The sequence below is a fragment of the Vulpes vulpes genome, chromosome 9, assembly GCF_048418805.1.
Source record: "Vulpes vulpes isolate BD-2025 chromosome 9, VulVul3, whole genome shotgun sequence".
NCBI lineage: Eukaryota > Metazoa > Chordata > Mammalia > Carnivora > Canidae > Vulpes > Vulpes vulpes.
The window spans coordinates 33,005,823-33,582,538 of record NC_132788.1 but is presented as its reverse complement, the minus strand read 5'-3'; the positions used below and the strand labels follow the sequence as shown (position 1 = coordinate 33,582,538).

At 38.8% G+C, this 576,716-nt stretch overlaps 2 protein-coding genes, 1 long non-coding RNA gene and 2 pseudogenes across 13 annotated transcripts; 2 read left to right on the top strand and 3 right to left on the bottom strand.

The window, feature by feature from the left end:
* Positions 1-6,908, bottom strand: part of LOC112918510 (tetratricopeptide repeat protein 38 pseudogene) — a 21,466-nt pseudogene extending 14,558 nt beyond the window's left edge.
* An 85,051-nt stretch (positions 6,909-91,959) lies between these two features.
* On the top strand, positions 91,960-492,986 carry PALLD (palladin, cytoskeletal associated protein). 6 transcript variants are annotated; one of them, XM_072719732.1, is made up of 23 exons: positions 91,960-92,135; positions 118,150-119,141; positions 265,752-265,930; positions 277,327-277,393; positions 278,672-278,777; positions 281,727-281,801; positions 285,751-285,892; positions 286,408-286,431; positions 299,677-299,796; positions 302,268-302,610; positions 448,826-449,437; positions 462,992-463,127; positions 465,990-466,088; positions 466,881-466,931; positions 468,152-468,373; positions 472,473-472,622; positions 480,479-480,573; positions 483,100-483,232; positions 486,150-486,357; positions 488,874-489,039; positions 489,571-489,704; positions 489,865-489,910; positions 490,814-492,986. In XM_072719732.1, exons 2-22 carry the CDS (start codon positions 118,231-118,233, stop codon positions 489,876-489,878), a joined length of 3,987 nt encoding a protein of 1,328 aa, XP_072575833.1. In that variant the 5' UTR covers positions 91,960-92,135; positions 118,150-118,230; the 3' UTR covers positions 489,879-489,910; positions 490,814-492,986. The 6 variants fall into 6 exon arrangements, with proteins under 6 accessions (XP_072575833.1, XP_072575831.1, XP_072575832.1 ...); XM_072719730.1 differs by lacking the exon at positions 489,865-489,910; XM_072719731.1 differs by lacking the exons at positions 466,881-466,931; positions 489,865-489,910.
* On the bottom strand, positions 204,977-232,150 carry LOC112918577 (uncharacterized). Of its 3 annotated transcripts, XR_011994202.1 has the most exons (9): positions 230,260-232,150; positions 228,726-228,773; positions 224,604-228,554; positions 220,282-220,313; positions 211,396-211,528; positions 210,812-210,880; positions 210,129-210,269; positions 205,489-206,119; positions 204,977-205,270 (listed from the first exon to the last, which is right to left on the bottom strand). It is a non-coding gene; the product is annotated as an uncharacterized lncRNA (long non-coding RNA). The 3 variants fall into 3 exon arrangements; XR_011994201.1 differs by having other exon boundaries at positions 204,977-206,119; XR_011994203.1 differs by lacking the exons at positions 204,977-205,270; positions 205,489-206,119 and adding an exon at positions 208,397-208,655.
* Positions 406,271-564,884, bottom strand: CBR4 (carbonyl reductase 4). 4 transcript variants are annotated; one of them, XR_011994199.1, is made up of 6 exons: positions 564,508-564,884; positions 562,555-562,675; positions 561,487-561,623; positions 559,334-559,468; positions 414,639-414,891; positions 406,271-406,514 (listed from the first exon to the last, which is right to left on the bottom strand). XR_011994199.1 is itself a non-coding variant. In XM_072719736.1 (5 exons), the coding sequence occupies exons 1-5, from the start codon at positions 564,647-564,649 to the stop codon at positions 414,785-414,787; spliced, it is 642 nt and encodes a 213-aa protein (XP_072575837.1). In that variant the 5' UTR covers positions 564,650-564,884; the 3' UTR covers positions 407,878-414,784. The 4 variants fall into 4 exon arrangements, 3 of the variants coding, with proteins under 3 accessions (XP_072575837.1, XP_072575838.1, XP_025852393.1); XM_072719736.1 differs by lacking the exon at positions 406,271-406,514 and having other exon boundaries at positions 407,878-414,891; XM_072719737.1 differs by lacking the exons at positions 406,271-406,514; positions 414,639-414,891 and adding an exon at positions 471,364-471,533.
* LOC112918574 (cytochrome c oxidase subunit 7C, mitochondrial pseudogene) lies at positions 547,020-547,376 on the top strand (annotated as a pseudogene).
* Positions 564,885-576,716: the final 11,832 nt, after the last annotated feature.

Below are 576,716 nucleotides of genomic sequence, written 5' to 3'. Positions count from 1 at the left end.
GGACTAATATGCTCCTCCATATACCCTCCAGGAGGCAGAGCAATTTTGCCCTAGGCCACCCAGAGATCCACATGCCACACTTATTCTGGAGTCACAAACTGCTGCAATCTTTCCAACTTTACCCCTCTTCTTGAATTTGCTCCACAAACTGGTCTTCTTCCCTTCCTGGCCTCAATGGTTCCCAATCCTCAATTTTTAGGGCTCTGAACCATGTTTCTGCCAAATTCACTCACTCCAACTGTGCAGATTGTTTTGTATTCCTCTGATCCTCTTCCTAGTTTCAAAAATAGTTAAAGGTTGATTTAGTTGTATTCAAAGGGTGAGGCAAGTTCAAGGTTGCCCTACTACTCTGCCAGCTTGGACCTCCTGAAATTGCTTCTATTGCCATGTGAAAAAAGATGGTCCTTTAAAGATGGTTTCTAGACGCGCTAGTTTCACAGATTTAAGTAGATGGCACTTTCAATATGTTTACACACATACATTTGAAGACACTTCTTTCTCTACGAAATAAATGAAATTGAAAAATGGTTTCTACACATACTTGTTTCGCTAAGTATATGGTATATTCTTTATGCTTCCATACATACATTTGAAGACACTTATCTCTCCATGAAAGATGTTATTTAAAAGATGATTTCTCCACAGAAACCTCTCACTAAATTAGGCATATGGCTGTTTCTTTATGCTTCCACACATACATGTGAAAATGCATCTTTCTACATGAAAGGAGATGTTAGTTGAAGCATGGTTTGTGAACAGACAATTCATGGAGGTAAGTATATGGCACTTTCCTTATATTTCCACACATTCTTTTCAAAACACTTTTATCTCCATGAAAGATGTTATTTGAAAGATGGTTCTACACAAACATGTTTCACTGAGTTAAGTAAATGGCACTTTCTTATGCTTCCACAAACATTTCTAAAACAGTACTATCTTCAAGAAAGATGTTAGTTGAAATACTATTTCTATACAGAGTTGTTTCATTAAGTATATGATACTTTCTTTATGCTTCCACACATACATTTGAAAACACTTCCATCTTCGTAAAGTAAGATATTAATTTAAAGATGCTATCCATGGAGCACCTGGATGGCTCAGATGGTTAAGCATCTGCCCTCAGTTCAGGTCATGATCTCAGGGTCCTGGGATCAAGCCCCAAGCTGGGCTCTCTGCTCAATGGGGAGTCTGCTTCTCCCTCTCCCTCTACCTTTCCCCCTCTGCTTATGCTTTCTTTCTCTTTCTCTCTCTCTCTCTCAAATGAATAAATAACATATTTTAAAAATAAAGATGCTTTCCATACAGTATTCTTTTTTTTTAAATTATTATTATTTTTTTAAATTTTTATTCATTTATGATAGTCACACAGAGAGAGAGAGAGAGAGAGAGAGAGAGGCAGAGGGAGAAGCAGGCTCCATGCACCGGGAGCCCGACATGGGATTCGATCCCGGGTCTCCAGGATCACGCCCTGGGCCAAAGACAGGCGCTAAACCGCTGCGCCACCCAGGGATCCCTATACAGTATTCTTTTATAGAGTTACTATATGGCAGTTTCCTCATGCTTCCACATATACTCTTTTGAAGCCTTCTGTCTTCATGAAAGAAGATATTAGTTGAAACATGCTTTCTACAGGAACTTGTTTCTCTGAGTTAAGTATTTGGCACTTTCCTTATCTTTCCACACATACATTTGAAAATGTTACAATCCTAATGAACTAAGATGTTAGTTGAAAGGTGCTTTCTATACAGTGTTCTTTCTTAGAGATATGTATATGGCACTTTCCTTATGCTTATACACATATATTTGAAAACATTTCAGTCATAAAGAAAGAAGTGAAAGGAAGAAGCAAAAAACTTACCCTCAGCCCTACAATATGCCTAGTCTCTAAAACCAAACACTGACCCAGAGCCTCACCCTAAAGCTTGCCCTCAACTCAGTTCTCAGGGCAGGTCTTACCACTGTCATCATATGCAACCCTATCATCTCCTGGACCCTCATCCTAAGCCTAGGCAAGTGTATTACCCTTCCTAGTCCTAGTATTAGTCTGTGGAAAGACGAGATTTTGGAGACAAGACTGGTGCAGGGTGGATCAGCCAAAACTACAGAAGGAAGCTGTGCCACATGGAACCACTAGGATGGAGCTGTAGTGCAAGATTCTAAGGAAAACCTGACCCTCAGTCCCACCATGTGCATGGCCCCTTGAAATCAAACCCTCACCCTGAGACTCATTCTAAGTCTTGCCCTCACCTCAGCCCTATGGGCAGGTCCCTACACTCTCATTGAATTGCCTCCTACCATCTCCTGGACCAGAACCCTAATCCTACCTGACTGGGCCTGAACCCTAGATCTAAAGTTACAATGGATTTGAGACACCTGGTCAATGCAAGACAAATCAGGCAGGAACACAGAAGGAAACCATGCCACATGAAACCCCAAAATGGAGCTGGAGAGTATGATTTTAGTGAAAGACCTAACCCTCACCAAAAACACCAGCATGTACCTGAGGCCAATCTGGAAGCCAGAGCTTCACCCTAATGCTAGCTGTCAACTCAGTCACAGGCAGATATCTGCACTGCCTTCAGATAGGTGTAACAAGTTCCGTATCAGAACCCCAACCTAGCCCTGACCAGAACCGAACCCTAGGTCTGAGTGCACAATGGATGTGAGACAGCTGGCCAGTACCAGATTATTCAGGGAGGAATTCTAAAGGAAATCATGGCATGTGCAACCTCCGGTTTAGAGCTAAAGAACTTAATTGTAACATAAACCTAACCATCCCCAACTGCATCAGCATCCCCATGAGGCCAAACCTGAAGCAGGAGCCTAACTCCCATCATTGCAGGCCCTCAAGCAAGCCCTCATGGAAGGTCTCTTCAGAGCCATCAGGTAGGCCCTTACTATCCCCCAGAACAGAACCCTTACCCTTGCCCTGGCTATGGCCCTGATTGGGCCCAAACTCGAGGTCTAAGGGCACAGTGGTTTTTGGAGACTTGGCCTATGTCAGACTATACAAATAGGAACAAAGAAAGAAACCGTGGGAAAAAAAAAAAAAAAAGGAAACCGTGCCTCGTACAACCCCTGAATGGAGCTGGAGAGCATGATTCTAACGAAAAAAAACAAAACAAACAAACAAACAAAAAAACCGCTCACCAAGATTATCAGCATCCCCCTGAGGACAGTCCAGAAGCTGGAGACTAACCCTAATGTTAAGATGGAAACCATGCCACCTGCAACCCCCTGGGATGGTACTACGAGCATGATTCTAGCAAGAAACCTATCCTTGATCAACAGCGTCAACATCTCTCTCAAGCCAAACACGAAACCAGATCGTCACTCCAATGTTAGACCTCAACTCAACCCTCAGGACAGGCCAAAAGCATGTTCTTACCATTTCCAGGACCCTCACCCTAAACCTAGGGATGGCTCTCACCCCATCTGGGCCTAAATGCTAAGTCTGAGAAAAGATGGGATTTGGGACACAAAACAAGCACAACACTAATCAGGCAGGAGCAAAAAGGAAACCATGCCAGTTGCAACTCCTGGAAGGAGTGTATCATTGTAGTGAAATTGCTGGATGGAGTGTATCATTGTAGTGAAATACCTAAAGCTCAGCAACACTAGGAACATGTCCCTGAAGCCAAACCTGAAATTTGAGCCTTAACCTAATGCAGCGCTTCAAATTTGCCCTAAGGGCAAATCTCTACACTGCCATCAGACAGGTACCTACTATCTCCCAGATCCTCATCCTAACCCTATGATGTTAAATCTGAGGAAAGATGAGATTTGGGACAAATGACGGACAGGATGAATGAGACAAGAATAGAGAAGCAAGCTCTGCCATGGACAACTGCATGAGCTGGAGAGCATGAATCTAGTGAAAAACCTAAAACTCAGTAACAGCATGAGCACCCCCTAGAGGCCTAACCATAAGCTAGAGACACCCTAATGCCAGCCCTCAACTCAGCCCTCAGGGCAGATCTCCACACTGGCATTGGATTAGCCCTTAGATGCTCTTGACATTAACCCTAATTCTAGCCTGGGCTGTGGCGATCACTGGACCCGAACCCTAGGTCTGAGGGCAAAATGGATTTGGGATACCTGGTCAATGCTAGACTAATTAGGCAGGAACACAGAAGGAAAACGTTTAACTTGTAACCCCCTGGATATTGCTGGAGATCACGCTACAAATGAAAAATCTAAAATTCAGCAATATTATAAGCATTACAATTTTAGTATATGTGCTGCTGAAGCGAACACTATTATGAGCATTTCAGAGGCCGGCCTAGAAGTCTGAGCCTCACCCAAATGCTAACCTCAATTCAGTCCTCAGGGCAGGAGTCCACATAGCCAGTAAATTGACCCCTAACATCTCCCAGACCATAACCCTACCCTTAGCACTGGATGTGGCCCCAACCAGGCCAGAATCCTATTATGAGGGCACAAAGGATTTGGGACGCCAGGCTGATGCTTGACTAATCAGGCAGGAATAGAGAAGGAAACCGTACCTCTTGCAACCCACAGGATGTTGCTAAAGATTGATTTTAGCAAAAAACCTAAACCTCAACAATAATATGAGTGATCTTTGAGGCCAAACTGGAAGCCTGAGCCACACCCTAATGCTAACCCTCAACCCAGCCCTCAGGGCAGGATTCTGCACTACAATGGGATAGGTAGTACCTATCATCTCCTGGATTCTCACCCTGACCCTAAGCATGGGGCTAGCCATATGTGGGCCTAAATGCTAAATCTAAGGAATAATGGGACTTGGGATAAATGACTGGTACAGCTCGAATCAGCCAAGAATACAGAGGCAAACCATGCCATGTGCAATCATCAGCAACGATCTAGAGATCATGATTCTAGTGAAAAATCTAAAATTTAGCAACAGAATTAGAATCTCCCTGAGGCAAAACCAGAAGCTGGAACCTGACCCTAATGTTAGCCCTGAATTCAGCCCTCAGAGCGTGTCTCCACATTGACATCAGATAGACTCCTACCATCGCCTGGACCCTAACCCTACCCCGCCTATGTATTTTACTAGGCCCAAAGCTTAGGTTGGAGGGCCCAATGGCATTGAGACACTGGCCGATGCTATACAAATCAGGCAGGAGAAAAGAAGGGAAGTGTGCCACTTGAAACCCTTAGGATGTTGTTAAAGATAACATTGTTGTTAGATTCCAGTGAAAAATTTAAAACTCAGTAACACAATGAGCATCCCTGAGACCAAACTAGAATACTGAGCCTTACCCTAATGCTAGAGTTCATCTCAGCCCTTAGGGCAGGATTCCACTCTGCCATGGAATTGGCCCATACTGTCTTATGGACCTACACCCTAAACCTAGCCTGGCTGAGGCCCTGACTGGGCTGAACACTAGGTCTGAAGGCAAAATGGATTTGAGATACCTGGCTGATTCCAGACTAACTAAGCAGGAACACAAAGGAAACTGTACCCCATTCAACCACCTGGATATCACTGGAGTCAAAGGTTGTAGCCAAAAATCTAAATTTCAGCAACACTAAGAGTATCTCTATGACCAAATCTGAATCCTGAGCCTAAGCCTAATGCTTGCTTTCAACTCAGACTTCACGGCAGATCTCCACACTGCCACCGGATAGTGGCACTTCACACTACCATCACCTGGACTGTAACCCAACCCTAACACTGCCTGTAGGGCTTACTGGGCCCAACCCCTAAGTCTGTGGGCACAATGGTATTGGGACTTCTGAACGATGCCAAACAAATCAAGCAGGAATAAAGAAGTAAACAGTACCACTTGAAACTCTCATGATGTTGCAGGAGACCATGATTCCAGAGAAAATTCTAAAACACAGCAAAGCAACACTATGAGCATCCCACTGAGTCCAAATCAGAAGCCTGAGCCTCATCCTAAGGCGAGCTGTCAACTCAGACCTCACAGCAGCTCTTAGTACTGCCATGGGATAGTTGCCTACACTCTCCTGGATACTCACCCAAACACTAACATGGCTATGGCCCTACCTGGGCCCAAATCCTACATCTGAGGAAAGACAGAATTTAGGAAACAAGGCTAGTAGAGGATAACCCAGGAAAGAATACAAAAGAAAGCTATGCCACATATCACCACCATGGTGGACCTAGAGAGAATGAATGTTATTCTAGCAAATAACATTAAAACTCAGCAACAGAATGATGTCCCCTTGCGGCCAAACGAGAAGGGGGAGACTCACCGTAATCCTAGCCTCAACTCAGTCCTCAGGTCAGGACTCTGCACTGCCACTATCAAAATTGACCACATCAGATAGGCTCCTACCATCTCCTGGAATGTAATCCATTGTGCTGGATGTGGCACTTAACTAGGTTTGAACCCTAGTTCTGAAGTCAGAGTGGATTCTATCCATCTGGCCAATGCCAGACTAATCAGGCAGGAACACAGAAGGAAACTGTGTCACTTGCTACCCAGGGATTTTGCTGGAGACCATGATTCTAGGGAAAAACCTGACACTATGAACATCCCATTGAGTTCAAATCAGAAGGCTGAGCCTCCCCCTAATACTAGCCCTCAACTTGCCTCCTAATGTAGGGCCTCAACTCACCCCTATGGGCAAATCTCTGCACTGCCATTGGACAGGTACTTACGATCTCCTAGATTCTCACCCTAACCCTAGGCACAGCTCTGGACCTAATTTGGCCCAAATGATAAGACAGGAAAGTCGGGATTTGGGACATAAGACTGATCCAAGACAAATCAGTCAGGAATACAGAAGCAGCCCAGCCATGCAAAACCATGGCGGTGGAGCTGGACAGCATGATTCTAAAAAGAAATCCTAAACTTCAGCCCCACAATGTGCTTAGTTCCAGAAACCAAATGCTAATCCTGAGCTTCACCCTAATACTCACCTCCACTCAGCCCACAGGGCAATATCCACATTGTCATCAAATAGGCCCCTACTATCTTCCAAAATGGAACCCTAATCCTAGACCTGGCACATAGACACAAGGATGGGACACCTAATTGATGCCAGACTTTTCAGACAAGAACATAGAAGGAAACCCTGCCACTTGCAACCCAAGGATATGCTGGAGACCATGATTCTAGGGAAAAACTTGACACTCAACAACATTATGAGCATCCCCATGAGGCCAAATCAGCTTAGACCCACCCGGATATTAGCCCTCAACTCAGACCTCAGGATAGGAATCCACACTGTCATCAAATTGGCCTCTAACTGCTCCTGGACCTTAACTTTAGCCCTAGCACTAGATGTGGAACTGACCAGCCTCGAACTTGACTTCTGAGGGCACAATGGTTTTGGGATACAAAAGCCATGCCAAACTAATCATGTAGGCACACAGAAGGAAACTGTGATATTGCAACCACTGGAATCCTGCTGAGGCATGATTCTATTGAAATCTCTAAACCTCAGCAACACTAAGAACATGCCCCTCTAGCCAAACCAGTCTCAGTCTCACCCTAATGATAGTCCTAAACTCAGCCCTCAGGGCAGCTCACCATAAGAGTTTCTGATAGGTTCTTACCAACTCCCAGACCATAACCCTAATTCTAGGCTGGACTGTAGAACTTACTGTGCCTGAAAGCAAATTCTGAGGGCACAATGAATTTGGGACATCTGGCCCATGCCAGAATAATCAGGCAGGGCACATCAGTCTAGGGAAAAACCCTAGCCCTGGTTGTGGAACTTATTGTGTCAGATCATAAGTTTTGAAGGCACAATGATTTTGTGCCAATACCAAAATCCTTAAACCTCAGCAACACTGTAAGCATCTCCATGAGAAAAACCAGAAGCCTTAGACACATCCTAATGCTAGCCATCAACTCAACCAAACTGCGGAATCCTACCTGAGGGCTGAATTGGAGGCTGGGATTAGGGTGTGTCTAAGGCTTCTGGTTTAGCCTCAGAGGGATGCTCATACTGTTGCTAATATCAGGATTCTCTTTAGATTCATGTTCTCTAACAACATCCCTGAATTGCAAGTGGCATAGTTTCCTCTTGTGTTCCTGCCTGATTACTCTAGCATGGGTCAGGTATCCCAAATCCACTGTGTTCACAGAACTTGTTTTGGGGCACAGTAAATTCCACAGCTAGGGCTAGGGTTAAGATTATGGTCTGGGAGTTGTTAGGAGTTTATCAGATGGCAGTGTGAAGAAGTGCCCTAAAGGCTTTAAGGGCTAGTATTAGGGTGAGGATTAGGCTTTGGGTTTAGCTTCAAGGGCATGTTCCCAGTGTTGCAGAGGTTTTGGGATTTCACTAGAATCATACCCTCAATAGCATTCATGTGGTAGCATGGTTTCCCTCTGTGTACCTGCCTGATTTGTTTGGCATGGGTCAAGTATAACAAATCCATTGTGCCCTCAGAACTTGGATTCAGGCACAATATGTTCTACTGCCAGGGTTACGGTTAGGGTTTAAGTCTGGGTGTTGGTAGCAGCCTATTGGGTGGCAGGTGTCCTAAATCCATTGTCCCCCTCGGAGCTAGGATTCATGCACAATAAATTCCACAGCCAGGGCTAGGGTATGGTACAGTCTCAAAGATGGTAGGAGCCTATCTGATTGCAATGTGGAGACCTGCCCTGAGCACTGAGTTGAGGGCTAGCATTAGGATGGAGGCTCTTGTTTCCAGTTTTTCCTCAGGGGGATTCTCATCCTGTTGGTGAGTTTTAGGATATTCACTAGAATCATGCTCTCCAGCTCAACCTCTCTGGTTCCACATGGTGCTACTTGCTTCTGTATTCTGTTCTGGTCCTTCCTGTGCCTGTCCTGTGTCCTTAATCCCATCTTTCTCAGATTTAGCATTCAGGTCCAGGTAGGGCCAGAGCCATGCCTAGGGTTAGGGTGAGAATCTGAGAGATGGTATGCACTTATCTGATGGCAGTGCAGAGATTTGCCATTAGGGATGAGTTGAGGGCCTGCATGAGGGTGAGGCTCAGGCTTCTAATTTGGACTCAAGGGGATGCTCATAGTGTTGGTGAGTTTTAGAATTTTAGCTAAAATCATAGTCTCCTGCATCATCTTGGACATTGCAAATGGTAGTTTTGTACTCTGTTCCTACTTGATTAGTCTGAGATCAGTCAGGTGTCCTAAATCCATTGAACTCTCAAAATAGGGTTCAGGCCAAGTCAGGACTTACAAAATGTCCTAGGGTTGGGGTTACATCTGGGTAGATGTAGGGGCTTATTCAATGGCAAGGGGAGATTTGCCCTAATGTCTGACTGGAGAGTGACCATTAGGGTTAAGTTCAGGGTTAGCACTTGGTTTTAGGAACTAGGCACATTGTGGGGCTGAGGGTCAGGTTTTCACTAGGCTCATGCTCTCCAGATCCACTGCATTGGTTACACATGGCTCAGGTTGCTTCTGTATTTTTCGCTGATTTGTCTTGTCCCAGGCTTTTGTCGCAACTCCGATTTTCCTCAGAGTTATTTTTGCACCAACGTAGGGCCAGAGCTATGCTTAGGGTTTGAGTCAGAATCCAGAAAATGGTATGCACCTGCTCTTTGGCAGTTTGTAGATCTGTCCTGAGGCTGAGTTGAGAACTAGCATTAGGATGAGGCTTCGGCCTCCAATTTGGCCTCAGGGGGATGCTCATGTTTTTGCTGAGTTTTAGGTTTTTTACTAAAATTGTGCTTTCCAGCTCAACTGTGGTGATTGCCCATGCAGAGATTGCTTCTATATTCTTGGCTGATTTGTCTTGCACCAGTCTTTTGTCCCAAATTCCAGCCTTCCACAGATTAGGATTTGGGATAATGTAGGCCATGCCAAGGGTTAAGGTGAGAATCTGGGAGGTGATAGGTACCAATTCCATAGTAGTGTGGAGACCTTCCCTGAGAATTGAGATGTGTGCTAGTTTTACAGTGAGCTCAGACTTCTTAATTGGCCTCAGGGCAATGTTTAGAGTGACTGACCTTTAGTTTATGTCTCTCAAACCATAGTCTCTAGCCACATCCTCGGGGTTATAACTGGCATTGTTTCCTTCTGAGTTCCTGCCTCAATTGTCTGCCATTTTCCAATTGTCCCAATCCATATGCTCTCATAAAAGTGATTTGGGCACAGGTAGTTCCACAGCCAGGATGAGGGTTAGGGTTATGGTCCAGAGAAAGTAGGAGCCTACCTGAGGCCTAGAATTAAGTTGAGGCTCCAACTTCTGGTTGAGACCAACAGAATCTCATAGTGTTGATAAGTTTTAGATTTTGGATTTTTGGATCAGAAAACTGGAGCAGGATGAATCAGTCAATAATACAAAACTAAATGGTACCATGTGTGGAGGCCAAGAAAATTAAGGCCATTGCACCTCAAGTTCGGCGTTAGCATAAGTACAGCCATCTCAGGCCCCTATGCTTAACGCCCGTGGCAGGAAGCACCATATCAGAAAGAGAACAGAGCTTAACGCCCTTGAAAGCCCCATATCAGAATGAAAACAGAGCTTAAGAAATTCCTCCACCCCTTCTGGAAATCCCCTAGACCTGCCCATGAAAACCCAGCTGAAACCCACCTCGGGGCCAAGTCCCTGCTCTGCTGTGTCTGGTATACTTGGACCCAAGATCGAGCTTGCTAATAAACCCTTGTGTGCTTGCATTGGTATCGGCTCCTTGGTGGTTTCTCGGATTTGCAATCTTGGGCACAACACCACCAGAGTGGAGCTGAAGAACATGATTCTGGTGAAAAACCTAAAAATCAGCAAAAGTATGAGCAGCCACCTGAGGCCAAAGCAGCTTCTGGAGCCTCATCCTCATGCTAGCCCACAATTTAGCTCTCAGAGTAGGTCCCCACACTGCCAACAGGTAGGCTCCTACTATCTCTCAGATCATAACCTTAACCCTAGCCCTGGATGTGGAACTTATTGTGCCTGAACACTAGTGCTGAGGGCACAGTGGATTTTGGATACCTGACTGATGCCAGATTAATCAGGCTGGAACACAGAAGGAAACTGTGCCTCTTCCAAATTCCAAGGATGTTGCTGGAGACCATGAATTTGGCGAAAAATCGAAAATTCAGCTAGAGTATGAGCATTCCCCTGAGTCCAAACAGTTAGACTGAGCTTCACCCTCATGCTTGCCCTTAACTCAGCCCTCAGGGCAGGACTCTGCACTGCCATCAATTTTGCCTGGACATTAACCCTCACTCTAACCCTGGATGTGGACACGGCTGGAACTGAACCATAGGCCAAGAGGACAATGGATTGGGACACCGGGCTGTTGCCAGACTAATCAGGCAGGAGGAAACTGAGCCACTAGCAATGCCTGGGATGTTGCTTGAGAACATGAAAAGTCTAAAACTCAGCAATACAATGACCATCTCCCTTAGTAAAACCAGAAGCCCTAATGCTTGCTCACAACTCAATACTCAGGGCAGGTTTCTGCATTGCCATCAGATAGGTGCCTATCACCTCTCTGATTCTTACCTTAACGCTAGGCTAGAATATTGCCCAACTTGGGCCCAAATGTTAAATCAGAGGAAAGACGGGCTTAAGGATACAACACAGGCACAAGATGAACCATAAGAGAATACAGAAGAAAGCTGTACCATGTGCAACCACCGAGGTGAAGCTGGAAATTACGATTCTAGTGAAAATCCTTAAATTCAACAACAGTATCAACCTGAGGCCATACCTGAAGCTGGAGCCACTCTCTATGCAAGCCCTCCACTTTTCCTCAGGGCAAGTCTCCACATACTAACCAATAGGCTCCTACCAAGTTCGAACCCCAAACGAACCCCAAACCCTATCCATGGCTGTGGAACTTACTGTGTCTGAAACCTAGTTCTGAGGCCCCAGAGGATATGGGCCACCTGACCCATGCACAGAAAGAAACCATGCCTCTTGCAACCACTGGAGCTGCTGAGGGCATTGTTCTAGGGAATAACAATCCCTAAACCTCAGCAACACTAGGATCATGCCCCTAAAGCCAAACCAGAAGCCTAAACCTCACACTAATACTAGCCTTGATTCAGCCCTAGGGCATATTTTCCACACTGCCATCTGATGGGCTCCCATCAATTCCCAGACCATAACCAAAACCCTAGCCCTGGCTATGGAACTTATTATGCCTGAACCCAAGTTCTTAGGGCATAATGGATTTAGGACACCTTGCTGATGCTAGACTCATCAGGCAGGAACACAAAAGAAAACTGTCCTATTTACAACCCAGGGAAGTTGCTGGAGACTATGATTCTAGGGAATAATGTGACACTCAACAACACTATAAGCGTCCCCATGAGGCCAAACCAGAAGCTTTAGACACACCCTGACGCTAGCTCTCAATCCATCCCCCAGGGTAGGATTCTACACTGCCATTGAAATGGCCCCTAAACTCTTCTGGACTATAACTTTAACCTTAGAACTGGATGTGCCCTGATGAGGCCCGAATCTAGGCTTGGGGCAGAATGGATTTTGGTCACCTGGTTGATGCTAGACTAATTAGGCAGGAACACCGAAGGAAACTGACACATGCAACCCAGGGATGTTGCTGAAGACCATGAATCTAGGGAAAATCCTGACATTTAGCAACACTATGAACATCCCGGTAAGACCTACCCAGAAGCCTTAGACACACACCCTAACCCTAGCCCTCACTCAGCCCTCAGGGTAGGCCTCTGAACTGCCAGCAAAATGGTCTCTCGCCACTCCCCTCCCCCCACCATAACCCTAACCCAAGCACTGGATGTGAATCTTGAGTTAGGAGCAGATTGGGCTAGGCAGGGAAAGATAAGGAAAAGACCCAGAGTCAAGTTCCCATAAATGTCTGGGCTCCAATAAATCCTAAGGACACTAAGATGCAACAAAAATAAAGATAAGGAAGTAATTCTGGCCTTCTGGCTCCAAAATATTAGGGAGTATCTTCCTTTGATGGCTACTAAGTAATCAATCACCCAGACTTAAAAACAGTCGTATGTCATTTACTCAAGACAGTACAAGAAATCTCAAGGCCAGGTTCTCTATGAAAGACCAATCCTACAGGTCCTCAGTGGCAACCCTGTCAGGACCCCTCTCACTCCTGAGAGCTCTCTCTGTATCCTTGCTTAATAAACTTCTATTGCGTTACTCACTCTCCTTTGTCCATGAGAACATTCTTCGACTCCATGAAACAAGAAGCTAGCTCTCCCACATCATTTTGATGCCGAAACCCAGGATCACTTCCATCGAAGGATGAGTAAATGCAGATTCTTTTCTTTCCTGGGAGACCCCTTTCCCTTGGAAAACCTCTTTTTATAACAAACAGCAAAATCAGGCACCTGTTGTCCAGTTAAATGCAAATAGCGTGGCCACCAGTCTTAAAATTCAGGTGACAGGCTTCTGGAGAAAGGTTTGGTTAATCATCCTTGCTCAAAAGAAGGGAATGTTGGCCTAACCCTACCCAGTTCTGCTTTCTGTTCTTTGACTTCTCTTAAAGGACTTTTTCCCACCTCAGGAACTTTAGGAGGAAGGACCTTGTCCTCATTTTTGTCACCTGGTAAGACATGTTTTTCTGTTAGGCGTAATTTAGATTTAATCACAGCCAGGAATTAAAACCGAATTATCGGCAAGCAGGATTAGAGCTGTCTTTTATATGTCATGTTGGAGGCAGTCTGATGTTTCCTGGGCATTTACTCCCTTTGGAATACTTTGGGCATTAAGGAGGGAATTTTGAACTCCCAGCCTATTCTTCAACTGGTTGTATTAAAGGCTGGGTCTTTAATGGGTTATATTGTTGAGGCTTTCTGGTTCCAACAAAAATATGGAATTATAATGATGCTAAATCTTGGGATCTGCACCCCTCAGTTGGCCATGCTTGCAAATGGGACCTCAGGTATATGAACAGAATAAGCGCCAAGGGTAAGGAGAGGAAACATAATTAAAATTGGTTTATAATTGGCCTGACTGGGAACCATGGGGCTAGGAATGTAAGTGAATTTACATGACCAAACAATGAGAGCTCAAGCAAGAAAGCCCTGAAGAATGAGGTCATTTATAGGATTTCCTGCTTTGTTTAAGGTTCATCCAGGGAGCAGATGGGAGGACTGGCAATCCCAAACTCTGAACCTGCCCTTTGGTTACCACTGTTGACCTTGGAGTCTCTGAGACATGTAAAAGGCTGGAGACAGGCCCTGTGTGTGTGGAGGGGGGGGCGGGGGGGGGGGGTCACACTCTGTGGAAGCTTCATCCATAAGCAGCACACGCCTCCCACTGAGATACCCTATGTGTTTTGCTCACATTCTTAGTCTTCTGAAAAAAATATCACAGTTGAAACAGTTAACCTCCCTAAACTCTATGATTAGGCCAGACTTTTGAGGGGGAAATCCACAGGAGACAAGGAGGATTAGGTGAAGGACAGGTAAGAGTGGCTACCCTCGCCAGCCTGATCCTTCCTCAACCCAAGATATTAGGCCACTCTTTCACCTTGGGTAGGCCAACCAGGGGATGCCTTGTTTCACAGGGGAGAGTGATATGTAGGGACACCTGCATAATCACCTCCCTATCAGGTATAGGGTAACTGACTGCTACCGGTTCATGAGATGGGAAACAAACCATCCTCTGAGGAGACTCCTCTGGATTGGGTACTGCAAAATTGGGTAATTTCCCTCTGTAAATTTTTTCTAGTGTTTTCCATGGGTTAAAAACAGTGGTTTCTTAAAGGCAAGGTAAAATAAGGGGTGACCTTCGTGGCAAGGCATGGTCTCTTCTTCAATCCCCAAGGATTCTCCCTTCAGGTGCCTTTTACCCAACTGGAAACAATTTGGATTGCAAAATTCAGGGAAGGACTGATCTCCTGTAGCACTGCATGGCCTCAGTGGGATCTATCAGTTAGATCTCTTCTGCAGAACAGGGCTCTACATCAGGACCCCCACCTAAGGAGCTCTTGCAGAATGTATTTGCCCGAACATGTTGGCTGGTAAACTTCTTCCTGACATATTGGATAATAATCTAAATAGGCCTTCAAATATACCCAGGCTGCTGGAAGAAACACAGGCCTCTCTTTCTCACTGTTCCTCCTTATAATAGATGTGGGGGCTTCTGCTTCATTAATTTCCCAGGTTAATGGTTATAAATGGAACCAACTGTGGTTAGTCTACCTCAGGACGGGGACTTTAAGGAATATTCCCAAGCAGCTGCCGAAACTCTCTTTATTTGGGAGGAAATTCTCTGTCTTCTCTGGCCTGACATGGACTGCCTCATTCCACTTGTTGTTGGTAGAACATGACATTTGTTCATTTGTCCAAGTGGATGAACTTTAAAACTGGGAATCCTTTTTCACTGCCTTCTGGCTATACTTTGCCTTTTCTGTCTTCCCCTCCTACTCCTATTTCTGCACCACTTTGGGTGCCACCTGCATACACCTCTCATTTCAGATTTCCCCACCAGTGTCGCAGGTAACAATTGGTAATGGGGAAGAAGCTAACTTTTAAAAGTGGACCCTGGTGGAACATATTCAGAATTTGAACTAATTAAAGTTTGTTGGTTTATTTAAGATAGATGTGTCTAAAGTTATTAGCACTAAATCTGAAACTTTTATTCTATAGAGGTTTGCTGACGGTCAAATAAGCTCATGTTATCTCTGTTGCAATTTGTTAGCAAAAAGGTGACTTAAAACTATGGTTAATCTTGTCTGAATGTGTTTTGTGAGTAATTGTTAAGATAGCTTTTTAAACTCTTTCATAACCTGAAACTTTAAAGTTTTGCTTGGATAGTAATTGAAATTAAATTCATTGGACATCCAGGTCTTTTCCATATAGGATAAAGACTGAATCATTGATTACTGGACATAGGCTTGTGCTTTTTATCTCTTGGTCAAAACTAAAGATATTTGGATCTGCTGGTAAACATGCTTTGTCTTTAACTGGTTCATAAATTTGCTGTCTAAAGAGTTTTGGTATAACAGTTCACAATTGGTTACTACTTAGTTTTCACTGGAGAATGAGGTTTCTAAGAGTGCAAAATTCTGCTAACTATAATTAAGACTGATGGGAATAAGGGAAGCAACTCTGTACGTAGAAAAGTTGGAGATATGTAAGAAAGGTATAAGGAATAGGAATGCATTTTTGTTGAAGGTAAAAAAAGGTAATTTTTTCCCAAATGAGACTGGTTGTTTGGGAAAAAATGGCTTGGGACAAAATCTGAAAGCAAAGGAAAGTTGTAGAAGGTTTGTGAATGGAAATCTTTAGAAAGGAATTTTAGGTGTACTCAGGATGGACTAAGATTAAATGAATAGATTTTAAAGTACATTGGTAAAAAAAAAAAAAAAAAAGTACATTGGTATAAGATTGAAAGGCTGCTTTCTCTCTGTTCAGAAAGACAAATTTTCTTAAATTGTTGGTCTACACTTGATATGAAAGTGTAAATAGTTGTTTTCTCTTTGCAGGCCTGGAAAAACCAGTTTCTATGTTTTGTCTTTATTAGGTCTTTAACATCTCTAATCCTATTTAGGTGTGTGCTTTAAAACTTTCGAAGGTTTTAACAAACTTCCCAAGATTTAAATTATAAACAAAATCTCTTTAACTCATTAGGCCTTTTTATTTGGTATGTTAAGTCACTTTGGAAGCACTGTTAAACATATGATAAGCCTTAGGTTACATTTGGGCAAATGATTTAACTATTCTGGAGATGATATGCAATTCCTAAAGTTTTAATATGTTTTAATGCAAGGTCATCACTTGATGTTTTGATCATTGAAGTATTATGTGTCACAGAAATAACTGAGTTTCCTTGTCAATTGCATCATAATGAATTCTCATATCAGATCATTTATAATGTCCATTTCTGAGTTTTTGTCATTTATAATTGTTCTTAGGTGATTCATATAAAGGATTTTCAGGACAAATACAGGTTTTAATTTCTTTAAGATCAAAACTGAAATGAGAGAGAACCTGGGTGGCTCAGTGGTTGAGTCTGCTCTTGGCTCAGGTCGTGATTCCAGGGTCCCAGGATGGAGTTCCATATCAGGCTCCCTTCTCCCACTGCCTGTGCCTCTGCCTCTCTCTCTATCTCTCATGAATAAATAAATAAAATCTTAAAAAAAAAAAACTGAAATGGGTAAGAATTTCCAGAACTAAAGTTGCATTCTAATTAAACAAAAATAGTAACATGGGACTAAATGAATCGAAAGGATGATTATAGGGTGCTTGGGTGGCTCAGCATTTGAGCATGTGTCTCTGGCTCAGGTCTTGATCCCAGAACTCTGCAAAGAGAAAACAACTATCAGGATCTCCCCGGGGAGCCTGCTTCTCCCTCTGCCTATGTCTCTGCCCCTCTCTCTGTGTCTGTCATGAATAAATAAATAAACATCTTTTTTTTTTTAAAAAAAAAGGATGATTATAATTTTGTGACTACAGTTTGAAACACTGCTCTTTCTCTAATGTTTGCTCTCCCAGGTTAAGAAAATTTTCTCTTAAGATATCTATGATTTACAGAAATGTGATGAAGTATTCATCTGTAAACAAATTAAAGCATTAACTTTTCTCTCTACCTCAACTCTCTGATATTCAAAATGTCTCAGTAAGTATTCTTTCTTCATTGGCAATCATAGGCATTTGCATAAGTTCAGGAAGAATCTGTTCTCCTTCTAACAGGATACCATTGGAAACATTGGTTATTTTACCAAGGCTTTGACTGGAATGTCATATTTGAGAGACATGCATAGACTCAGATATGACCAAACAGCTTTAAGGAACTAAGGTTGACTTTATGAAACCTGGAACCATAAAGCCATTTAGCAATGTTGGCCTGAAACCTTGCTTACAGAGTTCCCAGCAGCCTCACCAGGTGAGTAAAGAATGTTACTTTATGGCAGATGCAAGAAACTCAGGATACTTTGGGGACCTCAAGAAGAGGAGTCTGCCCAAATCTACAGGTATGACAGGCATGCCTGATGGCAAGTATTTGCTTGGCTTCTGGCTTGGAGAGTCTACTAAAAATTTAACCTAGAGATTCCTTATAAAAAGTTCCAGCAAAGCAGATCCTAAAAGTTCTATATGATCAATCATTATTCTTGTGCTGAGCTTATGTAAATAATTAGGCCAAGTATGTTAAAACTGGACTTGTTTTACAGATAGGTCAGTCCTGATTTGGCTTCTTCTAATTTAAAAATGAGGGTTATTATAGACAGAAAAATTGTGTTTCAATAACATACCTTTGTGGATGTTAAATTTTAGTTCTGATTGTCTTTGAATACTGTTTGCCTAAACTAGACAACTTGAGGTAAACTTCAGAGAAATTCCCACAATAACTCACATATAGGCAACCTTCTTGCTTGTTATTCTGTGGGGATAATAACAGGGCTCCATGGCATATGATTAAACAACTAGAAAATGGGATTAATCCCCTAGCAATTATATAACTCAACTAGCACTTTGACCAATTCTGTATGACTAGGATGACAAAATTGCTCCTTTAAGAAAAGAGTGTACCCCACTGCATGGAGTTAACTATGAATTTATAGAAAATAATGGATGACCCCACATTCTTTATAATTAGATTGAATGATGCACTTGGGGATGTCCTTATCTCCCAAGACAAGTCTTCTCCCACTTGATTCCTTATAATTAGGACATTGTTAAGGCTGGACCTCAAACAAAGAGGGCTTCTTGATAGTTTCATCCTTCATAGTCATGTTTATCCTAAAAGCCACTTCTATTGATGTACTATTACAAAGACTTTAGCCAAGCACACACTGGCCCTCCTAGTAGAAAGAACCTTAAAACTCACTATGGGATTTCCAGGACCTTATGATAGGACTGCAGCATAAAATAAGCAAAACGGTAGGCTTGCTGAGCAGGACTCTAAATGGTATTTGACAGGCAGCAGATATACTCAGATAAGAATTAAGTGAAGTCAGAGGACTTCTTAAGGACCGCACTACTATTGACTGTCTCCTATAGCTACACCATTTGGGGTGTGAGAAATTTCCTCACATGTGTTTTTTTTTTTAAATTTTTATTTATTTATGATAGTCACAGAGAGAGAGAGAGGCAGAGACACAGGTGGAGGGAGAAGCAGGCTCCATGCACCGGGAGCCTGATATGGGATTCGATCCCGGGTCTCCAGGATCGCGCCCTGGGCCAAAGGCAGGTGCCAAACCGCTGCGCCACCCAGGGATCCCACATGTGTTGTTTTAACATCATAGTTAACTCAATTAATAGGGGATAATAATCAGTGATCAATTAAATACATTCAAAATATCCACTGATCTATTTGACAAAATTGATAATTGGAGATCATAATTTGGGGCCTAATAATTGTTTTATGTTTATTCTTTTGCATGTGCTGATGCATGTACCTTTTACTCTCCATCATGACCCTCTGAGCCATACCACAGGCCCCCGGACTGGCCCCTGAATAGATTCTAACTGCAGCACAGCCCGCCACCCCATTTCAACAAGAAGTAGCCAGAATATCATCATCCCATTCCCTAGTGGCAGTTAGGGTAACTATTCCAGGGGGAGGAATGAACAAGGAATGAACAAGGGACAGGTGAGGGTAGGTGGGGAGAGATAGGTGGCTACAGGATTAGGCTCACAGAAATCCCAAAAATGTTGAGATGTAAGGAAACCAAAGATAAGAGAACAAACTAGATTACCCTGCCCTAGGTGTGGGTGAGGAGGGTGTCTTTTTTATGACAGTCATCTGTGACCAACCAAGAATAACCAGACCCTAAAAAGCAGTAAGCCATTAAAGATGTTATCACCAGTCCTTACTTAAACCAAGATACCACAAGAATGATAAGGTCAGACCTCCCTGGTCAGTTCTAAATAAAAGACTGTCAGTGGAGGCCCACATTGGCAACACTGTTGGCACCCCTCTCACTCCTGAGAGCTTTTTCTGTATCTTTGCTTAATAAACTTTTATTGCTTTACTCACTCTCCTTTGTCCTCCAGATTCATTCTTCAACTCTGAGACAAGAACCTAGCTCTCCCAACTTACCATCTGTGCCCAGGGCTCAGGAGTTCCATAAGATACAACTTCAGGGGAACAGGGAAATGTGTTTAGATGCTTAGGAGTAGGATAGGGGGCACTTGGGCATCACTATGAGTCCCACAGAAGAACCTCCTCAGGCCCTTGTCCATCCTCCTAAGTCCCCATCCCGTGACCACGTCCAAACATGATTGAATGGTGAGTCCAGGTGGTCATACATGTGCAGTTTGCTCCCCTGCTCCCCTGATCCAGGTTCTTGACCCACTAAGTTTGTTGGACAAGGTCTATCCTGCCTTCCCAGACCTTCTTTCTGGGTCAGCATTTCCCACCCTGCTCCACTGATGAGCATGTTTGAATGGTTGTTCCCTTCAGACCCCATAGGGCCCTCCTTTCCTTATGAGACTAAGGACCTCTCTGGTATATGCCAGTCATACCACGTAACTAAATCCCCCCACTGTACTCCTGATGAGGAGAGGGAAGGTCATTGTAGGCAGATTTCTTTGGCCCTTTACCAGTAGATAATCAGGGCTTCTGTGGGAATCAGATATTTTAGGTTTCTCTGATAGGGAACTTGTCAAATGTGTGTGGTATGTCCAGGCTCTGCAGGTGGAGTGACATCTGGCTGCAGGAAAACAGTTAGGTCTGCTTTGGTGATATTGGTACCACTGTGAGTACCCCAAAAGTCCCCACCAGGGCACTTCAACCTCAGAAGTGCCCATAAGGGAACCAATCCAAAGGTGCATGGGTGCTGAGTGACTGCAGCTCTCAGATGCACAGTTAACTCACATCCACCTGCCCTATGTCTCAGGCCATCTGTACTGTTTGAGAGGCCCTGAGTTTCCCAACCAAGTCATCTTCCTGGGTTTGGTAAAGGGGGGGTTGGTGTTTGTTGCCCATTTATAATTGCAGCCATTATGGAGATGTTTAATGTTCCTTATTTTCAGAATGACCAGGACCTTGCAGTTCTTATACAATTAGGAACCTGTTTGGCAATCACAATTCTTGGTTGACTCCCATCCTGTGGAGCCTTATACAGGCCCCAAAGGGCTTTCTAATTCCCACAGGATCTGCATATGAGATTTAGTGAGCTCTGTGTGCAGTGGAATTGGTGTTATATATTTTTAATTATTTTTTATTAGCTTCAGAGGTAGAAGTCAGTGATTTGTCACTTGCCTATAACACCCAGTGCTTATTACATCAAGTGCCCTCATTAATGCTCATCATTCCTTCCCCCTACCCACCTTCCCTACATTTGTTTCCTAGAGTTCAGCCTCTCTTATGATTTGCATCCCTCTCAATTTTCATCTTATTTTATTTTTCCTTCCCTCCTGCTATGTTCATCTGTTTTGTCCATTTCCTTACCCACTAAGTGAGGAGATTAGACTGGTTGGCCATTAGTCATTTTTAGTGCTGCCTCTCACTTTGCTGGAATCTAGAGGACAGAGTATCCCCCAATACTCACATGCCTCAGGGCTCCAGAGCCCTTCTACTCCCTTTCCCCTGCCCTGCACCCCATGCTCCTCCCCACCCTTACTCCCACCTTCAATTTACTTGCAGCTCTCCCAGCAAAAGAAATCAGGCTCCCTCTTCCCATAGGGCAGATGGCCCCTGGGGCAGGGGTCTTTCCTGGTCACACAATCTGCTGCCTCTTCCTCCACACATCTCTCCCTCCTCCTTGTCCTCCTTCTCTCCATCTCAGCCCAGGACTCCCAGATGCTCTTCTATGGAGATTTCTGATCAGGACTCCTGACCACAGGCCTCCTGACACCCCTGCCCCTACACTGCTCATTCTGTGTCTCTAGTGCATTAGGATGGCCAGTGGTATATCAGACCATTGACTGTCCTGCACCTTTGGGCTAGTCCACACCTGGAGGGACTGCCCCATAGTTTGCTCATGACCTTCATCAATGAGTGTCCTGAGTTCTCTGAGACAGCCTGCTCAGGGACAGCCTGGCTCCTGCCCCTGCCTGCACAGTGAGGCTCCTCCAGTAAACCAGCTCCTTAGATCCCCACCTGCACTTCCTCCCAAGTCAGAGTGTATCCTACCTCCCCATTCCACCTACTGTCTTCACTCAAACTCTGTTGACTTCTGGGAAACTTTACCTTCTAAACTTTACCTTTACTTCTAATGGTGTTCTACTTCCTGTTCCCTGGCTTCTGGTTCTCCAATCCCCTCTTTCCTATCTCTTGCAGAACTTGTTTGTTGTTGTTGTTGTTGTTGTTGTTGTTGTTGTTATGTCCCTGAGGCTCCAGTACCTTCCAGTAACCCCTGGCCAGTGTTTCAGTATCTCGCTATTGGCTTTCTTCTACCTATCAGGGCAGGAATCTATTGTAATATTCAGTCCCTTACAGAAAATGAAAAGATTTCACACACATCACCTTGTTGATATTTTAGTTTAACTCTCTGAGAGGGGGGATTCTCTTGTTTATTCAACCTCAGGTGATAAGCTTTGCACATGAGACATCTGGTAAACATTTACAGAGTAATATGTGACTGCCTTGGTCTTGATGGAACCCATGCTTAGAAGAATAATTTATGTAATTAAGAGGTTGTGCAGTGCTGGAGAGTGCAGAGAAAGAAATAAAGGAAGTGAGAGGTGTGGGGAACAGGGATGTGGGGAAACCCCTGGGGTGTACCGCTATACCTCCTGCGGCCTACCAGCTGCAGGATAGCAGAGGCATTCCTGGGATCCCAGTTCTCACATCTTTTGCTCTCAAGACACTTTCACAGATGAAAAATTATTGAGGATCACAAGAAGCCTTTATTTATGTTGTTTACATGTATTAATATGCACAATATTAGACATTTTAAGGGTTAAAATACTTATTATTTCACTTAAAGCAATATTAGTATACCCATCATATATACACACATGTTTATTTACTTATTTTAAATTTTTGTTAGTGAACATACAGTGTAATATTGGCTTCTGGAAGAATTCAGTGATTCCTCACTTATATACAACCCAGTGCTCATCACAAGTGACCTCTTTAAAACCCATCCCCTCTCTAGCCCACCCCCTACCCATCTCCCTCCAACAACCCTCAATTTGTTCTCTATTGTTAAAAGCCTCTTATGACTTGTTTCCCTCTCTCATTTCTTTTCTTTTCCCCCTTCCAGTATGTTCACATATTTCATTTCTTCAATTCCACATATCTCATATGAACATGTTTTTTTTTTAATTTTTTAAAATTTATTTATGTATTATAGTCACAGAGAGAGAGAGAGAGAGAGAGAGAGAGAGAGAGGCAGAGACACAGGCAGAGGGAGAAGCAGGCTCCATGCACCGGGAGCCCGACGTGGGATTCGATCCCGAGTCTCCAGGATCGCGCCCTGGGCCAAAGGCAGGCGCTAAACCGCTGCGCCACCCAGGGATCCCCATGAACATGTTTTAAATGAAAAAATACTTATATGTCTTTTAAAAGCTACTGGGAAGAGTCATTTCGTTTTACATTTTTGCACATCCTTTTTTTTTTTTTTTTTTTACTTTTGCTTTTTGGTCTTATTCAAATTTAAGTTAGCTAACATATAGTGTATCATTAATTTTGGAATAGAATTTAGTGATTCATCTGTTACATATAATAATCAGTGCTGGTTACATCAAGTGCCTTCTTTAATGCCCATTATCCAATTAGCTCATCCCCTTACCCACCTCCCATCTAGCAACCATCAGTTTCTCTACAGCTAAGAGTTTCTTATGGTTTATCTCCCTCTGTGTTTTTATCTTATTTAACTTTTCCTTCCCTTCCCATATGTTCATCAGTTTTTTTTTAATCTTAAATTCCACATAGAAGTGAAATCATATGGTATTTGTCTATCTCTGATTGATTTATTTACCTTAACATAATATCCTCTAGTTCCATCCACATCATTGCAAGGGGCAAGATCTCATTCTTTTTGATGCCTGAGCAATATTCCATTGTATATAAATACCACATTTCTTAATTCAACATTTGATGGACATCTGGTTTCTTTCCATAGTTTGCATATTATGGGCATTGCTACTTTAAACATTGGGTGTATGTGACCCTTTATCACTACATTTAAAACCCTCGGAAAAACACCTAGTAAACACCTAGTAAAGCCTTAGGATAGTTCTATTTTTAACTTTTTGAGAAGCCTCCATACTGATTCCAAGAGTGGCTGCACCAGTTTGCATTCCCACCGACAGTGTAAGAGGGTTCCCTTTCTCTGCATCATTGCCAACATTTGTCATTCCTTGAGTTGGTCATTTTTTCCCATCTAACCAGTGAGAGGTGGTAAACTCATTGTGGCTTGCACTTCCCTGGTGATCAATGACGTTGAGCATAATTTTCATGTGTCTGTTAGCCATTTTTATGTTCTTTGCAGACTTGTTTGTTCTATTGGCCATTTCTTCACTGGACTTTTTTTTTTTTGTCTTTTCAGGTTTTGAGTTTGATGAGTTCTTCATAGATTTTGGATACTAGACCCTTATGTGACATGTCATTTGCAAATGTCTTCTCCTATTCTGTAGGCTGTCTTTTAATTTCGTTGCTCGTTTCCTGTGCAAAAGCTTTTTATCTTGATGAAGTCCCAATAGTTCATTTTTAGTATTTTTTTCCCCTGGAAGTGTGCCTCTGGAGACATGTCTAGCAAGAAATTGCTATGGCCGAGGTCAAAGAGGATGTTGCCTGAGTTCTCTAGGATTTTGATGGATTCCTGTCTCATGTTTAGGTCTTTCATATATTTTCAGTTTATTTTTGTGTCTGGTGTTAGAAAGTGTTCCAGATTGATTCTTCAGCATGTGGGCTCCCAATTTTTCCAACACCATTTGTTAAAGAAACTGTCTTCTTTCCAATGGATATTCCTTCCTGTTTTGTTGAGGATTAGTTGAGTATTGCATTTACAGTTCATTTCTTGATTCTCTCGTTTGTTCTGTTGACCTACAGGTCTGTTTCTGTGCCAGTACCATACTGTCTTGATGATTACAGCTTTGTGGTACCATTCAATGTCCAGAATCATGATGCCTCCAGCTTTGTTTTCTTTTTCAACATTTCCTTGGTTATTCAGGGACTTTTCTGATTCCATACAAGTTTTTAAGTTGATGGTGGTTTTAAAAAGGGATCACATTCAATTTGTAGATTGCCTTGGGTAGTATAGGCATTTTAATAATATTTGTTCTTCTAATCCATGAGCATTGAATGTTTTTCCATTTCTTTGTGTCTTCCTGAATTTCTTTCCTAAGTGTTCTTTTCTTTTTACAGTGCAGATACTTTAGCTCTTTGGTTAGGTGTATTCCTAGGTATCTTAAAGTTTTTGGTGCAATTATAAATGGGATTGTTTCCTTGATTTCACTTTCACCTGCCTTATTGTTAACATATAGAAATGCAACTGATTTCTGTGCATTGATTTTACCCCTGGAACATTGATGAGTTCCTGCATCAGCCTACACGTTTTGGGGTGGCTTCTTTTGGGTTTTCTACATAGAGTATCATGTCATTTGCAAAGAGTGAGAGTTTGACTTCTTTTTTGCCAATATGGATGTATTTTATGTCTTTTTGTTGTCTGATTGCTGACGATAGGACTTCCAGTAGTATGTTGAACAGCAGTAGTGAGACTGGACATCCCTGTCATATTCCTGACCATAGGGGAAAAGCTCTAGTTGTTCCTCACTGAGGATGGTATTTGCTTTGGTTTTTTCATATATGGTTTTTATGATATTGAGGTGTGTTTGTTCTATCCCTACAATGAAGAGAGTTTTTATCAAGAAATAATGCTCTATTTTGTCAAATGTGTTTTCTGCATCTGTTGACAGGACCGGTTCTTGTCCTTTCTTTAATTAACGTGATGTACCAAATTGATTAATTGTGAATGTCAAACTACTTCTACAGTCCAGGAATACATTCCACTTGGTCATGGTGAATAATAGTACTTTTAATGTACTCTTGGATCCTATTGGCTAATATCTTGGTGAGGATTTTTGCATCCATGTTCATCAGGGATATTGATCTGTAATTCTCCTTTATCATGAGATCTTTATCTGTTGTTGAGGTCAAGGTAATTGTGGCCTCACAGAAGTTTTGGAAGTTTTCCTTTCATTTCTATTTTTTAAAATTTCAGAATTATAGGTGTTAATCCTTTAAATATTTGGTAGAATTGCACTGGGAAGCCACCTGGCCCTGTATTCTTGTTTTTTTGGGAAATTATTGTTTACTGATTCAATTTCCTTACTGGTTATGGCTCTGTTCAGGTTTTCTATTTCTGTTTCAGTTTTGGTAGTTTATAGATTTTTTAGAATGTATCCATTTCATCCAGATTTCCTAATTTTTTGGCATATAATTGCACAAAATATTATATATTTGTCTGTATTTCTTTGGTGCTGGTTGTGATCTCTCCTGTTTCATTAGTGATTGTATTTATTTGGATCTTCTCTTTTCTTTTTGATAATATAGCTAGGGGGTTATTGATCTTATTAACTGTTTCAAAAACCAGCTCCTGGGGAATCCTTGGGTGGCTCAGCAGTTTAGTGCCTGCCTTCCACCCAGGGTGTGATCCTGGGGTCCCGGGATTGGGTCCCACATCAGGCTCCCTGCATGGGGCCTGCTTCTCCCTCTGCCTGTGTCTCTGCCTCTCTCTCTCTTTCCCTCTCTCTCTCTCTCTCTCTGTGTCTCTCATGAATAGATAAATAGAAAAATTAAAAAAAAAACAGCTCCTAGTTTTGTTGATCTCTTCTACAATTTTTTATTTCTATATCATTGATTTCTGTTCTGATCTTTATTCTTTCTCTTAACCTGCTGGATTTAGGCTTTATTTACTCTTCTTTTTCCAGCTCCTTTAGGTATAAAGTTAAATTGCATATATGACACTTTTCTTCTTTCTTGAGAAAGTTCTCTTTGCTATAGCCTTCCCTCCTAGGACCACCTTTGATGCACCCCAAAAGTTCTGAAATGTCATGTTTTTATTTTCATTTGCTCCCATGTATTTTTTTAAATTCTTCTCTAATTTCCTGGTTGACCCATTCATTCTTCTGTAGGACACTCTTTAACCTCCATGTATTTCTGGTCCTTCCAAATTTTTTCTTGTGATTGAGTTCAAGTTTTAAAGCATTGTGGTTTGATGGGACACCTGGGTGGCTCAGCAGTTGAGCACCTGCCTTTGGGCATGATCCCAGAGTCCCAGGATCAAGTACCACATTGGGCTTCCTGCATGGAGCCTGCTTCTCCCTCTGCCTATGTCTCTGCCTCTCTCTCTCTTTCTGTGTCTTTCATGAATAAATCAATAAAATATAAAAAAAAAAAAGACCAAAGCATTGTGGTTTGAAAGTATGAATGGTATCATTTTAATCTTTTTGTGCCAATTGAGACTTGTGTCATACAGTATGTGATCTATTCTGGAGAATGTCCCATGTACCCTGGAAGAAATGTGTATTCTGCTGGTTTAGGAGGAAATACTCTGAATAGATCTGTGAAGTGCATCTGGTCCAGTGTGTCATTCAAAGGGCATGTGTCCTTTTTGATCTTCTGCTTACATAATGTCCCTTGCTGTGAGTGAGGTGTTAAAGTTCCCTATCATTTGTGTATTATTATCTATGTGTTTCTTTAATTTTGTTATTAATTGATTTATATATTTGGCTGTTCCCAAATATATAAGGGGCATAAATATTTACAGTTAGGGGCATAAATATTTACAATTGTGTGATCTTCTTGTTGGTTAGAGCATTTTATTATGACATAGTGCCCTTCTCATCCCTTATTAGAATCTTTGCTTTATAATCTATTTTATCCAATAGGAGGACTGCTACTCTAGCTTTCTTTTTTCTCTTACCATGATAAATGGTTCTCCACTCTCTCACTTAGAATCTAGATGTGTCTTTGGGTCTAAAATGATGCTTTTATGGACACCATATGGATGGGTCTTGCTTTTTACCTGATTTGATACCCTATGTCTTTTGATCGGAGCATTGAGTCCATTTACATCAGAGTAATTATTGAAGCATATGAATTTAGTGCCATTGTATTATCAGCAAAGTCGCTGTTCTGTAGATTGTCTCTGCCCTTTCTGGTTTTTGTTACCTTTGGGCTCTCTGTTTGCTCAAAGGATCCCCTTCAAAATTTTTTGCAGGCTAGTTTAGTGTTCACAAATTCCTTAAGCTTTTGTTTGTCCTGGAAACTCTATCTCTCCTTCTATTCTGAATGACAAGCTTGCTGGATAAGTATTCTTGGCTGCATAGCTTTCCCATGTAGCATATTGAATTTGTTAAGCTAGTCCTTTCTGGCCTTCCAAGTCCCTTGGGACAGGTTTGCTGTCAGCCTTATGTGTCTACCCTTGCAGGCCAAGGACTTCTTGTCCTAAGCAGCTTTCAAAATTTTCTCTTTATCTCTGAAATTGACAAGCTTCACTGTTGTATGTTTCAGTATTGACCTATTTGTATTCATCTTGCGGGGGGGGGGGGGGGGGGGGGTGTTTCTGTGCTTCCTGGACTTGAATGTCTGTTTACTTCCCAGATTAGGGAAGTTCTCAGTTATAATTTGTTCAAATAAACTTGCCCTGCCCTCCTTCATCTTCTGGGACTCCTATTTTCTGGATATTATTTTGCTTTGTGGAGTCACTAGGTTCTCGACGTCTCTGTTGGTTCTACAGTAGTTGGCTTTTTCTCCTCTCTTCAGCTTCCTTATTTTCCATCATTTTTTTCTTCTATATCATTGACTCTCAATTCTGCCTCATTCATTCTTGCTGTAGGACCTCTGTTTTTAGCTGCATCTCAGTAATAGCATTTTTATTTCAGCCTGGTTAGATTTTAGTTCTTTTTTTCTGCAGTAAGGGATTCCGTAGTGTCTTCTATACTTTCCTCAAGCCCAGGTAGTATATTTATAGTCATTGTTTTAAATTCTATTTTAGACATCTTACTCATATCCACATGGATTAAATCCCTGGCAGTGCGTATGAACTCCTGTTCTTTCTCTTGTGGTGAATTTCTCTGTCTCGTCATTATATATAGAAAAGAATAGAAGAAAGAAAGAGGAAAGTCTACAATACCAAGCAAGAACAACAACAAAGCAACACCAACTGTTGAGATAGGTTCTAACTCACAAAAGTGATAGGCTAGTTGAAAGCTGCAGGCAAGGAAAGCTTCTCTCTTAGTGTTAAGTAGATGGCCTTTCCACTACACCCTCCACATCAACTGTTGAGATAGCTGCTAACCTCCCTCAGGTGTGAGCCTCGTTGAAAGGTTCACTCAGGAAAGGCTTGGTTCTCAGAGTTAAGTAGACCACATTTCCATTGCACATACACAACTCCTTTTGAGAGAGGTTCTAACTCCCTTGTGCAAGAGGCTAGTTGAAAGTTGCATTCAAGAAACTGTTGTTTCCCACAGATATTACAGCACATTTTTACTGTGCCTCCAAAACTTCTGTGGAGATAGGTTCTGAGTCCCTTAATTGAGAGGCTGGCGTTCTAGGAATGCCTGAATCTCCAAATTAAGTACAGCTCATTTGCACTGCCTTCCACATGTACTGTTGAGAAAATTTCTAATTTCCATTAGTGAGAGCCTAGTTGAAAGCTATATTTAGGGAACACTTGTTACCCAGTGGTAAGTAAAGTGCATTTCTATTGTGCTTCCACATGTACTATTGAGATCAATTCTGACTCCCTTAAGTGAGAGGCTACTTGAAAGCTGCATTGAAAGAACGATTGTGTCTTAGAGGTAAGTATATCACATTTCCAATGCTCCTCCACACCTACTGTTGAAGTATGCTCTAACTCCCTTGAATGGCTAGTTGAATGCTGCACAGAGTTAAGTACAGTACTTTCTCATTGCGCCTCCACACCTACTGCTGAGGAAAGCACTAATTCCCGTATGTGAGAGCCTATTTGAAAGCTGCATACTTCTAATGTTTGTTTCCCAGAGATAAGTAAACCGCATTTCCATTGTACCTCTAGCAGTACTTTTGAGATAGGTTCTAACTCCCTTGAGAGGCTTGTTGAAAGCTGCATTCAAGGAACGATTATTTCCATGAGATATGTAAGCACACTTCCATTGCACAATACAGTCCTCCCTCAAAAAATTGGAAAAACCTCAAATACACAAGCTGACCTTGCATCTAAAGGAATTGGAGAAAGAATAGCAAATAAAGCCTAAACCAAGCAGAAGAAGAGAGATTATAAAGATTAGAGCAGAACTCTATGAAATAGAGCCCAGGAGAACTGTAGAAGAGTTCAACAAAACCGGGAGCTGATTCTTTGAAAGAATTAATGAGATAGATAAACCCCTAGGGGTTTTATCTTTTCTAAGAGAAAATACTCAAATTAATAAAATCACAGATGAAATAGGAGATATCACAACCAATACCAAGGAAATACAAATGTTTTAAAAAATGTATTATGAGCAACTATATGCCAACAAATTGGGCAATCTAGAAGAAATGGATGCATTTCCAGAAACCCACAAATTACCAAAACTGGAACTGGAAAAAATAGAACACCAGAACAGGGCAATAACCAGCAAGGAAATTGAAACATGTCATCACAAACCTCCCAAGACACAAAAGTCCAGGGTCAGATGGCTTCCCAGAGAAATTCTACCACTTAAAGAAGAACTTTTTCCTATTCTACTAAAGCTGTTTCGAAGGATAGAAAGGGAGAGAATACTTCCAAACTAATTTTATGAGGCCAGCATTACCTTGATCCCCAAACCAGACAAAGATCCCACCATAAAGGAGAATTATAGACCAATATCCCTGATGAACATGGATACAAAAATTCTCACCAAGATACTAGCCAATAGGATCCAACAGTATATTAAGAGGATTATTTAACATGCCCAAGTGGGATTTATCCCCAGGATGCAAGGGTGGTTCAACACTCCTAAAACAATTAACATGATAGACCACATCATTAAGAGAAAAAACAAGAATGATATAATCCTCTCAATAGATGCATAGAAAGCATTTGGCAAAATACAGCATCCATTCCTGACTAAAACTCTTCAAAGTGTAGGGATAGAGGGGAACATTTCTCAAATCTTAAAAGACATTTATGAAAAGCCCACAGCAAATATCATTCTCAATGGGGGAAAACCTGAGAGCCTTTCCCCTAAGATCAGGACCATGACAGGGATGTCCACTCTCACCACCGTTACTCAACAAAGTAATAGAAGTTCCAGCCTCAGCAATCAGACATCAAAAAGAAATAAAAGGCATTCAAATTAGCAGAGAAGAAGTCCAACTCTCCCTCTTCGCAGATGACATGTTACTGAATATAGGAAACCCAAAGGACTCCACCTTAAGATTGCTAGAACTCATGGAGCAATTCAACAATGTGACAGGATACAGTGCACAGAAATCAGTGGCATTTCTATACACTAACAATGAGACTGAAGAAAGAGAAATTAAGGAATCAATCCCATTTACACTTGCATCCAAAACCATAAGACCTAGGAATAAACATAACCAAAGGGGTAAAGGATCTATACCCTAAAAATTATGGAACACTTCTGAAAGAAATTGAGGGATATGTAACGAGATGGAAAAACATTCCATGCTCAAGGATCGGAAGAATAAATATTGTGAAAATGTCTATACTGCCCAGGGCAATGTACATGTTCAATGCAATCCTTATCAAAATACCATGAACTTTCTCCACATAGTTGGAACAAATAATCTTAAGATTTGTATGGAATCAGAAAAGACAGATAACCAGAGGAATATTGAAAAAGAAAACCAATGTTGGGGACATCACAATGCTTGGTTTCAAGCTGTCTTACAAAGCTGTGATCATCAAGCCAGGTCAGTACTAGCACAAAAACAGACACATAGATCAATGGAACAGAATAGAGAACCCAGAAATGGGCCCTTAACATTATGGTCAACTAATATTTGACAAAGCAGGAAAGAATATCCACTGAAAAAAGGACAGTCTATTCAATAAATCGTGCTGGGAAAATTGGACAGCCACGTGCAGAAGACTGAAACTAGACCATTCTCTTACATTATACACAAAGATACACTCAAAATGGTTGAGAGATCTAAATGTGAGACAAGAATCCATCAAAATCCTAAAGGACAACACAGGCAACAACTTTTTTGAACCTGGTCACAGCAACTTCTTGCAAGATACATCTATGAAGGTAAAGGAAACAAAAGCAAAAATGAACTATTGAGACTTAATCAGGATAAAAAGCTTCTACACAGCAAAAGAAACAGTCAACAAAACTAGAAGACAACCTACAGAATGGGAGAAGATATTTGCAAATGACATATCAGATAAAGGGCTACTAGTATCCAAGATCTATAAAGAACTTATTAAACTCAACACCCAAGAAACAAAAAATTCAATCATGAAATGGGCAGAAGACATGAACAGAAATGTCACCAAAGAAGACATAAAAATGGCCAAGAAGCACATGAGAAAATGCTCTGCATCACTTGCCATCAGGGAAATACAAATCAAAACCACAGTGAGATACCACCTCACACCAGTGAGAATGGTGAAAATTAACAAGACCGGAAACAACAAATGTTGGAGAGGATGTGGAGAAGGGGGAACCCTCTTGCACTATTGGTGGGAATGTGAACTGGTACAGCCACTCTGGAAAACTGTGTGGAAGTTCCTCAAAAAGTTAAAAGTAGAGCTACCTTATGACTCAGCAATTTCACTATTAAGTATTTACCCCCAAAGTTACAGATGTAGTGAAATGCCTGGACCCCTACACCTCAATGTTTATAGCAGCAATGTCCACAATAGCCAAACTGTGGAAGGAGCCATGATGTCCTTCGACAGAAGAATGGATGAAGAAGTGTTCTATATATACAATGGAATATTACTCATCCATCCAGGGGGACAAATACCCACCATTTGCTTCAACGTGGATTGAACTGGAGGGTTTTATGCTGAGTGAAATAATTCAATTGGAGAAAGACAATCATCATATAGTTTCACTCATATGTGGAATATAAGAAATAGTGAAAGGGATTATAAGGGAAAGGAGGGGAACTGAGTGGAAAAAATTAGGGAGACAAACTATGAGAGACTCCTAACTCTGGGAAACAAAGGGTTGCAGAAGGGGAGGTTGGTGGGGGGATGGAGTAACTGGGTGACAGGCACTGAGGAGGGCACTTGACGGGATGAGCACTGGGTGTCATACTGTATGTTGGCAAATTGAATTTAAATTAAAAATGGTAATAAAAATATTAAAAAATAATAAAGACTACTGATAAGTTCAGTATTAGAGCTGACCCTTGAACTTGTATGGGTTTGACCTGCACGTGGTCCACTTACATACAGTTTTTTTTTTTTGTAAATATAGTATAGTGCTATAAATGTATTTTCTCTTCCTTATGATTTTCTTAACTTCTTCTTCTCTCTAGCTTACCCTACTGTAAGAATACAGTATATTATACATGTAGCATAGAAAATAGATGTTAATTGACTGTTTACCAGAGGCCTTAAGAAATAACATAAACGGTAAGCTGTCAGTAGTTAAGATTTGGGGGAGTCAAAAGTTACAGGCAGGTTTTGAAATACACAAGTAGTTGGTGTCCCTTAACCCCCCACACTGTTCAAGGTTCAAATGTATACTCCAAGAGTGATTTGGTGTGGCTAGCCAATATATACAGAGTAATCTCACACCACCACCAAAAACAATGAAAATGGTACAACAGAGTGGTTGTCCATACACTTACAACCAGATATGAAGTCTTCATTCATCTTCAGCTACAGACATATTTAAAACTTGCTCTGTATTAAAATATGTGTGATGCACCAAGTCAGTGACCCTGACTTCTGTCTTCATTTTGATAGGCCACAGTGGGTTATAGATCTGTTTCTTAAAAATTCCAAAAATATCCAATGACACATGAAAGAAAATAATGTAGTATTCTTAAATAATTTCACTTAGTTGACTTATCTTAGATATCAACAGTACTAAAATCTGTCCAAAAGTATTTAGAAAAAAGAAAATCTATTCCCACAAAAGAAAAGTTCTCTCCTAGTGGGGAAGCCAGCCTTAACCCAGTAAAAATCCATAATAGAGAACCAGGAGGAAAAGGAAAAGAAAACTAAAATTTGGAGTAGTACATTTCCACTAGGTCTGTGAATAAAGATACAATTTCTAATCCATAAAACATTTAATATTTTAATACAAAAGATTAAGACTCCTAACTCTGGGAAACGAACAAGGGGTGGTGGAAAGGGAAGTGGGGAGGTGTGACTGGGTGACGGGCACTGAAGGGGGCACTTGATGGGATGAGCACTGGGTGTTATGCTATATGTTGGCAAACTGAACTCCAATTTTTAAAAAATGGGAAAAAAATACAAAAGGTTAGGCAAGTTCCACTTGAAAATATGTTCTATTCAAAATGTATACACATTTTATACATTTCTTCTTTTATTTTTTAAAAAAATCTACTTATGTTCTTCACTCTTATCAGTGGACTTGTAACATTCATATGTTTGCCTTTTAATAGTTGGTGACCAAAGACTATCAGGGGAATTAATTCCATTGTCACTAACAGGCTTCAAAGATGCTTTGTCCACATATTTTTGAATGAATCACTTTAGGAGTTTCCGTGTCTAAATGTTTATCCATAGGCAAAACTGTTTCTGAATTAGATGTCAAATGCTTATCTTGAAGAAGAGACTTGGCATCCAGCTTCAAAGGGTCCAGTAGGTTAAAATCACCTTTACTGGCATTTGTGTCATGAACATTAACAAGGTTAAGTTTTGCATTAGCAGCCTGGATAATCATTAAAGGAACTTCTTCTCTCAAGATTTCCTTTGAAAATGCATAACAGAAGAGTCATAAGTTTTGTCTTTCATAACTTATTCCAAAACTTTATGGGAAAAAATTTTGTAGTAGACATAAATGATTATATGAACCATCAGACTATACAGAACTCTTTTAAACTATATGTGAACCAGTTTTAAGCAAAATACCAAAACCAAAATTTATAATGTGCTTATTGCAAACATTATCAATAGATTCAGATATCAAAAGTGAGTCCAACATGTTCATTATATTACAGGACATATGAAATGCAGTTTGACTTTTCTAATAACCACTAAAACTCTCTGCAAAGATGGCAAGCCCATTAATGTAACCAAACTCAGAAAATTAATATGACTAACAGCCCTTGAAAACATGTATATTGATGCCTCTTAAAATTGATCCTATTTATGATTACACCCAAAACTATAAGATACCTAGTAATAAACATAAACAAAGAGGTAAAGGATTTGTACTCTGAAAACTATGGAACACTTAGGAAAGAAATTGAAGAGGACACAAAGAAATGGAATGGCATTCCATGCTCATGGGCTGGAAGAACAAACATTGTTAAAATATCTATACTACTCAATGCAATATCTATCAAAATATCCCCAGCATTTTTCACAGAGCTAGAACAATGAATCCTAAAACTTATATGGAACCACGAAAGACCCAAATAGCCAAAGCAATCCTAAAAAAGCAAAGCAAAGCTGGAAACATCACAGTATCAGACTTCAAGCTCTATTACAAAGCTGTAGTCATCAAATATAATACTGGCACCAAAAAAGACACATAGATCCATGGAACAGAACAGAAACCCCAGAAATGGACCCACAACTATCTGGTCAACTCCTCTTTGACAAAGCAGGAAAGAATATCCAATAGAAAAAAGTCTCTTCAACAAAAGATGTTGGGAAAACTGGGCAGCCACATGCAGAAGAATGAAACTGGACCACTTTCTTATACCAGACACAAAAATAAGTTCAAGATGGATGAAAGACCTAATGTGAGACAGGAATCCAACAAAATCATAGAGGAGAACACAGGCAGCAACATCTCTGACCTCAGCTGTAGCAGCTTCTCGCTAGACACATCATCAGAGGCAAGGGAACTAACAGCAAAAATGAATTATTGGGACTTCTTCCAGATAAGCAGCTTCTGCACAGGAAAGGAAACAACAGAATTCGAAAGCAGCCTACAGAATAGGGGGAGATATTTGCAAATGACATATTGGTAAAAGAGCTAGTATCCAAAATCTATAAAGAACTTATCAAGCTCAACACTCAAAAAACAAATAATCCAGTTAAGATATTGGCTGAAGACATGAATAGACATTTTTCCAAAGAGGACACCCACATGGCTAAGAGACTAGACACATCAGAGAAATACAAATCAAATCCATGATGAGATACCACCTCACACCTATCAGAATAGCTAAAATTAAGAACACGGAGACAACAGATGTTGGTAAGGATGTAGAGAAAGGGGAACCCTCTTACACCATTGTTGGGAATGCAAACCACTGCAGCCACTCTGGAGAGAGTATGGAGATGCCTCAGAAATTTAAAAATAGAGGGGCACCTGGGTGGCTGAGTCAGTTAAACTCAACTCTTGATTTTGGCTCAGGTCACGATCTCATAGTTGTAGGACTGAGCCCCATGTTGGGCTCCATAATCAGCATGGAGCCTGCTTGAGATTCTCTATTACCCTCTGCCTCTGCCCTCCCACCCTGCTTGCCCCCGCCCCAATGTAAATATAATCTTTGGGGGGAAAAAGTGTTAAAAGTAGAACTACCCTACAACCCAGCAATTGCACCACTAGGTATTTACCAAAGGACAATGAATCTGTAAGCACGCTAATGTTTATAGCAGCACTATCAGCAATAGCCAAACTATGGAAAGAGCTCAAGTGCCCATCAACTGATGAATGGATAAAGAAGATGTGCCTACACATACAATAGAATATTATTCAACCCTCAAAAAGAATGAAATCTTGCCATTTATACTGGTATAGATGGAGCCAGAATGAATTACGGTAAGTGAAATACGTCAGAGAAATACAAATATGACAAAATTTCACTCAGATGTGGAATTTGGGAAACAAAACAAACAGATGAGAAGGGGGAAAAGAGAGAGAGGGAAGCAAACCATAAAAGCCTCTAAATGACGAAGAAAAAACAGTTGACAGAGGGAGGTGGGTGGCAAATGGACTAAATGGGTGATGGGTATTAAGAAGGACACTTGTTCTGATGAGCACCAGGTGTTATATGTAAGTGATGAATCACTGTATTCTACTCCTGAAACCAAATTACACTCAATGTTAACTAATTAGAATTTAAATAAAAATTTGAAAAAGACCCCTAAATACCTTTTAATAGGAGTAAAATAGCATATACTACAGATGCCCATGAGGTATCTAATAATAACTACATCAGACACAGCAAATTAAGTCAGCATCTAAAACCATGCTCTCCAACATACTTTCCCAGTTGGCATTTCTTCTGTCCTAGAATAACAACTGCTGAAAAAGGGCCTACAAATTCTTTTTTGGACGTCCAGTTACCACCAAGTGCAATAATGCCTGTAAGAGTAGTCTTTTCTGTTATGAGATGTATGATGACAAAAACAATCCCACAGGCAAAGTTTCTTAAAATTAAAATACTATAATCAGGTAGTTCTACATAAAAGAAAAGATGCTGACTTTGAAAAAAGTCATAGATTTAAATCCTAGTGCCAGCACTTATTAACTGGGTGATCTTCCAACAATGTTATACAAAAAAAAAAAACTTATATCCTATCTTAAATAAAAATACATTGCAGATGACTTACAGATTAAGATGCAAAAGTGCTAGGAGAAAATACAGATGAATAGTTTTAGACTCTTTAATAGATAACATTTATGTATAACACTCTCGTGGGTTAACATTTTCTCAGTCTTAATCCCAGGTCCTGTAAATTGTGGCCATAATTATTTGGAAAATAATCTTGTTAACATAAGTTAAGGATCATGAAATAAAATCATCCTGGATTTAGAATGGGCCTTTAACCTAATGAGCAATGATGTCCTTATAAGAGAAAAAAGATTAAGCAGGACACAGGAACACTGAAAAAAAGACAATGTAAAGCTGAACGCAAATATTCCAGTGATACTACCACAAGCTAAGGAAAACCAGGAGCCACCAGATGTTGCAAGAGGCAAGAAAGGAGACTTTGGAGGGAGCTTAGCCCTTCCAATATCTCAATTTCCAACTTTTGGCCTCTAGAGCTTTGAGAACAAATTCCAATTGTTGCAGGCTACCAAATTTTGGTAATTTGTTCCATCAGCCCTAAGAAACAAATACAAACATTAAAACCTAAAATGTAGGGCACCTGGGTGGCCCAGTGATTGAGCATCTGCCTTTGGCTCAAGTTGTGATCCCAGGGTCCTGGGATCAAGTCCTGCTTTAGGCTCCCTACAGAAAGCCTGCTTCTCCCCCTTCCTATGTCTCTGCCTCTCTTATGTGTCTCTCCTGAATAAATAAATAAAATCTTAAAAAAAAAAAGAAAAGCCAAAAATGCATAAGGCAAGGAGAGAAGTACAAAGAGAAAACCCTGCTGAAACTTTAATCTCAGACTTTCCTAGAAGTATGAGAAAATAGGTTTCTATAGTTTGAGCCAAATAAGTAAGTAAATAAATAAAATATTTAAGAATCAAAATACCTCTTGACATGTTTTATTCTAAAAACATGTTTTATTCTAAAAACAATAGATAAAAAAATGAATATTCCAAAAGGAAAAAAAAGACAAGGAAACAAAGAAATGCCATTTAAAAACAGATATCTATTTTTGATATATAATACCAGCAAAAATTAAAAAGAACTAGAGTGAAATAGAAATTAAACAAACAATAGATAAGATAAATGAAACTAAGAGTTGGTTCTCTGAAAAAATAAAACTGACAAACCTTTAGAGAGGCTTATCAAGATAAAAAGAGAATCAAATAAAATCAGAAATGAAAGAAATTACAGTAATATTCCATTGTATACATAAGCCACATCTTCTTTATCCATTCATCTTTCAATGGACACCGAGGCTCCTTCCAATGACAAATACCCACCATTTGCTTCAACGTGGATAGAACTGGAGGGTATTATGCTGAGTGAAGTAAGTCAATTGGAGAAGGACAAACATTATATGTTCTCATTCATTTGGGGAATATAAATAATAGTGAAAGGGAATATAAGGGAAGGGAGAAGAAATGTGTGGGAAATATCAGAAAGGGAGACAGAACATAAAGACTCCTAACTCTGGGAAATGAACTAGGGGAGGTGGAAGGGGAGGAGGGCGGGGGGGGGGTGGGGGTAAATGGGTGACGGGCACTGGGGGAGGCACTTGACAGGATGAGCACTGTGTGTTATTCTGTATGTTGGTAAATTGAACACCAATAAAAAATAAATATATTAAAAAAAAAGAAATTACAACCCACATCACAGATACAAAGGATTATAAGAGAATACTATGAAAAATTATAATGCAACAAATTGGACAACCTAGAGGAAATGAATTAATTTCTAGAAACATACAATTTTCCAAGATGAACCAGGAAGAAATAGAAAATCTAAGTAGACTGATCAAGACTAACAAATTAATCATTAATCAAAAAATTACCAACAAACAAAAATACAAGATCAATTGATTTCACTGGTGATTTCTACCAAACATTTAAAGAAGAAGGTAACACTTACTCTTCCTAAACTATTTCAAAAAACTAGAAGAAGTAATACTTCCAAATTCATTCCACAAGACCAACATTAACCTGACACCAAAATTTTAGACCCATATCCTGATAAAAAAGGATACAGAAATTGCTAACAAAATATTAGCAAACAAAATTCAACAACACATTAAAACAATCATCTACTATGATCAGATGGGATTTATTCCAGGTATGGAAGTATAGTTCAATATTCATAAATTAATCAACAAGGTAATTACCAAAATGAAGGATAAAAATAATTCAATCATCTCAATAGATGCAGAAAGATATTTTACATATTTCAATATCCATTCATGATAAAAAAAAAAAAAAAAACCTCTCCAAAAGTAGGTGCTGAGGGAACATACCTCATCATAATAAAGGCCATGTATGACAAACCCCCAACCAAATCCTACGCAATGGTGAAAAGCTGGAAGCTTTTCCTCTAAGATCAGGAAAAAGACAAGGATATCCATTCTCACCACTTTTATTCAACATAGTATTGGAAGGCCTAGCCCAGCAACCAGGCAAGAAATGAAACAAAAGGCATCCAAACTAAAAGAGAAGGAAAACTTTTGCTACTTGCACATACTACTACAAATAGAAAACTGTAAGATTCCACCAAGAAACTATTAAGGCTAATGAATTGAGTAAAGTTGCAGGATACAAAATTAATATACAGGGACCTGGAGACCCAGGATCGAATCCCACGTCGGGCTCCCGGTGCATGGAGCCTGCTTCTCCCTCTGCCTATGTCTCTGCCTCTCTCTCTCTCTCTCTCTCTCTGTGACTATCATAAATAAATAAAAATTTTTAAAAAATCAAAATTAATATACAGAAATCTGTTCTGTTTCTGTACACTAATAACAAAGTAGCAAAAAGAGAGATTTTTCAAAATCCTATTTACAGTCTCATCAAAAGAGAATAAAATATCAGGATCCCTGGGTGACTCAGCATCTGCCTTCGGCACAGGGCATGATCCTGGGGTTCCAGGATGCAGTCCCGCGTTGGGCTCCCCACGGGGGGCCTGCTTCTCCCTCTGCCTATGTCTCTGCCTCTCTCTGTATGTCTCTCTTGAGTTAATAAATAAAATCTTTTGAAAAGAAAAGAATAAAATACCGAGGAATAAATTTAACCAAGGGAGTAAAAGATCTGTACTTTAAAAACTATAAGACACTAATGAAAGAACCTGAGGACAACCCAGATAAATGGAAAGATAAATCATGTTCATGGGCTGGGATAATATTGTTAAAATTTCCATACTACTCAAAGCAACCCACAGATTTAATGCAAGACCTATCAAAATGCCAATAATATTCTTCACAGAACTAGAACAAACAATCCTAAAATTTGTATGGAACCACAAAAGACTCCAAATAGCCAGAGCAATCATGAGAAAGAACAAAGCTAGAAATGGATGAAAGACCTAACTGTGAGACAGGAATCCATCAAAATCCTAGAGGAGAACACCAGCAGCAACTTCTGTGACCTCAGCCACAGCAACTTCTTCCTAGACACGTCTCCAAAGGCAGGGGAAACAAAGGCAAAAATGAACTGTTGGGACTTCATCAAGATAAAAAGCTTTTGCAAAGCAAACAGTCAACAAAACCAAAAGAGAACCGACAGAATGGGAGAAGATATTTGCAATTGTCTTATCAGATTAAGGGCTAGTATCCAAAACCTGTAAAGAACTTATGAAACTCAATACCCAAAGAACAAATAATCCAATTGAGAAATGGGCAGAAGACAGGAGCAGACATTTCTCCAAAGCAGACAGACAAATGGCCAACAGACACATGGAAAAATGTTCAACATCACTCAGTATCAGGGAAATACAAATCAAAACCACAAAGAGATACCACCTCACACCAGTCAGAATGGCTAAAATTAACAAGTCAGGAAACGACAGAAGTTGGCGAGGATGTGGAGATAGGAGAACCCTCTTACTGTTGGTGAGAATGCAGGCTGCTGCAACCACTCTGGAAAACAGGATGGAGGCTCCTCAAGAAGTTGGAAAGAGCTACCCTATGAGCCTGCCATTGCACTACTAGGTATTCACCCCAAAGATAAAAGTGTAGTGATCCAAAGGGGCAGTTTATAGCAGCAATGTCTACAATAGCTAAAACATGAAAAGAGCCCAGATGCTCATTGACAGATGAGTGGATAAGGAAGATGTGTATATATATACAGTGGAATCCTACTTAGCCATAGAAAGAAAGAAAGGAAAGAAAGAACAAAGAAAGAAAGAAAGAAAGAAAGAAAGAAAGAAAGAAAGAAAGAAAGAAAAGAAAGAAAAGAAAAGAAAAAAAAAGAAAAGAAAAAGAAAGAAAGAAGAAAGAAAGAAAGAAAGAAAGAAAGAAAGAAAGAAAGAAAGAAAGAAAGAAAAAAGAAACCTTGCCATTTGTAAAGACATGGGTGGAGCTAGAGGGTATCATGCTGAGTAAAATAAGTCAATAATTGAAAGATAATTGTCATATGATCTCACTCATATGTGGAATTTAAGAAACAGAACAGAGGATCAGAGGGGAAGAGAGGAAAAAATAAAACAAGACAAAATCAGAAATGGAGACAAACCATAAGAGACTTAATCATAGGAAACAAAACTGAGGGTTGCTGGAGGGGAGGGAGGTGGTGGGATGTGGTAACTGGGTAATGGACATTAAGGAGGGCACAGGATGTAACAAGCACTCGTATAAGACTGACAAGTCACTGAACTCTACTTCTGAAACTAATAATACATTATATATTAATTAACTGAATTTAAATTAAAACAATAAATAAAAAGAACAATGCTGGAGGTATCACCATACCAGATTTCAAACTATGCTACAAACCATAGTAATCAAAACAGTTACGGGGCACCCAGCCCAAGTAGGGCATGAGACCCTGGATCTCTGGGTTGTGAGTTGTTCAAGCCCCATGTTAGGTGTCAAGAGTACTTAAAAATGAAATCTTAAAAAAAAAAAAAAAAAAGAACAGTTATGGTACTGGCCCAGAAATAGACACAGAAATCAACGGAACAGAATACAAAGTCCAGAAAGAAACCCACACTTAAATGGTCAATTAATCTATGACAAAAGAGGCAAGAATATACAATGGGGAAAAACAATTTCTTCAGTAAACAGTGTTAGAAAAACTGGACGGCTACATGCAGAAGAATGAAATTGGACCACTTGCTTTCACCATATACAAAAATAAACCTGAAATGAATTGAAGACCTAAATAGAAGTCCTGAAAGAATAAAACTCCTAGAAGAAAACATGAGCAATAATCTCTTAGACTTCAGCCTTAGCAGTATTCTTCTGGATCTGTCTCCTCAGGCAAAGGAAACCAAAGCAAAAGTAAACAATTGGGAGTACATGAAACTAAATGGCTTTTGCACAGTGAAGGAAAACATCAACAAAATGAAAAAGGAATCTACTAAATAAGTGAATTTATAAATAAGTCGTATATCCAAAAGGTGTTAATATCCAAAATATATAAAGAACTCATAAAACTCAACAGTAAAAAAACTCAATTAAAAAATGGGAAGACGACATGAAGAGACATTTCTCCAAAGACGACATCCAGATGGCCAACACACCCATGAAAAGATGCTCAACACCAATCACTATTAGGGAAATACAAATCAAAACCACAATGAGACATCACCTCATACCCATCAGAATGGCTAAAATAAGAAACACAAGAAACAAGTTTTGGTGAGGCTGTGGAGAAAGGGAATGCTTGTGCACTGTTGGGTGGGAATGTAAATTGGTGCAGGCCCTATGGAAAATAGTATGAAAGTTCCTCAAAAAACTAAAAATAGACATACCATACAATCCAGCTATCCCAGTGTTGGACATTTGTTCAAATAAAATGAAAATACTAATTCAAAAAGACATACGCACCCTCCATGTTTACTGCACCATTATTTACAATAACCAAGCTATGGGATCCATCAATAGACGAATGGATAATGAAGGGGTGGTGTACACACTTACACACACAGGATTATTACTCAGCTGTAGAGAAGAAAGATTTTGCCATTTGTGACAATATGGATGGACTCAGATGGCATTGTGCTAAGTAAAATAAGTCAGACAGAAAAAGACAAATACCCTATGATTTCACTTCTTTGTGGAATCTTCAACACAAAACAAATGAACAAAATAGAAACAGACTCATAAATACAGAGAACAAACTGGTAATTGCCAGACGGGAAGAAGGTAAAGGGATGATGGGTAAAACAGGTGAAGGTGTTTAAGAGGTATGGACCTCTTTATAACCTCCAGTTATAAAATAAGCAAGTCACAGGGATAAAAAGAGAATAGAGAATACAGTAATATTGTACTAACTTTGTATGGCGGCAGAGGGTAATACACTTATCAGGGTGAGCATATCATGACATATGTAATTGTCAAATCACTATGTTGTACACCTGAAATCAATATAATCTTGTATGTGTGCTATACTTCAATTAAAAAAAAAAAAAAAGAAAAGAAATGTCAGACTGCTGCCAACTGGCTATCTCCTCAGTAAAGCTGCTCAAAACAGTCTTGAGTAAAGAAGGCAACCAGGTGATAGTCTCCAGAGTCACTTCGGTTACTGTGAACCCTTTATGTCACTAATTGCATGTGAACCCTTTATGTGCTTGCCTGAGGAGCCAATGGGGCCAAGCTAGCAGCTGCGGGATTATGACTGCAAACCTCTATGTCAGGATCCCACCCAGGCTGAATGACAACACGGCGACATGAGACCTCAACAGCCATCCCGTCAAACCCACACACATGCACTGTCGCTGGAAACCTGGTACTAAACCATTTTGTAGATGACCTGCTTCTGAGCTGGGGTTCCCTCCCTAGCAGAGGAGCTAACCTGCTGTGATCTAATAAATAATAATAAATAAAACAAAGACAAATACAACTGCTTTGATAGTTTTTCAACCTAAACACAAAATAGGTTTTATTTATATTCTGACAGTGTAACTCTCCCAGCAACACTTGAGTTAGGAAATGAGAGGAGAAAGGAAAAAGGAAAAGCAACCCAAAGTTCTCTTAGGAGGTGGGGTTTCAAAAGGAGATAATGAAATTATTTGAGGGCGCCTGGGTGGCTCAGTTGGTTCAGCATCTGCCTTTGGCTCAGGTCATGATCCTGGGGTCCTGGGGTCCTGGCCAGCAGAGAGTCTGCTTCTCCTTCTCCCTCTCCAGCTCCCTCCTTCTTGTGCTCTCTCTCTCATGCTCTCTCTCAAATAAATATTTAAAAATTTTAAAAGTCATTTGAAAGTCCCATCTTATTGGCATCTAAGAGAAACAGAAAGGCAACAAAGTGCCCTGTTGGGAACATGCTGATGTTATCTCAAATAATGGCTGAAAGACATGTCTGAAAATGAATTAAGGAAGAGAAAAAATGCCCTCCAAATAATGGAAAAACAGCATCCCTCATAGAATCTAAACACTGATTTTAAGATGCCATTATTCCATGTGCCACTAAGAAAGAGAACATTAAACTATGACATATAGTAACCATGTGACACATATTGATTTCAGAAGTGTTAAAATATGAAAAATGTGCATCTTATAATAAATTTTTAAAAATCAAAGAAATTCCAAATGCTTAAGGAGGGAAAATAGAAGGGAGGGTGGAGAGCAGGGATAAATAGTACAATAAAAATTTTGAAGGGGCGCCTGTGTGGCTGAGTCGGTTAGGCATCTGCTTTCGGCTCAGGTCATGATGCCAGGGTCCTCGGATGGAGGCCAGCAGCATCAGGCTCCTTCCTTGGTGGGAGCCTGCTTCAGCCTCTACTCTTCCTCTCTGCTCATGTGCTCTCTCTGGCGTGCATGCTCTCTCTCTCTCTCAAATAAAATCTTTAAAAATTTTTGTTGAACATAATAAAAAACAATGTAAATATTAAATGAAGTAAATATTTTTAAAAATCAAGAATATTAATCATTATATTAAGTGTTCAAGGATTAACTAGTTCATCCAAAGAGTACCAGATTACATTAAAATTAAACCTAGGGACCCCTGGGGGGCTCAATCCATTGAGTGTCCAGCTCTTGATTTTGGCTCAGGTCCTAATCTCAGTCATGAGATCAAGCCCCAGATCAGGTTCCATGCTCAGCATGGAGTCAGCTTGTTCTCCTCCCTCCCCCTCTGTTCCTCCCAAACCCCCTCTCCCACCACCACTTGTGTGGGCTGGCACACGCTCTCTTTCAAATAGATAAAATCTTTTTATTTTATTTTATTTTATTTTATTTTATTTTATTTTATTTTATTTTTATTTTTTTTAGATAAAATCTTTTTAAAAAAGTAAAACCTAGCTACATACCATTTATTAGAAACGCTCTAAACAAATGATAAAGAAAAATGTAAATGGGATGGAAAAGAGAATAACAAGCATACACAAAATACAAAAAAGCAACGGTATCAATACTAACATACAAAGGAGAATTTAAGGTTAAGTGCCACTGGGCAGGATAAGCTTGGTATAAGCTTCAGACAGAGCATTTTCCCCCCAAAGTATGTATTGTACCTCAATAGCTAATGCTTTAAATGGCTCCTTTGGTTTGCATCTGTAAGTTTAGGCCTTGGATGTGGTTTGTCCTTAAAAGAAATAAAACTTTTCTGCTAATTAAAAGGTGCCCCTTAAAGGAGTGCATTTTAAAGGATAAGAAAAGTTTGCTTTACAGCAGCATACCTATTTTCCTACACTTTTATTTATAGACTTTATTCTCTGAATCCTGTTCCCTGGTAATGCTGACCCCTGTGGAAGCAGCCTGGCTTAGAGACAGCACTGGTTGGCACCTAACGCCTGCCTTTGGTCTGCACTCTGGCTAGGGTTCTGTCCTCTGAGAGTTGTTTAAGTTCTTGGCTTCTGTTTGGTCTCTCTGGCACACTTTCTCACTATATTATAGAACAATAGATTTTTTTCCGCCAACACATTTCATTTTCAAAATTGATAATTCCTGGAAAGTTGGAAGAGCTATATGGTGAACCTTCACATAGTCTACCACTTAGATTCTACAATTAACATTTTGCTATATTTATTTTATCACATATCCATCCATCCATTTGTCTCTTTTTTTATGCATTTCAAAGTAAATCACAAACATCGGTATGTTTCACTCTAAACACTTCTTAAGCAAGTTTATCTGTACTAATCTTTTATTCCTTTTTCATCTAAGCTTGGGTTTTATAACAATGAAGTAATTTAGCATATTGAAAGTAAATAATTTTGCAACCCTTTGATTTTTTTCTAAAGTTCTTTATTATAATGCTGGACTGGAAGTGGGGAAACTACTAGCAAAAGTACACAAAGGATAATAATGTTAATTATTTAAATCTGTATGGTTTTTTTGCCTATAATTTAATCTGTTGCTTTCTGCTTGCATAAAAATAATTTTGGATGTATATATTTTCTGTTTTTAGGTACCTTTGTCTGGATATGGAGGGATAAGTAATCTTATTTTGGAAGATGTTAAAAAGTTATCTGACAGTTACATGGTAATGGTGAATGACTTAATATCTGGCGAAGAATATAGAATTGTTTTTTCTGTTCATAACACCGGCTCTCGGGCAGCTTTTGTTAAAGCAGTAGGTTTTAGGGATTCTCAGGAAAAATTTTTGCTGGATCTTAAAGTACTAAGGATTTTTCAGATAAATTTGTGCTCAAAGAAGAAACATGAGAAGTAAGTATAAGTCTCTGCACTAAAAATATGAACTCATTTTTAAGGTAAATTAAGAATTATGTATTTTATGGCTAAAAACTAGCATTTGGAAGTAATAAAAGAATGGAAATACTTAACTGATCTTCTTAGAAATGCTATCAAATGCACCCATGTCTACTGACTGTTTAGGCTCATATGATAATTCACAATGAAGAGACTTAAGGAAAATATTTAATATTTACTCCTGATTTTTTTCTTGGTATCAGGATGTTACTATAATATATAATCTATTAGAAAGAACAACTATACAACCACAACAGAACTGTCAACTATATACTTCTCTGGTAGCGATGAAATTTTGAGGCAGCAATATCCAAGGTAGGTTACTTATCTTAGATGGTGTGGGAAACTATTCAGTAGAAATAGTGAAGGTTTAAAAATAGTTTGGGATTTGAAAGCTATCAAACATGCACAACTACTTATTAGTGAACCGGTGGATGAAAAACTTGATAAAATTTGTATAACTGATAGTCGTCCACCATGATGCGAGGAAGAAATGTCTGTAGGAAACCCATCTGCTGTATTTTCATTGTGCCTTCTTTTCTAGACATATGTATGGTGCCTGTTTTCCTTTGTGCAAATGGGCACCTCAGACTTCATAATAGGACAATCTTCCTAATGATGGTAGGTCAATTTTAGAAAAGATTTAGGAACTACTGAAAGAATATACTGTGCATAAACACACCTGATTCGTTTGTAGTATTTCTGGGAATGTCGTGAATTATTTGAAAGGATCAAGTTGTATTTAGAAATGTGTAGAGTGTTTAACTTGGCTAGCTTAACACACACATGTGCTTCTAGAAAATTGGTACTTCTAAATATAGTTTAATATAAAAAAATCTTGTCAAATTTAGACATTTAGATTTAGATGTGATTTAAACACAGGGAACTTTCTTGTATGTTGAATTCAGAGTTCTTGTATGATAAAATTTTTGTTAAAATAAGTGAGGCTCACAACATTTCACGTGTCAGTAGGAAATCATCAGCTCCCAGTGAGGGAGGGTTATATGCTTATATCAGTATTTCCTTCTTCGACCTTTGTGCTCTGCTATGTTCTATTCTGATATATAATTTAGGAAATTGTTTTATTTTTGATCTGTTGAGTGGGAAACATTTAAAAAGAGACTTGAATGATAGATTACTACAAATATTATAATAGACCCAATGTAAAGAGCTCAACTTTGAATCTGGTTTTGTTTCTCACATAAGTATTCTAGCTATAGAAACAGACGTTTGGAGAAATTAGATGACCAGGTTTGGGTTTTTCCCCCCTATTCTCTCTACTGGGATATAGAAATCAGTGTATTGTTTTAGAACTCCTCTTTGCCACATATATATATATACAGTAATGAAGTTTCTTTTGTTTGTGGACATCTGAGTATTACAGAGAAATTTACATTTCAGTTCTCTCACCTCAAAGATTCTTTAGAAGAGACCAGGTAAATATAGTTATATGGAGATTTAAATGTCTCTCTCTGACATCTTACTTATATCATGTTCTTGGTATATTCTTTTTTTTCTTGAGACAAATTTCTAACTATAATCAAATTCTCACAAATAATAAAAATGTAAGACCTGAAGAGAATCTAATTTTACTCTTCTCTCTACTCTTATATTAGGGAGCTCTTGTTTTGATGGTAATATTTAACCGAAAGCAATGATTGTACTACCATGTATAATTTTCAAGGAAACTTCCAAAACAAATTTTCTTTTAAAAATTATCTATGTTAGGATTTAAGACATGAGATATATATACTAATGCATTATGCATGCTACTTGTGAGATTTGCCAAATACACTAATGAAATTTTAATTTATATAAAATCATTTTTGAATAAAATCTCTATTAGCAGAGCCCTTTTGCATAAACCAGGGATTATAGAACAAATACTTCCAGAATGTTGTAGAACGTTGATTTTGCTGAGATGTTTCAGGATGAGTTACTAGTAACTGAAGGTAAGAATTTCAACATGTCCTAATACTACCAATGACCCAAAATACGTATCTAGACCCAGGGATGTGTTATAAGGAAGAAGAGTATTAGTTTAGATCATGGAATCAGGCTGACTTTCAGTCACACTTCTGTGTATGACTTTGGATATCACTGAAATTACATTTCCTTTCTCGTAAATGAGAGTTTACCATATCTAGCTTCTCATCCATACGGAATTGTGAAGGTAACATGAGAGAGCTTTCCTATGTAAATGTTAGATGTTATCATGTATTATGGCACCTATTCTTTGGGTAGACTTGTAAATAGGAGGAAAATGGTCATTATTGAACTCAAAGTAATTACTATTTAGGATTTAGTGATTGCAACTCGAACTCAGTTTGAGATTTCAGTGTCTGCTGTGCAATTTATGGAGGATATGATGTTGAAAATAAAAATCCAAAATAGACAGTAATGGAATAATTCCAACCTAGATATTAGCTCTATTTGAGCTGAATTGCTTAAGCATCTAATTGGTGTTTATTACTGATATAAAAAGTATGTATGAGACATACAAATTACGTAAAAATGGGCAGATTTTCACCATAGTATTGTTTATAACAGCAAGAAGTTAAATGAAACCTAAGTGTCCAAAAATAAGGCATTATTTCTTTACAGAATATTTTGAAGCTATTAAAGCAATGATATGATTCTATATAAAATGATATGAGAAGTTATTCATTAATTAAGAAAAATTATTTTAAAGTTTACACACTGAGATCTCCTGGTAAAAATAATTTAATGTGCCTATATACAGCTACATAGGTAAAATTGCAGGAGTATACACACCAAATATGAACAGTGGTTATGTTCTGGTAGTAGACTTTCAGGTGCAGTGTGTTTTTTCTCCTCATTTTCTGTTTTCTTGTTTTTTAATGGTAAATAGCTTCTAAAATATGAAGTGATAAAAGGATATTTATGCTTATATAGAGGTGATGTAGAATACTTCATGATCTTTTTGGTAATTAGGAGGCTAGATCATCTAGGGGACATCTAGTTATTTTGTTATTCAAAATAACTGCATAAAAAGTTCAACTGCAACATTCCCATAGCTGATCTATACTAACCGATAAAATAACAAAGTGGAATTGGTTTGGGACAGTAGGGGTGGATGAGTTAAAAAATAGTGAAAAGATTTGAAATCGATCTTGTCAGCAGTGTGTTAAGGGAGCAGAGTACGGAAAGACCTTGGATTTGGAATTGAAACAATTCAAGATCCATCTTTGCCATTTCATCTCCTCTGAGCTTTATCTTCCTTATCTTCTCTTCATCAGAAAGACTCCCCCAAAACAAAAGAATTAAACTGAATTATGCTTTGTAGATGGAAGCACTTAGTAACATACCACAACAATCCTGGAACCTGTGATTAAAAGTAGGTAGCATGAATTTGTAGTGATTTAGAACTTGGTACAGTTGCATGATTCGGCAACATTTCATTTATTGATTGAATGGACATGTATTGAGAGTAGAGAGTGCCAGTCTGTAGAGATGAAAGATGCAGTCCTGGTCCTTTAGGTTCTTGCAGACTAAGGGGAAGACTAGTGATGAAAGTATGATACGCAAAGGGCCATGATGGAGCTGTGTTTTGGAATCTGGAGAATACAGAGAAAGGGTACCCCATTTAAAATGAGATGACTTTTGAGGTATCTTGAAGAATAAGGAGTTGGCAAGATGGAGAGGATTGGGGACCAAAATGAGGAAGGATATTCCAAGGAAAGGGAGCTTCATGTACAGGAATTCGAGAAATGTGTTATATTAAGGGTCGTGTTGACAAACCTAACTAAGAGCTCAAGTAACCCGTCAAGACCACCCATCTAAGATGGGGTTGAGTTGGGACTTCAGGTAGGTCTTTGGGACATGAGAATACTAGATTCCTTGAGATGGTATAGTTATTGTCCAGGGGAAGGGAGGAACCAATTCCACTTTGTTATTTTATCGGTTAGTATAGATCAGCTATGGGAATGTTGCAGTTGAACTTTTTATGCAGTTATTTTGAATAACATTCATTTGAGCACAATACTATTACAGGTATTTATAATCTTATGCTTTTGCAAATGCATGATTTGTGGCAATTATTTTCACACTTGATTTAAACTTTTAAAGTCTGCTATCTTGGTCATTATAAATTTCAATTTACACTTACTATGTTCTTTTAACAATTTTTCACTTAAAAAGTCTAATTCTGGGCAGCCCTGATGGCTCAGCAGTTTAGCGCCACCTTCAGCCAAGGGCCTGATCCTAGAGACCTAGGATCAAGTCCCACGTCGGGCTCCGTACATGGAGCCTGCTTCTCCCTCTGCCGGTGTCTGGGCCTCTCTCTCTCCCCCTGTGTCTCTCACAAATAAATAAAGAAAATATTTAAAAAATTTTTTTAATTAAAAAAAGTCTAATTCTTAATGTCTAATTTATTTTTTTTTTTTTAAGTAGGCTTTACGCCCAGCATGGAGCTTGAACTCATGACCCCAAGATCAAGACCTAAGCTGAGATCAAGAGTCAGACAGATGCTTAACTGACTGAGCCACCCAGGTACCCCTCTTAATGTCCAATTTAAATGTGGAATACAAGCATGTTCTATAAAATTTCTTGTATATATAAATTCAGGTGGACTAATACAGAGATGTTCAACTCTACCACTATTTTATTAATTGGCAGTATTTAGTTATATTATTGCCTGGTTTCTAGATTTGCTAAAGTTAAATGTCTGTGAGACCACCACCTATAAATTATGTATCCTTAACCTCTTTGTTTTGTTTTGTTTAAAGATTTTATTTATTCATGAGAGACCAAGAGAGAGAGGCAGAGACACAGGCAGAGGGAGAAGCAGGCTCCCCACAAGGAGCGTGATGTGGGACTCAATTACGGACCCTGGGATCACGCCCTGAGCCAAAGGCAGATGCTTAACTGCTGAGCCACCCAGGCGTCCCATCCTTAACCTGTTTGTGCTTCAGATTACTCATCCTTGAAGTGGAGATGTATATATATACCTACCTCAAAGAGTCGTTGTGAAAGCTAACTAGATTAATGTGCACGAAAGGACTAGAGTATCACCCGGCCCACAGTCAGTTTGTTGTATACGTAGCTTTAAACACGTTTGAACTTTAACACTCACAACAACCCCTGAGAAAGATTGGTACTTGATGTTATCCTTGATGAGACTAGAGTTTAGAGGAGTGAAGTTACCACATCCAAGGCCAGGGCCTGAGCTGCCTATAATTTAATGCTAGTCAGTAGCAGTAAACATCAAATGTCACCCACCCCCAACCTAAGAAAATAAACTTACACATTTACAGCCACAGAATATTATATGTTACTTTGTGATGTGACTATGTGAAGACTCAGGTATTTCAAACATTGTTTTCTGTTTCAGTGTATGATCTTCCCCAACGACCTAATTAATGATATTCAGCTCTTTTATGGAAATATGCATAAAATTATACTTTCGTAATTGGAGAATTCAGAGATTCCGCATCTAGTAGAGAATTCCTTCAGCCTTCTTCCAAACCTAGCTTAAAATCTAAAAGGTAAAACAGACAAAACATCTTTCACCAGATTTCAAGATAACTTAATTCATAGTAGAGCTCATCTTTTCTCTGTACTTTCTTTACTTCAACATGCTTATTTCACCTTTATATTTTAGTTTCAGTTGAAATAATTTCAAATTTACAGAAAAGTTTAAAAATAGTAGATATGCTACCTGCATTGAGATTCCTCAGTTGCTAAGTTTACCACATTTACCTTATTATTCTTTATGTATATATATCTATAATTTATTTCTGAATCATTTAAGAGTGGCATGATGCCGGCATGATGACCAGTTTGTCCTAAGTTTCCTAAAAACACAAACCCTCTCCTATTGCAGTTCAATTTACCAACATTTATTTATTTTTCTTTATTTTTATTTTTTAAATTGTTTTTATTGGAGTTCAATTTGCCAACATTTAGCATAACACCCGGTGCTCATCCCACCAAGTGCCCCTCTCCTTGCCCATCACCCAGTCACCCCAAACCCCCACCCACCTCCCTTCCCACTACCCCTTTCCCAGAGTTAGGTGTCTCTCATGTTTTGTCACCCTAATATTTTCACTCATTTTCTCTTCCCCTTTATTCCCTTTCACTAATTTTTATATTCCCCAAATGAATGAGACCATATAATGTTTGTCCTTCTCTGACTGACTTATTTCACTCAGCATAATACCCTCCAGTTCCATTCCCGTCGAAGCAAATGGTGGGTATTTGTTGTTTCTAATGGCTGAGTAATATTCCATTGTATACATAGACCACATCTTCTTTGTCCATTCATCTTTCGATGGACACCGAGGCTCCTTCCACAGTTTAGCTATTGTGGACATTGCTGCTAGAAACATCGGGTGCAGGGGTCCTGGCATTTCATTGCATCTGTATCTTTGGGGTAAATCCCCAGCAGTGCAATTATTGGGTTGTATGTAGGGCAGATCTATTTTTAACTCTTTGAAGAACCTCCACACAGTTTTCCAGAGTGGCTGCACCAGTTCACATTCCCACCAACAGTGCAAGAGGGTTCCCCTTTCTCCACATCCTCCCCAACATTTGTTGTTTCCTGTCTTGTTAATTTTCCCCATTCTCACTGGTGTGAGGTGGTATCTCATTGTGGTTTTGATTTGTATTTCCCTGATGGCAAGTGATGCGGAGCATTTTCTCATGTGCTTGTTGGCCATGACACAGACCCTCTCCTAAATAGCTGTAGTAAACCCAAAATTAGGACCTTAACATTGTTAAAGTACTGACATCTAGTCCACAGATTCCATGCAAATTCCCTAGTTCCCTAATAAAGTCCTTTAATAGTTAAATCAAAGAAATAAGCAAGAAAACTTCCTCTTTCCTTTTCCTCTTTGGTCCAGAATCTAATCTGAGATCACACATTATATTTAGTTAGCCTGTCTTCTTTTACCCTCTTTCTTTCTTTCTTTTTAAATTTTTAAATTATGTTTTATTTATTTTTAGAGATTTTATTTATTTATTCCTGAAAGACCCTGAGAGAGAAAGGCAGAGACACACAGGCAGAGGAAGAGGCAGGCTCCTCACAGGGAGCCTGATTAGGGACTGGATCCACAGACCCCGGGATCACGCCCTGAGCCAAAGGGAGATGCTCAACCGCTGAGCCACCCAGGCGTCCCTAATTATGTTTTATTTAAATTCAATTTGCCAACATATCCTATAACACCCAGTGCTCATCTCATCATGCGTCCTCCTCAGTGCCCGTTACCTGGTCACCCCATCCCCCACGCACCTCACCTTCTTTCAATATAGAGCACTTCCCCAGTCTGTTCTCTTTCATGACAGAACATGGAGGATGAGATCATCAGATCAGAGCCACAAAATCAAAGATAATATCCAGAACTAAGCTTTAGTAATAATTTTAGGTGAAACATGAGGAAATCAGGATTGCTAAGGATGCTTCCTAGGCCCTTTTTGCAACTTTAATACTCTACTCTGGTTCAAATTTAACCCGAGGTCTCTAAGTTGTGCATGTGATACATCGCTTACACAAAAGGGGGAGCTGTTTCAATTACAAAAGCTCTATTTTACACTTGTGTAATTAAATACGTTATGTGATATTTTTTCGAACTCTGCTGCATAAATTCATTAATTTCAGATTTCTTTATCATAACCTACTCCAGACAGACCAAGAACATGTTGTTATTATAAGCACTCCATAGAAAAGTAAATTAGTGGGTTTACTGGAAGATCCCAAGGGGATTTGACCAAGTCATCTTTTTTTTTCCCCCCCTGGGCATTCCCTAATAAAAAGGGTAAATGGGCTGTAGGCCAGCTGCTGACCCTTTCCTCTCAGTGACCTTGATGTTTTTGTAGAGTATAGACCAGTTACTCTATAAAATGTGGCTCACACCACAGAAGTGATGCTGTTTGTTTTCTCCGTGCCTCTTCTGAGGTGGTAAACAATGCTGATTTGTCCCGTTACTAGAAATATATTTATCAGTCAAAATGGTGTCTTGCCAGGTTTCTCCACTGTAGCTAATTAATGAAATGTCTTAAAGGGAGATCCTTGGAGAAGATGAGTTAGCTTGTTTCTTATCACACGTGTAGCACCCAGTGATAATTATCGGTGAATCATATTAGTACTGTCTTATTTACCAAATGGTGATTTTCTGATTCTATCTTTCTACATTTACTAGCTATTGGTTTGTTTTGTTCGTTTGTTCATTTGTTTATCTCAATGAATACGACACGCCAATGCTATGATGGATCCTAGAAAAATTATAAATAATGCTGCGATAAACATTCTTATGCAAAAAATTTTTAAGACAACTTTCCCGTCGTGAGACCGATGTTTAGAAGATGCACATGGTGACTCTTAGATAAGCAGCGTGGGCACAAAGTAGGAACTCAATAAACATTGTTGATTGAGTCAGTGATTTAGGTTATGTCCAAAGTAGGAGTTATTTATTATAAGAGGAGATAAGTACTACGAGTGTTTCCCTAACTTAATCAGTATGTTTCATCATAACAAATATCTATCCAATGGTATTTATACTATGCACTGGTTTTGAAAAAATTGACAAGAACACAGTGGTCAGCCCTTTCTTTCTCTTAAAGCATTCAGCAACTGTAATTTTTAGAAGGTGACTAAACCAAGGACTTAGGAAACTTTGATACGTTGTATAAGAGCAGAAAGTTAAAAAAGAAAGAAAGCACCTCTTTCTGTGAGAAGGACAAGTTACTATTTTTCATAACATATAGAAATTAAGATGAATAACTTGCTTTCTCACATGTTAACAGTGAATAAAGTGTAAAAAGTTCATGCAACTCAATCACAATTATACTATTACATTTACCAGAGGATATTTAAGTGAATAATAAAATGACCTAATTATTTATTTCACAGTATTTAAACCGAGGCACATTAACGACCACAAATCCAGAACTATCCATTAAACAGACTTCCATACAGACAGGGGCCCTCCCCAGATGGAGCTGCAGGATTTACATCATGTAGTCAGACAGCAGGATGTGAGGCTTTGTTCTGAGCTTTTTGACTTCATCATAGGCCTAAAAGCCCACACATCATTTTTTGAGAGCTGTAGCAAACCTTATTTATGCTGATCTCCATGATGTCCAAATACTTGAACATTATAACATAGGGAGTCAGTAGGCTATTCACCCAAACGTGCCTGTGGCTATGCATTAGAATCCAGTCCCTCTGTGTTACTAACCAATGGACAGGACATTCAAGCTTCTGATTAGGTCTGTGATTCTCTATAAAAAAATGTTGGTTTGAATTTCCATTTACTTTGCATCCCAGCAAACCAATCTATTTGCTGTTGTCTTCTGGGCAAAATGCCTGGGCTTTGTAAAATTGGAAACAAACTCCTACTGAAAAAGAAAAATAAACCCAAGGAAAATAAACTTCAATTGTTGGTGTTCTCTTCTGGGTTCTTACCTTTCTGTAGTTTTTTTTTTTTTTTTTAAGATTTATTTATTTATTTGAGAGAGAAAGAGAACAGGGGATTTGCAGAGAGAGAGAGAGCGAATATCAAGCAGACTCCCTGAGGAGGACTGAGCTGAGGAGGGGCTCCATCTCACCAACTCCTAGACCATGACCTGAGCTGAAACCAAGCCAAGTCGGCTGAACCGACTGAGACACCCAGGTACCTCTTACTCTTCTGTAGCTTTAAGTGAGTGCATTTTTTACCAGTGATGCCCAGCCTTTGATTAATTTCCGGAGCCTCTTCTTTTGGGGGAAATTTCTGTAGTGGCCTCTTACAGTTATAGGTTTTGGTACTGCCCTGCATATTTTTTCGTTACAGTAGTTTTTAATTACCATAGATAAAGGGTTGTTTACCTACAGGATTTCTGCAGTAGGCACCTAGAGATACCTATGGATTATTTTTGTTTTATTATATGGAATCACCCACAAGCCAGTGCAAATTCTAAACATAATTACCCTGTCCAGAAGTAGAAAATGAACATTAAATATTCATCATTTAATCCATCATAGAGGATATATCCTACACACACACAATTTAATAAAAACAATGCCCTCTGTTGCTATTAAAGTTTGGTAGCTACTGGTGTGTTCATAACTGGACCTTAAACAACTTGCAGAACAAGTTGCAAACAACTTGTTTTCTGAGGAAAACACTAGCAGCTGTGTGAAATAAACCTCTCAGGGCCTCCTAAAGAAAGACTACAGCATCCGGGAAGACAGTGGGGTCTGTGATTCTTAACGGGCCCAGGCATTTTCTGGGATAGTGGTGTTCATGGTACAATACTCATCCAAAGGCTGAGTTCTGTAAGGCACAGTAACAGTTGTGCTCCATAAATGCTCACAGCATCTGCTGAGAGGGCTGGCATATTGTGATTGCTGCTTTGAAAGCTTTTCAGCATTCACAGCTGATGTTATATACTTCTTATGAAAGTTCTTGAATTCAATGGCAGCGTACAAACAACTTCAATGATTTTATTTTAACCCCCATGAGAAGGACGAGGGAAGGGTAAAGGACAGGACCCAGACTCTACCAATACAGGCATGACAAATGGCTATTCTATTATAAAAGAAATGACAAATCATTTGACTTTTGAGGTAATAGGATTGAACACTGTTTTAAAAGCTAGAGATACAGTCTGTATGCAAAAAAAAAAAATGAAAGCTAAGCCACTGAGTATGTATGTGAACCAAGCATTACCCTCAGTGTTTTACTCACAAAGTTTCAATGGTCACCTTATGCAGTAAGTATTTTATTCCCTTTTTTTTTTTTAATTTTTTATTTATTTATGATAGTCACAGAGAGAGAGAGAGAGAGGCAGAGACATAGGCAGAGGGAGAAGCAGGCTCCATGCACCGGGAGCCTGATGTGGGATTCGATCCCGGGTCTCCAGGATCGCGCCCTGGGCCAAAGGCAAGCGCCAAACCACTGCGCCACCCAGGGATCCCTTTTATTCCCTTTGTACAGCAGGAAATGGAGGTTCATGTGAGGAAGCTGCCCAAGGTCACCTAGTGCGGAGCAGAGGTGTTGGGACCCACAACACTCCACTTCCTCCCAAATGAGTGCATCTTTAGGATGCCCTGAGACCATGTATTTCACACAACTGCTACTATTTCCTGAGATTTGCGTCTCATTGGCGAAACAGGCCAAGAAAGGCCTCTGACATGTTTTCACTCCTGCCAGGCCAGCCCCTCCAGAATCACACAGGACCGCAGTTCCAAGAGGAGGAGCCAATCCCCAGCAGCCTCAGGATTGGATAAGACCCTCTAGGGGGCACAGAGTTGCCTCCAGAACATTCCCATCCTTGCAACTGCAGCGGTCTCTCCACCTCCAGGGCTCCTCCTCCTTTCAGTAACTTCCTACTTGTGGAAAAGCTTTTTCAAGAGTTTAACTCTTAACATATATTTTGCATTTCTAATCATCTTACTAAAAAGGTAATTAAATTCCTCCATGGGATAGACACACATTCTCCAAGTCTCCATAAATAGGATACCTCCAGTTATACAACTTCAGTTGGATAGCAATTTGCTTTTATTCAGATACTCATGGAGACTTTCTAGGGGAAGCAAGTACTGCCAGGTAAACTTAGGAGTCAAGGATGCTGGAAGGTGGGTATCTCAGCTCCTTCTCAATTCTGCCTGAGGCTAGTCTAGACAACTGGGCAGCTTTCTTTCCACAGGTGAAAGGTTATCACATAAATGAACCTCGGCACAGGCACTACCAAGCAGAGAAGTGACATTTACCTGAAAGGGCCCTTCCAGACTCTTCCAGACTCTTTCACCCAGTTTGACTTTTAGTAGCTGGCTGTCTTTACTGACAATCTGGCTTTGAATGTGTTACCTTTCATTTCCTTTTATCCCCTCCTCTTTAACAATTTCAATATGTGGTTTTATTTTTTTTTAACAGTACAGAGGGGTATACTGAAAGAAAAGATGTACATATAAAACACTCAATCCACTTGGTGCTCCTTAAAAAAAAAAAAAAAACTACGAATGTGTCAAGTTTGGTTTGAAAGTTTTAAGTGATGTGATCATACTAATACACAAAATTGTATAGCTGAATCTTAAATGAGAAGCAAATCATCAGGAAAAACCAATCAGCAAATAACAACTTACCCTTTGAACACTTTTTGTAAAAAAAAAAAAAAAAAAAAGAAAAGAAAGAAAAAGATTCTATTTATTTATTTGAGAGAGAAACAGCACAAACGGGTGGCTGGGATAAGGGCAGAGCAGACTCCCCACTGAGCAGGGACCCAAGGTGGGGCTTGATCCTAGGACCCCGGGATCACAACCTGAGCCAAAAGCAGACAGATGCTCAATCACTGAGCCACCCAGGTGCCCTGTAATTCACTTTTTAAAATGCAAAATAACTAAAATCACGATGGATATACACTTAGATATAGCTAGAAGGGTACTTACTGCAGAGTTGCTTAAAATAGTAAAACTGGAAATCAACTAACTGTCCCAAAACAGGGGACCAGTTCAGTTGGGATGCAGCCATGTAATAGAAAACTATAAAAGCTGCTATGTAAGAGTATTTTGGTGATAAAGATGTCCATATTTGGATGAAAAAACAAGTTAGAAACAGTGTGTATGGAACAAACTTAGTTTTGTAGAGAATGACCTTCCAGCAGTGCAACTTCAGGAAAGTTATTTCTCCAAATCAGTGTTCTTAATACACGTTAGCTCTCTTCATGATATGTTCTTACAGGGATGAAAAAGAATTTGAGGATATAACATTAAGTGATTTTCTAGGTGATTGCTGGTTTGTTTAATCTGCACTTTTAAACTTCCATAAGTAACATACTACTTATTATATGGGGAAAATGTAATAAACTGGACTATTCTCACACAGTGGTTATCTTCTTAAAAATCTACCATAGTGTTTTGCTCACAGTAAATAAATCTTGGTTTAGCTGAATTTACCATTCAAATTTCATTTAAACATGTTTGTTCTGGAGTTCATTTAAAATTATTTTAACTGGGGCACCAGGATGGCTCAGTTGGGTTAGGTGTCTGCCTTTGAATCAGGTCATGATCCCAGGGTCCTAGGATGGAGCCCCACATCGGGCTCCCTGCTCAGTGGGGAGTCTGCTTTGCCTTCTCCCCCCTGGCTGGTGCTCTCCCACTTGCTCATGTTGGCTCGCACTTTCTGTCTCCCCACTCCCTCCAATAAATAAAATCTTTTTTTAAAAAAACAAACCTATTTTAACTTAATAGCCTAACTTGTTTCTAATATTTTTATTGGGCAAAGCAAGGCATATTTGCATTGTTCAGCCTCTTAAGAATTTATGAGCCCCAATTCAGGACTCATTGGAAAGCCACTGGATCTTGTATTACCAGTAGGAGGTTTCCTCCCAATTCCCCATTCTCTCCTCCTGTTTGGTTCCTTCTTTCCCTGCTATCATCAAGGTGAAGGGTGCTCTCTGCTGGACTGGAAGCTTCAAGGACAGGTACAGAATCTCCTTCATGTTAGCATCACTAGTATCTAGTTTAGTGACTAGAATATAGTAGCTGCTCACTAAATGTTTAAAGGCTGAAGGAAGTGAATAAATGTCTAATAGTTCAGGTTAGAGGCTTCAATTCCTCCGTAAGAGAACTAGGTAAAGATGGGTAGGCTACTCTCATCCGAAAATGTCTAGACTTCTCAGTAATTGTCACCCCCTCAAAAACAAAACAAAACAAAAAAACAAAAAAAAAAAACCTCATTTGAAAGTATCACTTCTTTAAAAAAGAAAAAGTTCCCATTTGTATTCCATTGTCTATTTTCATAGATGTCAGATTATTTCTATTTTGCCCTATGTTTTGTTTAAAGTCTCCCCTCACCAATTCCCAAAGTTTAAGTTACTTGCTCAAATATGGCAAGTAAGTTACCATGCAGATAGCCTCAAGTCTCCTGGATTCCAAAGCCCAAGACCTTTCCACATCATATGGTGTTAAAAATTCCCTATGACCTTTTACCCTAAAAGCTGTTGCAGATATGGTTAAGAACAAATCTTTCCAATAACACCTGAGCAAATACTTCCTATCCTTCCAAATAGTTCCTCAGGCTTTTGTAAGATCCTGGGAGAAGAGAAACTGAGGCCAGGAGGCAGCAACCCAAAGGTGTCCAGTGTTTCCTTCTAGGTTCCTAAGTCAACCAGCTTTACTTAAAAATGAAAAGTAAAGAAGCCAAATTAAATATTAACTCATAAAACAAGACTTCAACCAGAAGACTACTGTGAGGTAAGACAGGCGACAAACCAAGGAACAGACTATAAAAAGGAAATTCTGCACTGCTTATTTTAGAGGAAAAAAAAAAGGTTAAGGTTCGAGTTTACCATCAGTCCAATCTTCCTGCAAATTCCAGATTTGTCTTGTTAAGTGGTTGCTCTGACTCAGTTTAAACAGCGATCCCCAGTTCCAGTGAAATGGGGTGGCAACCAAAAACCCTTCAGGTATCCACAACGAAATGCTTAACATCCTGAAGATCCAAGGAACTTGCCAAAGGATTTCCCAGGCTAAACCTCAGCCCACCAGGTGTATAGGCAGGAAACCTTGTGGACAATCACCCATGCCAGCTGTGGAACACACCACTGTCTGTATGTAAACAGTTACAATTTGTTGTGGTCTGCTTTGTGCCAGATATTGAGAGTAATGAGGGTTTATGCTGAGTGAAATAAGTCAATCGGAGAAGGACAAACATTCTATGGTCTCATTCATTCGGAGAATAAAAAATAGTGAAAGGGAATAAAGGGGAAAAGAGAAAAAACGAGTGGGAAATATCAGACAGAACATGAGAGACTCCTAACTCTGGGAAACGAACAAGGGGTGGTGGAAAGGGAGGTGGGTGGGGGGTTGGGGTGACTGGGTGATGGGCACTGAGGGGGGCACTTGATGGGATAAGCACTGGGTGTTATATGTTGGCAAATTGAACTCCAAAAATAGATAGATAGATAGATGATAGATAGATAGATAGATAGATAGATAGATAGATAGATTAGATAGCCAGAAAGACCTGGCATCTCTAGTTATTGTCCCATTTTACTGAGTCAGTGTTTAATGTGACTGAGAACCCACCGCTAATAGACGAGACTACGAGGGTCACCAAGGATTTGCAAAGTTTAAATTCAAAATCCACCCCCAACCTAGAGTCACTAAATAGTTAAATGTCCTTAAAATGTAGCACAAATGTCAAAAACGGTTTGAGGTCCTATTAGAGCAAACGAGATGAAACATAAGAATGAATGGCAAAGATTAAAAATCGAAATAAAAAAATACAGAACACTTGAGTTGTTTCAAGAGGTGGCCACGGGTTACTGACGACAATCCGGGTCTGGGAGGGGTAGGCAGGTGCATTCTCACCCACCTGCGCGGAGAAGCCAAGCCTTCTCCCTTCCCTAAGCGGACTGGCTCGGGGCTGCCAAGGTTTCAGGGTGTGCAGCCCAGGGCTGGACTCTTGCTGTTCACAGGGTCAGTAAGCGGCTCTCAGAAGAGAAAAAGACAGGCCCTCTCCACCCCCCGAACCGCAGTCCTGCCCCCCGGACAACGTCTGGGTTAATCTGTGTCCTTCCAAGGCCAGGACCGAGTTACCCAAAACGGGTGCAAATGAATGAGAGGAAAGCTCGGAGCAAGAGGACTTCGCCACACATCCAACCCCTCCCAGGCAACCCCGAGGAAGGGCGCCCTGGGCGGGGGCCGGGCCCAATAAGAGCCCCTCCGCGCTCGCCATCCCCCTTTCCCTCCCCGCGCTGCGACCAACGCTCGGCTCACGCAGGCCAGTCTCCTCCCGGCCCCCCGGGCGCTCCCCACCCGCTCCCGGCCCGGAATCGGCCAGGGCCCGGGGCCCGCTGCCGCAGCCACCCCCGGCCGAAGCCGCTACCAGACTCGCGGTCTGGCTGAGCGCGCAGCGGCCCCGGGGAAGCCGTCTCCGGGGCCCTCCCGAGGCCGCTCCCAGAGGCGCAGCTGCCCGGCGGGGCTCCGTGGCCAGGACCGCCCCTGCGCGCCCAGGGCGGGCTCTCCCCGGCCACTCCGCCCGCGGCGCCGTGCGAGGCTCGGGGTTCCCGGGGCCGGGGGCCCGCCCTCCGCTCCCGACGTCACTCATTCTCTCCCCGCCCCCGCACTCCGACGTCACTCATTCGCCCCCCGCCCTCCGCCCTGCGCTCCCGACGTCACTCATTCGCTCCCCGCCCTGCGCTCCCGACGTCACTCATTCTCTCCCCGCCCCTGGCCCTGCGCTCCTGACGTCACTCATTCGCTCCCTGCCCTGCGCTCCTGACGTCACTCTTTCTCTCACAGCCTCGCCCGCCCCCTGCGTTTCCCAACGGTGACTCCCCCGCCCGGGTGGCAGCAGCGCCGGCTCCCGCCCCTGCGGCTGTCCCCGCTCCACAAACCCGTGCGACTTCCGAAGAAGAAATCCCCAGCCGACCCGCCCCCTCTCGGTGAAGGCGCGGGAAAGGAGGAGCTTGGCAGGGGCGGGCCGTTGGATCCTGGGCTGAAAGCCTCAGGGCCCGGAGCTTACCTCCTGGAGCGGTGGCACAGACCAGTCTGGGCAAAGTTCTTCGGTGCCACTCCCAGCAACTTGTAAGGAAGGGCCGGGAAGGGATCCCCCAACACACGCGCCTTGCCTTATTCAGGAACTGCTTCCTGACGTCCGTGTGAGTGGGCTTGGGGACACCAGCAATTACTCGGTTATTCGAAGGGTGTTAGCCCAGGCCTAGGTCGCAGAGGTGGGTTTCCAAACCCCACAGGGTGGTCTGGCAGGGTAGGTCCCCTGGTGGCTTGCTCTAGGTGTGAGCGGGAAGGCTGCTCCAAGTTAATGAGGCTAATAATACTTTCCCCTCGGTGACTACCTACCGTGTCATTCGTCCTGTTAATTGATTTGCTTCTCTTTAAGGACAAGCGACCATAACCAAATAAACAGGGAAAGCCTCGTTCTTTGCTCAAGTGAACATTGCACTCTTCCGCAGCTTTCGGAGCACGGGGCGCTGGGCATGTGGTTTCTTTGATGAGCTCAGCAGTTATGTTTTTAGAAGGGTGTTGCCTTCTTCAAAAATGGTCGAGGCGCTATGTTTCTTGGAGTTGCTATTCATACACCTGCTGGGCACCTTTCAAAGTAAAAAAGCTCAGTCTCAGATTCCACTAGGATGAATTAGAATGTGGCCAAAACTTGATTGAATTTAAATGATGAATATTTAACGTTCGTTTTCTACTTCTGGACAGGATAATTATGTATAGAATTTGCACTGGCTTGTGGGTGATTCCATATAATAAAACAAAAATAATCCAGAGGCATCTCTAGGTGCCTATTGCAGAAATCCTGTAGGTAACAACTCTTTATCTATGGTAATTAAAAACTACTGTAATGAAAAAATATGCAGGGCAGTACCAAAACACATAACTGTAAGAGGCCACTACAGAAGTTCCCCCAAAAGAAGAGGCTCCTGAAATTAATCAAAGGCTGGGCATCACTGGTGAAAATTGCACTCACTTAAAGGTACAGAAAAGTAAGGGGTACCTGGGTGGCTCAGTCGGTTCAGCCTTCCAACTCTTGATTTCAGCTCAGGTCTAGGGGTTGGTGAGATGGAGCCCCTCCTCAGCTCAGTCCTCCTCAGGGAGTTTGCTTGATATTCTCTCTCTCTCTCTGCCAATCCTCTGTTCTTTTTTTCTCAAATAAATAAATAAATCTAAAAAAAAAAAAAAGCTACAGAAAGGTAAGAACCTAGAAGAGAACACCAGCAATTGAAGTTTATTTTCCTTGGGTTTATTTTTCTTTTTCAGTAGGAGTTTGTTTCCAACTTTACAAAGCCCAGGCATTTTGCCCAGAAGACAACAGCAAATAGATTGGTTTGCTGGGATGCAAAGTAAATGGAAATTCAAACCAACATTTTTTTATAGAGAATCACAGACCTAATCAGAAGCTTGAATGTCCTGTCCATTGGTTAGTAACACAGAGGGACTGGATTCTAATGCATAGCCACAGGCACGTTTGGGTGAATAGCCTACTGACTCCCTATGTTATAATGTTCAAGTATTTGGACATCATGGAGATCAGCATAAATAAGGTTTGCTACAGCTCTCAAAAAATGATGTGTGGGCTTTTAGGCCTATGATGAAGTCAAAAAGCTCAGAACAAAGCCTCACATCCTGCTGTCTGACTACATGATGTAAATCCTGCAGCTCCATCTGGGGAGGGCCCCTGTCTGTATGGAAGTCTGTTTAATGGATAGTTCTGGATTTGTGGTTGTTAATGTGCCTCGGTTTAAATACTATGAAATAATTAGGTCATTTTATTATTCACTTAAATATCCTCTGGTAAATGTAATAGTATAATTGTGATTGAGTTGCATGAACTTTTTATTTATTTATTTTTTGCATGAACTTTTTACATTTTATTCACTGTTAACATGTGAGAAAGCAAGTTATTCATCTTAATTTCTATATGTTATGAAAAATAGTAACTTGTCCTCACAGAAAGAGGTGCTTTTTTTCTTTTTTAACTTTCTTTTTCCTTTTTAACTTTTTTAACTTTCTTATACAATGTATTACAGTTTCCTAAGTCCTTGATTTAGTCACCTTCTAAAAATTACAGTTGCTGAATGTTTTAAGGGAAATAAAGGGCTGACCACTGTGTTCTTGTCAATTTTTTCGAAACCAGCGCATAGTATAAATACCATTGGATAGATATTTCTTTGTTATGAAACATACTGATTAAGTTAGGGAAACACTCATAGTACTTATCTCCTCTTATAATTACTCCTACTTTAGACATAACCGAAATCACTGACTCAACAACAATGTTTATTGAGTTCCTACTTTGTGCCCACGCTGCTTATCTAAGAGTCACCATGTGCATCTTCTTTTTCTTTCTTTTTTTTCCCCCATGTGCATCTTCTAAACATCGGTCTCACAACGGGAAAGTTTTCTTTAAAAATTTTTGCATAAGAATGTTTATCGCAGCATTATTTGTAATTTTTCCAGGATCCAGCATAGCACCTGGCATGTCATATTCAATGAGATAAACAAATGAACAAACAAACAAACAAACAAAAACAATAGTGAAGTGACTCCATGTTGTGGGATACTATGTAGACAATAAAAGGTTAAAATAATCCCATAGGTAGACTTTAGAAAGCTGTCCTTGTTGGGATGCCTGGATGGCACAAAAGGTTAAGCATCTGACTCTTGGTTTTGGCTCAGGTCATGATCTCAGGGTTGTGAGAGGGAGCCCAGGGTTGGACTCTCTGCTCAGCACAGAGTCTGCTTAAGATTCTCTACCTCTGCCTCTGCCTCTTCCACTGGTGCACATGCTCTCTCTCTTTCTGAAATAAACAAATCTTAAAAAAACAAACAAACAAACAAACAAGGACACCTGGTGGGCTCAGCGTTTAGGCATCTGCCTTTGGCTCAGGGCGTGATCCCCAAATTCCAGGACCAAGTCCCACATCAGGCTCCCTGAGAAGAGCCTGCTTCTCCCTCTGCCTTTGTCTCTGCCTCTCTCTCTGTGTCTCTCATGAATAAATAAATAAAATCTTTAAAGAAATAAAAAAATAAAACTGTCCTTGTTAGTGACAAATATAAACAGTGAAGGAAGCAAAGGGAAAATACACCCCCCCACACACACAGGCACCCACCTTTTTTGACAAACACCACTCCCATGAAAAAATCCAGAACCAAGCTATGTTACCTATTAACAGCGAGATAAAGAAGGGCAGAGTGTGAAGGAAAAACTTGTATTTTTGGACTATTTTTCAATGAAAATCTGTATTTTTGAAATTAAAAATAGCAACACAAGCAACATTATAACTTAAGAAGACAGTACTATGAGTTCATGACATAGGGGGTTTATAGTCTCATTGGAGAGACAATGATAGCTGGAACAACTAGAGAATAAGGCTGTTCATCTTCTGGGTTTGGAATTTCAATGCTCATTTTTGCCAGGCCCATCCAAAGACCAAACACCTACAATTATTGAGTACTTATTATATGCTAGGGACTATGCAAATTGCTTTAGCTGTATTATCTCATTTAATCCTTTCAGCAATGATCTGAGGTAGGTACTCAAAATACCCTCCTCTTCAAAGGTGGTAACCAAAGGTAAGAGAGATGATTATCCTCCTAAGATCACATGGAAGTAAGTAGTATCACTAGGGCATAAAACCAGTACTTCTATGATATGGTCTCATTCATTTGGGGAATATAAATAATAGTGAAAGGGAATAGAGGGGAAGGGAGAAGAAATGGGTAGGAAATATCAGAAAGGGAGACAGAACATGGAAGACTCCTAACTCTGAGAAACAAACTAGGGGTGGTGGAAGGGGGAGGAGGGCGGGGGGTGAGGGTGACTGGGTGGCGGGCACTGAGGGGGGCACTTGACGGGATGAGCACTGGGTGTTATTCGGTATGTTGGCAAATTGAACACCAATAAAAAATAAATTTATTATTAAAAAAATAAAAATAAAACCAGTACTTCTGTCTTCAAAGTGCGTACGTTGTTTATTTGAGAGAGAGAGCATATGGGCACATGCATGGGGAGGGAGGCCAGAGGAGAGGGAGAAGCAAACTCCCTGATGAGCACAGAGAGCCTGATGTGGAGCTCCATCCTGGGATTCTGAGACCATGACCTGAGTGGAACTGGAGATATAAATTTTAGAATAGTCAGCATGGGAAGGATAATAAGGAAGCCACAGGGAAAAAATGAGATGGTCTGGAAATAGTATCCAGAATAAGAAGAGAAGAGGTCCAAGAGAGGGCCCAACATTAGAGGGTTGGTAAAGGAGAACACTACATATGGGCCTGAAAACACTTAACTAGGAAGAAAATAGAGTGTAGTATTAAGGAAACTGAGGAAAAGGCTATTTGAGAAACATGGAATGGCCATCTACATTAAAATTCTCCTGAGAGAGCACATAAAGACAAAGTCCATGGAGTTGATAACATGAAGGTCTCTGTTGGCCTTACTCTGGGTGGGGAGTGGAAGGGGGTGAAATCTTACTGAGTAGAAGTGAGGGAGAGCTGGAGCCGGCAGGGGGCCAGCTGGAGTTGAACTGACCTGGCTTTCTGCAGAAGAGAAGGAACAGCTCCTCTACCACAGGAGGGAAAATGGGAAAAAGTAGCATGGGAATCGTGTTTGTAGACTGCTTCTAGGAAGTTGAAATCTTTGCTCTCCATGCTTCCATTTTACTGTGAGTTCAGAGGTGTGTATTAGTTTTCAAATGCTGCTGTAACAAATCACAAACTTACTCGCTTGAAACAACACAAGGTATTAGCTCACAATTCTGCGGGTCAGTAGTCTTCCAGATTCTGCTGGTTTCTCAGCTCCAGGTTTCATGAGGACTGAAATCAAGGTGTCGAAAAGCTGGGCTCTTACCAGTAGGCTCCGACAAGCTTCCAGACTGAACAGAATCTAGTTCCCTCTCACTGCAGAATCGAAGTCTCCGTGTTGCTCTGCTGGCTGTCAGCTGGGAGCCACCCTTGACAGCCAGAGGCATGTCCCAGAGCCAGCAACAGAGTGTGGAACCCTTCTCACACTTGGAATCATTCTGACTTCTTGCTCTGCTGCATCTCTTTGCCTTAGCTGGAGAAAGTTAGCTGTTTTTAAAAGACTTGTGTGACCACATTGGGCCCACCTGGATAATGCAAGCTACTATTTCTATAGTAAAACCCATAATGTTAATCACATCTCTAAAGTCCCTTTTGCCATGTGACCTAACGTATTCACAGGTTCCAGGAACTAGGGTGTGGACATCTCTGGGGGCCCATTCTGCCGACCACAAGGCAACATTGTCAACTGAGAATAAGTGGGAGCAGTGGGTGGTTTTAGAAAGAATGAAAAGTTTAAAGTAGCCACACTGGAGAGTAAGAACATGAACTGACTAGGAGCCACACTGGAGAGTAAGAACATGAACTGACTAGGGAGCACTAGGGTGGCTCAGTCTGTTAAGCATCTGCTTTCGGCTCAGGTCATGATCCTGGAGTCCTGGGATCAAGCCCCACCTCCGGCTCCCTGCTCAGCAGAGGAATCTGCTTCTCTCTCTCCCTCTGCCCCTCCCGCTGCTCCTTCTCTCTCTCACTTTCTCTCCAATAAATAAATAAAATCTTTTAAAAAAATAACATTAACTAGAGAAAACATAAATTTGGCAGATGGTACTGAAGACTGTATAGATGGTACAGGGCCATAGTGGTGCAAGAGTGTCTTTCTCTAGCAGCACTCAAACACCAGGGCATGGGCAGAGAGAATGGAGGTGGTAGATGGGATAGACAGACAGGGAGGGAGGGAGTCTAGGACAGTGTCCATGAAGCAATGGATTAGGGAATAAAAGATGGTCAGGGAGAAAAGCAAAAGGAGGAGGGGGCTAAGGGATAAGGGAAAAGTAAAAGAATTAGTAGCCTAAAGATCCTGGAGACATTGCAGAAATGGGAACCAGGGGTAAGAGAGAGAGAAGAATTTGGAAGCACAGGAGATTTGGGTGGTGAGATTTATGAACTATTATCTGAGCAGTATGGGCAATGGCAGGGCCTGAAATGTGACTGTGAGTGAGAGGATGAGGTGGAGGGAAGGAGAAGAGAAGTTGTTCAGGGCACTAGAAGAGCAATTGTCATAGAGGCTGAAGTTACCCAGAACGAGGGCCAAACAAGGGGCAGAAAAGACGACAGTAAATCAAGTGCCAAACAATTAATAATAAGTTGGAATGAGGAAAGGAAGGAGATAGTATAGAAGATGTGAATGCCTCAAATGAGCAGGGCACTTTACAAAAGCCTGGCATAATTCAGTCCAGAAGTATCTCTAGAAATCAAAGACCCTACTTTTCAACTTCAAGTACATCGAGTGTGAGAGGATAATTGGAAATCCTTGACAGGCTGCAGGGAAAGCATGTCCCCAGATTGCAGTTAAGGCCAAATAAACAAGGAATATTTAGAGACACAATTGAGTAGATCAGAGAATTTGTGATCATAAAGTAGGAATTTCAAGTAGGAGAAGGGTTTAGGGAGCCATGGGTAGATTCAGGGAGTCAGGGAAAATCACAGAGTACTATAGAAATAAGCATATGGAAACATGTATGAAGGTGGAATAGGCAGGTAGTAGGGTAGGGGAGATTTTCTCCCTAAACTCACCCCCTACCTTTTCTGGAGCTGACAGCTTGATCTTTTCCCAAAGCCAGGGCAGTAAAAGGTAGTCTTGTGTAATGTAACTAAAGGCTGAAGAGAAGACATACTAATTTAGCATAATAGGGTTCAGGAGGTATATCAAGAGGCGATTAATCACAGTGCAAATGATCTCATTTATTATTGGCTGTCCCATTCATAGGCCAAAGTACTATGGGAATAGTACTTCCTCTCCTTTTCTCCCTTAGGATCCAAAATCCACTCACTGGCCCTTAACTACATGCACTTAGATATGCTTGACAATGAGTGACAAATCATGACAATATTTTGCAAATAGGCAGGAGAAAATGGATTTAAAATTCTGAGTAGCACCCCTTGGGGAAAAGAGAGAAATATCCAGTAGGGGTGGAGGTTGGGGGGGTGGGCATGCTTTACTGGTCAAGATAGGAAGCCATGGAGTCAATTAGGATAGTGCACAGCTGTGGATGGAGCAGGTGTGGAAAGGGAATAAACTGGGCTGCAGAAAACAGTACCGAGTCTTCTCCCAGTACTATTAGGGAGAATCTCGAAATATGGTACTTGAACCAGTAGTAAGGGCAGGTCTAACCTCTGGGGTCTGGGCTAATGTGGAGATTGCTTTGTTTTTACTGTGTGACACTCACTTCTATCATAAAAGGGTAAGTGTTTGGACTACATGAGAAATGGCAACAATAGTTCTGAGAGTCTCCTGGAGGGTAGTGGGAACAAGTGCCTTAGAAAAATACAGCAGCAGCAGCAGCATAAAAGTGATGACAGTGCTTTGATTCTCATAAGAATTACCATCATGTGAAGCCCACTCATGACTTAATTCATCTTCAGGGGAGGGATTCCAAACATCATTTTAAGTAAGCTCCTGGAACGATTCTTTTTTTATTTTATTTATTTATTTGAGAAAGAGCGAGCCCAAGCCAGGGGGAGAGGGAGAGGGAGAAGCAGGCTTCCCACGGAGCAGGGAGCCCGATGTGGGGCTGTCAATCCCAGGGCCCTGTGATCATGACCTGAGCAGAAGGCAGACACTTAACCAACTGAACCACCCAGGTACCCACCTTAGATAATTCTAATGTTGAGAAAAAAAAAATTGGACAATTCCAGCGCAAGGCAATGATTCTCTACCTTTTCTCCTATATTGTTGAGCAAACTGCACTGTTCCTAAAGAAATACTAATTTTCAGTCTGGCATCATGCCATCTTGGAAGGGGCTATCAGAATCACAAAGCAGTCTGGAGTTAGGAAAGAGGCAGATGGAAAAGGGAGGGTGGAGAGGACGTCAGCTTTAACCAGCTTTCCCAGGGACACTGAGGCTCCTTTTCAATAGGGAGATTCATCCCCCACCCCCAATTCTACTCCCAACCTCCTTCCCTGTGTGAGTCATTGTCCAGACTAGTCTGCAGGAAGAAAATTTACTAACAAGCTTAATAGTTATATTCTAATGTTTAGAGTGTTCGTGACTATAATTCTTGTGAGTCAGTCTCTAGTAGGTCAGTCACCTTGCATTCTAGCAAAGTTGAATTTTAAGCCAACCAAACTAAAGATCAGACTTCACGGGCTGGTGCCCATACCAGGAAAGTGACCCCTTCCTTGTAGGACACATCTAGACAGCCTGCTCACCTCCCAGGCCACATGCACTTTCTCCATTGGCTGCCTCTCCAGTCATTCCTCCTGGTTCTAGTCCAGTTAGAGTGTGCACACACACACGCACATCCTCCTCCACACAGTTTTTTAGGGCACTATATATGATCATATCATCTTACCCCAACTTGTCCTTCTTAAAAGGAGTGGGACTTGAATTGCAAACTAAAACATACATTTTTTTTTTCTAATTTAAAATGTGAAGTTGCTGTAGGACATGCTAACTTAATGCAGATCTGACTTTCCAGCTGTTAGTTCAGACTAAAATGTCTAATGTGAAAGGTACAAAATACACCTGTTTATCCAAGCCCTTTCTACAATGAAGGGAGGTAATAACTGTGTAGTATTGTGCTTTTTACATGACAGTATCCAGCCAACAAGCTTAGTTATGTAATAACTACTAAAACAACCATGTATATATCATATAAAACTTTCTAGTAACTATAGTCAGGGATAAAGAGACATGGAAAGTGAATAACAGGTGAAAATCTTTGACTTCTCAGTTTTCAATTCTTCTGCTCTTTGGTTTGTTTTCAGGCAGTGGCCACTAAAGACTTTATCATATGTACAATTTATAATTTTGACATGAAATGACATCTGCTTTTATACTAATATTGTCACTGAAAAGAAGCCAGACTACTTTCATATATCACTAACTCATTTATTATATCTTTATAACATTTTCTTAAATTCTGATGGCTCCTTAGTCTACAGTCAATGTTTAATCCGAATCCTGTAAGATTCAGAAGAAAGTAATTGCCTTTAATACTTTTAAAAAACATTTCCTATTTTCTTTTGTGTTTTTAAAATCCATTGTTTTCTGCTTAATTTCTTAGTATTATATCACCCACTCCTACCCCTAACTTGGCATTCTCTCCTGCACTTATCCTTTCTTACCTAGTTCTCATAAATTAACCTTGTCCCTCTTTTAATCATCTATTCCTTGGTCTGGCAGTTTCACTCATTATATCTACTTTTATTCTGATAAATTTTGAAGGAAAAATTTATCTTATTGATTGTATATATTCTAGGTTTCTCCACTTAGCCACCTGTTGCTACTCAATAAATACATTTGATTAATTGTACTTTTCATCTATTTTGAGTCCATCTATCCCATAAACCTTTATCAAGTACTTACTATATGCTGAGTTTTATAAGGGAGACCAAAGGTGTAGCATATATCCATGGTTTCAAAGTGTTCTCAACACAGGAGCACCTGGGTGACTCAGTAGCTTGAGGGTCAGACTTTTGATTTAAGCTCAGGGTGGTGAGGTCAGCACCTCATGGGGCCCCTTGTTCAGATTGTCCCCCACCCCCATGAATCTGTGCTCCCTAAATCAAGCAATCAATCTTCAAAGTGTTCTCAATATAGTTGGGAAAATAAAATGAACACACTAGAATCACATTCATCGGAATATGATCATATTTCACCCAGAAGTAACTTAACAGTTAATGTATTTATTTCACATTTGTTTTCAAGGTTTTTTGCCCCACCTCATGGACTGCATGACAACCTGCTTAGAACCCACTTTAATTGGGTGACTACCAGTGCCAACCACTTCTGGCTCCTGGTTTCCCCCATCCCTTCATCTCAAGGATAACACCTTTTGCAACATGCTAGTTAAAGTTGTATATACTAAACCAATAGAAAACATTAATAGGAAAACAGAATAATAGTAGTAATTATATTCACCAAAATGCTGCACCATAGGCATACGACTATACATATACTCAGTATAGTCATGGTCTTGGCAAGAAAAAGTTGGCATACCCAAAGTGATTAACTAGAGTCTAATGAAGGTACTATTTATAAAGGATGTAGTCAGAGAGGCCAGTACAAAGATGTAACAAGAAATGATGAAGCCCCCAGGGATACTGAAATCATTATCACCTTTGGGCCTGGAAAAGAAGGGAGAAAGATGTCTCCAGTGCCAGTAAGACCTAGCATCATAAAAAGGGGCTGCTAGATAGAAGCTGTGGCCTCAGGTGGAGGAATGTAGTGATTCAGAGTGCAGAGACCGAGATGAACAGTGATCCTGACCTTTCTCCTCCAGCCCTTTGATTTCCTGCTGGTGACTGACCTGGAGGGAGGAAGGCCAGATGGGTACAGTCAGTAAAGTTCAGAGTCCAAGGCCACAGAACAGGGCTGAGAAGGGTGAGAATGGATCTGGAAAGGCAAATGGAGAATAACCATCACTGCTCCCTACAGAGTTTTGGGAGTCCATGACAGGTTGGTTTATGGCAAGGTTTTTCTAAGAGCATTGAACTCCATCCAGATCCCCAACTGGGAAAGCCCAGTTTGGAATAGGCATAGTAGGGCAAATTTAACGAGACCAATGACCTCAGAGTTTAACTTAACCAATTAGTCTCCCAAACCCCTCCCCTACACCAACTACTATACAATATAAATGTAGCCTAAATTGTAACGTTACATCTCCTATTACTGCAGTGGGAACACACTTTTTGGTCAGGTTTAACCTAATATTTATAATAAGGGACAACTAGGAGAAAAAGAAGCCACCATGAAGGCAAGGTAAGCAGTTATGTAGGGATGCTTCAGACAATCCCAAGTTAAACCACACATACAACAAAAAAACATCCTGAGGTTTGTAACTCAAAGATTCCCTAAATGGCCTTTCCTCAGAAATCTGCAGATAACCCATACTCAGGATTTTAAGTAATTTGAATTAATTTGTGGAAACATTCTATGGGCACAGTGATACACAAAATGATTTCTTGCGTGTCACAATTTGCCAATTGTTTAGTCAACCAAGACTCTGGGGTCCTTTGCCTGTCACAAATGACCTTCTCTTGGCCACATAATCTAACCATGGATTCCCAGGCATTGTCTGTTGTTACCAGAGTTCTCTAACACAACTGGGCTTACATCAAGGAGACAGTGAAAGGAAAGCAGCTCTTCTCATTTCCACCTACTTCCTGGCCTCCGATTCCACATTATCTACATTAACTACAGAGAACAAACTGATGGTTACTATAAGGGAGGTGTGTGTGGGGGGGAATAAGTGAAATAGGTGATGGGGATTAAGGAGTGCACGTGTGATGAGCACTATGTGATGTGTGGAATGTTGAATCACTATAGCGTACATTTGGAACACTTACTGCATTACAAGTTAATTAGAATTTAAATACTTTTAAAAAAGGGTCTAATTCAACATTCCAAAAAAGAAAAAGGAAAAAAGAAGAATAAAAAGAAAAAGGAAAGAAAGAGAGAAATCCCAATAGGCAATGGAGGAACCACACACTCTTGGAGGAGTTATTATTTATCCCATCTCCCCAGAAATTGAATCTACCATTTAATTCCTATTTTGCCTGAATTTCAGTGCACACAGCACTTCACTAGAAGGAGTGGAGGCACAGTAGCCTGGTTCTCAAGCCATGTACCAGGAGCCAGCCTTGGGAGTAAGGGGAGGCTAAGCAAGTCTTCTGCAGATGGCTGCAGATGAGGGTGACTTCTGGACACTATTTTCCTTCTGGTTCTTATATTTAAAGCAAAGCCTAACCCTCTGCCCCAGAGTGCCCCACCTAGCCACCGTCAGCCGGGAAGAGGTGAGATCTGTATGCTAAGGTAGAGCCTCTATAGCCAAAAACGGCAAGAGTTCTGGAGAGACAGCTTGAAGGACCTTTGGAATAGTTCTAGGAGACAGATCTCATAGCACTGCCAAGAACATTTTAGGGTCATTGGTGATGACTTTCCATTGTTATCTGGAAAACCTTTTGCAAAAATCCCCTTTCTAAATGATACATGTTTCCTTGGAGTCCTTTTGCTCTCACTCTAATCTATTAGTTTCAGATCTGGTAAGGAAAAAAAAAGAGTCCTGGTCTCCCTTAAGAATTTCCTGAAGTTGGGGCAGCCTGGGTGGCTCAGCTGTTCAGCACCACCTTCAGCCCCAGGCCTGATCCTGGAGACCCGGGATCAAGGCTGGTGTCGGGCTCCCTGCATGGAGCCTGTCTCTCTCCCTCCCTCTGTCTCTCATGAATAAATAGATAGAATCTTAAAAAAAAAAAAAAAAAAGAATTTCCTGAAATTGGTGGGAAGGGGAAAGATTTTCATATTTGGGGGTTTTCCTCTGAAGTCTTTATTTTTCATTTCCCAAAATACTTTCATACCCATTCAAATTTAGTAAGGCATCTATGATAAATGCCCTTAGTCATCAGTTTGGTATGTGCTCCCTCAAATATTTAGCATTGCCAACCTCAGAAGGAGTTTTAATTAAACAAATTTCTTTTTTTAATTCCCAACCATGAAGCCAGGAAAGATGTACAAATCCTAACAAAATCCTATCAAAGAATGATCACAAAGTGGTATCTTCACAAGCAATGTCATAAAAATAACCATTTGTTCAGTTATAAACATAGTTACAGTACCTGATCCTTTTCTGCATTATCTTTTTCCCAAAATATTTTTTAATTACAGAGATTTTATGTATGTCCACAAATATAGCCCTGGGTAGAGAACAAAAAGAATATTCCCTTAAACAGAAAGAAAATAAGTATGGAGGAGACCCTCCCTTACAGAAAGGAGACTGTTCTTACTTTCAATCCAAACAAATCCCCAATAGATTAATGACATTAATTTATAAATGTTCAGACACTTTTCAAAATTCAAGCAAAATAACAAAGCTGATGTTAGACTAGTTTTTAACAACTATGTGTAAAAAGACTTTCATTGAAATAAACTAAAGAAATAAATGTTTCTCTTAACTTAAATTCAGCATTTCTAAGTCCACACAGGAACGTAGATTAGGAAATCATTTCATGCCTTAGATTCTTTATCAGATAAATCTATCTTCTATTATCAGAAAAAGGATAAGGTACTAAATTCCATATAATTATCTTAGAATTTCTAATGTGAAATATGTAAAATAAAAATTCATTTACAAGCAAACATAAGAAAGAAAAGCAGGAGAAAAAAGCTCCCAGGAGACAAACATACATCAAGTTAAGGAAAGCAAAACAATGTAAAAAAACTTAGGTAAAATATATAGAAACTACCTGTAACAGTCCAGGTAGCTCTACTGGAATCCTCTTTTCACTGGGTAGTTTGAGTTACAATGATTTTTGAAGAGATTGATTCTATAATTCCCCCATAAAACTGTTCACAAGTCTGATTCTTTTTCACAAAATCAAGAATGTGTGGGTCTCTAGATTTTTCTGAAATAGAAAGACTTAAAATATAAAGAGTACTTAAAACCATTACTATATATGGATATAATGTCCTCTCTACCCCACACCAAATCATCATGCATTCTTCTTCTTCTTATTGTTGTTGTTGTATTATTATTATTTTAACTCTAAAACAGTAATTTAGTCTACCTTTGCTAATGAAGTCAAATTTTAATATGCTAAAAATATAATTATCTAAGGGAGAGGTCTGCTATGCTGTCCTACTCCAAGAATATGTGGACATGCAAGTTTGCTGAGCTGAAGGAAAAGACAGATCATCGTTCTGAAAAAAAGCTGGAAGATGGTCCCAAGTTCTTGAAATCTGGTGATACTGCCATCACTGATCTGGTTCCTGGCAAGCTTATGTGTGTTGACAGCTTCTCTATCCTCCTCTGGGTCATTTTGCTGTTCCTGACATGAGACAGACGGTTGCTGTGGGTGTCATCAAAGCAGTGGACAAAAAGGCAGCTGGAACTGGCAAGGTCATCAAGTCTGCCCAGGAAGTTCAGAAGGCTACATGAATGTTATCCCCAATACCTACCACCCCAGTCTCATCCTTGGTGGAAGAACGGTCTCAGAATTGTTTGTGTCAATTGGCCATTTAAGTTTAATAGTAAAAGACTTGATTAATTATAACAATGCATTGTAAAACCTTTAGAAGGAAAAAAATGTTTTGTGGACCATTTGTGTATTTTTCTGTGTGTGGTAGTTTTGTTTTTTTAAAAAGATTTTATTTATTCATGAGAGACAGAGAGAGGCAGAGTCACAAGCAGAGGAGGAAGCAAGCTCCGTGCAGGGAGCCCAACACAGGACTCGATTCTGGGACTCCAGGATCACGCCCTGAGCCAAAGGCAGACGCTCAACCGCTGAGTCACCCAAGCATCCCATGTGTGTGGCAGTTTTATTGGTTTTTAAAATCAGCACTTTTTAATGGAAACAACTTGACCAAAAAATCCGTCACAGAATTTTGAGATCCACTAAAACAAAAGTTTAATGAAGGGGGGGAGGGAAATCTGGACATTACCTCTATCATTTGGCAGAAGAGGCAGGTAGGGACAGAATCAAATAATTTATCCATTTAGAACACAGATCAACAAAGACCCACAAGGCCAGATCTCAAAAACACTTATTTTAAGGGAGCAGAGGATTACCCCTCTTTGGCTTCCCAGCTAAGCAAGTTTTAAACATTTTTAAAAGGTGACATCTTAAATGGTTATATAAGTACCCACATCATGGTCCCAATTTTGTCTCTTGGCTTGCAAAGCCTAAAATATTAAAACTAACCTTGCCCTCAGAAAACTTTGTCAACCCTTGATCTAGAATATTCTATCAGCATTTCCGAAAGGAAAAACCACTACTCTGGACACAGCCAAAATTAGGAGCTTACAGCTAAGAGAAGGTACTGGCAATTTTCTTTCACTATGTAGCAATTCAAAAGGCACAAAAAATTCCAGCAGGCAAGATTAAATTCACTCTAGACCCAAGGAACACTTTTACAAACAAAGGATACAGATGAACTAGAGTTGTTTTTTTTTTTTCTGTACCTGTATGTATAACAACCAAAAATCAAACCGTTTTGGAAACACACCATACAAAATCTTGATAGCTAGTTACATAAGTAGGTTATTTACATATTCAATTGGCATGCTTACTCATATATTTCTAGATTTTTCTGAAAAGAAATTATATCAGCCCCGAGAAAGGTGGGAATAAACATGGGGTTGGGGAAAGACATACTAAGGATAAAGAATAAACTAATAAAAGATTCCCTAATCTATTTTCTAAGGCCACATTTTTAATGGCTTCATGGGGTTCCCTTTTCGCATGTGAGTCCCTCCTAATTATTGAGTTTCTGTGGGCACAATTATGTTGATATTTATCAGCACCCAATCAGCTGGACAATCATGTAGCATGAAAAGAGCGGATACGTCTAGGAAGACTAGGGTTGTATCAGCATACATACTCCTGGTAATAGGCAGACTCCTAAAAGCTTAAATTATCTTTCCTGGTTATAACAATATCTGATATTTTTAGTGGAAATACCATGTATGTGTACTTCCTAATGAGATGAATACCTATTTGAAATAATAGATAGATCTTCATGCATACGTACACATACACACTGGGCAATACAGTGTGATTTTTTTCAGATCATATACTTTCTAAAGTACTGCTCCTATTATATATATTTTAATCTCATTCAAAATATAGTTTTTATTTGTAATATAATACTTTTCACTGTTCAATGAAGAGCTGGAAGGCAATTCATATAAGCTCAATTTTATTATGGTCACAGAACTTACCATCAAAATGACACAGTCATAATCATTGTCACAGTCATTACTAAGGGGTCTGTGAGCAAGCCAGTTCAAAAGTTTATCACATATTCCTTTTGTATAACCACTAAAGTAAAAACTGGATCATCACAAAAGATGTATATATGTATATAATACATAGATATATTATTATTAACTCTAACCTATTTCTCCAACAGTCCCATTAATATTAAGTGTTTATGAAACCATTTATAGGTGGAGTATTTTTATTTTAAGTTTAAAACTACACGGACTTTTACCTGGTAATGTTCAAATCATATTCATATATTACATATTATATTCACTTCTCCTATTCAAGGGAGAAAGAGGTTAGGGAAACCTAAGTCAGTCATTTTCCTAACCACTGCATTTATTTTTAATATGAATATAAAAGTAAGGATCATCAGGCAGAAAATAATGTTTAGACAGAAAAATAAACAATAAAAATAAAGAGAAGCAAAATAAACAGACTGAAAAAATACCTACTTTGCAAGAGATGGTTTAGAAGTCAGAAGAGAACTATAAAAAATCCTAACTAGTGTTCTCATAGAGAATCAAAAATATGTTGAATTTATGAACAGATTGTTGCTATTGAAAAGAAAAAAAATCAAGAACAAGAAGGTACTCTTGAAAATTAAAAGTATGACTGCAGGTATAAAATAGTTTGCTAAACAACAAAATTGAGTCCCCAGTTGGTAAGCTAAAAGAGAGTCCAGAAATATCCCAAAATACAGAGGAAAACACAAAGATGTAGAAACAGGAAACATTCAGACATTTGAAAGGTAGATTGACGTCTATAATCAATTTAACAGGAAATAACTGTGATACCAAAATGAATGATAAAAATAATCAAAAATATAATATGAGAAAATGTAATTTTCAAAGACTGACCCAGTGCTAAAGAAAGATATGCATCCCTGGGTTTTAAAGATTCTTCAAAAACAAAGCAAATTTGGTATTAAAAAAAAAAAGAAACCCACACCTAGACTCATCCTGGTAGAATTTCAAAGCACCAGGGATAAAAAATCTGCCAGACATTTTAGCTACAGTGGGATGAAAATGAAAAGCAGTGTTCCATGAGGCAAATGAAAGCATGAGCTCTGAAGCCAGGATGCATGAGCTGAACTGAATTCTTAATTCTCCATCTAATAAGTTACGTGAACTGAGGCAAGTTTGCTTATTCTCTCTATTTGCTTCAGTTCCCTCATCTGCAAGTTTGGAATAATATTACTATCTTAGAGTAACTGTCCAGATAAAATGTGTTAATACATAAATTGCTCACAGAGTACCTGGCCAGAGTTTGAACTGATTTAAGTAAGCTCTTCTATCATCATCATCAACACTGAATGCTCTGACACATGACCAATGTCTTTCATGTTCTTTAATGCTTCTAAAAGTCTACCATAGGCAGTTTTAATGATAAAGGATACATTTTCTGCTATTTGGGTCTAATTACAAAACTTGACTCCATAATGAATATGGATTAGTTATAATATTATAGATGTTTTTTACTGTTTTTTAGGTTTTATTTTTTGTTTTGTTTTTTAGGTTTTAGATTAAATATATAGGTAAATAACAATGAATTTAATTTATTCAGAGAATGCAATGTAAATATTTTACACACTGACAATATAAAGAGACCAATATAACTAACCAGTTTGGTAAATGTAAAAAAAAAAAAAATGGTGGAAAAAAGAAGTAAGTATGCTATTTCAATTTTTTTTTTTTTTACAACATGAAATCCAGAGATAGTATCCAAAGATGATATTAAAGACGGAATGTTTATATTCCCCCAAATTCATATGTTGAATCCCTAACCCCCACATGATGGCATTTGGAGATGGGGCTTATGGAGATCAGATGAGGTCATGAGGGTGGGGTTCTTATGATAGAATTAGTGGCCTTATAAGAAGAGACAGGAGAGAGTTCTCCTTCACCCCACACCGCGACCCCCATTCTACCTTCTGTGAGGACACAGTGAGAAGGTAGTCATCTACAAGCCAGGAAGAGAACTTTCAACAGAAACTGAATCAGCTGAAGCCTTGATATGGACCTTTTAGACTTATCAAGAGAAATACATTTCTGTTGTTTAAGCCACATGGTCTATGGTATTTGTTATGACAGCTCTAGTAAACTAAGACAAATGACAAACAAAAAAATAAGATTTAAAGAACCAAATATCTATCCCATGTTTCCCATACAAATTGTATCTCTGATTAAGCAAATAGTATGAGGGCCAGTATGTCTTTATAGAAATAGCCCAGTTCAAAAAATCTATTAAGAAGGAATGAGGAAATTTTATTATCCTCATTTTGAAATGCTTAATGAATTAGTAGATTTAGATATTGAGCCCCAGGTACTAATACCACTAAAATAGAGAAAGCACAATAACTGTCCCTGAGTGGAATAAAACTCCATCTATAAGAATCATTGAAAAAAATAAGTGATCCTGCCTCTACAAACAAGAACAAGAAAAAGAGAGACAGAAAGGGAAAGAGAAGAGAGGAAACCTACAGATTAAAATACACTTAGGAGACCTATCCACTAATTGCAATGTGAGAACTTTATTTAGATTCTAATTGAAAGTGAAAAGATAAACTAGAAAAAAAAATCTTTTAAGTGTTGTGTTCACCAAAGTTCATGTTTCCCCTTTCACAGTTTAGAGCTGTTCTAAGAAGTTGCCATCTGGCCCAAAACTACATTTTCCAGACTCTTTTGCATCTGGAAGTGGCCATAAAATTAGTTTTTACTATAACGGAATGTAAGTGGAAATTATGGCAGGACTCCCTAAAAGCAGGTATGCCTTGTCTATTGTCATTTCCCTTCTAAAAAGCTAACTGCAGAGAATATTAAGACTTGGGAGGACAGTGGAACCACAATATGGAAAGAGTTTGAGTCACTGAATCACCATTAAAGGCTGTCCACTAAGAGGAAACTCTGCTTTGAACTCTTAGAAGAGTAAGATATAAATTTCTAGTATGTTATGCCACCAAAATGTAGAGTTTCTAATTGTTACAGAAGTTAGTATTCCCTTAACTAATACAGAAATTGATGCGGAAGGGGAGGTGGGTGGGGGATGGGGTAACTGGGTGATGGGCACTGAGGAGGGCACTAGATGGGATGAGCACTGGGTGTTATACTATATGTTGGCAAAGTGAATTTAAATTTTAAAAATGTAAATAAAAAATAAAATGAAATGAAAAAAAGAATTTCATCTTTATGAAGAACTTTAAATACTGGTTCTGTCCACTGTGAATATTTGTAACGCTGGTAATACTCCACAAAGAATTTAAATTGAGGGGAGAAATGCCCTTTATTTTTGCCATGACACCTATTCATGTTTGCATTTTGGGTTTCAACCCTAGCCTGGTTTTGCCTCTTATTGTGCCAGGCACTTAATTCCATGATGATGTACACCTGCAGAATATGTTAGGATTAAGGTGGGGGTGAGGGCCCCACTAGTAGAGTTGGGTAGTAAATGGAAAGAATTGGAAGCCAGCAGTTTTATCTTCAAAGAAAAGGTAACTTGTCCACAATGGTAAGAGCCCAAAAAAAGGTTTCTTCTCAGAAGCCTAAAGATAAAGTTATTTTGAGAAGATGAAGAATGTCTGGGTGGTTCAGTTGGTTAAGTGTCTTTCTTCCACTTAAATTATGATCCCAAGGCCTTGGGATGGAGCCCACCTGGGGGTCTCTGCTCAGCAAAGGAGCCTGCTTCTCCCTCCATCTCTGCCTGCCACCCTGCTGCTTGTGTTCTCTCTTCCACTCTCTCTGTCAAATAAATAAAATCTTAAAAAAAAATAAAAGGAGGTTGAGGCATTGATCACTTCTGTTATGTTTTGGGTTTTTTGATTGAAATAGTTGTCAGTGATGGTGATATTGAGAAAATAAAAGAATCTGAAACTTGACCAGTGATTAAGTCATGAGTTCATCTTATATCAGTTCACTAGTATATTGTGCTTACTGGACTTATATTTCATAGGAATACATTTGCTAGTAGTAGAAAATTAGGCTTTTCTAATAACTGATTGAGCTCTTTTGAATGCTAGGCAATATGGTAAGCCCTTACTATGTATTATTATCACATTTAATCATCACAAAATAACCATAAGGCACACACTATTATTGTTTCCATTTTATGGATGAGGTAAATAAAGTTTAGAGAGGTTAAGTTATAACCTCTCTATAGAGGTTAGATGTATGATCTAACCCCTAGTTAGATAGATGTATGATCCTATAGATCATGTATAGATGTATGATCCTACCCCTGGTTAATGGTGACCAAGATTCTGAAATTTGGTATGACTCTAAATATCTTTGCTTAAGCACAATATTCTTGGTGTCTATTAAATTATCTCATAAGGTGCTTTAGGTGCTACAGTGTTAGCACTCTACCCCAAAGCACATGGGATAATTTTGTTTTCTTTTCATTCTGATTCTTCACTATTCCTGAAATCAGCCCCACAAGTCCTTAATGTAAAGGATAGTGTCTTGTTTTGTCTTTTATGACACAGATTTATCAAGTGAGGATTCCATAAATGTTAACACTGCTCTTTCTACTTTCCACTCCAAAATATGTACAGAAGACACATAAACATTGAGAATTTTGGCCTTATTTAAATTTTCTTATTTTTATTGAAACTTTGAATGATTCATATACATGTGTTTCTTTTGCTCTGGATACATTTTAAAGAAAAAAACCCATGAAATTCAGTATAAAAATGGTGTAACCTATTCTATTCCTTAAATGTTTGACAACCTAGTATTGATATATACTTTTCTTTTTTTTTTCCTGCTACCAATATGACCATTATTCTCATAGCTATTCTGACAATTTGCTTGCAAGACAAAATTAAGTCAAGATAGTTTAATATTTTTTAGAATTATAATCTCTGTAACATTTCTTTGAAAAGTTCATTACTGAGGCACCTGGGTGGCTCAGTTGGTTAAGTGTCTGACTTTTGATTTCAGCTCAGGTCATGACCTCAGGGTCATGAGATCAAGCTCTGCACTGGGCATGGAGCCTACTTAAGATTCTCTCCCTCTGTCTCCTTCTGCCCCTTCCCCCCTTTCTCTCTCTAAAAAAAAAAATTCTATACCATTTATTTAGGTTTCAGTTGTATAATCATCAGTACAATATTTAATTTATAAATTATAAATACATATGGTATTAACAAATGTATATACTGTATGGAAGAGCAATTGCCTATAATGTCATAAATAATTTGTTTAGGTTTTCTCTTACAGGAAGGCTCCTTGATTATGAAATGATACACTTGAGCAAAACTACAATCATAGTTACAGAAGTCAAATGAGCACACTGGGTCTGTGATATTTCTGCCACAGGCTTTTTCAACACCTGTTGATCAGTCAATCAGAGGAAACCTCAGGGGCTGAAGATATGCCAGCTCGGTGGAAATTCCTTCCCAAAATAGCAATAGCTGAGCAAATTGCTAGGCCAACAGAAGTAGAGCATGGACAGGCCTCAGGATTTTGTATGATAGAGCAACTGTCTTGAACGGTTGGCATTTTTTCAATGTTTAAATCCTTCTTTGGTCTAACAGCTGATTTCCTCCTTTGTCATATTCTTCCTTCCTTTCTGTTTTCCCAGGGAATAACAGCCACACCCTTCCACATTAGACTTTCTTTGGTAAGCAACTTCTGAAATTGTTATACAGCTGTCCCTAGTTGTCTGGCAGTGACCACTTTTCAAGTTTAATATTCCCACTAAATATCTCCATGAAGCATTTAAAATGCGAACTTTAAGAGAAACAGAAGACTGTCAGTTTTTATTTAGATCAAATAAAAGCCAGTTTTAAATAGCCAATTATTTTAGTAGCTTTGTCTTGCCCTTCTGATAGAGAAAAAATAAACAAATGAGTTCATACAGTTTAGTGAAGTCTTCATTAAAAAAAAAAATCAAACCAACTCAATTTAAACCATTAAAATTTTCAGCCGTACAAAGGTTTTTTTTTTTTTTTCGTACAAAGGTTCTAAGTTTTTTTTTTAAGTTATAGTCAAACTATAATAAACACTATTGGTTTTCTTTCATTTTCCCTTAGCATAATATAATGAGCATTTTCTATGTTAATATAAACACTTTAGAAAAATCAACTTTCAAGGCTGCTTCAAAATTCCATGAATTTACTAAGTTGCCCCATAAACTGCATTTAAGTTACTTCAGTCTTCCGCTATTACAAATAGTGCAGAGTTGAATGTGTTTTTATGTAAGATTTTTCCTCTAGTTAGGATTATGTTCTCAAAGCAGATTTAGGACAGAATTGGTCAAAGGCTGTGACTTTTTTTAAAATTACAGTTGAAACTCAATGTTACGTTAGTTTCAGGTGTGCAATATAGTGATTCAACAAGTTTATAGGTTATGCTGTGCTCACCACAAGTGTAGCTACCATCTAAAGGCTATGACATTTAAAGTTAGCCAGATGAAGATGAATGTTCATAAATGCAGAATAGGTCCACTTATAAATGGATCTGAAGATTTGCCAATCAGCAGGCAAAAGCTGATCAAGGTTAGAAAAAACCTTACTTAAGACATTTAAAAACAATGAAGTTTATTTTGAATCCTCTGAATTAAGACATACCGAATTCAAAACTTCTTTAATTAGTTACGCTCTATTTTATATGCAAAGGACTTCAAAAAGTTTTACTATGTAGTAGATTTATCAATCAAGAAAGGATTTTATTTTTTAATTTTTTTAAATTTTTATTTATTTATGATAGTCAGAGAGAGAGAGAGGCAGAGACACAGGCAGAGGGAGAAGCAGGCTCCATGCACCGGGAGCCCGACGTGGGACTCGATCCTGGGTCTCCAGGATCGCGCCCTGGGCCAAAGGTAGGCGCCAAACCGCTGCGCCACCCAGGGATCCCAAGAAAGGATTTTAAAAGATTAAAATAACTTTAAGCTCATTATATGGTTAATTTTTTAATGGTAAATGTAATGCAAGTACATACAAATTTGAAATCCAAAAATAAAAAGATAATTGAAGGTTTCCTTTAATTTTACTTTTCAGATACAATAACTAATATACAATGTGCTTGTCTCCTTAATACTATATTTAGGATATCTTATCCATATCACTTCTTATTATACTATATTGGAAAGTACATTTTAAAAATTATTATTAATAAGGAAAAACATAAGGAGTAAAACTGTAATGGTCAAGATTATCCGGTGCCATTTTTTCCCTCTGATGCCATTTTTAAAAGTAACAATACATGGAGTAAAGTCTCCCACCGAACCCTATTCACCATCCCAGAGTGCATTTACTCTCCCAGATTAAACACTATTACCTTGCAGGAAAACTTTAAAATTGTCCATTCATATACCAAGACTGCAAAAGAAATTGTAGACACAGACATATAGATATAATTATACATAGATACATATGATGATGATGCCACAAATATGTATACTGTTTTGACCCTAATCATCTATCTCTACTATAATCTCATAACTGCACACTTATTTATTCATTCCACAATCTTTTTTTTTCCAATTTGTGTGAGCCTGAACAACTTTTATTTTGCTGAATGAAGTGAAAAAAGGAATCCAGTTCCTTTAACCATAATGAGGAGCAGATCTTTGGAATTGAACAAGGTCAAGAAATAGACATGTATTTATTTAATATGTGCTCCCATTTCAATGTAGTGTTCTTCCGATACAAGAAAAAGATATGTCATTCCTTTTAATCCATTGTCCCATTCCTTATTGTTCATCCATAGGAATTTATAAGTACTCTAGCAGTCTTGAAAGTCTCCTCCTTTAATACTATTTCTTTCCACACAATCATTCTGGATATTTCACCATGCTAGTTCCTCTAGATAAAACCTATATTTGTTTTGCCAGTTTCAGGGGGAAAAATGCTGTTTTATTGAAATTATATGACATTTGTAGATCATTTTTATGGATTTTGTTACAAAATCAATTCTTCCCAATCTTTACCCATTCCATAAAGTTGTTTTTTTTTTTTTAATGAGTGGAATGGATGTTAATTTTTATCCAAAGATCCATTAACAATCTATGGAGATAGCCATATAGCTTCTCTCTTTTGACTTATTAATATAGGAATTAAGTGTTAGGTCTTTGGATGTATTTTTTTTAAGATTTTATTTATTTATTTGTTCATGAGAGACACAGAGAGAGAGAGGCAGAGACACAGGCAGAGAGAGGGAGAAGGCTCCACGCAGGAAGCCCAGTGTGGGACTCGATCCTGGGACCGCGAGATCACACCGTGAGCCAAAGGCTCAACCGCTGAACCACCCAGGCGTCCCAGGTCTTTGGATGTTTGTGTAAAACCCAGTTGGCCATGCTATATTCTTCTTTTAATACACAATTGACTTCTATTTACTAATAAATTTTCCAGATTTTATATTGCTATTTAAAACATCAATCTGTACTTTTATTACTTTATTCATTTTTATATCCATATTATTCTGTCCTTATGAAGAAATGTTACACTTATTTTGCTTAAGTTCAACAAAAGCTGCTTTTGAAATTAATGATACTGGCTTTCAAGCCCAGAAGAATAAACATTTTATACTTAAACCCTATAAACCGAGTTGAAAATGAGATTATTTCAGATTTAGGGTCATATCTAAAAGTGCCTAAATACCCGTATATAAACACGGATTATGTAATCTATGGTTATACTTCAACTCTAGTTTTGTTACTGTTATGATAAAATTTATTTTTCTCTATTCATTTTTGTGCATATACACAAATTGGCAGCAAATATCGCAAATAGCAGAAGCATGTGATCAAAAGACCACCCACAGCCTTGGATTACACATGTGCAGCAGATTTAACCATAGTTTATAAAAGAGAAGTCATGCGAAACAAATCTGAAGTTTACTGCTAGATCGAGGTGGAAATAACTTTTAATCAAACAAGTCTTTGAGGACTTTGATTCTGTGGCATGTATCCAAGCCAGATACAAAGAAAGAGAAAGAAATAGGAAGACACCATGATTTGAAGCACACTTGTTCCTATCATCACCAGATAGGCCAACAAGTGGATAATCTGTGTTAAACTGAATATTTTCTGCCTCAATTTTTAGTTTGTTTCTTGATCAGTTTTCTCAGTTACTATTTTATTTGCTGCCTGGTGATCTCTGCTGGTAGAGAGTGCCAGGATTGAGGGGGAGTAAAATGTTCAGAAGTGGGGGTAAGTAGGCCAGCTCCTGGAGTTGGAGAATTTTCAGAGCTTCCAGGGCCACCAGAAGAGAAAAGGTTAAGGAAGGATGAGTAAGCAAGTCTGCACACTCCTTTTCACACCCTTTTATTAAAGAAGTTTTGATTATCTATTTTTTGTCTGAACAATAAGTATCTGCATCTTTTAAAAGGAAACTCATAAACCAGTGTACTAAAATACACTATGTCCTTAATTAACCTGAAACTATAAGGCAGACTAATAGATAACATGAAAGTAGAGTGATCTATAGCCTGGAAGTCTCAGTAAAGAAGAAAAAGTCAGTGTAGTCACTGAGTGGGAGATATGGAAGATGGAAGTTACGGTTTTAAAAATGGAACATGTCCAAGTATAGTTAATGGAGTAAAGGTGTGTTACCCTTCAAGGTGACCACCAATGATCTCACCAATTGGTATACCCCTGTGAAGTCCCTCCCATGTTGAATAGTACTGACTCTTGTAACCAAGAAATACTGCAGAAAAGATGGAATGTGACCTCTAAGCCTAGGTCAAAAAAGATACTGTGGCTTATTATTGCTCTTTCTTGAATCATTAACTCTAGAGGAATCCAGTTTTCATGATACAAGGAAACTCAAGCAATGATATGAAGTCCACAGGGCTCCTGCTAAGAGCAGCATTAACTTTCTAGGCACATGAGTGAGCCACCTTGGAAGTAGAGCTTCTAGCCCCACTCACACTTTCAGACAAAAGTAGACATGGGCAACATCTCAATTGCAATCTTTTGATACCCTGACCCAGAATCACCAAGTCAAGACTCTATTGGATCCTAATACACAGAAATTGTGCCAAACAACAAATGTTTATTGTTTAAAGACACAAACTTTTCAACAATTTGTTATAAAACAGTAGATAACCAATACATGATTTGAGAAATGGAGCAGATCCGTTTATGCCATCTATAAGTAGAGCTGAAGATCATGAGAGATCGGCAAGTCAAAGAATCAATTTGCCACTTTCTTTTCTCTTTTCTTTTCTTTCTCTTTTTAGGAATTTAAAGAATATTTATCTTTCTGGGGTTTTTTATTGAGATATAATTGACATATATCAGTTCTAGAGGTACAACATAATGATTTGATATATGTATACCTTGTGAAATGATTGCCATAATAAATCTAGTTAACATCACTACACACAGTTAAAAATTTTTTTCTTGTGATGAGAACTTTTAAAATCAATTGTCTTAGCAACTTTCAGATACATGATCTTTCAGTAAAAGAAAAATACTAGCATGAATATGCCTGTTCTTAGCATACAGTTTAGGTGGGATTGTAAAATTAACCTGAAATATATAAAAGTTACAATGCTAGATACATTCTGGTGTAGAGAAAACATATGTTTGGTTGCTCCTGCACCATTTACTATTTTTTTAATTAGTTATTTATTTATTCATAGAGACACACAGAGAGAGAGAGAGAGAGAGAGGCAGAGACACAGGCAGAGGGAGACTCGATCCAGTGTCTCCAGGATCACGCCCTAGGCTGCAGGCGGCACTAAACCGCTGCACCACCGGAGCTGCCCTGCACCATTTACTATTAATACAACATTGAAATCTTAAAAACATTGAGATGAAGGGTGAGTTAGTTATATGTCTAGTATCCATTTATCTTAATAATAGCATTATATTTTCATTGTACATATATTATTTTTAACAACTTGCCTAGTTAATTTCAGCAGTTCTTTCCACAACTATGGTAATATCATGAAAAGGTTACAATATTTTGATTCCTATAATCTCTTTATATTTGGTTAGCCTTAGGACACAACAGAGATTTTTGTTTAATTTTTCACTAAACACAAAAGTACAGATATTAATGTAAATGATATGCACACTAAGATGTATCAAATGTTACCATTTTTTCATATTCCCATCACTGCTATTTTTTAGAAATATGCATAGATACAGTTGAAGCCTCTGTCCCTTCTCTACTCGAACCCCTAGAAACTCCTTCCAGTGCCTCATCCTTTTCATCTGTATTTCGTGTTCCTGAGACTGGAGATTGTGTGTTTTAAATTTCCCAGAGAACATACCTCCTCTCTTCTCAAGACATGGGAAGAGGTCATCTGGCTGCTTGAAGCAGATAAGAGACAACAGGGCCTATGCTTTTGGGGGATTCTTTGAACCAATTACCTATTTTCAGCTCCTATGTCATTCCAGAAATATCCAGAATTGCCAATGAAAAGTTATTTTCAAGGAGGAGCCTGGTGCCTACAATTCCTGAGCCTTTCTGGGACTTTCTGGGGCTAATCATTGCTTCTCATAGGCATGCCTTCTGCAGGCATTTAAGTTTTCTAATGTAGTTAGAGTTAGATCACTCATTTTTATGTTAAGTATTTGCCAACAATTTTGTCTATTTCCAGCATCTTCTGTCTTCTCTACCAATTTCTGTCCTTTTGGATTTTTACTATTATCTTATGAGGTTTTAATAAAAAGACAAATTCATCAATCAGGGTTTTTCCCAATAAATATAAATTTTTAAAAACACTTATTAATAAGTGTAATGACTGAAATAGCCAACAAAAGCAACCAGTTGCAAGAACCATTTATAAAGAACCAGTTTTGCCTAGAAAGAAAAGTACAAGAGCAAAAACTTCTTTTTTGGATCACTATGATGGTATTATTTAAACAAAGGGAGACTCAGAACTTCATTTCTAAATTAACTGGGAGGTTTTGTGATTATTTTTCCCCTTAGATTTTGCTCTGCTAAAAGAAATGCTTTCTTTTCTTGTTAGCTCTATTCATTATTTAGAAGTTCAAAATAATAGAATATGTTACAATGAAATGCTATAGAATAAGCAATAAAATGGTAGTGAAACATTTTATTGTAACTGTAAGAAGATTCATACTTGTCCTGGACAATAGTCATTCAGCATTTATTTATTTCTTCAACAAGTATTTGTTGGATGCTCATAACATGCATTGAGCTTAGAACTCAGTGTTGCAAAGTTTGTAAGATTCGGCCCCTGTGTGTTTATACCTACTTAATCCTCTACGGACTATGTATTTAATACACATCATAGTCTAATAACTTTTAATTAACAACTTGAAGTAGGAGAACAGTATGACTCTCCATTCAATTTGACAGGTGCCCAAATTTTTAAATAGTTAACTGGATTTACTATTTTAGGATAATCTACCATATGACTAAAAGTTAAATGCACAGAGCAGAAGATTATAAGAAGAGCATTTCTTATTAGTGTCACTTTTTCTGCTTGGAATCACATACTGTACTTTTAATTGATTAAGAATATGTTAAAAGGGCAGATGTTGGTTTTAAGCCACAAGGTCAGAGTGTAGAGGGATATGTGTAAATCCTATGTTTATTAGATCTATAAATATAGTTCTTTCTGCACTAAGTCCGTTTAATTTCTAAGAACCCAGCCCTCAGACCTAGGACTGCTTCCCAGCCCACTGCTGGAATTCCTGATCGTGGCAGTCTGCTGAAACATGAGTTCAGTTACCAAATATAGTTGAGTGGAGTAAGAGGACAGATGCAAGTCCGAGGCCACAGTTGCCTCAAAGTGACCAAGGACCAAGCCGTCTTTAATGAATAGGCAAGACCAACCTCCGCTCTCCCAGAGAAGAAGAAATGCTCATTTGAAACCCATCACCTTTTCAGAGTCTTCAAAATAAACAAGGATTGAAAAGGTTTGTAAGATATTTCTTAATATACTATTAGGGCAACATTTTCTCAACTTGTTTTAAGCTAAAAATATAATAGTTTCCCTGAAATTATAATACTATTTAGACAATGCCTTGATTTTTCTTTAATTTGGAGAGAAATGGGAATTTTGTACTCTTTCCAAAAGAAAATAATACATAAGATTTACCTTTATTTCTACCCCCACTGTCAAATAACTGAATTTTCTCTTATAATCTTAAATATGCTAAATTGGTGCTATCAGTCCCTGAAGAATGAAGTGTAGTTATGGAAGCAACATTTGTCAAGATTGTTTGATAATATATGTGTTATGTTTCACAGAAAACATGAATGCAGTTAATTTGAACTTTGCCCATACTTAAGCTAAATACTGATGTCTTACAGTTGTGTACGGTAGGTCTTAGTAACATTTTAAGTTGTTAACTATACTTCCAACAGATTTTTAAAATCAGTTTATATAGTAATTGCAGACATAGTAAATTATATCTATGCATAAAGTTTACATGTTTATTTATAAAAAAGATAAAGCTTACTAAGGGAAAACTACAGGCAAATTTAAATATCACAGTATGATTTTATATCATGTTGTTTTAAGTTACACATGAAATTGTCTTGAATCCAATATATGAGGTTGATACAGAATGGTTTGAGGGTCATATTACTTTTTTAACATTTACTAAAAATACTAATCACCTTCTAGTATGAATACTGTGACCACATATCAAGCCCATTGCCTAACAATACTATGCAAAATCTGTTTGATCATGTATGTGCAGAAATTACATAATAAATATCCTTTCCAGTATTTTTCCTCAAAGAACTTGAATGCTCATCTCGATTATTCAGATTTTAAAAATCGAGTCTATTTGACAAATTATTAGTAACAATAGACAAGGTATAAGATTTATTTGGCCAATAAATGCTCTGTAAATATGTGATTACATATTCCTAGAATACAGATTAGTTGTTTCCCATTCTAGTGTCTAATATGGATTAGGGTCTGTATTTTAAGGGCTCTATGTCAGTTCCATCTGAGCTTCTCTCTGTTTTATTGCTAAAACTGAATATTGAGGGGTCCTGTAGCATACTTTGTAATACAGTGTGTATCTAGATTATACTGGACAATGACAATCACTTTAATTTCCTTACTTCATTGAAAAAAGTGTAGAGGGAAAACACTAGTCAAGTTTCAAAAAATATGATGTATTCCTGAAGATATACCAACTGAAATGTGTAAGGACAAAACAAGGAACTCCACTTCGTTATTAATAATATGTGTGTGGAGGATATCAAAAGGGATTGAGATAACTGAGTTACAGTCAGGAATTTTAGCTATCTGGAGTTAAGGGCTATGTCCTAGCTAAATTCTAGCAAAGAAAACAAATATTGAGTGAAGTAACTGACTATAATTTGTAACTGTTATATTGGAGAATAGAGAAACAAATTTGGTAACTAATTTTTAACCTGCATACTTTTGATATTAAAACTCATTTTTAAAAAAACACAAGTAAATCCATTTCAACCTAAGCCAGCTTGACTACACATAAAATTTCTTTTCCAAGATTCCTTTTTCACAAAACTTCTGAAATTTTTTATATTCATTCCCTTTTTTTCTTTTTTCTTTTGAAAACAATCAGTTAGTTGTTTTATTTTAGGACAAATTATTTTTTTTCCTTAACAATTTGTATACCTCATACCTTTTCTTACCAAATACTCATACTACTTTCCTTGCATAGAAATGGTTCCCTTAATATTTCTAGTGGTTTTAATGACACATGCTAATTAGAATTCTTAACCCTTAAAAAAAAAAAAAAAAAGAATTCTTAACCCTTAGAATCCTTAATTTCTAGCAAAAACTAAGAAGTACATAATTGTGGACTATCACACTAGCATTCTGTGAGTTGGCAAATTTATAAATACATTTTATTTTTAAAATTTTTTTAAAGATTATTTATTTATTTATTCATAGAGACACAGAGAGAGAGAGAGAGAGGCAGAGACACAGCCAGAGGGAGAAGCAGGCACCATGCAGAGAGCCTGACGTGGGACTCGATCCAGGGTCTCCAGGATCATGCCCTAGGTTGCAGGTGGGGCTAAACCGCTGCGCCACTGGGACTGCCCTATAAATACATTTATAATTTCTAGAAGTATATTCTTCCTCATAGTAAAATTTCAGTGTGGCACAAAACATGTTTACTAATAGACCCAAATATTTTTAGTTCCACTATAAAAGGATGCCAAAAGTGGATAAACCTATATTCAGTTATTAATGTTTCAGTACTTTATCTTATTTGGAAATGATATACTCAATGCATATTCATCATTTAATTTATCTCAGTGTAATTTTAAGGTTTTAAGTTACAAAAAATATTTTGGAAATTTTTTAAAAAAATGTTTTAGAGGCGGTGGTGGGGAAAGGGAGAGAGAGAATCTTAAGCAGGCTCCACATCCAGTGCTAGCCTGAAACAGGAGGCTCAATCTCACAATCTTGAGATCATGACCTGAGCCAAAATCAAGTCAGATGCCTAACTGACTGAGCCACCCAGGACCCCTTTCAAAACTACTTTTAAGTAGACATATCATAAAGCATAATTACTGTTTAAAATTCATTTATGAACTTTTATGTATATTCAATTTACTTGATAATTATGTTTATTCATGAAAATTTCATGAGACATTGAATAGCTAATCATCATTTTTAAAAAATATTTTATTTATTTATTGAAGACACAGAGAGAGGCAGAGACACAGGCAGAGGGAGAAGCAGGCTTCCTGAGGGGAGCCCGATGTGGGACTGGATCCCGTGACCCCAGGATCACGCCCTGAGCCTAAGGCAGACTCTCAACCACTGAGCCACCCAGGCACCCAGTTTATCATCACATTATCTTTCTTGCTTTCAAATTATGTAACACAGGTAAACATGAGATTACTTGACTTTTTGTAAATCTAAGTGAAATAAAAGTTGTGTCCCATTACATTTAATGCTGATAATCCTAAAGACATTCCTGTCCTAATTAAACCAACAAATATAAACTAGCTTTTTTTTTTCCTGAAGATTATCCTCAATCATGTGAACTTGAAAAACATTTGAGTTGGTTTCTGTATTTCTGAGAATATACTTGATTTATATCAATGATTGCCTTTAACCCAGTTAAATAGAGCTCTTTACAAATTAATTTTGGCAATACTATGTTGAGGTAAAAATTTCATCTGCAAGATACTATGTACTACACACATAAACACAGAGACATGCAAACAGAGCTCTTAATAGCTTTTATTTTAAAATTGTAGCTATGAGATAGGTACAATAATGCAAAACTCACTAGTTTATAAAAGAACAATTTTGATCCAAATCGTGTTTCTAGAAGATGGAATAAGCTAAGGTTACCTGCTGAATGGCTGAAATGTTTTACTAATTATGGAGAAAACTCTTAAGATTATTTGCCTCCTTCCCTTTCTTGTTTGTTTGTTTTTCCTTTCTGATAAGAATTACCTCCCTGAATTTTGCATTTCAAAAAGATGGCCTCAGTTCCTAGAGAAGATCAGACAAACAAGGCTTTTGAGATAAACGGGAGGTTTGGGGATTGGTAAAAAGGATAAGTGGGCTTTTTCTGTTCTTGTAAAGACTCAATTTGTAAGACCAGTTGTACAAGTTGCCCTCAGTTGGTAGTACATCTATTTTTAATTCCTCAAAGAATTGGGCTGCAATCTGAATATATCAAGGCACTGATCCACCTACATTGTCCTCAGTTTGCTTCTTTATATCAGTGAGATCTTTTTTTTTTAATCAGTGAGATCTTTAAGATAAAAATGGAAGTTTCTTGTGTTCTGGGTTTACAGCGATTTGTCTTTAGAATGTTGTTCTTCCCTAGTACCTAGTTTTACTTATCTTAGGAGAAAAAGCCTTTGAAAAACTTTATCAGGCTCTGAATATCAGCTTTTAATTTGGCCAACTTTTGACCATAGCACTACTTTAAAAAAATCCTTCCAAATATCTTCTTGGGTTTCAGCTGGGACAAACAGTAAATATTCCTGGTAGTATTGAACAACCTCATGGACCCAAGACAGTGGACCCAGTCAGTAAAGCCTCTGCTGCAAAATAGAATGCAACCCACTTTTCTGCCTGACCATATTTTTGGTGCCCCCACACTGACAGTTGCCAAGTCAAATTCTCAGAACACAGAAGAAGACAAATGGGAAGACAATAGTTGTCCCTGGGAGAGAAAGAATCAATAAGCAATGGTTCTGGATTTGGAAGGAAGAAACTGTGAAATTTTACCTTCCTCTCTCACTGGCACTAGTGATCCAGGAAAGCTGAATTCTGGGAATAATTTTCACCCTTTGCCAGCTTCTGCCAGTTTTCCCAGAATCCTTTCTGTGAGCTCCAGAGTGAGTACATCTAAAGTGTAAACCAGTATCAACCAGAATTTTTTGCAAGGTTTTCTATTAATTTTGTTTTAATTTCCCCTTGGCTATGTAAGGGATAACTGGTAGCAGTTGACTGCAGAATGTCTAAGTCCATCAACCCTGGATGGGGCCCATATGGAAGCCCTCTTTTGAGGGTAAATATGGGGGTGTTGAGTTGGTGTCAAGAATTTGATAAAACCTTCAGGGACAATCATATTTCCAGTGTCCCAGTTGATTGCAAGTGATACCAATTTCTAGACCAAAGGTGTGATTATGGTGAGAATGCAATAGGATTACGATGAGAATGTGATGGGAAAGGCCCAAGGGTTTTAGGTTTCTAGCCTTGAGGCTATTGCACTTACAAGGCAACTTGAACTTTTGCCTACAGTCTTGTGGTCTCTTCAGAGTGGAAAAGTAGTTCATATAGAGGATTAATAGATGGTGAGTACTCAGGTTAAGTAGGATAATTTTTCATTAGCCTTTTGCAATGAATCTTTCAATGAAACTGTTTAGAATCTTGAGCCATTTTGGAGACTTCTGCATGCCAATTAAAATACGTAACTTATTCCATTTGTTGATTTGGAAACCTTTGCTTTCAAGGACACTTCTTAAATGAATGATCTTGTCTAATTGGAATGTTCCCCATAATGGCCATTGTAATTCTAGGTTTTAGTAATATTTTGCTTTTTTTTTTTTTTAAGGTATCTGCAGTTACCAGCACCATAGTTCTTAGACATTAAATAAGCAGGTGTGCCAAAATGTGATATGCTCAATTCTTTGAATCTTGAGAATCTGTTTCTTTAGCTAAGTCTTGGTTCTCTCAGAGCCAAATTAAAACCTAAGAGGGATGTGCCACTGGATTGGAGGTTTTGTGGTGTTTTCAATGTGCCTCATTTCACAGAAATTTTGAGGTTGGTGGGTGAACTAGTATCAAACTAACTTGCTCTATGATCAACTTCCCAGCTTGGGAGTCTTAGAATTAAGTAATATGTGCTGATAAGAGCTTTTAATTGCTCTATCCCTGCCCGCCAATTTTGTGGCTTTGACTTCCAAGTTTCCCATTAGCATTAGATCTATTATTCATTTCACAAGGTATCTTTATAACGGCAGATACCCTAACTACTTTTACTTGTGCTTACTTAGATGTTGGTTTTGATGGTCTAAACAGTCTGAATTTCTTCTTATTTTCCCAAGAACCCCAGTAATTTATGCTATGGACTCACCTCAGGCTTTGTGAGTCCCCTAATGAGTACCTCCAAATGCAGACTCCCAATATGACTATTCCAGAGCCCTTACAAGACTCCCAGAATCTTTCTTGGATTTGTTTGTTTATATACACTTTTTCTGTGTGTGTGTGTATACATTTTTAAATAAATTTTTCTAAAATAAAGTTTGTTTGGATCAGAGAGCTGAACACAAAGAAGTAGAGAATTCAAGTGTGACAGTGACTTACCCATAGCCCTCATAACAATGAAAGGAACAGAAAATTCAAAGGGTTCAGAAGGCATCTTAACTATGCAGCATCTCTATAGGTCATTACCTGTCACATTCAGATTCCATCTTTGTCACTAACAACTGTTAAAAAATTATTAAACTAAATAATTTAGGTGATAAAAACAAATTTTATTTGAAATTTCATGAAGTGCATAGCTTTCTTTTGGAGAATTGCAAATGGGGTGGAAAGCAGGAAGCTTTTTTAGAAAAAAAATGAAGAACAAGGAAGAGAAAAATAGAAAATATCTTATTGGCAAGGGCCACTTAGTCATCCTTGTTTGGAGGAACAAAGAGCAAGAAAATACAGATAGAGCCTGGAGTTGCTTGGCATTTGGGGATTGATTGATTGTGTTTCTGGTCAAAAGAGCATTTACAAGTCACAAATTATCTAAGTTTCAATTTGCTTGGAAGGGATCCTCAGGCAGAAGTGGCTTCATCATTGGCCTAGAAGATTATTTTAATAAAAGGAAGAAATTATCAATAATAACTGTGAATGCAAATGAACTAAATGCTCTAATCAAAAGACATAGCATGACTGAATAAATAAAAAAGCAAGACCTAACTACATGCTGCCTATCAGAGAGTCATTTCAGACCTAAAGACACACACAGATTGAAAGTGAAGGCATGGAAAAATATTTATCATGCAAATGGAAGCAAAGAGAAAGCTGGAGTGACAACACTTCTATCAGACAAAATAGACTTTAAAATACAGACTTTAACAAAACACAAAAAGGACAACATAATCATAAAGGGAATATCCAGCAGAAAATATGACAATTATAAATATTTGTGCACCCAACATGGGAGCACCCAAATATGTAAAACAACCATTAACACACACAAAGGGAGAAATCGATAGTAATAGAGCAATAGTAGGGAACCCTAACACCCCACTTACATCAAAGGTAAATCATCCAGACAGAAAACCAACAAAGAAACAGTGGTTTGAATGACACATTGAACTGGATGGAGCTAACATATATACTCAGAACATTCCATTCAGAAACAGAGGAATACACATTCTTTTCAAGTACACATGAAATAGTCAACAGAATAGAACCCATATAGGCCACAAAACAAGTCTCAACAAAATCAAAAAGACTGAAATCATATCATGCATCTCTTCTGATCATAACACTATGAGACTAGGAAACAACTACAAAAAAAAATGTGGAAAAACCACAAATACATGGAGGTTATATAACATGCTACCAAACAATGAATGGGGAATAGGCTAACCAAGAAACCAAAGAGGAAATAAAAAGAATACATGGAGATAAAATGAAAACACAATGGTCTAAAATCTTTGGGATGCAGCAAAAGCTGTTCTAAGAGGGAATATATAATATATAGATGTATATAATATATAGATGTTGCATATATATGTTCATATATAGCAATATAGTTCCCTCTTAGAACCTACCTCAAGAAGCAAGAAAAATCTCAAATAGCCTAACCATAGTTTGGCTAGTAGAAAAAGAACAAACAAAACCCACAGCCAGTAAAGAAGGAAATAATAAAGATTAAATAGGAATAAATGAAATAGAGACTAAAAAAACACTAGAACTGATTAGTAAAATGAAGAGCTGTTTCTTTGAAAAGATCAACAAAATTAGTAAGCATTTAGCCATATTCATCAAAAGAGAGAGAGAGAGAAACAGAAAGAGGACTCAAATAAAATCAGAAATGAAATAGGTGAAATAAAAAACAGCACCAGAGAAATATAATCATAAGAGAATATTATGAAAAATTATATGTCAACAAATTGGACAACCTAGATGAAATGGAGAAATTCCTAGAAACATATAACCTCCCAAAGAAATAGAAAACCTCCAGGAAGAAATAGAAAATTTGAACAGACCTATTAATAGCAATTAAATGGAATCAGTAATGAAAAAATTCCCAACAAATAAAAATCCGAGACCAAATGGCTTCACAAGTGAATTCTACCAAACACAAAGAATAGTTAATACCAGAGCACCTGGGTGGCCCAGTCGATTAAGCATCTGGCTCTTGATTTGGGCTCAGATCATGATCTCAGGGTCAGGAGATGGAGCCTCATGTCCCATACTCAGCAGGGAGTCTGCTTGAGAATTCTTTCTCCATCTCTCTGCCCTTCCCCCATTCACATACTCTCTCTTTCTCTCTAAAATAAATAAATAAATATTTTTTAAAAAAGAATAGTTAATACCTATTCTTCTCAAACTATTTCAAAAAACAGAAGAGGAAGGAAAGCTTCCAAATTCATTTTATGAGGCCAGCATTACCCTGATGCCAAAAGCAGATAAAGACACTATAAAAAAAGAAAATTAGAGACCAACATTTCTAATGAACATAGACATAAAAATCTTCAATAAAATATTAGCAAATTGTATTTGACAATACATTAAAAAAAAAAACATTTATCACAATCAAGTGGGATTTATTCCAGGGGTACAAGGGTGATTCAGTATTCATAAATCAATCAACATGATACATCATGTTAACAAGAGAAAGAAAAAAGCCACATGATCATCTCAATAGATGCATAAAAGTATTTTACAAAACACAGCATCCATTCATGATAAAAACCCTCAAAAAAGTGAGCGTAGAGGGAATATATCTCAACAAATAAAGGCCATATATGAAAAATGCATAGTTAACATCCTGATATTCAATGATGGAAAACTGGGAACTTTTCCTCTAGGATCAGGAACAAGACAAGGATCCTTTCTCACCACTTTTATTTAACATAGCCCTAGAAGTCCTAGCCACAGCAATCAGATAACAGAAAGAAATAAAAGGCACCCAAATTGATAAGGAAGAAGTAAAACTTTCCCTATTTGCCAAGGACATGATACATACATAGAAAACCTAAAAGATTCAACCAAAAAACTACTAGAACTGATACGTAAATTCAGTAAGGTAACAGGATATAAAATCAATATACAGTAATCTGCTGCATTTCTCTACACTACTAATGAAATAGCAGGAAGACAAATTAAGAAAACAATTCCATTTACAATTGCACCAAAAATAATAAAATGCGTAGGAATAAACTTTTTTTTAAATTAATTTTTATTGGTGTTCAATTTACCAACATACAGAAAAACACCCAGTGCTCATCCTGTCAAGTGTCCACCTCAGTGCCCGTCACCCATTCCCCTCCAACACCCGCCCTCCTCCCCCCTTCCACCACCCCTAGTTCGTTTCCCCGAGTTAGGAGTCTTTATGTTCTGTCTCCCTTCCTGATATTTCCCAACACGTAGGAATAAACTTAACCAAGGAAGTCAAAGACCTGTACTCTGAACACTATAAAACACTGATGAAAGAAATTGAAGATGACACAAATGGTAAAATATTCCATGCTCATGGATTGGGAGTACAAATGTTGTGTGTGTGTGTGTGTGTGTGTGTGTTTAAAGATTTTACTTATTTATTCATGAGAGACACAAAGAGAGAGAGGCAGAGACACAGGCAGAGGGAGAAGCAGGCTCCATGCAGGACTCAGTCCCAGGACTCCAGGATCATGTCCTGGGCTGAAGGCAGGCACTAAACCTCTGAGCCACCCAGGGATCCCCAGGAGTACAAATGTGAAAATATCTATACTACCCAAAAGCAATCTACAGAATTAATGCAAACCCTACCAAAATACCAACAGCAGTTTTCACAGAATTAGAACCAATAATCCTGAAATTTGTATAGAGCCACAAAAGATCCCAAATAGCCAAAGCAATCTTGAAAAAGAAGAAGAAAACTGGAGGTATCCAAATCTCAGATTTCAAGTTATACTACAAAGCTGTAATTATCAAAACAGTATGATACTGGCACAAAAATAGGTAGATCAATAGAACAGAAAAGAGAGCCTGGAAATAGTCCCACAACTATATAGTCAATTAATCCACAACAAAAGAGGCAATAGGGGCAGCCCCAGTGGCTCAGCGGTTTAGCTCCACCTTCAGCTCAGGACTTGATCCTGGGGACCGGGGATCCAGTCCCATGTCAGGCTCCCTGCCTGGAGCCTGCTTCTCCCTCTGCCTGTGTCTCTGCCTCTCTCTCTGTCTCCCATGAATGAATAAATAAATAAAATCTTTTTTAAAAAAAGAACAAAAAACAAAAAACAAAAGAGGCAATAGTATATAATGAGAAAAAGTCTCTTCAACAAATAGTTTTGGGAAAACTGGATAACTTTATGCCAAATAATAAAATGTGAGACATGAAATTATAAAATTCCTAGAAGAAAACATAAGGAGTAATCTCTTTGATGCCAGCCATAGAAATACTTTTCTAGATATGTTTCCTTTGGCAAGGGAAATAAAAACAAAATTAAACTATTGGGACAATACCAAAATAAAAGGCTTTTGCAAGGAAAAGGGAAAGGAAATCATCAACAAAACAAAAAGATAACCAACCAAATGGGAGAAGATACTTGCAAATGATATATCTGATAAGGAGGTTAATATCCAAAATGTATAAAGAACTTATATAACTCAGAACCAAAAAACAAATTCAAAACAATTCCAAAATGATCAGAGTACATGAATGGATATTTTTCCAAAGAAGACTTACAGAGAGCCAACAAACATGAAAAGATGCTCAACATCACTAATCATCAGGAGAATACAAATCAGAACTACAATGAGATATCACTTCACACCTGTCAGAATAGCTAAAATCAAAAACACAGTAAACAAGAAGTATTGGTGAAGATGTAGAGAAAAGGGAACCCTCATGCATTATTGGTGGGAATGCAAACTGGTGCACTTACTGTGGAAAACAGTACAGAGGTCCCTCAAAGAATTACAAATAGAATTACCATATGATCCAGTAATTCCACTATTAGGTATTTATCCAAAGAAAACAAGAACACTTCAAAAAGATATATTCATTCACCCCGATGTTTATTGTAGCATTATTTATAATAGCCAAATTATGGAAGCAAACCAAGTGTCCATCCATACATGAATAGATAAAGAAGATGTGGTACATATATACAATGGACTATTACTCAGCTATAAAAAAGTAATGAAATCTTGCCATTCGCAACAACATGAATAGATCTAGAGGATATAATGCCAAGTGAAACTTGGTGAGAGATAGACAAATACCATATGATTGAATTCATATGTGTGATTTAAGATGTAAAACAAAGAAAAAGAGAAGTGGGTCACCTAGGTGGCTCAGTCAGTTAAGCATCTGCCTTCAGCTCAGGTCATGATCCTGGGGTCCTGGGATTGAGCCCCATGTCAGGCTCCCCATTCAGTGGGTAATCTACTTCTCTCTCTTCCTCTGACCCTCCCCTGGCTCTGCTCTTTCTCTCTCTCTCTCTCTCTTAAAAAAAAAAAAGAGAGAGAGAGAAGCAAGAACATTTTTGTTTCTTTCTCTCTTTTTTAAAATATTTTTTGATGAGTCTGACTTTTTTTTTAATTGTAGTTCACCCTACCCAGTAACATACATTCCACTAATCATGGGCCAAGCAAAAATGTTAGTGGATCATTTAACATAGTACTTGAGTGCCATACAGTAACTACATTTTTACAGCAAAAACATACATGCTCATAGAGTTCTTCAGCTAAAATTCAATATGGTATTATATTACTCAATTTGAATCTTGAAGCGGATGAATTATTGAAATCAACTGATTTTTTTCCTAAACATAATGAATTAAAATAGCATTTGAACAGAAAATGCATAGTTTCCACACAATCCAAAGCACCATAAATGTCCCCTCCACAAACATAATACCTCTTATTCAACTAACGGAAATTAGTTAAATGTGGTTGCTATAGAAACGTGGAACTGTCCTGTTCAGATTTTCCAAGCAGCATCCTTCCAGATCCATATAGACAAAACATTCTTGGTTTTATCAATTTTGTTGTCTTAAAAAAAATAGCTCCTAATTTCATCAATCTGTTCTATCGGGGTTTTTTGTTTTATGTTTGTTTTTTTAGTTTCTTTATCATTTATTTCTGCTCTAATCTTTATTTCCTTCTTTCTTCTGGTTTTGGGAGGTTTTTGTTGTTGTTCCTTTTTAAGTGCCTTCAAGTGTAAGGTTATGTTGTTTGAGGTTTTTCTTGCTTCTTGGTAGACTGGTATTGCTATAAAACTCCCTCTTAGAACCATTTTTGCTGCATCCCAAGGATTTTGAATGATTGTATTTTCATTTTCAATTGTCTCCATGTACATTTTGATTTCTTCTTTTATTTCTTGATTGACTCATTCATTGTTTAGTAGCATGTTATGTAATCTCCATGTATTTGTGGTCTTTCCAGATTGTGTGTGTGTGTGTGCGTGTGTGTGTGGAGTTGTTTTCTAGTTTCATGGTATTGTGGTCAGAAAAGATGCACAATAAGACTTTAATTTTTTATATCTGTTGTGAGTCGCTTTGTGGCCTAATATGTGATTTATTCTAGAAAAGGTTCCATGTGCACTTGAATGTGTACTCTGCTCTTTTAGGATGGAATGTGGAATGTGCTGAATACATTTGTTAAATCTATCTGTTCTAGTGTGTCATTCAAAGCTACCGTTTCCTTGCTGATTTTCTGTTTGGATTACCTGTCCATCAATGTAAAGTGAGGGGTTAAAGTCCCCTACTATCTGTATTACTATTGATTAATTCCTTTATGTTTGTTATTAGCAGTTTTATCTATTTGGGTGCTCCCATGTTGGGTGCATAAGTGTTTACAATTGTTATACCTCCTTGTGGAATAATTGTCCTCGTTACTATTATGTAGTGTCCTTCTTTGCCTCTTTTTACAGCCTGTGTTTTAAAGTCTGTTTTGCCTGATATAAGTGTTGCTACTCTGGTTTTCTTTTGACATTCATTTGCATGATAAATGTTTCTCCATCTCTTCACTTTCAATCTGCAGGTATTTTTAGGTCTGAAATGTATCTCTTATAGGCAGCATATAAATGGGTCTTGGTTTTCATCATTTTATCACTCTATGTCTTTTGACTGGAGCATTTAGTCCATTTATATTCAAATTAATATTAATAGATCTTTATTGCCATTTTGTTACTGGTTTTGTGGTTGTTTTTGTAGTTTTTCAAAAAAAAAAAAAGACTCTTAACTATAGAGAACAAACTGATGGTTCCCAGAAGAGAGGTGGGTGAGGGGATGAGTGAAATAAGTGATGGAGATTAAGAGTACACTTACTGGGCAGCCCGGGTGCCTCAGCAGTTTAGCGCTGCCTTCAGCACAGGGCGTGATCCTGGAGACTAGGGATCCAGTCCCACATCGGGCTCCCTGCATGGAGCCTGCTTCTCCCTCTGCCTGTGTCTCTGCCTCTGTGTGTGTGTGTGTGTGTGTGTGTGTGTGTCTTGAATAAATAAAATCTTAAAAAAAAAAAAGAGTACACTTATTGTGATGAGCACTGAGAAAGTACAAAATTCTTCCCTTCCCTTAGCCAAAAGGCCAAGAAGTGATAGAAAGTACAGAATTCTTGAATCACTATATTGTATACCTGAAACTAATAAAACACCATATGTTAATTATGCTGGAAATTTAAAATAAATAATTGAAAAGTTTTAAAAAATAAAAATGAAAGGAAGACATGTGGTCTAGGAATTGCCTGATTCCCAAGCAACAACAATAAAAAGTTTTAAGTTTTTTTCAACTTTGTTTTCATAGGGTAGATTTTATTTTGAAATATTTTTCATTTTGAATCTTTGTACCAAGTTGTTATTACTTTTTTAGAAATTGTTTAAATATGAAAATAAGCAAATTAAAATGCTTAATTTAAATTGTAAGATCACTTATAATTTAACTGGGTCTTTTTTTCAAAGAATGTGAAATAAACAAAGATTTTTCATACATGTCCCACCCCTCAACATTATTTCTGCCCAAGTTCTACGACAAGGTAATCAACATTGTTTGGTGCATATTCTTACAACATTTTTTCATGTATTTATTCCTAACTACATATGAATTTTAAAATGCTTATTGAAATGTTACTATACCTAGGCACCTGGGTGACTCAGTTGATTAAGCATCTGACTCTTGATTTTAGCTCAGGTCATGATATCACACTCTTGCCCTCTTTCTCTCCTTTTCAATAAATTAAGTAAGTAAGTAAGTAAGTAAATAAGTACCTGGCCCATGTGGCATGGGATACTGAGTGATCCTTAGTACCTGTCAGCCATTTTCTAGCATCAAACACTTTTTTTTTCAAAATTAGCTTGTCAATGTCTCTACAAGGTATCGCATGAACAGACTGCAAAAGTTCTCCCCTTATCTAAATTCAATACCCATAATATCTCTAATGGGAAAAGAAAATTTTGTGGTTATATGCAGGTTTGAACTCCAAATCTGCCGTTTCCGGATAGTTCAACTTTAGCCAAATAATTGAATGTTTTTATGCTGAAGTTTTGGGGACATAAATAACAAAAAGAAAAATAATGATTACCCCATCAATTATTCTGTGGATCAAATAGTTTATTATATGAAAGCAGGGAACATGCAACACTCAGAAGCTGTTATGTAGGAAATTCTCAGAGAAGGCTAGCTTTCATTGTTTGCAATTGAATTCCTTCTATTAGGCTCTGCTGTTTCTCATGCATATACCTTGACCTCCCCTTCCCTAGTCAGGTAAGTCTTTGTCAACAGCCTATAGTGCCTTGCCTCATAGGGATCATGCAGGGGATGTCCCACAAGAATTTTTTGCTGATAATATAGAAGGTTATCCCAGTTATCATAGATCTGGTTTTCACATAATTATTCCCAAAAGTCAGCAACTCAAAAAATAAATGTCATTCATAATTTCTAAATTTGTCTTTCTTTCTCTTTTCTGTTATTTATACATTCATATGTGTTGAATCATATATATTTATATTTATATTCAGGCACTCAAAAATAAATATTTTCCCAAATACAAGGATGGTAATTCCAAGACAATTAAAGATGAAAAAATAGCTTGTGTAGAATGTGCAATACACATAGCAAATTTTAAAAGTTCAATGAAAACTTACATACATGTTCTATATTTCATAGTAGATCATGAGTCCAACAGGATATTAACTTAAAGAAAAGTTGTAAACCATAAAATTATTTAGAAATAATCTATAAATTATGTGGCATAAAAGTCCTTAGAATGAATGAAATATGCCACAGGAATTAAACAAAATAGGTGACCATGGAAGTCTACAATCGAAAGCAATATTTGCTTGGGAAAGTCCAGATGTTGATGAGCTGTCTACTGAAGTTCAAGGTGGAAAGAAATCTATAATGTCTCACAGTATTTGCTGATCTTCCCAAGCCTTGATTCACCGAATATTTGCTTAAGTTTGGCATCATACATAAATGTCAAAGTTCACCTGGAAAAATTTGCCTCCAGAGCACCATGAGGATACCTGCAGCTGCCTGCATGGTACAATTTGAGAGCACATAAAGCACCACTAGCCTGAGAGTATCCTCTGGCGACTGTTACCACCCTCCCACCAACAGCATGCCTCCTAAAACAGCCATGGTTTGCAAACACCAATATTAACACATAAATATGCATTTTATTATATTTAGTGTTTTTGTTTTGTTTCATTTGTACTTTAACAACTTTCAAAGATAACTTGAGACTGTATACAACAAAAGCACAATGCAATTGCCCAAAGTCAATTAAAAGATTAAGACCAGACCAAGCATAAGAAATTTAGAACCTGACATTATATCAATTTCCTACTTTTGCCTTTTCTCCTTTAGAATGTTAACTCCTTAGGACAGAGAATTCTGTCTTACAACTGTGTCCCCAGCCTGTTAAAGGAGAGCCTAACACAGTAGGCACTCAACAAAAATATGCTGACTAAATAAGTAAACCGAGAAAGTGAGAAAAAAAAATAGGAGAGGGGAGTAAAAACATTTGTATTTCTATGATTCAAAATTTAACTCTGAGCTTGCTAGCTAGCATCCATGCCAAAGAGCATCATCAAAGGTTACAGAATTGTCTAGTGGAATGCCAAAAAACAAAAATGTTTTTCTGGTTCTGAATTTTTTCATGAGAAAGTTTCTTGGCAAGTATTGAGAAACATAAAAATCAATGTCTCTATAGATAAGGTTTTTATTAATGCTGTGTCAGACCTACTACTGTCTTGTATTAGGGAAATGAGAATGTATTTTGTATTTTTACATTGACAGCTATTAATATATAGTACTGATTCCTTATCAAGTTCTTACTAGAAAACAGAGCTCAGGGGATGAGTAACTATTGGTAAGACAGATGAAACAGCATGTAAAGAGCAGAACAATGCTTCACTAAGGACAGCAAGTCCTAGAGAAATGCTGCAGTGAGATCTGGATGGCTGAGAGCAAGGGGGGAATGAAACATTTCTACCTTGTGTCTTTGTATGGCTCTGTCTCCCATCAAATCTTTTTTAGGGTTCAATCCACATTTCAAGTACCAAGTATTTCTTAGTTTCTCTCCATCATCTGCCATGACTCAGACACTGTGCTGAGCATTAGCCATTCAAAGACGGTCAGTTACATATCCTCTTTCAAAGTGTTCACAGTCTAATGGAGTATGAGTTGTCTAACTCATATTAGTAATTCAGTAAGATGAATGTTATAATAAAATACTGTGCAGAGTGTCATGTTTGGAAGAAAGAGAATTATACTGACTGGGGAACCAGAAATCACCAAAAGGAAGTGGAATTAAGTTTTTAAGGATAAACTGGAGTTTGAAACAGAAAAACAGCAAGGAAGGGTAAAAGGAACAGTATGAAGATGGGAGAGAACATGGAATGTTCAAGGAATGGCAAATAGGCCAGTAAGGCATGGTGGTAGCATGTGTCAGAGTGAAGATGGAGTTGGTTTAGGTTGGAGTCTACTGCAGGGCAGGCTGTCCAGAAGCACATAGATAACCTGCATATCATGTTTCGGACCTTCTCTTCTCCACTGGGAAAGTACCATTGGAAAACAAATATTAAAAGAATGACATGGCCAAATTTGTAAATATATTCTCTCCCACCATCTTCGATCTCTTACTACAAGATGTTTAAACTACTTTAATAGCAATTACCACGTTTCTCCATGTATTTATTTCTCACTCTTGTCCTGTCCCTCTAATCCCATCTATTAGATTATAAAATCATTAAAGGAGGGAAACTATGCCTGGCTTATCTTTGCCCTCCTTGAAGCTTCCCTGGAGCATATTAAGTGATAAATAAATGATCATTCAATTGATTTCTTGTCAGTGTAATGATAAAACACACAGGGCCAACAAAGAGCCATGTCTCCCATGGGGAAGAAGCTAGACCTACACAAATTCCAAGAAATTAGAAAATGGCTGTGGCTTATCAGAGTTTTAAGCTGAATTATTAATAATGGATGCAGAATATATGAAAGAGAAAAATACAAAGAAAAAAATTCCAAGCAATTCAAATTCCTTAAGAGCATAGAGTCAGGGGGCAGAGAAGATTTAAAGATGTAGGAAAATGCTTTATTCCTCAAAATTTCAAAATCTTTCTATTCTACCTGCTAAATTGAAACTCCTTAATGTTTTTGGCATTTATCTCACCTCTTTACTCATTAAAGACACCTAATTAGTTCTTTTCACTCTATTTCATTTTCTGTGTCTATTACACCAGCATAGAATTACCAAAAGTGCTATTTGAAATAAAACATAAAATCTCAGGGAAATAAAGGAGATGTTTGCCGTTGTATTTCTTTTGATTACAACCTTTTAATTGTGGGGTGTTGACTGACATGAAAATCTCTGAAGCATGATTTTCCAGTGAGTTTGGGCCACCTGGAAACCTCCCTTGTTCATCCATGTTGAATGAACATTTTCCCTAGCCCATGTGCATGTTCTAGCAGCAATAACTGGATTGCAAATTAAACCCAAACCTATAGAGCTATTATTTTCTTTTTCACTGTGCAAGCAGTTTTTAAGCTATACCTAATCCTCACAACTGGATCCTGTCAGATGGCGCCTCTTTAAAACCAAAATACAAGTTAATAAGCAGGTGATTAAATTTGCCTCCAGCAAACACTCCTTATTTTAAAAAATGAACTAAAAAGTGTTTCATCATTCAGAAGTTTACTTTAAGCTTCCTCATATAATGTTTTTTATGAAGGTTTAAAATTTATCCTATTATGTTTACTTTGCACTACGTATAGTTAAATCAATAGCAGAACTCTGATATTAGCAGAAATAGCAGAAAACTGATCCACAGTTTTATTAGTATGATATATTGCTTAAGATTCTTGGTTGTGGAAACCATAATATATTGGTAGTTAAGTGTATGGTTAAGATAATGAGCTCTGAAGTCATTGTCTGGGTTTGAATCTTGGCTCTTCTAATCACATTTTCTGCCTCAGTTTCCTTCTTTGTAAACTAGTGCCTGTTATGAGAATTTTAAATGAAATAATCTAAATAATGATGCTTTAAATAAATAAATAAATAAATGCATGAATGAATAAATAAATAAATAAATGTGCTTGACATAATGCCTATCTCACAATGAGCAGTACATTGTTAGCCATTATCATTATCAGGATTATTATCAGTAGTGCTTATGCTAGATGAAGTTATTAAGTAGCTGATGTTCTATAGCAGGGGTTGGCAAACTCTTCCTGTAAAAGTCTGGATAAATATTTTAGGTTTTGGCAATCATAAAATCTCTGTGGCAACTACTAAACTCTGGCGTTGTTCTTCAAAGACAAAGACATTCACATGGTCACACTCTAAATGCAATCAGGAGTCAAAAGTCCCTGCTTCTGAAAGGATCAATTCAGACCTCTCACTGTCTGGATACATCCTTCCAGATCTCTCATTCAGTTATTCCCACTACACTTTCCCTTTGCTTTCATTGGGCCTCCAGTCCCTTAAGCTCTTTATGATCAAACTCCTACCCATGAATCCAAATCCAGGGTAGATTTTAGAATCCACCCCCCCATCTTGCTGTTATTCCCAAGGACCTCAACCATTCCCCTTCCATTTTACCTGTGTGTAAAAACCTGGAGTATCTTATCTCCACATCTTCATCTGGACTGCTGAGCTCTGGTGAAGAGAAGTGGGCAATCACACTGATTAATGATGCTATAAATACATTTAACTTCAACTAGGTCCTCACCTTTGCCCATAAATCCCTCTTTAAAAAAAAAAAAAGGTTTTATTTATTTGAGAGAGAGAGTGCATAGAAGTGGGGGAGGGAAAAGCAGACTCCCTGCTGAGCAGGGAGCCTGACATGGAGCTCAATCTCAAGACCCTGAGATCATGACCTAAACCGAAGGCAGACACTTAACCCATTGAGCCACCTAGGCGCCCCTGCCCATAAATCCTTAAGGAAATGTTCCCCTTTCTCTACATCAGCTATTTCAGATTGTCTCCTGTCCTCATAAACTTCCCAATCCTCAGAAATCTCAAGATAGGAGCTCTCCTTTCTTTCAATTACAAATTTATCTAGATTACCTCTTGCCCCTTCTCTCTCTCCCTTTCTCTCTCTCACATACACACTTCAATTATTTCTCTCCTTTAATAATGGAAGAACTGTTCTCTTCCAATCTGAAGTCATTTGTACTATAATAACCCATTTCCTCTTACATCCTGGAAGACCCGGTCTATTCATCACCCCCACTTTCTTGCATGGGTCATCTGCTTCTTCCTCTCACCTATCTAATTCCATTAGCACTGAAACATGTTCCTGAGCCACTTCTTAAACAAAGAAACCCACTAGATTTCATACTTTTGCCCACCTACTAACTCTGTCTCTCCTCATTTCTATAAAATTCTCAAAACAGTCAATAGCATATACAATCTATATTTTCTTTCCTTTCAGAGTTTCTCAACATATGTAGAACCTGGCTTAAATCTCTGTCACATACACCAAAACTGCTGTTGCCAATGTTGCTAAATGTTTCCAGTTGCTAAGTCAAAGGATACTTCTTCCTTCACAAGACATTTCCTTGCCCAGTTTCCATGACACCTTAGTCTCCTGGTTTTCTCCCAACTCTCTGGAGGATTGTTTCCTTTTCTCTCTCTCTTTCCTTGATGACCTTATCTACCCCCATGTCTTATAGTACCACCCATGGGCTAATAATTCCCAATCTAGTTTTGCTCTCTTTTATTATGTACTCTGAACCAGTATCTCAAATTGCCTTCCAGAAATCGCTAACAGAGTTCTTAATTGCAAAAGGTGCAAATCAAAATTAAATTTTTTTTTCTCAAAACTTCTTCCCCTATTTGTATCATGTGAGTTAATGGCACCATCCAACCCATTGTTTGAATAAGAAATCTATAATCCTTCCTCAGCCTCATCTCTTCATTTAATCAATCAGATTTCTGTCCTATCTTCTACCTATTGCTTCAGTTCACTGTTGTCCATCCCAGTGTTACTTATTCAGACTTCTGTCATCTTTCTTTTTAATCTATTAGTTGTGCTCCTTAATGGCAAGAAATATTCTTTGGTCAACATGAGTGCAAAACAAATTTTTTTTTTCAAAACAAATTAGTGATAGGAGTTGTGGCAATTCACAGAATGAGGCCCATAGTGTATGCTGGAAGCAAGACCACAAGGCCAGAAATAGGCTCATGTATGGTTACCACTGCTGTGGTAATGGTCCACACCATTACCACCAGCTAAATGGTCCACACCACAGCTTCCACCTCCCACTCTCTGCACAGCCACCACTCCTGCCCCTCCATACTGCAAGCTGCTGCATCTACAGCTACTACCAGAAGTCAGAATGTTTTCTCCATGGAACCTGCCTTGAAGTCCAAGATGGATGCATATAATTGCCATGTGTCAAGACTTGTGCCAGGCTCCAAGGGGCTGGGAAAGCAAATATTTGGAGAATCCATGTTCCATTATGATAAGTGAGCTTAGTTTCTCACTGAGGCTCAAAACATGAATTATCCAAAGCTAATAAGGATGTTCAGATGATGGGCAACCAAAGATAAAGCAATGATAAATATATACAGCCTGAGAATAGGATACAAACCTTCCCATTGACTTTCATCTTGCCTTCCTCTTCCCCTGACTCAATCCCTGAGTTTCTTTCTAAAATGCAACTCTGGTGATACTTCTCATGTACTTAACAGTCTTCTTTGTCCTCTAACTGCACCTAAGATAAAATTCAAGTTCTTGACATGGTTTCAGGATTTCTGACACCACTCCTGCTTTCTAACTTTTTCTCTGGTGACTTTCCCCCATCTCCAGATAGATTTCTGTTTCACCGAACCTCTCTGAGTTACCTGAGTCTGCCGTACTCTCCCTGGGATCCACAACTTTGGCCATCCTTCTGCCGGTGTTCTCTTTACCTGCCTAACTCTCCCTCATTCTTCACATACCATTTTATAGGCTTCATCTTCCATAAAACTTTTCTTGATCATATAACCCTGTTATCCCCTCTGAGTGCTAACATAACACTTTGTTCTTCTCTCATCATAGCTCTTGACACGCTAAATTATATATGGTCATTACTTATTTAAATCCCCCATACACTAAGGTCCATGAGGGCAGAAACCTGTTTTTTTTTAAATTACATTTTCCAATCTCTCTCACATTGAGTTCAATACAAAAAATTAATTTCTCTAAGGCCAAAAACAAATAAACAGACCAACAGAGAAGAGAAACTTCTCTTCCAAAGAAAAATAAATTTTGAAATTTGAAAAATAAATAAATGAAAATATGGTATGCTTTTCCTTCAGAATATCAATATACTTTTGGCCCTAGCATCTCTCTCTTCCAATTTTCATGTCTTCTGAATTATTGTTGCCTGGTAGCTTATATCTTCACATGTTTTAAGAGTTGACCCTGACCTTGACTTCTCCTAAACCATCTACCATTTTTGCTGACTGAAGGGCTAATTGTAATTCAAGGTTCTGTCCTGGGAGAAACTAATCTGCCTTCTCGGGACAAACTATGAAAGACTTTAAAATAAGCAATACAGAACTGGTATCTTTTCAATGAAATATTTGGTAGGGTCTCCTTCCAAGGTCATCTGATTTTATTGTGGTCTTTACATTTACTGTCTTTAATCAGGTAATTTTATAATTTGTAAATTGAAAAAACCTGGTAACAATGCAAATTATACTTCAGCATAGATATACAAATAATTTTTTTCCAGTAAAAATACTATTAGTTTGTTTGTACTCCATAGAAATGACTCCAAACATTATATTTTATTGCTCTCGATATATTAACCAGTTTCAAATTTATTAGTAAATTCATTTTAGCATTCTTGATTGTCTGCATATACACTTACACACTTATATATACATATATATTATACTTATATATGTATCCATATACTTTAGAGTCTGCTTTGAAATACTTATATATCGGGGCAGCCGGGGTGGCTCAGCGGTTTGGTGCCACCTTCAGCCCAGGGCCTGATCCTGGAGACCTGGGATCGAGTCCCACATCGGGCTCCCTGCATGGAGCCTGCTTCTCGCTCTGCCTGTGTCTCTGCCTCTGTGTGTGTGTGTGTCTCATGAATAAATAAATAAAATCTTTAATAAAAAAAAATACTTATATATCTTACCAGTTTCCTCATTAATTAGGTAAACAAAACCTCGCATGAATGTTTATTTTGATGCTTGTATATTTGCCATGATTTTACTTTTTTTTTTCCCTTTTTGTGGCCAGAAACAAGCTCCAAGCTTGCTTGCTTGCTTTCTTCCTTTCTTTCTAAATTTTTTTTTTAATTTTTATTTATTTATGATAGTCACAGAGAGAGAGAGAGAGAGGCAGAGATACAGGCAGAGGGAGAAGCAGGCTCCATGCACCGGGAGCCTGACGTGGGATTCGATCCCCGGTCTCCAGGATCGCGCCCTGGGCCAAAGGCAGGCGCCAAACCGCTGCGCCACCCAGGGATCCCCTCTTTCTTTCTTTCTTTCTTTCTTTCTTTCTTTCTTTCTTTCTTTCTTCTTTCTTCTTTCTTTCTTTTTTTCTTTCTTTCTTTTTAAGACTTTATTTATTTATTCATGAGACACAGAGAGAGAGAGGCAGAGACATAGAGGGAGAAGCAGGCTCTTCGCAGGAAGCCTGATGCAGGACTCGATCCCGGGACAGGATCTTGCCCTAAGCCAAAGGCAGATGCTCAACCACTAAGCCACCCAGGCATCCTTTTTTTTTTTTTTTTAAGATTTTATTTATTTATTCATGAGAGACACACAGAGAGAGGGAGAGACATAGAGGGAGAAGCACAAGCTCCAAACTTTCTATTACTGTTCCCCAGATTTGACTTCCCACTGAGAACCATGACCACTAGAACACTAGTATGTGGTCTCTCCTTCTACCCTCATAAACTTCCAAGCTCCTACCAATGTTTCTGGATTTTGAGATTCAGAAAGCTTTGACCTTAAGGGAAAGTGGCACACAAACTGAAAGAGAATTTTCTAGTTCCTGATACTTAAGTCTTGGGAGAAGGCTAGGTAGGAAAGTAAAAGCTAATAGGTACTTAGGATGAAAAGTATGAAAGTATGAAAAGTAAAATCAGGCTATATATTTTCATATTTAATTTTGTTTTTTCTATATTATATATTATATACATAATAATCTCTATGTTTGATGTGCCTTTTAAAAATCATATATTAACTGCCTACGTCTCGTGAACAAAACATATTAAAATATACAAAACTGAATACATCTTCTCTCCATATATGAACTATATTTAAAGAATCAGTGAGGAATCAAAATGATTCCATTCTGGAGCACAGACAGGACAAAGCAATTACAATAATATTATAAAGAGGCAGATAGTGACAAAACCAGTCCAATAGATTTGTAAGATTTACTAGGAGAATGGGGGTAATATGGTTTAGTAGATAGGATAGTACTAGAATATGGAGGATCTCATAATTCAAGTATAACAGAGTAATCTTTCTAAGAGGATGCCTACAACACAAGTACAACTTTTGACTAAAGAAAACATGGTAGGTTAATATTGAGCTTTAGGATCTGATTACATATTTTCTGTTAAATTGACAGATTCTATGAATCACTGTATCCTATGTGGTAGTAAGTCCTTGAGGTAGATTTCTAGAACCCCTTTACATAATGTTCTTTGAGATTGGAGACTTACAGGAGTCAAAAATGCAAGCTGGCTCATTTTTGGTCATAGGAGAGAAAATGACATGTCACTTAATAAGACAAAATCTCATCACTCTAAGAATCCCTAGATGGGAAACTACTTCTGGACAAGCAACCCAATTCTGAGGAACACTTCCCTTATGGAGAATGAATTTCTTATTAAGTTTACTCCTGACCCAGCCTATAAAGTTGAGTTTCACAACATCCAATAAGCTTCCTTTGTTGACATCTAGACTCAACCTTGAGGCAAATTTCCCTTCTGAAGTTTTCCAGATCTTCCCTCTATCATTCTATGAACAATATATAGAAAAAGAATAGCATACTTAGAGTAACAGGAGAGTCATTACCTCATAATATTTAGTTCAAAATGCAGTGGAATTTCAGCTGCTGCCCCATTATTTTGCAGATCATGAAACCAGTAGTGGCATTTCTATATAATGAACATGGAAATGCTGGTGGTATTTCCATATAAATGTCCTATACAAGGCACAAAGTTCTCTCACATGTCCTTAAAAGATTGTTAGGTTCTCATAGCAACAAAGCTCTTTTAGTTTTCCTTTAATACTCTAATTTTTATATCATGTTATTTGTTTAATGTCTTTTCTACTTCTCCCCTTTACAATCCCATATGACTTTTAATTCTTTGAATATAAGGACTGTGACCTCAGTCTAGATCAAGAGTCAGCAAACTGACCCAAACCCTGGGCCAAATCCATCTATCCATCTCACCACCTGTTTCTATGTGACCTGCAGACTAACAATTATGTGTGTGTGTGTGTGTGTGTGTGTGTATATATATATATATATATATATATATATATATATATATATAATCTTAAAATCTTTTTTTAAGAGACGACAGTGAGAGAGAGGGAGGTTGGAGGAGGGGCAGAAGGAGAGAAAGAATTCCAAGCAGACACGGGGCTTGATCTCATGACCTGAGATCATGACCTGAGCCAAAATCAAGAGTCGGATGCTGAACTGATTAAGCCACCCAGGTGTCCCTATATATTTTAACTGTTGAAAAAAAATCAAATTCAAAGGAAAAATAATATTTTTGACATGTAAAAATTATATAAAATTCAAATACCAGTGTCCATAAATAAAGATTTGCTGGCACTTAGCCATCCTTATTCATTTATATATTGTCATTGGCCAGTCATGTCGCAATGCAAAGTTGATCTCCAGTCCAGATCAAGACTCTTGTTTATCTCTTCCTGGCTGAGAAAACCAGAGAGCTCAGGGAAGAAGTCAGCCTTCTTGCTTTCTTCCTGCATGTCTGACAGGGAATCGTAGAAGGAGTCATGGGAGGAAGTCTCCGACATATTTCAATAGTCTTCATACACTCTTTGTTTGCTTTCAACAGGAAGGCCAGAGGCATTGTGTCTTTGTACAACAGAGACGTACAGCCCACAAAGTCAAAAGTATTTACATTTGGCCTTTGGTAAAACAATTTGCCAATCTCCAGTCTAGAAAATTACCATACCTCTAGCACCTGAAACTTAATAAGTTATTATTAATTATGTGTTGAAATAACTATTGAATGAGTAAATATGAATGCATATAAATGGACACAAGGAAAAACTGAAACAAGATTTCAAGTATTTCATTGAAAATTAAAGATAAATGAAAGTTGAAATCCAAATATATTTGTGGTTTAGAGTGAGATAAACAGAATCAGATTTACTTAAAGTATCAGTAAGCCACTAATCTCATAACATTAATGAAATCAGAGCTTTAATGAGGTATATAGTGGGGGGAGATAGAAAAGAAGGAGGCTCTAAGAAGAGCAGAATGCCCTACTATATTTTTAATGCCTGCTGCAGATATTTTTTTTTAGCTATTCAATGGTGGTTAGTAAGATACTTAATATTCACTCACAGGGAAAATATTAAATTAAAGTGATAAATAATAAATGCAAGTATACTTAATATTTCTCCCAACTTGAATAAGAGAAAAAAAAGTATTTTTACAAAACTTTATTTGTTCACTTTAATGTTTCTCCCAACTTGTAAATTAGTAGTATTATGATAATACACACAACACACACACACAACCATTACTACTAACGGCAAACTCTCTCTATGTCGTCTTGCAGAACACAAGAAATAAACTGGTTTCCAGTGCCTCCGGCCTTCCTGTTGAAAGCAAACAAAGAGTGTATGAAGACTATTGAAATATGTCGGAGACTTCCTCCCATGACTCCTTCTACGATTCCCTGTCAGACATGCAGGAAGAAAGCAAGAAGGCTGACTTCTTCCCTGAGCTCTCTGCTTTTCTCAGCCAGGAAGAGATAAACAAGAGTCTTGATCTGGCCCGGAGAGCGATAGCCAACTCTGAAACAGAAGATTTTGACTCAGAAAAGGAGATCTCACAGATTTTCAACACTTCTCCTGTAAGTGTCTGTGAAAATCCTTCCCATAAGGAGACCAGATTTGGAGAACCAACCTCCTCAGGAAGACCTCATGGTAACAGGCCAACACCTGTCCAACCTCTGCCAGAACAAACTGACCGTATCTCTTCATCTGCTTCAAAGAGGAAACCTGCCAAATCACCCTTGCTTGCCAGTCCCAGCTATATCCGGAGCCTCCGAAAGGCTGAAAAACGTGGTGCAAAAACTCCCAACACAAATGTAAAGCCCAAACCAGCATATCAAGTTAAGACTGGCCCCCAGAGCCAGCTATGTGACAAGGCAGCTAATTTCATTGAGGAGCTGACATCCATATTTAGAGAAGCAGCAAAGCCAAGAAATAGAAGCCCAACTGGGGAGTCCTCATCACCAGACAGTGGGTACTTGTCTCCTAAAAATCAGCCGTCAACTCTGATGAGTGCCTCAGCCAGCCAGAGCCCCACTGGAGACCAACAGGAGATAGAAGCGAAGGTCAAGTTACCCAAATCCAGGCACTGCTACCAAGCAGACCAGGACAAGGCAGTGCCAACCAATAACATCTCTCACCCACAGCCCCAGAATGCACTCCACTTCCCCTCAGCTCCACGATTCATCCAGAAGCTTCGGAGCCAAGAAGTGGCAGAAGGAAGTAGAGTTTACTTGGAGTGTAGAGTCACTGGAAACCCAACTCCTCGAGTCAGGTAAGAACTTTTTATTGTGAATATCAAATGATTTGTGTTGACTTTTGATTTTACTTTAATGTTCAACGAGAAGAAATTTCCTGTATAGTGAGCCCTCTGGAGCCTGACATGATGTTTTCAAATACCTGCAAGGAAAAAGCATCCCAGAATCGCAAATACCAGTTGTAGTAGATATCACTGGTGGGATGTGCCTGTTATCGTGAACCATGTGCTGCTAAGGAGAAGGCAAAGTATCAGACAGGCATAGAGGAGCACAAATAGGTCATTAAATAGGACTCTGGTATGAATAACATCCCAGGAAACTTAAAATGTAAACTGATTCATTTAAGGTACCATGAAAGTGTGTGCATAACTTGAATACGAGGTGCTGAAGATGGTTGAAAGTGTGGCTAAAAACTGGAAAACTGGAAGTTTTCTGCCAGTACAGAGATGTAAGGCACAGATATGCAGAGGCCAACCACAAGATTTACCCCCAAATATATAATCTGATGTAAGGCCTGGGCTAAGTGGGCACATATTCAGTTTAAAAAAGCATACCCACATACCTTCAATGTGATGCAACCAAGGAAACAAAGAAAGATAAACCATGGTGAAAGTCATACAGGTCTGTCGCTCATACACCAGCTCTGGCCACTACAGCCAGAGGTATAGCAAAAAAACAAAACAAAACAAAAAAACAATTACATGAGCATGAGGCTAGTTGGAATCCATATACACTTACACCCCCATGACTATTCTAATGTCTAGAGTTCTTCCTTCTTGCAGAGTTCATACTTTCTCTGCAAAAAGTTAAAGAAGGGTGACCTTGGAATCAAATTGCAGTGTTTCCAATCATGGCTCCACCTTTTGCCAATTGTGTCATTGAGGCAAGTTACTTTGTGACTTAGTTTTTTTATCTGTGAAATGGGAATTAAAATAATGCCTACCTCATTCTATTTCATAAGGACCAAGTAAAATAATATGTGAAAAAATAAAATAGTGCTTTGCCCCTTGTGACTGCTGTGTTAGTAGTACCTAATACTTTTATTATTTCTCATTACTTAATTTTATATGCCAAAATGAAAATAACATTACAAACTGGATTATACTACAAAAATAAGCCATTTATTCATTCAGTTATTTTGAAAGTTTTGCTTTTATTAATGAAGGATGTTTTACTTGGATTACGTAAATATTAAAAAGTAAACTCAAAATTGTGAAATTTGGCAAAATGTTAAGCAGGCATCATTGGCTAAAAATTGCAATACTGGTACATTCTTATTAATATAGCATTTCACAAGCCACAAACTTGACCTCTTACCCTACATCCACTAATAGACACTCCGCTAGAGTTGGTCTCTTAGTTTGACAGGTTATTGCTCACAAACATGAAGTAAACATTAGCATTATTGGCTAAAAAGTGGTGTAATTAAAGGCAGGGAATTTTTTTTTTTCCAACCAATTTGTTCAACTAATTCCTCTGGAGTCAGTTTTTACAGTAATTTTACTATATTTCTTTTAGAAACTGACAGCAGGGGGCAGTAAAAAACTTCTTACTGGATTCATTCCATTCAAGATGTCATCCTAAATTCTGCATTTATGTATCTTTTCGATACAGAATTTTTCTTATCATTTTTGCCTATGATGGAGATGAAATTGTGTGGTTCTTTTGGATTCTACTTAGATTGCTTTCAACCTACTAATCTTGTGAACAAATAATTCTTTGTGACTAATACTTTCATACGTCATTCAAAACAGTTTCACAGGTTTTCATACTACATATGACTCCCACTGACATTAACCTCCAAAATAAGCCCCTTTCAAAAAAATTTTTTTTAATTTTTAAAAATATAAAGAAAAACAAAAAACAAAATAAGCCCCTTTCAAACATATTACTGTGGCAAGTAAATATACTACTATGCCCTTTCAAAAATGACAAAAACACTCTGTTTAATATCAAAGGGTTCATTCAAGTGAGCAGACCATAATTATTATATTAAGGTTCACTTAAACATTTAGTAATTTGGGGAACATCAAATTCATGCTTCTGTGTCCCTTCTTTTTACTGGGATTGAGGGCGTTAACTTAGTTAGTAACTACAGAATTATTAACTAGTTTTCTCTTGTCACCTCCTGGTCTAGCAAAGTCCATGACCAATGTCCTTAAACATTACAAGTTATGCCCTTCTAGAGTTAATTAAGTCTTAGATGAAATGCACCATTGTTTAAAATTAGCTGGTCATTTTTGTATCCTTTGGAATTTTTGTTTGTTTTGTTTTGTATTTTGAGAGGGAAATGTACTGGATTTTCTTAATTTCTGTTCCAAAGATTTTGGTACTCTCTTTTATGCATTTGTAGGTATACCAAATGCCTAAGAACACTGAGTTCCTTTTCCACATGAGACATGAGAGTCTAAAAAGATCATCTTCTTTGAAGGAAACTTCATATGAAGAACACTACCTTTAATAAAATGTGCCCTCCTCTGGAGCATTTTAGAACCTGGCTCAGACTCAGTCAGTCCAGGAGACTCTAAACCCAGAGATTGCACAGACCTATTGATTGCTAGGCTACCTCCTAAGATCCCAGAAGCAGGTAACAGGACCCATAGAGAGCAAGGGGTATCAGAGGAACCTGAAGCAACCAATAAGCAGAAGACCAACAGACGATGACTGGTAAGCATAGAGACATTCAGTTATTGAGAAGTCAGTAGCTATAGGGCAGGTGAGTAAGATGTGGTGCAATTGCCAATGGTAAGGTCCAGACTTACTTCAAAGAAATGCATCACAGGAAAAGATGGCAGCAGGTATCTGCATCCAGATACAGGGTCTGAAGCACAGGGAGAAAGTTCTGCCCTTCAGGAATTTAAGGAAAAGGCAAGGCTACTGCTCCAAAGGACAATAGGAGAGGCGCAGTTCAGGAAATAGAGACTCAGGTATGGTTAAATGAGGTGAGACTTTAGTGACTAAACTTGTGCTGCGTCCAGAATAGGGAAACAAATTGTTAGACTAACATGGCTGGGCTACTAAGCTGCTGGCCTGGAGCTACTTAAATTTGGCCTGAATAGAAATTTGGTCTGGGAAACTGGACATAGTGAAACTTAATGAAGGTAGATAAAGTGGTCCCAGCAAAAGGGAGGATTGGTGGAAACAGTAGGATCGAAGCCAGGCCAGTTCAGTCCAAGGCTTTTCTACTTTATTCTCCCACAAATATATGGCATAAATATCAGATATAACCACAAAGAGAACTGAAAAAAATGTATTTTCCTTCTTTATTTTTGCATAGTTCCAACACAACCTCAACAAAAAGAGAAAGGCTGGTGGAAGAAAGCTTATGTATAGTAACTGAGGCTGTATACAATCTAGATACTACTCAAATTACACACAAATCATTTGTTAACATTTTGAATTATTACATTAAATTAAATCAAGTCAGAATTTACCCATTTTTCTGATATGTCCCAGTGTTTGGTATTTCTCATGCACTACTTTATAATAGTAGCTATAAAACATGTTCCCTTACATCACTCACTTTCCCTGTTCCCTCCACTCTCAGCTTTTGTGAGTTGGAGAAAAATTCACGAAGAATTTTAGTTCAAAAGTACTATAACAATGAGACCTCTCATTTTCACTTTATATTTTTAAAAATATTTTATTATGGCAACCATATATTTCAAACCATTTTAAAGAAACTGAGAAATAGGGAATTATTTGCCTACTAATAGAAAAATAATTAATTAATCATAGAGACTAGAATATAACTCAGGTCTTCTAATTCCTGATCAGGTACTGAGTGACTCACAAGAAGATTTGGCCACTGTCACTACTGTTTTGCTTGTTGTGGATGGCTTACTGACAAGCTCCAGAAATGGAGATGAGCAAAACTGCCACCTGGAATTCATTCCAAATACCTTTAAAGAAAATAATATCTTGATAATTTCCACAATATTTTTCTATTAAAAAAAAACACACACACAGAGCCATTCATGGTTATTCTCTTTCTTTGCAGTAAGTTAATACTGCAAAGTAAGTCAATCAACATAAACGAAAAAATGTTTGGGCATGGGGGAAAGCAGAAATTCCCCATCAAGTAACTACAAACAAAATAAATTATTCTCAATTTATAAACAGTAGTCCAAACCATCCTCATATTCAAATTGTATTTTGAGGTAAATGTGAACATACTCAGAGAAAAACACCTTTAAATGTCCACTTATTGCAGTAAAAGTGAGTCCAGCAGTAGTCCAAGCACATTTAATATTCTAAGTACAATTACACCTAATCATAAGGAGGCTATTACATCATCATTATTAGCCTAGTAAAGTTTTAATGAATATACAAAATTACATTCTTTCCTTCAAAAATAAAAAATCTAGTACCTCCAATGCTTCCAAATTAGTTTACATTAGTGAGACATTGATCATCATCAAAACCCAAAACAAGAGAATTAGCCATATCAAATCTATGCATGCTGTCTGTAGAAATTTCCATCTCCTCAAAAGAAAATAGAAACAAACCACCGATTCACTTTTTTTCCTAGGAGTATCAGTATATTCCAGTTATTGACTACTTTGGTTTGGGAAAATGTGGCAATAGCACCACTAGCTAGTAGGTTATAAACATGTGGTGATTGTTAAGATTCAGATGGTAGAGTTCCAGGAGTATTGTTTGTTTTTTGTTAAAGAGTATCTTCACAATGCGACACCAGATATTACCATTAGATTACCAGAATGAAAGATTGACCATGTTGTTACATGAACATGAAATGTAAATAGGTATAAATAATTTGGGGAATAATTTTGTGATATACAATAAAGCTGAAGGTGTACATAACCTAAACTTTCATGTAATTACCAATTGCCTACTGGACATCTCAGCTCAGATATCTAATAGGTATATCAAATTTAATATATCCAAAACTGAACTTGTGGATCTCCTCTCCTCCAAAACCCTTCTCTTTCTAAATCTTCTGCATGTCAATAAGTGACAATCTTCCTTCCAGCTATTTAAGAGAAAAATTCTGGGGTCATCCTTGGCTCTTCATTTTCTCACATCTCACATCATCCAATCCACCCAGCAAATGCAGTTGGCTCTGCCTTTAATATACCTAGAATCAGACCACTTCAGACCACTAATCGGGACGTCAACATTGGCTGGGTTAAGCCACCACCATCTTCCCCTGGGATATTTGCATAACCTTCCTAATCTGTCACCTTGTTTCCATCATTGCTCGTTATACTCTTTATTGCACCTAGCATGATCCTTTTTAATGAAATTGTGGTCACAACACAGTGCAAAGCTTTCCAGTGCCTTCTATCTCACTCAGAGTAAAATTGGTAGGCCCTATAAACATTAGTAAGGCACCATCTCTCCAATTTCATCTCCTACCATGCCCCTGTTTGGCCCACTCCTGCTACAATGGTGTTTTTGCTATATTCTCTGACATGCCAGATGTGTTCCTGTCTCAGGGTTTATGCACATACTGTTTCCTCTTTCCCCAGATATATGCAGGATTAGATCCTTCATCTCCTTCATATCTCTCCTTAAATATCACCTTCATTCAGAGTATGGCCTTCCCTAACTACTCTATGTAAAAGAAAAGGCCCTGCCCAGCTTACTCTCTATTTCACTCATTGTTTTTCTTCACAGAACTTATCCAATAAATTCTGCATTTTACTTGTTTAATTTTTTTCATTGTCTGTCTTCCTAAGTAGAATATAAAACCCTTGAATATAGGGACTGCCATCTGATTCTTGTTGTGTCCCTAGAGCTTAGAATGGTGCTTGGCATATAACAGGTGCTCAGTAAATATGAATTGAATATATAAATGAATTTCACTCCTGGCTATATTTCATGCTAATTTTATACTCATTGAAAAATAATAGCTTTCTATTTTACTCTACTATCCCAGTTATGTATTTGGTATGTTCACAGCAATGTTTCCAATAAATGAATGGCATAATTTAGTCTATACATAACATCTAGAAAATGTCTGGGTGGTAAGCAGTGCAAATTAGATACGCTGGCTCTTCGGTGTTTGCCCTCATGAGTTATAAGTTCATCAATTTTCTGAGTTGTCTTAGTTGTTTTAAAGCTTTTAAAATTTTTCTTATTTTAAATTCATGGCAATAGAATGGTATATGTACTCAGTCTTCTGCCAGAGATCTTCTATGGTTAGTCTACCCAATTTATTGACTACAGAGGATAGAAAAATTTGTATATGAGTCTCTCATTCCCAAGACAAAATTCCTGCATTTAGACACACACACACACACACACACACACACACACACGCATACACACGTGGTACCTTTTTTGAAATAGTGAAAATCTGAAGACTAACAAGAGTTGCATATTGTCATTTCACCAACCCAATTATCCCTCCCATATTATCATATGTGGTAAATGGGAGCAAGCAAAATGGGGCAGAATCCAACAGAAACAATACCAATTAATGTTGTAGGTTCCTGGGGCACCTGGGTAGCTCAGTGGCTGAGGGTCTGCCCTTGGATTAGGTCATGATCCTGGGGTGCTGGGATCAAGTCCCACAACAGGCTCCCTATAGGGAGCCTGCTTCTCCCTCTGCCTGTGTCTCTGTCTCTCTCTGTGTCTCTCATGAATAATAAATAAAATCTTCAAAAAATGTTTTAGGTTCCTATTTTTCTTATTCTTTTATCATTTCCTTTAATTTATTTCTAAATCTTTTAATTGTTTTCTTTTTCCATACATTTGGATTGGCTTGAGAAACTAAGTCTTTTGTATTTTACAGGGGACAATTAGTGTTCTCAACATCAAATTACCATTGAACTAGAAACCAAAGGAGATTAAGCAACAGAGTAGCAGCTTTATTTTCATTGAAATGAAATAAACTTATCTCTGATTCCCCCTCATAGGTGATTTTTATGAGTTAATAAATTAAGGCAATATGACCTATTATGCTATTTATCCTCTTTCCTATCCTTTTCATTCTTTCTCAACCCCTATTTCCATCCAATATCCACCCACTTGTAATTCCCATGTGAAAAATGACCTATACCTCTACAATGCTTTAACTGCTAAAAGCAGTTTAATATGAATTAAACTTATATTCAAATGAATATTGAATCTGCTTTTGTAGACCAGTGAGTAAAATGAGGTAGCTCAGTATCAATGAACCCAGGAAATATTGGCTTTGTTTTGTGGAGCTATTGTTTAACAATTTGAACATTACAGAGTGACAGCAACTGCCCTATCATCTGTTCTTGGCCAACCCATGAACCTGTGATGCTGTGATAGGCCAATTCTACTGTACACAATGCTGTTCATATGGATATCTCAATGAATCAAGAAGCAAACTTGATATTCAAGGCAAATATGGAGTATTAATATAGTAATAACAATCATTGGTATATAGTTATAAAGTAGCAGCAGCCAAATCAGATAGTAGGATCTATTCTAAAGAATTGGTTCCATCATTTCAGTTTACATCTTGATAGCCAAGTTTCTGGATTTAACAAGAAAACTGATCAATAAACAAACATCAACACAAATTTTCCTAGGAAATAAAGGTGGTCAGAAAATCCTTTTACAATTAAGAAATATATGTTTATGCATTACAAAAAAAATGCTTACAGAACAAACAGCAAAAGGGTTTTGCAGCTGATCATAAAGATACTGAAGCAAGAGTGTGAATCTGGCCTCTATCACATGTTCAGTCATGTTAGCAAATTATTTCACCTTTCTATGCCTCAGTTTCCTTGTCTGTAAAATGAGAATAATAAAACTACCTACCTCTAGTGTTGAGTGTTAAGTCAATTAACATAAGTAAAGAGTTTAGAACTCTGCCAGCACATAGCTTAATAAATATTAAGGTATTATTATAAAGTTATTTATTATTATTATAAAGTGTTCACCTTTATTGTTTATTGTCATTGATTTGTTACATGCTCCCTACACTCTACCTTCTCAAAAATCTTTGAATCTCTTCTTTTTCTTTAAAATTTTTATGCTACAACTTTCTTTTGTACTGCTCATATTTCCAATGGTGTAGGGTTTATAGAGAGGGAACACTTCAACTTTAAAGGCTAAACATAATATATAAAGAATACAATATATCTCAAAACATGTTTCTAATCCTGTTTGGACAGTGAGTCTCAGATTCCTATCTCAAGGTCAGAATCAATACCCAGGCTGCCAAGGGCTGTTGGGATATTGTCCCCTGATCTCTATTGTCATTGTCTAGTAACTTTTACCTCACTTGGCCTTCTGTTCCTTCATGGCCGCAGGGGTGGGATTAGAGCCAAAGATAAGTAATTTCTTTCCATCTCTACCCTTCCTCCTACAACTAATCATCCCCACATCCTCTCTTCCCAAACCTCAAAGCTGTGAAGGTCAGCCTTATTGTGGACTCCGGACAACTTGGAAAGCCTTCTAAAATCAAGTCTCTGACTATTGTTTTCTTGCTGCTTTTAAAATTGTTTAGCAATTTTCCTGAGTTAATTTCATGACTCTTTGTGAAATACTTACTAAAACCAATTGAAAGTGGTTCCCCAACACTTTAACCACTCCCTGTTTTTGTGTTCCAATAATTTCAGCAGGAAGAAAACTCTAAAAATAATTGGAGTAACAAATGCAGGCTTTTCCCCCAGCTAGATAAATTGGCTTTGATTTTGTATTTTCTTCCTACTAAGTATTATACCATACAGCAAAGCTCTCAAAAGGAAAAGAATGTGGTTTTGGAAGTTTAATTTACTATTATGCAAACTACTGTGAAATAGTTGTTTTGAAAAAAATTTGACTCTGAAATTTGGGATGGATACGTTCACAGTCAAAACTACTCAATGTCTTAAGTCTTTTCTGTAGAGCTGCTTAAAGTACTTCTTGACATGTTTCTTCATTTGCCTTGAGGCAGGGCCACATAATGGATCACTGAACCTGTTTAGGCATAATTACAGCAATTCAAGAACTTCACTTCCATGAAGCATTCTTTTGACGGTTAAAAGGAGTTATTTTATAAATACAACTGTAGCAAAGACAATTGCAAGTCTGAAACCTGATGCAGCTTACTGTGCTGATCCAGATGCAAACAAAGATTTTCTACCAGTTGATGTGTTCAAGTGATGTGTAGCAATAGAACTGATTCTTTCCTATTTAATTTTAATTTCTTTGAGCCAAGAAACAGGGTCATATTGAACATGTACTGGAATAGGAGTAAAGTGCTAGTCATGTGAGCACTGATAGTGAAACCCAATCAAAAGCTTTTCCTGGCAGAAGAATTACTAATTCCAAGTGGAAACATTGTTTTCTTGATCATGAGTTGTAAGAGTGAAGTCTAATTCTATATAATAGCATAGAGGAAATTAGGCCACAGAAACAAGTTTCCAATGAGTGGTTATATGGTTCACATGTGGGCTAGAACACTTAAATAAAAATACCCTAGGAAACAGGATTTTTTTTTTTTCCTAAAGTAACAGCTTTTAGTCTTGGTTGTTGGAATTGGTAAGTATTTTCTAAGGGGAAAATAGAAAACAAGTCTGGTGAAAAGGATTTCCAAGTCTTGGAGGAGAATCTTTGAAGAAGGAAGAGGAAAAGGAGGAGGAGGGTAGAGGAAGAGAAAGGTGAAAATGAGGAGAAAGAAGGAAGGGAGGATAGAAGGAAGGAAGGGAGGACATATGAAAGGAAAAAAAGAAAATTTATATTTGAAGTGAATTGGTTCTGTCTTTAAAAGCCTGAAAGATCTTCAAAATCATTTTTGCCATCATATTCTACATCTAAATTTACAAACACACATACACACACACGCACACACACATGCACATTTTTAAAAGTAGACTCCACACCCAGTGTGGAGCTCAATACAGGGCGTAGACTCACCACCCTGAGGTCAAGATCTGAGCTGAGATCAAGAGTTGGGCACTTAACCAACTGAGCCAACCAGGTGCCCCTGAAAACACTTATATCTTAATGAAAAAAGATATTACTTGAAACCTTGAAAGATGGTTGATACACAGTGTGGTTCAATGAGTTAAGCATAGGACCTTTCCCATATACTTCTACATTTAAGTTTACAAATATTTATATATTAATGAAACAAGATGTTACTTGAAAGACTTATTATATACAGTATAGTAAAAAAAATCATTTTTGCCATCACAGAAGTTATCACAGATCAATTTCATTAGCAGAGAATATTCCAATTGTGCTTATACATAGCGCAATAGATATACAGTTATGAAGGCTAAGAAGAGGAAGTAGAAAAAAAAGAAAAAAAAGAAGAGGAAGTAGAAAATATTTGTTTCAGTTTTGGATTTTGAACTGCCACAGACAAAAATTAAGAATTTTCTACATCATTGGGGAACCTAGACAGTTCAGTCAGTTAAACATCTGACTTTCGATTTCAGCTCAAGTCTTGATCTCAAGGTCGTGAGTTCAAGCTCCATATTGGGCTCCACATTGGGCATGGAGCCTATTTAAAAAAAAAGCAAGAATTTTCTATATCATTATATGAATTTGGATATAATGAAGGAAACACCATGGGCTACTGAGCTTTCTAGAATAATGATACTATAAAGGTATTATTCACAAAAAAGATGATTTGGTCAAAAATAAAGACTTAGCTTAGGCCTAGGCACTCCTAATATTTAGAGGCTTTGTCAGGCCCTCATGAGGAAACTTTTTAAGTTAACACCTGAAACTTACTGTAGTATTCAACTTCATCATACATGTCTGTGCAGTCATTGTGCAGAATTACATAGACCACTAAGTTGTAGGAAGCTTAAGCCATTCTCAAACTCTTTGTTTATCATTCTAAAGTCCCAAGTTAAAATAATTCCTCTTTATTTTCCTGAGAGTATGGGAATTAAAACCTCATAAATGTTGCTATCATTTTCCTAGTAATAATAGTAGATATTGGGGCACCTGGGTGGCTCAGTTGTGCCTCCACTATTGATTTTGCCTCAGATCATGATCTTGGAGTTATGAGACTGGGCTCTGTGCAGGCTCCATGCGGGGTGTGAAGCCTACTTCGGATTCTCTCTCTTACTCTCCCTCTGCCCCTCCCCCACAACATGCTCCCTCTCTCCCTTTCAAAAACAGTATATATAATAATATTAATAGCCAACATTTCTTGAGTACTTAGCACATGCCAGACATTCTTTTCACGGATAAACTCACTATTCCTACAAGGTAGAGACTACCATATTTCTTGAGTACTAAGATATATACTTTGTCACACTTTAACGTGTCTATAATTAGAATGCATCTTGCAGAAGACAGCATTTCACAATCATTATCAGACCATAGTTATGATACGATTGTGATTGTATATACACAAATTTGGTCAGAACTGTTTGTTTTGTCATTTTAATTGAGCTGTTTGTCTTTTTGGTACTGCATACTGTTTTTTTTTCTTTCTTAATAGTTCATGAAATAATAGTGTCTTATAATGAGTGGTATATTAGGTCCAGCGAGCTATAATATTATAAAATCTCTGTTTTAGAAACAAGAAATAAAAGCATGAATAGCTTATGAAAATTGTCCAATAGCCCAGAGTCTTTACTTTTTAGCATTACCCTATACATCCAAAAAGTCAGAGTGGAACACAAAGAATTTCTTATAGAATGGTGCCCCAGCAAAGTCTGGGTGGGCCCCAGCTTGCCATTAGAAACACCTAACACAGTAGTCATTATTTCTTGAAAAGTGAAATGTTCATGAATTGCTTCCTTCCATTGCCCAAGATGGAAAATTTGGAAAAGAAAGGAAACATGACCAGTGATTTCCTGGTCCTCATGAGAAAACTTTATGTTGTGTATACTTCTAGTCACTCTATTGTGTCATCGTTGATGGAGACTCAGCATCTTGATTAGTAGGAACAATCTCCATTCCTGTAGTTTGTGGGCCCATGGGGTTATAACTTCTACCATCAAAGCCAGTTAGCCAAGGTCTCTCTCTTTCTCTTGTAAACAGAGCAATAATCCCAAACAGAACATAAGAGATATGATTTGTAATCCAGTACGGTACTCTTTAATTCTTATGTGTAGTGGCCAGCATTTTAATTAAGAATGTGTTGGCATATGTTGGCCAGAATCCTGATTCATGGAGTCATTCTGTGCTCCAAGAACAAGGACAAATTATCACTGCCTGAAATAAAGAAGGAACGGGCCCCAACAATACCAACAACATGTTAGCTCAACTGATTTCTGATAGACCTTTTCTACAAAAGGCCATTGTAAAATATAATACAATAAGGTAATTTTTTTACAGACTAAATAGCTTTAAATTTGAACAGGCAGCTATTAAGAAGGAAGTATCAGTATTAAAGAAATCAGGTCAACATTTGGATAGTAGATAGGATGCGTGTTGTCATAGCATGTGCAAGCCAGTATGCATACCAAAATGACAGATGTTCCTCAGCTCACCACAAAATTTATCAAGGGCCACATGGTGTGGTAATTATAGGGGGTGGGTGTTATACATGTAATCAGGGGAGTTCTCTAGGAAAATACCATCTTACCTCAGGGTGGGTCAGTTTCACTTACAGGAAATATGTGTACACATTCAGTTCTACAAGTATCTTGACTAATTCCTTTCTATCCTAGACCCTTAAATTTAACCCCCCCCCAAAAAAATTTTTTTAATTGGAGGGAATTGGGGCATATGTTTTAAGTACTCATTTGTTTAACTGTTGGCTAATGGAATATACTAATGTGCTACCTCAGATTAGAGATGCCATAACTCCCAGTTAAATAACAGATAGTCCACAGAAAAACAACAAGTAAAATCACTCTAGTATGAGACTTGTGTTTGGATTGTATTTTTTTTCCAATTCCTAACAGGCCAATGCAGGTAGAACGATGAATCCATTAACAAGGTGTGTCTATCCTACTCCAAATCAAAGTAATTTTACTACCATTGTATAATAGATAATATATACCTGTAACTTACATTGCCAATTAAAAAATTTCATACTTACCTACTCCCTTTCATCTGTAAATCTTAAAATCTTAACATTATTCATCTAGGATACTATGTAAAATGGCTTTAGCTCTTTGGAATTTCAAGGTGTGTCTTCTAATAAGACCTAGAAGCAGCCTGTTGCCTTCCAGCACAAAGTTCAGCTTCCCACACATAGCTCAGGAGCTCACAAAGCCATATTTTTCTCAGAACACATTACTAGCTCTTAGCCTCCTCCAATTCAGAATGCACTTTGTGGTCTCTGCAATTTCTTGACTCCATGGGGTCTTCCTCAAGTCTTCAATTCCCCACATGTGTTTTTTCTCTTCTTTTGATGGTTTTTTGGCTTTCACATTTTGACAAATCAGAAAAAGATCAAACCCAGCCAAAACCTGTCTTTCATTACAGTTTGCTCCAGTTGAAATGTTAAATTTTCTCACTTCCATGGAATTAGACTAAATTATGATCCAAACCGAAAGATGAATTGGGTTCATCTTTTCTCTCACTCCTATCCACATTGCAAATAACTCCTTTTTATTTTGCCTCACCGAATGTATCTTTTGCCCTCTTTGCTTCACCTTTGTCTAGGTGGACTGCTCACTCCTCAGGTGGATTTATAGAAACACAACTTAGTTTGCCTTCCAGCATTCACACAAAATGCTATACCTACACAAATCACCTCCACTTAATGTTCACGGGACGATGGGTGATGACTATTAGAAGTTATCTGAGGCTGTTGGCATGTATTTCTCAAACACTCATCTGCACGGCTATATTTGGTCAGCCAATTACAGTAAACAGATCTGAGACTATCAAAGCAGTCAGCAAGCTTGAAGTCAGGGGTTAAAACATTACAGAGAGGCAAATGAAGGCTCAACAAAGAGAAATGGAGAAAGAGGAAAGGCTAACGGATTTGAAGCAGATGATTTCTGAAACTGTTCCAAGAAGAAATGAGAAAAGGCAGAGCTGAAGGTGGTTGAGTGCTAGAGACCATCAAGACAGCCATATACAAAACATTTCCAGATCAAATGTCCAGGAGAAATAAAATAATAAGCAAGAATCCCCTGCTTTGCTGACCAGTTGTGGCATTTGCTCAGCTGCTTGTGAACAAATAGCTGTTTGCTCAGCACAACACTTACCTGATAGCAATCCTGAAGTGCATGAATCATTGCTGAAAAGACTAATGCTTACAGATTGCTTCCTTATGACTTAGAGTGTTAGGTATAGAAGAAATAGAAGGAAATGAAGACAATATCTCCTTTGGGTTCCCTATGTCTTCTCAATGGATCAGAAGAGAAACTCGAAAATATTCCTTTGGTCCAAGTTGCCACAAAATTGTATTAAGATTATGAAAATATAAGTACTTAAATGCGAGGATTCATTAGTCTGTTCTTGCAGCTTTATCCCTCAGTATCCTCTGGTTATCTTTCATAGGCCCCTACAGATTCTCTTTCCACTCTCCTCCACCCCACTCTTCCCTAGAAAGCTGAACTGGGTGGACTACAATACATTCCTTCAAGGCTCCGTTTGGGTTCAGCCCTGGGGAGCTATGGCAGGTCAGAGGAATTTATGGTACTTAGTCCCCTGGCTACCTCCCTGTGGCCTTCTGTTGGCTCTCCCTATCCAAGGAAGGTCTTCACTCAAAATGATGTTCTTTTCTGTGTTCAGGAAACTGCTGCCTCTCTTCTGCCTCTAATTCGGCAGGCTCAAGACTGGAAACGGGCTTTATAGCCCCAGGGTGATACATTATCCCTTATGGTTTCCTTATACCTTGACAACACTTTTGGATCTAATCCTTTCATGAAACTTTCCTTGAGTCATTGGGATTTAGTGTATCCTCTCTTCCTCATTGGCACCAGGACTGATAACTTTTTCTGATTTGCCCATACCTCTGTTTATAAGATGACCCATAATCTTCACAATCTAGATAAGGGAGCATGATCAATTCCAAAAATGTTTTACCCTGGAATTGCTAAGGTAAATTCTAGATTATTCACTGGCAAATTATATGGCTCAGAAATTTTTTTTCCAGCTCTATCCTCCCTTTTACTCCTCATTGTTTGCTTTTAGGATTTTTAAGTAAGCCAATTCCAATTCTGTTAATTTGACAAAAGAATCACATTGATTTGAAAGTACAGAAACACATTTTATGTCATCAGTAGAATTTCCTTATTTATGCATTCTCTGTCAATGAGAAAAATAATGACTGACACTTTGTGGAGCATATACACTTGTCATTTTTCTAAGGACTTTATATCCATTCGCTCATCCAATCCTTGCAAGAGCTCTACAGGATAGGGGTCTATTATTATTGTATCACTATTTTACATATAAGAAACTGAGGCTCAAGGAGGGAAGTAAAATACCCAAAGGTATACCCCTGGTTAGTGATGTATATGGGATTACTAACTGCAAAGGTTGGCTATTTGACAGACTTCCTAATTGTTCATGCTTTATGTATTTGAAGTGGTGCTTTATGTATTTAATGGTGCATAACAAACCACTTCAAAACTTAGTGACTTAAAACAACAATCTATTATTTTCTTCCACTCACTAGACTATCTGAAGAGTAGCTACCACAGGTGTACTCTCAGGCATTTTTTTGGTGTGTTTATTACCCTGGCCTAAGTAAACTCTAATGAGTACAGAACACAGGTTACTATGGAGGAAGGGTGAGGAGGGTGGTTATTACAACAGGGTTACAGTTTGAATTAAGAATCAAGATTGGAGGTAGGAAGAGGAGTCCAGATTAATGGTAAGGAGGAAGTGCCCAGCAGAAGAATCAGGAGTACCATTAAGAGTTGGGCTCTGCACTTCGAGCCCAGACTCCCTTCTTCAGTCATGTAACTTGCAGCATCATATGAACACAAATGTGCAAGCCAGAGGAAGAAGGAGAGCAGAACATCACACAGTTAAAGAAGGCATGGCCTACTTAGACTCTCACTGAACTCATTACTTAGATACAGAGAGAAAAGCCATAGCTAGTTTTACCCTCCAAAAAATTAAACTTGTACATTGCTATGTTGAGGTTGTATCTGCTTTGTTAAAACTTGAGAATGACCATTTAATATAAAAAAAGTTTTGGGACACTTCATTTTCAAAAATTATCTAAGATCCAGTTCAATCACAGCTTCTCTAGTCTCAGGGGAGGCCTCAGGGGAGAGTAGAAGATGCAAAATCAAATAAAGGAGTTGCAATTTTAAATTAAATAATTACATACAACATTATTGAGTGTTGACATTTTTGTTTTTCAAAATAAGAACCAGATTAGGTAAGTGAAAATAATGTTTAAAGAAATATATACTTTCTTCACTAAAATATTGCCTTAAATGTTTATTTTTATTGTAATGAAAACTTCAAGCTGATTTTGTGTTTTTCAGCCAGGTTTCCCACCAGTCTAGATGGCATACATTTTAACAATTTTTTTATTTCATCAACTGGCTGTGGTCCTCAGGTTCAGTGTAAGAATAATTACATACTACAAATAATTGGAAAAAATCCTTGATGACAATTTATTCTCTGGAATAGTGAATATATATAATTTGACAGAAACAGAGTAGCAATAGCTAACTCTAATTTATTCACTGTAACTGGCAACAAAAGAATATAGTTAATTGAGATCTTAAAGACTGGAAGTCCAGTATTTTAATCAATAATCTCAATCTTCTCACTAAACAAAATATTTCATTGCAAGTAGATTCTCTGTCCTTTTATTCTCATTTTGAGTTTGTTGTTGCTGTTGTTTTGTTTTTTTAAAAGATTTTATTTATTTATCCACAAGGGACACAGAGAAAGAGGCAGAGACATAGGCAGAGGGAGGAGAAGCAGGCTCCATGCAGGGAACCTGATGTGGGACTCGATCCCAGATCCTAGGATTACACCCTGAGCCGAAAGCAAATGCTCAATTGTTAAGCCACCCAGGGGTCCCCCCCCCATTTTGTTATTGAATGTCTATTTTGTGAATTTGAAATATATTATGCATGTGATGAACATTTATGAAACACTCCCTGAGGGTAAAACTCTGTCAGGTGTCAGAGGGTACCACAGTTTAGTTCATCACTTTAGTAAACCCAGAATTTGGGGAAGAAGACAGACAGACAGATATGTGTAATTGGACATTTCTGCCTCTCAAGATATGGGTATAACTGTCTTCTACTCTTACCAAGTTTACGGCCTATGAAAGTTTAAATTGTACCCTAGATTTCTTCCATTTCCTTCCTCACTGACTGGGCTCCTGTTTCTGTGTGTGGGCTGCTTCTGTGATGACTCAGTGGACTCATGTGAAAATTCAGCATCTCTTTAAGTCCCATGTTTAAAATGTTTTCATTCACATTCATTAGCCTAATAAACTTCACAGAAAATGGTATGAAAGGAAACAGGTGAGAAATCACAAGAATGCCCATAATATATATAAGGGAGCTAAGAGGACAGATCATCTGGAGAGCTTACTATCATTCCAAGACATTCATGTTCACCAGTTACCACCAATTACCACCATGCCTTTGTGAGATTTCACCACATGTGCCTAGTCCTTGCCTATCCCCCCATCTTGCTCTTACCTCTTCTCAACCACTTCCACTTCTTCTTTCTTTCTTTCTTTCTTTCTTCTTTCTTTCTTTCTTTCTTTCTTTCTTTCTTCTTTCTTTCTTTCTTTCTTTCTCTTTCTTTCTTTCTTCTTTCTTTTTTTTTTAAGATTCTATTTATTTATTCATGAGAGACACAGAGAGAGAGAGAAAGAGAGAGAAGCAGAGACACAGGCAGAGGAAGAAGAATGCTCCATGCAGGAAGCCCAACATGGGACTCGATCCTGGATCTCCAGGAACAGGCCCTAGGTGAAGGCGATGCTAAACTGCTGAGCCACTGGGGCTGCCCACCCCTTCCACTTCTTAGCCTTCAGCCTTCCTTTCCTTCTCTTCTGATTGCAATAGAAGCTCCAAATTGTTTTTCCTTTACTAGACAGCACAATGCTCCCCTCCTCTGAAGTCTTAAATCATCTGGCACCTAGATATTTTCAACAAAGAATTCTCTCCCTAAAAGAAATTCTTGTGCAAACTATAAATCAGATTTTAAAATGTTTCTCTCTTATCACACACTCCTAATTTAATGCAACAAAAAATAATATTATATTATTAGTGATCACTTATAGAAGTGAAATTTATATATCTCTATATAGATAAATAGAAATTAATATGTATAATTGTGGGACTATATGACGGTTATTTTTCTTTTTCTACTGTTTGTCAGAATATTGGGTAATAAGACTGTTTTGGAGTAATGAAAAACATCACTTAAAAAGACTATGTATAGGGGCTCCTGTGTGGCTCAATCAGTTAAATGTCTGACTCTTGACGTCAGCTCAAGTCATGATCTTAGCGTTGTAAGATCGTTCACCATGTCAGGCTCCTAACTCAGCAGGGAGTCTGGTTGAGATTCCCAGATTCTCTCTCTCCCTTTCCCTCTACCCCTTCCCTCCCACCTAGCTCTCTCTCTCTCTCTCTTTCTCTCTCTCTCAAATAAATAAATAAATATTTTTTAAAAAAAGACTAGATAAGTTTTAAGCCAATAATGATAAATCTGAAATCTGACCACTGGGTCAGAACCTTATGACTATATTGCTTGAACTAATTACAGAGACTAAAGGCTGTTTCCACATCTCTGGAGAAAATGTGCCAGGTATGAATATAATTCATCTTAAAGCAGAGGAAGGATAAAGTGCCAACGCTCTGATTTGGAGCAGAGCTGCAAGGTTAGAAGTGAATGACTTGTGACATCCAGTGACAATGGATGATGCTATATATCACATGGCTTCTGTCTCAGTTCCAATGAACTTGGCCTAAGAAGCTCACTATATGAAGTTTATATGTGAACCAAAAATCCAGGCCACACTTAAGAAACATGTACCAAAAAAATTATAAATTCTGATAGAAATGCTAATACAGTGCAGATACAAGGCAGAAACGAACACTGCTGCTGGCCATCAGGTCAACAGAAACAGCTGCCCTACTGAAGGCATGTATAACAGAAAGCACTCTTTTACCAGAATAAATCTTTTCTTGATTTGACAATTTGATGGTAGGGGTAGGGTGTCTTATAGGGGAATCTTGCTATTCATAAGCCTTACTCTTTTACAAAAAACCTACAAGGCAATAAGATCTTTACTACTCAGAGGAAACATAGGCAAATTACTTATACCAGTCACCCAAGGTCTTTATTCGTAAATAGTATCCAACCACCAATAATCACCAGGTGTTACAGGAAAATAAATAGCAAAATGTGTTATTTTGGAAAAAGAAAAAAGAATAAAACAGTGACATTTAAAATAGAATGACAAAGAGGTACCTGGATGGCTCAGGTAGTAGAACATGGGACTCTTGATCTTGGGGTTTGTAAGTTTGAATCCCACGTTTGATACAGAGTTTACTTAAAAAGAAAATTTTAAAATAGATCGATAGGTAGATAAATAGATAAAACAGAGTGGCAAAAATAAAAAACTCCAGTGGATAGTCTGAAAAATCAAAAGATTGGACTGATTAAATGGAAGGAAAAGTTATGAAGTTTCTTAGAATGTAGATCACAAAGAAAAAGAGAGGATAAATATGAGAAAAAAGGTAGAGACTGGAGGGAGACTTACGAGGCCAACATCTACCCAGTAGAATTCCCATCAAGAGAAGGAGAAAATGGGACTCCTGGGTGGCTCAGAGGTTGAGCGCCTGCCTTTGGCTAAGGGCATGATCCCGGTCCCAGGATCAAGTTCCACAGTGGGCTTCCTATGAGGAGCCTGCTTCTCCCTCTGTCTATGTCTCTCTGCTTTTCTCTATATGTCTCTCATGAATAAATAAATAAAATCTTTTTAAAAGAGAGAAAAAAAGAGATAATGGAGGGGAAGGAAATAAGAAAGGAAAATTAGTCTTAGATGGAGAAATACAGGCATCTTTAAATTGAAAGACACATCGAGGAAGCATTGGGTAGAATATATGTTAAAAGACTTATAGAACTCTTGATGAAATGTCAGAATCAAAGAGGAAATTCTAAAAGCTTCTAAAGAATCAAAATAGATTACTCACAATGAAGAAGCTGCCCAATACCTGACATTTCACCAGAGGCACTGAACCCTTGAGAGCAATAATGCAAATTTTATTTGGTGCATATGTTTCAGAATGATGTCTGGAAGAACATACATCAAACCTTTGGAAGTTGAGGGAAGTAGAAAGGAAGATCCACTTTTTCCTTTCTCCCCTAATATTGTTTTAATTTTTAGGATCATCTTTTATTACTTTCATAATTAATTTAAAAGAAATTATTAACTCAATAGCAGTGAACAAAATTAATTAGGAGTGAAAGAGACTAGAGGCTATTAATTCTGTTAGATGGTTGTTATGATACTCGCCAGTAAGAAATTGAGGGAGAAAGAAGCTACAACAACAGAAATCAGAGGCCAGATTCAAAGAGCATTTTTTAAAAAGATTTTATTTATTTATTTGAGAGAGAGAAAGCACAAGCAGAGGGAGGGGCAGAGGGAGAGGGAGCAGCAGTCTCCCTATTGAGCAAGGAGCCTAATCCCAGGTCCCTGGGATCATGACTTGCCCAAAGGCAGACACTTAACTGACCCAGGTGCCCCCCAGATTCAAAGAGCATTTTGAAGATATTTCTGACAATTTAGTCAGCTATTGAAATTAAGAAGAAACAAGAAAGAAACGATGAAGATGATTCTTAAAATTCTTAGCTTGAATGACTAAATGAATGACCATTCAGTTAGGAAAGACAAAAGAGGAAGAGATTTACATTGGATATTAGGGAAAAGTTGATTTTATGTTTATTTTGAGTTTGAGCAATAGGTAGAGCATTCATACAGAAGGCCTTGCCTGTGGTCTGAAATGGAGGCTGGAGTTAGGGAAGAATGTCAGGTGTGGAGATAGCTGGGCCATGAGATATACAGACAAGAGAGACAAAGACTGATGACAGAGCCTTATGGGAAGCCCTGCACATAAGGTAGCTGAGAGGGGAAAAAAAAAAAAAGTGCCACCTGGGAAGAAGCATTCAGAAAGAAAGAAGAATCTGGAGAGTTGAATGTCACAGCTAAAGAAGGACATTTTCAACAAAGAGGGGAAGTCTTTGCTACATCAAAGGATTAAGGAGGAAGAGTAAAAATGAAAGTTTTGGCAACTGACAATGTCATTTGAGAAATTTCAGGTTAATAAATGTTTAAATGGTCAAATAATCTTGTATAGTATATTAAATGCTTCATCGATTGTTCTCATATGGGTAACTCTTTATTACTGAGGGGCTTTTTAATATCTTAGCAAGACAAGGGTAGAAAATCTCTTTCCAGGGTACATAATAGCTAGATTTCAAGAGGACATCTGAAGTCAAAGAGTCAACCCTTTAGGGATAGGTTTCCAGGATTCCAAGCTGAGGTCAAACCACATATCTAGGAATGCCAAGTCCAAAGAGAAGGCTGGGACTGATTCCAGGGCAGAGATCAAAGCCAACAGGAGCAAGACCAGAGCCAGAGGAAAGACTGAGAGTACAAGGACACCAAGAGCAACAAGATGGTCTGAGAGTCAGTCAGAGGACATTTTATCTACTGCTCTGTGTTAGAATCTAATATGTTTCCTGTCTTCAATCACTCCTCCTCTATTTTATTAAAGTTGACAGGCAAATGAGGTATCTGATAGTATTTCCCACAGAAGAAAGTTTTAATCATTTATATCCCCAAGATCCACAACCTACACAAATAGCCATACAGATAATATTGATGCTTTCCTAATGTATATTATGATGAAAGAGATCATAATCTCCATTGTTGTAATAGGGGAGGTGGCTCCTTCACAATATTCAGCTTTTTACATCTTCCATTGAACATGTTTTCTGTTCTAAACTTCTCTAGTACATATTGCTAAATCATATGTCTGGCTCTACCTTTGTATTATCATCTTTTTAACCATATACATTCTATCTTTCCTTCTGTAGGGTAAGAGATACACATATGACATGTGCTTTATTCTCCTTTTAATTCTCTACATCCCTAGAACAATGTCTACAATGTTACATGTTCTTTATCTAAGTTTATTATCACTTATTAATAAGTGATAACAAAGATAATGACCACTAAGGATTATTCATAGTATTTCCTTATATAGATTTTTATACTTTTAAAAGTATTTTAATGTACAAAAAGATCTTTTACTTTTATGAGAATTTCTTAAACAGAAGAATTGATTACTATTTAATAGCTAGGCAACCTGAAGTTCAAGAAATTCAATTATTTTTTTCCAAAAGATTCAGTATTAAAGCCAGAATCCAGATTTCTTGGTTCCTAATTGAGTTTTCCTCTACTAACAGAGCGGCTATTAATTGTCTCTAATAATTGATATTTGAAGAACTAAACCTATCCAATGCCAGTGGTTTTTATGGGGTGGTGGCAGGGAGATTGGGGTTGGGAGGGGGTAAAGGGCAGGTGCTGGAGTGTGTTTGCATGTACTACTCTTCAAGAAACAGTTGGAAATATATTGTGTCATCATACTGTGCATTATCACAACGGGTGGAAAATGTTTGTGGCATTTAATGAGATGGGATGTTAACCACCTTGCAATACTGGCTACAACACAATGAGAATTAACCAATCTGAACAGCAATTACTCTCCTATTGAGAAACTCAGCAAGTTTAGGCAAACAAAGTGAATTATATTCACCTCTTCAAATTATAATCTTCCCTATCAAAAATCTGCAAAACAAAAGTCAAAACTTTTAGCCATTATTGAACATACGAATGTCAAGTATCCAAAAATTAGTCTTACGGGAGGTAACTAAGCAAAAGCAAGAATTCAGCACACAATCCAGGCTCATATTCTTTCTACATAAAAATACAATTCCTACATCCTCACAAAAATAATCACATAGGCAGCATGGTGTGTAATTTACACCAAGATTTAAAGAATTCTAAGCACCAAGGTGCCAGTTACAGGCTTCACTGAAATTGTAACTTGTCAATCACCCTTTACTTGTCTTAATAGAAAAGAGAGTTAAGTAGAGCTATCCTGAATCTTTTCTTAAAATTAGAAGCTTTCTGCTTCTCTTCCTTTGAGCATGCTTTAATAATTGAGTTACCTCAGACTTATGACTCTCTCCTGCTCAGGGTTTTCACAGGAGATCCCTGATTTCTGATGCTTCACATCAGCCTCTCTTTTGGCCCAAACGGATTCCTTTTGCCCATTCAGCAAAACAAAATGAAAGGAAATGTTATAGACAGCTCTTTTTCTCACATTGCCACAAACTATGTAACAAGTTTTATCCCTTTCAGGATAAAGCTTTGTTGGCCTTCATGGCATGAAGCTACCCATCTTATTTTCCTTCCCATTATTAGCTCCCTTGTATTATATTTTAAAATATTTAGTATTGAGGGGCACCTGGGTAGCTCAGTCGGTTGGGTGTCTGACTCTTGGTTTCAACAAGGTCATGATCTCAGGGTCATGAGATCAAGCCTCACCTCTGGCTCGGCCCTCAGCAGGGAGTCTGCTTGAGATTCTGTCCCTCTGCGCCCTCAACCCATTCATGTGCATGCTCTCTCCTTCTTTCTAAAATAAATAAATCTTTTAAAAATATATTTAGGGCAGTCCGGGTGGCTCAGAGGTTTAGCACCACCTTCAGTCCAGGGCGTGGTCCTGGAGACCCAAGATTGAGTCCCGTGTCAGGTTCCCGGCATGGAGCTTGCTTCTCCCTCTGCCTGTCTCTCTCTCTCTCTCTCTTTCTCTCTCTCTGTCTCTCATGAATAAATAAATAAAATCTTTTTTAAAAATAATAAATAATAAATAATAAATAAATAAAAATATACTTAGGGTATTGAAAAAAGTTTCCTATACTTTAACATTTAGAGACACATTTCTTTTTTTCTTTTTTTTTAAGATTTTATTTATTTATTCATGAGAGACACACACAGAGAGAAAGGCAGAGACACAGGCAGAAGGAGAAGCAGGCTCCATGTAGGGAGCCCGACATGGGACTCGATTCCAGGTCTCCAGGATCATGCCCTGGGCTAAAGGCATCACCAAACTGATGAGCCACCCGGGCTGCCTGAGACACATTTCTTAAAAGGATATATATACCTTTGGGATTTTTTTATGGTGTTTAGGGGGAGAATGTAGAACTGAAGGAATATTTCAGGTACAAAAAAAGGTCTCACCTATGGCCCTTTAAAATGTAATTGTGACAGCAAACAAATGTTTTAGTTAATCAATAAATCATAAAATCTTTCCAAAGATTGGAGTGATGTGATTATTCTACATAATCGCCCTTTAGTTCTAAGAATGTGTTAATTTGTTTTCTGTTCATCTGGTATACTGGAGCAAATTGTTTCACTGTGATGCTTTATAAACTAACATGTATCACTGTGTATTCCCAATTAAATTTCAATTAAGAAACCTTATAATTATCTTATATCAACCAGCCAAGAACAGAAATACCTCATATTGGATCATACTTACACTAATAATGAGACCCTCAAGGTTTGGCATTTATGTTTACCTCAGATAGGCGTCCAAAAATTGTGATGATTATCCAAACTCTCCAAACATCTTGAGTCTGCAAAATTTGGCTGGCATTCTTGTGGGAACAAGCTTTTTCGCAAGAGCTCAGTATGTCTGCTTCAAATCCTGGCTCAAAGTCAGACTACAAAGGCAGATGAAAATGAGAGAGAAAATTTTATCTAAATATTTCAAAGCTTTAAATGGGTGAAGGTTCATGGGAAGGAACAGTTTATTTTCTTTAAAACCAGTTCAACATAATTTATACCTATTGCCACATTCATGTTTAACCTGTTACCATAGTCATAAATTGGACTTCTCTCCCTTAAAGTGAGAATAATCATTCAAGAAACTTTATATGAGATTTTTTTAAAGAGTTTATTTATTTATTCATTCATGAGAGACACAGAGAGAGAGAGGCACAGACAGGCAGAAGGAGAAGCAGGCTCCATGCAGGGAGCCCGATGTAGGACTCGATCCTGGGTCTCCAGGATCACACCCTGGGCCGAAGGCAGCGCTAAACTGCTGAGCCACCCGGGCTGCCTTATATGAGATATTTTATATTCTTGGATCCTTTCCCTGTTCTAACACACAGGAGTGACAATACCAAAATAAGCTGTGTTTTTATTCAAATTGTCCTGATATATAGACATAGTAAATAATTTAGAAGTATTTACTGAAGCAAGTAGGATATTAAGTAAGATAAAGAAAGAACTAGGAGTTGAAAAAAAATGGGAGTGAATATATTGATACTATATATAAATACTGATTATATACTTTCATAACTGAAAGAACCAATCATTCTTCTAAGTTAACAATCTACTCCCTTTTTTCTATCTGGAATATAGTAAGATGTTTTAAAGCCCTTGCCTTTCAAATGAAAAGGTAAGCATAAAAAGAGAAGCTAATAGAATGAGGATCTACTAAAATCATGACATTCCAAGCTCAGGCCAAATTTGTTTTAAATTTAAATAAAATTATGAAATGAAATGAAATTTAACCCTTGACACTTTTTCAAATTACCTTGCTTCAGTTGTACCTATATTCATTCTATTGTAGCTCATTCCTGTTCTCTAGAACAGAGGCAATTGCATAAAGTTGAACATAAAATAAAACTTCGTTTCCTATTGAATTTCAAATTTCACAGGGAATACTTCTGGAATAATTCCAGACCTCTGGAGGAAAATCTTCCCAACTCTAAAGCCTCTCCTCTAGCTTCACCACAATCACCCAAGTTTAGGATGCTATGATTTCGTGCTTACATTTTTCAGAATTTAGCCCTCCCTCAGCACCCCTCCCCACAAGACTCACCTTATGGATGTTTTAAAAAAAGATATCTCACAGAAGTAGATAAATTTATAAAGTGTAATAAAGCTAGCTTCCAGAATTATAATTTGGGGGTCTTTTGTTTTAAACATCTTTGAATATCTACAACATGGGAGATGGGTTCTAATACTTTATTTCATTGAATTCTCACAACTGTCCTATCACACTTTACAAATGAGGAAAACTGAGGCTTAGAGAAATTAGGTAACTTTTCCACAGTTTGTCAGCCGGGAAATGAGAAAATCTGAGTTCAAATCTAAGTGTTCTGATCCTGAGTCACGTTATTTCAGTTTTCAAGTTTAAATTAGGATTCACTGGGGGGGGGGGGGGGGGGGGGGGGGAGGGAGGGAGGGGGACCTGCTGCCTTGGTGACTCTTGATCTCAGTGCTATAAGTTAGAGTCCCATATTGGATTGGATGTAGAGATTACTTGTAAAAATCAATCAGTAAAAAATTAAAATTTAAAAAATCAGGATCCATTGAAAAAGCTAAAGGTTGCACAAAGGCCTCTCACAATTTCTTTTCACCAGTAATTTATGTGACATGCAGCACTCAATCTTCTCATCTAAGGGCTTGAAATTACCTTGGCCATCCTTGTTGATACCCGGTTGATTTCTCTGAACTAAATAAACCACAGCTGCATATACTCAGATTGTCAGACTTTTAGTGAAGGAAATCATGTTGCACTTTAAGAAACTTAAAGGCACCTGAAGCTTAAAAAGAACATTAATTGTGGCGCTGTAGTGTGACCAGGTCATCCAGTCTTTGTGTGGGAACATGAGCCCTTGTGATTTCCACTTTAGCAGATGGTCTCGCTGGTTTCAATGAAGCCTTTCCACAGTTACTGACCTTGATAGGCTACTATCAGGTTCCTTCTCAACTTTTCACTTTCACAGACAGAGACTCCAAAGCTAAATTACAGGCAAGCTTAAAAGATCAGGAAGGCTTTCACATTATATGAGTGGGTGATTAAGTTTGATTTGTGTCTGTTATAGTAATTTTGCCTTTCTCCAGGCTTCCTTCTCTGCTTCTGAAACACAAAATGCAGAAAGCAACCCACACTCTTCATATGCTTGAAGACGGCCTCATGATGTTTTCACCCTGAAACAGGCTCTAAGAGTGGAGGGCCATGTCAAATGATGACAATTATACTTCAGTTGGCCAAGTGCCTCAGTTCTGGCTGCAGTTAAAATGCATTTCAGTTTTTACTTAGTTGTATGCATTTTTGATGAAAATGCATACAAGGTATGTTTGTGTTTGTTTTTGTATTCTTCACTCTCTTTTTTTGTCTTGTTTTACCTTGTAATGACTCAATAGTATTGAAAGATGATAAATTCCTTCCTGGCCAAGAAACGCTGTGGGTATCACACATTCTCCTGTATCTCTGGTGCTTCTCCCTGAACGGAAAGTGTCCAACAGGTTAGAAGGGACAATCACTTGCTGTTGAAACGATAAAGGACATTTTGTACTACAATATTACTGAATGAACCACAAGGAACTGGGGTTTTTCTTTGGCACTCCTCTTGCCCCCTACCTCAGCCTTTATCTTCCAGGATGTTTTTGTGAAAAGTCAATAGATGTACTCTAAATTGTTGACTGATCTTGGAGACTGTAGCTTGTCTCAGAATTCCCCAGGGACAAAGTTGATTGCACAGTCTCCTACTAATGAGTACAGTTCATTTCAATGAAATTTATACTTGAAAGAAAACAATGGAAAATGTGGTACAAACACACTGCAGTGTTTATGCAAATATGTTGACTCACTGTTACTTAGGAGTCAATGAACTGAGCAGCTCAGTCCTTAATTCAGCAGGACTTCAGATGGAGATATTCAAGGAGGCAACTGCATTCCTTCTTCATCCATTTGTCTGTTATTTGGGTTTTTAATTTTTGCTTTTCTCTCATACGTTTTTCAAACAACAGCATTTACAGCAACAAAATCCAGACTCCTGTCATAGAAAAATGTCCTCTCTTCATTGTCTTATTAGTTTTGATACAAATTTTCTTGTAAAAGAGAAATACCTAGTAATTGGATTTTTATTTATTTTATTTTTTCCTCACATGTTCTATAGTAGATACAGTTTTTAAAAATACATAAACCGGGATCCCTGGGTGGCGCAGCGGTTCAGCGCGTGCCTTTGGCCCAGGGCGCCATCCTGGAGACCCGGGATCGAATATCGCATCGGGCTCCCGGTGCATGGAGCCTGCTTCTCCCTCTGCCTGTGTCTCTGCCTCTCTCTCTCTCTCTCTCTCTCTCTCTCTCTGTGACTATCATAAATAAATAATAATAAAAAAATACATAAACCGTTTGATGACCTAATTCATTTGCTGGAAAAAAATGTTAAAAAGTGACCCTTCCAAGTAATAGATATTTACTGGACAACTATTACGTGTGGACACTATTCAAGGGGTCTGGAATATAGCAGTGAACAAAACAGACAAAAACTTCTGCCCCTGGAACTGACTTTTTTTTTTAAAGATTATTTATTTATTTTTTATTTATTCATGAGAGACACACAGAGAGGCAGAGACATAGGCAGAGGGAGAAGCAGGCACACTGTGGGGAGACTGAAGCAGGACTCAGTCCTAGGGCCCTGGGATCATGACCTGACTCAAAGGCAGACGTTCAACCACTGAGCCATCCAGGTGCCCCCAGAACTGACATTTTAGTTACAAAGGTGACAGGGGAAATGGTGATGGATGTAACACTTAACACATCTGTAACATTATTATATGCCCAAATTCTTTTTTTTATAAATTTATTTTTTATTGGTGTTCAATTTGCCAACATATAGAATAACACCCAGTGCTCATCCCGTCAAGTGCCACCTCAGTGCCCATCACCCAGTCACCTCCACCCCCTGCCCACCTCCCTTTCCACCACCCCTAGTTCGTTTCCCAGAGTTAGGAGTCTTTCATGTTATGTCTCCCTTTCTGATATTTCCCACTCATTTTTTCTCCTTTCCCCTTTATATGCCCAAATTCTTAAGCCCATTGAATCATTATGCACACACACACACATACCTTTAAAATTACACCGTAATTAACCATATTTTACAGATGAGAATACATAAATAATGGTCCAATGTCATACAAGTAATAAGTGACAAGGCTAGGATTCCAGCCGAAAAGTTTGACTCTGTAGCCTGTCTTCTTACACTAAATAAAATTGCCCTTTCCAGTTAATCACTACCATGGCAGATTTTTAGTGGCACAGAATTCTGAAGCAGTTTGTTAAGTGCTCTTGCCTGGGAAATTAGTCTTTTTTTTTTTTTTAATTTATTTTATTTTATTTATTTATGATAGTCATACAGAGAGAAAGAGAGGCAGAGACACAGGCAGAGGGAGAAGCAGGCTCCATGCACCGGGAGCCCGACGTGGGATTCGATCCCGGGTCTCCAGGATCGCGCCCTGGGCCAAAGGCAGGCGCCAAACCGCTGCGCCACCCAGGGATCCCGGGAAATTAGTCTTTTACCTAACTCAACACCAACACAATCCAGCAGTTTCTCTAAATAAAAGAATTAAACCCCTTGACTATGTAAAGCTAATTGTTTTTACTTATATAAGAAAAACTTGGGTGCCTGGGTGCTCAGTCGGTTAAGTGTCTGCCTTCAGCTCAGGTTATGTCCTAGGGCTCTAGGATTGAGTAGGGCATGGGGCTCCCTGCTCAGTGAGGAGTTTGCTTCTCTCTCTCCCTCTGCCCCTACCCTGGCTCATGCTCTCTCTCTCAAATAAATAAAATCATAAAAACAAAACAAAATAACTTAGGCAGATGCCAGCATCAGGTGAGAATCTTTCACATTCTTAAAAAAGTGTGGACCTATATAATAGCCTCCAAACATGCATCATTGCCTCCCCCCCCCCCCCCCCCCCACACACACACACCCAGGACAAGGCCTATCCCAGACTTAGGCCACAACCTTTGTACTTCTGGAAACAGAGGGAGGCCATTTTTTTTCTTATCTGGAAAATACAGAGATAATACCTCTAGAAGTTCTTTTGCACATCAAATGAAATTTAAAATTTTTATTTTCATGAAAATTTTACTTTAATTAAATAATAAAGCAAAAGCACTTTGTACTCTGCATAAGGAGAGATAAATGCCTTCAATGCATCCTGAACACATTCACCAGATCAGATGGCTGAAATGCAGCTTCACTCTTCCTTCTTCAGGATGGAGAGAAAGGACCATTTCCCCCTTTTTTTTTTTTAAAGATTTTATTTATTTATTCATGGGACAGACAGAGACATAGGCAGAGGGAGAAGCAGGCTCCTCACAGGGAGCCCAATGTGGGACTTGATCCCAGGATGCCAGGATCATGCCCTGAGCCAAAGGCAGATGCTCAACCACAGAGCTACCCAGGTGTCCCGCAAGGACCATTTCCATTAAGCTTCTCCACCAGCCCATCTTGCTTCACCTGTTTCTCAGACCTCTTGCTTCTTTCCATATCATGTAATTATGCGCAGTCTTTTGTTATGCTAAGACTTTGTGCCACCTCTCCTGAAATAAATCTTAAATCCTTGTGAGCCAACCCTAAATCAACTCCTAAAAGAAAGAATAGCATAGCAGTTAAAAGCACAGCTTCTGAAACCTCTCAGCGAGGACTCCATTCCCAGCTCCAGCATTAACTAGCCATCTGACATTGGAAAATCACTTGTCCTGTCTGTGCCTCATTTTCCTCATTTGTGAAATGGATGTGATGTGGGGTGTCCTGCTTGGTGGAGGTCAGAGGTGCGGTGTGGATGGTGAAGGAATTCACCCGAGGCAGAACAAAGGGGATAGAAGTTCATTGAATACAGAGCAAGGGAATAGTGGGCAAGAGAGCAAAGGGGATAGAAGTTCATTGAATACAGAGCAAGGGAATAGTGGGCAAGAGAGCAAAGGAGAGATGCTAGGAGGCAACTGTGGGGGGCTCTAGTTAAACGGGGAAGGTGAGGTTGTATGGGAACAAAAGGAATTGTCCTTTTTTGGTACCTGTGTCTGGTAATAAGTAGCACATTGGTCAGCTACAGCTTATGGATATTTTGAGATGGGTCACCTGATGGGCCTGTTGGCATTCAGCCTGGTGGGCACCGTGGGCACTTCTACTTTACCGGCACTTCTGGAACTCAAGTTGGTTGCCTACAAGTGGCCTCATGTTGATAATATTGTTGAGAGGAATAAATGAGTTAGTAAATGAAAGCTGTTTAGGATGATACCTTGTTCACAGTATGTGCTATGTAAATCATCTTCCTTCTTCTTCATTTTTCTATCTTTCTTCTTCATTTAGTCTTGCCTCCACTGTCCAGGGGCTGTGGTTGGACTGGGCAAGATGTGCTACTAAATAGAACATCTAGTTTAATGTAGAAAACATGATTTGGGGGAACTTTACTTACTTTGCCTCTGCTGCTGTTATAAGAAACAAGCATTACCACCAACATAATGAGGTAGATGAGGTGAGCTAAAGCATTAACTTCATTAGTCATTGTGTATGGTACTTATAATACTGTCTCAAAAGACTGAGTCATTATTTGAAGGGTACCTTCCCACACCCAGCTGAACTGGGGAAAGTTGCCCTGCCTTACAGACACCATTGGATTCCTCTAATCTTTCGAGTAGTTCACAACAAATACTAAATCTGCAGATCATATTTCATTGCTAAAGTCTCACAAACTTTTAGTTCTCATCAGGTATGTTAGCATATTTGGGGGAAAAACCCCACCATCTTTAGAGAGAAAATAAGGTCCATGAAAGAAAGGAATTATTCTAGTTTTGTTTACTCATTTAAAAATATGGTAAATAAATGAATATTCATATTTATGTATATATAGATATATTCATGTATAGACATATATTTGGAATTTTAACGATAATTGCTTTATATACATACAACCTTTCTATTTTTACTGCTTGAATATTGAAAATATGTACTTGATTTATTTCTATAACAAGGCAAAGACCACATAATCTGCTATGTCATTGATAGATAGGTCTTAGATCTAGTCCATCTGTACTACTGAACTATTCTTTTCCCAACCTAAAGTTGATATTGTCCTAACTACCAGTATTCATTTATAATGAGAAAACAACGGAATTACATAACATGCATTTTTTATGGTCAAAAAGAAGAATAGTTTCTATTCATACATGATTATGACGGGGAGGGTGGGATGATCCCTCATGCAGCAATTTTAAATGAGTTAATTATTTTAAATTAGTTAAAATAAGTGCTAGAAAGCTACTATTTTCATACCCTTCATTTTCTTGATTCAACAGAGGAATAAAATGCTACTAAAATACACAATTCTATTCTAGAAAGAATGGCTTCTGTGAGGGAAAAAACCTCAGAGTAGCACTTTTGTTTAACTGATCATCTTAACAGTCTTTATATCTGCCCAGGTTGGCTGGCACTAAATTTAAGAGTAAGAAATGGAGAAAGGTAAATTGGTATATGTAGTAACCTGAGAAACATATGGAATTCCTGCAGGAAATCTGAGAGGAAGTTAATGAAGGACAAAAATGATAGGGAGTGAGAGCAGCCAGTAAGATCAGAGTGCTAAAAACATATCAGCAGATAGTAAGAAATTTCCAGAACCAGGATGTAGAAGGAAAGAAGGAGGGAAAGAAGGGAGGGAGGGAAGGAGGGACTTTTAACAAGGGGAATGTCTGCTTTTTAATCTAAATTTTTTATTGTTCCTCCTCCATAAGCCTTCCTTGTCTCCCCAAATTGCCAGTACATCTCTTAGCACCCAAAAGTCTTGTGTGAGGTGAGTGGGATTCTTCGGAAATGAAAAAAAAAAAAAAAAGCAACTGAGCTAGCTGGGCCCACAAAGAATGGAGAAGGAATAGTCGAGGCAAAATACTGTCATTTATATTTCAAGGATCAGGAACTTAAAACCAGAAGTTACCAAGAGAATTTAAGTCCTGTGTATTCATAGGTGTTTCAGGTCATTAAACAGCCCCAAACTCCTGGAATGGAAGGGAGTGGTCCATATGATCTACATGTTGAGGATGCCAGCTGATGTATGCGTGACAGTGGTCACCTTCCTCCAAACAAATGTGGTGGCTAAAATGAGTATAGAATTTTAAATGGTTTATGGTTATTTCCAGCACTGAAAGGAACATGGGACCTTTCTCATCTCCTGGAACATACTATATACTTCTGACAATGCTATAAAAGCAACCTAACTTTGTATCATGCGTTTCAGATCCACCGGTCCAGGATGGTAAACCAATCATCCTCCTTTTTTGCACTCAGAACAGCGTTGTGTTTGAGCTGCTTCCTTGTGGCATTACCTAGAGGGAACCGGGGGCCCAGGCATAGCTCCTCACTTTCCATCCTTCCTTCAACAAAGGGGCTCTGCTCAGTGTGTGCTGGTCCACAGGCCGAATTGTCCACATCCTTCTGTACTTTGTTAATGCCCAGTTTCCCAGCTTTAGCTAAGTGTTTGGCTGGACCCAGGAGCCCCCAGCTGGGGGTGGAGGCTCTACTCATGATTTGCCCCTCTTCACTGAGACATCCCCAACCTCTGCCCCTTGGAACCCTCTCCCAGGGCCATCGCTTGCCCTGTCCCCACTCCCCTCACTCCCACTTCTAATAATAAAAGAGTCCCTTCACTGTTTTCCAAAAAAAAAAAAAAAAAAAAAAGGCTTATCTCACACTCATAGAGTTTTTTCACATGAACAAGCCAGGGCCCTCCTCCCCTCCCAAATCTCCACTTCAGAATTTTCTTATATTTCTCCCTATTAAATTTCATCTTTTGGGTTTTCTTGGCCAGCAGTCTAACCTGCTGAAATATTTTAGAGTTCTGATTCTATCATCCCTTGGGTCATCTGCAGATTTGATCCATATGCCTTCACCCTGCAAGGGGTTGTAAGGTGTTGTGGGAAAAGAAAAGGAATAGTAATCTCAAACCCTAAATTGTCGACCTAGATTGTTGGGTCTTGTTTGCACTGGGCTATTTAGTTAACCTTTCTGAACCTCAATTTCCCCCACTTGAAAATAGAAAAACCAATCTCTGGCAAATTTGCCTCAGATTATTATGAAAATCTAATATGTGTGGGTGCACATAAAAATATACACACATACATGAAAAATCAGCTTTCCCAATTAAAATAATTGTCGTGTAAACACATATATTCTTAACATGTTTATCATACCTGTATTCTAGGAGAACAAGATAACACTGTCAAAGGCTATGAAGAATTTAAAGCTTTCTTTCAGGAGCTCCTGGCTAGCTCAGCTGTAAGAGCATGTGACTCCTGATCTTGGGGTCATGAGTTTAAGCCCCACATTGGATGTAGAGATTACTTAAAATAAATAATAACAATTTTTAAAAATATCCTTCCAAGTGAATGCTTGATACACACAATCATCCAGCATTTGCTTTTTAGGCATCTACTGTATACCAAATCAAATGCACCAGGTGCTTGACAGCAAAAAGTAGGAAGACACAAGTGTCCTAGCTAAAACCAGTGATAAGAAATTCTAAAAGATGAAAGGAGAAAGGAGAGTTCAGCCACTAAGAGCTAATGTTTACTATTATTGCTCTGACAAAAGAGGGAAAAGGTTGTTGCTCTGCTCTTATCAGATAAAAAAGGGAAAAGGGATCATTTCCTTTAGACTCAGAAAAAAAACGGGGGTGGGGGACTCTAATGCTCTCAGCAGATCTTATTACTTCTAAACTATCTTTACACTTCTTGGGGGGGGGGGGGTTGATATATACCAGAAAGAAAAAAAAAAAAAAAAGAAATCCTTTGAGATGATTTTTGAAGACAAAGTTCTTTTCATCCAGTGATTAGTTTGATCTAAAAAAATGCCCTAAGCCCAAGTCTCAGAAGAGGCAGATAAAATGCTGATGCAGGATTCTCATCCCTGATACTCTGATTGAAATGATCTGATGTGGGGCCGGGACATCAGCAGGGAAATCAGCAGGGAAATGTGAGGTCCCAGTTAAGCATCACTGCAGAAGAGATGAAGTCCTAGCAAAAGTTTAAGTTGGAAGCTCTATGGAGGTGAGTCCTATGTTGTGAGCTAATACAGATATAATAAAATTCTGGGATGCCTGGGTGGCTCAGCGGTTTAGCACCTGCCTTCCGCCCAGGGCATGATCCTGGGGTCCTGGGATCGAGGGACACACATTGGGTTCCCTTTATGGAGCCTGCTTCTCTCTCTTTGTCTCTCTCTCTGTCTCTCTCATGAATAAATAAAATTGTTAAATATATATATATATATATATATATATATATATATATATAATAAAATTCTTATAAAACACAGTCTTACACATTGGTTTCCTTTAAAGGTTCTTTAAAATTATGACCTTGAATATTTTTATTATTGGAGTTAACTATTTAAATACGATTTAGGGAGGGTGGTAAATAAAATGAAAGTTACTATTAAAGCTTGAGAAAATAGTTACCCCAGAAAAAACACCCACCTGATGATTTAAACTATATGAATATCACCTATTATCTGTTTAATTAAACTACCATGTAATATGCTTCTTGAGTCATGAATTATCCTCTTTCACAAAGATATTACTGTAATAATTAAAATTGTCAAGTGATTGCAATGTCACACCTCTTAAAAAAAAAAGGCAGTGTTACAGCATCTAAACTAAAAGCATAAGGGCAGTCAATGGAAAACAGATGTTCATCCTGGTGGGTGTTCAAAACAATTTTTTTAAGTCAGATGTCTGTATAAGCATTTGTACAGTCTCAAAACACAGACTCGTACTAACAGTTTATATATTTAAATGCTCACTTGTTTGATATCAGAATGTTAATTAGATAAGCAACATATTGTTAAAATCAACTACTTGACTAACTGATCTTTTCCACCTTTTGTTCCTATGGATTTTCAAAAATCTAGTACCACAGAATCTTGATGTTTTTAACCCAGACCAACCAATCCTTCCCTCTTATTAAGACTTCACCAAACTACTCCCCAAAAAACAGGAGTATCTTGTTTCTAAGGAAAACTATATCCCACAATTTATTTCAATATTCTGGTGAGGGATGCAAAACCAAGATATCCATCAAATGGCTATTCAATTTTAAAGATGGTAACTATTAGACATTTGTGGCCAAGGGATCCCAGAGGGATTGGGGAAAGGATTTAGATGATAGAAGGGAAAAAAAAGAGGTCCTCAGAGATAATCCTAATTTTAAAAGGATGACCTTCCTTTGTGTGAGACAGTATGAAACCACAAAGTCTTCATCAGAATAGAAAATGAAAACAAAGAAAAACATTAAGTACTTCAATCACACCATCCAATGGGAGAATTACCACATCCAAGTCATCTGAACTCCCAAAAGCCTACAAATATTTCAGTTATTGTAGTTCTACGTTCCTCTGGGATAAAATAGAATAAAACCTTGCAAGATTCACAGGGAAAACCAAATGTGGAAAAACTGGCTTCTTTGGCAAAATGACAAAATACAGTAAGTCCCTAGAACCAATCTGGACTTCAAGCTAGAGATTATTTATGAGTTTCTATAGAGCCACTAGAAGAGTCTCTCTGTGCCAGACACTCACCTGGACTTCTGAGTTTACATTCATTATTCACACATGGGTATATACTCTTTTGTAATTTTACTAATCACACTGGGCTCTCAGAATCAAATTTTGCTCTGCAAGCAAATTATTCTCATTTATAGGAAGAGGTCAGTTTTTAGTTAGCTTAGGGGCACATGTCATGAATTCTTCAATTATTAATTAAGTTTTGTTTTCCAGTTTGATATTCTGTTTCCAATTCATGTTCTTTCATTGAACTGTAATGTTGCACCTACATGCTAGCATTAGCATTATTCTGGGGAGGGAAAAGTGGTTTCTAACTACATATCTTACTACTAGTGCTAACGTGCAATTTAAATTAATGGTTAATTTGCAAATTCTGGTATGTAGCTGTTACAAAGTTCCTAAGTGCTTCAGGAAGTTTTGCATTTTGTAAGTCCAGTGACAAAGGTGTGGAATTATCTATGCACTATAATCTGTGTCTTGGTAACATACTATAAATTTTTGTACCTATTGCAAACATTGTTTTCCAAAAGGTCATTTCCACTGACCTATATAGAAGAAAGTGTTAATCATTGCTTTTTTGCCCAAATTGGATAATATTTTTTTCAATCTCTATTAATTTGACAGATAAAACACAGATCTATTTTTATTTTCATTCTTTGAATATTAATTACATTTTAAATTTGTATCAATCTTATGATTCTTCTCCTTTGTGAATTGTTTGTTCACATATTCCGCCCACCACTTCAGTAATTTAAAGAAACCCAAGGCCAAAATCAGAAAGCTGTTAACCACATTTCTTTTGCTTGCTTAAGAACTGGCAATGTGACCTCATTCCTAAGAAGGAAACTCAGGAGTCACAATGTTTTATGTGCATGTGGTAAAATTCTTGAGTACTTTGTATATTAGTTATTGAGAGAAATACAGTAAAATTTTTAAAAATATGAACTATAATTTATTACCTACTCTTTGCGGGAGGAGATATGTATGTGGATGATAGTAAAACTGAAGATTAATTTATTAAGACTTTCAAAGGAGTTTGACAACAGTTCAGAATAAAAAATCTTTTTTTTTCTTGTTTTTTATTGCCTTGTTTTCTTTTCTTTTAATTGGATAGGGAAGTTGTGAGCTACACTGTGTAACTTGCTGAGAAAGAGGCAACATGAATCATGGATTTCAAGCAGGCTTACCACAGATAGTTTGCTGAGTAAAGGTAGGAAGCCAAGGACAAATGGAGTGGAATCAACCAGTCGTGTTTTTATGACCAGTGCTAGAAATAGAGGATTTAATATAATAATAATGATTTGGAAGAGGAAGTACGCAGTGACATTTCCAATTTACAGCTAACATTAAGGTCCCATGAGCTTTCTTTTTGAGTGGGGAAGATGTGAGAAGTTGGATTTGTTTGGTTTTTTGAGCTGGCAAAACAGAGGTAGGTGGACATATATGTGGACAAATGAAAGATTTTATGTCTAAAGAAGTTTAATACTACAAAACAATGAATCCCTTAAACCTATGATCTATCTTAAATCACCCATTAAGTACATAAGCTCTGAATACTAACTGGCCAGCAAAAATCTTTGCAGTTTATTAGCTAAGCTTTCCTCTTTGGAAACCCGATGGCACACACTATCCTAGTCAGTACAAAATTATAGCACAACTATAGTAAGAAAGATGTGGAAATCTTAAGGGAGATTTTTAAAGCTAATAATCATTAGGTATTTAATATGTATTAGGAATCGTGTTAACAAGATTGCATGTTGGGGAATTATTAAAGCCATACAACATCCTTCTGAGGTAAGCCTTTATTTAGTATCATTGGTCTATTTTAAAGATGGGGAAACTGAATCTCAGAGATATTAGGTAAGCCACCAAGTTTACCCAGACAGTGAGCAAGGAGTTTGGAAGTGAAACCAAACTGAGTCTATCCTTTACTGCTCCCATATGTGATGGAAGGAAGAACCACATCCATGAAGGGACTTGGACTGTGAGGACGGTGAGTCAGTCTAGAAAGAGAAAGCCTCACCAGGGCTCTTGTAAAAAACAACAAAAGGTAGAGATGGATAAAGCTAAAGCAGATAGAGTGCACGAACTCTGGAAGAAGGTAGATGCCTATATGAGCCATTAATACCGGTGATACAACAATTAAAAATATTTAAAATGTAAAATGTTCAGATAAACTAATAAGTGACATATGTATAGTCAAGGGATTAAGGAAAACCAGATTACTTGAGAGAATATTTTATGCTTAGGCTGGCAGTAAAGAAAGAAAACCATGTCTGCCCACAACAGAAACCTTGGTGTTGCTGTCAGGAAAAGAGGACTGAGGTGAATAAAACTAGTTTCTGTACGATAAGTCTTAATCTATACTTAATAAATACAGCTTTTTCCACCTGGCTTTGTTTCATGGGTTTTTTTTTCCCCTTATATTTAACTTAGATTTTTATATGTACAAAACTGCCTCCTCAGCTAGATGCCTTGGAATATGTATTTCCTTCTGCCTAGAATGCCCTCCCCTTTTCCTCCCCAACCCCCCCACTATCATTCAATGGAGAGGTCTGAAGTGTAGGGAAGGGCATCCTGTATTTTCATTTGTGAAATCAGGTAACCCTAAATTCTAGGAAGAATCTCTGTTGAGTGTATTCCTCCTTCTGGTATTTATGACAATGGTGATTTTTAATTTTAAAAAAATTTTTAGTTTTTTTTTTTCATTTATTTGAGAGAAAGACAGAGGTAGCGAGAGAGAGCATGAGTGGGGAGGAGAGGAAGAAGCTGGAGAAGCAGGCTCCCCCCTGAGCCAGGAGCATGACCCCACGCATGGGTTTCCATCCCAGGACCCCGAGATCATGACCTGAGCAGAAGGCAGATGCTTAACCTACTGAGCCACCCAAGCACCTCAGGCAGTGGTCATTTAAAAAAAACTATTTATTTAATGTGACTCCACATGAATCCTCACAACCACACAGCCCATGGTCAGCACAGCACCTGGAACACAGTGTGCTGTCATTAAAACCTTGCTACATGGGCAGCCCAGGTGTCTCAGTGGTTTAGCACCGCCTTCAGTCCAGGGCGTGATCCTGGGGACCCAGGATAGAGTCCCATGTTGGGTTCCCTGCAGGGAGCCTGCTTCTCCCTCTGCCTGTGTCTCTGCCTCTCTCTCTGTCTCTATGAATAAATAAATAAAATCTTAAAACAAAACAAAAAAAAACCTTGCTACATACAAGAAACCCTTCAGCTTGCAGATGAAGCACATCAGCTTCATTTTACAGGGATGGGTAACATTAAATCACTATCCTTCATGAAATATCTGATATTTGAAAACCCGTTATTAAGTCATTCCTTGTTCCTTGCTCTATTTTTGTGACTTTCTTCTCTATGTTGAGAAAACGTTGCTTCTTGTAAGTCTGATGGGCAAGGAAAACTGCCTTACTTCTCACATTCTCCAGGACCTTACTGAGTGCCTCTTATTCTCCAGGTCACTAACAATTAGTGGGAAAATCCACCAAGCTGCAACAAAGACCTTATTCCCAACTTCATGTGGAGAAATCTGTATTATAAAGCCACAGTGAAAGACTTAAAGACCTGTGTGTCTCTGACTCCATTGTCAGCATAGACAGACATTCACGGCCTCATAGCAATGAGTGGTACCCATGAGATATCGTTAGAATGTTTAAAAATAAAAGTAACTATTATCATTTAACAAATCATAATACAGGGCAGCCCGGGTGGCTCAGCGGTTTAGCGCTGCCTTCAGCCCAGGATGTGATCCTGGAGACCCGGGATCGAGTCCCACATCAGACTCCCTGCATGGAGCCTGCTTCTGCCTCTGCCTGTGTCTCTGCTTCTCTCTCTGTGTCTCTTGTGAATAAATAAATAAAATCTTAAAAAAATAAAATAAAATCTTTAAGGCTAAGTAAGCCCTTAATTAAATTTTTAAAAAGATTTAATATTATGTAGAAATTTGAGAGTCCTCAATATTCTATATGTAAGGAAAATTTTTTTGTTTTGCTTCAATATATTTTTAATAATATCCTGATTCCAGAAAGTACCAGAATTTAGTCCTTTAGCTTCTCAAAATAAATCATCAGCTTTTAGTACAAAGGGCTTCAGTGCGGTTTAAAGGACAAACTTACCAATCCATCTCCTTTTCATGCAATATTATTTCTATTAAGTGAAATACATCAAAATGAAAACAATGTTTGCCCCTAGGTAGCATGATTTTCAGTATTTCTGCATGTTTTTTGTTTGTTTGTTTTTAAGCAAGCTCATACACCCAACGTGGGGCTTGAACTCACTGACCCTGAGCTCAAGAGTCATATGCCCTACCAACTGAGCCAGCCAGGCATCCTTCTACATATGTTTTTATATTTTTTAATTACATTCAATAAGATACATGTATCATGAGAAAAAAACATAAAAATATTTAGTTTATTTTACTGGGGTCTAGTCTTCTAATGAGGTACAAAAGATAAGGGGAGAAAATATAGATCTACCATTATCAAGAATTTCACCTATTATTTTCCCCAGTGAATTGAACCTGGTAAGTTCTAAATACCTGCAATAATTGCTATGTGGAGACATGTGAATGCTGGTTAGGAACGGAGCATATGGAATGGAACCACATAAACTGAGGAAGACACAGCTCCTGAAGTCTGAGGCCTGAGAAAAACCCTCACCAGTGTACAGCCTCTCCCTAACTAAGCAGGAAGAAGATGTTCCCATCTGCCTAGTGGGCAGGGGGCTAGCCTGCTGGGTTTGGAGCCACTTTATTCAGGCCAGTGCATTGCAACCAGCCTTCTGTTGACTCTGCCTATTGCAAAATTTTGCTGCTTTCTGGGCTTCTTCCAGACAGCCACAAGGCTATGTTCGAATTTTTTTAGGTGTCTGGGTATGAGCATTAAGAGGAAGGATTCTATATTAGCAGATCAATCATCTCTTTCTCTGCTTTTTGTTATACAATTAAACCAGGGGGTGAGTTAGATCACCACAAGGGTAAGTAGGGCAGCTGTTCCATTTCTGAGTACTCCTGCCAAGTATAACAGATTTGGAAACAAAATGCAGCTCATTCCAAGGCAGTTGATTTAATCCCTCATTATCCATCTATGTATTCAGCATCATGGCCTGTCTTGACACCTTATTAATAATTTATTCAAAAGCTTAGCTCTGTATAACATAGCTGTTAAGAGTTGGGAATCCAGTCAAAAAGACAGGATCAATTCCAGGCTCAGATGCAAACAAGTCCTGTGGCTGAGGACACATGGTTTAACCTTCTTAAACCTCCATTTCCTCTTTTGTAAAATGTAGCCACAACATCCTTAAAGATCAGACTGGAGTGAAAATGCTCAAAACCTCTTAGCACAGTTCCTGACACAAATTATGTGCTTATAGATGGTAGCCTGTATTATTAATAACCTCTCAAAATGAGGAATTTCTAAGAAGGTGAAGAACTTTCCCTCTCTTATGGACATATATTTTCCATTTCTTTTTCTATTTTTTAAGATTTTATTTATTTATTCAGGAGAGACACACAGAAAGAGGCAGAGATAGGCAGAGGGAGAAGCAGGCTCCATGCAAGGATCCCGATGTGGGACTCAATCCTGGGACTCCGTGATCAGGCCCTGAGCTGAAGACAGACGCTCAACCTCTGAGCCACCAAGGTGTCCCTTATATTTTCCGTTTCTTAAACGTAGGCTTTCTGAAAGTAGAATTCCTGGATGAGAATGAGCCAAGCTCATCAGGGATGCTCAATATGCATAAGTTAATCTTTTGATAGCCTGAATTCAGAAAGCCAAAAAATATCCACCTCCACCCCCCGCCAAAAGCCTGAAACCTTTACCTTGTTATTTTTTAAGTCACCTAAGTCCTATCTAAGAGGAACATCACTGTTAATGTCATTCTTCACATGGTAATTCAAAGTAGCTGGAAAAAAGACTGAGTAAACAGAAAAGTATAGAAATTTATGCTGGAGAGAAAGGTGTGAGGAGAAGTTTCAAAGCTTGAGGCACTCTTGCCCCTAAAGTAGGGTGCGCCATAGTGTTTTGTGACTGCGGTATAAAGTCTAGAGAAATGAGCCACTCCTGTTTTATTCCAAAGGCACCTACCACGCACAGAGTAGAAGGCAGCAGGGCAGGTGTTTCTGCGACCATCTTCCCCAGGAAGCATCCATATTCAATGAGCTCTCCACTCATAGTTCCATTTGCTATTTGTTTAATATAGATTGCCCTAAAGTATTCCATGCCTCTGATGGTATTCCAGTAGATCTGAGTCCATTCCAAGCAGGATCTCTATGGAACTCTCTATCTTTTATGTTTCTCTATGTGCGTGCCAACTTTGAAACCATAGCCTTTCAATTATACCCATATTCATTCTAGATACAACCAATATGTTGAAGTAGCACAACACAGGATGTAAACAATCACAATTTCTTCTTCTCTTAGACTGTCTCCATAAGTTATTCCATTGTACTAAAGTAACCTTCCCTTGTCCCTGGGTGAAAACTCCAAAGACAGTGTCCACTCTTAACTAAGAGCCCTTACATTTGCTGGAAATCGCAAACACAGCTGCCACTGGTAACATGAAGACCTAATCTGATGCAGCTATCAAACCTCTGAGTTTGACATACTGTGACCTGGTCTCTCCTTCCCCATTTAGGACCTATGCCCAGCCATAAACAGGCAGTGGGGAAGGAGACTCCCACCAGCAATTTCTTTAATCTCTCCCTGTTCACCTCTTCCTTCCTGCAGATCATACTTCCCACCAGGGTGGAAGTCAGAGAGGCAGGAGCAGTGAGGGGACAGGCTAGTCCTAACTAGGAGTTGGGGGGCTTTGCTCTTTCTGGACCTGTGGATGGCTAAAGTCATTTGGGCTGTTCAGTGGGGAGTTGTGTGAGCTCCAGAGTTTTTCTGCTGAGCTCTCTCCTCCAGTTCCAACAGCCAGACAGATGGAGTCTCATGGGACTCCTTATTCATCCTCTGCAAACCAGCTACTCATCTCCAGCGGCTTCTTGAGGAGGTTTCCTCTCACCCCTCCAGGTGGAGGCAGGACCTCCTGCAGCTCAGTTCTACGTGTCCCAAATGCACCAGCCGCGCATCTGTAGGTCCACAGGCTGGGAGTGAAGGTATCAGCAGCTCCTCCCTAGCTCCTCCAAATGCAGAAACTTGGACCTTTTCTCACCATAAAATTTTCTAGGACACAGTAGGCCGCAGTCCACAGTATACTTCAACTGCTGCAGGCACAAGTCAGGCACCAATCCTCTGTGTAGCCTGAATGTATGGAGACATTTCAGAGTTCTAGGGTTGGCCCTTTCCCCCATCACTTGGCTCATGGTTTGGAAGTAGCACCCTCCCTCACCCCTTTCACCAACAGGGACACATCCGACAACAGCTCTCTTTAAATGAATCTCCTCACCAATCTTCTTTGACCACTGTTTATATTGTTCAACACTTGAAGGGCTTAAGAGTCTTGAAACTAGTTCTTAATTATTTTAAATAACAATTTAAATGAATATATTTATTATTTTATTTATTTAAATATAATGTATGTTAGTTTAAATATAATTTATTATTATAAATTTATTTTAATAATTTTTAAATAAAAATTTATATATGTGGATTTACCTCATATAGACATGGGTATCTGATATCTACCACATTTGTGCTTCAGTTGAGGCAGAGGCCGGAAGAGCCCCATTCTAACATCCTATTATATAAGTGAATGTGGAATTTCTTTGGAATGGCATTTATTGTCACAGTGCCAGAAGGTCATCATAATCAGCATTACAAAGGAAATAGCAAAGGAAGCAATAATGATCTGCCATTTATTGTAAAACATGACCTAGGTGTGCCTTCTTTCTGTGTTTATAAAATGACAGTGTTCACATTATAATTAACTTTCCACATTGCAATTGAAATCATAGACTAAGAGGTTACTATAGGACTAGGTTAGAGTAGATGTACCGTCCACGTGATTGATCTACTCTAAAATAGCTCCTTGGATGGGCAACCCGGGTGGCTCAACGGTTTAGCACTGCCTTCAGTCCAGGGGGATCGAGTCCCATGTCAGGCTTCCTGCATGAAGCCTGCTTCTCCCTCTCTCTGCCTGTGTCTCTGCCTCTGTGTGTGTGTGTGTGTGTGTGTGTGTGTGTGTGTGTGTGTGTCTCATGAATAAATAAATAAATAAAATCTTTAAAAAAATAAAATAAAATAAAATAGCTCCTTGGAGTTCCGACATGATGCCAGAAATTCCCCCTTTAACTCACTTTCAATCTCAAATGCCTTTGACAACTAATGCAGAAATGTTTTCTCTGGGAGAATTCAGTCAAGGACAAAAAGAACCCTGGATGTTTAGCTATAACAAGTTTTTTATTTGCCCATAGAGTATCTGCCTTAAGGTTCTTTTCATACTGAGTTTTCAATCTCTAAAACTCAAATTGGTCCGACAAGTTAACCCACCAGCCAATAGTGTAGCAAGATTAAAAGAAAATGGAGACATTCATGAGAGTTTTGCTGAAAAGAAGGGTCATTAAGGAAATAGGACATGGGGTATTGACCCAACCCTTCTGCTAAATGATGCAAAAAGCATTTGCTTTCCAACTGGGTGAAGTATGGCCAGATCTTGACACTGAGTTTGATCACTAGAAAATAGCATTATATCAAATTTCACACATAGTTGAAATATTTTAAGATAGCAGGTTTAAATATGCATGTCTCTAACAAGGGAACATTACTGCAATGGTATTATAAGAGCCACTTGTAGAGAACTAATAAGTCTCTTGAAGAAAGTGATCTAAAAGCCAGTGTATTTTATCTGACATTTATTAAAATTATATTTGAGTTCACATAAAATTTAAATAGTATCTTTTACAAGCTTCAACATATATTTCATGTATCAATTGTATTGTCCTCTAAATACAGTGGCAGGTGGAATATGGAGGAGTGTGATTATCAATGCAGTAATTTCATGATAGGCATGAACTGAAATAGGTTACAGAATGCTTTTTCTGAAAACCAGTAACTAGATTTGTAGCTTGATTTGTTAGGTATCCTAAAGAAATACCTGGCCCCTAAACATTTCCCCTCTTATTCTATAAAGCCATTCACTTGCTTTCCACAATGATACCCATCACCTTACATAATCCTTTAAGAATGAAGTCCTTCTCATCTAGTAAAACTGCAGCTGGAAAGCAAGCAGACAGTGGAAAGCGCTAGAACTGTACACAGTGTTGACAGTGTAATCTGAAACTACTCAGCAGTTTCTAGTATCGGGTTCACACATAATTTGAAACAGACAGATTTCTTTTGAAACTTTCTGTAAAAGGTTTTACTTGAACTGGAAGACAAAGAGTGCAATTATCAGAAAAGAAATTATTCTTATTAATCTAAATGGATTAAATGAAACTAAAATGAACAAAGGGATGCATAGTATATTCCCAGGTAGCATCTGTCCCCCAGTACCTGTTTCTGTGATCAAGGCATCAGGGAATCAGAGAAAGAAGCTCATTAAACAATTTAGACATCCATTCAGTCACCATTTATTAAGATCCTAAGAAGTGCCAGGTACTTTGTGAAGCACCAGGCATATTAGCATTGTGGAAGGTAGGCCCATCTACCCTAATGAAGCTTAAACAAACGTTCAGTACATTTCCACAAAGAGATGATTTGCCATTTGGATATCCATCTAGAAATAGACGAAGATTTTTTTTCTATTGAAAAAAGTATACACACACACACACACACACACACACAAATATTCTAGCATAACTCCTAGATGATGATGGGTATTATGATGATTAATTCTTTATGTCAGCTTGACTGGGCTAAGGGGTACCCAAATGCCTGGTAAAACTTTGTTTCTGGCTGTGTCTCCTGAGGGTGTTACCAGAAGAAACAAGCATTTAAATCAGGAGACTGAATAAAGAAGACCTGCCCTCACCAATGTGGGCTAGAATCATCCAGTCTATTAAATTCTCCTCTTATATATCTATATATATCCTATTAGCTCTGTTTCTCTGGAGAACCCTAACTGATGCATGCAGAATGCTGTGGTCTGAACATTTGTGTCCCCCCCAAATTCATATGCTGAAAACCCAGTATGACAGTATTAGAAGGTGGCATTTTAGGAGGTGATTAGGTCATGAGGGTGGAGCCCTTGTGAATAGGATTAGTGCCCTTGTAAAAAAGACCCCAGAGAGAGATCTCTTGCCCTTCCACCATGTGAAGACACAGCAAGAAATATGCAGTCCACAACCTGGAAGAAGGCTTTCACCAGAACCTGATCATACAGGCACCCTGATCTAGGACTTCCAGCTTCTAGAACCATAAGAAATATGGGCAGCCACAGTGGCCCAGTGGTTTGGCACCACCTTCAGCCCAGTGATCTTGGGGACCTGGGATCGAGTCTCGTGTCGGGCTTCCTGCATGGAGCCTGCTTCTCCCTCTGCCTGTGTCTCTGCCTTTCTCTCTCTGTGTCTCTCATGAATAAACAAATAAAATCTTTTAAAAAAGAAATAGAAAGAAAGAAAGAAAGAAAGAAAGAAAGAAAGAAAGAAAGAAAGAAAGAAAGAAAGAAATGTGTTTATAAGATACACAGTGTATAGTAACCTTATAGCAGCTCAAACTAAGACAGTTATGATTCATTTGCTTTAGAAAGCAGAGTTACTTGCAATGAAGCACCATTGGTAGAAAAGAAAAGCAGAGTTACTTGCAATGGAAGCACCATTGGTAGAAAAGTAAGAATACATACATCGTCTAGAAGACAGTGTTTCATGTATCTGCTATTCCACCCAGGAGCTGGGGAGATGGCAGTGAGACCCACATAGGCCCTGCTGTGCAACCTGTCCTTCAGAGTCCTATGCTCCCTAGGCCTCCCTGGGTGCAGTCAAGGATGAGCTACTGAAGGCCAAATCACTTTCAGGACCCCTTTTCTCAAAGTTGCCATAGACAGTTGCCGGGTATTCATAAATAAGCATGTTGCTTGGTATAACCAATTTCAAAAATCTTTTTTAAGTTAGAAAAAGGAAGTTCAAAACACATTCATAAGCTTTTTCTCAACTTAGTCAAACCTTCTGTTCATGCTTAAAACTCACAGATCACTCAAACTTTTACTCTTTCCAGCCCTTTCAGGGGGATTACCAAAGCTTCCCTTTATTTGAATTAGACAAGATTCCATCCATTGGTTTTAGGATGAACTAGTCTATCAGAAATGGGATAAGTTTTGAGATTCAAGATAGATACACTAGGGGTGCCTGGGTGGCTCAGTGGTTGAGCATCTGCCTTTGGTTCAGGTCATGATCCCCGGGTCCTGGGATTGAGTCCTGCATCGGGCTCCCTGCAGGGAGCCTGCTTCTCCCTCTGCCTATGTTTCTGCCTCTCTCTGTGTCTCTCATGATTTATTCAAATAAATAAAATCTAAAAAAAAAAAATCTTTAAAAAAATAGGTACACTTAACTATTTCAGGAGAAATGCCATGGGAATGAATAAGGGCTACCAAAATTCCTTCCTTCCATGAATCTACAAACATTGCCCCATAATAATATTTAAATTGCCTGTCTTTACTCAACAACTTAACTCAACTCTACAATTTATAAGCCACTTTTATAGGCATTAAGCATTTGTCCTCATTACAACTAGGTTATTATTCCACAGATGAAGATAATGAGACTTGGAAAAATTAACAGATTGGCTCAAAGGTCACATAGACAATAAGATAAATAGGAATTCAAACCTAATACTTGTAACTCCAAGTATCTTTCAAAAAATTTTAAATTTAAATTCAAATTAATTAACATATAGTGTATTATTAGTTTTGGAAGTAGAATTTAGAGATTTATCAGTTGCATATAATACCCAGTGCTCATTCCATCAAGTACCCTCCTTAATGCCCATCACTCAGTTGCCCCATTCCCACAGCCCCTCCACTCCAGCAACTCTCAGTTCTTTTCCTATAGTTAGGAGTCTCTTTTGGTTTGTCTCCTTCTCTGTTTCCATCTAATTTTATTTTTTCCTTCCCTTCCCCTATGTTCACCAATTTTGTTTCTTAAATTCCACATATGTGTGAAATCATATGGTATTTGTCTTTCTCTGACTTAATTTACTTAACATAATATCCTCTAGCTCCATCTACTTCCTTGCAAATGGCAAGATTTCATTCTTTTTCATGGCTGAGTAATATTCCATTGCATATATATCATATATGATATATATGCATTATATTATTATATATGATATATATGCAAGATGTTATTATTATATATATGATATATATGCAAGATGATATATATATATCACATCTTCTTTACTCATTCATCTGTCAATGGACATATTTTAGCTATTGTGGACATTGCTGCTATAAATATTGATGCATGTGCCCCTTTGAATCACAATGTTTGTATGCTTTGGATGAATACCTCATAGTGCATTTGCTGGGTTATAGTGTACTTTCTATTTTCAACTTTTTGAGGGACCTCTATACTGTTTTTCAGAGTGGCTGCACCAGTTTGCATTCCTACCAACAGTGTAAGAGAGTCCCCCTTTCTCTGGATCCTCAGTAACATCTGTTGTTTCCTGAGTTGTTCATTTTAGCCATTCTGACTGATGTGAAGTGGTATCATTGTGGTTTTGATTTGTATTTCCCTGATGCCACCTGGACACGAGAATCTAGAGCTCAGTAGGATAAAGTCAGAAATAAAAGATTGGGAGGTAGCCTAAAAAGGCATTTAAAGTCATAGCATCCCATGAATCTGATCCACTAGAAAATGACATTGGAGTCACATAGAAAAAGTCTGAGGCATCAGGAAATGATTCAAATATCTTCCACCATCCACCTCAGGATTAAAGCCAAATCTCAATGTAACTGAGCATATTGAGAAACAGTTTTATGACAGATAAAATTGTTAATCTTTCCTCTCAGCTTTTCTTTGTGTTAGCAATTTTAATACATGTATCTTTTAAAAGAATGGAGATTTTGAGGTGTGACATTTTAGCAAGAAAAACTATTGTACCTGTGTGCTATAGTGCATGTATATATGAGGAGGTGGAGGTGTTCCATATTTATAGATACATACATTAAAAATGTTTTTGCCTAGTGTGATATCATAAACTAAGATCTTTCAGGAAATAGGCAGCTCCCCTTATGGCATCTCTTTCAGTCTGTGTTCCATGGAAGCAAAAGAATTGTGAAACAATTCTAAAAGCGCTATGAAAGAAAATTTATCTGAGCTTTACCAAAGTGCAGAGGATGAAAGCTCCATTCTAAACCTTGCTGTCCTTTACTAGGACATTATCATAGTTCACACTATTCAAATGTGACTCACAAGGAATTCATTTAACGTGTACTGAGATACCTTAATTAGCATTCCCAGGTCTCTTTCAAATGTTAATAAAGCCAGTGTTTCTTACTAAAGTGAGATTAGATAAAGCCATGTAGATTTCAATATAACCAGGGTCCCAGGTGAAGTGACCTACTCCCCCTTAGTGTCCTGGGAGTTTTAACATTTCATCTCTTTATAATTCTTTCTAGACAAATATAACTGCTTATTTTTCATTCTTTCATCTATTTAGCAAGAATCTGAGGAATTTCTATAGAATAACACCCTGTTAGGCACAGACAGAAATACATATGAAACACACTGTTCTTCAACAGCTTATTCGAAAAGACGACATTATCTAAAATTATGGGTAGACACAACGAGATCTTATCTATATAAGGCCAGGGAGGGACTATATCTTGCCTATTAAAATTCATGACTGAGATTAATGACGGAAATCTATGGAGGAATTCAAAGTCTTGGGAGCTGACCCTAGAAATGGAAATAAATGAAGACAGCAGCCTAGGTAATGATATATATACTACATATACAAAATTAATCTCCCCAAGATTCCAAGAAGACTTACGTAATTATTAACTTTTGGTCTGTATCTTCATGTTTTTAGAGAAAATCACTGCAGATTAAGATTAAGTCATAGATCTCCAGATGGATCAAAAGCAGATCCACCCTCCTCATCTTTACTCCCAATAAGAAGCAAAGTCAATATGATATTACCTTTGAGAACACTTTAGTCCTTCCCTTTTTTTCCCTGACCAGTGCTACCAAAATAAACATCCATTCCTGTTCAAACTCATGGTCATTAAATAAATATTTATTGAGTGTTTACTATATACTAGTATCCATTGTAGTAGGTTTTGAGGATATGGAAAGGAATGTTTAGAGCCATTTCCTTTGTGCACAAGTAATTACATGCGGGATCTGTGTTACAAAAAGGAAAACCTGAGTACTATGGCAATATAGAACGAGGGGAAAATACATCACCCAAGCTGAAACATTGGGGAAGCTTAGAGATAAGACAAGAAAAAAAGCAGAGAAGGAAGATGTTTCAAGTCAAGAAAATCTAGGTGTGAAAACTGGAGGTGAGGAAGAATGCCACACGTTGTTCATTCATCCAAAACCACTCCAACTTAACTGAAGCAGGGTGAGCTCCAGAGAAAAGGAGAAGATAAGATTTGGAGAGATAGAATGGCCAATTGGAATATCATCTAGAGGGTGAGGGAAAGCCATGAGCACCTCAAGAAAAAAGTTCATGGTCAGACTTAAGTTCTGAAAACACCTTTCCTAGATACAAAAGATGCGATTGTTTCACATAATTTCTTATTCATTATTGAAGAATATATATTTACCTTGTCACGGTCAGCCTGCCTCATGGGGAAAAACAAAAACTCATAGAAGAGAACCTGTTTTGAATTGAAAGGAAAAGCTATCATAATTGAAAAGCTGATTCCTCTTTATATATTTCTTATGCTCCATGAAACTTTATAGCCTTGAGAAAATTTTGTCTTCTAAATGTAGCCAAATAATGCTGGTGTCTATGGTAGTATTAGTGTGCTTTGTGTTATATAGTGTTTTCTTTTTCCTCTTCCTCAAAATACCCATAGAACTTTTGACCTGTCCTGTGACCAAATTCTGGACACAAAGGGAGTATTTTGATTATACTAGTGTGAAATAGATCAGAGATAGTGTAAGAGAAAGGATATGGTCTCTTAGCATTTAGCTAATCTCTGGCCATAATCCAACAGAAAATTTTCTCTGGGAACGCCAGAAGATCAGTTACTAAATGTTTAGTAATATATTACTAAAAAGTAATATATTTTTAGAGATACCAACATCAGTTTATACTCTTCTCTAGATTTAGACCTTGTTATAACAAGGAATATATAGGAATATAACAAGGAATATATAACAAGGAATATATATATATATAATATATATAACAAGGAATATATATGTATAATATATATAGGAATATAACAAGGAATATATAGGAATATAACAAGGAATATAACAAGGAATAAAATTCTTTGTTTTTATAGGAAAGCTCTTACCTATAATTACCAATTCTAAGTACATATATTTAGAAATTGTATTGATTTATGAGTCCATGAAAATATAAACATGTTGTTTCATAAACATATTGCTTCTTAGCATGTTTCTTCCCACAGTGACATGAGGATTATCAATTTCCATCTTTTCGTCTAGCTTTAGTCTTAGCTAGATACTGCAGTAAGGTGCTAAGCAAAAGAAATCTGTATATTGATATAAACACTGGAATCATTTATGTATGTGTTTTTCATAGACCCAAAATGAAGGGTCTCCACATACAGACCCTATGGATTGGCCAGGTTCAGCAAAGATCAGCAAATGTACTGAGGATTCACCAGATTGTTCCTTCAAAACATATTGTCTTCACTGGGGAGGCAACTCAGAAAAACAACTGGAACCATATTCTGCAACACGCTTTCTAGCTATGAGCATATCCTTTCACTTATCTTGTCAGTTGTCCCTGTAGCTCCACCTTAGAAATAGCCAAATTTTAGTAGTATCACATGATCTTCATATGTTGAGTTGAAGAAACTTTTTTTTAGATGCCAGAAACCTGTTGAGTTGTCCATTGAGGTTTTCAGTAATTAAATTTTTAATTTTAATTATGAAAAATAATCAAGATGAAAATTGAAACTCCTCAGTATTATAGTGCAGAATTTAAAGTACCATGGTCCCATCTAGTTCCATGAAAAATTTTGTTAATCTGCTATTATGAATCTATTATATTAGATTTTATTTCTATTAATAATAAGCAAATATATAGCAAGAAAATCCATTGTGCTTTACTTAACTAATGATAAAGAGCAAATTAGAGGTACATAGATAATTTCCATTATAATATTCTTGAGAAATTCTACAACAGAGCACTAGAAAACATCATTTGTTTTTGTTTTGTTTTTTAAGGATTTTATTTTTTTGAGTAATCTCTCCACCCAACATGGGGCTTGAATTCACAACCCTGAGATCAAGAGTTGCATACTCTACTGGCTGAGCCAGCCAGATGCCCTAAACATCTTTATCTGTTAAGGTTAAGGTAAATTATTTATTCCATTTTTCTTCTAGTATTTGGCACACTAAAATCATTACTAAAAATTACTTTTTAAAGGTGTATCTGATATGCTTGTTTTCATGAGCCTCCGTTCATTACATAAAGTTAAATTAAGAGTCTAAATGGTCTTTACACAATCTCACAAAAAAATACACGCACATTCAATGTAAATCGAGAAAATAATAAGAGTATTTTTTCAATGTAGAAAGAAAATCACTGCCTTTGAATTTTTGTCTAAAACCTGCTTAAATTGGCATGTGCTTTACATTAGTCCTGTATTATTCAAACTTGCATACATATGTGTGCATTATATATGGTCACAAACAATTTGATGATGGTGTGTATGTGTATATCTGTCAAATCCAAACTGCTTCACCTGAAATTTGGGAAAATTTTCCTAATGTAAACCTCCACTAAAAACGATAATAATTAGTATGTATGTATATGTAATGTATATAGTATATACATTATATATATGTATATTATACATACACACATACACACAAAGGCAACATGAATGCTTTAATTATATTTTAATGCGTTCTTAGAGTTGGAGTGGGTAATTCTCCTAAATTTCAAGAATAGTGTCCTTTTAAAGAAAACATTTAAATGTGATCTTTTTAGATATGTTCCTGAAAAGGGAAAGTCTAATTTTAAAAAAAGCACATAAATCATCTCTGCTGGTTTACTTTTTGCAACAGCTGTTAGAATTCGGAGAGTGGCAGAGAAATGTCTGTAATAGTTCTGCAGTTTTCCACAAAGAAAAATATCTCTTTTACCTTCATTGGTGAGCATCTTATCAGCAAACACATTAACTCAAACAAAAACCACTCTTATCTGCAAAGGCCAGGTTCAGGCTTATTAGTGAAGTGAATTGGCAACCACCCCTTTCTACATAGCAACTGGGCAAATATTGTTCCAGCCCGCTGAGTGACCAATGAGAACCAAGACAGTGCTGTCGAATCTTTTCAGTACAAGTAGTGTTAGTGTGAACAACCTCTATTTCACTCTTGTTCTCCTCTCATTTAATCTTTACCGTTTCAAGAGTATGATCTCATCTACAGACTGTAAATACTTGGGGACTTTTATGAAAGGAAAATATTACAGAGTGCTAAAGTTTGCTTCGAGAACAACTTAGGTAGGCACTTCAGTTTAATTACTAGCAATTTGTGTATGTTGTATTTGAAAAGGATTGTAGTGTTAGTATATTTATTATGGATATAACTAAATGTTAGTGTATGAATCAATAAGAATGATGATTTTTTCCCCTTTATTCTAGAAAGGCCTGGAATACCTAAAATTAAGCAGACTGCATGTTTTCTAATCACCTAATGAATGAAGCAGGCACAAGATGTACTCAGGAGCAGGTTAGCGGGTGAGAGTGCCATATGGTGGATCTGGATCACACTTGACCTCCACTGCTTTGTAATTGAAACTTTATGTAAATTGACCACACCCTTCATAACTCTTCTGCCGCCAAGCCTTTATATTACAGAAGAGAAAAATTAATAACAATTATGAAGGGAGAGTCACTACAGAGATAAGCTTTTAAAAAACACAGCTGGGAGCTGATTTTCCTTTGCAATCCTAAAGGAAATGTCACAGGCTTTAAATCCATACAGTGTAATATTGACCACGCTTCCTGTGTCTTTCCTTCTGCTTGTGCCTTTTGCTTTGTTTTTATGACACTGGCAAGCTTGGGAGTTTTTACCTCCTTTGTAAATGTATATTGTTGTAACTCAGCAGGGGATCTGGGCTTCAAATTACCTCCTCTGGGAACAATAACCTCGGTTATTTACAAAATGCAAAGTAAACAACTTGCTTTAATAATAAAGGTTTTAATGCAACATGTCCCAGGGTTTCCTAGTAGGAAAAATATTCAATAATTGTCTCTCTATTCAACTGATGAGTTTTATTTCCACCAAATTGATACTGTCTTTGTAAATGCTGAGATGTTTGGTTTTTGTTTTTGGTCCAGAAGAAACTTCCCATAAATGCAAACTCATTCTGGCCACCTAAGAATTTTGTCATAGAAGCAGCGTGTTTTCTTTCCCTTGTGGGTTTTGAAACTTGGCCACATGGTATTTTGGAGTTGGCAGGGTAATACCTTTTAGACAGGGCTTTAGGATTCTGCTTAATTGACTACAGCAGGTTAACGAAAATGCCAATATTCCTTAAAAACAAAAACCAAAATGCTCTGTGGACCTAAAGCTAATGCTAAATATTAGATTAAATTGCCAATTGCATTTTTCCATGTTTATCTTCTGAGATAGGAATAAAATTAAAGTGTGTTACCATAGCAGCATCTGTAACATTTTATGAGACAAAAGATCCTTTTTTCCACACAAAGATCCAAGCCAGAAGCATTATCCATTAAGGAAAGCAAATAAGGCTAGAGGGACATATTTTTTACAGTCATATTATGGAAATACTAAAGATCCGATGTCCTGAGGTCAGATTGTGGAACACAGCTGTTCACATTCATTTTTGTCCTGGATTGACACTCTCAGTTAATTCCTGAATATCGATCAGTTCTTACCCTCCAACATACCTAAAATTAGAAGCATTTTCTCTTATCCACATTTCTTCTCAAATCACACTATAGTGATAACAAAGAGACGAATATAGATGTACGCCTTGTTAGGCATTAAATAAATGCCTCAGTCAGGCTTTATGCCTGACTCAGTTTTGTAATCCCGATTTTTTATTCTCTGGAGCTTATTTCTTTGGCTTTATTCTTTGAAAATGATCGCAGGACTCTTACTTGAAGAAAGAACCATAGAGATCTTAAAACCTTTGGGCCATGGACTTTACTTTGCACTTCATCCTATCCACCCTTCCCATCTTTGCCATTTCTCTCTCATTTTTCCTTCTGTTTATTACCATGGTTGTCTTTTTTTCCCCTTCTACTTCATTTTCTGGTTTTGTGGGGCAGAATGCAAGATTCTTTGAGGCAAATTTCATGCCATGCACAACATCAATCTTCAAAAATTGCTTGCTGAGTGGATTGCCAAACCAAAAGACTTTAAAGTTTCCTCTGCAGTTTTTAAACCTGGAGATAAATTAATGGTCAGAATAATTCTATTGCCTCTTGAGAATACTGCAAATGACTGAGTTATAGCACTTTCACATATAAGCATCATCAGTGCCAGCCTCAGTAAGCATTCAGAAAATAGTTGCTGAGGGAGAAAATGAGTAAATGAATTAATAAGTAACTGAATATTTATACACCCAAGTGTGTACTGACAAATGAATGGAGAAACATAATGGAATATGTACACACAATGGAATATTATTTGGCTATAAAAAAGAAGGAAATTCTGACATGGGCTACAACATGGATGAACCTGGAAGATCTGATGCTAAGTGAAATAAGCCAGTCACAAAAGGACAAATACTTTAAGATTCCGTTAACACGAGGTACCTAGAGGAACAGAAAGTCTTTAGTGGTTGGAGGTCCTAGGGAAGGCAGGAATGGGGAGTTACTCCTAACTGGCTAGGGTTTCAGTTTGGGAAGATGAAATGAGTTCCAGAGACAGATGCTGGTGACAGCTGCACAATCATGTGAATGTACATAATGCCACTGAACTGTACACTTAAATATGGTGAAAATGGTATATTTTTTGTTATATATAGTTTAGTAAAATGTTTTAAAATCTTGTATACCAAAAGAAATATTTTATTCATGACCACAGAATACATTATACGTATAGTGTGGTAATTAGGGGGAATCAGTGTGGTCCTCTTAAGAACTGAAATAAGATGAAGTTAAAGCATGAGGGGAAAGGCTCTGCTTACTGACAAATACACTTTCTGTCCTTCCTGATGCCAATCTCAACAGGGGACATAAGTCCCTCTCCACTTGCCAATGAAATCCCCTCTGCATTTGCCCCGTTAGCCAGTTCATCATCACCATGATCATAATCACCAGTTTGGGATGTCCCCGTTGAACACTTGCCATGATCTAAGCATTCTACTAAGCATTTCCCGTAAACAATCTAATTTAATCTTCACAGCAATCCCATGAGGTATTTACCAGATATGAAAACTGAGACTCAAAAAAGGTGATTATCCAAGATGGCATATTTGATTGAATAGGAAAACTAGGGTAGAGATTCAGGTCTGTTTCCCTTCAAAAGCCAGGATCTTAACTACTTTTCTGTAGTGATAGGAAAGTAAAAGGTGACTGTGTACATTTGATTTGCCTTGGGTTCTGGAATCTTTTCGGAAGATATGGGTGTCTAATAGCCACCTCAAACTCAATTTGTCCCAAAACGAACACTTGAGTTACCACATACTTCTCAATCCCTTTCTCATACAATCTCAGTAAGTGGTACCACCATCTACCGGGATGCTTAATCCAAGCCTGGGATTCAGGCTGTCCCTCCTTCATAGTCCACTCATCAGCAAGATCTACAGGCATAACCTCCAAATCTAAGCACTCTGCTGTTCAACACAGATGCAAATTGTCATCTCTTCCCTGGACTTCAGCAGCCACCTCCTAAATAATAGCCCTCATTTTGTCTTCCATGAACAGTCAGAGTGGTCTTCTAAATATATAAATCCAATTATGACATTCACCTACTTGGAACCCAACAGACTTTTTATTGCTTTTAGCACAAAACCTACTCTCCTCAGTAAGATCTACCGGTAATGCCCAGCCAATTCCTATCCACCTTTCCAAACTCATTGAACACACTTTTCCCCATCTCACTCTTGGAGTATCACTCAAAGTATATCACTCATCACCATCTAGAATTACTTTTTTATTTCCCTTTGTATGTGTTTATTCATCTCCCTCCACTAGACCTTTAGCTCGTTAAAGACTAGTAGTTTGTCTTTTCCTATGCCATACCTCCAGTACCTAAAACAGCATCTAAAACAGAGAATGAATGAATGAATGATGGTCATGTAAGTAAATACAACCCAAATACCCTTCTGGCTTTTACCTGTGGGTAAAGGACAATAGATGTCACTACAGTTTAGTAGGATGAGTACAATGATGGAGGGGTGCAAAGAGCTCTACAAGCGTATAGCAAGTTGGGGAGGAACTGCCTCAGGCTGGAACAGTCAGACCCTGCTGTCTGGAGAAAGTAGTGCTTATAGGAGGCCCTCTTTCCTGAGGTCTATTCATCTTGTAACAAGAAAGCAGATGAGTATCCTTCTTAAAATGTATAAAGCAGCATAACATCATTGGTGTGGCATATAAACCTTGATACTATGTTTCTAAATGCTGGAGAGTACTAACATAATCATGATTACTATGCTCAATTATCCTTGGAATATAACCTCTTATTTTTGGATCTCTAGTTAAAGAGAAAACAATTTCTGGGAAACATCTCCCTTTTTGTAAAGTTTATCCTTAGCTTGCCAGGATAGCTGCGTTTTTGGATGGTCTGTGTCGCATCTTGCTTTCTGACTTTTTTATCAATAGTGTCATGGTGCTTAATTAAGCATAATACTGGCATAAACAATATAGTCACGGAGTGCTGGAGTTAATTTAAAAAGCATGTTGAGAAGCATCAGACATTTGTTGGATAGTTTAAAAGATGATTTTTATAAGACCTTCCAAAGCCAGAGATTTTTTAAAAAAAATTTGAATCACCTGAGTCACTTCCTTCCTTCCCCTCATGAGTGTTAATGGATCAATAGCTGATTGTAAGTTATTGTGTTTTAGAAGACAAACTTTTTGGTGCTTTTATGGTTATTCCTTCTACATTTTCCCACTACTTGGCCTCCTGCTTAAATTCATACAGTAACTTCTCACTGATCTCTTGCCTTATTATTCTCACCTTCCTCAAATCCATCTTCAAACTGCTCTCAGGCCAGTGCTTATAATAAATGATTATTCCAAATAATAATAATAATAATAAAATGATTATTCCATGCTTCCATTATACCAGGCATCATATTGCAACAAAACTATTTAGTTGCTGTGTCTGTCTCCCTAATAGATTGTATACTTCTTGAGGGAAGGAACTGACATTTTATCTTTGAATTCCTAGTATCCAATATCATCTGTCTTATTACTGGGGTTCAATAATCAGTTGAATCATCCCCAAAAGCCTTCATATCATCAACCGTCCTGTTATGTGACTGGGGAATTATTCAGTAACTGATCTTTCCCCCGAATTTGAGTAGAAGGCTTGTAGCACTTGAAAACAGAACTTATTAGATAATGACAGAGAGTTTAGATGGTTTTGTCAATAGATGCTCTGAAAAGTCCGGGGGACAAAATGATAAAGTAAAAGATTAAAGCTAGAAAAAATTATCAGGCTTAGAATGTGTTTATCATTCTCTGACTCATTTAAAAATAAGAGATTGACATTCACCAGTATTTTTTTACCTGGCTTTTCTCAATTATTATATCTGCTATTATTTTAACATTTGGGATTAATGGCTCACTTAGCCCTTGAAACACTAGTTAATGCCTTTTAATCACCATGACTGAAGAACAGGTATCCGCCCGGAGCCGGAGCCGGAGGGCGGAGGGCGGAGGGCGAACTCTTTGCCTTGAGTTAACCTGATGAGCACTTGCCATTAGGTGTGTTTAAGAAAATAGGTAATAGCAGAGGTTCCCTCACTTAACCTACATCAGAATCACCTGGAGGCTTATTAAAACAGATCATTTGAGTTCCACCCCATTCCCTACGTTTCTCATTGACTAAATCTGAGTTGAGATTTAAGAATTTTCATTTTAAACAAGTTCCTAGGTGATAATGCTGCGCTGATCCAGAAATCACACTTTGAGAAACCCCGCTGTACAATGCTACTCTAACTTTAGTGTAACAATAATGAATCACCTGGGCATCTAGTCAATATGCAGATTTTGCTGCAGTGGACAGAAAATTGGGGTGGGATTTGAGATTATGCATTTCTAAGAAGTATTCAAGTGATGTCATTGCTGTTGGTCCGGGGTCCACTTCTGAGAAGTTCTCTTCTCCAGCTGCATACTAAAATCATCTGAATAGCTTAAAATATATTGCAGCCCAGGTGCTGTCACAAGATTCTGTTTCAATAAACCTGACCTGGGGCCCATTTTTTTAATGAGCAACCCCAGGTGATTCTATTATAGTTAATCCATGGTCCATATATGGAGGAAAACTGGTCTAGAAATAAAATCACTTGTGGAATTTTTATACAAACACAACTGTCTGAAAAATATATAAACTACTTATAGAATATAAAAGGATATACTGGGGATCCCTGGGTGGCGCAGCGGTTTGGCGCCTGCCTTTGGCCCAGGGCGCGATCCTGGAGACCCGGGATTGAATCCCACATCAGGCTCCCGGTGCATGGAGCCTGCTTCTCCCTCCGCCTGTGTCTCTGCCTCTCTCTCTCTCTCTGTGACTATCATTAAAAAAAAAAAAAAAAAAAAAAAAAAAAGAATATAAAAGGATATACTATAATTATCTTTAAGACACATTTTTTTTCAGGGATGCCTGGGTGGCTCAGTCAGTTAAGTGTCTGACTTCATTTCAACATAGGTCATGACTTTAGGATCCTGATTGAGGCCTGCATGGAGCTCTGTGCTGAATGTGGAGCCTGCTTGAGATTTTCTCTCTTCCTCTGCCCGCCAGACATCCAACTCACACACACACACACACACACACTCTTAAAAAAAAAATGCAGTTTTTCACATTTTAATATCTTTAAAATTGGAAGACCTCTTACAATTAGTAGTGCTTACAAGTCGTGGAAGCATTTTATTTCTCTGTGGTACAGGAAATGGCTGGTAGATAAAATACAGGAGCTCTTACTTTCTACTAAATTCAGTGGTTTTAAAAGGCTTAGAGAAACACAAGCAAGTCTCACACATAATACAGCAATCTTTTTAAGTATAGTTTATTTTTTATTTTTTTTAAAAAGATTTTATTTATTAATTGATGAGAGAGAGAGAGAGAGAGAGAGGCAGAGACACAGGCTGAGGGAGAAGCAGGCTCCATTCAGGAGACAGACGTGGGACTCAATCCCCAGGCCCCAGGATCACGCCCTGGCCCAAAGGGGCGCCAAACCCCTGAGCCACCCAGGCTGCCCTTTTTAGTATAGTTTAATTCGGATTTTCCTTATTTGAGAAAGGTAAAAAATATATCAAAAGCATTTGCAATTCTCCCCTTTCTATAGAAGAGGGTATTTGTGGCATTAGGGACAGGAATGAGGGTAAAGAGGCAGTCTGGAAAAAGAAAGAGAAGGGACATTAATCTTTATTAAAGAGTGACATTCACCGACAGGAGTTCTTGAAGGAGCCTTGACAAAAAGAGAAGGGAAGTCGGCAGGAGGTGATGGACTGTAGGAAAGCAGAGTCCCAGCTGCCTGGGAAGCAGAACTTTGGGAAGAGGGAAGCTGTGAACAAGGCAGTTCAGGAATGCGTGTGAGGCACTGGGAATCCCCTCACTTCCTGCACGATCTTTCACAAAGACCCATGTTTTTCAAAGCTCTTTGAACTTAGTGTGTGCTTCCTTTAGATGCAGCACATACTGAGACAAGGTGGTCTGGAATATTCAAAAACAACTTGTTAATTGAAAATTTAAAAATAACATGTTTTTGCTTTACATGATCTCCTAGTGATCTCCTCACCTATTTGTAATATAGGTGAGGTCCGGAGCCGACAACCAAGAAAGAATTGAGACATCTTTGGTGTAAAATGGTGGTTTTATTAAAGCACAGGGACAGGACTCGTGGGCGTTCCCTGGGGCCAGCTGCTGCCAGGGGCCTGTGAGAAGTCGATGATTATATACCTGGGAGTTGGGGGAGGTAAGCAAAAGGGAAATTCCAAAAGGATTTTCATGTGCTCAGAAGGACCTACAAGATACTGGAGGCCTTGCCATTGTCAAGTTAGATTGCTTTTCCCTCTAGCAAGGCATTAACATTCAGACAACTGGAAGCTTCCTGAAGAATGCCCCACATATCCCACCCTGGGCTGGGTTGTTTATGGGATATCAGCTGTTCTTTGTCCTCAGCTAGCCTTGTTTCCTCATCACTAGGGTAAACAGTGTCCCCAGACTTACCCCTCCATTAATTTAGAGCATCAGAAAATGCAATTCTGGATCAAACAGCCTTTACAAAGGGCTGCCCAAATCAATGTTCTAGATTATAAGACCATGGACAATGTTTGTAGATATGAGGAAAAATTGCACACATAGGTGATAGATGATTGACAGGGAGATGACAGAAGGATAGGTAGATACAGATTCCTAGTGTTAAAGAAAAAAGAACACATATGGTAAAGAACACATATGGGTTTTCAAACCCAGAATTTCCCAGACATTGAAGCAGAGAATACTGAGGCACATTCATGAACATTCAATGAAGCACCATTTATAGTTCCAGTTGGTGCCCTCTGTATATCTTGATTTCCAGTTTTAACAAACTCCTAGCAGTATTCTACTTGTTAAATTAGGGAAAGGGTTTTTATTGGAAAAGAAGAGCATATGGAGACCAGAGAGAGGGATAAATGAAAAAAAAAATCTAAAAATAAACTTCAGCTCTATACTTTTGCCTGAGGCAGGCCTTGCTTTCAATCCCATGGAAATCCCATTAAGTGTCCCACAGGGGGAGGTCAAAATACTTTAACAGAATAGTTAATAACACCAGTTTGGTCATGCCATGTAAAGTCCAGCTGTTTGAGAGTTACTTAATCAGAAACCTCAGTTTTTACTTTCATATAATGTAGGTAAGAATGATGTCTTCCCCAAAAGGACATTGTGAATATTAACTGAAATGCCGTATTGCCGCACAGAGTAAGTAATCATGACTGTCAGCTTTCACTATCAAATGCAACCAATGGCTAAGTTTCAATCTATGAAAATTTGAGAAATTGAATCTGAAAAGCATTGGAATACTCAGATATTGCAACAATGCCTTTTACATGAGACTATATGTTTATGCACAAACAGATATAAATCAACATATATCAAAGTAGGTAGACGTGAATATAATATTGGATGCTTAAAAATAGTTCAGTGTTCCTAAACACTAAAACAAAACAACGACAACAAAAAACCAACAAATTTTTCAAAACACCAGAATTATGTTTATGCCCCTACTGTGAAAAAGAACCTTTCTTTGGTAGCTTAAGGAGGCATTTTTTTTGTATTACATAGAAACTTATTTCTAGGGATCCCTGGGTGGCGCAGCGGTTTGGCGCCTGCCTTTGGCCCGGGGCGCGATCCTGGAGGCCCGGGATCGAATCCCACATCAGGCTTCCGGTGCATGGAGCCTGCTTCTCCCTCTGCCTATGTCTCTGCCTCTCTCTCTCTCTCTCTCTCTCTCTCTGTGACTATCATAAATAAATAAAAATTAAAAAAAAAAAAGAAACTTATTTCTAAATACTTTCTTACTTGTTTAAAATATAATATTGTGTTATATTCATTGTTGCCTCCAACCGAAGCCAGTTGCCTGTACATGGAAGACTTTCCACTCTTTTTTTTTTTTTAAGATTTTATTTATTTATTAATGAGAGACAAAAAGAGAGGCAGAGACCCAGGCAGAGGGAGAAGCAGTCTCCCTGCAGGGAGCCCGATGTGGGACTGGATCCCCAGACCAGGATCACACCCTGAGCTGAAAGCAGAGGCTCAACCACTGGGCCACTCAGGAGCCCCCAGACTTTCCTTTTACTTGGTTCCAGTACTTAACCATTCATGAAAGCCAGAATGGACTGGAATAAACAAATGACTAGAGTTGATAATAAAAGAGTACTCATTAGTAAACTTTCTTTTTTTATCTCCCAGTTAGGATTTGTTTTTGTTTTTGTTTGGTTTTTTTTTTTAAGATTTTATTTATTCACTCATGAAAGACATACAGAGGCAGAGACATAGGCAGAGGGAGAAGCAGGCTCCCCACTGGGAACCCCATGTGGGACTCAATCTCAGGACTCCAGGATCACGCCCTGAGCCAAAGGCAGATGCTCAACCACTGAGTCACCCAGGTGTCCCACCCAGTTAGGATTTGAACTCTCTTTCTGTATATTTCAACCATAACGTACTTATCATCGAACCTAAGGAATAAGAGAAAAGACAAGTAGGGTATATCCAAAACTAAAATAAATATAGTCTTATTTCTTCACCTTATTTTAGGCAGGAGGATGAGGAACAGTTAAACGTTAGATTTTATTCCTTGGATATTTTGCTAAGTGTATGCTGTGGATAAGTCAAATGACGTTTCACTTAAAGTTATAAGTTATAAAAAAAAATGTGAAAGTGAATAGATGATGCTGAAACTAAGAAATTATCTCCTAGATCAGTGCTTCTCCAAACATAATGTGCATACAAATCACTTGAGGATCTTGTCAAAGCAGAGTCTGATTCAGTAGGTCTGGGCTGGGGACTGAGATTCTGCATTCCTGGCAAGACTCCTCATGATCCTGGTGCTGCTGGTCTGCAGACCACGCCTGAGTAGGGAGGCCCACAAATAAAATCTTGTGTGGCCCTAAACCACACAAGCCGCTGTCTTTTGCTGACCGGTTATTTTCTAGTCCAGGTTTATCTAATAAGATCTACAATCTACTGATCAGTTTGACTAAGTTGCGTAATGAAGGTGTCTAGACTGAGTTTGCTTAAAGGAAATGTCACTCTTCCATGTAAGGCTAAAGGACTAATTGGACTGAATTTTATACCTTAGTTGTTGGGATATTAATGATATTATTATTCTTTTCTCACCAACATGGTTTTACTCCTGCTGCTGCTCAGTGGCCCCTGGGACCTCACCTGCTTATCATACCTGTCTTCCTTTTCTTCCTTCCATCCAACCTTCTAAATCCACCTGAGGTATAGGGTTCCTAACTCCGGGAAAGTCACAGTTCCCATCTTTTCTCCACCAGTCCTATAATTACATTTCCATTTTCTGAGCCTTAAACTTTTCTTCACTGAAATAAGGAACATGGGAATATATGAAGTTAAGGGAAAAGCATGTAAAGTGCCTACAAGATGACTGGCACAAAGTTGGTATGAAATGAAGGTTGGATCCCATCCCTATCCCAGTGATCTTGTTCTACTCCAATGTGCTTTTGCATAATCTGAAACCATTACATGTAAACATCACATACATTGTGGCCCTAGCTTATGAAGTACCTTAAGACCATCATGTTTTTTTACCTCTTTTCTCCAATTTTAATTTACAGCAATTAGTATTATTAAGTCTGATTTCTACACCTTATAAGCATTCCTCTGCTGAACCACTATAATGTTATAGCCGACGTTGGAAGGAACTTTTGGAACACCAACACACATGGATCTAATGGCAAACAACAAAGGTGATACAATTACTGGGTCTCTCATATTAAACAAATACAATTTTAAGGAAATATGATCATGAATCATCTTTTTGGGATCTCAACCAAAAATAATTATTTTGTATTTTGTCATCTTTTCATTTAGATTTCAACTTAATCCTTCATTAGAATATGTGTTAACACTCTTAATTTGTATGATTTGCTTAATGAAAAGTGGGATATATAAAATAAAGTGACTTTTAAAGCATCTAAAGAATGGTTTCTATCTTAATCACCAAAGCATGTCAGGACATTGTTTAAATGTCTTCTATTTCAATCTGTGGTTTGTCTCTGCCATCCAAAAATGAGTAAACTTTAAGAACACCCAGCTGTGTTCTGAATATGAACATTCAAATGTGGACCATGTGTGATGGAAAATCTCTGATGGCTAAGAACATGGATCAACTTGAGGGGGATAGTTTGATGGAAAGTTATTGTGTATTTTCATTCGTTTATTTATCATTCATTCTGGCTCAGGTACTAGGAGTATGGTGGTGAGCAAAATATACCCCCAACTAAGTACCACATGCACACACACACAGTACATTTATTTGGAATGTGTATTAGAGATTTCCCGCCCCCCTTAGCTTTTTTATACTAGTTCCAATATAACTGTAAAGTTGTTTATGATGAAGATTCAAATCATCTACCATAGTATGGTAGAAATTCTAATGGACAAGAAGACAGATATTCATGTTTTTGATAACAAATGTAACAGCAACCTCAATGTGCTGAGAAGCCTCTGAAAGATCTAAGGAACACAGGATATACCATCCATGATGCATAATAAAAGTATATATACTGAGTTTAGAGCACATTGCAGTTTTCCAAGTGGTTTCATGGCCAGTGTCTTGTTCATTTCTCATAACATCCTTGTGAGTGGTCTGTGTTATCACTATAAATAAAATATCTGAGTGTGTGTGAACATGTAAGGATGTGTTCTGTCAAATGCATGTGTGCAGGGGAAGGAAGGAGGGGGGAAGCAAGACATTATTGACCCATTTCATAGATGAGGACATAAGAGATGTGACCAGCAATGTAACTTCAATAGTATTGGTAGGTCCCAGAAAAAAGATTTGAAACCGGTCTTGCACTTCCACCCTACTTCTCTCCACTAACCCAACAGCTCTAAGATTTTTTTATGAAGTAGGGATTAGAGCCATCCCACAGGTCACCTACAGTAATGACTACACATGCAAATGCCCTTTCGTAGAAGAGGAAAGGGAGAGTGACTAGGAATCCAGTCTCCACTGCAGGCACCGTGTGTGCCCATGACCTAAGCATTTTAATTCCAAGAGCTCAAGGCCAGTCTGATGACAGCCTGTTGTTTTCGGAGACACCAGCCAAGGAAGCATTGTAGACACAGTTAACTGAAGAAAAGCTCCCCGCGAGGGTGGAACCAAGCGGCCTATCCCCTACCTATGTGAGCAAAATTTTCATAACAATCTCAGAGTTGACTTGGGGAATCCTTTTAGCATTCTTTGGAGACCAGATCTGTGATTTTTGCACAATGACATACTATTTAAAAATACTGGATCTAGAGTCCTTTACTAGACAGAATGTCAGGAAAACAGCATTGGCTACATAAATTCCTTCCCTGAAACCCAATAGGGGAATGTTGCTAACTACTGTAGCTCTGTCTGTATTAAAGCTGTGTTTAGATGTTACCAATTGGCTTATATTCTCGTAATTTTGAGGTTGGGAAGAAATTACTTTGAAAGTTTTTGATTTAGCCAGAGTGTTTGAGCATTTCAAGATACCGAGAGTCCACCCCATCATCTCTCTGGGTTCTCAAGAGACCTGAAAAAAAGAGCTGGCTTTCTTTCTTTCTTTCTTTCTTTCTTTCTTTCTTTCTTTCTTTTTCTTTTTTTTTTTTAAGATTTTATTTATTCATGAGAGACAGAGAGAGAGAGAGAGAGGCAGAGACACAGGCAGAGGCAGAAGCAGGCTCCATGCAGGGAGCCTGATGTGGGACTCGATCCTGGGGCCTCAGGATCACGCCCTGGGCCAAAGGCAAGCGCTAAACTGCTGGGCCACCAGGGCTGCCCAAGAGATGGCTTTCTATCCAAGCAGTGCCAATCAGGAGTCCAGCCCCATGAAAAAGAAAGCTGAGATTCTCCACTCCTTGGTATCAGTACTGCCTATACTCATGGTACACCATTAAAAACCCCAAATTTATGTAACCATTCCCATTTTAGAATACAGAGCACATTTCTTACACACCTCATCAGACTTCTCAACTGAGCCTATACTAGAGATTTCTTCACCCAGCACAGCCCAGAATTGACTATTGTCTGGATGCCAGCCCCAATTATCTTAGCAATGATTGATCATGAATTTAGGAATTGTGAGGGGAGAGAGGGGCACCTCTCTACCTTTACAGCAGAACTGGCAAAACTGAGGTAGCCAGAAATTTATAGACTTATCAAGCTAACATGTAAGTTGAATCAATGTCCACGTATAGATTAGAATCCAGAATTGGGTTCTAATCATAAAACCAGTTTCTGATCATCAGCCAGATGATCCTCAGTGGTCCTAGCAGCAGAGTCTATTGCTTCCTGGGTTCAAAGGGGTCATACTTCTGAGGGTGATTCAGGCATCTGTGAAATGGGCCTAATGTTAACACCAGGAGTCTTTAAAATTTTAACATACCAAATCATCAGTTCGGTCTCTCAATTCTCCATTTATTTATTTATTTAGTAAATTTTAAAGATATTTTCTCCTGGATTTCCTTTTTAAAAATCACGTGTTTCCTCAGGGCAAGGAGACACGGCCAAGAACATCTTATGGCAAGAGGGTAGATGAAAAGACTGAGTCTGTGTCCTGGATGGTACCTGTATAGAGCAGTGCTTCTCAGTGGCAGGGAGATTGTGTTTCCCAGGAGATATCTGTACGTGTCCAGAGACATTGTGGTTATTGCAACTGGGAAAGGAAGCTGCTACTGGCACCTAGAGGGTAGAGGCCTGACATGCTGCTAAATATCTGACAATGCACTGGAAAATTCCCCACAACAAAGAATCCCCCCCCCCCCAAATGTCAGGAGTGCTGAACTTGAGAAATGCTGGTGTGTCGATAAAAACAACAATCTGCTCATCTTTCTAGTGGTGGCAGCAGCTGGAAAGGTCTTCAAGAGTCTAAGAATTTGGAAAACTCTAGCTTCGTGATAATGTATCACCCAAAGGAAACATTTTTTGAAGGCCGTATAGGTGGCATCTGGTCAAATGATTGCATAAAAATCGAAAGAGTTTCCACCTTTTACTTAGTCTGCTAGAACACACCCTTTGCCCTTGAAGAACAGGAACTGCTTACATCATCCAGTAGCAGCCCTGCTTGGTTGAAGCAGCAGACAGCTCACCAGATTTCCCAGGAAAGACTGCCCAGCACAGGCTCAGCCAGGACCTCCAAAGTGCAGGGAGGCTTTGGCGTGAGGGGGAGTAGAGGTGAAGGTGATCGCTAGGGGCAATTTTGCCAATGCCTCCCCACTCAGGTTGCCTTGTGTGAAGCCTCGTTGAGCCCTCACCAGCTACCTTCTTACCTATTATACTTCTCTCACACGAATTTTGCCATTTCTCTATGCAGCACCACAGAGGCATAAGAATTTCACTGTCTCCCACCTTTCCCTCCACAGGGGAATTTACTGTGTTGAGTGGGGGGAACTCTCTGGCATTCTCCATAGCCAAAGAACAGTCACCACTTGGCATAATTGTACACAGAAGACTCGTGACAAAGCAGTGGAGAACAGAGAGAGGGTGTGGTGTGTGAGGGGAGATTCAAATGGAAGGGGAAGACCAAAGTTGGGGGAGGAGATAACACTGTGAGGATTGTCACAGGAAGTGAGTTTTCTGCTGCTCATTTCGAGAGCCAAATTCATTTATTCAGAAACTTGGTTGAGTCATTCTTAAGATTAATCTGCTGCTAACTGTTGGATTTGGGTCAGTCTTGAGTAGGATCTGAAAATGCTGTGGAGTGTCCATTCCTAATAGTGGTGATCTCATACGTTTATGCAATTCTGAGTCATGATTTGCTTTTTTCTTCCCTGACCCCATTCCCAGTTTCCTACCAAGATCACTGGTCGCCCTGGGAGTTTGGGAATTTGCATTTGTGAAAAATCCCTGGAGCCAAACCCCATAAGCTATAAATTTGGCCCATCATTCTGAGAATCTTCAAAGGTTAAAGAAATATTAGACAGGGGAAGACAAGAGCTTCTTAAAGTCTATTTGCCCACCTCATCAACCCCAGATGGGTTGTCTACAGATTTTTATGGAGAAAAGGAAATAGTTTAAGATACCTTATTATTATTATTATTATTATTATTATTATTATTATTATTTTTGGCAGACTCTGGTTAATAATCCTTCTCAGGTTACTTTACTAAATTAAACCTTTTTAATGTAGGCAGAACAAAATATAATAAGGAATAGCCTGTTCAATCTCTATCAAATACCCCTTCAAATAAAATTATTTTCCTCTAGCCAATTTCTTCTTTCAAGCATTTCCTATGAAAGACTTGATTTACAATCTTACATACAATTTTTTTTCTTTTTTTTTCAAGTTATTTCTTAATTTGTGGAACTTTCATTTTTTCTTGACAGTGAGTTTTCATATTTGGATCAAAATTTGAACTTGAAACAAGAGTTTCTGTAAAACTCTAGCTAATAGGACAGCTATTAGATACCTAGAGTAAAGCTAACTATTATCAAACACAAACTTACTGGTTCTGTGACTGGCTCCCTAAACGGGGAAAGTTTGCATCATTCTTAAAGCACTTTAATGTGCCATAATTTGTCATTCATGATTGAAATACATGGTAAATTATGCTTCTAGAAAAGTTATCACTCTGATCCATGCCTGATCTAATGGGAGCAGCTGCATCGTATTGCAGGCAGGGCTCTTGTCAGCTTTTTCCCTCAGGGCCAAACAGGTGTGGCCTAAGCCCCAGTCTTAGGTAGGAGACCTCCAAGGAAAGCCCAGGTGCTTTAGGAAGCTTCACGATGAGATCAGAAATTGGCCCAAACACCTCTGAGTCAGAATTCTGAGTCATTTTTTTAAAAGCGATTCCTTATCCATTTCCTCCTGCGACTACCTGTGTCTGTGCTTCACAGTCAAGTGTTCTGCAATGAGATCTTTCCTGAAATAACCCAGTCCACTGTTCCCCCTCCCCCTCACTCCTATTACCAAAAAAAGTATTGCTAAGCCAATCCCTTCATATTTGAAAGCCCAAGACTGAGGAAAACAAGTTGAAAACTCTGTTCAGAACTGACACTCCATATTAAAGATAGGAAAGAGAGGTTGAGGAGCTATTGAGAATGAGAGGGTTAGTTGTTAAGTTATACTGAAATCCAGACATTATGTGAACCTTCTTGCCACTGAAAGAATCAAGCCTAATGGGCTCCTTTGCCCAGTGTCATGCCTGGGAAAGACTTAAACCCCTGAAATTCTCTGAGAATTCTTGACTGCTTTTTCTGTGACGATCTCCTTTGCTTCTGTTCTGCATACATGTGTGCTGCCCCTGTTTGGCCCCAGGTCAACCTAAGCATAAAAACTCAGTCCTTTGCCTGTCTTTACAAGGAAGTCACTTCGTACCGAATGTTACATGGTGATAGAAATTGCTAGAGCCCCCAGGACTGGCATACTTAGCCCCAAGGTCTTTCTCCAGGTTGACCAGAAGTCTTAAGCCTTCTGTAGCAGTCTTAATGTTAGCTAACCTCTAGCCTATGTTTCAAAATTTTTCCAGCATATAGTTCTCTTCCTCAGAGATATTTTGAGGCCAGTTAGTATTACCATTGCTACAACATCATTAGGAATTCGCAAGGATAGCACTGGGGCTTTCCATACAACGATACAATACTAATCCACGTTATCTGTTTAACAATCAAATATTTAGGGCACCCTAGGTGGCTTAGCAGTTCAGTACTGCCTTCAGCCCGGGGCATGACCCTGCAGACACGGAATCCAGTCCCAGTCAGGCTCCCCGCATGGAGCCTGCTTTTCCCTCTGCTTGTGTCTCTGCCTCTCTTTCCCTCTGTCTCTCATAAATAAATGAATAAAAATCTTTAAAAAAAAAAAAAACAATCAAATATTTAGTGCCTTCTAAGTATCAGGGCATAATGTTTTGAATTTTTTTTTTTTTTTTAAGTAGAAGTAAGGAATGCTTCCTGATGACTACCCTAGAGCACCAGGAAGAGGATGTGCAAGGGATTGGTTGAGCTTATAGGAGATGTTTATAGCACATTGTAGTCTTGGTAATAACTGATCTAATTGATTATTAAGCAAGCCTATACTTCGGTGCAGAAGGACAGAATATCATGGAGTGAAGGGTGGGATGGAATAGGTCATGAAGAGCAGGGGATCTAGAAAGCGTATACTTTCCATTCTATCATTGTCTAAGCACCTCCCAGCTTCTTGACAGCAGAATTACTGCAACATCTCCCCCTACACAGTGCATGGCATTAGAGAGATTTCAGTAATACTCTAATTCAGAAATTAGAGAATTTTCAGTATTACTGAAAATTCACAGAATTTTTAGCATCTGTGGGTTGCATCAAGATGGGGTTCTATACAAAAAGGTTGGGCTCTATAGTCAGGTGATGGGTTCAAAACTGAGTGAGCCAGATACCTGCCATTTAATTCTAAGTGAGTCCTTGTCCTCCCTAGGCTTGGATTTCTGTTTATGAGGAGATAATGATATCTCCCTACAAAATTGGTGTGGGAATTAGAGATGTAGATGTATAACATAGCGTGGGCTATAGCAGACACTCCATAAAAGATAATCACAATTTTTCCTACTACAGATTCTTTCTTATCAACAGTACAAATGACTTTTCTTGAAAATCTCACCTCCAACCCTAAGTGTAACCTGGGAAATTCACTCAATAATATCAACTCTACATTTGCATAGGATTACTTCTATTTCTATGTAATGTTAGTATATATTTTCAAACTATGTTTTGAGAAAATCCAAAATGATATGATTTTTGGTATAAAACTACTGGTCAAAAATGTTATTACATCTTCTTTCCTTAAATTTTTTTTTTAATTAAACCTTTTTATGTTAGTGACAGAAAATACTATTCTTCATTTAGCTTCAAAGAGATGTTGAATATTTTCCTTCAAGAATGAGAAGAGAGAAGACAAGAGACAAGGCTTTAAAGTCATAAATATATAATCCTAAGACAGCATTTGTTTATTTGAGAGAAAATTTCCAAATTATGGATGAATGAAATTAGCTGTGGAAATATTACTCTTAGTAATATTATTATGGATTGTTATGAACTTGAAGAGAGAAGTCCCAAAATACCACAGGAAATGTATATAAGAGAACTAAATTCACAGGGGGAAGAAACAGTACTGTCCAAAAACAAGAGAAACTTTATTCAGAACCTAAAGTACCTGGAAGTGTTTTTTTTTTTTTTTGGAAGTGTTTTTATTTTGACACCTCAACAGGCTGGGTCATGTTAAGATGTGCCTCAACAACCAATTGTTGGAAAAGGAGTACACAATTTTAATAAATCAGTCTGTTCCTAAAATTCAGGAACTCCACTGCCTGGAGATCACCAAGTTACAGCAAAAAATCAGGTTAAAATCTCTTATTTGATATTTCCCATTTGACACTTCTTCTATTGTAGTTAAGTCCTTAGCTATCAAATCACTATTGTAGAGGTAGCAATTTATTTCTTTTAAGTTCATTTAATCTACAACATGTTTTTACTAACTTAGTCTGATCTGTCTAGAAGACAAAGTATGAAGAATAGTGCTATTATGCTGCATGAGGCAACGAGCCCTACAGGATCAAACTTGAAAAGGAATCTAGGTCATTGTCCCGACAGATCTGAGCTTTAAATTTTAAGGACACCTACATGTCTAGAACCACGCCAAGTAGTCGTGTGATTTGAGGCTTTGCTTCTGAGATTTAGAGTCAAATAAAATGTAATATAATTGACTCCTTCCTTTAAAAAATAGTCAACTATGCAAAGATTACAAGAGATTTAATGAAGTATAACACACAAAGAAATTATTGATTCCCAAATAATGTTTGGTATAAGTTTTATTTTATAGATTCTTGGATTTTTAAAATCATAATGTGGAGTTTAAAAATATTTATGGTTAATTAATTTTTTTAAGATTTTATTTATTCATGAGAGACACACACACACAGGGCAGAAGCAGGCTCCATGCAAGGAGCCTGATATGGGATTTGATCTTGGGACTCCAGGATCATGTGCTGGGCCCGAAAGCAGGCACCAAACCACTGAGCCACCCAGGGATCCCCTGTTTGTGGCTAATTTGATCTAATACCTCTCCACTCTTATAAATTCTCATCTCTTTTACTAAGCTTTGTTTTCAACCAACCACAGCTAAAAGTTCTTGGATTCTTTCAAACATAATGGACCATTCACTCCAGCCTCCCTCTGCTGGGTCTGCTTTAATTAAAGGGAGTAAGAGAAATCCCTCAGCTTACTCTCCCTACTCAGTGCATGTCTATTCAGCCAAGAAAAGTACTTTGTTTAATAAAGAGATTACCAATCCCCAAGCAAAAGGAAAGGGAAGCTGGTACAGACAAAACCATGAATAATCAAAAGTTTAGATTTGAAATTCACACCACAAGCACATGTTGTCTTCCATGTGGAAGCTCAACCTTTCCCAGCTGGGTCTCTTTTGCCAAATTACCATCTACTCAGAGACTGGGAGAGGAGAAGGCCAGAAGACAGGAGGATCCTGATAGCAACTTGGTCATCCACATCTAATCAAAATGGAAATAATCTGTCTCTAATGAAAGAGAATACAAGGAGTCCTCATTTTTAAAAATAATGTATTACAGTTTACTTGTCACTCCGTTGTTTGGAATCAGAATATATTTTCCATGATAAAAAAAAATTACAAAGCAAGCATACCCCCCAAATCTCATCTAATTTGTTATGTTGAGTGCTCTGTATACATTTGAGTTTGAAATAAAAAATGAAGAAAACAGTGCTGTGGCAATGATAGCCATTAAAAATTTTTTTAAACATAAAAGTGACTTTTTTATTTTTATTTTTCAGAAGCGCTGGGCTCGTGGAAAGACATTGGGTTAGATAAGTTCATTAGAGGCTTGCAGAAAGGAGCCATCTGGGTAGTTTCAGAGCTTTGGAAATTAATGGCTCCTTGGTTTTAGGTGTATTGTTATTGCCTCTTCTGTATTTGTTGTCACAATTAGGAAAAGTCTGGAAGTAACAAGTTAGATAATACAAAGTAGAGATTACGGGAAACAGGGTTATTTGATTATCTTTAAAGAACTAGGCAAACTGAAAAAAAAGAGGGAAGGCAAGCAGTTGCTTACTCATGGTGTAAATAGAAGTGAAAGAGACTCAGGTGGAATTCATCTATCGCTTCCTAGTGAAAGGCTGAAGAAAGGCTCAGGAGAATGGGCAAGGCAAGTCATGCGAAGAGTTAGGAAAAGAGGACAATTTCTTACCGGGCTTCCCAGGTGACACCATCATTCCTGACTATTCAGTTACTAGACAGAATAAGCAGGGTGGTATTTAAGGAGTAACCTTAAAAAAGCAGGGGTGTGTAGAGGAAGCAGTGCCTGTAGTCACAGATCAGGTATTTGTAATATGGAAAGTGAATGTTTTTCTTTTCGACAAACTGGTATACAACTTAACAAAACCAGCATAATGGAAAGGACATGTATTCGCAGTCAAACCAACTTGGATTTGAATTCTGGCTCAATTATGTGATCTTGAACGAATGATCTAAACTACGTGGTCCTCAGTTGGGATATATTACAGATCAGTGCACAGTGTTAGTGTGAGGCTGTTACGTCAGCTGGTGTCAAACATTCAATAACTGACACATAAGCTTTCTGAAATTTGCCAGTAATGCCTGATGGGTTACATGTGCATTGATATACCTGTAGTGTTTGAACCTGTACCAAATTCGGTATATGTTTATCCTGTAATACATTTAAATGCATAGTGGATCAAGAACAGGATAAACATAACTAACTCTGTGTGGAATTGTCAGAGTTGCTATGGAAACTTTACTGGGCTTATGACTCTCAAAAGGAATCCCAATTAATAGAATCTTCTTGGAGAGTTATCTATTCCAAGTAAATGAATTATCTCTTTAACAGCTAAAGGACACATGCATTTGAACTAGTCATTGTGAGACTCTTTTTCCCAAGTGAATGATTAATGAGCAAAAGTCTGTGGATTAGATAAATTGACTAGACATCATTGAAGACCCAAAATGAGTCTATATCTGTCCTTGACTTCCACAAGGATGAATTCTCGTGGGGCCTGAGGTTATTTGCTCTCTTTATTGAATCAATAATTTGGGTTCATTAACAATACCTGTCAGTGTGCACGTCTAGAACCAATTAAATACCAGACTATAACTTTCCCAACCCTGCTGTACTTTGGCAAGTGTGGAAGAATAAATGAGAAACTTACACTTCCAAAGCACAATGATTTATTGAGAAGATCTGAACTACATAATAAACAGATGGGATGACGCCAGAAGCACATGGTATGGTGGACCCCAAAGACCTTCTTTCCTCTATAGATCACATCATTTACTACAAATGCTTAAAAGGCTTTGAAGCCTTTGTCTAAGACATTTATTATGTATAATTAAATAAGTGCATATTTATTAAAGTAAGTATGCTGTCGTTTTAATGCCAAAGTCATGCCTCTCTATAAATGTTAAAAGTTTTCACTTAATATAAAGTGTGGTTATATTGGAGTAAATGTGTTAACCCATTTATAGTGAAGAAAGATGGTGTCTCCAGATTCCTGTGGACATGTCCTCAGAGCTGGAGACTGAGTATAGATATGTACCCAGTTACGAGGGTGCAGGATCTGAATAACCTAAGAATAAAAATCTGCCCTGGGGGATCCCTGGGTGGCTCAGCGGTTTGGCGCCTGCCTTTGGCCCAGGGCGCGATCCTGGAGTCCGGGGCTTGAGTCCCACTAGGGCTCCCGGCATGGAGCCTGCTTCTCCATCCTCCTGTATCTCTGCCTCTCTTTCTCTCTATGTCTATCATAAATAAATAAATAAATCTTTAAAAAAAAAATCTGCCCTGCAGTACATGATTTTTGCCTACTCAACAGAGTGTTCTACTTTTGCTTCTCACCGGAACAATCCATGCTACACTCTGTTGTTTTACATATATTTATAAATATATATATATATATATATATATATATATTTTAAGATTTTATTTATTTATTCATGAGACACACAGAGAGAGAGGCAGAGGGAAAAGCAGACTCCATGCAGGGAGCCCTAAGTGGGACTCGATCCCAGGTCTCCAGGATCAGGCCCTGGGCTGAAGGCGACACTAAACTGCTGAGCCATCTGGGCTGCCCAACTTCTGTTGTTAGAAATGTATCTGCAAGGGATCCCTGGGTGGCTCAGTGGTTTGGTGCCTGCCTTTGGCCTGGAGTGTGATCTTGGAGTCCCAGGATCAAGTCCCGCGTTGGGCTCCCTGTATGGAGCCTGTTTCTCCCTCTGCTTGTGTCTCTGTCTCTCATTAATAAATAAGTAAAATCTTAAAAAAAAAAAAAAGATGTATCTGCAATAAGATTCTTTGGCAGTTTGAGTATATATTATTCCATCCTCCATTGAAATCATACTTTTAGATTTTATGCACATTCCACAAAAATGTCTTTAGTACCTATTATGTGCCAAATCCTACATGTTCTGTGGATTTAAAGATGAATGAGACACACTCCTCCTACAAAATTTCATGGTCTGATGGAGAAAAAATATGCATAATATGCATTACATTGTAATACATCTTACTTGCTACAAGGATACTGTCAACCATATACTATGAAAACATTAATGAGAGAATGATTAATTAGTCCTTAGAGATCCAGAAAAGTTGTATTGAGGTGGCATTTGAATTGGGCCTTAAAGGTGAGAAGTAGCGTGCAAGCCAGGTGAGCAATGAGCATTTGTCATCCTGGGGGAGGCTACTGGATAAACATCGAAATGTGTTTCCATGCAGGGCATTCTTGTCTTTTCTATGAGGTTGTCATTGTTCATTCATCAAAATTCATAGACTAAGATTTTAGGAAATAACCTCTAGACATTTCAATCCAGAGAGAATAAAGGCAGGGATACTTTTGGAAGACGGCAGCATGAGTAGCTTAGGTTTGTATTTTCAGGGTCACTTCTTACAAGTGAAAAATGAAAGTCTAATAGGTTGGGTCTATTCTCTGAGCCATTTCAAATATAGAGTATAATTTGATCTTGTAGAGCATGGAAAGGTGAGGTAATACCTAGAATTCTTGATTGATAAGGAAATACATTTAACCATCTCTCTGCCTGGAGAAAGTAAGCCAAAGTACCAAGGTTTTTGAGGTTTCTTAAATTATACTGACCTCATTTAACATTAAAGGTGTTTAGCTGAGTCAACCCCTATCTGAGCCTCAACATATTAAATGCAGTGCCTGTACTGTTTTCAAAATGCTGTCAATTGGTATGTTTAATAATAATAATAAAAAAGAAATGTTTTTGAATGAGAATAAAATTACACTATAGGCAAAGATAAACGACCAACAATAACTGGGGAAAGGATCTGCAATATGATTGACAGACTAGAGAACTGTGCTATACCCAGAGTTCTCACAGACAACATTAAAAAAATACATGAGAGGCAAAGACAATGAACAGGAAAATCTAGAGAAAATAATTATACAAAAAATTCTCAATTTAACTTATAATTAAATATAAATTACAACAACATACAATGGATATACACCATATATTACTTAAATTGGCAAGTACAAACACTTTAATACTACCTAATATTGGCAAGAACATGGGGAGACAGTATCTCTTATAAACTCAGGGGCAGATCCAACATTTGTGCCTGAAGCTCATGCAATTTTGGAGGCCTCTTTCAGAAAAATAATACACCCTTAAGTAAAACTTGAAATTTAACTTAGAATGAAAAGAATTCCAATGACCTATAAGCTTTCAAAAGATAACAAACACCACAAACGTTGCAAAATCTAGAAAAATAACATTTATATTAATTCACTGCCTGGCATATCTCTGTAACACCTTTTTACTTGCATTTCCTTTATTTTTTAAAAGACTTTGTTTATTTTTTTCATGAGAGACACACAGAGAGAGGCAGAGACACAGGCAGAGGGAGTAGCAGGTTTGGAGAGCCCGGTATAGGAATCATCCCAGGACTCCGGGACCACGCCCTGAGCGGAAGGCAGACGCTCAACTGCAGAGCCACCCAGGCATCCCTTTACCTGAATTTCTTATTGTCATTTCATGTGACAATTTTACAATTGACATAGAGAAAATAGAAATAGAAGTCATGGTTGATCAAAATCTTTTAAATTTTTGATAGTTCAGAAAAGTTTCTTTCAGACTCTCAACCTATTGGAAATGTCACATAAATTTTTAAGGAGACCTAAATCTGGAATGTTAGAAAACTTCTAAAAGTCCTTTCACACAGATCTGTAATATTTCAGGGAATTTCAAATGTTGTTCCAGAGTGGCTAATCACCCTTAATGACTTTTTGAATTGATGGCACTCTCTTGGTTTGATATCCTGTCACAGTGGTGTACTTTGAGCTTTTATGTTATTGTCCATGTCAGCATTTCCTGTCAAAGCAACAAGAAACTGAATCATTTTTAAAGTATTTATATGATTCACTGTTTTTCATAAATTTAATCATCAAATAAGCCAATAGTCTCTTCACTACTCCTACTTAAAATGCATTGTATCCTTTTAAAGAATTACTGCTTTTGAAGTGATTTCAGCATCTCCTTTTTTTTTTTTTTAAACAATTCATTTCTTTATTTCAAAATAACTTTTATTGGTTTCACCATTCATCTTTATTGCTTTGGTTTCATATTCCATTAATTTTTAATCTGAATTTAATTTATTTAATAAATAACTTTAAAGATGCCCATAATAGAGACTTTTCCTATCAATATCAGGAATCTATGATTTATCATTTACTATATTGAAATCTTCAAAAGGGCCTTTACAACTTACAGTTAAAATGGTGTCTTCCCAGGGGAAGCTCAGTCTGTTGAGCATCTGACTTTTGATCTCAGCTCAGGTCTTGATCTCAGGGTTATGAGTTAAAGCCCCATGTTGAGCTCCACGCTGGACATGGAGCCTACTTTTAAAAAAATCATTTAAGGGGGATCCCTGGGTGGCACAGCGGTTTCGCGCCTGCCTTTGGCCCAGGGCGCGATCCTGGAGACCCGGGTTCGAATCCCACGTCGAGCTCCCAGTGCATGAAGCCTGCTTCTCCCTCTGCCTGTGTCTCTGCCTCTCTCTCTCTCTCTCTGACTATCATAAACAAATAAAAAAAAATTTAAAAAAATCATTTAAAATGGTGTATTCCCAACTCAATCTTCCCTAAGCCTGGTCCCCAAAATACACAAGAGTCCCTCTAACTCCACCTAGCATGTGATGGGTGTGACAGCAGGGAAGTCAAAGTAAAGAACTAGTACTCATAAGCAATTGTAGTTAAAATATCTTACTTGTGCTTATTTTATACAAATATTAGAAACATCTGCACATTTCAAGGCTTGGAAGAAGCCCATGGAAGTGAGGTGATCTGAAGCTGAAGATTAATTAGTTCACACACCTTTATGGTGAAAGTAGAAATTCTAATCATGTATTTGTAGAACAATTTAGCAATATTGACAAAATTTAGAATCACATATCCTTTGATCCGACATTTCCATGTCTAATAATTCGTTCTACATAGACCCTTACAAAGGAACAAAATTTTATGTTACAAAAATATTCCATGACGGATTGCTTGTAACAGAGGGAAAAATTGGAAACACCCAAAGTATTAGAAGATTAGTAGACTTAGTTATAGATGTCTATGCTATGATATACTAGTTATTTTTTTAAGATTTTTTAATTTATTTGTTCATGAGAGACACAGATAGAGAGGCAGAGACACAGGCAGAGGGAGAAGCAGGCTCCCCACAGGGAGCCTAATACAGGACTGGATCCCCAGACCGCAGGATCACGCCCTGAGCAGAAGGCAGATGCTCAACCGCTGAGCCACACAGGCATCCCTACTTTATAGTTATTGAATAAATAAGTTAAGAATAATTAATAGATACCATATATACAGTTATCTAAATTATATTTTAAGTGAAAAAAGTAAATTATAAAATGGTATATATAGTTCAGCCACAACTGACTTCCTATGTATTATATTTATGTAGAAAATTTCTGGGCAGGGATATATTCTACTATTAATAATGACTACCTCTAGGGATTGAACTAAGGGGACAGAGAACTTCTATTCGTAAATCTTTGTATATTTTAGCACTATTCCTTCCTTTTTTTTAAGAAAATGTTTTGGTTTTATAACAAAAATATTTACAACTGCTAATCAAATTTCTTATGCATCAATAACTACTTTTTCTTTTTAAACTCATCTTTTTTAAAACATTAAATAAAAGTATCCCTTAGAGGATCCCTGCTGTGAAATGACCTAATCAATTTTTAGGTATTCTCTTTTATTTACTATATCTATAATAAAAGAGATATAGAATATATCTCTTTATATATATATAGACATATAGAGACATATATAGAATATCTCTATAGAGATATATATAGGATATATTTCTTTTATTGAAACAGGGTTTTGTTTCTGATTGCTCTGTATTAATCTTGCAACCAGAACTTTCAGAATTTGTCAAGATTTCTTGAATAATGCCTTAATAGAATAAAATATGATGACTGGATGATCAGAACTACTTCAGGTGTATTTTGTTCTAAAACAGAATAGTCATTCAATGGAGGAGAAGGCATCATGATTAAATAGAGGATATAAAGAAATTCTAGCCTTCAGGTGGTTGCTAAGGGAGTACTAGAGACCAGAAGACTTCTAGTCATCTCAGGTAAGAGTGATGATTGTATTCAAGAACATTTGCAAGAGTGTCTTCCTTAAAAAGAAAATGGCAACTCCTAAAGAAGGATATAATATCTAAACAATGTCAACTTTGCCTGAGGAGAGAGGGGAACGTGCAGGCTTGCCTGAGAGCCGTCTTTAGCATACTTTACTAAATGACACAAGGATATTAAGAAATCAGTGATTTATCACTATTTCCTTATGTCTCAATGTTTTCTCTCCTGCAAGTTTGGATTTGTCATAGACCTTTTTTTTTAAAAAATCTTAGCTAGTAAAAAAAAATCTTAGCTAGTTACAACATGGGTCTAAAAATTCTAGCTTTTTGACAAATTATTTACTTTAAAAAATCCAATACATAACAGATCTGTAGCTTGACAGAATAAAAAAGATTGAGCAGCTTGTTTCAGAGCAGAATTGTTTGGGCACGAATGGCTTTCAGGGGAACAAGACTAGTTGTTGGTCACTTTGGTCCAGGAAACCTCTGGGGCATTAGCTCAATCCATATGTCATTAGAGAGTAGTGATTCTTAAACTTCACATGTGTAAGAATGCCACGCAGAACTTGTTAGAATCATCACCACCACCACATGATTCAGGACCACACTAAGCAATGTGCTTTAGAGAGGGCCCAGATGGCTCAGTTGCTTGGGGTCTGACTCTTGATGTCAGCTCAGGTCATGATCATAGGGTCATGGGATTGAACCCCGCATTGGACTCCGCACTCAGTGGGGAGTCTGCTTGAGGATTCTCTCTCTCCTTCTCCCTTTGCTTCTCCCCCTGCTGTGTTATCTCTCTCCCTAAAATAAATAAATAAACCTTTAAAAAAAAAAGAAGAAAGAAAGAAAAGAAAGAAAGAGAGAGAGAGAAAGAAAGAAAGAAAGAAAGAAAGAAAGAAAGAAAGAAAGAAAGAAAAGGAAGTTGCCTTAGAGCTTTAGGTGTACCCCAGGGAAAAATAATATGCACAAAACCATGTCTCACTCCTGCTCTCTGATCTGTAAAAATAGGAATGAAAATGCATTGTCTTGTAACCTAAAGTGCTTAGATCAGCTTAAATGATAGAAATTTAATGCAAGGACACAAAGGGAAAGAAGAGAAAGCAAAGCCTCAGCAGTTGTACAACCCAGACTGGAGAAGGGGGAATCCATTCCTTGCTGGAAAAGAACACCTCAGGGCTATAGGGCCCAGCAATAGTTCTCTACTTAGTGTCCTAGGGCATAATTTCTGCCCTCCAGGGGCCATCTTTCAGAGCCTCTCCACTTCTGCCTCTCTGCCCACTGTACTTTCTGTGTGCCTCCAACTGATCAAAACAAGACAGGAGGGGGCAAATGAATAGGAAAGTCACAATTCAGAATAGAGCATTCTTGTGGCTACTAGCAAGACGGTAAAGGTCAATATTTGGGTCAGAGAGTTGGTCTGGCAGGTGGGGCAAGAGTGGCAGAGTCATAAGACAAAATATGGCACCTAAGCATTGAAAACCTGAATTGAATCATTGGGAATGAGATCTTGGAAAAGACAAGTATCTGTCAAAAGAGGGCAATATACTTGCCTGGTGAGCAGTCTATAAACCATTCACTCAGCCATTCAATGATGAACATTTATTAAGTGTTAAATATGAGGCTACATGTTAGAAATAAACACACATTAACACACAGCATCTGACCCCAAGGAGCTTAGAGTGTAGTGATGGCGATAAACAGGTAAATAAACAAGTATTATCCAGTGTGACAACTACTATAGAGAAATGTATTCAGGTTCGTGAGAATGCAGAGACACAAAGAACCCAGAAGACTTTCTGTAGGATGTGAGCTTTGAGCTACATTCCAATAATTAGAATAAAGTAGGAATGGAACCCATATAAAAATACTACCAGGTGTGAAGGCACAAATGGATGTACCCCTATGTTGGCTGAAATCCAGCAATTTTCTCACCGCATCCTCACCTCTATTACCCTGTGTCCAGACTCCTTCTCAGCCATTTCAGAAGCTATAAGGAAAACAAAAATACAAATTACCTTGAAAAATAAGGAAATATTATCTCCCTGGAACTGCAAAAAAAAAAAAAAAAAAAAAAAAAAAAAAGTGGCTCCTCGAAGGCAGCTTTAGGGAGAATGTAACTGGCTGAATGTATTAAAACTATACAGTAATATCCCAGGCATGGATTAACCACTCTAAATAGAAATTCTGTTCCTATCAAGTCCACATTGATTTCTAATTTATGGACTGACTATGGAGGATCTCTGAAAGACCCTGTGCAACCCAGTGCCATCTGGAAACTTCCAATGTTTATCAACATTTTAATAGGCCATTTAAACATTCTTGACCTGGCTAAGTTATAATTCAAAATGTCCTGGAATTTATTTTCTCAAGAAAAAAATAACCAGGGACAACTGGGTGGCTCAGTGGTTGAGCATCTGCCTTTGGTTTAGGGCGTGATCATAATTAACTAGACATTTTCATTTGATTAGTCTTCTGTAAAGTCTAGTCAGAAGGAAATCAATAGGGCCTCCTGGATGGCTTAGTGTTTGAGCGTCTACCTTTGGCTGGGATCGTGATCCGTGGGTCGTGGGATCAAGTCCCACATCAGGCTCCCTGCATGGAGCCTGCTTCTCCCTCTGCCTATGTCTCTGTCTCTCTGTCTCTCTCTCTCTCTCTGTCTTTTGTGAATAAATAAAATCTTAAAAAAAATAACCAGCAGTTTTTTTCCTCATCTAAGACTATTTAATAATAGACCTTATATTCTGAAGTATTTTTAAAGCTATTGATTTCTTTTTTTTTTTTTAATTTACTTATTCATGAGAGACACAAAGAGAGAGATAGAGACATAGGTAGAGGGAGAAGCAGGTTTCCCACGGGGAGCCTGATGTGGGACTCAATCCCACGACCCACGGATCACGATCCCAGCCAAAGGTAGACGCTCAAACACTAAGCCATCCAGGAGGCCCTATTGATTTCCTTCTGACTAGACTTTACAGAAGACTAATCAAATGAAAATGTCTAGTTAATTATGAATATGTTTTTACCAATAACACTTAATTACAGCTCATCAATAGCTATAGGAAAGAACTATTTTTCAAAATACAAAAAATCTTCATCTTCATTCTGTTTAAGTTTGTTCATTACATTTTGCTCAGGATGTTTCTTACTATTTTTATAGTAATCCTCAGGTTAAAAAGTGTTTTCAAAAGCTCGTAGAGAGAGGTATTATTCCTTTCTTTACAATTGAGGCAAGTAAGTTTTGGGAGATTTCTAGTTTGTTTTGTTTTCTTAAAACTAGGGGGATAATGTGGGCTGGCCTGATTTCAAATAATGCTGCAGTACATACATGGGGTCTCTCCAAAGGGGAAATCACCCTCTCAGTGGTTAGATAGGAGCCTCTCTGAGTGGTTCCTGCTCTCAGGGGGGAGTACACACCCTTGGTTGGGGTGGGGGTGAGGGTGAGGGTGAGGGTGGTGCCCTTAGCCTGGCTCCTCAGGGTGAGGCTGCAGGGCTCCCAGTACTACACAGAATCAGCCATATCAGATCAGCTAACTAGGCAAGGTTTTCCAAGATGTACAGTGAGGACTGGGGACCATGCTCAGAGGCTTAGTTGAAACTTGGCTGACTGTGGGCAGCCCAGGTGGCTAAGCGGTTTAGTGCCACCTTTGGTCCAGGGTGTGATCCTGGAGACCTGGGATGGAGTCCCGAATCAGGCTCCCTGCATGGAGCCTGCTTCTCCCTCTGCCTGTGTCTGTGTCTCTCTCTCTGTGCCTCTCATGAATAAATAAATAAAATCTTTAAAAAAGAAAAGAAACTTGGCTGACTGTGATAATGGGACTTAAAATGCACACTTGGGCTCCAGAGAGGTTTTCGTGTGTGTGTATGCATATCTCTGTGTGCATGTATGCACACATGGACACACATGTAACAGAGTCACACACACACATACACACATAGACATAGGAGGCCAGTAAGTTTTTTTTTAATTTAAATTTATTCATGAGAGACACAGAGAGAGAGAGACAGAGAGACAGAGACACAGGCAGAGGGAGAAGCAGGCTCCATGCAGGGAGCCTGACGTGGGACTTGATCCTGGGTCTCTAGGATCAGGCCCTGGGCCGAAGGCGGCACTAAACCGCCGAGCCACCCAGGCTTCCCTGGCCAGTATGTTTTAAAAAGCTTAGTGACTTCCCTAATGTGCAGCTGGTAAAAGTGGACCTGGTCTGTCCACAGGGTGCAAAAAAAAGGCGGTATGTTCTATGGCCAAAGTAGTTTGGGAAATGTTGGACTTAAACAAAGCTAAATAGTTTGGGGAATTTTTTTAAAGTTGCAAATATTTCAGAGCATGGATATATGCTAATGTGCTTTGTAAATCTCCAAGAGAGAGTCTGCAGCATTTTCAAACATGCTTGAGCATGAAATCTTTTATATCCAGAAGTATTTTGGGGGATTAATCATGGAAGATAATCTAGTAATGCTACCCTACATTAGGCTCCTTATCTTCTAGAAATTCAAGAAAATAACTGAAAACTCTGTTAAGAAATGAGTTTATGAGAGCTATAGTGAGAAACAAGGAGAGAAAAGAAGGTAAGCAAGCCTGACTAATACCATAGAAGCTGAGGCTTAGGCAGTAACTTTAGGAGTGTCACATAAACCAACCTAAAAGAACAAAAAGATACTTGATCTCAAGCCAAATTTCTCTCTCAGTCAAGCACTGTGACAGGAACTAAGTGCAAACCATCCATCCATCCCCTGAGTTCTCATTTAGTTTGAACAAGATAAGAAGCCAATCAAAGGAGAGGTCTCAATATATCCTCAGAAGCAACCAACATCCGGAGAAATCTCCTAAGATCTTATAAATGGAACATATAACGTGGCCATTTTAATGGTAAGCTCAACAACTGGAAAAAATGCTAAAATAGTGTCTGAATTTGAGTATAACTAGATATAAGAAAAAAGAGTTACATTAGCAGGCTAATAATGCTTAACTAAGCCAGAGAAATTAGAGGAAACTAAGATAATATTTCTATAAAGTGTAAATTTATTCTGTTGCAATATGAATATTAACAGCAAAAGGGTTGAATAAAGTGCATGTCTCTGAGAATTCCTGTTGTGAGAGAATGGAAAGGACTTTGCTGGGGAAATGCTTGCTACCTAACAATGCCATTGGTGGTGACTCATCCAATATTCAGACACAGGCCTAATGAGTCTCTGAGAGAATGCCTGGCAGACTCAGTCCTATTCAGTGAGGCAGATAGAGGGTAAAAAACGAAAGTTCTCAACTGATACGGTTTTCTGCGATGCTGTGTTGTTCCTGCAAATGGAAATATAGCATACACTGGTCAAATGATTATTTGACTGCCCTCTATGATTTTGCTCATCAGAAGAGAGAAAGACACCACAAAGTGAGAAAGGATTTTGTTGCTTTTTAAATTATTATTAGAATCCTTCATTTAGACACTTCTGAAAGCATGCTTTTGTTGAAAACTGCTCCTCCAGTTCAGGAGCATGATCAAGCAAGTAATTACCCACCTTAATGGGATGTTTCTGGTGGTCACTCCAAATGATTGAGTAATCTCATTTATGCTTGGACTTGGGCACTGTGTTTTTAGCTCCTGCAGTGGAGGTTCTCAAACCTGGCTGCTCATCAGATCCACTGGGGAGATTTTTTAAATTACCCATGCCTCGCCCCCCCCACCCCCCATACCAGTTAGACAGACTCTCTGGATGGAATCTGTATCTGTCAAAGTTCTTTAGGCGATTCTAAATAAAAGTCCAAAGTCTTCAAAAACTGCTGTTACATTCATGACCAGTGACTAAGTAGGTCATCTAGTCTCCAATGAATGATCCCCCAAAATTGAAAGGATTAAGCATGAAGAAAATGTGGCCAGCCAATGGTCAGTACACAGTCAGTTGCTTGAGAACTAGCACCAGGCCAGTGTTGAAGCAAAGGAACCTGAGGGCTGTGATGAATGTCAGTAGAATCCAAGAAAATGATCCACAGACTAGACAATGGAGTCTGGACCAAGGATGGGCCCCACAGAGCTTTCTGGAGACCAGGCTTCACACATCCAGGGGATTGCAATGGGCATTCCTGCACCACTGCCTCCCCTCTCTGGTCTCTGTAGCTTCTACCAACTATATTTTTGGCACCATCATTGCCCTGTAAAATAAAAGAGAATTGTTTTGTCTTATAAACAATTTCAAATAGCATAAAGTATATTAAACATGTATTCTTGCCACCAGAGGAATATACTGTTCATACTTTGGATTTCAGACTTTCTGCTGTGCAAATGCAAATGTAGATTTTTGTACATTTTTAAAAAGATTTTATTTATTTATTCATGAGAGACACAGAGGGAGAGGCAGAGACACAGGCAGAGGGAGAAGCAGGCTCCCCGCAAGGAATCCAAAGTGGGACTTGGATCATGCCCCGAGACAAAGGCAGATGCTCAATTACTGAGCCACCCAGGCAGCCCTTTTTGTAGATTTTTAAAAGTTTGCCTAATTATCTTAGAATACATTTCTAGAAATGTAATTTTTTAAAGGGTATATATGTTTTAAATTCCTATAGGAATGGCCAAAAGGCCTTCCAAAATCATTGTATTTGTGTATACTCCTGTAAGTACTGTTCTTTCTCCATGGTTTTGTCTGTAAAGTAGAAATTGTCTTAATCCTTATCAGTATGAGAGGCAGAAATAAAAACCTGTTTTAACTTGTAATTTGATTATTAGGGAACTTGAGCTTCCTTAAATGTGATTTGGGGCCATTTCTTTGTTACTTGCCAGTTGGCGAAACACGTGAATGTTTCAGTATTGGTAGCTGTTATTGCTTTCAGAGCCCAACTACCCAAGGTGACCATCTCAGCTATGCCTTCCTTGCCCTGGCTCAGTTGGAGGGGAAGAGGTTCCATAATTCCAGATGCAGCTCCCTCAGAGTCAGTTTTCTTACAAACTATTTGTTCTAAGAAAAGATGAGAGCTTGGGGTTGAACACTTGAGGTTGTACCTGGGTCAGGAATATTGACTATATATACTGGAGGGACCTGATGCCCACCCTGTAAAACCTACAATGCTGGGGAGATGATTAAAGGAACCCATCTTAGGAAAGAAGCTGAGATTTTTCCCTTGCTTATAACATTCAGTTCCAAAGATATAAATAAAGCATGGGAAGATGTTGAGATAGGAGCTGCTCCCAAGTTTGCATATTATACCAAAGAGTTGGCTACTTCTTTGTGGGTTTTATTTCTTCAATTCCTGAGAGAAGAATCTGGTTGGTCCATCTCACCAGATGCCCATCCCTCAAGTAACTAGCTGTGGCCTTAAAGCAGGATCACACTATATCATGAGCAGCACCTATCAACGTGGGGTCTGGCAGGAGCCCTTGAGCGAACAACTAGGGGTTTGTGAATGTAAGTCACAACATGGTTTGTAGCTAAAGCAGTCTGCAGCTTTTCGCAGGCACAAATCTGAAGCATGCCTGTGGCAGGCCTCACTCTTCACCTGGTGGGCCCCTATCTGCATCTCAAGGTGGTTTGATTTTCTCCTCTCAAACACTATAACGTGCATGAAATATTAGATTGTTAATCTGCATGAGACTGAGACTTCATGACCCATATCAGCATGATACTGCTTCTCAAACACAAATCCATAACCAAAATCCTTGAAATAGAATTAAGCGCTTGCTGAAGATTCTCAGAGCAGCTAAGAGGAGGAATGGCATCATATGACACACATCAAAACTTTCAAACATCTTTACTAGATTGCTCTTTCTTCCTTCCCCAATCTCTCTTTTTTCTTTCTCTTAGTCCTTCCACATCCAGAGCTATTTGTTGCTGTCCTTGTTTTGGTTTCTTGCTTGCTTTTCTCTATGGCCCAATTTATAGGAATCACTCTGGCACCTTTTTTTTGTGTGTGTGTCTTTCATTTTTCTCTACCCACTGCTCTGATCAGTATGACAGGCGTGGGATAGTAGAAGATAAGGAAGGGGAAAAGCTGGAAATACTTTTTGCCTTACTGAATTTTGTCTTGCTGAAATCATTGCACTTTTCCACAAAGGGGACATCCCCATGAGGCACCCAGGGTTTCTTCCAGTTCCTGCCTCAACACCCACCCCCTCTTCCTTCCTGTCGTCTGCTGAGCTGAGTAAAATGCTTTCCAAGGGACTCGAGAGAATTGCCTCTCCATAAAGCTGGGGGGAAGCAAGAGTTATCCTGAATTTAAACATTCAGCAGCAGAGGCTAGCTTCCTCTAGACACAGGCATTGGCTATGCCTCCCGTCAAGTGTAGATGAGCTGCAATTGTGTTTACCTGTGAATAATAGAAAACCCAATTTTCAGTGGCTTAAATCATTAGGGGTTTTGTTTTTTTTTTTTTTTTTCAAAGAACAGGAGTATGCCCTATGCTAGTGGTGTTTGCTCCATGGCAGCTTGACTCCTCAGTGATCCTAGGAAATAGGAATGGAGGATTGGGGTGAGTAAAAAAGCTGGTACGAGGAAGGGTGCTCCAGTTCATGACCCGGGCCTGTCCCCACTGGGACCCCTTAAGGATATCTGCACAATCTAGCTCAGAGCTTTCCAACCGATAGGTTAAAGAAAGGTGCTTTCGTTTATTCATTGGTCCCACCTACCCATCGGACAAAGGTTGCCCAGTGAGTGCTGAGGATGTTCCAGCATGATGTCTAGCCACGCATCAGAGACACCTGGGAGCAGAAAGCAAGAGATACTCAGGGCAGTTAGGGAAGATGCTGTCCAGGTATAATTGCAGGGAGCTACGGGCAATGGCTAGCATAAAATTTGGGCTAGGAGGATGTGACATGGGACCCAAGACCTATCTCAAGCAGTTCAGAACCTTCTGAATCTGATTTTTTACATGCTTCCTTAAATCTGGGAAATCTCTGTTACTTTTTCTTTAAATGTGTCATCCCTTCCATTTATTCTCTTCTCTTCTCTTCTTCTGGGATTGCTTCTGTATCAGTGTGGTTCTCCTGTCCTATATGCTTCGTTTTCTTTTGGCACAGAGGGAGAGGGAGAGAGAGAACCTTAAGCAAGCTCCATGCCCAGCATGGAGCCCTACCTGGGGTTCGATCTCAGGACCTGAGCCGAAATCAAGAGTCAACACTTAAGCAACTGAGCCACCCAGACTCCCCTCATTTTCTGTTATAGATTCTATTTCCTTATTCCTTTCCAGTTCCTTCGAACAATTCTGCACTCCAGTCTTTCTGTACACTAACTCATTTTCTATGTCCAATTCATCATTGGAGGGACACCTGGGTGGCTCAGTGGTGACGCGTCTGCTTTCAGCTCAGGGTGTGATCCTGGGTCCCAGGATCGGGCCCCACATCAGGCTCCCTGCATGGAGCCTGTTTCTCCCTCTGCCTGTGTCTCTGCCTCTCCCTCTCTCTGTGTCTCTCATGAATAAATAAATAAAATCTTTTAAAAAATCCATCATTGGGTTCATTGATGATATTTATTTAAACCAGTATATTTTCCTACTGAATAGGTCTAATTGGTAATGCATAACTGCTTATTTCTGCTTCATGTCCTCAATCTCTTCCTTCACCTCTGAGAATATGTGATGTGTCCTTATTTTAAACTTTTTAATTTCTCCAGCCCATCAGGTATGCTCCATCTGGGAAAGTTCTTCCTCTTGAGATTTTTCTTATTATTTTCTTTAGCAGTCTCCATGTTTTTACTGAGAGTACTTACTCTTCTGAGGGCATTAATTTCCTTGGTGGATAAAAGTATCTCTGGCAAGAGGGGTGAAAGCCAGGGTCTCAGGCTGTGCCCTTCCCAGAGAAGGGCTCATAGTTCCTAAATGTTACTCTCTGGGCACAGTCACTTTGGGTTTAGCATTCCCCTCTTCTCCAACAGGTGACTCTGCCCCTTGGGGACTCTGCCCACACTGTGGAAGCTTCTCTGGGGAGGGTGGTGGAGGAGGCAATACCTGGAGCTGGCCAGATGGTCTGCACATTTAGTTATCAGCTGCCCACCCCAGCTGGGTTTTCACATCACTGAGTATTCTTTACCTGCCTGGCAGAGGCAATTCTAGCTACGCACAAGACTAAAAGGGGGCAAAGGTAAAATTTTTCCCTGAACCTAAGACCTCCTTAGGGGGTCCAGCCCTTCCTCCATATTAAGTCAACATTTTCACACATACATTGTGATCCAACTACCTTCTGGCTCCTCAGGACTTTCTCCCAGTTTTTATGTTAATTCTAGATTCAACATCTTCCCTCCCACTTCAATGCACCTCCAGAGTCAGGTTCCAGAATGGCCATGAGCAGCAGCCTGGGTTAGCTTCTGTTCAGACAGGTCTGTAAGGAAAGGAAAATCATGTGTTATGGAGTTCTTTTATTCATGGGTGCAATATGAAAATCCCTGACTACAAGTAAGGTGACTATGTGTGTGACTCCATCTCCCCAAACCTTGTGCAGTCACAGATTTATTGTCATATCTGTCTCCCACCTGCTAATGCCTAGAGATCAGTCCCTGACCATTTTAGGACCAATTCTGGAAGCTGTGACCAGGTATAGATGACTCTGGTTGGCTCCTTGGTCATCAGTGACTAGGCTCTTGCTGGTCTGGATCTGATAACAGCAAGCTGAGTTCCATTCTAGTTCTCAAGTTTACTCCAAGAGCCTTAGCCAAACTCTACCATTTGATCTTGTTTCCTGAAGGCTATTAAGGTCACTACATTCTCTTTCTTCCCTCTCATGAGCTCCACCAACAGTGAAAATTCAGGTCATTTTGTCAATTGGTGGTGAAGTCTAAGCTTGTCCCGAAGTTCTTTGCTATAAATCACTCCCCACTGACTGAATTGGGTGTCTCTAATCCTATAAACTGTGTTCCATCATACCTTGCCAGAGGGCCATCTGCCAGAAACTCTGAAATCCAAATATCAAAGTAGGACCTTTCTCTCTCCTTCCTGTTAATGAATGACAAAATGACAACAAAACCAATAAACAACAACAACAACAACAACAAAAACCTTCAGCATAGGAATCTCATCAACTCTTCAGCTTGGAATGTATATTTTGCAGGACTATTAAATTACCTATAATCAAAATCGAGGCCTATGAAGTCTTATTCTATGTCAAAATCCTAAGAACAAATTCTACAGGCTACATTTAATCTCCAGCATTTATCTATTTTGAGGTTTTGCCTTTCCAACACCACTTTAATGCATGATCACCTGGAACTTGGTCTGATACTCTTTGCAGATTTTTCTAGTTTCTGGTAGCACATAACCTTCACTAGTGGTTTCAAAGGTGGCTTGATTCTTTGTCCTACCAAAACAACTCAGAAAATGTTGTCTTATTTAATGAAATCAGATACACCAGTCCAAACATGTCTACCACAAACTTTTCCACTTCCTGAAATGGATCAATGTTGTTAAGAAATAAAGGGTCTGCCTTAGTGCAGGCTGCTATAACAACTTACCACAGGCCGGTGGCTTAAACAGCAGAGGTTCATTTCTCACGGTTCTAGAACCTGGAAGTCCAAGATTAAGATGCCAGTGTAGTCACTTCCTGGTAAGGGCACTTTTCCTGGTTTGCAGATGACTGCCTTCTCGCTATAGCCCCAAATCGCACGGAGAGCAGAGAGAGAAAAAGAGAGAGAGGAAGCAAGCTCTCTCCCATCTCTTATAAGAGCACTAATCCTGAAAGTTTCACTGTGACTTAATTATCTCCCAATGGTCCCATCTCACAGTGGGGATTAAGGTTTTACCGTCTGAATTTTGAAAGACACAAATATTCAGCCCTTAGCAGTGTCTTTGAAGTCTGGGTTTTTTTTTTTTTTTTAACCAAATTCAGCCTATAGTTTTTACCCTTCCTAACTAAGGGAACTCATATGCCACCATCTGCATGTGGCAGTCCTTGTGATCTCTCCAGCCTCAGCACACAATTTTTCCCCGTAGTGGGAACTCTGGTCCCAGAGAAATCTCCATCATTTTCTCTGATTTCAGGATGATACTCCAAGAACCAATCACAGCTTGTGTCAAGTTGACCTTCCACTCCCTTGTTCCATATTTTCAGCAGCTGAACAATGGTGAAAGTATTCTTTGGCTGTATTCAGTTCTAATGATATTATGCAAGGTGCAGCTGTGCATTATTATTTGGGTCCCAAATACAAGGCATTTGTTCCCAAATCTGAGCTGAATTAAACCAAATTGCCTTGCACCTGCTTTAAAGTCTTTCTCAACATGGTGACCCACCCAAGAGAAAAAGAGGTGTGTCACCAAAAATATCTTAATGAAAAAATATTTTCCTATTTTACCAGAAGCTCTTTAGAGATGGAGAGGAGGGGGTTTCACAGTGTTTCATAAAGCTGAACTTTCTAGAAATCTTCTCCTAAGGCCCTTGAGCCAAACAGCATAGCATAGAATCCTCCTTAAAAAGGAGACTGTGAGAAAAATGAATCCTTATACTTTAGGATTTTGTCTCTGAAACCACAGAATTCAAAAAGCTCTTTGCACTATTCTCTCATAGTATACAGAACCAACAGGCTTAAATCATAAAGAAGTCCATCTTTCTAATGTAATGGCTGAAGGTTCAATTTTTTAAGGTTCTACTTCTTTTTTTTTTTTTAAGATTTTATTTATTTATTCATGAGAGACACACACAGAGAGAGGCAGAGACATAGGCAAAGGGAGAAGAAGCAGGCTCCCCTCAGGGAGCCGGCTGTGGGACTCGATCCCTGAACTCCAGGATCATGTCCTGAACCAAAAGCAAAGCTAAATCACTGAGCCATCCAGGCGTCCCTAAGGCTTTACTTCTTGAATACCTATTTCTTGCCAGCTTCCTTCAGTAACAAGTGGAGAACACTGAAAATATTCTGAGAGGTTGTATGACAGAAACAACTAATTTCTAATATAATTTTGAAATGCATTGTATGCATGTACATCTCTTAAACACCTATGTCTATGTTTCTTGTAGAGTGACCAATCATCCCAGTTTTGACTAGGACTATGATGTTTTCCAGGGATGCAAAAGGTTCAGTGCTCAAGCCAAAGAAGTCCAGAGCTAACTTAGATGAGCTGGTCACCCCTAGTTCCAAGCCCACTGAAATATTGCTAAGATAAATGTCTTGACTGAAGTGTCATATGTTTTTTGATGGTCATGCTGCATCAAAGAGCATGTACCATAATTCTCTTCAGAACATCCCCAGTCCTATATCTTGTCCTGGTCTTTACCTAGCCACATCATCTTTTCCTCATCTTTTGGATATGTGTCAACACTCTCTAAAGTTAATTGTGCTATATCCTGTATTCCAGATAACAATGCCAGAAATTGATGCAGGTTTTAGGTTTTGGCTGCAAGGATCTGGTTGTGAAACATACATATTTATAATTGAGAGGAAAGTGGTAGAGAAAAGAATCCTACCTCCTTTGGCTGGTTTATGGAGTGAGCTCAGTCCTACACATTCAGATATGAAGTAATTAGAAATAATGAGCCCCTAGGATTACCCTCTGAGTCTTCCAGGAGATATAGAGCATACACAAGTCAAGCTGGCCATGAAGGCTAGAACTCATTATGGATAAAAGCAGGAGAATTAGATTAAACTAATTCATGGGCATATGTCCAAAGATTATTTAAAAACATGGTAGAGGTGCCACGTAAATAATACATGGATCCCACAAATTCATGCCAACATTGTGAAAAGAAACCTGAGTCGTACAGCTCCATTCCAGCTGCCCTGAAGACCTAATAGTGTTACTCTTCTGGTTTGTAGCTGGGAATTCATTTAAAGGCTGGAGAATTGGGTTTCGGCTGTTCTTTCTCTGCTTAAGTAACGTCATAAGTAATGTCCATCAGATGTAACACTGTCTGTGTGGATGGCGCCTTTACTCTAGTGGAGAATCTCCAGTCTCATGAAGAAAATGAAAAGTCTCTTTACCTCTTGGCTTGGTTTCTGTCTCTTGTCTTTTTTTTTTTTTTTCCTATCATCTGAGTATTACACTGGTCTTAATCATTTTTTTCTTAAAAGCTCTGGACTTTACTATTATCAAAAAAGACATTGTGCACTCTGTTACTCATATTGAAAAAGTAATAATAGCAATAAATTAATGGGAGGCCCATGCTGAACTAGGGAGAGCCCGGAAGCCCCCCAAAACTGCCCTTCAGACCAAGAGAGAAAGCAGCTTCCCTGGCTGGCGGCTAGATGGTTTTTGGCAAAGATTTCTTCTCTGGAAATTGCTCATATGTGTATCATACATGTTTGAAATAGCTTTCTCCAATTTGGAAAACCATAAAGCAACAATAAACAAATGGAACTCTGGTGAAAAACCCTTTATAAGTATTGTGCATGCTTTTACAAGTGTTTATTAAATGGTCTCATTTCGCCTTTGCTTTTGAACAGTGAACTCTCATTGCTCATCTACACTTCCAGATGTGCTTGGGTCCCTATTCTGTCCACTAACTTGAGTATTTTTTTCATTATTATTATTTTGAAAAACTTCATAAGAACCTAGTGCTGAAAAATCAGCCAAAAGTACCATGAAATGAAATAAATCCTACTAACAAAGGCCTCTCTTATTTCCAAAAGCATGTGTTCCTCCATAGCTCTGCAGGGTAAACCACATCAGTGTGGGACAGTGCCACGTCAATGAGCTGTTCAAATTGTCCAAAACTGCATATATGAATAAAAACCAAGCAGTTATAGTGCCAATAGGTTGTGGGTCTTTCAAATACAATGGCATCAAGATTCCTCAAAGTGAGAGATGGCTGGAGCCAATAAGCACTAAGGCAGGGATGTTAAGAAATTGATAGATTAGAGTTCCATGATTAAAGGAATAGGCCAAGAGAGTAAACTGCTATATACAGGGTTTGGCTCATATTTCTTGCAATGTATCTTTTGGATTTTTTCCCCCTAATTCCTAAGGTAGATGCTAAGTTTAAAAAAAAAAACTGTTGTAAGACATTACTTTTAAAAATTCATATAAAAGACTTTGACAATACAAATCACATTCATGCTTCAATTTCACACACTTTCTGTCCAATCATCATGGAAATAAATGTATTTTTTAAAGCTACATTGTGATATATACCACAAAGTGCTTGTATATCACACAAGGAAAAAATGATTGATCTTCATAACCACCTCTCCACACATACTTTTGGTAATCATGAAGATTTCTTCTTACTGCTCCACAAAGAAAATAACAGAAATTGGGATTGGAGTGTCAGTATCTAGCCATAGCCCATTTAGTGGCAAAAAATAATTCTCAAGCACTGACATTAACATTTCAACAGGGCAAAAGAAGACTGGATTTACATTCCTTTTTGGTTTAGGTTTTGTTTTTTATATTCCTTCTCTTTAAATAATCAAAAGCACGTGTAGCCACACCTTGCCACCTCCACCATCGATAGATCGGACACATGGCAATGGTAGTGCTTGATCTTCAGGGTGAGTTTCTGAGATGTCTGAGGAGACATCTGAAAGACCATGTTGCTGGATCCCAAGCCAAAGGGATGCTTGTGATTCTTCTCACATTGTCTTTGAGGTGTCAGTCACCAAAGCAATGAATGTCAACCGTTCTCAATCCCATCAGTGACTTGCTCTGAAAAACATACTAGCAGGAGGCTACAGTTTCAAATAATCACTGCTTTGTGGTCAAACAGAGGAAGAATATCCCAGTCAATTTATGAGGTCTCTGCTTTCAAATTGTGGATAAAAGAGTTTGTTGCTAGCTAGGGAAAGTTATTTATGATGTGATTGTTAAGGAAGGAATGATAATGTTACCATGTTTTTCTCAGTCTTTTTTTTTTTTTAAAGAGTTCTTGGGTTTTATGACTGCCACAGTATTTTTTGCCTATTCTTTATATACTCCTTTTGTCATTGAGTGTATGTAATGTTGCATAAAGGAGTCAATCTTAACTTTGTGACCAAAGAATTTGTAACCATAGATATCCTATCCTTTTTATAACTCGCTTTATTTTAAATAATGTGGATTCTAATAGCTGCATGCATCTTTTGAGATAGTTAATTTTTTTTCCATTTTAAGCCTTAAGGATAAGTCCTTATCTACCTTAGATCATATTTAAAGAATGAATCTCAAATTTGAAAAATATCCTAAATTAATACAGAGTAGGGTAGTTAACAGAATTAAAAGAATATTTGATTTCATTCTCTTTTCTTACAAAGGAGAATTTACTTGTATTTCTTTCAGTTTGAAAACTCTACCACCACAGCTACTAGAGAAGCAGACTAGGTAATGTATATCATTTCAATACAGGAGACACAAATAGGGTTTATTTTCTTAACTGAGTTCACCAGATTACATCATACCCTCTATTCCCTATCTCTGGTTTCTTATTAAACCTCATATGATATTTCTCAAGAGGCAGGTGTGTCCCTAACCCTTTGCATCAAGATCGTCCGAGTAAAGAGGTAGGCTACTTGAGAAAAATGAGGTCCCTTTTTAAACCTACTATCAGAATCTTTAACAGTGGATCCAAGAATCTGAATTTTTATCAAGTTTCCCAGGTGATTCTGAAGACCCTAAGTTTTGGGAATGACTGCCATGGGATGCCTTACCTTAAGAGATTCTAGAATGGAGACTGTAGCAGGATCCCTGGTTGCTTACCCCAGCAATACCTCAAAAAAAAAAAAAAAATAGAACCCCTTTGTCTTAGCCAGGTGCAAGGCACTGTCACCACTAGATGTGGCAATTTGAGTTAGTCCAGACGACCACAGAGATGGTGCTGTGGGCACATTGAAAGACAGCTGACATATGTCCTTACTGCTTCTTCCTTCTTCCCAGTTGGAGCAGAGATGCAATGATGGCATTCCAGCATCTACCCTTAGAAATGAGGCCACATACTAGTAAGGGCAAAACAGCAAATAGAAGGAAAGTTGAGTCCCTGAAAATCATAAGTTTATGATCATGAACTCCCAAACGTGCTAACTTTACATCTCCTTTATGTGACATCTTGTTTAATTTGTAAATCTCTTATTTTTTAAAGACTTTATTTATATTTGTAAGAGAGAGTGTGCTCATAAGAGCAAGGAGAGAGGGAGGGGCAGAAGAGAGGGAGAGGGATAAGCAGACTCCATGCTGAGGGCAGAGCCAGAGGCAGGGCTCAACCCCAGGACCCTGAGTTTATGACTTGGGCCGAGGTCAGGCACTTAACCGATTGAGTCACCCAGGTACCCCTTAAATCATTCATTTTTATTTTTAATTGGGAGATGGGGTAGGGTTGATATTGTATGCAGTTGAACCTGATCCTAAATGATGTATTCATCAAGAAAAATAGTTTTCTCCCCCCTCCATGGTCCTAGAGCCTATTACCAAAAAGCTGATTTTTTTTTAAAGAAGGGAAAGTGGGAGGTGGCAGAGGGAGAGAGAGAATCTTAAGTAGGGTCTATGCCTGATGTGGAGCTTGATGTGGGGCTTGACCTCAGAACCCTGATATAATGAGCCGAGCCAAGATCCAGAGTCCCACTTTAAAAAAAAAAAGATTTTTATTTATTTATTCATGAGAAACACACACAGAGAGAGAGGCAGAAGCACAGGCAGAGAGAGAAGCAAGCTCCATGCAGGGAGCCCAATGTGGGACTCGATCCTGAAACTCCAGGATCATGCTCTGGGCTGAAGGCGGCGCTAAACTGCTGAGCCATCCGGGTGCCGCAGAGTCCCACTCTTAGCGGACTGAACCAATAAGGCACCCCAATAAGTTGATTTCTTATAAGCAACCACCTGTTGCAGGAGAATGAGGTTTGGAGATGGGTTCCCTCGCTTGAGACTCAGAGCTTTAGCAGCTCTTGGGTCACAGAGCAGAAGTAGGGGCTGATCAAAATTTGGAGCTCCACAACATTTTGCAAACCATCGGAGTCCAAGAAACAGTATAATGAAGTGAAAGAGCAAAGCCTACGTGTTGAGTAGGACTCTCAAACTCCAAGGGGCTGGATCCTGGCCCCTCACTAATTTTCTATAGGCTCTTCGGCAAGTCATCCAACTCCTCAGACTTTAGTGTCCTGCACTATAAAATAAGGACACAGGGACACCTGGGCGCTCAGCAGTTGAGCATTTGCCTTTGGCTGAGTGTGTGATCTTGGGTCTGGGCATCAAGTCCCATATCGCACTCCCTGTGAGGAGTCTGCCTCTCCCTCTGCCTGTGTCTCTGCCTCTCTCTCTGTGTCTCTCATGAATAAATAAGTAAAATCTTAAAATAAATAAATAAGATAAAATGACATGTATAAAACCAACTTGACAATGTTATTATGACAACTAAATTATACATATATATGTATAAAGTCTGGCACATCAATAATAATATCTCTCAATAAACAACTATTATGGTTATTTTTGAAATAATAATAATGAGAAAAATGAAACATCAGGAAGTATAGTTATGAAGTTATGAAGTTAGGTTCCCTCTACCACCCCACAGCCTGACTTTTTTCCAACTTCAGAAAAAAATATTGAAAGGGGTTGAGTTTTGGAGGGAGAAAGAGATGTTTAAATAAGATTTTAAACTCCTACTATTGCAATACAAAGAAATCATCAGTTAAGTTCTGGATTGCTCTTAGGGAAGAAGAGAAAGTAATTCTAATGAGAACAGGGGAGGGAAATAAGAGGCAGCTACAAAAAGGGCTCCAGCTGCGGGCTTTCCAAGGCTGTACTGGCCATACTCTTACAGGTAACCTACCAGAATCATATGTCACTGGATCTCAAAAATCTTTCAGTGACATACTCATCTTAGTCACTATTTTACGTCTTTCATTACACAGGGAGGGTTTTGAAAGGCCAGAGATATTCAAATATTAATAGAAGATGCAGAAATCTCTTCTAAGATATGAAAGAAGTAATAGCAGGGAGTTCATTCCATTGTGATTGGAAATTCTTAACATCAGTGTCTGAAAATGCTGTCACCTTTGCCCAGCCATGAGATTAAATCCTTTCCTCCAAGGTAAATGCTGGCTGCTATGAAATACGTATTTGCTTATTCACCAGCTTCACTCCTGCTTCATTCCTCAGTTACATTATCAGTTAGGTCTCTATAGATTCTTGTTCACATTTTTTTCCACATGGATTTGTTCTCTTGGATTCATTTCCAGGTTTTCTTTCTTCTTTCTTTCTTTCTTTCTTTCTTTCTTTCTTTCTTTCTTTCTTTCTTTCTTTCTTCCTTTTTCTTCTTTCTTTCTTTCTTTCTTTCTTTCTTTCTTTTTTTTTCTTTCTTTCTTTTTTAAGATTTTATTTATTCATGAAAGACACAGAGAGAGAGAGGCAGAGACATAGGCAGAGGGAGAAGCAGGCTCCCTGTGGGGTCCCGATGTGGGACTAGATCCCAGGACCCTGGGATCACAACTTGAGCCAAAGGCAGATGCTTAACCACTGAGCCACCCAGGTGCCCCCATTTCCAGGTTTCTAGAAGGCAACAATTTTTATCACACTCTTAATTCAACATTCAACATATCTGAGTGTTTGGTACACTATATGCAGTTTTTAAAGTGGTGGATGCCTGGCCATGACCAGGCCCTGACTGCTTCTTCCTTTCTGAGCTTCTAATATGTGCCAGGTCCCCAGTGGGTGCCATGCTACTGGTATTAATATGCTCATGGAGCTCACCCTTCTGCAGGAAAGTCACTCTACATAAACAAAGACACAAAATATATTTGAGAAGTGGTGGAAATCAAAGTCTAATGATGGAGGAAGACTTTCTGATGGATGACTTAAGAATTAAGACTTGAAGGAGGTATAGAAACTAGAGCAAAGGCCATAAGTGTGAGAGCAGTTGATATGGACCAGGAATTGAAGGAAAACTAGCAGACTATACTATAGACGGGATGTGGGGGGTTGGAGAAGTAGGCAGCAGCTACATCGCCCTCTCCCCCTGTGTCCTCTGGAGTGCTTAAATGATTTTGTTTTACTGTAATCAAAACAGGCAGCCACTTAGTTGTTCTAAACAGGAAATGACCTAACCCCATCTCCACATTAAGGTGGTCTACTGGCAGTTGTGGGGGTAACCAATTAGGATGCCCTTCAGCTGTCTGGGCTGGAAATAATTGTGGCTTAGACTGTGCTGGCAACAGTAGAGTTTGAGAAGTTTGGAGTCTGCTCTTTCTCACATTGCTGGGCGGTGGGGGGCAGCGGGGGAGATCTTCCAGTAGAACCATCTCGATTTACGGTGCTTAATAGTGAGGGATGAAAATGACTACGGAGTGTGATTTATAACAAACTTCAGAGTTATCTTACACATACAGTTTTTGAGAAGTCTGACTAAGTTTCACGAACACTTCTGAATCTCCTGTTGCTAATGGATTTCTTAAAACAACAACAACAAAGAACAGAATCCCGGAGTCCAGGGCCAACCCGGGACTTACCTTCTGCAAGTTTTCAAGAACATCAGATGTACCTATAACCAAATGTAAACAAAAATACGGTGAAGTATAGTTCTCCTACCCAACAGGCAATTGAGCGTATATTGGAAGCTTCTCCAGTAGTAGTGATGAATTTGTACAAATCCATCCACACGTTTTCCTGACTCTTAGTATGAATGTTCAAGAAAGCCAGTGGACAAAGCACACAACCTGCTGCCCTGGAAGACAGCAAAATTAACTGAATCTAAAACACAAACCACCCTAGCTCCATGCTAACAACGTAGTCAATAGACTTCATTAATGCTCCTAAATTTCTTTTTTACCCTAATGGCAATTCCAAAAAATGTCCTCCAGTGTGCCAAAATTCAGGGAAGCCAAACAAAAAGATGTTTAAACTCTACTTCTCAATGATAAAAGTAAACCACAATGTCATAAAGATAGTAAAATGTTGTACCATGGTCAGCTTTGCATTTGCTAGATGATGGGAGCTGTGTGGAGGCCAGTTTAGGAAAGGCAGGCTGAGACAAGAAACTCCACACCCAGGCTGTGTAGTCTGCCCCTGCACACCCTACCTTTCTCCCATCTGTGGAAGAGGCAATAACACACTTGCCAACAGGAGTCCAAACTTTAGATGCAGACCCCGACTAAATTCCTAACTAAATTGTCCTCACAGAATTTTTGTCAGAATTAAATGACATAGTGTTTACAAAAACTACAGGTAGTAAGAGCTCAACAAATGCTATTTTACTTCTATCTCTTTTTAAATAAGGTAATACAATATCCTAGACTAGCAATTCTCAAAGCGGATTCTGATGTTCATTGTATCAAGTCACTGGGCATTCTTTCTTTTTTTTTTTTTTCACTGAGCATTCTGGTTTAAAATCCAAATCCTTGTAAATATAAATTTTTTCACCATTAAAAAAATAAAATAAAATCCAAATCCTTGGTTCATGCCCTGCCCCTCTGAATCCAAGTGGTAGAGCCAGGAATCTACATTTTATCAAGACCCATTTGATTCTGATCCACATAACTTGAGAGCTACAGTCCAGACTAGTAAATACAGCATATCTAGTTTTACCATCCTTTCTTTATTGCACTTTTGCAGATATTGTGTTTCTTACAAATTGAAGTTTTGTGGCAACCCTGTGTTGAGCAAGGCTACCATTTTCCCGACATCATTTGTTCATTCTGTATTTCTGTGTCACATTTTGGTATCTCTCACAATATTTCAGATTATTTTCATTCTTATTTCATTTTAACTGGAATCTCATGATAAAACTTTAATAGATAAGGAGTTGTTTCTTATGGATAAGCAAAGAAAGGGGTTTTTTGAGATGGAATCTTCTCCTGGCAAAGATGCTGTGAAGATTGTTGAAATGACAACCAAGGGTTCAGAATATTATAAAAACTTGGTTATTAAAACAGAGGCAGGAATTAGGAAGATTGACTCGAATTTTCAAAGAAGTTCTGTAGGTAAAATGCTGTTAAACAGCATTGCATTCTATAGAGAAATCATTCGTGAAAGGAAGAATTAATCAGTGTGGCAAACTTCATTGCTGTCTTATTTTTTAAGAAAGTGCTACAGCCACCCCAACCTTCAGTAACTACCACCCTGATCAGTCAGCAGCCATCAACACCAAGGCAAGACCCTCCACCAGCAAAAAGATCATAACTTGCTAAAAGCTCAGATGATGATGAGTTTTCTTTTAGCATTAAGAATTTTTAAGTGAAGATTTGTATTTTGGTTTTTAAACATAACTCTATTGCACACTTATTAGACCACAGTATAATGTAAACATAAATTTTACTAGGAAATCAAGTATTTCATTAGACTTGCTTTATTGTGACATTCCCTTTATTGCAATCATCTGGAACTGAACTCGAGGTATGTCTATACATACTTAATTATTCTGCAGCTGTTCAAAAGCATATGGGTTTGTTTTGTTTTGTTTTGTTTTCTCTTCCCAGCCATTGATAAACCTCTGAAAGTTTAGCCTTGGGCCTTCCATCAGATAATCCAGCAGAGATTGGGTCCAGTAAATACTTGATTTATCTAATGGCAAGCAAATAACATTGTTATGTGAAACTTCTCTCATCACTACCAACGTTTTTTAAGACTTAGAGTTTATTCACTGTTGTAATTGTCCTATAAATCCTTATCTAAAGTTTATTTCTGGGGAAAGCGAGAAAACCCCTAGCCTCCAGGTAGGAGGGAGCTGTAGAACTCCACCTGTCGGCAATGCTACAACACAAATCAGAATGAGAAAGGCAGGATGCCTGGCTTCTATTTTCAACTCCTTAGCCTTCCAGCCCCCCCCCCCCCCCCCCCCCCCCGCCCCAGGCATGATGTTTTGGTACTAGAAGTTTTTCTCTTGTTCACTTACTTTATCCTTTGATGTTTATGGAAATGTGCCTTTTTATCTAGAACTGAGGTCTAATTTCAGCAATTATGAATATTTCCATATTCTCTGGCTTGGTGTATAAGTCCCCATCCGAATGTCTAAGAATCCCATGACAGAGTTGACAGGAATGGCTCTTTTGCCACCTTGCCAACCTCTCTCTTGGCAAGTGTGACCCAAGAGGTCCATCATTTTGTGAGATGGCAGATGAGCTGCCTAGGCTGTGAATTGCAGTGACCTATGACCCACCTTTGCTTCTCAGAAGCTTATCATCTTGAATTTATGTAGGGATAAGATGCTGTGTAAATCTACCATGAAAGCCCTGTGCAGGCAAGGGAGGGTGATTCTTCAGGTCTGTGAACACATGCTTTATCCGTTTGACTTATGTGGGCACCCTAGGGCTTTTATTTGGACCAAAACGTAGAAGCCAAGCTTTCATTGTGAACAGATGGTGCTGCTAACAAGGAAAGTAAAAAATTCTTTCAGTCATTCTCCCACACTAGAGAGCATAAGAAGATTCTTCTTTAAAAACAAACTAAATTATCAAACACTCCCTCTCCCCGTACCTCATAGGCTCTAAGTTAAAACATACACCCCTGTGAACAGACAAAACCTGGTCTCCATCCCTTACTTTTCTCCTACTTCCCCATCCTCTCCCCATGCCAAATTCTACATTCCTTTGGTGTGGATACTATAAATATAAAATGAGCAAACTCAATCCCAAATCACGAGGGGGCTTTTCCTTGCTTGACCACAACGTAAGCATTTGTCCATCATTTTGGGATTTTATGAAGCCTCGAAGAATGTTCAGAATTCCAGTCTTGCTCAAACAATGTCTCGCTAGTCAGCATGATTCACATGTTGAATCTTAGGACAACTTGGAAATTTCTGGTTAGAAGGAAAGGTAATCCTAAAATGTCTCAATGTGAAAGATTTTCATGTATTTTCCTCTTTTACTGTTTTTCTTTCAGCCCAGAAAAAGAAATGTGGAAATTCTTATGTTTCCTTGAACATAGGGCAATTTGAAGTTGATTGTAATCTCCCTGTCCCTAACCCCAAAAGAGAAGCAGCATTATTGTGCTGTATTGGATTCTTCCTTAAATTTCACCATTAGGTAGCATCTTGTTACAAAAATAATTCATGCCTTTAAATCTAAATATCATTGATAACAATCTCCTGACAGATCATACTTCTGGGGCTTAAGTTTGAAAATGAATCATCCAGACCCTGAGATGTTCTTGGTGAGTGTTCTGGAGGAAGAGGACACCAGAGGTTTATCCGGTCACCTGTGCCTTGGGGCAGGACCACACTCAAACTGTCCCAAAGAGATTATTTGAAAGTTTCCCCAGAAAGGTAGATTCCATGACCTCCCTAAGTAAACCCTCCAGTGTTTCCACAACGTTAGCAATTTCCGAAGAGAATTAAACGTACTATCACTTTACTTATTATTCACTTGAAACTTGGTCCTTTGGGCGCTGGGGAATATTCCTCCCACATCAAGGTCTTTCAGTAGCATATCTGAAAGCTGAATTGTCTACTTGTGTAAGAAATTATGAGGAAATAAAATTTTGAGAAATCTCATCTCAGTATCTCCTATCTGTTTAACAAAGATATCTGCTCTTCCAAACTCAATATTACTAGGAATATCAAGAAAACATTATGTGTCAAGCTGCCCAAGTAAGGTATTACTTGTATCACCACCAAAATAATCATCCTAAGATTGAATCTGGAAGTAGTTGTTTAAATTTACTCTATTATAGAAATAATAGGAACTCCTAAAAAATTACTGTGAATCTAAGCCTAAATTAATGGATACAAACATTCTGTCCATGAGTTAGTACGTAGGTACTCATGTAAGCAAACTAGGTGTGGGGATATCACAAAGCACCAAGAAAGAAATTATCTCTCTAAAGATGAAAGACTCACCTGAAGAACAGTGCCAGGAAGCTATATCATTGTTTGGCAATACCTGGTGCCAGCACTGGGTCAGCAAGAATAGAACCAGTGGGTTACATCACAGAATGGAATCCTGTCTGGAAGGTATACAAGTAGATCAAAGTGATTCAGAGGGTGTGAGTGTCAAAGAGTAAGGAAAGACATACCAGGCAAAGAGAACTGAAAATAAAGTAAGGTTATAACCCTACTCACAGATAAGGTGAATTTGAGCAGCAAATAAATAAGAAAAAGGACTCATTATAATGCGGAACAATAAAATTAAAAATTAAGCTGTAACAATTATGAATATAGTTACCAAATAATATAAAGGGCATCTTACAAAGCAGAAATTACAGAAATGCAAGGAAAAATATACAGAAATGTAAACTCTCTCAGTGTATGACAAAGTCAAAACACCTGAAGTTCAAAGAAGACATAAATCTCAAAAGTGATAATAAAAGATATGTTATTCAACTCTGTACTTGAAAATATAGACACCACTATTTTTTCAGGTAACTAAGGAGCATATGTGAAAAGTGACCATAAATTAGACCATAAAGAAAAAGTCAATTGATTCCAAAAATAGAAACATTATGGACAATATTCTCTGATCACAAAGCAATGAAATAAAAAATTGTTATTAAGATCTCATGAATATCAATGGAAAAATTCTAAGTTAAAACATTAGCAAATAGCATCAACCCACACATTAGAAAAATTAACCATGACGAAGTGGAGTTTAATCAGGAATGCAAAGATAATTCATTACTAAGGAATTCATTATATTCCACTAAATTAATAGATCTAAGGAGAAAAATTAGATGATCATTTCTAAAGATACTAGAAAGAAACATTTGGACAAAAGCCAATAATCATACTTGACCCCAGAAAAAGACCTCAATGAGATAAAGATGGATTAACACTTCTTTAGCATAATAAAATATATCATTCCCAGCCCAAAGCCCATCCCATGCCTACTGGGAAAACACTGGAGGCATTTCTAGTAAAATCAAATATAAGACAAAAATGTCCACAATCATCACTGTTATTTAACATTGTACTAGATTTAATAGACAATGAAATTAAAAGCATAGAGCATTAGAGCGTAAACACTGGAAAGCAGAAAGTTAATCTTTATTTTTAGATGATATATAGTTAGAAATATAAGAGAATTGAGAAATATCTATAAACAATAAGAGAATTTAGTGAATAAAGTGGTACAAAATGAATACACTATAATTAGGGGATTATATCCAGTAAGATGATATAATGAGAGAAAAGACCTGTTTGCTGAAGGTCAGGAAATAAGATTTGAACAAATGGAAACATTTACCATTTTCTTGGCTAAGAAAACCCAACAACATAAAGATGTTGATTCTCTCTGTTAAGTATCTAAATGTAATTATTGTAATAAAAATACAAATCAGGATTTCTATTACTATTACTATTTGTTTACTCTGAAGTTCATGAGGAAAAAAAAGCAAAAAAGGAAACAGAGAGAAGAGCAATGAGAGAATTAGGCTCACTAGATACGAAAATTAAAAGCCTCAATAATTAAAACAGTAGGGTAGTGGCACTGAAACTGAAAGATCAACCAAGAAAACAGAATAAAATGTCCAGAAATAGACCCAACTATATATAGGAACTTAATACATGTTAAAAATGTACATCTTAAAACAGTAGTTTGAAGATTACTATTATAAAGTAGTCGTAAGGCAAAGCACAGGCAGCAGAAATAAAGGTAGAAAGATGGGACTATAGCAAACTTAAAAACTTCTGTGCATCAAAGGGCAAAATCCACAGAACAAAAAGCCAACTTATGGAATAGGAGAAATTACTAGCAAATCATATATCTGACAATGGGTTGATACCCTATATATAAAAGAATTCTTACAATTCAACAACAACCAAAAAAACCCCACAAATAATCTGATTTTAAAAATGTACAAAAGGAAAAAAAATTTTTAAAAAATGGACAAAGGGGGATGCCTGGGTGGCTCAGCGATTTAGCTCCTGCCTTCAGCCCAGGGCATGATCCTGGAGTCCCTGGATCTCGCATAGAGCTCCCTGCATGGAGCCTGCTTCTCCCTCTGCCTGTGTCTCTGCGTCTCTCTCTCTCTGTGTCTCTCTCATGAATAAATAAATAAAATATTTTTTTTTAAAAATGGACAAAGGACTTGAATAGACATTTCTCCAAAGATGGTACTCAAATGGCCAATAAGCATATGAAAAGATGTTCAATACTATTAATAGAGAAATTCATAGAGGAATGTGGGTAGGGGGATGGGCTGGATGAGTGATGGGTATTAAGGAGGGTACTTGTGATGAGCACTGGGTTCTACGTGATGAATCACCAAATTCTACCCCTGAAACTAGTATTATACTATATGTTAACTAGAATTTAAATAAAAATTTGAAAAAATAATTAGAGAAATTCAAATCAAAACCATGAGATATCACCTCATCCCCATTAGGAGAGCCACTATGAAAGAAGGAAGGAAGGAAGGAAGGAAGGAAGGAAGGAAGGAAGGAAAGAAAAGAAAAGAAAAGAAAAGAAAAGAAAAGAAAAGAAAAGAAAAGAAAAGAATATGTTAACAAAGTGTTGGTGAAAATGTGGAAAAATTGGAATCTGCCTGCACTGTTGGTAGGAATGTAAAATGGTGTAGCTTCTGTGGAAAACAGTATGGAGATTCCTCAAAAAATTAAAAATAGACTTACCATATAATGCACTAATTCGAGTTCAGGGTATATACCCAAAAGAATTGAAAGCAGGACCTCAAACAGATACTTACTCACTGATGTTCACAGCAGCATTATTCACAATAACCAAGAGGTATACACAATTCAAATGCATCATCAAATGAAGGGATAAAGAAAATGTGCTTTATAAATGCAATGAAATATCATTTGGCTTTAAAAGTAAGGAAATCTTGTCACATGCCAAAACATGGATGAACTTTGAGGACATTATGCTAAGTGAAGTAAGCTAGCCACAAAAATGATTCCATTTATATGAGGTATCTAAAGTAGTCAAATTCATAGAAACAGAAAGTAGAACAGTGTTTGCCAGAGGCTGCAGAGAGAGGGGGAAATAGGGAGTTGTGGTTCAGTGGGTACCGAGTTTCAGTTTTGTAAAATGAAAAGTTCTAGAAATCTGCTGCACAGCCACGTGAATATATTTGGCATCTCTGAAGATTTAAAAAGAGTTGAGATGGTCAATATTATGTTATCTGCTTTTTATTATAATTACACTTTTTAAAAAAATTTATTCATTTATTCATGAGACACAGAGACAGGGGCAGAGACATAGGCAGAGGGAGAAGCAGGCTCCCTGTGGGAAGCCAGATGCAGGACTCCATCTCAGGACCCCGGGATCACAACGTGAGCCGAAGGCAGACGCTCAACTGTTGAGCCACAATTACACTTTTTAAATTATTGTTTTAAAAAGTGGTAGTGAGGGGATCCCTGGGTGGCGCAGTGGTTTGGCGCTTGCCTTTGGCCCAGGGCGCAATCCTGGAGACCCGGGATCGAATCCCACATCAGGCTCCTGGTGCATGGAGCCTGCTTCTCCCTCTGCCTATGTCTCTGCCTTTCTCTCTCTGTGACTATCATAAATAAATAAAAATTTAAAAAAATTTAAAAAAAAGTGGTAGTGGAGCAACTGAATCATTACTTGGAACAAAATTAATCAGGGTCCATACTTTAATACTTCATAAACTAAACCAGGATAAGATATAAATCTGCCAAATATCTAAATGTCAAAAAATAAAATCATTAGTAGATGATATAGGAAAGGCCTTTCTATATACTTTCTCCCTACTAATAAAAATTAGAAATTTTGCACGTCAAAGGATACCATTAGCCAAGTCAAAAGCCAAATGACAAACGGAGAAAACAGTCTGCAGCTCTTATTTCCTTCAGATGTACAGACTTTAAGTGAATCTGTAAAGAAAAAGGTTAAGAGCCTTATAAAATATGGGTAAAGTATAACAGAGAGGCCAGCCACAACAAAGGAAATGGAATTGGCTTCTAAACATATGAAAAAGTTGCTCAACCTCACTCAAAATCAGAGAAATGCAAGTCAAACTATCTTGAGACATCACTTTCACCTACCAGATTGGCAGACATCCAGAAGTTTGATTATACATTCTCTTGGCAAGGCTGTGGGAAAACAAAAACATTATTAGTGGGAGTGTCAATTGGTTTAGGCAATTTGTCTGTATCTATCAAAAAAATTAGATATACATAATTCAATAATCCTAATTGTAGAAGTTAATACCATATACTTGCGCAAGTGTAAAATGTCATATGTGGAAGTTTGTTTAACAGCAAAATATTGGAAACAACTCAAATCTCTATTAGTTGCATCCTGATTCAATACAATTGCAGTGTATTTATCCAAGAGAATACAATATATTAAACATGAGCATGTTTTCTGTGTGCTGATATGTATATAAATTGTATCATGTTTCTCCTCCTCTCAAGACCCTCCAGTGGCTGTCCATTGCTTTATGAATAAAAGCCAAAATCCTATAAGCCAGTGATCCTACATGATCTGCCCTTCCTGTTGCCTTTCTGACCCCCAATGACATTCTGCCTCACTTGCTCTGCTCCAGTCACACTGGCCTCTTTGCCTTAAACATGCTAGTTATACTCCCACCTCAGGCCCTTTGCACTAACTGATCCCTGTCTGGGTCACATATTCCCCACATAATTCCAAAGCTCACTCTCTCAGTGACATCAAGTCTTTGCTTACAAGGCATTTTCTCAATAATGCCACCTCTGACCACACCATTTAAAATTAAAATCTGCTATCTGACATTCCCAATCCTACTGCCTTGCTCTAGTTTTTCAATAGCTCTAATTATATTCTATCACAATATATAATTTACTTATTATGTTGTCCTCTTGATGTCCCCTCCCCCAAAATATGAATGCTATGGGGCAGAAATGTTCATCGCTTTTGTCCATATCTGTATCCCTAGCATATACAACAGTACTTGGTACAGAGCAGGTACATAATAAGTGCTTGTCTCTAAATGAACGAATAATTGAATGTATGATATAGAAAAAGAGCCTTAGGTATATTTAAGTGAAGGGGCAAAGTAAAGGACAGTAACTCTTCTGCATATAGCATCTTTAAGAAATAAAAATAAAAGAATTTATATTTGCAGGTATGTACATAAAGAAACCTGAAAGAAAAAACTATTGCCAGTGGTTGCCTTGGAGGAGCTATATGGACTAGACCTATGGAAACAGTGGTAGGAAAGAGACTGCAGGGTATACACCTTTATTCAAATTATGTGAACATATTATTTATTCAAAACATTCAATTACACACACACACACGGTAATGTCATAGCCCCTGGACAGAAAGATCCTAAGTCAATAGCTCTGAGTAGGGTCCAGAGAATTTACATTTTCAACAAGCTCCCCTCCCCCATTTCTGAGACAGGTGCTCTGTGGACCACACACAGTGAGAACACTGTCACTGCTCCCTCTCCTAATTCAAGTAACCCTAAGGAACATTCAACATTGGAATATTTCTCATTTGGGGCACAAGCATGCAGGCAGATCACAGAAACCAAAAGGAATTTCCAGGAACATTTGGTACCACCCTTAGGTGCAACCCAAGAGATAGCCTTACCTCTTAGTATACTATGTGGAAGGACTGCAGAAAACTCATCTTCCCTCAGTCTCATCTGCACACACAGATCCAGGAGAAAGGGATGTTGTCTTTGACTAAGATATTTATGTATGGTGGATATTTCAAGTAGATTTCAGACTTCAAAAGTGTCAGAGTTTTAGCAAAGGCAATTGAAAGGGATGCTCAGGTCTTTGTGATCATGGTGATACTGAATCCCACCACCACCCCTATTTTTCTTTCTGCTTTTGCCTTGGCATTTTATTTTTTAAGATTTTATTTATTCATGAGACACACAGAGAGAGGCAGAGATATAGGCAGAGGGAGAAGCAGGCTCCCCATAGGGAGCCTGATGCCTGATGCCAGACTCAATTCCCGGACTAGGGATCATGCCCTGAGCCTCATGCCCTGAGCTGAATGAAGGCAGATGCTCAACTGCTGAGCTACCCAGGCATCCCTTGCCTTGTCATTTTAATCAATAAAATGTTTCCCCTAAATTCACAGAGGATTGTTCTAACACCCCTTGCTGGAGAGGAGAAAGGTGGTTAGGACTTGAAAAGTATCTTAGAGAAAGCCACCCAGGAAGGCCACCCTGCTTTACAGTGATGCCTTTCAGACAAACAAAAGTATTTGACTCTTATTCAGTGGCTCTAGCAGAACTCTATAAATGAAGCGTAGTTAACAAAAGACCTAATGGCATACAAGAAGGAGCTGAACCCGCCAAACCCAGAATATTTTCAGTTTGAAAAGCAAACTCATCCTTACTACTTTACATTGATTCTCCAAGGAAGGGGGAAATTTAATACGTGAGAAAAAAATGTATTTCATGACCCATCACCTCCTCAGGATAATAAAAATAAGCTCAAGATATACACTAAACTGTCAACATCTTATTGCCATTTCAAAAAATATTTTTGTGCTATCTCTATTTTGGACCTCTCAAGATTGTTCTATTTCTGGAACACACTTTCTGATATTTTCTAATTGACTTCAAGAATCTGTCATGCCTTTGCCATGTTCCATGCTACATTAAAATGAATAGTTTCATGGGTCCCTTATGAGTTTCTTCCTTAAATTTCCAAATACAATCTTGGGTTTCTGTTTCCCAGACTGACCAATGACAAGCAGTTCTGTGACTCCAAGATGGGGAAACAACGGAAGTGGTGATATGATCTTTAAAGATGTTTAAAATTTAGGCCCTAACAATCTGCTACAGTTGGCAAGTAGGTAGGTCTCTATTGAATAGTTGGTTTTGTTTCTCCTATTGTCTCTCCATTATATCTGTCTGTGTGGTGCCTGAGTCACTATGACATAATGCTGCAAAGACAGACTGTAGAACCACCAGACATGCACATGTTCATCTCTCAATGAGTCGCAGTCTTGGGTCTGTTCCCTAGATGCTGGTGGAAAGGCTTGATTAATGGCAGGCTTGTTCGACATTAAAAAAAGAACAAAAACCAGATTTATTCTCGGCATTCCTTTTCCTAGGGGCTTCATGTGTCATGCAGTGATTAATTTGTAGATTTAGGAAGGCGGCCTCGGAGAAAGCAATTCAATTCGCCGGAATGCAGGTGGAGGGTGTGATTGAAAAGATACCTCCTGCGTGAGCGAAGGCGTGTGTGCCGAGGAGCAGGATGGAGGTCGGTTCCTCCTGTAAGGGCCACAGGCCCACTACTCGCTGCCACCTGCCCCCCCCCCCCCCCGCCCCCAGGTCCCCCAGGTGTCCTCGGTGAGCGGAGGTCTTTAGGACATGCTTCCAGCCGCAGCTGAACCGGCTCGGAAGCCGCGGGGGCAACCTGCCGAGCGAGCACCTTCCCCGCGGCGCCGGCCATCCGCGGCCCAAGCTAAAGGCTGCGAAGCTCGGGCAGGGCTCGGAGCTCCTCCGCAGGACACACCCCCGCCCTCCCCGCAGCCCCCCCGGCACACGCCCCCTCCCTCTGACACGCGCGCCGCGCTCTCGGCCCCTCGGCGCCCCGGGCTGCAGTCGGGCGCCGGCTCGCAGGGTCTGCGCCTCGCCCCGAGCGCCCCCGCACGGAGCCTCCCGCCGCCGGGCCCCCCTCCCCCGAGCCCTGCCCCCCGCCGGCTCGCCGCGAGCCCCCCAGCACCGAGCCCCGCCGCCTCCAGGCCTCCCCGGGGCCGGGCGCACACGCCGACACGTCTTCCTCGCCGCCGGCGGGGCCCGGGCTTGGAGAGCTCGGCTGCCCGCCCCTTTTCTCCGTTGTCTGCACCCAGACGGACGTCGGAGCCCCGAAGCGGCCGCCGGGGATAGCTGGGACCCGCAGGACCTCAGAGGGGAGCTCCTTTTGAGGGCAAAGCGAGTCCCCGGCACGACCGGTAAGTGAGCGTTAAGTACACGTGCAGGGCAGGAAGTCTTCCCGGAGGCGGCGGCGGCAGGTGGTCCCGGGAAACGCACGGTCCTGGGTGCTGGCTCCCTGCGGCGCGGGGACGGGGCGGGGGCGCTGGGTCCGGCTCTGCGCGAGTCCTCCGAGGTGGGAGCCGGGGTGGGGGAGGGGCGGGGCAGGGGCAGGGAGGTGGCATTTCCCTGCCCCCTCCCCCCCCCCCCGCCGCCTTTTATCCATTAAAAAGTGATCCTTGGAGGGAAGCTTCTCATGCGGGCGCGTCTGCGCTCCTTCTCCTCTTTGTGATCTGCTCCATCCCCGCTTGAAGCACAAGGGGAACTCGCACGAGCGGGCCCTCGCTGACAGCGGAATCCCTCATCAGCTGCTCAATGCATTTTAGCTGCAAACACTTTAACGGAAGGTTTTGGTGATTTCTCCCCCCCCCCCCCCCCGCCCCCGAGAGATCTGGGCGCTTTCACACCTGTTGCTTTTTCAGTTCCCTGAGAGTTTGTTTGTTTTCCTGGGTTTCACTTGATTGCAGTCCTTTGTGTAGCAAAATCAAATGCTACATTCTCATTCTCTTGTTCTCCTCGAAGCCCTTTGGATGGGCTCCCTGTCTTCGTTAGCATTCAGTTGGCCGCTTTCTCAGGGAACAAGTGGCCGGCGGAATACAATAGGGAAGAATGCATTCCTGATGACTCGTCTACCGTGGAAAGACTACAGTGAAAAACTGACATTCCCCATTCGTTTTTATGGAAAGCATTGCTGTTACAGTTTTATGAATGTTTGTTCGCTGAACTCTCGGAGTTAGCTAATCCAGAGGTCACCAGCGTGACTTTTACAAAGCAACTTCCCCCAGTCTGCAGTACAAACATAAAGACCCTGCCCTGCCACCTATGCTTTCCAGGGATGCTACAGTCACCTCTCTCACTTGACAGGTAGGCTACTGATGAAAGAGGGGTGGTGATATGGTCTGTGGCAGGGGCCAAGCAGGAGGACCACATCAGAAGGGGGCTGAAGTTTATTTTCAGCTTCTGATGATGAACAACATCATCACAATACTGGAATGCCCCTTAACATCCTGGTAGGTTGAGTTGAATTCTTGTCCACATGATGAAAAAGACTTTCAATAGCCCTTCTCACACTTCCAAGTGGAGCTCAGTGGAATGCTTGTTTATTTCTGTTGCTGATAAATCCATGGGAAATCTCTGCTGAACCCAGCAATTTTGAAAAGCAAGCCCTAGCTTATAATTGCCCACATAATGGCAAACAGGTTATTTCCAGGAACCCAAGAGCCTCGAATTTTCTCCCACCATTGTTTTAGAGGTTACTTGAAGATCTTAGGAGCATACATTTGAGCTTTCCTCTCACCCACAACTGAAACGGAAAGTTATCCTTGGGTGCCTGATGAAAAAGATTATTGCCAGATATGTTACGAGGCTATAAGAAAACATATTTCTGAAAAGATTATGGCTATTAGATATTAATGGTCACTAGCTACTCTATAATTTTTCATTGTTCCTTTAGGGAGGAGGCCTACTTTACCAAAGTGTTTCCATTTGTTGTTTATTTGTTGCTGAGTCTTTTCTTTTTGCTATTGAAAATCTCCTTTCACTTAGGTGAAATCATAGACTAGAATTAGCAGGGATGATAGCTCTTGGGCTAAAATTAGGCAAGTCCAGGGGACTTTTCAAACATATCCTTCTTGTCTCACGGATTCTGTAGTCTCCTTTCAGACTCCTACTTTTGCGATTATTGTAAGAGGATGCTTAAGTACTCTTTTTACAGCAGTTTATTTGGACAACTTTTTCTCTTGAGCTTTCATCGTACTTCACTGGCGCATGCTGAACTTTATTTCTCTGAGATGCCTAAAGGCACACCCCACTACATTTACCATCCCTTCAAAGTCTATATACTTAACTCTTTAAACAGTTTCTTTAAAAAAAAAAAAAGTTCCAGTGGCACTTGCAAAGTACAAGACTGGGTCCTCTGGCGTGATGGCAGATGGCAGCCGCTTGAGCTTTGTTTATGCCCAGGACAAGCTCACATCTATTAAATTAATCATGAATTGAATAATTGATTTCTCACACCTTGGGCTACTCTTCATCCCCAGCTGTAAATCTAAAGAAAGGTTACTCTTAAGGTCTAGTTCACTTGGAAACCCTTTCAAAGCATATCAAACGATTTTACAGCTGGGTCAAATCTAGTCGTAATACACATTATGAAATACAATGACATAAACTTCAAGCTCTCCTGGCTTTCTCATTTTGAAGCCGGGCTTCAGCGACCTTCCCATTTGTTGGTCAGCTCCAAAGATGGTGGGGTTGATGGATACAATGGGTTTCTGTGAATGTAATTAAACGTGTCTCTGCCAGCTGCCTGTGGTATTCGTGAATGTTTTCATAAGAAAAGCTGTTCTTCGGCTTTATCTGCCCACTGTGGTTTGTGGCATGTTGTGCTATTCTGCAGCCGTTGCAGTTTTTTCCTGAATGATTGAGCTATGATGTCATGTGCTATCTCAGCGCGGAACCCTTTCAGGGCTTTGCTGGGGTCTGTGTGCCTGAGCAGAGGGAGTGGAAGCTCCCTCTGAGCACTCTTGGTAGCGACTCCCCGTCTATTCCAGCACATTCCATTGCCTGGAGACCAAAGCCACCAAATGATTTGCGGTCAGAATGATTTGGGGCTGGTTAGAGATGATTTAAAAGGAAGGTTATGGGCACATGAAGTGTAGGGTAAAGAAAATATATTTTACTACTTTATTGAGACCACATGGCTCCAACTTGAACTTTTTTTTTTTTAACATGGAAATTGGCTGAACGGCCCACAGTGTTCCCCCTTTTTTCTTTTTCTTTTTTTTTATTGCCTAGAGCAAAGAACTCTACTTTCTATTTATTGTAGGCTTGATCTCACTATTATTTCTGAAGGTTTGAAACATTTTTATATGCCCAAGAAAACAGTGAAAAGTAGACTTTCTCTGTTGTGCTCGAGGACCAAAGACCATTGTCCAAGAAGAGATTCAACTGTCTTCAATTACTGAAAGAAGGATATCCCATGTCAAGCTTGGGGAGGCATCAGTTATGAAAGGCACATGCCAGGCCACACCCTTGTACCAGAGTCCCGCAAAATATCTACTGGAAGGGTATGCCCATCTCTTGATGAGTCAGAGAGATGCTTTTTATACCTGAGGACTCATTATTCCTCCTTTAATGGGGCCAAATAAAATGTAGTCGATCTTTTCCAATGCGCTGTGATGATAGAGCTCAGAGCCCAGTGGCCCTTGGCATTAGGAGTCCAAGGGAACACATAGCCCTTGGACCCACACTTCATTTGTGGGCTCCTGGCTCTTCTATGTGGTCTACATGAATTGGGACAGTAAGTCATCTCTTACCACTGAGCAAGTTCCTGAATCTCTGTCCAGTGTGAACTTCAAGTATTTATCATTACTTTGTGGTTCATTCTCATCCATTTTAGCTTCAGGATACATGCTGTAGCCTCATAGTCCATTACAAGCCATCAAATAGCCATCTCCAGTGTCCAATTTGGTGTTATGAAGCTGACTAAGAGAGCTACAGGGAAAGGTAGCTCATGAATATCCCCAGTCCCTTGGAAGCTATCAGTCCAGGGTCTGAGGGCCATAACTGTGATGTCATGGAAGGCTGTTTGAGGCATCCCCAGCAAGTCTACAGAGTTGCTGGTCTATAATCCATCTGAGCCAGTCTGGATTCCCACAGTTTGAGTCTATGCACATCCAGGGGTTTAAAGGAAAGCACGTGGAGATCAAATTAGTGTGGTGGCTTATGAGAAAATCTTCCAACTGTAGAATTGGAAAAGTGTCAAGAAGGCAGCATTGTATGAAGGATACTGCACTGCATTGGAATTGAGGATCCTGGTTTTACCACCCCATGACTTAGAACAAGCTACCCAATAGTGCACATATATCGATAAAGCAGTTAGCTACACTTATCGTGTCCTTCATAAGTGTGTTGCCATGAGATGCTCAGAATGATACCAGGAAACAGCTAGAGTAGGTAGTGTTCTTTCTTTCCATTTTACGGCTTTTGGGAACTGAGTCTCTAAAAGTTGATGACTTGCTCAGGGTCACACAGTATGTGACTGGTGAAGTTTGGCCTCCTATCCAAAACTTCTAACTTCAAATGCATGCTTTTTCCACTGTAGCAGGCAGCCTCCACAACTCTTAGCCTCTACGGACCTCGCTCTCCTTATTTGCAAAAGTGAGGCCTTTGGCCCAAAATATAATGGTCCATTCCAACTTAAAATTCTGTCTCTAATGAATCACTGGCTGGAAGGGATTTTAAGAAATCACTTAGTCATATTCCTTGCTTCCAGGGGGACACTGTCTAAACTATTTTGAGAAGAAAATGTCAGATCTTTGGTTTGTTTTTGTTTGTGTTGTTTTTTTGTTGGAGTCGGTAGTGGTATGTATGGTGTCTTAACCCAGAACAGAAACGGACCCTGGAGGGTGTCTGAGTGCATTCTGGGGTAAGAAAAGAAAGAGGAGCTATGGATGGTGTCAGTGCCTGGTGGGGAGAGCCCTTCTCTCTGGCTCAGGAGTAGTGCTGCTTGCCTCACTAGAAGTGAATGTCCAGTCCTGGGATCGATGTCGAAAGTAGGAGCTGAGAGTAGCAGACATGCTTTGCTGGTTGGAAAGGAATTCTGGAAGGAGAGATCAGAGGGATGGTTACTCTGCTAAGAGGAAAAAAGAGCTAAGTGACTCAGTAATGATCTTAAAGTTTATTAAGGGCTCCTGGAGAGAGTGACTGCAGATCAGTGGTAATGGTTCTATTTAAAGATACAAACAGAAGAATCCTTTTCATTCAGTAAATGTGACAAACAGAAAGCTGTGTTGATCTAGTTCTGACTCCACTTGTATTGGCAGGGTTGGCGGCAGAATGGGGATGGAAGGAGAAGCTTTTCTGGGAAGATGGTGCCCTTGAACCTGTGAGTCGAGTGCTATACCTCAGTTTCTTCCTTTCCTCACAGCACTGCTCTCTGCACGCTAGAGCACCAGGTTGGGTCTGGTAACCTTCGGAAGACAAAAGACTGTCAATGAACAACTACCAGCAGTCAGACCAGATGACAAGTCCAGGCTACTCAGCTAACCTGATTATAATATTAAAACACTCGTCAGTCTCTCAATGTTCTTCCTGTTTCTCTCCCATGAAATAGGTGTTAGGAAAAAGAGCAATGACTTTGGAGCCAGAAAACAGAAGTGACTACCACAACTCTACAACTTATTGAGTTTGGACAAGGCATTATTTAATCTAAGCCTCACTTTCTTATCTTTGAAATGGGGTAGTAATAATACTTTAATTATTCCTAGGGGTCGATGGAGAAATATAGGCAAATGTGCTACGAAAGTTAGTCTGGATCATTTGTAGGTGGTAGTACAGTGTCAGACCCTTTCCATAAATCGTGAGGCCACTGAAGTTTCTTTTTATTTTGCCTTAATTCCATTCCCAGGCCCAAGTCAGAATTACGGCAGTTTTTCCATACTTGCTGTGTGTCAGGCATATAATCATGTATTTAATCTTCACCAAAATATTATAAAGTAGATCTCTTATCCCTATTTTATTATCTGGAAATTATGTTCTAACAAGAATAAGCATTTTGTCCAAGATCACATGGTAATATAAATAGCAGTGGTAAGTAGAAACCAAGACTGTTTGGCTCCAGAGCCTATGTGCTTTCAGAACTGTAGAACTTGGGCCTTTCCTAGCCCAATACAGACCCAGTGTTCTTGGTTTCAGGTTGCATTGATCTGGCAGTTGCTTGACTGGCCTCCTCAGTAAATGATTCTATACCAAGTTTTTGGGCTTGGCTGGGCCCTGTAGCTAAGGCTTCATCTTCACCAGCTTATCCCACTTCACACCCTAGTCTTCTATACTTTCCGTGTTCTGATTCCTGGGTGGCTTATAGGAACCCCTCATGCTCTCCTTGAGCTGCAGGCATATTCTTCCTCAGGAGTATCGTGCATTCTTTTTAGCTTTCTTTCAGAACCAGATAATTCTCCATAGGGACCTTATAGTCTCCACAGTTTGCCCCACTTCAACCTGTGACATGAGCCCATCAAGTCCAGATCAAATGCCCAACCCCTGAGCACATTTACTGTTTTCACTTCATTGGAAGGAAAATGTTAACCTGTTAAATGCAGCTACCACATTGCTCTAGAACATCACAGAATGTGAAGTGTGAGAGTTGAGAAAGCAAGCAACAGAGGTCATTTTATAAATGTAGAAACTGAGGCCTGGAGAATTGCCTGCCCCAAATCACAGCTCTGGGCCGGAGCCAGGGCTGATGCCAAATCTAGTCAATGTTCTCTTTCCTTTCGACTTTAAAAATAGTATAAATCAGCATTATGTCGCATCCACTTACCCTAGTCTGGTGGGGTCCCTTGGTCAGTGTTTGGAATTGAGTCTTTGTCATGCTACAACATTGATCACAAGGAAGGTTTCCTTTCCTTAACATACATCCCTTCTGCTGAACTGAAGCCTATTACCCCCCAACAGGATACAAAGAACAAATTGGTCACTCTCAGCTGTAATTCATGGACGGGAAGTGCTAAGTATCCCCTTAGTTTTCTTTCTCTAGGTTAAATAATACCAGGTCTTTTTTGCTTATTCTCTTAGTTCTTGTTCTCCAACAATTTCATCATCTTTATTTCTGTCTGTTGAACTGTGTCCAAGGACTCCATGCCTCTCAAACTGTGAAGTCCAGAACTGGACAAAGATGTCTCATAAAGGTATGATAAAGTGACGATTACCTCACAGTGCCTTCAAACTGTGTTTCAGTTAGTACAGCCAACTCTCATGCTTGTGTTTTAAGTGACAGCTGGACCTCACTGGATTGTTTGCAGCTTATTATCCTCATTTGGCAAGACATTGCTTAGCCTGTGTGTGTGATAATAATCACTTCCTCCAAGTATCATTCAGAATTTTTCCTATTGAATTTTTTTTTCCTTTGTTCTTGACTATTTCTCCAATTCATCAACTCATTTGGGACTCTAATCCTATTCTACTTCTTAATTCTTAACCCAGCTACTGTCCCAAGTAGCTTAGCACATTAAATGTCCCTGGAATTCACCCATATAGAAGTAGACCCCTTGGGCTTCTGGCTCCTCAAAGTAGTTCTCCCTCATGGCTCCAGGATCTGAAAAGCAAGCAGTCTACCTCCCAACACCAGGCCCTCAAACTGATCATTAGACAATGTTGTAAGTGCTGGCCATAGTAAGAGATCATTGGAGAACCTTCCAGGAGACACATAGCTGAGGCCAAAATACTGGCCAATTCAGAAATAACCAACCAAGCCCAGATCTGACTTAGGTAAATGGCGGGGGTCTCCAAGATTTTGCTTTGGCTCAGAGATGTGATAATTACAAACAATTGCATTTATAGACCACTTTGATGTTCATTAGCTTAAGCAACTCCTCTGAAGACATACATTATCTGCATTTGACAGATGAAGAGACTGAGTTTCAATAGAGTCAAGTGACTCTCAATATCACACGGCCAAGATTGGAACTCAAGGTTTCCTGTCTTTAAATTCCTTATACTTTACCATATTTTAGTGTTTTAAGACCTTAGAATTCTTAAAAATCCCTGTGAGTGGGCAGGGTGGAGGAATGCTTATAAAAACGCAGAATCAGGGGCCCTGGCTCTAGATCGTCTTGATTCATGAAGCCTGAGTGGAGCCTTGGAATGTGCATTTTAATCAGCACTTCAGAGGGTTCTGAGGTTTCAGTAGATTATATTTGAATAAACCCTCTTTTAAGCTATGCTTTCTAGAATAGAATCTTTAAATGCATTTGATCTGCTTTTGTTCTGTGACCAAGCTGGTGCATAAAAACCAACCATAGACCTCTCCTAATCCACATGGTGCCTCAAGAAGTCTCCTTGTTTACTCTGGACCCATGATGGGGGCTCTCAGAACCTGCCATCCAGCCCGATTCAGTCCTGCTTCATCTTGCCAACCTGTTTACCTCCCCTCTTCCGAGTCACCTGCCTTGGCTCCCCACTCAGCTCCTAATAATCTCTGGCCCCTGATTTTGTAAATCTCTGCAGCTCCAGATCAGAAAGCCTATCTCCCTGAGGTCTTTCCAGATGCGACCACATAGAGGACCTGAACTCTGAATCATGAGGGGGAATCTGGTAACTCCCCAGGAGGTCTTTATCTGGGGAACTTCTAACCACATGCACCCTAGCTGGGGATCACTTTCCAACTTTTCTAGGGGAAAGATGTACAGCCAATTCTCTCAAAGACCTTCTGGTTCTTGCAGTCTTCCCACTCAGTAAGATCACAATTCTTTGTTACCTGAAAACCTGGATATTCAGTAGGTTAATAAGTGATGAGTGAATGGGTGGTGTGATGAATGTTGGTTGAACACCCCCAACACACCAGGCACCGTGTTGGCTCCTTTTTGTGAGTTGTGTCTTACTACCTTTCACTGATCACATCCAGGATGGTTACATATGGTGCTAAATCCCAGTCTTGGGATTATGTGTTGGTTGAATTACCAGTACTGAGCCCTACTATGTACAAGTAACCTGAGTCCTGAAGAAAAAAGTTTTTGGGATCAAAGCAGACTAATAATGGTTGAAAATTTATGTGAGATCTAACTAGACTCCTACTCATGGTAGATATGTTCCACCCACTACCTCTTCTGTATTTCCTTTTTCAAGTGCAGGCATCATCTACACAATAGGCTTGACTCTCCCACACTTCTTAAGAAACATATTTAGATTGTGATTATGGGACAGGAAAAAATAACATACTTTGACAGCAAGTAACACAGTGAGAAGAAATGTGTTTTTCCTCTACCTTGGTCTCTGCTATCTTGTGACACCCTGAAGAGAAATTTCCAAACATGAGCCTCCTGAGTGATTGTCAGATGTATACCTTGCCTTATCTCTAGCAGATGTGAGAGCTCTTTGAGAATATACCAAGAATATTTGGGGAAAGTGATGCTTGGAGCCTTGCGGGAGCCCAGGCTTAGAGCTTTAGAATATTATCCATACATGAAAACTGAAGTTTTGCTGAAATAAACTGTTTTATGTTATAACTTGGCAAGTTATGGAATAGCACTGATATTAAATGACTTGTTAAAGGATCTCCGTGTATTATGGCAAAATTCTACCCCATCCTTAATTAGGTCAAGTTAAACTCAAAAGGAAAAGGAGTCTGGTTTGCTAACCACAGTGGAAGTATTGCTTTCGGGTGGAATTCATATCCAAATTGTGTTGTCTGACTGAAGGATAATACACAGGAAACAATTTGAGGTTTTTATTTCTTTTGGTTTTGATATTTAAGCTTTAAGGAACTTGCAGTCCAGAAACTGGCATTTGTACTGTTAACAGCTATCACAGTTATCACTAGCCAGAATGTCCCCATTTAAGATCTTGCTGCTGTTTATTGTATTGAGTGTACAGTATGCCATATATGATTTCTAATACACCTGTGCTAGTTATGGCTTATTACCAATAGGAGTATCTACCAAACCATTGATCAAGGGGCCAACATGTCCTACCAGTGCACTCTGAAACTTCATCTGCTGAAAAAGCAAAATTTCCCTCCACTAATGAAAACTTTTAGGAAAGCAGACTGGTTACAAGTGTCTGAAGCAGCAGAGCGACAATGCAAGTGAACTCCTATTTCTAGATTGCAGGTGATCTTGCAAAAACTGGGGGGTTGGGAGGCAGAGTTTTACATTGTAGTTTCTCATGACGATCTTCACTTTAATAATAATAGATAGCCTTTACTAAGGTCTGATTGGGAGACTCTTTACATTAATTTCTTCTTTGATCTAACAATCCCATATCATAGGTACCATTATTGTCTTCATTTTCCAGATTATGAAAAAAGTTCAGAGAGATTAAGGAGATCACCTAAATTCAAGGAGGAATGACGGAACCATGGTTCTTTTTTTAAAAAATGTATTTAAATTCGATTTGCCAGCATATAACACCTAGTGCTCATCCCATCAAGTACCCTCCTTAGTGCCCATCACCCATTTACCCCATCCCCCCACACTCCTCTCCTTCCACAACCCTTTGTTTTCCAGAGTTAGGAGTTTCTCACGGTTTGTCTTCCTCTCTAATTTTTCCCTACTCAGTTTCCCCTCCTTCCCTTATGGTCCCTTTTACTATTTCTTATATTCCACATATGAATGAAACCATACGATGATTGTCCTTCTCCAATTGACTGATTTCACTCGGCATAATACCCTCCAGTTACATCAACATAAGTAAATGGTGAGTATTCATCCTTTCTGATGGTTGGGTGATATTCCATTGTTTATATATATACCACATCTTTATCGATTCATCTGTCGAAGGATATCGTGCCGAACCATGGTTCTAATGTAGGTATGACTATGACTTATGCCAGAGACTATCCTCTCTGGAGGCCATTCTTCTTCCAAAACCATTTGGTGCTTCCAGAGAGGGAAAGAGTTAAGTAGTTACTCCCATTTGCTTCAAATGACAGATAGGAGCTCTTTGGGTGTTATCTTTTAAACATCTGTTGAGCATTGACTTTGTCTCAAATGGTTTAGATAGCCTAGATCCTTGAATACCCCCAATAAACAAATATGGTGGGTTCTGGTATCCCTATTTTTCTGTTCTCTCTGGTCACCAAGCATTGCCTCTGTGGCCAGAGGGGCTGATGTTTTCAATTTGTGGCATATGAGTAGGGCTAAAAGAGGGAGCCATTTGATAGTCGCAGGAAAGAAGACACAGCAATGGAAGTCCAAAAGTGTGGTCTAATCTTGGATACCATCACTCATGGTAGCTATCTTCAGCTCTAGACCTCTGTTTCTCATTTCCTTTAATTAAATTGGGAATGCCTCCTGAAGTCCCATCCATATAACATATGAATTAGAAGCAGACATATTTCGGGGTGCCTGTGTGGCTCAGTCAGTTAAGTTTTTGTGTTTGCTTCTCCTTCTGTACCTCCTTCCCCACCTCTGCTTCTGCTCTCTCTCTCTCTCTCTCTCAAATAAATCTTACTTAAAAGAAAAAAAAAAAAGCAGACCTATTTCTTTTCTAATTCTGGCTCTTCCAACTAAATATCACTATTCAAATTAGTCTTTCTGACCCTCAGTATTCTGATTTATAAAATGGAGGCAGTGGTACCCATCTCCAAGTGTTGCTGTGAAGATGCAGTGAGACCACACCTGTGGTATGCATAGCAGAGCACCCAAGGTGTATTGTTAGAACTACCCTTTACATGTTAGCTGTGTCCCTTTCCTTAGCTCTCCACCTGGTACTCTATATTACTAAGTTGTATTTAACGTACTCATGTGATAACGAATTTGTTTACCTGAATTGTGTGTCTATGGAGACAGTATTGAGTAATGGTTAAGAGTATGATACCTGTAAGCAGACTATGAAGTTAAAATCCCTGTTCTGCCATTTATGTGTAACCCTGAGCAAGTTACTTAACTTCCCAGGCCTCCCTTTCCTCATCTTAAAAATGGGCCTAACAATGGGTACTTTTCTCAAGGAATTTTTGGGAAAGCTGAACTAGTTGATATAGGATAAGCACCCGGAAAATCACTGGCACAGAGCTAGCACTCATTCATTGTTGTTGTTATTATTACCTGCTATCTTCATGACCTCTTGTAAGCTTCTTAAAATAACTGGTTTTAGTTAGCTGTATAGAGTGAGGCCATGAAACAGATTTTCTCAGTGCAAATGGGGCTGCTCACAGGGGCCTCGTGAGAGACTGAGTGCTGACCTTGGCCCTATTAGCACCGTTGTCTAACCAGCTCAGGCACGGGGCTATGATGAGGATTATTGAACTAACATATGGAAAACTCCTAGTGTTAGCTCTTGGGAGGGGAAAAGGCACTAAATAAATACAGGAATTATTAAAAACTAGGAGACGACCTCAGAGGGTTGCTGAGCCTTGTATGTTATTTGCTATTCTAAGAAGAAATTGGGGCAGGAAGCCAACTTCATCACCAGGTGACAAAGTGGTCTCCTGGCTGCTGTTCAAGGGACGGCAGCGCATAGCTTCACCTAAGCAGATCCTAGGTCATCCACAACCTCTCCCTGAGTGTAGGCATCTCAGACTTCCCGCATGGACTGAGGGAGAAGGAAGAAGGTCAGGGTCCTCTGCCAGATGCTATGTCTGCACCAGGCCTGCCCCCACTCAACCTCCTATGTGACATCACCAAGGGGCTTCCTTGAGGAGAGCTGGGAGGTGGTGCTCTAAGGTAGAACCCAGGGAGCACAGGACTGCTGCTGAATTGCCTTTGGTATGAGTGCTGGGGACTCAAGGGCCACCAGCAATCTGCTTCCACAGCAGGACTTCAGTCCTGGGTTGGGCCAAGCCCAGGACTCTGTTGCCAAGCTTTGACAAGTGTGTGGAGAGCACACAGCTCTCTAATTTTGGAGATAGCAGTCCATCAGTCCCTATTTACAACTTTACCACCCACCCCTGACACATTATTCTCTGCAGAACCAATGCTAACACCAAAATGAAATATACTTAAAGTGGTCTCCAGGTATCACTTGTGAAATGGTGTATATGAGCCTTCCAAGAATGAATCAAGATCTGGCCCACTGCCACCACATAGGTTAAGGCCTCTGGCTTCCCCTTGATAGAAGTGGCATAAGATTAATTTCCATGGCTCCAAGCAGTGATTATAGAAACAGCCCATTTCCCTTTGCCACAAAATAAATAGTATCTCAGCCACGTTGCCTTACGTTATGAAGTCTCAGAGGATCAGGATACCTATGTAAGTCTCATCATTCAAGAATTCAGAGCACTTAACAACACATAACTTTTATTTATACTTTTCTGGTAACAATACAGTTTAAAAATATAAATAACTTTTCCACATATGATCAAATATGCTAGGATCTCAGTCCTTAAAACAACTCAATTAAGGTATTTATGTTAATAACACAAAAAACAATACTTCTGCATAAAATACTGTGAAAACGTAGCCTACCCTAAATTTGAACAGCAAGAACAGTTTGATAAAAAAACAAGATGGAAAGGTCCACCACTCAAAAGAAAAAATAATATTCGCTCTCTCGTGCATTCCTTCAGCCAGCTCCAAAGATGCCATGCTAATCATCAAATATGAAAAGAATTGAACTCAGTAGCCTTTTAAACCTATAAGTCTTGAAAAGTAAAGATCAGAATTATTTTCTCTGACATTTAAGATTTTAGAAGGCTCTGAGTAGCTTGGTTAAGTTCTCCACAAAGCTTTGGCAGACCATATTGACTACAATGCAAAATATATAAAAGGTACTCTGGCTCAGTTACTATGATGGAATATATCTTCCTCAGAGATCAGGATTAGTTATTAAAATATTTAAAGAGATGTTCCTACGGCTGCTGGGAGGCACATCATAAGAGTAGATCCCAGTAACAATAACTTCATGAGCCAAGTGACCTCTTGAACCTGGGACAGTAGAGCATAGCCTCAGAAATAGTTGAGGGAGAAAAAGCTCAGGTAAATTTTCAGAGCCCCATTCGTTCCATGTAATCCATGTATTTCAGTGTACCCCTCAGATTAAGGAACTTCCAAGCATTTAGCACTTATTTTTAAAAATTGCATGTTTTCCTTATTTATTCCAATTGTACACCTAGAACAAGGTGCATCATTCCCCCTTTGGCCCTTCTCCCTTTCTTTCCATCTCAGTCATTCTCTGCTGTTGTTGACGTGACATGAATTCTCTCGTTTTTTTGTTTTTTGTCTTTTGTTTTGTTTTTTGGTTTATCTGCTTCTTATAAAGAGCTAATCTGCTCCAGAGAGTACCAGAGGCTGTTCTTAACCAACAATCCTATAAACTACTTTTCTTTTGCTTTTCTTATGCACCAGAGCACACCACCCCCCCAACATTTCAGATGAAGGCGAATGCCTTCAACAGTATGTAAAAACGACTACAGAAATGCTTACAATGTATTAGCAGCTTAAACTTGAAATCTGTCCATATGCATTAGAAACAGCTGTTTTACAGCCTGAGAGAGAAAACTAGAACTCTATGGCATAACTGTGGGAGAAAATGGGCCATTTCACTGTAGAGGGAGACTTGAATTCTAAAGTCCTAAATGAAAAGTTTTTGGTCGTTATGGGTATAAATTAGTAGGAGAAACATGCTTTCAGGAAAGAAAGTATAAATTCTATTTGCCCAGAAGGTGAGAGAGTTGCCAGTTAGTTCTAATAAATCCAACGAGGGAAAGGAGGCCTTTTAGAGATAGGTGACGTGATGCTTATTATTAGTGAATGTCTTGGCATGAATGCTTTTGCATCGAGTGTCTGCTGTCAGGGTCTCCTCGTGAATGTTCTTTTTATGTGCTGGTATCTTTTTTCTTCCACAATCTTGGTGAAGAACACTGTACTGTTGTAGCATGGAATGACCTCACTCTCTGCCATAGCTACCCTACCTAACATAGATTGGATCTTTCTTAACTGTGTTTTGTTTTTTCATGGCACTTCTCTATCTGAACTTATTTTACTTTTGTGGCAGTTTAAGTGATTATTGTCCCTCTCTCCCACTGGAGTAAAAGCTGCATGTGTGTAGGCACATTGTCCTCTTCTATAGCCATGTCTTCTTTTTCTTAGAATTAGCTTTTCTCGTCTTCCAGAAAGATTTTCAAGATCCAACTCAGGATGCTTGGGGGATGGAACTTAGATTCAGTGGACCTCTGCAAGAATCACTCCATGGGTAAAAGGCATTTTGTTGTTGGGACACTGAGTCAGCAGAGCCAAGAACTTTCCTATAAGCTATTGCTTGGTCGTTAAGGAAACACAACAGAATACAACCCTAACATGTCACATTCTACAGATCCTCATTTACGATACACTGTGATATTTTTCACCCACTGTCTGAAGCAAGATGAGATAATCCCTGGCTGGTGTGAATTTGTTTTTTTAGCGTCTTTTTGCATTAATAGATCGAGCTTTAGGATTAAATACTTAAGTGTATAGGACAACGTACTAGCATTTGTTTTCTTTAATCAAGTCCATTTAACTCTTAGTGTGACTATGATTTTTGAAAGTACACAATGGCTCTCATAGCAGTGGGAAGCTTCATAGATAAAAGTAAGGGGAAATGTAACAAACATATTTATAACCCAGATCAAGTGGAGGCACTCTGAAATAGGAACAAAAGTAACAAAGTAGAAGACTAATATGCAGTTGCATTCATCCAGAGACTTTAAAAAAAAAAAGATTTTATTTATTTGAGAGAAAGCATGGTGGGGAGGGTGGGGACAGAGGGGGAGAGAGAGAGAGAGAGAGAGACAGACAGGGACAAGTGGATTCTGCACCAAGTGCAGGGCTGGACATGGGGCTCCATTGCAGGACCCTGGGATCACAACCTGAGCAGAAACCAAGAATCAGATGGGTGCTTAACACACTGTGCCACCCAGGTGCCGCCTCCTTTGCCCCCATAATGTAATTTTCCCTTTTCTTTTGTAAGAAATAACAGCTGGCTAACCTTTTTGAGTAAAATGAATGAAGTCCTGAGCCAAAGGTTAGACATGCATTGCTGTGTTTAGTTCTTCTAACAACTTTATCAGGGGGTACAAATAAAAAAGGGGTTAAAAGACCCCAGTAGTTAATGAATGATGAAATGATGATGTATCTTTTAATAGAGCATAATTGCCCTAAAAAGCATTTTTTCTTCAGCTTTTAAACATTATTTGAGAGCGAGAGAGAAAGAGCCTGTGAGCATAAGTGAGGAGGAGCAGAGGGAGAGGAGAAAATCTGAAGCAGACTCTGAGCTGAGCACAGAGCCCAGCATGGGGCTCGATCCCATGACTCTGAGATCATAACCTGAGCCGAAACCATGAGTCTGACGCTTAGCTGACTCAGCCACCCAAGTACCTCCCTTTTTTCTAGCTTTTAAAATGCTGCATAGATTGAGTAGTCAAATACTGTGCTTCTCTATTTCTTTTTGTACATTTTAATATGTTTAACATCTATGAAGTAATATTTGTGGTTTTAAAAAAAAATCTACAGGAAGTTCCAAGATGAAAAGCAAAACTTTATCTTCCCTCAGCTGCAGTCCCTCCTCTCAATATAACTTCAGAGTTTTAAGTTTCTCATATAAGTAACTCTCTGGAAGTTTAGTGGTCTGTCAAACTCTGTTGTGGTGTTACTGGGCAATATAATTTTTGACAATCTCGCCTAACATTATTTTTAAAGGCTGCATAGTATTTCCTTGGGTGGAATACCATAATTGAATTGCCATTTTTGTCCTTATTTATGGGCATTTAGGGCACGATGAGTGTTTTTCTATTACTAAAAAAAGTGCAGAAATGAACATCCTTACACATACATATTTCATGGGTCTTTGTGCCCTTGTGTGGACATAGCAAAGCATAACTTCTCCGCATGAAGCTGCTGGGTCAAGTGAATGTATATTCTCAACATTAGTGGTGTCAGATCCTTTTCATAAAAGGTGGGATCCCTGGGTGGCGCAGCGGTTTGGCGCCTGCCTTTGGCCCAGGGCGCGATCCTGGAGACCCGGGATCGAATCCCACATCAGGCTCCCGGTGCATGGAGCCTGCTTCTCCCTCCGCCTGTGTCTCTGCCTCTCTCTCTCTCTCTCTGTGACTATCATAAATAAATAAAAAATTAAAAAAAATTAAAAAAAATAAAAGGTTGTACCAGCAGTTCATATTCCCTTATTAATTTAAACAGTTTTCAACATATAGGAGTCTTAGCTTATGTTTGAATGTATTCATTTTCCTTTTAGATGTTCATATAGTTCCCACTTGGGAAACTCCTTCACCCACCTCCACTAAGAAGCCTGCAAACTCTGCATAATCATATGCATATAATAATTCTGTCTGAATATCCTTGTCTTTCCTTCCTTATGTGTAAAGCATGTACATTTTGTTGAGGGTGGATGGTGGGGGAATGCCTTTTCAGGATCACTATTTAACTTAGCTAATTGCAATTCAGAGATTGATGCAAGAAAGCAAAGGGTTCAAGAGTGAAGTCAATTTTTCCTGAAGTTAGAAATAAATCTATAAATTCTGGTTCTGTGAATTGCTGAAGAATTATTGTGTAGGGATCAATAAATCACTTCTAAAGCAGTGTTAGAAGACTGTTCCGTCTCCTCAATGCACTAGTTACAATTACATGATTAGACTCTAGGGTGCTGGGCAGGCTCATTCTTTCAGCTTTTAACATTGCAGTAAATGACCTGGCAATAGATTTAACATTTTCTTTGTAATGTCCAAAATTAACTCTCTAGTTACAGAGTCTCTAATTCCACCAGAATCTTATGGCTATTTAGTATTTAGGTTCTTAATCACTTAGAAATCATAATGACTAGGTGCCTGGGTAGCTCATTTGGTTAAGCATCTGCCTTCAGCTCAGGTCATGATCTTGGGGTCCTGGGATTGAGCCCCCTGGCTCCCCACTCAGCGGGGAGTCTGCTTGTCCCTCTCCCTTTGTCCCTCCCCACAGCTCCTCTTGTTCTCTCTCTGCTTTCTCTCTCTCAAATAACATCATTAAAAAAAAGAAATCATAATGATGCTTTCTTTACAAGAAGAGATGGAGAAAAGGGAGGAATTTCTACTCAGTGACAGGGTAAACTAGAAAAATGGACCGGTCATGATTATTGAATAAATGCATATTATGCATATTGACATCTTATTCAGGAGAGTTGCTTTTGAACAGAAGTAAATAGCTAAAAAACAGTGATTCTGCACAATCAGCTCAAAGGCTGGTTTAGTTTTAGCATATTGTTTTGTTCTTATTTCTCAACACTGAGAATAGACAATACTTACTGGGATAGAGGCAAATGAAACACCACACGGAAGCTGGAAGGCCAGAACCCCCTCTAGAGGCTTGGTCTGAGGGCGGAAATGTTGAGGAAGCCAATGGAGCTTGTGAAGACTCATACCCAGTATAAGCATGGCAGGGAGTTCCTTATGTAGAGAGGGCTTTTCTCTCCCAACAGATACTTTTATGTGTGTGCCAGCCCCAAGCAGAAGTCATGATTTTTCTTCATCACTCTTTGGGTGGTATGTGATTTTTCTCCAAGAAGAATGTTGAAAAATAAGACACAATATCAAAAAAATGAGGGGAAAAGGAGGGTATTCAAAGACTATCAAAACATATTTGCAGAATTTTATGAAAGTTTTTCTTGAATTAAGTGACAAAATTTTAAAGAATTTCTTTTAAAGTTCTTAAATAATTGCCCTACGGAAAACTTAAATTATACCTCATTGAGTTTGAATTTTAGCATGTGATTATGTAACAGACATTTTTAAAGTTAGAGGTTCTACGTCAATGAAATGAGGCTAAAATGTGAACTTGAGCAAAGAAATAGTAGAAACTTTAATACAAAGGAAAGTTAGTGATGAAGATGATTTAATTTAGAAAGTCTTCCTTTTAGAGGAAATACTCTAATGTCACCTATTGACCTAGGTTTTTGTACACATATGAAACAGTTTTTAAAGACACATTTTATGGGGTGCCTGGCTGACACATTCATTTAAGCATCCAACTCATTGTTTTGACTCACTCCTGATGTCAGGGTCATGGGATCAAGTTCTGCATTAGACTCCATGTTGAGCATGATCTCTGCTTGAGAGTTTCCTTCTCCCTCTACCCCTCCCTGCTGTGCACACACTCTCTAAATAAATCTTTAAAAGACACACACACATATATTGTTGTGATGGTTTGCAAACATGGAAATGTAGCATTTTGTGTGCTGAACACAAGCTCCATTTAACAGCTAATATCTCCAGTAAACTATCCTACTTTAAAAGCCCCTAGAAACCTCAAATGTTATCTTGATTAAACTAGGCTAATTTAGTAAATGCATCATAATTAAGAGGATTATGTCATTCTTTAGTGTTTAGCACACCAGGCATTAGATGTTTTGTTCCACTTTCACACATCAGCTGTCAGTTGCTTGCTAAAAGAAAGATCATGGCAGCAGTCATCGTAGAATCAATTGTCCATCCAATTCTTGAATTATCTCTACAAGATTCCTGCCTATTTTCCTCCATCTTCAACATAGTCAATAACCAGGAACTCCCTCATTCCAATCTATCCCATCTTTAGGCATAGGGAATAATTTTGGTCATAAGAAACCTTAGGGAATTTCTTTAGAGCCTTTAAAATTGACTTAACACAGTACTTGAACAAGTATTTTTAAGCCTAACTTCAAATAACCTGGAGAAACTATGGACCAATGGAATATTAAAATCTGGTGGGACACTAGGGTATTCTTGCTCAAAAGAATTGAGAAAAGGTATGAGTGTGGAACAATATTTATATGTAGCATGAACTCCCTCCACCTTTTTCTATCACAGAGTACTTGTTTTTCTCAATATCCATAAATTGCCAGAATAAGGCAGTATAGAAAGGCTTTTTCTTTTCCTGAAAGGAAAGCGTGACCTGTTGGCCACAACTCTTCTAGTCACAAACAATTCTTGAGGAGCCCCCAAAAGAGCAGTGGCTGAGGTAGAAATCATGTTCTCTAGAAGTCCTGATATCCATGTAGTGAGCTCAGAATGAAAATCCTGCTCTACAGGACAAATTTTGGATACACTGTTCTTTCCAGGCATAGCAAACACATGTAGCCATTATTATTGGTTACATTTTTAAAAAAATTATGAAAACAGGCATTTTCATTTGCTGTGCAAGCAAAGGAACTATTATAATTTCCTCTAACTAGCAAATATCATATGCTACTGCCTCCCCCACTACCCTTCCCCCCCCACCCCATACCACTTAATAGTTTTAGAGGTTTGTTTGGTTTTGTCTTTTGCCAAGTCTTTAAGTGCCTCTGAAGCCAATTTTTAAAAGTCATGTATTGTGCCATTAAGGGAGCTTTGGGGCATGGAGGATATAAGCAGTAACTGATGGAATGTAGCCAGGTGGTGGGTGCTCTAATTCTAATCAGAAAAGAGAGCTTTCTTCATCGTGAAAATCCCTATCTTTCAAAGAAATAGATCTAAGTCTGTATCCAATCCTCACATTAATTTTAACACTTTAAAAAAAATCGAGTCTGATTGAAATGAAATGCCAGCCTGAGGTAATTTGCTCTGAAAAAACCAACTGAAATGAAACAGGCCAGTTTATTTGTTATTCAAATAACCAAATAAAACAAGGTATAATTAGTCCTGACTTCCTGTTCTTGCTCATATACCTGAGGCCCCTCCCTGCTCCAGCTCCACACACTCAGAATCTGAGGGAAGCAGGGAGACAGCTTTCTTGGGAAATGGCTCACTGTTCTACAAACTCACAAGTATGTATTGGATCCAAATTGTTGGGAGGAGGACAGATGCTATTTAAAGAATTACCTGTGTGAATCAGAATCAGAAGGGTGGTTTGCAAAGCGGCGTTTGCAGGGTATTTGAGACTCTTTCAGGAAATTAATTCAGGGACCCTGTCAGATATTCAGTTCAGCTTTTTGTGTGTGTAGGTGCATGGTATGGTGGGGTGTGTGTGTGTGTATAAAATGTGACTCGATATTTTGGTGAAAACATTCACTATTTAGTTGATGGGATAGCTGGTGGTGCAGGACACATGAGCACTCACCTGCTAACAATAGAATTCCTTCTATACTTAATTTCTCATTGCCTAATTCAAAGAGTTCCTTCCTTGCCGGATACCTCATTTATTATAGTTCTTCTTGGAAAGCTGACCTCTAAGTGCAAACAGCTAGAAGGAACATGACATAAGAACAAGGGAAAAGCATTTAGAAAAGGGGGTGGCTTTGACACAAGTTAGCTGGGAAAATTTTGGAAAAAGAAAGCAAACCAGTTTCCATATGTACTTACTGACTGACAAGGCCAGTGTATGGTTGAACTTTGCTTGCACTCAGCTCTGCTTTTCGCGTTTGTTCTGTAGTTCCTAGGGGACCAAACTAGCCATGCTTGAGCATCGTTAGACTAGAGTGGGGCCAGAACAGTGTGTGAGGAGGCCAATGAGCTCCCCTACACTTCACCCAGATTGTCCACCAAATCCGATGAGAGGCTGAAGCAGCCACCCTTGCCTGCTGAGAGCTTGGCTCAGCTGAGGAGGCCTCATCAACCAGTGCAGTGTTAGCTGAAGTCTCCTTTGGAGAGGGGAGAGAGAGAGAGACATCTTTGAATTGAAAGCTGAAGTTGCAGCTTTTTCAGAAAGGGATATTTTCCCTTCATTTTCTATCCCTGCTTTGATCTATTTTCTCCTCCCTTACCCCTAATCATGATTAGCCGGCAGCACAATTAAGGCAAATAATTAAGGTACTAATAAACTAAGAAAAGTTGTAGACAAAATCTGTACTTTGATTTGGGGGAAAGATATTCCACTGTTGAGGGAAAAAATTGTACTCAGTGTAATTGTCAAATGCAAAGAAATCACTACTAGGCGTGCTAGCGGTCTATACATGAACTGTTTAACATGGGTTCCTGTATTTATGTAAGGTTGAAGACACCAAGAGGACTTGTTTCCTATTTCTGCTTTGGTTTGCGTCCTTTCAGGTTTCGTAATTCTGAGGTAATCGTTATATCTGAATGGACACATTCCAAAAGCCTAGAAGACTGACAGCATTGTCTAACAAAACATCTCCCATTTTATTTCCTTTGGAATGCACTCCAAGTTACAACAATAGCTAGTAATTACCTGCCATAACTGTAACAACAAAATAGCTGAATGTGCACCTCTAGCTGTTTTATGCATGCAATCTCTCATTCTCAGGCTCTCTTTATAATCCATTCTTTCCCTTAATGCTTTGAAGGCTTGGAAACATTCAGTACAGATTTTCACAGTATAGGAAACTTTGAAGTATGACTTGTCAGGTCATGCTGACTTGTGTGCTTGTATAAAGGATTGGTAAGGAGGAATCTTTTTTAACAGGTGTAACAAGAATTTGTGAATGGGTGACAGGAAGATTGGGGACTTTTTTTTCCCTCTAGAGACTGTGAAATTTACTTTTGTCTGCTCCTGGGAATCAATCACATTTGCAGAGAGTCAAAATATCCACTAAAGCCAAAATGACATTTTCAAGGTGCTCTTGCAGAAGAGTATAAAAGTAGGATAGCTGTATATCCTGGCTAACCTGGCACAGTCCCCATTGTTTCCTGTAATTACTGTGGTGTGGTAGTCTGTTTCTTTTTCTGAAATAACCTGACTTGAACATCATATTGTATATTGACACTGAGCATTTTCCAAAGGAGGAGAAAACCCCAGTAATTCCAAGTGTCATGGCAAAATGGCTGCTTGTCCAAAAAAGAAAGAAAAAAAAGAAAATTCTTAGTCAACAGTCAAGGATAGATGGGAGGTTAACAGCATTTCATATTGATTCCTGTCTAAGAAAATAGTTTATAACATAGATAATTAAATCAGGCATAGCAAATATGTTCAACTCAAGTGCCAGCTCTATCTAAACAGTTGGTAGTGGTTACCCAGAGCACATTTGAGAAGGACTCTGAAACTAAGGAGGCCAGTGGGAAAAGGTTTTACCTTATTAGTGATGTCTGTCATGAGCACTGGAAGAGATAGTTGTAGGCCAGGTATTAAATGTCACTATTGGAGAGTTAGATGGGATGTTGGTGACAGTTTAGCCTAAAGTGTTTCCCAAAATGTGTTCCATGTAACATTCATTAATCCTTCAACATGATTCTCAAAGCATGTGTTCCATAGTCAAGAAAGATTGAGAATGATGCCTGCCAGTTTTCCTCTTGTGGAAATTTAATGTATACTGGCATAGTCAATGTTCTAGAAAGTTCTGTAGTAAAGACAGATGTTTAACTTTGTTTAACTCCTTGTTCCATGAACCTGTTGGGCCACAGAACCTTTTTCAGTGGTATCTGTCAACTGGCTGCAAAATTACTCTCCTGGGACACAGGAAACACTGGTCTAGTTCATGCCTCACATTTCATAAATAAACTCAAGCCCCAAAAGAGAACAACTGGATTACATTAAGCTTAGCTGGTCTATTGACCAGGTAAAACCAGAATCCTGGATGCTGATTCCCAGCCCCAGGGTCCTTTCAACTATATCACCAGTGTGGAAAATACTGGAAGCAATCTAAGATTTTAATAGCTTCAGCAGCACAAACACTTAGTTGTAGATTCTACTTGCCTACTTTTATAGTTGTTTTTTAGGCTTACTGATTAAACACCTATGTGCTCCTAGTGTCCAGATATGAAGTTACCTCTTATGGTCAAAACAAGATAAACTCCTTTTAGAAGTTCTGTTTTATTCGGGCTGCTTTTTCTGCCCCTCTCTGTTTTATCATTCTTTCTTGAGAGATAAAGTGATTATGAGAGGAAAGAATTGGTAGACATGAGTCTGGTTTTGGTTCAAAAGCTATTTTATCATTTCCTGGGCTTTGAATTTCAAAAAGTCAATCTATTTTTGGTCTCTTTTCAACTAGAAGGTTAGAGTACATCTGTTCTCTGCACAAATTTAGCTATTGGCCTTCAAGCTAAGCAGTCATGAAATTATAGCCATAGTAAATTTAGACAAGGAATAATTTCACTTTGGTCTGCCTGTAAATCCACATGACAGAGTAAACATGGTGTGTCTTGTGGTTAATGTGAACACATGTAAAAAATTAAGAAACACTTGGTGACAAGACAAAGAATACTCCACAAAAATTAATTGGTGTTTAATTGAGGATGTATGAAATGCAGTATTTACAGATGGCCTGATTTCAAGCTTAGGCATAAATACAGTTCAGCTTGGGCAAAAGTTCCTAGTTTTGGTGATTCTTCATTTCGTGGCTGAGCACTGCTATTCCTGTGGGAGAACGGAACACCTGGAAAATAGAACCCTTGCTGACTTATCTGGGTTTGTTTTGTTTTTGTTTTTTTTTTCTTACCTACGTTTGATTTCCATTATAATGGCATTTAAAAAACTAGTTCCTTGAGTTTTCTTCAAGCATGTGCTTCTATGAAATCATGTGGCTGCTGGCACTTAGGAAGAAGGGGGCAGTTGCCGGCTAACTTTGCCTTCCTGTAATCATTGGTATCCCTTTGAAGATAAATATTTCCAGGAAGTACAAATCAGTGGACTTGGAAGCAAAGTAGAGATACATCTTTTCAACGTAACTTTGTTTCTCCAAGAAGGTAAGGAAAGTGAGGTGTAGGAGAAAATTAAAAATAAAAAACAACTCTGCTGTTCTTAAAAGTTTTTACTTAATAAGCACCTCATTATTCTATTAACTGATTTCCAATATTTACCATTTTCCTTAGACTTGGAAAATATTAGCCAAGATTCATTGAAGCCCTGTAAATTTTATAAATCGATTTTTGTGTTGTAAAACTTGTTTGTGTTTAAAATACAGGGCACAGAAAATCTCCATGATACATAGTTGTGGTTCAAACAGGGAAAGATGCTGAAACCATCAATCATAAAACCTGTAATTCTGTTTACATGACAGTGTTAGATAGTATTAGTTAACTGTTAAACCAAGTGATGCCATATGTGATTTTTAAAAAATATAACGTACTAGTATACCACACTGGGTAGCATGTATTCTACTTTGTCAGTGGATTTCGTAGTCCCTTTTATTTAACAACTGAATTTATTGTCACAAAAATCTACAATATTGCCCTATCTTGGAGAACCAGAGTGTGCTGGGCTTTCCCAGATGTACATCCCATTCCGCATTACAGTCCTGAGCCCCACAGCCAGTTGCCAGAGTCATAAGAGAAGGAAAAATGGAAGGTCACATCAGGGGGTCAGTTTTAAAACTATCTTACACTACCCAAGAATGGAAATGATTGTGGTTTTCAAAGGCAGCCGTTTGTTCAGAGCAGCTGCAGTCCCCCTGATTTTAGTTAGCTACCCTGTGACCCCTTTGGATTTCCAACCAAGCGTTTTGTGTGACTGTAGTCAGATAGAGCCATGTTCCTCCAACAGTGCAACTCTGACCAAATCAGAGGTTACATTTAGCTTCATCTTGAAATGTAGAAAGCGAACAATTAAATATTGAACTTTTCTATGTAAAACACCTTCTTGAGTTTCAACCTTACTATATCCTGCTGGTGCCATAACATGATCCTTGAATTTTTGGCACCATCTCACTTTTAGGCTGGAATGTTTGAAAAATCCTGAGAAAAAGACATTAAGCAACAAGAAGAAATATATATATTAAAACAATGTAGATTTCAAAATCCCATCATAGAGCAATATAAAGAAATGTGCCATCTTACAGAGCTTTAAATACTACAGTTTTTTTTTTCTGTTATCATTTATGAATAAAAAAAGTTTCAAGGCTTGTGAAATTCATCAACATTATTCCCTCTCTAACAAATTAAATTCAACCTAAGTATTCTATCCAAAGCAACTTTAATTTGTAAGGATGAAGCCATAACCAATTTTGAAAGATTTTTGAAAGCAGTGCATGCTTCCACGTGATTGAAGAGTCTCCATTCAATAGATGAAATGCATTCAGCATTTCCTAGGTCTATAGTTGGGTTTTCTTATCTCTTTAGCCCTACTACTAATCTCCTGAAATAAACCCAGTTTAGCTGACATCTGTACCTCTCAGTCAGTTTTTGAATTAAAGTCAAAGTGCAGGGCAGCCCGGGTGGCTCAGCGGTTTAGCGCTGCCGTTAGCCCAGGGCCTGATCCTGGAGACCCGGGATCAAGTCCCATGTTGGGCTCCCTGCATGGGGCCTGCTTCTCTCTCTGCCTGCCTGCCCCCCCGCCTCTCTCTCTCTCTCTCTCTCTCTCTCTCTCGTAAATAAATAAAATTAAAAAAAAAAAAGTCAAAGTGCAATAAACCCCGTTGATGAATGAATGAATAAGTAGGACTATCTCCTCACCCTTTTACACTTCATTTCCAATTAATGCAAGGTTAGTTTCATGCCCTGTTTATGACCTCATAACAACCAGTTATGAGACTGACAACCAGCCTCAACTGCCTTACTCCTCTATGAGCAACTCTTAAATTCTTTCAAATGAGGATTTACCATACGAATTTTTCAGTGTTTGTGTCTCAGCTTCCCATTGCATGGCATTCACATAGTTGCTTACCAGCTTCACCAGATTAGAGAGGAAGAATCAGTAACCTTGTTAAAATTTATATCTATAATAGAAAGTTTGATGAAAGATGAAGCTAAATGTGTTGAAGAAAATGAAGTTGTGAAAATTATCTGGATTTAATTGTCCCTGTTCTTTTTTTCATATTTACACATAAATGAAAATAGCCTATATCTAAAGATAAAATGAAAACTTCACAAGGTTTTTGGGAAACAGTGCCATATTTGCAAAGTACATGATATGTAATAGGCATTGAATATGTATATTCACTCTCTCTATTTAAATTTATGTAAATCCTTATGACTATCATAGTTCCAAATACTGTGTCCTCATCCTAAGTCTGAGATTATTATTATATATTTTAGCCATTTTTGTAGTTGAAATGAAGTATAGTCAAGGTTTGATTGAAGTTGAAATTTATTAGAAGTACACAATGAGAATGTAGATAATTGGATTTTGACTTTCTAATATACTAGCCAGTGTTTCACCCACTAGATAAATGGCTTCCAGGTATAATAAATGGAATGAAAAAAAAATTCACGGGTGTTCTCAAGAGGAATTTTACTTAAGTGGACTCTCTTCGCTATATTACATACTTCCATATATGCTCTCTCTCAACCAAATCCTCTCGCTGCTGTTAAAATAGAAACAGCTTCCAGGATCTGAAGAAAAGGGAGAATGTATCTTCCAAGAGCATGGCAAATGTGTTTCATTAGATTTCAACTGCAGTTGCTTTGCACCCTGCCCAAACAGCCATGCTGAGAATTCAGAGACATTCGGTTTCACTAGCAAAGAATACTCAGATCAATTATTGATGTCTGCCACAGGATATGCAAAGAGGATAGTGTCATTACCTGTTCTATGCATTTACTAAACCTCTGTTTTGTCCTATTTTGTAGGCCTAACATTGTAGCTTGTCATACCAGTATTGCTTTTCCTAAACTGTACTACCAACCAGAATTACTTATTTATTTATTTAATTTAAATGTTAGTTAACATACAGTGCAGTATTGGTTTCAGGAGTAGAATTCAGTAATTCATCACTTGTGCTCATCACCCATCTAGCCCATCCTCCACCAACTCCCTCCTTACTCCTCAGTTTGTTCTGTATAGGTAAGAGTCTCTCATGGTTTTTCTCCCTCTCTCCTTTTTTTCTTTTCCCCTTCCCATATGTTCATCTGTTTCTTTCTTAAATTCCACATGACTAAGATCATATGGTATTTGTCCTTCTCTGACTTATTTCACTTAGTATATACACTCTAATTCCATCCACATCATTGTAAAAGGCAAGATTTCTCTTTTTTTGATGGCTAATATTCCAGTGTGTGTGTGTGTGTGTGTGTGTGTGTGTATAGCACATCTTTATTAACCAGAATCTTTTTTTTTTTAAACCAGAATCTAATATAGGAAAAATTTCAGATCAAAATTTAATCAACAAACCTGAGGTTTACCTCTTCTTTGACGAAAACTAAATATTTTGAATCCTTTCCAGGAAGCTGATAGAAATATGACCTTAAATCTAGCAAAACAAGCATGCCATGACACAGCTCATCCATCTACTCTGTTGCATCAAAACTTTAAATCTCCAGGACTCTCTTAGGTTAGATAAGAAAGTGATTTGTATTTGATCTGCTACATAAAGAATGGACAAAGCTGATTTCCTCTTTTGAAGTAGATTATTTTGAGTTTAATTTTATGCTTTTTAAATGCACTTTAGTATGAGCTGGTGAGAGAAGATACACTTCTCTCTGTATACACCTGAAGGCAAAAACTATAATAGGTCGTCTTATTTCAACTATCTATTCAATCCTTTCTCCTTCATTTGTAAGCCAATCCTTCTTTGATTAGTTTAGTGCTTTAAAATGTAGGTTTTATTATTATTCAGGCAAGGTGAGGCCAACAGATAAGGACTCAGCTACCATCAATAGTTTATTTGCAATTTCCAAGAGTAAAGAGCATGCTACACCATGGGGGCACCACAGGGGAATCAGGAGGTGCCTCCTGCAATGGGTGTAGATGAGGGGGAGGTGGGCATGGATAGGAGCTTTACTGTAATATCTGCAGGAAGAAATGGGTGAAGCAGGGTAAACACATTTAAGATTGGCTAGTTTGAATAATTGGAGCAAACTCTGTGGCCTAGAGGCTGCTGTCCCCTAGTATTTTGCTCTCTGGTTCTGGGGTGATTAGAACAGAGGCAGTGTAGTGAGGAGAGCCCAATAGAAGAGGCGATGAAGATGTGGCTCTAGACTGATTAGCTTTCATGTGAAAGCTGTGCTCAAAGGAGTCCTTAACTGTCTTTAAGAATTGGCTAGCCTTGGGAGGGGCAGTTTTTCTGGGATCAGCATGGCCCAGGTGTCAAAGCCTCAGAATTACAGAAAATAAAAAGGCATGATTTGTATATTCCACATACCCAACATTGTGTTGGGCCACATATCACACTTATTAACTTAGTAAGTTAAAAAGACCAGGTCTCTAACCTGGAAAAAGTTAGTCTAGTAGGATAGAGAGACACATGAAGAACTGGTTTCAAAAGAAGTTGGGAAATATCATGGTAGTGATAAAGACAAGGTGCTAACCATGGACACATTTAAGGACCCAAGGTGGGTAGATAATCTTAGAAACACTATTATTCTTTAGTATATTTCAGAGAAGAGAAGCCATTAATTACTTGGATCTTTCATCAAAGAATTTTCGTATTATTTCTAGAAAAACTTTACAGTCTTTTTTTTTTTTTTTTTTAAGATTTTATTTATTTATTCATGACAGAGGTAGAGACAGAGGCACAGGGAGAAGCAGGTTCCCCGCAGGGAGCCCAAAGCAGAACTTGATCCTGGGACTCAGGGATCACGACCTCAACCACTGAGCCACCCAGGTGCCCCTAAATGCAGTCCTAAATATAAAACACTTCCACTTCATCAAGAACCAGAAAATTGTGAAAACTTACAGCTATAAAGTCTCATGTCCTTGTAAGTGAGGAATCTGAACCAGGAAGGCTAGCTGACTTTTTTAAAGTCACAATCGAGCCTCTGTGCTATGCCATTGCTAGCTTCAATGTGTAAATGGTTCCAATCATAAATTAAACACACATTTATCTCAATATTGGCCAGGAACCATGCTGCCCTTTTTGTTGCTGCAGGGAGTCTGCCATCTAAATATTTGCAATTTTTCCCCCTCTTGAGTCACACCCTGTCTTACCACATTTTAACAACCTAGAACTGGTCACTTGACAGGTACTTATGTCAGTAACAATCTGACTTTCCCTGAGTGTCAAAGCAGTATAAATGACTCATGTAAATTATTTGACAAATTTCATCTTTTCTCTGTACTATGTCTTCTATACATTATAATCTGAGATGCTTTTTAAATTTTATTCATGGAGCTGGAGACCAAATAGCATGAGTATTTAGAAAGCAAAAACCAGATCAGTGTAATGTTTTGTAAGCACCAACCATTCTACCATATGCAATTATTGAAGACTGGATGAACCACTTCAAAAGACAAAATGGGTGTTAGACTGTTGCAGAATATGCAATTGTTGCCTTAATCTTTCTGATATTTTATTTTTTTAAATTTTATTTATTAGAGAGAGAGACAGGCAGAGGGAGAAGCAGGCTCCATGCAGGGAACCCGACATGGGACTCGATCCCAGATCTCCAGGATCACACCCTGGGCTGAAGGTAGTGCTAAACTGCTGAGCCACCTGGGCTGCCCTTTTTTTTTTTTTTAATATTTTATTTATTTATTCATGAGAGACACAGAGAAGCAGGCTCCATGCAGGGAGCCCGATGCAGGACTCGATCTTTCTGACATTTTAAAAGTCTATTTCTAGTATTTTATTGTGCTCACTGATTAGTTTCTTTAGCATAATACATATCACCACTGCTCAGATTATAATTGGTCTCAATTTATCTTTAGAAAACTGCGGATTCTATGGGATAGGTTCGCTAGAACATACACATGGAAAGTCAGTAGAAAAAAAAGATGCAAAATTTGAAAGAATCTCATGGTCAACTAACTTGAGTAAATACTAGATTAGACAGTGTTAAATTTCTTCTCTGAAGGACTTTCAGGGCCTTTTATAAGAAAATGTGAATTGTAAACATCAATAAATGATACATCGTCCAAATCTATTCATCCGTAGATCCTCCACTATTTGGTTTTTCATGGAAAGCATATTCTAAAGTTACAAGTGGCAGATAGTATTTTTAAAGGCATACAATACACTATGGATCAATAAAAAAAAGTTCTTTTTTTTTTCTGCAATGAGGAAGTCTATTTTCTAGGTGGGAAACTAAGGCATAAATGCAGTAGACCTCAAGCAATGGTATGAGGAAATAATACAGAAACTGTCACAAAGTGCTGTATGATCAACTGTTGGATGAAAGATATTAAGATTTGTTTAGTATAGAGGTGAGAGAAACAATATAATTTTACATGCACTTATGTGCAAGGGACCAGAGGTATAAGACACATGAAATAGGACTGCTATATTAAAGAAGTGAATAACCTAGAGGGAGAGCCAGGACTCAGTGATGCAGGTTGGAATGGTCCAAACTTAATAGACCTAAACTGCATAATCTTTGTGCGCACATGAGTTACTTGGAGGATCTGAACTGATTGAATAGATTTGGGATGAGGATCAAAATCTGCATTTCTGATATCTCCCAAGTGACACTGATGCTGTTGGTCCAACAATCACATTTTGAGGAGCAAGAAATTAGAGCAGGAGTTGGAAATTTTTTTCTATAAAGTCCAGATAGGAAATATTTTAGGATTTGTAGGCCATATACCTTGATGCAACTACTCACCTCTGTCACTGTAATGCAAAGGCAGCCAGAGACAGTAATGTGTCAATGAGTGAGCATGGCAGTATTAAAAACAACTTGACAGACTCTGGAATTTGAACTTTATGCAATTTTCATATATTGTAAATTCTTCCTTTAACTTTTTGCAAAAATTAAACATATGAAAACCATTCTTGGCTCATGGGCCATACAAAAACAGGTGATGGGGCTGCAGGCTGTAGGTTTGCTGATCCAGGAGTCAGAGGACAAGACACCACACTCCCTTGGGTAGTTGGCAGTGGTTTCCTTATGAAGCATGTCTAATCAAGCAATTGCTCTTGCCGTCTCTTAAACCTTCATTGTATTTTTCATGCTTAATTTTCCCTCCAAATGTTGGTTTGTATCTTTTTCATGGAAGATAAAGACACTCAACTAGTTGCAGAGTTTACCAGGCTTTATTCTATTACCTGTAATGTGTTATGCAGTGCCTTCCACATAGAAGATGCCTAGCAAGCATATGGTCAGTTGAAGGAGCCTTTGGCTTGGCTATAAGGAAGAGTGGTTCCTAGGTGGTTTTAATGAAGAGGGAAGGAGATAATTCTGAGGAAGAGAAAGGATAGGCAAGGGAAAATCAGCAAGTGATACGTGAGGACCATGTAGGAAATAATAAATCCATGCAAATATTTAATGGAGGATTAATATAGGAAAATGATTAAAAAATAAAACTAGGGCCAGGTCTATGAATGGCTTCCATGACAGATCTGAAGTGTAGAGACCTACATAGGGAAGAGCTTTAATCTGATACAGAATAGAGAAAGAATGTAGTTTACTGGAGATGGCAAAATCAGTTAACTTAATCCATAGTCAGTTATCATGGGTGAAGATCTGGTCTATGACTGTGGAAAGAGAACAGTAAAGAAGGAACTAGAAGATGACTCTAGGCTTGAATGTTCTGTGAAACTTTATGAAGACAAAGGAAATGGGACACCTGGGTGGCTCAGTTAAGTGTTTGCTTTTGGGCTCAGGTCATGATCCCAGGGTCCTGGATGGAGCAGCACTGGGGGCCTGCTCAGAGGGGAGTTGGCTTCTCCTTCTTGCTCTGCCCCACCCCCACTCCTGCTTTCTCTCTCTTGCTGGCTCACTTTCTCTCAAATGAATAAAAGCTTAAGAAGACAAAGGAAACTACAAAATGCCCCAGAATCCAGAAATACTGTCCTTTTCAACTGTCTCAGAAGTAATACATGTTATGTTGCAGAGGATGCTTTGTTGGCAGGGTGGTGGTGGTAAATGTCCTACCTGTTCTTTTAGGAGTAACTTCTACTTAATTTTTAACATAGTTTCTGGTGTTAATACCCCAAGTATTAGCAAATTGGTTTTATTTTCAGATTAAATACAGATAAATACCTAAGCTGTGCTACCAAAGTAGCCTTCAATGCCATATTTTTACAAAAAGATGCAAAGTCCAAAGAATTTTATAGAATATACGACTTAGAGGAAATCTGAGTACTGATTGAGGAGTAAAATGGACAACACCGTCCCAGAGACCTCAATGCTTTTCGTTTTAAGTGGCACATTCCTACATATTTCTTAAAAATCACATTTAGTGGAGGTTTTAGGGCAGCTTCATTTTTTTTTTTTTTTTTGTAAAAACCCTGTTGAGAGTTTGAGGTGTTTGGGGAATAAGGCAAATGTGAGAGAGTGAGAATGAGAGCGTGTGTTAAAACAGTCTGGCAGCTTGCTGCCTCCTACACCGAGGTCCTGGTTGTTTGGAAAAGGAAAAGTGCTGACCAGCAAGAATGAATTACAGCACAACCTACATTTCCCTACCTCGCCGAGGCCAGGCCGTCTGCTAGAAAGTTTTGTAAATATCAGAAATGTGGAAAGCATTAAATATGTTATTGCTCAGCTGATCAGAAGCCTTAGGGTCAACAAAAAATATTGCTGCCTGTGATTTTTTTAACAGGATCATTTGTTCCCCTTGATACATTAGATATTTTGAGCATTATGTTTGTGTTTCCTTTTTCTTAAGGTAAGAATGATAAAGTTGTAAGGAGCATCTACGATGAAACATTTTATAAGATCCTTTGAATTTCTGTTCCTTATATTTTGTGACTAAAATGGTTTTTACAAGTTTGACAATATCCCTTATTTCAAGGTTGATAAAATGTACAAGATGCTTTTAGGAAGAAAACCTGTGGGAATTGTCTAGTCCTTAATTTCATGGTCTAAAATGTAGAGTTTCCCTTAGTAACATTGACACAGATTTTTTTTTTTAATCAAATGAGTATCTTATTACAGGGCATTAGCCTTTTACTTCTGCTATATTATTTTAAACATCACCGTTTCCTTTCTTTCTCTCTTGTCCTTTGACCTCCATTTGGCCTGCAGATGGTTCTGTGAGGGGAAAGAGCTACACAATACTCCAGATATTCAGATCCGCAGTGAGGGTGGGGACCTCCACACCCTGATCATAGCAGAGGCCTTCGAGGACGACACAGGTCGCTATACCTGTCTGGCTACAAACCCCAGCGGCTCCGACACAACGTCTGCAGAAGTGTTCATTGAAGGTAAGTGGAGGTACCTGATTTAAAGGGAAAGACAAGGCCTGAGAGCTTGAGTAAGGCTTCACTAGGAACATGCTTTTCCAATGCAAACGACAGAATGGCATTGTAATTCAAACCTCATTTCTCATGAAAATTTTATATGAATTGAATAGTTCTGACACTTGGGCATACATCACATATGCCTAATGTCAATATTTGTTCCTTTTAATTGAAAACATTTCAGCTACATTAACTTGAATTTATTTAAAATATGAAGTGTCTTAACTTATTTTTGGTTTCTCTAGTGCATAGAGAATGGGAATGTATTAAAATACCATGTCTATCAGCCAGATAGAGTCTAACTCTAAATGATTTAGGAAATCATTCACGGAAATGCTAAATGATAAAATATTTTTAAATGTTCTCATTTTTATTCTAGAGTTTTTCCTCTTTTGTCAAGATTCTGTTATTCCTTCTAAATGTACTATGAACTTGCAATGACTAGGTAAAAAAAACTTCAAGAATTGGTGTTGTATTAAAAAGGGATAAGCATGGGCAGCCCAGGTGGCTCAGTGGTTTAGTGCCTGCCTTAGGCCCAGGGTGTGATCCTGGAGACCCAGGATCAAGTCCCATGTCGGGCTCCCTGCTTGGAGCCTGCTTCTCCCTTTGCTTGTGTCTCTGCCTCTCTCTGTCATGAATAAATAAATAAAATCTTTAAAAAAATATAAAATGAGAAATAAAAATAAATAAAAAGGGATAAGCAGAAAGTAGAGTATTTCTTTTGTTCTTGGCGAGACTCAGCCTGTGGGGAAATTAGAAAACTTGACATAAAAGTATACAGTTTTAAGTTATTTTTGGATTTTGATCAATAACAATGATTTAAGTTGGAAATGTTTTAAGCACCACAGTGTACATATTATTTCTAAATCCATAAATTGATGAATACTCTATTAATTGGTTGCTTTTCAAAAATAATAGTTAAAATACAAAAAAAAATTAAAATCCTTGAGGTCTCTATTACCCTCACTCTTTATCTTTTTGTGTTTCTTTTTTACTATTTAATTCCACAAAATTTCATTATTATTTGAGATAGAAGAAAGCAAGATATGAATCATAATTTGTAGCTCTTTAAGGCTTGACCAAAAAAGTAGTTTTAGAGAAATTATTACTGCTGAGTAGACATATGTACCTTTACTTTTAATAAAAGGATCCTCTGCATTGTCTTTGAATGCAAACATCTGTGAGCTCCTCAAGGGACGTTGTCCTGTTAATGAAAGCAAACATTTTGTATAGAACAATATTACTCAGCAATTAGAAACGACAAATACCCACCATTTGCTTCAACGTGGATGGAACTGGAGGGTATTATGCTGAGTGAAATAAGTCAATCGGAGAAGGACAAACAGTGTATGTTCTCATTCATTTGGGGAATATGAATAATAATGAAAGGGAATACAAAGGAAGGGAAAAGAAATGTTGGGAAATATCAGGAAGGGAGACAGAACATAAAGACTCCTAACTCGGGGAAACGAACTAGGGGTGGTGGAAGGGGAGGAGGGCGGGTGTTGGAGGGGAATGGGTGACGGGCACTGAGGTGGACACTTGACGGGATGAGCACTGGGTGTTTTTCTGTATGTTGGTAAATTGAACACCAATAAAAGTTAATAAAATAAATAAAAAATAAAAAAAAGAACAATACGTAATACTTCAGAGCACTTACGAGTGTGCATGTACTCATGCGTAATGATTTAAACTTCCCCGTAAGCCTATGAGGTATTAATATTGTCTCCTGTATGTGGGTAAACTGAGACCCAGAGAGGTTAAAGCAACTCTTTCAAAGTCACCACGTGACTGCAGATGGTTCTGTGAGGGGAAAGAGCGAATTAAATTCACCACGTGAATTAAACCCAGTCAGTCTTGCTCCAAGGCCCATATTCTGAACCACTGTGTCATACATTTCAAAGTGCTAAATGAATTACAAAAAGACTTTTAAAATGTAATAAGTTAGCAGTATTAGCCATGGAAAAGGGCTGTGTGGCAAACTTCTTAAAGCATTTTAGAATACAATGAAAGGAACTTAAACTTGCATAAGAAAACTGTTTGCTAATGATAATTGTATATGTCTCCAAAATCCAAGTTCAGATAGATCCTCTTAAAATTCAGTGCTTTAATTGCTTTCAACATTGTTGGAAATGTGGTGAATTTTAGTGTGCATTGCTTTTGTACTACAGATGTTCTGTGAAATCACCTTCAATTTAGTAGCCTACCAACTGATTTCAGCGTGTGTTTATCAAGGCTCTACTATGTGGCAGATAATGCAGGCACAAATATAATTAAGACCTATTCCCTGGTATCCAGGAGTTCCAAGTCTAACAGCAGAGATGGACACACAGAGAAAAAAAAAAAACACAACAGAATATAAGTGATGTTATAGTAAGTGATATAGAGAAACATATAAAATGTTAAAAGGATACAAATTAACTTAAAGGTTAACAGGAATATATATATAAGATATACCACTGTTCATATAATAAAATAAAATATTTCTTTACCTCCTTAAAGCCAGTGTCAGGATCTAACTCTGGTACACCCAAAACATTCAAATCCATGGTCTTTAATTTTATTTCAGTAAATTTGTTTTTTCTGTGTAGAAGCTCCTAAACTGCCAGTCCTCTTGTGCCTTTGAAATCATCTAGATGAGTTATCAGCATACAAAAAGTAATCACCAGTTCTTGGAGTGCCTGGGTGGCTCAGTCACTTAAGTGCCTGACTTGATTTCGACTAGGTCATGATCTTAGGGTCCTAGGATTGAAGCTCCCTTGTCAGGCTCTACACTGAGTGGGGAGTCTGCTTGGGGATTCTCTCTCCATCTTCCCCTCCCCCTCCTCCTGGTTGTGCTCTCACATATGCTCTCTAAAATTAATATTTTTTTTTTAAAAAAACACTTGATCTATATACTATGCACATTTCATGCCAGATCTTCAACAAAGATAATGGTTTTTTTTTTCCAGTGCAGTTTTCCACATGATAACACTGGACTTACTTTGTCAACTAGCCATTGAGTATCTGTGAGTTTAGGTAAATTGTGTGTGAAAGGAGGATGAGGTAGCTGGGTGGAGCAAAAATAAAGAACCATTAAGAGTCTGGCACTAAGGAGGAGGGCACATGCCAAGATGAGCACTGAGTGTTATGCTGTATGCTGGCAAATTGAATTAAAAAAAAAAAAAGTCTCCTAAGCCTAATATAAGGTGCTTTAGAAAACTGGCTCATTAGCCTTGTGAAGTATGGATCATAATTTCAAAAGAAAAAAACCCATATTTTAGTGTATTTTTATCCCAAAGAGCAATTCATGTAATGGGAGAGAATTTCACATAAATTCTTAGGCTCGTGTTATAACCAAAAAGTAAGAAATTTCTATTTTTATTTTATTTATTATTATTTTTTTAGAGGGTGTCTGCATGCAGGTGGCCAGAGAAGGGAGGGGCAGAGACGGGGGGAGACAGAGAATTTACACCCGGTGCAAAGCCTGGCATAGGGCTTGATCTCGAGACCCTGAGATCATGACCTGAGCCAAAATCAAAGGTCAGAAACTTAACTGACTGAGCCACCCTGGCACCCCAAGAAATGTTTATATTTACTCATTCTAGCACGGAATCAGACTCAGACATATCCCTATTGAATTAATTGTATCCTAAACCATGTTGCTCTTATTGTCAGCATGTAGTCATTTGTGGGGTCTGTCAAGAGTAGGAAGTTTTGTTTTTTTTTAAAGATTTTATTTATTCATGAGAGACACACTGAGAGAGAGAGAGGCAGAGAGACATAGGCAGAGGGAGAAGCAGGCTCCCTGTGGGGAGCCTGAGGCTGGACTCAATGATCCTAGGATCCTGGGATCACACCCTGAAGCTAAGGCAGATGCTCAATCCCTGAGCCACCCAGGTGCCCTGAGAGTAGGAAGTTTATTTTATAGAACTTGAAAAATCTCAATAAAACCTTACCTAAAAATTTAACCTACTGGTTGAAAACTCTAAATTTTACTGTCTTATGTATCAACTTTAGTATGATACAAAATAAATTATGGCTTAAGAACAGTAGCCAATTATTTATTTAGCATTAGCTAGGAGCCAAGCATTGTTCTTCATTTTTACATAGATTATCTCATTTAATCCTTACAAAAATCACCTCCATTTTCTGGTTGAGGAAGCTGAAACTCAGGCCGAGTAATGTCCATGATCTCTCTTACATATACCTGGGATTCAAGGATTGAAAGCCAAGTAGTCTGACTCCTGAGTCTGGCCCCTTAGCCACAGAGTAAAATGAATATGAACTCATTACTGGGGCTGCTAGAAACCTGTGTGTTCAGGGATCTGAAGGAAGCCCAGGGAGGTGGCTGCGTAGAGGGTTGGGCATTGGCCAGCAGACGTGCAACAAAGAGACTTTTGGTCACTGTTAGCAGCTTGGCCTTAATTCTAAATCACGCATTATGGAGAGTTTAAACTGAAAGGTCACGTTATCTGATCTGTATTTTTAAACTGTTACTTTGGCTTGTAATTGGGAGACCAGCTAAAAGCCTTTTGCAGCAGTGCAGAGGAGAAGCAAGGGGATAATAATAAATGGAGGGTTAGAGTCCGATTCGAGGTAGGAGTTCAGAGGTAGACTCCAGAAGCCAGGCTGCAGACTAGATATGGGGGTGAAAGGGATCTGGTGCAACTCTGTGGACTTCAGCTTTACCATTTGTGTGGACAGAGTTGCCAGCCTCTGAAATGAGGAAAACTGACGAGGAACAGGATTAAGGGCAGAGGGACGGAAGGGCTTTGTTTTGGAGATGCTAAGTTTGAAATCCCTATTTTGATAAGTCAGTAAGTAGACATAAGAATACAGTCCAGCATGCAAAATGAGAAAAAGATTTTTGGGAGCATCAGGATGTAGGTGGTAACTAAAGCTATAGGATTGGGCGTATATATATTCCTGTTAACCTGTTAACCTTTTTGCATGCTGCACCCCACATTTCAGGATCACTACCCTGATCTGCCCTCTTTGGAGCTCCTAAATACTAGGAGTATTACTGATCAGAGCAATGAGGGAGAAAGAGGTGATGAGGAAGAGTAAAGGGCCTAAGTCTGAGCCAAGGATAATCCTTCCTACATGTTGAACTTACCCGAGAGGAGGAGATGCCAGAAGAGAGTAGGAAGGAGGGAGCTCCTGAGATGGGAGAGAAACCAGTCAGAGTGGTGTAAGAGAGGGTAGGAGACAGTGGTTCAGGAAGGAGGATGATACCAACTCTGTCTACTGCCACTTCAGAGTCCAGTCAGATGAGGACAATATGAAACTACTGGGTCCAGCAGCTGTGGATGTTGTCAGTGATTTTTAACAAGAAGGGCTTGGTGAATCTGGAGAGCACCAGCAATCCAATTGAATGAGTTGAAAAAAGTTTGCAAAGTATGAGGGGAGAATCAACAAATAACAGATCGTGTCAGGGAAGTTTTGTTTGACCACCAGCAGAGACATGGGCCAATATTTGGGAAGGAGTGTGGGATCAAGAAAGATGGTGTTTTAGTTCTTTGTTAGTTTATTTGTTTTCATACTGTAATTACTAGAGTATGTTTCTGTGCTAAGGCAAATAATCCAAGAGAGAAAACCTATCTCATGCCGAAGGGAGGGAGAGTAAGAATGAGATCAAAGTCTTGGAAAAGGAGAAAGGAATGTGTCCCACATGAGTGCTAGATGGAGAAAGGTCTACCCTCCAGGATTAGATGGCAAAGAGATCATCTTAAATTCATAATATAAATAAGAAAGGTAAATGTAAGCAAGTGAAATAAATACAGACATCTTCAAGTGTCCATCACTGCCACCCTCTCCTCATTGTAAAGTGCATCACACAGATTATTATAGCTTTAGGAGCTCCAAAGAGGGCAGATCAGGGTAGTGATCCTGAAATGTGGGGTGAAGGAAGTGGGATTCAATCTGACCTTGTAGGAATCAGATGGAGAGGAGGGCAGGGCAGCATGAACATGTGGGGAAGGGTCAGGAATACTTGAGCATAATTTGCGTTTGCACACCCTATGTGACATTTGTAAGTTCCCAGTGCTTTGAATAATCAGATAAAATATGTGCCCTTTTTGAGGGACATTTTGAAGCATGCAGAGATGTTTGAGTTATAGCTCCTTTACCCACTATGTATGAGTAACTTTACCCAGCAGGGTAAAGCCCCTCTGAGTATATGGTTTCCTCTATCCTCTACTGGATTTTAAAAATATACTATGAGGAGCTAAAGGAGTCTAAACACAGCTTTGGGAATTCCTCACTTTATTTATTTTTAAATACCTTTTATAATATTTTCTGGCTAGTTTAGTTCTTAGCTCCATGACCTTGAATGTTTTTCAGTGGCTTGAAGCTTCATTTTCTCTATCTCTGCATGGAGAAAATTAGATTTTTTAAAAAAGTTTTTAAAAAATTTTATTTAGTTATTCATGAGACACAGAGAGAGAGAGAGAGAGAGAGAGAGGCAGAGACACAGGCAGAGGGAGAAGCAGGCTCCACGCGGGGAGCCCAATGTTGGACTCAATCCCGGGACTCCAGGATCACGCCCTGAGCCAAAGTCAGACGCTCAACCCCTGAGCCACCTAGGCATTCCAAAAATTAGATTATTGTAAGAATTGAGAGCAGTGCCTGACATATAGTGTGAGCTATGATTATTATTATAAAGATAGCAAATTTTTTTTTATTTTTAGAAACAAAACATACAGATAAAAGGAAGATCTAAAAATCAGGTGTAATGCCACTACTCAGTGACAGTTACTCTACATATTTTGATCATTCAGTCTTTATCCTGTGTGTGAACATTTTACTCTACATACTCATTTGTACCTTGTTTTAAGTTTAACCTGTCACAACTACCTATGTCATCAGGCATTCTTTTTTTTTTTTTTTTTTTTTTAAAGAGAAAGAGAAAGGCAGGGGGGGTAGGGCATGGGGAAAAGGAGGCAGAGAGAGAGAGACAGACAGACAGACAGACAGAATCTCAAGCAGGCTCCACACCCAAAGCCGAGCCCGATGTGGGGCTCAATCCCACAGCTAAGATCATGACCCAAGCTGAAACCAGAAGTCACTTAACCAACTGAGCCATCCAGGTGCCCCACATTAAACATTCTTTAAAACTCATTGTCTTTATAGTCATTCATAATTTCTAAATTTATTTATTTAATCTATTTATTCATGAGAGACACTGAGAGGCAGAGACACAGGCCAAGGGAGAAAAGCAGGCTCCCTGTGGGGATCCCCACATGGAACTCAATCCTAGGCCCCAGGATCATGACCTGTGCCATTGGGTGTCCCCATTTATAAAATTTTAGAACCATTGGCATTGCTGCAATTAATCTTATCTGAGTCTTAAATGGTTATTGCTGTACTGGTGGTTATAGCATTTAGAAGGGAGAGAGAGGGTGAGTAACTTGAATGGGGGCAGATTATACTTGCTCCTTACACTTTGAAAGGCAAAATATGCACAAATGATGAATGCCATGACAAGTTTCACTAAAATCCCTCAAGGTCTGAAATATATATTTAATATATAAATTTTTTTTTAAATGGTTGATATTTGCTTTCATGAAGACTTTCTATTTCTCAAAGTTGGAGCATATGATTTACTTCCAGCTTGCTTCCACTCAGAAATAAAGCTTTTTTTCTTTTATTAAAGAAGATACCAGATTGGCAAAAATTATTAAAACATAGTGTTTTTATAAGTTTGAAGAAAATGGGCATTTTGATGTATTGCTATTTTATACACCTTTCTGGGGAAATATTTAAAAATGGAAATACTGTATTCATTCCTAGTAGAATGATAAGATTAGGGTAAAGCTGTACATGTGTACTTTAAGCAGCCATTAGAAAATTATAAAGTCTGATGTCATGGAAAGCGTTTCATAATGTACTGAGTAGAGGAAGAAAGGCACAATATGCACAGCATTGCCTTTTTGAAATAAGTTATATGTGTACACAAGGAAAACTTTAGAAGGATATGCTGTAAAATAGCTGAGTTGTATTCCAAATGATTTTTTCCTTTAATTTTTTCTGTTGAGCATTTTCTGGGTCTTCTACAAGGAAGTATGAAATTTTATACATTTTTTAAATGAAAAGGGAACATCTTTTAAAGACAAGACAGGTCTATTTTTGTGACATTTCTACTGGCACTGCACTTCCAGAATAGAGCAGAGATCATGGGCATTTGATTCCTTCTCTCTGTGTAGGGGAGCAATATGGACATTTAGGCCAGTGAACATTAGATGAAGAGATAGATGGATAGTAATTGCAAGTTCTGGAACATGTCCCTCTTTCAGACTAGAGCCTCTGTCAAAAACTGAAAGTGATGTTTTGATGAATACAAAAATGTTAAGCTAAGACAGGAATGTCCTTTCCTGACCAGCAGGTGCAAAGCAGATGACCAAAGGGAGGAGACGGAAGGGGGGGGGACTTGCTGGCACAGACAGGGAGATTTGATCCATCACTGTCTGCAAGAACAGCTCTGATGTCTGAGATGAAGGTGACATTGAGATTTCATAAGGGTTGGACAGGTGTGCAAAAAACCAGCAAATGGGTTTTGTCCAAGGGTTGCAAACCTTTTTGGCCCTTTACCTTTCTCTGAAAATTAACTGGAAAAAATTGCAAAAAAAAAAAATTTTTTTTTAAAAGGCTTTCTAACTAGATAACAAGAGAGGGTTTTATTTTTAAGATTTAAAATGTTGGGAATCAGATGAAAAACAACTATTTGTCTCCCTGGTTCCTGGCCACTTTGAGAGCATCCGTGATAACTTCTGTAGGATTTTTGCAACTCCTCCCTTTCTCTTCAACACTCCCATGATTCCAGTAAAATTGATCTATTTCTGGTTACCCATGATTTTCTGGTAACCAAGGCTACTGATTATTTTTTTCCCCTGCACACTTCCCATATCTGCTCATCACAGTTAAAGCTTTCTCCATCACCTATTTTTGATGATTTGCTGGCTGTGCTGCTCTTTTATTTTCCTACTCCCCCGGTTCGCCCTGCATAGTTAATTTTCCCCATCACTACATTCATGGCCTAGACATAAAGTCCAAACACACTGGTCCTCGTATTCCACATCTCACCTAACATTTCTAGGCTGGCCTTCCCCTGCTGCCCTTCTGGCATGCTGCTCTTCTGTGTGGCTCCATTCACTTCCCCAAATGAACGTTTGGAGTTCACAAGGTTCCATTCATCCATCCTGCCAGAGGTTGAAGGCCTGTCTTTAACAAGAGATGGAGTTAAGCCCTCAGAGGAATAGGTGTCCAAAGCACGTAAAGGCCATACAGCGTGGGGAAAGTCATAGATCACAAGTTCAGGAATCCTCTCACTACTGCTTTCTAGTTCTGTGACCTAAAACAAATTACTTGATCTCTTGGCCCTTCAATTTTCTAGTGTGTAATTGGACATAATTCACCTCTTAGTGAGGTGAGTTATTATAACAAAATGTTATATAGTACCTAGGAGATTGCCAGGCAAAATAGTTAAGTACTCAAAAATACTCAAAAATTGGTAGTTCCCTTCCTAAACCCACCTCAGTTTTTCAAAGAACTTATAATTTTCTAGCAGATATGATGTTATAAAGGGACCTGAGTAGTATAAACAAGAACACAGGGTGTTCAGAGAAGACAGAGCACAGAAAAAATTACTAGGCTTATCTTAAAAAAAAAAAATATCGAGAGAAGACTAAGTTTCCTATGAAAGTGAATAATTAAAACTACAAACATGGGAAAAGACCAAGAAAGGAAAGCCCTCACCTCCTTTGGATCTTTATTCAAAGTCCCCATCTTAATAGAGCCTTCCTTGCCACCCTCCCCAAAATTGCATCCAACACCATCCCCATCCTTACACCCTTGCTCTGATGTGTTTTCCCATTTAACTCACCACCACATCATGTAATTCTGTTGTCTCTTGTCTGCCTATCTTCAGAAGAACGTAACCTCTACAAGGGCAGGGGTATGTGGTTTGTCTATATTTCTTCGCTGTGGCATGCCCATTACGTAGTGGAGTGTACAACAGTGAATGTGTTCAACTTTCTGGCTTGGGGCTGTAGAACATGGAAGTTCTGGCTGATAGAGCTAGAAAATCTGGTTAGAAATGACAAAAACTACTAAATAGCATTTTAGGTTTTTAAATTTACTGAGTTGTAACTCCTTATATTAGTTTTTTTTTTTTTAACAAGAAAGGTGTGTTATAGTTAAAAAAAAAAAAAAGTGACCTACATTTAAGATTGACAGAGTAAGACAAGATAAGAATCTATTGTAGTAGCCCAGGAACGAACTGAAGAAAGCCTATACTAAGTTGTAGTGAAATAAATAGGAAGGGACAGCAAACATTCCAGTAGAGTTACCTAAACCTGACTGTTAAACCAATAACTAAAAGACTGGAGAAGTAGAGTCATGGAAAGAAACACTGGGCAGCCATCCAAGAAATTAAATAAATGCATATATTCTAAATGTATTTATAAGCAACAATAATTAATTGCAAAGAGTATATTTAGTGTGATTCCATTTGTAGAGATATGTACATAAATATATGTATGTTAATTTATCTGACAAATATACATCAGACTCTTAACAGGTGAAGAATGGCATTAAGAAATGTACCCACTGGTCTTTAGTAGCAAGTCGCACAATTCTGTCATTTGGTTACTTTTCTATAAGCATGTATTATTTTATATTAAAGTATCTTCAAATAAATTAATAAATATGTCTCATAACAAATATCAAGAGTGTACTTCTAATTATCAGAATTATTTTAAATCTGTTACTTAAATCTCATGTGACAAAACACGTAAGCATTAAAATGCTAGTGCAGTTTGCATTTTGACTAAAAACCTAATAAGGTGACCCTTAATTAAAAAAACAGTAATGAAGTGAATGAATTTGGGGGCACATGATCCAAAATCAGAGACCTTCTCGTTCAAGAGTGAAGCCACTATTTTGTTCTAATTAACAGAGAGTCAGAAAGCATCACCTAATTAATGAGTAATGAAGATATTATAATGCACACAGTGTAATCTCCTGGGAAAGGGTTAAGGTTTAAAATCATGAATGCTTTGTACACGAACACACAGACACGTTCACACATTTATTTCATAGTTTATAAGCCATTTAAAAATGATTGTGATGACCAAAGTGATAAAAATGAAAGTAATAGTAAGTCTGACATTGAAAACATTTTGCTTTAAAGAAAGTTTTTTTTTAGTAGATGTTTACTTTAAATAGTTTTCTGAAAAAACAGTTCAGGAAAAAGTGGTCTGAACCATTCCCTATTTCAAAATAAGTCTTTGTATGCTCTATTTAAAAATGAAAAACAGTACTCTTTGAAGCAGTTGTAGATACTGCTCAAATCTTAAATTTATTATTTTTCACTTTCTCAGGTACCAGTTCAACAGATTCTGAGAGTGAAAATTTAGCTTTCAAATCAAACCCTGGAGCCATGCCACAGTAAGTGCCTAGGATCCCGTCAATTATATGTATAACCGAGAATGCCTTACAGAACCACTGGGGGTAAGAGCAGTGTGCATTGTGCTGTGAAAAAAGAGGTCAGCTGATGTCAGTCAAAGATCAAATATTTTAATGTGGAACACAATTTTTAACTTAGGAATTTAGACTTTGAAGTCTGCATTTCATCAAGATGCAAAAAATCAGACAGTAGACAATCTTAAATTTCAAAGACAACTAACTCATCATAAATATACGAAAAGAGCAGTGTCATTGAGAGGAAATTAGTGAAATCATTACCTAAATGTAAATGAGGGGCAGTCTGTTCATACAGATCGGAAAATGTCTAATTAGGTCAGAAATGGGTTTCTGCTTGGCTAAAGTCTATTACTAGTTAGATCTTAATCACGAAAATTGTAAAATTTTGTTCTTCTTACAAAGACAAATGGATTATATCTCCAAATAATTATTATGTCAGTTGATGGTAATAATTATTTTTTTGTAAAAATAAAATGAAACCTACCAGAATTTTGTAGAAAACTCCATGAGTATTGGGACGGTGTTAATAAATTCCTTTGATCTGCTAGCATATGCAGTAACAATTATATCTATTCAGCATTAAATAATCCCTGAGTATTAATGTTAAAGGAACCTTATGAGATCATATACTCTGTCACTTCTGATTTCAGATAAGGATCTCAAGTTTTGTGAAGTTACATGACTTGCTTGAGATTGCACAGCCAACCTCTTAGCAAAATTGGGCCTAGAAACCAACTCCTCTTAACCTTTCTCAACACCTCACTAACTTATGCAGTAAGAAAAGACAAAAATGCCAAGACATTCTCAACAAAATTAGAAACCAGAACAAAGAGCAGCTGCTAGACTTAAAATAGATCACTGAAACTTTGAATTAAATACAGACCCCTAACCCTAAGGATTTCAAGTGTCTGCTTATTGCTAAAGATTGGACCTTTTCCAGATATTTTCTTTTCTCTTAGGATTTCCAAGTTCAATACTTTAGGTTCTCTGATAATAGCTGAGGTACATAAAGTTATTTTTCTTTTACCAGTGTATTTTGCTAATATCTATAAGGTCATTCTCTGCATTAGTTGACTATAGCAATTCTAATTGTAGATTATGGCTTCCCATTTCTGAAGCACTTACAATTGAAGTAGATTGAGCACACAAAAAGAAACTGAGCTATTGTGGGAAATCTTTCATAGAATAATCCCTGCTTTAAAAGAAATTCTGATGGAATACACTTGCCTCCTTATTTTTCAGAGCTCAGAAGAAAACAACTTCTGTTTCCTTGACAATAGGATCGTCATCTCCAAAGACAGGAGTGACTACAGCTGTGATTCAACCACTATCTGTCCCTGTTCAACAGGTAAGTGTTTCTTGGGCCAGAGAGCCCAATGAGTCAAACTCATTAGCAGACTTCTTGGTTTAAGGATTATAGCTTTGATTCCAATTAGTACTCCCTGCAATATTTTTAAAGTGGAAACACAATTGGGAGGAAAGAAAAAGGTAGATGAAAATCCTTCCCTTTTTGGGCAGCCCCAGTGGCCCAGTGGGTTTAGCGTCGCCTTCGGCCCAGGGCATGATCCTGGAGCCCCGGGATCGAGTCCCATGTCGGGGTCCCTGCATGGAGCCTGCTTCTCCCTCTGCCTCTCTCTCTCTCTCTGTGCCTCTCATGAATAAATAAATAAAATCTTCAAAAAAACATCCTTCCTTTTAATCCACTAAAGGTAATCTTTAATCAAAAACATATCACCAATTAATCAACATCTGCATGTCCGTTCAGAACATCTCTAATGGCCAGTAATCTGGTAAAATGGTATCTCCTTTAGCTATGACTATGATTGTTCTTCCACCTATGTGTCCTCTTCTGTTTAGCCAAATTTACTAACTCATTTAAAATCAATTAGAAGCAAGAAAAGTCCACATACCAACAAAAGTTTGTTCAAGAGATAAACAGATAATAATAAAAAAAAAATCAGAAAAAAATAAAAACAATAAAAAAAATTCAGGTTCCTTGACTTAACCAAGCTTTTTTTTTTTAAAGATTTATTTTATTTATTCATTCATGAAAGACAGAGAGAGAGAGAGAGAGAGAGAGAGAGAGAGAGAGAAAGGCAGGCAGAGACACAGGCAGAGGGAGAAGCAGGCTTCATGCCAGGAACCCGACTTGGGACTCGATCCCCGGTCTCCAGGATCATGCCCTGGGCCAAAGGCAGAACCAAGCATTTTTTATCCTGCTTTTATTTCATTATAAGACTGCCGTATCCAAGAAAGAACAATTACAAACTACTGGAAAGTAATAGTGAGTTTACGTTGCAAACAGAAACAACAGGAGATTAAAAAAAAAAAAAACAGTAAAAAAAAATTGAAAATCTAAAGTTTTTAATCAGATGTATGTTACTTTGCCTTTGTGCTATGATGTGTATATTTAAAAACAGCACTCACAAAAGGCATCCCCACCCCAACCCTTGAAATGTAAAGTAATTCCTAATAAGTATGTTTTGTGAGCATCACCTGGCCCTCTATCTATTGAGCATTCACGTGTTTTAGTAATTGGATATGTGGAATATGGAAACAGTAGAGAAAAGACATTTGAGTTTATAAACTTGAAAAGAACCAACCAGCCTAATTCATTCAAAGATGGCATAAATACTTCCTTTAAATCCTTAAAATGGAGTGGAACGTATAAAAATCTTTCTGATTAAAGCAATGGATTTTTTTTGGTGTTAAATATTTAAATATTGATGAGTGATGAATGCTTATTAGCACCATGCTAAGGCGTTTCATTGGAGAAAAAAAAAAAATACATCACCAGCTTCATTCCCAAACAGTTTAAAGGACTATGCATGGGAAACAGGAAATATACATATGAAACATTTCTTGCATGTGGCAGCATATGTTAAAGTGTGACAAAAAAGCCTAAGAGCAGAAAATATTTAAGTACCATAATAATAATGTAATAATGGAATATATCACTCAATAGAAGGTAATATATTCCAGTCATATAGGTGGGTGGATGAGGGGCTCACAGAAACTCCATTGCATTATTATTTTTTAAATTTTTTAAAGATTTATTTATTTATGATAGAGAGACAGAGACACAGGCAGAGGGAGAAGCAGGCTCTATGCAGGGAGCCCGACACGGGACTGGATCCCAGGACTCCAGGATTGCACCCTGGGCCAAAGTCAGGCGCCAAACCCCTGAGCCACCCAGGGATCCCCCATTGCATTATTATTTTAAGCAATGTCACATAAAGTTGAACACCCTGGAGCCAGATTGCCTGGGTGCAAATCCCAGCTCTACCACTTGATGTAACTTCTCTGTCCTAGTTTCTTCATCTGTAAAATGAAGATAATACCATCTACCTCACAGGACTATCATGAGGATTCAGTGAAGGAGTGAATCTCCGTATAACACAGAATAGTGCCTGGCACAGATTAAATACCACATAAGTGTTCAAATAGTCTTTGGACATATAAAGATAACAAAAAGTGAAACCCAATCCCAAATCACAAGCCAATGAGAAGTCTTCCAAGGATAATGAATAAGGCCCTTTACTATCTCTATAACTCTACCAGCATTCTCAATGATGACTTGTGGCATATTTAGACATATAATATCAGATCACCATCATCTGGGGTTAAGAAGTGAACAATTGCTTATATAGAAAGGGATAAATCCAAAGGGTTTGAAAATAAATGATTTAAGTAAGAAAGAGAAATATTTTCCAGTCACTACTCTGGAATCTTTATATTTCCCCAGAGATGAGTGCCATTTCACTAAGTATTTTAGCACCTTTGTTTTTTTGCACATCAAGGAAAAACAATGTATTCCTTTTTAACTTGTTTCCTGTAATCCCTCATATTAAAAAAGAGTACAGGTTAAAAATAAGGTAGATGTTTGATAACTTACCTTCTACTGCCAGCAACTTGCGCTTTTAATTCAATGAATCCAGACTGTATTTAAAAATAAAATGTAGTGTTTGTAAGAACTTTTGAAAAGACCCCTGTGGAAGTCCCACACACAGAAATCCATTTGGTAATAGCATTTAAAAGCTCATGGATCCCTAAGGAACCAAGGAACTTTTACCTTGAATATCCTTTTGAATAGAGAAGAGGAACAGATGTGAAATGAGGATGTAGAACACTGTCTGTACTGTGTGTAGGAGTCAGACTAGCAAAATGATAGATGGTGATATTTTCATTCCCTCATTTCATTTATGTGGAGCGAGCCCAATAATGAAAGGCTTCTTTAGCACATCTTTTTAGCAGTTTATATGTTCAGAATTTGACCCATGCATCTCTGCTTTTTCAGGTTCACAGTCCAACCTCGTACCTCTGCCGACCTGATGGAGCTGCTCCTGCCTACTTTCCTCCTATTTTTACAAAGGTCTGACATCTGCAAGTCTCATTCTCTGGGTTTGCTTTGGTACTTAAATTCCATTCACATGGAGCTTCATGTAGTCGTCTTTAAACATTAAAATGAACAGATCAGTAGGCTCTCATGGTTACCTTTGGGGCTAAATGGGTATTTACAGAACAGCTGTTGCTTGAGTCTAGTTTTGTCAAGGGTCTGAAAAATGTGGGCGTGGTCAGTGACTGGATAGAGCTTACAGTAGAGTGGGAAAGACAAGGCAGGTAGAAAAAAATTGAGACAAAAGGCTGTATAGGAAATTAGGAAAACCAGCAAGTTTTATAGAAAGAAAAAAAGGACTAATATTCAGCTTGTTCTCTAAGTTTGTGTTTTGCATTGTCAAGCTGAAGGATATCCATTTCCTTAGTCAACTGCTCAGCTTGGAAATGTCTTCATGTAGCATATCTTTTGTAATTCTCTCAAAAAAAAAAAAAACCCCAACAACAAACAACCTTTATTGAAAGACATCTAAAAAGGTCCAGATATGGTGGAGAGACATACCATGTCTGTGGACTGGCAAGTGGTGAAGAAGTCATGACTCCCAAATTAATCTAAATTTAATGTAGATCTGGCTGAAATTCCAACGGGTTAATTTTGTTTGATGTAGAACAACTTGATTCTAAGGGGAAAAAAAAAGCCTAAAAATAGCTTGGGTACCTCTGAAGAAGGAAAATCAGATGCTGGTAAGGGGTTTGTCCTCGGAGGTGTCAAGACTTTGTGAAGGTATGGTAGATAGGATTGTTATTGTGCTGGCATGCGACTACACAAATTGGCAGGTAATCAGAATAGAGCCCACTGACACTCCACTATCTACAGAAACCTGCAGATCACTGGGTAAAGAATGAATTCTTCAGAAGAGATAAAAAATATATTAAATTGGACTCCTACTTCACACTTTTTGCAAAAACTCAGGCCAAGTAAACTAAAGACGAACATGAAAAAACAAATCCACAAAACTCGTGCAAGGCCATAGGGAAGAGCATCTTGCTTGTTTTCTTGTAGGGAACGATTTTTTTTTCCTTCCTAAGCCAGTCTGTATCTACCTTTATTAAAAAGCTTTTCATAAACAAGGTCCTTAGTGTAAGACACTGGCAACAAATGATAATATTTGACAACAACTTTGAAAGTACCCCCCAAAAAGTAAAACCTGACCAAAAACAATGCCACTATCATAGTCCATGGAGTTGTCCTTTATTGCTTAGAACAGCAAATGTTGCCATGGTGTGGGTAACGCAGGTGCTTCGTGGTGTTAGAGCTTTTCCAAGGCAATGCACTTCATCAGTGCATCACCAGGAAGCCTATGTTACCTGATGTTGATTTTGTGGGAGTCCCCAAAGCACTTCTTGCTTTAAGCAAATAGAGAGGATGTGAGGTTTTGCTTTCCTCCCCCACAGGGCTTCACCATAGTGACCTGGCATATGGTGATGTTATGGAACTCCTCCAGGGCACTAAGAGAAATCCCCCAAAGCTAGACACAAAACCTTGTTTCCTCCATTGCATTCTAGCTCCTGAGACATTGACATTATATTAGTGGTATATCCCCATCCCCCAGAAGAAAGCCAAGAAACATACTGTGTGCTAACCATACAGCTTAGTAAAATGAAAAGTGAAACATTCTATATTTTTATAAAGGTTGATTTAAAAAAAAATCACAAACTGTAGAGAGACTAGCAGCGTGGAACACACCTCACTGTGCATCTCCAGTGCCTTCTACCTTCTGTGTCTAGACCGTAGACTATCTCTGTTCTCTGCAGGACTGTTTCCCTCCTTCCTGGGTTTTGCTTTCTCCTTTGTCCCTTTGGGCATCTTCTCTCCCAGTTTTGCTGGCTCCTTTTGGGCCTGGGCTTTGGTTTTAGAGGGGCAGGCTTAGAAGAGAAGTCTGCTGATCTCCTGTGTAACTCAAAGTCACCTTCACTTTGTCACCTGTAGCATTTTTTTTTTTGGCCTTTCTTTTGGGCATGATGGTGACTGTGAATGTCAGGTGGGCTTTGCTGTCTAATAGGTGCCCCCATTTATTTCCTCATGCTCCTCTGGTTAGAATTTCCAGGCTTCACAGCTGGTCAGAAGCATAGCCAGCGCCTCTGCCTGCGGACCAACAGGCTTAGCTGGGGCAGCAGAGCCTGGTGGTGACTGTGGGATGGTGCGCAGTAGGGACACATGTGACACCAGGAGAGCAGCTAGCTTTGTGTGGCATTTCTTTCTGAATAGTACAGCGCCTTCAAGGAATCACAATAAGGTGGGCTGGATATGACGGGAGGTGCCCTTGTGTGGACCCTAAAACACTCAGGGGGCCCTAAGTCCTGCCCTGAGTGGATGATGAAGGCTGGCTCTTTGTCCCCATCAGGGCTCCTCATTGTGCTCCTGCACGTTCTCCTCATGGCTCCGTCTGTTTAGCTGTGGCCTTTCTCAACTGCTTTGGGTCCCTGGCACCTACCCATTTCCTATTATCTCTAAATTTCCAACGTGTGAATGAAACACACAATCCTAGGAATAAATCAGTCTCCTTTGGTGCCTGAAATCTCAGACATGAAAAATATGTGTGTGCCATTTGAAATCTACCATGAGCAACTTCCTGGACGAGACTGGAAGTGTTTAATAATTAATCCACACCCTGGGCCCTGTGAGTGACACTGATCCATTACATGAGCTCTTCTCTGGACCCAGTCACAAAGTCAAGAAGTCAGTTTAAAACCAGAGATTTCCTACATTTAAAAATAAGGAAGGAGAAAGAATACAATCAGAAGTAGTTAATAATCTTAGCCTTTTCGCTTAAAAAAAAAATTCTTGCTAAGTACCAAGATTATCATCAAATACCGTCTCAGACTTAGTATTAGCCTTCTATAGTTCTGCTGACATCTGCAACTTTGAGAATTTCCTTCGAGCTCTATCACACTGTCTATCTACAGCCATTTGTAGCAGCATTTGTTCTTCCCAGCACACCATTTGCTGTCCCTTCAGAGAATCTTAAATAAACAAAACCAGAAAAGACTTATACTTTTTAATACGAAAGTATTTGCTCTCGGCTGGTGTGTGAATGGATTGCACTGTCCTATCTGAATTATTTTAAGAGTTCTATATAACCTATATAAGATCTCATACCCTGGTCAGAAGTTGAAAAGTCAAAAAGTTTAAGTAGGCCCCATTGCTAAGTAATCCTGGAGGAAGAAGATAGAGGGAGGACATATGTGAGGGGCTTATTAATCTTTTGATATTTAAAAACAAGTATAAAAGCTTTACCTCTTTGCATCCATGAAGCCAAATTAACTTCTAATCTGTGGGACTGTAAAAATTTACTGATCTGGAGTTGGAGTAAGGTCAGGGGCAACGAGGATAATTACCAAGGAAGAGGAAATGAAGGTCATGAAGGGAGAAGTACTGCAGGTTTTATTATTTTACTTAGAACTTCAAAATGAGAAAATCCTGAAACCCCTTATCTTAATAAACCTGACATAGGAAGCGCATTGGCAGAGGTGGTGGGGAGAGTACATGAAAAGGTTGGGGCATATAAGAACAAATATATGCCTTTTTTCTCTTCCTGTCTGGTTTTCACGAGAATCTACGTTCATATGGAGTATAATCATTTTAGGAAGTTTGCATTTCACCAGCTAACTCTTCAGTGTAGACTGGGAAAGGTAATATGTTGCCATAAAATTCCATAAATATCAATGTGTCAATAAATTTGCAGACAGACCCAAAATTTCTACAGGCCCAGTGGTAGACCTTACTAATCTCATTACCCAGAAATTATGACAAGCTAACGATCAGTGGATTTCAAGGTGTTTATTTTTACCTGAGTCAGTGGTAATTATTTTATGATGCAGATTTTGCATTTTTTTCTCCTAAGATTTGGAAGCTTTATTTTGTGTTGTAAAATTGTGTAAGAGTGCACTAAAGTCTAATGGGGAGTCACTTTCTTGAATTTTAGGAACTACAAAACATAGCAGCATCAGAGGGTCAGGTGGTGGTTCTGGAGTGCCGGGTCCGAGGAGCACCCCCTTTGCAGGTCAAGTGGTTTCGACAAGGGAATGAAATTCAAGATTCTCCAGATTTCAGAATTCTACAGAAAAGTAAGGAGAGGTGCCCATTCTCCCACACCCATCCATTTCCTTCTCTCAAGCTTCAGAAAAACCAAGAAGGGCTTAGCCATTCAAATGAATTGATTTTTATTTTTGAAGAGTAGTGAGACCAGATCATCTGTAAATATGGGGAGCTCAGTAAATTAAAGCTGTGGGGTCACTTGTGTGCCCCTTTGAAAGTCTGATAAAAGTTATATGTTCTTTCTTCAGAAAAAATGTTATGCACATTTGAATTCAAAGTTGAGCAAATAATTTTAGGAGGTTTACAAGCCTCCTGTAAGCCCTCTATAAATTGCGGTTTAAAAAAACTTCCTAGTGTAAGCTGTGGAATTTGGGTTTTTGTATTTATAGAAATATAAATTGATCTACTTGATCTCTCTTGCATTATGGAGTTCCCTTTATTCTGCAGACATGTCCTGTATGAAGTAATAGAGAAAGATAGGTAGGTTATTAATGGAACCCTATTCTAATACTCTGATTTATTTTTTTCCTCATGTGGCAAACAGAACCTAGATCTACAGCTGAACCTGGTAAGAAGCTCTTTATTTTTTCCCCCCTGTGGTAACATATCTTTTGAGTTTCAGTAGTTCTTTGTTTCGGTTTTAAAGCCATAAGTAGAACAATGTTTTTGCAGTTCCCTGGAAATACAACACCCCCTTAAAGACAATATCTTCTTTATCATGGGGTCTATACACTGCATTTCACGTCAGCTTCTTTATTAGTAAAACATTAAGTTCCATTCAGACAAAAAGGTCAAGATCAGTGACTTAAGGCTTTTTTAAAAATATAGTCTTTTATATTCAGAAAGCAAACTAAGCTAATGATGAAAAAAACATCCTCCTAAAATTCCAGCAGAAGAGAACCATCTGCTGTGTATTTCTGCTGTTACCAAAACCTACTAATGGCCCGACCCTCCAGCTTAGAAATGTGTCTCACACGAGAGCAGCCCAAAGATGTAAGCAAGCTGACCACTGGCATTTCTCATTTATGTACCCTGAGCCATAAAGTTTTACTGTTCTACAAGCATGAAAAAAGTCATCTTGCTCTAGGATCTCTCTTAGTTACGAGGTCATTTGACCTCATCGGAGTGCTGTGTTATCCAGAAGTGCCAGGTCCAACCTTCTCCTGCTTCAGACTGCTTGTATATTTATGACTCCTCATGAACTAAAACAATGTTTGCAAAAGAAACAAAAATTTTTGTCTGTGCATTTCATAGGATGTCCTCCTTGAGACTACTTTTGCTTGTATTTCTCCATCAGCAAAATTACCAGTTTCACTGACTCCTTGACAAAAGGTAGAAAAACTGATTTGTGCCTCTGCTTCAGCATCAAGCAGATTCTGCAGTTATGTCCCTTGGGAGCCATGGCTTTGCTCTGTCCCTTTGGGAACATGAAAGTTTTCTGTGGGCTCCTGCAGGCCAGGTTACTGTGGTTAGTCCTGTACCTTTCACATCTGAGTGTTGTGTCATTAAAAGTAGGGTGTGATCCTTTTAGGATCCAAAGGTTAAAAGATGCTGAGTAGTAGCATCCTTAGTGAACAGTGGGGATTGATCTAGTGCCTTCTTGTCATGATTACGACTAGAGCATGTTACTGCACCAAATGCGTGAGTCACCACATCAGATACTGTCATCACTTTCCAAAATGTGGAAATACACAACTTCTTATTCTGTCTGTGATAGGTCTTTATATAAAATTGCATCATGCTGGTTCCCTGATACATGGAACTTCTAAAACTCAATCTACTGCATGAGCTCAGATTTTAGGGCACATCTTTTGTGTTTGCTATTTTAAATAGACTTATCGATAGATATAAAAGGAGGAGCCAAATACCTTTCTCTACAAAAAAGTTTGTGAGAAGTCTATAGGCAGTTTATGTCTTTTGATACCTTATATACAAATAAAACTAAAGTTTTGGGACACAAGTTCTAAAAGCATGACTACTGGGACAGATTGGGATTGCTGTGATGTTGTGTTTTTGATTTTGTGCAAATTCATGCAACTCTTTTTCATCATGTTGTTCGTTATCCATTGTCATCACCTACAGAGGTGACAATGATTTATGAAATGTCTCCGATGATCTGTGTTGGAAAACCATAAACTGACCATCCTCCAAAAATTCACAACCCTGGTTGGAAGCTGCACAGTTTAGTTTCTGACTGTGTACGTGTTTGACAACTGAAAACAGTATATTGGCCAAGAAGAGATAAATTTGGGTGAGGAAGGAGAATAGACCCATCTCTTACACCCCTCTTTACCAGCCTCTCCCCCCTTACTTCTCATACCACACAGTCTTTCTCTTTTCTTTTTTTTTATTTTTTTAAAGATTTTATTTATTTATTCATGAGAGACACAGAGAAAGAGAGAGAGGCAGAGACACAGGCAGAGGGAGAAGCAGGCTCCATGCAGGGAGCCCGACTTGGGACTTGATCCCTGGTCTCCAGGATCACGCCCCGGGCTGAAGGCGTCGCTAAACCGCTGAGCTACCCGGGGTGCCCCACACAGTCTTTTTCAATTATGATTTGCTGTTTTGCATCTAGGATATAGTTTTGATCATGATTATGTAATAAAGTTCTCAGCAGCTTCATGGAATAAAATGACCTCTAGAACGTACTTCAGTGCCTTTTAACAGGCAAAATCGTGAAGAAGAAGAAGAGCAAAGTATGGGAGGCCATCCCTTTAAACTGAAAAAACTGAGAAAAGTTTCTCCTCCTTGTCACTGAATTTCTTATTTTTTCCCCTTCAGTTTGATCTGAAAGCATTTAAGAAAACAGACTCCTCCGTTCCAACCATAATAATAGAATTCACTGAAAACAAATATTTCTTGGCACAGAACTATGTCAACCAGATCTGTCAATACAAGAAAAAAAAAACTTGTATATGGGCAGGAACTACTAAAAGACGAAGCACAGCTAGTTTTCTCCAATCTTGGGTAAATTCTCCATAATTATGCTTACTACAGAACTGGAATTGCCCCTTTGTTCTGCATAATAGAGCATTAAAATTCTCTCCTTCAGGAAATCTACAACTGGCATGTAGTGGTAAATAAATTTCATGATCGTATTTTTTTAAAACAAAACTTTTAAACACATGAATGGCTATTCAAGTGACTGCTTCTGTGAGCTATTATGAGTGAGAACTTTAGAATAAGCAAATGTTAAAACATATTTGTATTTAAACAATGTTTTGGCATGCCTGACAAAACTGGGCATGATTAGGATTCTTTCGTTAGTAGCCAAATGTTTTCCTCATATTGACCTTGAGGTTGACCGTTGAAATGGATGGGGGAAGAAACAACATATATTGAATGATGTACATTCCTTAAATGACCTGATTGACTACTTTATCCATTAGGCCACTGAACTGATTCAGCCATATAAAATGGATGTAAGAACTGGCTCCCCTGATAGCTCATTTTTAGCCACTGTTAAGTGGAAAGGAAAAAAACAGGACTACAATACATCTGAGGAAAGAGATAAGTTTTATAGGACTGGGCCAAGTGATGTTTTCCAAATGCTAAAACATAAATAGCCTTTGAAATTCAGGAACATATTTAAGCATTTGGATTTTATTACCCTTTCTTCCTACTCAGTTCCAGGCCTCTGACACATTCACTCTTATTCTTCCCTCACTGTCTAAAGCGTGCCCTCTCTCTCTCTCCCCATCTCCTCCCTTCCTCTCTCCCTTTCTCTCTATATATCTCCTTTTTCCCTCCTTCATTCTTTTTATCTCTTTACTCTTCTTCCTTTTTTAAAATCATATGTAAGATGTGTTAAAGCTCTAGATAGAAAACTGAAATTCACTAGGACCTAGCTATAGCCCCATTAGGGATTAGATATTTAGATAAAGAAGGAGCTAGCTAGCAGATTGTCTCCTAATGCATTGGAGAGACTGAAACAGGTTTTTCTTGTCACTACTGTGTTGTATCTGTCTAATGTGTTTTACACTCCCTTCTCTGTCTAGACAGAAGTCAGCTTGCATCACAAATCTTTTCAGACTGTTTTGTGAATTAATAGCTAGTCAGCTTACTTAAGACCAACATCCGTTTGTCATATTACCTGCTCTGGCCTCTTTCTTTGACATTCTGACTTTATACTGATTGAATCCTTCAAAGACTAGTCTGGGACAGGGGTGGTGTGGAGGGCACAGAACACTCATTTGACAGCTGTTAATACTCAGGCTCTTACTCAGCTGTCTGGAAACAGCCACAAACTGTATTGGGTTACTTCTATAGCATTGTCTAATGGCATGCAAAATTAAAAATACTGTGTCTTGTTGGCTGGGAAATTATAGATATAAAAATGCGGTGCCTTGTACTTTCAATATGAATCTCTGCTAACCAGTGCCACCTATCATCTTAGATCTTATAAAATAGAGTTCATGTTTTGATTCTGTGATTCAGAATGTGAAGTTAATTATATGTGTTAAATGTGCTAATGTGCCGAGTTGCAGGAAAGCAATAGTAAGGAGGTTTGAGATCTCAGTAGATTGTACGTAGTTCAAAGCTTAATGCAAGTCCAGGTTAAGATGGTAGGCTAAACAAAAGTGGGTTGTGTGAAACCTGTGGTTCTCAAACCTGGGGTACCACATCAGATTGAGAGAGGTGCTGTAATGTTTCACATTTTTGAAGCAAAGGCAATGATACTCAACATCTGATAGATACAACTAGAAGTTTGAAACAGTTCAGAATTTCAACATTAGATCACTCCACATTCTTTTCTATGACATCATATCTTTTTGAAACTGTGTTTTTGATGTGTATGTGTTGATAAAAAGCAAGTGACACATGAAAATCAATGTGGAACATGAAATGAGGCTGGCTGTGGCCCATCTGATCTCAAGAGTTCTGCAGTACACAACAGATGCATGCATTCATTAGTTAGTAATTGTGGTTATTTAGGAGTAAAATAATACTTGTCTTTCAATTAATATGTATTTTTTTCAAACAGTAGCTAACTTTTGTTTTAGTAGCTAACTTGTTAAGACCTAAATACTTGTTCTTTCAAAATAACTAAATAAATGAAGCTGTTAGGTATATCTTGACTTAGGAGCATCATAAACTATTACTGAGACAGTTAGGGTTCCACAGACCAAGGAAGTTTGGTTTAATCTCTGGGGAGAGACAGAAAGTCTTGAGGCACACTTGAGAGTGCACCAAAAAGAAAATTGACCGACTCTTAGAATTCTGAATTTTCAATGCTCCTACTCCCAGTTGCCTTCTGAACTGACCTTCTAGAATGCTGGCCTGTGAGCCTTTCCTTTCCTGGCAGAGCCTAAAGGACTCCTTTCTGGGCAATCTGAACATTCTAAGAGAAAAAAAAAATCGATGCATGTGATATGGGAGTTTCTCCAACAGAGGACATCCACATTACCATAGGGAGAAGGCCAAAGTTGACAAGTTCTCTGTCTTGCTCAGAGCTTCTAATTAACTCAACCTGTAAGACAAGAAAAAAAGACCTCTGAAGAAACATCTATCATGGATGATACAGAAGAAAAGAAGCAACTCCCTGAAAAGCAACTTAGATAAAACAGACTTGCAGAAAGAAGAAAATGTAAAAACAAAACAACACTCCTCTTAGATAAGAGAATCAGTGTGTCCAAAAAGTAAAAAGTAAAAAGCTTTTAGAAGAGGGGAAGAATGTTTGGAAAACAAAAAGTTCTTGGAATGAAGAGTTGGTAGCAGAAAAAAAAGTTGAGGAAATGTCCCACAAAGTAGGGAAGAAAGACAAGAAGGAATTTAAAGGAGCAAAGGTTAAAAAAAAGAGAAGAGAATGCTGGAGAACCTGCTTAAGTAGACTACAGATGTATAATTGGGATTCTAGGAGAGAGAACAAAGAAGGGGGAGAGATTATCTATGAAATAATTTTTGCAATTCCCCAAGCAGATAGCAATTTCCAGATTGAAAGGACATGCAGCATGCACAGTGGCTGAAAATAAGTTCACAGCACTGTGCATCATGAAATTAGAATATCCAGGACAGGGAAAGGATGCTGCAGTGTCCAGGGAGAAAACATCAAGTCCCATAAAGCTAACAAGATTGGAAGTACTTAGGACTTTTCAGTAGTCATGGGAGACACTAAGAGACAATGAAGCAAAGCCTTCAAAAATTTACTTTATTTTATTTATTTATTCATGAGAGACACAGAGAGAGAGGCAGACACACAGGCAGAGGGAGAAGCAGGCTCCATGCAGGGAGCCTGATGCAGGACTTGATCCTGGGACTGGGATCACGCCCTTAGCTGAAGGCAGGCTCTCAGCCGCTGAGCCACCCAGGGATCCCAGCCTTCAAAATTCTGAAGTAAAATTACCTCCAAGTTGGAATCCTATACTCTGCCAAACCTTCAATTCCTTATGCAGATGTAGTTAAGAGTTTGCAGACTTGCAAGGTGTCTTGCAAGCGGCTTTCCTCCACAACTCTTTATGTAGGATGTGCTCTACCACAGCAAGAGAATTCACCCAGAAAGAGGAAGATGTGGCGTATGGGAAGCAGAAGATCAGATGCAGGCAGGAGCCCAGTGGAGCCCGCAGGAGGGTAACAGCTGTGGGTCAGGAACAGAGGACCAGTCCGGATTGGAGGAGTGTGATGCAAGAGGTAGATACATTGACGCTTGCTTTGTCCTTTACTCTGATGACAGAATGACAGGGTAGTAAGCCTGACCCAGATTCTCCTTTCTCTTGGTCTTTTGTGCTCTCCCCTCCCTGTACTGCCTCCTGGTTCAGTTGAGAACATTCTTTTCATTCCCTCCCCACCATCCTGACTTGGTCTGGTGCTGAGACTTGGAAGTTGGCCACATTGATCTTAAAAACAAAGGATGGAATACTCCACCACCGATTCTTGTAGGCTGTTCGGTCCCTGCCCACACTCAGCCCCACCAGACCCTCCCACCCCCCCCCCCCCCCGCCCCCCAAGTGAGCCATAGGTCTCCTGAACTCACTCGTGACCTCGTCTCCCAGTTACTCCTGTAGGGGCTTTTGTAAACTCACAGGGTAGTTGAAGCCAGTTTATACCCCAAGATTGTTCCTGTGAACTTTTTCTAACAGAAACAGGTTTGTCTTTTCTTTACACAATAAGACTTGAGCTTATGACTCAATTTTCTAACACTGAACACATTTTTTAAAGGATTTTATTTTATTTTTAAAAAGATTTTATTTATTTATTCATGAGAGACAGAGAGAGAGAGGGGCAGAGACACAGGCAGAGGGAGAAGCAGGCTTCATGCAGGGAGCCTGACATGGGACTCGATCCTGGATCTCCAGGATCACACCCCGGGCTGAAGGTGGCGCTAAACCGCTGGGCCACTGGGGCTGCCCTAAAAGATTTCATTTGTTCATGAGAGACACAGAGAGGGGCAGATTCCCCGTGGGGAACTGGGGACTCGATCCCAGGATCTGAGCCGAAGGCAGACGCTCAACCACTGAGCCACCTGGGTGTCCAACTAAACACATTTTTTGAAGGATACATATGTGATAAGCATAAAGAAAATCAGAGGACTGATTATCTCAAAAGGAAAAGGAGAAGAAAGATGAAATTGGGGAACACACAGGTATTTCTAATACTTTATTTCTTAGACTTAATGATGAGTGCATAGGGGTTCGTTTTATTGTTACTCCTTAATAGACAGTGTATTTAAAATTCCTCTAGGGAACCCTGGGTGGCGCAGCGGTTTAGCGCCTGCCTTTGGCCCAGGGCGCGATCCTGGAGACCCAGGATCGAGTCCCACGTCGGGCTCCCGGTGCATGGAGCCTGCTTCTCCCTCTGCCTGTGTCTCTGCCCCTCTCTCTCTCTATGTTTCTATCATAAATAAAAAATAATAATAATAAAAAAAATTTAAAAAAATAAAATTCCTCTAAAAAATAGAAATATCCTCTATGTAAGATAGAGTTTGCAATTGTAAAAAATATCCTTTATGAAAATTTATGCAAACATTCTTTTTACCCACACTGTATCTCATCTTGTTGATTTTAGTACAGGTTCCTTTTTTCTTCTTTTTTGAATTGTTGTATTAAAACAATTAGTTGTATTAGACAAAACATACAACAAAAAGTTGTATTAGACAAACCATGTGGTTTGGAAGGTAAAAGCTAGATTTCTTTTTAGTTAGGCTGGACCCCAAAGGGGAAAAAAAAGGCTGTGAAGGAAAGCATTTATAAAAATGTCCCCTTGTTACCCAAAGGCCCTAGTAATATTATCCTTGCTCTGGCTCATCATTTTACAAGGTTTGGCAAACAGAATTATTTGTATTTAACCAAGTGTTAAGTACATCAAAAATCTGAATGAAACGACCTCTGAGAGATATTTATATGATTAAGTAATTTTTAGGTAACTATAAAAAACAATTTATTGGCAGCAAAAATAAGTTTCTAATTTAGTACTTTGTTACATGCCATCAAAACCTTTCACTTAAGAAAAATGGATTAAAGTGGATCATAGAGTTATTGGTAACTTAAAAAATTTCCGTTTTCTAAAATGGGCAGCGTTTTTAATACAGATAAGTAAGCCTCCAACTGCCTTTATTTGACATAAGCAGTCATTCCTTCATTTTCATTTCTCAACAAAATGTATTTTACAGATGTCTTAAAGAGATTTGTTCAAATAAGATGCTACCGGATGAGAATGCAATATTACACTCTAGCTCATCTCATTTCCTCATGGCTTTCTTCATTTTCATAATGTCAGAACCATACAACCATGATGCTCCTTTCTCTCAACAAAATGTGAGCTTATTGTCACTTTGGGATGAAATTTTCCAAGAGAAGAAAAGTTGAACAGCCTCTGGGGCATTTGACTAAAATTCTATCTAGTAAAAGTTACTGAGACAGAGCAATACATAAAGATCAGTAGAAGAACATGCCAATGCTTTTCTTTCTTTTCCCTTCCCTTCCCTCCCCTCCCCTCCCCTTTTTTCATTCTTCCATGAGTTTGTAGCCTTTTCTAGATGTTTAGTCACACATCAAGTCTGTACATGACTATGCTTTTATGCAATAGAAGTATTCCTGAAAACTCATAAAATGAGTTTGAGTTTTGCTCACATTTGAAACAGTCTTTTTGTAAAGCAAATGCTTACTTTTTTCCTGCAATCTAAATTTCATCCATACACTTATTCAAAAATATTTATGGAGACCCTGCAGTGTAAGAGATGCTGGCCATATACCCATGAACAGAACAAATGCTTTCGCTTTCATAGAGGCTATAGTCAAAGTACCAGAAACGAACAAGACATTACACAATAAATTATAGTTGTGAGAGCTGTCTCCAAGCAAAGTCTGCCATCCTAAGATTATGGTGGATCTGACCAAGTCTAATAAAAAAGGCTTCTCTGAGAAAGTCATGTTTAGGTGGAAACATCAGGCTGAGGGCTTAAGGATGTAAGTGTATGTGGCTTTGCAAGGGGAAGCCAGAATGCCCTAAGCTCAGAATGAGAGGAGGGGAGAGGCCAGAAGGAACCAGGCAAGTAGTAGCAGCCTGATAATTTAGGGTTCTGTGACCATGTTGAGGCTTTGTAATCTATCCTCAAAGTCATGAAAGAATGTGGCGAAGATAAAATTTCATTCTCGAAAGGGCCCTCTGGTTTCGAAGGGGCAACTGTATACACGCGCACGCTCAGGCTTAAATATATATATATATATACACACACACACATATTTATATATATATAAATATGGCATATATAAAAAATATATATTTGTATATATATTTTGCCATATATATATAAAAACATATATATGGCATATATAAAATGGCCATAACTAAAAAAATCACAAAATCCTAGATAACCTAAAAAGGAACTTAAAATTGTCAAGATCATCACTCTAAAACCACTGTACATCATCCGTGCTAGATGAGATTTTATCCTGTTTCTCAATGTAGGTTTCAATGCACAGAATTATGTCTATGTTTACAGTTAAGGCATTCTCAGGTATTGAACTGGTGTCAGGTATCCAAGTGTCTCCAGAAATTGCCATCTTTTCAGGTATGAATCATCATCATCATCATCATCATTATCCAAGGTTTTGAGAGGACCTTTCCAGAGAGCATCAGACACTGGCAAAATGGTGCAGGGACTTGGGCGATGGTTCCCCAGGCAGGAAGCACCTGGGGGTGCTGAAAGCCAGAAAGTTTTCCTGACTCCCAGCATCATCTGCTACAGGGAATAAAGGTGACCCACCTCTGCCCGAAGCCCATCTCTAGAGGGCAGCCAGTAGGTCAGGATCTTTTCTGCCAGAAGTCAAACAATTAGGATGTTCATTTCTTCTGATACCAGCATGTCCACATTGTACCCCCATTCTAATATATCTCTGAGGACACACAGCACATCTCCTTGTGCAGATGAATTTCCTATTGAATTACTTGGATAATGAGAGTAATTAAAATTTTCAGATTCAGGAAACTTAAATCTTTCCTTACCTCATTTTACTCTGAGTTCTTTATGCCCCTGAACTAGGAAAAAAAGTGCAGAACAACTAGAAAGGCCTTGTCCTGTAGAAAAATAAAAATAAAACTTGCTCGTGGGAGGCAGGATGACTATTTCAGCATTTTGACTTTAGCATTAATTAACCATGACCTTGAGACAATCACTTTGGACCTCACCTGAAGAAATGAGAGATTTGGGCTAGTCAGTCTCTAAAATCCCCTACAACAGTGATGTACTAGGTTTTACCCTTCTCTGTTAAATACACGTTTAACTCCTTCTGTAACCATATGTATTTAGTTTAAAAAATTTCCAGTCCCTTGTACCTTCCCAGATACATCCCACTTTCCAAATGGTTAATCTTATGTGAAGCTCCAACTTGAATTATTTCCACACTTTTTATCTTCCTCTTCAATTGGAAGGCCAAGAACTGTACTGTACAGTACAGTCAAAACACAGGATTAAATCATGCTATCATTCTATTTGTCTTCTGTGAACTTTTTAATCGCATAATAATTGTGTACTTCCAATGTATCCATATCTCAAATCTTTACTGATTGAGACGAAGGTGAGCATGCCTGAGTTTACACCTTCCTACCCCATTACACTACAGCTCTTGTTTTATAGGATGTAGTCATAATTTGAGCATGATTTATAGAAATATTGAAATAATAAAACATAGTATATAACCTCGGTTCAGAACTTGGATAAATTTTTCTTTGTCCTATTATCAAGACTATAGCAATTGGAAGTAAATATTAACTGCTAATATTGAACCCAATTGGCTTTGTTTTCCCCTAGGTTAAAACCAGAAAATTCTGTAGGATTTTACATATAAATCTACATTTGCACTGGAAACTCTGAATGTGTCTTTTAAAGGTCTATTTTGATTGCAAAACTTCAAAAGTGTGTTACTCAGTGGTAGGATGTGAAATGAGCCATCACAGTCAGCTCATCTTAAGTCCTATGAGGCCTGATGTCACTGTATATAACTGTATATAACTACCTGCTGCAGTATAATCCAGTGTAGTCACATTATTTTGCCCCCAAAAGTATTCCAGTTAATTGTGGAAAAGCTAGAGTCATATATTAGCCAATATTTTTCACCATATCTAACACAGGAAGTCTTCAGGGATCCTATCATCTCAAAAAGAGAAAATAATGCTATTTGAAACAAAGCAACAGCATTATTAAGAATTTAAAGTAACTTGTAATTAAATAAATGTCAATGAATGGAATATAAAGGAAGACTTCGTTTTATACTTTGTGATTTGTTTATATTTATTACTTTTATTTGTATTTTTAAAATGAAATATTTAAAGATCCTTTTGATAAAAGTATTTTAATTTTATAAGGTAAAACTTTTTTACCCTCAGGTGGTACTTTTTTCTTCAGTCTTTGAAATCTAAAATATGTTTTGAGACAAATTTACTAATTTTTGTTACTGATAGTTGGATTAAAGGAAGACACATTATTCTACAAGTCTGAAAACTTTTCTCTTAGCGGGCTGTCAGAGAAGGAGGTTGGTAGAGAAACATTTTCTCTTCTCCACTTGTATCACTTAGCTATTACTGCACAATACAGCATCCCCTAAATTAGTAGCTTAAAGCAGCAGCCATTTATTTAGTTCATAAATCTGTGGGTCAGCCATTTGGCTTGGCCTCAACTGGGTAGTTCTATGGTATGTGTCAGTCTTGGCCAACCTCATTGGACTAACAATGTGGCTGTGGTCAGCTTTGAGTTGGTCTGGGAATGAGTTAGTCTAGGTTGTTATTTGTTAGAATGGTTGATCTCTGCTCTATGTAGCTCTTCCTGTGACCAGCACTGCCTTATTCCTCTAGCATTGCAACAGGGTTCCAAGAGATAGAAGCAAACAAGGTCCCTTGAGGCTTTGACTCCGAACTGACCAACATCACTTCCACTGTATTCTAGAATAAAGCAACAGACAAGGCCAGCCAGCCAGAATTTAAGGATTGGGAAAGTAGATTGTGCCACTTGATAGAAGGAGTTGCAGAGTCACATTACACTCATCCACACTCTGCGTGGATGCAGAGAAGACAGTAATTGCAGCCATTCTTGCAAAAAGTCTACAATACTAAGTCTTACATTGCCCACATAATATGGGAATAATCAATAGAGTCTCTGTGGGAATCAAAAATAAATCACTTCTTTTGTTACTAATATAATCTGTTTTACTGATAAAATATAATTATTCAATTTAAAAATAGTTAATACACTCTAGATTTGGCTTTTTAACACTAACAGGTTATATTTACTGCTAGCAGAGCATTTATTATGTACCAGGCAGTGTCCCAAACACAGCGTATAGCCCATCACAAGAAGAGGTGGTTGTTAAGAGTGTGGAGTCTGGAACCTGACTTGGCTTGAATTCTGATTTTACCACTTTTTAGCTCTGTCACCTTGGCAAATCAATTAGTTTTATTGCGCTTTAGCTTCCAATCTATAGAATGGGCTAATAATAACCTAAAATGTGAGAAAAACAAAAGGATTAAATCTATTTTCAGTGTTGATAATTGTACCTAGTGCCTGATGAGAGCTTTATTATAGTCAGGTATTGTATTGTCACTGTCATGGTCATCATCTGCCATGGTATCCCTGTGATAGTTAATTTTATGAGGCATGATTAATACCCTATAGGTAGGTTCGTTATTTTCTCCATTTTACAGATAAACACATAAGTGGAGGTTGACTAAAGTCACAAAGGCAAGATATGGCAGGACCATTATTGAAGCCCTGGCAGCTGGTGCCAGAGTCTGGGCTTTTCATGCTATACAATCCAATACTGCCACAATATATAACAGTAGCTTCCACGGTAGTTGTGTGCAGGCCTAGCATCTACATATTTTGTTCTTTTCTCCCTATTGTCAGCATTTCAGAGAAGATTGATCTTCCCTGCTAATTGCTTCTCAATTGAGCAGACATAAAAAGCTGCTGCACTGTAGTTGAAAAAACTTCCACATATACTCAACTAAACTAGGGAAGAGGAGAATAGAACTGGCATCTACTGGGCATCTTTCATATGCCAAGTGCAGAGTTATATACTTGGCAAACATCTCATTTCATCTTCACAGATAGCCCCATTAGGTATATATTGTCCTCATTTTATAGATGAGGAAACCAAGGCTGGTCTTGTCTAAAGTCACAAAGAATGAGTCTGACTCCCAAGCTTTGGCCATGATGCTGAACTGCTAAATTACATGTAAAAAAATTCTATTATGAATACTTTGTAAAGAGATCGTATAGTAATTGTTACCTAATTTGCTTGTTTTAGAAAGGCAGAGGCTCTGACCTCTTCAAGTGACTTCCTGGTTTCACTCTGATGAGTTACTCTATTTTTTTCACTTCCAGAGGAGATCTGTACCCTAGTTATCGCTGAGACTTTCCCCGAAGATGCAGGGATCTTTGCATGCTCGGCAAGAAATGATTATGGATCTGTAACCAGCACTGCCCAGCTGATTGTCACCTCAGGTATGTGAAGAGTAAAAAATTGACTGGGTTCTGTTCCCTAGTAGTTGGTGTGTGGTTCACCACAGCAGAAAGAACTACCCTAGAGGAGAACTCACCCCTTAGGAATGCTTGTTACCACTCCAGGAGTTATCCTAACAACCAGTGTCTCATCGTGAAACAAAGGCTTTGGGGGAGGGGGAATGGAAGTAGAGATGAAAAACAAAAAGATAATGACAGTGTAACACAGTGTAACTGAACACAGGGGCTATTTTCTAAGTCTTGCAGCTTGGTCTTGGAAACAATGGATCTGGTTTCCTAACATCCTCATGCTAACTCCGAATCATGCTAACAGCAGAAAGCCACCTCTGAATCAGAGGTGTGGTCATTCTCTGCAATGGCCAACTGAAGAGCTGGTCCTTGCACAAATCATTGTTTGAGCCATGATTGAAACTTTTGAAAAAGTAATACAAGGTAAACCTAATGTAACTTGGAGAAGCTGTGAAGATCTTAGAAATCAAATTTCATTGAAAATGAATTTTCTGATACGGAAAAAAACTAAAGCAGTATATTATCCTGTTAAAACTAATATTAAAAACTAGCCAGGGCAGCCCGGGTGGCTCAGTGGTTTAGCGCTGCCTTCAGCCCAGGGTGTGATCCTGGAGACCCGGGATCAAGTCTCGTGTCCACCTCTCTGCATAAGCCTGCTTCTCCCTCTGCCTGTGTCTCTGCCTCCCTCTCTGTGTCTCTCATGAATAAATAAATAAAATCTTTTTTAAAGAAATCTGAATTAAAAAAAAGATTTATTTGTTTACTTGAGACAGAGCGTGGTGGGGGAAGGGGCAGAGGGAGAGAACCTCAAGCTGACTCTGCTGAGCAGGGAGCTTGATCTCATGACCCTGAGATCATGACCTGACCTGAAATTAAGAGTTAGGTGCTTAACTGACAGAGCCACCCTGGTGCCCCTGGATATATATATCTTTAAAGATTTTATTTATTCATTCATGAGAGACACAGAGAGACACACACACAGGCAGAAGGAGAAGGAGGCTCCCTGTGGGGAGCCTGATACAGGACTCAATCCCAGGACTCCAGGGTCATGAGCTAAGCTGAAGGCAGATGGTCAACCACTAAGCCACCCAGGCGTCCCTGGGTATTTTTTTTAAACTCATAGATGTACCACTTGCAAGGGTTACCTGAAAGCTTTTTCCTTTATTTTCTTATGTCTTTAGTTGACTATTTTCTCCTCTTACTAATCAGCTTTACTTTAACTTACTTTTATTGATTCATCACTGTTATTTACTTTGCAGTAGTTTTTAAAATAGTACTTTGACCAAGCCTGGCACATTGTACATACAGTAGGGAATCAAGAATTGGGTTGTGGCTGCATGAGATAGACTTGGGGAGAATTGAACTGCACTTTGATGTCTTCAGAAGAGTGAGAAGTTGGTGCTAGGTGGCAGCAGAGGAACAAACAAGACTGGCTTAAGGATATTGGAATGCAAACTGTGTAAATGCTTTTTTGGTTAATAAAAGAAATGTAAAGTTGACTGGTTTGGTGATGGAGCCAATATGGACACAGGAAACAGAAAGTCTGGTGCCACAGTTGGAGCTGCAGAGCAGGAAGGATTTCAGGGTTTGATCCTGAGGTGGCTTGAGACCGCCCCATCAGATGGCCCTGGCAGTAGTGCCATCTCCAACAACAGAGCCAAAAACTCTGGTCTGTAAACAATTTTGTGGCAAAAATTGGCATGCGGTCTTTCCCATTTTCACCAGAGGTAAATCTGCTGCAGGCCAAACATAATCAACAAATATTTTTTGAGCTTTCAGTTGAGCTCAGTAAGGATTTTTGAGTACATTCCAGGAGCTCTGTTGGGCTCTGGGCAAGGTGAGGAATCCAAGGATGACATGATCTTATCGCAAGATGTTTTCAGTTTATTGAGAGTTAACGAGTAAGTTTCTTTGGTACTGAATTACAGCCGTGACAATTATCTGAATTGGAAAAACATTATGTATGAGATCATAAGACAGAATTTTATTTTCCTTAGGTTTAAATAGAATGAATATCCATTGCCCATCACAGAAAGCCTTTAGAGTTTGAGCTAATGTCAGTGAGGCACAGGTAGGATGTTCATTTGTAACCGCGGATTGCAATGTGAGCAAAGAAGGCATTATTAGTTGATGTTATTTGTGTTGTCATTTTTTACCAACTTCTGTGTTTAGGTCTTGTTTGAAATTTGTTGATGAATTGGTAGTTCATCTCTCTGCTTGTGGGCACAATCAGGAAATAAAACAGGTAGCAGTCCCTGAAAACCAATTTGGAAGAACCAGACCCTCCATCTGGCTTTGCTTGTGGATAATATGAGGGCAGCAGAGCTGCCTCCTCTTTAACTACTTAGTGGGGCACAGGGATTTTCAAGTAGTCTCTGACAGCATGAAAATAACAGTTCAACTATAGCATCTTATTATTTTTCCCTCTCTCTCCACATCCTTAGCCAACACTGAAAACTGTAACTATGACTCCGTGGGAGAATCCAACAATGATCACTTCCAACACTTTCCACCTCCTCCTCCAATCTTGGAGACGAGTTCCTTTGAGTTGGCTTCAAAGAAACCATCTGAGATCCAGCAGGTGAACAGCCCTGAGTTAGGACTCAGCATGGCAGCCCTTCAGATGCAGTTCAATTCTACGGAGAGGGAAACAAATGGAGTCCATCCCAGCCATGGAGTAAATGGACTGATTAACGGCAAAGCTAACAGTAATAAATCTCTTCCAACACCAGCTGTCTTGCTTTCACCCACTAAGGAGCCACCACCTCTGCTTGCCAAACCAAAACTGTGAGTATTTCTGCATGGTTTTATAATATTTTCCATACCCCTGCTAAATTGCCTTTCTGGCCAGGGAAAACTTTTTGCCTGGACTCAACTATATGGCAGGTTGCCTTTTCTGCAGGCAAGTTGTCCCTAGCTGATGTGACCTTGCTAACAATGTGAGGGGTTGGGTGTCCTTCAAAAATATAAAAGATGCCTAAAAATAAAGAAGGTAAATGAGAAAACTTGGTTAAATCTACCCTTTGCTAAAAGCTATAACTGGTTTCAGCTATAAAAATATCTATTTGTGGTGTGGCCTTTCCAATGTATAGCAAGGATTTAGCCACTCCCCAGAGGTGATTGAAAAGGAAACCTACTTTGAGTTTGTTATTAAAAACATTTCCAAGTGTTTTGAATTTAAGAATCAGGAAATCTGACAGAGATAATCCTGGGAAAACTGAAAGCTGAGGTTAGAAATTCCGTGTGCAGAACCTGGGGAAGAAGAATGAAACCAGAGATAACCAGGCTCCTCAGGGAGAAGAGTGCCCCACATAATACAGCCTACTTGGCTTTGGAATTCCATAGAACTGCTTCTTTTCATGAATACCACCTTCATATTTGATATCCATTATTTTCTTAGGATGATAAACCTTCCATGAGCTGTTTCCGTTGGCACCACACAGTGGAGAGTTGTTATGAATGGAGCCATTACAATGTCAGAGAGAGGCAGAAATCAATTAACTCAGTAGTTTCTATCATAGCATAACAGACCTAGAATTACTGCCTTGATAGAGGTCAGTGGAGATGTCAGAATCGTATAAAATGTCTACTCTATGAGGTCACATTTCCATTCGAATGAATTTACCAGAATCAAGGAGTTATTGCTTCCCTAGTACTGAACAGCCTACTCTTCTCCTGTTATCAGCTCATTTGTTAGAAATGTTAGAATGTATAAGATGTCTCAATTAGAATATCTTACCTTTGCACATCACTTTGTTTATTAAGTGATTTCATGAGCCTTGTTAGACTAATCAAATACATCAGCCACAGAAATGTCTTAAGTTAGCAAATGGGTAGACAACTTTAGAAAAAGAAACTTCTGGACAATTTTGTGTTGAATTCTCAAAAATCTGTCTATTACTGCCTCACACTTAATTTTGCATTTTGGCCAAACTTGTTTTTCAGGCAGCTAGGCTACTAGTGGTGTATACAGTAGTGTAAAAGATACAGGGTGAACATTTAATACCTGTGTTCCAGCTCCACTGAGATGCTGAATAGGTAAAATGAACTGAAAAGTGGCAGCCTTAAAAGAGATTTAGACCCTGGCAGCTCCATCCCAGAAATTAATTGTCACTGCTGTCTCCTTTTATCTTTGTATTTTGAATCTGTATTTGTAGGGCTTTTAATGAAATGAGGGACCTGCTCTCCTAGGAAAGACTTTTAATGATGAGGACTTCACTGAGCTATTGATTAAATGAAGTGTATCTACCATAATGACTGTCATAAATTATATATAAATCACGGGAGAGCAAACATGAAGAGCTGTGAACAGACGTTTACAGCCCTTCTTATCTCAGGACTTTCAGCAACTTGTTAGCCCATGGCTCTGCTTTACAGGGATGTTAGTATGTGTGATGGGGGTGGGGTATCTCTACCAAAGAGTTCTGAGTTCAGTGACATGAGTAGCTTAGGGGTGCTGGGGTGGCTCAGTTGGTTGAGTGTCCCACTCTTGATTTCAGCTCAGGTCATGATCTCAGGGTTGTGAGATCGAGCCCCATGTTGGGCTCTGTGTTCAACAGAGAGTCTGCTTGAGATTCTCCCTCCTTTCTTTTCCCCTCCCTTGACTCATAGATACACATACTTTCTCTCTCTCAAATAAATCAATTAAAAAAAAAAAGATGAGTAGCTTAAGTTTAAAGAGTGACAACTGTGATTTGCTATTAGCCAGATTTTCAATACAATGTAAGGTATAGAAAAATGGACTTTATTGCTTACTCTCCAAATAGAGGGTTTACTCTGCTTCATGAGGAAATTTGGGGAAAGGCAAATCACCTAATAATAAAACCTGGTAGCTTACATGAAACATTACTTACACCAAGTTTTACCACTGGTTGTTTTTTTTCCCCCAAAATCTTCATGTGCTTAAATATATTCTCAGAGTATCACTTAATTCTTTTCATATTGTATTAGTACCTGCTGTTTACTAGGTAGAAAATAAAAATATGTGATAACACTTTCAAAATACATATTTTAAAGTTTTCTTATGAGGTATAATACTTTCTTGGATTTGTCTTAATTACAAAGTAAATGTATACTTGATGTGCCAATTCAAACAATACAGAAGAAATTAAAAAGTGAATGCTATTTGCTTTTCCTCTTCCATCCTGCCTTTTTGAGGTTGAACCAGTGTTACTGGTTCAGTCTAGTCTTCCAATCCTTTCTCTATTGTCATGGTCTTTTCTGAAAAGGTTTCTCATTGTTTTACAAGTGAGCCATTGATAGAGGAATGCTTCATCATTCCATTGAATGACATCTGTAATAATTTAGAATGGCATTGAAATTACTGACAAGGACTACAGACAGATAACTACCAACTAAAATTCTTACACATGTCTATTCCTTTTTCAGACATTGGAGAGAAAATGAAATTTTGCCTCTTACTGTTGGCAGTTAAAAAGTATGCATTGCTCTAATCTTTTTCCACTAGCCTGTGATTTTATTCCCTTTCAAGAAAGGAGAGGCTTATATTTTGGGGCTATATTTTATGGCATTTCATTCTTCTGAATCATTTGTAATCAGATAAATAGAAAACAATTTGGAGGGGGTAAATAGTAGGAATCAAAACATTTACTCTTGGAATAAATTAACCCAAAAAGCATGTTTGACTCGTCAGATTCCTTTCTTTTTTTTTAAAGAAGTAGTTTTTTTTTTTTTTTAAGATTTTATTTATTTATTCATGGGAGACACAGAGAGAGAAAGACACGCAAGCAGAGGGAGAAGCAGGCTCCATGCAGGGAGCCCGACTTGGGACTGGATCCCCGGTCCCCAGGATCACGCCCTGGGCTGAAGGTGGCGCTAAACCGCTGAGCCACCCAGGCATCCCAACTCCTCAGATTCCTAAGGAATTATCATTTTCAAAAAGAAAATCTCTGCATTTTTTCTCTCAATAGTTGCAGTACTGATGATGAGAAGAAAAAAAATCAAACACTAAACTGGAAAGATAGAAATATCATGAATTGTTTTCTTTAGCAGTCATGATCCCTTATATCCCACCTGAAGTCCTCACCAGTAGCTTTGCAGCCTCCCAGACCTCCAGCCGAGTCCGCCCTACCTGTCCTGAGGGCCAGTTTCCTGGCTCAGCATCCTGCTGACGTCCACTTCAGTTTCTGCGTCTCGCAATGTCTTCGTGTCAAATACCGTCCCTCAAGTAGAAGTTTAACATGATTCATTCAATAGGCTCTTCAGTAAGTACCAGATGCCATGCACATTGGATTTTTGGCATAATGTTACCACTTGCGGTGGGAATAGAAGTGCACTTAGAACACTACACAGGAAAAATTCCTAAATGAGAGTTATGTGTTCGATACTCATAATCTTCTATGACAGTGCAAAGAAAAGAAGCAACATGGTGCTGAAGTCCTAATTCTTATCAGAGAAAAAGAGAAAGGAATAAGTACAAACCTACCTTAGGAACTATTTGTTACATTGTTTTCCTTGTTGGAGTACACCAGATAAGTCTGTTCCCTCCCACTCCCTGCTAATTATGTCTGAAGATTCAAAATAAACATAGGGCTCAGTTTGTGAATAGGAAAGAAAATCCCTGTTTCTCTTTATTCCTGCCAAAACACAGTCCTTCAAAGGCATGGATATGTATGGGATCCCCAGGAATAAACCCTGGAAGGAAGCTTTGGAATGCCAAATTTAGTAGGTGATTTGCAAAACGTATAGTAAAGCGTGGTTGTGGTCATGTTTTTCCACTGAGCTCACCTCCTAAATTAGACCAAACAATATCTAAATAACATGCTGCTTTCAAATCTCATTTGCTTCTTTGTTTTTAATATTCTTCCTGTCTTGTGGGAGGGAGGGAGAATATAAACCTGTGGAGAAAGCAAAATGAGAAGCCAAAAGGGAGATTTCTGAAGGGCGAACCAACAGGCAAGTCTTCGCACCCAGGAAAAGGACAAGTCAGCAGATAACACGATGCACACTTGCCACTCTGGTGCCTTAGCCTGAGAGTCCATGCCCTTTGACTGGAGGAATGAGAACGAAATGTTTCCAGAATTTTTAACATGCTTAATCAACAGCTAAGCTAGATATGGATTTAACTCTTTGTCCTGGTCTTAACTGCTTTCTCTATCCCTTGCCTCTAAGGAGAAAGCATCGTCATTTCCTATCTGAAAAGGGTAAAATGATTTCAGGCTGAATCGGGCTTTTGGAAATGATGGCATTTCATTACCTTCATCTCTGTCTTTCTCTTTCCTCTCAGTCCCACCCTTAGACACCTCATTGTTCCCACAGCTCTTGTCTCAAGAGAGGGGCATGTCCTAGATGCTCATTCATACTGAGGCCCTGGGGGTTTTGTGTGTCACATCAGCGCAGCTGTGGCCTGACGAAGTGAAGCGGTGTCTGCAGCCCTAAGTGATCATCAGCACTGTGTAAAATCAGAGACGTAGCCTCTCACTGCCTGTGTGAGAATGAGTGAGGATGGTGTATCGGAGAGACCGAAGAGGAGGAGAGAGCAGCCCATGTCCCTCTCTTTAGCAGTGTTTGAACTATGCCCAGCTTGCTATATTTGGAAGTTCCTTAAGGTTTCCCCCACACTTCAAGCACAAGTTGTTCCTTGGCCTAGAATGTTCTCTCCCCAGAATGTTCTACTAGTAGCTGGCCTCTTCTGGCTTTCGGCTCCCAGCTTAATGTCCCCACCTCCCCTAACCACCCAATCTAATGCTAATTCTCCAGCTGTTAAACTTGGCTCTTCTCAATAAATCATCCTCTTTAATGACCGCATAGCATGTAACTCTTTCTGATAGCTTCCTATTGACTTCTTGTTAGTATGTGTACTGCTTTTGCCCCTCTATTATAATGCGAGCTTTTTGAGAATAGGAACCTTGACCATTTTTCACTGCCTTTTCACCAGGACCTAGACCAGGGCTGACATGATCAAAAACATTTTTGAATGAGTGAAGCAGGAACAGACCAATGAAAAGGAAGAGCAAGCTCTCCTACGATTAGAGCAAGCCTGTTTGTTCCGTTTAACCTCATACCTAGATGGACTGAGATTTTTGTTTTCAAACCTCATCAGTTCCAGAGTTTTCCTACTTAATCATACTTTTCCAGCTGACCTCATTTACCTTATACACAGAATGATATGAAGAACTAAGTAAGAATCCCATGGAATAGAATGACATTGGAAAAGTTTGTTCAGCCAAGTTACTCAATTTGGGGACCCTTTCAACTCCTCCTCCTTTTCTCCTGTGTTTCATTAACATTTTAATTTTTTTTTCATTAACATCTTACTTTAAAATATCATGGAGAAAGTGAGACATTTGAAAGGTCTGAAAGGACATTTTCCCTCTCTAGTACATACTTGGAGTGTCAGTTGGCCACAGTACAATCAAACCGCTAGTTCAAGGTGTGTGTACTTGACATGTTAACACTCCCATCAGATGCCAGACTTTTGATGAAAGACTGAGAGCTTCTGTGCTACTCCCTTCCTGTCCTGTTGATGTTGGACGGCTGCTCGAACTCCAACATACGGCTTGGTCAGTATAATTTAGAGAGTTGAACATTTTTCCATCCTTTAACCTCTACTAATTGCTTCTCCCTCTGCTATGTCTCTACCTCTCTATGTGTGTCTCTCATGAATAAATACCCTCTACTAATTGGGATGCAAGAACTCATTATATCACTGACATTAGAATATAAATGGTTTCCTATGTTCTGTAAACCTTACCTTATAGGTTTAACACACAGGCAAGGAGAGGATAAGCACAACAGTTTGAGGCAAAATAAGCAACGGAGATTGAAGAGGTATAATCATCAAGCAATTATAGAGAGGTCTTAAGTGTACATAAATGTATTTAAAAATCTAACACTTTTCATTCACTATTAATTGAGCATCAGCAATGTGTTGGGTGCTGAGGACACACAGATGAAAAAGACAAAAGCATTACCTTTGAATAATATATGATTTAGTGATCACTAAGATCATATCGGCAAGAATACACCAATGAATTCTACACATCTTTAAATGTTATGTAAATGTTGTAGGCAAATGACTAATTCCTAAGTTAATTTCAGTGCAACCCAGTTGCCTTCTCTTCCTAATTTAATATTTGGAAGATAAGCCATTCTGCTTTTGATCCTGAAGACTTAATAGGCAGCGACTTCCATTTCTGGTTAAATGGTTTTTGTTATCTGCTGAGTCTAGTCAAATAACAAAGCAGTCTAATAGCAGTGAAAGTGCAAGCTATGGAACGAGCAGGGCCTTCAAAATAATATTAGGGCAAAAAGAGCAGAATGCAGTGTTTTCAATTTGTTATAAAATCACATCTATACAAACACACGCACACATTCACCAAGCACATTGGAGAATGGTGAATAAGGAATGTAGGTAAGATCATGGCCTTAATCTTGTAGCACCTGGCCATGCATGCAGATATGGGCTCTTCATAAATACAACATGATGATGACTATGCATTAACAGTGTTGGTGTTGGATCACTGTAAAAACAACCCTTCCCTGAAATGGAAAATTCAATCAAGGAACTTCCTGAAGTGTGAAACTTTTAACTAAGGAATAACATTTTGATGTATTCTTCCTCGTGATTTTTTTCATGTAAAAATTGGCTCTGATACAGTGTCGCGTTCTTAGATATTAGAATAATAGTACTTTGCTGTGCTAGTGTTTTGGTGAATATAATGTTTAATTACATTTCCAAAAGGAGGTCGAGTCCTTATTTTTATGGCTGGTAGTCTTATTTTGTGTCCAAAATATAGTTGGAAATACTTACAGATACCCCATGTGCATTCAAAGGTGGTCCTCAACCATCCATAAGAAATCCTATATGTGCATCTCAAATAATAGATGCTTTCCATGAAAGAGTAAAACTATGGTGCAATATTTCTTCAACATTTCCGTCTCATCTTGCCTCAGTATGTATGAGAGCTCCTTTAGTGATTACAAAGTAATTTGATTAAAGTCCCTGCTGGGTAGTGGCCTTTTGGAAGGGCCAGGGCTCAGCTCAGAAATCAGATGGAGCCATATATGAGCAGTATGCTTAGAGATGATGCTTGGATCTCATGTCAAAATAACAACGTAGTGTTAAGCCCCAGAAAACTAGAAACAATTGTATGTATATACAGCTTAATATCAATTTTATGAGAAAAACTTAAACCAACTAAAAATGTGTGTTTTTATTAGAAGGAATTATATCAAAATAATACCATTGGTTCTTTGGTGGAGTTTTGAGATTATCTTTTCTTGTTAAGTAGTCCTGATTTTTCAGCTTTTCAACACTAAGGTTTATTACATTTGTAATTACAAAGTATTATTTTGAAGGAAATAAGCACTTCCAATTCTGTTTGCACCATCCTCCCTTCTGCATTTAACCTCAGCTCATTCTTCTTTTCATCATAGATGCTCCCTTCTCCATAAGAGTATCCAAGTTCAATTTTGAGCACAGTTGAAAGCAAAATGTTCTGGTACTGAATATTCTCACTTTCCCCAGTTGGAGCTTCTCTCTTCTAGAAGCCAGTGGCTTCAGGATTCCATCTGGGTTTCTAGGACCCACCTTTGGAAGCCCTCCTCAGAAAATGTCCTAAACTCCAGAATGACTTTGCTTTTCCATGAACACTCTAACATCCCCACACCAACCAAAACTCCCATTCTTTCAATTGCACATTTCAAAAGTGACAGGAATAAGATAATTTTTCACCTTTAAGTTGAAAATAAGCCAACTGTTTTTGAAGATTGATATTTAATGTATAATCCATACGAGGCCTTCCACAGGAAGGAGGATGAAAACTTTTCCCTCAGAAGAAGCAGGGAAGGGGAAAAGATGTAGGAACAGAAAACTGAAGTGCTAAGCCAAATAACAATATTACCAGTAAGATATATGATGAAGACATTTGCTGCAATAGGAAGGATAATTATGGTAAGTGTGAGATTAAGAACAGTGAAAAAGGCTAAAGAGAACTCTGAGAGGTGATCAGGATACCAAGAAAGGAGTGCCATGCCATTTCCTAGCAAAAGTGAGAACACATATTAGAGTCGGTGAGCATGTTTTGTGACTTTATTTCAAACATAATCTTTACTCTGAAGGGAGGAACTGGCAAGATGGGGATGCTATAATATTTAATGTGATGATCCTTGAGAAGTGTCCTCGAAATCCTCATCCAAGCAGTGTGTGGCATCAGAAAGGAAAGCAGAGAAAGGCAGATCAGGACTTAAGGGGGAAAGAGATAATGACTCAAGAAAATGGCAGTAACAGCAAGAGGGAAAATGACTCAAAGGGAGAATGAAATGGGAAGATAGGAAAAAGGAACAGTGGTTATGATTAGAGGACTCTGAAAGTTCAAAATCTTAAAGGCCCTCCAAGTGCTGAAGGAATTTAAGACATTATCTATTAGAGTGGATAGTTGAAGTGGAAGTTAAGGTCATAGCAGTAGAGGAAGTGGTCAAGGAACCATGAAGTTAAGATGTTAGAAAGAACTTAACATGGATGGTGGCCAGAAGTGATGGCAGGAAATGAAAGGCTAAATGGTAAAGTCATTGAGAAAAATGAGGAAATGGCTGAGCTTGTTGGTGACAACCAAGGAAGAGAGAGTGATATAGGTGGAGCACACAGACTTCAAAAAGGAGCAGATGTTGGGTGAATGACGGGCAAAACTGTTGTAATAGCTTTGGAGACAGGTGAGCATGCAGAGCCCTCCATGCTCAGAGAAGATCGTGATGAAGTTAGTAGCATCATCAAATAAAGACATTTCAGTTAAGACAAAAGCATTTTTTTAATTAAAAAAATTCTTTAAAAAGATTTTATTTATTTATTCATGAGACACACACACACACACATACACAGAGAGAGAGAGAGAGAGAGAGAGAGAGAGAGAGAGGCAGAGACACAGGCAGAGGGAGAAGCAGGTTCCCCACAAGGAGCCGGATGCAGGACTCTATCCCAGATCTTGGGATCACGCCCTAAGCCAAAGGCAGACACTTAACCACTGAGCCACCCAGGTGTCCTGACAAAAGCATTTCTGATGAGAATAGAAAGTGTCCTTGTTGGTTAGAAACAGTCAAAGAATCCTGCAGACAATAGAAGGAATCATGAGAAGGATGACAACCAGGGAAGGGAGAACAGGGAGACAGCTTTAGGGGAGATGTTTGCATCCGAAGAGGTAAGATGAGAGAACGAGAATATCCTGGAGGATCACTTGCTGTTATTTCATGAAGATTACTTGTAGTTAGAAGCTGATAGAGCCATTTCCAGTATAATTAATGTCTTCTGACCTCTGGATGTGAAGGTTCCCACTGGTATAATAACTGCCTGCTCTGTTTGTTTCTTTTTTTTCTTTCTTTCTTGCTCCAGATTGCTGCTTATTTTTTTAATTTAACTTCCACTTCAACTATCCACTCAAATAGGTAATGTCTTAAATTCCTTCAGCACTTGGAGGTTCTTAAGATTTTGAGAGTCCTCTAATCACAACCACTGTTCCTTTTTCCTGCCTTCCCATTTCATTCTCCCTCTGAGTCATTTTCCCTTTTGCTGTTACTACCATTTTATAGTTGCTAACTTTTTCTATTCAAGGCAGACCTTGAATTGGGTTTTTATTGAACAAGCCTATTTCCTATATTTGGATATTTTGAACAATTGTTCTCAATTAACAGGTCTCTCATCCATATATATTGAATTTCACTTTGTGTCTTCAACTTTTACTACTGGAGAATTTATTTCTTATACTTCAGGCTAAAAATATGTGAGGTTGCCAATTTTTTACCATTGATTTATTTTTTCTGCTAATGTGTAAGTTTTTCATTCAAACTAATATATCACCTAATGGTGAGAACATTAGTAACAGGGAGGTTTATTTTAGTTGGTTTCTATTTCATGTGTAAAAGCAGATGATTCATTTTCTCAACAAACCTAAGAATGACTGCTTCCTTACTTAAGTTATTATTATACAAACCTTGTAGATAACAATGGAATCGATGTAGATTTTTGAAAACCTTTCCATATGTGGAAAGGTATTAAATATGCTTTCATTTGGTTTTAAGAATAATTCATATATTAAGCTAATTCAAGAAACTGTGCAGATTTTCATGAAACAGGTTGGCTGGTTAAACTTATATGTTAAGCACATAAGTTTGCTTCATTACTCAAAAGAGAACTATAAATTAATTGCTGAATCTCAAACTTTGGTATACTAGGTTCATGTCTTCTGACCTCTGGATATGAAGGTTCTCACTGCTCTGTTTCTTTTCTTTTCTTTTTTTTTTTTTTTTTTTGTCCTTTCTTGCCCCAGGTTTCTATATTTTTTTTAAATTTAAATTCAATTAATTAACATATAGTGTATTATTATTTTCAGAGGTAGAGTTCAGTGATTCATCAGTTGCATATAACACCCAGTGCTCATTACATCCTGTGCCCTCCTTACTGCCCATCACCCAGTTACCCCACCTCCCCTCCAGCAACCCTCAGTTTGTTTGCTATGATTGAGTCTCTTATAGTTTGTTTCCTTCTCTGATTTCATCTTGTTTTATTTTTCCCTCCCTCCCTCCATGCTCCTCCATCCTGCTTCTTAAATTCCATATATGAGTGAAATCATATGGTATTTGTCTCTGACTGACTTGACTCAGCTTAATCCCTTTCTAGTTTCATCCCTGTTGTTGCAAAAGGCAAGATTTCATTGTTTATGAGGGCTGAGTAGTATTCCATTGTGTGTATATACACCACATCTTTATCTATTCATCTGTCGATGGACATCTGGGCTCTGTTTCTGAGGGCTTTTGTTAGTATGTGCATTGATTGTAAAAGGTTTTTGTTGCTGCTCAGAGGAAATGCCCCAGTAAATTTATCCATCTACTTAATTTCTGCATTCACATTCCCACTGTGTTTGCTCTACCCCATCTCAACTCAGAAACCTTGAGAATGTATTTGCTTTGTGCCCTCCTCCATTTCATGGCGTTCCTTAGGTCTGTTTTTTATTTAAATGGAATGATGTGGGTATCTACAGTAGGTAGCACTTAAGGGATTCCAGTGCGAACCTCCTGATGAGAAGCTAGTAAAACCAAGGAGTCACTGACATACTATCTAGATATTTTTACTTCACTATGTCAGGAACCAAAAAGAGTAGGTGCAGCTATCTAGTATTCTTTTTCCTCATAAGAGTTTATAAATAGGTCAAATACGGGTAATTATATGCCTCAGCTATAATTTTAAACTTGCTGCTTTCCTAGTAATTGGCATTAAATATGAAGGTTGTGAAAGATTTCTGGAAAGACCACAAAATATTTTCTTGTCTTCATTTCTTTCTTTGTTGAAATAGTTCATATGCCATCTGGTTTCAGGAATGTATCATTATATGCAGTGTTTGTAGCAAAAAAAAAAAAAAAAAAAAAAGCCATAAAAGATGGCCTGAGTACAATGCAGTGCAAAGTAAAAATGTTTTTTGTTCTCTGTACTTTCTAAAATTGAGTTTATAGTTTGGTCTTCCAAATAGTTTTAGCCATGGGGTAAATCCTTGCTTTGGATGATTGTATTTTCATGTCTCATGCCCTCCTCTCCCTTGTAGCTCTTAGCTCTTGCTTTCTTCAAAGGGCATCCTTTAAAACAAATGTGAAATGTTTACACTTATTTGTATTCTATCACAAAGCGGTTTTACACAGAGGAGAGAGGATTATTGATGATGAAGCATTCTAGAATAGCAGCAAGAGTTCCACTGCATGTTTGTTCTAATTATTCTACCATTAAAAAGCAGAATTATATTTGGTTGTGTCATTATTAAGGCTTTCTGATACTAAACAGCTGCCTTACTAGAGAGAAGTTAATAAAGGATTTTTTGTTTTACTGAAACCTGGTAGGAGGAGGTTACTAAAAGCAATTAGGTGGTTGCAGAACTTACTTTTACTTGAGAAGTTAAGTTACACTGAGGACCCTGGTCCCCATTTCACCATGAAGGCAGCTTGAAAGAAATTTGCAGTTGTTATTTTGCATTATAACAAGGGAATGAACAAAAGCTCCCTTTGTTGACTCTGAAGTTTCGCCTGGTGCTAGACCATGAGCAGCAGCTATGCTTTTGCTTTGTATCTGGTGCTGTGTCTGATCTCCTGTCTTCTCATACTGGAAGATCTTGGAGTAGACAAAATGCAGGCAGGCAAATATGCAGACTTGAACCTGGATCCAGTTCAGGCCCCAAACATAGAAATCTGGATTTGGATGGAATGAGAATGCGGAGGGTTCATGCTTGTAGGAGGCATTAAGACATGGGCCAATTTGGAATGTTTTGGTGAGCCCATCCTGGGACTCTAACTCTGTGTCATGGAGCTGGATGGGAGGTTGGTTTGAGTTAAATTGACATTTTTGTAAGACCATAACCTCTGAAAAGGACCAGAAGTTACACCAACTTTGTTGATGTCTAGCAGATGTATAAATGGAACTTTTGAATTCATGTCTTTCTCCCAGATCCTTATCGTTTTGAACTGTATACTCTGGGTAGACTAGAATAAATTAATTTTGCATGATATGAGAAAATAGACATGTTCCTCTTGCTAAGCAAACTTCACTTAGTTATGAGCAATCTTTCAGATATAATCCCAGATCGACAGGTCTTTTTTCCCCCTCCTTGGGTCAAATTTCCTCCATGTTCTAGTTTCATATGAAATCTATAAACATCAACATTTCATATTCTAGGAAATTATTCATTTCTGGATCCATGGTGAATTTAGCATGTACTGCAGTATACTGTTTAGAGGTGAGACAATTATCGTGGAATTTATAAAAATTGAAAAACCGTTATATGCAGTCATAAGCCAAGAGACTTCTACCGTACTCCAGGTACTCCAACCCTAATAAAGGCAAGTAAAAGTTTGGATATTTATTCCAATAGAAGCTGTTGTTGTCATCCCACACTTAGAACAAGTAGACATTTTTGACATTTTTTACTCTAGAAACTCTTATTGCTACTAGTTATATAACCTGGACATGTTTCATATTGATATGACATTTCAAAATAAAGGATTATTCCACTGCAAAAAACTATTTGAGACTTTATACAAATATGAGCAATCAGTATTAATTATTAAAATATTTGGAAAAGGACACTATGGCACATTTGCACTTTATTTTTCCAGTCTTTGTCATGGATTTTTTTTTTCTTTTTACACTGAATTGTTTTTTCACCAGCTCTCATTGGGACCATCAGTGCAGCTAGTCAGCATTTTCTTAAACATTTTTTTCTCATGACATCTTCCTGCTGCAAAAGTACTGTCCCTGAAATGCGGGAGACCTCCTTCCTGGAATGCCCCATTCTCTGCTCCATTCTTTTCTTTTCTTTTTTTTTAATACATACCACAAAAGTTTTTAAATTTAAATTCAGTTAATTAACATATAGGGTATTATGATTTTCAGAGGTAAAGTTCAATGATTCATCAGTCTTCTATAACACCCAGTGCTCATTATGTCACATGTCCTCCTTAATGCCCATCCCCCAGTTATCTCATCTTGTCCTCCACCTCCCTCCAATGACCCTCTGTTTGTTTCCTATGATTAAGAGTCTCTTGTGGTTTGTTTCCCTCTCTGATTTTGTCTTGTTTTATTTTTTCCTCCCTTCCCCTATGCTCTTCTGTTTTGTTTCCTAAATTCCACATACAAGTAAAAAAAATCATATAATTGTCTTTCTCTGATTGACTTATTTTGCTTAGCAGAATACCCTTTAGTTCCATCTATATTGTTGCAAATGGCAAGATTTCATTGTTTTTGATGGCTGAGTAATATTCCGTGTGTGTGTGCGTGCGCGTGTGCGTATCTCAACATCTTCTTTATCCATTCATCTGTCAATGGACATCTGGGCTCTCTCTCCATAGTTTGGCTACTGTGGACAGTGCTGCTATGAACATTGGGGTGCAGGTGCCCCTTTGGATCGCTACATTTGTATCTTTGGGGTAAATACCTAAGTAGTGCAATTGCTGGGTCATAGAGTAGCTTTATTTGTAACTTTCTGAGGAACCTCCATACTGTTTTCCAGAGTAGCTGTACCAGTTTGCATTCCCACCAGCAGTGTACAAGGTTTCCTCCTTCTCTGCATCCTCACCAACATCTGTCATTTCCTGACTTGTTGATTTTCCTCTGCTCCATTCTTGACTAGCTCTCCAGGCTTAACACACAGCCACACCCCTAAAACTTCAATGTCATCCTGGAAGTACTTTTCACCTTTACTTATGTTGTCTCCCTTGATTTCCAAAGGCTGTTCCACTTTTTTGTTTTATTTTCTTATTTGCCAGAAGTATACTCTCTAGCAGGTTTCAAAGAAAGAGTGTAGGACAAATTGTTTCTGGATCCTACTTATCTGAACAAACGTTTTTATACTATCCTCACACTAAATTGATAGTTTGGGTTTGGAATATAGACTATGCCTAAGATTTTTGAAGGAATTACTTCAGATCCTTCTAGTTTCTTGTGTTAGTGTAGAGGAATCCAATGAGCATCTGCCTTCTGTTGTGATTTTTTTTCATTTCATACGTAGAACCTTCTGTATATCCCTAGTACTCTGAAATTTCTTTGATGATATACAGTATTTTTCAGACACTGTAGAGGATATTTAGTGGCCCTTTTGATCTTAAAACTCATGGATATATTCTGGAAAAATTTCCTGTATTATTTTTTATTTCTTCTTTACTTTCTCTGTTCTCTCTGAAACTTGTATTATCATGATGTTAGACTCCTAAGCTGATGTTCTAATTTTCTTGCTAATTTTCAGCAAATTTTCTGTAGATATTTTCACTTTTGTCTTCCAGATGTTCTGCTGAATTTATTTCTATTGTATTTTTATTTCCCAAGACTTCTTTTCATTCTATAATTTTTTATAGCATCCAATTCTGTTTCATGAATACTATGATGTCCTTTATCTCTTTACAGATATTAATCATTGGAGTTTCTTTTTTGGGGGGGTAGGGTGTCTGTTGTTATAATTTAGCTTCCCCACCGCCATTCCATACATTTTTCTCTATTCCTTCAGGTTCCTTTTCTTCTCTGTGTTTATTTGGGCTGAATTTCATGTTTGAGGATTTTGTTAAATGTCTCTTTGACACCAGCAAGTTGAATAGGAACTTTGGTTGGGATTTGTCAGCTGGTCGACATTACTCTAGGATTGAGCAAGGACTCCAGATACCTGTATCTACAGGTCTTTTCTAATAGGTTAATCAGTTTCTCCAGAAGGAAAGGCATTCAGTTTCCTTCCTGGGGCAAGGGTGGACAGGACTGGTATTTGCTTGGCAGACAGCATCTGGGAGCTGAACAGGGTAGGGGAAGGCTTTCATCATTTAGTGGATACTTTCGTGTAATTCTGTATCCCCATCTTCAACCTCCTCTCTTGCTTTTTTGTTCTGCTACACCAGGTGTTTCTGGATCTGTTTCATACTGACTCTGTGTCTCAGTAATGGAAACCTGTTTCCAGACACGGTGGAAGAGGAATGGTGGACTAGCTACAAGACCAGGGGAGTGGAGATGGCTGGTCTCCTACAGACTCTGAATCGATCCTCTCATATTCAGTCCCATCCCTCTCTTCTATTTTCTGAGGATTCTAGTGATCAAGTTTTCTGTTGATCAAATTTGATTCCTTCTTGTTTGATTCACCTTCTGTAGCACTTAGGTTTCCACTTTCCTCTCCTGCTAACTCAGTGACAACTCATCCATTCACTTTTTGTTCCAACGAACTTAAAATTTTTTATTTCTTTTTTTCTCTCTCCCTGCCTCACTCCACCTCCCCTTGGTCCCTCCCTCTCCCTTTCCCTCTCTCCCTTTTTTTAGGTTTTAAGGGAAGGAGCAAAAATAAATGGATCTGTTTAACCCACTGTGTTTAAGTAAATGCCAGTTTATGGCTTTGGACCTTCTTTTTATTATGTTAATTCCAGTATAGTTAATAGACAGTGTTGTTAGGTTCAGAGGTACATTGATTCACCAATTTCATATATATCATCCAGTGCTCATCATGATAAGTGCACACTCCTTAAACCCTATCACCTGTTTCACCCATCCCACTTCCCATGTGGTAACTATCAGTTTGTTCTCTATAGTTAAGAGTGTGTTTCTTGGTATGTCTGTCTCTCTCACTTGCCCTTTCTCTTTTCTCTTGCTCATTTGTTTCTTAAACTCCACATATGACTTAAATCATATGGTATTTATCTAACTGTGACTTATTTTGCTTAGCATTATACTCTCTAACTCCATTCCTTGTCATTGCAAATGGCAAGATTTCATTCTTTTTTATGGCTGAATAATAATTCATTGCATATACATAACCACTCTTCTTTATCCATTTATTAATTGAATCCTTTAAGCTCCTTTTCTGTCTTGGATATCATAAATAATGCTGCTATAAACATAGGGGTGCATGCATCCCTTTGAATTCATGTTTTTGTAATCTTTGTGTAAATACCTAGTAGTGTGATTCCTGGATCCTAGGGTAGTTGTATTTTTAACTTTTTTTTTTTTTTTAGACAGTGAACATTGAGGTGGGCAGAGGAAGAGGGAGAGAGAAACTTTAGCAGATTCTTTGCCGAACTCTGAGCTCGACACAGGGCTTAATCTCATGACCTAAGCCAAAATCGAGGATTGGACACTTAACCAACTGAGCTATCCAGGTGCCCCAAATCTTATTAACTTTTTGAGAAACCTGCATACTACTTTTCAGAGTGACTGTACCAGTTTGCATTCCCACTAACAGTGCAAGAAGGCAGGCACCCAACCACTGCGGCTTTAACTAATTTATAAGTTCTGAACCTTTTTTGTGGCATCTTTAGGGTTTTCCAAATATAATAATATAATAGCATGTCATCTGCAAATAGTGACAATTTTAGTTTTTCTTTTCCAACTTGAGTGACTTTTTTGTTTTTCTTGCTTAATTGCTCTAGCTAGGAATTCTAATACTATGTTGAATAAAAGTGGCAAGTGTGGGAATCTTGCCTTGATCCTGATCATTCAACTGTGATTATGATGTTAGCTGTGGATTTCGCATATACGACCTTTATTATGTTGAGGTGTATTCTTTACCACTGTGTTGAGAATTTTTATCATAAATGGATTTTGAATTTTATCAAAAGCTTTTTCTGCATCTGTTGAGATGATCTCATGAGTTTTATCCTTTATTTTTTTAATATGGCATATCACATTTATTTGTAGATGTTGAATTATTTTGCATCCCTGGAATGAATTCCACTTGATCATAGGGTATAGTCCTTTTAAGGTGTTGTTGAATTTAATTTGCTAATTTTGTGGAGGATTTTCATATCTATGTTCTTCAGGGATATTGGCCTATGAAATTCTTTTCTTGGAGTGTCATTGTCTGGTTTCAGTATGAAGGTAATGCTGGCCTCATAAAATAAGTTTGGAAATCTTCCCTCATTTCTGTTTTTAGGAAAAGTTTACAAAGGATTGGTATTAATTCTTCTTTAAAAGTTTGGTAGAATTCACTAGTGAAGAATTTATCTGGTCCTGAGCTTTTGTTTGTAGGGGGATGTTTTTGATTATTGATTCAGTTTCCTTATTAGTAATTGATCTATTCAAATTTTCTATTTATTCCTGATTCATTCTTGGTAGATTATGTGTTTCTAGGACTTTATCTATTTCTTCTAGATTGTCAAATTTTGTTGTTCTTAGTAGTCACTTATGATCCTTTTTATTTTTGTGATATCAGTTTTAATGTCTCCTCTCATTTCCTATTTGAATCTTCTCTTTTTGTTCCTCGTGAGTCTAGTTAAAAATTTATCTCTTGTAAAGTTAGGCAATTTGAGATATTTGTTTGTTTCTTAATGTAGGTATTTATCTGTGTGAGCTTCTCTCTCAGAAGTGCTTTTGCTGCATCCTGTAAGTTGTGTGTGTGTGTGTTCACTTATATCAAGGCATTTTAAAAATTTCTCTTATGATTTCTTCTATAACACAGTGGTTGTTCATTAGCATTATATTTAATTTCCACATATTTGTGAATTTTCAAGTTTTCTTGTAATTTATTTCTAGTTTTACATCACTATGATTGGATTTCAGTCCTCTTAAATTTATTAAGACTAGTTTTGTTGCCTAACATATTATCAGTTGAGGAGAATGTTGTTCCATGTGTGCTTAAGAAAAATGGTGGTTTTTTTTTAATTGTTGTTGCTTTTGAATGGAATATTCTGTTTGTGTCTATTATTAAGTCTACCTGGTCTAACCTGCTTTTTGAGGCTGATGTTTGCTTATTCATTTTCTGTCTAGACCTATCCATTGATGTAAGTGAGGTATTAAAGTTCCCTATTATTATTGTGTTGCTGTTTATTTCTCCCTTTAGGTCTGTTAATATTTGTTTTATATATTAGTTCCTATCTCCTATATTGGATACATAAATATTTTCAGATGTTATATCTTCTTGTTGGATTGGCACCCTTATTATTATGTAATGCCCTTCTTTGTCTCTTACTAGAGTCTTTGTTTAAAAACCTATTTTTTTCTTATATAAGTATAGCCTTTCTAGTTATCTTTTGGTTTCCATTTTCTATCGTTTTCACTTTCATTATCTTTTTCCATCCCTTTACTCTGAGTCTGTGTATGTCCTTGCATCTGAAATTAATCTCTTGCAGGCAGCATATAGATAGGTCTTGTTTTTAATCTACTCTGTGTCTTTTGTTTGGACAATTTAGTCCATTTACATTTAATTAATTATTAATAGGTATGCACTTAGTGCCATTTTGTTAACTATTTTCTGGCTGATTCACAGTTCCTCAGTTTCTTTCTTATTCCGTTCCTTTATTATTTCATGATTTAATGTAGTAGTATGCTTAGATCCCATTCTTTTTATCTTTGTATATCTACTATAGAATTTTGTTTTGTGATTACCATAAGACTTACATAAAATAATTTGCATTTTTAATAGTCTATTTTAAGTTGATAAATTTGAATAGATATATATTTTAAAGATTTTATTTATTTATCCATGAGAGATACAGAGAGAGAGAGAGAGAGAGAGAGAGAGAGAGAGGCAGAGACACAGGCAGAGGGAGAAGCAGGCTCTATGCAGGGAACCTGACGTGGGACTCGATCCTGGGTCTCCAGGATCGCACCCTGGGCTGAAGGTGACACTAAACCACTGAGCCACCCGGGCTGCCCAATTTGAATGTATTTTAAAGCTCCACATTTTTACTACCCCATGTTTTATGTTTTGGTTTTATTTTTACATCTTTTGTGTATCCCTTAATAATTATAGTTACAGTTATTATTACTACTCTTCTAATCTGCATGCTAGCTTTGTAACTGATTAATCCATCACCTTTGCAATATTAGATTAACTGAATTTTACTGTATATTTACCTTTACCAACTTGTATACAAGTTGTTTTTCTCTTGCTATTTGTAAGATTCTGTACTTTAAGTTTTGACATTTAATTACAATGTATCTTGGTAGGTTTCTTTGGGTTCGTTTTTGGAACTCTCTGGGTTTCTTGAATCTCAGTATCTGTATCTTTTTCCAGGTTAGGGAAGTTTTTAGGCATTTTTTTCCTCAAATAAACTTTCTTCTTCTATCTTTATTCTCCTTCTGGAATCCCTGTAATGTGACTCTTGACTCTTGGTCCATTTGGTGGTGTTCCATTAGTCCCCTAAGTTATCTTCACTCTTTTTCATTATTTTTTCTTTTTTCCTACTCTGATTGGTTGAGTTCCACTGTCCTATTTTTGAGTTCACTGGTTCTGTCTTCTGCTTCATCTAGTCTGCTGGTGAATCCCTTTCGTGTGTTTTTCAGTAGTTATTGTGTTTGTCAACTCTGACTTCTGTATGGTGCTTTCTTATATATTATCTTTGTTGAATTTCTCATTGTGTTCATCTGTGTCTCTCCTGAGTTTGGTGAGCATCTTTATGACAGTTATTTTCAACTTTTTATCAGATAACTCATTTATCTCCATTTCATTAAAGACTTTTTCTGAGGTTTTATCTTGTTTGTTTGAAAGTCCTCTGCTTCATTTTCTTTGTCTCTCTGTAGGTATTTATTCATTAGACAAAATAGCCACTACTCTCGTTCTTGAATGAGTGGCCCCATGTAGATGAGCCTTATTGTTAACCCTACCCTAGCTCTTGGTTGTCTTTCAAGCCTTTGTTTTTTGTCCAAGCCTATTTTATTTTAGTGGCCCCCAGTAGTTGAAGATATCCAAGACCTGTTGGTGTCCCATAAGGATGGATATTAGTTAGCACCTAGGTTCAGGATTATTAGAAGCCAGAACCTCAGGCAACTTTTAAAGTATAGAAATATATGTACAGTACTGTGGGACTTCTAGAGCAAGTCACACTGGCCATGATGGCTAGGTGTTCTAGATGTGTCTTCTGGGCAGCAGTCACAAAAAAATCTTAGGATGCCAGATAAATGTATAAGCTCCTTGCCAGGAGATTCCAGTGACCTGACATAAGACAGAGAACACAAACATGCATTCACCAGCCTCTGTTTCCACAGTGTATCTCAGTAGCCCTTAGATGTGTACTAAACCATAAGCCACCCTCAGCCTGAAGCTCCAGGGACACGCAAATAGATCTCTTTCACAAAAAGTCTAGGGATGTTTTTAAGTTTACTGTGTGTGCAGTAGCCTGGGAGTGGCAACTGGCCAAGAACTGTCTCTCCATGTGTTACAGTTCTGTGGGAATAAGGAATGCAAACACCATTGGCCACTAGAGTTAGGCAATCAAGATGCATTCCCTGGTTGGCAGCCACAGAAACTGGGGCACTAGACACATATAAAAGTTCCCCTCTGGAAGATACTGGCACTTTGGAGCAAGGCAAAGGGCTAATGCCAAGATAGCAGCTGCCCTCTCAAGTCTCTGTAGAGGGTTACAGTCAGCCCTTAGGTGTGTGTTTAATGACCCTCACACTGCAGCTATAAAGATAAGCTGATCAGCCTCTTTCATAGAGTTACTGAATTCCTCAGTCTGTTGCCCATTGTTGTGCCTTGGGGTGGTGGCCAATTAAGAATTCTCTTTCTACTGGTTACAGTTCTATGGGAACTGCAAACATAAGACTCACTGGTCACCAGATTGGGTGATCAAGGGATCTCCCCTAATGGCAGCCATACACACACACACACACACACACACACACACACACACACACACAGGGTATAAGCTCCTTTTGGGGGGGATCCTGGCAAGCTGGAGTGAGGAGTTTAAAGATGGTGCCCACCAGCCTCTATCCCTGGAGAATATGGTAGCAGGCCCCTGGAGATGTGTCCCTGAGAGAGCCCTTTAGTGCTGTTTTTCAGTTCACTATAGCCTTATAGATCTTGTGGGTATGAATCCCATTGGTTTTCAAAACTAGAGGTTTGGGGGCTCATTCTCTCAGGTTTAAGTCTTGAAGTTGGAGTTCCTGACATGGGAGAGAAGCTCCTGGTTTTGAGTTCCTTCCCAATCACAGGGCACTGCACTGGGGTTGGGTTTATGGTGAGATTGCATCTCATCCTCTCTGATTTGCTTCATTGTGGGTTTTGTTTTTGTTTTTGTTTTTCATTTGTTTGATGGGTATGAGTTGCTTAGCTAGTCTTTGAGTTTTTCTCAAAGGAAATCCTTCTATATGTAGCTGTACATTTAGTCTGTCTGTGGAAAGATGTAAGTTCAGGATTTTCCTATATCACCATATTGAACCAGAAAACTGTTAAGTTATTTAATACAAAATATTTTCATTCCTGATCCTAAAACTCAATAAATTTGCTACTTATGGATGATTCCTATTTATTTCCCTTCCTTTTAAGTAGGCAAGTGCTGGATGTTGGCTGGCTTTCCTTAACTATTTGACTAATTCATTTAAAAAATTTTTTGAGGGCAGCCTGGGGGGCTCAGCGGTTTAGCACCGCCTTCAGTCCACGGCGTGATCCTGGAGACCCAGGATCGAGTCCCACGTCAGGCTCCCTGCATGGAGCCTGCTTCTCCCTCTGTCTGTGTCTTTGCCTCTCTCTCTCTCTGTGTCTCTCATGAATAAATAAATAAAATATTTTTAAAAATTAAAAAAATTTTTTTGAGATTTGTTATAAAATTTGACCAATGTGATGAGAGCATTTAGTCATGATTTTAGTTATAAAGCATTAGTATTCTTCATTCATTAGGAATTAAGCAAAAGTAAGATGTTTTAGTCAGTGATACTGTTGTTGTTGGCAAAATCTCAAATCCTTATGATTTGAGTTACCAGTTTTATACTTAGAAAATCATGAACCCTGGAAACATTTTTCAAAATCATCACTAGGATTTGAATTCAAATCTTAATGAGGAACATTAACTATAGCAACTCAATTTATTTCTAAAAACAGTATTTACAATTTTAAGGTTAAATATGAAACAGTGGTATAAGTCCTGGTGTTTGATTTATTTTTTTAGCTGAGAAAGTTATCTGTGTTCAATAGGTGGAGGGAACCAACTGGACATCCTGCTTACACAAAGCTAATCAGTAGCTTGACAGCCCCAATCAAACATCCAACACAGAGTGTCTTAGAGGCCATAATCTATGTGTCTCCTGCATTGTTTTTGTTTTAAAGGGCTTGGTGGAATGAAGGAGGGATGGTACATCTTGAGATTGTACATAGTTGCCAATTTTCTTTTTTTTTTCTAGTTAGAACATATTACTAGTTTGACTTTGTTTCAGCTCAAAGGAACCACTTTTTTCTATTACTTTATCTCTGTCTTAAGCTCATTAGCTTTTATTATGGATAAAGGTTTTTAAAAATTAGCCTCACAAAATATAAGATTCTTTAAAGTGAATTTTCCAGAAAACTGACACTATACCTTTAAGCATCAAAATTGAATAGAAGAGGAAAGGAGAAGAGGGCAGGAGGGGGTGGAGAGTAATTGTCGTAACAATAGTGTGATAATAATAGAAAGGTTCTGGGGCACCTGAGTGGCTCAGTCAGTTAAGAGTCTGATTCATGATTTCAGCCCACGCCATGATCTTGGAGTCATGAGATCGAGCCCCATGTTGGGTTCTGCACTGGGCATAGATCTGCTTGAGATTTTTCTCCCTTGCCCTCTCCCTCTGCCCCACTCCCCACTTGAACTCTCTCCTCTCCTCTCTCTCTCTCTCTCTCTCTCTCTCTCTCTCTCTCTCGTAAATAAATAAAATCTTAAATAATAGAAAAGTTCTTAAATTTCTACCCTTCTATGTAACTGAAACTTTTCTTGGAGGCTCAGGGTCATTTTCATGAATATCAAAGATTAACCCTATTATCTGTTGAAGAGCTCTGACATATTTAGATCTGTTGGCCCCTAAACAACATGTTACTCCTACACCATCAGCATATGCACTGAGTTCAAAAGATGGGTCAAACAGTTGTGTGCTTCTTCTCTCATTAACAAACCATCCATTTCATAACAGGAAGTCCTCATGTCCCTCCCTTACTGTCCTTGTTCCCCTGCCCTCCTCTTCATGGTCCTGGCTCTCACTTCATCAGTTCCATTTAGTATTTCCCTCCAGGCTGCCAGTGAGAAGTAAGGAAGATATTTAGAAGAGGTCATTCACCATCCTCTAAGAACAACCAAAGAAAAGAAGACCTTTCTTACTCATAGTAACCACCTATTATACTAAAATTAAAATATGTTAGTATGCTGACTGAGTCTGGCTGCTTTTCATCTAACCATTCCATTTCTATCATGTTCTGACCCAAGCCAGGTTGTTAGATGTGGGGTTGCAGCAAAAAACCATTCATACTTATTTATATATTTGAGAGCAAGAGAATGTGCGAGTGGGGAAGGGGCAGAGGGAGAGCTCTATGCCCAGTGTGGAGCCCAGGGATAGATCTCATAACCTGAGCCAAAATCAAGAGTCAGATTCTTTTTTTTTTTAAGAGTCAGATTCTTAACCGACTGAACCACCCAGGCGCTCCTCCATTCATACTTTAAGACTTCTTTTCTCTAATTTTAAAATTTTCTCTGTCCCTTCCCTTCATTGGATACTGTTGTTTTGGGATGCTTCTAGTAGACTGCCTCATGGCATATACAATCAACAGTCAACGTTGGCGAAAATATTTTGGGGAGGGCTAGAAGCAATAAGTCGGTTTTCGGTCTTGGTCCCTGGTGGTTGTGGAAGTATTTTCTAGAAAAGCAGGGATTCATTGTATCATTTTTGACTCTGATCTTCTCTTTCCCTTCATCTTTATCACCCACATTTGTGATTAGTTTTATTGCTACTCTGTGAAAAGATAGAGTTATTCCTACTAATACCTGTGCATTTAACGAATATACCATAGGTTAACATAAACTTTGCAGAAACTTTGCAGAAAGGAAACAGCAGAGAATGACTCAGAAACTCTCCAACAATCTGGTATCAGTGAATGAGCTCTGTTGTGGAAAGTCTGCCTCTGACTACTTTTTAATTTGGCTCTATTCATTGCTGCAATGTTTTTTCTTTTCACCTTCTTTAAAAATAGCCTAATTTTGTGAGCATGAAATTTTTTCCTTAATAATTACATGCCCTTAATTTTGCTATATATACCTACTTGGGCATCTATTACAGACACACACATAAAGTATATATGTTTTGGCAGCCTAGGCCAGTTTTAGGAGCTTTGAGTTGTCAGAGTGTATTTGGATTCTCTTGGCCTTTCTCTCATGTTTGTGAGATGACTGTAGCTGTTCAAATGCCATGTCCTCACACTGTTCAACAGATGAGGAAGCATGAAGCAGAGGCCAAAAGTTTTGTGCATCTCTGTTTATTTTATTCTGAAGAAAATCCTTTCCAGCTGACTTTTTTTCTGAGTGTCATTGACCACAACTATGTCGAGGTCCATTTTGGTTCCAAGAAAGGATGGGAAAGTGAGTATATGGCAAAGGGAAATGGAATCCCCATGACTGGCTAAGACTGAGCCTTGTAGAGGGCCCAATATTCAAAGGATTCTGCGTGTACTAAATAAAAACGTTGGAATTCAACTTGGGTGGAAAGGATGGCCACTAGGAAGCTAACAAATAGGGGAACATCTTCTGCCACAATATGTTTAAGGACATTAACTAAAATTGCCCTCAAGTTCATGCTTCCATTTGCCAATGACCTTGGTGTCAACAATGTGCTGCCAGTTGTGATGAAGAGACCAAAGGAAGAGCAGACCATTAGAAGAAATAGCATGGGGGGAATGCAGTGGTTAGTAACATGAAGTGTGAAATGTTCAAAGGTCAGAAGGAAACAAGGAGTTTAATCTGTGTACAATGGAATAGAAAGGATTTGTATGTGTTGTGTTCTAAACTTCATTCTTTCAGAAGGCAGCTTTATATGCCTTTTGGAGCACAGCTGGAATATGCAAACTGATGACCAAGTTCCCTGTTTGTTATATAAGATACTATGCATGCAAAACAGAATATCGATTTTTAGTCCTTTTTCTTTTGAACACTTAATCTGACCTATAAAATGAATAGGGTTAAACACTGAGTGTATTTATCAATAGTCCTCAAACAGTGGAATGGAGACTAATTAACCAGATGCTCATATCTCTAAGATAATTCAAAGACTGTTGATACAAAACATATTTGGGAATTTTTAAAAAATAAAAATTGTAAGTAACAATATTTTTGAGTGCCAGATGGAGAAGACATCTGTAGAGTGAGAAACTAAAGAAAACACACTTGCAAGATGAAGGCACGTTAGAAGAAAATTGTTGGCTCCGTTTGTAATGAGGAGTTTGGAAAATATTTTCTCTGTGTACAGAAGGTTCACTTTACTTGATGGCTCACATAAATGGCAGACACCATTGTTTTTTCCCTTAAGAATTTTCTTTACTAACAAGGTGCTGTATAGTAAGACAAGAGCACACTGCTTTGTTTTCCCTGACCTCCTTTCTCCATTCCTCAGTGAAATTCTGGTAATTTGGAGCAGTTTTGTCAACCCCTAGTATGTGCCTTGCTTTACAAAGAACCTGTTGGGTAGAGCTCTTTGTTTGCTGTGTCTACAGTGACCCTCCCTTGGTCATGAAACAGACCAAGACTGAGGAAGAGGAAAAAAAGGAATGATTCAGCTCATACTCCTAAGCCTTCACAAGAACATAGCTTATTGGAAGTTTACTAGTCTGACTTCAAAGACCAAGGACAGCATGATTTTCTGAGATGCTGCGGCAGTGGTTTGGGGCTGAGCAAAACATGCATAGCATGCGGACCAGAGACAGCAACAGCTGTGTGGCTCATCTGTTGCCCAACACATTTCCTGACCATGAAGTCTGGTTGAAGGAGTAGCATCAGTGAATTTCAAGCATGGAAAGAATCTGACCATTCTCTCTCATTATTAAACCACATTACCTTTGTCGTTTCCCTCAACTTTCAAGGTCATTTCACTTTGCATTTTTCATTGATTTGTGGCCAAAAACTGATTAGGAAAAGAAAACTTAAAATGTGTTATTAGTTGAAGGTTTGGAATTAAGTATGCTTCAGGAGCCACTTTCTGTAACTAAGATCTCATTCACAAAAGATGCACACATAGCACAATGACATGACCATGGGCGGGGGCAGAGGGGCTACCTTAAGAACAAAGGATGATGGAGGGAACCTCTGTGGAGGACAGATGATATCCATGAGACTTGTGTGTGACAAATATCATGAACAGTCCACGGTGTTTGGTCATTTTAATTTTGCTTCTTTAATACCTATCTTCCAGCCATTCCACTTCTGCTGCCCCCACCTTGTTGTAGGCTTACACATCTCATTTCCAAGTATTCCCACAACATCCACACTGATCTTTCTGCCTCCAGTCTCACCCCGTGTAGACCCTTTTTGACCCCACATGGTTGCACCTACCCCAGTTAATTGCAGAGCAGTTATTTTAACTTTCATTATTTACTCTTATATATTTGTAAATAATACTTAGAACACGCCAAGTTACTAATGGCAACAGTGATAAGTATATTGTTTATTGAACAAATAGTTTGAATTACAAAGCTTTCTTAGAAAACAAATAGAAGGCCTTTGAGCATAAAGTCCAGGCAGGACAAATGGCCCATTTTGAAGATAATTAGTTCAGAAGCTGCAAGCCTCCCCATACACATGTGAAAGGCATCATGAGAAGCAAGCCTGAGATAAGCATCCCCACCTACTGTGTGAATTTTTGTTTCAGGTCTGTGTTTTTCCTGCAGTCATTAGAATCCTTCCCTATCCTTTTGCTTCAGATTTGTAGCATTTATCAGTGTCATCTCTTCCCTGATTTAGTGGAACTCATTGTTTTAGTTTAAAACAATTGCTGGTTTGAAGATGCTTATGTAAACAGCAAGACAGCATAATAATTCATTGCTTCCTCATAATTACCATGTCTGTACAAACTTAAAGGGATGCATGCCATTTACAATAGATGGGGCTCACTGTATAAAAAGTATTTGTAAGTTTTGTCATTCTACTGGGGACATATGTCAGCAATCATCAGATGGTCTCAAACTCTGGAAAACATCCCAAAAGATGTTTTAAAAGGTAAATTGAAAGAAAAACCAAGACAAGATTCTCAATAACCCCTATTGGATCACCTTACGGTTCTCCATTTCCCTTTTATGAATGCACTATTTAGAGTAGAAAATTGCTTCATTTCTTCATCCTAATTTCAAAGTTTGGTTATTTCAAGAAAACTTTGTAATTTTGAGTTTTGGATATCATAACCCAAAGATAGGTGGAAAGTCTAATCACGGATGTCCATACTTGAGTTAACTCTGAGAAAATTTCATCATGCTGTGGTTTTTTCCCGAGCTGGAATTGACAGTAAGTTTCTTAGTTAACCTTGCAGGTGCTTTCAAGATAATTGAACATGAGACTACCGGAAAGGACCATAAAAAAGCTAGAGTCAGCTGGTGGTATGGAAAATTATTTTGAAAGGTGGAAAACGTTAATTTAAAAGAGTTCAAGAGTTTAAGCCAAAAGAGCTGGTTAGGTTGTGTAGCAAAACAAAACAAAACAACCAGAAACAAAACCCCTGCAAGACTCCCCCAACCGTACATCTCTTTGAATAGCTTCTCTACTGCCATTTTTGTGAAATTGATATGAATCCTCCCATTCCAAGAGCTCATGAACTTAAGTACAGGGAATGATAGCAACTGCAAATGAGTTTAAGGAAACAGGCTGAATGTCATTAAAATCTTTTTAAAACGTTCTGTGACATCTGTTTTCCATTTTTGCTATGCTGTTTAATTAACTTCAGTCTTGTAGAATTGCAGAAATCTTTTTTGCTCAAAATAGCATCTTGAAGGAAGTGACCTTTATTTAATACAGGAGAACGTTAAGTGTAATATGAGCTTGATTAACTTCATCCCAAGTTTCACATTTTTCCCATTGGCTTCAAGTCTGTTCCCCTGTATGGCTCATTTCTGTACAACCCAATCAAACTTCGGGTGGTTTGGATCACAGCTGTGATCTGATTGGTGCCAGTGTCCTCTATTTCTAAGGTAGCAAAAATGGAAGAAATTGTAAAATAGAGATGGTTCAGAAACTCTTCTTGTCTAGGTCTCTCGCTTCCAAGGTAGTGAGGGAGTCAAGTGCTGAAAAACATTCCTTCCTTATAATGATGGTGTGTTTGTGTGTGTGTGATCTCTCTGTTAAAAATAGTTGTCTTGAGAGAGGAAAGAAGGGGCAAAAAGTCAGTACATCCTGTAAACCTGGAACGTGAATGCCTCTTACGCTGAAGTTCAGTGGTCCTGGAAAGCTCATATTGGACACATCACGGGGCGAACAGGAACATTGTGGAGCAGAAGAGTGGAGAGAACCAAACTTCACCAACAGCTGACTGTATTTTTCTGTTTGCCAGAGCACACAAAAGCCCAGTGCCCTGAGATCAGGACACAAAAAGAAATAGATGCATTTCAACATGTCCTGGCTTCACCAGAGAAAGCCTACTGGGTTTCTGGCTTTCCAGAGTGGACAGAAGCTGGCACATCAGCTGCCTTTATGCTTATTACCACACAGGCCGATGTGCTGAGCTATTCTAAGTGGTTTCTGAGAAAGCAGTTGTGGATTGCACTAGACCTGATTTCTGCTCAGAGGAATTAATGTACTTTAAGTGGCCACCTTTTTCCATGGCTTCTCTGCTCCAGCCTGACGAGTGATGCTGGTTTCTTCATCCTCCCTGAGTTCCATACCCAGTGTCACTTGAACAAATCTGGCCTCTGTATCTGACCTACACTGGTTCTACTCTCCCAGCTCCTACTTAACCCTCAGGCGAGATGAGGCTTTCTTAACTCTCTGACCTCTGGCTCAGTACTGAGGTCACATTTGCCCTGGAGCAGGAAAAAGTAAATTAGAAAGAAGTCACTTGGAGGAGAAGACTGTGTGTTCTAAAGAAAGATTTGTTTAATGTATTCTGGTAGTACTGAGATGGTCCCTTAATACCTTACAAGTAGCTCATTTAGCAAGAAGGCCACATGTATGGTGTTTTGAGGACACGAACACTTTCTGCTCAGTGAACTCACCTGACCCATCGTTCTGATGCTCCAGGCACTAACTTGCCAGGAGAGTGTTCCCCAACTGTGGTTTCATAAAATCAGTGATAGTCGCTTTTAAATAGTTTTCAGTATTTCTGAACATCTGGTAGGCTGCACAGATCAACTGAAATGACTGATTTGTTGTTTCCATTTAGCTGTAGTCATCTTGATTCATTACAGTGATATAACGTATGCTGATTATAAGCCCTGATTGGTAGTTGTATGGCCTCTGTTTAGCAAAAGGAGAAAACAAGTCAGTAGTTGGACTTCCTCTAAACCATAAAGAATGCCTTGCCGATTTCATTCCTTCCCTTCTGAAAACAGTGATTCTTTTTCTCTTTCTGGATTCCCAATATCCCACCTACAATTTTCTCCTCTATTCTTCAGTTGCCTGACCATCTCCTTTCATGCAAACACTATGCTCTGCTTTTCAGGAGGCCCAGATTACATTAGGTCACCCTGTGTGTTCTCCCCTGGCATTGAGGACTTCCCCCATGATAACCTTCATATAAATACTCTCTAGAAGTTGTCTCCCCACAAGATCCAGGATCTGTGACAGCAGGCTTGTATCTCTCTTGTTCTTCACCTTGCCCAAGCTGCTACTGTAGAATTTGGCACATAATAAACATTCAATAAATATTTGTGGGTTTAGTGGATACATCATATTCATCGTCAAACTGAGTGGCATTTATCTATTTGAATGCTTGACTGAATGCATCACTAGGCTATCATATTCTGCAGGAATATAATATCTATGGCAGTATCTATCATTTTTTAATCCCCAGCAACTAGCACTGTATCTAGGACAGAGATTTAGTTCAATTCAACTACAGCTGAGATTTTTAAAAATGAGGACACTGTAGATTTTGATAAAGACTTTAATGATCGTGTCTCTTGTCTTATCATTAGGCAGCCCTGTGAAAAGGCAATCCTTGGCTCAAAATTCCACTCAACTTGTGATGAAAGATTCTATGGTTTAATTTTTAGTAAGTGAGTAATACCATGATTTTTAGGTCTGTAAGTAGCTTAAAGTTAAACTTAGAATTTTGATTGGAGATGGTCCTCCCAATCTGCTGTAGATAAAGGGTTTGAATGAGATTGCTGACTGGACCTTTTAACTTGCTGTTCTTGTTTATTTTCTGCTTGTTTTGTTTGTTCAGGTCTGGCATAGAGCCTAAAAATAAAAGCTTGCTTGCAGTTTGACTTTCACTGTGATTCAGTTTTGCAATCTTTTCAAAACACCCTTCAGGAGACCTCCATATATCTGTGAGCATCTCCTGGGTTTTCCAAAACAAACACAACATAAATGGGGGGAATTTGGAAATTTCCAAATTATAACAGATGGGAACTTGCTTTCTTTGTCTGAGAAGTATTTGCTTCAGAGAAAGGGGAATCCCAGAGGAAAATATAAGTCCGAAAGCTCCACAGGGTTCTCTGTCTTTGCTTTCCCTGGCTTAGGGGGTGTGGGGAGCAACCAGATGTCAGATGCCAGCAAAGAGTTCTCCATCCTGATAGCTGTCAACTCAGAAAAATACAGCTCTGGGGTGGTAGCCTCAATCATAGGATGTTTCCCTATGAAATCAGCACTTCCCTCTTCAGTTAACTGAGGATAAAAATGAATTTTTCAGGTGAGAGTGGCATCTAATGAAACTTTGAGAATCCTTCGTGTCCAGGAAGAGAGTACTGCTGTGGGAAAACTCCTGGGGTTCCTCTTTCCTTTCTGCTTCTTTGTTGGGACAGCTTACACAGGAATATGGATCAGTGAGACTCAAGTATCCCTGGCACAGCCAGTTCTTTTCTCTGTTCCTCAGTCAGGCTATAGCACCAGCACAATGGCCCCAACCTTAACATTTCAGACCTACTACCCCAATTTCTCTAACAGGACAAAACAGAACCAAGATAAGGCCTTGGGAAACACAAAGCTCTAATCTCATAGTGTCACAATAGTGAATCAAAAGATTGATGAAATTTTAGAGCCAAAGGGAACCCTCAAAGTCACTTGGTCCAACCCCTCCATTTTTCTAGGAAACAAAAGGAGACCACAGAACTTCAGTGACTTGATAGATGTAACCTGTTGGTAGTAAAAAGTATAATAGTATAGACTTTGGGGTCGGGCATAAGCATGAATCCTAACTCTACCTCATTAGCCTGGTTATAACCTTGAATAAGTCACTCATACTCTTTCAGGTTTATCATCTGTAAATGATATAATAATAGCTTTTATAGGATTGTTGAGATTACATTAGAGAAAAGTCATGTAAAACACTTAGCATAAGGCCTAGCACTCAGTAAGTGACTACAAGTTGGAAGCAACTGTTTATCATTGTCATTGTCACCATCATTATCAGCATCAGAACCAGAGCCCAGGACCCAGTCCCCTGGGTCACCATTTCTGTTACTACATGTCTTTGAATCATCTTCATATATTGTTAATACATTGGATGACCCCATTCTGTATTGGTTGAAGCACAAACAGTGGTGAGATCATTAGTTTAGAAACTCTGAGATGCTGGGCAAATAATGATGTAATTCTTAAAAAAAAAAAAAAAAGATGTAGCACTTATAGACTCAGGATTGTAGAAAACCTGAATTTTATTTTGAATTATGTTTCTGTATTATAGTCTCATTATATTTTAACAATGTTTCCTTTTAAAAAACATTCTCTAATACATTCAGATATATATATATATATCTGAATGTATCCCATTTATTGTTTTCCTTCCCTTCTCATTATGACATTGTCACAATGAACTTCTAGAATGGAATACATTCCACTAAACAAATTCCAAGTGATTTTTCTGGTAGTGAAAGCATTATTTGGTAGTGAAAGTGTAGGAACTACCCATGCTGATCTGCATGTGATCTAAACAGTCCCAAGAAACTGGTTACTTTGGGGGGAAATGCTAAAGACGGTGTGCAAGAGAGAAGGATGGTTGAATGAAACCTTTCCATCTGTAAACTTCTTACAGCCATGTGTGCTCAGGACGTGGGCTCTTTGCCCTCAGATTTGTTCATTGAGTTTTGCTTTATCATAATGACACTAAGGTCAGGAAATCCTAAGTCCAAGTAAAGTCAGATTTGAGTCTCACCTTATTCTGCCTGGTAAATGTCCCTGCTTTTATCTAGTCTCTCTCCTCTTTCACCAGCTCAGATTAAGTCGCCAAGTCTGACACAATTTCTTTTTCCTTTTTTTCTTCTTCCTTTAAGTATTATGTAAGCATATGTGAATTCTAAAAAGCCTGCTTGAATTATCGAAGTACCCTGATCAAATATCCCCTTAATCAAGAGGAAGGATTTGAAACTCTAGCATTGACAGTAAAACCTGAGGAGGAAGACCCCTGAGACATAAAATATAAAGCTTTAAGGGCAAGAACAGTGTTTTATATATTGACATGTTTGTAGCACTAGCACAGTGCTTAGCATATGATACATTCCAATAAATATTTGAATGTGTAACAAGCCTTTCTTGATTTCTAGTCAGTTTATTAGTTGTAGCAAGTCTCCTCCTAGGACCGAAAAAAATTACGAACCTGTGGATCTTGTGAACATTATTATTGTTTTACTAAGGGAGAATTGGTATATATTAATTTTGGATGTATAGCATAATGGTTTGATGTTTATATATTCTATAAAATGATCACCACAATAAGCCTAGTTAACATTATCACCGTGCATAGTTACAAAATTTTTCTGGTGATGAGAACTTCTAAGATTTATTCTCTTAGCAGCTTTTAGATATGCAGTAACTATTATTAACTATAGTCACCATGTGGTACATGACATCCCCATGACTTATTTATTTTATAACGAAATTTGTCCTTTTGACCTCCTCCCCATTTCACATACTCCCCCCTCAACCACCTTCCACCTTTGGCAACCATCAGTCTGTTTTCTGTTTCTAAAAATTTAGTGTTTTGTTTTTGTTTTTTAAATTTCACATTTAAATGGTATGTGGTATTTGTCTTTCTCTGGCTTATTTCACTTAGCATAATGCCCTCAAGTTTCATCCATGCAAATGACAAGATTTCATTCTTTATGGCTGAAAAAAATTCCATTGTGTTTATATATCACATTTTTAAAATTCATTCATCCATTGATGGACTCTTTAGATTGCTTCCATTTGTGGCTATTATAAATAATACTACCCTGAAGTGAATATAGGGGTGCAGATCTATTTTTGAATTAGTGTTTTCCTTTTCTCAGATAAATACCCAGAAGTGGAATTGCTAGATCATATAGTGGTTCTATTTTTAATTTTTTGAGGAAACTCCATACAGTTTTCCACAGTGGCTGTACCAATTTACATTCCCACCAACAGTGCATGAGGCTCTCTTTTATCTACATCCTCACCAACACTTCTTAACTCTTGTGTTTTTGATGATAGCCACTCTAACAGGTGAGGTCATATCTCATTGTGGTTTTGATTTGCATTTCCTGATGATTAGTGATGTTGAGCACCTTTTCATGTCCCTGTTGGTTATTTGTGTGTTTTCTTTAGAGAGCTGCTTATTCAGTTCCTCTGCCCACTTTTTAATCAGTTTGGTTTTTTTTTGCCATTGAGTTGTATGATAATTTTTTATATTTTTAATGGCTGTATATTAACTCCTAGAATTAATAAGTTGTGGTGCATCCAGACCATAGATTTTTGCTCAGCACTAAGAAGAAATGAGCCATTAAGCCATGAAAAGCATGCAAGAAGCCTTAAGTGCATATTACTAAGTGAAAGAACACAGTCTGAAAGTCTATATACTGCATGATTCCACCTATGTGACATTCTAGAAAAGGCAAACCTATGGAGAAATTAAAAAGAACAGTGGCTGCCAGTATTTGGAGAAGGGGGAGAGATGAAACAGGATTTTTAGAACAGTGATTATATTCTGTATAATACTATAATGGTAGATACACATCATTATATGTTTACCAGACTTAAAGGATGCACACCACCAAGCGTGAATACTAGTGTATACTATAGACTCTGGGTTATAATGATGCATTAATGTAAGTTAATCAGTTGTAACAAATGTTGCACTCTGGTGAAAGAGGATGACAGTGGAGGAAGCTATGCATGTTTTGGGGTAGTGGGCATATGGGCCATCTCTGTGCCTGCTGCTGTATTTTGCTATGAACTTAAAACTACTCTAAAAAAACAGAATCCTTTAAAAAAATAAGAAACTAGTTGATATATCAGGAGGCCAAACAATATGAATGATAACAACTGGGAAATATTAAAAAGAGTATGCCTAGAAGAGGGAAAACAGCCAAAAGAAGTAGAGTAATAATTGAATACCAGGGAAGCCAGGAATGAAATGATATAGGAGTAGGATCTACAAAAAGGTACTTGCCATTTTTCTAAGAAATATGCATGATCAAATAAGCATACTGAGGTTGGAGATGTCTCCAGAGAGAAAGCAATTCACACCTGGAAGCCAGGCATAAAGTATCAAGGCTAAAGTAGAGTTTATCTGATAAGTAGACACCTTGGAGCGAAGACTAAGAAGAATCAGATTTTCGATCAGATAGGATTTCATTTACTAATCGTATCAGTGTATAGATAGAGACACACAGTAGATACTCATTAACAGAGCTGTTATTACTATTTTTCTTCTGTATCCTGAAGTTTCTCATACTTTCCTGTATAGTGGTGTGAGTGTTCTACTCTAACCAGCCAGACAAATGAGTAAGTAACAAGTGGACAAATGGTCAGAGATCCATGAGATCCTACAGCAGGACCCTGCACTGAGGTTTGAGGCTTTGGATGAGGAGTCTTCACCTTCACTTTGAGGGTTAGTTCCTACTCCTGTGTAAAAGCATGGCCAATGCTTGGCAAGGGCATGGAAATTGAGAGAGGACCATAAAGGCAGAGGATATGTAGTAGAGTTTCAACTGTAGTTATTATTCTTAACAGTGAAAAAGTGTACAGATGATGGATGACCATATTTTCAAGTCAAAATTCAGACACATGCTATGACAATGAGATAGAATATGAAACTACAACTATCTGAGGAAATTGAGGCTATATGGTCACCATATGTAGAAAAGGCAGAGAAATTTAATTGTGTGTAGAAAAAGAGGCCAACATGTCCATCCAGTTAATCCAAGGGATAAAGAGTTGCAAAGGCCTGCAGGTCATATTATCTGTTCCCCTAGTTTTAGGGAAGCCAAGCAACTTTCCCAAGCTAAATTTTAGCTTGTTATTAGAGGCTTTCTAGAGAATATTGACATCTTACAATTGAGTTACTATAAATATCATCAAAGGAATTTCAACATTTTGAAAGATGATAACTGCTAGAATAACTTATTTTTGCCACAGATATTTTGTCCCTATTTTAGTAGTAGTGTAGGATCTTTACTACCAAGTCACAACTGAAATGTTGGGAAAAGTTGGATCCCTTTTCTTATTCTCATTTTGTGTTCCTGTTGTGTTTTGTTTTCTGAGTTTATTTGTAATTGTTTCTTTAAAATAGAACTATGGATAATGGATGGAGGGACAGGAGACAATGTTAAAATAATGTTGACGCAAAGACTTCACTATTTTAGATAATATTTAAAAAATACATATCATAGTTCTTTTGCTTTAGAGATGTAAATTGACACAGAAATGTTTAGAAAATAAATTCGTATAGACCAGTGGTTTTGAAATGTCCCCCAAACCAGCAACATCATTATCAGCTAGGAATTTATGGGAAATGCAGATTCTCCTGCTCCAAGTCAAGGAATCCGAAACTCTGGTGGGAGGAGGGAGCAGAGAAGTGGGGAGGAAGCAAGCAGTGTGTAATTTAACAAGCTTACCTGATTATTTTAACCACTAGTGTAGATGAATCATTCAAACAAGCATGATTTAGAAGATAGTTCTAAGTAAGACTGAAGTGAATGCATCAAATCCTTCAAAAACATTTCTCTTGTGGATGTCTGCAGTTTATTAGTTTTCTATTGCTGTGTAATAAATTACCACAAGCTTAGTATTTATTATGTTGTAGATTCTTTAGGTCAAGTGACCAAGGATAGGTCAACTGGGTCATCTGCCTAGGGTCTCACAAGGCTATAATCAAGGTGGCAGCTGGGCTGCATTCTCATCTGAAGGTTCACCTAGGGAAGAATTTGTTTCCAAACTCTTTCAAGTTGTTGCCAGAGTTCATTTCTTTTCAGTAGTAGGGCTGAGGACCTTAATTTCTTACAATTGGGTGGAGGCTGCCTGAAATTTCTGCCATGTAGATATCCTCAAAAGCATTTCTCAGTATGATAGTTTGCTTAAAACAACACATATTTATTCTCTCACGGATTCTGTAGGTCAAGTGTTGAGTAGAAACAAGTTACAGGTTCTGCCTACACTCAAGGGTAGGGGTATGTGACTTGTGGCTGACTGTAGGCTATATTCGCCACCTATAGAAATTATAATTTTTTTTTTTTTACAAAATTGAGCACTTTGTGTACTTTTTATTTAAAATAAAGCACATTTTAAGAAGCGTATCTTTTTGAGAAAAAGTAGTGTCATAACTCACTACAGTTTTAACAGATTTAGGTCAAAGATTGATTTTCTTACAAGAAAAATTTAATGTGGTTAAAAAAAAAATAATTGTATTTAACTGGCTTTAACATTGAACACTCTTCCCCCTGTTCTCCTATACTCATCTCCTGGTTGTTCTTCAGAGCGCTGCTCAAATATCTCCTCACAAAGCCTTTCCTGATGCTTCTATGTGGAACTCTTCTTCATTTTAATTCCCACTATTTTATTGTCCTTATTTGGTGGACTGGAATAGTTATTTGAGTAGGTGATTTATCTCTGTTTTCTGTATCATTGAAGCCTCACTCAGTAAATGGACTTAAGGGAAATTGACCAAATAGATGTTACATTAATGAGGTCATATTTTACGTCTTTGGAGCTCCTCAAGTAGCATAAGTAGCATCTGCTTGTGATCTAAACAGTCCCAAGAAACTGGTTACTTTTGGGGAAATGCTAAGGATGGTGTGTGCAAGAGAGAGAAGGATGGTTGAATGAAACCTTTCCAACTGTAAACTTTTTACTACCACATGTGCTCAGGAACATCAACTCTTTGCCCTCAGATTTGTTCATTACGTTTTGCTTTATCAGGAAATCATAGGTCCAAGTAAAATCAGATTTGAGTCTCACTTTATTCTGGCCTGATAAATGTATGCTACTATTAAGTTTTGTTGAATTAGAAAAGCAAATCATTAATTTTAGATGTTTTGACTAAAATTTATTCAGTGTAAATTACCTCATTTAGGGGTATAGTATAATAATATGTAATAATTTTGGAGTCAGAAACCCCAGAGCTCCATTTCTGGCTTCTCCCTTTAATGACTATATGTGGCCTTGGGTATGGTACTTAATGTCTCTAAACATCACTTTCCTTAATATAGTCATTACTTAATAAATATCAAGCCATTATTAATATCAAGTTGGAGGCATTAAAATTTCTTGACAATACCAGCACAGTTCGCGCAAGGGCAAGGACTCTAGAATTTCTGCTCAGCTCTGGAAGGATGGCATGCACATGTATCATGTTCATTTCAGAGGATAGTGACTTTCTGGCCAACAGACTAAATAAACATTGTATCATTCCTACAGTTATTTATAAATATTCTCCATCTTTGATGGTGATTTTAGTGGTTAGAATGATAGAGAAAAGAGTAGGTGGAGTGAGAGGCCATAGGAACTCTGTTTCAGTCAGTAGCATGGGAAAGCTGGTCCTGTTCACAGAACTGAGGGAGATGAAATAAGCACTTTTTCCTAAATGGTGTTCTGAGGATTACACAGAATATTAGCAGCCGCTTTCAGTGAGTCAGAGCTGGAATGTTCGACAGATCAATGCTCTGTTAAACACTAAGTCCCACTGCCTTACCCAGCACCCTTGCCAAACATAGGAATTCACAAGGTCAGGCTCAGACTTAACAGTCCTTTGCTTGAGGATCATGCTGAAGTTATTTTCATTCTTTGCAGTAATCTAATCAGTTACTGTAACTTTCTCAATGAAAAGGCAAAGGTCAATGTGCTTTTCCTTAGAATGGAGGAATTGTTTTCTTGGGCAAAGTGTATAATGTGAGGGTGCGGGTACTAAAATGACTCTGAATTTGTACCTTTTAAAAGTCTGTTCTGCAGTTGTGTGCTTGTAGGGTAGGTGAGAATGCACTCACCAGCACTTCCCCCCCCCTTTTTTTTTGGTTTTCACATGACAGCTATTTAGAACTTGTAAATGATCCCTGCTAACTATTCAATGAATATATTAGCATCAGCATAGGATATGATATAGGAGATATATATATATATATATACACACACACACATATATATATGTATATAAATAATTTCACATATATAAAAACATTATATAGGGAAGCCCGGGTGGCTCAGCGGTCTAGCACCACCTTCAGCCCAGAGAGTGATCCTGGAGACCTGGGATCGAGTCCCACGTTGGGCTCCCCACATGGAGCCTGCTTCTCCCTCTGCCTGTGTCCCTGCCTCTCACTCTCTCTCTCTCATGAATAAATAAATAAAATCTTAAAAAAATAAAAACATTATATATATTTATTTTATATATATAAATTATGCCTATTATAAATATATGTATATATTGCCATTTATATCTACCGGTGGCCTCCATAACACAGAATTACTTTTTAATGACTGAAAAACTTACTTAAATTCCCATTGTATATTGTCTGTTATTGCTTCCAGTATAGAAAATCTTTGAAGACTTCCAGCGTAAATAATTACAGAATAATTTAGAGAGTGAGAAGAGAAGGAAGTGAAGAAGGAGGAAGAGGTGGCAGGGACTTGTGACCTAAACTTTGTTGTGAGGATAAAAACCCTATGATATATTAATAGTGCATTTATGTAATGATGGGAAAAGTGAACAAGCAAGAGAGTTTTGACAAATCTCACTTGAAATTAAGAATATTTTTATTAGTTATCTTTGGAGGCCAGGTAGCAACCACTTGACTACTAAAAAGCAGCTAATGTTAGATAGATTCTTCCTACTTTTTCTCTTAATATTAGTAACTTAATCCTTTATTTATCATGCCATTTTAAGTGGAAGGAGAAAGTAAGGAGTATGCATATAGTTAATTCATTTAGCATTTGGAAGGCCATTCGGGTCCCAAATTCAGATACCTCAACATTTCTACTACTAACCTTCTCCTTGTCCCCGCCCCCCTACTGCTGTCTACAACCAGAGAAAGTTCTCTCTCTGTTCCTGTATCCCTTACTTTTCAACTGGAAGGGATTTGAGAGGAATGAGCTCATAAGAACTCTGTCACAGCCGGCATTCAAGATGGACCCTATCAATTTTGCCTGCTGCTTTCTTATTTTTCTGTCATCTCCTCTCATACTGATTCAGACTGGGTCTGTGTGACCGATAGTGTGTAGTGGAGGTGACAATGCATCACTTCCCATTCCAGGCTTATAAAAGGCATCATGGCCTCCTCCATACCTCCACGCCTCCTTCCTACCTCCACGGAGGGTAGAACAGGGAACAAGACAGATAAAGCCTTGCCCTAATGAAGCTTACATTTTAGTTTGAGCCTCCATTTTGTAAGAATACTCACCAGCCCGGTTGGAGGGGCCCACATGGGCCCACATGGATAGAGACTGGGGCCTCCTACCCACAACCAGCACCAATTTGCCAGCCAGGGAAGTGAACCACCTTAGAAGTGTCTCCTGCAGCCCTGGCCAGCATGACTACAACCTGTGAGAGAAGCTGAGCCAGAATCAACAAGCTAGAATACTGCCAAATTCCTGCCCCATGGAAACAGTGAGATAATAAATGTTAACTGTTGTTTTAAGCCAGTGCGTTTTGGGGAAATGTTATACAACAAAACATATTATATGTTATGCACACACAAATAAGCAGTAATAAAAATACTTAAAAAAGAAAAAGAAAAATTCAGAATCATAAGGACTAAAAAGCCCAAAGCTTTTTTTGTTTGACAAGAATTTTATCTCCCTTGAATGTTTGGAGCCTATAATAATGGTCTTTGTGTAAATTTAAGAAGACTGCATCCATGTTTTTCTTCTTTGATGGTTAGGAGAACCTGAAATGTATATAAACCCTATAAAGAAATTATAGTTCATTTGTATCTGAGAAGCCTCTCTACTACTAATTTTTTTTTTTTTTTGGCAAGTTATCAATGCTGATCTCTTCTGTGTTTTTAAAGTTGTGGTCATCCTTACTTCATTAAGATTATTATGAGTACACTGCTTAGTATACTTCCTTTTGTCATATTGCTTATTCCATGTGCCTAAGTAATGATTGCATTTATGTTTATTCAAATGAGTTGATCTGAATGCAGATTCCTCTGTGCTCTGAAGTAAAATTGCTATTAATGTCTTCCAGAACAAATCTGAGATAAGATCATAATTGTGGTTTTCCAAATATTGCTTTCCAAATACTGTTAAATTATGCTGACTATTATTTTCCGTTCTGGTGCTTCTTAAGCTTATTACATGGTGATGATTTTTATATGAGAACAGTCTGAAGAAGAACAGTTGTATGATTTTAAACAGAATAAAAAATCAGGATTCGACCAAAGTATCATGGAGTATCTCAGAGTAAAATGTGTTATACCTACCTCACTGACTCACTTCCATCATCCTAAACAATATCTGGCTCAGTCATTCATCCTTTCTTTTACATACACTGTACAGATACTTGGTGAGGACCTAATGTGCATGACTCATTGCTCGACTGTGCTAAGCAATATTCTGGGCAGGGAGAGTAGAACAGGGAACAAGACAGATAAAGCCTCTGCCCTAATGAAGCTTAGATTTTACTTCGAGAGACAATAAATAATGACTAAACAATATAATTTTGAGTATTGACAAGTACTAAGGGAAGAAAAGGCAGAGGAGAGGGAAATAGAGAGAATGACACGGGGGGATTTATTTCAATTATTTATGCAAGGATCTCAGGGAAGAATATTAACAGCAGAGAAAGATCAAGTTTAAAAGCCCTGGGGTGTAAAGGAGCTTGATGATTGGGAGCTTAAATAAGAGAGATGTTGGAAGGGCCATCAGAGTGAGTAAAGCATGTCAGGAAGGAGGTCTGATAGAGGTGGAAGATGAAATTAGAAAAACAAACAGGAAATTGGCAGGCCCGGGTAAGGAGTTGGGTGTTTATTCAAAGTATGATGGGAAGGTACAGGAAAATTTTAAGAAAGTTATGTGATCTAATTTAATTTTTAAAATCTCTTGCTGGTAGCTGCATGGAGAATTAGGCTGGACATAGCAAGGAAAAAAGCAAGATCACTTGATTATTGTAGTTGAGGCAAATAATGATGCTGGCCTGCGAGGGTGATGGTAGTCAGTGGAGGGCATTGAAGTGATGAGGGTTCAGGAGATAGGCAGTAGGATTTTCTGGTGGATAGCATTTGGTATGGAAGGGAAAGAAAATAATCAAGAATGACCCCAGCATTTGGATCTAAGAACAGGGTGAAAGGTGGTATTTATGGATATGATGATGGTAAAGGAGGAACAGTTTGGAAGGTGGGAGTGAATCAAGAGTTCTGTTTTGGCCATGTTAAGTTTGGAGTATGATTGATTATACATTTCCACGTGGAAACGTGAAGTAGGCTGTTGAAAATAAAAGTAACAGAGAAATGGAACTAGAGCCAAAAATCTGAGAGATACCACCACCTGCTTGGGATTCTTTCTCTCCTGCTCCCTCTGTGCCTCCAAGTGTGCTCTCTCCCTAAGCAAAAAGAAAAAAAAAATGATTTGAATATTGTATATCAAGAACAACTTACATCCATTACTTTATTTTACAGCCATTTCTGTGATTCAAGTAAGTATTGTGCCATTTTCTGATAAAAAGAAGTTAGTCTCAGAGCACAGCCATGTATTAGTAATTAGACCTAAAGTCTCCACAACCCCCCATGGCCAGATGGACCATAGCATGTGGATATGTGACCAGTGATCTCTGGCATGTTGGAGCTGCTGATGACTGGAAGTGAAAATAATAGCAATAGTAACTGATAATATCGTACCACCTTGTGAAATAATTTTCACAAAATTATTTATACAACCATATGGCCCATTTAAAATGCCTTTTCACATATGTTAAATTCTCTAACTCTGCCAGATTTTATCCTGTTGACTTTTTCCTGACTTTACCTTATTAGGAAAAAAAAAAAAGATTTGTAACTCATTTTCAGCCTCAAGAACTGTTGCTTTGGAGAGGATGTGAATAAGCATCTGATATTGTTGGTCCTGAGATTGGTCTAACTCAAATTTCTGAAGCTGCCACCAGAATGCTTTTCTCATGCAGATCAAAAGTGAATGTGAAATATAGCCCATTCTCTTGCTCTTGCCTCCCTTTCCAAAGTGACTCCACTTCCTCAATGGTGACCCTCCTGAGTCAGGGAGTCTGTAAGAAATCCTGGGCTGTGGTATGTGTTCCATACATTGCCTTCAGAAGGCACATCATGCATCTTAGGCGTGTAAGCTCTTCAGCATGAATCATGCAAACTTGGTGAACCATAAACCTCTCCCTGTGGATATGAATTTGTTGGTATTTTAGTCTGCTTGGAAACAGTCTGAGAAACATTAAACCCAGCTTTTTTGAGGTTGGTCCAAATTATTTTTTTAGACGAGAGAAAAAAAATATTATGTCTCCTAAGGAAACTTGTAACCACGAACAGTAAATTTAAAAGGTTTTAAAATGTTTTTTTTTCCTCCCACATACCCCACTTGTGCATAGTTTAAATCCCTAGTTTCTCTCACCAAAAAATAAATGCTAGACTGCAGATCAATGGGTTAGGCCCGTGCAAATGTATTTCTTAGATTAAAAATCTAAAAAACAACGTGTGCTGGTTATACTGACTCCACCAATCTTATCCTTTCTCCGATTCCCCAGTTCAGCAGCCCACTAAATAATCATATCTAGTAGGTTTTCAAAATCTACAACCATTTGTTGGTAGAAAAGCACCTTTATTTATAACGTATGAACTCAACTTGCTCTACTTGATGAAAAGGGAGTTAGACTAGAACTTACCTATTCAAGTATTCCTGTTTCAAATGTAGGCTTTTCCAGGTTAACTTGATGTCTCTCGGGTAAATAGTCTCAAAGGGCTCCACTCGTCCATCCTGTCCTCTTTTCTGAGGCAGGAGGAACCTGTGACAAGAGGAGAGCCATGCAATATTGTAGCTGCAGGGGAAGATCTTTCTGGTCTGACCTGGCCTTCCCTGAGATGGCATTTCCCTCTGTGTTTGCCCTCTGAGTATTCCCTGTCCCTGTTGAAAACCTACTCTGCCTTCTAGCCTCAAACTCTGCACATCCTTTGCCTTCCTCATAATGACTCCAGGATCTTTAGGACCTTTGGCCTTCTCATCTCACACCCACTGGAGCATCTGGAAACTTCTGACTTTCCCTCATGCTGTGCTCTGGCTCTGGGCACTGGGGAAGCAGGTGGGAGCCTAAACACACCCATCCCTTTTGCTACTCTACTGTGACTAATTCCTTTTGGCTTGAGGCTGGGTGACCTACTTCCAAGTACCAGATTGCAATATGGGACCTTTCTGATTTTGGATTTCCCCTCAAATTCAGAGATTTTTATCTCTCTTTCATGCTCTTCCTCCATACTCACATGAGGTCTAGGGAAGCAGGGGGTACTGAGTATATGAAAAGGGACACAGCTAGCAAATTAACCTTAGTCTGATCCCCTCCAAATTTGTTCAGAAAAATATTCCCCCTGCCCAAGAGGGATTTTTACCACCCCCCTATACCAGGTCTAACATCTGCCTCACTCATGAGCATCTCACTCATCTAACATCTGCCTCACTCATGAGCATATTGGAAAGTTCTCAGTCCTCGGTGTCCCAAGACTGAGTGTGAATATTCATTGCCTAGCTATGAGAGACCAAGATAAGACTTCTGTTTTCTCCTCAGATGCCTTGGTTATTGAACCTGAAATCCAGAACACTCTCATGCCTGATGTTTTTCTTAACAACTTTCAAAGTCTCAAAAGTCAGAGCTGAACAATCATTTTGTCATCCACTGAATTCTGCCTTTCTTGAGAAGTGTGTGTGATTCAACCTCAATAGGGTGATAGAAGTTACCAAGGAGGGGAAAATGTACCATGTGATCTTTAGCATAATATCTGATGCATTTTTAGTTTTCAGACATTCTTTCAATCAAAGAACAAACTAGAAGTCTGAGGGTTCACAAAAGTTAAGCTTGAACCTAAACCTAAAATCTCTCAGTAGTTCTTTCCTCTCATTCTTAAGCTATTTATACATTAGATCACTGCTGGGTAGGAAGGAATACTTTTTACTTTTTCATATGGAAAAGTTTTAGGACACACATTTCCATGGAATATGTTTTTCCCACAATGTTTTCCAAAGACTTTGTCTTTGGCTTTTAAGCAATAGCATTTCTCCAACTGGAAGTTTTACCAGCAAGTCCCCCGGGTTCCTGTGCTTCTCTGTAGGGACACTGGAGTCTTTGCTTTATCCTCACATAAAACTTTGAGATTCTTTCTCTCCAGTTAAAATCATATCCACTTGATTTACATGAATTACAGTATTATACGTGGCACCTTTCTTTGTCAGATAGCTAGTACATAGCCTAAGGAAATATTCTGCCCTGGTGTCAAGAGAGGAATATGGTATTCTTTTTGTTTCTCTCATCATGCTGAACCTGCAAAGGATTAGAATTCTAGTCATTCCTTCCTAATGAACCATGTTTAGGCTTTATTACTTTGTCATGTTCTCTTAATCCATTCTCTAAAAATCTTATTTCCCCATGATTTTGGTTTAGAGAGAAGAAGAAGAAGAGAGAGAGAGAGAGAGAGAGAAGGAGAGAGAGAGAAATAGACAAGTCTATTTTAAGGATTCAGTAAAATCTTTATTTTATAATAATTGCAAACTCTGTGAGATAAGGCTCAAATACATTTACAAATTTACTTACAAATTCTGATTATTTAAAATTGCTTCTTAATATAATAATCACTAATATTGAGCATTTAAACATGATTGAATTTAAAACACATAAAAATGCCATACTTCACACAAAGATTTTGATAGATTTTTCATCTTGGAGCTTGAAATCCATAGCTACATTGTTTTAATATATAAAATTATTTCATTGTCTTTCTAGGGAATTTAGACCCAATCTCCAGACACTGTGGATTCCTGCTATGTGTGCCAAATACTCTTAAGTGGTATCCTTCATCAATCAAATTCTCACAAGAACCTTGCAAATTGGACACGTTCTTTCCTTTCCACATATGAGGAGCCTCAGGGTCAGGCCATCACATAGCCACAGGTCACACATAGGAGATGGGGGCTCTCTTAAGCTTCACTACATATAAAATATTTGAATATATGTGCAGTAGATGACAGACTTTTTTTTTTCTTTCAACAATCACATGCTTACAGAAAAAATACTAGTGAATGAACTGAAGATCTTGTTTCCCTGGTGGGGAGCTCTACTGGTACCACATCAGTAGGAGTTGGGACAGGCCATGTTCTCCACAGAGGACTACTCAGAGTAGGATGATTGCTGGCAGAGGGAGTCATTATAGCCTGCGCAAAAAAAAATTTTAGGTCAGCACCAGTTACAGAAATGCAGAACCAAAGAGAAGTCAACTTAACTCAGGTTCCTTCAGGCCAGGGCACAGTCAGGCTCTCAAAACTCTTTGCCTTTCCCCTTTCCCTGAAGGCTAGCTGCAGAGCCTCAGAGCTCCTCATCAGATTCACATCTCTGATACTCTCTGAGATCCTCAGGTGACAACAGTCCCACTGGGGGAAGGAAGCAGATACTGCACATTTTCCATTTAAGGAATATATTTGCTGCATACCTTCTTATAGATAGAGCACTTTGTAAATAGTACGATAGGATTCAATAAATACTTGTGAATAAATTAATAGAGGAGTGAGTGACTAATTCTTGCTGCTTGACCAGAATAACATGATTTATAATAGGACCAATTTTTTTCCCTGTCATTTTCCTATAGGTAATTTATTTCTATAGTATACATGGTATTTCTTATAAAATATATTTTATAAATATATCATCTGTAGCCTAGAAACCTCTTTCTATACCTTGGCCCTTAGGAACGTTTTGTACTTTTTTTTTCCTGGATCAAAAAATTCCCCTCAGAATGTTACCTCAAACCCTAACTGACCTCCGTGTATCAGGCAAAAAGACTCCTTCCAGGCTTCTTAGACCATCTCATGTGGCCTGAGTCAAACCATACCATCTCTAAACAAGTTCCCCTTTCTCTCTAACTTGCTTCTGGGGTCCCCACATCTCTCCCATCCTTCATTATTAAATACCACCTTCGGTCATGTCTTCCCCCTGCTTTCCTCCTGGTCAGAGCAGGCTCCAAGTTTACTTCCTTATCAAGCCTCATTTTTGCCTCAAGCCTCACTTTTCCCTCATTGGAAAAAGGGTTATACAATGTTCAATATATGATTTCCAGTGGCAGTTGGAGAAGACTATTCATCGTGCTTGGCAAGCTTCTCTCAAGTCCTCTAGTGTGTGTGTGGATTAACGGACTTGGGAGTCAGCAAAAGCTTGTTTGAATCCCACCTCCAACACTTGATAATTTTGACTTGGGCGAGTCATTTCAATGATTTGAAAGATGAGGGTAAAAAAAAAAAAAAGGTAGTGAATTAATGAGATTATGTATGTAAAATACATAGCACAGTATTTGACAACTAGAGGGTATTCAATAAATAGAAGCAGTGATGGTGGTGGTGATGATGATGAAGATGGAGGAAAACATGATTTCAGTAACTAGTAGCCATCATGGGAGGCATAGGGCATGGCCTTGACCATGTGAGATTAGGAATGGCTACATCTTCGTAGGGAAAGGGATTGTATGGTAGATCATCTTTGAAAGGGGCTCAAGGTAATGCAAGGAAGAATAGTTACTCCAGGGCACACAGTGAACTCAGCAAAGATGATATTGCAATCTATTTAATGATTTTGTCTTAGATTAATTTAGTCACATGCTTATGGACATAACTTTTGGAGCCAGCTTACACTACAGAAGCGGGTTCCGGTTTTGTAGGCCAATGTCCTGTGCTCCACAGATCTTAATCTCTTTCCCAAAGTACAGACATACCAGGAGCCAGAAAATAGCTTTTAATTAATGAATTTGTCGTCTACAGTTCACTGGTAATGAGGGAAATCCTGTACTGAACATTCTTTTAAGTATAGATTCAGGATCTGGATATGCAACTAGTGAGGTAAGCAATTCAGCCCTTTTCCTATGATTGTGAGCCAAATAAATGGCTGAGTTACTAATGGGTATGTGGATTTGTTTTAAGTGTGGTGGGTGGAGGTGGGGAGCAGAAGAGGGTGAGTCTTTTCTTGGCATAGGTCAAAATGAATGAAAATGCTTTGAGTGTTTTTCTAGTGTGTTCTGTGACGGTTTCCAGGTGGCATTGTGCCATTCCTCAGGGCACACCCATATGGACTCAATCCCTTTTTGTAGGGATATCACACTTTCTAGTTGGCAGGGTAGGGACCAAAGCAGAAAGATCGTGGCTGGCTCCTGCCAAATGTGGGCTGTGGGAGTGATGTACCAATGTAATGAGAGTAATAATAACCATGATGGGCCCTGCTAAGAAACTGGTAAACTATAAAAGAAGTTTCTTCGACCTTTGTTTTCCAGCTGCTCTTCCAAAGTGCCTAGACTTCTCTTTTCTGATTATTAGAGCCCCTTTGAACACAATCCTAATCTTCAGTTTATTTCTCCAAATTGAAATTATAACTTCTTAAACTACAGAGCAGTCTTAGAGGTTATCCATTCCAACATCCTGCCTATCACAAGCATTCCCTAGGAGCCCCCTTAAACAGGTTGTCATCCAGCCTGGGCTCAGATACATCTAGAGACTGGGAACCCATTTCCTGGGAAAGCCAAACCATTGCTGGGCATCTACTGTGGCTGGGAGGTGGCATGATGGTGGGGTGTGGTGTGGTGTGGGGAGAATATTGGAGTTGGCAGCATGAGAATCAGTCTGGCCCTTGTTCTCCCACTGACCAGCTGAAAGGTCTTAGTGATAAGTCATTGTGCCTCAAAATGAGTCACTGTTGTCAACTCAAGCTGTTAGATAGATCTCTGTCACTTCTAGCCATAACTCTGTGATCGAAAATTGTTTTTTCTGTGTCCGGCCAAGACTGGCCTCCTGTAACTCCTAGCTATTGGTATTAGTTCTGGCTTTGAGAACTCTGGAGGATGTTTTATCTCTAATTAACATGGCAGCTCATCAAGTATTTGAAGATGGCCACAGTGACCCCCATAAGTTATCTCTTCTTCAGTATAAACATCTTAAGATACCATAAATCTTTCTTTATAACTTGGCTTTCAGACATCCTTCTCATTCTGACAGTCCTCTTCCGGACGAACTCAATTTCAGCTCTTTAAATTGTGGTCCTCAGAACTGGATGTAACATTTCAGAACTGTTCTAATAAACACAGGAAGTAGTAGGACTATTAACAACCATCTCATCTGTGTCCTTAATCTAGACCCTGTGCTGCTTTTAGTTAAGTTTGCATTTAACACAGGTGTTTGAGCCACCAGAGCCACTCCTTAGCACAGCCTGTGTGTGTGGTCAGCTAAAGAAAGCCACTGGGTTCTTTCCATAGGAACTCCTCCTCGCCAGTTCTTCTCCCCTATTCTGTACATGCACAATTAATGATTTCCCCCTTTATATTGTATAAGTAATATATACTCCTAGCAACGTTAAAAAATTGAGAAATAGTGCCTCTAAAATTTCAATACTCAGATAACATTGTTAAATTTTCTTATGTTAATATGTGTAATTTTTTTACAAAAATAGCAGCATTTATGGTTTTCCTTACATGCTGATGTTTATACCCCTCCTTTTCTCTGATTTTGTCATGTCATTCTGCTTCTCAATATTCCTGTGTTCAATGAGCAGAAGACCTCAACCTAAAGATGGTTTTTACCTTCCTGCAGCCTTTCTAGCCATGTCTCCAGCCACTGCCCAACTGTTACCCACCCATCCCCACCATGGTTCAGACTTTCATATGTACTGTAATCTCCTAGAATCTCTCCCCTCCCCCACACCCCCCCATTTGTCCTTTTGGAAGATGCCTACATATCCTTTAAGACACAGCTCAAATATTACCTCCTCCATGAAGTTCTCCTGATTTCCTCTTCCATCCCCATTCCATGAGAACTTACTCTTCCCTCATGTGTATCTCTGTTGATCTTTGACACAACTTTTTCACAACACATGAATGTACAGTTGGACATCCCTGACTGAGATCATGTCCTGCCCTGGGAGCCACATGTAAGTTGTCCACACTGTAGTGTCTGAAAACTATTGCAAAAGAGGAAGAGCTAAGAGAGCTCCTCTGCCTGTGACAGCTGCTCTTTTGATGTTCACGTTAATTACCCTCTCCCTGGGACACTTTGCTCTGAGACATGGCAGATTAGATGTTGGAATAAAGGTCAAGTTTAAAATTAGAGGAAAGAGAAAGCTATGTCCCATGTAATAGATTCAAGGCAATTGCTTTAAAAAATTTGCTTCTTACAAACGTTTATACTCTTATATGTTCATGATTCACGTGCATACAGTCTGTTTGTTAAAATTGTTCTCATTAGGAATGTGTAACATAGACTCAATTTATTTTTGGAAAGCACAGACTAAAGTGATATAAAAATAAGTTCAGCCAAGGCAGCTAATTTGAATGGTATGTGTTTTGTTTGAGTGTGCATTGGTGACTTTTCCAGTGAGGAACATCTATTTTAACCCAGTCAATTATTAAAAATGAACTGTTCTCTTTGCTTATATAAATCAGATTTTCAAGCACACTTAATCTTAGAAGAGTGTGCGTGTGCACACGTCTGCCCACAAGCATGAATCCAGAGACATTCGTTAAAACTGTCCTCACAGTGACAGTAAAGAATTTGCTTTGTCTGGATAAGTTCCCATCTTTAGGGAGAGGAAAAATGATTGGGAATCACAGGCTTGAATCTCTCAAAGAGCAAAACTTGTGTGGTGAAGATTGAGTGTGGGGTCTGGGAACACTCCCTCCGTCTGTGAGAGGCAGGGCTGACTGGTCTCAAAGCTGCTGCCTAGAATTTAACTGTGGGCTGGCGTTGCCCTTTTGAACTCTCCCTGCCTGCTACAATTCTGGTCTCTACTCTATCATGGGTCCCAAGACAGTTTCTGCTCCAGACTGTCTGAGGAGCCTAGGGAACTCTGAGAGGAAACCTTTCAAGTCTGCTTTTCTTGAGAATGTGAGACCTGCAATACTTGGCCAGACATTGAGTTGGGTCTCCTTCTGTGGTGACTCAGAAAGCTCAAGGAGAGCAGGAAAATCTAGAGGAACACTAATCGCGTTGAGAGGGCCAGAGGGCACAAGGGATGAAATTTGTGTTTCCATTGAGTGGGTGATATTTTTCATTTCAAAGCCTGATGTAAAATCTTTGCTGGTTTTTGGTTATCTACAGACTGAGAACATAAACACTGCTATTAAAATATTTCATCTCTCCCAAATGAGGCCCTGCACAAACTTCCTTCTATGTGCAAAGCTTTCAGCAACATCCATACAAAGCACAGGCAGGCATCCAAAATCTACTCTTGCTTTATTTGAAGTTAAAAGGCACTATCTCTGTGGGAGAGGGTGGGTGTCAGGGAGGAGGGGTTCTAAAAGAAGGTCAAGGTTGAGTCTGGTGGGAAGGGAGACATTAATATATTGGCCAACCGGTCACAGTGGCTCCTTTCTATCACTAATAGCAGAGACTGCTAGACCGCTTGTTTAAAGTTAGGCCCTTTCTGGCAATATTCAGACTTGGATTACCTACAAGTTAAGTTCAAGGATTCGGTGTGATTTCAAACAGATTTGATTGCTGGTCAGAACAGAGAAGTGTGTATCCCCTTCAGGTGGGGGCCTTGCCCTGTCCTTCCTGTGAGCACTCCTCAGCTCTGATGGCTGAGTATAGGGGGTTCCCAGTCAATAATCATTGAGCTGCACAACCTGGCAGCTTTCCATCACTGCCTACTGACTTGGCAAGTCCTTACAGAAATGGGCCACGATTGATGTGCTGTGTGGATCCCCAGAGCTCATCCACTTAAGACCAAGGGTTCAGCTTGGCCTGTAAGAAGAAAGTATCTCTGGCTTTCATGGAGCATAGAGTCTTTTCTGTACTTTTATGCCTCCTCTGATCTTTCTACCGTTCAGGTGATTCTCCATGACTTTAGATGAACATCTCCAAAGTTCTACAGAAGCCCCATTTTTTATAAACTCATATCCAATTAACAAGCACCTAAGATTCAAAAACAATCTCTGAAACCAATAGTGCAAATAGGTATTCCTCCAAAGGTCACAGGATTCGTACTTCAGAAATTCACATTTTATTTCAAATATATGATTTGCATATCCCTTTGGCATGAATCTCTAGGCAAAGTTTGTAAAATACAATAAATAGAAAATTTTCTGAGTGTCTTCTCCCACAGAGATAGTTAAGCCTAATATTCAAAGCATGACACATTTAATATTATGACATATTTTATAGGCAGAATTAGAACATGAAGACACATAGAGTCTCTTACCTGAACTTCAAAAATTTATATTTGCCCAGAGTCTGGAAGAGGCATTCAGAAGCTAGCTTCAAATATCTTGCCATTGTGTGGTCCTACTTACCTAATTGGTACTCAATAGAGTCTGTTCCCAGAACAAGTTAAAAGGCAAGTACCCATACGTTCATACACAACAAAACACCACCTCATTCTCCAAAGATCACCAGGCCCACTATTGGCCTCCTACGAGTCAATAGATTGCAGTCCAGTTCTATATAGTGAGATAGTTTCTGAGGGCACACTTGTTCTCAGCCATCACCTACCCCCAACAAAGACTCTCAACTGGGATTCTTTACCATCTGGTTCCATCAGGGCTACCCTCCTTCCCTCTGCTAATTGCCCTTGGTTATAGGTTCAGTGGCATCTATCCTGAAGCACGTCCTTGGATACTTTGAAGTTTCATTTGTCACCTGATCTCTGGTATCTACTCTGCATGTCCTGGAAGCCAGGAGAGGTGGCATGCCATTGTCACTTGCTAATCAAGAGTAATCCTCTGAAAAGTGGTATTTAGGATTTGTTGAGGGGCAGGCAGGGTGGAGGCAATGTATATTTTTATAAATAAAAGTATATTTCCCATTTATAAACCATTCTGATAGCAAAAATATTGACACAGGCATACTCTGCCAGTTTGTGGTTGATTGACATATAGGATCTCTTCTTCTGAACTGTATTACTAATAATAGTATTGCCTAGCATTCAGCACTTACAGAAGCCTATGCATCAGGCCCATGGGACTTTTATACCCATTTTACAGATAAGGAAATGGAGACACAGAGTAATACTATTCTTAAGGTTATAGAGTTAGCAAGTAACAGAGCTGGGATTTGAACATAGGCTGTGGCTCTTCAGAGTCTAGGCCCCTAAGACCATGTAGCACTGCCAGGTTAGTGCCGAAGTGCTCCCGCGCAAATGAAACTCACTGTTTTCTCTCTCTTTCAATTTTCTTTTTTATCTCTGCTGTTATTTTCATCTTTATTGCACATGTCTTCTTACCTGTCTTTTCAAGTCTCTCACTTTGCAAAATGGAGCTGATAATTATGAAACATCATCAGAACACAAACAGTAGTAGATAGATGATGCCCAAGACCAAAAGGACCACACTCAAAGAGTTTGGGGCCTGGGACTTGATCTTATCTACAGAAGCTTTTAAATTTCAACTTTTTAACTTTCAAGTACATAAATAGAGAATTCCTATATTCTGTGTATGATACATGCACATAGTTCAAACTGTATTCTCTGCAGCCTGTGTGTCCTCATTGTATAAATAGGCTTGACACCCCAATGGTTGCTGGTTTCTTAAAAGTAGGAAATGTGCATCCCATTCATCTTTGTATTTCCAGGGCTAAGCACCAGAAGGTGCTCAGTAAATATGCTGAATGAATGAATAAATGAATAAAAAAACTAATACAAGACAAATAGGCATCATACCCCACAAAAAAGAAGAGAAAAATAAAGGAGGGAAGCGGAGAGAAGGAGGGAAGGTGGAATGGCAGGTGAGATTCCTTAGTTGGAGGGTGCGCTGAAGTATGGAGTCTATCACTGGCCACACATGTGATGGGCTTACATTATTCCTTAACAGTCATTGTTTCAAAATGAGGCATCCTGTCTCTGAGGGCTCCATGCTGGCGTGGCTCATGTTCTCCTAAGAATTTAGAGTCTAAGAGTATTACTTGGGAATGTCAGTAACAAGTGAAATTAGTATGTTTAGGATCCAAGTACTGGAAATATTGCTTTGAAGGGACTAGCCGTTTATAAAGCCATATGTGATTTGAACACCTCAGCCTGACTACCATCTCTCAAAGGCCTAGTGTCAGAGGAAGCCCCAAATGAAACATACTTTAAATGGATTTCCTGGCAGGAGCTTCTTGTGGGTTTTTATCATGGCAAGCCCTAGAAATAGCCTGAATGCAATAAGGTCTTTTTAAAATCATGTTCCTTTACTTAATTACTAAGATTTGACGTTTATAAGTTTAAAAATTCAGTTGTAACAATAGGTAACACGCTTACTGCACATCAGACATTATTTCTAAGTGCTGTACAGACATTATCTCATTTAAATTTCACAACATTTCACATACTTGTCATTCCTTTACAAATGAGGAAAGTATGACAGACAGCAGACAAGTTACTGGTCTCAGTGGTAGAATGAAGATAGGGACCCAAGCAGTCTAACTCTAGAGCCGGCACTATGAACTGTGGTCATATGCTACCCCATGATGAATTTCATCTAGAATATGCTAAGACCTGCTGATCTCTTGCCCCTTGCCTTTCTTTCTTACTAATATCTGTTTCTTAGCTTCCGTGGCATCTGCTGAGCCCCACCCTGACTCCGTGCCCACCTCCCTGCCTGTTCTCCCACTCAGGTCTGAAAGGTCACAGGTACACACCCAACTTCAGATAGCATTTACTTGGCTTCCCCTCTAACATTTAGGAAGTGTTCATTAAATGTTCTAGCCATTTAACAAGTCTATTTAACTTCATTTTCAATTTAGCCACGTATCATTTCAATTTCCTTTTCCTCAGTATTGTATAGTCCTGGGAATAAAAGTTGGAAGTGTGCCTATCATCAGCTGAGTCATATTTTATGTGTCTCTTCCTCTCAAACCGCTATTTCCTTAACCTTTTTCTTAGGGTTAAAAAAATTTTTTATTGTAAAATAAAACATACAGAATATATAGCACACAAAACAAATATATGGCTTAATAATTATTTTAAAAAATAGTTTATTATGCAAGTTGTGTGTATGTAATAAATTCATATATAATGTCTATAAAGCAAGCACCCTGGTATCACTGTCCAGGTCAAGAAATAGAGCTTTGCCATTTACCCAAGAATCCCCTTCCATGTGAACCTCCCCATTCCCCACCACTCCACAAAGTTATTGCTCTAGTTTAACCTACAGTATTCATAGTCCAGTCGATTTTTTTCATTTCATGTAATTTTTAACATTTAAAAAATTTAATTGACAGTAAGCACATAATTAATGGATAAAATTTGATAAGTTTTGACATATGTCTACATGTCCATACAACCATGATAACAAATATGTCCATCATTCTCAGAAGTTTTTTGCTACCCTTGTGAGCCGCCCCCCGCCACTTCCTGCTACTCCTTTGAGACAACCACTGATCTGCTTCCTGTGACTATGCATTTATTTGCATTTTCTAGAAATTTATGTAAATGAAATCATACAGTATGTACTTTTTTTTTGGCCTGGCTTCTTTCAGTCCGCATTATTAAAAACATATCCATGTTATGTTTCACGAATAATAGTTTCTTTTTGTTGATGAATAGGATTCTATTATATATATATACACACACACACACACGACACACATATCCATAGATGTATTATATATATATACACACATATATATGACACACATATCCATAGATGTATTATATAGATATGTATGACATATCTATACATAAGATATATATCACAATTTATGCATTCAATCAATATTTAAATTATTTCTAATTTTGTATCATTACAAAGCTGCTTGTGTACAGTTCTTTGGATGGATTTATACTTTTCTCTTAAATAAAAAACTAAAAAATGGAACTACTAGATAATGTGCTAGATGAATGTTTAACTTTTAAAGAAACTACCAAATTGCTTTCCAAAGTGGTATTTCATTTTACTTTCCTACCACCAGTGTATGAGAGTTCCAGTACTTCTACATCCTAGCCAGTATTTGGTATCTCCAATTTTTCTTAATTTTAACTATTTTAATAGGTGTGTTGTGGTATTCTTTGAGAGTTTAATTTGCATTTCCCTAATGACTAATGATTAGACCATCTTTTCTTATTCTTATTTGCCATCAGCATATCTTCCTAGTGAATGCTGTTAAAATCTTTTGCCTATTTTTTAATTGGATTGTTTCCTTATTATTTTCTTATTACTGGGTTTATTATTTATATATTCTAGTTACAAGTCCTTTATCAGATATATGCTTTACAAACATTTTCTCCCTATCTGTGGATTGCCTTTTCATTCTCTGAACAGCAACAGCTGAAGTTTTTAATTTTCACGAAGTCAAATCTATCAGCTTTTATGGCTCATACTTTTGATATTATATGTATGGAATTCTTGCCTAGTTCAAGCTCACAGAGATTTTTCTCTTGTTTTCTTCTAGGCATTCATATTATGGTATTATGTTATGGGTTCAGATCTATGGTCTATTTTGATTTTTTAAATGATTTTATTATTATTTTTTTATTAAGTAAGCTCTCTGTCCAACATGGGGTTCAAATCCATGACCCTGAGATCTAGAGTTGCATGCTCTGGGGCACCTAGGTGACTCAGTAGATTAAGAGTCTGCTTTCAGCTCAGGTTATAATCTCAGGATCCTGGGATTGAGCCCCTTGTCACTCTGCTCATTGGGGAGTCTACTTCTCCCTCTCTTTCTGTCTCTCCTGCCACTCATACGCATGTGCATGCTCTCTTTCTCTCAAAAAAAAAAAAAGTCACATGCTCTACCAACTGAGTCAGCCAGGCACTCCCTTATGATCTATTTTGAATTAATTATTATATATGGTGTGAGGTATAGACTGAGTTTCTTCTTCTTTTTTGCATTTGGATATCTAGGTGTTTCAGTACCATTTGTTAAAAAGATAATCCTTTTTCCACTAAATTGCCTTTGTAACTTTGTCAAAAATTGGTTGTCTGCATACTAATAGATCTCTTTCTCAACTCTTTATTTGGTTCTATTACTCTGTCTTCCTTTACACCAGTACTACACTGTTTTGACTATGTAGCTTTATAGTACATCTTGAAATCAGATCATATTAGTCCTTTACTTTTATTGTTTCACAGTTTTGGCTATTGTAGGTTCTTTGCATTTCTATATGGATTTTAGAATCAGCTTGTTAATTTCTATCAAGAAGCCTGCTGGGATTTGAATTGAGATTGTGTTGAATTAATAGATCAATTTTGGAGAATCAATATCTTCGAAAAATATGAGTCTTCTGATGAGTAAAGTATATCTGTCTATTTACTAGGTCTTCTTTAATTTCTCTGAGTTAACGTTTATAGTTTTCAGTGGATAGGTTGTGTGTATCTTTTGATAGATTTATTCCTAAGTGGTTTATGTTTTTATTATAAGTCATTTTAAAATTTCAATTTCTGACAATTCTTGATGTATAGAAATAAAATTGACTTTTGTATGTTGATCCTATAAGCTTCAACCTTGCTAAACTTATTCTAGTAGCTTGTTTGTAAATTTTGTAAGATTTTCTACATGGACTCTAGTGTTTTTGTTTTTGTTTTTAAGTTTTACTTCTCCTTACAAGCTAGATGCCTATTGTTATTTTTTCTTGCCATATTGCAGTGGCAGAGCTTTTAATAAAATTTTGTGTAAGAAGTGGTAAGCATGGACATTTTTGCCTTGTTCTTCAACCTTTCACTGTCAAGTATGATATTAGCTGTGGTTTTTCATAGACATCCTTTATCAAGTTGAGGAAATTTCCCCCTCCTAGTTTAAGAATTTTTATCAGGATGTTGGATTTTGTAAAATACTTTCTCCACCTCTACTGAGAGGAATCATATAGTTTTCTAAAACACGATGAATTACATTGATTTTTCAAATGTTGAATCACCCCACTTCATCATGATATATTATCCTTTATATATATGATTGGATTGGATTTGCTAAAATTTTTTGGTTTCTTTATGTTTTAAATATTCCCATTTACTGATAATTTGGGGCCCCATACATGGCTTGTTAGATTTAGTCACTGTGCACTGAACACTAGCTAAGCCAGCTAGAGGCTACTTACTGGCCATAAGTAACAGTTTTTTCTTCCACTGTAAATATTTATGTGCTTCTGATTGAGGACTATTGAAAATCAAGGAGAACCCTTCCACCCACATAGCATTCTATCTCACATAAAGAGTCTGAGTTTCACCAAGAAAATATAAGAAAAGGAGACAGGCCAAGGGTCTTCCTAAGTAAAATTAACATAAGACTAAGCCTATTGAGTAAGTCTCAGTGTGGCTGACGGAAGATGGATATGGAGGAGAAGCTGTAACTATTGCTCCATGTGTTTGAGGTAGCACTGTAAATACTGTGCTATCCCATTTATTGCCGTATAGATCAGCCTTGACACAAGGCTTCCTGCTGCTGTGGACTGAAATAGAGTACTTGTCCCAAAATAAATGTGATGGGGAGATAGAGCTTTGGAAAAATGTACACATACTACCTTGGACTAGAGGGAGGTCCTCTGGTCTTCTTCTTTAGCATATCACAAACATCAGTGTATTTCAATATAACTTAGGCTCTGGCTATAGGGGAACTAGACTCAAGGTTTGTAGACTTAAGTAGGAGGTGGTAAGTGATAACAAGGTATCTGTATGAGGAGGAGACAAACTCAGTGAGTTCCAATAGGTTTTATGCATAGATTCAGAGTATCAGTGGGAGCAAGGACTATGGAGACTTCAAGGCTACTCCACTCAGTTCACAGATGAGATTGTTAATCCCAGAACATGCTTTTCTTTTCTCCTCTTGATATGATCAGAAAATACTCCCTCCCACCCAAGTTTAGCAATAATTTATTTCCTTGGAAAATGATGCCTCATCACACACATTCAGGCCTTAGCTTAGTATACACAGTGGCTCTTTGCACTTCCAGGGACTTTCACCACCTTGTTCATTCAATACTGTCTAATTTGAACTCACTACTAGGGCCCTTTCCTGTCCTTTGAATCAGCAGTTCTGCTCCATCAGTCAGGGAGCCAGCTGGCTTGAGGAAAAGAAGATACCTCTGCCAACAGCTCATAATAATCTCAGATTATTTTCTAAATTAGCCCCAACAAACCCAGAGGGAGTACTAGATTTACCTCAACCTGAAACTATCATTTTGTATCCATTTTTCTCCCTAATGGATGAACTTCATGTGTTTGAGGGGAGGACACAGTAAGGGATGAATAAGTAAAAGGAAATGAGTAGGAAAGCCAAAGTCAAGGGAACTCTTCCTTCCTCTTAAGTCTTTTGTATTTTTTTCCTCTGGAGAAGTGTATAAATGCTCTGGTCTCTGCTTTTTAAAAGAATGATTAGTAGGATCTTTTTGTTTCTAACTCACAGAATCTTAGCATTGGAAGACAGTGAGAGGCTGGACACATTTTAGCAGACATGCATCACCAAGCTGTCTCATAAAGAACATCCCAATCTCTAAAGAAGTGATCCAAAAAGTTCATATGCTTATGGTTTAAGATAGACAAAATACCTTATATTCACTATATTGCACTTGCACGGCACATTTATGGGAACTCAAATATAGTAGGCACTTAAACTTGTTATCTTTGTGTGGCTTTTAACTATGGTTGAGCTGCTGTTGAATCCTTTTAGGTCAGTAGATACTCAATAAGTGTTTACCTAATAAGCCTTTACATAGTACTGATTATATACTAAACACTGCTCTAAATATTTCAAAAATATAAGTTCATTTGTCCTCACTCATTATATTCTTATATATATATGAAGATCTTAATCCAATTTTCCTATTCCTTATGTACCTTTAAGGACTATTAGAAACTAGACAAATACTTGCTCTTTCTTGTTAAGGTTTATATTACTCATAGATATCCTGTTTTATTGCTCTGGGATTTTTCCTTTCCCACAAAATTGTACAGTATTCTCTCTTACCCTACCTCATCCTTTACCTTTCTGTAGCCAGTTTTTTTTTTTTTTTTAAGATTTTATTTATTTAGTCATGAGAGAGAGAGGCAGAGACACAGGCAGAGGGAGAAGCAGGCTCCATGCAGGGAGCCCGATGTGGGACTCCATCCTGGTCTCCAGTATCACGCCCTGGGCTGAAGGCGGAGCTAGACCGCTGAGCTACCCCAGCTGCCCCTGTAGCCAGTTCTTAAGCAAGGATTGGCCGTGAATCAACCCAGTGGTTTGCTGTGAGAATCGTCCACAGGCTAATGCCAAAGATTATATGTATAATGTACTGTATACATATATGTGTATATCGTTTTAAACAGAGCCATAGACAAGAGTCTGTATATGAAAACATTCAAAATGAACATTTTAAAGATGCCAACAAAGGGTCGCCTGGCTGGCTCAAGTTGGTTAAGTGTCTGCCTTCGGCTCAGGTCATGGTCTCAGGGTCCTGTGGCTCCATATTGGGGCTTGATCCCCAGTGGGGAGTCTGCTTCTCCCTCTCCCTTTGCACATGCACTCGCTCTTTCAAACAAAATCTTTTTAAAAATGCTTAAAGATGCCAACATAGTGATATTTACCCAGAAAAAAAGAGCCACACATACTTATTACCTTGTTTCTAGCTTTTGTGATGAGAGAATTGTTGGATATAATTTCTGAGTGATAAGTTTGTCCTTAGGGTGGCCTTTAATAAATCCAGTGTGGAATAAAAATTAGGAAAAGTATTGGATTCTGGCTATATATGCAGCAGGTTTGTGATTGTTGAACAGTGTGGTATTTAAGAAGACATATGAAGGTTTGGAACTACCTTCCTTCCCTTGGTCTCATCCAGCCTCCAGTCAACACTGGGTGTAACCCAGTTGATTGCAGAGGGGTAGGGTTGATGGAGAGCAGCTGGGTGGCAAGCCCTGCCATGTGCTGGGCACATCAGTAGCAGGTACTTAGCACGGCTGGTGCCGTAATAAGGGCAACCACAGTATGATGTGGGGCCAAAGGCAGAGGCCAGGTGGCTCATCACAGCGCACCGTGGTGACATGATGACAGGAAGTCTGGGAGCAGATGCTGTTTGGAGGTTTGAGGGGGTTGAGCAGGCTGTCAACATTAGAGAAAGCTGTCAGCAGGCAGGAGAGACTCAGCCACTGGGCTGCTAGTCAGAGTCGGAACTTCCAAGGACTATTAGAATAACACGGTCAGAGGAGCAGTGGTAACTAGGGGAGTTCCTAGGAGAGAGATTCAGAAATGGGGAGCAAGACAGTTCAGTCCTGCAACTAGAGTTCCCAGAGGCCAAGAATGAGGCCAGCCCAAAAGAAATTCAAGTAAAAACGTAGTTGTTCCAGTACTAGATTGAAAAATATGTGATTTTAGTTCATCAATTGACAACTTTGCATTATTGTTTATGAACAGTGGGAATGACACTCTTCCTGTCATTGTTTTGACTAAAAAAACCCAAAACAAACAGAAACTACCCCGGCATCCGTTAGAGCTAAACGCTGTCTGTCTCTTCCTGACTTCAGAAACCAGGTAAAGATGCTTGGGGATTAACTGATTTTATTACCCATGTATCTTTTTGCCTCCATCTCCATGAGAAATATAGTTAACAACAAGCAAACTGGACCAGACTGCTAACAGTCACAGAGATTGAATGTTTTCCTACAACTGTGTGAAACATTCAAAGGTGGTGGATTACAGCAGAACGCTGAGAGTCAAGAGAAATTTTGGAAAGGGGGAAGAAACTTTTCAGGGCACACTATTTTGGCAAACTCTTTTTTTAATGTGCTTGCAACTGTATTGTGATACAGAACAAATTATGCTTACTCTGATTTAGATCCCAAGCCATAGGTAGATGCTTAATTTGAAAAGTATAAAATAGTGTCAAGAAAATGAATATGGAAAAGTAAATTCTAATTAAAAACAGTAAGCAGAACTGTTTCCTATTCAGATGCTTTGTTTAGTTTTTGTCTAAAACAGGGATCAGCAAACTTTTTGGTAAAGGGCCAAATAGTAAATATTTGGGATTTCATAGGCCATATGGTCTCTATGGCAAAATCTTCAATTATGTCCTTGAGCTGTGAAAGTAGGAACAGACAGTACAGAAGTGGCATGGCATTGTGCCACTAAACTTTATCTACAGAAATAAACCATGGGACAGATTGGGAGATTGGGCTATAATTTGTTGACCACCCCCCCCAATGAAAACAAGAAAAGAGAATTTCTACCTACAAATGTATATAACATACTATTCTCATTGAACAGCAAAAAATGTATATTTATGGTAGCTACAAAAGGCAAAAGGTACCTTTAGGTAACTTTTATTTTTCTTAGTGACAATATCTATCCTTTTGGCAATATTTATGGTGGCACTATTTATCATTTTGATTTAGTTAAATAATAAATACTGAGTACCAGTTATATTTTTACTCAGTACTGTAGGCAAATAAAAAAAATCTTGGTGGCCTTTGTCCTCCAGGAGCTTTTAGTGTAGTTGGGAAATAAGATAGGTAATTTTGCAAAGCAGCAGCACAGACATCAGAGAGAGAATAAGTGGAGAAGACTGTCAGAGAGGAGAGGACTAATGTGAATTCCAACAGTTGGGTCTTCTTGAGGAGGTATGGCTCTCGATGAGTCCTAGAGACCAGTATAAAGTGGGAATAAAAGACATTTTGGGAAAGAGGTGAGGAGACCAGGAAGAGAATGAACAAAGGCTGTGTATGTTCAGAAAAAAAAAATTTAAAGTAAAGCAAGGTAGCCAGGCTCACCAGGACAAGGTGATTGTACCGTCGGTGCTTTTAAACTTTTATCCACAAGATAGCGACAACAAGCTTGGGTTCCTAGTAGGACTGCTGTGAAGATTTAAGATGTGAATGGTAAATATCATATGAATATTTGTCCAGTAAAGAAACACTGGAAGTAATGAGCGGTCAAGAAGATATGGTTAAGATGCAGTATGTTGAAAACAAAATAATCTTCCAAAAACACATTTGTCATGCATCTACAGAGGCAAGCATCTGCAATGTCCACTGCTTTCTGGACATGCCCAGGCTCCTCCACTGGGCATCTGTGATTGTCCTGTGATCCCCAGTGAGCAGTGAGTAAGTGAAGGATGTAGAGGGGAGCTCACGGTTTCTAGCCTCCAGTGCCATTGAACTTGTAAGGAAGCCGAGCAAGAGAGTTGCTTCATGGGAGAAAATGGAGTATGATTTGCTCACATTGCATTAGAAGTGTGGGTAAAAACAAGTGGAGACAGCCTGACAGCTCCTTGATTTGGGGCATGAGGTAGAGACCCAGGAACCATTAGCCCAAGGTGACTGCTAAGGTCTTAAGACAAGGAAACCAGATCAAGAGAAAGATGGACTCTTGAACTGACACACACCTTCATTTAAAAGGAAGACATAAACTGCTATTAACTCAGAATTGTGGTGAGAAGTAAAGGATACAGCACTCCCTGCCTCCTCTTGACTTTGTGTGAGTCAAATGTGAGTTCCATAGTAGGATGGGGTGTGAAGTTGTAAAGTGCACAGTAGTCTATGTGAACAGATTTTTCCCATCTTGAGCAGACCCTGCAGAGCCGCAAACAATGCTGCCTTATGAGCTCTGGTCAGTCTGTTCATGGGATACCTGTGGGGATTTCTTTCCTGCCTCAGAGAAACGGCTTCCCCAGGACTTGGCAGGGAGACAGGTCTGAGGAATGCTTCTGGCTGTGGGTGCATTCCAGCTCAGGATGATGTCCCAGACGTTTCTCCTTTTAATGAAGCACCAGCGCTTTCCTCCCTCTTGTTTTTTTTTTTTTTTTTTTAAGAAAGGTTGTTACAAGTGGAATATAATGGGGTACTGACTGTGTTTCATTAACTTTTAATTTAAGCTGTTAGTATGGAATTAGTTAGCAGACTTGTGAATCAATTAGCTAGCCAGTAGGATTCCATTTTAACAAGGGGAGTACTGTATGCTTTCAAATGCTTGCTATGTGTGTGAACATGCAGGACAAGGAACTTTGTTATTTGTCCAAAAGATGAAAGTGAATCTCAGTCCTTGCTCCTGCCCCACGTTCCAAGTTGGTGACTTGGCTAGAACAAATTGTGTATCATCAAACCCTTATCTTCAATGCAAATATGGATGGGTTACTGAATAAATCCAATAGAAACTCATTCTTCATATTAATGAAGTCAAAGACTTTCAGGGTCAAATCAAAAAAGTTTGCCCTGAATGATAGTGAGCAATTTGAACATTTACCCTTTGATGGAGAGATTCCTTATACCCTGGGAAGCAGTTACTCCTTGGAAATTCTGTAGGAGCCTTATAAAAGTTCCCATATGTGCTCCAGGGATGAAACTGTTTTCCTCTTCATTCCCAAATCCCACCTGTAGGTTGGGAGACCTGACAGCTGACATTCTAGATCTTGCTTACCACTCTCCTACTGCTAGGAAGAAAACCTTGTTAAGCAATTTCACTCTCAAGTCTGAATTCCTGTCATCTCACAGGAACCATGGTAACCTAACTGGGAAATCTAGGGAGAGAAGGTAGAGTTAATTCTAATAAATTGTAGAAGATTATGTAGAGTTTTAAAACCAGCTTGGATAGACAAAGTTGTTCAGGTAGCATTGGAAAAACCACATAGAAAAATGCATAAAGAGATAGGATCATGATTCATATTAAGATTTTGCCAGTGGAATATTATATAGACAATAAAATTGATTAAAATTTTATACCAATTGGCATAGAAATATGTTCATCAGTATTAGAGCATTTGAAAAACAAGTTAAATATACTATTACATACAGTCTAATTTTTGTTTTTGAATATTACATATACAAGTATATCTAGTCAGCAAAGAAAAAAACCAATAGGCACAAATTATAGCCACTGTAATCTCAGGTATTGCAGGTGGTTTTATTTTCCTTTTGAGGGTTTTAAATTGTGTAATTTAAAAATTGTTATACAAAATGGACCCCTTTCTCCTGAAGCAGAAAAATAATTTAGGGGTTGAAAGAACATGAAAAGGCTTGGCTTGCAGTATTTAATCAGGCCCTAAAGCAGGACAGAGACATCCCAGTAGGAGTTTCAACATTTAAAAATCATTTACTAAGATCCATGTATCACACTAATTAACTTTCAGTCTATCTAGTGAACTTTCCTTCCATTCAACACTATTGCAATTGAACTCATTTTTTAAAAGATGAGAGATAATGACTAAATTTCAAAGAAATGCTTACCCTTTGCCATAAGGCTCCCCATTCCCCAGTCAAGGAGTGAAATAAGTTGCCTACCAATTTATTCATGAACTTAACTTAATTCATTTTCTTACAAAGATTCATTAAGAACTTGCTATTAAGGGCTCCTGAGTGGCTCAGTTAGTTAAGCCACTGCTGTTGGCTTGTGTTGTGATCCCAGGGTCTTGAGATCGAGCCCTGCATTGGGCTCCCTGCTCAGCGGGGTACCTGCTTCTCCCTCTGCCCTTCCTCCTGCTTGTGCTCTCTATCTCTCTTAAATAAATAAAATCTTTTATTAAAAAAAAAACTTGCTATTATACCACATGGTAATAATCCTAAGATGAAACAGCTAGAATACTTTCATCGTTCAAGTTTTCTGTTTAGAATCATCTTTTTTTGTGTTCCTCTTGAGTACAAGATGTCAAGAGAAACTACATATAATCTTGATTTATAATACTTGTGGTTTCTCCAGAAATGTTGAAGAAGTTATTTTAAAATTTAGTATTTTTTCAATAGAGGAAGGGCACACATGGGCTGTCCAACACTGGAGCTACTAACAATATGAGGCTACTTAAATCTAAATTAAATTAGAAATTCAGTTCTTCAGTCAATCTAGGCAATTGCAAATGCTGAATAGCCACATGTGAATGAATAGTGGCTGCTATATTGGATAGTACAAATATAAAACATGCACACCGTCTCCAAAAGTTCTCCCAGCAGTGCTAGTCTAAACTTAATTGGTGAGACACTTGTGTATGTGGAGGCATTTTTCACAGTTTTTCTCTTCATTTATTAAGATTTCAGATGTTTATTTGTAGTTTAGCTACTTTTGTTTTTTACTTTTTTTCTACACTCTTGCTCTAGGCTTTCTAAGTCATAAGCTTTTAAGAATTTCAGTGTGTGTTAGTACTTGTTTCTAAGAGCAGGCATTAAAAGCCGAATCAGTCCATTTACACACGTATGTGTATGGATACACTTTTGATTAAATATTAACTTGAAATGATTATAAATGACATTTGAAGCTTGAAAGAACAGCTATATAGCTTTAATTTAAAACATGTTCAGTAATGTTAAAACTGTTCAACTAAAATCTGGCATCTTTATTAAGTAGCTTCTACTGATTTTGCTGTCTAGCAAACAATTTTAAAAATTTCACTGACTTGCAACAAATATTGCCACTCCCACAGATAGGAGATGAAATTACCTAATTCCTACTTTTTATTTGAGTAATAATTTAAAGATTAAATAACAACCCAGGAATTTTCACAAGTTCCTTATGATTACATTGAACTGGATTTTCCTTAGGAAAATGTCTAGAAAAGCAGAATATATGACAGTACTTTGTGCTTTAATGCATATTTTTTTGTGCTTACACACAGCATTGCCTTTTTTAAGTAGAAAATTGGTTTACTTTTCTTAATGTGAAAAAAATCACGTCTGCAAAGTGCAGGAAACATATATGTTCAGTTTAGTAAGTCATTATAAAGTGGAGACCCATATTGTTTTTTTAAAATGTAGGTGTTGTTATTATCCAGGTGTCATGAGGCCAACAGATCAGGAGATCAGGTGATGACTGTCCCTGGAAAGGGAGTTTATTATACACTGTTCCCAAGGGGAGGGAATGCCACCCCATGCAGGGCCACAGCAGACAGCACCAGGGTTGGTCAGGAGGCAGAGGGAGCAAGGGGGAAGCATGGGCAAGAGGCTGGTTTCCAGGTGAAGGAATGGATGAAGCAGGGTAAGCAGATTTAGGATTGTCCGGTCTGAATAATTTCAGGAAGCTCTGACCCCTAGGTTGCTATCTGTCACCTGGCTCTGGGTTGACTAAGGGCAGAGGAATAGCACTTGGGTGTGAAAGCCCGATCCAGAGGGTGGTGTTGGTGTGGCTCTGGACTGAGTAGTCTTTGTATGAAGGGTGTGCTGAAAGGAGAGTCATCTACTTTCTCTAGAAATTGGCAAGCCCTGGCTGGGCAGTCTCTCCAGGGTCAGCAAGGTCTAGATGTCAAAGCATCAGAAATACAGAAATTAAAAAGGCATGATTACTTTACCAAAGAAAATATTCAGATGTCAGATAAGCATAGGAAAAGGTGCTCAATGTCATGGGTCATTAGGACTTGCAAATTATGCAGTAATGACACACAGACTACACATCTATGACAATGACCCAAATCCAAAACCATAACAACACTAAATGCTGGAGACAACATGGATCAGCAGGAACTTTCTTCATTGCTGGTGGTTTTTCTTTTCTTTCTGAGGATTTAAAAAATTAACTTGCATAATTTTTAAATTATTTTGTAAAATGCACTGCCTTTTCCTAAGTAAACAATTCTGTCCTTGAAGAGGTACGATTTTTGAAATATGTAAATTTGAATGATAAATATTTAAATATCATATTATTGATGGGTAGCTTCTAGCTGAGGGTATAAAAAATTTTTGGAAAGTAACCCAGGGCCTGACTCTCTCCAGTTCTATGAGGACCAGGAATGTAAAAGCCTCAAAATTATGCTACTACTCTAAACTGAGATTTTGTGGTTAAATTTCTCTTAACTTAAGAATTTAAACCATCTGGAATTTATGTTGTCATATAGTGTGAGGTACAGACTGAAATTTATTATTTCCTGTGGTTTATTGAATAATCCATACTTTCTCACTGTTTTGAAATGGCAGCTTTATCATTCTCTAGATTCTGTGTGCTTGTGGATATTTCTGGTTTTCTCTTCCATTCCACTGACCTCTGTCTACCCTTGAGCCAGTATCACACTGTTTTAATTACTGTGCCTTTAAAATCTGTTTGCATCTGTTGGTACGAATGTATCAACACGCATACACTGAGTATTCCTCTTTCCCTACCCTTTATTCCCAGATAAACTTTTGCACACAAGCCAATTTCAGAAAAGAATACCATTATGAGTCTGAGGTACTGACTTAAAATTTATTTTTGTGGAGAACTGACATCTTTACATGAATCTTACTGAATCTTACCATCCACTCCACTAATTCTTCTAACTCCTGCAGTAAAGTTGAACATGGAAAGAATCACGTCTTCGTACATATAGACCTTGTAGATTTTATATTTCTGTTGCTTTCAGGCCTGTCATTTGCCGTCAACAATTGGCACCCAGACCACAGGAGTGATCCCCAGGCCTCTGCACCCACTACCACTAGGAGGTTGCTTTTAGCTTCCTTGTCATACCTGTCTCATCACAGAGCAGAGGCTGCTGTTTAGGGCCTGACTCTCAGAAGTTACCACACTCCCATTTTATTTTTTAAAAAAGACTTATTTCTTTATTCATGAGAGACACAGAGAGAGGCAGAGACACAGGCAGAGAGAGAAGCAGGCTCCCTGAGAGAGCCTGATGTGGGCCTTGATCCAGGACCCTGGGATCATGACCCGAGCCTAAGGCAGATTTTCAACCACTGAGCCACCCAGACATGCAACACACTCCTATTTTAGAATAAAAATTTCTGTAGAACAGGGTTGCTTAAAAAAAAAAAAAAAAAAAAAAAGAAGAAGAATCTTACACGATACTTAGTGAATTAAGGAAAATGATTAGAACTAACCGAGGAATATTGCCAAATAAAAAAGAAATTTGTTTTCAGTTGACAGCACCCTCACCCTGACAGTTTCTGAGTCTTTCTTGTGGTCCTTCTTCCTCTACCTGCCCCAAATTTTGGTATTCTAAGGTACACCTACAAGTTCTTTCCCCTCCAAGAAGCTTTCCTCCATCCTTTAATTTAAACCTCTGCATTAATCATATTTTCCCAGAAAAGTAACCCAAAAGAGGGGAGGGGTAAGCTCTTATGCCCCAGGAACTCCAGGGACAGAGTTTAAAGTGGTCAGCCACAGCCGAGGAATTCTACTCCAGGATGTTTCCGAGTACATTGTGCATACCCAGCAGAGAAAAAGTACTATATAATCTTATTCTTCTAAACTTTATAATGGGGGAGGGTATATTTTTCCCAAGTACATAATAGTGCAGAATATATATATATAAAATTCATAAGTAAACAAAAATATATAGAATTTGCGCTAGTCCTTGTTGACTTTACCTTCCTGCTCCTTCCCTCCCTTGCTCACCCCTGTTGCTGCATACAGGTCATGGAGTATTTTTTTTTTTTAAGATTTTATTTACTCATTTGAGAGAGAGAGCATGAGCAGGTGGAGGGAGAAGCAGACTCCCCCTGAGCAGGGAGCCTGACATGGGGCTTGATCCCAGGATTCCAGAATCATGGCCTGAGCTGAAGGCAGATGCCCAGCTAACTGAGCCACCAGGCGCCCTAGGTCATGGAGTATTTAAGTGACACTGTTGGGGTTTGAATGCTGACTCTGTGGCTCATTAGTAAGAATCCATGGTAGTGATTGCTTCCACTCTCTGAGCATCACTTTCCCTGCTCGTAGGAAGTGGGTAGCAGAGCCCTTATATTGTGGAGCTGTTAGAAGGATTAAACATACGATGTGTTTGAATAACATCCAACATGGAGAACACAGTCAAGGTCTGTTCAATAAGGACATAACAAATCTTTCCCCTCCTCAACTGTAAGCTCTGATCTTCCATCCTTTCCTTGTACTGGATAGAATCCCAGAAGATCCCGTAGCTTTTAGATACAAGTTTTCTCATCTTGAGCTAGGACATTCTCATTATAGTAATTAATTATTAATTCTTGTCTGTTACAATAATATGAGGCTGGGCCCAGACCTACATAAATCTCTCCTACCCCTACCCCCACCCCATGCCACATGAGGCCCAGTTCTGCCTGGGACACCTGCAGTCAGGGAGATGCAGGCTGGGTCTCCCCTCTCTGGGCCTCCATCCCTTTCCCTCTCCCTGACTTTCTAGCTACTGTTGCTCCTCCAAACACAGGAGCCTCCTCTTCTCCAGGCCTCATCCTCTGAGCTTCTATAGACCTGCTCCACCCAACTGCCTGCTCAGGTTCCTTCACTCTGCCTGACAGTCTTCCTGAGGGGGTTCTTTTAATATGGTTTAGGCAGGTTCCCTCCCAGGCTCAAGTGTGGACCTGTGGAGCTCATACATGCTTGTCCAGTGGTCAATGGGAGTGCTACCACCACAGCCTGAAGTTCCAAGGGACTAACTCAAGCCCTTCTAGAGGATCTCTTGAGGCCCCTTTCATTTACCCGAAGGGGAGGAGAATGTGACCCTTCCCTCTCCCAGGGCCGGAGTCTGAAGATACACATAACACACGCGCGCGCGCGCACACACACACACACACACACACACACAGTTCTTTGGCAGCCTTGATCCCTGTCTTCATTGGCTGGAGGGGGCAATGGATGGCAAAGGTGGCAGAACGGGTTTTTCAGTCTCCAAACATATCCTACACTCAAGCTCTTGGTCTCTTAGCTGGGGGTTTAGCACTTTCCTTCAGGGTGTGGGGCATCTACCTTGCATCTGTTGTTCAGAACCCGTGATGCCTTAGTTAAAACCGAGGCTCACAGATTTGCCATTTAACATCCTGTAATAAAAGTGAATGCACTTAACCCCAAGGGTTTGATATATAGTAAATAATAAATGTTAGCTGTCATTATTATTAGCAATAGTAGAATGTTTTTCTTTTGGTCTTGTGAAATCTCTACTATATAGATTTACCATAGTTTGAGAAGTATAGTCTGTGGCAGTATTTTATATAACCACTATTGTGAAATGAATTTAAATATTCTTAAATGGCAATTTTTAAATGAAATCAAAGAATAGGAAAAAGAAAAATCATGAATACATTTATCTCAAACAGGCATAATTTTATCGAATTCTCATTTTTAAATAACTGTGTTTTATTCAAATGTGTGTGTGTGTGTGTATAGTGACTAAAAATGTATTTGTCCAGTGATTAGTGGGAGTGCTAGGTGTACCGTTTGTTACAGGTTTCCATCAGAAACGTTTGAGAGCCATCAGGCAATAGGACAGCATCCTTAAGTTTTCTTCCACAGTAATTATAACATGAGAGGTTCAATGTGGTTTTATTAAAGCAAGTTTGTGTTAAGGAATATAGAGCATTTTGTTCCTCACAGGTCTCTGTAGTGAGTTTAATCTGTAGATAATATTTTTTTGTAGATAATATTGAATCATTTTATTGTTCTAATTGCTTCTTTAAGACCAAGTGTTGTATCCCCCAAAACAAGAGGAGCAAAGTATATATTTTACATTTCTGAATGGATTCCTCGCAGGGCCCAGCAAAGGAGACCATCAATGTTGACTAATGTCAGTGTTCAGTTTGGCTATTTTACTTGTCTTCTGGTAGTTTCTGAAGGAGTTAACTTCTTTTGGTTTTAACTTCTTTGAACTTCAAAGCTTCAGCTTACGAGATTTTCACTAATAATAGTTAAGATACACCAGGTTAGAAGGGACTCCAGGGTCTGAACCATAGGCCCTGCTCAATAAATATTTGTAGAATGAGGAATGATTCCATCTTTGGGATGAAAACCACTAGTGGCTGATAAGTTTTCAAATGGCATATCTTCTGTAAATTTTAAATAATTTTGATATGATTTGGTCCTTGGAGTTTCAGAATATTCTTAGGCCAGGAATGAAGTCACAGAATTTCTCATAAAAAGGCAATTTGACCAAATTGAGGGGACACTCATTCAGCTTTTGGTAGTAATAGTAAATTTACTATAGAAAGTGCATTTTACTTTCCCTGTTATGTAATTCAAGATCGTGTGAAGCTGAACTACTTTGTTGGGTAGGTACATTTTGTTTTGCATGAGGTGTCTAGTGAATGAGTGTGGTTAACCTGGACTTAATTACAAATACTTGGCCTGTTCTGCAAAATTAAGGGATATCACTTTAAGGAAAAAAACTTTACATCCCAAGAAACATACTAAAATAAGTTTGCATTGTCTTTATGTTTCTTACAAGAATGTAACTAAGTACAGTAGTAGTGTCAGTTTGCTTATGATTTTGAGTTACTAAAATCTAGGAATATTTTGAGCATTTTTATCTCTGCAAAAATCACATAGATTGAAAAAGACATAGGTGAATGAGCAAAGGAAAAAGAAGTAATTAGATGACGTTCACATACTTCTGAATAAGTGTATGTTTATTTTGAAATCCCTGTGTACCATGCCAATCCTATCTTTGAGTTATAATCTTCTGCACCAAATGCTGTGTAGCAAAATTTTTTTGTGACTCACCCTAAAATCCAGTATATTTAGACTGCCTGGCCAATCTAACAGGATAAACAGAGCTGCTCATCTGCCTGTTCATTGTCATCCTTTCCAGGAAATTGTTAGATTCCTCATAGAGGAGTTTATCAGATCCACCTCAAATTCTGTTTCATTGGGATAATGTCCTAACCAAGAAATTTTCAGCATTTTTACCTTGGGATAGAGTGAGTGCCTTAAGGAAAGGAAGGACTATGTTTGAGAATTGGATTGGCGCTTCAAATTTATGTGTCTAGCTTCACAGGGAGGAAGTGGAAGAAATGGCAGTAATAGATGGAATTGTCAAGTTTCCTACTCCTCATGTTAACTCACCCAAAAAAAGGGTTAATTAAAAAATCAGACCATATTAGCAATTGAACACACAACCAAATTCCAGATTTAGCTGTAATCAGATTTTTTGTTATTGTTTTACTGAGACCTATATTTAACACCCTTTCCCCACCACTTACATACACTCTGCACCCAGCTGCAGCCTTGCTAATTACAGAGTATATTCCTCCTGTTTATTAATCACGCATTCAGTAAATCTCTCATGGAATTTACCACCTATTGAGTTAGGAAACTTATCTTCTGATCCCAGGCTAGCTATTGTTCTTTAGTTCAATATCATGATATCAGAACTGGAGAGTTTTGTTAGGAGTGTCAAATTTAGAGTTGTACACAAAAAAGTTTATCTTTTATGAAACAGCTATGCAGTCACCGACTCTGTCACCACCCTAAATAGGGTCAAAGGTGAAGGATTTGAAGTTTAAGCAATGTGGGGTACATTCCAGAATATGAAATCTGTCCTTCCTCAGACAGGGAGCCTTTTATTTATATCTGAATGGTCCCCACCCCATATAAAAGATAAGGATACTATTTGGTAAACTCCTCTGAATAAATATGCCATTAGAAGTTATGTTTAAAGGAATGAAAGGTTAAAAATGAAGAGGCGTTTTTTTTATAACTTACAAATTTGCAATGCCATCTTCTAAATTGCCAAAATACAATAAAATTCATTCATAACTTATAAAAATATAAGAAACAAGAGCTTTTGACTGTAACTAAGACATTTGTTAAAATTTTCATATTGCTTCTACCAAAATATCTATTAATAGATAGAATATAGCTATTAATTTACAGGAACTTAAAAGTACTAATAAAAAGAGAAATTTTAATTTCTGTGACCTACCTCTATAGAGGTAATCACTGTTAACTTTATAAATGTGTAATTTTGCACACTTTTAGTGATACCATATTATATATACTGATTTTATCCTACTAAATCATGTAGTAAATATCTGCTGAAATGTTTAAAACTTTTAAAAAGTATTCTATTTACTACAATTATAAAGTAAAGTAACTCATTGCTTTTATTATCAAACTTGAAATAATGGGCTTATTTTTTAAAGGATGAAAAAAATCATAGTTCCTATAAAGCTAAATTGTTCAGAAAATGTAGACAGAAGAAAAAGAAAACCCCTGTTGTTTCATCCAGAGTAGTCCGTTGATTGAAAGACAATCAGTCACTTAACCTTACAAAATTTCTAATATATCCTTTAAACCATAGTATTTCTACTTACCTGAAACATATAGGTATATTCCTTGTCACTTGCACTAGCCTATCTTTTATTTAGATAATGAATTTGGGAATAGTTTGGAATTCAAGCTCTGACTCTAAGGGAAGAATGAGTACCACATACCTCAGTGTAGTTCTGTATTTGTTAAGTAACCAGTATTTTCTATGGGTGAAAGGAAATACATGTGAAATAATTGAAACTCAATATGTCTGTTTGATGAATTCCTGAAAGTGCATATATAAATAAATCTTGGTATTGTTAAATACCAAATAAATCTTGCTATTTTCCTATTAAATTACCCAGGCAATTTATCTTAAACCTCATATTATTTTCCCCCAAGCACAGAATTTAAAAATACATCCCCCATAGGTAGCTACTATTACTGTTTCCTGTGCATCTTTCCAAAATTTATGAATTTCAAGCATTTGCATCACGTGTACATGTGTATATTAATGCATTTCTATAGAGTACCCTTGGGTACATTCCCTACATGGAGCCTAGGACATATCTATATTCCTACTTCTTGAAAGAATTAGCAGATTGACCTTTTGTTGTCCCTAAACAAGGTATATGATCTGTTTGCCCTCTTATCAGAGGCAGGTTGCACATCTGTTATAAAGGAAGAAAATATAAAGCGCTTGCTTTAAAGGTTCCTCTTTTTATAAATATTAGCTGCTAACTTCTATGATTCTATTTTTAAGAAGAATTTCTTCCTTGTATCATATACAGAAATTAATTCCAGATTGATTAAACAAAACCTAAAGGGAAAAGTTTGATAAATTCACATATATTAAAATAAAAAGCTTCTGGTTATCAAAAGACATCATAAAGGCAGTAAAAAGACAAGCAACAGAGTGGAAAATATTTTTAACTCCTATAGACAATACCAGGCCTCTACCACAATGTGTAGATTACAAAATAAAGAATTCCTACAAATAAAGAACTCCTACAAAGGGAAGAGGCAGTCAGGCAATTAAGCAACAACAAAAAATAAGGCTAACGATGTGAGCAGCCACTTCCCCAAAGAGGGAATAGGAATTTTCAAATTGCCAATAAACATGAAAAGGTGTTCAACCTCATTTGTAATAAGGAAAATATGAATTAAAACAACAGTGATATATCGTTGGCAAAAAATAAGTCTGACAATACCAAGTTCTGGAAAGGATGTGAAGTAACAGGATATTTCATACATTGCCAGTGGGAGTATAAATTGGTAAAAACCACATCGGAAAAGAGTTTGGCATCATTTAATTAACCCAATGTTATACAAACACTATGACCTAGCAGTTCTACTGTTAAGTATACTCCTCCAAGAAATGCTTACACATATGTACTTGTACCAAAGTGCTCAGAGCAGCCCTGTTGATAATAGTTGAAAGTTGGCAATGTCCCAGAAGTCCATCAGCAGAACAAATAAGGAAATTCTGGTAGAGTCATTTGGTTCAATATTATTCAGTGATTAAAGTAAATGAAGTAGAGCTAAACAAAACAACATGGATCAGTCTTAGCAACATCATATAGAACAAAAGAAGCAAGACAAAGAATACAAACAGTATGACTCCATTTAAATCTCAAAAGGGCGAGGGGCAAAGTATATTGTTTAGAGATGCATACATGAAATAGTGAGACAATAGAGAAAATCAACTATAAGGAAAATCTCAGTAGTCAGAATTATAGGTGCTCTGGGAGGCACAGGATCTGATGGGGACAGCTCACACAGGACATTTCTGCAGTGCCCGAGTGCCTATCTCGTTCTATTTTTTGACTTGGGCGAAGGTTACATGAGTGTTGTGCTTTATACATCTTTATTAAGCTGCAAATGGTTTTTAAAAAGACATGTAGCTGGGAAAAAAAACTTTTTAAAATTGCGTAAAAGACAGGAGAGAGAGAGGCTGCCCCCAAATGCCCCAGGTACATTAGGCTATGCTAAGTATCTGTACCCCAGGGAAATTAATCCAAGGTTGAATCCCTCTCCTCTTGTTACTAGTAATGCCCTGTTGTGCTCACAGAGGCTGGCTCTCTAGTGAGCCCTCTGCCTCTGGCATTCCCATTGCCACACGAATAACATCAGCTGTGAACGGGTCCATTGGAGCAAGACCTTCCCAAAGTAGAGGGCACCAGCAGCATGGCTGATATCTGGATAATGCCTGGCACAGCCTTGTTCACTTTGATTTGTAGGAGTTATGACTGTAGCAGAGGCCGGGCAAAGTCATCCAGCTCTGTGCCCACGAAGAAGGAAACCTGGATTCTTGGCTCCCTGCCTGCAGCCTCAGTAGAATGGCTCCGTTGCCCTCTGGCCCTTCACCATCTAGGAAGTGGTGGGAGCCTGCAGCAGTGGGGAGTCACCTAGGAGGAATTCTCTACCAAAGAGAAGACTGCTTTGCTTATCTGTATGGTGATTCTCCCAATACCAGAATTCTAGATTCTCACATAACTGGAGTCCCTTGTTCCAGCAACACAAACCAACAACACACACGACCCAACAGTCAGGGGCTGTAAAAAGACTCTGTCTACCTGACCTGTGAAACTGCTTTCAGGCTCATTTGGGTAACATGGAGTTCTTTACTCCAGTTGGGAATTGTCTCAGGAATTTTAAAAATGTTCTTTTCGGCTCCCTCATGGACTGTGACAGTGAGGGTTTGAAGAACAGCTTCCAGGCCCATGTTCGAGCGAGCGAGCAAGAGCGCGTGTGTGCAAGAGCACGGCTGACCTCGGCTCCATGAGGACTTGGGTGCAGAAAGGTGTACAGCGTGTGCGGCAGGAGCTGATTTCCACCCCATGTGGGGCTGAGGCCTGCTTGTTTGGAGTTGTCCTTCCCGTGCCTAAAGGATTCCTGGGAATGCTGTTCAGGCATGTCTCTGCTGCCGCTCTGCTGTCATCTTTTTCTTTTCCATTTACAGTATATAGCTCTTAGAGTTGTAAACAGCCTCAGCTTTTTACACTATTACTCACCGTGTGTGGGAACAGCGCGTGTTAATGACATGCATATTGCTCTGGGGAGTATGGCTGAGAACAGCTCCAGGGAGAAAATTGATCCTCCCGGATTCTCCTTTCCTGACAGAAGTAAATGAGGAAGCGTGTTACTTCGTAGTGAAGCCAATCGGAATTATATTAACACAGAGACTAACGTAGTGTACTTTAGAGCTCAGTGGTGAGGTTCCTGGGATAGTTCCCCACGTTTGTCCAGAAGTTGCTATAAACCAGAAACCTGTTGGTTTATCATAGATCTGATAATATCTAGACACTAGCCAAGGGTCAGCAAACAGATGTGTTTCGGGGCAGTCTTCAGAACCTCAAAACCACTATCTTTCAGTACTTGGTAGCTTAAAAAAAAACCACTACGGTAATCATTACAGTCTCTTCTCATTGTAAGATTCTATGGCTCTGGGCATGTGTGAATTTTCTGATTCATGTTGATGACAAAGGTGGACGCAGAGCTACATCACCAAGTATCGCCCCTTAAACTTAAGTGGGGGCGGCATTCCTGGGCAGCAGTGGTTAAAGAGCAGTGGGGAGTCAGTACCTGTTTTTAGAGACATATCCCTGTACCTGCCCTACTATTAAATAAGTATGTAAGTTAGTTTTTCTGTTGATTTTAATTAGGTAAATATTACATTTTGTGACCCACAATATCAAATCTTTGTTGATGTCTTAAAATGAATGGTGTTTTCATGGCAAGGGTTACATATTCAGAATAAATGTGAATGAATGCATGTGTTCTCTGTGAAGAAAAAGGACCAGGAGTCGCTCATGTCCAAAAGGAGAACTCTAGTTGACAGTTTGAGGTGGGAGGTTACTGTCACTCTGCTGTGCATTTTAAGAATTGGTGTTCAGTGGGTCACCAAGCCTTTCCTAGGCTGCAGGCAGAGTCTCTGAGAGGATGGATAGTAAGTGCCCTCTCTCCTAAAGAAAGAATGTGAGATTGGAAGAAAGCTTCACATTAAGGGAGGTGGGCTTTGGAAGGAAACACAAAGATGAGAGTCAGAAAATAAAAAAATATTTAGAGAAGTTTTTTCCTCCCATTTTAGGCCTGAAGCCTTCTTTCCTGTCCTCTTCCAATCCAATGCTTAAACTTGCCCACATTTCCTTTAGCATTATGTTCAAACTGATTTTCATAGCTCTAAGCATGCAGGGCTCTTGCACAACTTCATGCCTCTGTGCATAGCTCTTCCATAAGTTGGAATGCCCTTGCCCCCACCCACCAACTCCTACTTACTCATCCTTTTGGGGTAGCTCGAAAGAGACTTTGGGAACTGGTTTCTTCCCACTGCAGAGGCAACTGCTTTGACCTTATCTCACCTCCTGGTGAGTTAGAGCATCTAGCACTTTGTAATTATATACCATAGTTTATCTCTGTTTCCCTATTAGAATGTGAGATCTTTGAAGGCAAGGATTTTATTTCATTTATTATTTTTGTACATCTTGTACCTGGCGTCTGTATGGCGTACGTCTGTATGGCGTCTGTATATGTCTTGTATGTATGTCTGACACAACATAATAGATACTCAATAAATGTTGATCGTGTAGTCCTTTGAGATCCAATCACCTATCATTTTTGAATACAAGATCAAGCTTCTGTTCACTGATTATTGCTTGCTCCTAATTGAGTAAAAATACAATGTCAGGGGTCTCCTTCCAACTAAGAGAACTGATCATTGAACATGGTAATTTTTGTTAAGAAGTGAGCAGTTAAATTTGAGGAATTAAAAAAAAAGTAAAATAGTTTTCATTTTCCTAGACTTACAACTTAAGTTGACAAGATATGTATGTATGTATGTGGTGGGTGTGAGTGTACATTCACAGACATGTACAGTTGTACTTATTCCATCAATAAGTGCATGCTGAGTGCTAACCATGTGCCTAAGATCCAAATGTATATGCCATGATGGTACCTGACCTCATCAGTTAAATATCAGTGCACTGCATGATCCAGAAACAAAATAAATAATAACGTTCTGGTTATCAGACAGAAGGGGAAGAGCTTAACAGGAGAGGAAAACAAGGTAAACCTTACAAGTTGAAAAATGAGCATGGAATTTACAAAGGTAGTGAGGAATCTGATAATATCGAAGGCTGTATAGAGATACTTGAGGGCCAATAAAAAGCTGTAAATAGCAAATTTTACTTTTTGCTGCAAGAATTTGAGAGCTACGAGGGACACATCAGCAAGGTAAGTGATATTTAACTGAACTGAATTTAGCAAATATGTCGATTTCCAACTATATAGAAAATACTGTGCAAATGCTTTCTGTGACACATTCAGAAAAAATTTTGAGGGGACTCCTAGGTGGCTCCAGTCAGTTAAGCACTGAACTCTTGATTTCAGCTCAGATCATGATCTCAGGGTCATGAGGTGGAACCCCACATTGTGTGCTCCTTCAACATGGAGTCTGGTTGAAATTTTCTCCTACGTACTCCCTCTGCCTCTGCCACCTTACTCTTTCAAAATAAATAAAATCTTTTAAAAAATTTCTGAGTAGATTTTCAAGAGCTTATAGCCCATTGAGAAAAGCAGAACATATCCATAATTAGACTACTATGTACTTTAACAAGCCTGAGAATATCAGGGGAATTCCTTCAGAGAAAATCTGAGATGACTACATGGAAGAGGTGGAGTTCTGTACTAGAGTTGAAAACTGAGTAGATGACTAGAAGGAAGCACATCCAGATAAGTGTAACATAAAGCATACAAGCAGGCTGAGTATTTTAAGTGTTTGCAATGGGGAGCAACTAAAGTGCTCTTTGAGGAAATGAAAAGACGACCTGTCTCACTTCTTTACACATAGTATTTTTTTATATACCCTGTATCTACTGAGCCCAAACCTGGAAGTGTTTGTGGGTCTGTTACTTCTGTTATTTTTGCTGGTTCTTGCTCATGGTACCATATTTCCATGTGTCCTTAGTGATTACACACACACACACACACATATGATATGTATATATAAATCTCACAATTTCATAAGGGACAGCCACTGGTGTCCCTTAGGAAAGTATGAAAATTCCTGGAGGCCTGTGCTGAAGGTGTCTTCTTCCAGAAGGAATTTGTTCTGCCAGGTGTCTAAAGATATCACCAGTCTGGGACTGTTTTACAAGACCTGAGGCTGGTTTTTTTTTCTTTTTTCTTTTTTAAAAACGATCCTGATGATGGCAATCTGGGTTGTAAATCTTCAAGAAAAAAAAAAAAGACCACTTGTAATTTCACTTTCTCAGGACTGTTTTTCTTTCCCTTGCTTCTGAATACCAAGGTAGCTTTCTTTGTAATGCCCTGGCTTCACATGTATGGGTAGGTCTTTTTAACTTCTGGTATACCCTTTTACTAGGCCTTTGTGTGAGGGGCTTCAACTTTATGTGAAAGAGTCTGTGGTTATTAGGACAGACTTGGTTTTTTTTCCTTCTGTCTCCTGTTTTTATGAGGCCATGAGAACTGGAGCTCATTTTCTAACTTCTGAAAAAGTCCCCCAGGGTTAAAGCAGCTTTACGTACTCTGTTTACCATTCTATGTTCCCATCTTGATTTAAATTTATATATTCTTCTTGAGAGCATTTTAAGAAAATGATTTTTGTAATTTATCATGTATTTTGCTATTGTTTTCAAGGAAGGCTCAAGAGGACTACCTCAATAGGACTACCTAGCGAGTCCTATTCTGTGAAACAAATTTTAAAGTAAGATTTGCATTTTAGTAAATTAGCCATGTAGAGGATGTATGGGGAAAAAATTAGGAGATGATTATAATAGTACAAATGACAAATAATGGGGATCCGAACCAAGGCACTTGGAGTAGAATTAAGGGAATGGTAAGTTCAGTTTTCAGCTTGTGTTTGAGGTGCTAGTGGGCATCCTGGTAGACATATCTTATATGTGGTTGGAAAGATGTTTCTGGAACTCAGAAGAAAGATTGAGACTAAAGACATACTTTCGTCATCCACCTAGACGGAATGATTAAAGCTTATGGAATGGGACAAATACCCTTGTGAGAATCTGTAAAGTAGAAAAGGAGAAGGCGGAAGCAGATACCTGATCAGAAGCAGGAAAAAAGTGAAGTCAATGAACAAAGCTAAGAAGGCGTGGTCAGAGAAGTAGAGAGAAAACTGGGAGAATGGGGTGTTGTAGTGGTGGTCAGCGTCAGCCTCTGGGGAGGGTGGGACTCATTCCTCAGGGCTGCAGATTAAGCCTGGGAGTTGGAGATGCTTCAGTGACTACTGAGGCCACTTTGAGTACAATGCAAAGGGAAGAAGCAGGATTGTAAAGGTTGAGGAGAAAATTTTAAAATTTTCTTTGTGAAGAAAGAAGCATGTGTAGAAGCATGTATGTGAAGCCAGCAAGTATAGAGATTGTGCTTTTAAAACATTTGGTGGTGGACCGAAAGAGCAAAAAATGGTATGTCATTGATCCACAGAGGTCATTGGTCATTGGGTTTAGTATAAGAAAAGTTTTGTAAGGACCCCATTGACAAGAGGAAGAGATATGAGGATTGAAAGTTTAAGAGAGTGTGATAGCTGGATGGGAGCCCTGAAGACTGGAAGGAATGGGACCTTGAATACCAGGTGGGGCCTGGATAATATTTCATGAGAATGGAAACACTTACCCTCCAAAGTTAGAGGTTGAGGAGAGGATAATTGAATGATCTCCTAGATGGAATAGGTGTTGAGAGATGGGGAGAGATTTGGTGGCTTGAGGAGAATGGGAGATGAGAACAACGTGTAATATGGTGAATCTTTTAAGGAATCAACTTTGTACCAAGTAAAAGACTGTAAGCATCCAAAAGAGACAGAATTGCCTGGATTTGTGGTTCAGCTAACAAAATGTAATGCGACTCCCCACACATATTCTCCAGGATGCCTTTCAAATCTTCCTGTGTGGTCTTTCCCCACTACTCCCGTAACCCCTGTGCTGGGTTCAACACATTCTCATCTCTTCTATGTTAGCACCCATCTGAGTGGAATTGTATACATGTCTACTTGGAAGGGAAGATGAATATCTTTGATTCATTCTGTCATCGGTAGATAGGGAAGTATTTTTTTAACCAATAGATATTCAAAAAAAGTTTATTGAAGAGAAATGGGAAATTTACCATATTCAAAAGACTTCAAGGAGAAAGGGGATTTCAGCTTTGAGTGTTAGGGGTATGGAGTGGAAAGGTAGGATGAAGATAACAGGCCTACCCTAATCTACTTGCTAGAGATCTGTTGAATGAGATAAGAAAGGTGGTTGCTATAGAACTGTTTTAGGAAGTTAGACAGCCTGAAAAAGGCCAAAGGCATGAAGTAGGACATCAAAGGATGGAAAAGTGTATTTCAGTAAGCGGAAAGGGAAGAGCATGAGGTGAACATGGTTATGATGCCAGATGAGATACATGTCCATGAATGAAATGACTTCCTGAAACTCTCCTTGTTCTGTTAGATTGGTGAGGCGAAGACCAGACTTAGGTTTACAGAACACTAACCTCAAACTGTGGCTTGGAACGGATTGAGAGCCAAGCAGGATGACTCTTGACCCTCTTTGTCCAAATCGCACCTCTTAGATGTTAGTACAGACCATTAGTAAGGGATATCCAGCAGAGCTGAAATTTCCTGCTTTCTGCCATTTCATGAAAGTGGTTAGTGTAAGTTCATTTGTTAGGGCCCTGTGTCCATAAAAATATCTTCTTGGGCCTCTCATGGTCGATCTCAGAATGTGTCAAATAGAGAGCTGATCTACATGGATAGAACAGGAGGGCAGCGTCTGTGGAACAGTTTGACAGAAATTTCAACAAGGAAGCATCCAGGATGGCAGTGTGAGTCATGGCCAGATGTAAGGGGAGAATACATTTCCAGCACACTGCTGGTAATAATTTAAGTTACACTCTGTGTCCTGCCTGCTGGTTTGCAAAGATTTTCCAATTCAGGGGAGATCTCTGCAGCTCTTCCTAATAGTAGTTTAATGTGAAGACATTATGTTATGAGCGTGTTATATTCACAATTAGGCCTCCTTGATGAGTATTTGGGTTCAGAGTCAAATCTAAGGAACCAGCTTCCAATTATACTAATTTGCTTGAAGTTGTATAATGAAGAGTTATGCTTGTGTTTCTTTTTACATTTGAGACAAATGCGGGGAAGCATATGGCAACCATTTTCCTTTTTCCCCCCATCAAAACCTGGAGTATAAATATGGGTGTGGAAATTAGAGCAGGCCTAAAAACTGCACTGGTTCCCAACCCCCTATATACATTCATGAGCTTGAATGCCAGGCTTTCTGGGAGAAAACCCGGCCTAGCAGGGAGGAACCTCCCTAAAGGCAAATAGATGGTTGAAATGCTAGTGTGGACAGGCTCATTGCCTCTGGAGCTCTTTCGGTGTGGATTTCTTTTCTTTTGTAAAAGGTAATCATTTTGGAAAAACATAAATTGGAATCTATTTCCTGCCTTGCGGTTGAAGATTCAAATGATGCAATTTTTTTCCTTCAAGATAATTATAATTCCAAGTAAAGATTCAAGCCTGTGGGAGTTACACAAGGGATGGTATGATGCAAATATTATTGATTTTATTGGAATTTTAGAATTGTTTGCTCACTTCTGGATTAGTGCTCTTCTTGCTATATCATGCCACCAGGGATGCACAGGGAACATATATATTTATTTTAGAGAGAGAGAACATGAGCAGGAGAGGCAGAGGGAGAGGGAGAGAGAGAATCCCAAGCAGACTGTGCTGAGCGTCAGAGCCTGATGTGGGGCTCAACCTCATGACCCTGAGATTGGGTCCTGAGCCAAAACCAAGAGTCAGCTGTTCAACTGACTGTACCACCTGGGGGCACCAATTAGATACATTCTAAATAGTAAACTTAATGTATATAACATTTTGACTGTCCTATACAAAAAAAAATCATTCAGTGCTTAAGAAGCTGTTGTTATAATCAAATAATATGTGTATCAGAAACCTTCTGTCCCACCCCTGAGCTTCCCCTCATGGTGTCCTCTGAGCCCAGCAGTAAGATGAGAGGCAGAGGAAACTCAGCAATGGGGTACAAAGAGGACCAAGTTAAAGTGAACTCTGAATCCAGTAGGGAATGTGTGGGATGAAGCAACAACAAAAAAATGTATTTACAGCCTGTCAATAATAGGTTTTACCAGCATTTTTTAGGAGTTCCAAACCAGTCTCAGAAAATACATGATCCCAAGAACACGAAGAGAAAGGTCAGTTTAAGTCAGCCCAGATTTATGGCTGAATTTGGGAATCACTAATGTGATGACCACAGGCCAAAAAAATAAGAACCGATAACCTTTCTCCTTCTAAGAGTTAGAAGTTAAGAAATTATTTGAAATTATTTTAATGTTAGTAATTCCTGATTTGTTTTTACTTAAGAACTCATATTTCAGATCTCTCAACTAACGTACCAAATATGTCTACCAGCAAAGCAGGGGCATTGCAGGTGGAAATTCATTAAGTAATATCTTATATGGGCTGTCTTGAGCAAATATGCAATTTCTGCTGGGCTCTTGGGATAGTTGGACTCTCATCACTTTGGGAATTCTGATTTAAAATGATGTCTGCGGGTAGCCCTGGTGGTGCAGCGGTATAGCGCTGCCTGCAGCCCAGGGTGTGATCCTGGAGACCGTGGATCGAGTCCCACATCAGGCTCTCTGTATGATGCCTGCTTCTCCCTCTGCCTGTGTCTCTGCCTCTCTCTCTCTCTCTCTCTGTCTCTATGAATAAATAAATAAAATCTTTAAAAAAAATGATGTCTGCATTTTAGGGGCACCTGGGTGGCTTAGTCCTACTCTTGATCTCAGCTTACTTTTTGACCCTCAGCTCAGGGTCATGAGTTCAAGCACCTCACTGGGTTCCATGTGAGAAATTCTTTAAAAAAATAAATAAATAAAATGTTGTGTGCATTTTAAAGATGTGGAAAGTAATATTCATAGGGAAAACATGAACTACTCAAAAGTAATACAGCTGCTTTGCAACAAAACTGGCAAGAGAATGCAGGTCTTCAAGCCCAGTCTTGCGCTAGCTTCTTGATGCCAGTGGTCCTCCAATGATGCTTTGCAGAACACGGGGCTGAAAGTGAGCAACAGTGTTTTTTTCCAAATCATGGTAGAATGTTCTCAATTTAAAATTTTTCTCCCATTAGACAATGAAGTTTTTGATGTTTCTAGGGACTGCTACCACTTTTCTTCTGAATGACAGCAAGATGAATGTGCAAATGTAAACATTAATTTAAAAAACTCAGAAACAGACTTTCATAGATTTCCACGGACATGTGCTGTGACTGTGCTTCAGTACTGCAGGCATACAAAGTCATTTTCTTTTTTCAGAATTGCCTGGTGTTCCTATTAGATATAAGAAAGTATGCAGAATGTCACAGCTTTCCATGTGCTGTGAAAAGCTGAGCAAATGTGAACTACAAGCCATGCTATAAAGCACATCCGGATTCCTTAAAATTACAGCCAATGGGAATGATCGAAAGTATGTTTATGACTTATACCCTGCCTATATCCAAGAAGGGTTTAGGACTTCCATCAACAGGAATTCATCCAAGTCAGTCTGAAACTGTTCTAAATAAGAGAGTAATGCACTTTGGGAATTTGGTAAGCTGAATGTTATTTCCATGTTGGTCACCATGGTGAACACAAATAAGCAAAATGGATGGAATGGTAACAAGACAGGGAGAAAATGTGCTTTCTACAGAATTTGAACTGTTCCTTGTAATGATCAGTGGTGCCTCTTAAAGCTGCAGCATCTAGTCCAATGCCTGGTAAATAACAGAGCTTTAGTAATTAGCGCAGTGGCTGAGGGAAAGTACTGACTATTTTCAGCGGCTGAATGAGAAATCATATTCAGCGATAGGATATCCTGTATGTTTATATTACTTACCTTTGGAAACAAGCTCCGATTCTTTTTTCAGGGCAAGTGTTGGAACAAACTGGCTATTTCACCACTTAAGGGTATTTCTGGGAAAATAACTCATTCTAAATTTCTCAGTCAAGTTAGACAAGAGCTAATTGCAAAAGGATTAAAACCTTGAAAACTGCTTTGTTCAGCTTATTGTTTCAGGTTTCCCTTTGGAGTGTGGATGATGTGTTTATTTGCATAATAAATACCACCATCCACTTTGTTCCAGGAACCAAAAGGCTATGTGCTTGCCCAAGGAATTTCTCGGTTGTTTATATGTAAGGAAACTCTGTTCTGTTTTATTGGTTGGGGCCCTTGTAGCTTCTTTCTTAAATAGGGAATGCAGAGAAGCTGTACTTTCCCCACACATACCTAAGCAGAGAAACCAGAAAATACCCTTCCACACTACAAATGCCTGGCTGTTTTCAACTCCAGAGAGCAAAGTGAATTTACAGTTAAGAGATGTGTTCTTAACTTAGGAACCCAGAGCTTCTCTATGTGTTGTTGGCATATCCATTTGGACCTACGTTATATACTTCTTAAAATCTTAGATTGGAGTATTTGGTATGTACTATATGTGGATTAGAAAAAGTTGAAAACAAAACAGAACCACTCTATCTATTGACCAAATTTAAGAGCCAGAATGCGGAGGAATAAAATAATCACAAATTAGGCAGCCTGGAGTTTTTTTGGGTTTTGTTTCTTTTTAAATACATACCCTGCCGTATGAGGAGGGCAGTTGTGTGAAATACAGGCTTTGTGGTGACTTAGAGTGTATGCAACAGAGCAGTCTTTCCAAACAGCTGAAAGCTTTCTGGTCTCTTATGATTTCCAAAAGGTACTCCTTAAATGGGCATAACTGATGCGTAATTGGCTAGTGAACAACAGGGCTGAGTCAGAGTGACCTGCTGAAGCCAGCCACATGTGTGCATGTGTGTGTGTGTGTGTGTGTGTGTGTGTATGTGTGTGTGTGTAGGAAAGGGGGAGCAGAGGGTAAGGGGCGGGGGTGAAGGGAGGCTGCAAGCTTAGCAGAATGTTTGAACAAGACAAAGAGCAGTTCCAGCAACCAAATAAGGAAGTCAGCCCTGAAGGATTTCAGAATAGGAGTGTGTCAGAGACTCAAGGCAGTCCGGGAGAGTAAAAATAAGCAAAGAAAAATGTCAAAGGATTTTTGTTTCACTTACACGAGATACAAAGGGAAAATAGCATGTCTCGTCTTTAAGCAGCGATAGCAACACAAAGTGTATCTTTCCCCTTCTGTTGGCTTTTTGTGGACATGTGTCTGAAGAGATCTTTAGAAACTGCTGAAATAATAAGCATTTTCTTGTTAAACATGAAAAAAGTGCAAGTCGTGCATTAGAAGCACTGTAGTATTCCTTTTATGTATAATTGATGAAACTTTTAGCCAAAGATGATGAAAGTTTCTAAGAAGCCACAAAAATACCTTCAATCCCATTTTCAGACATGCCCTGAACACTGAATTACAATTGTATCCATTGAGAAGCTTACTTCTTAACAAGTTAATTGAAAATCCATCAGACATATTGTCTAATTAAATATGTTGATAGTTACTGAAGATGTTAGAGGAGGCAATCATGCAGAGAAACTGTAACTGCCAATTTTAATCTTCTCATTCTCATCTCCCAAAGCCTCCACAGTGGCAAATAATGTTTGTTGCCAATAATATGAATTGACATTGATTTTATTTTGACACTTTTTTGTAGTGTGGGTGGAGAAGAACTGAGATTTGGAAGACGAATTTCAGGACATTCCCAAACATAGTTAGAAACACCTTTTTTGTGCCACGAAACCAATAGAGAAATTGTTTCTGTTAACCAAAAAATCAATTTATTTATGTTTACAGCCAGGAATAAGATAGAGGGCATTGCTCTTATAACAGAATTTGTTTAGATCTTCGTTAACTTTAAAACTTTGGTAACTTTAAGGGAGACAAATGAGTGAACCTACCCTTCTGCTCCCACACCAAATACACAGTTGGCCAGCCCTCAGTTGAATCAGAAAGTACCAGAACACTGCTTAATAAGAAATGGAAGAATTTGCATATAGAACTGACTGGAGGGCAGAAACAGGGAACACCACCACACACAGACTGACCACTGGATAAAGGTGATCTTAGAATGCAGTATGACCTGGTCCAAAAATAGCTACTCCTTTTAAATTTAGATATAAACCCTACTTAATAAGCCACCATTAATTATCACCCTCTTCAGGAAGATGTCATCATCAAAAGAAAATGTTTATCAATGCTAACAAGGAATTAAAAAAAAAAAAACAATGTAGCAGTAAATGTCAAAAATTATATCAACAGCATTTTACTCCCCAAATTATACTTTTCAGTAGTTGCCCTCAGGAAATAATTCAAAAGAGGACAAATGTATAAGCCTAAAAATGTTCACAGCAGCATTAAAAAATGATTTATTTATATATCTTAGAGAGCATGGTAAAGAGGATCAGAGGGAGAGGGAGAGAGAGAATCTCAAGCAGACTCCCTTCTGAGCATGGAGCCCATGTGGGCCTGGATCTCAGAACCCTGACACTGACCTGAGCTGAAACCAAGAGTCAGATGCTCAACTGAGCCACCCAGGCACTCCATTGAAGCAATTTTTATAATTTCAAAAAAGAGAAAGGAACTTAAGAGCAAAAGAACACAGAATGTCAGTCCTCTTGTCTTAATTAATAAAAAACTATGCAACGTCTTAAACTAGTAATGATAAGGCTATGAAGGCAAAAATAATAATAATAATATAGTAATGCTGAAAATTTAGCTTTTACATTCCTGGTATAGCTATGCTTTGAAGACTGGAAGAGAATGTGGAGAGAATAATAGTGCTAGTATATTATGATTATGGACACATTTTTTGTTGCCTTTATTAGTTGTATTTTTTCATAATATTTTTTTAAAAGCATGATTAAAAAAAAAAAAAAGAGGCAGTTTCCAGGATAAGAAAGACCTGAGGCTTCAGAGTTTATCTATACAGCAAATATAAAGCACAGAGTTCAGTTTGCATAATGATATTGTACCAAAGTTGGTGGTTTAGAGAACTACTTTATTTACTAACTTGATATGTCAATAATTTGCAAAATAGCCAAGCCAGCTGTAGTTCTCTGTGAGAAAAGCAGATACAGTATAACTGCAGAGGCCCCAGGACCATTTCTCAGTGATCTCTCCAGAACAGCTCTGATTAACATGAAGTAATCAGAAGTTGGCAGAGTTAGTTAGTCCAGGATTCAAAAGTCTCACCAGCAGATCTCCATTTGAAAGAGGAAGAGACCCTGGATCCACCTCACACAGGGGTCTCCTTCTCAAAGCGCCAGATGGCATCTGCTAACAGGCCTTGGCCTTGAGAACTCAGATTTTTTTTTAAGATTTTATTTATTTATTCATGAGAGACACACAGAGAGAGGCAGAGACATAGGCAGAGGGAGAAGCAGGCTCCCATGGGGAGCCTGATGCGGGACTAGATCCCAGGACCCCAGGAACATGACCTGAGCCGAAGGCGGACACTCAACCACTGAGCCACCCAGGCGTCCTGAGAGCCTCAGAATTCTAATCTCTGCCCTCAGAACAGTTCGTTTCATCTTTCAGTGCTTTACTTTTGATCCCTCTGCTACTGAAAATAATTATAAAGACTTCCGAGTGTTTAGGAAGTACTTAGCATAAAGCAGCTCATTTGAATTATTTACAGGAAAAAGTTAATTGAGACTTAGAACAATGCACAAATTATTTATATACCCAGGCGTCACAGGCAGAGAAGCAAAGAAATCTTTCTTTATAGAATTTCCTGTGATGGCTTATAATCACTGTATAATAATTACAGATGTTAGCTGTAATCTCATCCAACTCCCTATAGCACAGATTTGAAAATTGAGAAACAGGACTGGAAGTGAATAGTGCAAGCAAGCTCTCAGTGAGTTAATGGTGGAGCCAACTCGTTTGTGGAATATAGTATTTAAGTCCCTAATGGCTGTTTTCCTGTCAAGTCTCTCTTCATTACCCTTCCCTTCTTGTTCTTTTCTTGTGGTGAATTTAAGTGGCACTTCCACCAGTCTTGTTTTGATAGACTAAGAGTTTAAAAGAGTTTTAATCTATATTCTTGACTTAGTCGAGGTGGTACCTTAACAGTTTGCTTCATCTAGTTACTTATTTGGAATATAAACTCCTTGATGGCATCTGTTCCATGTTGCTCAGTAATGACAATAGAAATTGCTAAACTGTTGGCGACAATACCATGTGCACTGTGCCACAGAATTTACAACATCTCCATGAACCCTCACAGCAACTCCATGAGGTGTGTAGTGCTATTTCCATTTTATAGAGGAGGAAACTGAGGCACAGAGAAATTGAATAAGTTATCCAAAAAAATCCCCCTAACAAGGGACAAAGTTGGGATTCAGACCCAAATCATGAACTCTTAAATATGAAATCATATGACTTCAATGAAAGCTTTTGAGGATATACTTGAAGTGTCACAAGTAGGTGATAGTTCTCTTCAAAATATCCAAAGGTAGGGGACACCTGAGTGGCTCAGTTGGTTAAGCGGCTGCCTTCAGCTGGAGTCATGATCCCAGGGTCCTAGGATCCAGTTGTGAGTTGGGCTTCCTGCTCCCGGGGTAGTCTGCTTCTCCCTTCCCCGCTCATGCTCTCTCTCTCTCTAGCTCAAATAAATAAATAAAATCTTTAAAAAATATATCCAAAGATATGAGAAAGAACTTCCACTTTAATTCAGAAAATAAAACTTTGGGCTTCCAAAAGCCACGTATCCAAGTGGCAATTTGTCTGTTTGAATATGATGATTACAGAGCTCCAAAAATTATCTGCATGAATAAAACTTTGGAAGTAGACATAAAATTTGAAATATAAATCAATGAAGGAATCTAATGATACTGTGCTTGTGTATTAAGTGAGGATCTCACTTTAAATTGTTAAGAACTGAATGTCTCTGCATTTTCTTGGGTTATGGATCCTGCTGCATCAATAGGAAAAAAGGTGTGGCAGGCCAAATGCTCTCCTGTGTACCACATCCAAACTCCAAGAATAGCAGACCTAAAGCTGCTATTAACCTAATAGGTTATCCCAGAATAACCTATTCTGTAACTTACAGGATGGGAGTAGGCATTCAGGTGGGGTGAGCGCTAGCCCTCTGCTGTGGCTTTCTCAAGTGACTGGAATATTTGGTTGAATCTGTTATAAAGGGAATAATTTGAAGGAATTGCTTTGACTCATACTATACTTTATAGTGCTATACTATATGTATAAAGCATATACCATACTATGCTTTATACTCATGCTATACTATACTTCTCCCCAAATTAGTGTAAAATGGACCAGAAAGCTTCATCTTAAGTTGAATTTGCATGCTTGAAGCCATGTATCTATGAACCATATAGTGCTAAAGGTAAAGCTGGAGATGGTAAAGCAGACCCTCAGCCAGACATCATCTGGTGAATTGAATTAATTACCTATTTGTTCTTGACCCCTTTCTATCTTAGCTTAAAACCATGAGATACTAAGTTTTTTTTTGTCACTTATCCTTTTGCATATGTGTATGTGTGTGAGTGTAAGATATGTACATATATGTATATTTCACATATATAAACATAAATATAGATACACATGACATAAAATATACAGAAAGTTTAAAGGAGAAGATAAATGTAAATATAAAGAGAGATTTTAGTATTTTTTCTCACTTCTCAGTGGATTATCTTTTTTTTTTTTTAAGATTTTATTTATTTATTCATGAGAGACACATAGGCAGAGACACAGGCAGAGGGAGAAGCAGGCTCCATGCAGGGAGCAGGAATCACACCCTGGGCTGAAGGTGGTGCTAAACTGCTGGGCCACCCAGGCTGCCCTTTTCAGTGGATTATCATTGAAAATCACTGCTCTGTGTGATACCCCAATACTCATTTGAAGAATTGCCACAAAAGTCCTACACCCCCAGATCAGGGTGGGCTGACCTTTGGCCTGATCTTAGAACCATCTAGCTGAAGAGAACTTTAGTGACCATGTGGTTCAGCCTCTTCAGTAAACAGATGAAGAGAGCATGGGACTAAGGGACTTCTGCCTAAATGCTTCATTTCTGAGGACTTAGGACCTGATGAGATGATTTGTTCTATTAAAAATCAGATATACTTGAAATTTGTTAAAACGATAGATTTTAAGTGGTCTTATACACCCCCCCAACACACAAATAATAACTGTGTGAGGTGATAGATATGTTAATTTGTGTTTGGAAATCATTATACAAGGTATACTTACATCAAAACATATTGTAATACAAAAGAGGCTAATATCCAAAATATATAAAGAACATCTACAACTCAGCACTAAAAAAACAATTAAGAAAGAGGTGGAAGACTTGAATGATATTTTTCCATGGATGACATACAGAGGACCCACGGACACAAGAAAAGATGCTCAGCATCACTAAACATTAGAGAAATGCTAATCAGAATCACAGTGACATATCACCTACATCTGTCAGTATGGCCAAAATCAAAAAGGGAAAAAGTAAAAAGTGTTGAGGATGTGGAGAAAAAGGAACCATCATGCATTATTGGTAGAAATGTAAATTGGTGCAGCCACTGTGGAGAACAGTATGGAGGTTCCTCAGAAAGTAAAAATAGAGGGACGCCGGGGTGGCTCAGTAGTTGAGCATCTGCCTTTGGCTAAGGGTGTGATCCCGGCCTGGGGATTGAATCCTGCATCGGGCTCCCTGTGAGGAACCTGCTTCTCCCTCTGTCTATGTCTCTGCCTCTCTGTGTCTCTCATGAATAAATAAACTTAAAATCTTTAAAAAAATTTTTTTAAGTAAAAATAGAAATATCATGTGATCCACTAATTCCACTACTGGCTATTCACCCAGAGAAAAACAAAAACACTAATTCAAAAAGATATATGCACCCTTCTATATGTTTACTAAAATATTATTTATAGTAGCCAAGATATAGAAGCAACTCAAGTATCACACACACACACACACACACACACACACACACAGGCGATGGAATATCATGCTGCCATAAAAAAGGATGAGATTGTGCCATTTGTGACAACATGGATGGACCTAGAGGGTATTATGCCAAGTGAACTAAGACTGAGAAAGACAAATACCATACGAGATTTTAACCACACATCAAATCTAAAAAAAAAAAAAAAAAAGAATAAATAAAGAGTGGAGTTAGACCTATAAATACAGAGAACAAACTGATGGTTGCCAGAGGGGAGAGAGGTTGGGGTGATGGGCAAAATGGGTGAAGAATAGTGGGAAATACAGGCTCCCAGTTATGGAATGAATGTCATAGGAATGAAAGGTACAGCCTAGGGAATACAGTCAGTGATATTTTAACAGCATTGTATGATGACACATGGTAGTTACACTTGTAGTGAGCACAGCATAATGTATAAGAACTTGAGTCACTATGTTGTATACCTGAAACTAATGGAGCATTGAGTGTCAGCTATGGAACTCAAATTTAAACATTGTTTTAATCACTGTGCTGTATACCTTAAGTACATATGCTTATTTATCAATCATAGGTAAATGAAGCTGGGGAAAAAATAAGTTTTCAAAAACTAAGTCTGAGTAAGTATGTGGTAACAATGAACTGAGTGTAGCCATTGTTTTACCAAATAACAGAGATTTTTTGGTAGCAAAAGAACTCTTTTGTAACCATGAACAAGTTGAAATTGAAAAAGAACTCCTTAGGAACTTAAAAAGTGAAAGGTAGAGCATTTTGCAGAGGAGGCTAAATGACACCAGTTCAAGAGAAGCACTGGGCAAAATGGCTGTATAAATGGGAATGTGGGTGACCTGGGAAGTATCAGGAGCTGCACGCTAACTTGGAATAATACCCTGCCATGTTGTAGCCTTCAAGCTGATGCTAACTCATTCTTCAGACCCAAGTCCAACTTCTAAGTGCTTGAGGGATTTTTGTTAAGCCTTCTAAGGGAATCCAAATGAATTAACTATTGTGCTTCACCTACGCTCCAGTAATTCATGTTCAGTGGGCAGTCTTATTTTCCCAGATGTGCAGTTTGTTCACAGGGGAGTTATGAGTAATTAACTCGTAAAAGAAACGTCCAAATGAATGAACAACTGCAAAGCACCTGTTGTTAACAGCTGATTTTGTCTCCTCGCTTAGATTAAAAGGAGCTTGAGAATGTGGGGCTGTGTTTTGTTCTTTTAAAACCCTGTGACACCTACTGATGTGGGTTCACACAGAATACACCGTGAATAGAGACTAAGTGGTAGAGTTTGTCTTTATATCTCATGAAAAGAGAGTGTCAAGGGTTCAGACAAATGTCAGCCCCCTAAGGTTAGAGCTACATTATGTCCTGCATGGGCCCTAGGCATGTTTGCCTTTCTGTGACCCTTTCTCCATTAAACAAAGTTAGAATTATATTTTATAACTGCATTGGTATAGAAATGAATATAATCCAGGCTAGATTCACTATTGTACAGTCATATCATCATATTTACATTCATTTTTTCCTTTGAGTATGAAAGTATTTAAAATAATTTTTTTCTGGGTTGCCAAAAGTATTGTGGGCACTAGCCACTGTACCTACAGTGCCCAGTGGATAAATTGGCCCCTCCTAGGATTATGGGCATGAGCATTGCATAAATCACCAGTGGCCTCATCTTTTTTTTTTTTTTTTTAACTTTTTTTCCTTGTGATAAAGAACATTGCCAACCCCTTTAATTTATTTTTTATTTTTTATTTTATTTATTCATGAGAGAGAGAGAGAGAGAGAGAGAGAGAGAGAGAGAGGGGCACAGACACAGGCAGAGGGAGAAGCAGGCTCCATGCAAGGAGCCTGACATGGGACTGGACCCCGGGTCTCCAGGACTACGCCCTGGGCCAAAGGCAGCGCTAAACCACTGAGCCACCCAGGCTGCCCTGCCAGCCCTTTTTAAATTCTCCTTTTTCTGAGCTTTTCTCTGAGCAACCGATGGTTCAAGGAGCAGCATTCCCCTGCTCCTTAAGTGACAGGACATAGCCTCGAAAAGCCAATGGGTGCCCTCACCCCCCACTTGCCAGCAGGTTCTAGGGCTGTTCATGTAGGGTCTTTGGCCATATTGTGATGATTCTGAGACAGGTAACTGAACCCAAAATTAATTCCTCTGTGATGCTGAAAGACAGTGCCTTTGTTCTCCAAAATGGAGTCAACTTGAGAGGCTAATTTTTGTCAGACCAGTTTATCCATGGCTGGCACACAAGGTTTCATTAAGTGTCATACACTGGGCAAACAAACAAGGGAACAATGACACCAAAGTTCTGTCAGGCTTCTCTTCGTGCCACCCACAAGTGAAGACAGAATAACGTTACCACCTATAAGCTAATGAACTGAATGCAGCCGTGGTGCGAAAGCATGTACATACCTGTTGCTAATAAATTAATCTCTGATGAAACTTTTTAAAAATTGAGATAATGATTTGCAGAGGGTTTGGTTTTCAGGAAGCAAGACCGAATTTAGTCTTTATGATTACTGTCTTTCTTGAATTAAAAACTTTATTTTCTGGGATACCTGGGTGGCTCAGCGGTTGAGTGTCTGCCTTTGGCTCAGGGCGTGATCCTGGAGTCCTGGGATTGGGTCCCATATCGGACTCCCTGCATGGAGCCTGCTTCTCCCTCCGCCCATGTCTCTGCCTCTCTCTCTCTGTGTTTCTCATGAATAAATAAATAAAATCTTTAAAAAAAAAAGAATAAAAACTTTACTTTCTGAATCTGTGTCAACTTTGCACAGAAATTACACTTTTTAAAACTGTTGCTAAGCTCCATTTCCCTCAGTGCAGTTTTCTCTTTTTGAACTTTATTCATGAGCCATGTTTCCTTAAAATTCATTACATATAATGAAAGATATGGCCATTTGAAAACATTTAGGGGTCACTGGTTTCTCTGAATATAGCAGATTGAACCAAAGTTTAATTCGAAAAGTCACTTGATATCCTTCCAGTCAAGTGGCCAAGTTGTCTCAAAATCAGTTAACTTTGTCTTAGGTTACTAAAAACAAACAAATATGATATTGATGATATAAGAATAATGATCTCAATTCTTTGGGACAATAAAACTCTTATGTCTAATGAACTCATGCATAAAAATCTTGATTTTTATCTCTTGAAGTCTAGTACTTCATTGTATCAATGGCGACACAGTATAACTTATTTAATGGGCTCATCTCAGGCAGTATCAATATTAAGTCAGTTGTTTTAACTGTCAATCATATAAACTGTGTATCAGATAAATTATTTTAATTACTATTACCAAATATTTCCTCTTAAGAGTTTTAAGATCTACATTCAGGCAATTTTCCATTGTGCAATGCATCTAGTTATTTTAAAAGAAAATTTAATTAGAATATTGTCTCATTCCCTTTCCATACAAGAGTCTCAGTTTGCACAGTTTATTGTGTCAAAGATATATACTATAAAATAATCCCCACAATTCTCTTAGTCGGTGGATATCTCCACTGGCAGACTTTTCATTGCTGCACCCAAGCAAATCCCCGTGTATTTCCCTAATGAGAAAAATTAAGTACTTTAGAGAACATAATCCTATTAATTTGAACCAGAGGATTAGTTTATTAATTCAAGGGAATAGATGCTCAAATTTAGGATGTAAAAGATTTGGTAGAGGGAAGATTTCAGAGTTAGGGAAAATAGGCCCAATTCCCTCCTCCTTGTGAACTTGGTCTCCTGTCTATATCCTGTTGGAGTCCACTGTTTCCTCTGCATTTAAATAATCATTCAGAGAAAGACATTGCCAACCTATGGCAGCTCCATTACCAGGCTAGTTTCACTTCCTGTATTTCTGGGTGCAGCCATGGGACGATGGCTGATCTCTGTTTTTTAGAAGAGTACAGAGCTGTCTATATGAAGTACAACACAAGATTCCTTATTTTGGTGTCACCAGAGGCAATAGTATTAAGAGAATCAACCGAAGAAGTTGTGTCACCTCACCCATAACCTTGTGAATTGCCATTGGGATTAATTTAAAATGTGAAAATGTGTAATCCTAAACTGATGATGTCATATTTATTATCAGTCAATATGTTTGTAAGACGTAGCTTGAGGTTTCTCTTATGCAGGATGAAGTTAAACTAACCAGTCAACTGATAAAAGTATTTCCCCATTTACTTAGGAGAGTCACATAGAAAGCAAATTCCTCCTTTTATCTATCCCTTTTCAGTAATCCACGTGGAATCTGTGGATGATTCCATCAGAGCCAGCATAACTCATTTGATTTGGAAAAGGATACTCAATAATGAGTCAGATTCTTCTGTGGATGAAGCAGGACATGTTTAGAAACTGCCTTAACTATTTCAGGTCAAATGGACACTGTGTAGAATAAAACTTTGCAATAATAAATAACTGATTTATTGGTGGATATCTTAGCATCCTAAGATTGTTAATGGACTTACCATAAATATATATTTTTCATTCCAAATTTATATTCTCTGGAGTTTGCGTTCTGGAGCTAACAATTTATTTCATTGTTCCTCCACTTACCTGCTGTGTCCTTGGATAAGTTACCTAACTTCTCTGGGCCCATCTTTCTCCCCCATAAGGAGGTGCATGGCAGTAACAACCATACTTCCCCATGGGTTGTCTAGGAAGATAAAATGTGAGAATAAATGTGAAGTAATTGGCATAGTGTCAGCACAAAGTAAAGTTCAGATTATTTTTCACTCTCTTCCTAAGTACTGTATTGTGTAAAATACATTCCTGAGATACCATAAGGTTATAAATGTACACATTAAAACAGTAAGAAAACCAGCCTCCACCTTCCCCATATCAAGCACCACATCCTACAGGCAGTCTCTCACTTCATCTTCTCAGCAGTGATCCAGAGTCAGTACCTTAACCTCCATTTTACAGATGAGAAAACAAGCTTTATGAGTTTAAGGTCATGGTGACAGCCTTTGATTGACCCCAGTCCGGGATGCCCTTCTACTAGCTGATCTCTTCAAGGCCCTTGCTAGCTCTGATTCTGTGATTCCTCTGGAGTTTGCATGGAGGCTCAAGGCTTACTTTGCTCTCACAATCATGATCTGTACTTTTGTTTGTAATTTCGTGATCTTTTCTTACATTCCACAACTGCAGACCCTCTGGTTGTCATGTTCCCTCTCACGTGCTATTTTACGTCCATTGGATTCTAGTCATATTTAACACAAGTACAGCGAGTCCTGTTTCTGTCTCCCTTATCCTCTCTCCTTGCTCTTAATAAAAAGTTATGTACAAACCAAGGAGCCAGAAAGTTATCTTGGCCAGTGGAATACATTAATTTGTTTTTATGTTGAAACTATGAATTGTCCTTGGAGGCTTGCCCTGTACCTCCTCCTCTAATAGTCTGCATTCATGATCAAATAATGCAGTGTTTAGCCTCTTGAGAAGACACACATTTTCATTTTTAAATATTTCTTACTTTTGTTAAAATAATTTGGCAGTTGTTGATATGGAAATAAATACTACATAGAAAATGCTGCAATTAATTAGAAAGGGTCTATATTCAAAGTGGTCCAATATTTTTTAAGGTGCTCATTTTAAAATTAATAGAATAAAAGTTGATCTCAAGCATTCTACTCTCAGAAATGTTTTCCCAATAATATCAATTGGAACCAGTATCAGATAAAATGTGTAATTGCTCTATTTTCCTGGTCTCGTTCTTGTTGGCTGAATGGGGTTGAGAACCCTTGCAAAAGTAGTATCTATAAGAGAAAAAATAGTCCATTCCACCAAATTGTATGTATACCTTTTAAAAATATAGCAAGAGCTACACCAACACATTTTTAAAAATCCTATCAAAGTACCATAAATGAATGGAAATTCATTATTATGAATGAATTGATATCAGAGCATATTGTTCACACCATTGATCACTCTGGGACAATATATAACAAAAGCTGCCTTATAGAAAATGTGCCAACCCCAAAGCCAAGAGTTAAGAAAATCTCAAGTTTTGGTGATTTTCATTAAAATATTAATTGAAGCAGAAATGCCTGAAGATATACCAACATTCTTTTATTGCTACACATAAATAAAAGGAACACAAATACAGATTTTGACCTTAATTTATGTGTTAGACAAGCATGGCTGAACTTTGTAGAGTTGTGATGGTAGTTTTTTGAATAGACATTTGGTGAGAGGATATTGCTTTGCTAATACTCTCCATTTATAAACTATTGTTCCCTATGCTGAGTATATGTGAGATAAGTGCCGTGTGGAACATGTTAGCAGTTATATCTCTATCTCTATGATTTAGCTTCACTGCCAATATCTTGTTTGTTCAGTGAACACTATTTGTTTTCAATTGTCTTTTGTTCTTTATAGTTTTAACCACCGATGTTTCACCTTTTTAACTTGTGAGAGAGACTATGAAAAGAATATGTAAAGGAATGGTTTGAAGGATTACCTTCACCCATCCACGTTTCTCCCCAAACAGCCAAACCCTTGAGGAAACTATTTCATATCCAATTAAATTTGCACATTTGAAGCCATAGGTCCAGGAGCCCAAGCATGCTAAAAGGAAGCTAGAGTCAAAAGTCCTGAAACAGAACACTTTAAGTCCTAAATGGCAAACACTCTAAGGGAGACCAGATGGAATCCCAAGAGTGTAGCCCCTGGTCAAGGAAAAGTCGATTGCATATTTGTTCTCTACTCCTTTCATCTTCCTTTAAAACCATAGACCTCTAAGTTTCAGCTAAGGAAAACAAAGAAAAAATATAGAAAGAGAAGGTTGTTGATCAGAATACTCAGTAAAGCACGAGAGGATGAAGTGTTCTTTAACAGGCTTGGCAGAAATTCCTATCAGTGCTTCTACTGATAATTTCACAATTTTGGAACTTGCCAAAGTGATAGCTAAGATGTATCTATGCCTCCCATACTTCATATATAAAAAACTTTAAAAGCTGAAAGCATTAAAATATTCAGTATTTTGTACCAGTTCCTTAAATCCTCCTGGATCTGAGCTCTGAGAAATGAAAACTGGTCCACACGAATGTTGCTTTCTGGTCTCCTATAGAAGGAATAAGTCAGAGATGGCAGATCTAAGGGGTCATCCTTCCTTTGGTGCCTCTTGAGAGTGAAGGAATTGGATGATTTCTTGTGGATAATCAACCCACCTCTTCCACCCTACGCACCCTCCCATGGTGAGTAAACATGTACAGTGGTAGTAACTCATGCTTATCTAATTTATTCCTTCTGTGTTCATGTTGAGAATGGACTCTGAAATAATAAAATTACAAAATCTAAGAACTGAACCTTAAAAATTATCAAATCAGTCCCATTGTTGTGGGAATAAGGAAATTCCTGAGTTCCGCAGTTAATAGCACAGATTCCTAAATCCTAACTCTCATTTTAGAATTCTTTCATCATTGTCACACTGTAGCCTGCAAGAAAACCCAATGATGCGCCAAGAGATGTCATTGCTGCCACTCTAATGGCCATTTGACATGGGGATGAGCAAACTAAAAAGTCAAAAGGAGGCAAACAGTGAAATACTGAGGGTTTTTTTTTATCTGCTTGTCCTCTCAAAAATTGAAAATATGGTATAGTGCCTTATGTTATACCTAGAAAGATGACTACCATATATTGTAGGTTAAAAAAAAAAAAGGTTACAGAATCATATGTAAATGCTGATCTAATCTCTGTTTTATTATGTGTTTAAATACACACACAAAAGTCTGGAAGCAAAGGCTGTAGGCTGTTAACAATGTTTATCTCTGGTAGAGTTACAGGGAAACACTCATTTTTGGTTTATTTGAATCTTTTACAGACATCATTTTAAATTTACAAATAAAGATATTTCAGAGAGAGAAGTAGAGTATCTGGCTCATGGCTGTGAACCTAGAAACCCTGTTGTTCAATATTAATGAAGGCAGAGATGAAATTACTAGATAATTTAAACATGTGGTCCACTGATTATCTAGTTGGTATCACTGGCATTTAACTGGGAAGGGCCTTGGCATGACAGATGTTCAGTAAGTGTCAGGTATTAACATTCATTCATTCCTTTGACAGTTTATTGTGTGTGAAAAAATTTGGTCTCAGTGGTCAAGGAGCGTACACTCTGGTAGAAGTAACAGGAAGAAATACCTGTGATCGTGTGCGAACCTAACTACTGGAGGGTTATGCACGGAACCAGCTGAGCTGGTGCAAGGAAACACTGCTGCTCTGGCTTTAGGATCAGACCCACAGTAAATCACAGATTTTACAGAGGAAATTAAGTCAGGAATCAATACGTCCATATCCTACTTTAAAACACTCTACAGACACCCCCATGTAGTAGGTTCAAACAAGTGACTCAGGTCTCTTGTAGTTTATGACAGAAGAAAAAGACAGGATGGGAACCGCGTTCCTAACATACTGCTAAATGAGAATGAGCTACACTTCTTACCCTGAGGGTTCCTAAATTTAGCTACTCATTGATACTCAGAACAGAGTAAGCTAATTAATGTAAATCTAGAAATTATCCTCTTACTTTAACGAAGGAGTGTACCACACTTTCTCATTTAACTGCTGTTCGATCTGCAGGTGCCTGCAAACCCGCAGCACCGAGTTAAAAGTGAGTAGCCGGCAGGTACTGGACCCTTCCCCACCCAAGCCTTAGCCCTGCGGTTTCAGGCGAGGGGGCGGGGGGCGTTACCATCCCAGGCCCCAAGAATGTTGCCCTGGAGTCAGTCACTGGACATTTCTTTTTAGTCTATAAAGGAAAAAACACAACCAAACACTGGAGGGAAGTCATCCTGACTTGCAACCAACGTCTCCAGTGGCCTAGACAGAACAGTTACATTCTTTCCCATTATCAGTTCTTCCTAAAAGTTTCGAGGAAGCCGGTTCGAGTGTGCCGCTCCAGGAAAGGGCGCCCGAAGATGCAAAGGGCGGAGCGCGGCTGGAGGGAGGGGCGGGAGCCTGCGCTGACCTGGGGCCGCTGCGGCTCGAGCCCCGCCTCCTCCCGGGACTCTTATTTTGAAGGAGGCGGACAGAAGGTTCAGACTCACTGAGTCACGGAGCGGAGCAGCGGGTATATAGCCGGCACCTGCCTGTGGCCGCGGCGCTGAGCCCGCAGGACTGGGGGTCAGGGAGCAGCGGGGGCGCGGCCCCGAGACCCGAGGTAGGCGCCAGGCGCAGAGGGCTCGGCCCCTGGCTGGTGGGAATGTATGAATTAGAGGGAGCAGAGGGTGTGGGGTGGGGGGCGAGCTGGGGGTGGGGAGCAGGGAGGCAGAACTGGGGGCGGGAGGGCTGCAGAGGAGGATGGGGGTGGGAGCAGGGAGGCCGAACAGCTTCCAAATGCAGTTTGGGGGGGGCGAGGGCGGGATCCTTTCGCAGAGCCCCCCCCCCCCCCCCCTTGTCTGATCAGAGCAGGAGCCGCTGAGAACAGAGTTGGGAGTTTGCTTCCTCTGATCCGGGTTGGGACTGGAGGTGTTTGCTGCCAGGGTGGCCTTTGCCTCTGATAAACTTTCCTGACCTGTGCCTCCCTCGCTCGTGGCCGCCGTCCCACGGGGAGCGAACCTGTTGAGGAAGGGCAGAGAAGAGGAGGCTGGCGTGGACGGAGGGGCTGAGGGGCTGACCTCATTCCCTGGCAGCCGGCGGGGGGTGGGGGGTGCACGGGGTCCGAGGTCCGCGCTGGCCTCTCCGCAAGCGCATCCTCCCTTCCTTGGGAGAGTTCAGCCCCCCTCCCCCGCCCCCCCGCCCCGGGCGCCGTGCAGAAGTGCTTGTCACTTGGGGGCTTTGCCGCGGGGGTGCCCGGGGTGCCGTGGGGCTGGGCGTGCTGGTGCGGGGGGTCCGCGGCTCTGCCTCGGCCGGCGGCACGGCGGTGATGGCCTGCACGCGGCCCAAAGGGCCCGAACTCTGCAGGCGGGTTCAGAAGCCGGCAGCGCGGGCCCACGCCGCGTGCAGGGGGGCTGCCCCCCGTGCGCCTCGCTGACCACGGGGGGGGGGGGGGGTCCGTCCGGCTCGGGAAGGGCTTCAGAGGCCGGGTGCGAGCGCCCCGGCTGGGGACGGGCGGCGCCGGGCATCCCTCCGCCGGCCGAGCGGGTCGTGCCCGCAGTGGGCCTGCACCCGCAGAGCTGGAGCTGCGCTGTGATCCGCAGTCCCACGGCTCCGGTACCGGTACCGGGCGAAAGGCAGAAGCGGAGGGGCCGAGCGTCCCGGGCGAAAGGAGACGAGACCCTGCGGAGGACCAGCCTCTGGAAAGCCACCGGCCCCGCCCCCCCCCCCCCCCCCCCCCCCGGCACAGCAGGGGTCTAACCAGCTTTGGAGACTGCCCAGTTTTGCCTTGGAGGACGCTTTCCTGGTGGTGTTTTGAAGGCTCCTGCCAGAACTGTGGCAACAACTAACTGTCCGGGGATGGCGGGGATGCTTTGCTTCTGGAGCTCACAATTTAAAGGCGTGAGCTTTTCTACTCTACTTTTACGTCCTCCAGAAAAGAGGTTATTATTTTCAAGACCTGGCCGACTTTGATTGAGTGATAAAGGGGTTTGTTTATATCGACTGATAAAGGAGACAGTATGAACTCTATGCGCCCTTATGCCCTAGAGTGATTGCCTTACTGTACCTTTAACAATAAATGTATGATGAGTTGGCACAAATTATACAATCAACAGACGTTTCAACAAACTCCTAAGCTTTATTATTTTTTATTCTATTGTATATGAAATAAGATTTATTTGATATTTTTATTTTTTGTCATTAGAATAAGGAGTGAGGTGGGTTGCCCAGTGTCCATACCACATCCATTAATAAGAAACTAGGGGGATCCCCTGGTGGCTCAGCGGTTTAGCGCCTGCCTTTGGCCCGGGGCGCGATCCTGGAGTCCCGGGATTGAGTCCCGCGTCCGGCTCCCGGCATGGAGCCTGCTTCTCCCTCCTCCTGTGTCTCTGTGCGCCTCTCTCTCTCTCTCTCTCTCTCTCTGTCTCTCTCTCTCTCTCTCTCATAAATAAATAAATAAATAAATAAATAAATAACTTTCAACTTAAAAAGAAACTAGGCAAGTACAACAAATAACAAAACATACCAACATTCTAACCATCTATTCAGCTGTGAGAAAAATTGGTGATCTGAGTGAAGAGCATGGGTATATGGTTGGTAGTAACATACCTTTATTTGGGTGGACAGTTGGAATCCATGTATCATAATTTTAACTGCAGGAATGGTAAAGTAGATCTCCTCCTTTATATGGTTTAGTGACTTAATGTCCAGTCTGTCCCAGGTGAGGACATTGACTAAGTAAAGAATAGATAAATGACCTAGTTAGACTAGCCCTGGTATGCTTCAGGATGTCCTTTTAGGCTCTAGTTTTTAGCTGACTTTAAAACTTTATAAGATAACTGACTGAAAATTGAGTGCCACTTACCACATTGCATTGGGGTTGATCTTAAATATTTTAAAGTATTGTCATCTCTGTAGAGGAGCTGTAGGGTTTGTACTACTTTGAGAATAGTTGCTTTTTATCCCTCCAAATATAATTTCCCTAGACTATAGTAATTCTTACACTGTACTATATTTGAAACAACTATGTATTACTGAAATAAAAAGTATTTCCTGGAAATTATCAAGGAGTCCATACTGCTTAAGGTGCTAAAGACATTATTTTAAGAGGAAGTTATTAATTCGTTCAAACAATTGTTTGATTGTTACTCCCACTTTCCGCATTTTTTTCACGGTCGTTGGGAACTGTAAAAATGTATTAGATGCGGTCTTCCCTTCTGTGTATATTTCACAAATAATTTTGCACCCAAAAGTATTGTACTTTTTCAGCATTTATTTCTGAAGATCCAGGTAAACATTGGGTAACCGGAGTTCACTATGCTTCCAGAATTGCCTACTATGCAGTATATTGCAAAATAATTTTCTTTTTTTTTTAAAGATTTTATTTATTTATTCATAGAGACAGAGAGAGAGGGGGGGGCAGAGACACAGGCAGAGGGAGAAGCAGGCATCATACAGAGAGCCTGACGTGGGACTCGATCCAGGGTCTCCAGGATCATGCCCTGGGCTGCAGGCGGTGCCAAACCGCTGCACCAACCGGGCTGCCCTGTTGCAAAATAATTTTCTTCAAGGAGATGGGGGGCAGGGGACGGGGTAGGCGCTAAATATACGCTTTAAAAATTAAAGATATGTTAAAAGAGCACTAACCTCTTTGAAAGTGTTCCCAACACATTAAACATTTGGGTCATCTTAATAATATTCTTTTGAGACACTGAACAAAAAATGGAGCTCTACCAGATTTTAAAGGAAGGTGTAGGCAAGATAGGAATTTTGTCTGGGATCATACAGAGATAAAATTGGCTAGTTCTGTGTCCCAGGTTTTTGGCTCTAGAAAATCCCTGTGAGGCTGCACTAATTCAAAAGATTTTATTTTATATTTTAATGGGAAAGTTTTGTCTTACATTTTGTCAAGGGAAAATAATTGTTTGGAGGTGGTAGATGTGAAAGATTTCATCCAAGGAGATTTGATGACTAGGGAGCAGAGCTCATTCTCTCAGGAAAGGCCTGGAGATAAGATGGAAGTAAGGAGGGCCCGAGGGGTCAGGGAAGCAGGAAAAGCATTCTGAAATGAATGGCATGTACAGCTCTCTGTCCAACCCTATTGACTACTGAAAGCATGGACTTCTTCCCAAGCAGTAAGGCTGTCTTATTGGTTATGTGCGTTAGGGTTAACTGTGATATGTAATGTGAGCCTTCCCGTTAGGCGAGCCTCTCTTACGTGTATATTTTGGACAAGGACTATAAGGAAACAAACCGAAAATGTGGGATGGTTAGTTAACGTCTGTCCACAGTCTCCCACTGAATGTGCATTGGCCCAACTGCCAAAGCTTCACCACTATGGTAAGCTAAAATGGTGATTTTCGCAGTTTGGCATGGACTTTTGGAAGGTGTAAAGGCTTATTGGATGGAAAAGATTTCCTCCTCAGGGAGAAGCTGCCATTCGCAGACAAGGTGTGTCAGCCAGAAGAAATGAGCAAATAACCATTTTCTGGTTTCTATTGGCAAAACGTTGCGTTTTTTTCCCCCTATGGAAGTGTTAAAAATAGATTCATAGGAAGACACACAAAACCAAGCAAAAGGAATAGACACTGAAGTTTCACCAAAAGGAGTGGAGAGAACTAACCTTTGTTAAATAGCTAGCACTAACCAGGCTCTGCTGGATGTGTTACATTCTTTTACCACCCTTCATTCTCACAGAATTCTCTGAGCTAAACCCAACACATTTCCTGGTATTAGAGGATGGGATCAGGTATGCCACTTAGCACCATAGTCTTCGGCTTGCCCCTATTCTTTGTGACATTTGTGATACCTTTCTGAAATCGTCAACCTTACTGAGAATTAGCGGCCCTTACCTTTCAGATAGGTTAGTTTCTGAATGTGGATATGTAAATTGGTTGCTGGGAACTCTGAACATACTTTTGCATTGAAATTATGTCCCACTTTGTGGGTAGGATCCCAGGACATCCCAGAAATCACAACTGAAATGTTCTACTTTATTAATAGTACCATAGAACCGAGCCACTATATATAACATGGTTTTTGTGGGAAAATGCACTCAAAGCTCCAGCTTGATTTCTTTTTTTTTAAGGTTTTTAATCCCAGCAACAATGGATAAGGGCCCCACCTTTTCTTTTTCCATTTAAACCCTGAAGGGAAAATAAAGGTACAGAGAGATACATTTCCTTTCATACTCCCCTTAATGCTAACAGAGACCCTACCCTGGAGCTACAGAGCTTTGGGGAGAGGGAATCCCAGCAGAAGCTGGCTTTGTAACAGAGGGGGAAGAGAAGAAAGTGAAAAGGACCTGGGTAAGAGGGCAGAAGCGAGGCCCACTTGTCAGCTGTGGGATCTATTTTGAATGGCCAGTCAGTGCCAACTGCCTGTTGGTTCACGTTATTTTCTTACTAAACATAATTTTTATCTGAGAACCTAGATCTAGACATCAGCACTGCCTACTTGTCTGTTCATTATTGTTAAAGTTGGGGTTAGATGTTCATATGGGGTCTTTAATAATAGGAGGAAAGCATATTTATTGAACTTTTACTTTTCATCTTGAAGCCAGTCCACTAAATTCCCAAACAACTACCTGTTTGGGACTAGATAAACTTGAATACTAATGTATGATTATTATTATTATTTTTTTAAGATTTTATTTATTCATGAGAGACACAGAGAGGCAGAGACACAGGCAGAGGGAGAAGCAGGCTCCCTGTAGGAAGCCTGATGTGGGACTTGATCCCAGGACCCCAGGATCGTGACCTGAGCCAAAGGCAGGCATTCAACTACTGAGCTACGCAGGTGCCCCAAATGTTAATTTTTTTAAAAAGACTTCTTAATTTATTCATTAGATTGTGTACTCACGCAAGCACAGATGGTGGGGATGGGGGGGGAGGGGCAGAGGGAGGGGGACTAACAGACTTTGGGGCTAGGAGGGAGCCTGACACCAGGGAGGGCTGTATCCCAGGACCCTGAGATCATGACCTGAGCGAAGGCAGGCCATACTTAACTTACTGAGCCACCCAGGTGCTCCTAAAATGTTAAACACACATTGTCATTGAATCCCTACCACAATCCCACCAACACCATTTTCAAAATGATGAAAGACTTTAAGAGGATCATTTGCCTGTAGTCACACAGATCAGAAATGGCAGGACAGAAATCTAATTCATGTATTGTTGAGCAAGTACCCTGGGTACTGGCTAGATTCTGGGAAGAAAGCAGTGGACAAATATGGAAAAATCCCTGCCCTTGTGAAGCTTATATTGCAGTGGTTAGGAGACAAACCATAAACAAAATAAACTAAACAACCAGTGCTTCTGGTGGAATTATATGTTATGGGGGAAGGAAAGCCAGGAATGAGGACAAGGAATGCCAAGGTGAGGGTTGCAGGTCGGTGAGACAGAAATACAGCAGAAGAGTGGCTCAAAGTCAACCACATGAGTCCAGAAGTACTTGTTCTATTGTTTCTCCCTGCAAACCGTTTTATTTTGTAATGCCGAATGTTTGAGAATGTGCCATCTTCCTCGGTCACTGTAAATACCCCAGCAAGTAACTGAGGAGAGAGCCAAGAACAGGAGATGAAGGCCTTGACGTTGTCTATCCAAAGGCCAGTGGGATCTGGTGCACCAGCAGAGTCCTGGGCCTTGGCAGGGGGCACGGAGACGATGCTGCCCTTGCACTGGGGAAGACCGAATCTGCCGGCCAGGATGGGGGGCGTGGACAGAAGTGGCAGGGAGAGCTGGGGTGCTTCTCTACTTGTTTCTGATTTCTCAGTGAAACAGGAAGCATCAGCTGAGGGCCAGACGAGGGAGCATTTGAGGGAATTCTGAGGACAGAGGAAGGTGTGAAGCAGACACCTGGAGAGGAGGAGCCTGAATTTTAATTTGACTGGAGAAATGTACACTCGGGGTCTGCCCAAGGTCGAATTCTGACTCTATATCCACGGTGTATTGGACTTCAGAATTCTGTAATCATAAGGAGAAGGACTGTCTCTTCTTTATTTGTCACTTCCATGGAACAGAGTCGCACACCTCATCATTTGTGGTTAGTGTTAATGTTGTTGAGTGGCTGCTATAATAAAGCTCCTATGCACTTACCCAGAAATCTCCTTTAAAATTTCCCATCCTAATCATCACATTAATCTCACTCTACTCCGAAATGCGTGGACACTCAAAATTTCTAGAACAGAACTTATATACCGGTTTATTCCTGATTATTTCACTGAGTTAATCTCATCTCTCTCAACATTAACACAAGAGTTTTAGACCCTGAAAGAATGCTTAATGGTATGCTTCTTCTCTGTTTCTTTTTTTGTACTACTCTCCAGTGGCTACCTAAATCAAACCTCATTCGTACCAGATTATCCCTTTCTTGAGGGCAACAAAGATGACTTCTACTTCTGATCACTGCTGGGTGGTTAGGACACCACTAGGGCACACTAAAGGTAGTTAGCTGGGAAACAGGAAGACCAATTACAATGGTTAGAATAATACATGAGATAGATATTGGTGTTATGAGCTAAGTTAGTGGTAAAGCAAGTGATAGAAGTAATTGGATCCGGTATGGTTAGAAGACAGAATTGACTGCACTTGGTATTGATGCCAGGTGAAAGCTAAGGGAAGTGGGATGCACCAAAGATTATTCCCAGGCCCCTGCCAGGCAGTGGCTAGACAGGGCTGCCATTTAGAGAGGAAGGGACGAGAAGTGGGACATCTCTGGAGGCAGGGCAAGTTTGGTTTGAACATACCATGTGGAGGTGTCCAGGAGGCAATGAGATACCTAGATCTGACATTTGGGGAGATCAAAGTGGGGACAGTGATTGATAGAAGCCTTGGGAGAAGATGACTCTGTTCCAGAAGAGAATGGACAGTGAGAAAATTTGACTCTCAGCATTTGAAGGTGGGGTAAGGATCCTGTCATTTGATGAAGCTGTAGTCTGCCAAATTTGCCCAGTAACAGAACATTAAAGTAAAGCATATCCCAGTAAAACCACAAATGAACTGACTCAGAACTGGAGTTGGAAAAATTTGTAGTTTTTCTTGGTAAAGTCTCATTTCCTACTTGCCTTCGTTACTATAAATGGATGCATTTATATGGAAGGTGATATGTGGATTTTTTTTAAAAAATCTATTTTAGGCACTTATTAATAAAGTGAATCCACATGTGCTCCATAATTTTCTCACATAGCACCTCATTGTGCTGTGTCGCAGAATGCTGGAGCACATACTGTCCACACAGAACTATACTGTTTAATGTTAGTGCATCTTCTCCTTTTCCAGAACTCTTCAACAAGATGGTAGATGCTCAGTGAAACCACCAAGCGCGCAAAGCTGTCAGACCTTTTCTGAGGTTGACTTCCCTGCTACAGGGGACAAAATGAACGATAAAGTCTGGCAGTGCCACTTGAGGAGGTTACTTGGAATTATTTTATATTGAGAGATTGAGAAAAGCCTAAATCCAGGCCCATCGCAAGCATATCAAGATTGAGACTTCTGAAATCCATTGCTGTCTCTAAGGGCCAAATTCTCATTCATTTAAAAATACCAGGACTTTTGCCACATCCCACTAGTGGAGCTGGGTAGGGCAGATGTCCTTCTCTCTACTCTACAGATTAAAAAGGACAAATTGTATAATTGGTTGACTTTCCAAAGGTGCAGTTATAGTAGGACTTGCATCTCCTGCCTCCCGACTGTTTTTCTTTTCAGCACACCGAGCATCCCAAGATGCAGGGTGATATTACCACTTGAAAATGTGCACTGTGGGCAACAGCAGAATTTTCCGAAAGCTGAAGCACAGATGGCAAATCTGGCAAAGTCAAATTAAGAACACTGATTACAAGTTCAGGAGGAAAGTTTTTAAGGATGAATGCTGAATGTTTAAAATCCTTAAGACCAGTTTACTTGGGAAAGGAATCCCAGTGGACGAATCTGGATGGTTACCAAGGGAACCACACAATGGCACTCTCTGCAGGTTGGCCACCTGCCCTGGCCAGCAGCTGAAGAGAAAATGTAACAGTGGTGTTGAGTAGACCCACTCAGCCATTGACCTGCAGTCAGTGTGGACCAGGCACTCTGGCTGCTTTGTGACTGTCCCTTCTGTGTCCCTGTAATGTCAGGAGCTCCCAGGCAGGCTCCCTGTGACTTCCACAGCTCTGCTTAGAGCTCCACCTACCTAGTGTTTATTCTTTCTAACCTTAGCATTTTGATTTTGTCTACTTATTAAGCCAAATGCAAACCTGATCATGAAACCGAAGGTTTATCAAAGTGGACTTTTAAATATTTACTCAGTGTTAACTATGGCTCCAGTTGTTTCATTTTACTGTAATGTTCTACTTACATCTATAAATAGGTCATATTTCAGAATTACATTGATAATGAATGATTTCATAGTCTAGTACAACAATTACTGGTTTACTGTGCTTTAAGCAAAACAGCATTCACAGTAATACAGTACATTGTTAATATTTGGTTATTTAGGAGAATTAGCAAAGAATAAGAGTGAATATCTTGAAACAAAGTTTGGCGAGACAGTTGGCTGGGCTCTGAAATTTGAGTATAATTCTCTCACATAATCGCTTTTATGGATTCTCTTCTAACTTTGAGCTAATCAGCTCATCCTTTCATCGCTGCTTTAGATCTGGCTTCAAATACTATATCTCTTCTACAGCTTCTTTAAAAAAAATCACTTGTTGGCAAGAAGCCAACTAAAATTATGAATCAGAAAAAATATGGCATTCTAGCTCTTGGTAGTCAGATTGAAGGTTAAAGTATTAGGAAACCACAGGATCTGACTGAACCTGTGCGTCATATTATGGCAAGATTGACATACATAGACCTGGTGTTCTCCTTGACCACCCAAGATCTGCATCTTAAGTTAATGATATAGTAAAGTTTAGAAACGTGTCCATGATTTGCAGCCCTATTGCTTTCATGCCACCTTCTTTTATTTTCTGAACTAGTTGAGGAAATGACTGTCATCCCAAGTCTGTTTTCTGATGTGCTGTCTTTTCCCAGACTACCCCAGTTGCCCCTGGGTTTCTGCTGGCCTCTCACGAAACAGAGACTAGATGAGATGCGCTTTAGTATCCTGAGCTTTACTGTCCCTATGCCATGTAGGACACGAGAAACAAAAGGCATTCCTGTCCAATTCTGCGTCTTTCTTCTTCATTTTCTCCTCATGATCTCATGGAGTGTTTGGTTAAAACACCTAAGAAGTTGATGACTTTATGGGATGCTGCTATTCCCTAGTCTTAGAGAAGGAGAAGGATGTACCTTAGACACCAGTAAATGTCACGTTCTAGTTCATAAGCCTGAGCATGATCAGTAAAACCATGTCAGAGCTTCACAAGTGCCAATTACCCCAAAAATAATGACAGAGCTGTTGAAACAAATGTGTGGCTGTGTATATATCATAGTATTCAAAAACCAGGGAAATCTATACCATCATCTGACCTTGCTCTAGCATCTAAGCATGACTACTGGGGCTTTGCCAGAAAGGAATTCTAAAGGCAGTAAGGTTTGCCATTAATGGGCCATGTAGCATAAGTAAAAGACTTTCCTGCAAACTTTTTGGAATTTTCTATGCTAATTTATATTTCAGGACATCATACCCTTTGGGTATACTGTAATTTGGGAAACAGAGGAGACTTAATGAATTGGTGTAACCCCCTGAGCTATGGTGGCAGAAAGTTTAGCTTGGAAAAAAAATCACAGGTTCCACCTGGTCAGTTTATCTTCTGGTTAGCTCAAGGTAGAGAAAAATTTACATAGTTTAAAAAGAGCATTTATAAAGTTTATATTTGATTTTCAGCAATCCCATTTCTTAGACTTTGGGATAAACAAATTTAATATAGTACTTACGTATTGTGTGAGTTAGGTTGACATAAGGCTGCAGTCATGGCCGTTCTAGGCAAAAATGATGCTATAAGCAGACAGTCTTCCCGTCGTATAATGGTTTTTAAGTATACCTTAGTAAATGCTTTTGCTATTTTAATAGTCAGGTAGGTTCATCCCATGAATTGAGCCTTCCATATTAGGCTTTTGGAGACACAGCCAGCCTGGGGATTACATGAGGCCCTGGTGAAAAATGGAGACCAATTGAATGTGGAGGCTTCTGTGGGGCAAGCAGAGTAAAGAATTCAATCAAATGATGTCATTCCAAGAGAAGCAAGCCCATGCCCGAAAAACTGGCAGCATCTTACCCATACCAAGCCACCTGAGACATTTCCTGGACTGGAAACAATGTTAGGGAAATTGAACTTCCCTGCCAGATTTACCACACCTTGCCAAAGCCTGGGTACCTCTCATCTTGCCTCAAGAATAATTATAGCTTTACAGCACATCTACCAAGCACTTCCATGAAAGTGAAGAAGGGATCAGTAACACTTGTATTTCAGCAGACTAGAGAAGGGCTGGGTAGATGTGCTTCCCCTTCCCATTGAAAATGAGGCTTTTCTAAGAAAGAGTGCATCTAGTATGAACCATTATCCACAAGGAAAGTAATCTATCTGGCTATGTGACTCAAAGAGCTTTGGCAAAAAAGCTTAGTTTTTTGTTTTGTTTTAGCCACAATCCTCCAGAAAACAATGACTAGATCACCTTTAAAAATTAACAGTCATGATTGAATGTGCCCAGAAGGAGATACTACTTTTGATTGATCTTTCTCTTCTGCCCAAATCCAAATGAATAGCTTTATTCATTTATTCAATAAATATTTAATGATACTGTTAATTTTCAAAGTGTTTTATATACATTCTATAGTAATTCTTATGGCAATCCTGTGATCATTTTTATCCTTTAAAAATTTCATATATATAAAATATATTTTAATATATATAATTTGTATTTTCTACATTTTCCATATGTGTGTGTGTGTACCTCTGTTTTAGAGAAGGGAAAAACTGGCCATGATAAGGTGAAGCATTTCTCTGACACAGAGCTCACTCACTCTGGGTTTCTCTCCCTATGTCCTAGTGTCTGCTCAAAACCACGTGCCCTCAATATACAAGACCCTGTGATTGCTGTGGTATCCTTTAACCCATAGGAGTCTAATTTTATCAAAGATTTATTAGAATATATAAGGTGAAAAAAAATCATGCAACAGGAAATTGAACTAAAACATCCTACAGGAAATCTCACCTGCCAACCCCCTGATAAAGGATGAATTCCAAATACTAAAAAGTTACTGTTGGAGTGTGACATACTTTAAGATTTTTCCATATGCTTTAAAAAGCTAGCATGTTGTTCATTAACTCCGCAAACACCAACTCCACATGTCCCATGTTCCCTGAATGAGTAGGGAGATGTTGGCCAGGCCCTCTTGTGTCGCGCGCCCTGGGGGCGACAACCGTCCAGGGCTGAGGGTAAGGGAATGAGGAAAAGAAAGGAGACATAAACAGAGTGGGAGCAGGAGGGACATATGGCCGGATTCAGCCACAATGCCAACTTTATTTGTATTATTCACTCTTTTATAAAGCAGGGTTAACAAGCAGGATATTTTAAGTCTAGTTCTCCAGACATGTCCTTTCACAGTAGACAGCAATAGTATGCGTCCTTGAGCCACAAGCCTTCAACAACAAGGGTGAGACAGGTGGGTCGCGGTTGGAAGAGTCAACAGAGAGCCTTTGCTCGATCCATTAACCCCTTCCTGGCACGCGGCTCCCAACACTCTTGTAGATCAGGGGAGGGATGAGCCCAGCAGCAGGACGGATTGGCGAGGCCTGCAGTGGACAATGGACGCAGATCAGTACATGCAGAGCCCTCAGAGGAAGGGGCCTCAGTTCTGCCAGGGGGGTGCCAGGGGAAGCCTCAGGAGACAGCCAAGACACCTGACAGCAGTCAAGTGTGATAGAAGTGGAAAAGGCAGCTCAACTCCACGTCCACACTCAGAGGTGGAAAAGAGATTGTGTGTCTCAAGGGTGGTGGGCGCTTGCATGGGTGCAGAGGATCCCGCACAGACAGAGCAGAGGAAGGCCTGCCAGCCTGTGAGTAGCCTTGCTTGTCACCCTGAAGTGTCACAGAAAACCTACATATTGCTTTCTCCATGAGATATGTTCGCCAACTGATCAAAATATATCCTGTATGTCTATATAACTTGAGAAATCTTTCTAGATACTTTATAAAGGAATTGTAGAACCTCCTTATCACTTCTTACTGATCCCTTTGTTCTATTTTCAGTAACATTACCTGATTTTGATTACCCATAAGACAGGTGGTTATGAGTTTAAGAGACTCCAAAATCATAATTAAAAAACAAAACAAAGATTTCTTCATATAAGGAATTCGACAACTGTTGGTGGGAAGTGGAGCCATGGTTTTAAATAGTAATGTGATGTATTTTTCCAAAGGACTTGAGAGGAGCCTGCCTTACACAGGTCTTTTGCTGCTCTTTCTACCACTAATTTAAGAAGCCCCCTTCAGAGGTATTAGTGAAAAACTTCAGAGGTATCACAAATTCCAAATTCATGTAGCCTGAATAAGTGAGGCTCCCTCTTCCTGGAGTTTGAGATGGCAACTAGTTGTTCCAAGATCATTGTTCTTACTCCTCTTCCTTCTTTCCCTTTCTGATGGGCCATTTGGCCAGTTTGTTACCAGATTATCTTCTCTCAACTATTAATGCTATGACTTCATGCTTAACACATGCCATGAACCAGGTATATCACAACTGCGTAATGCAAAAGCCTTTAGTTTGACAGCACATGCTGACAAATTTGGCTCTGTCCCTCTTTAAAGAGTAGTTCCTATAACCGCTCTCCAATAGAATTCACTCTCCTGGCAGGAGTATGTAAATATTCTCTTGAACAAATCTGTTCAATTCTACACTTCTACACACTTCACTATTTCATTCTTAGATGTTAAGATCTAGAACAGAAAATACATTGGAAGTGCTCTGTAGATCCACTACACATGGTCAAAGGGAAGGTTCCAAGTTCACGTGTCATTTGTTTTCTCATGTTTGCTTTTCTAACTGGGGTAAATTGAGATCTAAATTTGTCTATTTAAGGTGTGTAACATAAGTGGCTCTAAGCACCTGGTGATTATCTTAAACTTAAGGCCTTATATAACATATAAGGCATCGGTGTCCATACCAGTCACATTTGATCAACAGAGGGTTTCCTTTGTAAGAGGGAGAAAGAGGTGCAATTATTTTGTAGTTGTCTTACATGAATTTTAAGTATCAGTTCTGTGAGGAGAGTAGGCCTGGGGCGTAAGAGGTAATTCTAGGGAACAATCCTCATGGAATTTGCAGCTTGCTCCTTGCATGTCACCTGTTAAAGAGCCCCTATGGTAGTGAAATGGAACAGAAAGAAGATGTATTAGAGTAATTAGGGTGACTGATTGTCATTCAGACTCCTGTAAATCAGTCTACGCAGAGTAAGATAGTGGTCCTCTCTCATCACAAGTTTATGCCCAATAAAAAGGACATTCTGAAAAGAAGTGATTCTGGAAATGTGGTCTCCACACAGACAGTTTCAGCATCACTTGGGAAGTTGCTAAAAATTTAAGTTCTTGGGCCCCATGCTAGACCTACTGAACCAGGAACTCTGAGGGTAGAGCCCAGCTGTCTGGTTTTTCAAGCTTTCTAGAAAATTCTAGTGCCTACTAAAGTTTGAGAACCAGTCCTGGTAAAGAAATATGTTGCCCCTTAAATAAGATTTTTTGATACATCAAATGCCAAAACGTCAATTTCTTACGCACAGTAGACCTTTATTTATGGTTAGCAATATTACCAGGGGAAAAAACATCAATATGGCAACTAAGACCAAAGCAAAACAAAGTTTTAATACTTGCTAATGAAGGAAATGCTTGAAATTAGTGGCCTAGCTAAAAGCAGACTGGATCTCAGAGCTGCCCCATCTTCCATTCTGGTTTTAAAAGCTTCTTAATTGAGTTGAAAGTTCAGTTGGAAAAAGACTGGTAAAAGATCATCTATTCTTTCTTCCTTTTTCAGATAAAGATATAGTCATAAGATCTTTTTGAGAACAATTTGGCTGTAATCATTAAAATGTAAAATTCACATACCTTTTGACCTGACAATTTCTAGAAATTTTTCCCACCGAAGACTCCAAACAAATATGCAAACAGTTCAAGGATCTTCATTGCTAAGCTATTTGTACTAATGAGCATTTGAAGAGAACGTGTCTGTCATTAATAATGAATGGTGTATCTGTACTGTGGGATACTGTGAGGCAGTTGAAAAGTGTGAAGTAGAGCTGAGTGCCGACATGCAAGGAGATCCATGATAAGCTGTTGAAAGATAAAAGATCCCTGAGGGAAAATGCATATGCGTGATCCAATTTTTGTGAAAACAAACAAAAATCCAAATTGTAAACATATATATGTGTTTTATATGTATTTACATTTGCGTTGTAAAGGCTGTGGAAAGAGAGTTTTACAATATTAACAAAGGTTTATAATAAGATTATATGATGGGGAAGAATTTTCACTTTTATTTTACTATCCAAATACTCTTACTTTCTTATACTTGAATTTCCCACAGTGAATATGTATTCCTTTTGGGGAAATGGGAAAAAAATGAAATCTCTAGAATATTAAGAGATAGCTAAGTAGCAGTAGAACTAACTCTGGTACCCTGATCTCCTATTTCCTAATCAGTGTTATTCGGGATTATTTTTTACTTCCCAATGACAGAGTGACTTAGAATTTTAGAGCAAGAATATAGCCTAATCTACTAATTTGACTTGTAAGGAAACTGAGCCTAGAGGGGCTGTGTGACAGAGAAGGGCCCCTTGAGATAGTGGCTGAGGGAGAAGCAAGTAACGGGCCTTCCTCATCCTCCTGGAGACGGGAAAGCAAATCAAAGTGAAATCAAGCTTCATGCTTGAAATTCACGGTTCCTCATGTGATTATGAGCCTGCCATTTTGTCTCCTCTTAGGGCCTATCTTCGATGGGTTCCAAGACTAATAACAAAAGTTATAAATATGTGTAACTTAGAGATTGAATGTACTTATTTTGGTACATGGTACCAAATGTACCATGGTGGTGGGCAGTGACTAGAAACCAGGGCTCCTGAGCAAGAATCATTATTCACTGCTGTTCAACCCAGCAAGTATGCTGTACAGAAGGACCTCACTTTATTTTTTTTAAGATTTATTTATTTATTTATTTATTTATTTATTTATTTATTTATTTATTTATTTATTTAAGAGAGAGAGATTGAGAGAGAGAGAGAGGCAGAGACACAGGAGGAGGGAGAAGCAGGCTCTATGCCGGGAGCTCGGGACTCCAGGATCGTGCCCTGGGCCAAAGGCAGGCGCCAAACCGCTGAGCCACCCAGGGATCCCCCAGGACCTCACTTTTAACTCTCCCTCTCCTATTAAAAGGCTTCTCATATCATTACAGATGATAAAATAATTTGAAGAAAATGTAAGCACTCAGTATATGAAAGAGACAATACTGAAAGCACAAAGTCTGGGTCAGATTTAGGATTACGAAAATTTGAGTTCAGAGCTCTAAGTACTGGTGGAGTTCAGACCTGTGGTGCAGAATATACTTTTATTCTCTGCCTCAATAGTAGAAAGAAAAGGCTCAGATTCACAAAGTGTGTTTCACACTGAGTCGTTACCCTGAATCATAGTCTTTAGCGAAGTAATGAGAAGATTCAACTCTATGACTATGTTTCATTTTTGAACTTTATCAGTGTCAAAGCCTCTCAGAACTCTTATTTCAGGAAAGAAATAATTTCAAGATATCTGTTCTCCACGGTGTTCTGTAGTGTGATTAACTTTTTTTTAAAAAAGATTTTATTTATTTGAGAAAGAAAGCATGGAGGGGGTGTGGAGGGTGGGGGCGGGGAGGAGCAGAGGGAAAAGCAGGCTCTCTGCCGAGCAGGGAGCCCAATGTGGGCTCGATTCCCAGGACCCTGAGACCATGACCTGAGTCAAGGGCAGACGCTTAACCAGCTGAGCCACTCAGACACCCCCAGAGTGTGATTGACTTCTAAGGTCACTGCAGACAAATGAAATTTCCCTTACAAGGCAACTTAAGAGTACTAACTACTCTCAGCAGAGAGGGGATGGATTATTTTGCAACTCTTCCTGCAGGGTGTAAGATGTTTCTTGGGCAGCCTGGGTGGCTCAGCAGTTTAGCGCTGACTTCAGCCCAGGGCCTGATCCTGGGGATCCAGGATCGAGTCCCACATTGGGCTCCCTGCATGGAGCCTGCTTCTCCCTCTGCCTCTCTCTCTCTCTCTCTCTCTCTCTCTCTCAAATAAATAAATAAAATCTTTTTTAAAAAAAGTTTTTTCCTTAAAGCAGAATATAGGATTCAGTCCTCCGCACAAGAGCCACTTACATGTGAGCATGAATTAGTCCTAGCATGTTGCAACATTCTGTTTCCATTCCCAGTCCCAGCCCAGCCCCTATTGCAATATTCCTGAACACTTTTGCATTCTGACTGGGTAGGCAGTTGACTGTCTTTATCTTTCCTTGGCAACTGATAGTGTCAGAGGAGGAGATAAGCTGCCCCTGGAGAACTGAGCTGTAATGGGTTCCAGACCTCTACATGCCCGTGGTGCAAGCCTTTCTTTTGAAGACTCAAGGTTATATTAAGTGTTTGGGATGTTTGGTTGTTTGCTTTTCAAGCAGCCAGATCAGATTTTCTTCATTGTATGAACTCTAGCCGGAGAACAGGTATACCTTCTAAGGTGATCTCTACTGCCCTGGCGCCTTTAGCTGTGCAAGGAAAAGGGGAAGGGAGGAGACGGTGTACCTTGGCCCCTGACAGTTTCTGTAGTAACGGTGAATTCATCCGCAAACCTGCAGACAACCTGATACCTGCTCTTAAAGTCTGAATTGAATTCTCTACTAGATTCTGAGACCTTAGAAGACATTTCAGGACAAACCAAACTTAAAACTTATATTTTACCAATATTGAAGGAAAATGAAAAGAAACTAAAATTTTGTGAAAGCCAGGTTCCGCATTACACTTTTCCATTCATGACCTCACTTAAACTTTTTTTAAAGAGAGAGAGCCTGCGGGGGGTGGGGGGTGGGGGGGTGGGGGGGGTTCGGGAAAGATTGGGAGGGCTGAGGGGGAGGGGCAGATGAGAGAAGGAGAGAGAATCTCATCAGGCTCCACACCCTAGCCAGTCTTACAACCCTGAGATCATGACAGAGCCACCCGGGTGCCCCTCACTTCAACTTTAGAAGAAATCTCAGTAGTAAGTATTCTGGAAGAACAGAACACTGAGGCATGGCGAGGTTAAGGAACTAGCAGTAGTGAGGTTCAGGTCACATGGGGCTGATTGATCACGCTGCACATGATAAGAGAAACATACCTATGAACTAAGCCCTTAGTTCCATTCCATCTTATTACCCCAAACCCCCAACTAAAAGAGAGATCCTGGGGCATTCATTCTCTTTTATTATGTACACTTATGAATGAATTTGCTAAACTTTGGTGTCATAAAATGCAATAAAATCTTGATCAGTTGTTCAATGCATTTATTTAATTTTAAAAAATATTTAAGATTTTATTTGACAGAGAGAGCATAAGTGGGGGAGCAGTAGGCAGAGGGGGAGGGAGAAGCAGGCTCCCTGCTCAGCAGGGAGCCAGATGTGGGGCTCGATCTCAGGATCCTGGGCAGCCCGGGTGGCTCAGCGGTTTAGCGCTTGCCTTCGGCCCAGGGAGTGATCCTGGAGTCCCGGGATCCAGTCCCACATCGGGCTCCCTGCAGGGAGCCTGCTTCTCTCTCTGCTTGTGTCTCTGCCCCCCCCCCCTCTCTCTCATGAATAAATAAATAAAATATTAAAACAATTAAAAAAAAAAAGGATCCTGAGATCATGACCTGAGCCAAAGGTAGACACTTAATGGACTGAGCCACCCAGGTGCCCCTATTTGTTTAATTTTAAAAAGCAATAAGCCCCTTTAAATCTCCCTCATACTTGAAGAATACTAAGAAATGAGGATATCATGATAAGCAAAGTTGTGTCTGACCACAGAGCCAGGAGATTTAATTTGCCTAGCTCCTGACATGTGTATATTTGCTGGAACCTGAGTGTGGGGTAGCTTGTGAGGCCTGCAGCCTTCTGGCCTCCCCGGTGAGAGGCTTTCCTGCTGTCACCTGGCTCCTGGAGGGAACAACACTCTCCCTTTGGCCACCTCTCTCTCCCCACCAAGAATTCAAAAGAGGAAAACATTTTCCTGACCATAAGATGGTTTGTTTTTAATGTGGTGCATCTAGGCCTACGGTATTAAACTTCCTTATGAAAGTCCTCTAAAGGATGACGGTTGTTCACATTCCAAAGCTATTTGCAAAGGCTGGGAAATCCAGTCCACAATGGGGAAAGTTGATCTCCTTGTCACTTATGTGGTTTCTAATGGTATAGTTTTGAATTTTGTCGTTTGTACTATGCTGTCCTGGATGTAGCTCAAAAGTAGCCAAGTGTTGTACAAAATAAGCACTTTAATTCCTGCTTAGCAGGAATGTTCCCAGATGCAATTGCAGGACCTGGCAGACTGTGGGCGAGCAAGACACATGTGCCGTGAAGTAAGTGTGGTGGAGAGGTGGGGGGGGGGGGGGGGGGGCGGGGATAGCGGCATGTGCCAGGCCAGCAGCGAATGCGCCACCTCCTACCAGGGCCAGTCTCTCATTGCTGTGTCTCTCCTTCGCACCCTCTCTTCCTTCTCTCCTTGTGTATCTCAACCCTGCCAGTCACAGCAGCATTTAGTCTCTACTTTTGAGACTGCTAACCTTTCTCCATCTCCAGAATATGTCTTTCCCCTCATGCTCCCCTAAATTAGAAGTCACCATATGCGAGCACCTGGCTGGTTCAGTTGGTAGAGCAGGCAACTCTTGATCTCAAGGTCTTGAGTTCAAGTCCCACGTTGGGCATGGAGCCTCCTTTTTTTTTTTTTTTTTTTTAAGATTTCATTCTTTAAAAGATTTTTTAAAGATTTCTTTTAAAGATTTCTTTCATTCATGAAAGACAGAGAGGCAGAGACATAGGCAGAGGGAGAAGCAGGCTCCCTGCAAGGAGCCTAATGTGGGACTTGATTCTGGATCCTGGAAACACGTCCTGAGCTGAAGGCAGACACTCAACCACAGAGCCACCCCGGTGTCCCTGGAGCCTACTTTAAAAACAAAACAAGTAACCTGCATATGTAAAATAGGAGAATGTAGCAGGGCAAAACTGTTAACAAGGACAATTGTGCAGTCTCGTGAATTGAATTGAAAGATCTCTGTGGATTTTTTTTTGGTTTTCCTCCAGAGCCCATTTCTATTGAAAGGCTTATACCTTAGCACTTTAATAAGTAATTTATCAAAAGCCATTAATGCTAGATGGATGTTAAAGAATTTTAAAAAAGCCAGCTATGACTCATTCACGCCCATTGGATAAGCACATAGGTGACACCAATGGAAATCTAAATGGTAGCCCTGTCTAGCAACATAATCGACGTGGAGCCCTTCACCACATTTCATGTCTCCTGGAAACGTGCCCTGGTCTCCTGAAAGATGGGGGCAATTGCTGCTCAGAGCAGAGCAAGGTCTTGCAAAGCCAATACCCACTTTATGGGCAGAGTCTAGCTCTTGCTGACATTGTGGTTAATTTGGAAATCACCTGCCCTCCAGAGTTAGATAGACAGAAAGTGCCCTGCAAGGCTGGTGCGATTCCCCAGACCACCTGCCTGGGAATGCCTAAGGTACTTGCATCAGACATACAGTGCTGCAGCAATTTGGAGCTAAATATACTGTATAGTGAGGAAACACAGACTATACCCATCTATATGAATTACACTGCTTTCATGCAGCTGATCACTGTTTTAGGTTACACCGTGCTCACCAGCTTCCTGTAGCTTCAGTGAAGGCCAGCGCTGTGTCTGTTTCTGTCCCTCATTAGATGGTCAGCACTGAGCCTGGTGCCAGCATGTGGGAAAAGCTCATGAGCAAGAAGGCAGAATGACAACTAAAGGGGCCATCCCCCAAACCACTAGTAGGCAGAAGTTTGTAGCTGCTCATTAAGCTTGGGGTTAGGGTTATTTTCCAGGGGGCGTTAAGTTTTGCCTTGAGCCTCTATAATTTGATTTAGTGTGTGACTTGTAGGTGAATTAAGTGGCCAGTCCCTCTAGTGCTTTCCGGGTTTAGATGTTCTATACTATATTTGGAATATGTATGTTTGATGCACTGATATAGTCCTCAAAGTAGGACTTTGAACTAGAACTGCCTTTTCTTCTGCCTCAGTTGTTTTTAGTAATATTAACGTTCACTCACTGCTACACTCTGGAAAAAATGTTGTTTACTTTTTAGGATTAATAAAATCAGTTTTCACAATTCTGGTCTTTTGAGAAAAAAGAGAAAAGTCCACAGTGTTTTGTGGAGCCGACACAGCCAGCTAATTAATGGTAGAAAAATGAGAGCTGAGATAGTGGCATCTGGGGAACTTAACGTGAGCATCTCACGGAGTAACTTTTTTATGTAGCGTAATTGTTAGCTTTTCCCATGTATGTACAGAAATTATTTTTAATAGAAATTTTGGCCTTAAATGTCTGGTATAGGTTATTTTATGGATGACCAGAATGAAGTCCAGAAAGGACCGCATTGGGAGAAGGCCACACTAGATCCCAGGGTATTCTCTAGAGCAGCTGTCTTTGCTTTCTGTTAGCATGCTGCCTCCTGGTTCTCATTTTACTGAAGATGGGAGAGGCCCAGGGAGCCTGGGAAGGGGGGACCATCAGACTAGATGAAAGATGTGCAGAGTGTGCTTGCGGGGCAGGTGTGGAGAACAACGTGCCCAGACCTCTGAGGGCAGGAGACCAAAGCACTTGGTCCAGTTTGGAGGCCTGAGGAAGGGGCCTTTCCCCAGCAAGAGATGTTGGAACGGACATCTGAAGGATGAGTGAAGTACAGGATAGGCATCAAAGCAGGAGGAATGCATGTGGACGGGTAGGGCTGAAAACTCCAAGAATGAAAACTCCCAAGAATGGAGGAGATGAGAAGAGGCTAGAGCCAGGCAACCAGGCCTCCTGGGCCCTGTTTGAGGACTTAGAATTCATCCCAAGAGCAAACATAGCTCCTGGGAGCCCAGTAAGTCAAAGAGTCTGAAAACTAGATGTGCGACTTGAAAAAAAATATCTCAGGGCTGCATGAAGAGAACAGTGCATGGGAGATGTTAGGAGAGGGGAAGGCGAGACTTGGTGGTGGTGGGTTAGACATGGTAGGTGAGAAGCAGGTAGGGATGAGTCCTGGGATTCTGACTTTCATGACACTGGCCCAGAGATGGTGCTGTTTACTCAGGAGGAAGAGAAGATTAGCACAACAACTGGCAGAGCACACCTCTGTGCCAAGCATGGGTCTCATGTCATCTTTAAAGTGGCCTTATTGGGCAGCCCCAGTGGCCCAGTGGTTTAGCGCCACCTTTGGCCCGGGGTGTGATCCTGGAGACCCAGCATCGAGTCCCACATCGGGCTCCCTGCATGGAGCCTGTTTCTCCCTCCGCCTGTTTCTCTGCCTCTCTCTCTCTCTGTGTCTGCCATGAATAAATAAATAAAATCTTTAAAAAAAATAAAGTGGCCTTATTGCTTGAGTCCTGTTATGATCCCATTACATGGATGAGAAAACCGAGGTACAGAAAGGTTGATTAAGTTGTCCCAGGTCCTACAGCTAGTAGGTACTAGAGAGAAGACATAGGTATGTGAGAGACAGAGGAGGCGTACATACAGAGTGGATGGGCTCTGGCATGAAGATTCCAGTAAATGTTAGATACTGCTGCCTCTTCCTATTCACTGATTCATAGGTTCACTCATGTACTGTGCTAAGCTTTAGAAAATACATTGGGGAGTATAATAGATGGGGACTCTGCCCTTACAGGATGGCAGCCTTCTGGAAGAAACAGACAATAAATGAACCAACAGTTTTCTTACTCAGACAGACTGGTAGGGATGGTAGGATGGTCCAGAAGCCGAAGACTGAAAAGTCAGAATTCTAGCTTTTGCATAAATCTTGGAAGGACATACAGGGGGAAAAAATACACATTGCTGACTAAGCTAGAAAAATGTTTCCCAGATGTTCTCTGAGGTTCCACAGGCTCTGCAGGCACCCCCAGCGTGTTAGGTCAGAATGAGGCCTTGTGCCAATTGTATAGGTGGGGAGGCTGAAGCTCCAGGGGGAGACAGCGGCACAGCCGTGCGAGCGTCTAAAGGAGCATGGGCTTCTGCGTCCTGGCCGCTCTGGTTGGACCTCCAGAACAGCTGCCTTTGGGCACCAGGTGGAAGGAAATGGCCCAAGTCTGCCTGCCTCTGAACAGGTCAGATCACAGCTCCCCATTCTCAACTATATATAGTAAAGAACTTACATAAGAGTGCTATTAAAACAAGACGACAGAAAGCAAAAGAGAATGCCAGCTGAATTTTTTCCACTAAAGCTCATATTTAACGGATGTGTTTTCTCTGTCTCTACGATGACAGTGTACCTAGGGCAGTTCCTAGGTCAGGAGGGAAGCAGCCCACTTACTTGCGGAACCGCAGTTGAGTCTGTGCTGAGCAGAGACGGGGCCCGTGGTAGAGCAATCACACTGTCCTTTACCTTTTTACTCAATGTTACTCTCTTCCCCTACTGCCAGATTCCCTGATGTCTGTGGGGCTCTGCGGAAGAATGAAAATACTGCTGAAATGATTTAAACTCATCTTTACAATATATTTGGGATGTGGGATACCTGGGTAGTTCTGTCTGTTGAGCGTCTGACTCTTGATTATGGCTTAGGTCAGGATCTCAGGGTCTTTGGATCGAGCCCTGTGTCAGGCTGCATGCTCAGTGGGGAGTCTGTTTGATATTCTCTTTCTCCCTCTGCCCCTCTCGCACGCATGTGTTCTCTCCCTTTCTCCCTTCCCCGTCTCTAAAATAATTATATCATTCAATCTTTGGGAAAAATAGAATGCCTTTTTTTTTTAAAGATTTTATTTATTTACTCATGAGAGACACAGCTAGAGAGGGAGGCAGAGACACAGGCAGAGGGAGAAGCAGGCTCCATGCAGGGAGCCCGACATGGGACTTGATCCCAGGTCTCCAGGATCATGCCCTGGGCTGAAGGCGGCACTAAACTGCTAAGCCACCGGGGCTGCCCCAAATAGAATGCCTTAATAAAAATTAGTAAATGTAATTAAAAACAGTTTTTTAAAGATTTATTTTTTATTAGAGGGCATAGAGGAGAGGCAGAGGGAGAGGAAGAAAGTCTTAAGGAGACTGCACTGAGTGCAGAGCCCAACGTGGGGCTTGACGGGGGTGTCAGGCTTGATCTCACAACCCCTAGGTCATGACCTGAGCTGAAACCAAGAGTCTGCCACTTAATTTACTATGCTAGCCAGGCACCCCTTAAGGCATTTCTATTCCATTTAATCCTGTACTGTCTAGTACCCATTGATGCACAAATTTTTGTTAAATTTACAAATTATTGTGTGACCTTCACACGATAGAATATTAGTGGGATGACTACAAGTTCCATTTTTCTCCGGCTGTCAGTTTACTTGTCTGAGAGTCAAGGGTTCACACTTGGACACTAAATTATATGATCATCCTGAAAATTACTAACAGTTACTGAAGGTTTGCTCAAGCTTTGCTCTAAATACTTCATGTGTAATAAGTCATTTGATCTTCATAGGCTCGGAGATCGTTCCTCCATGTGAGGAAGAGGAAACAGGCTCAGAAAGGTTACGTGATCAGGAACACTCAGCTGCTAGCTTAAATACAGGCGATTTAACTCCAGAGTCTACACTCCTGAGAATTATACCACTACTTCTAATTCCTAAATCAGAAAGAAGTGTGTGGATAAAACTCCCAGAATACAGCAGGGCCTGTTAGACTGGAAAGTTCTTTGAGTTCTTGAGTGGAATCTGTTTCCCAGTCTGCTGGTGCTGGGAAACAAAGAGGACCATCCCCAGTTCAAGTTAAATTTTATGGATCACAAGAGATTCAGGTGTACTTGTTTTTCCTAACTTTGAAAAAATAAAAGTTAAAAGAAAAAAGTCTTGTCATAGGGCTAGATTTAGGAGTATAACCTTGGAAGTATTCAAACCATCCTCCCCTCTGTTCCAGGCCAGCCTGCTTTCTCTCTATAACCCCTCCTCTGAAAGCCATTCCTCACCCTCCACATTTCCATGAATATGTGATGAATCGGAATCGGTTAATGAACCAAAGGGAAAATGAAAAATAAGTGAGTGGTTTGTTATTTACTGCCTGCCAAAAGTAGCACCCTATAAAAGAAGGTTCCATGTTCACTTTAGCACATTACTCTCATGATCTGTTGCATCTCAGGATGGTTTATTTATAAATTAATCATTTTACACTGTGATATCAGCTTTGTCAGCCTCATTGCACCATTGTGGACTTTAGATTTAGAACTTTTTTCTTAACTCTTATTTCTCATAAAAATAGTCCTTACATCAAGAATAACGGAAGGTCAGGCAGCCCAGGTGGCTCAGCAGTTTAGTGCCGCCTTCCGCCCAGGGCATGATCCTGGAGACCCGGGATCGAGTCCCACGTTGGGCTTTCTTTTTTTTTTTAATTTTATTTATTTATGATAGGCACACAGTGAGAGAGAGGCAGAGACACAGGCAGAGGGAGAAGCAGGCTCCATGCACTGGGAGCCTGACGTGGGATTCGATCCCGAGTCTCCAGGATCGCGCCCTGGGCCAAAGGCAGGCGCCAAACCGCTGCGCCACCCAGGGATCCCTGGGCTTTCTTGCAAGGAGCCTGCTTCTCCCTCTGCCCGTGTCTCTGCTCCGCCCCCCCCCCCCCCCAATTAATAAATAAATAAATCTTAAAAAAAAAGAATAAAGGAAGGTCAAATATCAGGGAGAATCAGCAAAATGGTGAATAATCCATATTCATAGAAAAAGTAATTATTTAAGGAAAGGGTTTGCTCTGATTGAGTTTATTTTACACATGTTCATAAATCGTACATTTTATACCAAGAAGATTAGTAGACATGGTTTGTGTTTTTGCAAAACACAAATATATGTTATTATATAACATATTATTATTATTTTTTTTTATATAACATATTAAAATATAATTTCTTTTCCAGTTTTATTGAGATATAATTGACATACCACATTATATTAGTTTAAGGTATACGATATAATGAATTGATACATGTAGTATTACAAAATGATTTCCCCAGTTAGTTTAGTTAACATCTATCAGCTTACATGGTTACATTTTCTTGTGATAAAACTTTTATAAGATCTTTTCTCTTAGCAACTTTGAAATATACAATACAGTACTATTAACTGTAGTCACCATGCTGTACCTTATATCTCTAAATTTATTTCTAACTGAAAATTTGCACCCTTCCTTTACACATCCCCCACTCCTACCTTTAGCAACCACCAATCTGCTGTTTCCATGAGTCCAGTTTTTTTTAGATTCCACATGTAAATAAAATCATACAGTGTTTGTCTTCTCTGGCTTATTTCACATAGCATAATGCCCTCAAAGTCCATCCATGTTATCACAGATAACAGCATTTCCTTTTTTGTGGCTGAATAATATTCCGTTTTATATAATGTATAAACACCACATCTTCTTTTCTTTATTCATCCTTTGATGGACACTTAGGTTGTTTCCATGTCTTGGCTATTTTAAGTGATACTGCAATGAACATGAGGGCCGATAAAGGCCGAACACAGGGCCTATTTCGCTGCACCAATTTGCATTCCTACCAGCAATGCACCAACGTTCCTTTTTTTCCACATCCTCACCAACACTTGTTGTCTCTTACGTTTTTGATGATAGCCATCCTGACAGGTGTGAGGTGATAGCTCTTTGTGGTTTTGATTTGCATTTACCTAATGATTAGTCAGGTTCAGCATCTTTTTCATGCACCTGTTGGCCGTCTGTCTGTCTTCTTCTGGAAAATATCTATTTAGTTCCTGTGTCATTTTTAATTAGATCATTTGTATTTTGGGTGATTGATTTGCATGATTTCTTTCTTTAGTTTGGATATTAACCCCTTATCAGATACATGATTTGCAAATATTTTCTCGTATCACACAGGTCACTTCCTTTCATCTCATTGACAGTTTCCTTTACTACCAAAGCTTTTTGGTTTAATAGAGTCCGATTTGTTCATTTTTGCTGTTGTTGCTAGGTTATCATGTTAGTAATGTGTCAGACTAAAAATATAATCCAAAGTTGTGTAACATGGTAAACATCATACTGAGGGATGTTTTAAGAGAAGAGAAGGGAGGTCTTTCTTCTTCACATCATCATTGTAAGATCAATCGGATATGAAAATCTTTGGTTAGAACCCATATTGTGGTAAACCTACATAGTAAACCTACAATATGGCTTCTAACTAATTGTGATAAATCAAGAATCTAAGAATTTCTGACTTCTCTTTCTGTTCACCACAACATAATGCATATATCAGAAAATATATAGAAAGCAAAAATTTGAGGAATATGAAATATGCTTTCTTAAATGTATCTTCTTCTTGAAACATTAAATGTTCCTCATTAAAATGCTTCCCATAATGGTGCTACTCTTTAGAGAATTAAAATACCATTGTTAAAATGAGCCTATATGTCACCCACATTTCTCCTGACATATAACAGCCCTCTGGTTAGAGTGGTTCTCCATCTAGAGTTGCTCATTGAGAATTAAACACTGATTGTTTACAGCAAAATGTCAGGTTTGAAGAAGTTTTCCTAATAAGGAAGAATGATGTAATGTTCATGGAGGGGGGCCAGGTTCCCTCTGTTTGTTTTATTTATATTAGCTGAATTCCAGGGGAAAATGTGCCACGAAGCATGAGGGCTGCTAACTATATTTAGCCAAACTCAGTAAGTATTACCAGAAGGCTTTTTTTTTTTTTCAGGTTATATACTCATCAGTGTACTATAAGATGTTTTTCCAGGCATCTTGTTTTTATAAAGCTTGATCAAGCATAAACAATACTTTTATTGACATGTTATCTTCTTTGAGGATGGAGAAAGTATCTGTTGTGATCTCTCTTTGACTTGGCAGCTTTTCTGTGAGACGCTGTTTTTGGGAATCAAAAGATTCTTAGTGATAATACCATGGTTGAGAAGACTGTTAACTTTTCAGAATGGATTTTAACAAGGAGACAATAGCAAGTGACTGTAGTCTTTTAGAAGTAACATAATACATGTTGGAGAGCCGTGTTCTGCCCACTGTCTGGCCATTTTCAATCTAGATTCTCTCCCACCCACTCAGTTTACTCTAAATATAATCATAGTGTGTGCATTTTATGATAGTAGACTATTGTTTTCGAACTTTGGCATTAAGGCTCTTATTTAAACATTTTTATAAACTGGAAGAAAAAAAAATCTACAGCCTTGTTTAAACCTAAAACCTCAGCTTTATAACTTGGTCGTTCCCTCTTCCATTAACATGTTATATCATTTTGCTTTTGCTCTATTTCATGATCCAAGGCTTGGGACCTAAGGCTTTCTTAGGAGAAACAATTCAAATTCATCTCCACCCCAAAGCCTGCTCTCTCTGCCTTTCACCTCACAGCTTCTTCCCTGTGACTGGTCGATAATCTGCTCCTTGCAGCAGGGAGTGTGAACATCCATGTGGCTGGAGTCTCCTCTTACCACCTGAAGGAGAATGCCCTGTCATAGATGGTGGGGTGCTCTCGCCCATCATGATGAATAGCACTGAGGGTGCCCCAAACAGGCCTACCTTTGTGAATGTATTAGAAGAGCAGAACAGTTTGAGAAACATAATCTTAGAAAAATTTGGTATCACTTGCTAAGGAACCAGTAAATGCATTAGAAAAAATGAATAAGAATTTGGAGGACTGCTTTTTGCCACTACCATGGATAAATCCATTACTACCCTCCCATAATTGGCCCCATAGAGACCAAGGCCTCAGATTCTAATGCTCTGCAGTATTATTCCTCTTCAGATTCTTGTGAGAAGTAGTTTTAGAACCAGGCCTCTGGGGAGCGCCAGTAGCAATATAGTATGAACTATAGATACAGGCCACACATGCAGTTTTAGTTTATTGGTAGTCATGTTAAAAAGAAAAAAGATAGAAATGAAGTTAATTTTAATATATTTCACTTAACCCATTTATTAAAAATATTGTTTCAATATGTAAGTAATATAAACATGTTAATTAGATCATTTTATACTTTTCTTTTTGAACTAAATTGTCAAAATCTGGTGTGTTTTTTAAATGTATAGTACATCTCAATTCGGACGAGTCACACTTCAAGTGTTCAACAGCCACATGTGGCTAGTGGCTGCTATATTTGGGCAGCACAGGTCTAGCATATATAAATTAGGTGTGCACAAACCTTTATACCTAAATAAATCATTGTAGCAGAAACAATGATAAGTATTCTAAATGGTCATCTCTCTCTTCCCACAGCTGGAGATGAATTTGGAAACCATATGACAGGAATAAGAGCTAAACCTGGTAGTAGAAATGGAGCTTGTTCAGTGGAGAAGTATCTGTTGAGCACCTACTGTGTGTCAGGCCTACCTCATATCCTGAACCATAGCTCTGTATCACTGGACAGAAAAAGTACTTTCCCTTAGGGCATTGACCTCCCAGAGATGGAGTAGGGGTGGGCTGGAGGGCTGGGCGTTTAGGTGGAAAGCATAAAAAGAGATACATAAATGCAGTAATTTCGTGATAGATGCTGTGAAGAAATAAAACAGGATCATGAAATAGAGCGAGGTGGGAGTCCTATTCTTGCTCACTTGGGTATTACATGAGTCATTGAGGAAGCGAATTGGGCTGTGAAGTGTGAAAAATGTTTTTAGTTCGGCCTGGGCAAATATTTCCTCTTATTATCAAAGTGACTCAAGAGATTCTTATTTTTCTTTAAAAAAGAATTTCATTATTGAAAAACACCAAAACCCAAAGAAATGGAAGCAACTGAAGAATCTGGTTTCTATGTACATCAAATAGTATTTGAGGACCAGGTCCCAGATGACAATATCTCTCCCCCAGGATATGACAGTTGACATAGCTAAAGTATGAAGTATGGCCTAAATGATACACAGAAAGGCTGATAATTTAGGAAAGATTTTTATGTTTGTTTTAACTGAGGCAAACACATTTTATCTGTTTCTTTTCCATATTTCCTCAAGTAAACTTCAAAACTAATTATTTCCAAAGAATTTAGTCTCAATTATTTGTGTATGACCAGTGAATGTTGTCAAGAGTATGGGACTAAGTGAATAATGTAATAAATGTGTTGAATATGAAAGTTTTTGTGTTTTAAAAAAATCTTGTTATAAAGAGCAATAGAACTACCGTATAGTATATACCACATGTTTTTACAAATATGGCCTTGCATGGGAGGGAACACAAGGAATGATGAACAGTGTTTAGTTAATGCTGGGACTGGAGATTGGATTAGGAGGAAGAAAGTATGGAGTAAACATACTTGTCATGGTGTCCTTTTTCTATTTTTTACTTTTTGGAGAGTATGAATTTTTAATTTGAATGAAGTCCAATTTAGCAGTTTTTTTTTCTTTTATGGATCATGCTTTTGGTGTCATACCTAAGAAATCTTTGCCTTACGTATGGTAGCAGAGATTTTCCTATGTGTTCTTAAAATTTTGTAGTTTTGGTGTGTAGTCAACTTAAAGAGTCATATAAATCACTTTTTATATATAGTTTTGAGTTGTGGGTCAAGGTTCTTTTCTTCTCTGCATATGGAAATCAGATAGGATTTGTTTTTGCATTTTTGTCATGTGCACTCTAATATAAAGACTTTAATTCCAAAAGAGATAAAAAGGAATATTGTATAGAAATGTCTGCAGTTACTGGTTATAATTACAAGTTCAATTTTAAAAAGAAAAGGTTTCAAAAAAAAAATAAAAATAAAAAAGAAAAGGTTTCATTAGGACTACTATGCTGATTTTCAGAAGCTGTCATTATCCTTGTGCTTTAATTCTCTAAGCCAAAAAAAAAAGTTAAATTATGTTGGTCAAAAAGATTATGCCAGTGCCTTGTTTTTCCAGCCAATTCCATAATCAAAACTTGGTGGCAGTATTTTGTTTATGGGCAAGAAACTAAAAATGTTACAGGGTATTTATCAGGGTAAATTTAAACTGAGTATTATTAGACCAGGTGAATGAAAAGAGGTTATAAAGACAAACTTTCTGTCTCCAGGAGAAGGTGGGAATACTAAAACTTCACTGGAAATGAGAGGTTATGGATAAATTTGCAAATACAATTCTTTAGGGAAAGCACCATGCAGAGGAACTTTTCCATATCCCTTAGGTAAGGAGTGACCTCCTGCCCCCCCATTGCCTTCCAAGGGGGAGCTTACCTAAGGGATATGATAGTATAACCCTCTTTAAAGGAGTGTGTGTGTGTGTGTGTGTGTGTGTGTGTGTGATAAACCATCAGTGACTAATGTCCTCTGGCTCATGTTGACATTTTTGTAAATTCTGTGGATCTTCGATTTACTCATATATTTTAGAGACCAAGAAATTTCCACAGCCAGAAAAAAAATCACTAATAAATTCATAATTCTTATTTATTCTATCCTTATCACATTAATCCCATCTTACTTAGAAGGCATTAACAACAAAAATTCATACTAATTTTGTTTCCCTGGTATGAACTCTTTGTTCTGGGATTACAGACATGCTTTTCTTTACTGGTGGCCACCATTAAGACAGAAGATCATACTTGGAAGGTCAAGTTAGGAATAAAAGTATAATTATTCTATAATTTTTTTATAAGGACTAAGGACTATAGTCCTTAGACAATAATTTTATTATCATATTTAAACTTGAAAATGTGCATTATGCTGATACTGTATCTAGTCAGATGCATGGGTCTCTGCACACATACACACCCACGAATGTGTGGGCTATATTAGGACATAAAACCATTAAACAGCTCTGCATGATTCCTAAGCAAGCGGACACCCTTTCTTCTTCTGGGAAGGAAGAGCCCTTGTCGGAACCTGTCTGATTTACAGCATATTTTTCTTTTGGTCTTTGGACTACTTAGCTGTATTCTTATAGAAAGGACTTTTTGGTTTGTTAGTGAAAGCCTTTTAGTGAAAGAAGTTTATATCTTGGTATCTTCACTTGAAGGGGCTAAAAAAGCAAAAAACCTTGTTATTAATTGAAGCTCTGTCAGTGGTCTCCTGCGAGATACTCTGCCATACAAGATGATCCAGGTTCCTTCCATCTGTCATTCTGTGAATCTCCTGTTTAAATCATCATACAGATATTTTATACTCAAGTAGCTTTTTCCATTATTTGTTTTAAATTTTAAAAAGAATAAGCCTATCCAGGGACATATATGATTTCGCTCAATGAAGGGCCACCTAATATATAAAAATTTAAAATCTAATCATAAACCCAGTGTAGTGTACAGCAAACCTCATTATTTATATGTTTTGGAAACGATTAATGAAGTATAGTGAAACAAGTTCAAAACTGTAGCTGAATATACTATAAAAAGTTTTCTTTCAAAAGGCACTTCAGGATGTTGCAGGGCTTTTATCATATTGTGATATCATGAATATCATGTTAGAGGATACTCCTTTTAATAGAATGGTCAGTAAATGCCTCTTGACTATACACAGTCATATATAAATAACCACATTGAAGCTTTGTGTAACTATCATAGAGTTCTCTCATTTTTTTCTTGAGTAATTACATTAAGTAATTGGGCTGTTTTATCTAAGAATTATTTTAATGGTTTTAGTCATTTCTCAAGGAGGGAACCTCATTTATTATGGTCCTTCCCAAGACACATTTGGATAAACTTCATTTACTGCTGCCAGGAATGGATCTGCATCCTGAGGGGGAAGGTCAGTCAGCATTGTCATTACTGCAGCTCATCCCTTGGCCTCTAAGGAATGTCAAGGTCAGTTGGCCATAAGCTAAGAAAGGTCAAAGCCATTTAAAATTTAACAGTTCTTTTCCATGGGTCACAAGTCTCTGAGTGCATGCTGCTAAGCTACATATCTTGAGTTTGCCAAAATGCATTTTTGAGTTGCTTCAAGAACCTTTTCCCTCTTCGGATGAAAGGTTGGAATTGGTGCCTGGTGATCAGGCAATGTGTGCAGGCACACTGTGGAATCCTGAGCTTGAATATCTCCGTCATTAACATTGAAACTAGCAGCAGTCAGCCTTTAAGTGAGTATCAATTACTCTTTGAGTACTGGGGTCCAGCTATGCGTTCCTCTCATTTATTTACCCTTGGGAGATTGAAATATGTAGAAAATGTTATTGGCAGCTTACTTATTCAGAAATGTTTACCTCTTCATCGAAGGGCTTATATAATTTATTTTTTAAAAGATTTTTATTTATTTATTCATGAGAGACACAGAGAAAGAGAGAAGCAGAGACACAGGCAGAGGGAGAAGCAGGCTCCATGCAGGGAGCCTGATGTGGGACTCGATCCCAGGTCTCCAGGATCATGCCCTGGGCTGAAGGTGGCACTAAACTGCTGAGCCACCAGGGCTGCCCAATGAGTTTATGTTACTAAAAATCTAAAAAAGTCATCTTTATAACTGTTGTTCATTAGTATGTGGAAGATACCATATTTTTTTAAATTCCAGCATATTTAGTGATGCAATCTCTTCAAAGATGCAGTAACACAACAAATTAATATGCACATGTCCAATCTTCAAAGATGAGATTGTGGACTTTATAGCTTGGAGGAACTTGAAAATATATTTTTTAAGGGACTATTTTAAAATAGTCCAACTTTCTATTTCACAGATAAGAAAAAATTTAGACCCATTTTAGTCAAGGCCATACAAATAATTTGTGGCATAGTTACTTCTGCTGGCGAAAGCACTGAGTAGCCCAGTGGCAATTTCCCCAAGAAATAAAAGTCTGCAAAGCATAGCATATGAGACATAAAGCATTCCCTATCTAAAATTGTACATGTGGAATGTCTTCTAGTCAGAGCCAAGTTGTCTCTCTGGGTAGCTGTTTTAGGCTCCATTGCAATGTTGTTATCCCAGTAACAAAGAAACAATGGGATGGGAGTGATAGAGCCAGTTTTGGGTGGAACCCACATTACAAAGGTCCCCTGTGGCTGAAAGGATCATAGTGCACTTGCAGTATTAGATAAGTCCTGCTGCCTTGATGAGAGATACCATAACAGTAGACTCATGAGCCACACCACCTCAGTGTAAGCCCACTGGCACTACTTTCCAGCTGTGTAGCTTTGAGCAACTTACTTTTTAACTTTGTGCCTCAGTTTCCTCATCTGTAAAATGGAGATAAGTGAGGTCTTATCTCCTTAGGCTTTTATAAAGATTCAGTATAGTTGGTATAGATTAAGTACTCCTCATAGTGCTTGGTACATAGCAAGTGCTCAGCAAGAGTTCTCTGTGATCAGTAGGAGCAGTGGTGGTAATGAAGCTCTTGGTACCAATAGTAGTAGTGGTTGTCAGGATTGATTAAAGTCTTTGGACAAGGACCTCCCCAGGAGACTTCAGATACATGGAATAGATGTTCTCTTGCTTCTCGGATCTTTCATTATTAAGACAAGAGCATTGTATCGTCTTTTACCATGTGACTGTTTTTAAAATAGAAGCTTTGGGAATTTGATATGTTTTAAGAATTAATATGATTATAATTTGAATATCTTAAGAATTTTATATTTTAAACGTATTTTTACATGTACAAGGTTAAAAAAATACTCAAACTACTAGTATAGGAGGCTATGAAATGCAAAAATAAAAGACTGCCTCCACCTCATTCTAGTCTTACTCTCCAGAGATCAACACTTTTTTTAGCCATTTGTTTTTAGACTTCTGATGGTTTCTTTCACAATTTTATAAACAGTATATGTAGTCATTATTTACTGATTCATCAGCTTCAGGTAGTGCTATTAATTTTCTTTAAAGGTTTTATCTGAGAGGGGGGCGGGAAGGGCAGAGGGAGAGAGAGTATCTCATGCAGACTCCCTGCGGAGCATGCAGCTGGATGTGTGGCTCCATCTCAGGACCCTGACTGAGATCATGACCTGAGCTGAAATCAAGACTCAGATGCTTATCCCACTGAGCCACGCAGGTGCCCTGCTATTAATTTTTAATATTATTCTCATAGGCAAGATGCTCTTGTCAGGCCTTGGGCATTGACCAGCTGATAATTTTGTGTAGTTAGTCTATGTTTCTATTTCCTTATCTGTAAAATAAGGAAATTGGATTAGTGACTGGTCGGTCTCCAAGGCTACTTTTTTTGAAGTGTTAGAGAACATTTGAACTAACTTAAGCAAAAAAACAAAACAAAACAAACCCCCCCAAAAAACGGAGAGGACCAGTTATTTTTGTACATGGAATTCAGAAATAAAACTGATCTGAGAGCTATCCGGTTGATAGCTCAGATAGGCATAAGGCTAAGATAGGCAGATAGGCATCCCAGGTTGCCTCTGTTGTCTTCTATTTCTCAACAATGGCTTTTTTTTTTTTTTTAATGTATTGGCTTCCTTTTTATAGTCTCTTCCACCGCAGCCAGCACCTCTGAGGGATCCTGTCCTTCTAGTTAGCCATCAAAGGAGAGAGACATATAGGTCCTTCTTGTCTTCAGTGTGAAAAATCCTGATTGGCCTAGTCTGACCTGGATCATACATTTAACCTTGAATGATTTGGTGAAGCCAACAATGATTTGCCAGTCCTAGGTCACATGCTCACCCTGTGACCCTCCAAAGGTTGGAGGTTTATATCTGGCAGACCCACAAGGAATAGAGTAGACACTGACCTGTAAAGGAAAGGATAAACTGCTTTTACCAGATGAAGACAAGAATGGTTGATAATAAAAGCAGATGACCACTTCTCTTGGAGTTTCAGAAGACTGATTTTAAGAAGGAACTCACTCCAGGATGCCTGGGTGGCTCACTCAGTTGATTAAGCGTCTGACTCTTGATTTCAGCTCTGGTTACAACCTCAGAATCATGAGATCAAGCCCCATGTTGGGCTTGGTGCTCAGCACAGAGTCTACTTGGGATTCTCTTTCCCTCAGCCCCTCCCGTTCTTGGTCTCTCTCTCTCTCTAAAATAATCTTAAAAAAAAGGAACTCATCCAATTACTCACCAACTGGGGTGAGTCATTACTTGCTTTTATGAATGCTTGCTGCCATGTCTCCAACCAATGGCCGCCTACTCCCAGAAAGAAAGCATGGCTTCCACCTACATATTCTTTAACTCAGTATCAGCTGGTAGGAACTCCTGGCAGTGCTCCCCAACACTTGAAAAATGAGTCCAGATAGGAACATGAAGTTGCGGGCGGACATGCGGGCTTCAGGTTGCAGCACAGGCATCCAGCGCAGCCTTGTTCATACTGCACTATTAGATCTTTATGAGCTGCTGCTACACAATGGATACACAGGGAACCATTTCCTCCTTCGGTTCAGGGGCCGACTTTGTTATCTTAGGATGCAATCTATGCTTTGAAAGAGAACATTGCAATTAGGGTCCCTTCTAAAGAAAAGAAATGCCTAGGGATGACTCCAGTTCTCACCAAGTTCTGAAAATGTCCCTGAGACACTTTTCCTTAAGGTAAACATCAACTTAGGCACTTCTGACTGATAACCAAATAAAATGGAAACTGGGCACTGGTACAGACTTTCTCTGCCTGGAACATGATGGAGTGCCACACAGATGCCAAATTCGGAACTTGTGCTAACCAGCTTCACGAACACTCCCAACTGGGGGATGGGAGTCTCATATTTTAGATACTAAAAAACCAGAATATAAGTGCTGTCATCATTCTAAGAGCTCGGATTGTTTCACCTTCCTATATTCCGCATAAAACAATGCCTGGTGAGCTCCTCACAGGTGGTGATGTCTACGAGCAAAATGTTGCAATCATTACCAAGAGAGCACGGAGACCACAAACCTGGCTCTAGATCGGGCTTGTGGGTGTGGGTGGAAAATGTCACTGCTTGAGGACTGGCATAGCTTGCAAGAGGGAGAAAGAATTGTTAGATATTTCTGGGGAGGACTTCAAGGAAAGAGAGATGTTGAAAGGGGCACAAAGCGATAGAGAGAGAAGCCGGGGGGGGGGGGGGGGGTAGTTTCCAAGAGATTTGAGAAGGCTAAGAAGGAAAAGCCAATGAGAGTTTGCAGGACAAGGAGACTAATTAGGAAGGATGAAAATGTGGAGATAGAGCAGGAGTTAGTGATAAGAAGTTAGGACTGCTCTGGGCCAAATTGTGGGGATCTTTGAATTAACAGCCGTTATTAGGGGGAGGAAATTCAAGAGGAGGGAGTGGCACACTGTCTTCGGTGTGGTAAGTTTATGTTTTATGAACTGGGCAAGAGAACTGGAATTCAGGACTGGGGTCTGAATCAGAGGTGGATTAGGGAGTGATTGGGAAGTTTGATATTGGGGGGACACCCATAGTCAAAGGGCTGGAGAAGAAGCCATGAGGGAAACACAGGAGAGCAAGGACAGTGGTGGTGGTGATTATGGTGGCAAGAAGAGTGCTTCGAGAAGGAGTGGGTAGGGGCTTGCATTGTCAGATGCTGCAGAGGAAGGAAGAGTGAGAACGAGAAAGGACTGGCATTTAGGGATTACAGATCCAGGGCACAATGTAACCCGTATCTTTATGGTCAAGCAAATACCTTAATTTTTTAGGAGGTTTACAAAATCAGGACAAAGGACAAAAGAGGTTTTGTGGTGGAAAGAGGGTCAGGATATATTCACAGAATGCTGAGCAGTTCTTGAGCCACTGAAATAGTTCATGGTTCTCTAAGAGAGAACATTCTACAAAACCACATCCAACCCAGTTCCCATGCGAGCTGTTTTGAGACACACAAGACCCCAAAGCTATTTTTCTTAACTTATGGACAGAATTGATGTAGAATTCATCTACATGAAGAAAAAAATTCAATTAATGTTAACTGATGAGGTGGTGATCGTTTATAGAATAAAAGCATCCTTCCTCTTACAAGATTTTATAAGAATCCTTTGTGGAAGGATTTTAGTTTGCTTCTCTAAAGCCTTCAAAATCTATTTCTGTTTACAGGAAATAACATACTCAGTTTTCAAAGACAGTTTGAATGGGTGTGAAAACAGCATATGCATAGGATTAATATATGTATATGAATACACACCAGGCTTGGGCTTGGGTAGTTGTGAGCTCCTTTTTACTCCTCAGTTTCTTTGTTATTTTTAAATGTACCCAACTGAAGAGTAAGGATCATAAAATCTGAAAGTTTACTAGGACCTTACAGATACATTATAAATTCATATGTTAGAGCCGGGAATGGGTCCTTGATGAAGTCAATTATCCAAAGTCATAAACAGTTGGTGGCTGAACTGGAGTTGAACTATTTGAACGTTTCTCTGGGTGACTCTGTGTTCTTGCAGATAGCCTGTGTGATAGTGGCTTTATGGGCGGGACACCTGTACTCCCTTAGAACAATGCAGTGGCATGGGCTGGAGTGCCATATTGCCTGATGGAATAGAGAAATCTGAGGATTGTAATTAAATTCAGACAATATTTATTGAGCTGCTTATATCGGAACGCAGAGAGAAATTGAAGATAAAAACAGAAGGTGTAGAGAAGTGAGAGAATCGCTATTTTGTTCTCTGAGCATATTAAAGCCACTTGGTGAGTAGATGACCATTATTTCTTTGGAAAGATAAGACACTTTGCCTCTACTAATACATTCTTACAAGTACAAAATGCATACTGTTGTAGATATATTTGGTTCAGCAAACATAAACTAAGTTGGAAATGACACAGGAGGGATGGGACAAGCCTCTCAATGAGAAAATGGAAATTTGAAGAAATGTTAACCATATGAAACCTTAAAATATACCATGAATTCTTCATCTCGTTATAAGACTTCTCAAAGTTAAGTATCTGTCCATTTCCCCAACCCCACTCCCAATTCTTTAAAATCTCAGAGAAATTTAAAGCTTAAGACATGAAAATTCCTTAGCATCTGTCTCACGGGGAGTGGTTTTTTTTTGTTTGTTTTTTGTTTTTTGTTTTTTTGGTGTTTTGGTTAGAAATGTGATCAGTGACATTGCCTCAAGTATTGACAGGAAAGGTTAGAAACCACATTTCTCTTCGAAGGTGCGCTTTGCGTTAAGAATTAATACCAAACATGTTCAGCTGGGAACAGTCTGTATTTCTGTTAATGTCCACTATATTTGCAGTTTTTATAAGAATTAGCAACTAGTATCTACCCGTATTTCCCCTAGCCTCTGTGGCAACAGAAATGAAAATGATCTAAGGCACTGAACTATGATGTTGAGTTGATGCTTTTAGAACCTGACCTCACTCCCTTAAAGAAGGTGACACCAGTGTTGAATCTCATCTAGATTCGTCAGACTTACTGCTTAGGACCTGCAAACACCATGGGAGCCTGTCCCTTATCACATACGGTTCAGTTGGGATACAATCCTTTTCTTTTGGTAGGACTATAAATGCTTGGACCACAGCCTTCACAAAGCCAAAGGACCATTGATGTACCCCACAGACCCCCTAAAGGGAAAGCCAGCTGCAGGATTCACGTTCTGAGGCCCTTCCTTGTTCCAGCACCATCCCAGCCCTTCCGTCCTCACTCCCTGAGCCACAGCCATCCTTTGATATTCCAGAGACTTTCCCAGGAGGATTATGAATTGGTCAGCAGTGGCTCCTCACCCTTCTCTCATGGTACATGGATTGACCTCAGATAGACATCAGCTTTATATATTAAGACATAAAGAGCTACTGTTTTTCTGTAGCAGAGCCAGATGCAGTTCTTATTCTGAGTGGAAAGGATGAGTCTTTTTTCTAAAAGAGGCTCCAGTCGTGTGCTGATTTCACTCAGGTCACTTCTTCCCTGAACCCTCCTATGTAATTAATTGTGGTCCATCCCAGCTCTATCTAGAGAGTCAGGATGATTTACAAAAGGCACAGAATAAAATTAAAGATCAAAGAACATGGCTTTTATAAAGAAACCTATGTCATTATGCAGTAAATGTTAAACACACATTCCCAAGCAGTGGTCAGTTTTGATGTTAACATTCCCTGGTTGATGGTACTTTGTAGAAAATCCAAATCTTCTATCCCTGCCCTCTCCCCCAACCTTAGAGAGAATGTATTTAAATTTCATAGTCATTTTTGCACTTACAACCTCCCCGCAAACCCTGTGTAGTACATTCTCATTGGCTTATATTAACGCATTTTTATTGTATAAATGATTGTTCTCAAGACTGAGTTTGTACCTTTTACCAAGAGGCATTAAAAAGTTAGTGCTAAATAAAGCAAGTTGTTTGATATTGACCCTCATCAGGTGGACCTCATTCATGTGATATAAAGACATAAATTAAAGTATGAGTAATAGAGACAAGAACAAGACATTTGAAGTACTAATATAATAAAGCAGATGGACTTTAATCAGTACTCCCTGAACTGAGCCCTTGTAGGAGTTCTATTTTATAAGTTCCCAGAATTAACATACTGAGTTCTCTCCTACACCTGATACTGAGCTAATCCCAACCGGAGAGGGCTGTTGTGGGAACACCCAGTTTATTCCCTAATTCATTTACCTACCTTCGTTTGAAAATTCTCAAAATTCCCCAGTCCAGTATGGACGACCCTAATAAATTTACCTGCTGAGCCCAGCAGGGTACAGAAACTAATATGGTTTCTGCCACTGAAAGTGTGTGTCTGCCATGTGTGATGTTCAGTTGTGTGTTGTGAGGGTGCTGGAGGTCACAGTCCTTGCCTTCCAAGTGTTTATCAATAGCAGGACCAGCAGAGCTCTTGGTTCAGAGGGTCGCAGTACTGCACCTCTTCATCATACAATGGCTTCTGTATCACACAATTAGCAAACTAAAGAAAGTATATAAACCAACAGCATATTTATTCTGAAAGCACAAATGTTTTCCAGCTTCACAATCCCAGGAGTTTCTCCAGACAATTATAAATACTCCATCTTTATTAATATGAGCAGAGGATAAATTATTTCTTGCAATCCAGACATTGCTCCAGAGAGACATACTGGGAATTTCCAATTTACATAAAAGTTGTTTTCCAGAAATTTACTTTCACATCATTTATTTTGAGCTTGGGCTGCAGTCCCCCAGAGAAAAAGTGATATGTAGTAATAATAAGCTAACATTTTAATAAACCTTTTTGTTTGTTTACTGAGCACTTTGGAGAGAATGATGAAGCAAGACTTTCAAGCCAACCAGCCTTCACATCCAGGTTTTGCCCTTAGACAAATTACTTGGCCTCACTAAACTAGGAGGGGGGGGGGGGGGAGTCTTTTTATTGTTGTTTTTAAAGATTTTGTTTATTCATGAGAGACAGAGAAAGGCAGAGGGAGAAGCAAGCTCCATGCAGGGAGCCTGACGTGGGACTTGATCCCGGGTCCCCAGGATCATGGCCTGGGCTGAATGTGGTGCTAAACCGCTGAGCCACCTGGGCTGTCCTGAAATGGGGATGAAGATCCCAACCTCCCAGGATTGCTGAAAAATGAGTCAGTCCAGTGCTAGGTGTATAATTAGTGCTGTCTCTCATCTCCCACACTGCTGTGGTTTCATGAGTCCAAGAAGGGCCACCACATGCAGTGGGAACAGAAAAAGAAGAAAATTCTCTTGCAGTAAGTAGAACATTATCTGCATGTTTTTTTTAAAGGTCCATTTTGTACAGTAACCTGAACTGATGTGGTGGTTCTTCCATGCCGTGACATGTCTCTAGAGTGCACACTGTCAACCAGGCACTGTGCTCGCTTAATCCTCGTGGTGGCCCCACAGCTACTAGCTGTGGGGAGTAGCTGGTGGAGTTGGGTTCCATGCCAGTGCCATCCAGCTTGAGGCCAGCCTTCTTCTCCTGAACCACTGTCACTTAGCCAGTTGTGCTTTCCACAGCTTCTTTAATCTAGTGGCAAGAGAGATTACTGAATTGGCAAGTAAATCAGGTTCTACATCTGTTTATCCCTGTCAAATCTAAACCTTTGTCCCATCCAATTGTCTGTAAAACTGTTCTACTTAAAAATCAATGTCTAAACCATTGGGCTCTTGACTTTCTGTAATAGAAGAGGGGCATCCACTGACTTCGTATTTACATAGTCCCTTTCTGAGCCGTGAAGATCTTCGCATCTTTGTACCATTTCACTCTAAAAAGATTCAAGTTTGAAGTTAGATATTCTTAAATATAGTCTTAAATATGTAAAAATTTAAAACTTTGATGATTCAGATCCTGAAAGTCCTCATGCCATGGCTTCGTGGAGGCATGAGTGGGAAAAATTCTTAGAAGGGGAAGATGACCACAGAATTTTTTTAATTGCATCAGAGATGGGGGTTCTTCTATGTTGACGTACCTGGTGCAGTTAAAGAAGCCAGACACAGACACAAATCTAACCTGGCTCTCCAGGTAACCTGCTCTGTGACCTTGAGCAAGTTACTTGAAGTTTCCCCATTTGTAAATGGGCTGTGACAGGTGCATAATCAAAAGTCCAGACATTTCATTTCCTTCAGTATTGAAGCCTTTAAAATTGAAGGAGGAGTAAGGATAGGACATTCCTTAGACTTTTTGAATTGGGGTTGAGGCAGAGAGGGGTACATGCTCTGTGTGTGTGTGGGGGGGGTAGATGGAGTTGTGCAAAACCAAAGACTTTAATATGATGCTCAAAGTGTCATCCTTGCGACTAGGGTGTCCAGAACTCTTAACTTTTCAGCCTTTCCACAGTACTTCCAAGAAGTTCAATTCAGTTTCATTTTCAGAAAAAAGACAGCAGGAAAAAAATGGGGAAAGAGAAGTGATGAATTTTTATAACATTTAAGTAATTTCCAAAGACGTTTCTGGTGCCTTTCATTCCATTTGCCTTTTTATCTCTGTGAAAATCAACTTATTATTAAAAAAAAAAAACAAAAAAGGACTGAGAAAATGACTTAGAGTTGTGCCTTTCATCATCTCAAAATCCAGGTGTCAGATCCATTTAATTCAAGTATTCTTTAAAATATTATGATTTGCCAGAAATTAAGGCAGATACTCAATGATTCAAAATAACTGTTTTACTCTCCCTTCCAACCTGTCCAGTTCTCTGCATATTTTAGTCTGTGCCCAGTGCAAAATGGGGGAGTAGAAACCTAGCAGAGTTCTTTACCGCAGTATCTACTACTAACCAGGTCAATAGAATGCCTGTTCATTTCTTATGAAATGTTATATTAAGACTTTCTTGAACTGTCACTTGTTACTAAAAGTAGCATGTCAGCAGCTTTAAGCCCACATGGGTTAACAAACTTGGTGGCTGTTTTGAATGGTCCAATGAGTAGGTCTGACCCCGGGAGAGTCAGAATATGGTGGTGGTCTGGGCTTTCCTGCCCTGGCTTCTTTGAAGACTGGCTTCTCAGGAGCCAGTCCCTCATCTTGGGGCAGAGGAATCCTGACACCAGACATAGGGAATGCTAGGTTTCTAACAGCCTTGCCAGAGCCACTGCACACAGCTGTTTGCTGATGCCAGGCCAAGCTCAAAATACCTTAGAATAAGGTGAGGCTCTGACCATGGTGCGCCCAGCTGGCCAGAGTAGAGGAGCAGTGCCTCTGAAGAGGGCCATACAAATCACTCTCAACCCAGGTACACAGGTCCCCTGAATGTTCATGATGAATATTCAAGGATTAGGATACACAGTAAGAAATAAGGTGATAGAACAGGCAGGGAGATCAGAAAGGAGCATTTGGGGATTCAGCATGAGAGTGCTTGATGATGGGTTTTAGAGCTATTGGGTGGTTTTTGTGAGTTCTATTCCTGGGCCAGTTCTAAATACATGAATGCAGGCGTGCATGTGCTGGACAGTGGACCCAAACCACACTGACATCTGCAGCTTCACCATTTAGTGAATCCTAGCAGTGGCATGGCTGCTTTTCAAACGCTCCAGTTGAGTTCCATTGGACTGACCCCACAAAGTTCTTTGTTGAAATCTTTGATGCTTTGTACAGATTAAGCATATAGAACCATGTATATACTTGATATACATAATAGAACCATCTGCTTTTCAGTTCCCAAGCAACTTATTTCTTGTTCTTTTTGTGGATTTAAGTGTACTCACTTTACTGGATAATTATAGGAGAGGATGGATGACACAGGAAGGATGTTCCTACATCTACTGATACTTGCTAAGAGAGCTAAATCTTCTTGATTCTTGAGTTTTTTTTGCTTTGATCAGCAGCTTCAGTTCCTTTCATTGCTTTGAATTTCTAAATGCATGATTTTGAAAATTAAACACTTATGGTTAAGGGAAGTTTTGCGGTATTTTTTTTTTTTAAGTTATAAAAGGCTTAAAGTTAGGAGTATGGCTCTGCATATTCATGGCTGCTCTTGATCTAGGGCCACCTTCTGTTGGGTTTCTTTTGACAGCCATTGGTCACTGAATAAAGGAAAACATCTTGGATGTAAAATTCAGCCAACCAGGAAAGCTGGAGTAAAATAGATTTTATTTTAGCTCATTGCTAGCTGCTTACTAACTTTTGTAGAAGTTAAAATTCAGACTCTCTCTTCTCAGTGGAAAGCCCTTGGGTAATTAAGGCTGCATTATTATTATGCTAAAATAATTTGTTACTGCTTATTGAACACCTACATATTAAAGATAGGTGTTGCTTGTGTATTTCAGACATATCACAAAACATCAGTGTGTATTAAGGTTTGTATAAATAATTGGCAGTTCAGGGTTGACTACTGAAATTCTGGTGATAGTAAATTTTGTAGTATGTTTTTGTAGGCAACAAATGGATCAATTAAAGTAGATTTTGGGGGAATACACCCCAAATCACCCTTTGGTGTTTACTGAATGCAGAGTTGACAGCACTAAAGCAGGCAAATTGGACTAACCGAGATCTTCCCAAAATAACTTTTAACTTTCTCATGACAGAATTCTCTTCCCCCAAAAAAAGGACAAATAGAGGACTGAGGACTCACGTCCAAAGTTTCTCTCTTCACACGTCTGGTTTTGTTAACATGAACTGTGGCTCCTGGAAGTCCGACAGAAGGACCACCCGGGAACTTGTACCCGGATGTGGGTCACGTCGGGTCAGGCTTACGCTGGATCCCGAGGTCCCGCTGGCTGTGGCCGCCTCGCCCCCTCCCTGCCTGACCGTGTGCCTCTCCTCTCCCCGCAGGGACCCTCTGAGACTGCAGCAGCTGCAGCACCAAGTCCGCCTGGAGCAGGAGGCCGGCGCGCCGCCCCCGCCGCCGCCCTCCCCGCCGCCGCCCGCCGCCGAGCCCATGAGCGCGCTGGCCCCCCGCTCCGCGCCCGCCATGCAGGCCTCCGGCTCCTTCAATTACGCGCGCCCCAAGCAGTTCATCGCGGCGCAGAACCTGGGCCCCGCGTCGGGCCACGGCTCGCCAGCCTCCAGCCCCAGCTCGTCCAGCCTGCCGTCGCCGCTGTCCCCGACCCGGAAGCAGTTTGGCCGCGCGCCCGCGCCCTTCTCACCGCCCTTCGACCCCGAGGCCCCGTGGGGCCCGTCCTCGCCGTCGCCCCCGCCGCCGCCGCCGCCGCCGGCCTTCAGCCCCACCACGGCCTGCCCGCTGCCCGACGTGTTCCCGCTGCCGCCGCCGCCGCCGCCGCTGCCCAGCGCCGCCTCGGCTGCGCCGGCCGCCCTGTGCGCCTCGCCCACGGCCCGCTTCGCCCACAGCCAGACGCCCGCGGCCTTCCTCAGCGCCCTGCTGCCCTCGCAGCCCCCGCCTGCGGCCGTCAACGCCTTGGGCCTGCCGAGGGGCGTGCCCCCCGCGTGAGTGACGGCGCGCGCCCTCCCCGTGCCCCGGGCTGCCCCCTGCCGAGCCCCCCCACCCCCACCCCCACCCCAGGCGCCACCCGGCGGTGCGGACCCACCGCACGCTCGTCCTTACCGCCCGTGTGCCCAACGATTCGGGCTGAGCTGCCTTCCCATCACCGAGTCCAGTACTCTCTGTGCCTTCCCATGACCCAGACCAGTACTCTCTGTGCCTTCCCATCACCGAGTCCAGTACTCTCTGTGCCTTCCCATCACCGAGTCCAGTACTCTCTGTGCCTTCCCATGACCCGGACCAGTACTCTCTGTGCCTTCCCATGACCCGGACCAGTACTCTCTGTGCCTTCCCATCACTGAGTCCAGTACTCTCTGTGCCTTCCCATGACCCAGACCAGTACTCTCTGTGCCTTCCCATCACCGAGTCCAGTACTCTCTGTGCCTTCCCATGACCCAGACCAGTACTCTCTGTGCCTTCCCATCACCGAGTCCAGTACTCTCTGTGCCTTCCCATCACCGAGTCCAGTACTCTCTGTGCCTTCCCATGACCCGGACCAGTACTCTCTGTGCCTTCCCATCACCGAGTCCAGTACTCTCTGTGCCTTCCCATGACCCAGACCAGTACTCTCTGTGCCTTCCCATCACCGAGTCCAGTACTCTCTGTGCCTTCCCATGACCCGGACCAGTACTCTCTGTGCCTTCCCATCACTGAGTCCAGTACTCTCTGTGCCTTCCCATGACCCAGACCAGTACTCTCTGTGCCTTCCCATCACCGAGTCCAGTACTCTCTGTGCCTTCCCATGACCCAGACCAGTACTCTCTGTGCCTTCCCATCACCGAGTCCAGTACTCTCTGTGCCTTCCCATCACCGAGTCCAGTACTCTCTGTGCCTTCCCATGACCCGGACCAGTACTCTCTGTGCCTTCCCATCACCGAGTCCAGTACTCTCTGTGCCTTCCCATGACCCAGACCAGTACTCTCTGTGCCTTCCCATCACCGAGTCCAGTACTCTCTGTGCCTTCCCATCACCGAGTCCAGTACTCTCTGTGCCTTCCCATGACCCGGACCAGTACTCTCTGTGCCTTCCCATCACCGAGTCCAGTACTCTCTGTGCCTTCCCATGACCCAGACCAGTACTCTCTGTGCCTTCCCATCACCGAGTCCAGTACTCTCTGTGCCTTCCCATGACCCGGACCAGTACTCTCTGTGCCTTCCCATCACCGAGTCCAGTATTCTCTGTGCCTTCCCATGACCCAGACCAGTACTCTCTGTGCCTTCCCATCACCGAGTCCAGTACTCTCTGTGCCTTCCCATGACCCAGACCAGTACTCTCTGTGCCTTCCCATCACCGAGTCCAGTACTCTCTGTGCCTTCCCATCACCGAGTCCAGTACTCTCTGTGCCTTCCCATGACCCGGACCAGTACTCTCTGTGCCTTCCCATCACCGAGTCCAGTACTCTCTGTGCCTTCCCATGACCCAGACCAGTACTCTCTGTGCCTTCCCATGACCCAGACTAGTACTCTCTGTGCCTTCCCATCACCGAGTCCAGTATTCTCTGTGCCTTCCCATGACCCAGACCAGTACTCTCTGTGCCTTCCCATCACCGAGTCCAGTACTCTCTGTGCCTTCCCATGACCCAGACCAGTACTCTCTGTGCCTTCCCATCACCGAGTCCAGTACTCTCTGTGCCTTCCCATCACCGAGTCCAGTACTCTCTGTGCCTTCCCATGACCCAGACCAGTACTCTCTGTGCCTTCCCATCACCGAGTCCAGTACTCTCTGTGCCTTCCCATCACCGAGTCCAGTACTCTCTGTGCCTTCCCATCACCGAGTCCAGTACTCTCTGTGCCTTCCCATCACCGAGTCCAGTACTCTCTGTGCCTTCCCATCACCGAGTCCAGTACTCTCTGTGCCTTCCCATGACCCGGACCAGTACTCTCTGTGCCTTCCCATCACCGAGTCCAGTACTCTCTGTGCCTTCCCATGACCCGGACCAGTACTCTCTGTGCCTTCCCATCACCCAGACCAGTACTCTCTGTGCCTTCCCATGACCCGGACCAGTACTCTCTGTGCCTTCCCATCACCCAGACCAGTACTCTCTGTGCCTTCCCATGACCCGGACCAGTACTCTCTGTGCCTTCCCATCACCCGGACCAGTACTCTCTGTGCCTTCCCATCACCCAGACCAGTACTCTCTGTGCCTTCCCATCACCCAGACCAGTACTCTCTGTGCCTTCCCATCACCCAGACCAGTACTGTCTGTGCCTTCCCATCACTGAGTCCAGTACTCTCTGTGCCTTCCCATCACCCAGACCAGTACTCTCTGTGCCTTCCCATGACCCAGACCAGTACTCTCTGTGCCTTCCCATCACCCAGACCAGTACTCTCTGTGCCTTCCCATCACCCAGACCAGTACTGTCTGTGCCTTCCCATGACCCAGACCAGTACTCTCTGTGCCTTCCCATGACCCAGACCAGTACTGTCTGTGCCTTCCCATCACCCAGACCAGTACTGTCTGTGCCTTCCCATCACTGAGTCCAGTACTGTCTGTGCCTTCCCATCACCCAGACCAGTACTCTCTGTGCCTTCCCATGACCCAGACCAGTACTCTCTGTGCCTTCCCATCACCCAGAACAGTACTCTCTGTGCCTTCCCATCACCCAGACCAGTACTTTCTCTGCCTGTCCCATCACCCAGATCAGTAACACTCTCTGCCTTCCCATGACCAAGATCGGTACTTTATCTTCGACATTAAATAAGATTCTCATCAGAAGCTACTCAAAACTCTCTGCAGGACTCTTTAATAATTTTGATGATAGTGGAGTTGGCTACCATATAGAGCACTGTGCTAAGTAAATTATGTATGTTACCTAATTTGATACACTCTTAAGAGGTACCACTGCCCTACTGATAGATGAGGATTCCAGTAGTTAAAGAATTTGCCCAGGGTCACATTAGCCACTCAACGGAGATTTGAACTCATGTCTACTTGAGTCTACTGCAGATCCATGCTCTTACCAACAGACTATGTATCTTAATATTTTAGACCAGTATGACAATGAATGTGGAGGAGTTTGGTTGTTAAGTATATATCCAGTGTTTTTGAAATATGTAAATAAGAAAATTAAAAAGTAAGCCTTTACATATATGTAATGATTGAGCAGAACAGAGAAAAACATACAAAATGTCTTTGTGTTGTTGATGCAAGTAAGGGACGACATGTCCAATCTAGTGAAGAGATGATGTGCCAGTTCTGTCCCTGGCTAGCAGTTAATTCCTAGGGAGAATACATGGATCCTCAGTCTCATTTTTTCTGTTTGCAGATTAAGTACTTGTCTTTTCTTATGTTAGAATGATGATGAGGCAGCCATCTGAAATCTTTAAATAGAAAATCTATGAGGATAAATAACATCTATAAAAGTGCATTAAAGCCTTCAGAAGAAATGCATCATACAGGTGTTTGGCCCATATTATTGATAACTAAAAAATAGCACATACTCATTTTACTGAAGAGTTTAAAATCAAGTACCTGTCAGCAACAGAAGACGGAATCCTCACTAAAGAATAAAATGAGAAAACCTTAAAGTTCAGGTTATTTTCATTCATATGAAAAAATTTCCCATTTTGGGATATCCTAATACCACCGTAGACTTGAGCATTGCTATGCTTGACTTTGGCAAGATGTATGAAGGAGCATCAGTTAGCAGTGTTTTGTTTCTTTAGGCACTTTCTAAATGTTGATTGCATGAATTCTGTATTTGAATCTGGCTTTTTCTCAAATCTTTATTGGAAAAGCTCAGTCAAATGAATATGTAAATAGGTAGCGTGAAGGAGGAGCTTGTGTAGTAATGTGATAATGGGCTTCTACTGAAAGTTGAGTGAGTCAGCTTGGCTGAGAAAACTTTTGTTTTTCTCCCCTGCTTGTTGGTTTTCTTTTATTTAGCTGCTAGGAAATGAAGTATTCTCTTGCCACAAGGAAGCTGTTAGATTGAAAAAGTGAGTTTGCTGCATGACACTCTTTTGTCCCTCTTACTAGGAAATGGTACCAGATCTTGTTTCCCAGGAAGATAAGAACTTACCTGTGTAATATTTCTCCAATTGAACAAAGACTAGACTATCAAAGGTGTTGGGCCATCATGCCTTTCATCTTTTATCATCTTAAGTAGAAACAGTAGTTTTTTCCTGATCTTTGAAATTCTCTTAAGAATATATGCAGTTCTAGGAGCTTCCCTCAAGTAACAGAAGCATTTGTCCCTTATCATCATTTGTCACAGTTATTAATTTTATGGAGTAAAATATTTCATAATTGTTACCACTAAAGAATCTAGTAGCTCCTGCCATTTCTTAAAACCTACAGAGAAATAATACTAATTTTCTGGAATCTGTGAAGAACTGTACTCAAACATAGACACTGTGACACCAAAGATAAGTGGCAATACCAGGCTGCAGATTTTTCTCTATGCCAGTCCAATAAGCCATTATGATTACCCTTTTATCTCAAGGAATTTTATTTTTGCTAAATCACACATATTTGGAAGAATTCCTTCTTCCAGTATAATACATGACTTTTGGAACATGTTTCTCCTCTGGTATATTGTGGGATCCCTCATTTGTGTTCTGAATTAAAAATGAAAAGAGCTCTTTTTCCATCGTAATAATCCAAATGATTTGCCACAGGCTGAATGTCCCTTTCAGGGCTGCCATGACTAAAAATTATGGCATCCTTGAACTTGTAGGAACTGGCAAACTGCTGACAAATGAATTTTTAAAATTTCTTTCATTTCTATTTCACTGTGAATTTGTGATTATGATAGCAAATTCAGTTCCACTTATATGTGTAATTTCTCTGGTTGAATGGTTTTGCCCTATTCGTGAAGTGCCAGTAAATGGATTGATTATACGTGACCTGGTAAGTAGAACTATGGGGTTTTGTTTTGTTTATTTTAAAGATTTTATTTATTTATTCATTAAAGAGACACAGAGAGGCAGAGACATAGGCAGAAAGAGAGGCAGGCTCCCTGTGGGGAGCCCAATGTGGGACTCGATCCCAGGACCTGAGCCAAAGGCAGACGCTCAACCACTGAGCCACCCAGGTGTCACCTGGTTTGTTTTGTTTTGTTTTTTGCCTGCCCTCTTTTATCAAAATCTTAAATATAAATGTCACTTATCTCAGTATTCTTAATCATAAGTTGCATGCTGGTTGTTTTATTCTGTTTGTATGTTTAGCATTGTTCTTGTTTTAATCCGGAAGAGGGTAGGCTGGTCATGCACTAAGTTTTTAAATAGTCCATGGAGATAAGGTTGTGTTTCTCATACATGTGGGTAGCAGAGGTCAAGTCAGGAAACAAAGGCCATGGATGCCAGGATATACCACGAGGTCAAGAAGGCCAGTGACAGTGGGCTACACTCAGACTCACAACAACAGTGTGTGATTATTGGCTGATTGCGGTTTGGGGAACCGCAAGAAGAAGTGGGGAACTTCTGTATATCCAGTTTCTCTAGTACCTTTCTTTCTTCAGACAGCTACATTCTTCCCCGAGATTGCAGGGTCACTAGCAGCTTCACAGATGTTAAGTCTACTAAATCTCTCAGATGGGGGGGGCAGTGAGGAAAAAATGTACCTTAGAAAGAAGCCTGTTTCCACTTCGATAAAATTCATGTATTCTCCTCCCCTCACAACTGCTTGATTGATAGTTTTACGGCTTCCCTTGCTGTCACCCTGTTCCTCTCGTGGTAAACCTCCTACGAGGGCGTGGGAATCCACCTGGAAAGAGTGCAGCAGCTCTGTCTCTGCTGGTCTCTGAGCACCTGTGCCACGTCACAGGGTGAATCAGGTCAGAGCTGTCCCCAGGAACCAGACGGCACTGAATGTTTTGCCCACCTTCACATTTTTAGAATCTCTTCTCTTAAGGGAGTGCCCCATAGCCACAGCTATCATGTTGTATAAGTAGGCCTTTGGTTTGAAATGTTACCCCATGTTTGTCAAAAGTAAAAAGTACGTGTCAATAAGAGCTTTTATATAGTTGTATTAATGAGAGCTTTTATTCTTTAGGCACTCAGCCCTTGACAGACACTATCTCATTGTCCCTCTTTCTCTACCTGATTTATAAGAAACAGGTAGGTAGGTGGGGACCCTGTCATCACTCTTCATGCAAGGTGAGAGTGCCAAGAGGTGAGGGGATTTCCCAGGGTTCTGGAATAAGCCTGAGCAGAGAGGGAGTAGTAGGACTTAGCCTTGGGTGTACTGCCCAGGTTGATCTCAGATAAATCTGATGTTTGCTATTTCTTGATCAAAGAAAACAGCTGCAGACCAACAAAACAGAATACCCTAAGTCCTAAGGAAAAGTTTGTAAAGATTTATTTATACGTTAGGCAGTTCTCAAGTCAAGACAGTGGTTAGATAGTAACTAACAAAAAGACAGAAGCTGCATTGGACTCTACAGACATTATCTCATTATTCCTGTTCTTTCTCCTGTCTTGCAGGAAACAGGTAAGTGGGGGCCTTGTCATTCCCCATCAGAGGCAGAGGCCTCAAGGGCTTATGGGCTTTCCCGGGGTCTTGTTATTGGATTCATTAGTGTCTAGTATCTTAGAGGATTGCACAGAAAGTTGCAGCCAATTCCGGGCGAGTATTTTCTAGCAAATTAGTAAGTGAGGTCTTGGGGTCTGGGGTGGGGTGACTGATGATGATTCCATTGAATTGTCTGCCCCAAGAACCGGTCAGGATCAGACCTGCTCATCCTGGGTGGCTTTCTACCAAGTAGTGATATTGTGCTCACATGTGTGTGAGTTTACTTTTTAGAGAAGCCAAAAGGCAATGTGAAGAGAACTTAATATTTTTATAAAGACATCTATTTACATTTCCAGTTTGCCAGCTTTTTCAGCTTATAAGTCTGAGATATATGAAACAAAAAAAATCAGGGAATTCAACACCATACCATTCCTTGGTTTCCAAAGTCACTTCATCTCTTCACCTTTCAGAATATTCTTGTTTTTTTAAAATACATAATTCCTAGGATTTTTAGTTATCTTTAGTGGAGGAATAAGAAGTATACCCATTCCATCTATGTCCTGTATTTTTATTAGTTAGTATTAGTTCCTTTTTTAAAAAATATTTTATTTATTTATTCATGAGGGACAGAGAGAGAGAGAGAGAGAGAGAGAGAGAGGCAGAGACACAGGCAGAAGGAGAAGCAGGCGCTCCATACAGGGAGCCTGATGTGGGACTCGATTCCGGGACTCCAGGATCACGCCCGGGGCCAAAGGCAGGCGTGAGCTATCCAGGGATCCCAAGACATCTATTTTCCATTAGGTATGAGTTCAAGTTATCCACTTGTACTCTAACAGTTTAGGCTTCATAATAAAATTCAGTTAGGAAAAAATAGAATTGATACACAAAAACTCAGTCTGTATATCAAGCTCTTTTACATATTAATTCACACATTACATTCTTGAATATGAAGGATGCCTCATGGCCAACATGTTAATGATTTTGTGGAGCTTACTGTCAGATATTACTGAATATGGGAAGAGAATAAGAGGACTTTCAGTAGTTAGAATAGGTTCTTTGGTTTGCTAGATAGGCATATTACCTTTTAAATCAATATTGTACTCTGGAGATCTGAGTTTCTGGAATACACCAACAGAACTGACCTGGAATAATATATCAAGGGCTGGATGCTTTCAAGATTATTCAGTAGCCAAGAAAAAAAGAAAGAAAGAAAACCTCCTAGGATTTGTTAGTGGTTGCGTCTGGAAGATTTTACCTTCCAGATGCTTGTGTGTATGTTTAAGATGTTTTTACCCCCAGCCACATGAATAGTAAATGGTGAGTGACTTACTGTTGAAGCTAGAGTAAACAAACCAGTAATATTTTTTGCACAGTTGGGCTGAATTGTGTATACACTGATGTATTTATATTCAGTGTGGGAGGCTTATATGAATTGTTTACTGGCTAAGATCTGCTTCTGAGTATGGGTTTCTGTGAAGAGTTCTGGTTTTAGTAACAGTTTACTTTGAAAAAGCATGTAAGCATTTTTATGTTTAATTGTACAAACCATCATGAAAGGAGATCATCTCTTTGTCACCAAGTACCCTTTTTAAAATTTCCTAATGAGTTGTTGCTTTTCATTTATCAGAAGTCGTGCCATTTGGGAGAATCCGCCATGGCCATTTTACATTACATTACAACAAAGAATTAGTTTTATAGGAAAACAAACTCAGTTGCCAAAATTTTGCCCTGAAAACTTATAACTGTTTTTTTCTTTCTGTTGTCTCCCCCAGAAAGGAAGACTCCACTTTGGTTCTTACTATAACATTTTATACTAACTCTTAACTCTGCTCAGTTTTTAATGCAATTGCTTGAAGTGTTTTCTGAATTACATTAATCCAGATGAGATACTCCCTGAAAAAAAGAAGAGGTTCCACAGGGTGAGAAGTTCTGTATCCTGTACCTCTTTCCTCAGGTTCCTTCAGCCCCTGAAACCTTTGCCCTGCCCGGCTGTGCTATAGGTCTTCACACTCACTGGGGCCTCAGCAGTAATTTCACCTCCTCACACCTGTGACTGACCTCACTGTGTAATATAGTCATCCACTCACACCCCTGTCCCATCATAGGACTTACCACCCTCCTGCCATGTCCCTCCTTCCACCCCAAAGGGGTGGGAAGTCAAACTTCCCATCTCTCTGCCATCCCCAACATAGAATATAATTTTTCTAAGTAGAGTCACTTAGTTTTGTTCAACATTGTATTCCAAGCACCTAGAACAGAGCTGAATACTGAAATGCCACTCAATAAAGGTTATTTGCACCTTTTTCGAAACCAATCAAGAGTTCTTGGCATGTTTTTAAACTCCTTTCCCTCTTTCATTCCATTCCCCCAGTATTGTCTTCGTGATTCACTTCCATACTGGATAGTTTCCGTCGGCCTCCAGAGCCATTCTTAGTATGCCAGGCATTGATATAAGTGCTTATTATGTAGTAGCTCGTGTCCTTTCCCTTATAATCCTGTGAGATATATGCTATTAATACCCACGTTTGGGACGTCTGGGTGGCTCAGCTGTTGAGCATCTGCCTTCAGCTCAGGGTATGACCTCAGAGTCCTGGGATTGAGTCCCACATCAGCTCTTTGCAGGGTACCTGCATCTCCCTCTGCCTATGTCTCTGCCTCTCTCTCTGTGTCTCTCATGAATAAACAGTCTCAAAAATTTTTTAAAAAATACCCATGTTTTACACCTTACAGAGGAGGCACATAGCCATTACTAACTAGCCCAAACCACAGTATTTTAAGCAGGAAAAATAAATAAATAAAAGAGATTCTCCCGTCTGCATCTTTATTCCTGCTGAGTCTGAATCCCCCCCCCCCCCATCCCTACTCTACTACCTCTTTCATGAGTCTTTGGCATTCATGCTAACCAGCACTCTTCTCTACTTCTTTTTTAACTCCCATCGCACCTAAAATTACTACAACATAGTCTGTTCATTTTTCCAACTTGATTATTAACCCCTTGGGATCAAAGACCACCCTTTAGGATTTGGCTATCTTCTCCTTGTCACATAGAATACTGTTGAGACTATCGTGATGATACTTTTGGTTTATTATTATTTTTCACTATTATACATAGAAATTCTAATGCCCAGAATTCCAAGATATCAGGTGACACAGTCACTTATCTTACAAACCAACTATTGAGTTACAGGCTTAACAGAATTTGTATTGATGTATTTGCCTAGCATTGTGCCTTGCTAAATATATATACTCAGTAAGTATCTGTGCAGTGACTGTTAGACATTTAAGAACCTTTCAATTAACTGATTTGATTTCAGTGTTAATTGTTCAGAACCAAGAAAACATGTACCTTAAATTCTGGGAGTAAAAAAAATGTCTTTAAAATAGGAAATAGAAAAAATAAATAAATAAAATAAAATAGGAAATAGAGTAAATGCCCTACTAATGCTTGTGATCTTGATATGTTTAGGGAATCACCTTGTTCAATCTAGAATGACCAGGGTTTTTATCTGGGTCAATGAGTAATTTTAATTGCACTCTGAAAGAGTAAAATACCTGGGTGGCAGAAACCCGCACCAAGGTGAATGGCTTCTCTATGAAATGTACCAGACAAAGCAGTCATTCTTTAGTTCCCTAAAAAAGTCAAGTACACTGAAAAATGCTTTTTAAGCCACAGGATTTATTCTGCCATGAATGGACAGGTGTTTACTTGTCAAAGAGGACTTGTGGCTGTCATGTAAAAGCCCAGTCTCTGTTTCGGTTGTGTAGGTGATCTCTTCTGTCCTTCATAGCCACCCTTTGCCCCTTTCTTTCTTATTTGTGCAGAGAACACGGCTCTCAGTGTATTCTGCTTGCAGAGAGACAGTGAAGCTTCTGTCATCAAAGGCTGCTCATCATTCCATAGTTGTGCAACTCGTTTATGTTGTCAAGTTTAAAGTAATAATAGGAACCTGTGTGTTCCCAATAATATGTGATGTAACACAGAGCTAGCTTTCATTTTACCTTTCAGGGGACTTCAGAACCTACCTCTTCTAGTTCTCAGATGTAAGGCTTGGGTCAAAAGCAGCACAGAACTTTATTTCTAAAACTGAGTGATTTTTGTGTGTTCTGAGCCTGACTTTTTACATGTGGCTTGATTATAGATAGTTTTGGGATAATTATTCTTGCCTGAGAAGGGAAGGTAGAGAAGTCAGAATAAATAAAAATCTTAAAAAAAAAAAAAAAAAAAGAGAAAAAGAAGAAGTGAAGGTAGAGAGGTAGATAGTGCATTTATTCACTTATTCTATGAATGTTACTTTAGGGTCTGCTATTCGACAAGCATTGTGATAAAGAGGCACAGTGTGAGAGGGACAATTAAAAAGAACGTATACTAATAAAGTTTGATAAGTGCTATGAAGAAAAATATGGTACAATAACTAATGGGTAGACTTGGTCAGGGTCTTCCTTCCCAAGGAGACTTTAGACTGAGGCCTGAAGGCTGACAGTGTGGTCCTGTACGGGCCAGCGGCTCCAGGCTGGGGGAAGCTGGCACAGCATGCACGTTTTTGCTAAAGGATTGGATGGTATTAAAAATTGAGGTTGTAGGTCATGATTCCTGTGGCTCTTACTGTTCATGTGTCACAGCTTCATTGCTTAGCTCCTTAAAAATCAAGATCAACTGCCAGGGAGTAGGGTACAGCAAAGCCTGACCTAGTCTGATATTCAAACAGAGAATATCACAATATTTCCTTTAATACTAGTGTTTAACACCCTCCATTTGAACTTCAGGACAAATGACTAGAAAGGAAGGACCTGGAAAAGCTATCAGGATACTTTCTGCTCTAGGTATCAGAAGATTCAACTTCCAGTAGATTAAATATCCCTGGTTTATCAATTTACATAAATGTGGGGTCAGGCGGTTCCAGGGTAGGTCACCTGTATCAGGCTCCGAGGGCTCTGTCTTTCTAAGCTGTCATCATCAGCATGTTGTGGGTTCTCCCCTCGTGGCCAGTGTGGATGCAGCCATTTGGGGCATTACATTTTGACATAGTGGTAGCCAGTGAAAGAGGAACATTTCTTCTGTATGTTGCTTTTTAGAGGTGAGAAGCTTTAACTAGAGCACCTCATCCTTTCCCACTTCCACTTCCTCAATCTCCATGGCCAGGCTCCATCACATGCCTCTGGCTATACTAATCACTATCTGGGGATTGAGACCACTCAAATTAACTTCCATCAGTCACCCCTGAGTCTGGGGAGGTGGTCACCTTCTCTGAGCACACTGGAGGGTGAACATCCAACAAAATCAAGGGAAGTTTAGCAGGGAAGCAAGAATGGATAGGAGGAGCACAGCCCTCAGGATGCTTTGGTATTATTGATGAGGGCTGAGTGCACAGGGGTTACAGGATGCTCATGTTTTCTCTTGTGTATTTAGTGATTGTCTTGTTTCCAGCATTTTTGGATGAAATAATAAGCAGAGGGTTTGGTGAAACTCCGTGTTAATTTGCATCCTCGGCCTTACTAGTGCTTTCTACTGTATCAGTGAAGCAGTATCCAGCACACGATGCCTTGACACCTTTGCAGTAAACTTTTTTTAAAATTTAGAAATGCCTTATCAAATAAAACATGTAAGGAAAAGGAAGGAAGCAAAGATAGTGTATATATATATATTTTTTTTTAAAAGAATAATAAAGTCATACCTGTTTCTAGTACCTTTGAAGGCTCCCTCTGTGACCCTCCCCAGTCACATCCACAGCTATCCTCGAGAGATAACCACTACCCTGAATTTTTGACTTAATCCTTTTCTTACTTGTCTTAATGGTTTATATATGTATGTTTCCCTAAGTTTATTTCTCAAACATTTTTATGTATCAGAATCACCTAGAGGACTTGTTAAAACAGATTACTGGATCCTAAACCCAGGACTTCTGATTCAGTAGGTCTGGAGTGAGTCCAAAAATCCACATTTCTAACAGTTTCTCAGGTAATATGGATGCTGGTGGTCCAAGGACCACCCTTTGAGAACCCCTGCTTTGGCAGAGAACTGCTTAGTTTTTGTCTGTTCATAAATGGAAGCGTATTTTATGTGTTCTTGTTTTTTTAAAAACTTGACATGTTTTTGAAATTCAGCCTTGGTGATATGGGTAGCTACAGGTCAGTCATGCGTTTTCACTAAGAATATAGTTTGTTTTTGTTTTGGTTTGTTTTGTTTTACTATATAGTACTCTTTTTCTCTTGAATCTTTCCCCACAGCCCCGTGAGGGAAAAGGTAGGGGGTGGCAAATTACTTAAGGCACCAACAAATGTGATTCCCCACCCACCAAATATCCAGCACCAGTGACCCCTGGCTCTCATGGCTGAGGGCATTGTTGCCACCCTTAGAAAGAAGAGTTCTGAGGTGCCACTTATCTCAGAGCCCTAGGCTCTCCAGAAGGTTTAGGAGGCTCACGGTGTTGTGGTGTACCAGGCATAGCAAGACCTGCAGAACCTCCAGGGCCCTCCTCTAATCAAATCAGGATAGAAAAGAACACACTATATTTGCCTAGAGTGAGCTAAACACTGTTGTTGAATAAATTGCAAAGGACCAGAGGACTGAATTTACAAAAGTGTACGAGGAATATATTCTCTTTCAAAAATGCTCAATAGCCATATATGTTACATATGTTTATACTTGTTTATAGGAAATGTTTTAAAAAGTTGCCCAAAGTCACAAACCTAATACCAGGCAGAGTCAGATTTGAAGTCTTTTTGTGATTACAAATCACATTGTGTTTTCACTTTACTGCCTTCCTGGGACTAAAACACAGGCATTCCCTGTTCTTGGCATTTCTCTAACCACTGAAACACACTCCCTCAGGTATGTCCACTTTCTCTGAAAACTGGTTCCAATTACTGTTACCTATACACTGCAACCAGCTTTCATGGTTCTTTCCATAATTAGTTGGAATAGATATAGTATTGGAAAAGAGTGGGATACACTGACACATTGTACTGTCTTTGTTGGACTTGAATGTTTGGCTTGGATTTATGTGCTTGACAACTGACTATATTGCCTTGTGCTCTTTTCCTGCAGGGGATTTCCAAAGAAGGCCAATAGAACTGCTAGAATAGCTTCTGATGAGGAGATTCAAGGCACAAAGGACGCTGTCATTCAAGACCTGGAACGAAAACTTCGCTTCAAGGAGGACCTCCTGAACAATGGCCAGCCGGTATGCAGAGATGGATTTGGGGCCTGAGCTTGGAATACTAGCTCTTCACATCAGAGAGCTCTTTTGTCACTTTGGTTCTTGCAATTTGTATATAAAATTGATCTCATTACTCCTAAATCTCAATGTTCTTCTTAGCATTATGGCCTCAGTGTGAGGGGAAGGGAGAAAGTGGAATGGCTACCCTCTAGTTGGCCTTCACTATTTACTGCCATTCATGAAAACCATTTTTGGAGTGAAGATAGCAAGTTGGAGATAAAGAGGAAGGGCTGATTTTAAGGTGAGGAGTAAAACAAATGAGGAACTGCAACATTACAAAGAAAAAGGAATAAATCCAGGCTGGGTAGGAGGGGAAAGGTGTGCTCTGGAATGATCTGTATCTACCAAAAGTACCAAAAGGAGAGTTTGGATTCTATTCCATGGACTGCTTCTACACACAGAATATCTTCACTAAGGAAACAAATCCTGATGTCCAGTACCATTCTAGTAGACCATTACTAGATTCTGATTCATATTCGGTAATCTGAAAGAGTAATGCTTGTTTCACAATATTGTTCTAGTATCTGTATAATAGATCTGGTAAAAAATACAGGTATATAAGATGTTTTTGCCATTGGACTTAAATGTTTCCTCACCAGTTGTTTCTCATTTTTTATTGACCCTTCTTATCACGTCCAAGATTTTTAAGAGGACAGGAAGAACAAGTCCCACAAATCAGGTGAAGTCTGAAAAGAGCCTTATGTGGTTTTATTTTAGAATTATCACCAGAAAAATTTGCCTGGATCATACGTAAAAGAAGAAAGGAGCCTCTTTGTATAAAATCTCCCTCTCAGGCACCTTTTTCAGAATAGAAAGCTCTCTATGCTAAATATATTTTCTAGGAATTTTAATTATCACACACTGATAAATAAAAATGTAAGAACAGCCCATGTTTGTTTGATTGGAAAGGTGGAGGAGAGAGAAGGGTGCTGAATGCTGCTTTTAATTATTAGGGCATCCTAATCTGAGTTCAGGAAGATTAAAATTCTAATGAGAATTTGTGCTGGTCATTCATTTCATTGAAAATAGAAGATTTTCACAAAGGGAAAATATTTTCTTCCTGAAATAAGTAATAGCGTGTATAAATGTGCATACTCTGGAAGTTTTCCCTGGCTCTGTCAACTAAAGCCTTTGAAAGATTAAAACAGATACTTAAGGGAACTTACTCAAGCCAGGTAAAGGCATTTCTCCAGTTTTTTGGTTTTGGGTTTTTTTTGTTGTTGTTTTCTTGGGTCTCTGTTGAAATATTCCTAATTCCCTTGGTTAAAGAGACTTAAGAGTTCTATAAGCTGTTATATAATACTATATATATTATGTGTATATTTACATTTATCTATTTAGCAGTGAGTGACATTCCCAACGAGTTCCATCAATTTCTGCATTTGTGAGCTCAAAATGCTAATGTTACATATTATTCCATTACTTATTTTTGGCTTCTATAGACAGGGCTTGGATATCCACACAGCCTAGTGGTTTAGAAACAAAACTGAAGTAAATTTGGCTTTTACTGGTAGCAGGTGCTTTCTGGCAAAGGACTAGGTATCAAATTGACATTTCTGCTTTATAAGGAAAGGGGTGGAGAGGACTCCAGTCCTACCTTCGTTGATACAGTTCTCCATGAAAACATTAGGAAGGCTTTTAAGAGAGCAGGTATTTAAAATTCTCTTTGAAAACTGAATTCAGTGATTCTTTAACAGATGTGAGAAAATTAATTTGAATAATAACATACCGGGACCGAGACAGTCCAAGCACCAAACACCTACCTCTCCTTCTTCTAATCTTCTGCCCCCATTTTAGTAAATGAAATAATAGGAACTTCAGGACTATTTGTCATTGGCACCGACTTGTTTCACTTCCCGGTTTCAGCTGGGACTGGAACCAGCAATTACTGGAAATTGTAAATTTATTCAACATATTTTCCTGATTAGAGAGTTTCCAATAGAATTTACATCTATGTTCAGAAGTTTTGGATGTTCACTGAAATAACTTCTGTAATTTTTTAAAGATTCTGCCTTACTAATCATTCTTTATTCTCTCTTGTGAACTGAACACTTGGTTATGGGACAAGGGGTGTCTGAGAGTTCTTCCCAGACTTTGATTCTACGGCATTTTAGAACCAAAGCTCAAAGGCAGGAAACAGCCCAATAGACAGAACAAAGACGTTGGCATTTCTTCTAAGAATGGCCCAGCAAGTGTGTGTTGGCCAGATCTGGAGCACTGGCTACTCGATGCAAGACCATTACCACTTTGCCTGATGGCCAAGCAGTCTGCCTCTAAGTAAAATCTGGAATTATGGATATTAGCTTTGGCAAGTACCTTTCACAGTCCTTTGCCTGATTTGCCTAGTGCAGTCATCCTTTGTGGACTGTTATATTTGCCTACATGCACCTGTTACACGGCGGCCAAGGAAGTGCCCTTAGCGGTGAGGATCTCAAACAGCACCGGCATGGCCAGCGAGTCTACAACTTCCCTCATCAGAGGCTTGGAGCTGACTAAGCTGTTTTCGAAGCTTGTGAATGGCCATCAAAATAACATTTCCTTTAAAAAATATTTTGCTACTTGAATATCTTTTTTCTCTATGTGTAACGTTAAGGATTCGTATAGGACATGTATTTTCTTTGTGGTCTCTGCCACTGAGGCTGGAAGGGAAAGTGACAGAACACTTGAAGGGAGGGAAGGAAACAGACTGCTTTTACAGACAGGTATCTGAAGGTTGAGAGAAAATAGTTACAGAAAACATCAAAAGTCATTTTTAAAAATTCTTGTTTGTGAGGCAGTATGTATGTAATTGTGAATTTTCTATTTTTTGTGGTTTACTCTGTTTAGAGGTTAACATATGAAGAAAGAATGGCTCGTCGATTACTAGGTGCTGACAGTGCAACTGTTTTTAATATTCAGGAGCCAGAAGAGGAAACAGCTAATCAGGTACTGTGTTCTTCTGGACAAATTAGAAAAATAGTAATTATTCTGTCCCCTCCCCCCATCCTCCTTATGGACACTATTCTTGGGATCACTTCTGTGGGAAGCATAGGACAAGTCAAAGAAAGGCAGTATTAATATCACCAACTCATAGCTATTATTTATTGAGCACATAGCATGTGTCAGACAGCTGTGTTAAGTGACTGATGAGAGTTATTTCAGTGATACCTGTTCTTTTTATCTTATTGATCAGTTTATTCTCCTTTCAAGTATCTTTCTGTTTTTCCTGTCCTGTGCTTTATTGCAAAATACATATTGTAGAGAAACATATTTTCACTGAAATTGTTTGACATAGCTAGTGAATATTTCCAATTATATTCATAACATCTAGTCAAAGTAAGATATCTGTGTATAGAAAAAACGGTCTTGATTTTCCTTCACATATATAGTTACAAATCACTAATCAGCAGAAAACCTAGATTGCTATTTTTGTTCCCTTCCTACCACAAAAAGAAAAGGTTACTTCATGAATTTGATGGAAGCTGTTTTATAATCTCCACTGCTTCTACTTGGAGTTTCTAGATATAGTCTCAAGATTAAAGGAAGCTTTTTAAAACAAGTTTAAAGGATCAAGTAAATTCTCATAGATGTTGAGAAATAGATCTGTCTTCAATATCTGAGGATTTTTCTGTGTGAAGTATTGCTACTACAAAAATTTCAACTGAAAGAAAACTAGAAATCTTTCTAGGTTCTTATTTCTATTATTAGTCTTCACTTCTTTTTTTTCTACCATTACAGGAAATTGAGTCTCCTCATGCTTCTGTAGGGAGTACTCTGGACGGTCAAAAGGTTAAGCTTTTCACCTTTCTCCTCCTTCTGGTCTTTCACTGTATCTGTTTTCTTGTGTTCTTCCTTGTTTACCTGTGTATCTGTCTTTACTGCCATATATTAATTACAAATACTATGACCAGTGTCTGTTTTTACTTAATATCATATGAACAGAATTACTACAGTCAGTGTGCTTTTTGCTACTTGAATATCTTTACAAAGATATTTAAGAAAAAAATATATTTACAAACTTGAATTTGATTCTGTCACTAGTGAATACTCTGAACTATAAATTGTTAAAAGTGTCTCATTTGTTAATACCTTTCTGGGGGAAAACTCACTAATTCTCAAACTGACTAATCTGATAGTAGGTAGAATAAAACAGCTCATGTATTCTTTGTAGTTTTATTCATACTGCTGTATTTCTTCCCTCAAGACAACAGTTTTTTAAAGGTGGGGTAGCTTCTTTATGAAAAAACCGAGTTAAAACATCTTTTATTTGTTACTAAATAGAGACTATTTTGTAACAGGCTGCCTTGTTGTCATTATACTTTGTAAGCAGGAGAACTGTAGAATCCACCTTATCACCATAGGATGTTGACGGCCACTTTGCTTTTGTCTTATTAATCCAAATTTTGACTGGACTGTCAATCCTGTTTTTCTTTTAAAGAGGGTGGAGAGTAGTTCCTACTAGCTGCAAAGCCGAGCAGGAGATCAGAGGCAATGGGGCTGAGGATTATTAGGAGTGAAAAACAAATGCCATTTTTCCATTATTCACGTGATAAAATGCTATGTAATAGTGCGGCTGCCTTCCACATGAACTGTTGCCCTTCTGAAGAGCTGCACCACCCTGCATCAGCTTTCCCCCTACAGCAAGAAATCCTTGTTCCATCATGTTTTATTTTTGTGAACAATTTAGGAATACAAAGCTGTTACCTTTTCCTTTCTTTCCTCACCCCCACCCCTCCCACTCCCCCACTCCCCACCCCCACCAAGAGAAAAGAGAAAGAAATTCATCTTCATAGTTCCTGGGGGAAGGAGGATGATAAGACTTGAAGACAATTTGAAATATCATATATACTTACTTCCAGATGTTTTTTGTTTTATATGGAATTGAGCTGGGCTCTGGTAAAATATCACTGTCTTCTTAGTGTCACTGGAGAGGAGAGTAAGACTCAATGAGACACATAGGACCACAAGGGATCGAGGTTGCTAATGTGACCTTTTTTTTCCTGAGACAGGAATATAAAGTGTCCAGCTGTGAACAGAGACTCATCAGTGAGATCGAGTATAGGCTAGAAAGGTCTCCCGTGGATGAATCAGGTGATGACATCCAGTTTGGGGACGTACCTGTGGAAAATGCAGTGGCACCATTCTTTGAGATGAAGCTGAAACACTACAAGATCTTCGAGGGAATGCCTGTAACTTTCACATGCAGAGTGACTGGGAACCCAAAGCCAAAGGTAAGCAAGCTGAAAAAAGTTGGCTTTTTCAGAGTCCTGTGTTCTGAGGAAGTTTAGCTTCTACAATATAGCATGTGTAACAAGAGGAAGAGGTACAGACTACCTTTCTCAGTCTCAGGATGTCAAATGCTTGAAGTACTTGTAAGTTCCAGACCTTCCTCAGGAGGCATCAGAAGCCAGAAAGAGTGGAAGAAGGGTTGAATTTGGGTTTGAAGACAGGAATGGGAAAGTAACAATTAAATAATCGACAAGGAGCTTTTCATACACCTGCATCATTTCCTTATGTGATGTTATCAGTGTCACTCTCAAATCGCAGGTGCCTGAACTGAGAGCTCAGGGAGGTTTAATTAACTTGCTCCAGGTCAAGGAGCTGGTGAGTGGCCAGGCTGGAACCCGAGCCCCATGCCATGTGCCATACGGAGGCAGCATTTAACACGGATTACAAAAACTTCAGATCTTTAATCTGCAAAACCAAGGCTTCCTGTATTTACAAGGGGCTAAGGACTAGAATACTGTTGAGGAGGGATAATTAAAGGAATTTCTGATATTTGGGAGAGCTAGGCTGACATACATGGGAGCCCTCTCTCTAAAGACACATGGAAACAGCTGGATAAAGAGTTGCTCTGTCTTTAAAGGGAGACAAGAGTAACTGCTCACTGGTCCAGAAAGCAATAAACAGGATTACACTTTTTCCCTAGAACTTGGGAAAAAAGAATAAAAAAGGGTGCCCATGAGAAATGGAAACTCCACATTGACACTATCTCACGATATGAAGCCAAAGGCTGAGAAATTAATACGAAATTTAGTCCAAGATGATTAAAATCCCTGTTTCTGGGAGAAACAAGCAAAAACTGTCCAAAAAATACTCACAATTTGGGGCATATCAGACTTCTGCAGCGTTAAGAGGGAGGAAGAAATTCACAGTGAAAACTTACAGATCATAGGAGAAACAATGATGAGAATAAATAGCAAAAGAAAATAGAAACTCAAGTATTGCACAGTATTGAACAGTCTTAAGTGAACTATAAGATAAAACTATGTTTAAAATGATTGAAACAATGTTAAAAGAAATAGAAACTTTTTTTTTTTAATTTTTATTTATTTATGATAGTCACAGAGAGAGAGAGAGAGAGAGGGGCAGAGACACAGGCAGAGGGAGAAGGCAGGCTCCATGCACCGGGAGCCTGATGTGGGATTCGATCCGGGGTCTCCAGGATCGCGCCCTGGGCCAAAGGCCGGCGCCAAACCGCTGCGCCACCCAGGGATCCCAAGAAACTTTAATGAAAAAAACAAGACAGTACCAAAGACCAGGCAAATTTGTAAAATAAGCATATAGAAATGAAAAATACACTCAATGAAATTAAAAGCCTAACAGTGGTATCACAGAGAAAGAGCAAAGAAAACAGCCTTAACTTTCCAAACTCCTATTCACCTCTTCATAAGATGAGATTTTTCTAATACACTGTGTTAGAGAAAACTTCTTAGTTCTTGGCATAACTTGGATAATTGCTGTGTATTCACAAACATGATACCAAATGCATGTACTAAAAATAAACTTGCAGCTTATGAATGAAACTTAACAAGAAATTGGATATTAAGCTTCCAAAATGTTTGCAAAAATCCGTTGTTATTTTTAAACCTTGGTCATTAATGAAGTTCTAAGATCATTGATTCTTGTTCTAAAGAACACTGTGTTCACCTGAAAGACGGGCTGTTGTGTTTAACGTTACTCTGCTTTTCTAGTATGAATTTAAATGTTTCACAGCTTTAAGAGCTTAATTTTTTAAGAGTTTTTACTGTTAGGTTGTCTTCTTTCACCTTTCCTTCCTTTCTTCCCTTCCTCCCTCCTGTCCTCACTGCTGTTCTTTTTCTTCCCTCCCTGGTTTATTGAACAACCGTTTCTTCTGCACACGTTATATAAATGCACTAGGACTATTAAAGTATGGGATATTCATCATGTTTAAAAAAATCCTTTTTTGGGGCTTCTGTTTAAAAAAAGAAAGGAAAAGGTAGTCTACCCTTGACATGCTTGTTCTAATGGAAACATGAGAAGACAAAGGGATTTCTAATTTGCCTTGTTTTCATCTCTTGTACCCTCCCCTTCCCTCTCCGTTAGCAGTCTTGGTAAAATTGTTGGACTCTTTCTTAATTTTCATTTGAACGTTGTATTCCAAGTATGATGGAGGTGAAAAGTATGATTAACAGAGACAAGTCTGAAGAATTGACATAGTAGCAAAAATGCAAATTGTATACTAATTACAGCTTCTCTGTTCCATCAGAAGTAATAAAATCGCCAAGCAGAGAATGATAATTATGAAGTATCATGCTTTATCTAACTTAATTTCTAGAACTGAGAGTTAAGTCTAGCTGACGATTCATTTTTAGGTTAATAATACAGCCTGTAAATTTAGAGCTAATTAGAAAATGGAAGTTGGAAAAGTTTCAGCAGTCAGATCCCAATTCTTTATGTACTTATTTAGTGCTAGAAATTTCTAGCCCTTTCCTTTCTTAGAAATGTAAATTTCAGAAAGACTTTTCAGATTCAGAGGGCTTCATCGAGTTGAATTTGAATGCCAGTTGAGGTCTCAATTGGCATATGGATTTACGTTAAGGAAAAAGTTCATTTTAAAAACTGAAGATTCTAAAGTAGGTTTTTATTCTGTTAGGGACCAAGTTAGGAATGCTTTAGCTGACAACAGAGAACTTGTGGCTTTAAAAGGAGGGATTTGTTTAGTTCCCTAAGTAAATCTGGGGTGGGTTGATGCAGGCATTATTATTAGCTCAGCATCTCAGCCACGGGAGGGCTGATGGCACATGATTCATCATTAGGGCCCCATGTCCCCACTGTCAAAGACTAATAACCAAATCACAGGGCTCCAGGGACCAGCGATTTTATTTTATTTTTTTTAAAGATTTTATTTATTTATTCATGAGACACACACACACACACACACACACACAGAGAGAGAGAGAGAGAGAGAGAGAGAGAGGCAGAAACAGAGGCAGAGGGAGAAGCAGGCTCCGTGCAGGGAGCCCAACGTGGGACTCGATCCCTAGTCTCCAGGATCACACCCGGGGCTGCAGGCGGTGCTAAACCGCTGAGCCACCTGGGCTGCCCCGACCAGCGATTTTAGGTACAGGAGAGGGAAGAGAGGAGGACCTATGAAAGAGGGAATTTGACCATTTTAAAATGTGTGAATTAGTCCAGATTTATTTTTACTTTATTTTTCACATTTAACTTTCTATCAAACCAAATTAAGATATTACTAAAACTTATAAGTTTAAATACAACTGTGTTTTCTTTAACATGGTGCGGAGAGCAAACTTTCAACCTTTGAGCATATGCTCCTTGGCCCACAATGAAAGCACTGGAGCTCCACCCACCACCAATCCTTAACTGGTGATCATTCCTCACTGCCACTTTCTTTTTTTTTTTTTAAGATTTATTTATTTATTAGAGAGACAGCACCAGCGGCAGAGGGGGGGGGGGGCAGGAGAGGGAGAAGCAGAAGCAGACTCCAGGCTGAGCAGGGAGCTGGACATGGGGCTCGATCCCAGCACTCTAGGATCATGACCTGAGCTAAAGGCAGTCACTTAACCGACTGAGCCACCAAGGCACCCCTCCCTGCTGTTTGTCTAACACAATTCAGGGGAATAGTTAGATCTGTAATTCTCTAAAATAACCTTTTTACCTTTCCTTCACAAGTAACACATTTTACTTTAGTGCCTTTCATTCAGTACATGTGAAAATAGAAGTAAAAAAGAAAAATGCCTATAGAGCCACTCCAGAAGTCACTATGTCTACATTCAACATTGATCACTCCATATAAATAATGTCAAAAAAATATGTGAATAATATGTGAATACCTACTTATATACATATTTTTAAATAAAAAAGATACAATTTTTAAAAACTAAAATAGAATTAAACCTGTTTGTTACCTACTTTTTTCACTCAAAAATCAATTTCCTTTTCAAATATTGTGTTTAACATTTTAACTAATCAGCTGTGCAGGCCACACAGTTATTATTTACCGGTCCCCCAAACAGGGTAGTACTACACACATCCTTAATCTTTCATCACTGTTTCCTTTCACAGATCTATTGGTTTAAAGATGGAAAGCAGATCTCTCCAAAGAATGATCACTACACCATTCAAAGGGATCTTGATGGGACATGCTCTCTCCATACCACAGCCTCCACCCTAGATGATGATGGGAATTACACAATTATGGCTGCAAACCCTCAGGTAAAGATTAAGGGTATAGGTTTGGCTTCATTTCTGTGTATAGTGCTCATAGGCATTTGTTTGGAGAAAGTAACTGTTTAATTAGAAGGCAGAATCAATGTTCTTTGACTTGAAACTATTTTCCCATATTCTACATCCATTTTGGTTTCAGAGGATAGAAAAATTATTTGTTTCATTAGTATTTTTTTATTTCATCAAGTGTTTTTCACATGAATAATTCCAATACAGATATGTATTCTTTCTACAGATATTACTTGGGGCCTAATAGGTACACTTCTTATTCAGGTGGTGGGGTTGCAGTGGTGGACAGAACAAAGTTTTGAGCTAGAAAATAAGAAAAGAAACATATGTAAATAATATAATTTCAGATATGATTAAGTTCTATGAAGAAAAAAAAGAAAAGGACAGTGAGTGACATACATAAATATGGTGTAGTAAAAAAAAAAAACCTCAAAAAGTAAAATATTTAAAAGAAATATATACCTACTAATTCAGTGGAATTTAAGTATATAAATGTAGACAAATTATAATTTTGATAGCATCTGTGTATGGCATTCAGGATTAGTTTCCATCCGAATGTTTTCTCTTGTATTCATCCTTAGATTTAGGATCATCTGACTACTTAGACTTTAATAGGCAGCAGTTACTGGTGAATATCAGGTTCTCAATTCAAGCCTACAAGTTCTTTTATGAGTGTCAGGTATGTTTTAGGCACTATCTGGGTAGGGAGGATGCAAAAATGAGTAAGAAGTGATTTTGTGTGACAAAATCACAGAGCTCATTGTGTGATAGGTAATTTTACAAAGTCAGCAGAAGTCATGTAAATAGCAAATTGCACACTTAAAAAAAGGTAAAATTAACAATTTTATTATATAACTAATGAAGATTGTCCAGTGTGTTTTTAAAATCTCTGATCTATTTATATCATTCTATATTTTGTTCTTTCTTTTGAAGGAAACATGAAGTGTCAAACATGAAATGGTACAAATAATTTCAGCAAAGCTTTCACACTTCTAAAAGTTTGTGCAATGTTTATCCTAATATTACACTGTCACATAAACATCAATTTCTGTAATATTAAGATTAGAATGAAATTCTAATTTTCCACAAATGAGGTTGTGATAGAGCACAGCAGACTCTTCACTCTCAACAGTTTCCATATTAAATATGCACTTTTCTTGAGGTTCTATACATGACCATCACCTTGAAAAATAATCAAAAGCACAACTTCTACTAAAAGTTACATTGTAATACTTATTTGTGTTCATGTTTGGAGAGTTTGAGGAAAGAAGTAGAATTTGCTTTTTTCTTTCTAATTCTATTTTCAGTATGTTTCCTTGACTATTACTAACAATTTCAATTTTCAGTTTTCTGCCTATTAAAATAATAGTGAAGAACTCAACAAAATCCAAAATTTCTCTTCTTGCTAGGTCCTTTATTCCTTTAGAAAGGTTGCTATGTATTATAGTGATCGAATTGACTGTGTCTCTTAAGCACTCACCAATCCTGGTCCTGATGTGAATTTTGAGGCATTTTTCCTAGTGAATGTTTTTAGCACTTATTGGAGTCAGCAGTTTTCTAAAACAAAGAACATAAATGTAAAATTGCAATTATGAGTCTGCTTCTAGTCTTCTTCAAATTATACTAATGTAGTTTTTACATGTGGAAAAGTTCTAAACGGGGAAGGACTCCATTGGACATGAGCAGAGTTGGAGACTGCATGAACTCATTAGATAAAGGAGGGCCCTTTGTAGAAGAGGAGGAAGGGAAAGAAATAAAAAGGATGAAAGGACACAACAAAGACCAGAAATGCAGAAGGTGCTGCTGAAAAGCCTAATGGCATAGTTCAGGGGTTAAGAGCATGAACTTTGGCATCAGATCTGAGTTGAATCTCTGCCACTCACCACGCATGTGACCTTGTGTCACCTAACCTCTCTGTGCCTATTTCTTCTCCTAAGAAATGAGCATGATTGTATGGATTTAAATAATGCACTCGATTTACCTGTCACATAATATGCTTTCAATAAAAGCTAGTTATTGACATTATTTCAATTCAAAGATACTAATAACCCTATCTGAAAGCAGCAGCCCTAAAAGTGGGCAGAAGTCTATGGAGTTAGGATGTAAAGGATGGTTCTGTTTCTAGACATTCCACCCCTACTATTAGAAAGTCAGTTTGGGCTGAGTTTCCACCCAACATGTTGCTGGTGTGTGGTCTTCTGACCTTCTGCTTTTCCTTTTCACCACCCCAATGGGAAAGGAGTTAGGCAGAGCTGTGGTCATGCCACAGCCACCACAGCTGTGGGCTTGGGTGGAGGGAGCTGTGAGCTGGGCAGGGCCACGCCCACAGCACAGCCAACTGGAGCCATACAGGAGGCCCAGAAGTTGCCCAAGGAAGGCCCAGAAGAGAGCTGTCAGTGCCCTCATTCCAGTCCCCCAGTGAATTCCACTGCTTAACCAAATCTCAGGTTAAGTCCCAAGTTAATCCTCTCTCGCTCTTGGCCTCTCTGCCCCCTTAGAGAAGACAAAGCAATAAGAAGTGGACTAGTTCCTATCAGGCAGCCAAAAGCCCAGTCCTCTAACAGAGTGTCCCACCTTACCCATGATTTCCACAAGCAGGAATATGACAGCTCTGGGTCTATCAGAGGGAGCAAAAGATTCAAAGAGTTCCAGAGGTCATAGACACCAGAGTAGTTCCTATTACCTAGAATTCCAACTGCCTTTCAAGGTTAGCTGATCCAGCCAGTATTCTGAAGAGGGTGAGGCTAAATCATGTCTCATTTTCTACCTTAAATGACCAAAGGCAGGCACAGGAGAGGAAACTTGTGAAGAGAATCTGAGGAAACCTAAAAGTGGGCATGTAGGCCTCAAATGGAAATTGTGAGGGAATTTTTATGTTTAGGGTACTTGGTATTAATTGCTATTCCAAGTCTCAGCATGTGCCTGGTTGATTTTAATTTCAAGAGTACAACTCCTTGCTCTCTCCTGGTGTCTTCAGTAGCAGGCATGTGCAGATATGCCAGATACAGGTTTTGTGATCTATCACCTAGAAATTGGGACAAACTTCACCACCCATTAGAAAAACAGAGAGGTATTTAAACCATGACAAGCAGCAGACCATTTTTTTACTGTGTCCTTAATATATGTTATCATTTATAGAAATGTTTGACGCTGTTTTAATTTCTACTTTATGACACTTGTTATCTATTAAAGTATTTTGCCATTTTTTTAATTTGTGAATTAAAACATGATTTAAGGGGCACCTAGGTGGCTCAGGTCATGATCTCAGGGTCCTAGGATTGAGCTCTGTGTCAGGCTCCCTGCTCAGTGGGGAGTCTGCTTGTCCCTCTACCCCTCCTTTCACTCTCTCATGTAAATAAAATCTTTTTTTAAAAAATTTGATTTAAGAGAAGCATGAGGAGATCCCTGGGTGGCTCAGCAGTTTAGCGCCCTGCATGGAGCCTGCTTCTCCCTCTGCCTGTGTCTCTACCCCCCTCTCTCTTTCTCTGTCCCTCATGAATAAATAAAATCTTAAAAAATAAAAATAAATAAAATAAGCATGATATAAGGCACTGAGAAAGATTTGAAAAGTCAAAGCTGAATTTTTTAGGACACATTAATCCCAAAAGCATAACATACAGTCAAAAGAAAACTTGATTCTTTAATTCCTTCATGCCCTTTGGTTACCTTAAACTTTTTTATTTTAGATGTATATTTGGTTTGAAAAGGAGACAACTACATCTATTTTTTCTGGTACACTGTAGTGTACATGATGTGAAATGACCAAGGGAAAGAGGAAAAGGCTGGAGTGGAAAAATGAGTTCAGTAATGAAATACAGACGGCAGAGTTTTCCTGAGCAGTGGAAAGTAGTTACAGAAAGCAGCCAAGAGAAAGGGTGAGAACCAAGGAAAGAGAAACACTAAAAGTTCAGCAGAATATTTTATAGAATATTTTTCCACCTGAGTCCATCTTTTGGGAATAAGAAACACTTTAGATATTGATGACTACATCCAAATTCTCCTTGGGATGGAACACCCAGCTCTAAACATATACTAGACACTGTGTATCACAGTGTGTGCTGCTCCTGCAATTCACGAGAGACCAAAGCAATCACATAGTTAAGTGAAATAATGAGTGATTATGCAGCACTACACCAAACATAATGCCAAAATGAGGATCACAAAAGCAGTTTTAGACTCTAATCCTATCTTTAAGACACAGCTAAATCTAAACATGAATGTTTTACATTGTTTTGTTGTGTTGCTAAGTTACTCTGTGCTGCACTTGGAGTTTGGAAGGGCTGTTTTGCAATTTGATGTTTCCTCAAATTGCATTATGTATACAAGTGGCAAGCATTTATAAAGACCTGTGTGCCACAGTTAAATTTCATAAGCTAGGAAATATAAATGTTATTTCCATATTATATAAATAATTGGCCTTGCATGAGACATAAATAATCTTTACAAGCTGATGTTTGATACATAATCACTTTAAGAATTCAAACTTATTATTTGCTCTATAGCTTTAAACTCTGTGGATTTGTTTGGAATAGAAAAGTAACACACAGCTGAATTAAATTTAAGAAGTGGGTTTGCTTGTGTTTTGTTTTAGCATTAGAAAGTTTCCTGGCTCATTTCAAATTTTAAACATTCACTTCCATTATTCCTTCATGTGTTAATAATAAAGTAGGTAGAAATGAAAAAGTTAAAAGCAAATGCAACAGCATTAATGTGCATCAGAGCCTAGTAGGAGGATACTAGGGTTAAACGGCACGTTAGTATGATAGAATTTTGTACAACCTTCAGATATAAGACATCCAGATTTAAAAATATGAACTTTCAGTTGTGTGTATCTTTTAAAAGTGTTTCACTGAATTCTGTTTTTTTTCCCTCAAATAAAAATGTCAAAAATATACGACTTGTTAGTTTGGAAGCTTTCTAAATGCTCCTGGTCATTTATTGATTAGTAATATATATTTAGCCAATAACACTGTATTCTCAAACTAACAGTTCTGCCTCCTAAAGATCATGCTTTCCCCTTTTATGTTCAGAAGTAAAACATGGTATAGGAGTTAAAAATGACAAATGGTGGCATATACCTTTTTCTTAAATTTGGGTAAAGATATTTTATGGCAGTATTTGTGTATATGGTTCTAAGCAGTAGCAGTAAAAGTCTTGAAAACATTGTAGAAATGTGTGATCTTTAGAGAGTAGTATGCCAACTTGTTGACCCTATTTTTTTTTTTTTTTTTTTTGGAGAGGGAAGAGGAGTCAGGGTTTATCCTAAGCAGAATCTAATGCTTAGAGCTGAGTAGGACATCTTTTATCTTATGCCTCAAATGCAGCCATTACATCAGTGAATACATTGAACATACCAGTGTGCTTGGCACCTTTCAAGCAATAGCATAAGTTTTTCCTTTGGAGGGGGTTATAGCCTAATACCAAAAGAAAGAAAACCCCACTATGTATGAAAAAATTGTTTTTAAAACAATTCTAAGGAATGTTTCTTGTTTATCTGGTCATTATTATAATTACATCCATAATAATTTCACATTTCGAGTGTTTACTGTGTGCAAAACACAATACTAAGTACCCCTGTTAGCTCATTTAATCTTCATAAGAACCCATGCAAGATTGATTAACTCTGTGGTCCTATTTTATACATGAACTCACTTAGGAGGTTAAATTACCTGCCTAAAGTCCCTCAGTTATAAAGGACATGCCTGGTTTACAAACCTAGACTGACCAGAGCTAAGGAGGGTCATGCGAAGGTAACTAAAACTCATCTCAGTGTTAAGAGGGTGGGGAGACCATCATTAAAAGAGGTATTTGAAGGAATCAAAAAGAAGGTAAGAGCATACTCGGGCAAAGTATAACCACTTGGAGAAATTTATTGGAGTCAACCAAGCTGTCAGGACCCAAAAAATCATCTGGATGCATGTCTGTGCATATATAATGTCTATTAAAACAATAGCAGCAATGATTAATAGTGATTCTTCATGATATCAAGATCCATTTGATATTTGGAAGATAAAGATCACTTTAGGTTGTATCATTTAATGTTTACAACATCTGTGTGAGACAGATACACAGATATGTATCTTCTGGTTTTACAGAAGAAGAAACAAAGGCTTGAACAAATTTGGTGATTTGCCTAAAGTCTGAGGAAAGTCAAAACTCAACTCCAGTTTAGAGAAAAATTTTTGATCTGCTTCCCCAAATTCAAGGTTAAAGGCTGAATTTAACTTACATCTTTTTCTAACCACATAAGTGATTAATGTTAACTTCCCTTTTGGATCCTCTGGAGTCTGGCATTGGGCTCCCACCTCCATGGAGAGCCTGCTTCTCCCTCTTCCTCCCTCTGCAGCTTCCCCTGCTTGTGCTCTCTCTCTTTCACTTTGAGTCAAATAAATACATAAAATCTTTAAAATAAATAAAGAGGACCTGAATAGCAAATATTGTGAGTGCTGGAGGAGGTCACATATCTAGTGCGATAAGACTACTTCAGTTTTGTCTCTTTACGGCCTCCTCTTTCTGTTTGATAGTTCCCAGTTCTTCTCCTGTCTGTATCACAGCCTGATATGTCTTTGCCTTTTTGGAGTGGTCAAGGCCCTAAAGAAGTCCAGTCTGTGGGGAGACCCAGAGAGCCCTGCTGACTGGATTCCTGCCTTCACTGACTCCTGCCGTGGGGTTTCTCTGCATCCCCTCCACCATTGTGCTCCCTCATCCCTGTTCACTCTGAGGTGGAACTCAGAAAACAGTTCCTCAAAACATACAGAACACCTGTGCTTCTGTTACCTGTCTATACTGGCACCGTGGAATGAAAATGAGAGGTAGTGGTAAATTTGGGCAATAAGTGCACATGAGGGTGGCTCATCCACTGTGAGCTAGAAATCCCTAAGTCTCATCATTAATAATCTGCTGTTTCTCGTTTTCCTTTCTTGCTGCTCTGTCTAGCCATCGTCAGAATTTAGAAGTACAGCTGCTCACCCTGTCCTAGATACAAGAGGAAAAAATCTATTCTGTTACTCTTCCAGTAATAGGGAAAAAAGTAAAAGAAGGAGCAAAAACAAAAAGCCAGAGTAACAGTGGTGATTTACTCATGTTATCTGAGTCCTCTTAAGTATTACTTTTGTCCATCCTATGACAGCATTTATCAGTTCTTCAACTTAAGAGATAAAACTTGAGATAAAATATAGCTTTTCATTAGATAGGCCTGTATCATACAACCCACATATTTTTAGGTATCTCACTGCTCCTGGTTTTTAAATCACAACTATGCTTAATTCATGGGCATGTGGTAGCCTATAGTCATTCTATTCTCCTTGTCATGCCCATGTATCCTTCTCACATAATGCTCACTTCATGATGCTGGCGTCTCTTTTATTATGTGGTTTTTAGAAGGAATACCACCGACATTTTATATATATATAACTAAAAAGATACATCAGAAAACTAAAATCATCTAGTATGATTTTAGAATTAGCTACAACTAATAGATATTTGACCATAAAAATGGAATTATTGCAAGACAGTTAATGTCCTCCTGCTATATTGTACAATTCAACTCCATGTGTTAGGGAGACCATAGCAGATTATAATTAGTTCATTAAGGAGTGTGATTTTAAATACCATTCTAGATAAAACAGTAAAGCTTTCTTAATAGTTCAAAGAAAGACCTAGTCACCAAGTTCTTTAAACAAACAGAGAGTTTGCCAAGGAGTTTAACTCAGGGAAAGTACATTTCTTACTAATATGGCATATTGGTTTGTTATGGACAACAGGACAGTAAACATGGTGCTTAGTGGTTAGTTGTTCTGCATGGCAATCACTTCTTTTTCTGATGTCTCTGACAGGGCCGCATCAGTTGTACTGGACGCCTCATGGTACAGGCTGTCAACCAAAGAGGCCGCAGTCCCCGCTCTCCCTCAGGCCATCCTCATGTCAGAAGGTATGGCAGATGTTCCTTCCCATAGGTGTTAACTACTATTTTATTTTAGTCATTACTATAAATTCAACGATATTTGAATCATGGTATGACCAAGAAGAGCAGACAGTGTCAGAAGACAGAAGAACATGAATACGGTCTTAAAGTGTATACGTTGACTAGCCCCTTGATGATTATGCTCCTTTGCAATTCATAAAAGGGAAAGTTAGTTGCTAATGTGGCTAAGCCCAGTTAAATATACCACCACTAATTTGTTAAGTAGGGCCCAGTCAGTATATGAAGAAACAAGACTAGACACCTTTAAATGGCAGGCACATTAACATGAAAATACTAGTAAATGGTACACAGCCATTCAAAACCAAATTTCTAGACCAGCAGCGGTCTAGACTGGCCATGACAAATTATTGCCACTAGATTTCTTTCTTTCTTTTTTTTTCTCTTTTCTTTCTTTTTGCCACTAGATTTCTTAAAATTAGCTGGTTTGTGAATGTTCACTTTTGCGGTCTAGACTGGCCATGACAAATTATTGCCACTAGATTTCTTTCTTTCTTTTTTTTTTTCTTTTCTTTCTTTTTGCCACTAGATTTCTTAAAATTAGCTGGTTTGTGAATGTTCACTTTTCAGTCATTTCATTCAAAACAGTTTATTTTTTATGACAGTTGTAGGTAAAATGTGCCCTATTTTAAAAGTTCAGCAAGTACTTGTTAAGAGTAAAATGTGCTTCCTATTCCTAGTCATCCTGAGCTTATGCAAGGATACTGCCGGAACTACGGTAGGCAGGGAGGAGAAAAGGAGATCACTTCCTAGTAACATACTTGCACTTAAAAAAATAGGGTAGGGGGATCCCTGGGTGGCGCAGCGGTTTGGCGCCTGCCTTTGGCCCAGGGCGCGATCTTGGAGACCCGGGATCGAATCCCACGTCGGGCTCCCGGTGCATGGAGCCCGCTTCTCCCTCTGCCTGTGTCTCTGCCTCTCTCTCTCTTTCTCACTGTGTGCCTATCATAAAAAAAAAAAAAAAAAAAAAAATAGGGTAGGGGATCCCTGGGTGGCTCAGTGGTTTAGTGCCTGCCTTTGGACCAGGGTGTGATCCTGGAGTCCCGAGATCAAGTCCCACATCAGGCTCCCTGCATGGAGCCTGCTTCTTCCTCTGCCTGTGTCTCTGCCTCTCTCTCTCTCTCTCTCTGTGTGTGTGTGTGTGTCTTTCATGAATAAATAAAATCTTAAAAAAAAAATAGGGTAAGTCACCCTGGCTATCATGTTGGGTGCCTATGTAGATATCTTACAGAGCGTCTCAAATAGCCCTGACTATATAGACTGTAGGCCCCACATGCAAACACTGCTGGTGAGGAAAGCACGTACATACTAAGTTAGGCTCACAGAAGGAAAGCCAGAAACACTGAGGAAGCCCCAGACAAGTGTTATGTCTACACCCCATGTGACCGCATGCTCAGAAACCTTTGCTCAACAATTTGGAAGGCTGTTCTGGCACCGAAACACATGGCAGGTTAATTCTAACTTGTTTGTGGCAGTATCTAGTCACAAGAACCTAGTTAGGCCTTTGCACATGGCTATAAACAGGGCGTATTTAGTCGCAGATCTCTTGCATTACTTTCTTCTGCTTTTCTTGTGTCTTCAATATTTAAGCTTTTCCATGTGTCCGTGTCTACTAGAAAAATATTCTGCTCACAAATGAGATCTGTGCTTGGAGAATAGTAAACTATATATTTTAAAAAGCTGGTAATTATTAGCCTGTTACACTGTTCTTTCCTTTGTTCTACTCTTACCTTTTCCAGTTAAATGTTTTTAAACTTGTCTTCTAATGATTAGTGACAGGATTTATGTTCAGTATCCTGTTCCTTTGTTGCATCTTCCCTTCAATTAACTTGAAATGGTGTTATTCTTAAAGGTGCCTCTAACAACCTACTCAAATCAAGAGAGATGCACCAAATTTGGAAGATATGCACAATCTTATTTTAAAGCTAAAAAATTTAATTTGTTTTCCTGGTTAATATGAAAAGGAATTTTGATTAGAAAGATAGGAAATTTTTACAAAATAATAAGAGATTTTAATTTCCTATAAATTTAAAATCCCAGTGGAAAATTATACTTTCTGTTGGAAAAGATTTGGTAATAAATGAGCAACAGCTGCTGCTGCTTCTCATATAGCTTTCAAAAATATTTATTTAGGGAAAAATAGGTTAATATAGAGAGTACTTCATTTTTTCCCATTTCCCCTTTTATGATTTATATTAGCTTTAAGGATTAGGATAGCGGAATTATTTAAGTTCTGCATTTAGCAGACTATTAAGTTCATAATAAACTTCCAAATGAAACAAGACTTTGCTAACTTTTCTGGTTTTAAGTGCAAACTTTCGGAATAGGAATCAGGTAAGAAAATTATATTATTACTCCATGTATTATTATAAAAATCAAGAGTCTGAAAATAATTTCTATCTTCCTCCCTCCCTCTCCCCTTTTGTTTCCTTCTTTTCCTTCCATCTTTTTGTTTATTATCTGTCCTGTCCTAAGGCCTCGTTCTAGATCAAGGGACAGTGGAGATGAGAATGAACCAATTCAGGAGCGATTCTTCAGACCTCACTTCTTGCAGGCTCCCGGAGATCTAACAGTTCAAGAAGGAAAACTGTGTAGAATGGATTGTAAGGTAAGAGTTTGGTGTTGCCTCCCTTCCCCCGCCCCGCCACTGCCATGTCTTTTAAGTTCCTTTTAGGGAAATTATGTAAGGTGTGCATCTTTGAAATGTTTTCCAAACTACGAGGAAAAAAAAGAGAGAGAGTGCTATTTACTGGATGTTTATATACTGTTCTGTCATTCGTTTCCTTTAAATTTTTACTGAATGTGTTTTTTATTTAGAACCCTATATACCATACTGCACACAGTCACTGGGAGGTTGTTTCCCTTTAAGTTTCACATTTTGTTGAAGCAATAAATGTGTTAAATTTGTCATATGTCCTGATAATTCATTTATCTTCCATTCTTTTTTCATACACATTTTATAGCCATGTATCTACTCCTTTATTCCTCCTATTTCTAGGAGAAGTTAGAGTGACATCCGTCTCTTACCCATTTTACAGTGGGGATTCCTTTTTTTTTTTTTTTTTTTTAAGATTTTATTTATTTATTCATGAGAGAGACAGAGGGAGAGGGAGAAGCAGGCTCCATGCAGGGAGCCTGACGTGGAACTCGATCCCAAGACTCCAGGATCAGGCCCTGGACTGGAGGCAGACACAACCACTGAGCCACCTAGGCGACCCTACAGCTGGGATTCCTAACCCAGGGCCTTCTGGGAGGCAGCTTTCCTTAGGTGTGAGTTCTGAAATTGCATACAAAATTATGTGTATGATACAGCTTTCATCAATTCCTCAAAGGAGCTCAAGGCCAGAAATGTTTAATAACCACTGCTGTGAAATTTTTTTTGATTGCTTTGTTTTTTTGCCCCATGATTTATTGATCTTAAATTTAAGTACTTAAATATGGATAAGGTTTTTTGAATGTGGGCTCCCTCTGCTGGTTCTCTCTGGGATTGCAGAACACAAATATAAGATGCTTGGAGGATTAAATCTGGGTTTATAGAAATGTATTTTAAAAAAAAAGTACTCTTAACAAAAGTATTTTATTTTCCAACATAATTCTTTTTACAGTATAAGTTCAAAACTTGAGTTTTAGCACGTGTGTGTTTATTTTTGGTCTGTAATTAAGAGTCCATACAGACCACTTATGAAATGACATTTGAGTCAAAATGTGAAATTTTATTTTAGATTATTAGATGATACCAAGGGATTATTATATTACATGTACAAAGGGTTTTAAAAAATCTTTATTTTTTAAGGAAAAAAATTATCAGTATAATTTTGCCCTAAAAAAGCACTCCCCCCCCCCCCCCCACCTCTCTAACCTGTTGGGTACGTTCCTAGATGCTGACTACCCCCTGTCGTGGTACTAAGTGCAAAGGGAAAATAATCCAACTCCTCTAGTAACAGGTCTCCTCATCTGCCTCCTCCCATTTCCATATCAGCCGAGAGCATGCTTCTGTTCAAATTATGACCTGTTTACAATGACCTTGAATTCCTGAGATGGGGCTTGGTTTATTTACATAACCAGAAGGGCTGGAATTAAAATGGGTAGAAGAATGGGCATTTTCTCTCTGCCTTAATGAGATGAAGTCTGTCCCTTGGCATGAATGCAGTGTGAATTAGGGGTGTTGAGAGTGCACAGTGCTTGGACTGATGCTCCTACTACACATGCCATGGCCTTGGTCAGGATCTAACCTAGCAAGGTGGGAACAAACCTTGCCACTTTTTTTCTCAACTTGGGAAAGGACTGGAGCCTGACCAGAAGCCTGTACTCCCTCTTCCTGCATACCACCTCTAGTGATCTCCAAACAGGTAAAGGAGAGGACAGAGAGCCTGACCCTTTCAAAAGCCAAGCTGACTAGTGCTGTTTCCAAAATATCTTCATCCTTTTAACCAGCATTTCAGTTTACTTATTTTTTTCTCTCTTAAATCCTCAAGACCGGGACACCTGGGTGGCTCAGCAGTTGAGTGTCTGCCTTTGGCTCAGGGTGTGATTTCGGTCCAGGGATCGAGTCCCACATCAGGCTCCCTCTGAGGAGCCTGCTCCTCCTTCTGTCTATGTCTCTGCTTCTCTGTCTCTGCTTTTCTCAGGAATAAATAAATAAATAAAATCTTAAAAAAAAATTCTCGAGATCTTTGTTACATGTAGGGGGGAGGCATCTTGTAGGTAGTGTAAGTGAATATCACAAAGCAGGAATGGAATTTGGCAGAGCTGGGTTTTCAAAAGAATTACTTTACAGTCCAACTGACATCTTTTTGAATGCAATTTCCCCCTAGTAAATTTGGGGTGGCGGTAAAAAAAAAGCCTTCTTTAATGGTGCTTTTTTCCCTTTCACAATTAAGGGCAAAACTATAAAGAGCTGACAGATGGCAGCCATCCCTACCCTTCACAGCACAATGTGATATTAGCAATTAAATGCGCTTTTATCTGATCTCTGGTCTACACAACTGTCCAGATCTCAGATCTCAGGATTTTAGTTTCCGTTGTGATGCTAATTTGTTGAGATGGCTTTCTGGGTAATTTCATATTGCTCTTGTTACTTTACTTTCAAGGATTATAAAATAATAATAGCTCTGTGTGCTGATGGATGCATTAACTATGTCTCCACAGCTATGGCAACCCTTTGATAACAAGCTTTATAGGGTATAAATGAGCTGAGTATGTGTTGTATTGTAGTTGGACATCTTTTTCCAAAGAGCTCAGAGCCCTGTGCTGACATCATCCCAGTAACCTTTTAACCCTGGTGAGGTAAGACAATAAAAGAAATTTAAAAACCCCATTTTACTTTTCTTTTGTAGGTTGCTCTACAAGAGATGTTTAGAAGTGAGTCGATGATTTCTCAGGAAGCTATTGAAAGGTTTAAGCAAAAGAGTACATGAGCTGGCTCTTGTACTAATGAAGGAGAGAATTTACGGTGGTTTCTTAACTATAAATGATTTCACTTTGTTTCAGTATTAGAGAAATTTATATGCTCCTTTCTGATTCAGGTCAGTGGGTTACCAACCCCAGATCTAAGCTGGCAACTAGATGGAAAACCTATACGCCCCGACAATGCTCACAAGATGCTCGTTCGTGAGAATGGGGTGCACTCTCTGATCATAGAGCCGGTCACATCACGAGACGCTGGCATCTACACATGTATAGCCACCAACCGAGCAGGACAAAACTCATTCAGCCTGGAGCTTGTGGTTGCTGGTAAGCAAGTCTGGAATTTTTTTCTTTCAGAATAAACATCAGATTCAAAAATGTAAATTAACCCTGCATTATTAACCAATATGGAAAAGAAGTCAAAGTACTGAAAAAGTAGATTGTTTCATCAAAACAGTCCATTAGGACAGAAGGCTTAGCAAATCAGAAACATTAATTTTTTTCAGTGTAGCCATAATTATTTCTTTCCTTTCTCCCATTAGCCTGGCCAAGACAGAAGAGGAGGTTAGCAGCTGATCGGGGTTGTTCTACTCCTTGTGTGTGCTGGCCTCAGTGTTACATAGAGAAAGAGCAGTGGTGTCATGGATTATAGAACCAAATTTGATATATAAGAATTTGCTCATGAATAAAGTTCTCTGCCCACTTTTTAAAGTAATGTGCTGTGGCCTCAAAATTCAAAAATTTTAAACATTATCATCTACCCCCAGTGTCATAGTCAAATTCAGATTTGCTTTTTAATGTATTATACTGTTAGGTAAATTTCATACAAGTACATGTTATACAAAGTCTTACCCTTACCCTTTATAATATCCTTAGGAGTTGAGCATAAGTAAGAGTCTGTTATCTGTTCTCTTTTTAAAAAGAATGTTTATTTCTCATACCTCTATTTGCGAAGTGCTTCATATACATTATCTCAGCTGGTCCTCACAAAAGCCCTAAAAGATAACTGGAGCAAATTTTCTTCACTTTACAGATATGGAAGTTCGAGAGAGTAAGTGACTTTCCCAGGGTCCTGTTTGGTAAACTGAGGGCCAGATCACATAGTCTGTTCACCTCTAGTGGTCTTCCCCAAACTATGAGCCACTGAGCTCTTCCAAGAGATACAGTAGCCATGAGAATAAAGCCCAGGAGGTCCTGGCTAAAACCCTGGATAATGATTCTAATAAAAGCACCGGGAACCTTTTTCACACAAAAATGTCCTAAATACCTGGGCTGTCATGTTGTGTGTTACATCAAGTATTCACTATTCCTGTATGACCAGGATCAATTTCATCTAACCCTCTAAGCATCCCTCCTCCAACCTAAAACTGTTCAGCATTCTTCTGTTAAATGTTCCCCTTGGATCATATCTGCTCTCAGAACTGAGACTTGAAGGTCTGAGAGACACAGACATCTTGGTGTGCCTCAGTCAGTACTTGCATGAGAAAGGTGGCAGGACACAGTAATTAGAAGCATCATGTCTTTGGCATCAGATCTCAGTTCTAATCCCAGCTCTCATTATATATCTGCCAAAGGACATAACTAATAAATATCTCTGCAGCTTGATTACCCCATATGTGAAATAGGGACCATCAGGCCCCACAGAGTCTTTATGAGGATTACATCATTTTATAAGGATTAAATCATATGAAGCTCTGCATCACCACCAGTAACCTGCATAGCATTGCTCCAAAATGGTGGGTGTTATTCTGTTGGAAAACTGCTTTGACATTGAGGTCCATTTTATACCTTCTATGCTTTTCTCAAAACTAGGATCCAGAAAGAATATTAACAGACCTATTCTCACTTCCTCTGATATAGCCCGAGGCCAGGAAACCATGTGAAATACAATAAAAGTATAACCCTCTACATCATTCCAAATCTTCAGAGAGTCTCAGGTATTTGCAGTTTTCAGGTGCAGGTTTTCTCCTCTTCACCTGTTTCTCCCCTGTGTGGCTTGGCTATATCTGTCACTGCACAGGAGTGTGTGGTAGACAAAGTCATGCATCCTCAAATTCATTATTGGTAGCTAAGAAAATAATTAAACTTTATTCTTACTCTGACATTGTTTCTACTGCACATCTGTGAAAACAATTTCCCATCAGATAGTAATAATCAGAGTGTTATTAAAGTTGTCTCTTTGTGGCTTCTTTCCTTCAGAGGTTATAAAAAGTCTTTTTATAACTTCCTTGAAAGAATACAAATTGGAATTTATAATTTATAGGATGTACATTCCTAGTTTTAAGTAACAATTTTAAAAAGCAGACAAATTTGGATAAAGATGTCTCCCTGTTCATTTCCCCCTTTAAGTCCTACGGTATGTCTCACTTGAACCAAGACTTACAGATTAGTAAACATTGATTCAGACAGCAAGGAGAGATCTGAGTGGATCAAATCCTTAGAAATCCTTGTTCTCCTTAGAATCACTAGGTGGCAGTGGTTGGTAGAGGCATAATCAGTAGTGAAGCCATCCCAGATGCCTAGCAATGACTTAGGAGTGCCACTCAGCCTGTCAGACAGGCATTCTGTGGAGCAGATGGCCAGTGGACTGTGTGGGCCTGTCAGACTTCAATTAATTGAGGGGAAAAAAAAGAATTAATTGAGGAAATAAATGAGTGGAACAAAAGCCTAGGGACCTTTCTTGGTAAAAGAGTGATTTGGAGAAGGAACTAGCATCTAGCTGAAGTGAAAAATGGTATCATAAAAGAAAAGATGTATTTCAACAATATTTCTAAAGGCTGCTGAATTCTTCATAGCATTACCTTTGTAGATCACTGATAGATAATTCCTCTCCTGTCCCTTAGCTAAAGAAGCACACAAACCTCCCGTGTTTATTGAGAAGCTGCAAAACACAGGAGTTGCTGATGGATACCCAGTGAGGCTGGAATGCCGTGTTTCAGGAGTGCCACTGCCTCAGATATTTTGGAAGAAAGAAAATGAATCGCTTACTCACAGCACTGACCGAGTGAGGTGAGAATACACAGTGACTTAACTTAATCCACATCTGTTCAATAGGTCCTAAGGATATATAAAAAGGATATACTTTATATAGCAAATACATCTTTGCAAGAGTCATGTTATTGATATTAAAGACAAAAGTCACTCTTTACCCTAATGTAAAATTAAGTTTTTGGAAGGAAGCTCTAATATGTGATGAGGCACATTCTAATTTAATCTCATGGTGATTTTTTTTAAAGTGTTTATACCTAGAAGAAAAGATGAATTTATTGGCTTCAGTGGTGATACAGAAACTATTCAGTGGGTTTTGTAAAGGGGGATCCTCAGCTAGAAATTATGTGTGCACATTTATTCAACCTCTTGATGTCTGCTCTTCTCTACCATTAACTTTAATGGGGCTAGCAGCCTTTCTAGATTAAGTATGACCCTATTATCTGCTACTTGCACAATTCTGTTTCTAATGATCTAATTAAAAATGATGCCTCATGTCCAAAGCCACTTTTTAAAAATTTAGAACCCTAATGACTTTATCCGTTTCTCCAGCATGCACCAGGATAACCATGGCTACATCTGCCTGCTTATTCAGGGAGCCACAAAAGAAGATGCTGGGTGGTACACAGTATCAGCCAAGAATGAAGCAGGGATTGTGTCCTGTACTGCCAGGCTGGATGTTTACAGTGAGTGCCACTCCATGTCCTCTCATTGTATTTATTCATTAAGTCATGAAAAATTAGACATCCGGACAGCAAATCACATTACTTTTATATAAGCTTATAAACAACTATAGTGTTTTATTTGCCCAAAATTTCATATTGCTCTTTCTCTTTCTATTTATAGTTTCTCAACATTAATAGTGAACTACACCAGGAGAACAAACACCCAAGTATCATTCAGGAACTTTGTATTATTAGCAAACTATGCATGTTGATTTCTCTTACGTTGGCTAGTCAGTTGTGGCTTCCTTACTCAAGCCTCCTTAGAAGTTAACAGTAGACGAAGGCAATAACCACCTTTTTCACATTTTCTTGTTACTGTGTTCTGCAAATGACTGCCTCTTAACATTTCTTTCTATATTATAATCCTACACGGTGTCTTCATGCACTCTCAATGTGTGTACCATGGATCCTGGAATGCATCCTTTCTGTGGCTTAGCGCTTTTCTCTTTTAATATACTTTGAGCAGCTCAGCAGTAGGCTTGAGTGTTTGTGTATGTATATTTGTGTACATGCATCTTAAACTTAAAGAAACTTGTTTCTATTTAATTGCAGACTAGTCCAGTAGCATGAATGATCTATTGACATAAAGGAAACCACTAGAAACAAATTAAGAACTTATTTCAAATTTCCCCTCTTCTTGAATAGGAAATAATTTTGTGAGGTTCTTCAAGTATTGAGTGACCTCAACCTTCCCTACTGCCCACTTCTTTTCAACTGATTAACATTGAAACATCTATCTGAATACCTACTACAATTATTATGGCATTTATACATGTTGTGCTTTGAAGATGTTTTTTAAAGAGGGAGAGAGGGGGGAGTTAGGAAGCTGAGCAACTATTTTGAAGGATTTCTGTGCTCCAGTAAGTATTTACTGTAAAAAAAAAAAACTACACCTCTTCCCACTGCCCTGTATAGACAGTGCTGACATTTTAAGATTTCCACCATGCCAAAGAAACGTGCCTGGTACATATCAAAAGACATTCTGTATTTACTTGAAACATGTAAGTGCTTTCCAGTGATTTCCTGGGGTTTTTTAAAAATCTTTTTATTTTTTTCCTTTTTTATTGTAGCCCAGTGGCATCAGCAGCCACAGAGCACCAAGCCAAAGAAAGTACGGCCCTCAGCCAGTCGCTATGCGGCACTTTCGGACCAGGGACTAGACATCAAGGCAGCGTTCCAACCGGAAGCCAGCCCATCCCACCTGACGCTCAGTGCTCCCGGCTTGGTAGAAAGTGAGGACCTGTAATCCAACATTCTTGTTAAAGCTGAAACACTGAAACAGCCGTTGCTTGACCAACATACTCCTTTATCACATTATGTAAAGGGTAAAAACATACCTTTGACTATAAGAGATAAACACCAAAATATTTTTCTTACTTGATATACCAAACTTAGAGTTTAAGTAGGTAATGCTAATAGAAATGTACACATTGCACAGAAAATTTACATTCATCATCCAATTTAAAACTTGTGGAATTTCTGTGATGAAAGCAATCTCAAATGCCAAAATGCTAATGGAAATCAGCTGTTCAAAGGTAACCAGAATTTGTATTCTCCAAAGTGCCTTAAACACTAGTGGTAGGTGCTACACAGCATGACAGTGTGGAATGCTTTACATGAGGCAAATGTACCACAAATAGTACTAAAATGACTCTAACTGGGCAGTGTGTTCAGATAGCTACAGTGAACCAAGTGCAATATATAGGAATGAAAAGGAGAGTAAATGACAAATCCAAGTAAATGCCTTGTTTTTGCAAGTTGTTTTATATTAAATCATAAGGAAGGAGTTACTTGCCTTAAATTTTATTAATACCGAGAGTTTTCTAACAAGGTTAATACCTTAGTTCTTAACCACCTTTTTCTTTATGTGTAGTGTTTTCTTTTCATGCTACCTTAATAGGAAGCTTACTTACAACCATATTAAAAGGCTAATTTAAATATAAATAATATAAACTGTTCCAAATAGAGCAGAACTATATTACAGTCCATTCCACAAAAGACATCCAAATCACCCAAATGACCAAGGCATATAGTATTCAGAGGAAAGAGGGGTCTGGAAGTAGCAGAAGAATGAAGGAAAATGCTACCAGCACACCTGTATTCATTTGGACAAAAGTAGAAAGGGCCGGAGAGGCGGTGAAGGCCAGGCTTTTCCTTGGTTTTCCTCAAATTAAAGTGTAGGTGAAAAAAACACTGCCATTCAAAAGTCCAGGGATCTAGGGTCAGCTGGGAGATTGGAGCACATGTGCTGTGGAAGTTCAGTGTGTCCGAAGTCTGTGTAGTTGCTGAAGAGGTTAGGTATGTCGAGCAAGTGGAAAATGGACTGAGACTGCAAGATTGGCATCAGTGAGAAACTGCCCTAGAGGGAAAAGGAGATTTGGGAGAGACAAAAACAGGTTTGTGCCATAGTCTAGTTTTTTCCAGTGGCACTGTGATATGGTGAATGGAAAATGCTAGTTCACTTACATGCTGCCATGCAGTCTGGCCTTAAGAAGGTGCTGGGTTCCAGGTAGTTTGTAAAGGCATCTCTGCAAAGACTGATGTTTGAACGCATATGATTCTGCAACAGCTAGACTGACATGATTCTGACCAGACTTGATGGTTTTAAGTCGGAACCAAGAAACTTTAAAATGGAGAAAAAAACCAATTTGGCCAGCTATTATAAAACATGAGGTTTTAATGGTACTTTGCTATGAAAACACTGTATTCCTTATGCAAAACACATATATCTTTCATTATTTATAATAAAAATGTTGAATTGTCTTAGCTCAGTTAATTCAATATGTAGTATTTTTTAAGATAATTTTATATCTGTGTACCACCCCATATATTTCATATTACTGCTTCACATGTACAGCTTTCTACTTCTTTGTAAGAACACCAACCAACCAAGTTTTAAATGATTAATAGGCTTGATCACTGGGTGGCAGATGTTCTTTGCAGAATGGTGCAAGTTTCTTTGACCACACTTATATGCGTTGCTAATGTGGAATTTAAGATACTATACAGAGTCTTTCATGGACCTATCTATATTGTAGAATTATGACTTATGTCATATCTTACTTGCCAAATTTTTCTGAATTTGACTGTTTGCTAATTTGTTGGGTTGGGATTAAGTAGCATTATTTGCCACCTTTTATGTTGTATTTATAAAAAAAAGTACTATCATACTACTTTTTGGATTGTTGTGCTGGTGTAATGTGGATTTAACATCAATAAATATTTAACAAATAATAGTTGAAATTTTGTGAAGAAAAATATTCCATTGTTTTAGTTTTCTATTGCTGCTGTAATAAATTAATACAAGCTTAGAAGCTTAAAATTTATTAGCTCACAGTTCTGCACGTCGGAAGGGCTGGGTTCTGTGCTCAGACTCTTATAACGAACATCAACACATCCACTGGACAACATCTCAACTGGAGCTTTTCCAAGTTCCAGTAGTTGAGATAAAATTTATTTCCTTGCAGTTGTAGGATAGAGACCTCAATGTAATCTGTCAGTAAGGAGCCACTCTCCACTCCTACAGGCCACCTCCGTTCCCTGCCATGTCATTCCCTCCATCTCCAAAACAAGCAAAGGGAATCTCCCTCAGAATGGATCCCTGTCATGCCTTGATCTTATTCAGAAGCCCAGCCCCCTCTAAGGGATCACCTGATCAGGTCAAGACCAAATGAATACCTCTCTTTCTTAAAATCACTTGATTTTTTTTTTACCTAATTAAAATCCCTCCAAAGCAACACCTAAATTTGTGTTTGATTGGATAACTAAGAGGTGTGTGTATACCAAGAGGTGGGAATATTGGGAGCCACCTTAGAATTCTGCCTACCACATTAGTTTACTGTATATATGCTTATAAATAATGTTGGTTCTTGTGATGCCCCATAGGGACAGTGTTCTGTGACCACAAACCGTATGCCCTCTCTTGGCATCTATGAAATTAAATAGGGTTCTTGTTCAAGATGGTAACACAGGATCCTCAACACACCTCCTCCCACAGACCCACCAAATCAACAACATACATAACGATTTCCTCTAAAAGAACCCCCCAAACTAGCCGACTGCTACACATTAGGCAAATGAGACAACCCACATCAAAAACAGAAGAGGCTGAAACACAATCTTGTCATAAACTCCACCCCTGGCACGGCAAGCTACCATCAGGAAGAACTCAAAATCCCCGGCTTCAGGCTCAGGATCAAAGGATGTGAAGCCCCAAATGAGCACCCCAACTTCAAGACCTGCACCTGAGAAACAAGCCCCCAAAACATCTAGCTTCACAAGCCGCCGATGGGGCTCAAATCCACCAGATCCACAGAGCTATAGCAACCTGATAGTTCTTAAAAGGCTCCATGGAGTCACCCATCCTAGGGACCAATCTTTCTCTGAATTAAGCCTATTTGCTTATCTTAGAGCATCAGCCTGAAGGCACGTCTGCTGCCCTAATTTAACAAACATCTAGGGGTACTCTGAGATAATCTCCCAAGACTGAGGCTGGTGAGTACGATCTCTGTGCTCACCCCCTGCCTCACTCCAGGTCACCAGTCTCCCAGAAAGAAGCTTCTGCAAATGTTCTGGTTTTCCCTGCTGCTGCCCAGGGGACAGCCTGGCTGTGGTGGACAGTGGAGGCATGTCCCATGGGACTTTAATGGAGCAACCACCCTTAACCATCTACTGCCCAAGGGCAGAGCAGAGGCAGAATGAACCTGTGAGAGGACTGTTTGCTTGTCTTTATAGCCACAGCCTGAGGGGTAGGCTTATAATGAAACACACATCTGAGGGCCAACTCCCCATCTCCAGAGAACACCAAGGCCAGCCACTGTCCTCACACTCTCCTTCTACCTCACTCCAGGTTGCTGATATCTACCCAAAAGGAGCTTGTACGTAAGTCTCGTGCCCAGGTTTTTCTAATTACTACCCAGGGGACATCTCCTGACAGCCTGGCTCAGGTGGCCAGCAGGATTCACATTCGAGTCCCATAAGACTGCAATGGAGAAATAATTCTTAACCAGCTATTTCACACCATCCCCTATCCCACCCCAAGACAACCTAGACAGCACTGCCAGTCTCTGTGAAAGAGGACAATTAGCTTGTCTTTATAGCTGTGCCCTCGGAGTTTGTAATTACACTTCTAGGGACTGACTACAACCCCCTCCAGGGAATGGAGACCAGAAAGGCCAGCAGGCACCATCTTCAAGCTCTCCCTCTGGCCTGTCTCAGTTCATCGGTATTTCTAAGAAAGGAGCTTGTATCCACATCTAGTACCCCTGCTTTCCTGGCTTCTTGCCAGAGTGCACATCCTCCTGGGTTCATGGGCTCAACAGAATGGTAGCAAACAAAGAAACAGCTCTTAACTAGCTATAACCTCAGGATTTAGTGCGGAGGCAGCAGATATGCCCTGCTCCCAGTCTTCCCCTGAAGAGGTAAATCTGCATACTTTAAATATTGCTGTCTGATAATTTGGCTTCCCAACAGCCTGAACCTTGGTGCTGTTATCCAGTTGGCATAATGACAGGTCTCAGTACAGCCTCCACTACTTGGAGGAGCCACTAAGCATGAAATAGGCTGCTTGGACAATAACAAAGGCTTGAATTAGGGCTGAGTTGGACAATAAAATTCATCTCCTATACAAGGCCATGCCTTCAAGACTGGGATAGGTGACTATTTATCCAATGCACAAAAACAGAGTGTCAAGGAAAATGAGCAAACATAGAAATACATTCTAAAAAAAAGAATATAAAACATCAGAAAAAAAAAACGACCCTTGATGTAGTGGAAATAAGTGACTTCTTACTAAGAGTTCAAAATAACATTCATAAAGATGCTCACCAAGCTCAGGAAAAGAATGAATGAGCAAAGTGTGAACTTCAACAAAGAAAAAATGTAAGTCAATACCAAACAGAAGTCATGGAACTGAAGAACATAGTAACTGAACTGAAAAATACAAAAGGGGCTCAACAGTAGACTAGAGGGGGAAAAATTAGAGAAAATGATGGGGAAAAAAAGACTAGATGAAGAAAAAAGGATCAGTGATAGAGCACAGGAACTCATTCAATCACAGCAGCAAAAAGAAAAATTAAGAGTAAAGATAACTTAAGGGACTTGTGATACAACAAGCTGATCAACATTTGCAGTATAGGGTGTCTCAGGAAAAAAGAGAAAGGAAGAAAATGAATTTCAAGGACTAAGGGCTGAAAACTTCCCTAACCTGGGGAGGAAAACAGATGTCCTGATCCAAAAAGCCCACAGAGTTCCAAGAAAGATGAATTCAAAGAGACCCACGCCAAAACACATTATAATTAAACTGTCAAAAGTTAAAGACAAAAAAAGAAAAGAAAGAAATCTTAAAAGCACCAAGAGGAAAAAAACCTTATTACATATAAGAGAAGCCTCATAAAATTATCAGCAGACTTTTCAGCAAAAGCTTTGCAGGCCAGAGGGACTGGCATGATATATTCAAAGTGTTGGAGGGAAAAAAGTGTGACCAAGACTACACTATCCAGCAAAGATCCCATTCAGAACTGAGGAAAGAGGAGAGTTTTCCAGACAAAAGTTAAAGGAGTTGTCACCATTAAGCCAACCAGATTTTCTTAAGGTGAAAAGAAAGGGCCCTAATTAGTAGCAGGAAAATGTATGAAAGCATGAATCTCACTGACAGAAACATATTGTAAAGGTAGTGAATTAATCACCGATAAAGCTAGAATGGAGGTCAAAAGACAAAAGGAATAAAACAACAACAATAATTCATTAAGGGACACACAAGATAAAAAGCTGTAAACTGTGACATGAAAAACATAAAATGGGTGGGACAGAGTAAAAAAGTAAGCTTTAAAATGTGCAAATTTAAGTCCTTATCAACTTAAAATAGACTTACCAACAGATGTTGATTTATGTAAGCCTAATTGTACCCACAAAGCAGAAACCAGTAGTAGACACACAAAAACTAAAGGAATCTAAACATAACACTATAGAAAATCATCAAATCACAAAGGAAAAGAGCAAAAGAAAGGAAAAAGAATTACTAAACAATCAGAACAAATTAACAAAATGATAAGTACATACCTATCAATAAATACCTTAAATGAAAAGGGACTGAAATATCCAATAAAAAGACACAGAGGGATCCCTGGGTGGTGCAGCGGTTTGGCGCCTGCCTTTGGCCAGGGCGCGATCCTGGAGACCCAGGATCGAGTCCCACGTCAGGCTCCCGGTGCATGGAGCCTGCTTCTCCCTCTGCCTATGTCTCTGCCTCTCTCTCTCTCTCTCTCTGTGTGACTATCATAAATAAAAATTTAAAAAAAATTAAAAAAAAATAAAAAATAAAAAGACACAGAGTGGCTGAACAGATAAAAATCAACATCTATCTGTATACCAAGGGATTCACTTTAGATGTAAGAACACACACAGACTAAAAATGAAGGGATGGAAAAAAGATATTCCTTGAAAATGGAAACTAAAGGAAAGGTGGGGTAAAGTCTGTTTTTTTTTTCCTGTTATAAGACAGTAACAAGACAAAGAAGGTCATTATAAATAATAAAGGGGTCCGTCTAACAAGGGAATATAGTATCTGAAAATATTTATGCACCCAACATAGGAGCAGCTAAACATATAAAGCAAATATAAAAGGAAATATATAGCAAATATTAGATCTAAAGGGAGAAATATATAGCAGTATAATAATAATAAAAGACTCTAATACCCCACTCTCATCAATGGATAGATCATCTAGACAGAAAATTAATAAGGAACCGTGGCCCTAAACAATACATCAGACCAGATGGATTTAACAGACATATACAAACAGAACATTCTATCCAAAATTAACAACACATTCTCCTCAAGCACACATGGAACATTCTCCAGAAGAGAATACAGGTTAGGCAACAAAACAAACCTTAATAAAGTTAAGAAGATTAAAATTATATCAAGCATCTTTTTTGCTCACAATAGTAAGAAACTAGAAATCAATTACAAAAAGGAAACTGGAAAATTCACATATATGTGGAGATTAAACAACGTGATACTGAACAACCAATGGTCAATGAGGAAATCAAAAGAGAAATAAAAAAATACCTTGATGAATGAAAATGGAAATATATAAAAACTTATGGAATGCAGCAAAAGCAGTTTTAAGAGGGAAATTCTTAGCAATAAATGACTACATTAAGAAACAAGAAGTATCTCAAACAACCTAATTTATACATCAAGGAAATAAAAAAAGAAGAACAAATGTAGACCAAAATTGGTAGAAGGAGAGAAATAACAAAGAGCAGAGCAAAAATAAATACAGACAAAAAAAAAAAAAAAAAGGCAATACAAAAGATCAATGAAAGAGCTGTTTAAAAAAAAACAAAAAGATAAAATAGATTCACCAAGAAAGCAAGAGGACTCAAATAAAAAAAGGAATTAAAGAGGAGACATTAGGGATCCCTGGGTGCTGCAGCAGTTTAGCGCCTGCCTTTGGCCCAGGGCGCGATCCTGGAGACCCAGGATAGAGTCCTACATCGGGCTCCCTGCATGGAGCCTGCTTCTCCCTCTGCCTGTGTCTGTGCCTCTCTCTCTCTCTCTGTGTCTGTCTCATGAATAAATAAATAAAATCTTTTAAAAAAAAAACTCAACAGCAAAGAAACAAACAATCCAATCATGAAATGGGCAAAAGACATGAACAGAAATTTCACCAGAGAAGTCATAGACACGGCCAACAAGCACATGAGAAAATACTCCACATCACTTGCCATCAGGGAAATACAAATCAAAACCACAATGAGATACCACCTCACACCAGTGAGAATGGGGAAAATTAACAAGACAGGAAACAACAAATGTTGGAGAGGTTGTGGAGAAAGGGGAACCCTTTTGCACTGTTGGTGGGAATGTGAACTGGTGCAGCCACTCTGGAAACTGTGTGGAGGTTCCTCAAAGAGTTAAAAATAGAGCTACTCTATGACCCAGCAATTGCACTACTGGGGATTTAGCCCAAAGATACAGATGTAATAAAGCACTGGGACACCTGCACCCCAATGTTTATAGCAGCAATGTCCACAATAGCCAAACTGGAAGGAGCCTCAGTGTCCGTCGAAAGATGAATGGATAAAGAAGATATGGTCTATAAATACAATATTCTTGGAATATTCTTACTCAGCCATTAGAAACGACAAATACCCACAATTTGCTTCAATGTGGACAGAACTAGAGGGTATTATGCTGAGTGAAGTAAGTCAATCAGAGAAGGACAAACATTATATGGTTTCATTCATTCGGGGAATATAAAAAGTAGTGAAAGGGATTAAAGGGGAAAGGAGGGAAAATGAGTGAGAAATATCAGAGAGTGACAGAAATGAGAGACTCCTAACTCTAGGAAAAACAAACAAGGGGTAATGGAAGGGGAGGTGGGCAGGGAGATGGGGTGACGGGGTGATGGGCACTAAGTGAGACACTGGATGTGATGAGCACTGGGTGTTATACTGTATGTTGGCAAATTGAACTCCAATAAAAAAAATAATGTTCTGACAACAACAACAAAAATATTAACAAACCAAATTCAACAATATATAAAAAGGATCACATAACATGATCAAGTAGGATTTATTCCAGGGATGTAGGGATGGTTTAACATCCACAAATCAATGTAATATGCTACATTGACAAAATGAAGAATATCATATGATTATCTCAATGGATGCAGAAAAAGCATATAACAAAATTCATTATTGATTTATGATTTTAAAAACTCTCAAGAAAGTAAGTGTAGAGGGGAATGTACCTCAACATAATTAAAGCTATACATGACTAGCCCATAACTAACATCATACTCAATGATGAAAAGCTGAAAGCTTTTCCTCTAAGATTAGGAACAAGACAAGGATGCCAACTCTCGCCGCTTTTATTCAACATAATATTGGAAGATCTAGGGCAGCCGGGGTGGCTCAGCAGTTTACCGCCACCTTCATCCCAGGGTGTGACCCTGGAGATCCCAGATCGAGTCTCACATCAGGCTCCTTGCATGGAGCCTGCTTCTCCCTCTGCCTGTGTCTCTGCCTCTCTCACTCTCTCTCTGTGTGTGTCTGAAATAAATAAATAAATAAATAAATAAATAAATAAATAAATAATCTCTTTAAAAAGAAAAGATTAAAAAAAATATTGGAAGATCTAGTCAGAAAAATTAGGCAAGGAAAAAAAAAGGCATCCAAGATATAAAACTATCACTGTATACAGATGACATAAAGCTATATGTACAAAACCCTAAAGAGTCCACCATAAAACTATTAGAATAAATGAATTTAGTAAGGTTTCAAGATACAAAATCAATATACAAGATCAGCTGTGTCTCTATACACTAATGTCTATATTAGAGAAGTTAAGAAAACAGTCCCATTTATGATTGCATCAAACAGAATAAAATACCTAGGAATAAACTTAATGAAGGTGAAAGAACTTTATGCTGAAAACTATTGATGGAAACATTAATGAAAGAAACTTCATGAAAAAAGCATGAATAAATGGAAATACATTCCATGCTCAGGGATTTTAAGAATTAATATTGTTAAAATGTCATACTAACCAAAGCAATCTATAGTATCAACATAATCTCTATCCACATTCCAATGGCATTTTTCACAGAAATAGAATAATTCTAAAGATTGTATGGAATTACAAAAGACCATGAATAGCCAAAGAAATCTTGAAAAAGAATGAAATAAGATACATCAGGGTCTTATTTAAACTATATTACAAAGCTACAGTAATGAAAACAGTGTAGTATGGCATAAAAACAGATGCAGAGATCAATGAAAGAGAATTCAGATCCCAGAAATAAATCCACACACATATATGATCAATTAATCTATGACAGAGGTGACAAGAATATACAATGAGGAAAAAATGATCCGTTCATTTTTTTTTTGAGATTCTATTTATTTATTCATGAGACAGAGAGAGAGAGAGAGAGAGAGAGAGGCAGTGATGGAGGCAGAGGGAGAAGCAGGCTCCATGCAGGGAGCCCAATGTGGGACTAGATCCTGAGACTGTGGGATCACGACCTTAGCCGAAGGCAGATGCTCAACCACTGAGCCACTCAGGTGTCCCGAATAATCTCTTCAATAAGCAGTGCTGGGAAAACTGGCCAACCACATGCAAAAGAATGAAACTGGACCATTATCTTATATCATACATTAAAAAAAAACTCAAGATGAAATAAGACTTGCACATAAGACCTAAAATCATAAGACTCCTAGAAGAAAACATCAAAAGCTTCTTGATATCAGTCTTAGTGATGGTTTTTTTGGATCGGACATCAAAAGCAAAGGCAACAAAAGCAAAAATAAACAAATGGGACTGCATTCAAATAAAGAGTTTCTGCAAAGGAACTTTGCAGAAAAACAAAACAAAATGAAAATGCAAATCCACTGAATCGTATTAAATATTTGCAAATCTTGTATCTAATAAAGGCTTAATATCCAAAACATATAAGAAAGGAACTGATACAACTCAATAGCAAAAAGAAATCTTATGGGCAGCCCCAATGGCTCAGCGGTTTAGTGCTGCCTTCAGCCTGGGGTGTGATCCTGGAGACCCGGGATCGAGTCCCACATCAGGCTCCCTGCATGGAGCCTGCTTCTCCCTCTGCCTGTGTCTCTGTCTCTCTGTCTCTGTCTCTGTCTCTGTCTCTCTCTCATGAATAAATAAAATCTTTTTAAAAAATCTTATTTTAAAATGGCCAAAGTATCTGAATAGACATTATTCCGAAGAAGACATACAGATGGCTAAGAAAGACATGAAAAGATGCTCATCATCATTAATTAAGGAAATGCAAATGAAAACCACAATGAGATATCGCCTCATACCAGTCAGAATGGCTATTACCAAAAAAGTAGAAATAACAACTTTTGGTGAGGATGTGGAGAAAAGGAAACACTTGTGCACTGCTGGTGGGAATGTAAAATATGCAGACACTATGGAAAATAGGATAGAGGGTCCTCAAAAAAATAAAAACAGAACTATCGTATGATCCAGCAATTCCACTTCAGGGTATTTACCCAAAGGAAATGAAAACATTAACTTGAAAAGATATATACACCCCTATGTTTCTTGCAGCATTATTTATAAGTCAAGACATGGAAGCAACCTAAGCGTGCACTAATGGATGAGCAAATAAAGAAAATGTGGTATATACCACAATGAAATATTATTAAGCCATTAAAGGAAATCTTGTCATTTGTCAAACACAGATGGATCTTGAGGACATTTTGCTAAGTAAAATGAGCAGACAGAGGAAGGCAAATGCTATAAGATCTTATGGAATCTAAAAAATTAAACCAAAACAAAACAATCAAACTCATAGATACAGAGAACAGACTGGTGATTGACTGGCAAGGGCTGTGGGGGTGAGCAAAATAGTGAAGGTGGTCAAAAGGTAGACACTTCTAGTTATAAAATAAATTAAGTCCTGGGATGTAATATACAGCGTGGTTATGCATATTTGAAAGCTGCTAAGAGAAGCAGGTCTTAAAAGTTCTCATCACAAGAAAAAAATTATGTGTGGTGATGGATGTTAACTAGATCTTACTGTGAGCATTTTGCAATATATAAAGAATCATGTTAAATGTCAGAAACCAATATGACACATGTCAATTATGCCTCAATAACAAAAGATACAAAAAGAAATTAAATACACACAATACATTAAACATTAGAAATCTTGCAATAAAGAGAGTTTTCAATCTAGCAGTATCCCAAAGAAATTGCCACAGGATATGTTTCTTAAGGAGCCTCTCATAAAAGACTTATTTTGATTCAGTCCCTATAAGACCATTAACATCCTGGGCAAAATACTTGAAGAAATAAGTGAGATCATATAGGACAATTTGCCTTATAAAACTTCTGATTCTCAGAATGACCATCTTAGACTTCTTCGTTCCATCATAAATACCATCAACTGACATTTCCCTAAGAAAAAGTCTATCACTTCAGGAAAGTTAGTATATACATGAAAACTAAAGAACAAAGATGTTGTGGTGCTATGTGGGCACTGGGTGGGTTGCTACTATCACTATTAAGAAGCTACTACACCAGCCTGAGACATTTAATGACTCAAATAAGTGCTCTGCCAAAAGTGCAAATCACATGTCATAAATGTGGCAATTCAAACTGTAATGAGTTATTTTGAGAATGAAAGTACTTAAAAATAGAGCTCTAAGGCTTTAAGCCTGGGGAAGGGCTTGTTGTTAGGAATATAAAGGCTAAGGGTTGTCCTAGGTGATAGGAAGCGCAACTACCCATTCTCTGAGCCACTTAAAAGAACTTTAATTTCTCAATCTCTCCACCTCAACCAAAAGTAGGACAATTATTTGTACAAGGAGGTGTAACTATGGCCAAAGATTTTGAGATCTTCAGAAAAAAAGTTTATGCGGGCTAATACTTCAATTACTGAATATGGCAAAGTGAACCACTAAAGTTAATATGTAAGTGAAATTATGAAAACAGAACTCCACATAGGTTGTCTATAAAAAACAGAATTTATGGGGAAAGGGGAATCAAAACACTCAAAGGAATCACACAAATAAATTATAAGTCAGAACAAACTCTCCTCCTTGATTGAAATGGATATAAGTTGTTGACTCTGTGGCTGACTGCCCATTCTTCCCTTTGATGTGCAAAATAAAAAAACATTTCAGGAGGAATATGTTCTATGGATGCCATAAAACCTCTCCTCCCATGAAATTCTTACTATACCCAGAAAACACCTGTTATCCCTTCCTAAACCATAAGGATTTTAGCTTTTGTATGAAAGATGTTAAATCACTCGTGTAAAGGTAATTAGAAAAGATCATTTTAAAGTAAAAGCCCTAGGAAAAATAGAGAATTTGGTAATGCAGCCTTGCAGGGGGTGGGGGGGTTGGGAACAGAAGGAGTATAAAACCTTGGAGATACAGGAGGGAAGAAATTGGAAAACAGTTGCCACCAGGTGTCAGTACTCTGCTCTTGAGGACTCTTACATGCAGGTATCATTCTAGGAGAGCTAGCTAAGGCCATTTATAATTCTGCACACGAGAAGGGGGCTTGAGAAAACCCAGCTTGGCCTTTGGTAAAGGGCCCAATGGAGGCTGGCCATACACGCTACACAGAACAAAATTTTAAAAGGTCGCTTATAACCTTTTTTTATCGTAAGTATCACGGAATGCTTGGAGTCAACAACTTCAAGTCATAACACCAGAGGGAAGGTGAACATGCAAATGGCAGACTTAAACCATGCCTCTGAGAATGCAACACTATTAAAATTTTGATACTCTCTTTTGAAAAGCAGTCTTCATTTTTTTAGTAAATATAAAAGTATTTATAGAAACTTCATGGGTTTGTTCACTTTTAGTTTTGGTCTCTCAACCTTATTTTTTCCATATTTTAAGTTCCTCAACCGTAAGAGATAGTTTAATTATGAATATGGAATATATGTACCTTTTTCACAAATTGTTGATTATTCAAAAGAAAATGGACATTGAAGAATTTAATAGGAAAAAATGTTAGAGATCATTCTTTTGGTACTTATAAAGAATTGGACAAGGTGTTATTTAACGCCACTGTGCTTCTAAAGTGCAATGGAATTTGTATGTATTCATTTACATTCCTATGTGGTGTAGCTCTCAAATGTTTGCTTACTGATTCTCATTAAGTAGAGCCTGTCAAGCATATAAAACCAGAAATATCCATTATAAATACGTGTGCTTTTCAGAGCATGCAACACGTCAGACTTTACCTATAGCATGTGATACTGTTTATTCATACTGATCTGTTCTCTATATTAAAATTTTATCTAAGATCCCTGGGTGGCTCAGTGTTTGGCGCCTGCCTTCGGCCCAGGGAGTGGTCCTGGAGTCCCAGGATCGAGTCCCACACTGGGCTCCCTGTATGAAGCCTGCTTCTCCCTCTGCCTGTGTCTCTCCTAATTCTCTCCCAGCTCACTAGATTCTAAGAGCTGCTATTTGTTGTATTCTCAAAGAATTTCTGTAAAGCTAATATTTTTCTTCAGAAAAGACAGTGGTATTTGCATGTGGTTGTTTATTGTACTTGATGAGAACAGACTAATAAGGTATATGTTCTCTACCAATGAAACTATCTTTAAGAGGCTCAGGAACTTTGTCTTAGTTTGCTGAGGTGTAGTAGTTACTGCTTCAGTTGAGGCAGACTTACATTAACTGTTCAGGCTATCCAGGATGCTAGATAGCAAGCACCAGAATCCTTCATCATCCTTTCCCATGCAGAAGATTATCCGATGAAGGAGGTAAACTCTCCCCACAAATGTCCATTCACCTCATGAAAATAATGTACTATCACAAAATGTGGTTAAGTTATAGAGAAACATTCATTTAAGTGGAACTGCTGGGACTTTCAATTCCAGATGGTACCTTAAACACACATTTTTACCTCCTCTGTGTCGTTAACAAAAACAAAACCCTTCAAGCGTTTGTTTGTTCAGGCATAAATCCAAAGGGACAAAGAGACAGGAGAGGAGAATAATGCAAGAACATTGTGACAGCAGAAAACAGATGGATCTTGGGCACTAACTTAGAGCAAACTCAAAACTAATTTCTGGCCAGAATGAGAAAACTGAACAACCCAATTTCCATGACAGATGCCCAAAAAGACCCTAGAATTAGGAGTATATGGTACTTTTGGAAGTCAAGATGATGGCACAGCTTAAAACAGCAAGACTGTTGAAAATATGTTTTAGAAGCAACTGGACTCTCTGATCCTCTCCTATACTTTGTACAGAAGACCAGATGGTAAAACACAAGTTTTCTAGACTGATCTGAGAGACAATCAATCAGGGACCCATAGGAATAGAATACTAATAACTGAGGAATCAAGTGAAGGCTTACCGCTTTCTTCCCCTCTTTCAGTTCCAGAATGCTGACAGCCAGTAGTCCAGACTGTAGACTCTTCCTGGAGAAATCTACCAGCTCAAGAGAAAACCAGCTAAATAACCGTTCTCAAAGTATAGAAGCCCTGAGATTCCCTAGATTGTCTCAGAGAGTAAGCAACGTAACCTCAAAGTTAGTTGCCATTTCACTCTCATTCTCTCAAAAGTGTCAAGTTCTCAAATACTGATACTGCAAGGTATTAAAAGCAGAAATGAATGTGGGTCCAGCTGTCTTCTATTAAGCTAGATATTGAAAAGATTTACAAAAGTGTAAAATAATGTCACTTCCAAATTTTAGTTTTGAAAAATAACATTTCTCATAATATTTATGTGAACATGAAATGTGTTTACTGTATTTTTGATGGATAAATATTTTTAAAATTCAGGTTTAATTTCTATCATGGTAAATACTAATAGATGTAACCCACATAAACAAGTCTTTGGGGTCCTTAATCTTTTTAGCACGTAAAGGGGTCCCTAGACCAAAACATCTGCGAACCAATGAGCTAAAAAAACTGACTTGGGGATTCCTCCAGTGAAAATACCACATCAGCAAAGTGAAGACCACAGCCAACAATGCCCATCTATGTACAAAAAGTATTTATTTTAAATTTTTAAAAACCCATTTTTAAATTTTAAAATAAAACACAGATACAAAAAAAAAACCCCACATAAAATAAATATGTAGCTTAGGGATTTATTTTAAGGTTAACGGTCTAAAAACCACCATCCAGGTCAAGAAATGGAATTTTGCCACATACCCCAGAAACGCTCCACATATCCTATAGATATTACAATTAAGTCTTCCTTTTGTTGTTGTTTGTTAATTGTGGTAAAACAGACACAGCATAAAATTTACTGTTTTGGCCATGTTTAAATCAAAGTTCAGTTTGCCCTGTTTTCAAATTTAATATGTTTTTAAAGTCTCTCTTAATCTACAGTTTTCCTTCCATCTCTTTCTTTTTCTTACAATTTATTTGCTGAAGAAATCAGAAAGTTGAGACTGTATAGTGTTTTACAGACTGGATTTTGCCAAGGGCTACTCATGGTGCAATTCAACATGTTCTTCTGTCCTCAGTATTTCCTGCAAATTACCAACTGGATCTGGAGGTGGATTAGACCTGAGATCAATCTATTCTGTTTTTTACAAATAGAGCTGTTAAGTATAACAAAACTGCATTGGGCAGCCAGGGTGGCTCAGCGGTTTAGCGCCACCTTCAGCCCAGGGCGTGATCCTGGAGACCTGGGATTGAATCCCACATCAGGCTCCCTGCATAGAGCCTGCCTCTCTCTCTCTGTGTCTCTCCCATGAATAAATAAATAAAATCTTAAAAAAAAAAAAACCTGCTAAAAATCATAAAAGACCTGAGGACAGCATCTAACAGGATAAGGACCCAAAAAGTAAAGCAACCTGGAGAAATAGAATACCTAGAACAGAAAATTTCTTTCTTTTCTTCTTTCTTTCTTTCTCTCTCTCTCTCTCTCTCTCTCTCTTTTTTTTTTTTTTTTTGCTTTCATCATTTAGGATTTTTTTTTTTTTAGGAATTTTTTAAAATTTTATTTAAATTCAATTAAAATAATGTATTATTCGTTTCAGAGGTAAAAGTCAGTAACCATTGGTCTTATATAACACCCAGTTCTCATTACATCACATGCCCTCCTTACTGCTCGTCACTCAATTACCCCATCCCTCTCCCCCCTTGCAATCCTGTTTGCTTCCTATGATTGTCTCTTATGGTTTGCCTCCCTCTCTGATTTTGTCTTTATGTTTTCCTCTCTTCCCCTATGATCCTCTGTTTGTTTCTTAAATTCCACAAGAATGATATCATAATTGCTTTCTCTGATTGACTTATTTTGCTTACATAATATCCTCTAGTTCCATCCACATCATTGCAAATGGCAAGATTTCATTTTTTTTTTGATGGCTGAGTAGTAGTTCACTGTATATATGTACCATATCTTTTTCATCCATTCATCTGTTGATGGACATCTGGGCTCTTTCCATAATTTGGATATTGTGGACAGTGCTGCTATGAACATTGGGGTGCAGGTGCCCCTTTGGATCACTACATTTGTATCTTTGGGGTAAATACCTAATAGTGCAATTGCTGGGTCATGTAAGGTAGCTCTATTTGTAACTTTCTAAGGAACCTCCATACTATTTTCCAGAGAGGCTGTACCAGCTTGCATTCCCACCAACAATGCAAGAGGGTTCCCCTTTCTCTGCTTCCTTGCCAATGCCTGTCATTTCCTGACTTGTTAATTTTAGCCATTCTGACTGGTGTGAGATGCTATTTCATTGTGATTTTGACTTGGATTTCCCTAATGCCAAGGGGTGTTGAACATTTTTTATGATGTTGGCCATTTGTATGTCTTTTTTGGACAAATGTCTGTTCATGTCTTCTGCCCATTTCTTGATTGTACTATTTGTTCTTTGGGTGTTGAGTTTAAGTTCTTTATAGATTTTGGATACTAGCCCTTTATTTGATATGTCATTTGCAAATATCTTCTCCCATTCTGTAGGTTGCCTTTTGGTTTTGTTGATTGTTTTTCTTCACTGTGCAGAATTTTTTTTATCTTGATGAAGTCCTAATAGTTCATTTTTGCCTTTGTTTCCCCTTGTCTTTGACAATGTGTCTAGCAAGAAGTTGCTGTGGCTAATATCAAAGAGGTTGCTGTCTGTGTTCTCCTCTAGGATTTGATGGATTCCTGTCTCACATTTAGGTCTTTCATCCATTTTTAGTCTATTTTTGTGTATGGTGTAAGGAAATGGTCCAGTTTCATTCTTCTGCATGTAGCTGTCCAATTTTCCCAACACAATTTGTTGAAGAGACTTTTCCATTGGATATTCTATCCTGCTTTGTCAAAGATTCGTTGACCATACAGTTGAGGGTCTACTTCTGTGTTCTCTATTCTGTTCCATTGATCTATGTGTCTGTTTTTGTGCCAGTACCATGTTGTTTGATGATCACAGCTTTGTAATGCAGCTTGAAATCCAACATTGTAATGCCACGAGTTTTGGTTTTCTTTTTTAGATTCCTTTCGATATTTGGGTTTTTTCCTGGTTCCATACAAATTTTAGGATTATTTGTTCCAATTGTGTGAAATAAGTTGATGGTACTTTGATAGGGATTGTATTGAACATATAGATTGCTCTAGGTAGCACAGACATTTCAACAATATTTATTCTTCCAGTATATGAGCATGGAATGTTTTTTCCATTTCTTTGTGTCTTCCTCAATTTCTTTCATGAGTGTTCTATAGTTCTCAGAGTAGATTCTTTACCTCTTTGGTTAGGTTTATTCCTAGGTATCTTGTGGTTTTTGGTGTAATTGTAAATAGGATAGATTACTTAATTTCTCTTTCTTCTCATTATTAGAGTATAGGAATGCAACTGATTTCTGTGCACTGATTTTATATCCTGCCACTTTGCTGAACTCCTCTACGAGTCCTAGCAACTTTGGGATTGAGTCTTTTGGGTTCTCCATATAAAGTATCATGTCATCTGCAAAGAACGAGAGTTTGATTTCTTCTTTGCCAATTCAGATGCTTTTTATTTCTTTTTGTTTTCTCATTGCTGAGGCTAGGACTTCTAGTATTATTATAAACAGCAATGGTGATAGTGGACATCTCTGCCATGTTCCTGACCTTATGGGAAAAGCTCCATTTTTCCCCATTGAGAATGATATTTGCTGTGGACTTGTCATATATGGCTTTTATGATATAGGGGTGGGTATGTTCCCTCTGTCCCTATACTATGAAGAGTTTTAAACAAGAAAGGATATTGCACTTTGTCAACTGCTTTTCTGCATCTATTGAGATTATATGGTTCTTGTCCTTTCTTTTATTAGTCTATTACATTGATTGATTTGAAGATGTTGAACCACCCTTGCAGCCCAAAAATAAATCCCACTTGGTCATGGTGAATAATCCTTTCAATATACCGTTGGATCCTAGTGGCTAGTGTTTTGGTGAGAATTTCAGCATCCATGTTCATCAGGGATATGGTCTGTAATTCTCCTTTTTGGTGGAGTCTTTGTCTGGTTTTGGAATCAAGGTGATGCTGGCTTCATAAAAAGAGCTTGGAAGTTTTCCTTCCATTCCTATTTTTTCAAACAGATTCAGAAGAACAGGCATTAACTCTCCTTTTTAAAAAATACTTTTTTATTTATTTGACAGAGAGAGAGAGAGAGAGAAAGAAAGCACAAGCAGGGGAGCTGCAGGCAGAGAGAAAAGCAGGCTCCTCACAAAGCAGGGAGCCTAATGTGGGTGGGGCCTGATCCCAGGACCCTGGGACCATGACCTGAGCCAAAGGCAAACGTTTAACAACTGAGCCACCTAGGTGCCCCTAATGTATTAATTCTTCTTTAAATGTTTGGTAGAATTCCCCTGGAAAGTCACTTGGCCCTGGACACTTATGTTGGGAGATTACTGATGACTGCTTCAGTTTCCTTACTGGTTATGGGTCTGTTCAGATTTTCTATTTCTTCCTGTTTCAGTTTTGGTAGTTTATACATCTCTAGGAATGTATCCATTTCTTCCAGATTGCCTAATTTGTTGGCATATAGTTAATCATAATATGTCCTTAGAACTGTTTGTATTTCTTTGGTGTTGGTTGTGATCTATCTATCCTCTTTCATTCACAATTTTATTTATACAGGACCTTTCTCCTTTTTTTTGCTGATAAGTCTGGCCAGGGGTTTAGAGCAGAAAATTTGTATTGTTAATAAGTTAAGAGGAACAGAGGAAAACACTGCATCCAGGAAACAAGCACAGATGCTATTAATAAAGAATACTCAGAAAATGAAAAGAAAATCTTAGGAATTAAAAATAAGCTGCTAAAATTAAAATGTAGTTTCAAGATAAAGTTGGGGAATGTGCCCAAAAAGTAAAGCAAAAAAGAGAGATTGAAAGGGTCCACCAATGGATTATAAAAGACCCATGCCAAAGCATACCATAACAAAATCTTGTAATGCTATAGGCAAATAGAAGGTCTTGAGCACTTCCAGAGGGAAATATACACACCAAAGAAACAGGTTTTATTTAAAACTCCTTAAAATCAACACCAAAGACTTAAGACATTGGAGCAATTCCTTCAAAATTCTGAGGAAAAATTATTCCTAACCTACTATATACTATGCTCAATTTAACAAATAGGAAGAACTAATGACAAACAATGAAGGTCTCAAAAATGTTATGTCCTATGCACCTTTTCTCAGGAAGTTACCTGAAGATATGTTCTAACAAAGACATCATAAATTAAAAAAAAAAATTAGAAGACATGAGAAAAGGAAGACATGAGATCCACTGGAGATCCAACAGATGTAACAGATTGAAGAAGCAAAGGGAATCTACAAGATGACACTGAGGGAAGATCCCAAGAAAACAGCTACAGAGCAAATATAGAGAACAACCAGTCAAGCTTATAGCAGATCAGGAGACTAGAAAGATTTACTGAAGGCATGAAATTACCCAGTATTTCGGCATATATGGTTGACACTTGAACAACACAGGTTTGAACTCTACAGGTTCACTTATATGCAGACTTTTTTGATAAGTACAATATAGCACTATAAATGTGTTTTTCTTTTTATGATTTTCTTAATAACACTTTTTCTAGCTTACTTTATTATATGAATATAGTATATAATACATATAACATATAAAATATGTGTTAATCAACTGCTTTTATTAGTAGGCTTCTGGTCAACTGCTGGCCATTAGTAGTTAAGTTTTATGTGCATTTTTGAGTACATGAATGGAGGGGGTAATTAACATATGTATCAAAAATAACAAATTGTTTATTTTATTGTTTCTTAAATTATTTATAAAAACTTGTTTTTAGTTTATAAAAATAAATTTATTAACAAGTTTATTGTTAATAAATACATTAATTACAAATAAGGAGGTTAATATTAAATGAATCAGAAATTAAAGTGATTCCCTCTGAGGAACAGAAAATGACTCTCAATGTGTGATACATATAAAAACTAAATTTAATTTAATGAACTAAAAATGGTACTGCTGAAGCTTTGGATGGTAGGTACTCTTTCAAAAATGACAGAATGTATTTTTTGGGATCTTGTTTTTTTCTTTGCTTTCAGTTTGGAGCTTAGGTAACACTTCTCACTCACAAGACTGATACATTGTGTTCCTGGTTGTGAAAAATTGGAAAGCAAAGCAGGGCCACTGTGGAAGGATTCTGTAGGAATATATTTTCAGTCCCAGCTCCAGCCCACTCTCATTATGGACTGAAGTTTAAGACTGGGAACTCCCAGTTTTAGAACTGATTTCATGTGCATGTCAAGAGACTGGTCAAGGCAGGCCATGGAGCCTGGGCCAAGAGCATAAAAGTTGCCAGCTGTGGAATGGTAATGTCCAGAAGGATTAATCTGAGCTCAGTACGACAGAACCACAGGGAAAATATGATTAAAATGAATCAGGCTCTGGGAAACCATGGAAAAGTTGCATGATGGCTTGCCAGTTCCCTGATGACCTAAAGGCATAAATATTTACTTCTAATTGACCCCTTAACCAAAGGGAGTAAAATGTCTGATTTAAGAATGCAAAGGACACAGAAGACACTGGTTTCAGAATAAGCTTTCATTCTCTGAGATATGCCCAGAGATAGAGATCAAGGTTAACATTTTGTGAATAAACCAAAACTCATATTGCTCATAGCCCATATGTTTCAGATTAAGATGAAGAGATAAATTTGAAAAAAAAAAACAGGACTTGAAAAATAAGGCTGAGAAAGTACATCAATAAAAGTGGAAAATACTAAAGTACAAAACACAATGCTTCTGGCACTGGAAGAACTCCAGATACAATACACTACAAGCACTAAAAGAAGTACCAGAAATCCTACCAGGAGGAATGGCAATAACACTTACTAAGCACCTACTAGGTGTCAGGCACTGTACTAGTACACTAATGCTATTTTATTAATCCTTAGAGCAATTCTAGGAATTGTCAATCTATTTACAGGGGAGTAAATATGCTGAAAGGAGGAATGGAATTTGCCAAAATCGGTCAACTATTTACAGAGTTAGAACGTGAAACCAGGACTTTATGGCCTCAAAAGCCTTACCTTTCCAATAATAATCTCAGTGTAAAAGGTGAAAAACCCTTTACTGGAGCCAGGCCTTAATGTTTATGAAAAGGGACTAAATATTAGTGACATAATACCCTTTTAGCAGATGAGAAGTTAGTATAAGACATTACTCAAAACACCAGTAAGATATATGCAAATGATTCCTATTACACTCCTGGCAAACGCTGTAGGTATTAACTTCAAAAATACCCACAGACACTTAGATAACTGTGTTAGCTAAAATAATATATAGATTTCCATCACTCTCAGGAAGGAAGAAACTGCCTCTTCAGGATATATTCTAAACACCACATCAGCACCATTTATTTGAAGCCTTAACCACCCAAAAGCTTTCTGAGGAAGAAATTAATACTAAACACTTCTATTCAGACTTAAAGTAATTTTACTTACTGTTAAAGACAATTTAGAGGCTTCTAATTAAAATCTAAATAATCACTTTGGTGGTTTTGGTAAATGTCACACTAGATGACATACATGCCATGTTATACAGGACTATTAATGAAATAATGCTTCCCATGCAAACAGAGGTTAAGTTTGTTCTCCAAAGAGTGTGCCCCAAGTTATGTTCTCACCCATACATTTACTCCCACCACCACCATCCTTCCTTTCTCTTTTATCACCTTTATTGAGGTATATAATTCACCTATTTGAAGTGTATAACTTGATTACTTCTGAAAACACATACACCCAGAAAGCTGCTACCACAATCAATACACAAAATATTTCCATCACTCTTAAAAAATTTCCAGTGCTTCTTTGTAGTCCAGCTCTCCATCTACCCACAGGCCCCCAGCAACTATTCATATGCTGTCATTTGAGATTAGTTTACATTTTCTAAGATTTTATATAACTAGGATCACACAGTATATACTTTTTTGGGTCTGCTTATTTCACTCAGCTTATTTTACAATTCACCCATGTGTATCAGTAGTTGGTTCTTTGTATTGCTGAGCACTATTCCATTGTATGCATATACTAAATTAAGTTTATCCATTCTCTTATGAATGAATATATAGTTGCTTACAATTTAGGTATTGGAAATAGAGCTGCTGTGAGCAATAATGTGCAAATCTTGTGTAGACATATATTTTTAATTACATTGGGAAAGTATCTGTGAGTAAAATGGTTGGCTTGTACACTAAGTGTATGTTTAGCTTTTTAAGATACTACTAACAGTTCCTCATGGGGCGCCTGCATGGCTTAGTCAGTTGAGTGCCCAAGTCCTGGTTTTGGCTCAGGTCGTGGTGTCGAGGTCGTGGGATCAAGCCCCACGAAAGATTCTCTGTCTCCCTCTCTCCCTCTGTCCCTCTCCTGACTCATGCGTGTGGTGCATGGCTCACTCTCTCTTCCTAAAATAGATAGATAGATAGATAGATAGATAGATAGATAGATAGATAGATATAACACTAACAGTTTTCAAAGAGTTTTTACCATTTTACATTCCCATTAGCCACATAGGAGAGTTGTGGTTGCTCCATATACTCAACCACAATTATCAGTCTTTTTCATTTTACCGTCCTAATGGGTATCTAGTGATATTTCATTGTGGTTCGGTATGTTTATTTTTAAAGATTTTATTTATTTATTCATAAGAGACAGAGAGAGAGAGAGAGAAAGAGAGAGAAAGGCAGAGACACAGGCAGAGGGAGAAGCAGGCTCCATGCAGGGAGCCTGATGTGGGACTTGATTCCAGGTCTCCAGGATCAGGCCCTGGGCTGAAGTTGGTGGTAAACCACTGAGCCACCTGGGCTGGCCTCAATATGATTTTAATTAGGATTTCCCTACTCAGCAACTTTTCAGGTACCTTTTTTTATTATTATTACTTTTTATTGGAGTTCAATTTGCCAACATGTAACACCCAGTGCTCATCCCATCAAGTGCTCTCCTCAGTGCCTGTCACCCAGTCACCCCATCTCCCTGCCCACCTCCCCTTCCATTACCCCTTGTTCGTTTTTCCTAGAGTTATGAGTTTTCATTTCTGTCACCCTGATATTTCTCACTCATTTTCCGTCCTTTCCCCTTTAATCCCTTTCACTACTTTTTACATTCCCTGAATGAATGAAACCGTATAATGTTTGTCCTTCTCTGATTGACTTACTTCACTCAGCATAATACCCTCCAGTTCTATCCACGTTGAAGCAAATGGTGGGTATTCGTCGTTTCTAATGGCTGAGTAATATTCCATTGTATACACATACCACATCTTCTTTATCCATTCATCTTTCAATGGACACCGAGGCTCCTTCCACAATTTGGCTATTGTGGACATTGCTGCTATAAACATTGGGGTGCAGGTGTCCCAGTGCTTTACTACATCTGTATCTTTGGGGTAAATCCCAGGTGTGCAATTGCTGGGTCATAGGGTAACTCTATTTTTAACTCTTTGAGGAACCTCCACACAGTTTTCCAGAGTGGCTGTACCAGTTCACATTCCCACCAACAGTGCAAGAGGGTTCCCCTTTCTCCACATCCTCTCCAACATTTGTGGTTTCCTGTCTTGTTAATTTTCCCCATTCTCACTGGTGTGAGGTGGTATCTCACTGTGGTTTTGATTTGTATTTCCCTGATGGCAAGTGATGCGGAGCATTTTCTCATGTACATGTTGGCCATGTCTATGACTTGTCTGGTGAGATTTCTGTTCATGTCTTTTGCCCATTTCATGATTGGATTGTTTGTTTCTTTTCTGTTGAGTTTAAGAAGTTCTTTATAGATCTTGGGTACTAGCCCTTTATTTGATAGGTCATTTGCAAGTATCTTCTCCCATTCTGTAGGTTGTCTTTTAGTTTTGTTGACTGTTTCTTTTGCTGTGCAGTTTTATCTTGATTAAGGCCCAATAGTTCATCTTTGCTTTTGTTTCCCTTGCCTTCATACAGGGATCTTGCAAGAAGTTGCTGTGGCCAAGTTCAAAAAGGGTGTTGTCCATGTTGTCCTCTAGGATTTTGATGGATTCTTGTCTCACATCTAGATCTTTCATCCATTTTCAGTTTATCTTTGTGTATGGTGTAAGAGAATGGTCTAGTTTCATTCTTCTGCATGTGGCTGTACAATTTTTCCAGCACCATTTATTGAAGAGACTGTCCTTTTTCCAGTGGATAGTCTTTCCTGCTTTGTTGAATATTAGTTGACCATAGAGTTGAGGGTGCATTTCTGGGTTCTCTATTCTGTTCCACTGATCTATGTGTCTGTTTTTGTGCCAGTACCACACTGTCTTGATGACCACAGCTTTGTAGTAAAACTTCAAATCCGGCATTGTGATGTCCCGGCTCTGGTTTTCTTTTTCAATATTCCCCTGGCTATTCAGGGTCTTTTCTGATTTCACACAAATCTTAAGATTATTTGTTCCAAATTTTCAGGTACTTATGATCACTCATATATCTTCTTTTGTGAAGTATCTAATCAAATCTTTTGGCCATTTTCTATTTGGTTGACTTTTTGGTTTTAACAGCTTATTATGTATTCCAAATACAAGTCTTTTTTCATATATGTGTATTGCAAATAGTTTCTCCTAGTCTGTGACTTGCCTTTTATTTTCCTAGTATTGTCTTCCAAAGAGCAAATATTCTTTATTTTGATAAAAACCAATTTACCATTTTTTCCATATGATTTTTGCCTTTTGTGTCCTCAGTAATCTCTGCCTACCTCAAGGTCACAGAGTTTTATTTCTGTATTTTCTTCTAGAAGTTTTGTAATTTTTGTTTTTATATATACATCTTATGATTACAAATTAACTTTTATGTATTGTGTGAAGTCAGGGTCAAGGTTCATTTTTCTATATGACTGACTATACAGTTGTTACACTACGATTTGCTTAAAGACTTTCTTCATTCAATAGTCTAGGCACCTTTATCAAAAACCAACTGACCATTCTTGAGTGGATTCACTCCTGGGTTCTCTTCAGTTCCACTGATCTATATTATATATCCATCCTTTCAACAATACTGCACTTATTACTGTTGCATTATAATTTGTCTTGAAATCAGGTAGTAATTTCTCCAAGTTTGTTTATCTAATATAAAACAGTAACCTTTTAATCCTGGTGAGGGAAGACAATAAAAGAAATTTAAAAACCCCATTTTACTTTTCTTTTGTAGGTTGCTCTACAAGAGATGTTTAGAAGTGAGTCGATGATTTCTCAGGAAGCTATTGAAAGGTTTAAGCAAAAGAGTACATGAGCTGGCTCTTGTACTAATGAAGGAGAGAATTTACGGTGGTTTCTTAACTATAAATGATTTCACTTTGTTTCAGTATTAGAGAAATTTATATGCTCCTTTCTGATTCAGGTCAGTGGGTTACCAACCCCAGATCTAAGCTGGCAACTAGATGGAAAACCTATACGCCCCGACAATGCTCACAAGATGCTCGTTCGTGAGAATGGGGTGCACTCTCTGATCATAGAGCCGGTCACATCACGAGACGCCGGCATCTACACATGTATAGCCACCAACCGAGCAGGACAAAACTCATTCAGCCTGGAGCTTGTGGTTGCTAGTAAGCAAGTCTTGAATTTTTTTCTTTCAGAATAAACATCAGATTCAAAAATGTAAATTAACCCTGCATTATTAACCAATATGGAAAAGAAGTCAAAGTACTGAAAAAGTAGATTGTTTCATCAAAACAGTCCATTAGGACAGAAGGCTTAGCAAATCAGAAACATTAATTTTTTTCAGTGTAGCCATAATTATTTCTCTTTCCTTTCTCCCATTACCCTGGCCAAGACAGAAGAGGAGGTTAGCAGCTGATCGGGGTTGTTCTACTCCTTGTGTGTGCTGGCCTCAGTGTTACATAGAGAAAGAGCAGTGGTGTCATGGATTATAGAACCAAATTTGATATATAAGAATTTGCTCATGGGGGATCCCTGGGTGGCACAGCGGTTTGGTGCCTGCCTTTGGCCCAGGGCACGATCCTGGAGACCCGGGATCGAATCCCACATCGGGCTCCCGGTGCATGGAGCCTGCTTCTCCCTCTGCCTATGTCTCTGCCTCTCTCTCTCTCTCTCTGTGTGACTATCATAAATAAATAAAAATATTTAAAAAAAATAAGAATTTGCTCATGAATAAAGTTCTCTGCCCACTTTTTAAAATTTTAAACATTATCATCCACCCCCAGTGTCATAGTCAAATTCAGATTTGCTTTTTAATGTATTATACTGTTAGGTAAATTTCATACAAGTACATGTTATACAAAGTCTTACCCTTACCCTTTATAATATCCTTAGGAGTTGAGCATAAGTAAGAGTCTGTTATCTGTTCTCTTTTTAAAAAGAATGTTTATTTCTCATACCTCTATTTGCGAAGTGCTTCATATACATTATCTCAGCTGGTCCTCACAAAAGCCCTAAAAGATAACTGGAGCAAATTTTCTTCACTTTACAGATGTGGAAGTTCGAGAGAGTAAGTGACTTTCCCAGGGTCCTGTTTGGTAAACTGAGGGCCAGATCACATAGTCTGTTCACCTCTAGTGGTCTTCCCCAAACTATGAGCCACTGAGCTCTTCCAAGAGATACAGCAGCCATGAGAATAAAGCCCAGGAGGTCCTGGCTAAAACCCTGGATAATGATTCTAATAAAAGCACCGGGAACCTTTTTCACACAAAAATGTCCTAAATACCTGGGCTGTCATGTTGTATGTTACATCAAGTATTCAATATTTGACTCATCTAGGCTGTGTACATTTCCATATAAATTCTAAAATCAGCTTATCAATATGTTTTTAAAAAAAACCTGTTGGAATTTTTACTGAGATTATTCTAACTCCATATATAGGTCAATTTAAGAAGACTAACATCTTACCTATACTAAGTCTTTTAATCTAAGAGCACAGTAAAATTCTCCATTTAGATCTTTATTTTCTCTCAGTAATCAATATTCTGGAGTCTTCAATTTAGAGATCTATACTTTTGTTAATTTTTTAAAAAAATTTTTGAATACTTTGATACTACTATAAATGGAATTCCCCCCCCCCCCCTATTTTCCTATTGTTTGCTGCAATACCATGACTTTTCCTTTCTCTTTTGTATTTGGTCAGAAAAGGGAATTTCTACAATGGAAACATTATTTTGTTAACACATTATATTCATATAATAACATATATTATATGAAAGTTAAATCACTTTGCTTTTAATGCAGTAATTGCCTCTCCAATGTCTACTATTCTGCCAAGTACATAAACAAGAACATGCTTGATCAAACTGCCTGATCAAACAAGCATGGATATTTTTGTGACAATGACATCAGAGCCATCACAGCACAATACTCTGACCAAAAATGCCATGGAATTCATTCCACTTGCTTTGGTTCCATGATTAGCCAACTGTAGCATTAGAATTTAGGCTACATGGTTAAACAAGCATCTGAGAATATTTAAGCATACATATGTTCTCTCAAACACTTTCCTTTAACCTCAACTTCATTGTGGCCCTTTTCAACAGTTTTTTAATTGTTTTCCTTCATGGTTTTTAAAGCAGGTGATTTGGAAATTTATCTCTCTCTCAAAAAAGCCCTCATTGTTATTAATAGTTATGAAGTGTTTGTTAATGTATGATCACCTTTTCTTCCAAGAAATCAGTAACCTTTAATATTGAAGATTCCATATCTAATCTGATCATCACCCATATAATTCAATTTTGTCAAAATCAATCTGTCATCATGCCAGACACAGGACAAAACAAATAATGAGAAAAAATAAAGAAGACCCTCAATCTAAACATACAACCCAATGGAGACAAGTAAAAAGACTAAATTAATACAATAACAAGGTATTTTTCTCCCTACAAACAAGAAGGCCTTCTCTTTTTTGTCACCTTTTTGTTGTAAGCCGTGCTAAAAATGTCACAGAACAGTACTTAAAACTTAAAACTCTTCATATCAAAGCAATCCAGCCATTATGGAAACCACATAGAGACCACTTACCAGCTGTAACTCTTCAACTTGGGTATAGATATCAATATAAGAAATAATCCTAATGGGGGAAGAGTGGGGACAAGGAAAACTTCTTGCAGGATATAGAGAGTAGCCTTGAAGAATATGATTTTTAATAAGCAGGAAAAACTCTGTGAAGAGATGACAAGAAGCCTTCAAGGGGCTCCACAGCTGATGCAACATATTGATTTAATAAGTCAATATTTACTATGGATCTGGGTTGATCACTGTGTTAAACACCAGAGTTACAGTGAACCAGACATGTTTATATCTCATTGGTTAGAATTTTGTCACATGGCCACACTTAGCTGCAAGGTAGTTTGGGAAGTGTGGTTTTTTTTTTTTTTAATAGAAGGCCGTGTGTCAAACTATAAATAAAAAGTTCTATTACTATGAAAGAAGGGGACAATGGATTTTGGAGAACAATCAATAAATGCTGCTAGAATAATAGATCTTCCAAGACAGAAATAAGCGAAAAGATATTTTCCAGAATAGTAGTAGGGTAAGAGAAAGTCTTAGTTTGAAAACTGCAGCACACTAAAAAGCATTCAGTCCAGATTGTAGCAGGTGGGTAGGAACAAGGCAGGGAAGCACTAGGAAAGTACCTAAACAAACAACTAATAGATCATGCTATAGAGAGGAGTTTTAGAGTTCTGTTAAAAAGTTTAGGAGAGGGGTGCCTGGGTGGCTCAGTCAGTTAAGCATCTTCCTTGGGCTCAAGTCATGATCCCAGGGTCCTGGGATCAAGCTTAGTCAGCAAGGAGCCTGCTTCTCCCTCTGCCTCTGACACTACCCCTGCTTGTGTTCTCTGTTTCTCTGTCAAATAAATATATAAAATCTTTAAATATTTTTTAAGTTTAGAGAATAGAATCTTGATGTGGTATATCTCAAACTAAACAAATATAAAACAAAGCAATTTTTATTTTATTTTTTAAAAGATTTTATTTATTCATGAAAGACACAGAGAGAGAGAGAGAGAGAGAGAAGCAGAGACACAGGCAGAGGGAGAAGCAGGCTCCATGCAGGGAGCCTAAAGTGGGACTCGATCCCGGGTCTCCAGGATCACGTCCTGGGCTGAAGGCGGCGCTAAGCCACTGAGCCACCTGCGCTGCCCAAAACAAAGCGATTTTTAAAAAGGTTTTACTTATTTATTCATGAGAGACACAGAGAGAGAGGTAGAGATTTAGGCAGAGGGAGAAGCGGGCTCCTTGTAGGGAGCCTGATGTGGGACTTGATCCCATGATCATGTCCTGAGCCAAAGGCAGAGGCTCAACCACTGAGTCACCCAGGTGTCCCAAAACAAAGCAATTACTAACTCCAGAAAATCTCCAAAAATGAGAATGGGAAAAGACATAATTATAGAATACTCAATACCTCAACTTTGTAGCAGATAATCTTCAAACATGGCCCTCAACACTATCTGGCAATTATACTACCTTCCTATAGACACCTCACTTTCTCACTTTCCATGACAAATTCAAACCTCTTCTACTTTTCTCAAACCCCCATGCCCCTCTTGAAGTTGACTCTAGAGAGTGTCTCACCTTCTCTACAGAGAAAATAAAATCATCATCTGAGGGTGATAATCATGAATTTCGCATAAAGCCAATTTTCCTTTTACATGACTTCCTAACACAGCCTTTAGTTCTTCTGCTGTAAGCAGAGAAAGCCAAGAGCTGTTCATGTAAATTTATGATTTTCCAGACAGATGTAATAAAAATACAAAGGGGCAAGGGAATGTAGGGCATTGTCCAAGAGTATTATTAACTAACATGATGTCATTAATACAGTGAATCATGATGTTTTGCTGAATTTCCAGATAATCCACGTCCCTTTGGACTACACTGTAACAGAGGGAAGTGGAGTCGATACGGCCCTAGGGCAGTACCATAAATGTATATTTTGTCCATTCTAAGTATGTGTGGATTGCTTCTGATCCCCTTCCCGATAGTTAAAGGTGGCATTCATTCTCCATTATCAATAGCTGCATATGAAATGCCACCAGCTGTGTTGCTCTACTCTAGTAAAGACATCTGATACAGCAACTGTGGGCAGGAAATCACTTGGTTAAATGTGCAAGAGTTCACCATCACCTACCATCAGTCCTATGCAGGGAAAATCTTACTAATTAAATGGAAGTATGACAGGAATCACCATCGTCAACCATTAAGTCTTTGAGACTAACATTAGTCTCTACCATTTAGCCAGGATATGTTATTGCTTCTGATTTGCTTTTTTGTGCAGAAGTCCTAGTAGTTCTCACCTGTCCTTTCCTACCACAAGGGCTCTTACTCCACAGGTTTAATATGATATAGTGCTGCCAATTACTAAATATATCCATGCTGATTACACATTCAGGAACAGGGAAAATGGCCACACAGTGAGACTAAACATATAGTGAGCCCAGCTGTGAGACAGACTCGAGCCAGGACTCCATTTATCACCTGGCCTCCATATGCCCCCATATTCACATGAGAATCATTATGGGGTCTCAGATACCCTGGTAGTAATATTAGCTTGACCCAGTTCCCAATAATTCTTTAAAGACCTGGATAGATCCCTTTCTCCAGTGGACGTTAAAATGTCACTGCTACCCAAAGCAATCTACAAATTCAATGCAATCCCTATTAAAATTTCAATGGCATTTTCCCCAGAAACAGAACAATCCTAAACTTAGTATAGAATCAAAAAGACCCCAAATAGCCAAAGAAATCTTGAAAAAGAACAAACCTAGAAACATACTTCCTGACTCCAAAGGTATAGTAATCAAAATACTATGGTATCAGTGCAAAAAAAAGACACAATGGAACGTAATCAAGAATCCAGAAATAAAAACACACAAATATAGTCAATTAATTTATGATAAAGGAGCCAATTAATACAATGAAGAAAGGACAGTATCTTTAATAAATGGTGTTAAGAAAATCAGACAGCCACATGCAAAAAACATGAAACTGGATGACTATCTTATGCCATACTCAAAAATTAACTCAGGATTAGAGACCTGAATGTAAGATCTAAAACCATAAAACTGCTAGAAAAAAAACAAAGGTGGTAAGCTCCTTGACATTTGTCTTCTATGTTTTTTTTTATTTGACATCAAAATCAAAGGCAATAAAAGCAAAACTAAACAAGTAGGACTACATCAAACTAAAAAGCTTCCTCATGGGCGAAGGAAACCATCAACAGTAATGATAAGCCAATGTACCAAATAGGAGGAAATATTTGCAAATCATATATCTGATAATGGGTTAATATGAAAAACTTCTATTAAAGAAACCCATGCAACCTAATTGTTAGCAAAACCAAACAATCTGATTAAAAAATGGGCAGAGGATCTGAACAGAGACATCTTTCCAAAGAAGATATACAGATGTCCAACATATAATGAAAAGGTGCTCAATATGACTAATCATCAGGGAAATGCAAATCAAAACTAAAGGGGATACCATCTCACACCTGTCCAAATGGCTATTATAAAAAAAAGAAAAGAAATAGCAAGTGTTGGCAAAGATACAGAGGGAAAAAAACCTTGTGCACTGTTGATGGGAATATAAATTTGTATAGCCACTATAGTAAACAGGAAGAGGTTCCTCAAAAAAATTTAAAATAGCACTACAACATGATCCACCAATTCCACCTCTGGGTATTTATCTGAACAAAATGGAAACACTAATCTCCCTAGTGGACATAAACTAGGGAACATAAATTCCCAGGCTCTTATAGCTTTCTGAGCTTGCAGGCAAGGAATTTTCTGGCAGTATTAAGAGAGCCTGTCAACAAAGAGAAAAAGGTGGTGGCTACTGGGGATGAAGGCATACCAGGACCAATATGCACAAATATGGTAAAGAATTCCAAAATGATATGCATGGAGATCTGATAGCTTCTGCTACATATATGTCTCCTGGTGTACCTGTGCAAGCATTCCTCTTGGATAAACAACAGGGTTACAGGACTGTGTGCGCTCAACTTTGCTAGTAATGTCTACCTATTTTCCAAACTGTGTACCAATTACCACTCATTTCAGCAATGTTCTATTTAAGAGAGCCTAGCCATCACTTAGAACTTTGTGAGAAAGCCAGTATATCGCAGGCCCCACTCCAGATCTGCTAAATCGGAACATATTTTTCAAAGATCTTTAAGTGATTCAAATTAAAGTTTGAAAAGTCCTACTCTCTATCACTTAGTATTATCCAACTCATTAATTTTTGCCATTCAAATGTCAAATGAAGTCTCACTGTGATCATGATTTGTATATCCTTAGTTTGAACATATTTCAACATAGGTTGACATATGTCTTTCCTCTTCCATAAAATACCTGTTTTGTACCTTTTGCGCCTTTTCCTACTGAGTTATTTTTATTGACTTATTATTCATTTCAAATTCTGTTCTGGAATTGATCTCTGTATTTAGCATGAAGTAAAGATCCAATTTCAATATCGTTCCCTCCTTGCTTTTGGATTCCGTGCCCATCAATTCACAAAAATAATTCTAAATAATGAATCATTTCCATATTACTAATCCATCTTTTTGCCCCTTACTTAACACGTTCAGCAGCACTGATATTCAGGACTCCCTCCTTTACGAAAATTTTCTTTCAGTGGCTTTCTACAGTCCTCTCCTCATTTCCTACCACTCTGACTAGTCCATCTCAATACCCTCTTGCAGGCTCCTCTATCTTTAACTGGTGAATAAATGCCAATGTTCTTCAAGTCTCCACCCTATGTTCACACTTCGAACAGTGCCTGGCACATATTAAATAATAGCCAAGCATTTGGAAATATCATCATCATATTCTCACACTAAACTCTCTACAGGCGCAATCTCTTCCATTCCTTAATGCTCAAGACTTTAATTATCATGTATACAAAGATGATTTTACAGTATATCTATTGTCTAGACTTCCCCTTGGAGTTCCTGATCTATGCGTATTTGATGTCTTCTCTTAGATATCTCCAAGACACCTCAATTCAGCATGTTTAAAATTAAACTCATGATCTTCCTTCCCTACCTCCACAAAACTTGGTCTTATTCAGTATTTTCTGCAGACACCACCAGCACTCATCCAGGCTTGTAAATCAGAAATGTATCTGTTTCCTATATTCAATCCATTGCCACATACCACTTTTATTTTCTAAATTTCAACTCTGACCGTTTACCTTCATTTCTATTCCCACTACCCTTAGATTCAACCTTCTATTATTTCTCACATGGACTACCTCAAATGTAGGTCATCCTGCACTATTTTCTTTTTCAACCTTTTCTCCACACTAAAGCCAGCATGATCTTTTCAAAATGCATCACATTTCCCTCCTATTTAAAATCTTTCAATGGCTCTTAGGATAAAGTGCAAAACATTTAACATGGGCTGCAAAGTTCTGTACAGACCAGACCTATGGCCTCTTCCCATACCATCCGCTCCTCTTCATTCTGCATTCGAGGTGTCATGACCTTTCAATCCCTGATCCACCATGCTCCCTCTCACCAAAAAGATTTTTACACATGGCGTTCCTTCTGGATGGAAGGATAGTTTTAGTTCAACTATCCCTGCCTCAGAGAAGCCATTCCTAAACTTCCAGAATAGGTCAAATTCCCCAGCAAGATGATTCACCAGTAACCAGGGATTTTTACTCTTATAGTGCTCACCTCAGTTGCAGTTTTAACTTTGTGTGACTGTTCAAAGGTGTGCTTGCCACCCCCCACCCCCGCCAACCCGACGAGTTGATGAGCTCCAGGAAACCAGGATTCATTTCTTTGTGTTTTACTCACCACTGTACCTTCTATGACTAGCAGGATCTGGCACATGGTAGGAATGAATAAATACTTATGAAGTAACGAACACTCTGAATCACTGAAAAGTTTTCTTTCTGAAGTATCTCCACATTTTCTTCACTCTATTGTACACATAACATCATTTCCAGAAACAGGGTTCCTGACATATATTTAACATTTGAGGGGGGGAAAAAAAGCTGGGCCAAGATGGCAATGTAGGAAGACCCTGAACTCACCTCCTGCACAGGCACAACAAACCCATGTTTATATACTGAGTGATTCCTCCTAAAGAATTGCGGGCTGACCAAACAACTTCTGCTTAGCAAAAGATAGAAATCACACAAAGAGTGGCAAGAGGAGGCACAGTAGTAAAGTAATAAATAAATTAATAACCCCCTCTCCAACAATGCGAACTCCAGTTTAGTACTGAGGAACTGTGAACAGACTCATCTGTCCTGGGACACAGAAAAGAAAGCCACCATTTAAAAGGGCAACTAGAATATAAAGGAAGGAACTAGCCCTAGTACCCAGCCCAATGGCCAGGTTGCTGATGAAACTCTCTCCTGGTTGGAGGGGCTGGTAGGTGTCCCAGTTTACATTCTCCCTCCAGACTGGAGCAAGGTCCAGATGTCAGAGCTGGCCTGCTTCCTCAGTAAGCCCTAGGCACAAAGCCCATACCAGCCCAAGATAACCTGGGGCACAGAAAAAAAAAAGCTGTGGTTTAAAAGGGGAGCTAGAATATAAAAGAATGTCCCTGGAACCTTGCCAAATGGCAGGGGAACTCCTGCAACTCTCTCCAGGTCAGAAGGCCTGGCAAGCACTAGAGTTTATATTCCTCCTCCACCTCGATAACGTGGACGTGAATAGGAGTCCAAGCACCCGCCAGCCTCCAACCTCAGCAAGCCCTTGGCTCCTAGCCCCCACCAACTGAAGCCATCCCACTAAGGTGGTTTCAGCACTGTGTACATCAGGACACTACTGGCCAGCACACTCCACAGCTCCAACCATCTCATCAAGAAGACACAGGCCAAAGTGCCTTGGAACAGTCTAGGCCCATACCACTTAGCTCCAGGCAACTTGCACAGGCAACCCTGGCACCCAGCAATACCGGACATCCTGCCTCCAACTGTCCCAGGGGCATCTTGACCCAAGACCACTTCAGCTACAGTTGTCCTACCAGGGCACCCCGGCACAGAGCACCTCAGGACCCCTACCTGGCCATGCCCCTCCTCGCATCCAGGCATCTTGCCAAAGCGTCCCTATGCAGAGTCCCCCAGAACTCCCCAGCCCAATTCAGCTCCAGCTGCCCCACCGGGGTGCTGCATAAACAAAGTGGCCTGAGACCATACACCTTGCCTTGGCTCCAGGCACTCTGCCAGGTGCCCCTGCACTGAACCCCCAAGACAGCCACTTCAGCTTCAGCTATCCTATCATAGCACCATCTATGAAGTGAACCCCAGGACTCCCCCACTTCTATTAACTTCAGCTTCAGCTATCCTGCCAGGGCAACCTCTACATGGATAGTCCCAGAATCCCCTGGTTTGTACCCACTTTAACATAAGCTGTCCTGCTAGAGCATCCTCTTTACAGAGAGCCCTGGGACTACCCTGGTCCATGCCAACTTCAGCTCCAGCCATCTCATCAGAACAGACCTAGTCCGTGGCAGTCACAACTCCAGTCAATCAATTTAAGTCACCAGGCATACACAGTCTACAGGAAGGATGATAAACACAAGACCATTCCTTCCTGTTCTGCTCAATTAACAGAAACAAACACAGAGTCAAGCAATACAAGGAGGCAGAGGAATATGCTCCAGATGACAGATAAGACAAAATAAAAATAAAAAAAAAAAAAAGAGTTAAGAAATACGCCTCGTAAGGGTTTTTTTTTTACATTTTTCAAATTTAAATTCAATTTGTTAACATATAACATAACACCCAGGGCTCATACCATCAACTGCCTTTCTCAATGCCCATCCCTAGTTACCCCATCCCCCAACCCACTTCCCCTTCCATAACCCTTTGTTTCCCAGAGTTAGGAGTCTCTCATGGTTTGTCTTCCTAATTTTTCCCCACTCAGTTTCCCTTCTTTATAATCCCTTTCACTATTTCTTAATTCCACATAAGAGTGAAACCATATGATGATTGTCCTTCTCTGATTGACTTATTTCACTCAGCACAATACCCTCCAGTTCCATCCACGTCAAAGCAAATGGTGGTTATTTGTCTTTTCTGATGGCTGAGTAATATTCCATTGCATATATAGACCACATCTTCTTTATCCATTCATCTGTAGAAGGACCTCATGGCTCTTTCCACAGTTTGCCTATTGTGGACATTGCTGCTATAAACATTGGGGTGCAGGTGTCCCAGAACTTTATTACATCTGTATCTTTGGGGTAAATCCCCAGTAGTGCAATTGCTGGGTCATAGGGTATCTCTATTTTTAACTTCTTGAGGAACCTCCACAGTTTTCCAGAGTGGCTGCACCAGTTTGCATTCCCACCAACAGTGGAAGAGGGTTCCCCTTTATCCACATCCTCTCCAACATTTGTTGTTTCCTATCTTAATCTCACCATTCTCACTGGGGTGAGGTGGTATCTCATTGCGGTTTTGATTTGTATTTCCCTGATGGCAAGTGATGAGGAGCATTTTCTCATGTGCTTGTTGGCCATGTCTATGTCTTCTTTGGACAAATGTCTGTTTATGTCTTCTGTGCATTTCAAGATTGGATTTTTTTTTCTTGGGTGTTGAGTTTAACAAGTTCTTTATAGATCTTGGATACTAGCCCTTTATCTGATATATCATTTTCAAATATCTTCTCCCATTCTGTACGCTTTTAGTTTTGTTGACTGCTTCTTTTGCTGTGTAGAAGCTTTTTATCTTGATCATGTCCCAATAGTTCATTTTTGTTTTTGTTTCCCTTGCCTTCATAGCTGTATCTTGCAAAAAGTTGCTGTGGCTAATGTCAAAGAGGTTGCTGCCTGTGTTCTCCTCTAGGATTTTGATGGATTCTTGCCTCACATTTAGGTTTTAATCCATTTTTAGCCTATTTTTGTGTATTGTGTGAGGAAATGGTCCAGTTTCATTCTTCTACATGTTGGCTGTCCAATTTTCCCAACACAATTTGTTGAACAGACTGTCCTTCTTCCAGTGGGCATTTTTTTCTGCTTTGTCAAATATTAGTTGACCATAGTTAAGAGCTCATTTCTGGGTTCTCTATTCTGTTCCATTGACCTATGTTTCTGTTTTTGTGCCAGTACCATACGGTCTTGATGATCACAGCTTTGTAATACAGCTTGAAATTCGGCATTGTGATGCCCCTGGCATTGGTTTTCTTTTTCAATATTTCTCTGGCTATTTGGGGTCTTTTCTGATTCCATACAAATCTTAAGATTATTTGTTTCAACTCAGTGAAGAAAAGCCATGTTATTTTGATAGAGATTGCACTGACCATGTAAATTTGCCCTGGGTTCAATAGACATTTTCACAATATTTATTCTTCCAATTCATGAGAATGGAATGCTTTTCCATCTCTTTATGTCTTCCTCAATTTCTTTCAGAAGTATTCCATAGTTTTTACAGTATAGATCCTTTACCTCTTTGGCTAGGTTTATTCCTAGTTATCTTATGCTTTTGGGTGCAACTGTAAATGGGATTGATTCCTTAATCTCTTTCTTCAGTTACATTTTCAGGGTATACAAATGCCACTGAATTCTGTGCACTGATTTGTATCCAGCCACACTGCTGAATTGCTGTATGAGTTCTAGAAATCTTGGGATGGAGTCTTTTGGATTTTCTATATATAGAAAAAATATAGTATCACATCATCTGTGAAGAGGGAAAGTTGGACTTCTTCTTTGCTAATTTGAATGCCTTTTATTTCTTTTTGTTGTCTGATTGTTGAGGCTAGGACTTCTAGTACTATGTTGAGTAACAGTGGTGAGAGTTGACACCCATGCCGTGTTCCTGATCTCAGGGGAAAGGCTCTGTTTTTTCCCATTGAGAATGATATTCACTGTGGGCTTTTCATAAATGGCTTTTAAGGTATTGAGGAATGTTCCCTCTATCCCTACACTTTGAAGAGTTTTAATCAGTAATGGATGTTGTATTTTGTCAAATGCTTTCTCTGCATCTATTGAGAGGCTCATATGGCTCTTGTTTTTCCTTTTAATGATGTGATCTATCACATCAACTGTTTGACAACTGTTGAATCACTCTTGCATCCCAGGGATAAATCCCACTTGGTCATGGTGAATAATCCTCTTAATGTACTGTTGGATTCTATTGGCTAGTATCTTGGTGAGAATTTTTGCATTCGTGTTCATCAGGGTTATTGGTCTATAATTCTTTTTGGTGGGGTCTTCATCTGGTTTTGGAATCAAGGTAATGCTGGTCTCATAAAATGAGTTTGGAAGTATTCTCTACCTTTCTATCCTTCAAAACACCTTTAATAGAATAGGTATTATTTCTTCTTTAAATGTTTGGTAGAATTCCCCTGGGAAGCCATCTGGTCCTGGGTTTCCATGTCTTGGGAGGTTTTTGATGATGGCTTCAATATCCTTGCTGGTAACTGGCCTGTTCGGGTTTTCTATTTCTTCCTGTTTCAGTTTTGGTAATTTATGGTTTTCCAGAAATGCATCCATTTCTTCTAGATTGCCTAATTTGTTGGCATATAATTACTCATAATACATTTTTTAAATCATTTGTATTTCTTTGGTATTGGTTGTGATCTCTCCTCTTCTGTTCATGATTTTATTACTGAGTCTTTTTTCTTTTTAATAAGACTGGCTAGCAGTTTACCTATCTTATTAATTCTTTCAAAGAACAAGCTCCTGGTCTTGGTGATCTGTTCTACAGTTCTTCTGGCCTCTATTTCATTGAGTTCCACTCGAATCTTTATTACCTCTCTTCTTCTGCTTGGTTTAGGCTTTGTTTGCTGCTCTTTCTCCAGTTCCCTTAGGTATGAGATTAGCTTGTGTATTTGAGTTTTTTCCAATTTTTTGAGAGGCTTGTATTGTGATATATTTCCCTCTTAGGACCACTTTTGCTGTATCCCAAATATTTTGAACAGTTTTATTTTCATTTTCATTAGTTTCCATGAATCTTTTTAATTTTTCTCTAATTTCCTCGTGGATCCATTCATCTTTTAGTAGGATGCTCTTTAACCTCCCTGTGTTTGGGTTTCTTCCAAATTTTCTCTTGTGATTGAGTTCTAGTTTCAAAGCACTGTGGTCTAAAAATATGCAGGGGACAACCCCAATCTTTTGGTATTGTTTGAGACCTGATTTGTGACCCAGTATGTGGTCTATTCTGGAGAAACTTCCACGTACAATTGAGAAGAATGTGTATTCAGCTGCATTTGGATGGAATGTTCTCTATATATCTGTAAAATCTATTTGGTCCAGTGTATCTTTCAAGGTTCGTTTCTTGGGTGATATTCTGCTTAGAATATCTGTCATTGGCTGAGAGTGCCATGTTGAAGTCTGCTACTGTAAGTGTATCATTATTTAAGTATCTCTTTACTTTGGTTAATAATTGATTGATATACTTGGCAGATCCCATATTAAGGGGCATAAATATTCATGATTGTTAAGTCTTCTTGTGGGATAGATCCTTTAAGTATAGTGTCCCTCTTCATCTCTTACTATAGTCTTTTGTATAAACTGTAATTTATCTAATATGAAGATTGCTACACCAGCTTTCTTTTGAGTACCATTTGAATGGTAAATGGTTCTCCACCCCTTCATTTTCAGGCTGGAGGTGTCCTTAGGTCTAAAATGAGTCTCTTGTAGACAGCATATAGATGGGTTTTGCTTTTTTATCCAGTGTGATACCCTGCGTCTTTTGATGGGATCATTTAGCCCATTGACATTCAGAGTAACTACTGAAAGATATGAATTTAGTGTCATCATGTTACCTATACAGTCCCTGTTTTTGTGGATTGTTTCTTCAGGCTCCCTCTTTCTTTTACAGGGTCCCCCTTAATATTTCTTGCAAAGCCAGTTTGGTGGTCACATATTCTTTCAATTTCTGTCCATCCTGGAAGCTCTTTATCTCTCCTTCTATTCTGAATGACAGCCTTGCTGGATAAAGTATTCTTGACTGCATGTTCTTCTCATTTAGTACCCTGAATATATCATGCCAGCCCTTTCTGGCCTGCCAGATCTCTGTGGAGAAGTCTGCTATTAATCTGATATTTCTCCCCATGTAAGTTAAGAATCTCTTGCCTCAAGCTGCTTTAAGAATATTCTCTTTATCTTTGAAATTTGCAAGTTTCAGTATTAAATGTCGAGGTGTTGAATGGTTTTTGTTGATTTTTTGGGGGGAGGGTCCTCTCTATCTCTTGGATCTGAATGCCTATTTCCTTCCTCAGATTAGGGAAGTTCTCAGCTATGATTTGTTCAAATATACTTTGTGGTCCTCTCTCTCACTCAGCCTTTTCTAGAATCCCCATTAGACGTATATTCTTCCTTCTCAAGCTATCATTTATTTCCCTAATCCTTTCCTTGTGGACTTTTGCTTTTCTTTATTCCTCAGCTTCCTTCCTTTCCACCAACTTGTCTTCTATGTCACTCACTCTTTCTTCCACCTCATTAACCCTAGCAGTTAGAGCATCCAGTTTGGATTGCATCTCAGCTAAACTATTTTTAATTTCGGCCTGATTGGATCTCAATTCTGTAGTAAATAAGTCTCTAGAGTCCTTTATACTTTTTTCCAGAGCCACCAGTAACTTTATAATTGTACTTCTGAATTTAATTTCTGACATTGTATTTAAATCCACAATCTGTAACTCTGTGGCAGAGAGTGTTGCTTCTGGTTCTTTCTTTTGGAGTGAATTCTTCCTTCTAGTCATTTTGTACAGTGCACAGTGGCTGTATGAGTGAGCTGAGTCATAAATATCAACCTCTACCTAAGTAAAATACACCCTAGATGATTCCGAAGAGGTCAAAGCCCAGAAAATAAAGGAAAAAGAAGAACCTTGATAGAAAGGAAAACTTTTCTCTCTGTAACATTCCAGCTGTTCTCTCTACATCTCAGGTTGAATTCGTAGGTGTTCAGTATGTTTTGAAAGTTATCTAGGTAAATTTGTGGGACCAGATGAGTTGAGGACCTCTACTCTTCTGCCATCTGCCACAATAGACACCTAATAAGGATTTTAAAGAAATGATCATAAAGATCTTCACCAGACTAGAAGAGTGGGTGAACTCACTTATAACATCAACAAAGACATATAATATATTTTTTACAATCAGAGTTGAAGAATAATAACTAAAATGAAAAATATACTGGAAGGAATCAACAATAGATTAGAAGATACAAAAGAACAGATTGGCTATCTGGAAGACTGAGTAATGTAAAGCACCCAAGCTAAACAGTGAAAAAATGAAAAAAGAAGAAGAAAATAGAATAAGCGACCTCTTGGACAACATCAAGCAAACAAAAACAACATTACACTATAAGGATCCCAGAATAAGGAGAGAGAAACAAAGGGTCAGAAAAATTATTTGAAGAAATAACTGAAAACTTCTGTGACCTGGGGAAGGAAACACACATCCAGATTCAGTAAGCACACAGTTCCAAACAATCTGAACCCAAGGAGGTCCACACCATGACACATGATTAAAGTCTCAAAGATTAAAGAGAGAATTTTAAAAGCAGCAGAAGCACACAGTTATGAGCAACTGAAACCCAGTAAGGCTTTCAGCTGATTTTTCAGCAAAAACTCTGCAGGCCAGAAGGGAGTGGCATGATATACACAAAGTGATGAAAGAAAAAAACTTACAATCAAGGATATTCTTCCTGGCAAGGTTACCATTCAGAATTGAAGAGGAGATAAATAATAAAAAATAACATAAAAATGTTTCCCAAACAGGTTAAAGGAATTCATCACCACTAACCCAGCTTTATAAGAAACATTAAAGGCACTTCAAGTGAAAAAGAGGTCATAATCAAAAGTAAGAAAATTGTGAAAATATGATGACACATACATAAATGTGGAGGGGGGACATAAAAAAATTTCTTTTAGAATGTGTTTCAACTTAAGTCACCATCAACTTAATACAGGTTACTATATATTTAGGATGTTGTATATAAACCTCACAGTCAACACACACTATCCAAAATCTATAATAGATAAATAAAGATAAAGAAAGTGTAACTTAAAGAAAATAAAAAATCACAAGGAAAGTGGGAAAGAAAAGAATGAACAGAGAAGAACTACAAAGACAATAAGAAAACAATTAAACTGCAGTAAGTACATACCTATCAATAATTACTTTAAATGTAAATGGTCTAAATACTCCAATCAAAAGAAAAGAATGAACAGAGAAGAACTACAAAGACAATAAGAAAACAATTAAACTGCAGTAAGTACATACTTATCAATAATTACTTTAAATGTAAATGGTCTAAATACTCCAATCAAAAGACTCCAATCAAAAGACATAGGCAAAATGGATATAAAAAAAAAAAAAAAAGACCCACATATATGCTGCCTACAAGAGACTCACTTCAGGTCTAATGACACATATAGACTGAAGATGAGAGGATGGAAAAAATATTGCATGCAGGAGAAAGAAAAAAAACCAGAGTAGCAATACTTGTATCAGACAAAACAGAATTTAAAACAAAGACTGTAACAAGAGACAAAGAATGTCTCTATAAAGGGACCAATCCAATAAGAGGATATTACAATTGAGTTGCATATAAGGACCCTAAGCTCGCCTCATCCCACGAATACAACTAGATGACTATCAAATCATCCAAAATACCCTAGAAATTGATTTAAAGACTAGCAGAACAAATTCCACAACTAAAGAGGTGAGAAGAGGTGATGTGGCCAACTAAAAAGGTGAGAAGAGGTGATGTGGCCATCAAAGAAGGTAGGAGTGCAGAGATGCCTATTGGGAGAGAAACAGATAGTGACCAGAGAGATAGGGAGGGAAAAAATAAAAAATCATGGAGGAGGGTGAGAGATGAACTAACACAGGGGAGTGCAAAGGGAAAACAAATCCCCAAAGCAAATCACTTAGAAAGCAAGAGGGCATCGCTGACTTTCCTAACCCAGAAACAGGCACAGAAACTTACACAAAATGAGAGAAAAGAGGAATTTCTCCAAATTTAAGAAAAGAACAAGGCCATGACCAGATATATAAGCAAAATATATATAAATAACATGCCTGATGGAGAACTTAAAGCAGTAATCATAAGGATACTCACTGGACTTGAGAAGAGTAGAGAACATCACTGAGACCATTAACACAGAGATAATGAATAGCATAGAGATAAAGGGCTCAATAACTGAAATGAGAAACACACTTGGTGGAATGAATAGCAGGCTGGAAGAAGCAAAGGAATGAACTAATGACCTAGACGACAGAGAAATGGAAAGTAATCAAGCTGAGCAAAAAAGAAAAAATAATTACACAAAACAAGACTAGACTTAGGGAATTCAGTGACTTCATAAAACATAACATTAGTGTTATAGGAGCCTCAGAATGGGAAAAAAGAGGGAAGAGATTTATATGAAGAAATAATAGCTGAAAAGGAATAGCTGGAGAAGGAAACAGATATCCAGATCCAGGAGGTACAGAAAACCCACAACAAATCAACAAAAGTATATCTACATCAAGATATATTGTAATTAAAATGGCAAAATATAGTGATAAGGGGAAAATATTAAAAGCAGCAAGAGAGAAGAAGATAGATACATACAATGGAAATCCCAAAATGTTATCAGGGGCTTTTCAACAGATATTTTCCAAGCCAGAAAGGAGTAGCATGATATATTCAAAGGGCTGAATGGGAAAAACCTGCAGCCAAGAATACTCTATCCAAAAAGGCTGATATCCAAAATAGAGATAGAGTTTCCTGGAAACACAATAACCAAAAGAATTCATGAGCACTAAAACAGCCCTGCAAGAAATATTAAGGGGGACCTTACAGGTGAAAAGGAAAGACCAAAAATCACAGTACAAAGGTAGGAAATACAAAAGCAGTAAAAATGAATAAAATATCAATCAAGGAACTCACAAAATAAAAATATGTAAAATATGACACCATACACCTAAAATATGGGGAGAAGAGGAATTAAGAATGTTCAAACTTAAATGACCATCAATTTAATATAAATTGTGATATGCAGAAGACATCATATACAAAACTAATGACCACAAAACAGAAAACATTAATAAATATGTAAAGAATAAAGAAAAAGAAATCCAAATATATCACTAAAGAAAACCAGAAAACCATGAAAGACAGAAAGGCAAGAAAGCATCAGAGAAGATCTTTAGAAATAACCATGAAACAAGTAATAAAAAAAGCAATAAATATACACTATCAATAATTACTACGAATGTAAATGGATTAAGCTTTCCAACCAAAAGACATGGGCTGACAGAATGGATGCAAAAAACAATACCCACCTACATGCTGACTACAAGAGACCCAAAGATAACTGCATATAGAAAGTGAGGGGATGGAGAAACATCTATCATGCCAGTGGATGTCAAAGGAAAGTTAAAGTGGTAATACATATATGAGATAAAACGAACATTAAAACAAAGACTGTAACAGGAAACAAAGGACACTATATAATAACAAAAGGAACAATCTAAGAAGAAGATATAACAACTATAAATATTTGTGCACCCAGGTGTGAGCATCCAAATAAATAAAACAGTTAATAACAAACATAGAGGAACTAATGGATAACAATAAAATAGTAAGGAACTTTAACAACACACTTACATTGATGGACAGATCATCTAAACAGAAAATCAACAAGGAAAAAATGACTTAGAAGAACAGACTGGAACAGATGGACTTAACAGACATATACAGAGCATTCCTTCCTAAAACAGCAGAAAACAAATGCTTTTCAAGTGCACATGGAACATTTTTCAGAACAGATCACATATTAGGCCACAAAACAAGCCTCAACAAATTCAAGAAAATTGAAGTCATACCATGCATTTTTTTCTGACCACAATCCAATGAAATTGGGAGTTAACCACAAGAAAAAAAATCTAGAAAGAATGCAAATACATCGAGGCTAAATGACATACTACTAAACAATGAAGGGGTGAAGCAGGAAATAAAATAAGAAATTAAAAAGTACATGGAAACAAATAAAAATGAAAACACAAAGGTTAAAAACCTTTGGGATGCAGCAGAAGCAATCCTAAAAAGGAAGTTTACAGGCCTACCTCAAGAGTGAGAAAATTCTCAAACAACCTAACCTTACACCTAAAGGAGCTAGAAAAAGAAACAAAATCTAAAACCAGCAAAATGAAAATAAATAAATAAATAAATAATAAATAAATAATAAATAAATAAATAAAAATAAAACCAGCAAAAAGAAGAAAATAATTAAGAGCAGAAATAAATGATACAGAAACAAACCGAAAAAAAAAAGGTCAATGAAACCAGGAGTTGGTTTTTGAAAAAAAAAAAAAAAATCATAAAATTGATAAGCTTGTAGCCAGAATTATCAAGGAAAAAAGGACCAAAATAAATAAAATCACAAATTAGAGAAGAGAAATAACAAACACCATAGTAATACCATTAAAAGAAAATGTTATGAAAAATTATGTGCCTAGAAGAACTGGATAAATTCCTAGAAACGTAGAACCTACCAAAACTGAAACAGGAAGAAATAGAAAATTTGAACAGACTGAATTACTGGCAAAGAAACCGAATCAATAATTAAAAAAAAAAAGCCTCCCAACAAAGAAAAGTCCAGTAGCAGATGGCTTCACAGGCAAATTCTACCAAAAATTTAAATAAGAGTTAATACCTATGCCATTCTTTGTGAACTATTCCAAAAAATAGAAAAGGAAGGAAAACGTCCAAATTCATTCTATGAAGCCAGCATTACCCTAATACCAAAACCAGATAAAGACACCACAAAAAAAGAGACCTACAGGCTAATATCTCTGATGAACACAGATTTAAAAGCCCTCAACAAAATACTAGCAAACCGAATCCAACAATACATTAAAAAAATCATTCACCAAGATCAAGTGGGATTTATTCCTGGGTTGCAACAGTGGTTCAATATTTGCAAATCAATCAATCTGATACATCACATGAATAAGAGAAAGGATAAGAACCATATGATCATTTCCATGTATGCAGAAAAAGCATTTCACAAAGTGTAAAATCCATATATAATAAAAACCCTCAACAAAGTAGGTTTAAAGGGAATATACCTCAATGTAATAAAGGCCATAAAAGAAAAACCCATAAATAATCTTCAATGGGGAAAAAGTGAAAGCCTTTCCCCTAAGATCAGGAACAAGACAGAGACATCCACTCTCACCACTGTTATTTAACATAGTACTTAAAGTCCTAGCCTCCACAATCAGACAACAAAAAGAAATAAAAGGCATCCAAATTGTTAAGAAGTAAAATTTTCACTCTTTGCAGATGACATGAGGCTGGACAAAGAAAACCCTAAAGACTACCAAAAAACTGCAAGAACTGATAAGTTTAAAACTGGCAAGATATAAAATCAATGCACAGAAGTCAGTTGCACTTCTATACTCTAACAATGAAGCAGAAGAAAGAAAAATCAAGTAATCAAACCCATTTACAATTACACCAAAAACCATAAGATACCTAGGAATAAGCCTAACCAGAGATAAAGGATCTGTACTCTGAAAACTACAGAATACTTATAAGAGAAATTGAGGAAGACACAAAGAAATGGAAAAAGATTCCACACTCATGGATTGGAAGAACAAATACTGTCAAAATGGCTATGCTACCCAAAACAATCTACACATTCAATGTGATCCCTATCAAAATTCCACCAGCAGGGACACCTGGTGGCTTAGCAGCTGAGCCTCTGCTTTCAGCTCAGGGCATGATCCCAGTCCCGGGATTGAGTCCCACATTGGGTTCCTTGCGTGGAGCCTGCTTCTCTCTGCCTATGTCTCTGCCTCTCTCTCTGTCTCTCATGAATAAATAAATAAAATCTTTAAAAAAAAAATACCACCAGCATTTTTCAAAGAGCTGGAACAAACAATTCCAAAATTTGTATGGAACCAGAAAAGACCCCAAATAGCCAAAGGAATGTTGAAAAAGAAAACCAGAGCTACAGGCATCACAATTCCAGACTTCAAGCTTTATTACAAAGCTGTGATCATCAAGACAGTATGGTACTGGCACCAAAACAGACACATGAATCAAGGAGACAGAACAGAGAACCCAGAAATGGACCCTCAACTCTATGGTTAACTAATATTTGATAAAGCAGGAAAGAATATCCACTGGAAGAAGTAAAGTCTGTTCAATAAAGGTGTTGGCAAAATTGGACAGCCACATGTAGAAGAGTAAAACTGGATCATTTCCTCACACCATACACAAAAATAGACTAAAAATGGATGAAAGACCTAAATGTGAGACAGGAATCCATCAAAATCCTAGAGGAGAACACAGGCAGCAACCTCTTTGACTTGGCTGCAGCAACTTCTTGATAGACATGTCTCCAAAGGCAAGGGAAATAAAAACAAAAATAAATTACTGGGACTTCATCAGGATAAAAAGCTTTTGCACAACAAAGGAAATAGTCAACAAAACCAAAATGCAACTGGCAGAATGGGAGAAGATATTTGCAAATGTCTTATCAGATAAAGGACTAGTATGCAAAAATCTATAAAGAACTTATCAAACTCAACACCCAAAGAACATATAGTCCAATCAAGAAATGGGCAAAAGACATGAATAGACATTTGTCCAAAGAAGACATACAAATGGCCAACAGACACATGAAAAAATGCTCAACATCACCCAGCATCAAAAAAATACAAGTCAAAACCACAATGAGATACTACCTCACATCAGTCAGAACAGCTAAAATGAACAACTCAAAAACAGATGTTGGTGAGTATGCAGAGAAAGGGGTGTATATCCTCTTACACTGCTGATGGGAATGCAAGTTGATCCAACCACTCTGGAAAACAGTATGGAGACTCCTAAAAAAGTTAAAAATAGAACTACCCTATGACCCAACAATTACACTACTACATATTTATTCAAAGGATACAAACATAGTGATTCAAAGGGGCACCTGCACCCCAATGTTTATAGCAGCAATGTCCACAACAGTCAAACTATGGAAAGAGCCCAGATGTTCACTGACAGATAAATGGATAAAGAAAACATGGTGTATATAGACAATGGAACATTACTTGGCCATCAAAAGGGTGAAATCTTGCCATTTGCAATGACCTGGATGGAACTAGAGGAAATCATGGTAAGTGGAAGAAGTCAGAGAAAGACAAATACCATATAATTTCACTCTTGTGGAATGTAAGAAACAAAATAGATGAACATAGGGGATGGAAAAGAAAAATAAAATAAGATAAAAAAACAGAGAGGGAGAAAAACCATAAGAAACACTTAACTCTAGGAAACAAACTGAAGGTTGCTGAAGGGGCAGTAGGGAAGAGGTGATGGGGTAACTGAGTGATGGGCATTAAGGAAGGCACTTGATGCAATGAGCACTGGGTATCATATGCAACTAATCCATCAATAAATTCAACTCTTGAAATGAATAAAACAGTATATGTTAACTAAAACGAGTTTAAATAAAACATTAAAAAATAAAAATAAAACTACTGGGATTACATCAAAATAAAAAGCTTCTGCACATTGAAGGAAACAACCAATAAAACTAAAGGCAACCTACAGAATGGGAGAAGATATTTGCAAATGACATAGCCAATAAAGTGTTAATATGTGAACTATATCAAGAACTTTTACAATTCAACACCAAAAAAAAATCAATAATCCAATTTTTAAAATGGGCAGAAGACATGAAAAGATATTTCTCCAAAGAAGATATATATATGGCCAACAGGCACATGAAAAGATGTTCATCACTTATGATCAGGGAAATGCAAATCAAACTACAATGAGATAACACCTCACACCTGTCAGAATAGCTAAAATCAACAACACAAGAAACAAGTGTTGGTGAGGATGTGGAGAAAAAAAAGAATCCTCCTGCACTGTTACTGGGAATCCAAATTGGTGCAGCCACTCTGGAATACAGTATGGAGATTCCTCAAGAAGTTAAAAAAGGAACTACCCTAAGATCCAGCAATTGTACTTAAAGATTTATTATTTGAGAGAAAGAGAAAGAGAAAGACAGCATGTGAGTGGGAAGTGGAGAGGAACAAAGGGGGAGAATCCTCAAGCAGATTCCCAGCTGAGCACGGAACTCAATGTGGGGCTCAACTACTTTCTTATATCATACATATATTCAAAATGAATTAAAAGCCTACATGGGAGGGATCCCTGGGTGGCGCAGTGGTTTGGCGCCTGCCTTTGGCCCAGGGCGCGATCCTGGAGAGCCGGGATCGAATCCCACGTCGGGCTCCCGGTGCATGGAGCCTGCTTCTCCCTCTGCCTGTGTCTCTGCCTCTCTCTCTCTCTCTCTCTCTGTGACTATCATAAATAAATAAAAAATTAAAAAAAAAAAAAAAGCCTACATGGGAGACCTGAAACTGAACCACCCAGGGATCCCCTCAAAAAAAAATTTTAATTGAAACTGTAAAATTTGGGATCCCTGGGTGGCGCAGCGGTTTGGCGCCTGCCTTTGGCCCAGGGCGCGATCCTGGGGACCCGGGATCGAATCCCACGTCGGGCTCCCTGTGCATGGAGCCTGCTTCTCCCTCTGCCTGTGTCTCTGCCTCTCTCTCTCTCTCTCACTGTGTGCCTATCATAAATAAAAAAATAAATAAATAAAATTAAATTAAATTAAAAAAAATAAACTGTAAAATTTCTAAAAGAAAACATAGGTAGTAATATCTTAAACAGCAGTCTTAGAAATATTCTTCTAGATAAGTCTCCTCAGGCAAGGAAAACAAAAACAAAAATAAACTACTAGGACTACATCAAACTAAAAAGCTTTTGGCACAGGAAAAAAAAAATCAACAAAACCAAAGGCAACCTACTAAGTGGGAGAAGATATTTGCAAATGATATATCCAATAAGGGATTCATATTCAATATATATAAAGAACTTACACAACTCAACACCAAAAAAACTCAAATAGTCCCATCAAAAAATGGGCAGAGGACCTGAATCAACATTTTTCCAAAGACACAGAGATGGCCAACAGATATATGAAAAGATGCCCAACATCACTAATCATCAGAAAAATGCAAATCAAAGCCACAATGAGATAGCACCTTACACCCATGAGAATGGCTAAAATCAAAATGACAAGAAAAAGCAACAGTTGACAAGGATGCAGAGAAAAAGGAACCCTGTACACTGTTGGTGGGAATGTAAATTGCTGCAGCCACTGTGGGAAACAGTATGGCAGTTCCTCAAAAAACTAAAAATTGAAACACCATATTACCCAGTAATTCTATTACTGAGTATTTACCCAGAGAAAATGAAAAATTAAGTGAAAAAGATATATGCATGCCTATGTTTATTGCAGCATTATCTGCAATAGCCAAAATATGGAAGCAATCCAAGTGTCCATCAATAGAGGAATGGATAAATAAGATGTGGAGTATATAAATATGCAATGGAATATTACTCAGCCATAAAAGAGAATGAGATCTTGTCATTGGTGACACCATGGATGGACCTAGGGGGTATTATGCTAAGTGAAATAAATCAGAGAAACACAAATAACATAGGATTTCACTTACATGTGGAGTCAAATACACAAAAAGCAAAAACATACCCCTAAATACAGAGGTCAAACTGATGGAAGGAGGTAGGCAAAATATGAAGGAGAGTGGGAGATAGTCTTCCAGTTACCAAATGAATAAATCACAGGAATAAAAGGCATACAGAATATAGTCAATGATATTCTAATAATGAGGTATGGTAACAGATGGTAACTAAACTTGCAGTGAGCATAGCATAACACATAAAGTAATGGGAGTTACTTTTCTCCCCAATACTTTTCAGTATTACCTGCAGAACTTTTTTTTCCAAAAAAAAATTTTTTTTAAAGGCTATTTATTTATTCATGAGAGACAGAGAGAGAAAGAGAGAGAGAGACAGAGGCAGAGACAGAGGCAGAGGGAGAAGCAGGCTCCATGGAGGGAGACCAACGTGGGACTTGATCCCGGGACTCCAGGATCAGGCCCTGGGCTGAAGGCAGGTGATAAACCACTGAGCCACCCAGGGATCCCCTCAAAAAAAATTTTTTAATTGAAGTATAGTCAACATGCAGTATTAAATTAGTTTTAGTAATATTACTCCCATTTTGATTATTAGCCCAAGAATTCTAAGTTAAATTTCTGGTAATCACTCAAACTAAGGTATACTGCCTAAGAGAAAACAGTTGATTGGCTTAGGATTGCAAATTCAGTTTTAAATTGAAAGTAAGCATCAAAATCAGAGATAAATGACCAAAAAAGATAAACTACAAAAAAGGTAAATCACAGGGATTTGACCAAAAAATAATATTCCAGGACAGATATATTAGAATAGATACATCTCAATGACTATCATTAATTATAGCACAAAGTAATGGACTGATGATCTTGAATCAAAAAATTATTGTGGTTGGAGTATATCCGATGTACTCAAAACCGAGGAGGCAATGTAGGGGTATCAAAAGAAGTACCAGATAATTACCAGGTATTCAATCAATATTTGAGTTACTTAAATTAGCTAAATGAATGGAAACACAGTACAGTCTCTACCCTTAGGAACTTACAATGTAGTAGAAAGAGAAAACGAATACAAAAGAAACTTAATTATTAAATAACTTGAACACAGTTCTCAATGCAGGGAGTTAGGGGCACTGATCACCTGCAGAGTCTAAAATCCACAGATAACTTTGATGCCCAAGAACTTACCATGAATAGCCTATTGTTGACCAGAAGCCTTATCAATAACATACACAGTCAGTGAACACATTTTTGGCAAGTTGTATGTATTACATTCTGTATTCTCACAATAAGCTAGAGAAAACATCATGAAAATCATAAAATACATTTACAGTACTGTACTATAAAATATCCACATCTAAGTGGACCCACAAAGCTCCAATCCATACTGTTCAAAGGTCAATTGTATGTCAAGTTAAGAAATCACTGAAGTTCTTGAATAGCTAAAGATACACAACTGCCAACTGATTGAAGATAAATTTAAAATAATTTTTAAGGCATCAGGAAGCTTGCTGTAGAATTTAAATCTGACTTTATTACTTTTATTTTTATTACCTTTATCACATGGCATTTATTTAGTATATCCTATTCACACCTTTGCACTGACTTGACATATAAAATTAAATCTGTGTACATAATGTTCAGCTCCAATAAAACTGTAAAAAAGACTATTTAAAAGAGTAAATATATATAACACATATTTTGAAATGATAATAAAAATCAACCTGAATTCAGTGACATTTAAAATATCACATTATTCCCCACAGAAGTGTTCAATGCAAAATAAATGCTGCCTGATAGTCTACATTCAGTTTGTGTCTTTATCTCTATTTTCAAGCAAATACTTTCTTTCTTTTTTTTTTTTCAAAGATTTTATTTATTTATTCATGAGAGACACAGAAAGAAAGAGGCAGAAACATAGAGGGAGAAGCAGGTTCCATGCAGGGAGCCCAATGCGGGACTCAATCCCAGGACTCCAGAATCACACCCTGAACTGAAGGCAGACGCTCAACCACTAAGCCACCCAGGCATCCCATAAATACTTTAAAATTAGTGCTCTGCTCCTTATAAATCTCCTTTTTTTTTTTTATAACATCTGATTGTTTTTTTAATTTCCATATGCAATGTAATGTTTAAGCATGCTGCTTGGGATGCTCGTTCTAAAAAACCTGTTGGCCAGTATTCAGAATATCCTTTTGGTTTTAAATACTGGTCAGGAGAAACAAATGATGTAAAAATACATGAATAGTTTTCTATTACAGAAATGAAAACCTGATATGCATCCAGAAGTGCAAGAGGTGAAGAGATTTAACCCTTTCCCCAGATGATAGGGCAATATATGATATATTGCTTCAGATATTTGAGAAGGCTGTGATGTATTTTTATACCGACATAGAAAATTATAAATTATATATATATATATATATATATATATATATATATATATAGTGATTATGGATACTAATAATATATATTATTAGGCAGAAATTCCAAGGGCAGGGAATGCTTCGGTCATTAAGAAACCGCCTGTGAGCGAGCCGGGTGAGCACAAGAATCAGGTGAAGCTGCGACTCCCTGTGGGGTGGGGTACAGTAGGTCAGGGCAGAGCAAGGAGATATATATATATATATATATATATATACACACAAACCAGTTCTGGTTTAGAATTTATGAGCAGAAAGCTCACAAGGTACAGGTGACATTTTATTCATTGTTACTGCATATTTATTCATCGTTTATATTTCTAACGTTTTGGGGTAAAAATCATATTATATTCATTCACACAAAATACTCTTAATTTTTAAGTAGTTTGCTATACTGTTTTGCGGGTTAAAAACACACACACACACAAAAAAAAACCCTGCTTCTATTTCCTAAGTTGATCAGATCTATGCAGCTCATTCCTATGCCAGATGCTAAAACCTTAAGGTTAATCCTCATCATCTTTGAGAATTTCTATAGAATGCATCAACTATACTGCACCTATATTTATAAATTATATTGCCCAGCTGCTTAATCAGGACTAATGCACTCAAAGAAACTAGATTCTAAATTCGTGCCAGGTAAACTGATGTTTTTTCCAACCTGTATGTAAGTTGATCTTCTAAGGCATATGGAAAAGAAATACAATGTTTAACTGGCAGGACAGCTTAAGTACTGACAACTGACGAATGCCCTACAAATACTCCTCTATTTTGCCAACGGGCTGAAGATTAACTTCGACAGCATCCTGCCTGATACAATGAAGTCAATCATGACAATTAGATCATATGATGTGTGTGACTTTTGAGATAAAATATTTAAATTAAAATAGTGTCTGTTTCTATCACTTGCAAATGTCTATATACTAAAATCTCTACAGTCTATGAGGTACATACCATTTAGAAAACACAACTGGTCACACATTACTCTTTTCAAATATACTCATATAAAGATGGAAATCAATGTTTGTAGCATCAACAGGTTTAATTAGCAAATTAATAATTATGACTGTCAAATCAATAGCCAAAGTGTGCCCTTGATTGTAATCAATATTATAACTAACTAATCTGTAAATTACATCACGAGTTGTAATCCCCCATCCACTACTAGAACGTGCCCTGTAATATATGGTGATTCTAAAAGAAACACAACCGCATGTGCCACATCAATAGGTTCTCCAAACCTCCCAAGAGGGATATTTTTCTTTAAATGTTCTTCCTTCAAGTCTTTCGTCATATCTGTGTGAATAAATCCTAAAAGAGAAATGTTTATTTAGTTGAAAAGCATAGACACTACGATATCTGCTCAATTTTAAATAAAAACAAACTTGCTCCTGAAAATCTGAGATTTTTAACAAACTTGTTTAGGAAATACAGAGTTCTGCTAGCAACCAAGTCTACATTTTTATTCAATTTAACTCAATGATCACTTACTGGACACAAAAACATCTGACTCCGAAAACTTGGCCCAACTCCTAGCACAATATAAGCAGGTAGATACAAACATGAATAAAAATTACATTCCTTAGGTAACCTGTAGTTTATCAAAGAAACATTCTCTTGTTCCCCTAAATATAATAAAAGGTCATCTGGTGAATACCCTTATACACAAAGTACCACAAAAAAGTAATAGTAATTTTCACTTGATTGGGGGTAGTGGGGTCATAGGGTTAGAGGGAAGAAAGGTGGTCATGTGAACTGATTTGGCAGTTCTGACAAAAATTAGTTTCATTTGCTATAGCTAAGATAGCTTATGGTCAGAAAGACCAGTATTTCCAATACTCATATAAGAAAAAAATCTTATGGAATAATCTTATTCTGATGCAAGCATATACTAAAAATTCAAAATTTACCATGGCATTGGTAAATGAAGCTTGAAGAGAACATTTTCTAACATATATGATTCTGTAGTATAAAGTACCACAGAATATGCTAAACAATCAATTCTAAGTACTTATAGATATATGCCCGAACTACACATTTTTAAAGAAAATCTAGTGAGATTAGTCTGAGGCAAATACATATTACCAATAAAATACCCAACTTACACAATCAGTATACTTGTACACTACCCATTTAAACTTTTATAAGGAAAGCAAATAATTACTGTTCATGAAATTAACAATAAAAAATATTTAAAAAAAATAAAAAATAAAAAAATATTTTTAAAATTTTAAGGTCATGAAAAATACACAGACTAAAAGTCAGACAGGTGAAGTGAAAGTTAAATGTCAACCTCAAGAATAGTTTTTTTAAAAAAAGCTTTCATATTGGCTTGTGTTAAAATGAAATCATTTGTAATTCAAACTGTAAATCAACCTAAATACAATGCCATTTAAAGTATTAGGATAGCCCTTCGGCCCCAGCGCGCCGAGGAGCAAGGTCGCGGAGGGGAGCGGGCATGGTGCTGCCCTTCCCACAGTCTCGGGGTCCGCGGCTCTTGCAGGACCTTCAGTGGCGCTATGTTGGGACAGAGCATCCGGAGGTTCACGACCTCTGTGGTCCGTAGAAGCCACTATGAGGAGGGCCCCGGGAAGAATTTGCCATTTTCAGTGGAAAACAAGTGGAGGCTACTACTTATGATGACTTTGTATTTTGGATATGGATTTGCTGCACCTTTTTTTTTATAGTAAGACACCAACTGCTTAAGAAATAAGGATGTTTTAATTGATCCACTAAACAGATGTGAAAAGGAACATTTTAAGAGGTGCAGTCTCTGAAAAAAGGATCAAACTCTTGAATTCAACATACTCAACATGTTTGTAAATAAACTTATGGCATGAATCTTTAAAAAAAAAAGTATTAGGATAAATGTGAACTAAACACTGTATTAAGAATTAACATTAAGGTCACTAGTTTACCTTTTTTTTAAGATTTTATTTTATTTATTTATTCATGAGAGATGCAGAGAGAGAGGCAGAGACACAGACAGAGGGAGAAGCAGACTCCCTACGAGGAACCTGATGCGGAACTTGATCCCAGGACCTAAGGATCATGACCTGAGCCAAAGGTAGGCGCTCAACCAAGGAGCCACCCAGGTGTCCAGGTCACTGGTTTATTATGTAATACTCTTAGTATTTATTTCTCTTTGCCTTAGGTTTCATTTATAAATATCTAAACAGTTTCTTAAAAGTCTTATGAGAAGTAATCATGAGCTTGAAATAGTGACAGCTTTCTTAGGGAAAAGGTAGTAACAAGCTGAATGTCTTTCAAAAAAGGAACTATTTAAAGAAATCATGGTATAGCCACACAGTAAAACAATATGCAGCTATTAAAAACAATGCTATGAAGGACACTTACATGAGGAAAATAGTATTTGCATATTAAAAAGGAGCTTATAAATGCATTATAATCCCTTTAAAAAGTAAACAAAAAATATATACTAATGACTAAAACAACCACCAAAATATTAACAATGATTATCACTAAATTCTAGAATCACAAGTGATGATTTTTACTTTCTTCTCTGTACTTGTCTGTACTTTCCAAATACTTTACAATATATGTATATTATTTTGGTAGTCAAATAAAAAGTTACTGAAAAAGATGCACAGTACTAACTTCAGATTGTCTGTAACGAGGACCTGAAATAACAAAATGATGTTACATTATTTGTGTTTCACCGTGAGATTACATTGTGAAATATGACCTCTTTGCCATTAAATCTTACATTTATTTAAATAGTCCACAACATATACTTCAATCCCTTTCATCTTTAAGAACAATGAAATGGCCAGAAGAAATGCAAGAATAAAGTAGCTGACACAGATAATAACACTAGATAACCAGCCTTTGCAGAATTTCAAGTGAACTGTAAATGAAACCTCACCTACAGTGAAGAGTCAGAATAATCAATAGGCAATCCAATCACCTTAAAAAGCACTATCATGGGACTTCCTGATATCCAAAGTTTTATGTCTTTGACACACTTATTTGCAAAAATACCTCAGAGTGTATTAGGAAAAGAAAAAAACTCATCTCACATGCTTAAAAAGCTGAATGAATTAAAATTATGAATGTAACATTTTAAGTTGACATTATCTTCTCAAACAGTTCATGATATACTTTATTCTAAGGTTGATTTGAATTCTGGCAAAATTGGCATAAAATATTTCCCCACTCTCAAGATCCTCAGCAAAAAATCAATAATGTGTTTCAATCTTAAAAAAAAAAGAAAAGAAAAAACTTGAGGCACCTGGACGGCTCAGTCAGTTGAGTGTCTGACTCTTGATTTCGGTTCAAGTCATAATCTTGGGATCTTGGGATCAAGCTCAACTCAGGGTTTTCACTCAGTGGGGAGTCTGCTTGAGATTCTCTTTCCCACTGCCCCTCCCCCAGCCCACTCTCTCTCAAGTAAATAAATCTTCAAGAAAAAAAAAAAGCAATTCAAAAAAACTACAGTAAAAATGTTTTGCAAGAAAGACCTTGTAATGATGAGTTAGCAAATTCAAATTCCAGACTCAACTTCCAGTGAGTTTTTTCTGATTCTGCTTTTTCTCAAAAGTAGCATTTTTTGTAGTGAAAAAAGACGACTGGATTAGGACACATTAAACTAGATTCTGGTTCCCTGCTCTACTAAATACTATCAAAGCTATGACCTAAGCAAAGTCATGTACTATCTAAAACTGTAGGACTGTTTCTGTATTATAAAATGAGTGAAGTAGATTGAAAATGATGGATCCCTGAGATGTCCTTCAGCTCTACAAAACTACGATTCTAAGATGAAAAGTATGGCTCACTAAATGACAAATTCCTTGAAGATTAGAAAAGTGAGCTTCCCTAAAAGTACCCTCAGTTCCTACACTCGTAGTTGGGTGGATAATTAGAATAGCTCCAATTCAGGAAGCACAGATGCTAATCTAGGTTTTCATTCATTCTGTACAGAAAGAAACAGATCTGCCTAGCTTCTAGGTAGATGTCAGTCCTTACATGTTTGTCCTTTTGAAGACAAAGAATAAGGCCACACAATCTGTGAGAGGCCATCTGAAGGCATTCCCATCTTGGAAAAAAAGGCAGATCTGAACAAAGCATGAGGTAGAGAAAGTCAAACCTTAGACAAGAAGAGAGATTTAGACATCGAGACAAGTTTAAGCACACTTCTAGGGAGATGGAAAGAAGTCTTATGCTATAGAGATATTGGCCAAGAAGACAGTCTTCCAAAAAACAACCAAGTAAGCCAGATACACAGAACAGATAAAGGATAATATCTTGAGGCTTTTTGATAAGGTCTTGTTCAACATTACAGCCTGGATTCAGTCCTGAATCTGTGTCCATGTTAGGTCAATTTTGAGGATAGAGAGGTATCATCTGAATCCACAATGGTTGCAAGAAGTCCAGAACTGGAATTGTGATGTGTTCAGACACCCACCTCATATGAAGATTCTCCCTCCACTGCTCAAGCTTAGAAGATAAGGATGTTATTTCACAAGGAGAAGTTAGACAGATTCTCCCCAGGTCTGTGAATGTATAGTTATAATGATAATCCTAATGGAACAGCAGCTAGCCAATCCTGAACTCTAGACAAAAAGACTAAAATAAAATAAATATCAGAGGCCAAGTTGAAAAGAAGAGATTAATTCACCAATACTGGATTCTCCTCGTTGATTATGTTTGATGTGGAGACTGAGAACATGTCCAAAGACGCAAGAGCTTTTCTCTCATCATTATCAGCACTTTCTTTTTTAACTAATAGGCTTATTTTTAAAGCAGTTTTAGTTTTAAAGAAAAACTGATTAGAAAGTAGAGGGAGTTCCCATATACTCTCGTATCACATTACCCCTATTTTCCCCAATTAATACCTTGCCTTAGGGTGGTATATTTAATAGTCCAATATTGATATATAATTTTTTATATTGATACATTTTTAAGTAAAGTCCATAGTTAACATTAGCATTCACCCTTTGGCTGGTATAGTTCTCTGCTTTGACAAACAAATAACATAATGTATCCATCATTACAATATCATACAGAATAATTTAACTGCCCTAAAAATTGTTCTGCAGCTTTAAAAAACTAATGTAAATCTTTCCCAAATTTATCAGAAATGAGGTAAAAAATGTGAAGCTTATCTCTAATGACTCCAGGCTCTAGATTCAAAAGAAAGAATTCTAAAGAAAGAATTAAAATAACCCGAGTCACTTTTCCTTAAAAGAGAACAGGCCTTTGCCAAAAACTAGACCAAGATTGTAAACAAAACAAATTCGTATGTCTTAGTATTATGTTTGTCAAAGTGTATACAGAAGCAGTGTGAAAAATCAATTCGATACCAAATAGCACATAAGAGCACATAGAGTAATACCTGTTTTGAGTAGCTGCCAAGCTTATGAAAACATTTGTCAATAAGATTTTCTCCAAGTAGTAAACATAAAAGCCCTTCAACTTAAAAAGTGAAGGGAGAGGTGGACACTTAAAGTATCCTACAAAAATAAATGCAATGCTATACTATTTGTCAAAATTTAAAATTCATATCCCCTTTGAGTCCTAGCAGTTTCATTCCCACAATTACACTCATATATTCCTACACATACAAAATAAACTACATACAAGTATTGCCACTGCATTATAAGTTGTAATGGCAAAAGATCAGAAGCAACCTAACTGCCCATCAAGAAGCAACAGGTTATATCAATTATGGTATACCCAGAAGACAGACATTACTTGTCTTTTAATTCAGCCATTAAAAGTAACACAGCAGTCACATAAGACCACATATCAAGGGGGTGCCTGCGTGGCTCAGTTAAGCATCCGCCTTCGGCTCAGGTCATGATCCCAGTATGATGGGGTGCCCCACATGTGGCTCCCTGCTCAGTGGAGAGTCTGCTTCTCTCTCTCCCCCCTCTGCTTGCGTGCTTTCTATTGCTCAAATAAATAAAAATCTTAAAAAAAAAAAAAAAGACCACATATTGTATGATTTTGTTTATATGAACTGTCCAGAATAGGGAAATCCAGAGACAAGGTAGATTAGTGGTTACAAGAAGCTGGGGAGATTGGAGGAAAATGCAGAGTGAATGCTAAAAGCTACAGGTGTCTTTTAATATGAGGAAAATGTCTAAAATATATTGTGGTGATGATAGAACAATTCTGTACCTATACTAAAAACCACTGAATTGTATACTCTAAATGGATGAATTGTATGATATGTGAGTTGTATTTCCATAAAGCTGTTATTTTAAAACATAAAGCAGTTCTATACAGAATAATATGGAATCAACTCTAAGATATATTGTATTATGAATAAAGCAAGGTACAGAACACTGAATAGTATGATACAACTGGTGTTTTCTTTTTACGTATATATTTATATATTGTATATTCATATAACTACACACATACTTATATATTGTATGTATACACACATTTTATTGGCTTGTATATGAATTACTGAAGATACTAGTTAACAGTAATTGCTTTTGAGGAAAGAAACTAGATGATCAGGAGAGAGAAGACTCACTTTTCAATCTATGCCTTTTTGTACTTCTGAATTTTGTATCATGTTTTATTATCTATTGAAAACACATTTTTAGGGATCCCTGGGTGGCGCAGCGGTTTATCGCCTGCCTTTGGCCCAGGGCGCGATCCTGGAGACCCGGGATCGAATCCCACGTCGGGCTCCCGGTGCATGGAGCCTGCTTCTCCCTCTGCCTGTGTCTCTGCCTCTCTCTCTCTCTCTCACTGTGTGCCTATCATAAATAAATAAAAATTTAAAAAAAACAACAACAAAAAAAAAGAAAACACATTTTTAAAGTAATGTATCCATTATAGTGTCAAATCATCGAATATTGTTTCTCATATTCAATGTTTTCTAATAGTAAGATTTATCTATGATGAGAAAATTTTATTTTAGATTTGAATAACAAAGCTTAGTAACTAATTGATCTTTAAAAAGTCAATAACATTAGACCGCGAATAATAGCCTAATTTATTATTTTCCCTGTTTCTTGCTTTTCCTGTTAAGATTTGCCTCTGGAAACTCCATTTGAAGGTGACCAGTTAAACTAACATAAGAAGAAACATTTGTTAATGTTGTTGTCAGTTCTATTAAAAGATCTGGTGATGAATCTGGTTGAAACTACTACCTAAAATAAATAAATAATCCATAAAATCAATTTAATTCCTCTACTTCAACCTGCACTTTGCTCTGACCAATTAAACATATTCATACTATGAATCCTGCTAAATATATATGGCCATCATAAAAAAGGCCACCCTATGAAGTGGTCACATTTTTAGCAATAGGTTTTTTTAAGTACAAATTGTACTAGAAAGTAAGATCTTTAGGAAAGGCTATATAAAACACTCATAAAACTTCCCTTTGTATACAAATTGGATTCCCCATTACTTAGCCTGTTGCCTTGACAACTAATTCACTCTGACAAAATTAAGCATTCCTTCTATGGTGTTTCCATAGCATCATACATGTTCATCTACTGTACATTCATCATATAGCACTATAATTGTTTATATGTTCTTTCTCACTGTACTTAGCTCCTTGTAGCAGAAATATCTTTTTCTTTTTTATAATTTTGGAACCCTTGCACATAGGAGACACTCCAGGAAATCTGCTGAGTTATTATGAGTTAGAAACACTTGTGTTATCCTTTTATCATTCAGCTTTTAAATCATGATAAACTGGAATTAACTCTTCATCACCCACACTACTGTAATCCCTAACAGAGGGAAGCAAATACATGCAACCCCAAATCACAAATAATCTATTCTGTATATGGCTAAACTAGGCTAATACTAAAATCAATCAGGTTGCATAAACATACATAAACAGAAAGCAGTGTCAAAATGACAGTACAAATTTTGGATTATCTTTTTTTTTTTAAGATTTTATTTATTCATTCATGAGAAACACGGGGTGGGGGGAGAGGGGGAGAGAGAGAGAGAGAGAGAGAGAGAGAGAGAGAGAGAGAGAGAGAGAGAAAGGCAGAGACACAGGCAGAGAGAGAAGGAGGCTCCATGCGGGGAGCCCGATGTGGGACTCGATCCTGGGACTCCAGGATCACGCCCTGGGCTGAAGGCAGGGGCTAAAGCGCTGAGCCACTCAGGGATCCCCTATCTTTTTTCTTTTTTTTCTAAAATGGTTATATCTAAACCAGAGTCATTTATCAAATGTTCATGGATTTGGAATACTTGAATTTAGCTAGTCTCTGTGACTAAACAATGAACTGAGATGAAGACACATAACAGAGTACAAGGGTTATCAGGACATTTTGACATTTCCCTAAGCCTTGCTAGTTTGGGATCACTGCCAAATAAAACACAATCCCAGCACACAAGCTGGAACCATTAGTGACTTGAAATGGAATCGTGGCAAAGGTCTACTCCAGTCTACTCTCTTACAAACAACCAATGAACCAAAATGTCTTTTCTGTATATGGTAATCAATTCTTTAATACCTACAATAAGCTAGGTCAAAGATTCCATGGCTAACTGGCAGAGGTATATGAAAACAATCATTTTATTTAAAAGTCGAATAAATACCTACACCAAATTTTTTTTTTTAAGATTTCATTTACTTATTCATGAGAAACAGAGAGAAGCAGAAGCAGGCTCTCTCTGGGGAGCCCTATGAGGGACTTGATCCCAGAACCCCAGGACCACGCTCTGAGCTGAAGGCAGACGCTCAACCACTGAAGCTACCCAGGCACCCCCTTACAACAAATTTTTATCAGACCAAAGAGTGGTACTACAGGTTGAAGTTTTAGCACTTTATTACACTCTTTAACTAATCTAGGTAATCTGTGTATGGTTTTGGATTTTTTCTAATATCCATTTGGTTCAAGGACAGTTTATACTTTTTCTAATGCCATGGTTCTTATGTCCTTGATAAATTAAACTTTTGTTTACATTATCTGTATTCTGCTGAACTGATGATTCACAAAGAACTCTAATTTCCAGATAAATGATTTTTTATTTTATTTATTTTATTTTTATTTTTTTGATAAATGATTTTTTAAAAAAGATTTCATTTATTTATTTGACACAGAGAAACAGAGCACAAGCAGGGAGAAACGTTGGAGGGAGAGGAAGAGGCAGACTCCCCACTGAGCCAGGAGCCCAATGTGTGGTTCCATCCATGGCTGAGATCATGACCAGAGCCAAAAGCAGAGGCTTAACTGACTGAGCTACCCAGGCGGCCCTAGATAAATGATTTTTGATGTTATTGTGGGACTTCTTGAGATTTTTGAAATACTAAACTATGTTTTCTTAAAACTAGAATCTACTTTGTTACATGGTTTCCTTATAAATTTGTGGAATCCCAGATACTCAAGGTAGCATTCATAATTTTCATTTTGTACTTCTAACTGGATTAGTACTAATTTTATACATGTTTAACTGGTCTGGACACTTTGGAATGCCACTTGGGCAAGGTTTCTGACTAATCTTAAAGTCATCATAATTATTACTTGCACATTCACCATTTCTAGCCCTATTTTGGCAGAAAAAAATATGTACAATTATGAACATTTTGCATTTCATGCTTAGGAGAATGTAGTATGTTTTTATGTAGGTATTTTAAAGAAATTTCAACTGCTTCTATAATCCTGTGAACTAAACACATCTTCTGATAGATACCTATATGCTGCATTGTTTCAGTCACTTCTGGGAGGCCCTGTAATGTTAGTAGATCAGAAAAGAGACTGGCATCTAAAATATGGCCTCTTTCTTGCCTAGGTGGCTCCTTTGGCAAAGCATCCAACTCTTGATTTTGGCTCATGGTTTCAGGGTTGTAGAACTAAGAAGCCCTGCATCGGTCTTCACACTCAGCAGGGAGTCTGCTTCTGTCCCCCTCCCTCTGCATATGTTTGTGATCTCTTTATAAATAAATCTTGTTTAAAAATTAAAAAATAAAATAAATAGTTGCTCAGGAAACTGAGCAACTTAACCTTTTCAAGATGAGCTTTGGCAAAAGTTTTCACTTATAAAGATTCTGCATTCTTATTTTGGTCAAAGTGGAGGTTGGTTTTATAACTTTGTCTTGAAGATTGTTATCAATACACTCACATTTCATCAGTCTTTCCCTTCGTCTTGAAGATTACTTAGCACACTGTGAAAATTTAAGTTGAAGGAGGAAATTTCAAAATGAGACTTAAGTGATTGTAGAATGCCTGGTGTTCATGTGTACAGGTGACTACTGAGTGGAATAGAACTTTTAAAAATTTAAGGTAATCAATTTGAAGACCAACAAACCAGCTGTAAGTTGTATATTTTAATTTATTTTAAAAGCTTAGCATAAGTTAAGAATTGGAAAATTTCTTTAGCCTTTAGAAAGCTAATTTTAATTCCAATCATTGTTTTAATATTTTCCAATTATCTGTAACAGACAGATCAAGTTAATTGGCTTTGCATCCCATTTAATCCATCAGTATTTTCAAGCTATGAGGAATGTCCAAAGTAAGCACAAGAGAAAAGGAACAGGTGCATAATAATGTTCTACTTGTCTTAAGAAATCTCTGATTTTTGTGCAATTAGCCCAAATCAAACTTGCTTTGTCTTACAAGTGAATTGCATCTTTATTGGCTTGAATTTTCTTACATCTTTAACAAGAATATAAGTGTTCCTGATAGATTTTCTCCAGGAGGCTAGCTCTACTGTAAGCTTCCCCATGTGACTTCTACTATTTTGAAAATTTTTAAACAGCCACATCTATTAAACAGTCATCTTCATTGTTGGCCACTCCAACATATGCCTGGTTTTAGAAACCTTAGTTCCTCTAAGCAGTGCCTCATGCATACATAATAGTACTTTCTGGTGCCAGAGTATTCAGTCTCATTTCTGTTACCATGTCCTACCACTTTCTTCCTCCCGTGCCATCACACAATGAGCCTCAGCACCTCCATTTATTCATTAAAGAGACAATTACAGATAAAAATCACTGTTAAAATCTTGCTACTTCATAAATTGACTTCTAAAAAGATGTTTCTTTCTCCTGAGCCTGTGTAAATATCTTTTTATCCTTCAAACTTTTCTTTGTATTGAAATTCTTTTTTTTTTTTTTTTTTTTGCATTGAAATTCTAACATGAATCCTGGATTGCTCTCTAGGTCTAGGGTACAATGAGGTACAGTGAAAGGCATGTTGTCTATTTTGAAAACAAACATCATGTGACCCCTAGTAATTCTTTTTCTGTCAGAATACCAACTTTCTGGAGAAATCAGTATGTCAATTATTGGTTGCTTGGTGAAATGTGTAAATGACATCACATATGCAGCCCTCTTTGATTATTTCCTCTTGTTTATACTATTATTAAAAGCATGTTGTATAATAGATTTACTCAAATATTTTAAATATAGAGAAATATTGTTTCTGTAAGATACACAAGAAATACATTTAGGCAATATACACATTACTTGGAAAGCTCTCCTTTGGGATGCCTGGTGGCTCAGTGGTTGAGCATCTGCCTTCAGCTCAGGGCATGATCCCAGAAACCCAGGATAGAGTCCCACATCGGGCTCCCTGCATGGAGCCTGCTTCTCCCTCTGCCTGTGTCTCTGCCTCTCTCTCTGCCTCTCTCTCTCCCTCTCTCTCTGTCTCTCTCATGAATAAATAAATAAAATCTTAAAGAAAAAAAAAAAGAAAGCTCTGCTTGGATAGTGACAAAATCTAAATTAATTAGCAAATGTATCCCAGTGAGCAATAAATCAAAGAACATTCGAAGAAGAGAGAAGGATACTTAAAATGGAAATAGTTCTCCAAAACTATACAATTTGGAGTTCAACAAGTGGATATGTTACCAACACCCACTCCCCAACCTAACCTGAAATTCTTACATTCAATTCTTAAGAGGTCTTAATTTTTAAATGAGAAATTTCTCTTGTGTTTTCAGTCTGAGAGTAATCATTTACTAGAAAATGCAATGTAGGGTGCCTGGGTGGCTTAACTTGATTTCAGCAAAGATCATAATCTCAGGATCATGAGATCAAGAATCATGTCAGGCTCCACACCCAATGTGGAGCCTGCTTAAGATTCTCTCTCTCCCTCTCTTAAAAAAAGAAAAAAAAATGCAATGTGGTTTATGCAAACAAAACAGCCTGGCATTACTCTTGGTCTCTTCCTTGAGGGTAGTACAGAGACTGGCAGTGTGGGCAGGTGTAGCCATTTTAGTCCTGTCAAGACACAGTCATGCCCTCACACATTATACTACTCAAGAATTCAGTAACAGTGAAGATTTCATGTTCCTATTCTGATACTCAAATATGCCTGGTGATGGCAATGTACTTACAAACACAGGAACAATCTCTGCTATTGTTGTACAAAGCCATAAGGATACATAAACTATATTCTAAAAGAAAGTAAAACTGTCACTATTTGCAAATGACATCATATATATACATACATATACATATAAAGAGTCCACCAAAAATATACTAGAATAAATGAATTTAGTAAACTTGCAGGATACAAAACCAATACAGAAATCTGTTGGATTTCTATACACTAATTATGAACTAGAAGAAAAAAATTTTTAAAAAATCTCATTTACAATTACACCAAAAGGATAAAATACTTAGGAATAAACTTAACCAAGGAGGTGAAACCTAATACTCTGAACCCTGTAAGACACTGATGAAGAAACTGAAGATGATACATATAAATGGAAAGATATTCCACGCTTATGGATTAGAAGAATTGTTAAATTGTCCATACTACCCACGGTAATCCCTATTAAAATACCAATAGTAATTTTTCACAAAACTAGAAGAATCCTAAAATTTATATGGAATCACAAAAGACCCCAAATAGCCAAACTTACTCTTTCTTTCTTTCTTTCTCTCTCTCTCTCTCTCTTTCTTTCTTATGCAATCACTGTACCCAATGTGGAGCTTGAACTCACGACCCCATGATTAAGAGTCACACGTTCTACCAACTGAGCCAGTCAGGTGCCCCCACCCAAAATAATCTTGAGAAAGAAGAACAAAGCTGGAGGTATCAAGATCCCAGATTTCACACTATATTATAAAACTACAGCAATCAAAGCAGTATGGTACTGGCACAAAAACACATAGATCAATGGAACAGAATGGAGGCCCAGAAATAAACTCTCTTTTTATATGGACAATTAATCTATGACAAAGGTGACAAGAATTTACAAAAAAGAAAATACAGTCTCATCAATAAATGGTGTTAAGAAAACTGAACAGCAAAAGAAGGAAACTGGCTATGTAAATAGCTAAGAAATGGAAACAACCTAAATGAGCATTCATGATAGATGAATGGATAAAGAAGATGTGATACATATATATACACAGTGGAATATTACTCAACCATGAAAAGAAAAAAACTTAGCCATTGGCAACAAGGATGGACCTAGAGGGTATTATGTTAAGCAAATAAGAGAGAGAAAAGGACAAATGACATGATTTCACTTGGACGTGGAATCTTAAAAACAAAATGACTCAACAAAAACAGAAACAGACTCATAAATAACAGAGAACTGATGGTTGCCAGAGGGGAGAGGGATGGAGGGACGGGCAAAATATGTAAAGAGGATTAAGAGGTACAAGCTTCCAATTATAAAATAAATGTCATATGGATAGAAAGTACAGCATAGGGAATATAGTCAGTAATACTGTAAAAACTTTGTATAGTACACAGATGGTAGCTAACCTATCATGGTGAACATTTCATAATATACATAATTTTTGAATCACTATATTGTACATCTGAAACTAACATAATATTGTATGTCAACTATACTTCAATTTTTAAAAAAAGAAAAACGTTTTCACTGACCTGGTGCAACTACATTCACTCTAATTTTCTTTCTTGCTACTTCTTTAGCAAGAGCACGTGAAAATCCAACTAGTCCTCCTTTACTTGCACTGTACACAGACTGGCCAGAATTGCCTTTTAAACCAATAATACTTCCTAGAAAAAATAAAACAAAAGCAAATTTAAACCAATTAATGAGTTATTTGAATATTTAAATAATTTACAGTTAACAAAGCACAAACCATTTTGCCTTGTCCTTTGCTAAAATTAGGAGTTCTAAATACTGTCATTTGAGTAATAAGACTTAGGGCTGGAGTCTGCTTCAGATACAAAAAGAAAACAAGTTCTGAAAGAAGCTCATGTAAAACCTCAAATGTCAGGCAGGGGCTTGAGAGCTGATCCATTAAGTAAAAGAAACCCACTCTCATCTCTGAGTAGGTCAGATATGGTTCTATAAAGTGTCCAGTAGGAAAGATTAAAACCTGGCTGACTGATTTTATGGGTTCTACAATGCCGACATGAGAAGGTATTCATTTCTACCTAAAAATATAGTTCATGTGAAGATAAATCTCACTAAATTTGAACTACCATCAATCTAAGTTAGCAAAGGTTCAACTGGCAGCCCTGGTGGCTCAGTGGTTTGGCGCCGCCTTCAGCCAGGGCCTGATCCTGGGGACCCAGGATCAAGTCCCGCGTCGGGCTCCCTACATGGACTACTGTCCATCTAGTCAGGAAGTGTTAACCTCTGAAATAATCAGTGAACTTTCTAAGAGTTTAAAGTAGTCCTTTCTGTAAAAAGATTCTCTGACTTGCAATTATGTACCTTTAGCACAATTTTAAAAGCTTTGCATATATACGAAGGACTGAAGTGGGCTTTTAAAATATATCTAAAAAGGGAATAGTTTAGTGTTAAACAAATAAACCCACATTATCAGGTGATATAAATGGGCCAGTAAACCAGCTTCTGAGAATGCAAAAACATCACCTGGCTGTGTTGGAAGGTAAAGGTCGACTAATCTTTCACTTTTTAATCATTTACTAATCTTAATTCTAAGAAACTGATTTCCTACATTTTTAAGGGTTAACGTCAAAAATGTCCTAATTCTTATTAGCACAGTATTCTTTTTTCATTTTCCAAAGAGAAAAACCGTACATTTTGGCTTGGAAAGCCATTTCCTAAATTAAAACAACAGGGCCATTTACTTAAATGGAGCGGCATTCTCCGTTTATGGCCTTTTAAGGTATTACTGATTAAAATTAAAAGGCAGGGGATCCCTGGGTGGCGCAGCAGTTTAGCGCCTGCCTTTGGCCCAGGGCGCAATCCTGGAGACCCTGGATCGAATCCCACGTCGGGCTCCCGGTGCATGGAGCCTGCTTCTCCCTCTGCCTATGTCTCTGCCTCTCTCTCTCTCTCTCTCTCTCTCTCTGTGTGTGTGACTATCATAAATAAAAATTTTTAAAAAAATTAAATTAAAAGGCAGACAATATGCTGCTATTTTCAAATTGCCAAACTGAAAGGAAATTTTAAGTCATTTTGCGTTTTAAAGTCTACAAGCACACACTACACGGTTTATCTGCCCCATGGGTCAGATGAACTGAAGACTAGGAGTTACTTACATTCATTTGAAAAAAATCATCCCCTTCAGAAAACTTCCTCATAAACCTGTGTACTATATTTATAGTAACACATGCAACTGCTACAGAGATCATTTTTTAGCCCCCACTATCTAAAGTTTTTCAATTCCTTATCCATATTTTAAAAATTAGGTATCACATGGAAAATCAGGATGTCTAATTTCTCTTAAATGGCTGGCAAAACAGAGACCAGATCTGTGCATAGCAACAATCAACTGCATCTAAACAGTGGCTGCCCTGGCCTTTCCACATGGCCTCTGGACACTGAAACTGGGTATCTTTTGTCATGTATCATATGGCTTGTACTGTCATTTTTCTAATACTGGTGATGTCATTCATTTAACATCTGCTTGACCACTAGAGAGATGTAAATTTGCAATTCCTGTTTTACCCATTAACTGTTTAATTAAATCCTGTTTCCACAGATAGTAAAAAGACCCATTTCATCCAAGTTTCACACGTGACTAAGCTCCAAATTAATCAATTAAATATTTTTATGGCACTATGAGATAAGTCTAATTTCACAGGTGAAGACTCACCTACATTAACAATAGACCCTCTCTGCTGCTGAATCATAGTCTTCAAGGCAGCTTTACAAGTCAACATGGAACCCAAGAGGTTAGTATGAAGCTGAGATATCATATCTTCAGTTTTTGTTCTTACTAAAAGGCTGTCCCTACAAAAAAAAAAAGAAAGAAAAAAAAAAACAGTAGCACGTAAATTAAAAATGAGATAAAACAAATTTTAAAGATAAGAATACATGATATTTTAACTGAAAGTAGAGTATTAGAAATATATTTGGGCTAGAATACCTACAGACTCCCACTTTAAACTGATTTTAAGGGGCACTAAAATAACTCATAAATCAGAACAGATAAACTTAGAAGACAGGTTGAATGGCAAATATTCCTAATCACTAAAAGTAATACCATGTAGCCAAAATATCTTAAACGAACTAAGCAACTGCCATTATAGTAAGCCCTGTTTAGCAATAAAATACATTATGCTAAATATTGTCCTAAATTCGTCTTTTAAAAAGAAAAAAATACCTAACAATAAAATACCTCTAATACAAGTTCATGAACTTACACAACGGTGACAGAAGCCAGAATGGTGGTTATCTATAAGGAAGTATTAACTCGGAAGAAACTGCTAGAGTGCTGAAAAAGTTCTATAGTTCAATATGGGTGTGATTACAATGTTAAAATTCATCGAAATGTAACCTTATTGTGTATCTCAATTTATATTTTATAAGAAAAGAATGTATAGATTGACAAAGTTTTAAAATATATACACATATATATTTTTTAAAGATTTTATTTATTTATTCATGAGAAACACAGAGAGAGAGAAAAGCAGAGACACAGGCAGAGGCTGGCTCCATGCAGGGAGCCCCAGGCAGGACTTGATCCCAGGACCCCAGGATCACGCCCTGAGCCAAAGGCAGATGCTCAACCACTCAGCCACCCAGGTGTCCCTTCATATTTTTTAAAATACATATTTTCTTCCAATTAGAAGTAGAGCAAGTTAATATATTTACTCATACCAATCAAAGACATGCTAGAAAAAAAAAATGTATGAGAAGTGTACTTAAATTTGTGACCAACCTGTTAATTCCAGCAGCATTTACCAAGAAATTAACTCGACCTAAATTTTTCTCCATTTCTTCAAATGTATTTTGAACATCGCGTTCTTTGGCAACATCACAGCTAAATGCCAAATGATCTCCTATACAACAAAGTTAAATTAGCATTATTTATAAATTATAAGTTCAACTTAAAAATTATTCAATATACATTTGTTAAGCATCTACTATGAACTAAGTCTGTAATTACCAGAACCTAGAGATTAAAAAATGATTATGTCATTTCTGCTCTCAAGGAGTTCAGTCCAATAAAACTCCGGTGGGGGGATGGATGGAGAACAAGGAGAAGTAATACTACAGAACTAAATCTTAAAACTTTTTTTTAGTCAAAAAATGGTAGGGCCTTTTTTTTGTGTTAAGGCTCTGTAAGATTAATCTAATAATATTTCTGGCTTTGATGGTGACCCCATGCTACTCAATTCAATAGTGTTCTGTGTAATATAGTTCTTTTTTGAAATTTATGTCTAATTCTGGTCCTAAGAATAAACCCTAGGGTTTCTTCCGCTTTTTTTTTTTTTACTATGGCATCTATGTTACAATAACTATTATTCAAGACCGACCATTACATGGCAGGAAGCTACAAAAAGAAAAAAAATGCCAAAACTAAAAAACACACAAAAAATAACTTTTACTAAAAACTGTTACTTCCCTTTTTTAAAATGCCCACTTTTTAGAGAGGCTTAAACTTCAGAAGAATACACTTCAAAGAAAGCATTCTCTTTAATAACACATCATTTTAATACTTTAAAACGTATATTTTTTTGGAAAACTAAACAACTGCTTATTTTCTGGCTGACTTTACCTAGTATGTTAACACTAAAATTACACTTTCACACTCCTCTGTGACCCACTGCTGGCATTCATCTGAAACTTGGGCCACAATAACCCCTGGAAGCTCAACCAACAGTTTTAACCTATTCTAGCAAACACTAATGGCTTGGGATGATCCCATAAGGAAAACCCACTTTCTCACTCCTTTGTCACCATAACAGAGGCAGTGAATATGAGCAGCAAGAAGCATTCACTAAAATTCTCCTGGCTCCGTAACTTTTTTATCCCCCTCTCTAAACAGAGTCTAGTATTTTCACAACCCATGTGCAGAACTAGGGTGAACAAATCCTAATGTTAAAGGATGCAGCCTCCAGGTGCCTCCCCAGGCCTCTGCTCTTCCCAGTGCTTTCCTGAGAGTGAATGAAGCGCACCAGAGCCTTCTAGTAACTCCATTACCGCATCTTGGCATCTTTCCTACATCCTGTTTCTCCCCACTATCCAGAGACTTAAATTTGCAAAATAGTGCAAAAAACAATGACTAATCCATTACTAACAAACCAAAATAATTGGATTTTAAATGAATCTGAAAAATCTCAAAAAAAAAAAAAAAAAAAAAAAAAAAGAACCTGAAAAATCTCAATGCACCATTTGTGAGAGCCACCAGAACGATTTAATGACCTACTGAGCGCTTATGGATGTGGGAGAGCCAGAACAAGAACGGACGGAGTCCGTCTATGACACGGCTCTGCGCCCTCGCCCGCGTCCACAGCCTCGGCAGGACCGGCAGGACCCGCAGGACCGCAGGGGCCTCCGCGCCCAACTCCTCTGGGCCCAGGTCTCCTCCCTCCAGACAGGCAGGTGAGCAGGAGCCTCAGGGAGGTGGGGGCTCAGTTCACGGGCCTCCCAGGAAACCCCAACGTGCACCCCTCGGCGGCCGGCCGCGCGGACACGCTCTGCGGGGAACCGGCCCGTGCGGTTCTCTGCCCGAACCCGCGTCCACACTCGCGACCGGGTGCTCCTGGGCGCGGGAAGCCGAACTCTCCTGAAGCTCAGAGCCAGGAAGGCCAGACCTTCCCGTTTCACAAACGAGGAAACCGGAGGCGCTCGGGCAGCAGCCACACGGCCGGACAGCTCGGTTACCTACCGCCGAGCTCTCCGGCGGCGGCCCTGGCCCCTTCCAGATTTCTGGCGATGACGGCCAGCCGGTAGCCCTTCTGGGCCATCACCTGGGCCACTGCCCTCCCAATGCCCCTGGAGCCTCCGAAAACTGCACACACGCGGTCCATGGCGGACTGCGGAATCGCGAACTCGGAGGAATGAGGGCAGGAGTAGCGACCCCTTTCCAGATGTTCTCTGCCTTTTAAACCATGGAGGCTCCAAGAGAAAGAAAAAAAAAAACAAAAACCCAAAACGCCGAGGGAAAAAAAAAAAAAAAAAAAAAAGCACCGCTTTAGACCTCCTGCTGCTGGACTTGGGCAACCCGGTAGGCGGGGAAGAGGCGCGGAGAGGATGACGTCTACGCATGACGTCAGCGCGCACAGGCTACCAGGCCCAGCGCCCTCCGGGAGACACTGCCTGAAAGAGCCCCGGCGGTCGAGGACTGGCCTGCGCTGCATGCTGGGACTTGTAGTCTTTACTTGGGAGTGGAAAAGGCGTGGGCGCACTGTTTGGTGAGAAAGTAACGAAGGCGGGTTGGAGTGACCTCGTAGCCCTTGGGACGTGAGAGCCAGTATTAGAGTTCAGATGACCTGCCATTCCAGTTTGCCTGGAAATAATGAGGTTAAGACGCTGGACTTAACGTTTTAAAATCAGGAGAGCCCTGTCAACGGAGATAAATTGATTATGGTAGTTAAAACCCAGAATATACATTATTCAGAGTTCCATTGTCTGCCTTTCATCCAAGATTTGGTTTTGGCTAGAGACTAAATGCCCTGCCTATTGAGGAGTGGTCCCCAACTATTAGACTCACGCAAAACCTATCCTACCTGCTCCTCCCCCAAAGTTACAACAGAACTAGACCTCACCCCATGTGGACATTACCTTTCATCTCAAAGGGTGTTGCAAATGCAGTGCCCTGTCAAGAACAGGATATATAGGGCACCTGGGTGGCTCAGTGGTTGAGCGGCTGCCTTCTGCTCAGGGAGTGATACGGCATCATGGAATCAAGGCCCACAAAGGGCTCCCTGCGAAGAAACTGCTTCTCCTTTTGCCTGTGTCTCTGCCTCTCTGTGTGTCTCTCATGAATAAATAAATAAAATCTTAAAAAAAAAAAAAAAAAACACCATATGGTAGGAACTCAAGAAATCTTAGTTGAGTAATTGAATAGTCTTTCAGGATCGATGAAACAAGCACGGCTGCTGCAAATAAAAACAGGTTCCTACAATTCTAAAGAGGACATGCTGAGTGTTCTGAAAGTTAATTAGCTAAAAGTTGGGCATTTGTTAACAAGAATACTGTTAAAAGAAAGCATCTCTTGATAGAGTGTCATTGCATTAGACAATTCAGAAAAGTAGTTTCTTGGGCCTGGCTACTAAAAAAACACACAGCCTGGGACAACAGGACTAATATACACAAAACACTAGCATGTAGTCTGAAATCCTAAAGTGAAAAATGATATTAATACAACAGCTCAGAGGAAAGGGAGGGAGGTCAATGAAAAACTCCAGGAGTGCATGGAAAAGTTGGATTTGAGGACTGGATACAGTATGAATGAAGAAGAGGAAGGAAGGAAGGAAAAGAAGGAGAGAAGGAAAATGTAAGCAAATTGGATGTTGTTTTTTAAATATTATTTTTATTTCACCTAGATCCAAAAGGGATTTGAAATGGCTTGCAAAGATACGCAAGTAAAATCTCACACTCTTTAGGATGGCACCTATCAACAACAACACAAAGGAGGAGGACAATAACAAGTGTTAATGAGGACATGGAAAAATTGGCATTCTTCTGCACTATTGGTGGGAATGAAAACTGGTACAGTAGCTTTGGGAAACAGCATGGTGTTTCCTCCAAAGAATTAAAAACAGAATTACCATATAATCCAGCAATTCCATTTCTGGGTATATACTCAAAAGATTGAAGGCAGAAGCAGGGTGCCAAGCAATATTTGTATACCCCATTCATAGCAGCGTTATTCACAATAGCTAAAACGTGAAACAACCCAAAGGACCTTCAATAGATGGTGGATAAGCAAGATGTGGCACCCACACACAAGGAAAGAAATTCTGAAATATGCTACAACATAGATAAACCTTGAAGATATTATGCTAAATGAAATAAGCACATTACCAAAAACAAATATTGTATAATTTCACTTATACAAGGTAGTTAGAATAGTCAGAATCTTAGACAAAAAGGCAAATGGTGATTGCCAGAAACTCAGGGGGAGGGGAGGTTTGAAGAATTATTGTCTAAAGGATATAATGTTTCAGTCTTATAATATGAAAAGTTCCTGAGGAATGGTGGCAATGGTTGCACAATATGGCTGTGCTTAGTACTACTGAGCTGTACAGTTAAAATAGTTAAGATAATAAAATTTATGTTGTATTTTACCACAATTTCTAAAATTAGGAGAAAAAACCTCAGTGATACAAATATTAACGTTGACAACAAGAACACTGAATGCAGCATAAGATTTCTTAATGGAGTTTTATGTCCCTAAAGTATACAGCAATATTGTCAAAATACTGTAATTTAAGAGTTCTTTAGACAGTTCTTCTCTGAAGAGTTATACTACAGACCTGATACCAGGTTGTTTACAATTTTTAGAAACTTTTATTTTTATTATATACAACATTTACATGGGTCTTGATATAAATCACAAGACAGGTACTTCAAAGAAGTATAGCTTTCATCCTTGCCCTGTTTCCTTCCTACCTCTATAAATTGACATTTTTAAAAAAAGATTTTATTTATTCATTTGAGAGAGAAAACATGCATGGTGGGTGGGGATGCAGAGAGAGAGAGAGAACCAGGCTCCCCTGCTGCGCAAGGAGCCATGGTGCTCAATTCTAGGATCCTGAGATCATGACCTGAGCCCAAGGCAGACGCTTAACCGACCAAGCCACCCAGGCATCCCTAAAAATTGACATTTTTTTGGTTAACTTTTTATTTATCCTTCTTTCTTTTCAGAAACATTAGAAAATGCATATATCTTTTCTATTTCACTCTCCTATACAAAAAGTTACATACTATAAATATTGTTCCACATTTTGGTTTTGTTTTGTTTTTTCAGAATAATAGTATATATATTGGAGATCATTCCATAGCTGTATATTGAGATCCTCCTTGTTCCTTTTCACAGCTGCATAGTCCACCATTATGGGGATTATGGGATTATGAGATATATATATCTATATACACACATATATATAATAAGGCTTATTCTTATAGTACCTATTATTGTAAGCAGAGGATGCAACATCAAAGCAGACTTTTAAGAAAGTGAATATAATAGGAAGTAAACGACATAAACATTCAGATATAAGAATGAATCTTTATATATCTGAAACAATGAGGAAATAAACTTGATTATCAGAAAATTGGGATGGTGCTGGATTATAGCAGGACTTAAAGTCAGATGAAGGCATTAAATAAGGAGTTACTTTAACCAGAAGTCACAAGATAAAAGCTGCACTTAAAAACAAATAGTCTAGCAATGATATCAAGATGGGTTGTCTGATTTGTCTAAGCTCTTCTCCCACTACACACTCATAATATGCAATCGTGGAAAGAAAAAGCTCTTTCAGATAAATTACCAATATGTGGGTCAAACTCAAACACCAGCTGTACCCTGGCATCCAGCGTCATAGAGCAATCCACAGAGATTCAATATTCGTGGATAGTTCTGTCAATTTCATACAAAAAGGCTTATATTTTTTTCTATACATTGTTATTTTAGCAAAAATCATGTTTCTAGACCTATTCCATCAATGACAAAGATCATTAACACACAATGGGAGTTGACATTCAGAGTTCTCAAATCTTCCAATTTTTCTCACTGTGTATATGTGCTTAATGGAGCTTTTCTTTTGCCATTTACTTCAGCTTAAACCCCAAAGCTATTATTTACTTTTCTCACCTCTTGATGTGATACCACTACTATCCTGGGTGAGAAAACACTTATCACAACATATCAGCCATTAGCCAGGTTGGTTACTGGCAGAGAGTCTCTCCCTAACCCCTTGATAGTGAACTGAGAGTCTGTAAATTAACCTGGGTCTCCTTTCCCAAGAAAGACACTGAAGAAAGCCGTCAGGACAGTCTGCCATTAGTCTTTTCTTCTCACTACACCTGTCACTTTTGCAATAATATGTTGACCACATTTTACACTTTTCTTTCACTTAAACTTCCATTAGAATATATTTTCTCTTGACTCCAATTATTGGAAGCACCTGAGAAAATTCCTGTGTGTAAGGACTGTTAGACAAATTTTAAATATACATACTTGGCATTCTTTTTTGTTTATTTGTTACAAGAGGAATACCACTTAATTACAAAAATAATGTCTAAAAAACAATATTTTTGAAAGTAATTAGAAGTATTGTTCACATTCAATGGAAGAATTGTTTGGTATGTGCAATATATCTCAACAAAGCTGTATTTAAAAAGTTAATTGAGGGGCACCTGGGTGTCTCAGTCAATTAACCGTCCAACTCCTGGTTTTGACTCAGGTCATGATCTTGTGGCCATGAGATGGAGTCCCACATCAGGCTCTGGGTTTAGAGCAGATCTGCTTCAGATTCTTTCTCACTCTCCCTCTGCTCCCCGCCCCCGCCCCAGTCCTGCATGTGCTCTCAAATAAGTAAATAAAAATAAAATCTTTTTTTTTTTAATAAAAATAAAATCTTTAAAAAAAAAGTTGAGATCTCAGTGTCCTACTATAGTGGATCTTTGAGCAATACAGAGGTTAGGGACACTGACCTTCATGCAGTCAAAAATCCACATAGAACTTTTGATTTCCCCAAGACTTAACTACAAATAGCCTACTTTGGGCCAGAAAACACTAACCAATAACATAAACAGACAATTAACACATATTTTGTATGTTGTATGTATTACACACTATATTCTTACAATAAAGTAAACTAGAGAAAAGAAAATGTTATTTAAAAAATCATAAAGAAAATATATTTACAAGCTGTGGTCATCAAGACAGTGTGGTACTGGCACAAAAACAGACACATAGAACAATGGAACAGAATAGAGAACCCAGAAGTGGACCCTCAACTTTATGGTCAACTAATATTCGACAAAAGAGGAAAGACTATCCACTGGAAAAAAGACAGTCTCTTCAATAAATGGTGCTGGGAAAATTGGACAGCCACATGCAGAAGAATGAAACTGGACCATTCTCTTACACCATACACAAAGATAAACTCAAAATGGATGAAAGATCTAAATGTGAGATAAGATTCCATCAAAATCCTAGAGAACACAGGCAACACCCTTTTGAACTTGGCCACAGTAACTTCTTGCAAAATACATCCATGAAAGCAAGAGAAACAAAAGCAAAAATGAACTATTGGGACTTCATCAAGATAAGAAGCTTTTGCACAGCAAAGGATACAGTCAACAAAACTAAAAGACAACCTACAGAATGGGAGAAGATATTTGCAAAAGACGTATCAGATAAAGGGCTAGTTTCCAAGATCTATAAAGAACTTATTAAACTCAGCACCCAAGAAACAAACAATCCAATCATGAAATGGGCAAAAGACATGAACAGAAATCTCACAGAAGAAGACAACATGTAGACATGTAGACATGGCCAACAAGCACATAAAAAAATGCTCCACATCACTGGCCATCAGGGAAATACAAATCAAAACCACAATGAGATACCACCTCACACCAGTGAGAATGGGGAAAATTAACAAGGCAGGAAACCACAAATGTTGGAGGGGATGTGGAGAAAGGGGAACCCTCTTGCACTGTTGGTGGGAATGTGAACTGGTACAGCCACTCTGGAAAACTGTGTGGAGGTTCCTCAAAGAGTTAAAAATAGATCTGCCCTACACCCAGCAATTGCACAGCTGGGGATTTACCCCAAAGATACAGATGCAGTGAAATGCCGGGACACCTGCACCCCGATGTTTATAGCAGCAATGTCCACAATAGCCAAACTGTGGAAGGAGCCTCGGTGTCCATCGAAAGATGAATGGATAAAGAAGATGTGGCCTATGTATACAATGGAATATTACTCAGCCATTAGAAACGACAAATACACATCATTTGCTTCAACGTGGATGGAACTGGAGGGTATTATGCTGAGTGAAATAAGTCAGTCAGAGAAGGACAACCATTATATGGTCTCATTCATTAGGGGAATATAAAAAATAGTGAAAGGGAATAAAGGGGAAAGGAGAAAAATGAGTGGGAAATATCAGAAAGGGAGACAGAACATGAGAGACTCCTAACTCTGGGAAACGAACAAAGGGTGGTGGAAAGGGAGGTAGGCCAGGGGTGGGGGTGACTGGGTGACGGGCACTGAGGGGGGCATTTGATGGGATGAGCACTGGGTGTTATGCTATATGTTGGCAAATTGAACTCCAATTAAAAAAAATATATATATATATATATATATATATTCACAGTGCTCCACTGTATTTAGTGAAAAATATCTACATATAAATGGACCCATGTAGTTCAAACCTGTGTTGTTCAGTAGGCAACTACATAGGAGGTTTGAAACTGCAGCTAATTATAAGTGAATTGTAACTTTCACAGGTATTTTTATTACAAGTCAAGATTTATAATACTCAAGATTCCTAATTTAAAGAAAAGTTATTTATAATTCATAGTTATGATTTAATATTTGCAGGAATCCTCTTTATACAACACACTGTACACAGTGCCTCCAATTTAGTGGGTTCATAGATGTGCTGTCACCTTTCCCTGCAGAAGTCTTCAGGCAGTGATCAGTAACTTGCACCACCAAGACTGCATGTGGCCAACCTGGCTTCTCCACACAGCCCTTATCTCAAGAAGAAAGATAAGAAAGCTCCTTCAGTGTGGCTCCAACAGATGAACTTTTGTGATTTAAAAGCAGGGTTGGTTTTCCTGACATTCTTCTATCCAATCTATTTACATAATCTAAGTTGTAAGGAATGTACTCTTCATCATTTACAAAAGCCTATTTCATCTTGAATAGAAAAAAAGTGTGTTCTGTGAGCACTTTTATTTTGTTGAATTGGCATTCATTACAAAAAGACTGCCAGGGAGTCAAGGCTGCCCATAATGCACTTGATTAAGGCACAAACTTAAAGTTTATTCCTCCCTTCTTTCCCACAGTCCCATCCAATCAGTCACAAAGTCCTGCTGCTTCTCCTTCCCAAGTATCACTCCATCCTCTCAGCAAACCCCATTGCCCCACTAGGAAAGCTCATCTACCAGCCTCAAGGACCTCTGACTTTGATCTGCTCTCAACACCACCACCAGAGGGCTCCTTCTAAAATACAAATCTGATCCTCTCATTCCTGGAATAAACCCTGCAGTCTCTCCCCATGGAGCACAGGATAGAACAAAGTCCTCTCAGATCCAGTAACCTTTCCAATATCCTCTCCTGACCACCCTCCTCACCCCTCACCCACCAAACTTCTTCCCAATCACACATTCTCATCTATACAAGGTACTTGCAATTCCCTGAAATATGTTCCTTCCCACTTTCGTGCTTTTCCAAAAGCTGTCTTCGCAATCTCTAATGCTCTCACTTTTCCCATTCCCAATCACATTATCATTTGAGATCTGGCTCAAGCATCTCTTCCAACAGAAACCTTTCCTGATCCATAGCAGGACAAGCTGATGCCCTCTTTTATTCCTTTCCTTACTTTTTATGTGTCTTTAAGTCTGTTTGATGGGGAGATTTTGACTTTGGAATTCAGGGAATTTTAGGAAGACAGTGAACAGACTCCCAGGAATCTGTGAACACAGCAAGATAAATACAAAGTCCATTTTAAATGTGTAGTTTCTGGGCAGAGGGACGACTGTTTTCATCAGGTTCTCAAGGGGAACTTTCACCTATAATGGTTAAGGATTTTCTGTACCACATTGTGAACTCTTGGCATGCAGACGCTATCACATTAATTTCTGTTTCCCTGTGTGTAGCACAGATTTGAGCGTTTGTGAACGCTCAATACATTAGCCAATGGATGAATAAATGAGTGAATGAAATAACTCATTTAAAAAGAATTTATTGCTATGGGCAAAATCAGTGTTAGATATAGTCATGATTAAAATAGACCTGGTTCCTGCTTTCATTGGGAAAATAATCTGGCAAGGAAGACAGACATTAAACAATTAATCATGCAATTACTATTTAATTGCAATGGTGGGAAGACCTATAAAGGAGAAGTACAGGCTGCTAAGAGAGGGCATAACTGGGGGGCTTTGATCCCATGTGGGGATCCAAGGTCAGAGAAGGCTTCTTTGAGGATGTAATGTTTATAAATTAAAGGAATAACTAAGAAATATTACAAAGAATGCTAAGTAGAGTTACTATCCACTTGTATATTACAAGGTTAACTAGAAGGTAGCATAATTCACACATCAATTAAAATTCTAATTAAAAAATTCACTTTTCATGATGAAAGAGATTGTTAGTCAAAGTAGGGTTAGTATTACTGCTGGATGAGATCACTGAGCTTGGACATTTCATGAGGAAGTACCATGGAAGGGTATAATGCCTGCAATTTAATGAAACTGCTTTTTTTTTTTTTAATCTGCCAAAATTTTTCTTTTTTCTTTTTTTTTTTTTTAATTTTTTTTTGCCAAAATTTTTCTATTGGTACAAGGCCAGTTCTAGATCCTTAGAGTTAAGCCCTTGATATAGTATGTCTGCCAAGGCCCACATAAAAGGAGAACTCAGTGTTCTCAAAACTAGTTCTGAGGCTGGCCTCAGGCCGTTGACCCTATCCTCCTATCATTCCATTTCCATCTCTTTGTTTCTTTGGTACATTTCTTGCTCTGCTCTTCTTGCTGGACAGTCTCACTTGGCTCTCAACTCACCTGCTGCATTTCCCAGACTTAAGTGAGCTTTTCCCATCCTGGCCCTGCCACTCCTCTGGCTGATAGATCTGTATCAGGGGCCTTTGCACAACTCTGGGACATCCCACCTCCTCCATGGACTCTGTCTGGCATTACTCAGTGGAGTTGCACTCTGCACATTCTGACTCTTCCAAGTTCACCTGGGGAAACGTGAATCTCCACTGTGTGGTTTTAACATCTGAGACTGACCTGAAATGTACTGGCTTCTACATTTCCAGCCTGTACCTGCAAATGGGATTGCAGGGATCACTGCTTTCTGTTACTCATCTGTAGGCCAGAGAGACCCATCCCTCTGCTTTGATTTTGATCACAGAGTAATGCAGAATATAAAGCTTGGGCCTCTCAGATACACACACTCCAACTCTTAATTAAAATATGTTTCCAGGGGATCCCTGGGTGGCGCAGCGGTTTGGCGCCTGCCTTTGGCCCAGGGCGCGATCCTGGAGACACGGGATCGAATCCCACGTCGGGCTCCCGGTGCATGGAGCCTGCTTCTCCCTCTGCCTGTGTCTCTGCCTCTCTCTCTATCTCTCTGTGACTATCATAAATAAAAAAAAAAAAACTAAAAAATATGTTTCCAATTGGGACTAACATGTGTTGTGGACTGAATTGTGTCTCCCCTGCTACCAAGATTCATAAGTTGAAGCTCTAACTCGCAATGGAATAGGCTTTTAAAGAGGCAATTAAGGTTAAATGGGGTCAGAAAAACTGCTACAACAAAATTTCACAGATCGGGTAGCTTATAAACAACAAAATTTATTTCTCACAGTTCTGGAGACTGGAAAGTCCAAGATCAAGGCAGTGGCAGATTCAGTGTCTGGTGAGAACCCTCCTCCTGTTTTGTAGGTGACCATGGTCTCCCCATAACCTCACATGGCAGTAGAGGCAAGGGAGCTCTCTGTAATCTCTTTTATAAGAGCACTAATCCCATTCATAAGAGCTCTGCCCTCAAAACCGAACTGCCTCTCAAAGGCCCCACCTCCTAATACCAGCACACTGGGAGTTAGGATTTCAACACATGAATCTTGGAGGCCACAAACATTCAGTCTATAGCAAAGATGAGACCCTATTCCGATAGCACTGGTTTCCTTTGGGAAGAGGAAGAGATACCAGAGAGTTCTCTTTTCCTTTTTCTCTCTCCCTCTATGTGTGCACAGAGAAAAGGCCATGTAAGGACATAGCAGGAAGGCAACTATCTGCAAGCCAGAAAGAGAGGCCTTACCAGAAACCGACACTGATGGCATCTTGATCTTAGACTTCTAGCCTCCAGTACTATGAGAAAATACAATTATGTTGTTTAAGCCACTAAGACTGTGGGATTTTGTTACTGGAGCCCCAGCAAACTAATGAAATATGACTGTTCACTTTCTTCTTTGCTATGACCATGCTGAGAGCAGTGATGGATGATACCATGCAGCCACTGCTGATCACATAAGTTGAGTTGGGAAGAGAAATATTACTAAGAGAACTATTCCAGAACAGAAGAATGAACGCCATGAATCTCACATGCTTTACTTGCCCATTGCTCACAGACATCCAGACTCCGAAAATCTCTCTCCTACACTTTTGCCAAAGCCCACTTTCGGCAAGGACTTTGAAATTCATTTCCTCTAAGTGGTAAATAATACAACAGCATGAAGTGTTAAGTCACTTAGGGACGTGTGAATTTAATGGAGAGCCAAGTGTTAAACTAAAGGGATGATAATCTAATAGTGAAGTATCATCTAGCATCTACCTACCCAAAAATATAAATCTGCTGTGAGCCCAGGAATATCCTTAGTACCAGACACAAAGCTCTGGGGATAAGGGAATAAAGAAGGTAATTACCTGAATTGTGAAGCTCACATGTATTGAGAAAAATGATACATAAGTAGGCTGTAATGCAGTGTGATGAAGGCTGTAATATAAATGTGGACAGAGTACTGTCGGGAGCTTAGAGCTTCAGATCTGGGCTGGGTAATGGGTGTGTGTGTGTGTGTGTGTGTGTGTGTGTGTACATCTCTTTATATGTATGTATGCATAGGTATATACATATAAGCTATATTTTATTATAGGTTTGTTTATATTAAAGGCATGTGTACATTATCATATTTGTATATATGTACATACATGTGTATATGTATGTGTAAAACTAAAGCCTCACTAAAATAACAGCTAATGCTCATTGGATACTTAAATATTTAAATGCCAAGTACACTGTTTACATGTGTTTCATCCTCACAACAAACTGTGATGTAGAAAAATGTTATCCTTGTGTTTGCAAACAAACAAGGAAACCAAAGCATAGAGGGCTTAAATTGTCCAAGATCACACAACTAATAAGCAGCAGACCTGAGATTTCTACCCAAGCAATATGGCTATAGGCACTGTGCTACAGTGTCTCCATGTGATCCTCCAGGAGCCCTGGAAATCTGCTACATCCACATAATGCCAAATCTGGACAGTCTTTAGGTAGTCGGAATTGTATTCAAGATTTTTCTGCTGTAGGAAAGAGAAAGCCACTAAAGTAATTCAAATACCCAGGGATTATTGTATGGGACATTCCATCAGAAGGAAGCAAGCAGGGCCCCGTTGGAACAGGAACTGATCACTGGGAAGCCTCAGAGACTGTATGTAGCAGCACTTCTCTCAGCCACCTCCCTGCTCTCTATGGTCACAAGATCTCCCTTCTTAGATCTCTCCCCTGTTCAAAATCTCTCAAGATCTCTCCCCTGTTCAAAATCTCCACTTCTTCCTACAGACCCACTTTCTCTATTTACACATAGAATTGAAATATCCACTCTAGCCCAATAGCACTTTTCAGTTCAAGGGGCCAACGTCTATCTCGTTTTGTTTAAGACAGGAAATTTGACTGGTCATGAGCCAGGTGATAGATTGAAAGTGGTGCTGTGTGAGTGGGATGCTCAGAGACTCAAGGTACAACCTTAGCCAAACTCCCCCTGCCATAGGGGCTCAGAGTGGGAGGCTGTTATTAAAGCAGACAGGATGGGCAGTATTCCCCCACGGGCCAGATAGACCCGTACAAACATTATCCTCCTGGGTGATCTTTACTAAAATTAAGCACTTTTTAAAAATCCTCAACTTATTTATTTTTTTTAAGATTTTATTTATTTATTCATGAGAGATACAGAGAGAGAGGCAGAGGGAGAAGCAGGCTCCATGCAGGGAGCCCGACGCGGGACTCGATCCTGGGCCTCCAGGATCAGGCCCCAGGCTGAAGGCAGCGTTAAACCGCTGAGCCACCGGAGCTGCCCCCTCAACTTATTTAAACTAAAAACAAAAATAGGACACTGGGTGACTCAATTGGCTGAC

Excerpts from the sequence above, each read along its gene's own strand:
- PALLD (XM_072719730.1), top strand. The coding sequence starts at position 118,231 with ATGTCGGAGACTTCCTCCCATGACTCCTTCTACGATTCCCTGTCAGAC. Across the intron at positions 449,438-462,991 it reads CCGAGGGGCGTGCCCCCCGC|GGGATTTCCAAAGAAGGCCA; the intron begins GTGAGTGACGGC and ends CTTTTCCTGCAG. Across the intron at positions 463,128-465,989 it reads TCCTGAACAATGGCCAGCCG|AGGTTAACATATGAAGAAAG; the intron begins GTATGCAGAGAT and ends TACTCTGTTTAG.
- CBR4 (XM_025996608.2), bottom strand. The coding sequence starts at position 564,649 with ATGGACCGCGTGTGTGCAGTTTTCGGAGGCTCCAGGGGCATTGGGAGG. Across the intron at positions 561,624-562,554 it reads AATGCTGCTGGAATTAACAG|GGACAGCCTTTTAGTAAGAA; the intron begins GTTGGTCACAAA and ends TTTTTTTTGTAG. Across the intron at positions 545,847-559,333 it reads AGTGAATGTAGTTGCACCAG|GATTTATTCACACAGATATG; the intron begins GTCAGTGAAAAC and ends TTTCTCTTTTAG.